Source organism: Oenanthe melanoleuca, chromosome 1 (assembly GCF_029582105.1).
Source record: "Oenanthe melanoleuca isolate GR-GAL-2019-014 chromosome 1, OMel1.0, whole genome shotgun sequence".
Lineage (NCBI taxonomy): Eukaryota > Metazoa > Chordata > Aves > Passeriformes > Muscicapidae > Oenanthe > Oenanthe melanoleuca.
The window spans coordinates 74,411,165-74,898,031 of NC_079333.1; the positions used below are offsets into that span (position 1 = coordinate 74,411,165).

Consider the following 486,867-nt stretch of genomic DNA (forward strand, 5'->3'; position numbering starts at 1 on the left):
TCCCACATTCCTGCTCTGCATGGTAGATGGGTCATAAATAAAAAAACATCATAAAAAAGCTGCCCAAGAGTCAGAGGTGCTATTGCATTTGGTGAAGATTGGCTGCTGCAGCCACTGGCAGAGGCTGAACACAAGCCAAGTCAGACAGTTTAAGGGGAAGGACATGCATTGGTGGAAGTTTTTTTGCTATAGTCTACAGGAAGAATAAAATACATACTAAATTAATATAAGAAAATATATTGTGCATGGAAGTACTTAACACTAAATCAAATGTTTGTTCAAGGTTCCCAGATTTTGGTTCAGTAGAAATGACCACAGTAAACTTTACAGACATGCAAAATTTCCTCATCAGTCCAAGAAGTATGGAAAAGCAAGGTGTCTGAGAATGGTACTTTCTCATTACCAAATGATTAATTGAATAAGTGAGTTTCATAATGAAAGAAGGGGGAGCACTGAACAGAGTAAAAGCAACTGGGAGATTGTAACAAAGTTGTAATTCCTCTGATTCCACTTTAGGTATCTACAGTGCAGCCTGAGTCCTCATCTCTTCAGTGAATGACTAATAGAAAAGCTGGGCTCCTTCCTACCATCAGCATATTTTGGCAAGAGTGGAGCTGAGTGTGATTTCACCACTTACCCAGTTATAGGGTGCTGAGTAGAGTGCTGTCCTGCCTTCTTCAATCCATGTTGTAAACTGCATCTCTACTCTGGATGATTGCCCTGTAACATTGTGCATCCTGAACTTCTTGCTAGAGTAGCAATCCCATATTTACCCCAGATTACAGAATGGCTTTTTCTTTTTTCCTGTAGAATAACCTTTCAGCATCGCACAATAGCTGCTGTAAACTTAGTCTGCTGTAGTCTGTCTGCTTAGTGATTTCTGCCCTTTAAATACCTTGACAAACCATAGATGCTAACAGAGTGCCCATCTTTTGTTACAGGCCTTATAGCACCAAGCTTAGCCAAAAATAACCTAATTTGATTGGAAAAAAAAATCCTACTTTGTATAGTTTTTAAACCACCAGTGATGCACAGGGAAAGCAAATTAAAGGTTCTGTAGATTGTCTGTCTGGGAATTCGTATGTTCAAAGCTCTTGTGATGTTTTTTCATAGCACACAATTTGAGCACATTAAGAAAGGCTGACACCTGCAGTCACTGATAATTGGGTCAAACAAAAACAACTATAGGATAATGAAGAATGAATTAGGAAGTTCTCTGCTTCAATCACAATGGCTGGTTAAAGTCACAAAGGCTATAAATAGCCCTCAATTTCACTCTGCATATCTAGAAAATGTTGCCAAGGCCCTTTATCATGTGCTAAATTTAAGACATCCCAGCTCTCAAAAAAAAAAAAAAAAAAAAAAAAAAAAAAGAGAAACAGGAGAGAACAAGTGCTTTTTTGTTCTTATCAGCAACAGAAATGTGATTTTCGCAGTGCTGCCCACTGCATTGGGTAAACAAGTATAGTTTTTAAACAAGTATGATTTTAAACCAGACTGTATTCTGAATGATAAATTTATGCTGCTGACTCTGAAATGTATAACATCTTAATCAAGTCATACTGCTAAATATGGTCAAAGTTACAGAAGAGACTTAAGCTGTAGATCTGCTATTGCTCTTTGAGTTTGGGTCTGAGTTAGATCTAAAGCTGTGGGTCACCAACATTTGTTTCCACACAGCTCCTAAAAAGGCTGGGGATTTTCTCTCTGCAGCAGGAACACTGCCAAGGCAGAATACTTTGAGCAGTCATTTGTTTCCAGATCATGACCAAGTGTGTCCAAGTGATGCACTGGAAGCAGATCCCTGACTTGAAGGCTAACCATCAAGACTAAATTTATGAGTCAGGCAGATCAGTCTGTCAGGGTGAACTTGTTGGAACATGCCCTGCAGTTCATTTAAAAACCTACATTTTATCTCACATTGGCTAGATCAGCACACCTGGGGACACATGAGCACAGGAAGCTGTGGTGTACACAGTAAATGAATGGAAGGCAGAACACACTGTGCTCACAAGTGTTCCTACACAGCATTGGAGTCAAAACTTTTTTATCTTGCTTAACTACAACAAACTCTTTTTTTCATAGTTATCTGCTGGATATTCCTTTTGTGCCTGTTCTCTAGCTCCAGAAAGGTTTCTGGTTATCAACAGGCTATGTAGAGAAAATGCCTGTTTTAATGTGCCTTATCTTTGGCAAAGATTGCACCCTTAAGGAATTTCCTGCTTAGGAATGTTATCCTAATTGTCTCAGAGTTCACAATTTCTCAAGGGAAGAAATGTCACTCTGAAAATTTTAGTACCTTGTCAGACTGGTAGAAATGGAAACTCTTGCAGAACACAAAGTGTCCTGTTCATTCCTCTCCCTCTCTGCTGGAACTTCTCCTGAAGCTGTGGAGTAAGGTTTTGAATGGGATATATATTTCCCCTTCTAAGAAGACCTTTAGACAACAGACAGAGGAAAATTTACATCACTTGAAGTGAGGTTGGTGTAATTGATCACATGTAGCTCTTTATCTACATCTGAGCTACTCATTCTGGGTTTCTTTATGGTCAACAGGAGTAAAAAAGGCACCCATAGATCCCCAGACTTGTTTTAGAGATTTGCATTGGCAGAAGCTAAATTGCAATATAGTAAAGCCTGTCTCCTTTGACACTAGAAACTGTGGGCATTTTTTTGGTCTTGAAATCCTCCCAAGGAGCATTCCAGGAGCCAGCCCCTGGTGAAAGTCTCTCAGTGTAACAAATATTTTTAATTTTTACTAAAAATCTGAAATACATAATACAATACAATAATACAGAATAATGCAATACAGATAGCACATTAAGAATTAATATCTTCAATAATATGAAATATATTAAAAATTATTATTGCAATAATAACCAAGGGATAAAAACAAATGGAAAGGAGAGATTATAAGTTTGAATTAAAAATTTACATTTTATCTAAAATAGTGTTATTAGGTAGTTAACCTGTTTTGGATGAATCTAATGTACCCAAGTTCAAAGATGAAGAACAGCTTGAGATTGTCTGCAGATGGAAACCCCAGCATGAGCACTGGCTCAATAGCAAAGTACTCCTGCAAAGCATAACTCTTCTATTATTTTAATTCTGATATAAAATCAGCTTAATATATGTAATAATTTCTTATAAATACCAAATTATATTAATCTATAAAAGGTAGATAAGAGAATTACAGATAATGAAAAACTGACTCACTCTTACATGAGGTAAATGTTAAAAAATCCCTTTGTGAATGACCTGGCTTGTCTAGTTTTGCTCATAGGAAGCTCTGACACATTTCTTGAATGTCACTATTTGCACCACCAGTGTTTTCTGGTCATTTGATTTCCCATAAAAATTTTCATTAATATACTTTTTTTTAAAATGCTCCTTCTGTTTTTAACCCATAGTATTTAATAAACCAGGCTCTGATAGGTGAATTAAGATTTAATGGTAGGTCCACAGAAGCCTCTACATACTACACTTCATATGTGCCACCTATTTCTGCAGTGCTTCTGAATAAAACCACAGATCCAAAGCCTTGAGGGCCATTGGGATTGGTCAAATAGGGGAAAACATCCATAAGAACTCCACATTATTTTCATCTCTCATTTTAACACCAATTATATACATGATCTTTAACATGATTTACTTTTCATCTCAAGTCCAAACCTCTATGGATAATTTTAGCTACCTTAATTTTGCAATCCAGTGTTGGTCCAAAATCCTTTGGCTTCACCAGGAGCTTTTCAACTGACTCTCAAATGAGCTTTGGATCAGTTCCTCACTAAATACAGATCAAATACAGGGAAAACAGTCTCCTAGGATGTTCTCTGTCAGGATTCTCTGTTTACCATTACATTTTATAATGATAGCCTCTTCAGCTTTTTACACAGAAATTGCTTCAGATCAGTTGAAAGACCTTTTTCTCTTGTTAATAAAAACACATTTTAAATATCTCTTGAAATCTGTCCTGCTGACACTAGCTGAAAAATATGCTATTACATTATGCATGATTCTTGACTGTTCAGAGTATGAAAACCCCCTCCCAACTATAGTCTTTTAATCATTGGAATGTTATGCTAAATGTTTGCAGTTTATTATTTCTTATAAATATGGCAATCAAGTGATGAATATGTGTTGTTAATAAGGATACCTATTTGGTATTAATAAAGTCAAATTGAAATTAATTTACTAAGCATCAGAGAGATCATTTTCAAGTGCATCTGTTTGCAAAGAGGCTTCACAATAAAGATGATTTAAGGAGTGGAAGTTGTTTACTGCTCTGATGTTACTGATTTCTAAGTATTTTACATTCACCCCCTTCCAGGTTTTCAGATTTCAATAACTATTGTGATTCACTGGATGTAAAATGAATGCTTAACTGCATTTATTACCTTCACAATTATTTCAAAGTTGGGACTAAAGACACACAGCTGAGGAGTTACAAAGGGACAGTACATTCTTTTCAAACCATATCTAGTAATGAATCTCCTGTCATCAAAGCTCCTGGCATTGCTTGGCCTTAACTTTTAGAATATCCAGCACTTTATTAGAAAATGTAAAACAAGCATAAAGAAAAAGAAGATCTGTATTAAGTAGTATATAATTATGCGTAAATAAACACATTATAGTTAATAAAATTAATAAAGTACAAATTGGAATGAATGCAGAAAAAAATCTGCTTTGCAGATTGGAGCAAAACACCTTGAGGTTAATTTATTCAGTGTGAAAGTACTGAGCAATAACAGACCTCAAGTAACATCAAGTGTAACATCAAGAGTCTGCAAGATAAAATTACGATGGAAAGAATAATGTATGACATAAAGGTAAAAGAAAATGGTATAAATTAGAATAAATTTTGTCAAGTGAGGTTCATGCCTGAATAACTGAATTAATTTTTTGGATAACAGGTTTTTTAAAGCAGAAAGATATGATGGATCAAATTTGTTTAGTAATGGACAATGGGATTCATCTGACTAAATGCATGTGTCTGGTCTGGGGACTTCTATTTCTGAACTACTCACCTCATGCTCCCTGTTTTGAGCACTGCCAAAAAATATCTCCTTTTAGGGCATGATTCATTCCATCCTGAAATAAATATCTAAAATAAGTCAGATGAATCATCCCTACAAGTGCTTATTTCTCTCCATTGACTGCAAAGTTAGCCAGGGGTGACGAGCTCAGATGTAGATGGCCACTCTAAAGACATCTGAAGCTAAATGGAAGCAGTCCCACTGAGACAGACTAATTTATGAATACAGCATCTGAGATGATGCCCCTGGGAAAGTGCTCATTAATAACACAGAGGTACAAACTCTGAGATAGTTAGGGAGTTGTTTAAAGTGGAGATGAAAATGAGCAATATTGAGAAAAATATGCAATGGGTTGAAAGGAGGTACTAGGACCATTTTTCATGAATCAGCCTTGGAGTGCATCTGAGTGTTTCCTGTAATGATTTTGGCATGAGAAGTAGGATTGAACCAATGATATCTAATATGAAACTGGGTCACATTGTTTATGTAGAAGAGAAAGAGAATTCATAAAAAATTAGATGAGCTTGATAACAGTACAGTGGGAATGAGATGAAATTTAATAAAAGAAAAATAAAATATTTTTGAAAAATGTGAAAAGATTGCCTAGGTGCCTTAAGTGTATTTTGAAAAACATATATAATTATGACAGGAAAATTAAAAAAAAAAAAGTAGTTTGTTCAATGACCTCTGTAACTAAAAACAATAGAACCTCCAGAGTTTTTTCTATTCTGCATAGTTAAGAATACTGCTACAGTGGCTGAACTGAACATCTGGGAACTTGTTCTCTGCCTGGGCTTCTTTAGGGAGTCTAAGGTCCCTGAAGACTGCAGTGTCTCTAAGCTTTTTCTTATTATACCTAACAAATTAACAGTCAGCACTGCCACATTTCAAAGTCAGCAGATAGATGCAGAATGGACAAGCCTATTTTCTGGTCAATAGTGTAGCTGCTTACATGCCTGAGAGGTATGCAGTGCAACCAGTGCAGAACTTAACCATCTGGCTGTGAGAAAGGAATTTATTCTTCAGGGGCAGCAAAGAATTAAAGAGTCAGAGAGGTTAAAAGGGTATGCTAAGAATGTCTTGCTTGCCAGCAGAGTTTTTTAACATGGACCAAAGAGAGGACCTAGACCTAGCTTTAAGTTTTGTTTCTCTGTTTTAATCATGATTATTTCACTCAGGGAAGTGCTGACAGGAATCCAGATGGGTGTAATTCCATTTCAGGGGTATTGCCCCTGGTTTATTCTCTATTATTTTCTTGAACTGTGGCCCACCTGTACTGAGACATGAGATTAAAATTCCCTTCTCTCAGTAGGTTACAAACCCAAAACTAGTCACTGGAGGAAAAATTAATTCAAGTCTCCTACTGATCTGGTAAATGCTGCAATAATCAATCTGTTTCTGATCTCAGGCAAATTGTTTCATGACCATCTTTTCAATCTGATGGGACAATGAGAATCATCTGTTGACATGTTGCCCAGAGGTTGCAAATGCTCCATTCTTAGATATATTCAAAGTCATTTTGGATGGGGGTCTGAGTAATCTGGTCTACTTGAAGATGTGTCTGCTCTCTGCAGGGAAGTTGTAACTAGATGACTTTTAAAAGTATTTTCCATCCCAAACTGATCTATGATTCTGTGAATACAGAAGTCAATATCTGAATAGTTACACAGAATCACAGAATATTCTGAGTTGGAAGGGACCCACAAGGATAAACAATCCAACTCTTAAGTGAATGGCCCTAATGAGGGTCAAACCTGTGAGCTTGGCATTATTAGCCCTGTGCTCTAACCAACTGAGCTAATCTGTTGTCTAGAAACTATCTATAGAAGTGCTAATAGTGTGGTTTGTGACTTGGTTTATCTCAAGATCAATACTGAAAAGTAGACAAATCAATCTTTCTGGGCTGCTCACATCTCTGCTTTGAGTATAAATGGAGTCTGGCCATCTCATTGACATGTAGATTTTATAGCTAAGACATTACAGGTCTGTATGTGTGTAACTTGGGTACTTCAGTCAAAAGATGGTTTTTATCTCTGAATCCCTTTCACGTCAGTTCAATGGTTTCTTTCAAAATCCAAGTTCTGCAAAATTCCCCATTCCTCTCACTTGGATTGCTCATGGTGCAGTTCACATATTGCTCCTTTCAGTGGTTTGGCTATTGCAAAGCTGATATTGACCATATACCTTTTCTATAGACTGCAGGCACCTGACACAGCATTTTGGAGCTCACCCTTAAACTTTGTGCATAATTTCTAGGTGATGGGGTGCTGAATATCCTTATTGCTCATAAACAAATGAGCTATCAGGGTGTCTCAGCACTTTTGAAATGCAGGGATCTAGAAACTCAGTCCTGGTGAGAGTGCAGCCAACAGCAGATGGTGAACATTCTGTACCACTCTGACATGGCATCCTGCTCTGTACATGGCACAGAAGAAAAAGTGAAGACATTTGAATCTCAGCTCCTTTGTAAAACTCTCATTCCCTCCCCTCAGAAGAGTGGAACCCTGCTTTAATGTGCAGATTGTTGACACAAGCATCAGTTTGAAATTGATGTGTTAGAATTCTGTGCCCCAAAATTTAAAGGGGAGGAAGTTAACATTTTCTTTTTCCACATCAGGCTCTGTTTTCTTAAGCCCTGTTCTTTGTCATAATCTCTTCAGTGTCAGAAATCGTTTTTTCCAATCAGTCACCTGCAGGCAGTAGGGCAATGATTTTTTTTGTGTGATGATTTATGAGGGTGAACAAAGAATGACTTGTTTTTTATGGCTTGTACTTCAGAAAATTTTGAAGGCTGAAAGTAATCCAAGTGATAATACAGAAAACAATGGTTCTGGTGCTTAAAATGAAAACAAAATAAAACAAAACAATTTTTCAACAAATTTAGAAGCAAATGAATCTAAACTAGCACAGGGTGCTCGATAATTTCTGTACCTTTTGAATAATAATTCATACTCAACCCTGCTGGGTATATATTTTGGAGAAAAATTTAGAATACCTCAAGCTATTTTTGTTTTTTTGCTCACTTCTCATCTGTATCACCAAACATCCCTATTGTGTGTTTTGGTTCTGAGGAGGAGGGGATTCTGTAGCTCTGTGTGAATGCCTTGATGGGGTTCAGCTATCATAGCAAGAATAGGAACAGACTATATTTAATGCCATTGTCTTGTTCTTTTGAACTCCACATCACTCCTGACACTGTTACACTGGAGTTCAGAAGAGCTGTCTGTCTTTTATATGATGTTAGAATGGCAGTACAGTTAAACTTTTTCTTCTCCATTGTAATTTGCCATTTGCTTTCCTTCTCAAAACTTATCAGTTTTTCAACAAGAGTTAAGTAAAAATTTTAACACATACCATTACTCCTGTCATGCCTTTTGCAATGCCAGCTATTCTCTTGAATTCTGAAGATTTGGACTGTCTCCAGGAGAGTGGCTGAAGCACTGGAGAAAGTCACTGAAGCATCCTTTTACACTGCTGCACTGACCACAGCAGGTCTGCTCTCACTTTTCTGGGGTAGCTGCTCTTTGCTGCCTAAGCCACAGACCTCAAGCTGATAGAGGGAACTGAACCTGCAGAAGAAGGTGAAGACACCAGCTGCCTCTGCTATCAGCACTGTGGGGGAAGGCAGGTTGTCCCTAACTGCAGGCAGCAGATGCTCATGAAGTATCTGCCAAAACAGTGTTTGGGGAAGCAGTACATGTGTTACCTGGCACCAGAGTATTAGAGAAGCCAAGAGGTTGCCCACTTTTTCACTCAACACAGTGACATACAGTGAAGTGGAAGATGAGCCTGTGCAGTCCCAAAGTCCATCAGAGGATAAGGATCTAGGAATGATTTCCCAGTCCTGTCAATTGTGTACCCTGTGCAAAAGCTGAGTGGAAATTATTCCAAAGTAGTGTACTGCATGTATAATGCATGGGGAAACCCTTAAAGTGGTAGAGCATATGTATGAATTACCATTTGTCCTCTTGTTAAAAAGAGTGCCCTTTATCCCCTTCCCTAGGCTGCCTATATAACTTCTTGCTCTTAAGAACACTTGGCAATCTCAACTGTGTTTAATCCAGGTAGTGAGGAAATTGCTCTGGCTCTGTTCTTTCATTCTCTTGTGGCATGTCAGAATAGAAGGCTGTAACTTGTTTAAGATCTTCTACTATCAAAATGCTTTTAAAGTGAACTTGTAAGTAAAAGGTTCCATTTGGTTTTACTTTTTTAACACCAGTATTAAACATGAAAAAAATCAGTTGGGCTGTAATATTTCAAGTGCTAAAAAAAGCTGGAAAATTCAGAACTAGGATTTAATACCCAGGGTGAATGCTCCAGAAGTTTCCAAGCACCATCTAACTTTATGTAGCAGCTCTAGGGATTCATTTTGTCTCCTAAAGGAAAAAATCCTACTTGTTAAAAACCACATAAATAAAATAAATAGAATTTGAGATGGACAGCTTATTTTGTTAATTTTGTTAAGGAAAGTCGTGCTTCATAATGACACTATAGGAAATCCACCATCCATGTTCTTTCTTCTGTCTCTCTACCTTAAATTACTTCAAGTCCTTCCTAAACACAGCCTTGTGAGGGCATTGGATGTACTTTTCTGACTCAGCAGTCAGTTCAGACTTCAGTGAAATGACTTTTCCTTGATTTTTGTAGCCTTTTCCTGGCAGCATTTGGCCAATGGCAGTCATTATCAGGACAATGGCAACAAAATAAGTGTTATCTAGGAAGCCCATGTGCCTACCTGACAAACCATTGCCTTTCTGAAGCTACCACAGGAGATTTCTTCTAAAATACTCATTGCATTTCTTGCAGCTGCACTTGAAACTGTACCAGAACCCCAGCATTCTCTCAGTAATGTAAAATATCTGAATGATATATATACCTATAGATACCTTTAGTATCTATATGGGGCTTCATAAATGGTGAAAACAGAAAAACATGTTCAAAACAAAATAATGTGCTTTGTTTTAATTTTGCATCTAAGCATGGAGGGAAGGAGAGTCTGCATTAAGAAAGAAGAAAGGTGTGATTTATTTTACCCAATTTAAGCCATGGCAAGAAGGACAATCCAATGAACTGCAGGCTGGATGACCTCATCTCAAAGGTGTTGGAGCAGCTAATCCTGGAAAGCTTTGCCTAACATAATAAGGGCAAGAAGGTGATTCGGTTTAGATAGCAAAGATTTATGAAGGGGAAATCATACATCATAATCCTAATAGCCTTCTATGATTCCATGACTGGCTTGGAGGGCAAGGAGGAGTAGTGGATTTTGAGGTTAGCAGTGCTGTCAGACCTGTCTTCTGTAAAAGCCTTGCAGCAAAAATGATGAAATACAGACTAGATAAAGGAACAATAAGGTGGCCTGAAACCTGGCTTAAATATCAGTCTTCAAGGGTTGTGGTCAGCAGCACAGTGTCTGCCTTGAGAAGTGCCAGGTGCCACCATTGGTACTGGGACCAGTATTGTTTAATATTAACATTGGTAGGCTGGGTGGTAGGACAGAGTGCAGCCTCAGCAGATTTGCAGATGATAAAATGCTTGGAGGATGGTTATTAGATGTGATGGTTGTGCTACCAGTTCATAGGGACTTCAACAGGCAGGAGAAACAGGAATCTCATGAAATTCAGCAAAGGTAAATGCAGAAAAGGACTTGGGGATCTTCCCAGACAATATGTTCTTGCAGCAAAGAAAGTCAAAATTGCCCTGGGCTACGTTAGGAAAAGCACTGCCAGCATAGCAGAGTAGGTACTTTTCCCTCTAGGCAGCATCTGGAGCACTGGGTCCAGTTCTGGGCTCCTCTGTACAAGAGACATATGGACATGCTGGGGCTGGTCCAGCAAAAGATCGTGAAGACGATTATGGAGTTGGAGCATCTGACATGTGAGAAGAAGGTGAGAGAACTGTGTCTGTTCCACCTGGAGAAGATTCAGGTGGGGATCTGTCCTGTATCAACATACATAAATACTTGGAGGGTGTAAGGAAGGGAGCTCCAGGCTCTTTAATGTGGTGTCCAGTGACAAGAGACAATGCACAGAAATTTAAACAGAGCAAATTCCATTTAGCATAATAAAACACTAATTTCCTGGGTGGTAAGACTTGTAAAATGTAGGGACTATTTGCCCAAGTAGTTTGTGGAGTGTCCATTGTTGCAGACATTCAAACCTGACTGGGCCTGCTGAAGGGCTTCCACAAGTTGTCATGGTTCATAACTCCTTATTCCACCAGTGCCATCTGCTGTATAGGAGCTAGAAACAAGCACCTCAGGAAAAATGTTAATTTTGAGAAGTATGGCTCTTTGCATATTTACTAAATCATTGGATTCTGACTGGAGGAATTACAAAGAACAGATGCTTACTGATACAGCAGCTCACACCCTACCGAGAGAATAATGTAGCAGTCCTTGCTCTACTTGCTAAAATATATTTAAATTTAAAATGGCCTTGCATTGTTTCATTTCTCTGTCTTATAATGAACATTCATTTCAGTGAATGATCCAATAGAAAAATTGGCTTTAGTTTTTACTCAAATTTCCTGAGGGCTTCAAAATAATAAACACTTTGGCTACATGTATTGGCATTTACTGCACAACGGGGATGTGTTCCTTCCATTCTGCTACTTTGAGGAGGAAGAATATTATCACCTGCATATCTCATTGTTGCTTCCATTACAATTGCTCTCTGGTGATGCAATTCAGAAATGAGGCATTTTTCATTAATTTAGTTTACCATGGAAACCCGTGCGAGATAATCTACTTCTGCTGCGTCTGTTGGTAGTAGAGAGGAGGTTTTTTTTTCTGAGATATCTCTGTGTTTCCTGGTGCCCTTGTGTCATGCTCTTGGCTGCAAATGAAGCTAAAGCAGTAGCAAGTACATATGTGTGTGTGCCTATGGTATCTGTGTGTGTCCACGTGCTCATACACACACACGTGTTTGTGCAGACATGCGTGGGCAGGGGCAGCTGTGCTACCTCAGTCCTCCAGTACAGACAATTCTTATATCCATTTTACCTTAAATTCAGATATCTTCTGATATCAATTGTTATATGAAAAGGATGGGTTTGCCATTATAGAAATACACTAACTCCATGTTTATATTCCCAGCTGCTGCACCACTGATTTTCTCTTTTCAGTAAAGAGGCAGCCCAAGTTTCTCTAGTTAGGAATTAGTTTAAATTTCACCTTTTCCCTGGTGTAGATGGAGGAAAACATGTTAGCATAAGAACTTGCCTAAAATGAAATGTAATCAATGAGATCCAATAGTATTGATTCATCTAACTTACCTAAGTTACCTAACTAACAGAGCTAAATCCCTTCCCTGTCTACTCTGCAGGGTGGGAAGAGCTCACAAGTGATGTTCCCTCTTTACCCCATGGAAGGCTCAGCAAAACTCCTGCTCTCCAGCCTGGTGTAAGAGTGCCCAAGGGTGCAGATCAGGGCTTTTTCTTAGGTGAACACTATTTTTACAGGAAAACTGCAGTTTTGATCTGATTGGAAATGTTTGTCAAATGGGGATTCTTTCTAAAAACTGAAAATGCTTTGTTTTGATGTTTTCAAAGTGCTCTTTTGATTATGTTCCAAAATCAGACTACACTACTGCATTTAACAAAATTAATCTTGATTTATTTTGGCTAGAAGTTGTAATAACATTAGAAATATGCTAAAGAATAAAGGGAGATAAAACATCTCACTTGGGCTTGATTAAAATTTTTTGTTACCTTAGGTCCCTTTTTCACTTCTTCCTATTCCAATGAAGGAAATGGAAAAAAATTGATTGTAATTTATTCCAAATGCATTTATTTTATTTTATTTTATTTTATTTTATTTTATTTTATTTTATTTTATTTTATTTTATTTTATTTTATTTTATTTTATTTTTCAAAATACACACTGTTTTGCCAAGCATTATTCTTGGGCTTTTAAACTACCTGCAATAAGAATTTATTTTGAATTACTTTGACCTGGATCAGGCTTGGCTAATAAGGGTCTAATGTAATGTAGCCTCCACCTTAACTATGCTGTGATTTGCAGGCAAGGTAAGCTAGATGAATTAATCCTATTTGATTTCATTGATTATATTTCATTTTAAGGAAGTTTTTATGCTAACATGTTTTCCTCCATCTACACCAGGGAAAAGGTGAAATTTAAACTAATTCCTAACTAGAGAAACTTGGGCTGCCTCTTTACTGAAAAGAGAAAATCAGTGGTGCAGCAGCTGGGAATATAAACATGGAGTTAGTGTATTTCTATAATGGCAAGCCCCTCCTTTTCATATAACAATTGATACCAGAAGATATCTGAATTTAAGGTAAAATGGATAGCAGACAACTTCTGAGAGAACCTCTAAATCTGTCTTTGCTTGTTACAGATAAAATTGTTCACTGAGTGGCTGGAAAAATTAAAAATGAAGTATTTGGTATAGTTTTACAGCCTTCATCCCTTCCACTTGGAGAACCCACTTCTCTGCAAGTTCCTGTGCCTACTCCTGTGTGGCCTTGCCCTTCTCCTTTCTGGTTCTCACATTCACAGTACTATAAATACCTTTGGCATGTCCTTGAAAGTTCCCTACAGTACTTTATAGTCACTAATAAGAAAAGTATTTATGAGAATTGTGACAAAATCATTGTTTTGGATAATAAACAATGCCTTAAAAATACCAGCTATCTGCAATCTGATACAAAAGGGTTTGAAACTGTTGCTCAGAAAGGCTGTTCAGAAATGCTGCTTTTTATCTCAGTGGCTGGCTGATGCTGAGACCTGGGAGCTATAACTTCAAATGTACATCTGCTTAAATATTTAATTACTGACTTTTTACAGGAAACATACTTCTGTATTTCTTAAAATAGAAGCTCAGGAAAAAATTGGATATAACATTATTTATTGAAACATTTTATTCAATCAAACTGAAGTTGTCAGGACTTGGAACATTCTCCACTTTCAACAGAGAAATCATGATCCTTGCTCTGGATCAGAGGCCTCTTCACAATACACAGCTCTTGCCAATAAATCTTGCCCAAGTGGTTTGTAACACATATGCTTACTTATCTCTCCACTTCTTGATTATGAAAAAAGGGGTTGTATTTACTTTTAGTTAGTGGAAAAAAAGACAGAATATTTTTTCTTATTTCTTGGATTTTTCTTTCCTTAGTGAGCCAGTAGTTTCCTATGCTTTAATTTTGGTTTATTTTATTTTATTTTATTGTGCCCTCACAATGGTTCTTGTAGTGCTAAATCACAAATCTTTTGGGTGAGAATGCTTCCTGGATAACTTGCAATACAAGAACATTATTCTGCCCTCTCCCTTTCAGTCTGGTAAGACTCAGCCCCCTGTCAGAGCCCCCACACTGCATGTATGGTAAGGTATTTTCTTCATCACTGTGCTGGTACCTTGCCATCTTTGGTCTCAGAAAAGAAGGCTAACACTGCAGTTAAAAGAGGAGTAGGAAAAGAAGCAAAATACAGGTTTTTGCATTCAGCCAATTAAAATATATTGCTTCCATGTAGCTACAGGATGATGAAAAGAATTAATTTTTCACAAATCACTCTTTCTAGTCCCCTTTTGTGGCCCACATCTTGTGCATCCATGTAATTTCTTTTAATAAAATGATAGTTTAAGTGTCTGGCTTTGCACTGTTTCATTTTTTTCCTTTTTGGCATGCAACACAGGGATGTTCTCTGGAATCAGAAGGAAGTGGTTTCCTAATTCTGTTCCCAAGATTACTCCTGTTTGCAAGGCAATTATTAAAAAGCACTTATATTCCTATTCTAATTACCCCATCTCTGGCTGGCAATGAATGCCCATATTGAGCACAGATATTGATCAAAAAGGTGGTAAACAAATCTAAACAATGGCCTTATTAATTTGTCTTGTCAGAACGGAATACATTTGACAAAGTAGATAAGTGGTGAAGGCTCTTGAGTCTGTGTGACCCTGACAGAGGCTTGAGCTGAAAGTAAGGCTGTAACATGGATCTGAGATTTTAGTCTTGACAAAAAACAGGAAGGGTCTTTGTTAACCCATACATTTTTCTCATACAGAAAGGCTGTAAATAATTCAGGCAGCAAAGGGTAAGCAAAATATCAGGGTAAGAGATTCCTAGAGGATAGCAGGACAATCTGCTGCTTGTGTTCCAGACCAGTAGGCAAGTCAAACATGGATATTATGCATAACAATTTTTTTCAGGAAGCCAATAAACATGCCATGTTAAAGTATTATTTTAATCCCTTACAGATAAGAAGGAATATAGGATTTAGGAAAGGAAAGGAAAGATTAAACAGCTCATCTTGGCTCTCTTATTATAACCAAAACCTTCCTTCCAGAGTCCATACTCTTGTTTGGGCCAATGACTACTCAAGATTTTGCTGAGACCCTGGTTCCTCCTAAAATCTTGGTCATCTTGGCCTATACTAAGGATACCTTTAACAATAAGAAACTCAAGTGTATATAAGCTTAATGATGAAAATTAGTGGTAGACTTTCCCTAATTTTATATATGTAAATTTTCATAGATGTGGCATGAACAAGGTTAAAAAAAGCAAAGAAGCTGTCCAGGTGTCTGTAATTTATCAGAATTTACAAGAATACATGAGCTGGAGTCTGTTTTTAATTTTCATGCTTTGCCTGTATTTCCCATAAGTACATTGGCCTTTTGGCAAGAGACAGCAGAAAACTGAAAGCTACCAAGGAAATTTATTTTCCTCAAAGTCACAACTCTAGTGACACCAGGGTTGGTTCTGGTGGGTCCTGCTTGTCCTGAGCAGCCACATCTGAAATCCCCACTGACACATCCTCCTTCCTGTGGCCCAGGAGCCCTGTTCTGACTCAGCTCTGGGCACCTAGCCCTGACCCTAAGCTACACTGTGAGTTCTGGCTTATTGCTTACCTTGCCTGTCCATGGACCCTGCTCCTGGTCCCTGGCTCTGCCTCTGTGCTGAGATCCTGTGGGATGGTGTCACTGGGGAGAGCTCAGGCTGGGGTCTGCTCAGCTGTTGGCTCAGCACCCACCTGTACTTCTGGCTGCACCTCTCAGAAGAGTGGCTTTAGGGCTGATCCTCCCATCCTTGTTTATGGCATTGCCTGGGCACCCTTTGTTTAGGTCTTTTTTTTCCATCAGTGATGCTGGCTATAGGAACAGATGATTATCTCAGTGGGCACTCCAGTGAAGACAAAATTCTCCTGGCCGATATATAACAGCTTGTGAATATATTCTGAGAACTATGAGCAACCAAGTAAGGTACTTGCCATGTGTTTTTAAATACCTGGTGGTTGTTATTGATTTCTGTATGTTTGTGCCTGGGTCATCAAATGAACACACAGCATCTAGACAGGTTATGGAGATTTCCTCAAATCAGTACCTTGATTTACAAGAGAAAATCTTTTCATCTCTCTGGATAAACAGGCCCATGATCTTCTCCATTTAAAATCAGACTATCAGGGTGTTTCTGTGAAGGTGACTGTTATTAGCTCTGTGCCAGTTTTTCTTTGATGTGACTGAAGGGTAGCATAAATGAGTTTTCTAGACTGAGCCAATTTCTTAGGAAGAGTTTTTCCTAAACATCACTTTTATCATATAATGTTAATAAAAAAGATCAAACAGCAAACAAGCAGCTCAGAGATTTATTGCTCTTTGTGAAACTTTCTGCACTTGGCTAAAACTTGATCAGCTCTCACAGAACCCAAGTGGTTCTCTATGAAACAGCACAGCAGAACCTACAGGTTGAATGATGGTCCAGATTTTCAAGAATCAGCATGAGAGCAACAGAGGAAACCGAAAATAATATTCTCCAGGCATCATTTCCCTGGCTGAAAATAGTATTTTACTTGCACTTCCAAATTTAATTTTATGTAGCTTTGTATGTTATGGGAGGAATTACCTTCCAAAATAATAGTATTTTATGGATTGTTATCATCACTTCAAACTCCCAAAGATGCAGGCTGATTTAAAGAAAATAGCTGCCTGTAGGATTTCACTTTCTTCTCTTGGATTTTCAGGTTTTTTGTTTGTTCAATTATTTGTAGCACAAGAAGGCTGGGTTTTTTTTTTTCATTTCACTATTTGAAAAATGTGTTGTTTTTGTTTTGTTTTGGTTTTGTTTCTGTTTATGTTTCTGTTTTTTGTTTTATTTTATTTTTCTGGTTTGGTTTTGTGTTTGTTTTGGTGTTTGTGTTTGTTTTGGTGTTTATTTTGTTTTGTTTTGTTTTGCTTTCTTGTGTGGTAAGAATACCAAGACAGAAAAAATATGTAAAAAAGACAGAATCACAAAAACAGTAAGCATATCTCTTCAGGTTACAAGTTTATTTCAAAGGGGGAGAAGGAGGGAGGGAGGGAAGGAGGAGGTTGTGATGTGTCCTCATCTTCCTGCTACCTGGCGTTCCCATTTCCCATCTCAGTGATCTGAATTCAGGGATGTGACATTGGGGCACTACTAGGAAGAGTCCCAGCTGTTTTGTCTGGCTAATATGATCAAGCAAGGTGGGTGAGTGGTAAATATGGAGAGGCTGAACTTGTCCTCAAGGTCACACCCTGCGTGGCAGGGTAGGGATAACATTCAGCTTCTTCTGTTTTAGCTGCTCCAGTTTATAAAATGCACCCACGCCTAAATTCAAGCTCTTAATCCAATTTATATTTAAAATATTGCTGAGGATGCTTAGGTTCATTATCCTCTTCAGCATCTCTTGTAAGTAATTTGGATGGCAATGTCTAATCCTGCTGTTTTCCTGTTTTGAGGCAGCTTGCCCTTTTGGTAGAATTCCTGTGAAGGCAGAGGAGCTCCACCTGGGCAGACACAATGCCTCAAGGCTGCCATGGCCTTGTGAAAGTGCAAAAGGCCTTTCACATTCCAGTGTTCCAGCCCCTTTGGAAGTTTGTCTCTTAAGCCTATAGTTCTTATTGCACAAGTTTTTAATGCAATAGGTGCTGCTTTATGACAAACCTGAATAATGACATATCTTGGAAAGATGTGTATGGCCCATAATGAATCTTCTCATCTTTCATGATCATTAATTACCTGCTAAATTCTCAAGGGTCTAACTAAGAAAATACTTAACTGACTGCTAATGCAGTGGCCAGCATAAAATTCATCATTACTTAAGCATAACACATTGTTCTCCAGGGTATTCTGTGAATAGTGTATGTCTTCAACATGTTTTTCAAAGAGTCTACACAATGGCATGGTGAAGCAATTAATTCACCATTTATGTTTTGTACCAGAACAGAATGTTTTTATATCATATTTTTGCAAATGGAAGTACATAATTTAATCTTGGCTCTATTGTTAGAATTTAATGATCAAAACAAAGCAAAAGCTCCACAGTCCCAGACACCTGTTAGTTTCTTTTAACGTTTTATATGTCTTAACATCAATGCATCAATGTATATTATGAATAGATGAGTGAATAAATTAAGAAAACATATTGTCTATTCTTCTTTAGCTCATATTTATAGCAATGAGTTGTCTGATCTCCATAAAGTGCTGGTTACTGTTGCTGAAAATATTAATTCTTTACAGAATGAAACATTCAGTTGTTATCATGGCTCCAAGCAGTTTTTTCACATATGAATGCTAGGAAGATGCACATGATTTATTTTATGTATGGGATCACATACCAGAGTCCAGTCTCAAGAATATTTTTGCTCCCTGTGATTTTTGCACACATTATATGGCATGGATTGTACTGAAATTTTTGCTTCTGCACCAAAACATTATTTTTGTTATTCGTTATTTATCTAATATAATGCTGATTAAGAAGTTTCTTTTTTTACATTCACATTACTGATTTTAATTGACAGTGGTTAGCTGGTAAGCTATCTCAGACTGCTAAAAAAGTCCTAGGAGTGTACTTCAATTACCAGGGCTATTGAGCATGTCAGAAATTACAAGGGGAAATGAGATTTTTATGGCTCTGGATCTCAACATGACAGGTAATAAAGTTGTTTCTGGGACAGTTTCACCTCTCACAACAAGTCAAGTGTGCTGCTTTTACCTAATTCCTGTAATGGAGGAACTTTTATTGTCTCTTGCAATGCTCTGAATATGTAAGCTATTAATTTTCTGTAGTGAATACTCACATACCATCAAGTATTTGACCTAAAATATACATTGCACTGCTGCTCAAGGGCATGGAATATTACCCATTTTTCATATTGTATGATAAATGTGAAAATGCTTACAATAATGTATAGAAATCATTACTTTCTCTGTCATGAATCAATGAGCCTGGAAACAGGGAAAACTTAAGAGAGAACTTATTCCTGATACTGTTGGAATCAAAGAGATATATTTCTGTATTTCATATATTTCTATACTAATATATTTTAATATATGTTTATATGTATTTATGTATATATTTCATATCAGTAATATATTTCTATATTTCATTAGAGAATACTTCAAGGTTCTTATCTATTAAGGAGGCTTAAATTACATGGCATGAGTTACTAACCAGCTGTGCTATAATATTATGCAAGGTTTTTGATTGCTCAGAGAAGTGACACTGTACACCATATTTAGTTATTTGTGATTTTATGCTAAGCTTTGCAATCTGATACTGTCACTTGTGTTAATGCATTAAGAGTTTGAATATTTATGTTGACTCATGCAGCTGCAATTTTTGTTTTTTAGATATGACAAATAAAGCCTACTCCATAAAACTGCATTAACTGTGAGGCAGTGATACTTTATACTAATAATATACTAATAATATCTACCTCCAGCACTGACATTTGCTAGGTAACTTAAGAACTCTCCTTCTACTGTATGTAATTTAATAGCTGGCATCAGGTGACTTTCTCCAAGAGGAACAGAGAAACAGAATTAGTTGCTAATTATTCATTAGTCTAATGAATAATTGAGGTAAGTTTTAGGTATTTCATTACCAATAGAAGGCTGTTTAAACACTGCAGACATCACTTGGGCCCTATACATAGATAGTGTGTCCCTCTCTGTTTTATTTTTGATTCCAAGTTTTGCCAGAATAAATTGAGGATGATCTTGTACTGGTTTTGCACATGTAAGATTTTGGTGCTCATAGGAGCTACTGGAGCATTAGCATAAGCTGGTATTACAAGTAATCACCGAATATTTTTTGCAGCTCAATTTCTAGCACAGATTGCTTTGGCCATTACCCTTTCCTTACCACTATTTGCCTCACTGCCAGGTCACTCTTTGTTAGAGTGCATGAGTGAGATCTGGACAGAACTGCTGGACAAAAGCTGCATCACCAAGAAATAATTTCCATTGGCAGAAATATAAATAGATGTTTTATAGAGCTCTTCACATCATCAGAGGAGCATAGGCCATGATTAAGACCATGACTTTCTGTGTATAATTATCTTTCATCCTTTTATTTTTCTCTGTGAACTATGAGTTTTTATGCACCTTACATTTTACACTGCATAGTGCCTGCCCCACTGGTGCAACCACAGGTATCTTACTACAAACTGAAGATTCTTGCTTCAGACAAGGAGAAGTCAGCTGACTATACTCACAACAGCAGTTCCTCTGAAAGTCAAGGATCTCTCTTTGTTTTGGTCTTAATGCACAGCCTGAAGCTAGCTTTGCATGAACACACCCCAGTACTTATGAATATTTGGGTGTGAGTCTGACCATTTGCAGGCAATGCTTTACCTGCTCAGGAACTGTGGAAGCCAACACTGTTTCTGTGAAGCAGTGCCATCTGGCAACATCTCCAAATGCTATTTGAGACTGCTTGCATGAGTTAGAGAGAGCAGGTTCTGATTTATTACATGGCTGTGCCTATTTCATACTTAGCAGTTTAGCACACTGCACCAGCTCAAGTAAGATGTGACATGCACTGTCTTCATCTTCATTCAGGTGCCAAGAAGACCAATGGCATCCTGGCCTGTGTCAGCAGTAGTGTGGCCAGCAGGACCAGGACAGGGATTGTCCCTCTGTACTCAGCACTGGTGAGGCCACAGCTTGGGTACTGAGTCCAGTTCAGGGCCCCTCAATTTAGGAAGGACATTGGGGTGCTGTAGGATGTCCAGAGAAGGGCAGAGGAGCTGGAAAACGGTCTGGAGCAAGTCCTGTAAGGAGCAGCTGAGGGAGCTGGGGTTGTTTATCCTGGAGAAAAGGAGTCTCAGAGGAGACCTTGTTGCTCTCTACAAACACCTGAAAGGGGGTGTAGCCAGGTGGGGGTTGGCCTCTTCTCTCAAGTGTCAGGACAAGAGGAAATGGCCTCAAGCTGCAGCAGGGAAGGATTTTGTTGGACATTAGGGAGAATTTCTTCACAGAAAGATTGATTAGACAGTAAAATGGGCCTCTCAGGAAAGTGATGGAGTCACCATCCATGGGGGTGTTTAGGAGCTAAAGAGCAGATGTGGTATTTAGTGCCATGGTCTAGTTGACATGATGGTGTTTGGTCTCAGGTTGGACTTGATGATCTCAGAGATCTTTTCCAATCTGGTTTATTCTGTGATCTTAAGGCATCTTGAGGAGATATTAAGGGTCAAGAAATTCCACCTAGGGCAAACATAGTGTAAGATGCCCCAGCTTTTCCTATAATTCACATCTTCCCCTTTTGTTTATGCAAGGATGGCATAAAGCATAGGCCTAGTATCTGTTATTCTTCTACCAGTCTTCTCTCTGTGGATCCTTCTGAAGGCAATTGTTCCTACTTTTGCCATCTGAAACCTGAGTAATTTATTTACAATCAGCTGGCATTCTCTGTGCCTGCAGTTTTGCTAAATTTTAAATTATCTTTTGCCATTTAATTTCATATTATGTTGGGCAAAGCAATTTCAAATATTGCACAATACTCTGAAAATCAAATTTTTAGCACTAAGAGCTCGAAGCTGGATTGTTGTTTATATGAAGAAAAGTTTTTTCAAAGAGGGAAGAAACAAGGAAAGTTTTTGCACATGAAGCTTCTGCTACATTTTTCTACAGAAATGTAGGATGGGTAGAATCTTTGCAGTGCTGTTGTGAGATCTAGATTCCACTAATCCATCTGACTGTGAGATCACCATGGATTGGAGTTTCCATGCTGAAACTCAGGTATCAGTACTAATTTCCTCACACCTTACCTTTCTCTCCTGAAACCAGGTCACTGCTGTTATCTCTGATACTCAAGTGGGAAAGTTTGATTGTTTGACCCAACCAAATAAGCTTGCAGTGAATGAACAGAGCTCTCCCATGGAGGTACTGACAAGGCCAGCTGAAGGCAAGGACAATGCAGATTAAATCAGATCCCTTAGTCTCAAAGTATGCCTCAATCTTAAAACTTCCTTGTTCACCTACTTCTTTGCCCTCACAGAACAACTGCTTGCTGAGGCAATTGGATAAGAACTTAGTACTTGCATGTGCATGCCACAGGGACTTATAATCTTGGTGGTTTATTTCCATTAAGCTGGATGTAAGAATCTTTGAATTAAATTTCTAGCACAGAAGAAGCAAGAGTAATTTATTTCCTGCATTTGTATTACAGCTTTTACTGGTTTTCTCTTTCTCTTAGTTTTATGCAGCCTCTCTTTCCCCTATAAATTATTGATTTTGTAGACAAATAGCTGTTCCACTGCCAGAAGTTAAATGTCTTTTTCTGCCAGGCATATGAGCTGGCCTTCAGCTTGAGCTCTGAGATTCACTCAAGTGGAATTTATGCACAACAGAACTGATGGGTTCTCTTTGCATGACTACTTGCCCATGTGGGTTAAATACCCAGAGAGTAAACTTTGAAATATGTGTGTGTGTTGGAACAATAAAAAAAAAAAAAAAAAAAAAAAAAAAAAAAAAAAAAAAAAAAAAAAAAAAAAAAGTAAATAATCCAAATGCCTTAGCAAGTGCCTTTTCCTGTAAAACCCCTGCTCCTTTTTGGAGGCTGGCTGCCTCACTTGCAGTTTCCTGGGGAGCAGGCTGATCTCTGAGCAGAGCCAGCTCTTTGCTGTTCGTGTCACAGGTCGAGTAGCAGTGGTTTGGAGAAGTGAAAAACCCAGAGGGAAAGTGCAAAGCAGGGAGCTGTTAGGGTTAGAGTGACAGGTGGACAAAACCACAGTGACTCCTCTCATATTGCTCCTGTATTTCAGTAGGATATTGTGCACATTTCAGCTTTCAGTGTGGGTGAATCTGGGTCAGGAGGAAAGTGCTCTGTTCAGAATAAGGCTCCTCATTCAAACAGAAGGGAACAGTATTAAAAGCACAGGCTCACTCACACGTGTGACAGCTGTGGGTGACTGGGAAGATTTCTGATAAGATAGTTTTATTTTACAGCTCAGCTCTCAAGGTGTATGTGTGGAGTGAGTAATGCTAGTTGCAGAGAGTTTTTAGTGCTCTAAATTGGAGGAGGGGATGTAGAATAAATGTGGATACACGAGTGAAACAGGGAAAGCAAAGCAAAGCAAAGTTCCCTACCTACAAACTGGGCTGCCTAGAGCCAATTCTTCAGTGGAAATATAATTATGTTGAGGAGTAGAGGAGGCTGTTAAAATCCAACTCCACCTTAGATAAATTAGAGAAGTTTCTACCTAGTAAAATTTTTCCTTTCAATGGTTGCTTGAATGTGAGAATATTCTTCAACTCTTGATCACTTCCAAACTTAAAGTTTCATTTTACCTGCTTTCAGAGATGTTGCTTACTCAAGGTTTTTGTGGCAGCAGCCTCATTTGCAAAATCCATTGCCATTTCTTGTATATCCACTTAAGCTCTTCTTTGGAATTAATCTAAACCATAATTTTCCAGTCTTTGCTGGTTGTGGCACTGGTGGGAGCCTGTATCATGTCTGGTGTTTGTTCCTGTATGCTTTCCATGTATCTCCCAGAGAATGGCTCCACAGACTCTGCTGGTGCACCATGCATGACTTCACCATTTCAAACAGTGAAATTCACTTCTGTTCTGAGGTTCTGCTGCCATCATTTGCATTAGCTCAGAGTCCTGTTCATGAGACATATCTACTTCAGTGAGAAGCCTACCTCTTTCCATGCTCAAGTTCTTCTAATCACACAATGACTTTTTCTATGGTGCTTTACTGTGAATATGCAAACACCTCAATTGTCTATTAGTATCTACAAATTCAGGTAAAAAAACTGTAATTCTCTGGGTTTTCAAGGTGTTTTTCACTTTGAAAGACACTATCTAAAGTCCTTTTTCAGCTGTTACCAAAGTCCATGGAAACAGAAGGAAACTGCACACAAAAGATCAGAAGGTAAGGTAGAATGGATATGGTACAAAAAGAGGTGCATCAAGACACTAAAGGGCATGGCTGGAGGAGGATAAAGGAAGAAAGCAGACTTCCTCCCACATCTGTCTTTTAGGATTTCAGTATTTAATTAAACATTGAGTATAATAACCTTTAATAACTGTATCCTGGGCTAATAAAGTCTTTGGCCTTCAGCCACGGAATCTATTAGTCCAGATTATGCATATTACCTTATAAATAAAAGATACCCTCAAGTTATAATAATAACTGGGTTCTTGAGTTGTTAATTTCCACTATAGAAAAACGAACAGCAGCGTGTTCAGCTAAGTCCAAAAGCTACAAAGCAAGTCAGGATGAGTGAGATGACTTTTCAGTATGAAAATGTCCAGGTGGATGTTGTGTCTGTATACAATGCTTTCAAAGAACAGAATCAAGCATCTGTTTTCAAAGATACTGGAGAACATTTATTCCAGTTGAAATGCTGATCTAATAAGTGTGGTTTGTTCTGGCTCTATTTCTCTGAAAGACCTCCAGAGTTTGGAGGTTTTTGAGAGAAAAACCAACACACACTACTTCTGTGTGCTTGGATTGGCATAATCTTGGGTTTTGGGGCTTAGTGTACTGCTTGAAATAAACAGAATGGACACTTAAAGTCTCTTTTCTGGTTTCTCTGTCTAGTTTGCCCATCTCATTATTTAATGTGTGTGTGAAAGCTTGATAAAATATCTTTTCTTAAAATGATGCATTTCTGTGAATGTGTATCAGTGTTGCTGAGGTCATTATTAACTACAATGAACATCCTTCCTCAATGTCTTGGTGAAGGCTGGAATTTTTCATGTTAATAGTCATGTCTTGTAGAATAAATGAATTTTGGTATTCTTTATTCAAGTAGTTGCAACATATTTTCAAATAATAAATATACACTTATACACTACCCAGGAAGAATACTGAGTTCCAACAATTTAGTGTCATAAGTACTGAGTGCTGTGAAATTGCTTCTTCTCTGTGGTGCTGTTTGTTTTTTGGTTTTAAAAATGTAAAAAAGACAAAAACCCAAAATTGCAAACATAATTAAACTACAACAGAAAATAATTTTTTTTGTTTGATTGCATGACAGGATGTAATCTCAGCTCTTTTTGACCCACTATTATTCTCTTAACCAGGAGTCCCAGCACTGCAAGAAATATGTTGATTCCTTTTCAAATTGCAATACTGGGGATGTGTGGTTTATGTTTCTTTCATATGCTTAAGTGTTTGAGATTGAAGCTGTAGAGATGATTCATTCACTTTGCACATAACAGCACAGTATAGCTGGGAAACAACAAAATTCTTAAAAGCACGAAAACCTCAATAAATTCCATAAATAGTAATTTGGTTGAAAAAATAATTAATATTTAAGAAAAATCCCCTAGCTACAATATTGAAATACAGTAAATGAAGACTGTGTTCCACTGAGGCCATGCTGTTGCCAACATTAAAGTGACTTTGGATATAACTTTGAATTCAGGCATGTGGAAGAGGAACTTACTCACTCAGACTTACCTGAATGTGAACAATTGCACACAATAGCCTTTATCTTAACCTTCAAAACAGTGCACATGTGCACTGTCCTTAATTTTTTCCAGGTCTGAAATCTGGCTCTTGAGGCTGTAGGAACTCTTAGAGATACTGTGCTCTGTTGTGGAAATATTACCAGGGGTGATACGCTCAGGGTTACTCAAAGATTGCTTGCTAATTATTGAATATGAAAAGTAAATGTAGCATGAGTAATTTAAATCTCTTCTTGTAGTCAAAGGCAGTAAATTCTATAGAATGTTTTTCATTGTGTTCAATAGTAGAAAGAAATCCAGAAAAATATCTGCTTATTTCTCAGTTCTGGAAGCCTACCTATTCTCAAATATTGAACTACGGATCTCCCTTGCTTTTAGCTTTTAAGCAGATAAAGCATATTTTGTTCCTACAAGATTCCCATCTTCCTTTGCTGTTGCATACAACATGTTGGTGTATCTCTTCTGCCATCTGCTCTTTTATAATTTCTCTCTTCATTTCTTGCCAAACTGATGGAGAACCAAAGTCTTTTTTGTTGACAATTTGGAATACTTTTCTTCTAGGATAATTTTACACCTTATGCAAATAAGTGACTAATCTGCTTGTCCAACAATTACAGATAAACCAGCATGTACAGTGCAATCTCTGCATAGAGCTCCATCAATGATCCCTGTAACATTCCATTACATCTCTGACTTTTGGGTTCATGAAACATATATACTTGTCAAGAAATTTTCAAATGTCTCTATCAGGCATTTCATAAATCACTGATAGCTAAAAATCAAGTATAATCTAAAAAGGGAAGACTCCTTCTCTGTCATGAGAAAGAGAATTCCCAAGAATTTAATGCTGCCTGGTTGCTGTTGGTCAAAACTCTATGGCAGATATCAGGCTTTCTTTTGCAGAATACACTAAGTTGAAAGTTAGCTCTTATGTATAAATTCAGACTACTGGCAAAGGGAACACTATAAAATCTCTTCTGCACATAACCTGATTCTACATTCTCCTGCCAGTTTGTGATGTTACTGACTGAGTGAAATCATTGCTCCTTGCAGCACTGAGTGTTTCTGTTTGTCTATGCAAGAATAATTTAGCAAATCTATGAACCTCTGAAGATGAAATAACTTTGTTCAAATTCAGAAAGTGCTATATGCAGTGCAAATTCCACTCCCAGCCTCAAGCTGCTTAATTGCAGATGCTGCAGTTCTCACCTTGGCCAAGCTTGTGTCCATTTGAGTGTATTCAGCACTGGCTCATTTTGTACAGGCACAATTCTGTCAAATATGTGGGAACCTGTGAGCTTGTGCCCTGGGGCACAGAGCAGACACTTGGATGCACACCTGTGTGCCAAGTGATGTGATGGATGAGCCCCTCTTCGTGCAGTAGCAGAGAACTGAGCTGTAGCATTGATCTGTCACAGCTCTGGAATTTGGAGCAGTGAACTGGAGAGTCCCAGGCCAGGCAGCAGCTTTGCTCGAGCACCTGCTGCAGGTACCAGCCCTGCTGAGATCTGCTGATGCTCTGCTATGTGACAGTGCCCTCTGCTCTGCCTGCACACTGCAGCAGCAGAGCATCATTCAGGGAATGGCATCTCTGCTGCTGCCACAAAATACTTCCACAAATTCTTTTCAAGGCATTTTAGGGACCACACAATTTCATTTTGCTTGTGCTTGTGGGGTACTTCCAAGTAAAAACTGGGTTGAAATATAATATGGAAGAACTTCAAGCAGCAGTTTTTTGCTGTAAGTAATCTAGAGCTGAGATCTGACTTTTATTTGAAAGTAGCCTTCTTGAAAGCAGTGGTTGTTGAAACCTTTTTTTAATGCACTCACATTAGTGATTATTATTTTTGTTGGCTTCCAAAAGTGGGTTATGTTTTGACTACTTTTAGAAATAATAGGTGTAATGTGTCATAAGTATCACTGAGCTTAAGTGGATAAAACCAAATACAGTAGAACATTAAGAATGTCTCCAGAATCTAAAAAATGAAGTATTTGTGGAAGGTGAGGTTACAAACTCTGAAAGAATATTTTGTCATCTATCCACTAGAAGATCCTGCAAAATATTATTGGGTAGGCTGACCCTCTGTGGGGTGGTTGGTATTCCCTGGAGATATAATGGCTACAACTAATCTGTAATATGGCTGAGAAAATTAAATATTGATTTAAGGCTAGGTCTGATGTTTCACAGTGTTATTAAATTCAATTCAGTGGTGTTAATTCTACGTTTCACACTTTCTCAGTAGATTACACCATCATTTCAGTTTCCCCAGCAACATGATCCTTGGATTCTTTGTACTCAGAAAATCTTGTGAAAAAATATGATTAAATAGAACATATGCACGTGTGCATGCAAAACCACTTTTCTTTTTAAAACTGGTCATATTAGGACTAATTTCTGCTTTGATTTTCTCATATCAAAATTACTCCATAATTCCTGACTTATGAATGTCAAAGATTTCTTTCACTCTTCCTTTATAGTTTTCCCTGTTTGTGGACAGTTGTGGAGTTTTGCTAAATGGGAAATATGCTCCTAAGCAGATAAAGATGTTATTAGTATTTTTGTCTTTAAAAGCTGTGTTTAAGGTTTGCTTTCTGGCCTGAAACCTCTGACATCTAGGAGATGCCAGCACACATCATTGGTGAATTACAGTTTGGTTTGGCATCAGTTTGTCCTGTGTGTCCTTTCACAGAAAGCAAATATGCTCTCTGCTCTAACAGAAGGTCAGGCATTAAACTTAGATGCTCCCATAGGCTTTCCCCCCCTGCTTCTCATACAGAAACAGAAAAAAAAAATATTTTGAGAAAGACTCAGGAATTATCTCAGGTTTTCAATACTATGTCTATATAGTTTGAAGTTTTTCCTTCCACCAGTGTTGTAAGATTTATCTGTTTCTGTAATTCCAAAAGGCAATATAAATTCTGAAAATAGATTTCCCAGTCTCTGAAAGCAATTGTTGTCTTGAAAGTGGAGACAACCTTGAATGAAATATACGTGAGGGACACAGGGAGGGAGAGACAGTGAACTTCATCTTGCAGTTCTGGCTTCTGCTGTGTGATCTACAGAGATAAGAGTGAGGTGAGAAAAAAATAATTGTATTATTCTTGCTAAATTAGTCCCACAAAACTTCTGAGCAAAAATTACTGACTGAACCACACATTTTGGTAGCAAATAGGTAGTGGTTTTTTTTGACTAATTTTATGTACACTGGGAGCTGAAATGAGCCCATATGTTTGATGTGTTGTAATAACCTTCTCTTAAAATCTAAGGAATTGATGTTGGATTAAAACACTGTGCTTAAAGAGAGAGATAAATATTTAAGAGAGTGATATTTTAAAAGACACAGAGAAATTAAAATAGCAACCATTAGAAAAACTGTTACAATATTAAAAGACCCAATTGAACATGTCAGCTGATCTTTTAAATATGGAATGTTAATAAGGCCATCCTGTTATTGTGAGTACATGTTCTTATGAATGGTACCTGGGTATAAAGAATCCAGTCATATAAAAACTACCAGAAATTGCTATAAAGAGAGGTGTTCTATGATAAATCTTTAATATAGTTCACACATTTCTCCCTGTTTTTAAAACACTGCTTTCTGTTCGTAGCCTTCTGTATTCATGGTCATTAATATTTGGTATTTTCACAGATCTTTTGAAAACATAGGAAACACATCTCTTAAAGGTTTTGTTTTCCACCATGGTTTTGTTTCATTTGATGTATATCTGAACTTTTCACCTAGCCTCATGTGTGTCTATCATTGACTTGACAGAACAGTGGGTTTAACATCCCAGCTCAGCTGCATTACACTGTAGCTCATGTACCAGAGAGCCATCACCATGTCCAGCCACACTGAGCTGTCATAAATCTTACTCCTAGCCTGGCTACCCTTCCTAGAGCAGCTCCTCAGCTCAGCTTCTTCAGTTTGTTCCTGTGGTATAGACATGCTCAGATATCACTTTCTATAGGGAAAATCCCAGATATAGGTAATTTGCTGGTATTAAACAGAACCTATCAGGCTATCAGGAATCTTTAGTGAAATGAGTCTCCAGGTGGATGTCTGCTGGATAGCTGGTTTTCATCATTTTTATGCACATATTTTCTGACAGTATTTCCCAATATCTGCTCCCAAAAACAGGGGAAAGGGAAAACTCCAATTTATTAATAACACAACAGTTTTTGAAACTGGAGTTTACATTTGGAAGCACTGGAGGGAGGGTGGAATAAAAAGGGCAGAACTGAGCTGTCCCCAGTTGGACATTGGTGCTAGGGCCAAGACAAGGCTGGTTTATTGTGTCTACAGCCCTGATTGGTGTGACAGGTAAGATCCCAGGGAGACCCGTGTCCTTCTGGAGATGCAGATGCAGAGCAGGTGTGAGTATTGCAAATGGTGCCTTTTTTGGGCAGCTAAATCAGCCTCAGCAGTGCAGGATTCCTCAAAGTATTTTTTCATCTCACTCTTGATTGGAAAGCAGCACTAATGAGACTGAGACTGCTACTTCTTTCTCGCTCTTTTTCACTCTCTCCTTACTAATGGAGCCACTAATGGCAGTTTTAGTCCTGCAGTAATTATTACTCTGACCTGAAGCACAAGCTCATTGAGTGGAGTCAACTGGTAATGACTTTCAGTCACAACTGATTTGAATGATTTTGAACCAGTGACCCAGCTGTTGAGGTGAAAGTTGCTATAATTATTCCTCTGAGCAATTTTATTTCCTCTGGATTAGTTTGTTTTACTATTCTTCTCACAGTTTAATAAAAGAAACAAGAGTTGCATGTCTGAAGGCAAGTCTAAATTGATAGTTATTTAATCTCCCCACCTGTGTCTACACATGAAATGGAGATGTTTGAGCTAACAGAGATCTGAGACAGTGAATCATTTACTACAGCACTACATGCAGCTGAACACTTCCCACTGCTGAATATTAGTGAATGGGTGTCCAGACCTGCTCTGTTGAGGTCTGTGAGAAGTTCAGCTGCAATGTTGCCACTCATATTGCAGATTTTTGCTAGCTCAGGTGTCTCTTCACCGTGCTCTCTTCCACTCTGTAGCTGCATTTCTTATAATTTAGCCTGTGCTATCCTGTGTCATGACTCCTGCCCCACTTTTGGACTTTTTCATTTCAGTAATGTATCAGGTCCTGCTGTACAAGATGCAGATTTCTCATGTTGCCTGAAACCAGCTCTGACAGCCTGGTGTCACCTCTTGCTTGACCAGTTTTGACTGACCAGTAACTTGCCAGCCTGAAGTGGCCATGGTGTTTGTGTCTGTGTTTGTGGATCTCTCTGAGAATAGTGTTCAAACACTAAGGACTGCAAACATGAACTTCCCCTAAGATACCTGTTCTTCAAAGATGAGTAAGGCTAGAATTCTAAAGCTGCAGGATTTTCTTCTAGAAATGCATTATTCTAGAAAGGTTTAGGCAAGATATTAACACCCACAAGATTGGTTTTTTTCCCCCTAGTCTTCCATCACCTGGAGACAGCACTGGCTAAGAGGTACATGCTGAAAATTTTGTAGATGTTAGGAATTCCCATACACAGATAGATGTTGTTCTTTCCCAGGGACAGGCCATCAGCTTCCATCAGCATCACCTTCCATTTGGAAGATAATGGCTTCTTTCTGGCTTATGAAATTCCTTCTGACACCCTTTCTGCCTTATGAAGCTGTACAACTGCTTGTAATGCATTGTCCTGGATTGCAGAGGAACTTTTTCATTGTTTGTTGCAATCAGGTTTTAAACCATTAGTGTCAGAACCTGTCAGTGTTCATGGAGTTTTTAGCTCTGGTAAGTTGTACAGGTTTTTCACATAAAAGTACTGGCATTGCAAATGTAGATTCAAATTAAAGTTACATAATATTTTACTTAATTATATTGCTTTGATTTTTATTAATTTCTTTGGGTGTAGCTTTGAGTTTTTTAAATTTTATTTTTATTTTTTACAGTTGGGTGAGCAGACTGATGCATTTAACAAAAAGTGAACTTTAGCCACTTGCCAACATGAACAATGAGGGTGTTAATGAGGTCAGATCTGCCAAGAGCAAGACCATGGAAGCTCAAAATGCTGTTCAAACAGAGCCAAACCAATGAACTATTTTTGTAGTTCATGTTAAAAAACCAGTGAATCAGACAAATAAAATGGAATGTGAAACAGAAACTGGAGACCAGGGCCCTTCCACTGGGGCTGAGAATCATGCCCTCTTTTTCACTGTTTTTGTCCTGGTAAATTTGAGGATTTCTTTCAACACAGTGGAGCACGTTCAGTAGTAGAAATGAGGAAATTTCACTATTTATTTCCTCAGCTTGAAACAATCTGTAGAATTTTGGATGAAGCCTAGGGAGCATGACATATGGAGTTCCTCTATTCAGGTGTACAATTGCTATTGAAGAGGAGGATGGATGTGAGCTGTTACTTCGTATCCTGAATGAGTGCCTAGAAAAGACAGGTAGATTGAAAATTAATTCCATAGATTTAATTTGTTTTAATTTAATTATTTTTTTGTTTTGTTTTATTGGACTAAAAAGATGCCCTCATTCAATCTGCTGCCTTTTGGTACTGCACTTGCTGTCTTTTCAAATGGAATAATTAAATTTACACAGGTACCTGTTTAAGACTGGCTTTCTTGGATTCCAGCTGTATTCTGCACTACCCCATCTCTTAAAAATCTTGTATCTTAAATAATTCAGCAGGGATCAGTATTTTTTTTTTTTTTGCTTCAAGTGGAGACAGTGCACATGTGATGACCAATTGAAAGCATTGATGACCATTGAAAAATTAGATATGAAAATTGCTACCTCCAGAAGATCCACTCAAAATGTCTATGGTTTTAGGATTCTGTTTGAATACCATGTTGTGAAGTACTCCTGATATCTATCTCCATTTGATTCCAGGATGAAGGATGGTCTGAAGTGGAAGATATCAAATGCCATATATTTTACAGAGCTTATTCCTGTTGCATGTCTTGCCATCTAGTCTATGACAGACAGCCTTGAAGTCTGTGAAGTCTACAAGTGTAGTGTATGAAATAGCTTACAGCCCAGAAATCCATGAGAAATGATCCGTAAAAGAGAAGATGTGGAATCTTGAGATTACCAAATCTTTACTTAAGCTGAAATAGATTCCTTGTGTGTTTACACATTGGGAAAATTAATTTGAGTAAATTGAACATTGTTCATTTTTCAGGTAAATTACATGGTCCAAGGAATTTTCTCTGAGTATTAATAAAAGCAGTAGTTGATTTTTGTTTCATTAACATTGGGAGCATTTTAGTCTTTTCTTTTACTTTTTCTTTCCAGTAAAGGTACTTGAAACACTCAAGTGCCAAAGAAATGTAACCAATATTTCAGGTCCCACAGAGTTTTTGAATCAATTTCCTGGCTTTGAAGTTCTGACTTCATATAGGTGTAATTGTGCATGTATAGGCACGAGTGCCAGTTAATGGAGACTGTATTCAGTAATATTTCAGTAATAGAGGCTATTTGTCCTCCTCTCACCAATTGCTGGGAAAAAATTATGTTTACTTAACTTACTCCATTATTGTAGAAAAGTGTGGCTGTTAAAAGAATGCATCTAAGTCCTCACTGGAAGGATGGCAGAAAGGAGGGGGACAGAGGTGGTAGGAGAATTTGACTAAGGAAATTTGAAAGCCAAGGGAATGTTTGGAGGTAAAGAAGAAAGTGGCAAAGATGTTGATGATAAATTTGCATACTCTTATTTTGCATGAGGAGCTGAGTACTGAAACATTAAACCTTTCATTTTATTCTGCAATCAAAGTTTTGGACTTTTTCAGTTTTTATATTTACATAAATATTTTTAAAAACAGAACTTCTAATATTTTTCAGAAAGTATGTCAGGAACAATTTCTCCAATTTCTTCTTCATGCAGAGTTATTTTACAATTTAATTGTTTCCATGCCTGTGAATTAAGTAGGCCAAGATTCTCCCCAGAGGGGATTTTTATTGTGAATCTGACTACCTAATCCATTTTAAATTGGCAGTTTATAACTGACACTTCATTAAATTGCAACTTCTGCATGCTGCTACAGTTGGTGCTCCAAGTTGGGTAGTTTGGACCTGTATCCTTGCTTATACAAGTAATATTACAGAGGTATCATCATTCATTGCATAACTGAGGTCTCCAGAAAAATATATTTTGATTAGTTCAATAATTGCCTGTAAATGTTGCTGGAGTTTTACATGTGACTTTGCTTTTGGATTTAACTGTAAAATTCTGCACATGTATTAGTCCTTCATTAACAGTCACAATAAACTGTGCAGCTGGTGTGAGATAATTGCATCTGTGGGGCATAGCAACATGCAAGATAGATATGCCAATTCCCTGAGGCTGTGATTAGTCTATAGGAACCATTGTCCCTTGAGTCTTCTTTTGGAATTAGCCTAAGTATTTCTTGTAGAAAAGACTCAGCATAATGAAAAATTTGTACTTTAAGTTCAAAATCTCTAAAAAAGTTAGGTGACAAGGTGGGGGTGGGGGGAGGTGGGGGAGAAGGCAAAATAATTTAACTGCTTACTTACCACAATTCCTTGTGCCAGAAAGTACAACAAAGAAAAATTTGTTAAAATGAAATATCTACTGTCTTCTGCTAAGGATGCTATGTGCCTGTGAATGTGCCTATACAGCTTTGAGAGTCTTGCCACCAATCTGCCACCCAAGTTCCTCCATCTGAAGATGGGGCATTCTTACAGGAAAATGTAGAACAATATTCATTTGCTATCACTGGAAATGAAAAGAGGGAAATCAGCATTCTTCAGAGTAATTTATTGAGTTCAGAACTATTTCTTATTACAGTGGGATAGGCTGTGACACTGGACACAGTTTTTACGCAGGACCTATGCCACTGATCCAGATAGACCTAAAAATTCTTTACACCAATGCAGCTGTCAGTGATGATGCACAATTATGGACAGGTTCAAGTAGTCTGGCAGACCAGACTGCACAGAAAGATAAGTGAAGACACTTCCTGGGTTCACCTATTTTGGTTCACTGGTGATATTGATGACTTGAGGACACTCTAGCTCAGAGGATGGCTCCACTTCCATTAAATTATCAAATATGTGTGCTCTCTGTATGACATTTGGAAATATGTCTGACCTAGTCATATACAACAGCTGAGTTCCCTATTTTGCAGCAGTGAAAAAATTAAAAACATTGAAAACTAAGAATAAGCAAGGTAATGAGGTCTGCCCTTGTAGTTTTAGTAAACAAAGGTCTGCAGTACAGTATTTTCTTTGTGACTTCCTGAGTGTGCTGGGGTGCTTGCCAAAGCTGGAGCTTTTTTTGAGAGATATGAGAGTCTTTTAATTAAATGTATAGGTGCCAAAAGATTAGAGCAGAAATGCTCTTTCCTTCCAGATTTTACAATAAAGACAGAGAACAATCTCAGTAATATTACAGAAGGAGTGAATACTTCTTGAAGCTAGGGAAGAAACTTTGCCTAGCAAATAAAATAATTCCTGAGAGTACAAGAAGGATTTGAATCTTTGAGAAAGTTCTTCATTATTAGGGAAATTTTTGTTGGCAGAATAGTTGGCATTACACACATAGCAGCAGTATCATTTGCAATTCATGGAAGTCATGTAGAAGTCAAAAAAAATGTTACCATTTATTGAATCCTTTTACAGCTCCATAAATAAGTGTCAGATTTGCTGAAAAATACTGATTTTTTTACAGTCTGTTGAAGGATTGATTATCACTTTTCTCTGTCTCAGGAAGAATGTTTCACCAGAAAGTCACATTCATACATATCCAGGGGACAAAGCAAACAAACAGCAGCACAGTTTATACTTGATAATGTAGTCAAGTCAACTGTTTGAAATCCCTTCAGCTGCAGCATTTGTTGACAACCTTCACCACTAAATTAAATTGGATTTCTTTTGTTTATTTTCTTTGGAACCATTCATATATAGATGGCTCTGAAAAACAGAGCTTCAAATGTGAAGTTTCCCTCTTGGCCCCCATGCTGACTTGTGTGAAATCTAACCTTTTGAACTCATGCTTCATTACCTTGGAGGTGCATGAAGGCAAATACCCAAAAGTTTAGGCAGGCACTAGTTTATTCCAGAATCTCTCTCTCTCTCGTAAACTTCTCACACAATGCACAAAATTTCCCAGAACTGCACAAAAGTTTCCAGTCAGCAGGAGCTGTTTGACCCAGACACTGTTTTGAGAGGTGGCAGCTATTGACCTGATATTTGATTGCTTTTTTGTATGCAGATAGCTTCAGTTTCAACTTATGTTCACTGGAGGCTCAAAAAATTACCATGTTCTTTACTTCCAAAATATCTACTTCTCCATTGTTGAGAATTACATTCTATTATGTCTATGGTATTTTTTATACATGGTTTCCTGATGATGTTATAAAGCAATCTCACATTTGTTTCTTGTGCAATTACTTTACAAACTTGGTCTTTTGATTTTTAACACATCATTTCATAAAAGCACAGCATAGATTTTAACTTATCTCAGCATAAATGTCAATGATACATGTTTGTCTTACTAAAATGAGGAGTTGTAGTTGAGGAAATAGAGAAAGAGAGGGAAATTATGATAACAACTGCACAGATGGTTTGATACTGTGTGGTACCCACCACCACACTTTCAACACCCAGTTTTATCCTCTACTGGTTACTTGCTCTGGAATGACTGACAATTTAGCTTTGCCTAAAAGTTTTCTCAGTTAAAAAAAAAAAAAAAAGAGTACAAAGTCCATTTTGTACTCTGTCTACACAACCACAGGCCTGCATAGTATTTTTGTGTATGTTAAAAAATGTAATAAAATGTAGTCCCTTCTCCCTTAGGCAGCAGTAGAAGGAAGTCACTTTGCTAGGTGCTTTGAAAGTAGGTACCTAAAACTCTAAATTTTTCCTTTCCAAATTCTAATATAGTTCTATGCCAGAGTTTTAGGCACACAGAGTTAGGACATTTCCTACAGTGTTTTTTTCCTGTTAAGGATGTATTTTTCTTGTCTTTTGCCAAATTTGTTAATCACTGATACTGATTAGATTTATCTGTGTAGAAACCTCTATGAATAGAGGTAAGAGAGACAAAATCCAGCCTGCAGTAAAGAACAGGTTATTCATAATTAAAAATAATCAAGTAGTAGAACTAAGCAGATACTGAGTGTCATTTGCACTGACAATTGAACATTCAGGCATGAATTATTTATGTCAGCCTCATGCAAAATACTGAGAAACTTGTTATCTAACAGTAGATATTGCATTAGTAGTCCAAAGTTTGTGCTCTGTGTATAATGCCCATGACAGCTGAACAACTTCTTCACAACTGAATGTTTATTTGGAAAGTGAAAAGCTTGTTAAAAAGCCTCAGAATAAAATAATGCAAACTTTTTGTTATGCATTTTAAAGTCAGGATGTCTAACAGATCATTTACTGTGTTAATTTGTTAGTAATTCCTGTCTGAATAGGTCTGTCTCAATAACTGTTGCAAGACATCATTCATTTGTATTGCTCCAGAGAACATACACTGTCTGAATTCTGTTCATTAATTCCTTTCCACTTCACACATAAATATGGTACTTGACATGCTGTCCTTGGTGATGTACAACAGCAATTTGCTTCTGACCTCAAGGTCACTTTCTTTTTGCGTGTGCTACAAGCTGAGATTTTGGGAAGCCTCTGTGAATGCTTATAGCAGAACTGGTGCTCTGCAATAACCCCTGTTGCTACGTGATAAACAGTTAATTACTTCTGAGGTCATAAAGACACAGACCTTTTAAAGTTGTGTTTGCTGTGCCTCATGTATGCCAAACTTTGTTTCATGGACTGGAAGGAGATATTTACCTACTTCCTTCCTTATATACCAAAGCACTTCATACTGTTTTTGGGCTACTGTTTGCAGATTTAAAAATTTTTATTACCTTTTGCATCCTATTTCCAAGACCTGAGTTTCATAAGTGAGTAGGCTCAGACTAAGGATCTGCCTGGGAGAGACTGGCTGGAAGGCAACTGAAACTTCTCCACTGGGAAGACATAATTCTTTATAATAAAATAGAGTTTACTACAACTACTGTAATTAAAAATAAGTCTATGATATACAGCTTTTAAACCACATACCCACAGTTCAGTAAATACTGTAAAACCCTTACATGAATTAGTAAGCTAGAGAGTTTTAAAAGCATGATAGAGAGGAAAAATAAAAACCATCATGGGCTTGGAGTGGTGGCTGGCAGGTCTGTCTCAAAAGAAGAAAGAGTTTAGAGGTGTTTGCTTCCTTTCCTGAAGGCTGGCCAGTGCACACACTGGTTGCAATTTCTATCTATCCAGAAGAAAAAAGAAACAAACAAGGCAACTGTCAGATGAGAAAACTCAAAGAGTGGGCAACAGTGGGTGATGTTATTATTTATTTGATTGTACCAATATAAAAAACCACTAAGAAGCAGGAAAATATTTTTATTTTTGCTGGAACATGTACTTTGACATGCATGTCTGCTCTTTTTAGAGATGGAGCTGAAATTACAGACAGTAGTTCCAAGAGCTGGCAAAAAAAAAAAAAAAAAAAAAAAAAAAAAAAAAAAAAAAAAAAAAAAAAAAAGCTAAACGAGAAGGCTTCAACAACAACCTCCAAAAGCCTTCTAAAAATATATATATTTTTTTTTTTTTTTTTTTTTTGACTTAGGTCACTATGACCTGTTAATCAACTCTCTACTTCAATTTTGCAGATACTCTCTGCCATCCACTCATCTCATGTGCCAATGACACTTCCTTAGCCCTTTTGATGGTTTGCCAGAAGCATTTGGAGCAAGAGACTGATGATTTGTCTAAACTTCAGAAAAGTCAGTCTTCTGACATCTGAGAAAGGCTTTCTAAGGATCATCTTCAACTGCATCACACAGGGCACAGAGAAATGCAGTGCAAACGATTAAGCAGCATGACCTCAGCAGACATGCACCTGACATCCACCTCTGTAGGCTTTGTGGTTTTCTTTATAGTTGTACTATCTAAAATCTGTGTGGTTTGAAAGGTTTTAAGCTGTGAAACCCTTTGGTCATGTGCATTTCAAGGCTTTTGTATTTTCAGATGTTTTCTAAATTGTCTGGTCATCTCAAGTGTATGACTAATGTACGACAGAGGGAAGGGGTTATATACACCTGCCTGAAATAAAGGTTAAGTGCCTGAAATTGGGGAACACAACTGTGAGACTCAAACTTCTTTCAAGACATTTTATTTCAGCTTCTATAAAACTAGGGTCAAGAAGCAATCTGTAGAACAGATGGTGAGTGCAGCCTCTAGCCTGTTTTAAAGATGAATATTAGAAGAAAAAAGTGTCTTCAGGAATTTAAGAATGGTAAGCCATATTGATTAAAAAAATGTAGAAACAGCAGAAGGAGTAAGGACAACAGTCTGTAACTGCTTTCCGCCCTCATGGTTCTGATTTACCTGCTCAACACATTTATATTTGCTGCTTATTTGGAAATCTCTAATAAAAAGGAGAGCAACACAAAATGGAAGCATGAAATTCAAAAGAACAGGGTAGAAACAGTATGGTAGTAAGAAAGAAAGCAGAAGGGCTTTTTCAAACTGCTCATTCACCAGTAAGGAGTACTGATCAGGCAGCTGCAGAAGAATATTCGCTTCTCCTTTTTATTCTTCTTCTCTTTCTTTCACTCTGGATTTGCATCTCTCTTGACATTTAAAATCAAAATGGTCTGGCAAATTCAAGCAAAATTCAAGGATTACTTGCTCTATAAAAAAAAATGCTTTTTGGCAAAATTGTTTGAAGAGAGAAAAAAAAATCTCCTGTGCTCCAGATCCTAACTGTGCTGCAGCAGCTTAACAGCAGAGTAGAAGTAAGTGGTTGTGTATAATTTATATACAGTGTGAATCTGTGTTACATGCAACCATAGGAGTAGACACCACAAATAAAACAAGTATGTTTAGATAATTTTGTCCACTGTAGGTGGTTATCAATTACATTTATTTGTGAAAGAATAGGAAATATGCTTATTTTCCAGCATTACCTACCACAATGAGACAGGTCCACTTTTTTATTTTGTGCTGTTCGTTTCTATAAACTGGAAAATTAATTCTCAATTTGCAATAAGAACAATAAAAGTTCATATCGTTTCTCAAGTGCTAAGGTCTAATATTTCATCCTGACACTGGTTTTCAAATAAAGGAAGAAAATGTTTCTTTAGAAAAGAAATTACTGCAGCAGTAACATGCAAGGTATGTTTACAGGGAGTGTGAGAACTATTTGGAAAGATTGTTAAAGTAGAAAAGGTGAATTTGTTTTCCCCATTCTTGTTTGCATTGTTGGTGTTATGATCCCAAGGTGAATGAAATCAGGTCTTTTTGAGTTGTTATTTTTTCTGCCAGATAATGAGCAGTTTCTCAGCATGGTAAAGGAGAGCTTTTGAAGGAAGAGAAAATTGTTTTTTAGTTGCTTATACATTCCCTGACTACTCTACTTAAGGAAGCTTGTGCATTTCCAAGATATCCCTTGACCTGGTCTAAAAGGTCGAATAATCTTGATAAGGAAGATGTGAGAGCCTGAAAGTGTGAGACTCTGCATCCTTAGAAAAGCTAGTAATTATTTGTGTTCTTCAGTGCCATGGCATGAATGGCCAAGTCACTTTAATAACATCAGGACTCTGCTCCTGCAGATTCAGCAGCAGTGAGACCATCCAAGTGAGGGCTTCCTCTTCTATCAGGAATTTTTTTTTCCCACTGACAGCTCTGAGTAAGTATCTAAACATTCTTCCCATCACTACAAATGAAGATAACAGCTATTGCACTAGGACTTTGTAAGACTTAATTAGATAATATTTCCAAAACATTTTGGAAATGCTGTAGTGTCACAGAATCAGAGTGGTTTGATCTTCAGTTTCTGAATGTTACCAGATTAAGGCATGGGTGATATCTCTGGCATGAGCAGTGTGATGCACCAAGATGTTCTGCTTCTGACTTGAATATCAATGTCATATGGCACAAGGCTTGACTGTGGATGGTACCAGTTTGTTCCTGATGCCATATAGATGTGTAGTCTGTGATTCTATATAGCAATGCCATCCTTTGTGCATTTTGCATTACCCACTTGATGCTATCTTTGTGCTGATTTCATGTTGCTGTAATTGCATCATTTTCAGCAACACCTCTTTTACAGCAAAAATTGTAGAGCCTGTGCAGTCTCTGTATATGGTTTGAATTCAGCTTAAAAGGATTCATTTTTTTTTTTCTGTATAAGAGCAAGTCTTTTCTGTTTAGACAGGGTAACCATGCACAGGTTGTTTGGTTATTACTCTTAATGTGGTGGATAGCAATTGAGATTATTAGTGTTTCTTGCTGGGGTATCTGGTAGAAATGCAAATGGAAAAGTCATGCTCTGGAAGGCTGAAATGGCTGAATTAGTTGTACTTTTGAAGCATGCCTTCAGTTTTCCATAGAATCAGATTTTGCTTCTACTTTTATTGTGCTTTCACAGATGTACACACGCTTTGACCAGTCCCTTAAAACTTTAACAGCACTCACTAAACCCATCAGTCTGCTTTGAGCTTTACATCAGCTGAGAAGTGTTGAAACTCTGGCAATCTTCACAAATTCCACACCATGTTTGTCCTTGCTCTTGCAGTCCGTGACAACTCTGGCAATGGCCCCAAAAGCCATCAAAATCACTTTTTCACATGGATTATTAAAACTATCAATATAGCTTGGAGCCCTTTCTTTTGCAAAACCAGACATGTTAAAAGGACTGAAATAGCTGCCATTTGCTATAAACTGGATGGAGAGGAAAATGATTAGAAAGCACCACTCCAATGGTGCATGCACTCAGCCATCTGCTACAGGGACAGGGAACTTTGCAGGCAAGGATGGAAATTATTTTCCACTTTTCCTTCAGTTTCATGGCTTGCCATAGTGACAGTGCACAATGTCTGGACCCTGCTGTAGCCTTCCTTACTGAGTTTTTTTGGAGCAAAATGTGGAGTTTTTGTGCTACAAGAAGCAAATTTCTGATATATTCCCTGAATTCACTGATGATCTGCAAGAATTCAAAGCCATGAAGAAAATACTCTCTGCTTCTGCAGGTGCAGAGCAGCATTTCCAATTCTGAGACCAGTTTATTTAACAGTAGAATTTAAGTCAACTAGCTGTTTCTTCAAGTGGCCCAGAATGCACTCATCACTTAATATTTTCTAAGTGGATTCAGTACAGAATAGGCAGAACAAAAACAGTGACCATCAAACTGATGTAAGAGGGATTTTAATATACACAATTTTTGAATTTCTCAGTTGTCTTACTTGCAAAATCTACTTTCCTCTGGTTATGAACCTATCCCTGCTCAGTGCCTGAGTCTTTGAAATACTCATGGTTTCTTTTTGCAGCCCTTTAGTATGACTTTTTGTGTTGTGGCTCTCATACTGTTGTTGTTGTTGTGCTGTTATTCCCACCATGCTTCACCTGCAGATCCTCCTGTTCAAGGCATGACTGGACAAGACTCTGAGCAACCTGGTCTAGTGGAAGATGTTCCTGCCCATGGTGGGAAGACTGGAACTAGGTGATATTCAAGACCTCTTTTATCCCAGACTGCTGTATGAGATTTTATGATTGCTATGACAGATTTCTTATGTGAAGCAATTGCTACCTGTGAGGAATTGGCTCTTTTACAGCCACATTCTCATACTCCTTAATTTGAAGCTTTTCATTTATCTGGGAGGAAAAACAAGACTTATTAAATAACAGAGTAGGTAGTAATAATAAAATAATCAATAAGCATTACTCAATGATCTACATGCACAAAGATTGACAACAGAGGTCTGTGCAACACCTGCAGCTGATCAAAATGTTCACCAGTCAGTGTTATTAGTGAGAACAGTTGGGGGAATTCTAATAAAAAGTATCAGAACTATGGAAAAGGCCTGGTGAAAGACCATCATCAACTTTTTTAGTTATTGGTATCAACCTTGAAGTCAGTGGAGGCAACCAGGCAAAGACCCACAAATAGAAACTTGTGCTCACAAGTCTATCCAACATTCTTTTCATGACACTATTCCAAATATATACCAAGGCAGCATTCAAGCCTGGGATGTCTCAGCTATCAGTGAGAATAATTCTTTTGTTCAGAAATTCTGACACCATTAATCCTCAGATACTCTTAATCCTTTAAAACAGGAAGGAGGCTCAGCCCAGTAACTGAGCTCATTGCTTCAGCACCCACTGGTGCAAACAGGAAACCGCTCTGGTAAAAGGGTAAAAATTGAGTCTGTAGTAGTACTTGACAGTGATCTGTAGGATAAATGTGATTCCTCTTAGTGTTAGAGAAGAAGGAATAATCTGGGGGGGTGGGGGGGTGGATTATGGAGTTAGTAAATTGCACAGTCTAGCCAAATGATTTCAGAGTGTATTTTCCTTACTTACCTAGAGAAAGAACACCTTCCAGGTAGGTCTGGCACTGATAAACATTTCAACATGGTTGATAAATCTAATTAAGGAGGATTTCTCCTTCTTAATAGTAGTTTCAGAGTGTCAGGTGCATAGCTAGATTTAGGACAAAAGGTGGACCCATCAATAATCAGCCAGCAGACCCAAAGCCTACAGTAAAATAATTGAAGTAATTTAAAATTGGGAACTCTTGTCCTTACAAATCTTGGGCTTGGATTCTACATTTTCCCTCAGTGTTTGCCAGTGTACTAGGCAGAATGGAAATGTGGGGTTTGTGTTGATTAAGTCTGTTGAAAAGCTTACCAAACTTCTTCATGATGAAGAACTGTCTGGCTTTGAAATAGGAAAGTATGGACACCCAAATATGCACAGCTGTTGAGACAAGAGGGGTGGCTGCTTTTGGCTCTGTGAGCCCTGGAGCTGTACCCTGCCCACATGTGACTAATAGAATCAGCATAGCTGCTGCTTCTATTTCCATGTTGACACAATCATTATTTCTTGTGTTATTTTCCAAATGGTATTAAATAAAGTGATTTTCAATATCCTGGTATTCCTAGAATACCAGAATTCCTTTGTGGCTTCACTAAAATTTCACTTCAGATCTGATCTTTCTTTGCACCACCATGCTATGATTAGGAAAGTCATTAAATTAAATGCTGATGATTAGCTGCTCCTAATTTAAATAAGGAAAAAGGATGAGTGTCACATTTGGAGTTACCTTCCTTATGTATTGTTCACTTTAAATGTCTCTTCCCTCAGAATAAAAATCAAGCAGGCAGGCAAGCAAGACACCCAGATGCCAGCTGAGTATCTCTGGGGTTTTTGTTCTTCTAATCTTCTGGTGAGCACAATTGAAAACACAGTTCCCTACAAGCCTCAGTGAAGTGAGCTGATCTGCTTGGCTTAGCACAAGCCTGATACACCATGCTAATAACACTTGTCTTTTCACTCCATTGCCATTATTGCAGCATCTTATGCTTTTCAGATATCTTTACTTATAAAATACTGAATTTCAGTTCACAGTCTTCTGCAAGAAAAAAAGGCAGTTAAGACACCAGAAAACCAACTCTGAAAGCAGACTAAATGGGAGGCAGGGAACAGATGTTTCCAGGTATTGGAAAAAGTGTTGGTTTTTCGTTTGCATTTGAAGGCAAAATAGGAAAATACCCATTTCTTGTCCTATTTGCAAGCAACTTTCTGCTGGCAGGTTGTATTTTGCAATCATCAGTGTTAGCTAGAGCATATATATTTATTCAGCCTGGGGCATTATTATTGTAAATGACTCCTCTTAATTTTATGAAAAATACTTTGAAATTATTCTGAATTAGTCTGAAAATTTTGTAAAGCAGCTGTCCTAAAAGCCTCCCTTGTGACCTTCCTCACTCAAATTATCTTTTTGGAGTTGATCTCAGAGTACAGTCTATGAGCAGTCTTCCTCAGTAGCTTGTAGAAATAAGATTATCCTTTACATTAACATTTAATTACCTCACAAAACTGAATGCTTTGAATCTGCCCTCTAGGCCTTTCATAACATCTGGGAGACTCACTAAGTAATGTGTCTGAATGACCAGGAAGATTAATACAGGAATATAAAAAGCACCCATAGGCCCTTAGCTTTCCTTATTACAGAATATTATAGACAAGACTTCTGCTGCCTGGGGAAAAAAAAAGGTATTTGACTCGAAAATAGTCTGTAATCTTGCTGTCTTTGCAATAAATACACTTTGCAATTGTCCCAATCTGCAGCAAATGACACGTTATTGTCACTCCAGGTGACAGCAGAAGGATGCTGTCACCAGTAGTAACAATTGCCACTGGCCAGATAGTAATGGTGCTGTTATTACCCTCTACTGCTATAGCTGTGTGAGGGGGGCTTGAAGTGCTCTTGATCAAATTTCAGGCTTTAAGATAAATATGATGACTTTTTTTCCTATAGGAAGGCAACAATTTCCCCATTTTAATAAGATTTTTTGTTTGTTTGTTTTTGGTCTTTTTTTTTCTGAAGAAGACAATACCATAAGGCCAAAAGGATTTTTTTTAAAATCTGTAAAATTAGTAGCCTAAACAAAGAGAGAAGCCAAGTAGCAAAAGATGAAAAATCTGTGATAGACCTGGCAAAGAAATAGAGTACCACACAGAATCATTTATCTCTACAAATTCAGGCACACTGAGCTTTTTGCCAGAACAGCATGATCCCTTCCTCATTGATTTTTTTTTTGAGCTAACAGCCCTAAATGTCCCTTTTATAGTAAATAGAAACTATTTTCTATAGAAACAGAAAAAGATAGAAACAGAAAAATTATCATACTTTGAAAGAAAAGACCAAACAAATGGATTGTTACTGTTTGATTTTTCCCTTTAAAATCATGTCTAAATTCAGTATTAATGAAACAAAAAAGTCCAAAAATATCAGTCAGCACAGAGTCTGGAGCCATTCTGGACTCAAGTCTTCTGACAGTGTTTCTCAGGAATTCCTAGTTTTCATCTACCAGGAGAGAAAGAGTTAAGGGGATTTTACCCAAACCCTGTTGTATAACTGGAATCAAATATTCTTTCAAAGTTTATCTCTTTAGGGGCCAGTTTTTCTGTAACTAGAAGCCAAAATAAAAACCTGAGAAAGACTTACTGTGGCAGTGATGGAAGTCCCATCCCAAAAAACCGTCTTGAGAGACCCACACAAGGTCTCTCATGCTGTCCCTCTCTCCTCACAGCTCTGATGCTCCCTCCTACTCTGATTTTCAGTGACCATATGTAACCATCATTCTTCAGGCATGTTCCTTGATTATGAGACAAGGCAGCACTTTGTCCTAAGCCTGCCTGCATCTTCTAGGCAGAGAGGCATGATCTGCAGAGCTGTGACTTAATTCACAGCTTTTAAACTTGTTGAAATAAAGTTTAGGGGGTTTTTGTCACTTCAAGGATCTCTACAAGAACTTGGAGGCTGAATTTTTTTTGGCTCTGCCAGTTGAGTCAAATGGCTGTAAATTGAAGGAAACATACTGATCATACCAGGTGTTACAAAACCTCTTCCCTGCCTGTCAGGGGTGAGGGTGGTCCCTGACAATTCTTTTTAGGGTTCTTCTGATACTAGGGCAATTGTGGCACAAATAAAAGAAGAGTGGTGTGGTGACCATGACTAGCAACATAAAGCACTTTAATGATAGTGAAAGCAAATGTGGGATGAGGCCCAAAAACCAAACACACTAACCAAGGGGACAAGGTCTTTGTAGGAGTCAGTGGTCGAAGACCAAGGTGTAGGGAGGTTCAGGGTGTAAATGTGGGGCAGGAAAGGGGGTGGAGTCGAGTTTAGGATCCAATGGGTACAGGGGAAAGTGGTGCAGAGGTGGGGTATGGGAAGGTAGGGTCCAGTGGGGTAGGCTGGGTGGGACACTGCATCAGCTGAGGGTCAATGGGGATACAAGGAAGGGAGAATATTCTGGGAGTGGTGATGATAACTGGAAAACGAGGGTTGGGAATTTGCATGAGGCATTAACATGGGCAATCCCATAATTCCTTGGAACTTATTTTTCTGGGATCTCCATAAATCAACAAATGACTCCCAAAGCCCAGGGCTGGGGTACAGGTCTTCTTTAGTAATGGTTGCCTGATCTGGAATGCAGGTCAGGCTGAATCCCACGCCTGTCATTTCTGCTGAGGAAGTGAGGCAGGGAGTAGTTATGGGAAAGAGTGGAGGGACTGGACTTTCAGCATCTACCTCTCACCATTTCTGCCCCACAAAATGAGCCTTGGCAAAGTTAGCAGGATTACCTTGAGCTCCTGTGCACATTTACTCTCCTGCTCTGTTTTTACTTCTCCCACTGTCTTGCAGATAAACCATTCTCTGGTGTCATTGCATGATGAGCCATGGTTCTCCTGGCTGGTCAGTCTGGAGATGCAGAGGCCAGCAAGGTAATTTATACTCTCACTTTGGGCATGCAGCTGCTTAGCTGTCAGAAGGGAGAGGATGTCTCAGGAGGGCTGAGTGCCTTTCAGTTAGCAAGCACACAGCTTCTGCAGCTGCCTGCCTGGCAGTGGCTTCCTGTGTAGCCTGAAGGTGGAAATAAAAAATACCTGTGAACTATGTTATGTGGAAAAAAATGAGACTAATTCAGTTTAAGCTTCTCTTGTATATTCATTCTTCTTTCTGGTCTGTGTCTGAACAAGGTGGAGTTCAGCATCTGAGTGAGATTGATTTGCAGCTCTGTGAAAGAATCCTGTGCCAAATAAACAAGGCAGCTTCAGAAGTGGGAAGAGCTAAAGGCTTCACTCTTCAGTGCAGTCACTACACTGCTCAACAGCTACAGTAGAACCTGACAGAGCTGAGAATTTTGCAAAATGAGATCATGACACAAACATAAATGAGTGGATATGAGATGGTTTAGTAATCCATGTATTTTCCTGCTCCAATCATTGGCTTCTGATCATTCCTCATATCTTCTGACAATGTATATTAGAAAAGGTGTTTATTTCAGGTTATAGTCCAACAGGCACTAATTCATATCTGTAGGTGAAAGCCTGAAATGCAGCATTTTCAGAAGAATCTCCTCCCTGTTTTGTCTACTTTCTGAGACTGAAAATATGAAATGTCATGAATGTGATTTTTGAATTTTAGTATTTTTTTCATGCTTCTACACTTGTCCATCAACATCTAAAAACTGAAAGGACATGGAAAATAAATGAGGATCAACAGAAGATAAATAAAATTTAATTAAGCCCTAAAAAGGCTCTGTTTACTTGAGGCCAATATTGTTGATATCAGCTTTTGACCAACATGAGAATGTTGTTATCTGATTTTCAGACTGTTTACTCTTGTACAAACAGATCAGAAATCATCCTAGCAGCCCTGGGGAGGAACTGCTAATTGACTCAGTTTATTGGAAATGTAGGAGAACTGCTTGCAAGCCTGTGCCACTGCCTAGCACCATTTAGCACAGTGCTGGGTTTTAAGACTCAAAATAAGGAGAAACAGTGGATTTGCTCTAAAGATTTGCCTCTGCCTGATGTGGCACTGCTGAGGCTGGGTATACACATCCTGTTTCAGCAAAGGTCCTTGATGGTTTGTCATTGCCAGGTGGTGAAGAGCTACTTGTCCTCACCTGCCTGCCAGGTGGAGGGTCCTTGGACCCACTGCACTTCTTGTGCTGTTGGTCCCTAATTTATCCTAGACAATATATGCCAGACATCTTAAGAAAATTAACTGCTAGATCTTTGCTAGCTCAGCTCCTCCTTCCACAGGGAGCAGATTGGCACAGCTGGCTGCCTGATCAGCCCTGCATCCTCCTTCAAAGAATAACAAAAACTAACAGAATGTGAGCAAGGGAGGGAGAGCTCTTCACTCAGCACACCCAGGGCATGCTGAGGAGGTGTCACAGGCAAATTCAGATCCTCTGCTGGTACAGGGAAAATATTTCCAGTGTTCCAGAATGAAAATTTCTGGGTAGGTGTGTGGAAAAAGTAACTCACAGAAAATATATAGAAATTGTGGAGAAGGAATTCTCAGAAATAAGAAATTCTGACTGCTCCAAAATTCTACTATATTCTTTATATTGCTTTGCTCCTTTGTGATCAAAATCAGAATTGCTGAAGCTGCTTGGGCATGAACTCTTGCTGTCTCTCTTAGGTCACCCACAGCTGCAGGGATCTAGCTTATAACTGAGGGTGGATTTTTCAGGAGTCTGAAGCAAATGGTGAAAAACTTGTTTGTGCCATTAATGCACTGAAAAGATAAGAAAGGTACCACAGTATTATAACCAAAGTTTCAGTTTGGCAGCTCTGGGGCTGCAGGTTTCCAAACCTCTCTAGTCACAGTTTGTGAAGTAAGTTGAACTGCATGTCCTGTGTGAAAGGAATACAAAGGACATGTAGCAAACATCTGGAAGAAGAGCTACAAGGAGGCAAAGCCAGACCCCACGGAAAGTATACACATCAAGAGCTAGAGGGAGGCAAGCCTTTGTCAAGGAGGAAGTTTCAGGTACACTGGGAGTAAATTCTCAACATACAGAGAGAAGGCTGAGAACATAAATATGCCAAGAAAAGCCAATACCCAATAGAAAATCAGAATAGGAGAAGCAAAGAGCCCATCAAACAAGAGTGACAGAAAGAAATGCTAGCTTATTCTGAGAACACAGGCAACATTACCAAGCCTGAGGCAGCAGTCTGCAGGAACCCTTTCATGATACTTCTAGACAAAGCTCTCCCCCTGCTTAAGTCTGCTGCATTTCATGTGCCCCAAGACCAGCATGAGAAAATGATGGATTCCTGCATGGATGCTGTGGATACTCAGAACCTCTGGAAAAGCAGGGGGACAAGAAATGCCAAGCCAGGCCAACCTTGCAATCCACCTTGGCACCTTTCTCTACTGTCAGCATTGGATGCTTCAAAAGGAGACTTGAGATGTGTGGAGCTGACAGCAGGCAATCTCTCCCTCACAATATTGCTGTGAAGGATGATATTGTTGCCCTTCCCTTACCAGCAGTAAGGGATTCTAAAATGTCATTTCAATGTAATATAATGTGGCTCATGACATCCACATTTTAAATGCTGGCATGAATCTCCAGGTGTCTTCCAGTGGGACAATAATCCTCAGTGACCTTTCAGGTGAATTACAATACTGAGTAAGCAGCGTGGATAGGCAGCACACTAAAATTTTCTTGTTTACTGATTAACATCTATGTATAGAGAAAGAGGATAAGGAACATGAACACATCTGTACCTATCCCACCTGGTATCTGGAGGAATTGAGAGTGGTGTCTCTGGCCTCCAGCCTGCAATTTGCAAGCTTGGGATGGTGTATTCTGAGTATCCCAGCACAGGGCTGGCCTGAAAAATGCCAGTTTTGCTTTTATTTTTATTTGCACTGGAGATACTGAAATAATTGGTATTTAAAAGTAGAGGGTTGAGCAGACTTTTGGGATGAGTGGAGGAATCTCAGTGTTCTGAGGCATGGTTAAATGTTGATGTAAGTACTTTGCTCTCCCTTTCCCTTGACTGCCTTTGGTAGTTTTCTTTTTAAAGGGCAGAGAAGCCAAAAGAAAATTATAATGAAGGCAAAACTAGGATGCTTAACTCTGAAGAGCTGAGCTGCCGTCCTCTGAGTGAGATGAACAGCAGCCAGCTACAGATCTGAGCATCTGAAAATGAATCCTGTAAACTCAAAGAACTAAATCTAAGAACTAGGAACTTAATAATTTACAAAGAGTGCTTGTGAATAATTTAAAGGTTGCAAGAGAGCCATTCCTTGGCCTGAAATCAGTTAGTCTGGTTGCCTGCTTGTACTTCTCAAGCTGGCAGCTCTTCCAGGGAGGGGATTTGGCCACTGTCTGTCCTTGTTCAGCCCCCAGTGGAGCCCAAGTGTTGGGAAGAAATAAAAATAATAAACCAATGGGGCCAGCAGCTAACAAATAGTAACCCTAAAAATAAAAAGGGAGGTACCTCTTGCTGATTCGGGGGAGCATAAACCTGTTTGGAGGGAACAATCAGGGCAAGACAAGATTTCTCATTACATGGCCAAATATGGGGCAAATTTCAGAGAGCAAAAATGTCACTTTGCCCCTGTGAGATGATTTCTGGGATAATACCAAGATCTTTTCCAATATATGGGACACTACACACCATTACAGTTTCCTAAAGTAAGAAATTAAGGTGGTGTCAGCCTTTCTGTCCACCTGGCTCTTGAGACAGTGCAATAGGAACTGCCTGTGCAGTGATGGTCTGTCAACAGAAGTAGGTACAGGGTTGCAAAAAGGCCAGCCCAAGAATTTCCAGTCAGGCAAAGTTTGAAGCAACCAAGGAATAGGGAAAAAAACACAGGAAATCTTAACTCAGACCTTGTTACAGAACTGCCTGTACCCCCATTACTCTTTTTTCAGAACATCAGAGGTCACTTTCCCCAAAACCAAATCTGGTTTTTTTCTTACAATTACATGAGCACAACAGTCATTGGACTCAGCCCTCTTCCTTCCTTTCCTCCTGACCCCAGCAGTTAGAGCATCACAATAAGTTTTTGGCTTTCTCAGGAGGTATATCTACTTCTAATTTAGCAGTGAAAAGAAATCCCAGCATGAGAAGAACAAGAGTTCTTTCATATCAAATGTCATCTTTTGAACCTAAAACAAACCCAAAGTTTAAACAGTTGTCTTTAGTAGAGCAGCACAAGTGTGCTGTTAGGAAGTACTGAGGGTCTGACTTCACAAGTTACACTTTGCCTGGTGGTCACAGTTTTGTACAAGGCTGTCAAATCTTCGTGTGTGAGCCCACCCTGTTGCCTCTTTCCCCTGTACATTTTTTCTGGACATCATTGACAGCTTCAGTTGTTTAGCAAAAGGATGAACATTCTAAAGGTCATTACATTTCTGTGAACATTGTGTGGGTGGGTGCTGACTAGAGAAGTCCTCTTGAGGCCAGTGGTGTGACACTGTCCTTCACTGACACCATAAGAATTAAAGAGGAGAGATGAACTATAAATGTCCCAGTTTTGACAATAGCTTCACTGGTGCTTGCAGCTTCTTAGGGACCAAGATCAGTCAGCTACAAGATTCAAGTCTGACAGTAATCAGACTTTATTAGCATCTCACAGAACCACTTGTTCCTTCCTAACATCTCCTGAAATTGGAACCTGGAATATTTTCCAGTTGCTGTCCTGAATCTTTATGTGCTACTGCTGCTCATGAGTGAGTGAGTGCAAATAATCTCATGTAAAAATGTCTGCCCTAGTATGTAGATAAAAAGACATCTTTATTGCATATCTAAAAATAACAACTTTTTGGTATTGTTTGTTATTTAAATGTCACACAAGGTCAATATTATTATAGGACAGATGAAAAATATGTGTAGGACTCATTCATTAGCTGTTGGCAGATAAGAATCAGAGTGGGTGGACATGAAATAGCACCTTCAGATGTTGACTGCTTGATAAATATCAGAATTGTAATTGCATCTCCAGAAATCAGCTCTAAAAATAGAGTGAGACAAAGGAAAATGAGATGTGAATAAGAATTTATAATAGTGTTTTGTATAATGTCTCCTTCATTAGCATCCATCTGGACAGAGCTGATTAAGTCTCTTTGCACACGTCACTAGGCAGGAGAGATGAAGATGAAAGGATATTCCACAGCAGACAGACACAAAGTTGTACCATCAGTACAATGCATGCATAAACACTGACAACCTGCAGGCAGCCTGCACTGCATTTCCCCACTTTACTTCTCTTGGTGCTGTGACATGTGATTAAAAAATGTGGTCTCAGTCCAGACTATCTTGCCTGCAGTTCCCCTCACTGGGTAATGAATGCAGAGGGCAATGCACATCCTCATCAGAGGCTCAAATCCAGACAGAAGGGCCAAAGCTGATAGAGGCAATTCTAAAAGACTGGGGGGAAAAAAATGAATTCTGAACAGACAACTAATTAGAAAAATTGGATATATTATTTGGTCTGCTGTGCCAAGATGAAAAACCAAACAGCACAGGATAGATTTTCAGGTAACAGGCAATTCATTATGAAAGAAACATATTTCACGTTGAAAAGATTTACTGTCCATAATAATCTTTTTGGATTAATGGCTTTAATTAGCAGAAAAATAGCAGACTCAAGCTTGAATCAATCTGCATGATACCCCACTCTCTTTGTTAGTGCAGGTATTCTTTAAAATAAATCAGGCATGGAATGGGTTGATTTTTTTTCCAAAATCTTTCCTTAAAAGATCAAATTAAAAATCAAGACATTATAAATATAAACTCAAGTGGATCATGGATTCTGAGATACACAGACTTAGCTAGAAATCAGATAGAAAATTTGATCTTTTAGTAGGAAGCATCAGGAGAATTCCTATAAAACTACCCAGATCAGAGGGGGTTTCTCTATTTCCAGCATTACTTTCCAAAAAAAGCTAGGTCTGTGTGAACTGTCTGTGACTGAACTCAACCCAGTGTGAAGCCTGAAAGTCTCAAAAATAGTAAAGATCCTGAGTTTTCTCTAAAAGAAAGCTTTAGCATAATTTCTCATCTCACTGGGTAGCTGAGGCACCACCCAGGAGAGGTATCTGTTAAGTCCTCTAAGAGAGGGGAAAGCTTTGCTTAGAGCTTGGAGTTTCTTGGAAGCTAAAAGTGCACATGAAGAGAAACTCTGCCTATGAGGAGGAATCTGTCTGTGCCCTGTGATGAGTATCTGCAAAGCTACACGGGGGAAGGTAATTTTGAACATCAGTGATAAGGCTACTAAGTGCTTGAAAATGGCTGAGCAAGACGGGGGAATGGCACAGGAGCCTTTTCCCATTCCCCTTTTGGGATGGGGAGCATGTTAGTGAGAATGGCTGATTTCCAGGGCTTCTGCTGCTGGCAGCTGAGCTGAGCCAGAAGGTTTTGGTGTCCCTCTCTGCTTTGCCAACAACTGCTGTGAAGAGTTTTATTAGTCTGGACAACGTAGCAGAGTTCATCTGCAAATACCTGATCCTGTTTTGGGAGCTCCAGCAGTTCTCCTTCCCCTGGCTGACCCTATGCCATTCTCCCCTATGCCATCCTTTTCTTAGCAGTCTTGACAGCTTTTCCCCATTGGAGAGAGGTTGGCTCATTCCCAGCTCTTCTCACTCAGGCTGTAGGTTGTGTTAACCCACAATCTTTTCCTGAACATTTGTATGTTGATTTCCCATGGAAACAAGCCTGGAATGATCCCTTCTTCTGCCCGCGGGTCTCTCTCTTCACTCTTAATAACTCTTGAACTCAGTAGCTGCTTTCAGCCAGTTTTGACAGGGAGGCAGAGGTCTCAAAAGTAATTATGTTTTTACCAGTTTTATAAAAATGGGCATTTGGGTGGGTGAGAAATGGGAGTATGAACATTTGCAAATTCACCTCTGGCTTTTGTCTGATCCCTCTGGCATCTTGGCATTGCTGAATGTGTCAGTCCAAAGATCACTGCCAATGTATTTTGTGGGAAGACATTACATGTATTTGTGGTGTTAATGGAAAGTACTTGTGTAATTTGGCAAAAAGAAATAATATCAGAGGACACAAATGGTAAAAAATTGAGGCCTTGTAACATCAGATGCTCATAGAATTACTTATCATGCATGAGTGAAAGACCACTTTGAAGCCAACATTAGAAAATGCGTATGTGCTCATCAGTTCATCTCTAGTCTTTGAAGCTGTTAATCAAATTGCAGGCCAAATGAAAGGTTTCATAGCAGAAGTATCACAGAATTACAGAATAAGCTGAGTTGGAAGGGACCCATAAGGATGAGTCCAACTTCTGGCCCTGCAAAGAACCATCCCAAGAGTCATCCCACAATAACATGTGCCCAAGAGCATTTTTCCAACTGCATCTTGAGCCTTTTCCAGTGCTCAAACACCCTCTGGATGAAGAACCTTTTTCTAACATCCAACCTAAACCTCCCCTGACACCACTTCAGGCCATTCCCTTGGGTCCTGTCACTGGTCACTACAGAGAAGAGATCAGAAGATGCCCCTTCTCTTCCCCTCACAAGGAAGTTGCAGACTGCAATGAGGTCTCTCCTCAGTCTCCTCTTTTCCAGGCTGAACAGACCAAGTGACCTCAGCTCCTACATTTTCTCCTCCAGACCCTTCACCATCTTCCTTGCCCTCCTCTGGACACTCTCTAATAGTTTAATATTTTTCTGATACTGTGGCACCCAAAATGCCCACAATACTCAAGGGGAGGCTGCCCCAGTGCAGAGCAGAGCAGGACAATCCCCTCCCTTGCCTGGCTGTGATGCTGTGCCTGAGGAACCCCAGGACAGGGTTGTTCCTCCTGGCTGCCAGGGCACTGCTGACTCATGTTCAACTGGCCATTGACCAGGATCTCCATGTCCCTAAAATAATCTGATTAGTGCTGATATACAAGGCAGACCAAAATTCAGTGAGCAAAAATAAGGGGCCTCTGCTTGGTTAACAGTTGATTTAAAACCAAGGGGGAATTGTATGTCCTGAACTAGGAAGTGTCACTATTCCATTACTCCTACATCTGCTATATATAATAAGGATTGATGCTCTAATAATGTATTTTGCAGATAGGCTGCTTATGACACCATACATCAGAAGAATGAAACCCTTTAGACAACATCATTGTAAATAACTCCCAAGCAGCACCATTCTGCTGATACTTACTAGAAAATTTGATTGTGTTCAGGATGGGGACATGTCTGTGAGCAATGAGTGCTCTGAAGCTATCTTTTTCTACATGGAGACCCAAAATTGCTTAGAAAGAGTTACATAAAGAAGCAGCCCATCCATTATCCCTGTGGTGAAGCATAGAAGCAAAATCATGTACTAAGTAATGAGCTATTTATGATTACATATCAAAAGAAAGGTCTCTTAGCTTTCCTAAATGAGCTACAAACCTGTTTAAATGGTGGTTATGGGCTTGCAAGTTGGTTTTGCCTACAGTTCTTGTTGAAAATTGTCTGCTCTGAAATGCAAATATCCTTCAAGCTTTCACCGTTTCCCTGAAAATCTCCAAAGCTGTGAAAATAGAAGTGTTGGGAAAGAAGTGCTTTATAGCATTATGAATTTGCTGACATAAATATGTACTAATCAGAGTGATAAATTTCTGTCTGATACAAGCAGAGAAATAAAATAAAAAGGATGTATTTGTGCCAGCATATATCAAACCCCCTTGAGCTGTGCTCCTCTGTCAGACTTCATAAATACTGGATCTGTCATCCCAGTTCCACTGCAGCACTGCAGACAAGACTCTAGGAATGTATTTATTTGATATGATTATGATATAAACTTCATGTCTGATCCTTCTCTCCCTCATAAAGTGGAATATTAGATTAGACATTACCATGTGTGCATTGTAATCATCTGTCTTTTCACTGGCTTCTTTTTGATCGATGAGAGAACAATTTTGCTTATTTTACTCAAGCCAAGAAAAAGCTAATTATATTCTTTTCTGAACGTGTGATGTTATCAAATTTGATAGAATTGGCTCCAAATAAAATACAGAGCTTGGAAAAACAATTATTTCTATTATTAGCAACAAGGCACATTCACTCTGCCGTGACTGTGGAGGCACTTGAAATAATATGTCTTCTTGTCACTATTGTGGAAGGCAAAGACAAAGTGAAAAGTACCAAATAGCTGCACTTGAGATGGGTGTACTGCATCTCTACCAGCACTGCAACCTGTATGTCAGCCACTTGATTTAAGGCTGTTTGGGAGGGAGATCCTCAGAGAAAAGAGAGACAGACAGTTAAAAGGCCTTTCCCCCCATTCACCTCCTTTTATCTCTTCTCTGGTGTCTGTTTTTATCTAATCTCTCCCTTGGCATTAGGGCAGCATGCTAATGAGCAGCTACCTGGTGCAGCTGGGGCTGTCATTGGAGAATAATTAATGCTGGTGCCAAAACCCTGTTCTGTGGTTTATCAAACTGTGGGGCTATGCATGAGTACATAGGAGCTCATCTCTATAGGAGGATCAAGAAAAGAGACTAAAGATGGTTTTATTTCCCAAGCCCTGTAATGAAACAGGAAACATCTGACATATGGATGTTGCTCTTTGTCCCTTTCAAACACTTATTATTGTGCTTGGCTTCTCACAATTACTTCTTTACGTGAGTTTCTGCAGAGTAGAACTTTGCGTTTGCAACAGGGCTGCAAATTAGTTGAACATTATTTTTTTCTGCTCTCACACTATAAATTTTTTTTCCATGTATCCTTCTAGAGAAAGGCAGTGACAATATGCTGAAGTGAACAGTCAAAGATATTTAAATTGGCTTCCAGATTAATGCAAGCAAATGTCAAGGTGACAGCTTGCTGGTGTTTACAGCTTCATATTCAAGTGTTGAACTACACATTTTATCTATTTATTATGTGCTCTTGTGACAGCTTTTAATTTACTAGCAGCAATGCAAATGGTGTTTTCTCAAATATGCAGACAATATGTGTCCTCTTGAACAGCAAACTGAAGTTAGAGGAACAATAAGAAAATAGTTTTGTGTGTCTAAGAAGAGACACCCACTTTGTTGAATGTGAAAATTGTGGAGAATAAACATGATTTATTCTACAGTTTTCCTGTATGGAGAGTCCCTTCTAAAGCTATGGTTTATATCCTACACTATCAAACTACTTTACAAAATTACTTCACTGTCACCAAGAAATTTTCTTAAGAAACATATCATATAATAAAATCTGAATAATACAAATGCTTGTTTTCTTTATTTCTTTAAATAAATATTTGGCTTTATGTATTCCAAATGATATTTTATTTTTTTAGGAAATTGTCCTGGATTTTTTCTCTAGAAATGTGGTAAGACTTTTAAACAGAAACATTATTTTAATTTAAATCAACTGAACTTTTAAAAATATGATTTTTTCATCAACATTTTTTTTCCCTAAAAATATCTGGAAAATGATTACTTGAAATTATGGACTTGAAAACTCAATTTTAGCATTTTATATAATGTCATTTCTGATCTCAACTAAAATATCTGTAATGGAAGCAGAGCCCCTATACTAAGAGATGTTTGTACCATGAAGAACATCCAGTGGCAAAATGCACAGTCTGGACAATGTCACAGCTAGAACAACACATTCTTCCTATAGGGAATCTATTTGCATAAATGAAAATTGCATGTGTCCTGGCACAGTATCATTATTTTATGTTTTATAAATATAATTTATTCAGATAGGTTTAAGGGCAACACGTGTGATAACCTCCCACTAATTCTTATAAACAAGCGAGTACTCAATTATCATACAATTACTGGCTATAACCTGACACTAATGAAAGATACCATTAAAAGGAAAAAAAAACAAAACTGTTTTTTTTTTCTGAAAGATGAATAAAACACATCATACAGCACACATCATCTACTGTAGAATTAGTAAAAAAATTTAATTATTGACTCAATGTCAGTGGCCACAGCTATGGTGCACCTTGATTTGGTCAGTGACATGGTGGGTGTTTAGGGGCATATCTGGGCAGTCTCATCATCCATCAGCAAAGGTTTGGGTGTATTTAAAGGTTACCCTGTTGACTGGGCACAGAAAAGAAGAAGAAAAACTGAAACCAAAGTGGTAATTGTCAGAAGTGCAGGTGCCCTGGAAGGAAAAGAAGTGGGATTTTGAACATGCAGCACAAACACTAGAGCAGGGTTATACTGCTTGGTGTTCCCAGCTTGTCTTCCAGGCTTCAAACAGAGGAAGAGTCTTTATGAGGATAAAAGGAAATCAATACTTGAGAATTAAACTGCAACAATTGTGTTTTCTTTCCTGTGTGAGCAAAATGGTCAGTGTAGTGCCTTAGAGCCAAAGCATAGCTTAAATGAAAACTGTGAGAAGAAGGATTCAGAGCAGGTTACCAGAGGGTGGGAAGCACCTCCCTTTTGCTCATTTTTGGGAAAGCCATGTGGGGGCAGAGCACCTGTGCAAGCCTCTGCATTGGGAAGGAGAGCTAACAAGGAATGATGAATTGGTGATTTAGAGGAAGCAATTGTGGAGAGGAGACATACTCTGCAGCAGTGGCAGGGCTTGCTGGCATGCCCAGCAGTGCTGGTGCTGCAGTGCCACTCCTCAGGACATGGCCAGCAAGTGCCTGAAGCTGCCTGCCCATGCTAGGTGTGTGCAGGAGCTGCTTCTCCTCTGACCTGACCTTGGGCTCAGCTCCTGGCTCAGCCAGGGACCAGAGCCTGGGATCTCCCCAAGTTTTGCTGTTTCAGAGGTGCCACATCAGAGTTTCTTCTACTGCCCATCTGGCTTAGCAGCCTCCCTGCAAGAGACCTGTACAAATTCCTTGTTGAGGTGTCTGTTCAAATGGGAACATTTTTGGGAGAGAGAAGGCAAAATGGTGAATCCCACCGTGCAGTGGAGGGTGGCAGAGGTGGCAGAGGGCAGGTGCAGAGGTGGGTGTTGGTTTCATCTACCCAAAACACTACACTTCAGGCCCTTGTAAAAATCCATTCACAGTGGGTCACCCAGGTGAAGTATCTTTTCTTCCCCTATGTGATGCTCTAATCTTTTCCAGAAAGGCAGAAAGATTTGGGTTAGGTACCAACTAATATCAAATTCCTGGCCACTGAGGCACAATTTCTCCAGCCAAACCAGAAAAGTAGCAGGACTCTCCCACTCAGTCAGAAGAGAGAGAGTTAGTGGTCCCTCACTTCCTTTTATTTCAACCCCTGCCAGGTGGAAGGAGATAAAAAAGAGCAAAACTCAAGTATTTCCTTTCTCCCCTGCCCTTGGTGCTAAAATAAATAGAAAAATAAATTCTTGATAACTAAGCAGAGCTCCAGACTGGCTCTGGCAAGTCATTATAGTATGTAGATTTGTTTTCTTTATACACAAAACCAGAATCAAAATCCCATATAAGCTTCTTTTGGCAGTATCTGAAATTACATGCCTGATCTTTTTATGCAGCAATCCCTCACTGAAAATGCTTCTGCAATTTAAATGCAGTGTGAAGCATTTACTGTTCATACTCTATGCAAAGGTCTGAGGGAGAAAACAGGAATTTATCTTATTGCAGTCATTAATGTGACTGTCTCCAGCTAAGCAGAACAGTACTGTGTTCCTGGTTAAACTGGGGCCTCAAACTGTATTTTTTTATGGTCACATATAAACTGGCCCATAATAGTGTATCAATAAACCCCAATTACACTCAGGAAAATAGTAAAAGCAAAGCTCAAGTGAAGCTCAATAAAGACTACAGGCAAATTAGAGCTGTGTGGAGTAGTGACATCCATCTGGTATTTTTCAGTGACTTCTAGTCAATTACTACATTTCATCATATGTAATCCTCTTTTATCTTCTGTTCCTACTGCTACAGTAATTCTCACTCTGCTACATCTGTGGCTTTACTGTGAATTTTTATCACCTATGGGTAAGTAGACCTTTTTTTTTTTTCTCACTGGCAGTTGTGCTGTACATGCTTGGGAAAGAGAAAAAGAGCAATCAAAATCCAACCCAAGAAAAAGAAAGGTTTAATTGCAAGAGAAGTGAAGCACAAACTTAAAGACTGCAAGGTAAGAATAGAAAATAAATCTATTCAGATATAGCAGATAATATTGAGCATGGCAAAGGTAACCTTCCACTCAGAACATGAACTGTTGAAAGCATGGTGTAGGTTGAAGTGCCTGGAGTGACATGCATTTTAACAACCTTCTCTGATTTGACCATATCTGTGACAACCTGTTAAAAAGAGCATTCTAAAATAAGTCATAATTGTATTTTCCTTCGAGAAGGAAGCTTTGGCTGTCATGTTCTCATGATGAACATTAAATCCAGAAATCTATTCTTTGTATATGTTGAAAAATAGAAGGTTAAATCTGCAGCAGAAGAGCTGATTTTACAGCTCTAGTACTCTGCTAGTCTATTAACATGTTAAATCCTACAAAGGCTTCCAGTGATTTTTGTGCAGATGTAGAACAGGAAAAGAAAATCTTGCTAAAGACAGGCATCACATAAACTTTTATATCAGGAGAGACTATTCTCTTGGGGCTTCAGACAGAGAAATCAGGCTTGGTGTAAATTATGAGATTGTCTGTGGGAGTATTGACTGATGTATGGAGCCATCTTCACAGTTGCCCCAAAATAAGGGGACACTTCTAGATAAGTGATCAGTTTAAAGAGTGAAAATGAAGATAGAGCCACAGAGGAAAAGTATAGGAAAACTAGTGAGGAATGCATGGTATGGATCTGCACCCTGGCTCTTCTGCATTCTTGCAAACACTCATTTTCATGATGGTTTCAGGGGATTGACACCCCTTCCCCAGAGAGGCAAGTGAAAATGTCATCCTGTGGCATGGTCTTTTTCTAGAAAGGTGGCTTTCTCTCCCAGGTACAAATTCCCAATGGAGTACAGCTGCTTGTCCATTTTTTATTGGGAAATTATTTGGCTGAAGATGAGATAAAAACAAACTAGACCGAAGCTTGCTGAGCCAAGTGAAACAGAGACTGATTACTGCTTTCAAGTACCTCAGGGAAACAGGATTCTGTAAGGCAGGAGACAAGGCAGTGAGCAGAACTAAGAAATACAAACAGGCTAGTGCTATATATCATCTTCAAATTAATGGGTTTTTAAGCAGAGGAAGAATGAGGGTCTGGAGCTTCTTCCCCAGGTCTGGAGCTGCTTCCATGCAGGAGCAGAGCCTGCAGGAGGCCTGAGTAGATTCAAGATAGAGCACAGACTACTGAAGAAAGAAATAAAGTGACATGATTGAAAGATGCAGCAGGAAAGAGCATTTGTTGGTATAAGAAGTTCTTTTCAGGCCTATGAAAAATGCTTTTTAAGCTTTAAAAACAAGAAAAACTGAGTGAAATATTTCATCTTGTCTATTTCTCCATTTTGAATGAATATATAATGTATAATGTCATTGCAAATTAATAATAAGAAATGTTTTAAAATCCCCCTATTTTAAGTTCCAGGATTCAGGTTCAGGAAAACTTCTCCCCTCCAAATACCAGACAAATGTGGCAGAGGGACACTACTGCCCCAAGGATGATGGTGCAGCAGTACTTCTGGTGTATTCAGAATTATTAAAGCCCTAGAAAAATGGCTCCCCTTAAAACCTAGAAATCCCTCTGAAGAGTCAAATCTGTGCCTCTGCTGTGGTTTGCTTGAGGCTGGAACCAAATGTCACCCATTTGTCATGAATCAGGTGCTGGAGCCAGGAGCTGGCAGGAAGGATGGCAGAGCTCCCCAGACCGCCTCGCTGCCTGGATGCTCTCCTTCAAATGTCACTCAGTGCCCACAGAAAGCAAATAAGCAGCTGCCATGAGAGTCTGATAGACACTTTAAGTCCTGGTTATAAAACTTGTTATGTATTATTTACTCAGCACTGACAGCTTGCTCTGCACTGTGCACACAAAGCAGTGCACTCTCTGCCTGTGGAAGCTTTTGGTCTCAGGGACTAAAAATCCAAAGGTTCAGGAGACAGTGTGAATTTGGATTACTGCACCCATCATCCTGCCCTGCTGATGTCTGAACTGCATATTTCCTTTCCAATGCACAGCTATTACTTTCCTCTCTCTGGAAACTGAGATGCACCAAAGGATCTTGACCTTTCTGGAGTTGTGACATTGCTGAGACAAGTACCCAAGTACCAGGAAATGGTCCAGATTTTTTATCTATGCATAGTCTTAAGCAGCTTTATACCAAATGAAAGCAGAATACCTGAAAGAAATGAACCAGTTATATTTCACAATTTGCATATAACTTGTTACCCACATGTTTCAGTACTCAAGAGGTCTAGTTACCCCAGAAGAGAATTGCAGTCATGTCCCCTTGAAATGCCTGTCTCAAAGATTGCTCAAATACCTTCACATCATGGTATTATGACATTTGAAAATATTCAAGTTTAGGGTCTCCAAATGACTTCAGAATGAGATGTCACAGAGACCAGGAAATGCCTGAAGTTAGCTGTCAGGATGTGCCAAGAGCAGGAATATCTGAATCCCATCATTCTTCAAAGCCTCAATTGCTACTTTTTCCCCCCTCTTCTGTGGCACCATGATTCGTACAAGAGCATTTGATCAGGACTAAGATCAAAGGTGTTCCTCACCAGGGCAGTGTCAGATGTGCCACCCAGCTGGCTGAACAAGGACCTCAGCACTGGGAGATGCTCTCTCCAGTATTCCTTGACTGGCTGCATTGCTAAGCAGCCTTGCTAATTTCTAAAGACTGTGGCACACAGGGTCTGAAGGAGGGTGGCCATTCTGTGTATAGAGGCCAAAGAATAAAAGAGGTGGAAAAGGAAGGAAAGAAGTTGAAATAACTTATGAAGCACAGGGACAGGAGAACAGAGGAAAAAAAAGAAAGTGAAAGGAGCTGCAAGCAATTTAATTAGCATGCTGACTCTGAAGAGCCCTTTCAAAAGGGAGTAAAAGTCAGTGAGCATTTATCTTTTAGCCCTTTTAGTGTGTGTGTGTTTTGGGCATTATGAAGGTTACTGGGTCAGCAGGAAAGGGATTCAGCTCAATAATTAAGAAACTCAGATGCAAGTGTCTGTATGTGAGCTGTGAGTACAAGCTCCTGCTATAGCCAGTGGAGGTCTAGGGGAATGGCAGTTTTCTATGTGTAGATGATTGATTAGTGCATTCTGAGATGCCATACAGTATCCAAAATAATTTATGGAGGGTACCAGGTCTATCACACAATTTATTACACCTTGAAAATCTGCTCAGTGACAAACAAGATATCTCAAAATTATTCCAGATACCTAAGTGTAAGCAACTAAATCATGCACCTGGTCAACAGAATCTGAGAGATCTAAAGAGCTGTTTTTCTAACCCTTGCAAATGATGCTCAGGGGCTGTCTGGACATGACTGTCCCAGCTGAAGAGGAATTCAATCCATCACATCAGCCTAAGCATCACTGGTACCCTGGGGGATCTCTGCTGAGATCACTGGTGGTGCTCAGCAGTTTGTCCTGTGCCTCTTCCCATGCTGGTTGCTCTCCAAGTTCTGAGTACAGAACAATTTCCAGGTCTTGCTGCTTCATTGCAGCCCTCTGCCATACAGCACAATTTATCTTAATGAATCTTTATGAAGTTGTGGTTGGAAGACTCACAGGTGTCCATTAACTCCTGCTGGTTTATGTAATTCTCTTCATTTTGACCACCTTTGAACTTTAATTGCAAAATCAGAGATTTTTCAAAATGCTGCAGTCACACAGCCCATTGTTCCAGCTCTAAGTGATGAAATGGTCCCTGGCCTTTACTCTTGGAGCTGGCTTCCCAGCCAGTGTCAGGCAAGGTGAGATGAGCAGGGTTATAAAGCACTACAAAACTTGGTGCTTGGATTTCACAGTTTTTGCTTTAGTATTTTAGGTCCAAACATTTTAGGGTTCAGAACTGCAGAACAAGAAAATTCAGCTGCCTTTTTAAGAGCTACCTCATGTTCTCTAAATACTGTCATTCTTCTATCCTTTTCCATGGCCAGTGTCCACACATTTGCATTTCGCTTTTCTTTAGGAAGCAGAGAGGTTGCAGTTTCAGCTGACACATTTTTATTCAAGGGGTGACTAAAGGAAAAACAAATTAATGCCTTGAGTTCTCTACTGAAGTCAAATCTTTGGAGATATAATTGTAAAAAGTGTGGGGTGATCTGAGGCAGGCTGAGTGAAAGCTAATGGCAGGAGATGGGATCAAAGGCATCTAAGTTGCAGAGATCAATCTTATTTATGCCATGTTTTTCATCATTAGACAAACTGCAGCAGACAGGCTATGCTGACTTTAGCTTTGGTTTGATGAAGAATGTGCAAAACCAAGACAGAACAGTATGAATTTGGATTTGCATTTATCCAGGATGTCAATGTCAGGGTCAGGAAGGGAAAGGGATGCTTGAAAAGAAAAAGCTAATGTTTTTTTTGGTTGATTTCCTCTCTAAACCTCAAGCATGTGATTAACCTTTCTAATGCTCCTGCCTGATTTTCAGACTATTGAGAAAGCCAGCCACCTTGTTTTCCTCAGTTTTGTGTTTAATAAGGTTGTGTACATCTGTTAGAAGTCTCGATTCAGTCAAACTTGAACATATGGTGAAGCAAAGTCAATGAGACTATTTGCAAGCTTACAGTTAAGTGTGTGGATGGGAACTTTGCTGAGTCAGGGCCATATTGACTCACAAGGAAAACTGGCACATAGATTGATATTTAGCTGTTAGAGGCAAACATAATTGCCTGCTTCTTTTTATTTTAATACATCTCTTTTATAGGTAATATGCAGAACTATAAACATGAATACATACACACAAAAGAGAAAGCAAATTCTGTTAAGAATTCCAAGAGAGGAATAAAAGCAAGGGCATTTTATCTAAAACTTTACTGAACTGCCATTTTTTCTCAGCTTCCTCTGAAAATTATCTTTCCATATCATGCCTTCCAGAGTATGCCAGTGAAAAAGTCAATGTCTTATAATATATATGAGAGTTTTTTTAAAGCTTGCACAATGTGTGCAAACTGAATCTGTGCAGTGTGGCTGACTTGACATGAACTGACAGTCGCCTGGTTGTTGTTCTCATAACCCATACTGGAATTAGCCACTCATACCGAGGATGCAAATATTTATTCTCCAAGACATATAGACATGTGAAGAAAGTGGATGAAAACAAAGTGAGAGAAGTAAAGAATAAACAGTCAGTCAACTTTGAAGTAAACATGTCAGGATAAAAATGTCAGCTCAGCTAAATTCAAGAAAATAGGAGTGGGAGAAAGTGATAGCAGAGTAGGGAGTTGAGCCTGGGAGCAGTATTTCTGTCAGAGGAGACCCTGCTTTGGGAAACCAAAGTGTTTGAAGTATGGAACTGAAATTATGACAAGAGGAGGTACTAACTGCATAGCACTTAAGTCTGTCCAAAGGAACAGCTGTGGAAGGAAGGTTGGGTGCTCCATCCCAGTGTGGAGTCACCTGTGGAGGCCAGGTTTGGCCAGTCTAAGGAGTGTATCCAGTCCAAATTGGAGCCAGCCCTGCTGGAGATAGGGCTGTGCTCCTCCTGTTCTGGTTCCTGTCACCACATCTCTCAGCTCTTGGCTGGACTGGGAAACCTCACCCACTGAGGACACAGGGCAGAAAACCAGCTGTCATACCCACGTGGTATTACAGCAGCAAGTTGCAGCTGATGCATTTTATTTTGTGTGTGCTGGAGCATGGAGTCAGGCAGGAAAATCAGGCTCAAAATCTTCCAACGAGCAGTTTTAAGTTTTTATGGCCAGTCTCATTGGTTAACAAACTGAACATGAGCTCCCACTGTGATGTGCTAGCTGAGAGCATAGATGCCAGCCAAGGAGGTGCAAACATCAGGATGTGGGGGGAATGTGCATTGCCCCCCTGCCCTCCCATACGGCAGAAGCAGAATTGTTTGCAGAATACTGTGCCCTGTGCTAGTGCCAGGCTTAAAAGGAAAAAAAAAAAATAGAAATAGAGAAGATGAAAACTGGAGAGATTTCAGAAAAGATAATTTTAAGAATCTAAAGAAATTTTTGGAGCAAACATCTTTGTATTACAAGTATGGAATATATAATATTCCATACTAATATAATATTCTAATATAATAATATATAATATTCTAATATGTGGAAGCAGCCCCTTTACCTTGAAAAAGAAGATTTGAAGCTGAGCTGAGAGCAGGCTTTGAACACCCCTAGAGAGGATGGAAGTGAATTGCCAGTCCTGTGGAAGAAGCAAGAGCTTGTGTATGTGTTTGGACTGCCAGCCAAAGCTTGACATTTTGAGGGGGATTCGCAGTTTTAAGTAACAAGGGTAATTAATTGTTGGAGTGATTTACCAAGGGACGTATCTTTAATTCAAAAGTAATTTGGCTTCAAAAATATACTGTTTAAGTCAGGAATTAGTCTAGTGTTTTGTAGGAATGTGACCCATATAATCAGAGCATCTTCGATGACCTTAAAATCTATTGAACTATTATTTTTTTAAATCAACCCAGGTTATCTTTACTCAAATATTTTAGTTGCTAACCCAATCACATCACCATCTTAGGGGAATTATTCATAATTGTGGAGCAGAGTCTCCTCTCAAGGGGAAAAAGGTAGAGGAAGCACTTTCTTTTCATTGTTTAAATAAGTCAAAGCTCTGGTGGAGGAGGAATGCATAAGAAATAGCAGCTGTGCTCGGAGAGGTCAATCTAAAAGGAGCCATAGCATAGCAGCAGTTTTAGGGAAATGGAAATTAAATTTGCAGGAGACTCTAGGTTAGTAATTCTTGTTTCAAAGGAAGGATAGAAAAAACACTTTTTGCCCTGGTCAAAATGCACAGTGCATGTTCTGACTTAAAAAAATGAAGACGACAGTACAAAACAAGTCAAGTCTAAACAAACCAAACCAAATTTATTCACGCTTTATGTAGAACAGAGGCTCTAGAAAAAGATGAGAGATATCATGTGACAGTCATGGCAAAAATAACACACTTTATATTTCTGAACTCAAAACCAAAGTAATTTATGTCACAGAAAATAGAGTTCAATTTGAGCTATTTCTGAAGTGCATATAAGTAATGAAAAAGTGTCAGCCTATGAATTCTGCATTTGCAGTTAGAGAGTAGGCAATGGCATAATGTGAATATGTGAATAATAAGATACTACAGACACTTGTGGAAGCAGGAGGAAAAGCTGAAAGGTGGTTTTAGATGTGATTTTGAATTTGACTGCATTTTTAACAGCATTCACAAAGTCTACCATTTTCATAGCATGCTTAATATTTCATGTCTGCTGCTGAGTTTTACACTGAGATTAATATTAACAATAATACACATTTGAACTGGAGGAAGTGAAACAAACTATGTGAATATCACATCTACTCAGCATTCACTTGTCTTATGATTACTCAATCCAATTCCTGTACTCAGACCCTTGTTTACCATTCCTCAGAAAGTACATATTCCCTGTTTGAACCAATAAAAACCTTTCAGGAAAGATCAAGCCAAAACAGCCCCTCCTCCCCCACCTCAGCTGTGAGGTAAAGGTGATGTGATTCAACCCATTCCTTCTGCAATATGCAGTCTCTACATCACTTTGCAATGCATTTGAAAGCAGTACTAATTTACTGAGCAGTCATGTAGCTTATTGATGCTGTGAGTTGCACTCACACAGTCAGTCATTTTGGTATCAGTGAGGTTCCTTCAATGTGTAATATTTACTCAGTGGGACTGGGGCTTCCAAAATGGGACTTGGAGAATATAAATGGCTTGTGCCCTACAGCAATAGCTGCAGTGCCCTGGTGTGGATTTGCAAAGTGTGACAGAGACTTCAAATGAGGGACACAAAAAAATTAATTATGCAGACAACTGAAATTGCTGAGGATCCCTTCCTTTAGGGGAAAAATTCTTTCTGGTACCAGAGGCTCATGATTATTTATTTCTGCTCATAATTTTCCATTACAAAACTGTGAAGACACAAATCTGTGTCAAAGGGAGATGGTTTTTTGAATTAAAATTGGAAGCATCCTCAGGAGGCAGTGGGATATGTGCTTAAAATGTAACTCGAGGGACAATGAAGAGACTAGTTGGGGGAATAAGACTACTCCCTTAGAAGGGAGGTAATGATGAAGAGACTCAGGAGATATTTGAACACAAGTGCAAAAGTGAGCTGCCCCATGTTCAGTTTCCCCAGTCACTCATGTGGGGAAAGCTGCATGTAACTTTTTCCATTTTCAAAGCTTTCCTTCCTGTGGAAAGCAGGCACAGGGACAGGAGAGAATGTCTGGTCAGGTTTTGGTGGCTACCTGCAGCATGGTGCACGACCAGAATGCACCTTGAGCAGGGCTTTGAGCCCCATTGGAGCCTGGGGATTGGCCTTCCCCATCCCAGGAAGAAGAGGCAGCAGTCAAATTCTTGCCATAAGAGAATGACTCCAGAATAGTCTGCAAACTGCCACATGCCCAAAGCATTTCCATGTCCATATCAAAGGTGTATAAATGCACAATGAAGAGGCACCTCACATGGACCTTGCAATACACATACATACAAACCTAATTAGCCCAGGTACTGTTTCAACCAAGAATCCAAAGATCCTATCAAGAAGGTCCTAATCTTTCAAGAACTAGGGAAGTGAGATCATGTAGAAGAAATGAGGCTATTTATGAATTCAGTGGTAACATGAGTGTTATATAGTTCTCTGTATAGGAATACAAAATTGCACTAATTCTTTGATTTAGGTTCCATTTCTTCTGAAACAGAAACAGCTTGCTGTTAGTTTGTTCATGTTGTGAACTGATGGAGAAGCAGATAATTTTGGCCTACCTGAATATAATTTCAGGTTTATTCATGTCAGTGGGACCATTTTGGCCAAATTGGCAATACCTTTGTCTTCTAATTTCAGAAAAATGAGTCTGGCTTAGAAAGAGTTGATTTCCCCATCTTCCTTTAAAGAGATAAATCCTTTTTGTCTGATTTATAGAAGCAAAAATCAAAGTGCTTCTCATTCTGGTGTTCAACTCCCTAAACACTTTGCTGGGTTAATTTGTGTAAAACCAGAAGAAAACCAGGTGACCTTGGGTTTCGAGGGAGCCTTAAAGCCTGAAGCAGGAGCTGAAAAAGAAGTGCTGGAGAGCCATCACATGTCAGCTCTCAGCTTTGTGCCTGACATCCACAGGCCAGCATCAGCTTTAGATACCTGCCCTTAAAGAACATGGTCTGACTATAAATATTCTGGTGAGATAGAGAGGTAGGGATGATGTGCCACAGCTTTGATCTTCTCTGGGTGAGCTAAAGAAGACAGCTTGACCCTGTGCTGGGCTCTTTGCTGACGTGTGCTCAGCAGCTACACACATCTACAGCCTGAGAGAACAAAACTCACATTGTCAAACTTTCAAGACTCCACTGAGTAAAAAGGAGCAAATAAAAAAAAGAATTTTTTGAATAAAAATTAAAGAAATATCATCCTTTAGGAAGAATTGTTCCAGGATTAAGTCTCTATCAACTGTCCTGCTATGAATTTGGAGAGCTGAACTGGAGGGAAGTGAGACCTTCCACAGAAAATTTAGTAGTGCCAATTATTACTTATTATTCACAATGATATTATGTTGGTACTTAAGCATGCACTGCAAAAAGATTGCCTCCATCCCCAGGGAAATGGTGATGTCAAGAGACAGAATAATCACAGAGCTTGAGAGGAGACACAGGCAGGGAGGATGATGTCAGTGGCACTGGGCTGCACAGCAGGTCAGCAGCAGAGGAGCACAGATTTCTGGTCCCTGACCTGGATTGTGCTTCCTCTCCAACTCTCAGCCTTGCACCAACAAGAGGCTTTCCACCCTCAGTGTTAAGTCTTGAAATAAACAACTTGATAGCATCCCATATGCAGTCCCTGAATTAGTGCATAATGGAAACTGGTTTTACAGTCTCTTACATTGTTACCCTGCTGTCGCTGTCACTTTTCAGCAAGATACCCCAGACAGCAGTCTGGCTCAGTAATGACAATTTCGATTAAAAACATTTGTTTTCACATCCTTTTAACAGTTTCCACATGGTGAGAAGTGCCTCCTCTCCCCATGTGAATTTGGGATGTAGGACAGTGAACAAAATGTGCATGTTTCTCTTTGTATGGAAAATTTAATTCCATTGTGGCTCCATTTGGCATTGTGCTGCAGCAGAGCCAGGGTGTTGCACTGTTGTGTGTCTCACAGTGCTAATGGGAATTCATTTTCTCTAAGCAAATATTCTCTGTTTAGTCCTTTTCCAACCTAGAAACAAAAGCAACTATCATACAAACAAAAAAAGAACTCATGTGTAAAGGACTAAGCTTATTTTCTATGATATCCAGCCTCTAAATATGCTCTTACTAATTTGCAGATCACATTTCTGCAACCTCTGGGGTTAAATACACTTTTTGTTGCTGTACATGGATTTAAATAAGTTGAGGCATTTTATAGTTTAATGTCCTGACACTGCAAAGTAAACACATTTTTTTCTCAGATATTTAAGAGGGTTTTTTCACATCAATATGCTAGGCTTAAGGGAATATTTGTGATGTGCTGCAAATATGTACATTTTTAAAAGGAAAATGATGTTTTTTGCCCATTTGCAACATTATCCTCTTCCTCCAGAGCCGGTATCTCTGCCAGTACCCAAGTTCATTATGTTTCACAGAAGTCACATCATTCAGCAAGTAGTCAGGGGATCAGGCCCTGCCCTGTGTTTGAAAATGATATGCAGATATGTTCATGTTTGATGTGGCAGGCATGAATAAAACTGTCCTGGCATTTCTGACCTTGGAGGAAACAATACTCACTAGCAGTGATTAAAACCTATCCTGGGGTGAGACAGCAGCCTGGTCTCTTCCCTTTGCAGGATTGCTTGATGCTTTTCTATGTGCTTCAGCTCTCTAGATACCTCCCTACTTAATTTGAAAGCTCCTCTGGCATTTATTATTAATTGTCTGTGAACAGACTCTCTGAAATTACTGTTTCATGGGAGATGGGTACCTACTTTTTTTCCCCTAAAGCTTTGTAGCAGGTACTTGCTTAAATTCCTGCAGAATGAAAAAACCTAGGTACATTCAGGCTCGACCTGCATCATAACATCTCTCACCCTGTATGCAGGGGTCTAGCAGCTGCAGCACTCATCCAGAGTGGAAGAAACCCAAAAGGAATGATCAAAAGGCTGAGGCAAACTCACCTGAGGGGATGCTCCTCTCCAGCCATCACTGGGACAGACAATAATCTGGTGACGCGACAACTTACTGCTGACATTGCCCTGTTCCTTATATAACTCTGTGTCTCCTTTCTGTCTGGAGAATGGTCAGCTATAGCTCAGATCATCCCAGGGCAGCACTAGGGGCTGTTTACTCTCAGGAGGGGCACAGGAGGACACAAATGTGACCTGACAGAGGAGTTCAGTATTCCTTTTGTTTTCTTATACTCTCAATGGAAGCATTAAATATTTACCAGAAACTGATTTCAAGTGCTTTATTTCCTTACATGAGAAATGCATGAAAGGTGCTTTCCAAGTGTTCTGGCAGCTGTGTTGGGTAGAAAGACTATCTTCTCTCACTGAGCACCAAGAACTTCAGCTATTTCTGAGACACACTCAAGTCAGGCAGCAAAACCAAGCAGAGTGTGGAAAATAATTTTCTTTCTCTCTATTGCATCAACAAAAACATTGTTGTGTTGCCTGTCTGAGTGAGTTCAGCAACTGCTGTGGGAGTGGAGTCAAGGACCATCCAAGTAAAATGCAGAGACCATGTTATTCCATATGGATCCAGGGTTTTTTTGTATAAAGGTGAAAATAGCTCAAATATAGAGGAAATGATGGGCAGAGATGGTGAGATCAGTATAATTTTAACTAGACACTTCTGTTTAGATATTACAATCATATTACTGGCCTGCCTTCTTTTTCCAGGAGGACATTGAGCCCTGGACAAAGAGAGTAGCTTAGGAAGGGCAAAAACAGGTGATGGGAATGGGATGAGCAGGTAGGATATGGAAGATGGCAGAGAGTGGCTGTACTTCAAGGAACACTGAGGAGCAGAACCCTTAGGGCACAAAATGTTAGATATAAATAAAGAGAAGAGATGAAGAGTTTTATTTAAAAGACAGCTCTAGACAACCAGGAAGGTGAATACAGCAAGTCAGGGAAGCCAAATGGATACTTGTGTTATATGAAATTTAAAACTGTGATAATAAACATTTTAGAAAAAATCACCTTATTTGTCCTATACACTTCAACAAATGCAGTGGGGTTCTGCTGATCCCGTGGGACAGCCATCCTGAGGGACTGCTGTTGAATCCCGAGTCAGACCACATTTTGTGGCATATGCAAAAATAAAGGATGCTTCCTCGATCAGGAAAGCCAAATTAGGTAAAGAATAAGCTTATTTTTTGCACTATTTTTGAAGTTCAGTAAATAGTCCTGGAGTTTTCATGTCCAAATACACGCATATACTATAGACATGTGGTATTACTTATCATGTGGGCATTTCTTCATATTTCTCTCTTCCACTGCAAAATGGACCAGCTTAAAGTAATATATGCATTACAGAACCTGCTATTTTATAGAACTGACCTTAATGGGCAGTGTCCCAGAATGAACAAAAGCATATTTTTGATCAGCTAAATAATATGATCTATATTCATTAGCACTGGAAACAGGATAAGATAAAAGTGAAACTATCTGTATAACTGAAGTTTATTGTATGTGAACAGCATAAGGCACAGTTGTGAAATACTTGAGGCTGATTTGACTTTTCATGGACTTCAGTGGCTCCTTGAGAATATCCATCAGTCCTTGAGAATATCCATCAATCAATAATTGAATAGATTAAAACCAGAGGTCTCTAGAAAGCAAATATTAGAACACTGTCCCAGTGTATTGACAATATAGCAATTTAATCTTGGCATGAGAAAAAGTATATCTACCAAATGTCTAAGTAAATAAATTTGTTTGTTAGAACTGTTGGTAATTTAACAGAGCTGGGATCATGTTAAAATCTTCTTATGTGTCCAAGAATAATGTGTGGACTAAACCAGTTGTCTCACTTAAGAGGGAGATTGAGATGGATGGTTCCAGGGTTCATCTCAGGTAAGACAGATTCTTAAAATGCCTGGGGTAAGCAAAAGAACCTGGCCATTGAAAGTGCCTGTTCCTTTCTGTTGGATGGTTATCCTAGTCTAGATATGTAATCATCAGGCAATCAGAGTTAAATAATGGTCATTGCTGTTACCCTGCTTTAGCATCTGCTAAAGTGAGCAGCAGAGAGAAATGATGACAAATTACATGAAGTGTCAACTTCAAATGTCCAACAGGCATCAGGCATCCTTTTCTTCACTGGCCACTTGAGAAGCTGACATTGGCAGCCCTGGATGCCTGTTGATCTGAATCATTTTGTCCCTTGAGCTCAGATATGTTTGCCAGTTACCAGGAACATTAATTTATGTAGTGTGGAAATGGTCCCTAGGTATTCATAAAACAAGTGTTTTCAGATGAGAAATGATTGTTTATGTGAATCATCCTAATCACCACAGAAACACCCTGTGTTTGTGCAAAAAAAACCATCTAGTTTGAATAAAGACTTAGAAAGGTGATGCTACCCTGTACAAGACTGAGGTCCCATTTTTTTCTGGTAAACATGGAATTCTCAGAACTCAAGTTGGTAGCCCACAACCTTCTGGTAGATTTGAATTCTCTCTTAGAGACCTGTGTAGTTATCTTTGAGTGTTGATTTGTTTTTGTGGTGGAGAAGATAATTCTCTGTAGAGTAGTGGTGGTAGAAAATGAGGTTTTTTCCAGGCTGTTTGTACCTACTTCCTTTTTTTGCTTTAACCAAGAGTGTGTTATACTGTTAGCACTGCAGAACCAAGGAAAGCTTGTGAACTCGTTGTCCCCTGGGGCATGGCCATCCTTGACAGAATGATTAATTAATTTCTAACATCACCTGCTGTGCTTGGGAATGTTTATCTTGCTGTAGCTGCACAAGTTAGAAGGAGGCTGGCTTGTCTGGCAGGATCTGAAGGGAAGTTAAACAGTGATCAAAATCAACATTAGTTCTTTCTGTATAGACAGAGAAATGGGGAAAACAATGCTAGAGCTGCTCTCAGCAAAGGCAGGAAAGAGAAGCACCTGAATGTACTCTAGATCCATAAGAAACCAGTCTTACATTTATAGTGTCCCACAGAACTGATGCTTTTCTCTTGATTTCAAGAGTGATTCAGGCTGGGAAAGCCAAAAAATAACATACTCCATGACCTTTTATGATGATTATCTCCTCACCACCCTCTGGTACATAAGGGTACTTGCTGCTCATTTTCCCTTTGTAGTTTGATTTGTGGGGGTTTTAAAATGTCAAAACAGTTTACCTACTTTTTATATACTCATAAATCCAAATAAATAATAAAATAAAAATTGGGCCATTTATTCAGTCACTTTTTGGTATAACCTCATTTAAAAATACAGGCTTAGCTGCAGGGTAAGCAATCTTTCAGCTTTATGTTTCCAATCTGTCAATCTGATCAGAGCTTAAAGGACTCCTGTTCTCTCTTTTCCATAGAAACAAAACACTTACTTAACAGTAAGTACAGCTTGAGCTGCCTAACAGACAATATGCATCTCTACTTCTCCATTGTCATTATCTTGGAAAATTGGCCAGTTGTCAGCTGAATGGACCTTGGTACCAGGCATGTTGAAGGTCATTGAGTGGCTCAGTACAGAGGATTTGGCAGCACAAACACTGACAGATTCTGGAGAAAATATGTGCCAGGGATGAATTCCATGAAATTAATCATGTATTTCCATCTATGTATATAACCCAAAGCTTGTATATTCTGAGTTATGACTTAGGCCTCATCTACTACTTTATAAGATCCTTTTTCAGTGCTGAAGTGGATCAATAAATTTAAACTTCCTCACTTTATCTTTAAGGCTAAGGCAGCTCTGTCTGTTCTACTTTTCATTCTTCATAACACTGGTCTCAGAGCTGGTTCTTTGTTTCAACAATGCTGAAATAAAGAACTACAGTGGTGCTATACTACAGAAATTAAGAACACCACTGCTGAAATAAGGAACTACAGTGCCATACTCATTCTTTTTTCACTATCACAGTTTTCTATAACAAATCTCTAAGAGGAAAAGCTTCTTGGCTCCAATTCTTTGAACACTGTGGTAGCAAAATTAATGGCAGGCAAGGTCTTAAGTTGTCATGATTAGAAATACATTATAGATGATCTGTAGTAAGTAGAGCTCTATGAGGTAGTAGACTATGAGCTGCTCACTGACCAAAGGAAAATCTAATTTCTTGAATTGCAACAGCTGAAACAAACCTAAAAAAACCCTGCAAATATTCAAGCTGCCTAACTTAACTTGTCCAGTGTTTTAGTCTTCTTTTGTTTTGTTTAGTTTTTACCAGGAAACAAAATCTTCAATTCCTTTTGAAGGTTAAAACTGCATACATGTTTCAGCAGAAAGACCCAGAGCCATTATTTGCCTTGGTAGATCTGAGTCAGAAGCCTGGAGAAATAAATATCCTAGCGCTATTTCTAAGAGTAAAGAAATTGCAGAATTTGTTTATTTTTCTGAGTTTAGTATAAGCAATTAATCTGCTATTTCTGGGTGGTCTTGAAGTTTATACTGAAAAGATTATTCTGTAACTACAAAACAAAGCCAAACCACAAATATTTAAACAGCTAAGAAGATTTTATTGTGAGAGCCACTGAAAACCCCATGTTTTGAAAAGTCTGTCAATGAAAGAGACAGTTGAAAAACTTTTGAAAATTCCTTCAGAAAAGGTTTAGACAAAATCAATGGGAAACTCTGTACCATCTGATGTACTCAAGGTAACATTTGTGAATGTTGAAAATGTTGTTTGTAGTTGTATGAGTTTACAGTTTGATCTCAGAATATTTTTTTTGTAAAATAATGAGTCTAGGCATGAATATATGAAATTAGCTGATGTTTCAGTATAATTTTCCAGCAAAGTGACCTTTTCTAATAATTGATATTTCCTCTTCCATACTTGGTAGTGAAGCCTTCCATGGAACATAATCCTACTGTCCTTACTTGTGCTGAGCAGTCCTCAGTAGCACTTCTAAGTTTGCAATAGCAGAAAGTGGCTGAGAATCAGAAGTGCATTTGAGCATCAAGGAGCATCTTTGCCCAGCTGGGACTGGCTGTGCATCCTTCGTGGCACCTCAGTGGCATCAGTGCTGGGTCACCACATGGATGCAATAGTTAACCCAGGGATGACTGAATATCTCTGTATTCCATCCATGATAGAAACAAACACTTGTCCTCCATGGTAGGAAAGCACCTGTGGTGGGTGACAACAGCCATGCCACAGCATTTGTGTTATGTCCTCAGCAACCTCTGGATGCAGGAGCAAGCTTATTCAGAGGTAGGCAACCAAATGTGAGTATGAAATACTAATTGTTTAAAAGTGTACAAAATTGTCTAGACTTATTTTCTGGCCTGGTTTTCAGAAATTTAGAATGGTTTTAAACTTAGCTGATTTCAGGGGAAGCAACAGTTGAGACCTCTGAAATGGGGTTCACATAGCTGGGATTAAGTGTCATCTAAATGTGGGTTTATGTCCAGCATTCTTTCCAAGACAACTATAAAGAAGATGAGAAGAAATAAAACCCCATTATTTTAAGGCCTTCTGGATCTGTAAATAGAAAAGCTAACTCATAAGGACCAGTCCAGGACATACATTTACTTTAGGGCAAATAAGTTTAAATGATATAATTTTATATATCACTAGGGCTGCAGGAAAAGAGCATGAAACAAATTGTGTCCTGTGGAATTTATCTCATCCATCAGGATCCATGGAAAAATTAGATGTCTGTTAAGAGCTTGTCATTTAGACACATGCTGTAGGTAGCAAAGTCACACCTTCCAGAGGATTCCATATCCCCCATGTCTTAGGCACCTACTTTTACATGGGATAGGATTCTGAAAGTGTCTTTATTTCTCTTCTGACTGTAAGGAAGATTTAACTAATTTGATTTAATTTGAAGCCTGCTGTTTACCAGTTTTAGATAGGCAAAGAAAAACTGAAAAATAAAAATGGAAAATGCATAAATGCATATAAAAAATCAGAGAAATACAAGACAGTTAAAAAAAATGAACCCAGTGTAAATGGCCTTTGTGGAAATGAAATAATTAATTATACTTAAATTGAAGGATGAAAACAAGAAAAACATAAGTGAACTACAAAAAAAGAAAGCTATCTTTAAATTAAAAGGACTTTACATTTAAGTAATTCACTAACTTCTCCTTTTATGACCTTCTTCTTGCATAAAGATAGCAAATAATTTTAACTATGGCTTTGAGTTATACTTTTGAGTTTGATTTTTTTTTTTTTTGACCTAGAGCCACTAATTGCACAGCAAAGGCAAACTGAGAGTAATCTGCAGCTGGATCACACAGCATTGTTTCATAGTGGTATTTTCATGGCAAGCAAAAGGCCTCCCTGTGTTTTGGAAGAAAGTATTAGAGCTGTACAAAAACACCAGAGCATTCCAACTGCCAATCAAGTTATGCTTTTTTTGCCTGATCCACTGAAATGCACTAACATGGTCTCTGTGACTTGCTGTTCAGTAGATGATGTACATAATCACTTACTTAGGGATGCAGTGATATTAAATATTTGTGTGGCATCTTGGTCTTGTCTTTATACAAATGTGCCCTGGTTTTGCAATATGGTTTAGCAAGATACCAAGGAAAACATGATTTCACCATAGCCTGTAACACTGGCTACCTCCACCTTCCATTAATCTAAAGAGCAATCTTTTCAGGAAATTCTGCAGAACTAAAATAAAATGAAAATAGGTGGTGGTCAAGCTACTATATCCCCTTTATAAGAACTGTTTTTTGCAGTGAATGAAAGATAAGAAACCATACTGGGCAAGAGTGAAGGATTCCATATGAATATATGAATGGCCGTTATTCAGGTAGGGAAAAGCTTGTGTTTAACCACATGATGTAAAGCAAAACATCTGGGGACTTCTGATTCCTGAATAGTACACAGATTATGGCTAACTGTAAATAACCATGAACAAAGAATATCTCAGTAGCCAATATTTTTCTCTGCTGGTATCAAATGAAATTCATTTGGTATCAGCTGGAGTTTTTATAGTCCTAATGGAAGTTATTTTGAGTTATCACGTCAGCCCATAAGTATACAAAGGCAGCAATTTTCCTGGTAATCTGGAGATCAGTTTGTATGTAGGGGGTACACTTTAGACTGTTTCTGCAATGCAGGCTTTTATCTTAATAAATGTGGTGAATCATAAATAAAACGGAAATGATAAAAAAAAAGAACATTCAGCTGGGGCTAAGGTTGGATTTGGAAGCATTTGGAAGCATGAATGTCTGAAATCTCAAACATGCTGTCCAGTAAGCCCTGTGCTCAGTGGAGAACCAAGGTACCTGAGAACTAAATATAACTTAGTTATGTTCACAATAACTCCTCTGATAGTCCTTTAACATATGACAAAACCTGGTTGAATTCAGTTGGGATGCACGACATACATAAAACTGCAATTCTTTTTAATAATCTCATGAATTTTAGCACATAGCAAACTGCCAAAGGATTAAGTAATCGAATAAATAAAAAGGGTTTAACTCTGTTTTTTTATAGCTCTGCAAATCATATCAGCTATGCCAGTGTTTAATTGTGTTATGTTGATTAGTATTTCAATACGCTTTGTTAAGAGGTAAATTAATTCTCCAAAATTGCACTTTTAGAAGAGCTTTCATATTTCACAGCTTTGTTACTCATTTTCTCTAATGACAAATTTAACAGTAGCTAGTTAAAATTTATCTAGTGTAATGCATACACAGTGCTTAGAAGTCACAGAATGTATTGTTACAGCATACATAGACAATTTGGCTGTGCAAGAGAGTAGGGCCAGGCTCTCAAGAGGCAATACAACAGAATTTTCTTATATTGATTAAAATGTCAGTGGCTGTCAGTGTTAATGGCCCTTAAAGATGAACTGAAATTTTCTAATGCCCATCAGCCATTACAGCTATGGAGGTATGGATTGCTGTCCTTCATAAGGTTCCCTGGTATCCAGGAGCTCCCATTGTCACACTGGGGCAGCTGTCATGGTACATAACAGCCCCATCCAGGCTTGACTACTAAAACACCTTCCCACTGTAAATAGAGTGAAGTGTGACAGTACATGATATAGACCCAAGTTTAATTTTGTTCCATGGTTGGGTCTCACCTGGAGGTTCATTGGACTTGAAAGTGGTCCCACACCCCACCCTCTGGCTGCAGTCCTGTGATGCTACTTGCTGCACATACCTTTGTGTAGGGAATATATTTTAATTCACCCTATAATTATGTGCAATATTTCTTCATTATGATACTTGCAATTAATGCTGATAATGTAACACACTCTGTCAAACTGTGTATTGACTTTACATAATTAAAGTAAAGCATGATCAGCTAAAGAGATAAACAGAAACAACCAGCTGAACCTAGAACATATTGCTATTGGCTTTTAACAAAGTTAAACTTTAACATTTACCACTTTTTTACCACTTCAGGTAAAATTCAAATTGGAAAAAAGGCACACCCTCTAATTTTTTAAGGAATGAAAAGTTCAAAAGTAATACTGCAGTTAAAATGTTTTCTTTATTCAGTGAAAAACACTCACTACTGGTTCAAGCTGAAATGCAGAAAACCAAAAAAATGCAATTGGACAATCCTCACCTGTCACAGATGATCAATCCTTTTGGGTTTGAATTCCTGTAATTAATCTGATTTTATGTAATCTTCAAAATAATTACAGGGACATAATTTGTAACCAACTAGATTAATAATTTTCTATTTAGGTAACAGAGCATTTAGATGCAATAGCTTGGTTATACTTCTTTAATGGTAACTTTCTTTACCACTGAATGGTTAAACACCAGCCCGCATTCTTTTTACTATTCTAGTAAAACAACAGAGTCAGGAAACCTACCAGAAGTGACAGACAAAGGCAAACTTTCACCTGCTGTATGTAACTAAGATGACAAGAACATTTTTCCCAGCACTGCTGAGATTTGGATCTTCATTGCCTTTCCCTTCGGGCAGTCAGTTCCACTTTAGCAAGGAGGTTCCAAGGCTGTTAAAAACCCAGCATCACCATGACATCCTTGCTCACTTTGCATTCATGACTGTAAGGCAGTACAGAATTAGGATTCTGCTGGTGAGTTCAGGTGATCTCATTTCACTCTAAGGACCAAGGGGGTGAAGATCAATGTCTGCATTGATATTTAAGCAAAGCCATTGAAGTGACATCCTGAAATGCATCAAATACCAGTTCCTTGGCTAGAGGATGGTCTGATCTATTCTATTCTATTCTATTCTATTCTATTCTATTCTATTCTATTCTATTCTATTCTATTCTATTCTATTCTATTCTATTCTATTCTATTCTATTCTATTCTATTCTATGCCATGCCATGCCATGCCATGCCATGCCATGCCATGCCATGCCATGCCATGCCATGCCATGCCATGCCATGCCATGCCATGCCATGCCATGCCACTCTCCTGTGGTGTGCTGTTCTCTCCTATCCTGCCCTAGTTTTTATAGCAGTCTCACTATGAAAAGAAGTCCAGCATATTTTCAGTAGTTTATTAAGCAGCATCCTTAACATCCCTCATACTGACATCACTTTTTCTTGCATTTTTTTTCCTCTTGGAAAAGAATAACATGTGCAGTGGTGTGTTTCTGTTGGATGGGACACACTTGGAGACTTTCTTCTGCTTTGCAAGTCAGCCTCTATTTGCTCTAAAGAAAGATCTAAGATGCAGCAGCTGCTGAGTTCTGTGACAGTCCTTATTTTCCAAGTTAGTTCAGTCTATGTAACCCTGCATCCTCCAGTCCCTTGAGTAAGCTGCCTGTCTGAAACAGGAAAGCTATACACTTATAATAGAAAAGTGCATTATGCCAGCAGAACAAAATTGTCAGCTGTTTAGTCAGCCTGCAGCAGGCTTAAAGAGAGGAAGTCTTAAAGAAGTGCAAGAACTTAAGCCTTTTATGTTATTTTCTAAAAAGGCAATCAGAAAGCAGAAAAAAAAACATTTTATATGCTCCCAGAATGCTGTATTGTTGCAGATTACTGCTGAATATTCCATCCTAGTTGAAGTCTAGGTTATTTCATTGCTTTTGTCCATATGGAAGTAATAAAGATTTATAGGACATTTATAGGAAAGAAATGATCAATAGATAAATTACAGGATGCAGTCTCAAGCACACAGAACTAACTTGACTTCTTAGGGATGCTACTAAAAAAGAGCTCAGTGTCAGCAAAGAAAACAGTGTGGGGACTTGAATTTACCTCTGTGGATGTGAATCTCCATCTCTGAAAACCATTCTCCTTTGCTTTTCTACCAAATGGATTGTTTTGCTAGTGGTTCTAAGTAAGTGATGAATATGAAAAGAGTAAAAATAAATATTGGGAGACATAGAAAAGGGAGGTGGAGTCTCATTTTGCTATGCTTCAGGACAGATTTTAACTGATTTGGCAAACTTCTTGAGCCCTACTTTGCGGAGGCAGCACCACAGCTCATCCTACAGCCAAATGCTGTAGAGATCCCAGCAGATGGGAACAGCATTGGGAGCAGCTGATCAATCATAGGCAGCACTGTGGCTGTCCCCATTCCACCTTGTAGCCTGCATCCACAGCTGTCTGTTTTCAGGTGATAGCTTAAGCTGAGTGTGGAGTTAGCCTTTGCCTCATTTCTGTTTCTGCTTGCTTAGTCTGGGGAAGCTGGGTGTTGGGCTAGCAGCAGGATGAATCAATATCAGCTTCTTCTAGGATCAGCAGGAAATTGGATGTGACAAAGACAAGGTTCCTGCATAGAATGAACGTTTTGGTCTGACACAGCCCAGGGTGGTTGTGGCTCTCTTCCAGCAGCCAAGAGACAGCTCATGGCTGCTCAGTGAGGCTTCTGTCTCAGCCTGGTGAGTGAATGTGCTGAGCCCAGGCAGGAAGGGAGCTGTGGTGCTGTGCCTGATGGATCCTCAGTAAGAAGAAGTGACTCATCAAATATTGTCTTCCATGTTCAATTCCTGGGGGGGTCCTCTGTGCTCAGGACTGGTTAAAACAAGGCAGGTGGTGCACAAGAGTAAGAACCCACAGCCACATTATCCTCAATTATAATAGTAACCACGTCTTTCAAGACTGTTTCAAATATTGATAGAACCATGTACAGTACAATCCAATGCAATACCCTTCTAGTAATTAGGGCCCCAGGCTGTCTTTCAAAGAAAGCTGCATTTAGAGGTATGCATTTGCATTCTGTGAAATTGTACTTGACACAGAATTTCTAAGAAATGCACAAATGATTGAGACATGAATGAGGAACTCCCTCTAGTCTCCAGTTTTTCTTATGATAACTGACCTGAGTTTCTTTTAAGTCAACAGGAAGGTTGCTGTGATGCCACTGAGCATCCTTTAAAGCCTACTTGTTAAATCTACTGAGATTGCTTGCAGATATTAAGGCTGAGTAGGTATTTGCAGATTTGAGTGGATGTTTATCAAATATAACTGCAGTAATAGCTGAAAGCCTAAAAACATTATGATTCTTTTCTAATGACAAAGAAAAGGACTAATTTTTATAGGTGATGTGAAGCTTGCAGTGCTCAAACTAAAAAAAAAAAAAACCAGAAAAAAAAAAATCCCAAAGCTGTAATAGAGACCCTGATCATGTTTCAAAACCATAAAAATAAGCAGAGTAAACCAGTAAATCATGAATATTGTAATTACATCTAGATTAAAAATAAAATTTGAATATTTATACTGTTGCTATGCTAAAAAACCAGTTTGAATTATTAGGAAATCACCTTATTTTTCTTAATAAATAAATTGCTGCCTCTGCCTCCTTCCAGTTCTACATTCAAAACCACATGACTTAACTAATCAAAGAGGGGAAAAATCTTTTCTTAACAAGTGTTTTCTGTGCTTTGCAGTAGACATCTGTCATGGCTGAGTATTGATAATAATGAGAAAGGCACAACCACCATACCCACATGCCAGAATTCTATAAACACTGCTGAAAGCTTGGGAAGAAATTCATTTATCAAGTTTCCAAAATGAAATTTTGTTTTTCTGTCCTGCTCCAAAGCCTAGTGTGGAAGTTCAAACTAATTTTCTGTTATCTTATTTAGTTATTATTTTATATTATCTGTGTCACCAACCTTTCCTATCTTCTAGATTAGCTTTATCAGATGTCCACAGAGTGTTTTCTTATTAGCAGTGAAAAAAGTGTCAAGCTTTCAGAGCTGGATTCTCACTTCTTTTCATTTCCTTAATTAAGATACCATTGTGTTCCTACCATTGAGAAAACTGTTTTTTCTTAAGGCACAAATCATGCTCTTTTCCACTCTAGAAGCTGTTGCTTAAAAAAACAACAATGAAAAAAAACAAAATACAGCATGATAAAATAAGGATACTCAGCACCATTATATCATGAAGATAGCTCGGAAATAATATGTTGTCTCTGTTGACTGAGCTAGTATCTGAAGTGTCTTTCCAATGAAGTCAACAGAGATATATCAAGCAATTTTAAAAAATTGACTCAAGGTTGGCTATTCTGCCAGGGAAATTGCAGAGAACATTCCAACTCAGTTTGGGGTTTTTTCCTATGTTTTATCTTTTACAAAAGGAAAAAAGAAACAACTGACACACAAATAAAATGCTTTGACACTTATGTATTTAGTACACAGAAAATAAATCCCATGATCTTTTCTTTGATGTTCATTTCTTGGCATTTTGGACCAGATTAATTCTTCATTCTGCATTCCAGAATGTTTAAAATGGCTTTTTTATGGACTCTTTATGGACTATTCCAGAAGGAAACCCACTACTGCTCCATTAAAACCAAAGTAAATCGATACTTTGCCAATGATGTTTTGTCTGTTGGCTGTCACAGCAATTCTTTATTGAATTAATGGAATCAACAACCTTTCTAGAACTGATCTTGAAATAAAAACTTCTGGATAACATTAGGCACACTGAGGACTAAGGTTCTAACACATTGGCAAAAAATCTGTATAATGGTCTTTGTTTTCACCTTCCTTTCATGTAAGAAGTTAAACTGAAGAATTCTTGAAGGGATTCTTCTTCTGTCTTTTTGTCTTCCTTTCAAAAATGACACATGCATTTAAAATAAGTGTTCTGTGAGCATGCTGAGTCTTTAAAGAGAAAAAGGCAGCTGCAGCAGATGACTTTTCTTCTTCTCAGGTAATTGTCAGGTAGGTAGGATGAGCTGCCCTGGAAAGCAATCTCTCTTTCTGTCATTTATCAGATGGGTTTGTGAGGAAGCACTTGTACCTTCTTAGCTGAACCTTTTCACTCACACACACACATAAAAGCCAGGCACAGGTTTCAGCATAGGATGTCTTGCTGGGGTCTTTGCTTCTGACTGATCTCAGCAAAGGCAAAAGTACCTGCTTTTGAAATGTCTGTAAATGTTTTATTTGACCTGCTGTGTTAATAACCAGGTATAGAACAAGTGAAAGGAGAGAAAAAAAAAGAACATTTGGCATGAACACTATAAATATGCTGTGAATAGTGGTGTATTTTTATCAGTGCCATTTTGATGTTTTCTCCAAGTGAGAGATTCAGAAATCATAAAGCAGTAGGGGAGAAATACACCAACATAGTTAGCAATGCTCTGATGCCTGTCCATCATGTTCTGTGAAACCAGAAGAGATCTGTGGCTACCTCCAGACTGCTGTTCCAACCTGTGCCACCAACTCCAGACCTTTCTTACAGCTGCAAAGGTGTATTTGATGATGGTGCATTCCTAGGTTCTTATTCTGTCCTCTTAGGTGCCAAGAAGATATGTGGTCATTTCACAGAAATCAATGCAGTCTTCAAGATTATATTTCATAACAGACACTAACCTATTGATCATGACATCAGTTTTAATCAATTTTTATAAAGGTTTTAGTTTACATTTAAGGAACTTGTATGGAGGCAGAAAACTTACTGGAGATTTAGAGAGTTATATGATCATGCAGTAAAAATGTCAAAATATTAGTAATAAAAAAAATCGATCTTCTCTCCTGTTAATACAGGTTGTATTTTTCAGAGGATAGCTGGTTTTAAGGGACTCAGTGCTCAGTTTTCACTACTGTCCTCTGAGACAGGATGGATGGGAAATAGTCACTTCCTATATTGGATTGTTACTAGAGACACCTCATGTGTCTTTTGAGTTCATTAATTTCTTTGAAATATCTTCTGAAATGCAAAGAGTAGCAATGATGTTCTAAAAACCTGAGCTTACTTTTGCATTTGGAGGCAGACACACATTCTGTGATTTATTCACTGAATGCTTTATAAATGTAATTACAGAGCAGCACAGATCACCTGTCATCAATCCTTGTCCCCAGTAATGAAAAAGGCATTGTTTTCTCCACTACTGTGAAGAGCAAGCTTGAGACAAAATTCAACTCACATCAAGAGAATGATAAAATACACATCTTTTGCATAGAGGAGAACTGATATTTAAGGCAGTGTCAGAGGGATAGGTAAAGAGTTGTACAGAAAAAGATTTTAAGTCCTACTCTATATATATATATATTTTTTTTTTTTGCATCACACAGAGACAGTGAACTTTTCCCACTTGCTTGGGCAACCCAGACCTGCATCTATCTTAACTCCCATAAAAGTCAACAATATTTTTATGTCTTGATTTTGCTTGCTGAAAATAAACACTTGCAACTTTCTGAAGGCATAGAATTGCCATGCCTTCTCCTGACAATAATTTTGAAGTAACCATGTTATTTTTTCATATTGAATGTCCACTCTTTTTGTTGCAGTTTTTGTAAATTGGGAGCTTTTCATCCTGAAATGTAAGTTTGCCTTTTAGAATTAAGTCCTACCTTACTGAAAGAAACAGCAACATCTTTTTTCAGTGGGTCCAAAATATTATTCCTACTTCAACCTTCAATAGAATGGCAACTATGCAGAGGTTTGATTATCATTACAGGCTTATGAAGTGCAAACATTTAATTGCCTGTGAGGTTACATGACAGAGAAAATAGTATCTTAAATGTTAATTATGGACTTCTTTTTTATTGCAAGTTATTTGAGAAAAATCCCAGTAAAGTTTTTGTCTAAATTATGTAAATTATTAGAGCCCCTAATGTCTTCTGATGATTCACAGTGAAAGTTCTCTTTTATGGCCAATTGACACCAAATGGCAAGGACAGACCTGAGGGCAGACTGAGCAAATTATTTTATTTTACAGCTGAACTCAGCCAGCACACCAGCTATGTAATTCCACCAGATATTACTACTTTCAAGGCAAATGCAAACATTATTTTTTCTGAAGGAATGTTGTGCAGCACTATAAGGCTTTTGGACCTTGGCCCCTGAACCAAGATTGTATGAGGCTTCATTACTCTGATCATACTTTTGATAAGTAAGATATCTGATAGACAGGGGACCCTCTGCAGCAGCCTTCACACTGTAGAAACAACTACTCACAGCTTCCTTTCATTTTCTGTGATTGCATTCTAAAGAAAATATGACTAAAATGGAAATTTTCAGGCAAAAGCATTTAATGAAAGAAATAATCTGTCAATCTAGAAGACTATCCTCAGTTAAGTGTTGGTACCTTCTGTTTAATTAGTCACACCAGTCTCAGTAAGGTCTGTCATTTTAGAATATTTCCCTCTGCCTAAATTGTTAGCAGAGTGCCCAGCCCCAGCCAGGCTGCATGAAGATAATCCTTGTGCATTTGCAGAGGTGGCCATCCAGCAGAAATCCTTGTCTTCCCAGGCCACAGGGGCTTCATCAGCCGGTATTTAATAACTTCATATTCATAATGGTGAGCTGCAATTCCCAGTCATGTTGCGCTTCACTCACACTCACTCCCCAGACAAAACTTCCTAATGGCTCCTTCCCCATCCCTCACGGTAAATGCAGCCACTCATTGGGGTTTGCTTGCAGCTCAGGGACTGCTTCTACTTTCCAGGCTTCAGAACTTTCTGTAGTGCTGTAAATATGCTGTTGGTTCCAGAGGGATCACTCACATTAAAATGGCCACGTGCTAAATTGCCTACAGCACCAACTTCCACTCTGAGCCATTCTCCGTGGCAGCCTGGGGTTACAGACTCCTCTGCAAGGATACAGGGATCACACTGTCCCTATACAGGTTCACTACTGCACACAGCTCTGTGCAGCTGTTTATCCTATCTCTGACTGTGGCTAAATCTGTATTATTTCCTAGTAGACTATGAGAACATGATGCTTCTGAATCCTCCACGAGCCTCTCATTTCTAGCAGCTCAGGGGAGAATTTGAGTGAGTTATAGTTACTAAGAATTTAGTAGCTGTCTATGGATTTACTTTCCATGACATAAACAGTATTCTGAACTTTTGGTAAGTGCACCATCCTGGGGCAATGAGTTCTTCCACAGCTCAGTTAGAACCTCTCTTTTGTGCCCACTCTGCATGAGTGCTGCTCATCACATTTTCTGTAATATAAATGCATTTTAAAAAGCTTCCTCACTTTTTGTAAAGGTATCAATATAATAATTATAATTTAATTCTATTGCATTATAATTGCTGATTTTATATTATTTATTATATTTTACTTCAGTTACTGCATTGTGTTGCAGATTTGGGGTTTTGTAACCTACATAGCTATGAAAAATAGTGAAGCCAGTTAATTCAGATAGACTGTGTAGAGTTAGGTCCAAGATGGAGCCACTACTACTTTATGAGGCCCCTCCACACGTCTTACAGGGCTTCAGGGTCTCACATTTTACCTCCTTAACTATTTTACCACTGAAAAGTTATGACACTGTTATGAACATAACACTGAAAAGTTATGTCACTGGCTTCCATGGGAGCACTACTGAGTACATATGAACTATTCAAGGTCACATAGGTATAAAGCATCAGGTGCAGGAAATGAACCTTTATTTCCTGACTCCTTATGTATTACTTTAGCCTCTAGGTGAGCCTTTGTTCTCTTGCTTTTATTTAAAAACTACTTTTTCCCAAACATATTATTTTGTCCATGATGTTGCTTGAATAATTCATCTTACAGTAAAACTTGGTTACTTTCCTCATACGTTTTTGATCTAGAAAGAAAAATAACACACAGTATCTTCCAGCTAACTAAGTTCTCTGTTGAAAAATTGATGGAGCAATTTTGTACTTCCTATCAGTCAGATCTTCAGGCTTGTAAGCCAAACACTGGTCTTTGTTACAGGAATCAAAATCTAAAAACTTGTTCCATGCTTGCCCACAATTTTGGACATCTTTGAATAAGATAACAGCAAAGTGAGGACTACTCCAGAGTTAAATACAGGCAGAAAACTTGATGGTTGGTTTGTTGGTGCCAATCCTTTGTGCTCACTTACCTGCCCTGGAACATGTGGAAAAACATGTGACTGTACCCATGACCTCCTGTTCATTTTATGATATCATATTGACAAAAGATGAGCAAAGGAGTTGTGAAAAACATATATCAGTGCTTAAAACACTTCTGCAATCCATCCCCCAACACTTCCCCAAACAACCTCAGCCTTTTGGAAATTATTTATACTGAGGACCATAAGGGACAGACAGCCAGAAACATGGAAGACTTCTAAGGGCAGTAATATTATTTATGTTCCCATGCTGCCAAATAGACCAGATTCTATGGCAAGAGAAAAACAACTTAGAAACAAAAGAGCAGTAATCTCCATTATGGTGCTCCTCTCTAAACATTCTCTGAAGACATTTTATAAACCCATTGGCAGGAAATGAATCCATACAAGATATGGGATTAGGAGGGTGAAAACAGCATAAGCTACTATTTATGTACACTGACCTCAGAAACTATATCAGATTGGTTGTCAGTCTCTGTGGAATAAGTTGAACAGCCCCTCACACTGGAGATTTATTCCTTTGCTTGTGTCATTTTGTTCCCAGAGATAGCTGTGGAATTACTGCTGTTTGCTGACACTTGCAGAAGTGTGGCTATCATCTCAGAAAAATCAATAAAATATGATAAGGAACTGAATTAATTAAAAAAGAAAAGCAAATGGGAATTATGAATTTCCTTGAGAAGTGCTGCTTGCTATGGTGCAACTTATATGGGAGTTACAGGGTACTACAGTCAGCACTTGGGTTGTGATGCAGCACAGGATTTACATCACTAGCCAAGCAGCTCCCAGGTTTGGACTGTGCCAGGATTGACAGCACAAGTCTGGCACCTTTCTTTCTTGCTGCATTTGCTCTTTGCTGTATTGGTGAAAGGAAAGAGCAGGATATGGAAGAGAATTTCTCATGTTGTGTCTGGTACAGGATGAAGCATGTGTTGCTTCTTTCTAGTCAGGAACAGACAATCCTTTTCATGTTCTGTCATTTATTTCATAGTGTGTTACAGTGACACTCTTCAAGTAACTTTGAAATTACTTTCACACCACTTCCATAGGCAGGCAAGATTATTGCTATATAGAATGTGAACAAATGTGTTTGAAATCATTCAGTTGTATAGTACACCAAAGAAAAGGAATAACATTAAATCATTGGCTGTAAGTGCTAACTTTCAACAGAAATAAACACTGAATAGTACAAAACCTTTATAATTGATACTTTTATTTCAATTTTAACCTGCTAATAATGGTAATAATTAAAAGTTAATATGTTAATAATTATATATTATTGTGTCACTTGAATGTAACTTCATCTTACATAGTTGACAGAACAAATTCACTTGATTCATTGCTTGGAGAAGTCTTGATTGTTAGTGAAACCTTGTTAGCAGTGATATAGATTATTACTGCATTTTCACCTTCTTTTTCTGTACTGTCAGTCCATGTCTCCAGACTTTCATAAAATGATTTTGCTTCTTAAAAACACAAAAGCTGTCTGAAGACTGAACATTTCTAATGTCTGTGTTTCTACCCTTTGAACAATTTTCATGCTGTTTTTCACAAACTCTGTCTGACTGCATTTTTTGGGCTTTTAACTGGAAGTTTTGTCCTAGCTCTGTATTAGATTAATGGTTTATGATCCCATAGCTCAGTGAACTTCTGCATTGTCTTGATTTTACTTCCAAGCCTTGAATCCTGATCTGAGGCTGTCTCCTCTGCTCTGAGTCTTCTAATTGCCTTGTTCTCTGATCCCCATTATGCTCTACTTGGGAACTCCACAAGCCTACCAAGAAAGATGGTATCTCTAACCCTGGAGACAGGGCTTTGTTATTGCCTCACAAAGGATGCTGAGCTGGGTTCACATGCTCAAAGACTTCTTAGCAGTCTGTAGTTACAAACATTTGTAGGCTATAGTCCTGAAAGTTACTTTGGGGGAAAAAAAAAATTAGAAATAGAAGAGAGAGCAAGTTGGAAAAAAAAAAAAAACAAAACAGGAAGGCTTTCCCTAGGTCCATCCAGGAGAAAAAGTGATGAGGCTCCCCTTCTCCCCCCAAAAAAAGTTTCCTAGAGTGACTATATTTTCTTTTTCAGAACCTGATCAAACCCTCTTTTGTTGTCTTGCTTACAGTGCTATTAGCAGTGATAGGAGTATGCTTTGATGAGGTGTAGGTCTCCCTGACTCCCTCAGCCTCTCTCCAGCAGGGGAGATGTTCCAGCCCTCTCATCCACCCCATGGCCCTTCTCTGGGCTTGCTCCCCCAGTTCCATGTCCTTCCTGTGCTGGTGGTACTGGTGCTGGATGCAGGGCTCCAGGTGGAGTCTCACAAGAGCAGAGCAGAGGGGGAGGATCACCTCCTTCCACCCACAGCCCAGGATTTAATTGGCTTTCTGGGCTGTGGGCTCACACTGCTGGCTTATGGTGAATTTTTCATCAACCACCAACCCCAAATCTTTCTCCACAGGTCTTCTCTCTCAATCGCTTCTCTGCCCAGCCTGTAGAAGTGCCAGGGATTGCCATGAACCAGGTATAGAACCTTGCACTCTGATGAACTTCATGAGCTTTGAATAAGCCCACCCCTAAAGTCAGTCAAGGTCCCTCTGAATGGCATTATTGTCTCTCGTTTTGTAAATCAAACACGGAGATAGGGGGGAAAGAAGGTGGGATTTTCATGCCAACAACAAAAAGAAGAATCTATATTGACACTAAGAGTTTGGAGATGCAAGGCCATGTCAGCAATAGTATTAGAGCAAAAAGAGAAAAATCCAGCCCTGGAGAATCTGGAAAATGCTGCTTTTTTTAGCCTGAGTGAGAGGGTACAGAGCTGGCAGGGAAAGGCAAGCTGCAGAATTGTAACTGCAGCACCCACAGCAATGTAAAAGATATTTTGTGCACTGAGCAACCTTATGAAGTCCAAGAGTTTCCCTACATTTTTCACTTCTTATAAGAAAATATATTTCAAGTTCTATTCTTTATAGGATTATTATATAGTTCAAATCTCTTTAACACATCCTGATACCTGTCCTGTTCTTTCTTGCTTAACTGCAGAGTGCTAAACAGACCTTGAGCCTCTGACAGGAAATATTAAAGAAGGGTTTTTGAAGCATGAGGAAAAGATGGGCTGTTTTCCATTCTTGATGTGCTCTGAAAAGTTAATTAAGAGAAAAATGAAGAACATGGATGTGAAAGTAGGAGAAGAGTTTGTACTATGAGCATCAACTAAGTCTAATGGATCCCATTCACATTAGAATGATGGATTTTCTAATAAGTCAAGCCTACTTTTATGTTTGCCATCTCTCTTTGAATATTCAGGCTGGGGCTCCAGAGAGAAACTACCTTTTATGAAAATGAAGTCTGAGTAATCTTAGGCATCTCAGAAAGCAGAAATCATGATCTCCAAGGAGAAAAAAAAAAAAAAAAAGAAGAAGAAGAAGCTATAATTTCTGATTTGGTTGTTAGGGCTCACTTCATGCCCAAAATCTACTTTTTGTAAGGAAGGGTCTTTCCCCCTCAAACCTTGCCACTCTTTATTTGGTAGCTTTGAAAAGGCCCTTAGGCCTATCTCCTCTCCTCATTGCCTCTGCTCCTTTGGTGGACATGGCAGAAAATCCTTTCTGTGTGTCCTGTACCCACCCATTACAAACTCTACTACTTGGAGGTTGCTTTCCTCAGGGAAAAAGGCATTTTGCAGACCTTTGTTGATGCCTCAATGAGATAATGGAAATAAACCAGTAGGTGTGACATGTATGGCACTCTCCAAAAAAGTTTTGAGGGTAACTCCAGGGTACCAAGTGTTTCTTCTCAGGAATAAGAAGGTAATTCAGAATCTTGAGTCCAGATGGTGACACTACATTGGCCATGATTGCCCCCTGTGGATGATGGATCTGGCAATACCAGTGAGCTTTGGGTCACTCACAGCAACTTCTTCCACTGAATTATAGCCACCAAATGTTAGAACAGGTGATGCAAAATCATCCAGCTCTCTCCAGGAAAAGTTGCCTCTGCTCCCACCATTATCAGAGGTGGACTCTTTACATGTTCTCTGTTGCTCAGTATAGCTGCAATACAGAGGGATAACAAGATAAGTGTTGCTAACAGAGCATCAGGTCCTAACAGATGAAAGCAGACACTTCCAATTTATATATAAAAAAACATCCAAGGCAGGCATTTATGTTAGAGGAAGCTTTGGCACTACAGACCTGCAAAGTGACACATGCATGTGTTTCCTAATTTGCTTCAGGCAAAATCAGCCAGGTAATCTTCAAACAAAGATTTAAACTGTCTAAGACAATCAGTCTGAGCTTGCCTGAGAAGAATTATGGTGCTGTTCCACTGTCACATTGGGCAATGGTTTCTGAAAAGGGGAGTCAGCATCTCTAGAGCTGAAGAGGGAAAAGAAAATCATTCCTGTTGCCTAAAAGTGCCTGTACAGCTCAGCCTTTGGGAGGTAGTGCCACTTCCAGGCTGACTGTCAGAACCTCTCCTGTAGCTGTGTTTGGCTGTAGCAAGGGAGGGAAGTTGGTGCCAGCTGGAAAATGCACATGGCTGTGTAGAGATTTCATGGCACTGACATTAGTGTGTGTCTTGGCTTGCTTGCAGTCAGTCCCTCAGAGATCCAGGACACTAATGGGATTCACTAAGGAGCCTTAAAGTGTTATTAAAACTTCTCCTGAGATAAAGTGCCTGGTCCTGAGGGCAGCACCAATCCTTATTATCCTCCATGGGCCCAGCCATGGGACTGCACACCCAAGGTCCTGGGCTCCATTTCAGCTCAGCCATGTGCTGTCCCAGCCCCAGCAGAGCTGCAGGAGTGTCTGTGCTCAGCCCTGCATCCCTGCTAACTCTGGCCATACTGGGAGCCCAGCTTGTTGCTTCCCAGAAGTGTCAGAGGCTGTTGGTGTCCCTGCTGGTCCCAGTTCTGCCCAGAACACACCCCTGAGGTCTCCACAGCACCCTGCTCCCCAATTCCACAGGAGCACCTGGTCACTGGTAATCTTGGATGTTATATTTCTTGTATAAAAATAACTCTACTTTACAGTTATTTTTAAATAACTCTATTTATAGTTATATGGCAAGTCTATGCCAACACCAGTTAGTAGGTATGAAGGATTTTTTCCAGCCCAGCTGTGTGTGTGCAGTGCACTGCTTTATACTGAACCATCACACTTGCTCTGCCATCCTGGCTGAGTCTCACACGTTTAGCTCTTTACACTGGGCTGCTTTCCAGTCTCATTCCCAGTCTGTGTACACATCCAGGGTATTCCCTCCCCAGGTGAGAATCTGGCACTTCCTCTCATTGAATTGCACATGGTTGGTGATTACCCAAGCCTTTAGTCTGTCAAAGTCTCTCTGCAGGGTCTCTCTGCCTTCAAGGGAGACAACAGCTCCTCCCAAAATTATTGTCTGTGAACTTGTACAAACACCTCCTGCTATTTGTAAATAATGTCCCAATTCAGCTGCCAGTTACAGAGCAGGCATTCTTGAGACTGTTATTGCTGATAAGGAAGGCAGTACCTCCTTCAGGGTCCTGACAGCACAGATTGTCCATCAAGGTAATACAAGCTGTAAGAACACCCTTAGGAGTGTCAGGCCCACGCTTTCTCTGCACAATCTCTCTTTCAGTAATAAACACATTTCTTATTTCCTTATTTAGACACCAGCAGAGAGATGTGGTTTTGCATTTCAGTAAGTGTATGCAATTCCATTAACAGTAAGAGAGATTGGAATGTGCAGCAAGAGAGGCTGTATCCTAAGGCATTCATCTCTCATCTCTGCTGGAGAATTGTGTTTTTATCAAGGAGTACAGAAATTTCATCCTGGTGTCTTTTTGTGGAAATTCTATATAAACTGAAAACTAACAAGTGCCTTTTTTTCCTCTGAGATTTTTAATGATAATTCTCTCTGTTTATTAGTAGTAGAATATCAGCAGGTCATACATTACCATAGATTACCTTCAAATCCCAAAGGCATTTATTACATATGAGAAAAAAACCCCAAACAATGTGGTTATGACAGGAAGGATATTTTGTCTCATTGATAGATGTAAGATTTGATGGGAAATCACCTAGATATAACTTTACTTGGGTGTGCTAAAAAGTGCTGTAAGAATTAATAAAACTATGGAGAATAAATCTCTGTTAAAAAAGGAAAAAAATGTCTTTTATCTCTGTGTGTTTCCACCAAATATTGAAACTTGCAATCCAGCCTAAAGGTAGGCTTGTAACCAAGTGTAGACACTGATGTTTGGATCTGCTTTTCAAAGGCAAATTCTACATACACAGGCTTGAAGTCTGTGGCTTTTAAGTAAAGGTACCTTTTTCTCTTATGAAGCTGGGGAGAGTTACAAAAGTGGAATTTTAAAAATTGGCCACAATCTTTATTTTCATGTCTACAGTCTAAGAATGAAATGTCTCAGAAAATGTTCCTAGGTAACTCTTCATTCCACTGAGAGAGAGATTAGGGAAAATGGAAAGCTGGAATGGGGCTGCAGTTGAGCAGGACTGGCAATTTGTCACTGGTGTGGCACTAGCAGAGCAGAGTGACACTGAGGCTGAAACACTGACAAATGCCTTCAGAGTGAAATTAACAGCAGTCTATTTGAAAGAAGTGAATTTTCTTCCTTTATTCAATGTTTTTGTGTCAGAAATTGGAAAATGCAATGACCCAATTATTTCTTTATTGTATTGGCATGACTTCAAGTGACTGCCATTTCACACTGATTGAAGATTGTAGTTGCTGACTATGTTGCTGTAGAAATTGCAGAAGCTTTTCCACTTTCATCTGAAAATGTTATGCTCAATGAAAATATTCACTCTGTGCTAGGAGCTGCTGTTCAGAATTTTGTCCCACAGGTTTTCTATTATTCTAAAGCAGCGAGATCCAGGGAATGAAGAAATAATGAAGATGAAGAAGGAAATTATTTCCCAGGCTGACCCTTGTGACTAAAACACTGGAACACCTTGTTCAAGTCACTGTGCTCTTTATGCATTTTCAAAAGGAAATAATTTTCCCTTCATTTGCTGGTGAAGTGCCTTATAGTTCACAATGTTTTAATTGGAAAGAATGACCTACATGCACTCCAGAGATTCAGTGATGGTGTGTAGGAATAACAAAAGGTCAAAGCCTGAAGTAAAGCTTGTATCATCACCTCACTCTTTTTTTTTTTTTTTTTTTTTTTTTTTTTTTTTTTTGTTATGTGCTAGGAGCATTACAGGCTAGGAGACTTCCTAAAACACTGATTCTGCTGTGAAATAAAATGCAATAATCTGTCATTTATCAAACTACCCATGCATTGTTAAAAGACTGCTGGGGATGGGAGAGCTTGAATTAATTTCTACATTCATTGGCTACAGAGATCTGAATTCTTCCATACTTCTGCTATAAAAGAATTAATATATGAGTTTCATTAATGCTGGGTTTTAGAGTTATTCATTATGATTTACTGTGTTGTTATGGTTTATTGTAGATGTTTCATTTGAAAGGAGTTGACAAATTTGTGTCTGGAAGAGATGGCATTTTTAATTTTGCAGGTGATTAAAAGCATAAGCCAAATTCTGTCCCTAGATTTCACTTAATTCCTCTGAGACAGAATCCAGCTTTAGTTTACAATAGACTTATGCAAGTCTTCAAAGAAAGCTCATTTGCACAGTGTTGAAAAGGTGATGTTCTACAAGGTATATAAAGCACTTCAGCTTGTCTTTAACAGCAAACAAACTCATGTAGGTTCAAGCTAATTACTTTTTGGCACTGAGGGACCTGAAGCCTTAGTTGCTTGTTCTGAGCTGTCACTTATAAATTAACTGTCAAAAGACCCCAGACTTGTGTGAGTTCTGTGGCTTATTACTTCAGCCAAAGGCAGCATAAAAGCTTTATATGTCAATTTGTAAAATATATGGATATTGTCACCTGAACTCTTTGTAGGACCATTATTTGTCTTAAGTTCACTTTACCAAATTAAATTTTTAAAAGTTTGGTGCTGAGGTACCTAAGCTTAGGCAACTACTGGAAAAACTCCTTAGGAATACATCTTACAAAAGTTAGAAACAGCTTAGCTGAGACAATATAACGGTTCCTGGTTAGAAAAAGTGGTTTCCCACTGACATGAGAATGCTTAGGGCTGGACCTTTTGTGAATACATTTAAATTCTTAAAGATTTCCACTGCTTTTCCCATACCTTTCTGAACTGTGTTTTCTATGTTAGGAAGGGCCTGACTGTAAATCCAGAACAGACCCAGATCATATTTTACTTGAATCTTCACATGAAATGGTTTATGTTGCACTCTAGAACACTATAAATTAAAAAAAAAATTAATTTTGTAGTCTGTTTTTTTGTTTCTCTCATTGATTTCAGCCCAAATGTTAATCTCAGAATCTATATGTAGACTAAAGAAGAAAGTCTCACAACTGAGTGACTGGGATTGATTTCAGAAGTCTGATCATAGTTAGTCTATTGGAAAGTATTGGCCTGAGACACCATGTACTTCAGAAGATTTCTCCTGTAATAACTCTTTGAAACCTGACCATGCTTCATTGCAAATGGTGTTACTGACCTGTGTGTGGAAAAGACTTTCTTCAGAGAATTTTCATTTCATATATTCCTCCTCTCCTTTGCTTTGCTTTTAAAATGTACCTTTAGAGATTTTCTGAACTGGTTAGTAACTAGGAAAATATTCCTGTATTTTCTCATATACACAACTCCATGACTGTCTTGCTACTCACTATTATTTGGAATGCAGCCAAATGAATTATTAGTGGCAATTGTTCAATTGGTGATTAATGTCTCAGCCTTCAGAAATGGTGGGAGAGAGCCAGTAATTGTTAAGAGCTATAAAAGGCATTTCATGAGGCTATGCATGCAGCCTTACAGAAAAATATTTACTCTTCTCTCTCCTGCTTTAGCTATGTCTGCTTTTCTTTTATCTCCAAGCAGAAAATTGAAAGCTGTCTTGTTATTTTACTCTGTTCTTTGAGGGCTTCATTACTTGATCTGGTGCCAGCATCTATGCAACTACTAGTCAAATTTGTCTATTAAAGATAAACATTTTTTTTTTCAGAAAACTCAAATCAAACATGAATGGAGCTTTTTCCTGAATACCTTCCTTTCTCCCTCATTCAGATTCTGGTTGCAACTGGCAGCAGATACTGTAACACTCTGATATGTCAAAATTTCAGCACCTTTGTGAGCACACATTCATGCCTCTAATCTCTGCTTTATATTCTAATTTTGTTTGTTATTTCCTCCATTTCCTTTTTCTCAGTATATGATTATCATATTTTTCAGTCAGTGAACATGCTCTTTGTGTGTATTTTAGTCTATGAATGGTAGAACACTGTAGAAAAGGAGGATCCTCACAAGAATTCCCATCCCTCCCCAAATGCACTAATGTTCCCTTAGGTTTCACTTACCCTAGTGTGAACAAGATATAAACAATCCAAGTTGGTGGAGTTGAGAAAGGAAATGAGTGAGGTGAGAATCCATCTGAAAGGATTCCATCCAATCTCCATCTTGCTCCATCTGAGCAAGGTGCTTCAGAAATTTTTAAGGTGCATCAATTACTGTGCCATTGTCAGATTTCTTATGAAAGGTCTAATTACAGATCTATTTGCTTTCATGAGAGAACACCAGCTTACAGAAATACATGATATCTGCATCTGCATTCCCAAATCTAATGGTAAAAATTCTGTAGTTGTGACTAGTGATGGCTGAAGCAAATTCTGTTTTACTTGTAAGACTTTAGTGTGTGTGCAATCCACAAGTACAGTGTTAGAGAGTTGACTGGGAATTTGCAGTTGACCTGGAGAGCTGAGTATCACTGCACACCTTCCCTGAATGCTGCTGCTGAGTGAGCCACAGAGAAGTCCCATCACAGGAAAAAAAAAAAAAAAAAAGTTAGTTCTTTACAGCAGATAAATAAATGTTCCTTGGAGCATTCATTTTGCTCTTCCCTGTGGAAAGGTGAACTTCTCTGGTGAAACATGCTGAGAGCACTGGTTGTCTCTCTCAGGATATCTTCGTTTTGATTAAGTCTGGATGCAATCTCTTCAACTAACCTTCACCATCTGTGGATTTAATGCATAAATTTAAACACATTTTGCAGTCAGTCGAGGGAAAGAGGCTCTGAAGAAGGCAGCTCATCCCTTCTTTGGACACTGGTTTGAGAGTGCTGTGTCATGATCAGCCTATGTGAGATGTAGTGGTGTTGAAATGAAGGGCCCCAAGCCACCTCCTGTCCCCAGCCTGTGCTGCCCTCCCTGAAATGGGTCTAGACCACCTTCCATAGCTAGGACAAATATCAGTTTGGATTCTCCTATCTCTTTCCTGTAACTATAGGAGATGATTCTTAGAGGATATAAACTGGGTGAGATGAATCTTCCCCTCTGACTGGGAAAGTAAGAATAACTTTTTATGGACATACTGCAATACTTGGCTTAATTGTTGTATAGAAAAGCATATAAATTACAGTCTGTCAGAAAGAATTAATAGCAATAGATTTTTTTTTGGGAAGCTATGACTAGCTGCTATGCATTTCCTGGGAATTTATCCAGTATTTGTTTCCAAACATTCATATGATTTTCTGGAAGTAAATATAAATATTTATTATTTTACATGAGCTTTGTCTCCCTCTTATTCTCTTAATATTTTCATTCACTCCTCATTCTTTGCTTCCATAATCGTTTGAAAATACTTTGTAAGATTTTGAGTAACAGTGCTGTCTTCAGGTAAGACCATCTAGGTAACCTGGGAGCCCAGAAACTGAACCATCCTTTTGTTACAGATAAGCAGCATCCTGAATTTCTTAATTTTTTTTTTCATGAAAATGGAGTCATAAGTGATTAAATCAGGTGCAAACATTTATATTGTAAAGCTAAGTCTTCCAAGGCTAAGTTTACTCTCACCTTAGTTACTGAAGATTTATATCCATGACAGATGCCCAGTCTGGGAGATTAGTTGCCCCTGCTCACCTGGGGCTTTTGCCAAATTACATCTATGTGGTTTTTCTGGAGCCTGAAAATGAAGGAACTTTGGCAGTAGCCTTTCTCTTGCTTTTTATAATTACAGGATTTTCTCTTTTGCTATGTAAGCTGATTTCACAGAAATTATAACCAACTATAAGACAGATATGTGCACAATACCTGAAGTTGGGTGGGTTGAATCCCATCTAGGCTGGTCATGCAAGACTGCCTCCAAAGAAGAACAGGCTGAAATGGGTCAGGAATTTAAAATAATTGCTATCCCTACATTAGTCTAAATGAGTATTTAAAAACAATGCTGGAGTTAACTCTACAGCAGCACAAAGTACATTTACTGTGTGAGGGGAATACACATTTTTAAATTTCAATTAGATTTCATTGAGGGTTACCAAAAGTTCAATGCCAATTGGAGCCTTAATATTGCAACTGGGCTTTCCTCTTAACTTCATCTGCACAGAATTGAGTCAATAGTGTAAAGGATGTTATCAATTAGATTGTGCAATAAGTGACTCTTTGACTTAAATACCTGCAACATTATCCTAGTTGTAAAAGATGCATTAGCAGTACATACTTGTATCCAAAACAGACAACTCAGTTTATCTAAAATCACACTGAAACGGAGGTTAAAATACCTTTGTGACATTTTTTCATGGCTCAGTAAACTCAGTAACAAAAATAAACTTATCTCTCACTTTGCCAATTTGAGTGATGCCTAATAATCAAGAATGTCAAGTTATCTCTTGGCTCAGAAACAGAACAGGCTGTATTGCCCAATTCCTGAAAAGGCATGACCAAATGTACCCATGGCTTAAAAAACTTAGTAATTAAAAAGGCAGGTTTTCTTTTGTCCAGTTCTTCCAGCATAGTTATTAATACACATCCATTTCTCAATTCTTTAGTGGGAATAGAACAGCAGTTTAAACAAAAGTAGATTCAGCACTGCTTTTCTTTGTCTTTATTCAGTTCTGGTGACAAGTTCACTTGAAGGTTAAGAAAGTCTAATCACATTAGCTACAAGTGTTAACAGTAAGGAGTTGTTAGATACAATGATTTTTCTGGTAATAAAGCCGACTAAAGAAGTTCCTACCTCCTCTCAAACCCATCAACACATAACTGTGCTCTGGAGGCAAGCTAATCCCCTTCTCTGAATTTTGTTCAAACAGCTGAGATAAATGTATGTTTATGCTCTAAATTGGATAAGAAAGTCCAGATTCTGGAAAGTTGTTCAAAAATATGTTTGCGGGTTTTTTGTTAGTTTTTTTTTGTTTTTTTTCTAAAATCTTCACTAGCTCTATGTTTTAGTCAAATAAGAAATGAAGGTGTTCAGAAAAAATACCAGGCAGTTCAAGTTCACACACATTCAATGAACTGAAAAACAGGAATGAAAGGAAAAGACAGGGAAAAAAAACAGGAAAAAAAACCAAAATGAAAGGCAAACCCCTAGAAACTTGATATATTTCTGCTTTTTTTTTAAAGTTGGATGACCCTTGACTTCCATTCATTCAGTTTTTAAAGACAGCATCAACGATTTTTCCTAGCATAAAAAGCTTTCATTTTTCCATTTCATCATTATAGGTATGAAGGATGTTGTGAGCTACATCTCTTCAATGCCTCTGTATTTTTCTGTTTGATGCTGAGATTCAGACGATTTTTTTTTTTTGTCATCTGCTTGCAGAGAATTTGCTGGGATTAGCAAACCATCATAGATCAGGCATAACCAATAACTTTAATTGTTTAATAAAAGAACAACAGAAGTGTGTGGTCTTTTAGAAACAGTTTAATTTGTGCTGCTGGGTATGAAACACAGTGGTGAAGGCTTGATGTGGTTTGACCCAGTCTGCCACTCACAACCACTCACTCAATGGCATGGGAGAAAAAGTGAGACAACTCATGGATTGAGACACAGACAGTTCAATAGTTGAAGAAAAGCTGTGCACACAAGCAAAGCAAAGGAAGGGATTCATTTACCACTTCCCATGGGCAGACAGGTGTTCAGGCATCCCCAGGTAAACTGGGCTCCATTATCTGCAGTGGTGACTTGGGAAGAAAAACAGCATCATTCCAAACATCCCCTCCTTCCTTTTCCTTCCCCCAGATTTGTATGCTGAGTGTGATGCCAAATGGTTTGGGGTATCCCTGTGGTCACTTGGGGTCAGCTGTCCTGGCTTTGTCCCTCTCAACTCCTTGTACACCCTCAGCCTGATCACTGATGGGGTGAGAGGCAGAAAAAAGCCTTTACTGTGCAAGAGCTGCTCAGCAACTGCTGAAACATCCCTGAGTTATCAACACTGTTTGCAGCACAAATCCAAAACAGTCTCATGCCAGCTACTGTGAAGAAAATTAACTCTATTCCAGTCCAAACCAGCACAAGATCATATACAACTTGCTGGCATTTGATTGCAAGGGTTTTCTCAATGCACATCCATCTTCCTTAATCAAAGGTTCCCATTGGTTGAATTTTCTGACTAGACATCTGTACTTGACCATAAAATCTGCTATAAAGAATGTACTTAGTACCTCACACTGCATAGTCTTCAGGTTCAAGGTTCCTTAACAGCTTCAACTTCAGTAGTAGCAAACTTCTACTTGCTTTTCATCCAGCTTCTCTCTTACCAAAGATGTGGTGGGGGGAGCAGTCCTTCAAACTCAGACAGGAAAGCAGGACATATGCAACAGATTTCCTGCACAGGTGTTTGGTTTACCTACCAGTTGGACAGTTCCTATCTTTGCCATTCTTGAGACAAGTTTTCAGTCAGCTTCTGCTATGGACAAAATGTCAGAATATATTTCTTTTAGGTTAGGTGTTTCTTTAGGAAAATCTTGTGTAAGGTGAGGAACCATTTTGTTCCCAAGGATGGTGGTGTGCTCTTTTTGCTTTTTTTTTCCTTTTCTGAGAGGGAATACAAGCTCCTAAGTTAAATTGATTTGAATTATGCAGTAAGGATACAGAAACAATCTGTTCAGATTGTAGCCACTCTAAACCACAACGACTCAGAGGCTTCATGGCCACAAGACTTGGCTCAACCAAAATCAACCTGCATACAAGAATTTTGCATTTTAATCAGCATGATCCAAGTGTTCTTCCCCACTAGTGTGTACTGCAAAATACCTACTTGGTGGCAAAAAGCCATTAAGCACTTAAGAACAGTAGTTCTTGTGCTATATCACTCACATACTTATGCTCTGTAACTTTTCTGGGGTTGGTAGGTTCTTTTGTCCAAGGGCTACATTTGGCAATTTTTTTTAAGCAATCTCAGGTTGAAGTTACTGGAAGTTTTACTCAAATGAAGCTGACACTCTCTGATTTACTGTTCTGCCTTAAAAATGATGAATAGCCACCGTGCTTAAACACGGTCTTGATAAGATCTAGAAGGCTATGGCTCAGACACTGCTGGCTCATCTCTCTTTGGGATGGCTTTTTGACAAAGAATAAGGTGGAATCAATTTGGTATGTAATGAGCCACAGGTAATTTATTTCTCTGATCTTCAAAAAATAGCCAAATGCAATGAAGACTTACAGTAAGATTTACACATGTTGTGTTATGCTAATGTGTCTCTACAGTCTTAATTTCAAAGCTTTCATAGTTCTGTCAGTCAATTTGATTAAAGATGATAATAAAAGTAAGTCTAATTTTCCTGGATTTCAACACACCTTTATTTTCAGCAAATCAAGCTTTCAATAACAAGAATCAGTCATAGACTGTCAGTGCACAGTAACAGAAAATCTCCCAAGGTAAGTAGTCATCTTTCACAAAGGGTGCATTGATTTATCTTCATTAAGGTATAGAAACCAACCACAACACATCACACTTGACCATTTACTTGTCTACCTTCCAAATTACATCTCTGTGTCCTTCCATCAATTAAGAGAGAGGCGTTAACCCCATTTGTTAAAGTTACCGAAGACTTAATTTTGACCTTGTTTTTTGGTTACTGAAAATTTTCAAATGCTTCTATTTCTAGAAACTTCCTTTAAGAATACATTGCTAAGGGCTTATGCAAGTGTTCTTCTGCAGAATCATGTAGGTAAAAGTAAAAATGACTCAAATATTTCTTTTCTGCCCTAAGGGGGTGGAGCGAGAGAGACAGGCAAAATTGATGAGGCATTTTCAAGTTCAGTGTGATTTAAAAAGAGCCCAAGTTTTAAGTGGCTGTATATGAAATTATATGAGATGAGTGAAAAGGCTTGAGGCTGTGAGAGGAATTTGGCAGGGAAACAGCATTTGCTGAAAAGAAGCAACTGTGCTTATTTTGTGGGGAATTGGTTTCATTCGACCAAGCTAAAAGCTTTGTCAAATTATGAGCTGTAGCTGTAAAATATGCAGCTTTTAAAAAGTGCACAGCAAACATATGCATGGCAAACTTACTACATAATGAAAAGTCTAGTCAGGTAAATTGCTGCAATTCAGAGAAGACTCCCTGAAAAAGGAACCTAGCAAGCCTTGTCAGGCACTAAATGGCTGCTTGTGCAAGAAAGGGTTCCTGCTGACTTAGTAGGAGACAATATGCTGCACTTACACCTCCCAGGGATATATTGCTTCCTGGCTATTGTCAGGGACAACCCAATGGATGAAACTGGATTTTGGTTTAGTTCTGTGTGGCAGTAATCCTATATTACTAAGAATGCAAATTTTACCTAAAACTGAAAAGCCAGTATCACAACCCAGGTTCCCCTAGGCAAAGCTCATTGCATTGCAAAATGGAAATAATATTTAGTGTATCTGGTTTCATCAGAGATTTTTCCATGCCACAAGGAAGCCATTGGGCCAAGACCCCTGTTAATTTTCAAATCTGTCAGTACATATGGACATTTTCCTTTGCAGGTCAATTTCCCAGCTGAAGGCTCAAGGACGGCCTTTTCTGCACCTGTATTCTGAGTCTGTGGGAGAAGCTGCTCAGTGCTGCTGCTGCTGCCTAGCACTGTGCATCAGCCTCCACATCAGCTGTGTAGTGATTTTAGTGTCATTTCTCAAATCTCATCAGAAACAACAGACTGGACTAAATAAACTCTTGTTTAAGAACAACAACACACAGTGCTAAATGAAAGAACCACAGCTCTGTAGGATTTTTCTGTAGGAACAGGGGTCTCATTATCAAAGGTATTTGGGAGGTCAGGTCCAACTGAAATTGTATCTTAATATCTCAACTTCCCATTAATTTAATCTGAGGAAAAAAAAAGAAGCAGCTTTGTATTAATTATTTTGTGACCACTTAGCTTCTTTTGGTCTTGATTTTATTTCAAATAACTCCTTAACTGCAGTCTACTTCATATCACGTATGCTTTCTCTTTAATATACCTTGCTTGCCATCAATTCACATGCAAGTTCTATCCGAAACATCTGCTGAAAGTACCTACCCCTGAGAGTACTAATCTCAATATTTACTCAGCTATGCACTCATACTAAATATCCTGAGCTAATACAAAAGGCAATCAGTTTGCTGATTCATGGACTCTTTTATTTTAGCTTCAGCTAGGAGCAATAAAAATTAAGGTTGAATGTGCCTTTGAAAAGGCAGCCTGGTTTACATGAGAACTTTGAGCAGAATGGACACTGATGTTTTGTTCAGTACTGGTGCAGAATTCTCCTCTGGGGAGGTGTTGAGCCCCTTGAAGAGAGAGACCCCTTTAGGAGGGCTGCCCCAGGAAGAACCACAGAACCCCTCTTTCACAATACAAGATGCCAAATGCCTACCACACCAAAAAATCCAGCAAACAGCACAGAAGAGCTGGTCCTGGTTGGAAGGCAACTGTTTGGGTAAGAGCAGCATCAAGGACTCCTACCATATTCAGAAAGCTGATCGTTTGGAAAAGGAAAATTTTGAAGAAATAGTAATTTGAGATGCTGTGTGTTTCAGCTCTTGAAAGCAAGCAGGGCATGATGCCATATTTCCCTCTCTCTGGGGCTGGTTTTGGGAGGCTGATTCCCGCAGAGCTGTCAGCCAGCTGTGCTGCTTAGCAGTGATGCTGAGGCATTGACTCAGGAAAGGAGGTAGGAGGCTTTTAAATCACTGTCTCAGGCTGCCAAGATCAAAGCAGAAGTTGCACATTTTTAGAAGTGTAATGTGGCAGAACATCTAATAGCTGTAGCATGGCAGAGCAGCCAGTGCTGGAAGTGCAATGCATGAGTGACCTTTGCCTGGGACACGGCTGGTGGCACCAGCAGGAGCTCCCTACCCCAGTGGGAGAGTGAAGGAGGAGAGACCCAGAGCCTCCTTCTAGAGGACTGCAGCAGGAAAATGAGATTGACACTGTTCTGGGAAAAATAAATCCAAGAAGGGGAAGAGAAACATCCCCCAGTCACTCTAAGCTGGAGAAGGAGCAGGCAGCTCTAGGTTTTGACTGTACAGTGCCATTAGCTCTTTATGGACCATGCCCAGGAGCTCTCAGTCACCAGAGGGCAAATAATAGACTTAGTATGGTGCCCACTCTTAGCTCCCTTATCACAAAATTTGACTGATTGAAATTGCTGCTGGTGCAGAAAAGAAAGCAGGGTAATTAGGCAGCCATGTAAGTACTCTTGTTTAATTTGTGTTACCAGAGCAGCTAGAAACAGGAGGCATTTCTGTGTCACTGTGTGTTACACAAGTACAGAACAAAGAGATGGTCCCTTTCCTCAAAACCTGCAATTTTAATACATACAGACAAGAGACCTTAAAGAGACAGCAGGAATGGTGAGATGCATGAGAAGCAGCAGAACAAGCATTTCCCCTGGACCTGCCTGTGGTGAGGGAGGGAGGGAGGAGGAAGAGGGGGCTGCAGAGGAGGAAGGCACATATGACCTCTGTCTGACACAGCAGAGCTGATGAAAGGTTGTGTGGACAGAGTGAAATGGCAAAGTCATGGGCTCAGGGAGAAAACCTCTGTGGTGGTGTGCTGGCCACACATCAGCAGCACAAGGTGGCATTTGTCATTTCTGTGGCAAAATCTGTTGCACTGGCTGAGGCAAAGGATTTTAATGCTGGGAGGAAGTCAGCAAAACAGCCAGCATGTGTACAAGTGCACCCCAGGCAGTCTGTGTCATCCCTGAGGAGCAGAAAGTGGATTACAGGCAGGGACCGTGCACTTTTGTGGAGCTGGACAGTCAATTGTAGCTATAAGTGTTTCCTGAAAAAAAACCACCCAAAAAAGTCTATACCCAGACAATTCCCTCACTGCCACAGGATTCAGTCCTTGTCAAAGATGTCAGTCTGACAGTCCTGGAGCCTGAAGTGCTCTCATTATCCACAGAGCAGGTGCAGCACAGGGAGTGGAAGGACAGGTTTTTCAGTGCTGATCTGACAAACCTGCCTTTAGCAGTAAGATGCCACTTTTCTGTGACAGATAAATTGTTATTCTCCTGATGGAGTCTGCAATTTGTGGTGGTGGGAGCAGTGGAGTTCAGAGACTGATTGCACTCTTGTTGAGAGCTGAGTGGAGGCAAACCACCTGCTCTGGATCTCTTGAGTGAGAAGTCTGCCAGAAGCAATGCCTTGCAGTCAAAACACATTGCACTGTCATTTAAACCAGCACCTCACAGGCAAAAAATCAGAGCCCCACTTCAACACTACATTTCCTCACCAAAGTTCTTTATGTTGGCTTTCAGACCCTTGAATCATTCAATATCTTCAAAATTGGACCTTATTGTCCTTCCTGACCTGCCTCAATAACTAGGGGTGTGAAGACTTTAGGAGAAACTCTTGAGAAGGGCATGACACAATTCTGATGTAGAATTAGCAGAGCCACCTCACATGGATGCTGCACCCAATCCTATGCACCTCCACCTGGAAGTGTTTTTCCTTGCTTGCTGTATGACCCCATGTCAGATAGCCCCTAGAATCCCTGATAAGTACCTCTTCTTTCTGACTTAGGTATGAGGATGTCTGGTCTCAATGTCATAGTTTCCTACAACTCCAATCTCCATTCCTAATCTATCTCCATGGATGGAGCAGAGTTTATAGGTTTTTAAACCATAGCTTTATTCTAAACTAAGCATTTAGCACATTTGGGCAACTTGGAAAGCACTGGTAAATCAAAAACTCCTCACACCTTAGAAATGTATGATAGGTAGGTACATAAAGTTTTTCTTAATTTTGACTCATTTGTCTTGAACAATTTTACATCTCCTTCTCAGCCTTTAAATACTTATTGGCAGAGCCCACAGTTAGCTATGGTTTAATTCAGGGTTTTAGTTTGTTGTCTTCTGTTTTCATATCAGTCAAACCAGTTTGTAAACCCCCTGCCCTCACTTAACAGTTGTAATTACACTGGTTTTGCTCACTAGTTTCACTGCTTTTACCAAGTCCCTGAAGTACTATCAGTATTTTTCAGGATATCTGTATACCTTTTGACTTGCATTTTGACATTCTGAATTGCCACTGCAAATGTCACTACTTTCCAGTATCAGTCCAAAATGAAATTATAGTTTCAGGAAAATCCTTCCCTACTTCCTTTTCAGATATAGATTATCTGTCTTTGTGCAACATAAATGTATTTATCAAATACTTCCCCACCACCCTTTTTTGATGTCAATAACAGCATTCTCCACCAGCTTCAAATAGGCTGGATACCTGTTCTTGTCTGATTTAAAGTGTGGAATAGGATATAAAATGAATATTTTTATACCATTGCTTTCCATTTTTGCCATTTGCATCTTCTATTTTGAGTGTCTTTTAGTGCCTTTATCAGTATTGACTGCTTCCCTTATCCATATTTGTGGCATTTCCTTTAATCCACTCTTTAGGTATCCAATCTTTAAGCATTGATTTGTTTGGGGTTTTTTTACTAAATATCAGTGCTTAACCCGTTTTTCAAAGCAAGGCTTTTCTTGCCCAGAAGATTTCTGAAAACTTTAATTCTGGAGCCTTTTTGAACCACGTTTAAAATTATGAGCTATGCCAACAATTGTTTTAAATATTTAGAAAATGTATTTTCACAGGCATATATTTACACAGAATCTATGGGTGTCCTGTCTGTTTGTACTACACATGTGCAATCAGATCATTGCTACCTAGGCAACAGTTAATTTTTGGGTCATTTTGTACTAGTGATTGGCTCACAGAATACTTCACCCCCTGGAAATAGTCACTTATTTTTTTGTGTGAGAAAAAACTCTCTGCTCTAAACAGCTGCTGTTTACTTTCAAATGTAAGCAATCACTGTAAAGTCATTTAAAAATACAGAATGCCTTTATGCAATGGTCCTTAAATTTTGATAATGTGGACTATTCAATTACCTGAACAAGTTACTCATCCAAGCAACTTGGATAAATTCTGAAGTTATCAGTAGCAAATGATTAGCCCCCCAGAGTGGGAAGACAGGTAATGTATCAGTTCAGAATATCTTGTTTTGTGAGGGATCAGTCCATTTGATCCACATACACCCTAAGGGAAACATAGGGTTTCAGGAACATTCTGCTGTTTCTGGACTGGCAGCTTCAAGGGATGCACTTCTCCTTCCTGTGTAAAAGTGAAACATTGCCAGGTGTGACTAGGAGATGAACTCAGGGCTCTGGACTTTGTGGAAAATGGGTCTGATCCTGCCTGGCATTTCTGTTGTTAAGGAGGGATGAAATGAGTGAGTGTGATGGCTTCTTATTCTACAGAACTCGGAAATTACAGCTTGGAGTCTCCTGAGTTGCTGCTATTCCCTGTTTTGGTCTTTGCTGGATGGGCTGACAGCACCTCACAGCTCATATCATCACTGAGACCATGTCAAGCCCTTGCAGGAACATTTATGTTGTCCAGGGTGGCAGAGTCACATTCTGATGTTCTGAATCCAGTGCCTGGAAAATCTGCCTGCAGCTCCCTTTGGTCAGAAAGAAGTCATTAGATCAGATTATATATTCATCTCTAAGAGAGGAAGATGGGACTTTACATATTAATGTCAGAAATTATACATCCATTTCAGCATCAAATAGGGGAAATCTCTCCAAAGGAATTGTATACACCCCATGCCTGGAAGTGTTCAAGGCCAGGTTGGATGGGGCTTTGGACAGCCTGGTCTAATGGAAGGTGTCCCTCCCATGGCAGGGGAGTTGGAACTGGATGATCTTTAAGGTCCCTTCCAACCCAAATCATTCTGGGGTTCCATGATTCTATGAAACAGGGTGTACTTACAATAACTTCCCAACCTTACATATTTGAAGCATTTGGGTGAAATAACCACTCAGCTTTTTAAGTGGTTGCCATAGGAGGAAAGAGAAACATTTACATGCAGTGAAAGAGAACTAAAGCAAGTCTTGTAAGGTACTGTTCTGCATTATCTCAGCCACTTCAGTGTCAATGGGGAATTGGGCATGGCAGGCATCCAAATGCTCAGCTTTTTACAACCAGTGATGTTCCCTTTAATGTTTTTGTCTTTGAGGGAAATTCGTCAGATGTAAAACCTGAAGACACATTAGACTGTTCTGATCATCCTTCAGTGTTGTTGTTCCATATGTATTTCAATGCAGCTGACCCCAAACGTTCAAAATTCACAAATTAAATTCCTGTAAGTGATCTTGAGTTAGAAGCTAGAAAATTCAAGGGAAAAACCCCCATAAGTAATAAAAAGCTTTTTTATTTCCTTATCTTTTATGAGCTGTTTTATTCTGGATGTGTCATTATCATGAGGATTCTTTTGTGAAATTAAAGTCTTGATATTTCTCCTTGCCTCTTCCTTTGCCTTGCCTTTGCTTTGCCTTGCCTTGCCTTGCCTTCCCTTTCCTTCCCCTTTTCCCTTTTCCCTTTTCTCTTTTCCCTTTTCCCTTGTGAACTGCTCAGGCTGCTCTTTAGTTGCTTTTTTGAGGATGTTTTTTTGAGGCATGATGTTGCTTTTTCTTCTTTCTGATTAAGAGAAGCCCCGGGTAAGGAAGACGTCCTGCTCCACATTATCTGTCTTAGCTTTGTACACTGAGCAGAAAGGCTGTGGGCATTTCTCATGTCTAGATTCGGGCCTTTAAAGTAGAGAGGATAATTTTTTGTTTAAGGCATGGCAAATCTGTGAGAATTTTCTGGTTTCCTGTGAGCCATAGCTTGAAAAATATGATTAAATCTGTTTTTTCATTCATTTTTTAAAATGAATACAAAAGACCATTGACAATTTAACATGACCTTTAAAAAAGTTACTTTGCTGTTTTTGGAGGGCTGACCATAGAGGTTAAATTCAATAAATTGAAGTGTCTCTCTATGCTTCTGTGTCTGCTTATGTATTGTTTGTCAAGCCTCTGTTACAGGCCTTGGAGAATTATGGGAGAATTACCTTGGATAAACACAGAGCTGTAGAGTCATTTTAGGACAGCCAGTCTCCAGAGTCTCTTTCAGAAAGAGCAGTCTTCCCTAAGTCAGAGTTGTGCCTGCCCAGCCTGTGTACCTCTCTGGGATGCTGATGAGCATCCCAGCCCAGTGTGGGATCTGGACATCTGAAATTGGTGATGAATCCCTCTCCACACACCACTTAAGGAGTGGTCTGTTAAGGCACTCTAAACACAGATGTACCACTTATCTCTGATGCCCTGAAGCATCTGAGACACCTGAGCTGGACTCAGAGAGCTGATGTGATGCTCATATTTTGAGGTCATAGTGTGGAGGTAGCTAGGATGCCCTAGGGCATCTCCCATGAAACCAGAGAACAGAACAGTGAAAAATGAATCAATTTCTAACATGTTGTCCAGATTTCCATGGAGTTTATTTGGAACTAAGAGATGCAGCTCACACCTTGAACTGTGTTAAGCTGTGAACAGAGTCCATGCTTGGTTATTATAAGGTGCAAACATATGCAATTTAAATCTCATGTAGGTATTTTATCCAGTGGTATTTGTACTACAAAATGTTACATCTGTACAAACAAAAATGAGACATTCTCCTTTGTGTAAGGAGAAAAGAGGCAGTGATTGCATAAACAATGGCTGGGGATTTTTTTGGCTCCGTTTCCAGATTATTACTTTTTGTCTTTGTATGTCAGTGTTTTCTTTCAGACCAGTGATGTATTTTGAAATCTGTATTGCACACTTTCTAAATTCCCAAATGAATTATTAGAGAAGAACACCAAATTATGGGTTTTCAATTGCAAGATGGATATCTGCCCCTTTGCATATGCATTTTATGTAAAAATACAACCATGCTTCTAATTTGCTCGCTGCAGTGTGACCTTTGTATTATAGTTTTGCTATGGGAGTTTCAAAAATTGTTTCAGACCAGTGGATCATGTCTGAAGGAACAAAACAGCAAATATATTGTAGCTTTTTATTAAGGCTAATGCATGCTAATAAATGCTAATGCCATTTTCTAAAGTACCAAATAGTGATTTTGAACTCCAGCATAAGAATCTGCGCATTAGTCTCAGGTAGTTGAGAGATGGAAAGCTCTAAGCTTGAAGATCACAGTTAAAAAGGGAAAATGGAAAACTCAGGGAAGAAAGCATGAATTTTAAAGCACTAAAGTCAGAGTGCTTTTGTTGCTGTGGTCTCTGCCCAGATCTTCCCTGTTTGTCCCTAGGGCTCACATGGCTGTAGGTCTCCTGCTTCTGCCAGCCCCATGGGGTCACACCCAGTGCCTGCTGGTGTGTGAAACAGTGATAGCTGCTTGGTGTGGGCAACTGAACTGAGGTGAGGCTTGAGATTTTGCTGTTTGCTGAGATCAGTGGGGCAAATTTGGCCTGGCTGTGCTGCTTTTACCCAGCAGACTTGTCTGGTGTCCTCCCTGTGCTGCCTGAACATTTCCACTTGACATTTGAAGGATTCCTCTACTCCAGAGAGTCCTGGGATACTAAATTTAGGTACATTTGAGTCTTCCTAGTTCCACTGAAAGAAGCTCTGTCTCTCCCAGTGTAGCTCTGAAGGTTGCTATATTACATGAGGAAAATGTCCAAGTCCAGCATTCCCAGCACACAGACAGGGAGGTTTTACCCTGCCTTGTAAACCAGAAATCTGCCCTGACCTAACTGGAATCCCAGAAGTCAAGTATACCTGTGAAAACAGCAAAAGAAAAGGGATTTTCTCAGCATGAAGTCAGTCAGTGATGAAAAAAGTACTGCAAAAGATAGAGAAAAATTAATGCCAAGGATTGGGTTGTTACAGATCCTTGTTAACTGAGGAGCTAGCAGCAATTTCCAACATCTCTTAGGTGAACAACAGAATTGTGAGGGTTTTACATGTTCTATTCTTCTGGCTGAGCCAGGCAAGTGGTTATCACAAGAACTCTTATTTATTATACCCCAGGGTAGAAGTGAATGATGCATGAATATAATTCTCTCCCTCTGCTGTAATTCTGAGACCTACCCCAGCAGGCTGTGGCAGCAGCTGCCCACCCACAAACACAGAGCTGTGTGATAAGGCTATTGTGAAAAAGATTAGTTAATTGGATTAATTGTACAATTATACAGACTCTCAGAAATAATCACAGGGAAACAGAAATCTCATAACAGGCAAGAACTGTTTTCTTAAAGTGTCACTTCAAGAGTGACAGAGAAGAGAACATTAATTTCAATTTCCACTGCAGAATTAAAAAAAAAAAAAAAATCTATTCAGAGATAAACTTCTTTAGGGTGGATATCTTAGAGGACCTTGGGTGAGTCTGAGCAATGCTCATGCCATACAGCCAGAAAATGCAAGCCCCTGGTGTTCAGAGATGCTGCTGTGGCTGCTGTACCACCTCTTATACAGTCATCAGAAACACTGCAAAGGCTGGGAGTGAGACTCACTGAACATTGAAAGATGGAGCTGTCACTATCTTTCTGTCTCCCTTTATTATTTGTAAACTATTTGGAAGAAGGCAGCTGCTGTAAGCATTTCTCAGCCCTTTCTTAGCCTTGTAACTACCATTTTGTCCACTTTTAACAAGACTGCAATAACAGCACAGTTGAGAAGAGGCAGGATGATTTTAGTTCCTTAAAATCAGAGGCTTGCTGTGCCTAGCTAGTATTTCTGCCCATTAGCCAGGAGGAAAGTTAATGGTTTTTCATGTCTTGTACACTGAAAAATGCCTCATCCAAGAAATTAGAGAAAGAAAATAGTGACTGCACATACAAAACAGCCAACAAGACAACAGCTAGATGATGACAATAATACATAATCTTGAGAATGAATTTTGTTCATTAAGTCTGCAGGGATCCCACACTCAGTTTGTAAAACAAAGTCTTTAAAAATGGAGAGAAAGACTAAAATGGCCATAATACTCAATTACCTTAAAACCTTAACCAGGGCTCTGCAACATGACTTGGGTCTGTCTGACAAGGAGCCAAAGACATGAGCTCCTTTCAAAAATGATTTTCATTGAAGAGTTCTCAAAAAAAACTATGAGAATAAGAGAAGCTGAATCTCTCTTTAAATAATACAGAGAAGTAGTTGTATTTTTCATTCTGCTGTTATTAACTGCATTCTGTATGCTATCCACTTTTTATCCACAACTCTGGAGATGTTCTTTTTTCTTATATTGCGTTTCTATTTCTGAAGTGAAACTCTGGACCCACTGAAATCTACAAAAGCCATATCTTGTCTCTGGCAAGGAGTTATATCTGGTTCACCTCAGCAGCCCAAAGAAAATGCCATGGTTTTTTTATATATCCAAGCTATTTGTTTCTCAGATAACCCTTCCTCATTCCTTTGCTGTCTTACTGAGGAAATGTGTTCTTATTCTTCCATCTTCACTGGTGGCACTGGCAGTAGGTGCAAGATGGTGCTCAAGGAGCACAGTAACTCTGGCAAAAGATGTAATTAGCTCTATTATTGACACTATTGGCAACTGTGTAGTGAGGGTTTATGTGTTATTTGGAGTACAATGGATCTGAATAACCATGTTTGCAGGCAGAGAAAAATCACTTGATCAATCCACACATTAACTTTCTTTTTCATATTGAAATGACTTTTTAAGATTTGTCAATAATAATAGAAACATATTGAGGGATTCAGTCATTCGTTAGGTTGGAGCAGCATCATTTTATCCATATGAGGTGTCTTTGCACAAATAACAGGAGTGAGTCAAGAAAACCTGGGTTTATCTTTAATTTGTACTTGCAGTAGTTAGATGTTTTTTCCAAATGTGTGGAGTAAGGAAAGCCAAGCTTCAAAGAAAATGGACAACTATATTTACTGCACAAAGACCTTTTAATAAATAGGCTGGGAGAAGGACAAACAAGTTAAATGTTATGGGCAAAAATCAGTGGAGCCTGTGTAAACTCATCAATTAAACCTTGCAGAGTCTGGTGGGGCAGTCTGCATGGGAGCCGTGACCTCTGCTGTTACTGACTGAGACCAGGCTCTCCTAATTAACATGACTCTCCAGGGACCACTGAATTGATGATGAGTTTTGTGCAGGTACCTGATCACCATTGCAAATAGAAGCTCAGAAATTCAGATTGCAGGTACTTCGCTCTGTGCTGCTGAGATGAATTTTCTCTGTGCATGCAAAACATGGAGTCCTACAAAACTGTTGCTCTGGCACTGCTCTGAAAATTCAGTCCACAGAATTCAGCTTCTTTTTCATTCTTGTCATTCAGCCTTACTGAGAGTGAGTGTGACCTTCCCTTTATATGATCTTATTTAAGCGATAAATTGCCTAGTCCATGAAAGTGTATTTTCTCAGGATTTCCAATAGCATTTAAATACACCAGAGGTTTTTGCTTTGTCTACTTCTGGTCAGAGGTTGCTGCATATGGACACTTCTGCCTCAACAGAGGAGAAGAATACCTTATTAAAACTGATAGTTTCTACTACATGACCTTTTCAAAAAGCATTTTACATTTTACTTAAGATTCTCAAGAAGTTGAAAGGCTATATTCACATTGCATTTCTGTTCCATTTAATTTCCTCACTCCTATCTTGAAACATTTAGAAGCAGGGCTTTACTCTAGCATTGAAGAAGAGGCTAATCCTTACTGGAATACAAACAAGACCTTCTCAGAAACAGCATTATATCCTTACACAATGGAGATACAGGTGATGAGCAGTGCCTAAATAATCCGGGCTGCCTTTCCATTGGGAAAATTAGAAGTGTCAGAATTTTGGGCTATGCCAGGCCACACAAAGGGAACCAGCTTCACTGCATGGGCTGGCTTCAGGCTTCATGTACTCCCAAGCAAACTGGCAAATACTCTCATTCCTCTCAATTACAAATTTCAAATACCTCTTGGGATAAAGTCACAGGTCAGGCACCTCGGCCAAGAAAGCTGTTCAGAAAAGGAAAAGGGTACTGGAAATAAAATATGTAAAGCTGGAAATAGTTTTGTCTTTGCTACAGCAAGGTGAAGTCAGAGATACAAGTGAGATGTCCCACAGCTGCCAGATGAAATCCAACAGGCGGAGAGCTGGCAACGGGTTACAGAGGAGATCTGGGGTTTCAGGTGCAACAGAAGCCACAGGGGAAAAATAAAAACAATAGCAAAGGAAAGATGATGTCAAAAATCTTGGACATGCAAGGGTTTGGTTGCAAAGTTGAGATTTGGTGAGGAGTCCCACTGAATATTAACCCTTGGTGAGACATGGAGATTCTGAGCAGCCAACTCTCACTTTTCAGTGCAAATTTGCCAACTTAATTCAAAATGCCTGGTGTCTGTTTCCACAATGGCATTACTCCCATTTTCTGAGGAAAGGAACATGTAGGATGAAGGTAACGAACAGTGACACAAGGGTTAACATCCCTGGGAACTTCAATTTAATGTTTCTTTCTCAGAAGCCTCTTTCTGGTGCCATGCTGGGATGCTAACAGATGAAGCATGTCTGGATCCATGTCCCTTAATATTTCAACCTTTTATCTTCTGGTCCACTGAGGAAGTGGTGCAGAACTGAAATGCCACCCATACTGTGACAATTCAATTGTTGTTTTATATTTTAAAAATGTCCTGTTGTTCATGGAAATATGACACCAACAAAAACCCAATAGGAACTAGATGGAATTATTTACTTGCCTAAAACACCAGCTTTTTTATCTGCAGAAAATCCATGTTTCTTTTGTAAATATCTGCTAGTGATGGGTCCAGCTGGATTAAAATAATTGAGGAGTTAAAGTATTGACCCAGGAAAAATGCTCGTTAAAAACAGTGCAAGGCCAAAAGGAAGTCATCAAAAAATGTTGCCATTGTTCCTTAACTTTTTTTTGTATTTTAGAACACAAAATGAGGTTTGACATTAAATGGACACACTTATCCCAACAGCTTGTGTATTTATGTTTGTAAAGTTTATCAATTACATATTTTTCTCTTTTTGAATGATTTTGGACATCTCCATTTCCATCTTGGCATTTCAAATATGTTTACTGCAAGTGGAAAGGATGATGGCAAAACACTTCAGAACTGCTTCCAGTTCCACATTGACTTTGAATTATAAATTGTTTTCTGGCAGGTAAGCTGGCTACTTCTGCACCTCAGCCAGGGCTGGTTGACCGAGAGCTTCTCAACATGAAGATGAGCAATAGTGGGTGACAAATTATCAGTATGTGCATGTACAAGGCTGAACCCACATTTGAAATATTCAAGAAATATGTGGTTTGATGTCCTGAGGGATTGTACACGTCACATTGTGTTCATTTGATACTGTGAACAAGTAATAATGGGACCCTACAAAATCCCCAAAACAGAACAGGAAGAGGTATTTGAAACAAACTCTCCATTTACAGCAATAATTCTGTATCCTTTCCTACACTTTATAACACACAGCTGTATATCAACTATATGAGAAAGGAAAATTGCTTTTATATAAAAGAACTGATTTTGAAATTGAAGAGTAAGTAAGAACACTGTATGTTTTGAAATAAATTTGTAATGTAAGTGTTCTCAATAAATGGAGCCTGTTATTTTTTCAACAGGCTTTTTGCTAAAACCTTTACTACTACATTGCAGAAAGAGAAAGCTAAGTGATTCTTGATGTATGCTCTAATTAATGATTTTCTTCTTCCAGAACTATGTCAGCACCATCATTACTCCTATTTTAATAACAGAAGATGAAAAAATAGGCATAATTTAAAACTGTATAACATGGTATAACTTAGTATAACATGGATGGAGGTGTGGAAAACCAGAAAAAATCAAGCAGACAAGCAGAAGTAAAATGATTAATGATTTCTTCAAAAAACACCATTGATTTAATAATTTGAAGTTGAATGTGGTGCATTTTGGAAAGCCCAATTAACTGCTGGTTAGGGGGAGATAACTGTGTGTGGAGTGCCCTTGCTGAGTGCATAAAGACAGCAGTATCTAAAGGTTAAAAATGGATGCAGGAGAAAATGCTTGGAAACAATTCAGGGCTGAACATGCATGAGGTCAAGTGTGAAAACTGCTTCCTGCTTATTCTGTTTTTTATCTCCAAGCAGAGAAGAAATCAATAATCCCGTGTAGTGCACACTTCTGAATAAGAACTAGCCACCCCATCCTGAGTAGTTCATTCACGTGAGCTCCATGCATTGACAATAATAAAAAAGAAAGAAAGGACCCTTTTTCTCCATTGCCACAAATTAGGAAGAGTATTTTGCCTCTTCCCCTTGGTGCTGCTTTAGACACAGTTTAGCTCACTGCCATTGCCTGAGAGGGACACAAAAGATAACCTTCAACTATTTGGATATAAAATGAAAATACATCACACAAACTGCTTTGACTTAAGCAGACTCTGCAGGTGAAGCTGAAACATCCCAGAATGGGCAGAGTACTTACCCTAATTCATGGAGCAGCATTTTACCATCCCCTTTCTTTCCTTTTTAAACATAGGTGATTACCTACAGAGGCCAAAGCAGCAACCACAGACCCCATTCCATGAGTCAGTTCCTGTCAGTGCAGATGATTTTCTTTTTTCCATTAGCAAACATTGATTTTCCTAGTTTTGTTTCTTTGGACCTATACTCTGCAAGGCTCTGCCTGCTTCCATTGTGCTGCTGCAGATCATCAGTAACAACAAGAAAAACTCTGACAATAATACAGGCTACTTACCTGCTGGTTTTGAGCCAGCAGAGAAAGCACAAAAGGATGCAGAAGAAAGATGCTCCAGTGGTTAATTCCTTCTTAAACGCTCCCTCTATTGCGGTTCCAGCAGTAAAATTCGACAGTGGTCAGGCTGCAGCTGGGCAGAGACCTCTGCCCAGTGCTGTGGCTGGAAGCATCATTTCAGCTTGTGGTCTTGTACTTCATCTGATTTACCCATCACTTGTAAAATATTTTAGGTAGGCACCATCTTTTCAACTGCTATGTCACAGGGAAGTGCCACACTGTGCTGTTTAAACCCAATCTAGATAAAAGAGGTCTATTTACTTTTTATTGACTTGTGAGGCAGCAAGGAACCACTGAAGCATACATTCAAGACAAGTGAAACAGGCAAACCACCACAGCACTAGATGTTGAAAAAACCTTCATGAATGGCCAGAAATTTCTGGAGATCCTTCTATAGCAAATCCCAGGATGTTCTAATCCCACACCCTCTCCCAGTCGCCTTGGCAGTGGGTGTTCTGCAGTGCAGTGTGAGGGGTCTCAGCCTCATGGGGAGCCCTGCTGCTCCCCCCAGCCTGCTGAACTGCAGCCCTGGCCCTGGCATTTCCAGAGAGCCATCTCTGCTGTTTAACTTAACCCTGGTTCCTTGCAGAAAACATCAGGATGTGATTGTCACACCTGTGTCCTCATGTAACAAGGCTTACCATGTGCATTATTTTGCTGTGTGCTTTGTAGCCCCCACTGAGCAATCCGGAGGTGCTTGTGTTGGGATTTGGGCTTGGCAACACAGTGGGGGAAAATGCTGGTTTGGTCTCTTGTTTTGCAGGGAGAGCAGAAACTTATTGAACTTTTTTTATTTTTAATTGAAGTATTTCAGGATTTAGCTACCACTGCTACAACAAAATGCTTTTGCAGAACCATCCTTTTTTTTGAAGCTTAGAAATATATGTTTAATTTCCATCCTAAATTTATTCATGGCCACTTTTTACCCATCAGTGCTTGCACAAGCAATGTTCATTAGTCTGAATAACAGCTATTTCACAGGCTGCAGCACTGGAGGCCTGGTAGGAAGCTCCAACAGCCAGGCAGACTTGTGGGCATCCTAAATCCATTTTTCAAGGAATTCTTCAAGGCTGGAGGAACAGCTTGGCGTGATAGCTGCATGGAAGCCAGACTCTCAGCTGGGGGGGAATGCTAGCAACAGTAGGAAAGATTTCTGGATGAAAACCAATAAATGCATTGTTACACAGGATTTTACATGCAGTAGGACACAGCTTGACTTGAGAGTAAAAGCCAAATTTTCCTTGGCAGTTATCTATCTCCCACACCTGATGCAAGATGACTTCCAAGGGAAGAGAGAAACTCTTCAGAAGAAAGTTAAATCTTCATCTGGACATTTAGCTACACTAACATAGATTTTATTAAACAAAAGGAAGATCAGATTATTGCTTTAGTTTGCATGCCAGAGTGCTTAACTCAGCATGGAACACTTTGCCAGTGTCCGTGTTGTCCCAGGGGAGCCCCTTTGATAGCTTGTGTGATAAGTGAAGAAGCAATTTGTGGTTTTGTATCTGTAAACTGATTATGCTCATTTATGGTCCTGTTGGGAGGCAGCAGCCTCTCCCTCAGAGCACAACCTGCTCCTCATTGCTGTGTCCTCTCCTTCTGACCAGAGTCACTTGAGAAGCTTTCAGCTTCAAGGACCTCCAGACAATCAACAAAATCCCATGGAGGCAGGCACCAGCTCTCTCTTCTCAGGATCTTCACAGGTTCTCAGCCAAGATAAAAAATATCTTTTTCATCCACAACTAAATCAAACAATCAAAGACTTCCCTGGCACAAACAGTGTTGCTGCTGTGCTGTCTTTGTTTGCCCATAGGGTAAGGATATTACCTTGCCTGGGTATCTCCAAAATTTAGTGTAAGGTGTCAAAGTGAAATTGCAATTTCTTTTTGTCACTCCTAGAGAAGTCCTGGAATTGATTCTCCTCCTCCCAAATTGCCATAAGCCTGGAGGTGCTTTCACAGACATGCCCTATCCATATGGGATTCATTTCTAGTTTTTTAGTGTCCTGGATTTCTGCATATACCATCCAGTTTCGACTGCTTGCCTAACAAGCAACATTTTCTCACCTAAGGCTAGCGAATCAGCTTGTTCTACCTGAGAAAGGGAAAATAGTTTCCATAATTTTCATATCATCACCTTTTCAAACCACATCAAGAAGCTAATCTGAGAATTTATATATATAACTATATTTATATAAAGTGCAAACATTCACTGTTAATTTTAAAATATTGCCTTCTCAGAGTTCACTGATGACTTTCAGATAGTTGGGAGCATGTTATGGCTCTGGCAGACATCCTGGGGAATTTATGAGTGCAACAAATCTCCAGTTCTTCAGAGGTTTTTGAATAAACTTACATGTCAGCATAATGAAAACAAGCAGAAATCTGCTGTTGGTAGTCAGGGAACTTATACAACTGCCCTGGGGTAGGAAGTTCTGGAACTTAATAACCTTTAAACTCTAAGTTCTGCTTTTAAAATGTAGATGCAAATAATTGTGTGTGGATGTGAATTGAGATAAAAAAGAATGAACTATGGAAAGAGATTTATGTGTGTGGGTTATTTCTCAGCTTGGGCAGGGTAAGTCAGCTGGATGAGAAGTAGTTTTATTTAAAAGCATATGGAAAAATTAGGAAATATTCCTGCTGAAGTCTGACTTCCAAGATTTCAGGTTGGTACAGCAGATGATGTAGTGCCAGGACTGTCTCTTTGAGGAAAAGACCACTAGAGCTGGAAGTCTAGGTAGCAATGGGACAGAATTTATGCATAGATGCAAGGCAGTTTTCCTCTGGAGCTCAGAAGCTGATTAAACTATCATGTTTCAGGTTGCCACATTTCACAGACAAATTTCTTTCAAGATGATTCATGTTTATGCATCTTTTGAATATCAGATGGGGCCCATGCTGGACTCACACAAGGATGTTGTACTTCCACATGGGATCCTGTGATGATGGGAATTGGAATTGGATGACCTCTAGGGCCTCTTTCCACTCCAGACTATGATTTCCACTCCATTCTATGATTCTGTGAGGGTCTGCCCTTGGTCAGTTGTTTAAAGAAGGAGGCCACATGGTATTTGGCTGCTGTAGAGAGAGTCAATGCCCAAGCTGAGCTTTGAACATGGGGCTCTGTTAAAGATCCCAGATATTTCTGTGTGTGGGAGGACACAGAAGGAGGAAGAGCCCTAGTGGCAGAGGTTTGTGGAGTAGGAAGCACCTGGGTAAGTGGCATTATCTGCTAAGTTGAGAACCCCACCCAGCTGAGCTGTGTCACGTTTACCCCGATGAACTGCAGACTGCAAAGGGACACTCCTCAGCCACTGTACAGCCAGATACCTTCAGACTTCTGTAAGTGAAAACTTTTCCATAGCTTTCCATAGCCACTTTCTAGAGCCCAGGGATGAGAGCTGAGATGTCTTCCAGTGCTATACAATAAGCCAATTTTGGTAAAAGACACTTTTATTTGAAAGTAGGCACAGGGAGCCTTCCTTTGAAGAGGAGAGGAATAAGGCAGTAGTGGGGCTGCATTTCCTAACATTTCGACAGGGCAGGAGCACTTCTGCTCAGGGATTTGGGAAAGTTCTCCTAAGCAGGCAGTATCACAGAACCCAATTCCTGGAGAGGCACCAGGGCTGCTAAGAGAAGCTGAAGAAGCTTCAGAGCCTGGCACACATGAGCAGGGCATGGATGTCACTGGGGACCTTGGTTATGGCACAGGAGATCTGCAGCATTGCCTTATGCCAAGTGGCTTTTGCAGATGTTTGCTCCAGTGCCTGGACACTTAGCAGCTGTGTGCCACAGGCTGGACACATCTCTGCAACAGCATTTTAAAAAATGCTCCATTCCTGCTGGTGTCAAGGCTTTCCATGTCCACAGTGGTATGGCCCCAGGATTTTCTCCACAGGAATTTAAAGATTCTGGGCCTTAAAGTCCTTTGGGGAAAGATTTTCTCTTTCTATGCATTTTAGAGCATCAAACAGACCTGAGCTTAGCAGAAACTGTCAGATAAAAAGCATTGCTTTTGTGTCTTTCCCAGGTATATATAGAAAAAAGTACAAGGAGAGCTTTCTCTGAAAAAGGAGATGCTAAAATAAATATTATTTGGAGTCTGAAAGGCTTGACTTTGGAAACTCAGAGTAATTTTAAAGCAAATCTGCCTTAAAGTCTGTTTTAACTGGGTTCTTTCATCACTTATCTCAACAAAAGAACAGTGGCCAGGGCTTACATATTTGGTAGCTCATATTGCTTTTATGTTTACATGTCCTGCAGTGCCCCTCATCAGTAGGAAAAAGCAATGTAAAATAAAAAAGAAACTAAAATCTGCTTCTATTTTGCCTTGTTTGGTCTGTTGTTACTAACAGAGATTCATAGGAGAAGAGTAGCAATTAGAAACCTGCTGCAGTCACTTTGGGTCAATTTTTGTTATTTGAGACACTAGGAACGAAACACTAATTACAGGTCAATGTAGCAAAGGTTTAGTACTCCTGTCAGAAAAGCCACAGCCATATTTTCACTGAGATGACACAGTTTGCTGCTTCAGGGAGGCATCCTGCCCAAGAGGATGCAATCAGTGACAGGTTGCCTCAGGTGAGCACACTAAAGCCATAGGATACATCAGGTATGAAGGTATTTGGAACAGATAAGCAAGGATCCATTTGTGTTGGTGCTAACTTGGCCAGAAGTGCTTTATCTAGTGAAAAAGAAACATTTGAGACCTTCACAGCAGAAACAAATGCAAGGAGAAACTTGTTACTGTACCTCTGTTTGGCAAATAATGAGCCATTGGTATCTCAAATCACCCAACCAGCTTCATGGCAGCTGTCTTAGAAGACTCAGAAAGCAAAGTGAAGAAAGGGATGGAAAAGCACATCTGAAATCAGGACATCCAGTCCCTGAGCAGACCTAGTCAAGTGTCTCTGGGAGCTGTGCAGTCTTTTTAGGCCTTTTGCTTTACTTGTTGATCAGATATTTCTGCTGGCTAGATGTATTCTTTATCCTGTCTCAGTAAAAAGGCAGAAAGCTTTTCCACCATGTGCCACACAACATGAGAGCTATTGTTCACCATAGTAGTACAATAAATTACTACAAAGTACCAGAAAAGGCTCGTCTTCTACTTTATGTGGTATTTCAATAGATATTAATTATAGCCCTCTGAAATATTACTATAATATAGTGGAAAGAGAAAGCAAATACTGCTAGTAGGATGGTTCTGATTAATACTGCTGCATCTCTCTTACTACTTCAGAGGACCAAAAAAAGGCACAAATACTATTAAAGGATTGTTTCCCACTCAAGTATTTAAAGTTTTTCTTGCAGTTTGTATTACAGACCTAACCATAAAACCAGGAGATTGGCTTCACTGAGGCAATCTAAAGATCCAATATCCTGTCTTTGGCAGAGAGCAATGACAGATGCTTGGAGAAAGAATGTAAGAAAGAGCACATTTATGGAGTGATCTTTCCCCTGGTAGGCACTTGCTGTTCCCAGCAATAACCATTTAAGAGCTTGCAGTGCCAGCCGTGGCATGCAGACCATCCTGTTTAATGAGGAACTCCTCTCACTGGGCTGTCACCCGATTGTTGTAATTAGGTCCCGAGTAATTCAGCACCAGCTGGAGCTGGGCAGAGCCCAGCTGCCTCCTGGAAAGGGCTCCAGGGTGCAGTCCCTGGGGCAGACCTCCTGCAGGAGCTGGGGCTGCCACTCATCCACTCCTGGGGCGGTGGGCACTGTGTGTGCTGAGACCCAGCCAGCCTCCAACACACCCTGTGTGTGCTCTGCTCTGCAATGCTGCTCCTTGGGGTGAGGTGGCAATTGAAATAAAAAGAAATAAAAGAAGAAATATGAAACACAAGCCTTTCCAAGAGCCTTCCTGAAAACTATCATTGCTGGTAAGATGTAATTTTGCATGTTTCAGGAAAAAGAGGTAAAACTTTTATACACTTCCCTATGGTTTACTAATATAGTTTTCCAGGAACAGAGCAACCCTTTTTGTGAAGGTGTTAAGTGACTGACTGAAGGTGGTGGCCTTAAACTGAAAGAGAGTAGGTTTAGATTACATATCTGGAAGGAATTCAGTGATGTGGCACTGGAACATGTTACCCAGAGCAGTTGTGGGTGCCCCATCCCTTGAAGTGTTCAAGGGTGCTTTGATGGACTTTGAGCAACTTGGCCTAATGAAAGGTGCTGCTGCCCATGTCCCTTCCAAACCATTCTATGGTTCTGTAAGTCTGATTCTTGTTTGACCCCATTGTGAAAAACAAGGGAGGAAACAAGTATGACACACATAACAGACAGCTGAAAGCACCTTCAATTAGAAGACTATCATGTTAGAGAATTGCTGCTTTTGCTTTCAACATCTTTCACCCACTGCTCTGTAACAGAAAAGCTTCAGCAGAGACCAACCTCACTCTCTTTTCCACGATCTCAACACATCCCAGACTCATTTTCAGTGCTACTTGTATATCACTCCTTCTTGCCTGACTAATCTCTATGCTGACAAGCTTGTGCAGCTTCAGCCAGATTCCTTTGTTTGAGGGAGAGTGCTTTTATTGAAGAGGTCCACATCTGAAATAAAGTAGGGTGTCAGGGTTCTGGTTCTTGATTCCAGTAGTGCCTCTGTCTTTGAAGCAGCTTGAGATACCTGATACACCATCATCTATCAGAGGAAATGTTTTCCCCTTGTCTTCAAGGAATTAATTCTCCCTCTGACTATTAATTTTGTAGTGTACTATGCACTCACTTGCAGGTGTTAGTGAAGATAATTTTTGTGCCAATTAAAGCTCTGACTTGGCACAGAGATTATACAGCTTTGCAGGTTGCTTTTCTCCTGCCTGGAGAACATATGTTTCCCTCCTATTTCCACACCTCAGCTTTGGGGACAGCACTGTGATAAACAGTGGCATGACCTGTCTTCCTGAGCTGTTCCCTGTGATTTCAAACAGAAGTTACTGGGGACACGTCTGAGACAAAGGTTGTCCCTGATTACCCAGCCTTGCAGTGCTGATGTGTGAACTCACCCTTACCACCACGTGTGACTCTGCTCCCAGTATGGTCCCATGTCCTTTGCAATTAACCCCTAAAGCCCACTGGCTACCACAATGAGAGCTGGGTACCCCCTTCGTGGCTGCACCCCCACTATGGTGACATCCCTGGCACCTAAAGGACCAGCTCCATGCCAGCTAACTGCCAGTTAGTAATGACAAAGGCTCCTGCAAGGCCCTGCCGGCTCACTTCTAAAGATGGAAAGAAAACTATCTGCAGGAAAGCTCTGTAAAGATTTCCTGAAAAATTATTTGAGGTATCTGACATTCCAACTTTGCTACTGTCTATTGCACAGCTTTAGGACCTGGACCTGTCCTTTAAGGAGGGACACCACGGGCTCACTGCAGCTGCAGGGAAACTTCATGCTGCTTTTAGTGGACATTGTGCCATTCTCTGCTTTTCCTCTTACTGTAAAAATTGTTATAAAAAGCTTACCTCAAGCACTCCCTGTTTTCTCAATAAAGCACAAAAAGCAAGCTGTACTTTCAAATATTTCTCAAAATGATTAACTATCCATTGATAAATATAATCTGCTACAGGATTTCTCATCTAACCATAGCCTGTAAATGAACATATGCGGATACTTGAAGCCAAGCAAAGAAAATCCAGAAAGAAAAAGCGGGCATCATGAAAAGCAGGCAACACTGTTCAAATTATTGAGAGAATTTCTGTGCTCAAGAAGTGAATCATGTATTTATTTTGTGGCATAAGGCTTTTGGCATCCTTAGTTATTTGTTCCTTCAGCTTAAGTAACTGGATTTTGAAAATGGTCTCGCTCTTGAATTTTTGTGAGAATTGATATGCAAATTTAAACTGCATTCCATCTGACATGCAAATATCATAGTCACCGGAGATACAGAAAATGCAATCAATGCTGTTGCTAACTCAATCTTCTATTACAACTTCTGTGCACATCACATGCAAGTGGGAATTCAAATGTCATTAGTTTCCCAAAAAGTCACGCTTCCACAAACAAAACCAAGCAGTTTTTATAGAAGTACTATAAGGTCAATGAGAGGTCCCTTGTTATATAATGATGGTAGAAATACCTTGTCACTGCAGTGTCTAAAGACTCTACAAATCAAAATAATTAAATGAACATTAAACCACTACCACAAGGAGAATCAAGCTACTTTATCTTGTGTGAATGTGTGCAGAGACCAGTGAAAAGTAACGCCAGCCCTCTAGTGTTAAAAAGGGGTTTACATTTGTCATAGCTCTGTTATATTTTAGTAGAAGGCTCAGCTATCAGAAATTTTTGGGGTGGTCTGGTTTTGGCAACTCAGACTGTTCATCTCCAGAGGAACATAATCTTTGATTACAACTGTGGATGGCTGATCGTGTATTAAAACCCTGTACTTAGATTAGCTCAGAGAAGAGGTCTTGGAGATTGTACAAAAACCTTCTCCTGATGAAAAGCACTGATTTACTTAAAACTAGAAAGGGTTTGGTGAAAACAATTTGAGCCTAAGTTGACTGTTGGTGTCTAGATGTGTGCTTTGTCCAGCTCAGTCATCTGGGATAAGGCAAGGAATGTATTGCACCAGCCACAGTATGAAACTGAAGCTGCTCTACCATATCCAAGGACTGCACAGGGGGAGGGAACCATACCCAATACAGATTCATCTGAAATAACTCCTTATGGGTGGTGCTTGGTGTAAATTGTCCCCAAATGCCCACCAATATGTGGCAAATTGATTGCAGTGTCACATGGCAGAGCCAGGGCTGCCCTGGCACTGTGTTCCATGGATGCTCAGGCAGCAGGGCGACATCTGCTCCTGAAACAGCATCTACTTATGATCTCAGCTGCTGCCAGAGACCATAAGAAGGGCCTCTTCTACTCAAAGGACTTAGCACCACATAATTAAAGATGCAGGTATTAAGAGGGCTGATGAGCAGACCTGTGGGAGCACTCTTGCCATTAGAATAAAAGCAAGGTTATTTGGGTTTAAACACAGATCAATATAAAAAATCTTTAAACTGAAATACGCATTTCCACAGGTATTCAAAGTGACTTAGAGAAATCAATTTGCAATAACAGGTTAAATTTAAGCTGGTGCAACTTCCTCACGTAGATAAGCCCTTACAGATACACACTGAATTGATGAATGCATGTAAAGTTGAAACACATCTACAGGCCAGCATCAGATAAATATTCTTGCAATTGCTGATGCAATTAAGATGAAGGTTTTAATACCTGGATTTTTAAATCTGGAGCATTTCACAGAGCTCAGAAGAAGCAACTGGGTGAAGAGTAAACTGGCCAAGTTCAGAGCATTGTACTTTCTGGTGGAAGAGCTGGAGCCAGCTATGAACAACTGCATTTGACACTTTCTTAATCACAGCAGCCAAACTGTTACTGGATCACATCCTCAGGATTGTCTGCAGCATAGGAGTGGATAAATTATGGACCTAATATCACTGACCTGAAAGTGCTGGCAAGAAAGTTTAGGCAAGACTCTGTGTCTGTTGGCTGCTCTTGGCTGCCCAAGCAACATGGTGACAGAGGTGTCCTTCCTCTGATGAAGCAGCCTGCTGGGACCTGCATCTTCTCAGCCCCTGATGACATTTTTAGAGCTTTAACTCCTCCCCACTGTGGGTACAGTGAAAAAGCTGAGGTTTTTTTCATGGAGGATAGAGGCACAGGCACCTATTTGCATCTACCAGCTTTGAGAAGGAAGTGTTCGTCTCCAACAGCTGGGTGGCCAGGGCCAGCAGTGCCTACAAGACTTTCAAACTCACCATCAAGTGTGTGGTCACACCAGAGAACTTGGCAGGCAGCTGAGAAGGAACTGGGAAGAGTGATTTGTTTTTCTCCTTGGTGATGTTTAGTTCTTGAAATCCTTGAATTGCTTGGGAAGGAGACCCAGTGATGTCAGCAAACCAACATTTTCTCTGAATAAATTTCTGTAAATAGAGTAAAATGTTCTTGTGCAGTTTTCAGCATAGTGATAACTAAGGCAGTGCTCATCTTCCTTCTGGGTGCCATTCTTCTGTGTAAAAAAAATCAGTAAGCATAGAATGATTTGATTTGGAAGGATCTTAAAAGATGCCTAGCTCAAGCTGCCTGTCATAGGTAGAGACACCTTCCACTAGACCAAGTTCCTGAAAGCCTGATCCAAATTGGCCTTGAAAACTCCCAGGGATGGGGAATCCACAACTTCTCTGGGCAACTTGTTCCATTTCCTCACCACCCTGAAAGCACATAATTTCTTGCTAATATTTAATTTAAATATACCCACTTTCAGTTTAAGGCCATTAACCCTTGTCTTGTCACTACAGGCCTTGATAATATGTCTCTCTCTGCCTTACTTGTCCTGCTGTAGGTACTGGAAGGGGCTATGAAGACTCCCCTGAGCCTTTTCTTCAGGTTGAACAGCCCCAGCTGTCTTCAGAGGAGAGGTCCTTCAGCCCCCTGATCATCTTTGTGGCCCTCCCCTGGCTTTGCTCCAACAGATCCACGTCTTGTTTGTGTCAGGCACCCCAGAGCTGGACACAGCACTGCAGGTGGGATCTCACCAGAGCTGAGTGGAGGGGCAGAATCCCTCCCTGTACCTGCTGGTCACACTGTGTTTGATGCAGCCCAGGATATAGTTTGCTTTCTGGGATAGAAGCTCACATTTCTGGGTCACAACCAGTTTTTCAGCCAGATGAACCTTTTCCTGGGGGACTTAAAAAAAAATTAGGTGAATTTTTAGACATGATAAAAATTTAAGGGGAAAATCAGTTTTTAATAACCAAAATATTGATAATTTTAATTAAAATGCAGGAAATAGGTTTTTATGAGATTTAAAAATTAAAAGAAGCAAGAAAATGTAAAAGCTCCTCATTTCCAAACAAGTGCATTTGAAAAGCAGAGACGTTAAGCAAAAAACTTTCTCTGTTTTCTTAGACTGGTCAGAACAACTGAGAAGCTTGTCTTTACATAGAAACAGAGCTTTATTTTTAAATAGGTGCTAAAATAAAAAAGGCAAAAAACCCAAAACCTAAACCCCAATGCTCAGATTACTTTGTCTTTTTTTCCTTCTTTTTTTTTTTTTTTTTTTTTTTTTTTTATTTCTCCCTGTTTTTAAATGTGCCATAAACAGATTCCCCAGGCAGTATGAATTTAGAAAATTGCTCTGAGACGAGCAATGACTTGATCTGTAGAACATGTAGTTCTATAGAATAAGTGCTGAGAAAAAAAAGCAATACTTATTATCTTTATAAACTGGCATCATATACATTATAGCAAAATCATAACTATTGAATCCCCTATTTCGTGGGAGGACCTGCTGAGAATGGAGAATATGCTTAGACCCTGTCCACCCTACATGAAATTGGAGAGGAAAACATAAAAGGACACCAGAAAACAGGGCATGAGAGATGATGTAACATCCAGCTTCTCTGCCAATGAACTCAAGGGCCAACCCTCTTCCTTTACCTTTGGGGGAAGATGTACTTACCAAGAGCAATCCCACCAGAGTAACTTCCAACATATGGAGGGCTCAGAACCTGGCTGCCCAAATCTCTAGGACACACTGATATCTGCCTGGTATAAATCAATTTATTTCCAAATTCAGCAAAAGTTTTCCTGAAATAAAGTAACGCCCACTGAGACACTGGAGGCTTGTGCCACTTTTGGTTGATGCCTGAACTCAGAAAGACGAAAAGACTAATGTCAACAGCTCTTCAGGTTGATGGATAGTGTTTTGGGTTTTTTTCTTCCTTTCCTACAGATACTAATGACATTTCTTGTGTTTCCAGTAGGATACCCTTGTATGAAACACACTTTTGTAGGTGCTCAGGTAATTCACCCAAATTCCCCAGGGCAGATATGCAAGTCAGGTAAAAGTATGAAACCAATAAGGGTACTGCAATAAGCATCTGAGACAGGAACCAGTGGAAGGGGGATAAAGTACCACTGCCCATACTCTTAGCTCACTGATGGGTTAATAACTTCACACTTAGAGTTCTTCACTAAGAACAATGGGCAACAGCTGCTAATGGGGTCTGACACCAGTGCCCTTGGGATGAAGAGGAAGGTTAATTGAATTCTAGTGAGGCTCTCTTTGTGTTTCAGAGCAATTGAACAAACCAGGGCAGCCAACTTCCCAGCATCAGCCTATGCATTGAGGCAAGTTCATCTGTGGTGTGACTAAATTTCCTTCAATAGCAGGAATGAATTCAGCCTCTGAAAGATAGATCCAGGGAGACTGAGATAATCCTATTGGAAATTCTGATTGACAACTCAGGCCAGTGTTTGTTTTTGCTTGTGGAAATACTGCAGAAGGAATGGGCATTCTGGATGGGAGGTTGCTTGCTGGTCCTCCAAATGTGCTTTTACAACAGTGCAAACTCTTCTACTTCAGTTATTCATGGACACTCTAATCTGCATGGGCACGCTGTGAATAAAACAAGAGAACAAAATAGATTATTCTCACAAAGTTATTCACTTGCTCTTGGCATTTAATCTTCTTTGGTTTCTCAGAAGCTGTGATACTGGTCTTTGAATGCAGGCAATACTGAATGTAATGTTATTTTGAAGATGTTTAAGCCTGATTGCTCCACATTAGTTAAAACAAAGATGGTATTTTCAGGTTGTAAAAGCATACTTTATGTTTTCCATTTTTAATTCAGTTGGATGTCTTCCAAAAGCAAATGGTTTCAGGTTATTAGTTTCTTCATTAAAAAAGTGATTGTCTGAAATCTGACCTGACTTTGGAATGATATTGACATACATCTTTGCTGTGTGTTCTCAGACTTCCCACAAGCAGGTTTTTATTTGAGCACTGACAATATGCACTACACTTTTTTCCCAACAAAGCCATGAACACATTTACAACTTGCTTCCTATGAAACAGATCCTAGTGGATGAGAAGAAGCATAAACAACTTCTTTTTTTTTCATTTGTATAGGATAACTCTGCAGGTAGTAATATTTTCCTAGCAATTTTTTTGTTTACCTTTGCTTAGGTTCTATTCCTGTTTGAACTTTTCTCTAAGGCTGTCTGGACTGACTCTGACTTCCTGACACACTGTTTCCTCTTTGTGTCTCTCCATTGTTGGTACAAGCTCTTTGAACTCCAGTCATTCTTCAACTCTCTTCTCTGCTTCCTCACCTTCATGTGCAAATGTGCATTGGTTTCTCTGCTGCAGAGTAGGACCTTCTTAGTTATGTTGGCAGTGCTGTTCTAGGGAGGTTTTTACCTTAAACTGGTTGCTTATATGCCTGTGTATATATTATTTTCAGATCTTGTAACTTCATTCCACTTCCTGTATCTGCAAAAGTAAAATGGCGACCCCACCCACACACATATACATCCAGGCTCTGAAGCAAATAAAGAAAAAATAAATAATGAACAGTCCTCTCTAGTCCATCTTTTGACTGAGACCCCTTGTGGCTGATGAGTACTGATGAGGTCTGTTGCTGGAGTGAAAAAACCAAAGACCCTCAATTGCAAGAGCTTGGAAGGACCTCTACATGATCCTATACAAACCACAAAGATTGTTACTATGCAGCATTATCATGGATGAGCCTCATATAGCCAATGTAGTTACAATGAAAACCAGAGGGAGGAATATTGCTTAAAGCAACTCACTTTTATTGACAGTGTACTGTAAGGCAAGGAAAAAATGTTTGCCAGATTTTTTAAAAAGAAGGCTTGCAGCAAGAATGATCTGCAGTTCAATGTATTATTGAACTGTCAAAGATACTCTCTTTTATAAATCCAATATTTATCTTTTTATTATATATATAAAAGCTCAACTTAAACAAGCACAAAACAGAACAAAGTAATGGATTTGCCTATGAAGTTTTGTTGATGGTTCATGATCTAGTAAACAAGAGAATGCACATACTCTTTTACAATAGAGTTACAGTTGACTAGATTTAAACTTAAATATACCCCAAAACACATAAACCCCCCACAAAATACAGATGTGTTCAATATAATTATTTTTGAAAAAAAAAAATCTAAACCATGTTCAACCATATACTGGGAAAAACATTGACAGATGCCAAGAAAGCTGTATTTCATGGCCAAAACTGATTTTGCATTTTTGGTGAAGGCATCTGTGTGTTTCCACTTTTGTATTCTGACCACTTGGCCAGAAAAAATTGCAAAACACTGGCTTTTGTCTGCTTTTGAAAGGATATCTTTTTGAAGTGGTGATGTAAATAAACTGTGAGCCTCTTACAAGATCTCACATCAGGCCATGTTAGAGCAAACTATCATTTCCATAGGAAACAATGGTAACAGAAAGGTCCCAGCTATGCTATAAACCTAGTCAGGGGCCAAGCAACAAAATCTGCAACCTCTTAGTTCTTCCCTGAGGGAAGGGCACAATTTTACCCCACATTTTTTGGCAGCCTTAGATTCTGAAACTAGCAAACACAGTTGTGTTTTGTGGCTCTCCTTCTCCACCTCCATATCCGTATAGCACTGGCCTTTCACTGGAAAAGCTTTTATGAAAGCGATAGCTGCTTCTTCACCGGCGATAACGTAGCGCTCCTAAAACAAGTGAAGGCTAACATGTCAAATATGATGTGCTGGGAGAAAAGGGACAAAGGTACTTAGCCACAGCATGGTGCCATGCCTTACCTTTGCAGGCCTGTAGCATGAGCAGTAACATGGGTAAGTAAAATTCTACCTGTACAGGCAAAACTAAATGCATTTTTAAAGACATATAATACAATTTTGTAATTAGAACCCCAACATGCTAATTTTTATCACAGACAAGAAGAAAATCTTACGACTACACAAGAAAAATGGGACCCAATTAAAAGAAGAATAATGACACCACACATATATGTAACCAGTATATGCTGAAAATGAAGCATAAATCCATGTTTTTCATGTGAAAGTCTTCTGCTGGATGCTTAAATGCACAGTTTTTCATGTATTCCCTCCCCCCCATTTTCTCTATGGAAATCAAGCTCTTTGCATAATTAACCAAATCTCAAAGATATTTACATTTTAAAAGCCAATCCTTCACCTTCTGATTTTAAAATGAGTAATCCTGTATCTTGCATATTTTAAAAAAAGATCCAGAGAAAGCTTAGAATTGTAATTCAGTATCTGTACTTAGTAAAAATACTTCCCTTGAACATGAAGTCAGTGCTGACCTCTTCAGGTCATTTGTGAATAATAAAATTTTTCTAAAGAAATGTTACTATGTACGAACTGAGGAAAACAGAAGAAATACATTACCCCTGTATTGTAAAGTGTTGCCATCTTAAAGTATGATAAATGTTGAAGGAAAACACAGAAGTGTATATATCAGATTTTCATTATGATTCTAGAGAACACATGAAATCTTTAAATGCTCTGTCTGCTAGAGGCAATATAGTCTTTCTGGCTTTGTTAGTACTGCTATAGTATACAGGTTTCTTAGAGTACAGTTAGTACCTACAGAAGTCAAATCTAAAACAGAAGTGTGTGCTACACTTCCTATGGCAGGAGGATAAGCAAAAGATAAAATTTATGATATTGGTTTTAAAGAAATCATACAGCATCTTTAATTCTAAATATAGAAAATTAGATTGTGGTATGACTTAAATGCCTCTCAGATATCAAGAAGGTCCTCTCCACTCTCATCACTCTCCACAGTTAATTGCCTTGTCCACCATTTCTTGACTTCTGATCCACAGGAAGCAGCGTCAGACATGGGATTCATTTTGCATGCAACAGATTTCACAGTTGAACGTCCACCAAAACGGAGGTTGACTGAAGACACTGAATGGCTTATTGGTTTGGGGGCTAGGAAATTAAACACAAAGTTCAGAAAGTTCTGTATTAGAGTAGATCTGCTTCTTGAACATTTTTTGCTTAGAATTGCTAGACTAGGGCACCTTTAAACTGATTTAGTTCAGAAAGGGTAGGACTCTGTTCTAGTATGTTTGTTGGTTTGTTTGTTTGTTTTCCCAGGTCCAGATGTCAACACTGCTCCCACTAATCTGCTGGAAGAGCAGTTTAACTGAGCAGTGCCTCATTTCCTTCTGCTGGGATAACTGATGCAAGAGATCTCTTTTTATCCAGCTAATTGCAACCTAAATGATTTAGGCCACACTTACATGAGCTAACCTGCTGGCAAAATGGTGAAAGTAGTAAATGTGAGGAAGGAAGATGGAGGTGGGGACATGCTTTTCGGAGTGGCAGCTACCTCTAGAAAGTGATACTTTACAATGGCCTAGTGGTTGAAGGCAGTACAAGTTGCTAGTATGGCACTAAACCCCATGTCTAAGTATATAAACCCCATCAATGATCTTGATTATGCTGTTCATGATCTTAAATACCTGTCTTTGCTGGACTGGAAGCAGACTACTTACCTGTCAGCTGTATTGTGCATGGAAATGACCCTTCTTTTTAGGACAATTCACTGAGGAATGTTCAAAACTAACAAAGACCAGATCAGTCTGTGATCTTTCAGCTAAGAAAGGAAACCCTGGGCTATTCATTCTTTCAAGATTTCTCACTTGAAAAATGTATGCAGTTGACTACAGTAGTATGCTTATCCTTAGCATGCTTCCTCTTTCACTCTTTCTCTCTTTTCCAGCAAAAGCTTGATCTTTGCTGCTCAGTGATACTTAAATGGAAATCATGGATTGAAACCTTTCCTTTAAACTATCCTAGTTCTTGGACAAGTACACTGGTAACAAAAGTAGGGTCAATGGTAGTCAACAAGCAGCATGACTGCCTCTCCTGCTTCTGCTTAGATATGACTGGGGTCTGAAGAATGGCAGCCTTTGGGGGCAGCACTCTGATCCAGAATAGGACTAACTGATGAGTAAATGTATGAAAAAGTAAAAAATGTAACCACTTGCACAGGACAATGCTTGAGCCCATCTTCCAAACTTTCTGAATTGTGAAGAAAGGGAGAAACTGCTTTATTCCAACAGGCATGAGGACAGGAAAGCCCTGATGAGGGTGTAAGTGGCAGCCAGGAGGGAGAACTGTGTATCATGAAGACTTTCTTGGCCTTGTTATTGCACAACAGCAATTTGGATGTGGGGACTTTACTGAGAAGCTTTTTCACTTACCTGATGGCAAGCGCCATTGCCCAATTTTCCGCTGAGGACAGTGTCTCCCAGCATCTCCAGTGTCTTGTCTATAGCCACCTCTGTCAGAGAGTGTCGGGCTAAGGAGCTGCTGCTGGCTGCTTGTCTGAACAGAGGAAAGAGAATCTCAGTCATAGCTCCCCTAGGTAACCCTTTCTATTCTGTTTCAAGCTTTATCCATGAATATAAACATAACATATTGCCATTGGTTAGGGCAGCATGCTTTCTGCTCTTTAATACCCCAGAAAACTACTGCTAACAGACAAAAGCAAGAAGGTCATGTCAGCTCTCAATGCCATTTGTCCTATTGAAGGGTATGAAATTATTCTCAGCCTACTACAACCATTGTAGAGAGGAGCCCTTACATTGTACCTTCTATATTCTCTATCCTGGAAGAGCCAGGACTCCTGCTTAGAGGTCCCAGCATGCCCAGTGCTCTCACTCTCAGTGTAAACTCCATTTCAGAATGCCTGGATTGTAAAGCTTCACATCCCCAAGCCTGCACACAGCTCATGCAAGAGCTGAAAGCTGGGGCTGCCAGAGTCGTACAGCTGAGTTTGCCCTTTATGGTGATAGCAAGACAGCTAAATATGTTGGGGAATTTCTGCCTTAGAGCATCTTGCCTTTACATCTGATGGCAAAGACTGAAGCAAAACAAGGTACTGCTTTAATTTTTTTTTTTTTTTCAGTAAAAATGATATGTAAAAAAGAACAAATAAGAAACATGGAAGTTTTCAGAATTTGTTATGAGTAGCTGATAGTTTTCTGGATAACATACCTCTGGCTGTGCACTGTTATCTTGATTAATAGCATTCATATCTTCACTTGGCTGTGTTGTCTCAATGCTGGGAGGATTCAGAAATCGGCTCAACTCCTGCTGTTGGCTCTCTCTTAGGCTGTGGATAATGCTGCACGACTGCTGCTGTTTCTATCAAGGTACAATATGTGATGAAAAAATGTTCTCATTGCTGTGTCACACCAACAGGTTTGATTTTTTTTTTTAAAGCATTCCAAATATTTAACTGAACAGTAAGCACCAGCTGTGGATCCCAGATGCATTGATAAAGATCCACGTATTAGATGTTGCTACTTAAATAAAGTGAATTCCAGCATATTTCTGACCTTTAGGGAATAGACGATGAAATTTATGAACTACGTTAAGTGGAAGGCACATTGCTCAATTGTTGGTTTAAACCTAGAGTTTAAACACATACAAAGTTTTGAATTTATCAGTTAAAAGTTCTTGCAAAGATAAAGAAACCAGGAAATTGGAAGAGATTCATAGGGAATTGCATGAAGGCAATGAAAAAATTCTGATTTCTTTCATGGACTTTCATGGAGTGGGTTGTTAATAAGACTGAATAAAATAGTAGTGAAAACCTTGGGACTAAGTTTAGATTTACAGTACAAATAGAAAAACAAACCTACTACCATTATGATTTTACAAATTAATTTGCTTTTAAATTAAAATAAACAGCACTTAGGAAGGGTTTCAGTTTTTCCTGGGTAGTTTTCAGATGATCCCTCCAGGGAGACTTAGAGAATAACAAGAGAATTTGAAAATATATCTTAACTTCCATAATTACATTCAGTTTATAAAAGGTTCATAGAATGTGAAATTATCTGAACCATATTATTAGAGTGAAATGAATGGCATATTTACTTTAACACAGTGTAGTTCAATATCATAATGAAATGAACAACAGAGTTGAACAAACGCAGAATTGGGAGCTGAGATTAAATTTACTGCCATTATTATTACAGAGGTGAAATCAAAATGAAACTATTTATCATTGAACACTAATGTTTCAGCTGAAATGTATGTTATATTTAAAATGTCCAGGTAAGTATTTTTATAAATTTACAAAGAAAAGACAGATGCCATGATCACGGATCACTATGGAAAATCTCCTATCACAAGAAGTATTTTTTTATAAAACAAAAAATATATGTGTCAAAACCTGGAGTCAGACTCATAGTAACCAAAAAAATTGGCCATCAATGCAACCAGGCTGTGACTTGGTCCATACACCTGCTTTCCATGTAGACACTCTTCTTATTTGCACACATTTGTACGGTAACTGTAATGGGTCACTCAAATGATTTATCTTAATACAGGCTCCATCTGGAGAGTCATCTACAGGTTTCTCATCCACCAGCAGAGGCAAGGAAATTACACAATTACATTCTGTGAGGAGGGATTAGGCTAAGAAGTTCTATTAAATTACATGATTTTTTCTTTATTCCTTTGACTTTGCATATGCATCTTCCTGTTGTATTAAAAAGACAGATAAATTTTGGGCAGGAAGAAAGTTTTTGCCTTCAAAAGGTGCTTATTTTTGTAGCACTGTAGAGCTGTAACAAACAGCACTATTTTTGCAGAGCTGTAACAAACTTTTTTTTTGCTCAGTTAGTAATTGCTACATACTTCAAATAAGTACTACCATAACTCTGATGTAAATGAAGCATAGGGACAGCAGATTCCAGCATTGTTGAGCAGTTCAATTTATGCAACCATTTAGACACTGCTTTAGCTTGACTTACTGCTCTGATTCGCTTTAAGCACTTTTTCAGCCACATTCGTATGGTCTGTTTGGCCACCTCCTCTTCTATGGTATATTCCAGTTGTTCCCTAGCAAGCAGCTCTTCCAGTTGAAGACTTTTTCTGATATCAACAGACCTATATGAAAGCATGCTGGAAGAAACACAATTTATTTAAATGCTGGCGTCTTTGTATTTTTTTGAGAATCAATGCTTGGACTTAAGAACTTAATGTGAAAATACTTAATTCAGGTGTGCACAGTAAATTCACATTTGAAGCTAATGAGATGATTCTAGAAGAGGTTTATTGTGCTCAAAACAAAGACCTTATCACCTATATCCAGCTATCCAGTTCACCACCCCAGATGAACTGCTGAACTGTAATCAATTAGGGCATTTGTGGTGGTTTGGTTTCCCCCCCCACAACTGTTTACACTTGGATAATGTTCCCATTTCTATTTTATTTCTAGTCAGGCTCACTGTCATGTTGCTATACTTGAAGGTACATTTCATTAGTTGGAATAAAAGAGAAACATGTGACTGTAGTTTGTGACAAACCTCCTGCAATGAAAATGTTAAAATTATCTAGAGCTGATTCCCTAGGACCTGTGTCTGCCATCACTAATATTTTTGCAGGAAAAAAAGGGAAATCTAAGTTTTGTAAAACATTTAAATTTGCAGTGCCCCTGTAACTACCAGGCTTGCCTTCTCCCGAGCCTAATGACTACCTGTTAGCCTGGACAGAAACACAGGCTGTTATACCTGCTCTAAAAATGTGAAGAAAATCTCAGGGTACCTGAGCACATCATGAAAAGTGACATCACCACCATTGTGGAGCCGCTCCATTTCATAGCACATGTGCTTAAACAGCAGCTTGTCCTTGTCGAGATCCACCTCCAGCCTGCCTCGCAGAAGCCTCAGCAGGAATTTCACCCGGAAGGTAGGGATTACACCCTGTGTTACATTGCATCATTAAGGGTAAATTATTACTGTGATCTAACAACCAACTCAGACATTCAACTTCATCACTGAGAGAAAAACTATTACTCCCGGTGTATTTACATCACTGTGAACACATTGCTGAAGAATGTGCACATTCAGCCAGTTCTTCAGCAAATTTACAGAAGTCCTTGGGTTATTTGACTCATATACAATGAGAATCTATTAACCTATCGTTAATTTTGCCAGAATTTCTCAAAATTGCTTGGGGATTTAGTTTCCCCATTTGCATTCATCTGTAATTAGAATCATATTCCCAAAGAGCTGTCCTTGTGAAATGGAAATTAAACTATAGTTTAAACACTCTTAGCCATGCCTATAATTTGTTGTAAATCTATGCCTTTCTCTGTGCATCTCTCAATGAACAAGAGAATTTTGAGAGTTTACTGGCTTTTTTAAAGGTTATCTGCTCTAAGAGGCAGCACATCCTGCACTTTTGGTGACAACAATTTCTACCTGTTAGTACAAAATTAAGACTGAAACTATTTACTTCCCATCTGAAACTGTGGTATTCACAATCTTCAAATATTTTTTGTTCTGCTAAATGAGCCTCATCAGAATTATTTTTGCTGTAATGTTCCACATCAGAGAGATTCTGTCAGTGCTGGCAGGATGGATTCAGAACTCTCTATCCCCACGAGTACAGACTGCAGCTTCTCTCTCCAGAACAGACCAACGACTTTCACCATAATGTTGTTCGCATTCAAACCTCAGTGATGTCATTAATCATTCAGATGATGATTTAATCTGTGTGGGCATCTGAGCACTCAGTCTTCCAGATGTTATTCCCATTTCAGAATCACAGAATGGTTGAGATTAGAAGGAAACTCTCGAGCTCACTTTGTCACACCCCTCTGCTTAAGCAAGATCTCCTAAAGCCAGTTTCCCAGGATCAGGTTCAGATGGCTTTTGAATATCTCCAACTGACAAACAGTTCCCTGATGTTCAGAGGTAACTCTTGTGGTTTGGGTTGTGCCTGTTACCTCCAGCCCTGTCACTGGGCATCACTGAGCAGAGCCTGGCTCTGTCCTCTTTGCACCCTCCCTGCAGGTATTTATATACAATTATGGGAGCCCCTTGAGCCTTCTCCAGGATGAACAGTGCTACTTTACTCAGCCTTTCCTCTGAGGAGACATGTTCCAGCCTCCATAATTTTTGTGTCCCTTTGTTGGACTTTCTGCAGTATGTCTGTACCTCTGTGCACAGAAGAGCCCAGAACCAAACCAGGATTGCAGCTGTGGCCTCACCAGTGCTGAGCAGTGCAGGAGGACCCTCTCTGCCTTGGCCTGCTGGCAATACTTAGTCTAATGCAGCCCAGGACACCATTGGCCCTCTTTTCTACACGGGCAAAGGTGGCTCACATTCAACTTGGTGTCCATCAGGGCCCCCAGGTCTTTTACTGCCAAGCTACTTTCCAGCTGGGTGGCCTCAGTATGTACTGTGCAAGCAATTATTCTTCTCCAGGTCCAAGACTTTGCTGAACTTCATGAGGCTTCTTCTGTGAGTCCATTTCTCCAGCCTGTGAGGGCCCCTCTGGATGGCAGCACGACTCTGTGGCATATCAGCCACTCTGCCCAGATTGGTGCCACCAGCAAATCCCCTGGGGGTGCCCTCTGCCACTCTGTCATGTCATTAATGAGGATGTTGAACAGGACTGGAGCCATTACTGACCCCTGGGGCACACAATGAGTTACTGGCTTCCAGCTAGAACCTGTGCTGCCATCATCACCCTCTGGACCTGCCTATGCACTTTTCAGTCCACTTCATTGTCTTCTCACCCAGCCCATACTTGGTTAGCCTCTCCATAAGAATTTTACAGGAGACAGTGCTGAAATCTCAGAAAAGATCTTCTGAAGATCAGACACAAAAAATGGATATGAATCTGTAGACTTCCAAGGGAACAACTCTCAGAGAGCTGTGAGGAAAGTTGCTGCTATATTGATCCTACAAATAGATATGTTTGCTTGAAAATCTGTTATAAGCAATTTACAGAATACAGATTAGTATTTGGAGGACCATGAACAATGTCAGATAATGCTCACTTCTCAAATTTTAACACTAACTGCTCAGAGAATTTTATCAACACACTTTTTTTCCTCCATATTCCTTTTCAAGAAAAACTGGAAATTTACTGTATCTCTGTGCTTATCATCAAGAAATTACTATTTCTTACCTCTCTTTTGTCATCAACCATGTTCCATATAATTTGAAAATGCCTTAGATCATTATAACTTAAAAGCTGATCTTCTTCAGTTGAGTAAAACAATGAGAAATTCTCCACAATGATAGCTGAAAGCCACAAGAACAAAATACACCCTAAAGAAAACCTGTAGTTAACATTGTAACATCTAATTCTGTTGTGCAAACTCCACATTAACAAATGCCTGTATGCTCAGACAAGGATTTTGAATGCATAATATACTGTCTTGCCACATCAATATTTACCATGCTTTTTAAAAGCTGTACCTTAAACTCTGGTGAGATGCCTAATCTAACATCTAAGACCAATTAAGTGAATTCCAATGATATTTGAACAAAGGTTAACTGATGAAATAAAAGCTTAGAAAACAGTGCTCTGTAGGGCAACTCTACTCCACAAATAGAAAATATCTCTTTGTTCCAAAAGCTTTAATTCCCAAACTTCCTGAGATTTAGCATTCCTGTGCCAAAAAAATATATCAAAATCATTATATGCATCCAAGGTAACATTGAAGGTACAAGACAGCCTCATACCTGAGTAGCACAACAGACTCACATCTAAGATACCACATGACAAGATGTACCTTGTTATTAATGTCTATTTTCACTTACCAACAAGCAAATTTAGCATGATGTATGCAATGATGACATAGAAAGAACAGAAATACATAAGAGCACCAGCATAATTTCCACAGTCTGTTTTCCAGTAGGTGCTGTTATCTGGTGTACAAAATGGAGGCTGAACCTTTAAAACAAAAGAAAACAAAGTAAAAAAAAAAAAATAGATTATTAATTTCTCTGCAATCAATATAATACTTAAGACTATTATTTCTTTAAGGCTTTTGAGTTAGGGAATAATACTGTGGGCATTATTGTGGGCAGGCTCTTCCTTTAATAGACAGAAGCCAGGAAAGAGAGAGAGGTATGACAAAGAAGGCTGAGGCATAGATCTTACTACCACACAGAGGGCATATTGTGCATTATGCCACTGTACAGGAACAACCTGGTGCTTTGAAGCATTGTGATTTTCAAAACGTTTCTTCCCTGCTCATTAATTTAAAAAAGGAGAGGCACATGACCTTCCTTGCAATGGAAAGCACAGATAAACATTTACTTGGGCAAAATATAATGACTCAAGGAGGAATTTTGAGGTCATCAAGACTATCATTCACATGGAATGAGCCAAAGTGCAGGAATCAAAGACAAGTTTAATCTGAGAAGACACTTTGCCCCAGTCAAAGCAGAGATAATAGTAAAAAGTGAGTTACTGAAATTTCTGATTTTGAAACCATCTGAAACCATATTTTTGTTTTTAAATCATCTAATTGCCTAGCTCCACAAAATACTATACTGTGAGTATGCAATTTGTGCACCATATCCTTTGAGGAACATTATTTTCTTGAAGAGATAAAGGCAAGCCCAACATTACTTGTACAAAGCTAAGATACTGAAAATAGTTTGAGACGGAAGGGTATCTCTCATTTCTTGTCTACTTATCTCTGGCAGTATTGTGATTACCATGCAGTCATGCATAATTTTGTTCCAGTCTTCTCCAGTAACTATTCTGAAGAGTACAGTAATAGCCTTGCCAGCTGATGAAAAATTTGCATGTCTGTTTTAAAGAAAGAGAGAGAGATTTAGAGAGATAGTTTCACTTCCCCATATTAAAACATTGGCAAAAAAAAAAAAAAAAAGTTTCAATTTCCTACTGTTCTACTATTTTAAACTAAAAATAGTTACATTATTTGAATGAGCCCATTTAATTATTTATTCAATGACTTAAGATACAATAACTGAACTCTAGCTCAGACACAGGTCTGAGTATTTTAGTTCATTTTATCAGAGAGCTAAAGAAAACTCAAGGCCAGATCCCATTTCCTGTCTCCATTTTCTTTTGTGATGATGACTGGGAAATCTCCAGCAAACAGGCAGTTCAAAGAACTGTCTCCTTTCTGTATCATCCTGGTATATGGATCCTGTTTCTGGGTGATGCCAGTAAGATGCAGTAGGTACACTGTGTTTCAGCATCTTGTGGGCTAGCACAGTACTGCTTTGAAGCATATTTCGGCTGGCATAATGAAGAACAGCTCTCAGGCTGCTCTGGGTTGGCTCAAGTGTCATTTGGTCCAATGCACAAGGACTGGAAATATGGCTCAGTGTCTCCTACCAGAAATCCTGTTAAGAACTCTTCAGCCAGACCTGCAGATCTGTCTGGTTTTTACCACAGATAAACGTCTCTAGCAGAATGTGATTTCTTCAGGCTATTAAAGAACATCCCTGTGAGGTGGGAACTCCATACTGTACCTGTTAATGTTCTCTCCATACTTCACTGTACCAAATAACACCACTCCAGCAAAAGCATAACAAAGAAGCAGTAAGAACATGCCCACTATGATGAAGAAACTCTTGTACATGCTGACAACCACAGTCAGGAGAAGCATTTTTAGTGTTACCTGGAAAGACAGAGAAAAAGCAATCCATGACAACATTCAGGAAAGCAAAGATAAAACAGAGTTCTTGAACTTGCCATTTTGACAACAAATCCTTTAGATACATTCATTAATGGATGAGCTCAGTAAAATGGTACATTATGAATGTGATTTGAACTGTGTGTGCTTTTTACTTGTTATAGACATCAGCATATCTTTCTCATTTACAAGGTCAAGATTTTGCTCCTCAAAAAGTATATGTAGGATAATACAGTGTAGGATATTACAGTGATGGTACAGCATAAGCTTAACTATAATATTCTAGGATCAGTATTCTCCTGAAGTATCAGCAATGGCATTGCAGGAACAGTGGTGCAGCAAACTACTTTGGGCTTATCTGAAAGTGATCTTCAGAGCTGTTAGATAGAAACCACAGATACTGCAGCCCACCTAAAGGAATACTTTCATGTATAGACAAAGAGATTTCATTAAGATCAGTACAGCTTCTTTAAACTAGTAATTTCTCATGGAACTTTGTGAAAGACCAGGGACACCCTTCAGAAGCCTTCCAGTACCTAAGTGAGGTGACAGAGCTGGAGAGGGACTTTTTAAAAGAGCATGTAGTGACAAGGGCAAATGGCTTTAAGCTGAAAGAAGTTAGGCTTAGATACTGGGAAGAAATTCTTGACTGAGAGGTGGTAAGGCACTGGACAAGTTGCCCAAACAAGTGGTGAATGCCCCATCCCTGGAAGTGTTCAAGGACAGGTTGAATAGGGCTTTGACTAACTTGGTCTAGTAGCAGGAATTTGGAACGAGATGATCTTTAGGGTCCCTTTCCAACCCAAACCATTTGCTGAGTCTAGGACTCTGCAAAGTTGGCTAAAGAACACAAAAGGAGAGCATAATTTTGAAAATTTCATAGGCTGTGATCCTTGATAATAGACATTACTTTCCAATGCATGTATATTTTACATTTTACTCTTGATAAATTCTTTGCCATAGATTGTTGTAACACTCTTAAATACTTTGGATATGATAAAAAATTCCCTTTAATGGGACTGAGGGTGTAATTTTTCTTTATAATCATGCCAAATTCCTGCTGACCTTTAGTCATTACATTGCATCAGGATGGGTAAATTAGTGAAACTAATACAGCTGTTAACATGAAAGTACAAAAGACTAGATTAAAACTTTGAAAAAAAAATTTAGAATCAATCAGAAAGCTTTGAAGGCAATCACTTGGTCTGGCTGCAGAGGAGAAGTAAGAATTTTCATTTGACTTCCAAGGCTCTACAGGCTCTGTGTAGTTTGATTAAAAGAAAATTTTTATTTTTACTGAACAAACCCTTTGACTTCCTGTTCTTAACCCTGGCAACCTAGTACAGCAGTTTTTCCATCACATTTACTTTAATATGTCAGACTTCACAGAAAATACTTGGATAGTCTAAGAAGTTCTACAGCAAGGGAATGCAGTGTCACCACTGTTAAATAAATGTGTTTGTTCTCTGCTTGTGCTTATTCTGCCAGTCTACTCTCAACTATAACAGAGGAAATCTGAATGCAAAGGAAATGTAAACTTGAGAAGTGACTTGCTTTGTCACCATCCCAGTGTTTCCAGAAGAACCAAAATTGTTTTTAAATTGAATATAAATCCTTTACTGTGACAAGACGTACACTGTAGAGACAAAAGACACAGACCTGCACTCTGGAAAAAGAAACTTTTTAAAGAGAGCACTATCATAACAAGATGAGTGCATTCAACCACCACTACAATAGTCTTGCAGCAAAAACAAATAAACAGCATGCCCACCACACCTCACTGAAATGGAAAGGGCTGAAAGTAGCACATTATATCTTAAGAGTTGTAGAGAGCATTTTTAAAAGCTGTGTTATTGCAGCTGCACTTTGTTTTCTGAAAAAATTCAGCTTTTCCAGTAACCATAGCACTATTATACAATCTACTTAAAATCCTGACATTTTAAAGACAGCATGTAAAGTTGCAGAGTGATGTTCTGCTGTTTAAAATCTTCTTTTTTTTTCCCCCTTAGAAAACAGAGCCTTACAGAATTTGCAAGAGAGATGCACAGCATCTAGTCTTTTAATCTGTACATGAGCACTGCAATAATTGTAGCTCCTAATTTATACTCACATGCTTCCCACAAATGGAGAAAAATCTGAAGACAATTACACATGCCCCCATCATGTATGTGTATGCATTCTGGAAGAGAAACACAAAAGACTTAATACATGGTTCTCCAGGAATCTCTTGATTTTTTAGAGAAATCCCCATATGAAATAAAAGAAATCATAAACTATGAGCAACAATATAAAGAACACAAACCCAACCTCCCCGCACATCAAGCCAAAAACCCTTCAGTTCTCTATTAGTTATGTCCATCATGCCCACTGTACTTGTCCAGGAAGCTGCTGGATTACAGAAACTCCTCAGGCCTTCCAAGCTACTTAGGAGCAGGGAAAAAAACTGTGAATGCCAGGGCAAAATGACTAGTCACACAGAACAGGTTTTCCTTCAAACAGAACTTGGGGCAAACAAGAGAGAATCCTACAGACATTATAGTGTTGTGACTTTGACAACTTGTGTCTCCTTTTCCCATAAATAAAGAAACCAAGAGTGCAGTAAAATTAAAAAAAATTGGTGTGAAATGGAGAGCTGATTCCTCCCCTCTCTCCTTTATGTCTCCTTGAATTAAACACTGCCCCTTAACCAAAACCAGTGGTACAGAATCATTGCTGGGTTTGGGAGGGTTTCTATTGTTCAGCAGTTTTGAACTTCCTTCTTCCTTCTTCCAGTCCTCTGTTCCTATTTGTATTCTGTGCCTTGCCTCTTTCTTCCTTCACAACCTTTGTTAGCAAGGGCTCTCACTCTCTTCAGTCTCCTTCCTTTTCTCACTTACATCCCTCCTAAAGACTTGTTTCCTATCATATTTACAGATTCTAACTTGCACCAGTAACACAATTTTTGCTCAACATGATTGTCCAAGACAATGATTCATTCTTCGTAGCATCAAGCTCAGTTTCAGCCTTATTAAACTCTCAAAGATTTATCTGGATATATGGCAGCAATCCTTCTGCTGGTGCTTAAAGATAAAATCATTCTAATTCCTGGAACTGCATTTTGTATATCTTACCAGTAAGGCAAAGTGAAGTATGACCCATATAACTCCAAGAGATGTCACCAAGAGATCATACCGATTTCTTCTGCTTTGCCAGAAGCCAGAAGGTGACATGGCAATAATCTTCATTGTGACCTATGGATAAAAGCATTTCTCACTTGTAATGAAGAAATTATTATTCCTTGCCATGAGATTCTCTTCCATTCTCCAAAATGTTTGATTGGGTTCATTTTATGAAATAATTTCAAACAACAAGGGGCCGATTTCTCCCCAGCTAAATATTCCCATGTGGACTAACTGGATAATATTAGCTTCCCTTAGGTGGAGGAAAACTGGTACTTGTCTAAGAACACAGATGACCAAGACCAACAGATGAGCAGCATTCTGAATTATCTCTCTGTCTCCATCAAATATCAAAGGCAGGAGTGCAGCTAAGCACCTCAGACTGAATGCTTAATGTATAGATTGCTGAGGTGAAGGTGGGCCTAACATAGCTTGAAGTTAAACAAGTTATGTCAATAATATGTAGCTAAAAAAGGTAGCAGTATCCTAGCTAGTTATCTGTCTGTAAGCAAGCTAAAATCACATAAGCACATCTGAAATCAGGGATATAATTGTGTTCTGCAGCACCTACAGTCCAAATTTATTAAAAACTTTTCCTATATTGCAAATATTTCTTGCTTTGAGGAATACTCTGTACTCAGCGCTATCTGTACTCAGCAGCATGTAAGAGACAAAATCTAAGAACAATAAAGGCAGTGTATTTGACAATGTACCTGGTAAAGACAGCTTTTAATGTGATGGGTATTTCCAATTAACAGGAATGCAGATGGGAAGCTCAAGAATAGATACTAATAGTTACAGAAATAGTCATGCCAGGTAACAGATACCAAAGCAGAGATGATGCACGTAGAGGGAATGCCTAAGAGTTCCTCATACACAAGTGGCATTAAATCTCAGAGCAGGTTAGGAATTACTATATAAAGGCTATAAATGTCAGGCATTCATTACATTATTTTTTCTATCCCAACTTGCTACCCTGCATTAACATTTCTGAAAACAAAATCAGATATAAGAGGACACTAGCTTGAAGTGAAAGGCTGATTTTCCAGTTAGGTTTCTGCCTTATAATGTTTTCTGAAGCCTGACTACAAAGTGAACAATATGGTCTCTGAATCTCTAATTACCATTTGAGTTACCTAAGGTATCTTGCCTTCAGTTACCTGACATGCCCTAAAGAATTGAAGATGGATAGATGAGACTGTCAGGGATGACATAACACCTGAAAATATCTCTGGCCTTCTGGAGTGGCTAGTGGAGATAACTGAATCTTATCCTTCATCTCCTTTGATCACAGTAACAGCTTAAACACCTACCTCACATGTAGAGTACAAACACCTAGCTTCAGGCATCCATAGTCTTGAACTGAGTACCACACCATGGAAATAAAAAAAATCACATCTCCCTTTACTCTGTCATCATCAGTGTGGTAGCAAAAGTGAGGTCTTCAAATTCTTCCTATTTTCTATACCATATATATATATATTTGATGTGAACAGTAGAGGTTTAAGGCTGAATCAGGAGTTGTTAGATTGGACATGGCCATCAGCCATGCAGAATGCAGACTCTGTGACTGGACTGTGCTGCATTAAAGGAAGATTCTGAGCAGGAAGCTGCTTCCTCTCTCCATAAATTGTGTGCACTCACAGTGTGATAGCTTGCCTGTTGAGACAGTCAACAAATTTTTCTTGGCTCTGACAAAGTTCCTTTGAAATTCTAGAAGTGTATTTGTTTCCCCTGGCAGTATAAGAGAAAAAAGTATTTCCAAAGACATAGTTAGTAGGTAAATTAAAACCTGCCATGTATGGCACAAATAAAACTTTTCTGTGTTTGCTCAATCTCTCCAGAGATATTGATTTCTCCTGGGTAGGGAAAAAAGAAGCAACAACATGGACATACTCTAGCTACAGCTGCTACAAAGTATTCACTTCATTGTTTATTCATCACTACTGGCAAAACCTATCAATAGAACATAGGAACTGTCAGATTGGATTAGAGCAGTGGGAAACATAGTCTACTATCCTGTTTCTGATAGTGGTCAGTATCAGCTATTCAGAGGGGACTGACAAGAAAAGTAGTCAACCAAAAACTTATAAAGAATTGTACTTATAAAGAAATGTACTACCCTAACCACAGAGGAAGCACGTTCTTTAATGTTAAATGGATATCCTTATACACTAAAAAAAATATGTTTTTCAAAATGTGTTTAAATCCTTAGATTCCAGTCCTTTGAAAATAGGCTAAATACACCTTGCAGAGTTTGTAATTACAATATTCTCATAGATAGAGAACAGCTACCACACTGGAGCAAGACTTGTGCAGCAAAAGATAAGACAATACTGGAGCCGGGGCTTAGCTTATTAAAATATATTAAAATGAAGTATTATATTTAAAACAAAGCTGAGAGAGGTTTGATTTTGTCACAGGTACAGAATAGTAAGGATTGACACACCAGGCAAAATATAAATGGATGAAGCAGAACTTCTGTGAGACAACACAGACCTTTTGTTGTACAGAGGGAATGTAATACGAGATGTTGTGCAAGAAAAGAGTTCACTGGGTTCACCAAAGCACACTATTAAATACTGAGACTTGAATATATATAAAAAGACACAAAGCTCAAGGTTGTAGAGAAGTATGAAAATAACACATTAAAAGTTTCTTACAATACATGTTTAAAGACAAGTGACATGGAGAACCCTGAATGTACATATTCAGAAATAAACACCCTAGTGAAGAATAAGAAACATCCCTAAAGACAAAATGAAATATGTACATACAAGTCTTGATCTCAAGAAGTCATAAAATATATTACTTTACCTCAAGGACAAAAATGAAGGTGAAAACAACAGACATTGTTGCTAAAGGCACAGTCACTGGATCTGCAGCATCCCACTGAAAAGCAAGCATAATCCATTCATAGAAGAATAGCTATTAAACAGAATAAATGCCTCTTCATTGCCTTAATTTTTCTTGAGGGTATTTTAATGAATAAATTTCACTTTAAAATATACTCAGACAGGAAGGGCATCTTGGTGTACTCTCTCAGATTTACAGCTTAACTAGAAATTAGAAAGAGTGGACGAAACTACAGAAAGGCAGAAATTGACTGAGGTCCACAAGTTACAATTAATCTACAGTGATCTATGCCAACTGAGATTGCTGTATCTAGAAGTCATGTTTCCTTGCATTCATCACACTAATGGCTCAATTGATCATTAATTGGTGCTAGGAAATGTATAAACACATGCTGTACTACTGTAATGAAGCTCTTAAAAGAAATACAATTACCTTAACTGATAACAACACGGACTGGGCCAGAACAAGTACAGCAATAGTTCTCTTAAAAAATGGATGCTGAGTTATATCATACATCTTCGCTCTAAAACCATCATTATCTGCAAAAGAAAGAGTTTGAGGAGGAGAGTTAAAATACACAATAACATTTTCCCCCTATTTCATGACATATTTTCTATATTCATTAGAGGTAAAATAATCCTTTTCCATTTTCAATACACATTTCTAATTTTCTGCCACAATTTTCCATATCAAATAGGGCTTCTGAACATATAATTTCAAATACTGAACACCAGTGTTGCATGAAAGCTTTGGTACTTTTAGGGCAAGTGTATCATTCAACTGCTGTCAGGTTAATGCATTCCATTCATACCATTACAGCCAACTGAAAATATTTTTCATTTAGAAATTAATTTTTTCATTAAGGCTTATCCTAAAACCATCGAAGCACAACCTTTTTAGGTTGATTTTAATAGCCTTATGGGGAGATCTGTAGTTGGAGCCTGTTTCCACATTAACTTATGCACAACCTCCTAGTGGCCTCACGATTACAGTTTTAATTTGAATCGCAGACTCCTGGGGAATTACGAACACTAGGGCTCAACATGAATAAAATCAAAATATCTTTGATACCCGGACGAGGTGGGAGATGAAGAGGTTGTGCTATCTTCAGTCTGCTTTTCAGATCTTCCCAACGTCTCTGATCTACAGTCAGTAAAGCTGTCCCCTTAATAAACAAAGAGAAATATATAAAGCTTTTGTCACTTAACAGCACTGCAACATGAAAACAACATTCTCTTTGGTGCCTGAAATAAAGTTACATACACAACTTCCCTTAAATAACACATGCTTGGGGAAAGGAGTCTGAAGTATCAGCTGTTACTCAAGAGGATTTCTGGACGCATTAGCTGTGAGTTTCTGGGACTCAACTCAGCAGGCACAGTTGCTGCTCTTTGTAGCAGCAGCCCAGTGTGGGCAATGAAATACTGCAGGAGGTCTTCCATTTGACTGAACATCATTTGCCAGGAAGCAGAGTGGTGGATTTTGACTGGACTTTTCAGCAGAAAACCCTGTGGCTTGCTACTGCCACTAGTTTCTTCAAGGAAGGAGCCCTCCAGGAGACCATTGCTGCTCTCCACAGCTCTTCTGCTTGGGGTGTAATTGAAATAAAATAATAATATACTATGAATCTACAAGAGCTCTCCACAGAGGAAGCACAAAGAGAGTGAATATCCACTATTAGGGTGGATAGTGGTAGCTGGTAATGTGTATAAATGTTCATATAACATAGCAAACTTCAAACAGAATTCAATGTTATCTAAAATGACCTTCAAAACAAAATGAGTTTCCTATCATGTTAGAGAACTGTAAAATCACACAGAGGGATTCTAGAGTTACAAAAACAATGGAGACCTTTGCAAGGTAAATGTCAAAAGCCTGTCTTGCAGACACTTGGCTCCTGTCCCAGTCAGAAAGGAGCTGCACTGAGCTGGGTGAGGGCTGGCATGATCTTTGCCCTTACCTGGGCATTGGCTTGTGGAGATGCTGGAACTGTGGCTGGCTGTGCCACTGATAAGGTCAGGATTTCTCCCTCTTTGTGAACATAATCTCTTTATGGAGCCATGTCCCTAGATGGTGCCCTGGGAAGAGGTGCCTTCCAACACAACGCAGATAAAGTGACAGACGTAGATGCTGACTACTCCTGTCAGGTCCAAATGGCACCATTTAGAAACACTCAGATTAAAAGGTAACACATTCACCCAAAAGAGTGTGTCTGTTTTATATTCTTGGAGAGCCTTCACTGCAAACAAGACAAAAGGTGGCAAAAAAAGTGCACTTTTGTAAAGTCCAGTGGTGCTAAATTGCTTTGTTCCTCAGAAACTGCCAGCTGCACAAGCAGAATCATCACAAGGGAGCCACAGAGCAGAGCACTGCAAGCAGGTCTAGGGCTGGAGGAGTGGTGCTTGTATTTGGACTTCAGCTCAAAGTGCCAGCTAATATCTCAGTCATTCACATCTTCACTGCTGACTGAACTCCTGGCACTTGGGAGCTGTCACCAGTGATAGCTGGGGATTGAAATGGGGTTGGGGGTGGACTAACTTGGGCTATTGCCTTGTCACTGGAACAACCAAGGACAGAGCCCAGAACTTGCTGTGGTACTTCCCAGTCCAACGTTTCCACACTTGCAGTTCCAGCAACTCGAATGAAAAACTAGAGCGTATCTGAAATGGTCATAATTTCTTTTCTTTTTAGAAAATTGTTTGTTCTCCTGTAAAATAGTTTGTTCAGTAATTGTTCAATTCTGATCCTCATCAGCAACTCCTGTAATTGTTATAATCATATATCAGCCATGAATTTTCTAAAGAAAATATCTACTTTAAACACAAATACATTGGTCAAGTAACTAGTTTTAAGAAAATGTACCGAACCTTACACTGTGCATTGTTTTTCTCTCTACTTTCTAGGTTAGTTGCCAGCCATCTCTCTACCTACTTTTTTTTTTTTTTTTAGTTTCTGGACATTTCTTCACTCTACTTGAATATTAATTGGGCTGAAACTCTTGTCCACTTAATTAACATTAATTTTTTCAACTCAAATCTGAAAACATTTTCTTTTCTCTATAGTAAATACATAAAAAAGTAACAAGTAGTCAAGAGAAAAGAAAGAAAAACAAACATTACATGGCACTGCTGGTTACTAAGAAACAACTGAAGAAGCTGAACCAGAAGATATAAAAGATTTATACTTTAAATATCATGTGAATTCTATAGAAATATTACCTGATGTGCCTGTTCAGTGTAATTTGCAGGGAATTGTTACTAACAACCAATAACAAAAAGCATAAAGCTTTCTGTATTCATCTATGTATTGAAAAACTTGAAGGAAAAGTAATATTGCATAGCAGAAGAAAAAGTGACAAAAGCATCTATAAAAATACAGTGGAGTTCTCATACTGTAGAAATTTTAGCTTTGTTAATTCAAAATTTGTTAAGTCAAAATTTAGTGAATAAGAAAAGAAATTATTAGTACATTGCTCCTTGTTCTCTAGAACATATATAGTTCAAAAGGAATGACTGCACTTCATCTTACCAAAATTAAACTGATGTTATGCAAATATAAAAATACCTTCAGAAAAGCAGAGGTTTTAGGCTATTTATTTGGCTCACAATCTGCTTGACCCCACTTCAAGATGCCTTGCTTGCCCACATTAATGCACAGTAATGTGCTTCTCAGTTCCCTTGTGGAAGGAGTCAAGTGGTTTCCCTGATGGACAAACCCAATGGTTGTGTTTGCTACTGGGCTTGGGTCAGGGCCATGGCCAGCACCCAGCTCCAGCACAAGCACACTGAGCTGTCACACATCTCCATGCCCCATAGCCTGTAATCATCCTTTCCCTTCAGAGTCACCAGAGGTTAAAATGTCATATCTCATTATTCTTGTAACTTTGAACTGAAAGATAAAAAAAAAAAAAAAAAAAAAAAAATTGTCTCGATGTTTCAGAGGCACCACAAGAGGCTCAGAAAAAACACTCAGATTAAAGGTTTTGCAGTGTGTATGCAGCAGTCCCATCCAGAGGATTCTACCTTTTAACAAGTGTAGACACGAGCTGCTCTGAAACAATTCCCCTGAGCACAGGTTTTTCTACTTTTCAGGGTAATCCAAAAAGCCCATGTGAACTTGCCTAGAAAACTAGCTCCCTTTTTATTTGAGTGATGGACTTATTTTTACAATGTACTGTGGTTTGTAAAGGAAAAGGCACACAGCTTTATTTTGGATATGAAATACTGCAATAGCAGGTTCTAAAAAGACCCCTTAGTTGCAACACACGCAAGCATAACACATCTTTTTATCTGCCACCACACGTACACCTACATCAAACTAAGCAGCATCTGTAAATGCATAGTGCTTTATGTTCAATCTGCATCTAGCAGCACACCTGCACTAGAAATAAACTCTAACAGCTTTGATAGAGTGTGTGATGGATTGCTGCCATCGCAGGCTTCACTTTCTAGCAAGTATGGATCAAGTGTATCTGAAGCCGTATTTGCAGTCTTGCAAAATGTAAGATTAGTAAGCCATTACAAAAGGCAACCTTACCAGGTAACAGAGACAGTGTAATACCAGTTTCAGGTTTCTCACAGAGCCAGTTCTACACTCAATAAACCCTCTCACTCAGAATAAACCACCTCACTTAGTACCTTGTTTTCATTAAAATTAGCGATGACAACTCCAACAAAAAGGGTCAGTCCAATCATGCAGCCAAGGAATACAAAAACATGGATGTAGATTCCATGGATCTGAATAGACAAAAATAAGATTAATATTTTTAAAATATTTTTTAAAATATTTTTGTTGTAGAATTCAAAGAATCTGATGACTTTCCTTACCGGCCCAACACGATGGATGATAACATCTCTGACTTCCACCCAGCCTTTTAATGACAGAACTTCAAATAGTGCCAGCATTGCATTGCCCACATTGTCAAAATTAAAATTCCGAGGATTTGCCCTGAAATGCAGTTCACATTAGGTGTAACCAGCAGTAAAATTGTTCTATTTGTTACCTCGATTCTTCATAGTCTAACTTTTAAATACTTTGCAAAGTTGGGGTGAAAGCATATGAAACAAAAGTTCCACATCAGGAATAAGAAAACAATAGCAAGAGCAATAAATATGTAAACAGAATTATTTAGATCCCCATGTATATTTTATTTTCTAACTCAGATTCTGACTCACAGCAATAAAGCTTGTAACATGTTCAAGACCAGGCTGGATGGGGCTTTGAGAAACCTAGTATAGTGCAAGGTGTCCCTGCTCATGGCAGGGAGGGTTGAAACCAGAGAATCTTTAAGACTCCTTCCAACACAAATCATTCTATGACTATGTTGCTGCATTTTAAAGTTTTTGACAATTGAATAAGAAAAATACATAATTCATAGAAAAAATTGATCTGATGGCCTTGGCCAGATTCTAAAATAAATTTACCTGCAGGAAATAATTCTCTAACCCACATTAAGATTCAGACTCCATGGTCAGTGAGATTGTTTAGAAAATGATGTTTCCTATTTCATTATCATGAGGAACTGATAGCATAAAGCAAAACTTACTAAGAGGACATCACATCTTCTTGACTTTCCTATACCATGTGCTCTGACTTTTTTTATCAGCTGAGATTCAAGAGAATGCTTGCAGCTGAACATTAGAAGTACTCCCTTTAGGCTAGGTTAGCACCTTGCTCCATCTCTACAATCCAAGCCAGATAATCCAAAGAGCCCAATGACTTTTAAACAGTTTATAAGGTAAATAGTTGTATTCCAGAAGAGTTATCAAGTGTTTGGTGCTTCTTGAATCCAACCATTCAGTGAAAAGAGAGCTTTCAGATGTAGATACTTCTTTTTAATGCAGTCCTTATACTGACATCTGGCTCTTGAAAATCTGGCCTGACAGCCAACAGGTGGTATAAATGTTTTTGAGGTAAAACATTTTTCTGCAATAACAAAACATTCCCCAAAGTTTACAGTTATGCTGAATAAGACAGTTTTTGCTTATTTCTGGATCAAGCTGAACAGGATTGAATTTGCTTACTTGAGGAAGAATTTCTCTGAAGTGTACAGAAACAAAGAGCTCTGCAGATGTCAGAGTTTCACTGACTATTCAAATCACAGCATACTATTTCATTAGTGTAGGGTGGCTCTGAATCTACCACTGCTGGTACATTCTTTATCCACACACATGGCCAATTAAAATAATTGTGGCTGTTAAGCTGATTTTGCAAAATGCTAACCAAGCAAAAAATAGAAACAATTAAAAAGAGTGAGTTTTGCCTGTTCAGGTGTTGGGAAATATTAAATTGACTTTATTAGAATACTAATAAAAAACATATATTAGCTTTTAAATAAGTTTTACTGCACTTCTGCACAAGAGAGACCACAAGGATTCCCTGTGAAAAGAAACCTCTATCTGGCATGGTTGATGGCCATCGAAGAGAAAGGATGTTTTTTGACATGATATAATAATTTGGTAGCTGTAGGCAGGTTGATTTCCATTTCTTTTCCTTCCCATCTTTTCCTATTTATTCTTAGGTTCTATTGTTGCTTTATGGCTCTCAGGTTGCCTTTATAATAGTACTAAAGAATAACTAAGTGATGGTACTTTTCCAGAAAATAACTCCCACTGTAATAATAACCAAATCAAATAAGTCTGGAAAATTTCATCTACCTGGCTTTATACTGAATATGCCAGATTTTTTACTCTTAGCATCATTTGAATTACAATAAAACCCCTCCATCAGTAATTTAATGTCATCTCATTTGAGCCAGTTTTTTCTACACAAAAGTTGCATTTTTGAATAAACATGGGCCAAAGTGTAGCAACTCACCAGACTCGTGGCACCCAAAATCCAGGCTTTTTCTCTCCAGGTCTTAACTTTAAATTGAGATTTTTGGAAACACTTACATTTATTCTGAAGATGCCATGACAATCTTCCTATAGTGAAATAAACCACAGCCTGAGATTAAACAGAAGCCTGTGAGAGATGCCAACATGCTATCATAAACAGCACATATGTCATGATGGGAAAGCAATATACACAGAAATGAAGGGTCATTTATAAGTCTGTGATTAATAGTCATGGACCTTTACCCAAATGAAAACTGCATCATAATAAGTATTCCACATATCCTTTTCCTTCAGGAGTGACAGTGCTTTTCAATTTGCAAGACTATGTAACCTTTCACCTCTTTCTTAAAAATCACTGCTCCCTTTAGGTCATGATAATATTTCTCCAAATGGAGAAAGAAACACAGATAACATTCTTCATGTAACCCACATGGTATCCTCAGTGATTTGGACCTCCAGTAGTCTAACCTGTTTTTCAGTTGTGGACGTATGAATGCAAAGGTGTTATTTTCCATGATTAATTCCATGTGCCATCCAGTCCTTTGCAGATAATATGGCTTTCATTTGACCACTTTTATAAGCAAGTCCCTAATATTTGGACCAGCCTTACTTTTTATATGGAAACCCATCCTTACCCTTGTTTGCTGACCCCTTAATCACCTTTCCCTCCATCATCCTACTTCTGAACAAGAAAGTGCCCAAGATCTCTGTTTCTCTTACAATAGCTCTGATTGCCCCTCCTGCTTTCCCCAGCAGGCAAAAATGGCACAACATACCATTATTTTGAAGCAGAAAAGCAGTTCTTACCCTAGAAATGATGTGAGGGTCATTGCATTTAGCCAGTTTTCCAGCAAACAGCTGCACTCCAAAGCTTGCGAAAACAAGCATTAATGTCAGCAAAAGAATAGAAACCTGTAAAGATGAAGGTGGACTTGTCAAACTCTTCTTCTGCAGCCTTGAAAAAGGGGGTCATCTCCCTTGGTGAACTGCAGGGAGGATCGTTTTGTGGTATAAACCTGGAGATATGGTTTTTGTGAGAGACATGTTTCTTTAGGTTCTGGTCCAGTAACCAGGGGCTGTGTTACATCAGTCTTATTTTTAACATAGGATGTAAGAACTGCAGATAAGGATAAAAGCTTCCTTGCACTCAGTGTACCACCTTGCTAAATACTGCACACACAGGAATTGCCACTCACTGTAAAGAAACTGTTTGAGTACTTGCTTATGTGCTGCTTCTGTTTTGCTGATTCAGGCTAATTAACCTGATTAAGCCATTGTTAGATATTTAATTCCAGGATAGATCAAATAAAGATAAGCATGAACAAATTAAGATGCAAATATCTTTAATAGAATACAGTATTTATGAAATGCCAACAAGCTTTTACTTTTTGTCCTTGCTCTATTACTGTCTGCAAATATTTTGTAGCTTAGTGTTTTATAACAACCTGACCTAATAAAGCCTTCTGTTAGGGAATAAGATGGCTGTTGCTTAAGTCAACCAATATCACATAAGGTCCCAAAATGACAGATTATGTCTGATCAAGCAATCACAGACTCCATTGTTGTCCATATTACTATAAGCATGGCCATGATCATAATAATAACAACAATGACATAAGAATGTCATTCATCTGTGATGAACAGCTGTATTGTTTTTGGCTGCCTTTCAAAAAGCTTGAAGGTAGAGAACTGCAACTCAGAAACCAGGTTTACTTTTGTTTTTGCAGAGCTGCCATACACTACTTCTCATCTTCCTTGATCAACCAGAACTGTGAAAAATGGGTAAATCTTTTTTCAGTAGTCCTCCTATGGAATTATGATAAGAAACATGCTAAACAAGTAATATAATTCTAAAAGAATTATTGCAACAGCTTTACTCAGTATAAGGTAGTTGTTTTCTAATTTTTAGCCTGTTGTGAGGTCATCTGCAGTGATACCACAATGAAAAGTAAACAGATGGTGATGGTGAAAAGAATAGAAAACATGAATTATATATCAAAATGTTATCTTATAACTCCTTTATTTTCACATATAATAATTGGCACATACCAAAAAAATTTCCTTAAAGCCACTAAAGAGCTCTCGCACCACTTTCCTCATCTGAGGCACCAGTTTGAAAATGCGAAGAGGTCGGAGGCAGCGCAGCACCATCAAGAGCTGAGCTCCAGATTTGGCAGGGACGTTCTGAGGCATCCAGCACAGGAATATCAAACTCACCTGGAGGTCACAGGACAGGAAGAGGCAAAGAAGGGTCAGGCTTACAATGTCTTAATTGCCATAGACACAGCACAGAAGGCCAATGAACACTTCTCTACCTTAGAATTAAAAGAAAGAATAAGGCAAAAGAGCAACTAATTTAGAAAAAGGTCTTAGATCTCTTATGTCCTGGCTTATTGTCCTAACTAATGGGCATCAGCTTGTCTTTGTCTCCCCCTTTGACTCAAAATCTACCTTCTATGCTTAATTAGATGGAATAGTTCCAAAAGGAGAAATCAATTTGGCTTATTCAAAACTGGGACACAAACTATATTCTTGGAGTAGGCAGCATTATTTCTCCCCCTCCTTCTCATTTCTACTCTGAAATCGAGAACTCTTCACCTGGAAAGTATTTTAACAGTTGTCCTGACACTTTTTCCTACCAGTTTGTTACAGGCATAAGTGATTTTGTCACCATGTGGTTTCATTACATGAATGTTATGTTTTTGGAACTGTTTTCAAACAGCATAGTTGTGCCGTGTAGCCTGAACAATCTCTGAAAAATGATTATTGATTTAATGTCTCTTAAGTGCTTCTTATTTTTTAAAAGCCAGTGTTATCATAGAGGTGACAGACATGAGAGCATTACAAAGAAGCAAGTGCACAAAAAATGGAGGATCAAGATGATATCAACAAATTATTTAAAACTAGATATAATTAAAAAAAACAAAAATAAAAAAAAAACAGCCACAAAAGGCAGCCACCCACCAAAACAAACAGATTTGACAGTCCTTCTGACTTTCTACCACAGTCTTTTAAGATCACTGTCACATTTGGAATATACAAACTACAGCACCAAAATTTTTCCTTCAAAGGAGAGGGATTCAGAGAGATTTCAAGAAACTAAAGCACATAGGAATTATGCATACTAAAGTAGGAGTTTTGTACAAGTATGCATATTTTAATTTATGCTAACAGTAAAATCTTTGATACAAATTGATCGTGACAAATTTTATGCAGCACATCTGCCTGGTGGATTAATCCCTGAAAGATTTAATCTAAATCCATCAAAGCCATTTTTCTCACTAATTTCTTCAGTTAGAAAATATTTCATACTCTATTATACTGAGCACTGGTTTTGACACATTCTGTGGTGTTTACTATGTTGTTATATGTGTAGAGGAAATGGACACTCTCCTCTTGTATTTTAATGGAATGCAAGGGATTTGCCAGAAACTGTATGAGAACTGTTAAGAAACATTTTTTCTTGAGAACCACTACTGATAGATATGGGATATATGTTTCTTTGCTTTCTTTTATAGCAGCACCAGCAACAAAGACGTGCCTTCTGTCTAATGGTAAAGGCTTTTGAAACTCCTTCAATAAAGCAGGAATACTGTTGAGAGGAGAAGAAGTAATTCATATCTATGAAACAGGTAAAATTAAGATTCTCCTACATAAAAATGCTGAAACAAGGTTAGAGTTCTTGAGTTTACTCTGAAGGAAAATCAGATCTGATACTTAAAACATAACAACAAATAAAGAATTGAAAGAGGCCATACAATGACCCCACAGTAAATTGCCAGGTGTTCATCACATCTGTGTATCACTACTGCATTTGCACCAGGGTACAGGGCCAAACTTTTTCACACTACTAAACATTCATACAACCAAATAGATCAGAATTAAGAATGCCACAAAAACCTTCCATAAATATAAAAACTTACAAGATATATAAATATGTCCATAACTCCTCCAAAGTCCCTAATGACAGCTGTTGGTGTAAAGAACAAGCCATCTGCCATAATCTTCAGATTAAGCTCAATGCTCATGAATATTACAAAAACATATTCAGCAATCTGAAAACAAAAGCAGAGTACAACCATAATTTAGGAATGGGCAGCAAGGAAAAGCAAGGTGACTGTGGTTCAATAATTGTAAAATGATTCAGTGGCAGTACCTGGAGTGTTGGAGCATGCATAACTCTTCTGAAAGGGGATTCGAACATCATGGAAATGCAGGAGCATATCGTAACAATGATCATGACCCAGTCCAGGTAAGTAACCAAACCCAGCAAGTCACTGTGAACAATACATAAGGAAATGCCATTACAGAAATGTCCTTAGCTCTGTGTACTTGCTTTGTGCCTGCACTACAGTTAAGTGCTTTCCTATGAAAAATAAATTGAGCGGAGAAGTGCCAAAGATTTCAGTATTTCAGAAATGTGTAGTAAAACTAGAGAAGTGCATGCAAGTGAAGAAGAAAAGTCTGATCAAAAAATTATCTTCCTGTTCCTCCTTCTCCCAAATAACTCCAGAGTAAGAAAAACCCTTTTAGGGGAAAAAAAAAAAAAAAAAAAGAAAAAAAAAAGAAAAAAAAAAGAAAGAAGACATACACATGTGCATGCACATTTACACACATCCATGCATGTGTGGGCACACACACTTATATTCCAGGCTTATGAGACCAAGCAAAGTTACTTTTGCAGTGCTTACTAAAGCTGATGGTATTTGGTATTTTTCACAGCTCCAGTAACAGGATCTGTTTTAGAACTATAAAAAGAAGAAAAGATACAGTAATTTACATTTTATTTTAGTCAGTATTATAATTATACCATGCATCCATCAACTCAAAGTAGTTTCTGTCCAAAATCAAGGCTCCATTTTATGCTATCTTTATTTTAAATGTCTGTATAAGTTTCATTTAATTCTATGCAATTTCAGTCATATTATCAACACAGCTAGGGTCACTTTAACTCTGCATACCTGTAATTCCTCTAAGATTGTTTGAACTGACAGGTTTTTGGGTCTTGATTTTGTAAACAAGAACTTAATTTTGTAGTTTTCTTGGGAATAAGGGGGATAACCTGCTACTATTAGGTACTGAAATGCTCTTTTACTTCAAAACTTCTTGGACCATGGCTGGATGACGCTTTGAGCAACCTGGCCTAGTGAAAGATGTCCCTGTCTAAAGCAGAGAGGTTGGACCTAGATGATCCTTAAGGCCCTTTGCAACTCAAACTACTCTATAATTCTATGATCATATGATATCCTCAGTTAACATACAAACACACACATACTCACACACATATCCTTCCACAAGCTCTATGTCTTTTATTAGTACTTTAATCTTTTTCTGATTAATATTTTTAGATTTTTTGTATCTGAATTCTCCCATGCAATTGCTGTGCTCCACCTGCCGTATCCAAACACCCATTAGGCAGTTAGAGTGAGAACCACCCTATAATATGCACATATCTAGGTGACATGAGTTAAGTTCCTGCTGCAGCAATTATTTATCAATTTCATCCAAAGCAGAATGAGTGATGAGAAAGAAGCTACAAGAATACTTTCCAAGAAGCCTCCCCTGACCCACTGGTTATAGGCACTTCTACTTATCTTCCAACTCCCATAGGAAATCATGCCAAGACAGGATCTGCACTGACATATCCTGTATTTCATAGGAAGGCTCTAGCCATTGGGATGTGAAATTGCCATTATTTCCTTGCTGAGCTTAAAGTGAAAAATGGACTGAACAGACTTGAGGAATTACCACCAGAGAGATTCCATGGTTATGAATTACAGGAATGCACAAGACACAAGGAGAACGAGAAACATCTTCCACAGGCCAGGTTCATCCACTTACACCAGTAAGCACATAGCACATTAGGTGCCTTCCCACTGAATCCACTGACTTTTGCTTCTTAAACTCATGCTTTTCCCTACATTGTACAAAGCAGCATTCCTCAGCCTTTTTTTAAATTAGAAAAAAATATGTATCCTAGCAGTTTGAAAAAGATATCAATAATATCTTACTTGGTAAGCTAGATGGGACAAAAAATAAAGCAGGGAGGATTTAAGTAAATGAAAGAAAAAAAGGACTGTTTAGGAAAATCAGTTTTTTATTGTAATTGCAAACATTTTATTCAAGCTGTTTTAGTAAAAACATCCTGTTACCATCGGGCACTCAACAATGCTAAGAGGCACGGACAAATACTTGCTAAGTGGATTTGATTGACTGTTTGTGTGTTTTGTTTTTCTGCTTTAATTTGCAACTGCTTCATGGACCAGTGCACCACAATCAAGTTAGCAGTTGCATAGAAAAGTAGGGACGTAGCTCAAGCACGTCTCTACAAAGGTGTCAGAAACTTAAATATAGGTATGGTTAAAACTGAGTCTCTAACCATCCTGTCATGCTAACTAGAAATAATTTGTTGAAGGGCACAGAGAAAATCAATGGTAAAGCAGCTGCTGAAACCAGTCGTTCTCAGTGCCAAGCTCACAGTCTTGAGCTACCTTCTGCCTGACACTGCTCTGTGCAAGCTGACCTGCATTAACCCTTTAAAATCAGGGTGCCAGCAAGAGACAGAGATTAAAAGAAGAGTTGTGAGATGATTTTATAGAAAGCTGCTTGTACATGGATCTCTGTCTGCCACACTCACATATACCTCCAGCTTAGTTGCTGAGTCTTCCTGTTTTTTCATTCTGTTTCATCTTTTCTCCTTTTATCTCCCACAGCTGAACACCTCCCCAGCCCATTCTGGGTCCCTTATTATGAGCTACAGAGTATTTGGGTGAGCATAGGTGCAATTCATTTCTCTTTACCTTTTTCTGTTCTACGAGTAACTGTTGGTGTATAAAAACTTGCCTTATGATGAGAACTAAGAGGGGAATAGCAAGCTGATTCCCAAGCATCTACAAGTGGGAAACATTAGCCTTTCTTCTCAGCTCATACCTGCAGCTTCCCCACAGTCTTGTCCATCTCAGCATCACAGACTGCTTGAACACGTCTGCCCTAACACAGCATTTTGTTGCTTCCTTTACTCCAGCAGCAAGACTACATCACAGACAACTGTCTGCCAGCTTGTGGTGACCACACTACAGGGCAGTTTTCCTTGTGAAAGGGAAGTTAGAGCTTGGTTTCTGAGGACATGGAGGCAATCACCCGTTGGAACCAAGGTTGTTGTGAAAGAAACTTACGCATTGAAGCGAGCCCGTACCACCACTCGGCAGAAGTTCCTGAATCTGTGCTCGCGGCCAACTATGAAAAGGGGTTTATCGAAATACGGGTGATTCTCTCTCAGCTCCTCCTCCTGGACTTTCCTTTTGAAAAAATGTCAATTATTAAGTATTGCACATTATCCATGGCAAAAATATCCCTTATACTTTGTTCTTTTTTTTCATGTTGACTTTTAATACTTTTAACTTCATACAGAGAATAGTTAATACAGAAAATGTGCACACAGACTTTTGATTTTTAAATACCTTTTCATTTCAGCTTGTTCCTTTTTTTCTTGGATCATCTTTATCTCACTGTCTTCTCTCTGTGCATTTCTGTATCTCACTGTGTTGGAGTGCTAGAAGCAAAATGATTCCTTTTAATTGAGGTCTAAGGGTTGCTATTTTTTAATGTTTTAGATGAAAGCAAGATACGGTATTTTACATAGAAATATTCAAATGAAAGATCTTTATTTCCAAATGTATTGCACATCAACTCAGTCAAGCATATTGCATAGTATTTTCTATCTACAGCATAAGGCTTCTTATTTTCATCAAGGTTAATTTCAGTTCTAATTTCATGCTTGAGGCTCCATCCAATCTAACTTTTAACTTTAGAAACAGAGGTCCTATAAGACCAGCCAACCTCTCTGAACAGGAATGAATACAATCAAAGTTACTAAGGGCAAAGACTGGGAATGAAAAGGCTTTAGACACCCTTATAGCTTTCTCAAGCCTTCTGATGGCTGCCAAGCAGTGAGGTATGCAGATCATACAGGTAGTGACCGCTGAGCGCAGAGATGAGGGAGAAGAAGGGAGGGAGGGAAGGAGGGAGGCAGGATGCTGTCTGAGCTCATGCAGTGGAGGGAACAATCAGCATTACTATTCTGAGTTATGTGAGTCTTTGAAGCACTCCTGGTGGGGTAATGCTGGGTGTTATCCTTACTGTTAGATACTAGCAAAGCCACATCTGCCTTTAAGGGCTGGGATAGTTTGGAACTGCGGTGATTAATATTGCATCTTGAAATTTCATTGCCACAGAGATCCACAAAATATCATATGAATTTGACAAAATGAAAATGCACTTAACTGCATGAAATTACATTACAGTGAAATCTGTGATTACTAGTCTCCCTTTTAGTCTTTGTCTCTTTCTCTGACAGTTCTGCTGCTTGGAAAATATTGCTAAACTTCCATCAGAAATTTTGAAGTTCTGATGGCCAGCCTGAGTGATTTGTGTAATTCCAGAGTAATGCTTTTTAAGGTGTCCTGGGTAGCAATTGTTGTGTTCCTAATGCAGTGTCTACAGATTCAGTGAATGTATCTCAGCAAGTGTTCCAAAACCAGTTAGTCTATCAGTGAAATAACCATGCCAGTTATTTTGAGGATAATTCAAATGCAGTTACAGCATTTGTCTTATGACTCCCTTTCAAGATTTCAAAAGACAAATTGCAAGCAACTTCATAAATAGAATTAGTCTTACACAAGCATTTATTTGATAGTATATATTATAATTTCTTATACTCTCAAACTGAAACCAGCATTTCTACGAGGACTTACATCTTGAGTCAATGTTTCAAGAGATTTTCCTCTGCTGATTCGCTGGCTGTTCGAACCATGTCTCAGTGACCTGAAACAATCATAATCAATTTAACAATACATCTCTAGATGAAATTTTGACCTTTATAAGATGACCATTATAAAGCACTTCTCTCTGGCCACCCCATATCTCAAATTCTTATCATTTTTCTCTTGCTAACATCAGAAGCTTATATGCTTTTCAATTGTTTTCAATCTGGTCTAACATAAGCCAATTTCTGTCCTTCTGATCTTTAAATTGATAGCTTTGTAGTCGGCAAAGGAAATGACATTTGAAATAAAAAGGCATTTTTTCCATTTATACAGTACAATGAATTTCATTATGGCTACAATGAAGAATGTAGAATTCAGTTCTTTGTACAAGTAAGTAGTTTTGGCTTTTCACATGATAGGGATTGCTCAAATTTAATTCCTTTTGTCACCTTTATTTTAAGACTATTTTAAAACCATTCTGTCCATTTTTACCTGCGTTCTTGTCGTATGTGATGCTGGACACTAAGGATTGACCTTTCCTTGGCTGGCTGCCCCTCAAATGATCCGCTCAGCATGCGTTGTCTAGTGCAGGCCCTACGGAGAAATGTAAAGATGATGACACAGAGTTTTCAGTATAAATGATAATTTCAGAGGTAGCACATTCAGAGAAATCAGCTCAGCTTTGTGGGGAGCAAGTACTTCAAGAAAAACAGAGAATAACAATACAAGAGCAATAGACATGCCATGAAAATATTTCCAAAGTGATGGACCCCCACTCTGCAACACAACTGGTCATCCAATGAACCTCCTCCATGCCTTAGCAAGGACCATCTGTGACTTTTTTTCAATTTGCTGAAGAATTTTTGGTTCCTCAAGACTTCACTAAGTGGATAGGGGTCAAGCAATGCACTAACCACCAGTAAAAGCAGTTTCTCAGCAAAAAAGAAGGGAATAGAACAAGTAAAACAGCAGTCCCTGTCAGAGCTATATATGCACACTTTAGGCCTAGAACATAACTTGGAGTGTTCAAAGTAACTGGAACCAAATTCAGTATGAAATGAAAAGCTGCACATTGCTGATATTCTGTAATATGAAATGTCTTCTCTCTGGAAATGCAGTCAACTTGCAGCATTTTGTTGTGTGGGTTTTTTTCACTTGTTTGCTCATGGTTCATTTTGTTTTTTGTTTAATTTTGGCAAACAGATTTTACATATTTTAGCAGAAATGAGTATTTGTTGGCCAGTAAGTGTGCCACAGGCAAACAGAGAATGTGTACCTTTATCTTGATGGCTTGATGAAATTGATTTGCTTAAGAAAGATTTCCACTAAAAGAGCTCACACAGATCCCTCTGATAGCTAAGAAACAGAATTTCAGCACTGGAAACATATTTTAACTTTCCAGAATGGTTTAATTTAAAGTTTACATTGTGCGCTTCTTATTGCTCATTTTGTGTTATGAGACCATTTACAGAAACACAAGACCCAGCTGGTAATATTACATTCTTTTTATTGAACAGAATCTGCTTTTTTTTTTTTTTTTTTTCCTGAAAAGTTGAAAAAAATTATATATCCTTTGAGTAACCACTCTATTTGTCAGTCTGTAAGGATTAGATAAAGGCCTTGACAGCATGGGATGATCATGCTTAATGGCAAAAGGTGTCCATGGCATATTCTTTCCCCACTGCAGCTTTATTTTTCACTCTTCTCCACTTTTTCTCCTTCTTTTGGATTTCAACATATAAATGATACAAGTAGGAATCCAAAGTGATATCTGGAACAAAAATGAAAAGCTTAGAATGCTTGTTAGTGCCATCATTGCCGATCAGATTAGTATGCTAGAAAAATACATTGTGCTACACTTGTTATAGAAAGCATTAGGTTACACTACACTGAACTAAAGCATCATGATGTATAAGAAAATTACAGCATGTCTTATAAAACACAGCTCATCTCAGACAAATAATTAACATTTTAATACCAAAGGATTTTAAGCATTATGTTGTGGAGGATGATACCACACAACACTGTCAGAAAATAACCAAGATATTTGAATATCTTCGCAATTCTTGTTTGAATAAAAGGAAAAAAAGAAAAGAATTATTTCCTAAAAATAGATCCTGTTTCACACCATTAAAATGACAATCTAGTTTTTCCCAGCAGAGACAATGAAAAGTTCTGGAGTCTGACTTCTGTATAGGGGCTTCTTAGTGTGACAAAAAGGGTAGCTTATCTCCTTTTTCCCCTGTAGACATAAATTAGTATTATGCTCTGCTGCTAATAGCTAAAAATTGTTTTCTTGACATCAAAACATAACTTTTACATAAACTTTTCATGCTCTTGTATACAGCAACTTGAATTCCAAGTTACATAAACACTTAGCCTTCATAATAAAAGACAGCTTTAAATGCACAAGCAATACATTCTTTACCTGAATAATGAACAAGAGGGCATATTTGATTGTTAATAATATTGTGAAATAGACATAGCCGTATATCATGGGCATACTATGGCAGAATGGACATGCATAAAAAGTAACACCTGTAGAAAGACTTAGTATTGTTTGTGATCTCTAAGTCAGATTTCTAAAACTGTATTCAGCATCTACATCCAATGCCTCATTTTCAATATCTCTGGAAGCCCTGCAACTCTTGTGAAGTTAAGCAAGAAATAACATAATACCAGTTGTTTAGCACAGAGATCAGAATTTTTTATCAAGTAATCAAGAAACATTTTTGTATTTCCAGAGAAAAAGATGTGCTGAAAAGGCCTTGTCTACTTTTGACAGACTCTCTCCTGGCATTCTCCACTTTACAGGAATTAGTGCCCTGGGAATTAATCTTCCGTGTATGAACTCTTAGCAAGAGCCATACTCAGTTATCCTTTTGACTCAGAATCTGGATATTTTTCAGCTGCTTAGACACCTAGAGTTGCAGATCTTTGGGGACTTTTGAAAAAGATGGGAGGTGCCATTAATTTTTCAGAATTGCAGAGTTGCCAATTTTAAAATCTGCAGTAGGGTTTGTGTTCTCATTGTAGACACGTACACATATTTCCTCTCAGTGTCTGCCTGTGAGCCACATGTCCAGGCTTTTAGCCAGCTCATAGCCACTGGAGATGAAGGACCCAATTAAACTGGCTGTACAGAGGTGGCCAGCACCACCTGCCATGTCTTGGAGTATTTTGCTTTGCTTCTCGGTGCTGCTCCAGGAGGGTGCAAAACCCCTAGAAATTGGAGAATTACCTGCCATCTTCCAGAGGATGTTTTAAACATACTCAGGCATCTCACACATTATTGTATGTCCATATGTGAACAACTTCATTGAATGTTTGGTCAATTAATTCAATTAATGATGTTTGGAAGGTATTAAAGTAACCATAAAGTGGGCATCCAAAGACAAAACAGTCAGCTGAAGACCTCACTGGGTTCCATTATCTTAATTGATTAGACCTCTGTCAACTAGATGTAGAGGTCATCCCTTAGCTCATAGGCTGACTTGGCTACCTGGAGTTGAATCCCACACCAGGCACAATCAACGTCCCACAGGGTTAAAAATTCAGTCCTATGTGGTTTGAAAATTGGAGTTTTAAAAAAACATTTTTCTCGCCTTCATACATTTTATGTAACTGTAGCTGGTCAGAATCTTTTGACCTTTCTTTATACAACAGAGGCAAAATTACCCGTTTTAGCTAAAATTGCCCTTTTCATCTTCCTATACCTCCTTTCTGAAATATTAGGTTTATTTTCATTTGTGGAGGAATAAGGAAGGTATGAAACAAAGGAGAAGAGATAAGAAATATGTCAAGCTTCTGGATTTTTTATTCACCTTGCAGAATTCTGAACACAGTTCATCAGCTGCAAACTTGCCTTGAAAACTGCAAATGTAATAAAATATCCTGAAAGAGAAAATGCAATTTCTTAGGTAACCAGAAAGCCAGATGAAGATCACACAGAACAAGACAATACTGGGATATCATGTAGTTTGTACCACCTAGTTTGCATTACCTGCAACCGATTAGGAGGGCCACATTTTTGAAGTCCTTTGAACTATTTCATGCTTTGGAACTCCTGAAAAATAAGTAATGAACAGAGTGTTCAAGTAATATTCTTTGACCAAAAGTAAAATGTTAAAGGTTTTGATGAATAATTCAAAATACTATACCTTTCATGAAAATTCTGAGGTCTCTTGCAGAGGGTAAGCATGTGTCTCATGCTTGGATTTTCTAGTCGGGCATCCTTTCCACAACAAGTGTTCACCCATCTTGCATTCCAGTATAACATTGCTTTGGGGTTTTTTTTCTGTATTTTAATGAGTGAGTATTTCTGCTGTAATTGTAGTAACTGCATATATTACTATGTACTTTTGTTGTTCTCCTTGAAAAACGCTCACACTGAAGCCTCAGTTGTGTGGTGCACTTCTGTGCAGTTACCAGCATCATTCAGCACTGTTTTCACTTTCTAGGACTCTCTATCCTTACTAAATCTTTCTATACTCTCATTATAATTCCATATAACTTGGAATATATGGTTAAATGTGACAGCCTAAGATTCATGGGGAATCCACCTGACAGGTGTGGTAGTGATTCATTCTTTCATTTATAAATTTAATTTAGTAAGGCACTTTTAAAATAGCAAACACAATGCACATTTTCACCACATCTACACTACTGTTCTTTGTGGGGAAAATATACTACTTTTTAAAGAAATCTGAATCTGTCTGGTGAAATAAAATGGATTGATTGATAATTAAGTAATTAATCCATTAATAATGGATTATTAATGCAACTTGGATAAGTCAGGTTTCTTCCATGTTCTTTCTTGTTTCCTTACTTATGTTTCTAAAGCAAAAAACCATAGTCACTTATTTTCTTTAGTGACTGCTCAGGCAGTTGAGCTATGGTAGAAGACTTTCTTTCCTTTAGCAATTTTAATTGTGATTATCATTCTTGCCTTGCTGTTTTAGCTTCTCTTCTCATAGATGTTTATACGATACCAATTTTTATTGGAATGTAGAAGAATCAATAAAAGCAATGCAGGAGAAGAAACCTCAAGTGGCTATCCAGTCTACCACCTCTCTCAAAATGGGATCAATTCCATACCTCCAGTGTTGGAGACTCCACAGCCCAAGAACTCTGCTTCACAACTGTGCTTTGCAGTGATCCACTACATGGTGTTCATTTGGCACAGACCCCATGAAACAGAGTAACTTCTTTCCAATGGATAGGAGCATTCCAGTATTTCTTTTTGTTTATGTTTGCATCAGGCAGATGAAATCCAGATGTTGTACACTTGTAGCGATTTAGGAAGGTGGTGACTAAGTCTGGATTTTGCACGGGACGACAACAGTCATCAACAGTACTTACCCTGAACATTTGTTCTGTGAAATGCATGGGGTCAAACCCTCAAAATTAGGAAGAAAGAAATCATACTCTTAAGAGAGAAAAAATAAAATAGATGCCAAGAAATTTGTTGTGAGTCAGAACCAACAAATACAAGTCAGTTATTTATCAAAGGGAAATTTCTAATAAAGGATACCAAAAGTACATCTTCTAGGATCACAGAATTATAGAATCATTTATGTTGGAAAAGATCTTTGCTCATTCTCTGTATTAGTCTTCAGGGAGATTATTTCTTTAGAGATAAACTTTATAGCCTTCCTAGAAATCATGGTATTTTTCAGAAATACTTGTATGAACAAAGTCTGAATTATCTTCTAGCATATTAACAAACCAGAATAGGATACTTAATTCAAGCAATTCTTTCCCCCTCTTTCTCTTTGCCCCCACCCGCCCCCCCAGCATTCTCAGGTTCAAACAAAAGATAAGTGCACTTCATTCAGTTAGTTGCTCATGAAACTGAGTGTTCCACTTAAGCATGAGTTATGTTGTTCCCTCAGGACCAGGAAACACATCATACAAATCTTATCTAGGACAGTGAAATACACCCCTAGCATCAGTTTATGGTTTGACTATAGCCGTAATGAAAAGCAAATAAAAAGCTGCCCATTTGAAAAAAACAAAAGTTTCCCAAACTGTCACAATATATATTTTGTTGTAGACTCTCCTTCCCTGGAGATATGCAAAATGTGTCTGGATGTGGTTCTGGGCAGCTTGTTCTGGGTGGTCCTGCTTGAGCAGGAAGGTTGGACCAGACGACCTCCAGAGGTCCCCTCCAATCTCAACCATTCTCTAAAGCACAGATTCTGTGAAGCACAGTTTAATGCACACCAGAATCAGGTTTTGCACCATTGATATTTTGATTATACTTTGAGCTTTGTGAGATCACTTTTAATTTGCTCACTTTCCCCACCATTCTGTGCTGTTTACTGCTTATCCTCGGCACTGGAGAGAAGTGATTTATACACAACATTTTGACTGGACCTGCTCTACCCTCTCTACTTCAAAAAGCCAGTGGGACTAATAAAGGACTAGACCCCATTTGCAGGTAATGACCAAGCTAGGAATGAGGGTCAGAAGAACCACAGGCACAAAACTTCCTTTTAAGACTAAAAGCAGAGCTTGCAGCAACACAGAGTGAGAGAAAAAGTGTGAAGCACTGAAGATATGCAGGAGAAAGTAAATTGCTAGAAGTGGTTATTGCTGCTGAGGGAAATGCATTGTAATTTTCAGAAAGGAATTGAGCTGTTTGCAATTCAGAGGTACTATTAAAATAGATCTCATTTTGAAAAAGTTGTTCTAAATGTCTTTAACTCACTTGTACTTTATTTCATTTTTCAAGGTTGAAGTCCCCACCTCAGAATGGATTTATGTGAAGAGTTAAGGCCTTTGTACTCTGCCACTGGCAATGCTGATGCAAAGCACTGATCAAAGTACCAGGACAGTAGGATACATTCCCCATTGCTACATCCTTGACTTGGTTCCCATGCCCAATTGCACATTGCCTCAAGGAGGCAAGGTGAAGGTTGGCTTCTAAACAAGGATGCTCGGAAATTAGACACTTCCCTGGGGGTGCAGCAAGAAAGCTGCAGGTAAACAAAGACACCCAAAACAGCAGCTTTGCTGCATAATGTAACAGCAGATGAGCAGGTGAGACACCTAGGACTGAGTGCATGAACCATCTCTCTTGGTGATCAAGAGCTATTAATGTCCTTCTTCCTCATCTTGGGGAAGAAGATGTCAAGCTGCAGTTCAGCATATAAAAGGGAAAAATGAAGTTTGGATAGAGAAGGATGCACAAGAGACACATGCAGGTACCTATGTGTAATGCATGGTCCTTCTATACAGTTGATTATATTGTACCATTCACAATTTGATTAAAAAATAATTCAGCGAGGTTTAAAAAGTAGGAGGGGGGAAAGGTCAGAGGTGGACTTAGGCTGGAATAGACTTCAAATTCCCTTTCAGCACAGCAATTTAATCAAGTTGAATTTGCCCACAGGCAGCTTTACTATACAGAGTTATTGCTTTAAAAAAATGTTTCTTAGTTCAGGTAGACAAAAATTAAAATTATGCTAGAAGCAATCTCTTCAGAAGGGATATTCTGACTTGTCTCTTATTGTTCTTGGCATAAATGTCATTTCTTTTTTTATCAGATACTCTGAATAGCTGAGAGTCACCTAATTTTATGAAGTTTACAGCATTTACAACTAAAGTAAAAATAAGAACTAGAATCTCTCATGTGTTCAGAGTTTGAATTTTCCCATGTTATCACTTAAACTGAATCTGAAGTTTCAGCTGTAAATCCTATCACTTCTTTTCCTGTTTGTAAAATTCCCCTGCCTCAACAGGGGACAGCTGTCACTGTCATTAACATGGGAACACTGGCAGTGCTCAGGACCAGTCAGCCCACCACAGGCAATCTCTATCAGTTTGCCCACAGATACACCATGAACACAATCTTCTTATGCTGGAGCAGATGCATTGCAAGTGTCATTAGATCAGAGCTCATTTAACAATTTTGAGTCAATAACAAGGAACAATAAGCAGAATTTGTTCTTTTTCTCAGGAGAGAGAAGACTCTTTGTAAGACACTTTGTAAATGACTTAAAAGAAGCCCAAGAAAGTATAAGAGGACATGTGATCCATGTTTTTCTTATTTGACAGAAGTTCCCTCCTTTTCTCTCTGTTCCTCAAAGTTTATTGTTGATGATCCAGGAAATTAATGGAAAACCTCAGTAAATGTAGATTAAATTAACAGAATAAATAGATAATTAAAAATAAAATAGTATATTAGTAAATTGCAAGTTTATTCCTCTGCCTCACAAATTTCAGAGGAATTCAGGTGATTGATAAGAAATCCTTTTACATACAAGACTTTGGCAGAAGCCATAATTTGAAGATCCAAGTCAAATTCAGCAGGATTGAAACTGGGAGGACCGATTTCTGGTTCTGTCCTTGTATCTCTGAGAACTCAGTGAAGTCCAAACAATGGTTTGCTTGGATTCTCCTCCCATTATTTCAGACTTCTCCTGAAAAGCTGAAAGTTCTGTGCTGATAGGAGAATTCTGAACTCCAGTTTCCAGATTTTAATTTTTTTTTCTCCTATCTAAGAAAGAATGGAGCTTCTATTATATCAGAGTTCTTTTTTAAAAAAGAATTTGAATATTTGAATACATAAAAGTAGAGGGGTTTTTTGTCAACAGTTTTCCTCTGCAGTATAGTGTATGAAACACACCAAACAAACTGACATTTGTGGAACCCTGGAGGTGTCAATAACATTTCACAGTTCTTATATAACACAGAATTCCATTACAAATGTTTTACTGAAATACTGCCAAGATGCCTGTATCTAAACATGTATTTTTAGAAGTATTTTGCTAAATCTATCTGTAACAGTAATTCCTGTAAAATCAAGGCACACAACTGAAAGAAATGCTTACAAATAGTGCACTAAATTTTGTTAAGATTGAATACTTATGCTATTGCATTTAAACTCATCAATAATATTTTTACATTGAGTATTCCTTTGAATTAGTAATTGTTTATGTTGTCATTAGATGGGTTTAAAGACAGAAGAAGTTTGATGTTAATTTCTACAGTTCTCCCCGTGCTATATTCTTATAGAGCCTTAAAAAGAACCAGAGCTGCAAAACTCAAATGGTATTCAAGAAACTTCAGTCCAGAAATCACACAGAACCCCTAGTTCACTGCTCCTCATAAAACATTCCCTGACTTAATTTCTATTTTTCAGAACAGTATTCCTTTTAATACTGTGTATTTACCTGGGACCTCTCACTGACAAAAGGCAAATATGAATATAAAACCAGTGACCTATAAATTGCATTATTAACTTACCTTATACTGAGGACAGTCATTCTAATGTAAAACCAACAGTGGCAAGAAAAACTGCAGCACGGAGTTACCTAAATGATAACTTCAGAAATGGGTCTTGGAGACTTAAGCTTGCATTATGCACTTATGGTCCTGAGTAGTTACTTGATATGGAATACCAAAAGGAGTGATCATTATTAAAACATTCAGGAAATCTTTCTACAGAAGTCACGGTTCTGAAATCTTCTTCACTGTCCATTTGTTACTTGGAATATGACCAACTGTAGTCTATGCTTCCTAGCATACAATCCTTGCAAACATTTTTGTGCAGATATTTGCAAGAACCAGGCTAGAATTTTTTAGGCAAAATAACATCCCTTATGAACAAACACATTTTGATTAATTTAGAAGGAAGAAGTGAAAAGAGCTGAATCATGATCTTACTGCATGATACAATTGAAATATATACTGAAGAAGTAAAATCCCTCTCTTGCTGTTCAAGCATATAAAATAGCCAAACACCAATTTATCTTTGATAATGAAGGCAATAGATGTACTACAAAGGTATAAACTATTACAAATATGATACATCCAGTAACATTTGTGATAAACAAGGTTGTGAGAAATCAGATGACAGCCAAAACAATATCAAATCACATCTGACTCTTACCTTAGAATTTTATTGATTGCTGTCTCTTTTTCCAGAAGGTTCCTTGCTCTGATGCTGAAAACAGATTTACGGAGCTATAAAATTAAGAAAAAGACAGGATGCTTTTTAATTGTCTTAAAATATAATGTGTATGTGACAGACCAATTAAATACTACAACGCTGAGTGCATAAATAGGATGGTGGAAAACAACCAAAATTCTTATGTACACCTTTTGGCCTTCCAATCCCAATCCTTAGGTAGTTCTGTGTGGAAAAAAGCAGATAATTTTGCTGGTTAGCACAAATTTGCTTTATTACACATTTCTTCTCCAATTGGCCAAATCATACTGTTTTGCTACTTCTCCACTTTGGATTTTGACTAGGCTGGATCATACTCTGGAGATGCCTTGACTGTACAAAAGAGCCAGCAAACAAAGCTCAGATGTATCATTTCAATTCCTTTTCCCCCCACAAACACAGAGAAAAAATGTGCTGAGCAAAATATGCTTATGCTTGCTTCTGGTCATGAACAGTGTTTTAGGAATCTTCCTGTGAACAGGACTTCCTGAATGTGAAATGAAAGGACTGAGATACATGAAAACACAAGCAAGTGATTAACAAACATGGCAAATCAAGGAGCAAATCACAGCTGAAGAATTTAGCTCAGGAATTGCACCTGTGATGAACAGAAAGCCTCTGGCACATTTTTAGACTTAAATCTGTCAACTGTTTGGAGATCATTATCTTGATGAAAATGTTTGAGAGAGATTTAATCTTTAAGCACATCTCTTAAGCACATTTCTTTACATGTTCTTTAAATTTTCTAAAACTAGCTCAAATCCAGAGTTATTTGACAAATAATTTTGCCATAACTTCTCTAAAGACTCATATTGACTCTGAGTCACAGTAAGATCTTACTTTGCAGAGAAAAAGATGCCTAGAAAATGCTTTAAAAACTTCTAATTATACTGGCTGTACTTAATAAAATAGATACTATTTTTTAAACCACAACTGTAACAGCAAGCTACAATCTCTTTCCTACCCCTTGCCTTTACAAATGAGGCCCCTTTAACCTTTCTCCTGTCCTATTCCTTCTCTGTACAGCCTGTAGAAGTAATAACACCGATAATTTGAAAACACGCCTATTTTGCAAATCTTCAGGTTCCTTAAAAAACTGGCAACTTGAAAATGGAAATGAGGTATGCAACACCTCAGAATGTAGTTTGGAAAATGAGGTATTGGAATTTCAGTTAAGATTTCAGAAAGAGTAATAAACTTCTTGAATATTCGAATATAAACAAGAAAAAATTCTATTGCCTGGATATGGTTAACACAAAAACTAACTGAAAATCCTAATATGAGATTATACCTGTTGAATACATCCAGTGCAGGCAGCTGGGATGTGAGCTGCAGGTTGAGCTCTGGGGGTGCAAGAGGCCATGAACTGATGACCCTTTGCCTAACAAAGGCCATGGGGACCTGTGGCACTCAGAGACATGGCAGGAGCTGATGTCCCCAGGCTTTTGCTTGCTTAGACTGTAAGGGTATAAATGCTTGGGGTGCCTTTGCTCGGGGTCTCTCCTTGGAGGCACCCAGCTCAAGCTGCTATCTTGTTATTCAATTATTGTACCAAGATTAAACCATTTTAAGGATCTGGATGTCTGGGACTCTGGGAAATCTGGGGTATTTAGATACATCTGATATAATGCTGAAAGCAATGGCATCTCTTTCACATATTTCCTTTTTCTAATGTCAGTGAAATTAATGCCAGTGGAGTCCTGTGTAACCTTTATTCCCTTATCAGAATTGCAGAAAAAGCCTCTAAATCACAGGAGGACCTATCTCACAAGATGCTAGTTAACAATTTTTTATGACTCAAAATTTTGGGAATAATGAGGGTGGAAAGCCAGAAGTTTTGACTCAGTTATTTTTTCCTGTTATGAATAAATGCTTTAGAATAATTGCAACTACATGAAATATCAAAGAAAAAAGTGTGCTACTTAGTCATGTATTCTGTTTATTTATTTCTAGAAACAATTCTTGTTAGCATCTTAGAAATGGACAAGATTTCAAGCATAGGAAGCAATTTCCTACCAGTCTTCTAGTTTTTGCTCATCTGATTTCAGTAAAAAAAGCCGAGTCACATAAATTTTTCTTGACATTTTCTACAGCTCCTCATCTGTCATAGACCACTTCTTTCCAATGTTTAAATTAAGTGACAGAACTCCTTGGCCTTAAAGGTTGTGGAAACAACAAGGAAATTCACCTAGGTCCTCAACAAGGAAACATGCCCTGGAAAAGCTGGAATGAGGAGTCTATGTATTTCTAAAGACTCCACAAAGACATTGAGCAATCACTTAGCACTTTCACAAGCCAAAAGTTAAGCTTCCCAGTGCCAGAAAGAATAAGAACATCTAAAGAAAAGGTGCTGGTAGGTTTAGGACAAGGGCTACTTACAGACTACCAGAGACTGCTGAACCCTTGCCCTAGGCACCAAGACTAACAAAGCAGACAATGGTGTATATTTTGCATAAAAACGCTGCTAAATACCTATGCCACCTCAGCTGGAGTGGTTTGATGCCCTGTGCTTGATGCCTTCAGCAAACTCTGTAGCAGAGTGCTGGGGATGTGCAAGAGCAGTGCTGTACTGTGATATCACACAGCCAGAGGTGCATCAGCCAGAGAGGTGAAGGGAAGCTGTAGGAAGGAGTGCACGTCTGGAGCTACTGAGATGGGAAAGAAAAGACTGGGTTCTGTTTGCATTTTCAAAGCTGTTCATGAATTTTATTTAGTCATGCTTGAACAAATGAATAATAAAATCACAGGATCGCTGAATATGTTTGGAAGGGATCCAGAGGATCATGAAGTCCAATTCCTCCCCCTGCACAGGACACCTGAAGAGTCACACCATGTACCTGAGATCATTGTTCAAACATTTCTTGAACTCTTCCAGGCTGGTGCTGTGATCACTTCCCTGGGGAGTCTGTTCTGGAGCCCAACCACTCTCTGGGTGATGAATATTCAACCTAAACCTCTCCTGACACAACTTAAGGCCATTCCCTCTGATCCTGTCACTGGTCACCACTGAGAGAGATCAGTGCCTACACCTCCTTCTCCCCTCATGAGGAAACTGTAGATTGTGATGAGATTTCCTCTCACTCTCCTCCTCTCCAGGCAGAAGAGACCAAGTGACCCAGCTACTCCTCATATGGCTTCCCCTCCATGCCTAAGAAGTCTTAAGAGTGGAGAAAGATACGAGAACAGGGTGTTGCATCACATTATTTGTGCAGAGTGCATTTACTTTTCCTTCACTTTTTTTCAGGACTAGCTGTGAAACTTGCAGCTGAGACAGGACATCCTTGGGCACTGACCTGGGCTTAAGCACAACAAGTGGATTGCATCTTAAGTGAAGTCTTGAAGGTTTTTTTTACAATCCTGTCTGTGTCTGGACTGCGTTTGTCTGATGACTTACATTTGAGTCAGGTATCTATTCTTTAATCCAGGAATACATAGGCATATACAAGATTCTAGAGTTTGCTGCCTAGAGATCTCAGTGGTCCAAAGTGGAGTTCAAAAAAACAACCTAGGCACTTCCAAGTATTATGACTTTTGAAGACAATGGTCTTCATTTTTCCTTAGGAATCAGGAGCCCTTCCTTCAGCACAACACTGGTGAATTTAGCTTGAGTTAAAAATATCCAGAAAAAGCAATACAAGAGAATATTTTTAGAAAAGTACAATTGATCTATTTCTCATATTCAAAGGAGTCAGTAGTCAGTAAAATAGCAATATACATATGGCAATATGAATGCTGAAGAAAATCAAACATTACTATAGATTTTTAAAATATGCATCCTTATTCCTATATTCAATAGATGAACTAAACTACTTCCCATTTAATTTTCCAAATTTGCATAGCACACCAGGCAAATGCAATGGGACCACACAAACAGAAAATGGGGTGATGATCAGTATTTTGTTTAATAATGTCTAGATGCCTCATGCTGGTGTAGAATGAGGCTGGCAATTAAAACTTGTGATACCTGCCGAGTTCTGGAATGTTGCAGAGGAAACATAAACAGTGTTAACATACTAAAGACATTACTCAATCAGACAATGTGAAATTAAATAAGTACAGTACACTCTACTGAGGTTATTTTAGGGTATATCTGTTTAGCCTGCTGGGTTTTTTTATTGCAGATTGTGCTGTACTGTGAGGACACCCTCAGTGTATCTTTATTAGCCTTTATTTATTTATTTATTTACTGCTTTATACTACCTATAAATGCACTTCATGCAGAAACCACCATGCCATATAGCTTTCTGCTAAAGAACATTACTTTTTAGCATATGACACTGTCTTTAAATCACCTAACAGCCTCTGATTACTCCAAAATATGTTTTCAGCAACACATTTTAAAGAGCTCTTGCACGTTACGTTAAACTTCAAGGACCTGCTGTGGCAGGTCAGCAAATCCCAATAGTATTTCCTGGATTAAAAGGTTTTAGATGGATATAGTGTGCTGCTGCTAAACCATGAATAAAGCTTGTGTCTTGGTTCTCACACCTCTTTGAGTTTGTTTACACAGACATGACCACAGAATTAGGAAATCTGCAGGTAGTGCTTCTCTTCCACAAGTGTTGATACCCTTCTCTTCTGCTGTTGACAGGACAAACTTTGGGCAGACAAAATAATTCAGTTCAGTCAGAGTGAACTTGGTCTAAAAGCTGCATGCATGAAATCCCATTTGTTGACAAGGACAAAGCAACCATTGCAAAATAAGCTAAATCACAGAACATTGTTGCTCTGCAAGTGCCACCCGCTGCTTTGAAAAGGTACTGCAGGTATTATCAATAAAAATGTTTATTTTAGGTATTTCAAAAATCCAGGCTTTCTACCCTGGAAAAAGAAAATCCTTGGCATTAGATCAAAAGCAAAGCAACACAGGAAAATACCTTTGTGAAGTGTCAGGAAATGACTGTGGACCAGTCTGACATACTAGATGTGCAGGCACAGCATTGCTGATTTCAGGAAGATCTATGCCAATTTATACCAGCTAAGACATGGCTGAATGGTTTTATGATTTGAAAAATGGTCTATATTTTGGTTTACTAAGGTGTGATGTATTTCTCTAGCAACATATTTGCAGTGCCCATAACTCAGAAAATAAAACAATTATTTTCAGCTTGAATTTGATAAAGAATTGTGGGCTATCAATAGGTAAAATCTGCGGTGATTTAGTGTATGATTTTTTGTATCAGACTACTTCAAAGTTGGCAGAAGAGATAAGTGTTGGTGGGTGCTTGGGAACACAAGGTGAGACAAGGTCATAAATAAATAATGAAATATGAATATCTGAAATGTATGCTTGACAGTAAAAAAAAAAAAAGCAATGCATGCAGTACATTTTTCTAAAGTACTTCCTTAAGTGTTATATGAAATAAGGAATTTTGGCCTAGTGTTGTTAATAATATTCTTATAGGCAATTGCAGGACCATATGGGAATAGTCTGCTGTGCTGTGCCAGAAATTCCAAGGAAGGAAAAAAAAATAATTCAAAGCTTCTGTTTCAGTTTGGAATTTGTTGTATGCCAATGGATGGTTTATTTAGACTTGCAGAATGAGCAGATTGTTAGGTATTATACTGTTATTTAAACACGTACAGCTTCTAAGGAAAATATGAAAAGTCAGTACAATACGCAAAGTATCAGAATAATTTTTATGAAAAAGGAAGGAAATATTTGGGAAGGATATGTTCAAAGCTTGAGCTACCCATAAAATAGCATATTTCCACAGGAGTTTGTTGTGTAGCCTCTCAACTGCAAATATTTTTTCAGCAACATTCTTCCAATGTATGTTTGGTTTGAAGAGATTGGACTCTTTGAAAATGAGAGTGACAGAAGTCACACGAAGAGTAATGGAAGGCCAAGCTGCAAGTTTTTGGCAGATACCTAACAAAATGTTCACAAAAATGTAAGCAAGTTAAACTACTAAATCCTATAGGTAGCAGGGAATTTCTTAAGCTCTTTTGAAAACTTTGCATAAAGGCTGCAATTACGAGGGAGCTCTAGAGATCACTAATCCTTTTTCCTCTCTCAAAGTAGAACTAAGTATTTTCATTTGGACTTTGAAAATCTGGCCCTTTGTGAGGTTGTCCTGTGTAAGAAACAGGCTCACTACACAGTCAAGAAAGTGGTCTAGCATTGGATAAGTGCCACAAGGATGCAAAGGCTGTCCCTTTGGATCAGATGTCTAGAATGAGAAGTGGGCATAATCTCCTTAACTCTTGGGAGTCGTTGACCTGAAATAACCTTGATTGAAAAAGGTTCTTGGTTATGAAAAGACATGTAGATTTTCCAGACCAGTAGTCAGCTAATTAGAAGAACCTTACCTTCCGTAAGAGAGAGGGAGCAATCAAGGGCTACAAAATTAATTAAGTCTGAGAATGTGGACAAGGCTAATATTAGCACTCATAAAATCTCCAAAGACCTAAAGGGTCTCAGACACATGGAGGAACAGCTCCAGGGAAGGAGAAGAATCCCTCTTTTATGCCTTATAATACATAGTTGGTTTTCTTCCCCTTTGGTATACCTGAGTTTTAAACTTTCATAGGTTTAATGGGTAGACTTTTTGTAGAAATATAGGAGGGTCTGGGTTGGAAGGGACCTTGAAAGACCATCTAGTCCAATCCCCCTGCAATGTGCACAAACATCTTCAACTAGATCAGGATGCTTAAAGCCCCACCCAATCTGAAAGTGAATGTTTTTAGGAATGGGGAACTCACCCTCTTGCTGAGCAACTTGTTTCACTGTTTCACTACTTCATCATATTTTTTTTTTTTCTTATATCTCGTTTAGTTTAAGACCATTACACCTTGTCCTTTTGCTGCAGGCCCTTGTAAAAACAGTCTGCCCCCATACTATAAGCCCCCTTCAACTACTTGAAAGGCTGCTATAAGGTTTCCCCAGAAGTTTCTTATTCCAGGCTGAAAAACCCTCTTTCAGCTTGTTCTCATAGGAGAGGCAATTCCTTCTCCCAGTGATCCCTCTGATCATTTTGGCAAGTATAGCCTTGGATAGGTTTGCTTTCTTTTGTTTTCTGTCTACTCAGTGCAGGAGTCAGGGACACCTTGTGAAAAGTTGATAAAGAAAGAGCACAGACAGAACTGAAAACTCCTGGCCAAACTGAGGTGGGGCTTTTACATATTTGGCTGGACGTACAGTGCTGGAGGAGAAGGCTCCTGGCCACACTTTGACCTGGGGATCTTGAAGCTCTAGGGAAGAAGGGAGTGTCAGGCTGGGTTGGGCTGGGAATGGAAGATATGGACAGGGAGCCATTATCATTCCAGCAGGTACATTGTTTTAATGACTTTTCTGAATTTCATAACAAGATAGATTTTGGCATTATCCTGTGAATGACATAAATAGGAAAGACTTGAAGCATTTGCTGTGCTTAATTAACAAGTGGTATATGGAAACCAAAATTGTAGGACCAAATTCAATTTAGACAAATTAAGAACATGAAGAAAAAGTTTGAATTATTTTTGTTGATATGCATGAAATTCTGCAATAATTACTTCAGAAAAATTGTAGATTTAAAAATAATAATATTTTCTACTTGGAATACATGTGCAATTAAACTTTATTAGTTTCTTCTATATTCAAAATTAAAGTAATAAAATTATTCTTTCAAATTACTTAAAGAAAAGAATAATTAGGAACACAATACTATTGTATCTTTTTTGCTAAAATTCTGCTTTGCACAACTGAATGCCCAAAATAAAGTTCAGAGAGGCTGATTAACTTGGGGCATAAGTCTATTACAGTAAGAAATAGAAATTCTGGAGACTGTAATTTATGAATAAATATTCTATCCTTAGTTTTAACGAAAAAAGTACAAATAAAATATATGAGCATGTCCCCATGCCTGATAGTTTTCTGAAAGGTTTCTTGGGATGCTCTGTCTTCCATACTAAAATATATGCCTTAGAAAACCTGAGAGACTATTTCAGCTTTTGCCATTACAAATACTTTGTGGAAGGAAAAGTCCTTTTGGAATACTCTCAGAAGATTGTTTTGTATTTTTTTTTCCTCAAGAAACAAAATAGTTAAAGAAGCTGATCAAAATCAGAAGAAAAAAAACCCCAACATATAATATATATCCAGACTAAACAAAAACATCAAGATTAGGTGGCATGTCTCAGCAGCTCATAAAAGCAGTATCTATGATATTAACAAAACATGTTAAACACAGATTCCAGCACGAGGTCTGCTGCTGAATATTCACAGTCCTCCATGATAATGATTCTGGCTACCTCTGATATCAGCTCTCACTTCCTGAGCACAACTTCCCTTCACAAAGGTACATTCTGCTGTAAGCAGGAAATCAATGGGAGAGCCAGATGGTGTGGGATGTCAAGCTTTCCCAGGAGCTAGACCTTAATGCTGCATCTGGCTCCCACCAGACAAAGAAATGGCTACTAACTGCACTGCTTGCAGAACTAGAACCAAAACTCATACATGTGAAAGGAATCAGAAAAGAAACAGGATGACAGAAAGGAGAGAAAATAGAAAATATGTTTGTTACTATCCAATTAATCTTACAAATGGAGAAGTAAGGCAGCTGACTTGATTATTTTCCTTCAATTAAGTGGGAGATGCTCCAAGTCTGGACTATAAAATAAATGGATATATTAAATGCTCTTGTGGTTTCTTTTGTAATTCACTCCTGCTTTCCCACTGCTGTAAACATGCACATGGGTTATCTGTACTTATTGAACCATAAGCATTTTCAGAGTTCATCTCATGAGTCTGTCTATTTTGAGCTTTAATTTAACAGCCATGTGCTGTGTTGTAAGGCCAAGGATAAGCAAGCAGTTCAGAAGTATCTATCTCACAATAATTTTCTGCAAGGCTTGCTGAAAGTTGAATGCCTCTTAGGAAAGCACTTTGAAGGGTTTTTGTGCCCCTCTGATTCCAGTCTTGAAGTTAAGAAGACAGTGTCAATGCTCTACAACTAACTCAGATGCATTTAACTGCATACCTGATTTGTTGTAAATCTCACATTAATTTCTTTGTTTCCCTGAAACTTGCTGCAACTATACCTCAGGCGATGTGAAAGCCACTGAGATGTCCTTATTTTCTGCCAACTTCCTTTCTTCTCATCCACCCACCACACTAAAATTATATTTCCATACTTCATCCAGTTCTTCTGGCTGTTCTTCTGAAACCTCACTTATCTAAGGAAATTCCCAGCATACTGTGAATAATTTTCATACAAGTGTGGAAGTATATAAGAACACTTTCCTCTCTGTCCCTAAAACTCCCCTTTTCCCTCATCTACAATGTACATTTGATATCCTAAATCCCTCTTATAATCTTGTACTTTTTCCAATAAATCTTTCACCAGAAAATACCTTCACAGTGCTTTCTACTACAACTCAGGGCTGCAGACCACATCAAGACAGACTAGATCGGGGGGGTACACCTGTGGCAAGATCACTGAGTTTAAGTAAATTTGCTCTGCAGGACCTCAAGTGGAGAACAAAAAGTGATCATCCTGTATTTCCAGCAGTGTAAAGTTTAGAGAATCTCAGAGAAGCCCATGTTTTACACACAAAATGTTACAGATAATAATGAACAACTCAAAGAAAGCACAGGCTAAGCTGCCTGTCAAGCATCTGTATGTGGGAGAGCCCAGGTGTTGCTGGCATTGGATTTAGAAGGAAGGACATGGTACAATCTGTATCCACACATCTATTCAGGCTCCACACACTGACAGAGAACTCTTAGGGGACATATAAAATGTAAAGGGCATTTAGGTATCTAAAAGTGATTTTTTTTATAGTGTTTTGTTAATTTATAACTTCCATAACAATTAAAAACTTTGGAAGAGTTAGAACAATTGATGGAACTCACAGACTTGACTAGAAAAAAAGAAGTATAGCAGAGAAAACTGTTTTCCAAAGCTGTTATTTTGATTTGGCATAGATGAAAATAATATAAAATGGATTGTAGCCATGGTTACGGTGATTTACATGAAAAATAACGTTATTCCAATTCTTTCAAGAAGGTAGAATACTCAAAAAAACCCCCAAAAACCAAAAGGAAGAATGCACTGAAAGTCAACTCCCCCTTTACACTATAAAACAACTTTTCAAGGAAGTGGGCAATTATAATAATTGTAATACTGAAAACACTAACTAAATTCATTCTCTAAGAGAACATATATAATATCTGCTTTATTTATCATCACAAATTATGGGATAGATTGATTCTGAACACAAAACCATGTAGTGTCAGATTTTTAGAGAAAGAAAAAAAGAATATTGCTGAAGTGAAAATAAGGGAAAAATAGGAGAATATAAGGACTTCCTATCAATTCAGCAGGTGTGGAACACAGAGGTACTGACTTAAGTCCAGGAGTAACTTGAGGGACTAGTCACAGTTCAGCTGCCACAAAGGAAGGGCAGTTAGATCTGCCAGCCTCACCTTTTGATTCTACCTTTTAATTCCACTCTTTTTTTGCATCAACTACAATGCAAAAGCATGTGAAAAGTTTCTGAAGCCATCCCACTGCTAACAGGAGCAGTGAGAAGGCATCCTGCCAGGCACTGAGATTAGTAAAATGTTTTGTCATGTTTCTTTTTTACAAAGGAAAGTAAAATATGGATGTAAGGTTAATACTTAAGCACAACCAGTCATTCCAAGCTTGTTTTAAGGATATTTTTAAGAAGATTTGTTCATAAAAAAGTGAAGTTGCCTTGGCAACTGTAACTATAGAAAGATAGAGTAATTACTTTCAAAAATCCTTCTTAGTGCTTTTTCTTCTTAATAGGAATGTGCAAATACCTTGTGCTAAGTTGCATTTGTCAGAAATATTACTCATCATTGTTTCTACCCTCGAGGCATTGGGATCCTAAAGTATGTGCTTAAAGCAGGTTGAATAGTGCAAAACCAAATTGCAAATGCTGATTTAAATTCAAAAATTAAAGTCAAATAATGCATATTTGCTTTTGAAGGGAAGCAAAATTTTGAAAACAATGCAGCATTCTGTTTTCATATTGCAAGATCTCACTGAAGAAACTGTGCCATGTATTCATCTGTCTTCAAACACAGTAACAATTCGCTTTTGTAAACAGCAAGCACAAGGAATTAAGATGGATTTAATATACCTAAATTATATTCATGTAAACAGATCTACTGAGCTACTGCACAGCTCTGAATTGCATACTGTGGACTTACCTGTGTGGCTGAGACAGCTTTAAGGTCTTTGTTCATCTCTTCATTACATGGTAGAAATGTATTCTGATTACCCTGGCACAGTGTTTGAGATCCATTATTAGTGATATTTGGCATAGTTCTGCTAACCCCTAGGCTCATCATTTAATGACTTATCCAGTTTTCCTGCTGTGCTTGTTAAAGCAGATGATGTCCATTTAGGCTTGACTCCTTCCTATACCTTCTTGGCCCGATATGCCACATTTTGCCACAGTCCTCCCCCCCAGGTCATGTTGCTCAGCTTTGGCTTGCTGACACCATGGAATGTATCAGCCACAAGAATGGGCTCTTGCACAGAACTAGGGATGGCAATTAACATTGGTTGACAAATTGTCTAATTATTACCAGAAGAGGAATGATTTTCCCAACTCTCCCAGTTCTGCCTCCCAGCTCTGCAACTCTGCTGTATGAATGCTGCCCTGGGTTATGGCTGCAAACACACACTAGGAAAGCCAGTTATACTATACAACAGCAATGCACAGATTCTTTTGTTTTCTTGTCCGCAATTCTGTAACTTAAAATGTATTTAAAACACACAGATGTCAATATTCAAAGAGGATTCAACAACGAACAATACTGAAACAATACTGAAACATGACAATACTGAAAGTAATTTTCTTTTGTCTATAAAAATGTCACTAAATGATGCAATATTACAAGTGATCAAGGACTGATATCCATGTAGATACCACTAGAAACTTGGGAAACCACTACCTTCCATGATGCGCATGAACATTTTTTTCCACCCCTTTAATTTTATAAGGTGTCAGAAGTCACATACATTTATTTATGCTGCTGCATCATCATCATCATGGTCATCATTCCAAGCAGTGCTAGTATTTTTGAAATCAAATCATCCACGGGAGACTAGCAGCTTTTAGCACAATGGGTATTAAATGTATCTCTTAAGAGTCTGTTTTCTAGTGATTCACAGGCTTACAGACAGGGCAATATCCTCTAAATAATTAGAATAATTTTTAAAGTTTTATATATCTTCAGTTATTACATGGAGATCTTAATAACTTATCCAATTTTTCTGCTCTGCTTGTTAAAGCGGATGATGTACACTTAGGCTCAATTCCTTTCTTCACACTTGCTTCACACATCCTTCAGTGAAGTGTGTTTTCAAGGTTGCAATAGTATCAAGGCACTCAAAACTCCAGTGTGATATTCAGAAACTTTAATTTTCCACTAGCTTCTCAGTGATTAACAGTAAAACCATTTCCAAAAAATGGCTTCAGATGATGCATGCATTAAACAAATAATGTATCAAATCTTGAATTTTGAATTCAAAGGAGATGGGAAAATTTCAACCAGAAGAGGAATCTGCTATGATGTCTGTTTTAGGCTGAATTAAACATAGCCTTTTAGCCTATATTCAATCATCTTAGCTCTTATTCACTTTTTATGTAGTTTGTCAAACTGAATAATCTGATGCATTTTCTCACAATACTCTAGGCAAGATATGTCCTAGTCTATACTCGATTTACCTTTTGATCAATATATCTGTTTTCTTCAATTGCTGATCTTTTAGAGTGGTCACATGAGGAAGAAGATGCTGAAGGAAGTCTTCGCAGCAAACAGCTGGTGTCTTGCTGCTGGCGATCAATAAACTGCTTCATAAAACTTTCCCTGGTGAACAAATAGAGGATATTGACATGTTAAAAGCCCAAGAAGAGTTAATATTTGCTTTTCCTTACAACATATCATAATCCATTACTACTGAGATCAATAAACTCCTGAGAAAAAGTTGTACTGGGATATAGATGTATAAATTAACTGAGTGCCAGAACAACTGATAACACTTGAATTCATTTATTAAAGAAATCCATAACTGAATTGAGAGTTGAATCTCTTGCATGTAGATTAAACAAAATAGCTTTTATTATTTATTTATTTATTTACCAATTATAGTGCTAAATATTTCAAGTGCCTTTTGCAGTTTTCAGCTCTTTTGAGCTCATTAAACAGCAAGTTGCTACTTCAATGTAAATCAAATGCTGATATAATCCAAAGGAAACATACTCTCTGCATGAAATCCTTTCTTGAAGATTTCAAACAACATCTGTTCATATAACTGCTTTGAATGTCAGTATTAAGGCATTTCAGCAATTCTGTGCCTCACATATGCCATGTTTAAAAAGCAGAAGCGTTTCTGTTTACAACTATACATTCATCTTGCCATATTTTAAGTTCAGTAGAGTTGCCTCTTTTCAGTGTAAACTGTGTCAAAACTAATTTTTCTCTGGAGAGATATTTCTACATGGTACAATGGCTTCAGATTTAAAGATATGATTTGCTAGTGCTGGTTTGAAGTCTGTTTTAGTAGTTAATAGGATCACAAGTGAGTACAGAATATGCTGGGAAAAACACAACTAGAAAGAAATACCAAAAAGACTAAGAACGCTCTCCATATAGAACCAAACAGTACTTTGATACTAGAAATGAAACATCTGTGATTGTTTCCTTGAGGTTTGGAAGGCTGTTTTTCCTGACCCTTGTGATCAGCATTATTCCTTTCATTCAGCTAAGGTACTATAACAGGTCAAAACCAGTTGACTTAGCTTCCCTGTGAATTTAATACAAAGAAATGTAACCTCGGGAGACTCAGAACAATGTCAGCATTCTTTCACATCATCCTCTCTTCTGGCATGTGCTTGTTAAGGATATTGAAATGGACATGGAGGGGATCTGTTCAGCCAGCTTGTGTCACTTCAGCAGACTTTGCAGCCTGTATACACTAGAACAGCCCTTGGATTTCTGTCAGATTATTTTGACACCAAGGAAAAATAATTGTACTCTAACTGATTATCACAGATGCATAGAATGGTTTGGGTTGGAAGGGACCTTAGAGATCATCTTGTCCCATCCTGCCTGCCATGGGCGGGGACCACCTTCCTCTTGACCAGGTTGTTCAGAGCTCCAGCCAGCCTGGCCTTGAACACTTCCAGGGATGGAGCATCTACAACTTCTCTGGGCAACCTGTTCCAGTGCTTCCCCAGCATGATCAGTGAACATCTGATCTGTAGTTAAGGTAAGTTTCACAGGTTGTAACTATGCAAATACAATTATGGGATGAGATCATCGCAGGCTAACTGGTATTAGGTGATCTGTTTCATCCTCTCTAATGGTTTGCTGCCAGTTCACCCTAGCTTTAAAAACTACATGAGAATCCATTAGACTGCTAGTTGTCTATGTGAGCCAAGAAACTAAAATTCAAATAAAAGAGGAGAATCAACACACTTTTCTATTATATTGTACTTGTATCAGTTCTGATCAATCTAGCTGCTTTCATGAATAAAGTATAAGGAATGCTAGGATTGCTCTTCCCCAAAGGAAAGAAATGAGGTATATCCAAAATGCCCCATCTTTTGAATGCTTATGTTAATTCTGTTTCATTTCTTATTCTGAACTATCTGGCTAAGACACAAGAAAAAAAAAAGTTAAATATTTTGTCTGTTTTGTGGCCCCAGAAAAGTTTACAGCATGCTAATAAAGGCAATATTTCAATACCTTATTTTTGGAACTGTGAAATCTGAAGGAAGCTTCGAGATTTTCACCATTTGTGGCCTGTTTGGAAATTTTTCAAAGATGCGTAGACGCAAGGGAAGCTTCTCCTTTGTATCTGCATTAGCTTCACTTTGCTTTAGCTGGAAACAAAGAAATAAAAAAAATAACAGAAAAGGAAATTTTGCTCTGTAATATCCCACTCATTTTTCAGAATTAAAATAATAACAACGGCAATCATCTAAAGAAACAGAAGATGGCAGCAAAGACCTACAGAAGGTAAATTTGATCCGTGTTAATGGCTTGTGCTAGAAGATTACAGATGCCTTACAATACCATGCCTTTAACTGAAAGACATAAAATGGGAGGATTGCTAATAATTTTAATTTTAAAATACAAAGCATATTTATGTCCTATTCAATATGCTTATTTCTATATTTTCCTCATAGATTCTAACACTTTCATTAAATAATCACCCATGATCTTTTCTTATTAGGCACATCTTCCTATATATGCTGACAGCTTTTTGAACCTCAAAGACAACACAGACTTTAAAAGGCAGGAATTTTAAGATAATACATCTCCCAGAACACAAATTAACAGGACAACTGCATTTAGATAAGTATTTTTACTAATGACAAAGGACTCAAAAGAATCCATCTACATCAGCAATACTTGGCTATGCATTTATAATTATCCACAAGCAGTTATTCAAAGGAATACACTCATCCAAATACAGAAAAGGCAGATACATCTATCTATATGGACAGGTGATGGCTAAATAAACTATGTAAGATAGACAGATATGATATACAGTTTTGATTCCTCAATACTGATTACCTTATGTAGTAATTTAGGTGTGTTATTGCAACAAAAAACCAAGTCAAAAATAAGCAGTGAAATTAATTTTTGCACTTTATTTTAAACTGTATGCTATTTCAGGAAGTATCCAACTGAAATTTCAATTCTTCTTTTCACCCCTGCTTGTAAGCAAAGGATTAGAAGCTTAAATTTTAAAAGACATTTTCACTATCAGCACCTGAAGGGAATACTGCTGATAGATATCAGCTACAGATTTTTACCGGGGCAATTGCCCAGGAATTCAAACAGAGCTTTAACTCTTATTTTCCCTGCCTAGTGAAATGCATGCTCCCTCATGCACACTATAGAAGAAAAACTGCTCTGCTGCACTGCCATGCTATCAGCAACATCACCACTTCCAGACACAGGACAGCTTAAACTGAAAATCAATTCATGATTGGTTGGATAGAAGTTGTCATGTGGACTGAAAACTGAAGAAAACTGAACAGCTACAAACAAAGACTAATGATTAATGGTAAAGCTGATTCAGAATAAAAGGGAAATGTTGCATAAATCTGTATTGTGTCCAGTCCTGTTTCACTGCTTTATTAATGATCCTTAAAAGGAAGAAACGATGACATTAGTGCACATGATATTAAAATGTGAGAAGTTGGAAATACCACATTGGACAAGGAAAAGGACACATTTAGAAACAGTGGCAGGAAATAAGACTGAAAAAATACTAGATAAAGAGTAGAAACTAAACAAGAACTTGGGCCTCAATATAGCATCAAAAGGCCAATTTGGGCACCAATTGCATTACCATCCAAAGGTTATGTTCACAACTAAGCTCTGTTGGTTAGATATTACAGAGGTATGAAAAATGATACAGAAGTTCCCAGTTCCTCTCTGTGCTGCATTGACGAGAAAATTTCTGGGTATGCAGTAATTTCTAAGTGCCATTTTACCATTTTCTCACTGACAAAACAAAATAGTGCTGAAGAAGCCATGAAACCAGGGGAGGGCTGTGTAAAACAATTGGGACAAGGGAGAAAAAGGAAGAGAAAGACCGAAGGGTCCAAATATTTATTCCCCATTGACCATAACTGATAACAAAGTAAGAGCAGGGGAGATGAAGTAAATTTATGTAAGAAATATTTGCAAACAAATTATTTCAAGAATACAGTAGTGCACACCAAATAAAGGAACGAGAGAACCAAATTCAGAAAAAGAATTTCTAGGATGAGAATAAAGATTACTAGCTTTATGAGGAAATCTCTGAGTGTTCAGAGAGATCTCCAGAGGGAAGTGCCTCATCATTTCAAAATCAGACTAGTCAGAACCCCTGAAATGTCAGAGTATTGCCAAAAGAAATCGTTCACTGAAAAGGAAATTAATTGGATAATCTAACAGGGCTTTTCTGTAACATTGTACTGTTGAAAGCTTTGGGAAGGGATTATTTTTAGAGGAAAAAAGGGTTTCCAGTTTCTGACACTTGTTTTTCAATAAGAAAACATTGCACAAATATGCATATTTTTGGTACAGACAATGTCACTTACAGCTATGAACCCCTGTTTTCATAAGTCAGTGTATAACAAAAGAGAGCACTGCAATGTTGTCTGAAGTCTTAGTGCAGAACAGAACAGGGAGAGCTTGAAAGCAGAAAACTGCATAGTTCAAAAGGTAAAGAAGGGGATAGGAGAATGATTTAAGATAGGCTTTAAAACAACCTAAAGTCATGGCAGTTCTATAGAATATCTCCAATTACTCATGCTGTGATAATATTACATATTGGGAAGTGTGAGGCATTTAGCTTCCCTGAGTTCTTCTCCAGGCACTTAGGGTGTAATTGTTGCTCCACATGACACACATCCTGTTTTGTATTGCTGCTTAGAACCTTTATATTTCAACTTTCTCTAACACTTGCCAAACATATATTTTTAAAGGCACAGGATTATTTGAAATGGGGCTGTGATGGTGCAGAATGTTTCTAGCAACAGCTTGACCCAAATAAACTCAAATAAAATATCTGGACATTTTTCTCTATGATTTTTAGATTTTACTACTCTTACTATTGACGAGGAAATATTCAACAATATTTTGTCAGCCTGGCCCAACTAAATTCTCTTCTGGATGGTAAAAAACATAAACATCTGTAAAGCCATTGAAGAAATTTTTGTCTATCTCACTGCTTACATGCTGCTTGAGTTTATAGGAGCAGATTTAATGGCACAACACATGAAGTACTACTCTAAACACATATCGGATGCACTTTTCCAAATAGCACCTAGATGGTGAGGAACGTCAGAGAGGATGTTTTAATTTGGGATTCCTGTGGCTGTTTGAATAATACTTACAGGTCCCTGAACACCAAGATCTCCCTGATCTGTTCACATAATTTTCTTAGATCTACACAAAAGACAGCTGTGAGAAAGCAGAGTTACAGGTGAAGAGATTGTTTGTGTGATCCTTTTCTCACAGAAAGGCATTATGGCCATGTCTCCTTTTGGTTTGGAGCAGTTTGTAGTCTGAATCACCAGGACTTACTGCCTTCTGGTTCAGTTTGTGTACTGTGTTGGTAAGCAAACCAGATTCTTCTTGGAGGAAACAAAACCACAGGCTCCACCTTGGCTACACAAAAATGCAGTCGAGGCTTAAGGATCACAAGCAATGGCAGGTCCTTAGGATGGCATTGAAACCCATGTGTGATGGGACAGGTAGTCCAGTGTGAGACTCAATCTGTTCTGAAGAAAACCCTTCTGACCACACACACTGTGAATGGGGTGGCAGCAGACAATGCTTTATTGCACCAATTCTCTCCAATGACACAGGTGTTATGTGGTATAGTCTCAACCACACTACTTATTGCAGCTTCAGTTGTAAATTTATTTTTGACTTCAAGGCTTCCTTACAAAAATGTGATTGCCAAAATTACCTTTAGTATAATTAAGATCTGGGCCCTTAGAAATCAGGAGAACCTGTAAGTGCTTGTCCTAAATACAGACAGTAGGATGAAAGGTGGAAAGTGGACGACTGTGAAAGGCAGGGCACCATAAAGGAGACAGCAGATAATGACTGTGAATGAGAAAAAGGGTCACCCAAATAGTAATCACTGTAAATGTGGTCAGGGTGAAAGCAGTGAGTTCTTTTAAAGTGCATAGCACAATTCCTTTAACAGCAGAGTTGCTGAAAAATCACTAGAGAATTGGAATGAGACAATCATCAGGAGCTGATTAGAAGAGCTGCATTTCCATAATTTCTCCCTGAGTTTGGCAGAAGAGACACGGCACAGTGCATTTCAGATATTCAGGTGAATGCAAGGCAGTGTCACACCTGCCCTCCAGCTGACATCCTCTCCTGTGGAAGCAGGATGTGAGAAGTGTCTGCACATGCAGAACTCTCATGGTTTTCTCAGGTGGAAGCTGACAGCCTGAAAGGTGGAAGTGCTCCAGGGTCTGGTAATATGACCAAGATCACTTGAACAGTTCAAAGGGCAAACTAACATGAGTATCTCATAATGCCACCAATTTGCATTCAGGGACAGAAACAACCTCAAAAGTATTGATCTTGCCAAAACAAATCAAAAGCTCAAATTTAACACAGTCTATGAATTTCTAAGACATCGACACTTTGGTGTGAACATGTTAAAGGAGATACAGAATTAACCATACCCTAACCATCATGGGTAGGGTAAGACCCACCCATTCTAATTTTTTGTTTTGTTCTCTATTCATTTAGTTCTGATCATGGAAGAGGAGCCAGTAACATCCAAAACTGAAAGAGTGAAAGATGCAGATGCAGTTTTCATATGGTGTATGAGGCAAGTGTATGTGAAATTCACTTAAACACTCTGTAAGTATTTCAATGAAATCACATGATTTTAAAAAATATACAGCAATGCTCTAACTCTTTTGTTCTAGTTGACAGGCTGAAATTAATCATTCCAAATTAAAAGCTTTGCCACTGATGTCCACAAAACCTATTTAGGAACTGGCCAGCTGCCCAGAATAATTTCATGGTGACTGAAAAGTTCAAACCTTTTGCCAAAGTTCAGGAGGTCTCACTAGAGGATGATTTTAAATTAATATTGTTTTGGTACATTACAGTGCACTGCTAAATATCAACATTTTTCAAATCTCTTTTGCAAATCTTCTTTAGGGGCTGTATTTGAAGAATAAAATGGCAATACAGCATCTGCATTGCATACTTAGCAGGACATCATGTGCTCCAACACCAAACACTTTGAGCTAAAGAGTGCACGTGGATGAAAGACATTACAAACTGATACCAGCACCCAACCAACAGCTTTGCAGAATTTTTTATTCATTAGATCTCAGATTTACTATCACCTTTGTCTTGTAAAAAGGAGCTTTGACTAAAACCCAGGCAATTAGCATTAAATGACATTTATTAAAAAACTGAAAATCAGAAAGGCAGATTAAAAGAGCTTATTTTGTCCTTTCTGTTATTCTGAAATCCTGGCAGATTTTTGGACATAAATTATTATTATATTATTATTATTATATATTAAAGGAAAATATGCATATGGGTAAGCTGTCACACCACACACTCAGATTTGGCATTTAGTTGTAAAATCATTTTTGTACCTGCATTTGATTTAAAATTCAACACACATCAAATGTTCAGTTACTATTATTTACACCTGCAATTTCATTTATAATGAAGAAAAATGTTGATTTTGTTTGAGCACCCTGCACCATGAAATACAAGGAAGGTAAAATCAACATGGAAATTATGTGTCAAAAATTGAATATACTGGATAAATAGAATTTGGGTTAAACTTACACTCGCAGCCTTAAAAAGAAGTATTTATGAAGTGTAGATCTTATTAGTATGTCTACAGTGCTATATAAAAGACTAACAAAAATCTAACCCCTTGCCTAAAGTCACATGGCACATGGTGACTTCAAGCCATAATATTAATCTCTTGGTTTCTCTAGGCCCTATGTAGTGGCCATAAGATATAATTACACCAGTTATTTTTCTCCAGGTTTTCCAATTCTTCAAGGCATCTGAAACAACATGTGAGCTTTTGTGTGTAATTCCCCTGCACAGAACTTTTGTAGGATGACATTTGGATTGTGCATTGCCTAATTTAGAGGCAGTCTGGTGGCAGGTGGGAGAGCAATACCAAACTGGTGGAGCCTTGTCTCTTCTTTCCTTGAAAGCAGTCTCTCAATAAAATACTACTTGAACTATATCAAAATATTGTCTGGAATAAAGAACCAGGAGCTACAGGAGAGAGCCAGCAGTGAGGAAAGAGTTTTGCAGCATGCACAGACAAGGGTTCAGTGTCTAAGCTTGCTCTCTTGTCCTCTTTTACTGCTCAGATGACCAGTAGTGAATTTTGCCCTTTGGGTTCATCTAAACAAAGGGGACGTTGCAAGCAATAGAAATTTTTCCCATGTAGGTATGGTTAAAAGAACTTAAATTGATTTTGGAACCATGTTCAGCACTGGCATGAGGAACTTTCAGTGAAATATACCAGAAGCTACCATCACAATGGTGCTGGCATTCAGAGTAGAGACTGCACTGTTGATAATGTAAGAGTAAAATAAACTGAGAAAGTTCCTGGCAGATGGAGGAACCAGACCACATGCATTTCTCATCAGCAGAAGATCTGTTTTTTAATAAACAACTTCTCTCTGTAGCAGGGTCTATATGCTGTGTGTCGTATGGTTTGGTGCTGTGACTGCTGTGTCCTAGCTGTTCATTTAGATAACTTTTTCTTCAGTTTTGCATTAAGTCTTCCAAATTTAACAGATATTGAGTAAGATTTCACAATGTGAGATTTTTAATAACTTCCTTCCAATAATTGTAGCTCCTATCAGTTCTTCAGGAAGAAATGCTGCTGACAAAATATGATTCCAATTCAAATAGTGGAAAACTTATCTAGCACAATTTGGCTAAGATGCAGTCTGTTTATCTAAAAGAAGACAGGAATCCAAATTTTCACAGTTTCTCTGCAATCAACTGAGATAAAGAAGATACATTTTTCAGAGCTATTCCTTCGTACCAACTACAGACTGGCAAACATTGCTACATGGTTTACACTTTACCCTTTTTTCCAAATATTTTTGCCTCTGCAGGGGCAAGTATTATACAATTCAAAGTAAATGGGTAATCCAAGATTCTATGTAGTCAGAGTTTGTAATCAGGCCCCAGGAACGTACTTACCAGAACAGATTAAACCTTCTTGCCTTTAAACTGAAGTAGCCATCTAAATTCATTTAGTCATGAGTTTTTTTTAATAGCCAAAAGTGATGAAGAGACACTTTTAGAGCTCAGTTCAGATCTTGGGTTGGCTATTTATTTCAGATATTTACTTTTTTTCCATTGACTAAATAGGGAACTTGAATCCAGTATGTTCCTTAAATCAGATGCCTCACTCCCAAAGTTAGGCAGGATGAATCCAGGCCACAGAACCTATGATAGCATTTATCTCAGGTAATGACAGTCCTCCAACTGGGAAGTGAGCTGTACAATCAACTAGGCACTTATATCCAACTGGAAAAGGTATCTCCAGATACTGGCTCATCCCATACTAACACATAAGTGAGACAAGCAAGATGGACTGTCACCTCAGGGCAACTCCTTCACTGAATACAGGGGCAGTGTAAAGCTACAGCTGTACCAGTATGGGGTATGGGCCTGAGAACAGGAATAAGATCACCCATTGTGCTATACTGTCAGTAAGACTGACTGCATGCTTTTTGCCTTGCTAACACTCTCCCTGATGGTGCCCGAGCACAGCCTGGCACTGATCCCCACTGGACGTGCTCCCTGCAGGCAGTATGGGCACTTCCTTTTGGGAGAGGAAGATCACTTTGCTGTATGTACAAGCCAGGCTGTGCCAGCTGGCCAGCTTTAAGGACAGAGAGCACATCCTGGACAGCTTTCTCTCTCGATTCAGATTGGCTAAATTGCTATCTTTGGGAAGATGCTCCAGTGTAAGGAAGATAAAACAGTTTATAGATTCATAGAATCATTTAGATTGGAAAAGCCCTCTAAGAGCTAACACTGTCAACATTTAGCTTAGATAAGATAAACCACACCTTTATTTTAAAACAGTTCAGGGGTAGGTAAATATTTTGATGGATAGTTTAAAACAGATAATGAAAATGGAACATAAATTTAATGCTAACATGCCTTTTAATAGCTATTTCACATATAAATGCCATAAAAATATGAAAAATATTATTTTCATATTCATTCTTTTTCTCTTGGGATAAGTAGCAGATACATTTTTGTTTCCATACAAAGGTTAGTGAATTACAAAAAAATATGCATTATAATAGAAAATGTATTACATGCTCCATTTCAATAGGGGAAACTTCTTGAGACTTCATGTAAATTAGGTATCATTATTTCTTATGAGCTATGTATGTGATGAACAACAAGCAACTAAAATATTTTCAAGTGTACACAAGCACAAGATGTATGAATTCTGCTCTTGCACAAATGTAACCATTCAATATTGACTAGTTACAATGTGTTCATCTTCAAAATTCAGGGTAAAATTCATTACAACTTGAAAGGGTGCTTCTGCACGGGAAGCAAACAAATTACCATTGCAAGACAATACAGAGACTCCTAATATATGCTTTCCTATTCTAGTTTCTACACAAAGAAAGATTCCTGCAGATAGCTTTCCAAATGGTCCTTATCTAAATGTGGCTGAGACACACATCTTCATCTGCCCTGCCACATTCACAGGAAAACAGAGCCAATCTGGGAAACTGTAATTGTGGGCAGACCTTCAAAGGTTCTCACCACAGGCAGCTCCCATTTATGTAAAAAAGAGCTGAAGACACTCAGTGAACCAGGTCGTGATTGACTGAGGAAGTCACCATCTTGACTTTCTATCAGGATACAGACAGCAAGAGGTATTTAAAATACTGAAGAGCAGAGAGTCATAAGGATAAATGACTCAACCTGCAGAGAATGTGTATATCCCTGCCCATAGGAAGATAACTTTACCTCTTAGGTCCTCTTAGTACCTGAGCATAGAAAGCCTGAAATTTTTCCCATACATGCAAAACTTAGATTCCATGTGATTTGTATAGGCTGCTCTGTGCATTGTATGGGGTATTACATACGACAAATCACCACTAATCTGGAAGGGACAGAAGGCATACCCAACGTGACTCACTACTTAGTTTCCTTTGCAGTGGCTGACATGGGGCTGTTTTGCATTCTCACTGCAAGCAGTGCTGACAACACAGGGATGTTCTCCTTATTGTTCTGCAGCACTTCAACAGAATCAAGGCCTCTTCTGCCTCTCACCTCACTCCACCAGCGAGGAGGCTGGGGATGCACAAGAGGCTGGCAGCTGACCCCAGCTGACCAAAGGGATATTCCAGACCATATGGGATCCTGCTCAATATATAAAGCTGGGGAAAGAAGAAGGATGGGGGGATGTTGGGAATGATGGTGTCTCTCTTCCCAAGCCAACATTACATGTGATGGAAAATGGCTTTCCTAGGGATGTCTGCACACCTGCCTGCCCATGGGAAGTAGTGAATGAATCCTTATTTTGCTTTGCTTGCATATTATGGATTTTGCTTTGCCTATTAAACTGTGTGTATCTCAATCCATGAGTTTTTTCACTTTTACTCTTCTGATCCTTAGAGTGAGAGAGTAACTGTGTGGCTGGGGTTAAACCTTGACACATACCTTTGAACCTAATTCCAATTTTCAATCCAAGCTATATGATCCATATGAATTTGTGAGTACTGCCTGAGGTGGAAACAGTTTTGTGTAGATGCTGAAAAATATTTGCCACAGACTGTGATGTAGGTGCTTGTGCAGCAGATGGCATTTTGTTTCTGTTGGCTGTGGCAATGCAAACCTGTGTTTCCTTCTTTTGAGGTGTGCTGTGGTGTGTTTGGACACTCTTAAAATGGACACTTTGCTGGCACAGGCCAATATTACACTATCTTCTAACACACAAATGATCTCTACAAAGACCAAAAAGATGACCTACTGTAGTTAGGATAAGAATATTTAATTTGAAACATGGAACACAATTCAGATGAGACACCAGATAAATATTCCTAAAAATCCAGTTACATAAGTATCAAATGTGATAATGAGTTCATTATTCTTGCTCTTGTTCACAGGAGTAAGCAAACATCAACCACAATGCACAGTACTTTTGTACTTTTTTTCCAAGTGCTTTTATTATAAATTATCTTATGCATTTGTTTCCTTAAATGTATTCAGTTAAATATACATGTGGCTGTACATTTGATCTGATCTCCACGTAATTGGATTTGTTTGGGATTGCCACATTGGTGAGGGTCTTCAGAGAGGCCACAGAATTTTTTTTCTGTAATCTAGTTCTAGAGAATATAAAGGAACACTCTTCACAAAGAGACCTAGTAACAAGACAAGAAGCAAAGAATAAGCCATTTGCTTAATGATAAAGAGTCTCTCTAGATAGAACAAAGCAATTCTTCATTATGAAGACAACCACTGGAATAAGTTGCCTGGACAAGCCAAGGAAATTTTATCACTGGAGATGTCCTGGAGCTGACCTGATAGGACTCAGGATAACCTCATCTAATGGCCTGCTTTCAATACAGGCTGGACCAGGTGCTCTTCAGAACAGACTTTTCTATGATTCTATGATTTGCTGATAGCTATGAACTGCAGGACAACAGATGCTCTTCAGTTTTACTGTTGAGCATAGGCATACATCATCTCTTATTGACTCCTGCTTTTCTTCAAATCATTACTGGGCCCTATTAGATTCTCTGAGAAGATAACGAAAATAACTTAGATTTGAGATTTGAGCATATATAGTGGAATAATTTTTACAATCAAATATCTTTTCTTATAAAATATAACTGAACTTGAGAAAAAATTCACAGATGCAGCTGAGGCCATAATCCAGGACATTTCTTGAAACAGAAGAGATTTTGTCTTCACACAAATTAGCTGCCCCTTGCCTTTTCGTGTATGGTTGGTTTGTTCATTTTGAACTTGAGGCAGAACATTTGATTTGACACAAGTGGCCTGAGTTTTAGATTCATTACAGTTTACTCAGTATTTTTATAGATTTTTTTTACAGTACAGAAATTCAGAAAGAAGATTTATTTTACTAAAGGACACGCAGAGACAAACCTATACAAGTGGCAACTGGGAGGTCACAAAGGGTGTTCCAAACTACTTCTGAAGCCTTCTTGGTTGGGCTAGATGAAAACAAAAATAATTTGATGTTCCTGGCTGCCCTTTTTTCCACACAGGTTGGCTGATGAAATTTTAGCCAGGGCTAGATTCCTGAGTGCTGTTATTCCCTTTCACAAGAGATGGAGATTGCTTTCTTTGTGTCCTTGCAGTTACAGACTTTTTCTTTAACGAGAAAGATGTGTAAGAATTCTCCATTCTGAAACAGTGTTCCCACTCATTGGATATTATGCAGGAAAACCCTGCAGGCTTCCTCCTCTTCTGTGACTTTTTAAAAGAGTGCCCAGTCCATTCTTGAGAAACTATAAAAGGAGAAATCCTCTGAATTCTAAGTGGAAGTGACTGTCTTAGACTCAGGTTCCAAAAATTTGCAGTAAAAATATAATTAGTCAATTCTTCTAAGCTGCTAGATCTTTTTAATGAAGCAGAAATTAAACCTCATGCAAAGGCCAGGCCTCTACTTTTTTTCAAGAATGCAGAAGTTAATTACAATGTGTACATAAGTGCATAGATTCACAGGCTCCTATGGGCCTAAAACACAGCTCAGAAGAGGCAATGCAGACCTCTGTGGCACAGCAGGGCACAAAGGCAAAGTCAGCCTGGATTTTCAAGAATCCAACTGCTATCAAAATAACTAGCAATGCTACATAAGCCCTTCATTCCAAACTGCTGCAGGACTGTCCTTAATTCAGAGGAAGCGCATCTAGAATCACCTATGTGCCATGACAAGCACTTGCATTTTCCTTTGCTATCAACTAAATAAAGCAAAAAATAAAGATTATATGAGTTCCTGGCGATACAAAACCTAGGTAAGCATTGTATTCCCTGGTGATATACATGAAGCAGCAGAAGCTTACATTTACATTTGTGTTACTGCTATTCCCACACTCAAAGCAAACATAACTCCCATCCCTTCTCCTTGAAAAATCTGTGCTTTGAATATGATCCTTGGCTAGAATATTCAAAGGTCTCTATTTTATAACATTTTATGTCATAAAACTTCCCTCCTTGAAGTGTTTGAGTTTTTTTTGACAGATTGCATATACCAGGAATTGGCAACTTCTGAATTAATACTTAGGTGTTTATTTCACCATTGCGAATAAAACACATCACCCAGAATTTGTGATCCATTGATGCAGTTTTTAAAAAAGGCGATGGATGAGGTAAGAGGTAGGAAAAAAATTCAAACAACACTGGTGTCCAGAAGTTACAGCAAAGGGACTTTCAAAACTTTCTTAGTTATTAAAAAAAGAAATAGTCTAGCATGAGTAGTTTTCCAGATGACCTTATTTTCCAGCCTTGAAAGGTTGCCTTGTCTTCTAGAAATTGACACAGTTTCTGTAATGCCTACTGCTTCTGAAATAGTGCCTATTTAAATGTTCTGCATATGTCCTAGGAACAGGGGACCAACTTGAATTTTGTGAAAATTCTATATTCCCTCTATGATGAAAAGAAGGATTTTATGTAGTACATAAATTTCAGTGTGGAACCATTACTGTACTTTTCATTGATTAATGAAATGTGCTTGACACTTATCTTCCCTGCCACTTGTTAAAAATCCATTCACATGGAATCAGATATAATGAAAAGGTAATTCATTTTTATTCTATTTTATAGTTATTTCCCATTTAGAATTACCTCAAGCACTGTTCTCAGAATAAAAATACTCTGGAGGCAAGTAACTCTAACTAAGCTTAAAAAAGCTCCTTGATTTTCACACACAAATTCACATATATAAAATTTTATGCCAAATGTGTTTAAATTAGATATACCAATTATAACACCTTACTCACACAACATGTTCATGAAAAATCCCTATGCTGAAAATCCCACTTTAATGCAGAAGCCTCAGCACACAAAATTTGGAAGTGATGCAACTGCTGAAATTGTCCTTGGTATCTTCCTGGATCTTCTGAATGCTTGGAGGTGCTGGGTGAAAGGCACAGGGCTCCAGCAATGTACTCTGACCAAATGTGTTCAGCACCCCAAATCCTGTCTTTCCCTCCTCTACTGATAGACAAAATGTCAGTTCTGAGGTATCACTCAACACAGCATTTGGAGCCATGTACTTGAAAAGCCAATTACCAGTTTTTGACCTGTCATTGTTCGTGGTATCAATTAAAAGCAGTAGTAAATTATGTGCTCTGGTTTTATTTAATAAGAGTTGGGGGAGAGGGAGCAGAGGGGAAAAAAAGTTCTTTCACACTGAAGAGTAAAACTGGGTCATAAAGTGTGAGTGTGGTTTTGCTCCTCACTGAATAAAGGAGTTGTTAATAGGTCTGTCAAAATGATATTTGCATTTCCAGGATAGTGAGACTCATTGCTATTAACATCAGAACTGTCTTCTGAATGAATAAGGACTTTATCTGGATGGCCTGGACTTCCCCTATAAACACCTTGCTTTCAAATACTAAGCTACCTCAGCAGTAAAAATATCTGAGGAGAGCAAGTGAAGACAAAGGGAAAACAATTAAATCCATGAAAAACAGGACCAGTAAAGCATGAACAAGCTAGCTGCATGCACGGAGACAGGACTTCCTAGTATGTTTTCTATTATTGAATTCTTGTTAAAAGCAAAATAAGAAAACTTTCAAGAAAAGATGTTACAGAAATTCTGTCCTAGTGATTTCACATGCTGAGTTATTTACTTTTTAAAAACAACAATAAAAGAGGGAAAGGAAAGACAGAGCATTAAGGAAGCATTTGACTGGAATGACAACATCACAGGCTGGAGGGCATCAAATGAAAAAATCAAGTGGAAGGCTCATTAGTTGAAAAAGAAGTGTCGTTTCACAAGGTGCATTTTAAAATTTATCTTTGCTACTGCAGTCAGTAAATGCTAGAATATACACATTTTTGAAAATAGATTTAACAGACAGGCAAGGAAAAAATCCATTGAGAACTACTAGAAGAACTACTAGACAAAGAAGCACCATGTTGGAGACTGAAGCTGCTGTGTCCCTAGATAGTGACTATCACTCAAATATGAAAAATCACCACAGAAAGAAATACCACTTTGTGATTTCCCATTTCTTGTGTTAGTCCCTAAACATTTTTTTTCTGGCCACTGTTATGAACTAGACATTGACCTAACAAGCCTTTGCTTTTGTTCAGCAGACCTGTTGGTTTATCCCAAGCCTAGAGACTCTTCCTCAGTAAGCTTCACAATAAATTTTTGTATTGGTATTTGGCACTGTTCTTTTTTTTTACCAGAAATGTATACGGTGAAATTCTACCAATCAGTGGTCACAAGGAACTGCCAAGCAATTGTGAACACCTTGGTTCCACTTCCAGGTGACACTGACAGTGATAGACCATAGTGCCAATAATGCTAAGGTTGCAGATTCAATCCCAGTATGGGCTATTTGCTGAAAGAGCTGGACTCCAGGATCCTTGTGAGTCCCTTCCAGCTCAGAATACTCTGTGATTTAGTGATATCATCAGAGCTGTTAGAGAAGTGTGACACTATGGGTTACTGTGATGCAAGAGGCTTTCTCTGATGTCAGCGACCATCATGTTGAATACCAACCAACACCACACTTAAGGAGAAGCAATTTTAGGGTAGATGTCTGAAAGGATTTATATTTAAACAAAGTACACCTAGGTTACCAAAATAAAAGTATTTATTAGGACAATCTGGAGCCATTATAAATAAGATATGTAGTTACTCCATATAATTTCATTACTGAAAATGGGTAAAATAATATTGTGGAATTAAGACATGCTAAATGGAGGGTGGGGGGAAGTGCTAAACAGAAGGAAGCTCATTAAAGGCACTATTGGAGATGTTAAGGATTTAAGGATTTTGTTTTAAAGAAGAATATAAAGCATACACATACATTTTCAAGATTTGGGAATATATTCAGCACTTTCATAAAATTGGCATGATTTTTCAAGGGATCTGTTGTTGTTCAGCAAACTGAAAAAATTGGTCACTTTGAAAAACTCTATATTTGACAAATTTGTTGTGTGTGGATGCCTGTGTGCACACCTGCACTGCCATATGCATATGTACCAAAGATATTTGATGGACCTGAAATGGAGAAAATCTTTAATGATTCTAAAATGGTTGGGACATATGAGTATGTCTGTGTAGTTACAAAACCACAGGCTGCTTGTATTAGAAAGCAAAAATATATACTAATTTTTCATGGTAAACAGATCCAAAATATACATTTAGGATATCATAATCAGATGCACAGAATTGAAAAACAAGAATCTGCAAGTACACTCAGGATGTCTAAAATTTCTTAGACTGTTTTCAAAGAACATGGAAACAACTGCAGAAAGAAGAGCTTGTCCTGACATTTTGATCGGTGCTTTTTTGCCCTGAAAATAATTCCTTGTACTACTGCCTAGAGGGTACCTCATCCTCCCTGAATTCATGTTATTTTTAGTGCAGAATGGAATGTAGCACATTGCAAGCTTTTTAACTACCCCAAGGCACTGACTGTATAACCAAAATATATTTGATTTAGAGGATTTTTGTATGTTTTAGGAAACAAGTACTAAGACTTTTTACTATTTTTCACCCTGGCGAAGGAGTTGGACCAGATAATCTTCCAACCCTAATGATTCTCTAATCTCATTGTGAATGATCCTGTGACTTTCTACTGCCCCTGCTCATGCTTAGTCCAAATTGTTACATTACTGTGAGCTTAGGGAGAGCCAGGGGAATTCCCACATATATGCATAAAAATAAGAATTCTCAGTCACACCTTAAAGATAAAAACGTATTTGCTGAAATTATTACCATCTTTTACAAATTGCAACTTTCAACAAGTTTCCAAAAATACTCTTTTTCCACTTATTTTCACTAATCCTTAAATGCATTACATTAAGTCAGTTTTTCAAGGCAAACACATTTGAAACAAAAAGAAAATATGAGTGGTGCCAAATATAAACGTACATCACATTATGGCTGTCATGGAGAAAATCTTTACAACTCCTGAACTCCTATATAAACGGCAGCTTCAGCAAATGAGCTAGGCAAGTTTGATCTAGGATTGAACTAGAAAATAATTTTATTCCGACATCAGGAAGGATTTAGAGAAGCTTGATGTGGATCTGTTGGATCTGCAGATTCCAATTTAAAGATTAAAAATAACAGACAGTATTAACAGTTTAAGCTCCTAGAGTTATTACAAGTACCTTGGTTATATTTTCTCAACTCTTAGATACACATTAAGAAAAAGCTTTTGTTTTTGTACTGTAATTCAATTAGCCTTCATACCAGACAAGCTTTCTTCTCCTGCCAGAACCAAGGTTAAGTAAAACTTGATCTCCCTCATTCATGGCACTGGAGAACATGGACTTCAGTTTGGCTGACAGTCAGATTTTAACTCATCTTCTTTCTATGACCAGTTCTGCTGAATACACGTTTATGCTAGCCCTCACCTCTGCAAGGCTCTCACAGGGGCTTAATTATCAAGTCTTCTTGACAAAAACTAATGGATGAATGCAGAAATATTTATTCTTAGAAGCTCACAGTTAAAAGTTAAAGAAAAATAAGCAGTGCACTTAGCTCAGGTTTCCCCCTGATTTGTTCTACAGACAATAATATAAAATTGGCAGCAGCAGGAACATCTAGCAAAAACTATAAAAACAGCATGTATTTTCACTAGAGAAGTGAGCTGTTTTAGTGGTTAGAACTGCATTACATGAAGATGTTAGGACATATTTGAAGGACAAGAGTGTATAGAGACCAAATTTCACATCTTAGTATCCGGAAATAGCGAAAAAAAGCAAACAAAAAAATGAAAATGCATAAACATACAGACTGACTGCTTCACCAACCATTATGCATGTATACTCAAGAGGTCAGTAGAAAAACCTTGGCCTTCTCTTCCTGGAATCTGATTTCAACAGAATAACAACAATAAAAAAACCTGAAACCTAAAAATGAGTTGAAATCTGCAACCCTCCCAAGCACTGAAAGCAGCAAGATGCTATGTGTGTGAGAGAGAAAATAGCTAATGGAAGATTAGGTTGCAGATCTGACTTCTGTATTTCATTCTGGAAAACATTATTAAAACATTTTTTTTATGTCTTTTTCAGTATGACTTTCATGTTGGAAACCTAGTTTGTGTGAAAGCTTCCTCTCCCATCATGAATTTCAGCAATAGGTATATGCCTGGAACACAGAAACAATTATAAAAGATTATTAGAAGGATGTCTTAGTTCAAAAAAGAGAGGAATGAACATTCTCTGACTAAGAGCCAACTTGTAAAACAAGAGATACCATTAAAAATGAGAGATTCAAGGAAACCAGTGCTGCATCCATGGATTTATGGAAGCTCTCATAATAAAAATATTGTTGTTTTGCAAATTTCCAACAATGAATGGATGAGCAAACTCCTTTGACAATTATCATGGAGAAGTGATCATTGGCACTAAGAGATGTATGGTCTAATGTAAAGAAAAGACAGCAATAATTGTTTCTGGATGTAAAAAAGAAAAGAGCAGTAGCTGTAAAAATGGGAAACATAATGGTGGTGGTGAGTGGAGAAAGGTGATAAGCACAGTGGCAAGAATAAAACTGGAACATAGTAAATACAAAAAAAAGGAATTCCAGTATCTTGGTATTGATGCAGCAACACTTGTTAACATATCATTGCAGAGAATATAAGATGGATATCCTCAACATCACTGCCACAGCAGTAAGAGCCTCATTCTCTGGGGAAGTAATTATTTGTATCTTTGTCTTTTAAGACCAAACATAACTACAAAGTCTTAGCAGGATACATTAAAATGTGTGACAGCAACATTTCTGACATATTCCCATAGCAAATGGTGAATGTTTTCACACTGCTTTTGCCTCTCAGCAAACCTTTTGCTCCATAAGTGAGATGAGGCTGTATTGCCTTCTAAACCAACCCATGTGGAGGTCAAGAATCTCTACAAAGATCCTGTCAAATTTTTGCCACGTACCCTTCAAAAACTAACTGAAGTGCCAATGCCAGGGACCCGTTATTTTATGAACCTAAATTCACAAATGCAGGCTTTGTTTTCTGCTGTGAGTGAAGAGAGAAGACCAGCTTTGAATGTTGACTTTTATCCTCCTTTGTTGCCATTATCATCTAAGTCCCTAACCTAAATTAGGATCCCAGCCTAGGCACTTCAGTAACGTGCCTGCTGTTACACACTATGATTTTTTGGCTTCATTAATGTGAAAGCACCCATATAATTAAATGTCAATGAAATACAGGTTCCTAATTCATTAAACTTGGATATTTATGTCATTTAACGTTATCCACTGAAAATCAGGCATTTTGCCTAATTAACTGTCTAGACTTCCCCTCTAACAGAAAAAAGAGAGCACCCTACTTGGATAGGATGAATCATTCCCTGGAGGGTAACTATGACTACAGGCAAGTGCAGATGACTAGCTTAGACTACATGTCTAACTTTTTGCATGGCTAGCAAAGTGACACTAGAAAATTCTAACCTTTATCAAATAAATGAGAATTTTTTTCCTCAGATATAAGTGTTCAAAAATTTGAAGATAGTTGCTTCTAAACTCATGAGAGTTGGATTAAATGTAAGAACATTAAAACTTTTGTTATTCTGCTTTCTGTATAAGCCTACAGCATTACCATGACTTATTTTTTTTCATTGTATATCAGAAGATAATCTTACTTCTTTCTTAAAAATATTTGCATTTAAGAACATTAATTTTTTTTTTTTTGGGAAGTTTGTTTTACATGGATCTAAAATGTGAATCCAATTGCTCTGAGTTAGCAATGAAAAGCACAGGCACTGGAATCAAAGTAATAATTGCAAAATCAACAAATGATTGCACATGAATTTAGGATCAAAAGGAAAAGTTGTGCTTCTTCTTTCCAGCTTAGAGATAAACAAATCTGAATATGACAGGAATCACAGTAAGAAAATTTGATGTTTGCTCTGGGGATGTAAGTATGTATTGTTTGGCATAAAAATACTGCTTTAGTTAGTGAAAATTCCAACTCTATAAGCAACAAAGTATCCATGAGTTTTCCAAAATCAACAGATACTGTGGTGATCAGTCATGCAACAACAACAAAAAAATTCCACTCAATACAAATATTTGATTTGAAACTTTTATTCAAATGTACTTTAGACATAAATATAGAAGGACTCAGCACTATCTCTTTAGAGACTGACTTGCTTTGTCTTGACTAAAATAACCAAAATTCCACTTATGTATTCTTACATAAAAAGGAAGCAGTCAAATTCATATTTAGAATATATGTGCCAGAATTATCTTTACCAATATTCAGAAATCAAACATTCTTCCTTTAGATAATAGGCCACCAAAAGTCATATTATAAATCAGGGATTTTCTAATTTGAGTAGCGAATAAGGAAAAGAACCTGTGTAGTGATAATAAAAAAGGATTAATTTCTATGTTTCCCTGACAACAAGAACAGAAAAAACAGAGTAGATTTTAAGAGGGATTAAAATATAAATATTTATTAGGTTTTTAAAATTCTTTTCAAAGGTGTCTATCCTCTGCTGCTATATTCTGGACAATTAGGTGCCATGTGGAAGTCTACACATTGCCTCTATCACCATCACCACCATCACTACCACCACCACCACCAAAACCCCCCAAGCATAATAGAGTGAGATTCCATCATAGCTCTGCCATTTTTGATGACACTCAAATGCTAACTTACTTTATTTTACTCCAATTTCTCCTTCTTATGAGACAGATTGCCTTATGGGTCCTTTTTATTTCTTTTATGCTTTTGCTGTAAAAACTCCGTAAAGACCACTAAACTGTCTCTTTCTATCAAAGCTTCTAAGCATTTCAAAATGTGACCCTGAACCACTGGCATCAAATTGAAGTGTTCAGACATTAAACATTGTTGAGAACAAGAATCTCAACAGACAAAACCAGCAAAGAATTTATCGTTATCTTATAGCTTCTTTATAAAAATTTCTGCTTTCAACATCAAAGAATTAAAAGTGAGATTTAAGAGAAATAATGAGCATGATTAAAATCTGTTACTTTTAACTTATAATTCTAAGGGCAGCTCATTTGAAAAAATATATATGTGAACTATATGTAAAAATAGATATATACAGGATATATAGGTATATATACACACTTCTGCAACACTTGCTGCTTTGATATTGATTTAGGAGAAAAAAAATCTTACATATATATTTCCTGGTGTGGAGCAGAACTGGAGGGAAAGGAGCATGTATATCTGGCAAGTACCTTCACTAGTGAGTGTGTGAATTTAATCAAATTAGAAGAAAAATGTCTCTACTGCATATTGCTGTTTACTACTCCAGTAATTTCTGTTGCCAGGTTGTAGGGCAAGGGGAAAATATTTTTAGTAATGGATGCCATCTGTACTGGTGCTGTGAGTGTGCACTAGTGAGCACAGACAGCATATGTGTGATATCACAGAAATTTGATCTTCCTTAAGGAAGCAGAGAACTACACTTATGTGAGATTTCAACAATTTAAAAGTGGACGTATGTTCCTGATTGACTCAAGGGGTCTAAGCCTTAAACCAGACTTTTTTTGATTCCTCATCATACTGGGGATTTGTATATGAACCTAGGGATGCCACTTCAGCTTTGATTCTTCAGTAGTAAAATACAGAAGCAATAATCTTGTCTGATACAAACTCTAAGATAAACCCTCCAAGGTTAGTGAGGTAATCTGGGTTTGTTATCACCAGCATAAGGTAAACAAAGAAATATTTTAATATTGTTGAAATTATATATAGATGTAAAAAATATATATTTTATGGTGGAATTTCAGGAAATAGGATTAAAGAGACAAGATTACACAGCCAAGGAAGTTAGACAATGGCTCATGCTCAGAGATGCTTGAGATGCTTGCTCTTTCCCTTGTGGAATTAAAAAACAGTAAAGTACCATGAACATGGTTTTAGCTACCAATGGGTTCATCCTTATGAAATTTGCAAATTGCTTCTCAAATCCAGTTCAGGTTATGAAACACCAGGGGTGTAAGAATGAGTGCACCAGGTTAGATGAAAAGTTCTGACAAGGACCAGCCAAAGGTTTTGAGATATAGGAACAGATCAAAGAGAGAGTAGTCTTATTTCCTGTCTGCTTTCCCAAGAAAGCTGGGATATGCACTTGAGAAGCAGTGCCATAAAGGCTTCATTGCTGTAAGTGACAGACTATGCTGCAGATGAAGAAAAGATAGTTCATACAGTGAGGATGGCTTGGGGATAGTCTTATGGCTGGCTTCAAATTTTCTTGTAGCTGTCCTATTAAAAAAATGTATGTGTCTCAAAATCGCCCTCCAAAAGTACCTGCTACTCTTCAGTGACTAGAGAAGGAAATCCACATGAATATTTCAAATATACAGACTGCATATACAACGTTAAATATTGGTGAAGTGAGATAAATTCTAGGTGTTTAAACCTTCACAAAATTTTAAAGGACCTTCACTGGCTGCAAAAGCTGTTAAAGGAGCAGGTACTAAAACAGTAGAGTAAACCCAGAATGGAGTAGTCAACAAGGGAAACAAGTTTCTCTGAATAGAATGAAGCTATGGGAATCCAAAAAGTTTATAAAATTCTGTTAGGAAACAAAATACATAAAAAGTAAAACCATATTAAGGAGAGGAGAAAAAACTAGACAAGAATAATACATATACAGGCTCTTATATTAATAATAAAACTTTAAAAACCCCCATGATTGCATTAGAATTTCTGTTACTAAAAACTCCATAATGTTGACACAAAACATATCTCAGTAACTTGGTAGAAGTAACAGGCAGTAGGATCCTACAGAATCAGACTATGCAGAAAAGGCAACAGATTATCCACATGGAGAGTACCTGGCACCAGAGAAAGACTGCTGCTACATGTTGCAGAAATTCTTCAATCAGTGCAGTGAATAAGGTAAATGCATAGAAAAACAGCACAGGATCCACGTGCACTGAAAATGTGTCTCAAACTGGAAGAAATATTTTGCACGTGTGTATATGAGGAATATAAAGTAATTTCAAAATGCAAAATAGTATTCAAAGCTGAAAGACAAGCAGCAATAATACTGGGAAGCCTTTGTTTATCCTCATGTACATTTAGCAATGGGCAGAAGATAGATATTAACTTTTTACTCATAAGTAAATCCTTGCTGACTTTCATAGCCAGAGAACACCTCATTGAAGAAGTATTCCATGGTTTAGTACTGAGCAAGATCTATTTAATGGCATAAATATAAAACAGCTCTTCTGTAATAGTGATAAAATGGTCTTAAATTCAGATTTTACTTTACAAGTAGGAGGTCAAATCCATCTATTACATTGAATGTAAATTTAAAAAATTAGTTACTTAAAATCATAAATATTTTGAAAAGAAATTTCAAGAAATAGACAAATGGTGACTATAAGCTATAGTACAAACCCTTCCCACTTGAGCTATGATGGCAGACATAGACAAGAGGATGAGACATGGCAGAGGCTGGGAGATGTACTGCCAATAAATAGAGTTGTAAGGATACAGAGAGAGGTTCTGTTCTTAAACCAGCTGAATGGTGTCTTGGAAAAGCAGATTCTATTCTTATGTGTAGCTGTGCTGCTGTGATTTACTTAATCACTTAAATTAATCTTTCACAAGTTTTATGTTTGTTCTACACACTTGGGAGGAGTACCATAAAAAAAGTAGAAAGGAGATTAATAGTTTTGTCTTTGTAGCAAAGCCTGAATACTGTGCAATAAATAATGCACTGGATCACACACTGTACAATAAATGGACTAGTGGCTTATTAAAATGAGCTTTATCTGCTCTTTTCACTGAGGCTAGACTTTTGGAATTAATATTATGTAATGAGGTAATTAAAAACTGAATCATGATGTACATCCTTAACTAAATTTGCACTGGCATATTTAATTCTAAAGGTTTACTTTCTGTTAAATAAATTATATTATAATCTTTCTTAGAATCTCCTAAATCTCCTTTAATGCATTTTTGCTTTTATTTAGTCATATTTAAATACACTTACTGAAGCAACATGAATACCAAGTGCTTACATACCATTTCACATTCTAGACTACACTGCAAATATTAACTAATTAGTCCTTTCCCAATAATCTGAAAGTAGAGTAATAAAATTTTTCTTATCAAGTTCTATAAAATAAATTGAGTCATAATTAAGAAGAACACAGCTCAAAAGGGATTATTAGGTAGGTATGATTTCTGGCACAAATATATTCTCCTTCCCTCCTAGAAAATCATTCAGTATTTCATCATCTGAAAATGCCCTGGGACTTGAGCTTTACAACCTGCAAAGGCAGGGAAAAACATATATCCCCAAGGATGGAGAGCATTAAAGTTTCATAATTTTCAACCAATCAATGACTTTTACATTAACAGCGTGAATTATTTGACTCCTCTCCTGGAACACAATTCATCTCTTAATTATGGATGTCAAAAATTTTTGTCTGCAGCAATGCAGATTTTTTTTTTTTTAATATATAAATGGTCTTGATTAAAACATGGAAATTACCTTGCAATTCTGCTTCTTCTCAAAGTCCATTTTTAAATTGAAAATTCCAAACATCATTCAATTAAAAAAACTCCTTTTGCTTTATCTTCTGAGATAAGACAACCAATATTTCAGGACAGTAGAGCACAGTTGCCATCAGCACTGAACTTGTGATCCCATCACATTTACCCCTCAGGAAATCTTTTCTGTTCTAGACACTGAAGCAGTTGCACGTTCACTCCAGTAATCTCATATCATTGAGCTCCAGGAGCTGACCCCTTGTCTTCTTTCACCTTAGGCATTTTTAAAATATGCAACATTTTGTACAACATTCATTTGCATAAAATACCAGAAGGGAATGCATTCAGTGGAACTGAATAGTACTCTATGAGGAGACACTACTGTTCAAGAAAACATTTCAAGAACGCAAGTACAAATGAACCAGCGTCAGCCACCTTGGACATTTTTATGCTTAATAATATGAATAATATGCATAACAATGCATATAGAATCCATATACAATTATACACAGAATTCACAGAATCACTAGGCTGGAGAGACCTTCAAGATCATCAAGTCCAATCCATACCTCAACACCTCAACTAGACCATGGCACCAAATGCCACATCCAGTCTTTTTTTAAACACATCCAGGGATGGTGACTCAACCACCTCCATTCCAGTACTTCATCACTCTTTCCATGAAAAACTTTTTCCTAATATCCAACCTAATTTTCCTTTGATGCAGCTTGAGACTGCGTCCTCTGGTTCTGTCAGTTGCTGCCTGGTGAAAGAGACCAACCCCACCTGCCTACAGCCACCTTTCAGGGTGTTACAGAGAGTGATAAGGTGACCCCTGAGTCTCCTTTTCTCCAGGCTAAACAACTCCATCTCCCTCAGCCACTCACTCCAGCTGGTATGTCCAATGGCAAAGTGTTGTGCTCTGGTTAAAAGCCCTCTTGGGTCATGGAGACAGTCTGACAGTGGCACAGTAGCCAGAAGGTGCCTGGGGCAGCAGTTTTGTTCTGGCCCAGCACCACTCTCATGTAGTTATGCTGTTTCAGTCTCAAAACTATGAAGTTGAGAGATTTTTTAAGAAAATTATATCTTTCATTTAAGTGTTCTCTCTTGCTATCAGAGAGACAGAATTCCTACCAGGCTAATAAAATTTCAGACTGAAATGTGTCAAGCATTGCTAGTGGTGGTCTCATTATTGTTTTTTGTTCACCACTTCAAAAGTAGGTGGCTAAAGCACAAAGCCATGCTGCTGCTATTTAATAAGCAAAGGTGTGAATTTTAAAGTGGTTTATGAATTAAAGATGCTACATTTCACACAAAAGCCACTGGATTTCACATCTCAAGCTCTTCACTTTGGAAAATTGATTTGTGCTCCTAACTCATGCAGACACTATGAAAAATTTCCTGTAAGATTATCAGTATGATATGATATTGCTCAGCATACATCTGAGCCATTTTCATTTCATAACATTTTACCTCTTGAGACTGGTAAAGAGGAAAATGAATGCCTTTGATTTGGCCTACTCAGTTTGCATACTCAAGACTGTCCTCCTATTCCAAAATCATCCACAAGATCTCTCATTTATGTAAACTGATTAAATAAAATCCAGTATTTGTTTCATTCTCACAGAAAATACTTATCCTTTTAACTTATTTCAAGTTTACAATACTTATTAAATATGAATATTTAATACTGCAACAGCAGCATTGATTTCTGCATTGAATTTTATTTAAAAAAAAAGTATATAATACTGTTGTGTAGAACTTGAATGTAAAATATCTCAGTTGTCTGGGGTGATTATTTGTCAAGAATTGAATGAACATAATTCTATGGAAATTGCTAATGCTCATGAAAGATGAACAAAAGCAGCAAATGACAGATATAAGCCAAATATTACAGAAGTTCCCACATATTAGCTCATGCTATTTCATGCATGAAATAGGGGAATGTTGATGACTTTGCTTCTCTTTGTACAGATTAAAGCAGAGCTATATATTTATTTAAAAGCTATGGATACCTTCCTCTCTGGTGGTTTGTGCACAAGGTCAGAAAGGCCAATGTGAATTCTCTATTTACATTTGTTTTATGTGATTGACATTCAGGGTTTCAAGCATGTCTTGGTCCCCAAACAAGGAGAATCTATCAAGCAAGTTAACTCTTCCAAGCATCTTTAGCCCTCCCCTAATACATTGACCAGAGTGTGCTGCACTGCTTCCCAACTGTGGACCCTCTCCCACTACCCTCTCCTGCAGTGCAGTTGTGCTGTGCTCATAGAGTGTGGGCAGGGATATCTTTCACCAGTTTATAAGCAAAAAGATGACCTAGCTGTGATTTTTATTTTGGTTTTTTATTACAAGAGTATCTATATTGAATTTGATTGAATACTAAACCCAATTTCTACATCTCTTTTACAGTATCTTTATTTTTACTTAAGGTTGTGTGATAGTAAACTATCTAATAAAAATATTGCTATTCTCTTCCACATGCACTGCTTTGTTAATTATGATGATGTTTCCCATCTTTTGCCACACAAAATACCAGCAAAGTAAAATGCCTTATTGAAACAACTTTCAAGCGCAATAAAAACATGTTCTTACTTGTTTAAGTTTCTTTAGATCTTCATCAAGTTCCAAGTTGTCCAAAATAACAGCAACAAACAAGCTGAGTAGAATCTACAAAACAATTGTAAGTGATTTTTTAAAGTTAACCTTATTTTTCTTAAGAAGTATTGTTAAATGACATGGAAAAATGAGAGCCCAGCTGATGTAAATGGGATTCTTGCCTTGGACATCTGTTGAACTAATATCACCTGCTACTATATATCTGCTAGCCATTTTGCAAGTAGTAAATTGTTTTTTATCTTACCATACAATTAATACGAGTTTAAAAATGCTGAATTCTAGGTTTTATGACCAACGCATTATATATTTTTAACAATATACTCATTAAAATGTACTTTGCATGAATAGAAAATTAAATTAATCAGAAATAATAACAACAAAAACAAATCCAATAATAATAATAACAACAACAACGATAATAATAAAGGATAATAATAAAAGATAATAATAAAAGAAATGCAATGCAAAATCCTAAAACATCTTGGAAAGCTAAGGTAGTTTTCAACAAAGGCATGACTTTTTAGTCACCTGATTGTCATTTACTTTATGCTCAGAGTGTTTCTGTGAAAAATAGCTAACTCCACTTTGGAAGAAAAGTAAGCTGCTTCATTATTTGCATGCATCATATGTATAGGAAACTCATGTCACAGGAGAGGAAAATCACGTGCCTCTATTTACTCTACATTAAATATTGTTTAGATATGGCTCCAGAAGGAAGAATCCAGGGAGGGAAAAAAGTCTGTATCAGTAGCAGATTATTACATTTCCCTTGTGCACAGATGATGACCAGAGGCCAAAGAAGCTGAGAATGATTGATATAGCTGAGAAACAGACAGAATCAGGAGTATGGTAGGTAAAGGAGGATACCATTTTCAGCATATATTATCAGACAACTTCTATCTAAGGCAGTAAATATGCACATATACATATGTCAACAGCTGCCAGCAACTGCCAAGGTTTTAGTCTCTGAGATTCAATGCAAACATCTCAAACATAGTGAGCTTCTACAGGCAAGCACCAATTTCTGACATACCAGAGAGGTACCAGAAGGTATCCTAACTCTTTTCTTTAAAAGAGTTACAGGCCCAGAATTTTTGTGTGGTCTTGGACCACTGAGTGACAACCACAGTAAACATATCCTTCCATCACTACTTGCAAATGAAGTGTAAGTTTCATACTGGAAATTTATCTCCCACCTATACAGAAGATGAAATCTAAGTGGCTTAGTATACCAGACAGGAGTTTGGAACTCAAACTGCATCTGAGTTGAGTATGTGGACCTTATTTCAAGGCAGGATTTTCTTTCCCTCCACGAACTATAAAGGTACAGAAGACATAGGAAGGACTCTGGCCCAAAAAATTAAAAAACATCCGTGTTCAGAAAAAAAAAAAGTTCTTTTCACAAGAAGCTGGCTTAAGCATTATGTAGAATTTCTTGCACTTATTCAAAGTGACATGCTGTATGTGCCCCATAAACAATAATATATAATATAATTTTCAGTGATTCAACTACTGTGAACAGTGGAAGCAAAGATGACATTCAGAACAGCAATGCAAGATAGAATTCCAATAAAATACATAATACCTAGCACAATGTAGAAGCCTGGAGAAGTTGACTTTAGTTTCAGGATAGCTTGTGGTGGTGCACCCTCTCATCCCACTCAGTCCACACTATGGTCTGAGAAATGCTCATTAGGTTTCAGTCTGGATGAACTACACTTGGACTAAAGCCTCTCTTGAGCTTATCAGAAACACTGTCTGCTCCCAGGAATTAACAGGTGTCTAATGAGCATCTGATTTTAAGTGAAAAGCCTGGGAAACATATTTTTCTTGCCTGCAAAACAGACAAGAGGAATAATATTTCTGCTGTTGAACCTTCAAAGAAAGTTACTGACTCAAATTGTGGCCAGGATGGAAAATTACCATGGCTAAAGCCCACTCTCTAATGATCCTATAAACAGTGGTCCAAAGTGAGATCCGTTTGAGCTCCCATTTCCCAGAAGAAGGGGTGAATGTGTATGTCTCACACTCCTACAACTGAATGGCTATGGAGCCAGTCAAGGACTATTAGTAATGACAGGCAAAAATCGTTGGTAATAATCAAGAATTATAGATATTAAAATGCCATGAGAAAGAACACGGTTTTGATGGAGAATGGGTGTGAGACAGAGATAGGGCAGCACTTTTCCAGAATCTAAAACACAACACAGTACAGTGCAAGTGCAATAATGACTTGACATGGATGGGGGCACGGCATAGGCATGGACTATAGGGTGGGATTGACACCACCAAAGACTCCCAAAGCTCTCTAACCCATTTCCAAAAAGGCCTGAAAGAAGAGACTGTGCATGATAGTTAATCAGCATAGAAAGAGAGAAACCTGTCCATAGAAAGGGTCCTCCCCAAGCCCAAGGCTGCACCCTCCTGTACCCTGACCATACCAACACAGATGGATCAACACTTCCTAGCTGGATTATCACCCCCAGGATCCTGGATATCCCATGAGCTAGACTGATACTGCTGGATTGATGCTGAAATCAAGCTCAGTGTCCCCCCAGCTGGATGAATGCTGAAAGCAGCACTAGTGCTCACTTTTGCTTTCTCTTTTTCTGTATCTTTCTTTCTTTAATTCATCTGAACCTCTTTGAGGTCTCTCTTACCTTTCACCTTACTCCATTATCCAAAACCCACTGCCATGGGCTTGCATAGTAGGTGATGGACTCACATACTAATTTCCATGTCAAGTGGAACTTTCTGACTGTTTGTGGACCCTCTGACTTTTGTAATTCCTTTTGACCAACAAGCAGTTATGAAAACTACTTTAGCCCCTAGTTGCTAACAAAGAATTTTGCTATAATTCTGTTAGAGTATGGTGGTTTGCTTCTTCAGATATCCTGTTCACTCTGTGATACTCAGTTACATGCTGCTCAAAGAATACCAGTTAAGGAAGTTCAGTTCCATGCTACAAAGAAGTACAGTACTCATCAAATATATCACCACATACAGTCTTACTGATTCATACTCTGATATATATCAGGACATGACTTTCATTAACTCTTTGCTTTTTTTCCAATAAGAACCAAAGACCACAAAAGAAAACTTAAATGCAAACTTGTTATTTGTTTAACTTCCCCTGCCACCACCTCAACTAATAACAGTCCTTGTTTCCAAAAGAGTGAGTCTTTTTTGAGCTTCAGTTTTTCTTTGCCTTCTTATATGAAACCTAATAATTTCTTTTCAAGTCTCTACAGTTTGCTATGCCAAATGCCTGCAATCATTCTCAATTCTAATTGTCTCTCCTTTTCTGGTTGGTGAAAGTAATTTCTTCATTTCACTTTACTCTTGTTATTCACTAATGGCTGTTTATTCTTAATGCATTTTTTGGTTTTAGTAGCAGTCCAACCATTTTCATGTTCCCTTACCAGTCCCATTTATTTTCTTTTAAATTTCTTTTGCCTACAGACAACTCTGTCCTACATAGTTTTCCCTTCTAAGGTCTGACAAAGATCTTAGAATTGAAGTGAAAATTTCATAAGCTCAGATAATTCTGCAAAGTTTTCTTTGGAGGGTTTCTTCATTCACGTAGGATTTGCATAGGTGAAAGAGAAGAAAATGTACCCTTATGGAGCAAAGCAAGGACTGTGTATTTAAATGTAAATTCCCTGCAAAAGGACTGAGGATAATGTACTGAAAAGTGACTTCACTCCTAGTAAAATCAGTGCTTTCAGTAAACAAACAGAGAAGTCCCAGATGATTCTTTCAAAATAGGAAACATAAAACAGAATACTAAAATTGCTCTTACAGCTAAATTATTTCTCAATTAAGAAGTGAATTTTTAACAGAGGTCACTTGACACTATTTTACTTTATGGATTTGCTTAATACTCATCTAAGAAGTAAAAATGGATTCCTGATTAGAAAATGTTTTTGATGAAGAATCAAAAAAACATCAATAAGATTCTCTTACTAGTAACTACTTTCAAATATATGACCAAAAACTCACTTCCCTTTTGCTTTATAACCTCAATTCCCAAGGAGTTTAAAAGACCACTCCAGCATGAAAAGTTGTATTTTCTGACCCTTGTGAGCAAATTACATGTCCTATATATCTTCTGATATATACATTTGTTTGGCTTATACTTAGATGTGATTAAGCACCTCTAAGAGAATGAAATGCACTTTATTGCCATTTATAAAGTAGTCAAGTTTTTAATCCGTATGAAAGGATGCATTGCACCCACAATTGTAGTCTGATTATTTAGTCTTTAGAAGTGAAATGGGATATACTGTGAAGTAAAAGAAGTAGCTAGAAGCAGGTGGAGATTGTATTAGTACAGTAAATACCTTATGTAAGTAGACATCTGAGCAAATAAAGAAAATGGAATGAAAAAGTGAAAGTAAGTCTAAGTGCATCAAAACCTGCAGTGAATGGAAAATACAAAATGAGCAACAGTAGGAGTGAATTAAGGGTGCATAAAAGGTTATTTTCCTGATTGTGGTATTTTCTCCGTATTGGTATTCAAGTAAAGTAACAAGCCCTTAAGTAACAAGATAATCAAAGAGATGCTTTCCTTCTCATTCTCTCTATGAAAGAATGGAATAATCCCATTTCAAACACATACTGAAAAAAATGTAGGTATTTGGTTTTTTTATATAATCCACATTTCTGTTTACATGCAGGAACTGCTGTATCATTTACTGCTTGATACACTAAATAATTTATTTTCCATGCTTTGATTTTGTATCAGGCAGTAGAACGGTAAGGATGGCTAGTTAAGGCTATCTTAATGTTTCACACTTCTCACTTTAATTGCTATTGCAAAGAGAATGCAATGAAAGCTGAGGAGACCACTTTTACATGATAAATAAAATCACTTAACTCTGAAATCATGAGAGCTCTGAAGGTACTAGATAAATAACAATTATACTGTTATTCTGGCAGTGTGACTTGGATTTAAGAAGAATAGCACCTCACACCAGAACAAAGGCCACCACCTCATGTCACATGGCTGAAGGGTAAATTTATTCTACCACATCCACAAACTAAATGAGCATCACAATTAGTTTTAACCAGCTGAGAATAGTAAGTAATAGAAGAGCTATGAGAGTAGTTCAAAATTTAATGAAGCACAGCACATATGCAAGTGAAAACTTACCAGAGTAGCAAAAAGATGATATAGTATAAAATAAATAGCAACTACAGGTGCCCACATATGTCCTACAGCATTCAGGGTCTGATCCATGACATCCACCCATCCTTCCTGTGTGAGAATCTGAAACATTGACATGAATGCCTGCAGGAAATAGAATTGAAAACATATTAACAAATTATACTAATATGGTTTTATTGACACATTCCTAAAATTTATTTAACAGAGCCATGCACCTGCTTTGGTTTGATTTTTTAAACCTTAAAGAATGTGTTTAACTTTCAAAGCCAAGTAAAAGGCTAGTCATGAGATAAAGGAGAAATAAATAGCTTGATCTTTGACAGAACTGTAATCTTCAATTTGTAATACAGTCCTAGCGTCATTAGCCCATACAAAGAATCTTTTGGTTTCTCTCATGGCTGCAAAATAGAATAAATATCCTCAGCATCAGAGATTATTGTTTTGAATATTATACTGTATTGTGGTTTTTTGATTATGCCTTTTGTTTCATGTTTCCTCTCTCTTAATATACCTATAATAAAGCATTATAATTAAATGTGACCATAAATTACGTTATCTTAATATCAGAAGCATTTGAGGCACTCCACAGATGAGACTAACCAATACATGGCAAGGTGTCTGCACTTGATTCAGCCAATCAGACTTTTCCTCTTTTTGTGGAACTACTCCTGTAACATTTTCAAATTCCTTAAGATCAGTTATAGATTTAAAATAGAGGAAATAATGGGAATGTTTCAAACAATTTATTTATTATAGGAATTTATTATAATAAAATTTATTATAGTTATAGGAACACATGAAATTGGATAAGCCTAGAACCCAGACACCTTTGAAACCCCATCTGGAGCCTACAGCACCAACCAAAATTGAACTCAACATGAGCAATGTGTAACCGCAAGAGGTACATCCTACACAGACATTGAGGAATGCATGCTGCCTAGGAAACAGAAGTTTGAGTGTAGTATCAAAGTGAAATATCTTGACAGTCTCAACTGCCTCAGTGAGGGCAACTATTGCACAAGTTTATTTACTTTTGCCTGACATTGAAAGTATTCTCTTTCCAGACAGCAAGGATCAAAGCTGGTACCTTACTGAAGTTTGTGCATAACAAAAAAAATGTTAGAAACTGAAACAACAATGCATCTTACAGCTAGCAGGATTCCCAGAATTCAAAATGTTAACACAGTTACAAGGATGTATTAGATCTGTGCTCAGTGTGCCCAGCAGCAGCAGATTAACACATTAATGCAATGGCACAAAGAGAAAAGGATTCTTCTCGTCAAACCTGTGAGAAAATAGTATCCAGACAACCCTTCACATGCACACAGCACTTAGTTTTGGCCCTATGTGAGATTCCTATGGCTAACAATCATTAATATTTGGTGACAAGAAGCAGGTTCAAACTATCTGAAAAAACAAGGAGGATGTGGCATGACTTGCTACATGCTGTTTTTTATCATGAAATCAAGTGTCTATCAAGAGCTATCTACTTAAAATTTGAAAGGAGGGCCTGCAGTTACAAAGTGTGCTGAGATGATGTAACAGAGCTGGGTAAGGCAGGGACAACCTAATCCAGTGCATCTTATTATGGAGGCACTGGCAAAAGACACTGTCTTTCTGGAGTGCCCAATGTGAGAGGACCATATTCATCTCTGTACCCATGGACTGCATTGGAGAAAGTTTGCTTGGAGAAAAGAAGTTGACAACTAAGCTGTATCTGAAGACCACTGATACTGCCTGTCCATCCTTTCACTGACCACAGATAAGGATCCTATCACTAAAGCTTTTTCTTTTCTGTTGATTTAAATAATACAGATTTTAAAGTGCAAAAACTGAATTACATTGCCTCTAGGTCATATTTGGAGGAAGAATTTTGAATTTTTACTCTGTTATAGGGTTTACAAACATTTAGCTGCTGAGGTTTTATACGTAATTTTCCTGCTGGCTCATACAAAAAAGCCCCTCATCAAAGTCCAACCTGGTTTCCTATTGCTGCTGTGTTCTGTGGCACTCTGAAACAGATAGAAGGACAAGCACCCTGCTAGGTTAAGACCAAGAAGTTTGAGAATTATTTTTATGGTTACTTTTCAGAATTAACTCACACTAATCAAATTTTCAGATGCTTAAACATACAGTTTACAAGAAGTGAAGCTGAGACGAACATGGAGCAGATCAAGGCATCCAAATAAGCAATCACACACATTCAGAGAGAAGGTAAAATTCAGATTTTAATTTCTGACCATCCTGACCAAATGCAAAGTCCGAGGCTTTCTTTTGAATGTGCAGATCCCACAGAGGATGAAGAATAAGATGAACTAGACATAGCAGAGAAAAACGCTGGCAACTATTTTTCAGTAAATTCTTTAGGGTGGCTAAAGTCTTTGGTATGTCATACATTTGAAGAGGCCAAGCACAAGGGCTGAAATTTGCACAGTGCACTCTGCTTTATTTTTCTCTCAGTAATCTTGACCTTAACCAGCACATTCCCAAGCTGCAGCCACATCCTCCCTTCCAATGAGTGCCCTCTCCCAGCCATGTGCATGGACTCTACACTGTGCAACATTACAAACTCTTATTATTAATGCTTTTCATATTAAAAAATAATTTGTTCTCCATGCAAGACATGCAGAGAAAGAAACATCTGGGATCTTTATCTAGGAAAGATCCCTTTTGAAGCCAGCTGAGCATGCATGAAACAAGCAGAAAATTCAGCCTCCTTTAGACCTGCCAGGGTGCTTTAGGGTGTAGAAGACACAGCACTGCTTCTTGGGTGTTAGGCTCCCTTTGTAATGGGGAGCTGTAGTTTGCCTGCACTCAGAGCCAGGGGCCATCACACCTCATTGGTGTGCCACTCCTTGCTGAAGCAGAAGGTGGGTGCTACATTAAGTAATACACACCCACTGCTGGCTTTAAAACACCTGAAGGACTGGATAACTGAACTAGTGCAGTATCCTTTCTTCTGAATCACACTTAATTACCACAGCTTACTGCTTTAAAAAAATATATATTTCACTTAATTCTTCAAGGTACAAAAATTCCTTCAGTACTATGCTGTGGACTCTTCATTAATATAATTAATAATAGAATAATGTGAAGAAGATATTATTTTAATATTAAAAAATCTAATCTTCCATTCAAACCAGTTGTCCATAAAGGATAAAGGTTTTTAAAAATGGCCTTTCAAAATAATTTAAGCATTTTATTGTGACATTAAATTCCAGTAAAATGCAAAACATTAGTTTTAAGTAAATAAGGCAATGCACAATGAATATGTGCTTTGCACCAAGCAATCTCCTTTGGAGCAAGTTATTTTTAGCTGAAAGGTGTACCTCCCACTGTTTATTTTAAAATTAATTTGAAATGCAAGTAGCTGACAGAATCAACATCTGTGAAGACGAGACTTAGAAATTTATGCAAATGGTGATTTTCTGAATTAATTTGTGTTATAGAAAAGACTGTCAATTTCTTTGAGTATTTATGCCCTATTACTTAATGAGCTGTTTTGATGATGGAAGTCAAACTACCTTTTTATTTATAGTATAAGATTGGCAAAGGTTTGGTAGAATATATGAGTCAAAGTGCCAGTTCTGACATCTTGTCCAACTGTTACAGGGGTGGTGCCACACAAATTACACTTATAATGTGCTTGTCCACAAAATTTTAGTGACTAAATTCCACTGGCCTAATTCATAGAAGCAGTGCTACAATCATAGGGATTTGCTTCTGCAAATGAAGTTAACAGGATTCGGGACATTGCTGTAACATCCTTGCAAACTGTTCTACCAGCAGAAATGTATGTTTTCCTCCTGACGCAGTCACGAGGGCTCAGTAATGCCCTGAAAGAAGAGTAGCCATCCTTTAAAAATGTGGCAGTGATACTGAGATTTTAACTGCATCAGAGAATTAAGACTGCATTGTTCATCTTTTTTTCATGGGGGTTGCTTAGGTTGAACTAATATTTCACATAATGAACTTTTTCCAAGGGCAAGGCTGGGAGCAGAAACTTGGTTTTGTGAAAACTGGGGAATTGCTGTTGCAATCAATTGGGCCTGGCTTTCACCTTGTGTTGACCCATTTAAAAGAAGGGAAGCATTCCCAGCTTTGTAAATTGAGATAGAGCGGTCAGCACACGGCCACAAACTCCAAAGGAAACCAGGGCATGCAAGTCAGAGACACTAACAATGTGGTTTTTTCTCCATATAGTGAATTTTCTTAGCAGCCACCTTACACCTATGCCTTCTTTAGGGGGCCCAGCCACCCCTATCCTTCCTCATGGTTCAATATGTGCAGTCCAAGAAGACATGCAAAAATAAGAGGGAGAAGATGGTTAAACACAGTAAAGCAAACATCTATATTTTTGTACTTAGTATTAGAGAGAAAGCCAGTCCATTTGGCAAGTTGTAATGGCCAAAAGAAGGGTGAAATTAGTAGCTATGGCAACAGCAAGCTTGTGCCTATTGATTTTCATCAGGAAACCATGTGAAAACATGCAATTTAGAGGCATTAGCAAAAGGAGGAGGTCTATTTGTTCCAAAACCCATACTGTGCCTTCTTATAAAGCACTTAGTTTCAAAATGATTTTAGGTTTTCTCTGTTTCAGTGTAGAAAGCACTTTAATGTACAAACTCAAAATTAAACCTCCACTGTCACCATATTTGTTATCGTGTTTGTCCTCTCTGTTTTGTAACTGAAAAAACTCACAGCAACAGTCCTGGCTATTTAAGGTTTGCTCTTCTTTGAAGCTCCTAATAATTTATCTTAGCAAATTCTGGCACTGCAGACTTCATATCATCTTATATGTTATATAGCATGTCTTCAGTCCTGTTTTGAAAATAATTGTAATTGTCTTATTGCAAACTGACTCAGTGATCTTTCTTCAGGCAAGAAAAACTGAGAACTCCCAGATGTTGCTAGGAAGACACACTCCTTCAGAGGGATGCCACTATTTCACACCATCAATCACAATTTTGAATACAAAATTCTCACTGACTTTTAACCTAATAAGACATGCTTCACCATAAAACTACAAAAAGAATTCACATACTGTAAATTTTACACTTCTGAAACAAATATAACAAGGTGAATATGAATACATTAAAAATAATGAGGGACTCATGCTTCTGGCTATCATATGAAAAATATTGAAAACATTTCAGTTCAGTATTGCTGGTACACTCTTCTATTGTTGCTAACAGCTCTTCTCTTTTTCCAGTAATTAAGTCATAAAATAGAAGACCAGTAAGGACATTTTCTGTTTGTAAAAACACTGTATAAATTGTTGGAGAAAATATTTTCTCACTCTTCAAATATGTATCTAATATGTACATATACCTATTAAAATTCAATTTGCTAGAAGACCTTACTGAAGCTTAAATGGCAGCAGATTAAAATGCTCAAAATAATAAAAAACTTTACTAATGTATTGATATAAATTGGCCAGTTTTCATTGCAAGTGGATCTTTCTCAATTACTAATATGAATTTATCTAGTTAAAATGTGAAGGTGATTGCAATCCTATCTTATTTTGATCATATTACAATAATTCTTTCAGGACTTTCGTTGACATTTTGCATAAATAAAAAAATAATTCTAAAACAAACTTCCATGGCGATTTGAAACCTGCAGTTTTTTTCAGAAATTATACAGGGGAATTGAGAATAGAATATGGTAGTAATATCACCCAGTTTAGAGATCTGACTTAATTAGGAAAGCTTAAGTTTTATTTTACTTTTTTTCCTTCATCATTTAATGAATGATACTGAATATCTAATTCTGGTGGCTGCTTTTCTAAAAAAGCATATTTTCCAAAATAGAAAGCATGGTGTTACACAATTCCCTGTGGGTAGGCATTTTTTGTCTCACATTGGATGGCCAGCTTCCCATACATCAAGTTCAGCTTGATAATTACAAATTGCTGTTTAGCCATTTTGTTCGCTAAACACATGACCCTTGAGGCTGCCTTATTCATTGTTATTCAATTGTTCCAACCAATGCACTTTCACTAAAATAGATACATTGGATAACCAAACTGGAATGACAGAAACAAATAAATTATCACTGGAAACAGTCCATGTACACTCAGTCTAATCCACTGTTAAAGAAATTGCACTATTTTCATTCAGAACAGTTGCTTCAATAAATTCATTAGTTCCAATTTCCACTGATTTTCAGTGTTCTGTTCTGATTCAACATAATGTCCGAAAATATCCATTATTTATACCCAAAAGGCAAACACTTATTTTGTCAATGCTGACAGGTTTTATAACCCCGTCTAAAGCAAGCATTCCTGTGCAAATCAAGAACAACCACTTTCATAATATGAAGATACAAATCATGTGCAGACATGTTTTACATAAATTCTCAGGCTAATATTCATTCCTGTGGACATTAATCCTCTTTCTGTAACATGATAAGAGTACTGTTAAGCCATATGCTGTGTTGCGCCATCATCACAGTGCATGGGTAAAATTTCTCTGTGTTCCCTTGACAGCAGAAATAAAATACCTATCACAAGGAAAGATGGCTTTCATTATAGAAGACTACAGGAAGATTATTACATCCAGAAAATACTATTTTTTTAATCTATACATATGGAGATAAACTGCTTCATGTTTCTCAGAAGGAAAGGAAGACTGCTAATGCAATAACAAATATGATAGAATCTGTCCTGGTTTGGGATTGAATAGAACTAATTTTCTTCCTAGTAGCTGGCACAGTGCTATATTTAGGATTTAAGATGAGAATGATGTTGATAATATCAACATGATATTTTAGTTGGTGCTGAGCAGTCCTTGCACAGAGTCAGGGCCTTTCTTGCCTCTCATCCCACCAGTGAACAAGCTGAGGGTGCACAAGAGATGTGGGGGGAAACAGCCAGGACAGGCGACCTCAAATGACAAAATGGATATCCCATCCCATATGACATCATGGTCACCATATAAACTAGGGGAAAGCTGGTTATGGGCTGCATATTGGAAGCTGGCTGAACACCAGTCAACACATACTGAGCAGTAGCATTGTGATCCACCAATTTTCTATATTTTAATTCTTTTATCATTATTGTCTCCCCTTCCGTTTCTGTCCTACTAAAATTTCTTTATCTCAGTCCACAAATCTTACTTTTTTTCCCCCCAATTCTCTCCTCTATCCCACTGCAGGGAGAGGACTGAATAAGTGCCTGTGTAATGTTTAGCTCTACTGGCGAGGTTAAACCCCAACAGAATCACAGAATCATTAGGATTGAAAAAAAAAAATCACTGAGTCCAATCATTTACCAAACACTGCCAAGTCTGCCATCAATGGTAAGAAAATACTCATGATAAGACAATAGTGACAAGCAATGAGGAATTAGTGCTTTGTATACTTGCCCTTGGAAAGGTTGTAAATCTATCCAGTTCTTCCACAAAGCAAAACATCTGCAAACTGATTGCTGACATAACGATCAAAAGGCTGGCAGTAAATACTACCAAACTCCCAAGTTTTTTTCCTGGTCCAAATATCTTATACACAAAATCCTCCAAAGCAGGAGAAATCTTTATAAGCCGAACTACTCTAAGAACCTGCAAAGAAAGAGAAAAATGCAACGGCATCAATTATGTGATTAACACGTTAATAAAAAACTTTCAAAATATCAGACATTCATGACCAAAAAGGGACCTGCGACCTTGTAGACCAATAAATATCAAGGTGCCATGAGTGATAACAGATGACAAGTTGTGTATTAGGTTAAAACCACAAACCCAGGAACATATGCAGCATTAAGGCAAACAGGCATGGGATGATAGTATAGATGTGGGAGGACCCAAGGTCTCCAAGGCTGTAGTCAACTCACCAATCATGTAGAGTCATTGCAGAAATGCAATTGGGTGAAGATGGTTTTGGGGTAACAAAGAAAACAAAGACATAGAAAAAACACACCACAGATATTAAATATGAATGTAATGTGGAATTAGAGACCAAAGGGGGTTTTTAGTGTGTTACCAAACATAAGAATGCCTTGAGGCAGGAGTCAAAGAGCATCAGTCTAGATATAGCAACTGAGAATCTACTGAAGCACTAGGTAAATGGCTCCAGTTGGACTATCATCACTGATAAAATGTCATTCTTATACTAAATGGAGCGGGTCCTGAACAGCCTCTGACAAAAGCTCTGCTTTGAGCAGCTGGCACGATGAGATGGCTTTGAAAGGCCACTTCCAACTTAGATTCCTCTGATTTTATGATGCTTTTTATATCAAATTACACATCCACACAAAGAACTTCCAAGACTTCTTCCACAGATCATCTTTCCATTTCAGTGACCTGAAGCAAAATTGTTGGCATCACGGACCATGTAACCTAGCAAATTTGGTAATGAACATACTTTGCTATTTTATATTATATATAACATGGGAAAATCTGGGTCATGTTTCTCAGAGAAATTCAGTATCCACCCCTGACATATTTGACACCTCTCAGGACTGGCAGCAAAACTTTGGTCTTGTGGGGAACTCCTGACCTATTTACTGCTGGGCCTACTTTGAAAGAGCTGCTGACAGCTCTGATTCTCCTATTTCTGCCATTGATGTTGACACAGTAACACGAATATCAGTTTCAACAAGAGGCAGTGGCAGCAATAGTAGATGCTGAAGACAATGGACAGCAGTGTATGGGGCTACTGAGATTCTGCAGTTCTTAGGAAAAAAAAGACTCTCTATTCCAAGGTATCACCTGGATTTCCACAAGAATCATGTTGAAACTGAAAGGTAGGAATTAAAGTGCAATTATTATTGTCTGACCTAATGTACAAGTCAAATACAATTACTATGCTGCTTTTGGAAAGAAAATAAGTATGACATAAGTTGTTCATACAAGGAGTTCACTGTGCCCTGTAGCTTGCTAATAATGCACACCTTTGGATTTCACATGAAGCTCATCTCCCTACCCATTTTTAAGGTATGCAGGATATGCTTGTCATCTAGATTTAACTACCAAAGGGGAGGGAGAGAGAGAGTCAACTCAAGAGAGTAAATTATTCTAAACACACCAGAGCCCTTATGTGAGATAGGATAAGCATCCACTGTCTTCAGTGGCCAACAAGGGTCCTAGATTCAGAGGTTACACTAGACAGCTTAACTTCCACAACACTGGAACAAGGTGAGATAAAGTCCTTTCTTTCCTATTGGTGTCATGACTACATTACATATAATCTGAGTACATGAAACTGGCTGCCAAGCAGACAGTGAGATGAGTGAGATTTCCAAACACTATTAAAATGTAAATACAGTGCCTTCTTACTTACAAGATTTACTCATGGTGTAAATGTTAGCTCTGTTGCCATCAATACTAGTTTCAACACAGACCCCAGTGGGGAGAAGATTTCATGCTAGTTGGTATTCCGAGTGGTGTTTTAGATAAAGTCAATTATCTGCCTTACTTTTTTCCCCTTTCTTTGGGGAACTTTAATTGACCTTTAAGCAACACACTAATCTTATTGATACTATTTGGTTTCTTCATTTATTTTCATTAGGTAACAAATTGAATCTAGCAAAAGTACATTCTAATGAATTTATGCATTTTGTGTAATTGGATTGCAAATTGTATTAAATTTAGGAGCTGTAGAAGATGCACTATTAGGATTAAATATAAAAATATATTAAAAACAAATTAAAATGAATAATACAAAAAAAGGAACCACAGCTTTGTTACAAATAATGGCTGCATCTCCTGCAAGGGATGATAGTTACTCCGAAAATGACTCAGCACTATTTTCCCCAAGCACAAATACAATCCCATCTCTTCAGTGCTGTGTAGGTTAAATTCTGCTTAAATCTCTCCCTTTTATGCTGGTTCATTACAGATCTCTGCAAAAATATGCAAAATCTGTCATTTCTCCACTAGTTTTATGTCCTACAGATATAGCTATGTAACAGTCCTTTGCTGTACTCGTTCACAGAGGGCTTTGAAGGTGTCTTGAATGAATGCACAGTGAATGCAAGGAAGATAGGTGGGAGGGTGGACAGTAGCCAATGTAGTAAAGACTGAGCGATGTGTTGGCAAAAGGTAATGATACAGACCAATGAATAATGCAAACTGAAATCTATGCAAGGAGGACTAGACAAGCCAAACAGTAATTCTTCCTTGCTATCCTGGAATGTGTCAAGAAGGACTTCTGTTTTCAGTAATCTGTTTTGCTGGCTGTCAAGGAACACATTTACCTTGTCTTCATGAATACCTAACGCCTGGAAATCTGCCTAACATTAAGATGTATTCATGTGAAAAGGACTTTTTGACCTTGGTTGATTTAAAAATGTATTATCTAGTCTGCACAGAACTTAACTGTGGAGGAATATGGTGTGTACCTTACATGTTGATATCAAAGGTATTCTGCAACCTTCCAATAATTCGCCTCCTAGGGTTCTTGGACTGCAAAATACCCAAAATACCCAAATCTTTCAGTGCAGGAGGTGGTTTTTGCTTGTAAAACATACGTCTTTCATATATTTTGGGGAAAAGAATCACATCCTGAAATTTTCTGTCATAAAAGCTAGCATTGTGTAATTAAAAAAACTACTGCCACAACCACCACTCCACTAAACTAATTAAATCCATTAAAAATAAAAGACTTATTATTTTATCAGCATCTGCCTACATTTTCATTATACTTTTAATCCTATGAGTTAGTGATGATGCCATGCATTTAGTCCAATATTCACAATTTATGCTGAAAATTCTTACAAAGAAGCCAGCATCCATAAATGGACTATGTTCTAATAAATCTGAACCAATTGTGAACTAAGTTGCTGACTGCTTTAACTGAGACCTCCAGCCATGCTCCCTTTTGACACAAGTGTGCCATTGCATACTCCTGACAGATCATCCTTCCTTGCACCTTAGATGTATCATCCTGCATTGTGTAACAACATTCTGCCTATCTGGACAGCAAAACCAAAGCTATAATGACTTAAAACTCTTCAAATGATATCAGGTGAAAATAAAATAAATTTTTTCATCCTGAAAGCTTTCTTGAGGAGGTCTGTAGAAACATTTAGAAGAAATACAGGCTGACATTTGCAGAAATCTGAAAAGGCCATTATGTTTCAACCCACACTTGGGGAGACTACTTCCCCCATTCTTTATTCATGTTTATAATATGTGCCACTCTAACTATAATCACATTTATTGACAGGACTTTGTCTGACAATTTATTATTTTCCCTTATTGAGTATTATTCACCATGGCAATCCATTGCTGAATAATGGGCAGATATGAATCCTTCAATATATATATTCTTTAAAAAACCCTTTCTTTAGCACTGGAGAATATAACACATAATGAATCTCAGTGCTCTCTCCAAAATCTGGATCAACCCTAAGCACTTGAAGGAGGATGAATGGGGAATTGGTTGGGCTGGCTGACAAGAAGAATCATAAGTCAGAATTAATCAGTCTTTTTTTGTCTCTCTTTCCTGCTCTTCCCCCAACTGAACATGCAGGAAGAGCCTCAATAAACACACTTTCCCTCCAGATAAAGAATGGCTGCAGAACTATAAAACCCAATCGAGGATGATTCTGGAGAAATTACCTAAGAAGACCCACAGTAACTTAGCTTAGCACATGCCAGCCACAGAGATGAAAATTTGGAGAAGCAACAGCAAGTGAATTGAGGCCTTAAGGAGAGCAGCCAGGAAAGTAGTGGTGGACACTACAGCAAGGTGATGTTGGAAACAGCTGTGTAAAAGGTCAAGGCTCAGTGAAGAACAACCAAGAAGCAAACCAGAACTTACTGAACAGTACAGCTCAGATAAGAAATGGGAGTTACCAATAACAGAAAGGATTTCTCAGCAAAGTTAGGAAGAATCCTATTTTTGTAAATCCAACAAATAAACATAGTTAAAACCAGAGATTTTTTTATTTTAAAATTATTCTCAAAATGAGTCAATACTGTGAGAAAACCGAAATTTCTGTGAAATGTAGATGAGTTATGTTTTAATTTGGTATATAGGGTAAAAAGTAAAAGTAGCTGATCATACCTGAAAATATGTAAATTGAGAGTGATAGAGGTCTGGATAAATATGGAGAGTGGTTCCAACTACAAGCAGCAACTCAAACTTGTGAAGAGATGAGCTGATGTATCCTGTGAAACCCAAACACCAGATCTTCAGAAGAGCTTCTAAATCAAACAGAACTGTAAAAGCAACCTAGATGGATATATAAAATAAGAAAGATGCATTTAAAAACTCTGAGTTAAATTAGAAGTTTCTATGTCATGATGTCTATCAGGGTTTTGTATGGCAAAAATAAAGATCTTCATAATATTTAACAAAACCAATTATATTCTAAACAGAAAAAAACAAAAATAGATTTCACTTCATAAAATTTTCTAGACTCAGCACAGACAGGTAGATTAATGATTTGGAAAGCATTTAGTAATAAATCTATCCAGACAATCTTTCACTTTAAATACATATATAAAAAAGAAAATTTGATGACTTATGACTTTTTCAAAATATGGAGCACCACATATGAAATTTCTGAAGAATTTTAATACAACTAAGAAAGATACCAAAGCTTGAAAATTGCTACTTCAGTTTTCTAAAACATCCACAGTAATATGACAAGCAAAACAGGCAGAAAAGAAGTAATGGTATTAGGCACCTAAAACAAATTTTAAAATGACAGGAAATTCAAAGTCAGTTCATAATTAGTTAATTTTCACAATGATGTTAAAGAACTTGGCATGGTAGGAAGTTACAAGGGAGAAATCTACTTATAGGGAATGACTTTGGGATTCTTCCAGAGGCCTTCTTTGAAATATTTGCACAGTAAAATGCAAAATGTTCAGTTTGAACAAACACATAGGTGTACATCTTCAAGTTTTACTTTCTCTTACTTCTCTCACTACCAAAAATCCTTCTGGCTAGACACACTTCCTCATGTGCCTTCTTATTTTACCACTGTATATACTCTGAGAAGCTCTCTTCCACACTTTCCAACAGCCAGGATATGCAATGGAAATGCTTTTCTGCAACTCAGAAATGTTCTCCTCTGACCCTCTGCACGCACTGAGGCTTAAAAGAGATCCTAAAATAACACTAGATCACATCTAAATACAATGAATACTTTCAAAGTGCAGTACAAATAAAGAAAATACATCTTAAATCTCCTTTGAGGACAAGCATTATTAATCTGTTAAGATGGAGAAACCAATTGACTGTGGCCAAAGAAGTCTACTGAATTTGGCAGGGGATAAAAAATTAGAGACTAGGATTTTTATCCTGACAATTAAAATTTCTGGGATGCTGCCTCAAGTATTTACGTTATTTAAAATTTCAACTTGACAGTCCATCAAAAATATATATTTATCAACATTAAAGAGGGAGGTTGTGAGACAGCTAAATAAAATTTTATGCATTTTATGTGTACAGGATTGTCACAAGCAGGATTTGAGATGGAAATTAAACACTGAAGTTTATGCCATTTATTTATTCCCCAAGTCCACACAGCTGTTTACAAGCAGGGCTACCAGCTATACCATATGGCTTCCTCAAGGCATGTGAAATAGTTATCAGGCTTCAAATCAAAGCTTTAAATCAAAGCTAAATGCTCCACAGCACACCAAAAATCTCTTCAGGAGATTTTCCTTTTCTTAGGAAAGAAAGACTACTAAGAAACATTTGTGTGCTTTCAGTCACAGACTGTGTAGGGACACATTTATGCTCTTATCCTCAAATGGATCTGGCCAGTTTTTCAGCCTGTGTTCTGGGATCTCAAAGAGCTCTAGGAGAACAATGAGCCAGGCCTGAAGAGACTATTCCTTTACATGAAAACCTCTAAGACACAAGGAAAATGTTTTAGCAAAAGATCTTGAAAGGAAAGCTCACTTTTAATGACACAACATCTAACTGAGTCCTAAAAGAAGAAGGGCATTGAATTAGGCAAAATGGAAGAGTGGTTAGAAAGCAGCTGGGATTCAACTCAGAGCAGGTGGAATAACAATGCCATTTAAATAAACACATACAGACTTCAGAGCACATAGGCTTCCTATTAGAACAAGACTAACAAATATGATGTTAAGTGTATTTTAATTTATTCTAAAAATGTGTGGGCAGGATCATTTGCATTTCACATACTTGTCAAATGAATTCAAACCACTGGCACTTAAAAATGTATCAAATGGTTTGCATAACATCTGATTACATTTATACACCTGTCTTCCTGCTGACAGAGCTTGTATTTTTTTCCTTCCTTGTAATTAATTACAGAAGAAGATTCAGAATATATGACTAGAACTTTTTGTTAGGTGTGAAATGTAATACAATTTCATAGTTTTGTGAGGTTTTTTTAAGCTGGAATAATTCCCTTCGTTGCTGTAAAGACAAGGCAAAGGCAAAACTCACATAAGAAGACAGTAGAAAAAGAAGGTGTAAGACATAAGAAGTTGCCAAGCAGCCACCCTCCATTATGTTGCCAATTCTGCTTTGGGGAAGTCAAAGAGGGGCTAACAGGAATGGGCCATTTCACTGACAGTCATGTCCCTTTTGGTCACCTGGAAGCTTTATGGTATTAATCCCACCTTCATCAACATTACCTTTTGCTAGTAGCCACTCAACACTTTTTATTTTTTGCAGAAGCAGAGCTCACTATCAGTCAGCACCAACAGTGACAGACTTTTTTTTTTTTCTTTGTAACTGTGTCTTACTTGAAAGGTTATCAAGCTGCCAGGAAAGATAAGAATTCTTCCAAGAAGGATCAGTGGGATTAAGGGCACAGATCTCTAGCACTTCCTTCACTACCAGTTTTGACACAGCATTCAATCCTTCCTTCATCCAGGACAGGGCAAAGGCTACCCAAAGGCAGCAGTGCAAGGGGACAGGTTACAAAAGGAATCCAGGAGAAACTATATAGGAGCACCTGGTTTTGAACTCTGGTATTCAGACAGTATTTGTAGGAATCATATGCAACTCAAATAAGACAGCTAGTCTGTAACATATTATAATGGAAGACCATATAAAAACAAACATCCATCACTGTTCTGTTCAGGTATTGAGCACTTAAAGTCAGCATCCTCATTAAAAATTACCAAAGTGTGTTTGTAGCTCTACTCTTTCCAGGATACTGCACTGGGGTTTTGAGTCATCCTGTTAAAATTCTGGTTTTGTTTAATCTGCAGGACTGATGCATACTAATTGAATGCCTGTCAGAACCTCTTATTTACTATATAAATACAAAAATTTGTTTTTGATATAACAAAATTATGCAAACAACAGTATACGGGTATAGATTAATTTCTTTTATCTTCTTGTTTAACATCAGCCTTCTTGAGTTTGTCTTTTTTTTTTCAACAATGAAAATAGGCTTCTCTTCTTGGTAAGGGGCATCTCAATAAATTAATTTAGATTTGCCCACTGAGTTTAAGTGGATGTATTTCTACAATTCTAGGCCTCTACAATTACGTGTGATACATAGAATGGGCCAAGTGAAATATTTTATTAGACATGTCTTCTCCTAAAGCCAGCAACTTCCAAGATAACTTCTGGAAAACATATCAGAAAGCCAGATGTGCTTGCTGTAGTCTATCTGGCCATTTCCTTTAGCAAAGTGAATCCTCATCACTATTGGCTACTCAAGTCAGCTCCCACTGAAGGGAAAGCTTCTGTAGCCTACTCTAATGGAAAAGACAGAGCAACAGCAGTGAATCCTGCTCCAACTACTCTTCTTCACCAAGCAAACAAACACTGTGGAATAATCTGCACTGCCTGAGTATTCAGCTTCTTCAAGGCTGTTAAAAATATTTCCTTTTTATACCTTTTGTGCTACAGAAAGAACAAGTTTCGCAGCAACCAAATAGGAAATAACACTAGCTTATCGATTTTTTTTTTCTCTCTCAGGATTTTTATTCTGCTACTCTTCTGATACTTTGTTCCTCCTTCTATGATATACTTGGGTTTTGTTAGTCTGATTTTTATAGTGCCTCTAGTAAAAGCATCACAAAAAAAAAAGAAAAACAAAACCAGAAAATCCAATAAATGGATACAAGAAATGCTTTAAAAATAAAAAGATCCCACCTTTCTTTATCCCAGAATACTTTACCTCATATACTTGGAAATATAAAAAGGAAAATAAATGAGTTTTTTGACAACTTCTCCACTAAGAAATCAATTATCTAAGCTATGCAGAAAGAGAAAAACGTATTGTTAAAGGAAACTGGACATTGCTTATAGGACAGAATTATAATACACTAGTCTTCTTTATATACTCACCTTGAATAAACCCTGGCAAGTATTTATACTGGAAAAAAACAAAACCCTGCAAACTTTATACTTTAAATGAATGTTGAAGAGATTGTTTCTAGCACTGATTAATAAAAGCATAATTATACTATATATTCAGATCCAAAATAGAAATAGGACATGCAATGTTCTCTATTTTGAATATAAATAGAATTAATGTTATTTTGTTAAGAATCAGGCTCCACTTGCTGTATCATGGGCACAAAACAAAAATGCCTGCTGTGAAGAGTTCATGGCCTCAGATTTTAATGCTGACTTAATTATTTGTTTCCAGCCAAGGATATTGTACTGGATTTGCCTGTGACAGGGTTAATTTTCTCTATCATAGTTTGCATGGTGCTATTTTGGATTCGTGCTGGAAACAGTGTTGGTAGCACAGGGATGTTTCAGCTGTTGCTGAGCAGCACTCACACAGAGTCAAGGCTTTTTCTGCTCTCAGGGCACCAGTGATGAGGCTGGGGGTGCACAGGGAGTGGAGAGGGGAAACAGCCAGGACAGATGATCCCAGCTGAACACAAGGATATCCTAAGCCACAGGGCATTGTGCCCAGCATATAAAGCTAGAGTAAGCAGAAGGAATGGGAGGGGAGGGGTGGGATATTTAAAGTGATGCTGTTTGTCTTCCTAAGTTACTGTTATGGCTGATGGAGCCTGGCTTTCCTGGAGATGGTTTCCCTGCCCATGGAAGTGGTGAATGAATCCCTTGCTTTGCTTTGCTTGTGTGCATGACTTTTGCTTTACCTATTAAACCATTTTTATCTCAACCCATGAGTTGTCTCACTTTTACTCTGACCATTCTCTGCCCCATCCCACTGAGGGAGAGTGGACAAGATGATGCATGGGGCTGAGCTGCTGGATGGGGTTAAACCATGATGGAGATTAAAATGAGTATTCCTGTCCTCAATTCTACTCTAAGATCTGTGGATCATTTTGTAAGACAACCCAGCATTTGCTGGTTTTATTCCAATGTCTTATTTTCAGGATAGTAATTTTCATTTTCATGTTGTTTTTCAAACAGTTTTAGAACTTGAGACAAAATAAAGACAACACATTTCAAAATTATTCTTGCAATTGTTGTCTATGCCAAAATTGCCTTAATATTCATACAAATTACAGCAATCCCCAGCAGCATGAGAGACAATGAAGAATGATGCAGCACTGCTGTCTTTATAATCTACACTTTTTTAAAGGTTTGGACTCTGGTGCTGTTTTTAACAGTTGTCTTTTTTTTTTCTCTCATCTCTGTCCCAGAACTGGTGAACTCTCACCTTCATATGATTTTAAGAGATCAGATAAAATTCTAAAACTAAGATAAAAATATATATATCAACTCAACCTTCCTTAAAAAAAATGAGATTCATAAAGCATTGTACTGTTATGGACTAAAGGGTTTAAAGTTGGGCATGTGAGTCTGAATATCAAATATATTTAGATATAGAAAACCACATAACAACTAAAACCAGAGAAACAACCAGGAGCATTCTGCTGTCATTCACTCTAGTCAAAGAATGACTCCCTTGGCTCCAAAGGACTGTGTAACTATTGAAGCCAGGGAACTGCAGTAAGCATAAAGTACAAATGTGCCCAATCCAGGCAAGGTTCTAGCATCTCTAGTGCATGCTCTACAGTAATATACTTAACCAGCTAATGACTCAAGCAGGCTCCCTGTCAGAATGTCACGTGTGCCTCCACTTAACTGGTTCAGACTCCTCCTTTACAAAATTCATGACTGCATAAATGGGTTTTCTTGTGGTGTACTCTTGCAATTGCTGAAGTCAACTATTTGTAACACAATTTTGATTATGCTTAAGCACCTTCTGGCAGCTGAGTACCAGTACAAAATAAAAATTATTTAGGAAGAAGTTCTATATTGTATTTTTTAAATACAGTGGTTTGTCCTTTTTTTTGAAATTAAATTCTTCTGAATGTTACACTGCTGCTAGAGAAAGATAGCAACTCAGCACCCATGCATTGCCTGCAGATGTTATACTTAAGCCTCAGCTCACTACCACTAACATTTTGTTTGAGGAAATTACCTTTCAAAAGGTTGTAAGATAGGGCTGTCAGCCATTGTTAGACAGAGGAAGTTGAACAAGCTAGCAAAGTATTCTTGGAATGCTTAAGGGAATAAAAAATTACCCACTAAAATGTTCTTGACAGTCACATCTTTTACTTGAGCTTATCTTGAAAATTACCGAGATATTCATTTCAGCATACTCACCTCAGCAAGGTAAAATTCATCATATTGTCTCTTGAAATTTTCTCCTTTATAGTAGTTGCTAGCAGCAACAATCACATCAACAGCAACCATACTTAGTATGAACATATGAAACACAGATGACCTCATCATTTTCTACAAAAGAAAAAGTAAATTTTATCATCAAAAGGAGTCAAACCACACTCAAGATCTATTACATTGTCAAAACATAATCAGCTATAATAAAAGCTACAATAAAATATGCATATTTTTGTACTTTTTAGTTTTTTATTTGCCAGTTGACTTCTTGAAAGTTTATAATTTAATGTGATATCCATTACTTTAGTATGTTTTAAAGCATAAAGAGCACATCTAGTCAGTTAATACTCCTGCTTTATGATTTATTCATGCAAACCTCAAAGACTTATTGTTCAGGAAAAAGTTAAATCCATTCTATCTTGTGCACTGCTTATGCTCAAGAAACACATATTTAGGGGATTCACCTGATGTCAAACTACTGCCTAAATGAATAAAACACATCTACATATAGTAGATATACACATGACGTACTCACAGATAATTCACATATCTGTGTACTTAATGCTTTGTGTCACTGCTGCTGCAACCACACAGGAAGAAGGCAAACAGAGGCACACAGCAGTGTCCAGAGTTTACATCTGTGAGATGCCAAAACATTACTGACAAGATACATAAGATGTATGCAGAAGTTCAAAGAAGTAACTTCTAACTTCTGAAAACTTAACCACTTCCCTCACTGGATCAGCCACAGTAGAAGCTAGAGTCAAACACACAGAACATACTGTTATTTTACATTAAAAATTCTTTGGATGAATGGTCAGTTATATTAATATTGTTTCACAAATTTCCACAAGTAATACAGTTCCAGTCTTTAATAGGAGTAAGTTATGTACCATTATGGTTCCTTGTGTTTGTGTGTAAGTTGTACTTACAGTGGAAAAGGCCATTTTTATTTCTTCCTGAGTTTATATGCAAAAGTGCCTAATAAAATTTCAGGAAAAACAGAACTCAAAATTTAGAAGAACTCTGCCTCCTTTCATCTTTTCCCTAAAGATTCTGTGTACCTGTACTGGTTTATGTTCACATAATCACCTATTTATTTATGATGGAAGGGAGTTCTTGAGATGATCTAGTCTGATGCTGCCTGCTTAAGTAGTCAGCTAGAGCAGTATTCCAGAACTTTGTTCAGTCAGAGTTTGAGTATCTTGACAGATGAAGGCTCTGTGACCTGTCTGTGCAACCTGCTCCACTGTTTGAACACCTTCACACACCTTCTGCTTTGTTCAGCTGTTCATCATGGCTCCACTTTCTCCCAAAACTCAGGGGCTGGAGATTCCTGAAGGTCAGTCTTACCTATCAAAATGGGTGAAAAAGGCCTCAAACAATTTCTGTGCCATTGCCTTGCCTTGCAAGATCTCCTAAACCTTTCAAAAGGCGACCCACATTTTTCTAGTCTACTTTTTGCTTCTCTTACATATGCAGAAGCCTTTCTTGTTGCCTTCCATGTCATGGCAGATTCAATCCTGTACCCCCACTCTCAGACAGGGTATTTGTATTCCTCTTGGGCCACTTGGCCCTGATTTCATCTCTTGTATGCTTCCTTTTCAATTCCAAGTTTTGTCCAGAGCTACTGGTTCAATTATGTCCTGCCACATTTGTTTGATTTCCTGCACTTGGAATGAGACCATTTTTTAACTTGAAGGAGGAAGATCCTTGAAAATCAACCATTTCTTCTGGAACCTCTAATCTCTAGGACTGTGTACTATGGGATACTTTGAAGCAGACACTTGAACATTAAAAAGTCTGAACACCAGGGTTGTGGTCCTATCTTATGGCTTTGTTCCTTCTTTGAAGGTTCCTGAACTCCACATTCTCATGGTCATTGCAAAAAAAGACTGCTCCTGAATATCACAACCTGACCAATTTCTCCTTCCAGGCAAGTATGAGGTCCCTCCAGAACACCTGATCCCATCAGTACATGTTTTAGGAAGCTACCACCACTGCAATGCAGAAACCTGGACTGTTTTCTGTTGTATTGTCCTTCTAGCAGAGTAGTTCCACTGCCCCAGGAGAACTGAGGCTTGTGAATGTGAAACGCATAGAATTATGGAACTGTTTAGGTTGAAAGGAATCTCAAAGATCTTCTACTTCAGAAGTATGCAAAATTTAAGAAACACACATTTTTACATTTGTAAGATATGTTAACACATTAGAAAATTCATATATATAGTTGTAAAATACTGTCATTCTCCAATGAGCTGAGATTGTTATATCCATGAAGAATTGTCAGCATTAACACTTTATGTTTAACCCTGCCTGAAGCTCAGAGTCTTAACCAAGCTTGCTCTTTTTTGATGAAATTAGAACATAATATGGGATGTATGGGAGGCTGCAAGGAGTAGCACTTGTTCAGCTTTTAGCAAAGCCTTGTGCATGCCTACTGAAGAATTCATCCCCACTTGAATTCCACTGGAGTTTAAGATAGCTTGCTTAAATTGAAGCTGAATGGATACTAAGCACGTATTTACAAGCATACAAGAATTGCCTCTTGTCTCTTAGTATCTGGACATTTTGTGTGAATTACAGGTATCATTGCAGACAGAAGACAGCTTAAACCCTTCTCATGCAAGCTGGCTTCCTTTTGATTCTAGTGACATAAAATGGTTGTATATTCTGCTCTAGAAAGGAAGGTTCAGGAAATAAACCTTTCAATCAGAAATTTACAGAACAAGAAGGGGCTAATAATACCTAAAGCACAGGTAAGTCACAAAATAGTGGCTAAATAAGGTCTTGCTTGTGTTTTTAATCCACAAGGCAAGCTATAAATACAGAATAAAGGTAGGGCTACTGGAATCAGTCATGCACTTTTTTCAGTGGTGTGATTCAAAACAGGTGCCATTCTATCCTTTACATTTCCATTTCACACAAATTCTAACCAGATAGTTAGTCTCTCTGCATATTTTACACTGTATTTTTAATGGTGTCAAAATTTCCATCATAATAATGAAGTATTCTATCTCAATTGTGAAAGTACTTGCTAAAAGAAACTAGTAAGTGAGGTTGCAAAAGGCAATTTTAGCTCCTTTCACAGTGAAGCAAAATGTTAATACAGGAAAAATGAAAGTGCATAAACTGTCTTGCTATACATGTACTTATATGCACACTTTGTCATCTAATCTGTACCAGTCGGACACCGGTGATTTAGGAATGCTACTCCTCAATTTAGTGCTGCCACTGATATGCTCCAAACCACACTGCCATTTGCTCACTCCCCCTGTCCCACTCCTGGCTGGAGAGGAGAACTGGAGGTAGAAAACGTAAAGATCATGGGCTAAAAACAATTTACTGGAGATGACAATGAGATAAGAATGAAATAAGAGAATAAACAGCTACAGCAACAACATTAATAACAAGAATATATAACATTAATATAAGAGAGAGGTGAGTGAATCACATGCAAAACGTTCAGCACTCCCTCTGCCACTCCTTCCAGAAGGAAAGACTCCTTGTTGCAAGAAACTCCTTTCCCACAACCCCAGAAATGACATGAGGTGGTATAGAATAACCTCCAGGTTCCAGCCATGCCCTGTTCTGGCCCCTGCAAAGACTAATCTTGTCCTGGCCAGAATCAAGCAGTCATAAAAAGATTTTTCAGTGGCATACTAATCATAGTTTGGTTCATAGAATCACAGAATGCTTAAAGTTGGAAAGGACTTTTCAAACCATCAAGTCTAACCTAGCACTACCACCATGTTCACCATTAAGCCGTGTCCTCAAGTGACTTAGCCACATGTGCTTTAAAAATTCCAGGGATGGTGACTCCACCACTTTCCTGGGCAGTCTATTCCAATGTTTGACAACCCTTTCCATTAAGAAATTTCTTCTAATATCTAATTTGCACCTCCCATGGTGCAACTTGAAGCCATTTCCTTTCATCCTGTCACTTGTAACCTGGAGAAGAGACTGACCCCCACCTTACTAAAACCTCCTTACATCTATATAGTTATAGAGAGGAACAAGGCCCTCCCTGAGCCTCCTGCTCTCCAGGCAAAACATCCCCAGCTCCCTCAGTGACTCCCCATAAGACTTGTGCTCCAGCCCATTCAACAGGGTCCTTGCCTTTCTCTAGACTCTCTGCAGCACCTTTTATTTTTCAGTAGGATTCAAAAAAGCTTTTTGTTAAGGTAGTCTTCCCAATTAAACTGAAAGGAGACTATTTAGCTAATAGGAAGTATTACACTGGCATAACACGATTCAACATTAAGATGATAAAGAAAGGCTCAGACAGGATGCAAACCAGGCACAGGCACAATAAAGGCAGGAACAGATGGCTAAGGCAGCAAATTAAGAGATAGCAGTGGTGAGGAACAATAAAAACACCTAGGTGCTGGCAGAGAGACAGTGAGCACACAGGGCCAGCAAGGTGGAGGTATCCACAAATAAGCAAATACCTCCACCACATACACAGCATTTTTGCTATGCTGAGGAGATTAAAAAAATCATTATTTTTAAATCCCAGGACTGGCCAGTACATGGGGACCAGATTGTTATCTGTGTTTCTTGGTTTTTTTCTACGTCATGCCAGAATCTAGCTGCTTGCTTGTCATGAATGCTGTGCATGATAAGGAGATTTCCACTGGCCTCTCAGAGAGACTGCTGCATCTTCAGGAGATCAATCACAGTACTCTAACCCACACACCTACTGTTCCCAGCTTCTCCTCTACTCTAATCTGCCTTAGTTTGTTCTTTCTGCATCACAAAACTTTAATTTGTATTTGCACCCTTCTAACAGTTCAGACACACCTCTGCTGCTGTGTACAACCATGAGAATCCACTGACTACATATTTCTGTACTTGGAATGAGGTCTAAATGAAAGCTGAATTTAGTCCACAGCTCTTGCCCAAGCCTTGAAAGTCATTTTGGATCATTGGATCAGCAGTTTATCATATAGATTACAGCCCTTCTCAGAGCACAAAGGCATGGAAAATTCTCCATGCAAACTTGAAAGAGGAAACATAATGCCAATTTTTGTTCTTGTTTAATTTAATGACCTTTTTTAATCCTTGGATGTGTGTTTCTTAAGCTGTGTAGGAATGAGATGAAAGAAATGTTCTGATGTTGCTGTCAGCCATATACATGGTAAATTGTATCTAATATTAAATTGGATTTAAGATTAGCTGTGTTGAAGAAGTCTCAAGTGAAATGCCCTGCTGCTGCCATCAATCAACTACAACAGTGATGAATTTCTTACATTTCTTACATTTACTATGAATTACCTATAATGCTGGCATCTGACTTCATGTAAGATGTTAATTCTCAGTGTTCAGGACACCAAAGAACCTGTCTGGCACAGTGTGTTAGAGATGCAGTGGCCATTAAAACCAATACATGAAAAACTGTTAATCATCCAAATTCTTTCATTGTTTGGAAATACACAAAGGAGCCAAAGATTTGTTTTGTGCTCAGATGGGAATTTCATGAATGCAAAAAGACTTCTAAAATACTACTAATTTATTTAACTCTAGGGACATGCTTGTTGCAGTTGAGGAAATGTGAATAAAAACTGCAATATCCCAGATTCACCCAAAAACTCAAGTAATGACACTGCAATTCTTGATAGGTAAAGACTACCTGGCTCACTTAGTCTTACAGAGCATTACAGTGCATGGTCTAAAGCAGTCTTTTGTTTCCAGTAGTATCAGAATGGGGTACATTGCTTTAATACTCCATGTTCCTGCATGGCAGAGGAAGGATGAGTGACATAAATTTGCCTTTGCCAGCTCACTGCCCTGGAGAACATGCACAGCAGCTGCCACTTTGCACAGCCAGAGCCACAGACACTGGCTCAGGAAAGCAACAGTCCATGAGAAATGAAGTCACTAAGCAAACTGGAATTACTGAATATTAAACTACCTTTTCCTAAAGCTAGATTCCTTCTGGGGGCTTGATATGTACATCAGGTATCACCACCCTTCATATAGGATTTTTGTTTCAAGTCCAAAAAGTCTTACCTACTAAACAAGTAAATGATAAAAAATGTAAATGGCAAATGTTGCAAAATTGTAGGGCCTGACAGACTTAATAATGAAAGAACCCATAGGCCATATTACCCTGATATTACTAACTCAAAACTGACCCAGCTGATAATGTTTAATATTATCATGTGAAACCTTCAAAGAGATGTCTTCAAAGGGCTCAATGGTTCCAGCTTAGACCTACAGAAATTTAGAATGTATATGATAATACTAACAGTCTTGGTGGTGGTCTAAGAAAACAAAAAAAAAGAACAAATAGTCTTGAAGAAAAAAAATACCAACAAAACCATAAAATTTATTAACACTGAGCAAGACATGGTGAGGATCTGACTGGAGAAAAGCTTTACTTATTTTGGCTATTTAGTGTGTGAAAAGCTTAGAGTGCATAATTGTAAAACTGGCAGGGTAGCTCTTGAAAGTACCAAACCAATTAATGAACAGTGTAAACATCATTTAACTAAAAGACTTTGATAATCACTGTATGGCTAAGCAGCTTTCTTTTCAGATTTTGATACTCTTGAATTGTGCATTCATCAATGGTAAAAATACAGCTGTATTTTTATTTCTTTATAGTTTAGATGTACTTTAATACTTCATAAACCAATAGTATCTCCTCCTCTGTGTTATAATGGAATGGCTCTGGCAAGGTTCTTACTCCCTTTTTTCTTCACTGCCTTTTGCTATTTGCACAAGGAAGCTAGGTCCTGCTAAAAGATTCCAGCCAAGCTTCCAGCTATACCTGTTTAAAGACCTTATACTGACTACATGATCATTGTGGTTAAGTTTACACCTATCATTATAATAATGCTGTATGTTATTTGTGATCCTGTCTATACAGGCCTACTGGAAGACCATCCTTTCTGGTAATTAGAATAAACTCTGATTTGTTAAAGTTGTTTAGATGTGCACAAAAGAGTTGGGTGATATTACTGAACAGCAACTGAAAAGCTTACATTTCTGCTAATCCAGCCTTTTTTCCTTATGGTCCCATTGGAGCCTAGATCCTACCACTGCAGTGACATGAAGGCAAATGCAAGTCCCAGCTTATTTCCATGCACAGAATCACCACGATGTGTGGAGATGCATTCTGGAACAGAACTGCAAATCTTATGATACACATTCACTTCACAAAGCCCAATTAACTGTAGTTATGTGAGCATCACAGAATATAGAAAACTTATTCAGAAGAGCTAACAAAGCATGACTCAGGTTCATTATAGGAGCTTGGAAAACACTAGGTCAAATAATAATAAAATGAAAGTATTGCAAGTACATTCTCATTCTATTTGGACATTTCAGAGGTCGGCTCATGACTCCTAAATGGATGTAAAGGGATTATGGGTTTTATAGAGCAGGGCCAGTTTAAGGCGAATGCGTAGAATTTACACCACTAAGAAAGGAACATGATTGCCAGTCATTCTTGATTCAATGTTGAAAGCAGGACACATCAAATGCCTCAAATAGTATTATAATGTATATATATATAGAAATAGCAAAATCCCCTTGACTTTAGGATTCTATGACACAAGATTTCTAAGAGTCACTAAGCAAAGATTCAATCCTGGCCTAAAGAAAAGACCAAGTTTTTGTATCCTATACATGTTTAGTATACTTATGGTGTTTATTTCGTCTCTTTTTTTTTTGCAAAGTGCTTGAAGATACCTTGAATGTGCAAGAAGCTTTAGAAAATCACATTCTATACACTGCTAATCACAGATAATTCATAGTGTGAATAGGATAAATTTGATTTTCATCTTGTTGGTTAATGGCCATCTGAGCAAGTACGAAATTGTGAAATTGCACAAAATTTTCCCTTTTGTTTACAGGACATTGTAGAGCATTTTACAAGCTATGTAACTAATTTTCTATAAACCAGTTTGCTTTCAACTTACTTTATGACTGCCTGACAAAGATATGCTTCTGAGGAGAATTTAGCAATTATTCCCATACTCTGCAATCTGAACATTTCTGAAAATTATTAAGCATTAACCAGAAATTTTATGGGAACAAGCTTTATAAAATCTTATATTGATGCAGTTATATATCAGAAACATTGCAAAGCTAAGATACCATCTAATGTATTTGAGAGGAACTTCAGTGCTAGACAAATTCAAATAATGCAACTTCACTGACTAAACAAGGTGAAGGATGAGTTTTAGAGATGCTGGAAGAGATGGCTTTTAGATGCTGCAAAGGAAATAAGTCAGAAGCCACAACTCAGATGTTTGGTGATGCCAAGGGGGTAGTCTTGGTTTTACAGTATAGGTTGATTGTCCCAGTGCAATGAGAGCAGGGTGGTTCTTCAGCAATTTTGCCTTCAGAGACTTGCTTTAACATTTTTATGATGGTAGAGAGGAAGTTCTTAGGGTAGTGATGTATTAGAGATGAACATAAAGACCCTTTAAGATCCACAGTGCAATGAAAAAATCTCCTTAGTAACTCTATGTTATTTTCAGATCACCTTAGCACAGAGAACTTTTGTTATCAAAAGAGAGATAATTGAGGAGGTATGGTGATAGTCAAGAGAGGAAAACAGTCCCCAAAACACAAACATCATAATTCTTGCAAGTTTTAGAATATGCATATGGAAACTTTTCTATAAATATTTTCTGGCTGCAGTAGAGGTGATGCTGGCTTAGCAGAAAAAGCACTATAGACAGTAAACTGTCCTGGCTAATAAAATATTCCACAAGTTTCACTTTACTGTGCTTCTCTTTCCACCTTCTATCACATCTGATTAGGATGCAAAACTCAAGGCAGTCACTGTATCTGTGATCTCACAGGGTCTCCTACCATGCAGCCTCAAAACAAGCTGGAAATGGGAGTATTACTGAATAATGGTAACATTTCAGGACATGCAAATATATTCTCCAATCAGTAAGCATAGGATTCTGGGCTACCACAATGTGGTTTTAAGGCAACAAATATAATTTTCAGATTACATGGTATAGCTAAAATCAGAAAGAAATCAGAAATAGTTAAGATCTTCCAAGAGTCTAAATGTCTCTGTAATATTTGAAAACACAGGTGAGTCATTAATCTGTCATGTTTACATAGACTCTCCTGCCTTTTAGCATAGCTAATTTTGATTTGAAAATTAAAAGCTACTTTAAAAAAAGGCAGAATGAATTCTATCAAAGGAACAAAGTAAAGTCAATAACAGCAAGAATGAGAAAATACACACTTAGGAGGTGAACAAATGGAAATAATGATAGAAAGCCTAATGAAGAGAAATGAAAAACTCTTATCTTAGAGTTTTTTGAGCAACCAAGCCTTTAAGGGTAAAGTTTCTGTCAGAAATTAGATACATTTTTTCCCCTTACATCCTAGATTTGAAAGCCAAATTTCTATTTCTGCTACAGGGCTAAAGAAAGTGTTGCATATGCCTCTTTCAGATGAGCATCCTGTTAATTCACATCTTGCAACAACAGAATAAAGCAGTAGCATAGATACACTTCTGTACGCCTCTTACTAACAGCAGCCACTTTTCTCCTCCCACAAACTTCTAACAGAACAGTCAAAAAGAAAATGGTGACTCTTCTGCCCTAAAAATACATAAAATAATGGCTTCTTTGAAACTAAACAACCCTCCTCCCCAACAGCTCCTCCCAATCAGCTAACACAGTATGTCATTTTCTTTGCAAGAGAGAGGAAGTAAGCAGCCTTTCAGCAACTGCAATCTGACTTAGAGAAATTGAGAGCAGCTGCTGCAACATAAAAGAAATCTAAAAATACTACTTAAATTGTTCATGATAACAACAAAAATGCATAGAAATTGTTATCTACCTGTCAGATTTTTAGAACTGTTAATAAGTATATCATCACCTCAGCAGTAATTTTCTCTAAACCTGCTTAGTATGAAATGCAAAACAGAACCCAAATAATATGAAGTTTTATTCTTTTTCCTAAATATAGCAATACAGATCAATTAAAAAAATATGACTAAAATGTGAAGTTAAATAGGCCAAATTAATTTTTGTTTTATATCTAGTGACTTCATTAAAGCTATAGGGTGGACTCTCACTCTACTTTACTAAGGTGTGATTAATCAGCTACCTGTTCTATGGGGATTAATACACTCCCTAGTCCCAGAGTATTTGCAAAGAGCAAGTGTAAAAGTTCTTTTCCTCTCACAATAAAAAATACCGAACTAGCTTAAAATCACAATGCTAAATGCATTTAACTTAAGTGCATTTTGTATATATTAAAAGGCATTTAACCTTAATGTGTTAACCTTAGTGCATTTAACCTGTGTGGGTGACCACACACTGAAACAGGTTGCCCAGAGAGGTTCTGGAGTCTCCCTCACTGGAGACAGTCAAGAACCCTCTGGACTCAATCCTCTGCAACATGCTCTAGTGTGATCTTGCTTAAGCAGGGAGGTTGGACCAGAAGTCCCACTATGGTGCCTTCCTACCTTAGCCAGTCTGTGAACCTCAGGTACAGGAAGAGGTATAGACACATTCCCACCTGCTCACATTATGGATAAACACCACATAAATACATAATTATATAAACAATATATGTATGCACATATATGCATTTATATAAATAGACACTTATAGGGCAGGCCAAATTTATGGCCAATTGTTGATGCTGTCCTTAGTCAATTACCTTACAATAGATGCACTTGACATTTTCAACCTAATTTCTTCTCTGAAAACTCCAGCTGATTTACTATCTGCATTATAGCATTATCTGCGTTTCCATATTATTGCCAAATCCTCTAGAACCATCCTCTATTTTATGTATGTCAACAACGTTGACATTTCCTATGTTTTCATATTTATATTTTGAAAATATGTTGGCCACAAAATAAAAAGAAAAAATGTTTGGCTTACTCTGCAGCAAGATAGCTCCATCTATAATAGAAAATCTATTTGCTACTATTTAGAAGCAGTGCCATTTATGAGCTGTGATACATAATATATTGCTCACTCCTTCATATACACACCAAACATAATTTTGACAAGTAATTTATTGTTACAGGGGCTTCAACTTTCCCCCAGATTTCAGGGAAGGTGAATGCCGATGGAAAGAATCTGGACCCTACCTGTGCTGTAATTTTTTTCAATGCCTTCAAAATACCTGTAACTTTTACATTTTAGAACTCAAGGAACTTCACTCCCAATGACACTTGTTCTTTGAAGTATATGCCTTTGAAGATCTTACCTGGAAGACCTCCCTGAAATTGCTTCAAAAGTCTACTTACTCTTTCACTTATATTTCAATTCAAGAATCATGTCTCTGAAATGTCATTTATTAACCAGCTGTGAATTAGCCATTTTCACTGCTTCTGTTTTCTTTGGCTTTTTATTTCTGAATTAATTAGAATAATTTTTATTTTTATATTATTGCAGTACTGTAGATTTACTAGATGTTTTATAAATATGAAGGAAAAGGTCACTGTTATTATAATGATTAACTGTTGATCTGAAAGAGCAGTAGACTGTAATGTAAGCATTGCACCTCATTCTGCAATTAGTACTTAGGATCATCATGATATCCTTTAGAATTCTTTATATTGTTTTCAGGAAATTACCCATGTACCAAGACAGGTGTGGCCATGCTACAGAGCAGTGAAATGCACTGCCTGCCCTTCCCATTTTTGGCTCCTCACAGTTTAAAACCATATGCTCAAGAATTCAGTGCAGGTTCTGTTTCAGTGTGGCCTGGTGGCTATGTCAACCACAATGAGCAAGCTGCTCTTATCAAAGTTGATATCTACTCACTCTGCAGATGCCCTGTAAGGGACAAGGCTCAGTGTGGCCACGTGTGCTGTAACCCAGCTCTCCTCACAGTAGTGTTCATGTCTCATGAATGACTTCTGTGGGTGTTCTGCTGAGAGTACAAAGTGACAGGAGGCAGGAGAAAGCTTACAGTACTCAGAATGACTTGGAGGACTGAAAATGTAAATCATGCTGTTAGGAAGAATTCAGGGCATGTATTTTCTTCCGGGCTCATGAAAAAACAACATAGAGAGCAATTCATGGTAAGCAGAGATTGAATTTCAATTTGCCTATAACCTCTTGTACAATGATGAAACATTATTATAAAATCCCAGCTACAGAGAAAGCACTAAGAATCCAACAGTTTAGCAGAAAAGAAGAACAAGAGAAGACAAAAAGAGATGGGGAACAATTTTCTTCATTTTGAAGAAGTGATGGTGAAACAAAATTAAATCCAAATGCTTCAAGGAAGCTTTTGCTTTTCTGACATGCAAACAGCAAAAAATATCTCCACCTAAATTTTTTTTCCTATCATCAAAATATACACATGGAAGCATCTAGTTCTGTCTTTGGAACCTGCTGTCAGTATTTCCAAACAGCATGAGAACCTGGAAAATGTGATTCTAAAAAAGCAATTATTTATGGAAGCATACGTTTTTCTAGTGGATTTTCTTACTATAATTGTATTTCCTGGAAAACACACTAAGATAAAACCCTCCTTCATCGAAGAGTTTTCTATACAGCTAGAGCTCCTTATATTCTCCTGGTATTCATTGCAGCTTTTTATCTTAGTACAATGATTATTATAATATGTGTGATTTGCAATTCTTTAGATGGCTGAGCTAAATATCAGTGCTTTTTCACATCTTTGGTATTGTTGAGCTGTTTAAAACTTAGAGAAGTACTTGATCAGCATTAGAAAAACTAGAATACTTCAGTTCTTTGATAACTTCCCTTCTGAACTAAAAACTACCAAACTTTGCTTTAGGCAATTGAGACAACTCTACCCAAAATTAATGAAAATATTTTCCTGGGCCAGAGTAACCATTTGTATCTACTATTGGTTTCTGCAATTAAGAAACTAAGACAACTCCAATTAACCTGGCATTAATGAAAATATTTTCCTGGGTTATACTGGTCATTTGTATCAATTATTGGTTTCTGATTGCAATGCCTTGCCTCAGAGTACATTAATCTTCTTAGTTATTGTATGTATTGCATTTGTCTTGGGAACATGGTGTACAGTGCGGTTTGGACTGTCAGTTGCTACCTCCTTAAGAAGCCCATCTAAGTAAATAGCAAATATTTTAATAGAATTTCCACTTTTGATTAGAACAGTTTTTCCTTGCATTTTCCTTGTATAATTTAATTAGCACACTCTCAAACTCGTGATTTACATATAAAAAAGCAGAGATTACTTTGAAATAAATCAAATGCTCCATTAAAGAAGTGATCAGATGAATAATTAGAAGGAAAAAATATTTTTTGCACTTAGGCTCTCAAAACCTACTTTCCAGTAAAGTGGCTTCCAATCAAAGAAAATTTAACACACAGAGAAGAACCACAGAAGTATTTCTCCCTACTTGAAATAGCACTGGAGACTGCTGACAATTTAGGCTCTATTGCCTTGGGCAGGGACACAGCAGAGCTAATCAGAGATTTTGATTGCCATTAAATCAGAGGGCAAGGGGCAGTGATTGGCTTTCAACTTCCCTTTTTCTTGCAAAGCATCTGGTCTCCAGCTTCATCTGCCAGACTACCTTTACTGCAGCCAAGTTGTGATATCCCTTGTTCCCTCAGTAAGGTAAAGCCAGTGGTTAGACCTGTCTAACCAAAAGAATATTGGAAGACTACTCAGTTTAATGCAGCTTGGATGAAACACAGGAGCATCCCAGAATGAAAATACATTGATTGTTTTTAATTGCTTCTATTTCACAGGTAGTAGCAGAAGAAATTATTTCCCCACTTTCTGAAAAAGTAATGTTGTTAATTGGACTTGGACCGGACTACACAGAAGTCATGTCTCGTGAATCTTCTAGAGATGCTGGAGTCAAAGGACAAAAGAGACTGCAACTTTCTGGTTATATTCTAGAAACATCCACACCATTTCCAGTGTTTTTTTGGAACACTTTTCCAAGTAAGATTAAGAAGAGTTCAAAATTTAGATGTTATATAAAAAGAAATAAGCATAATGTGTAGTGTTCATAACTATGGTCATACTTAGAGCATAAAATCAAGCAGGTCCTACAAAAGACAAATGCAGGTATTATCAAGTCTTCTTTCAAAGGCTGGGAGATTGTGTACAGAGGGGAACAAGGCAATTTTTGGACTCCTTTCACCATTTCAACTTCACAAAGCTGTGTTAACTTCTGCTCATCTATAGCCAGCAAACTAAAAGAACAGCTCAGTTGCATGTAGAGCTGATTTGTAACACTGACAGCTTTAACACTACCTATGCAAGAGCTGATTCACTGACTGCTGCTAGAGATGGATGGGATTACACAAAATAAATAGGATTGATCAAACAGTAAAGACAGTAGAAATATAATGTAATGTGTGATTTTGAATGAAAATTATAAATTCTGGGGTATGCCCTCGATACTGAGAAGAGATATGGATAGAAAGAAGTTGATTAAGTAAGGACAGTAAATAAAATACAAAATTTTGCTTTCCTACAAATTCCTGAATTCTTAAAAAACCCCAAAACTTCTTCTTCCTATAACCCATCCTTTAAAAAATTATTCCCATATGTCTTTTAATGAATTTTGCCTTCAGAAATACTTTCTTGATGTGAAAGCATATGGGGAGGGATTTAGAAATGTTCACACCAAGGAAGGACAGAAAAGCAGAATAAGAGCAAAGGAGGAATAGCAGGTTCAGTACCATGGTGAACTTTGTAAGAGTGTTTGACAGAACTGTGGAGGGGATCTTGTAGGGGAATTGTTGTTTATGGGCTGGGAAACTCATTTTACAAAAAGGATTTATTCACTTCTAGCTCCCGCTCTTCAGCATTGTCTGCCTGAAACAAAGAACATTAAATCAGGCTGGGAATTCATAAGAAAGAAAATTAGATAAAAGAAGAAGGCAGGTTAAAAGTTTGCCATCAGCACATACACAGCTGTTTTTAAAAGTTTAATTACTAAAAAATCTATAATTGTGATTTGGTTTTGTTATATGCTAAATCAAAATGAAGCGGCTAATTAGTAAACTAAATCTTGTCTGGTCTGTATGGCAAGAGTTTCTATTGAAGTGAACTTCAAAGGATTTCTTTAAAAATATGAGCATCAAACATTTTTTTGAACAACAAAGGAATATCCTTTGATAGAAAAATACTGTTGTCCTATATTTGTAATATATAATTATTATTTGATAATTCTCAATGGAATTCTAAGGTATCTCATAAGACTTTAGGAAAGTAGAAGTATACTGTAATTAAATGATAAAACAAAGTAATACCTTGTCTGACAATATTGGTGCAAGTTCTGCAAATTTAGATATTCTCTTATTTGAAAATCATTCAGCTTATTTTATTTTTCCAATGAAGATCTATATCACTTTTAAAAATTGTCACATTAATGTATATCACTGGGTAACATTTTCATTTATAGTCATTCCAGAAAAATGGGAAAATACAGAAATTTCATGATTTTTTTAAAGTGATAAATTTATATAATTCTGATTATATCATGTATGAAGAAATTTGTCCTTTTTGAAAACCATCTCTTTAATTAGGGAACTTAAATACATCCAAAATGGAATGCTTCTCATTATGACCATGATGGCAATTTAGACCTACAGGAGGAGTAAGGTTTACTGAAAATGCATTACCACAACCTGTTATTGAGTATTTCCACTGTGAATTTGGCTGGAATCTTAACATGTAAATGACCAAGGTTTTGAGTTATCATCAATGATTGTCTCAAAATTATATGAATCACCTCTTGCTGATATCTTTTTCTTTTGATTATAAAGTGCTTAAGGTGATCAACTCGCATCAGTACATTTAATTGCCAGACTCATAAGACTGCCAAATAAATTCCATTCCTTCTATGTCTGTCTGTACATCCAAACCTATGCATAGCTATCTATTCTTGCCCTCATTCCTGCCCCTAAGGCTTTAAGTATTTTTAAAATTAATTTCTAGTTAATATTGCTATCCCACTAGTGCAAAGAATAAAATCATTAAAATTAAAATGGTATCTATCTCTGCCATACATCCCCTTCTAAGCTGCAGTTTTATTCTATTATTCACCCTTTGCACACAGTATCTTATTATTCTTTTAAACAACCAGCAGGATTAACCTTACGGGTTGTACATATAATGATTAATGCTTAACTGAAACAGTGTGTACAGGTTAAACTGTACAGTAATTTATAATGGGGGGAGGAGGGGCTTTATCTCCAAAAAAAACCTCCAGTGCCAGCATTACTACAGGCAGTTTTCCAAGTGATCTCCAAAAGTAACTACACTGGTTTACCATTCTGACATTTCAATGATGATGAAAGTCCATAATGTTTTTTGTTGAATATGCTTGCATAATCCCACAATCCACAAAAATAAATAAGTTCATGGCATGCAACATGAGTCATACACACCCTTACCTGTCTCAATATATAAACGCCTTACTGGCTTATGAAAACACAGCACACTCACATGCTGAAGAGTTTTCTTAGAGGTCAAGAGTTTCAAAGCAGTCAAGTGGACTTAGACATGTAAATTCCACTTAAGTAATGGAATAATCCAAAAACAATTATTGGAATTGCTGAAGCATCTCATCATTAATTCTGAGAACAAGGCCATATTCTAGAAATGTGTTCAATGTTAGAAATAGGTAGTAAATTTAAGAAACTTCCTTTTTTCATTATATTTATAGCTGGAATAAACAAACAGCTAGTTTCTCCCATACACCCCCAAATCTTCATGCTTTTAATGAGAAACACTTAGCAAGTGCATAACCCTTTCACATTACGGGGTTTTGGTATTTTTATTTGTTTCAAGATATAGCTTTGTTTCAATCTGCCATTTTTAATGACTACAAACCCATTGTTCTATATTTAAAACATTAGAAATTAAATCTTTCTGCAGAGCAGTCAGTAGCAAAACTCTCACTGAGTTTGATGGCGCAACGGTTCTATTTATTCTATTCTGCACTTCCCCTAAACTGAAAGGGAAAAAATCTGGAGGAAGATTGGAAAAAAAACTGTGCTAGTCTCATCTCATGCCCTTCCCTCCTCATCTCTTCCCTGAGGAACAGGTATAAGAAGATCAAGCATTAATGTTTGACTCTACTTAGCTCTGCAGTACACTGAGAATCCCCCATCAATGTCCTCTCAGAAACCCACTAAAAGAGCAGTGAATCTTCTTTTGCAGCTAAATCAGTGAATAATAAATGGGCTCAGAATACTCAGCTCTAAGACCAACAAGCCAAAGTTGGTATTTCTGTATCATACACAGCTCTTTGACCTAGTATCATTGCAGGCAGATCTTTACTGCAGGTTTGGTTTTAGTTTACTGAATGGCAGTCTCAGCTAAAATAAACACCACTCAATTTGCTCTATCCTCTAAGAAGTTAATCCTGCCACTTCTTGAAGGATGCTACTCACTGCCATCGCTGAGTCTCCTGACATAAGCTGGAAGATGCCAATGCTGTAAAATAGCTATACCTTGCCTGACATCATCCACATCCTGTGTATCCTTTGCAATCTTCATGTGAAGCATGTTCAGCAGTATCCTCGAAAAAGAAACAGTGCTACCTCTTCCCACAGAAATCCTTCTGGATGGGTAGCAGCATGGAAGCCATTGTGGTTCCACAAAGCATACAACAGGTATGAATTCAGCAGAAAAGCAAGACCCCCACTAGAAAAAAAGTTTCATATTATCTTCCAGAGACAGAACATGAAATTGTTCACCCATAACTTGCTCAGAGAGCTCTTCCAGTTGCTTGAATGGTTTCTGTCCTGTTTCAGTGACTGATACACATAAAGCTGTACAAAAGTGTATGCATGTGAGTGGAGGAGCATGTTTATAAGTTCTGATTAAGTGGCAGCAACTAAAGGGATGAGGGAGAGGAGTTCTAAGCAGTGGAGGTTATCAGCCTTTGCTCAAGCCAGACAGCATAGACCTTAAATTCTTATTTAAGGGTGAATAGATCTATTGGTAGTGGCTTATGTGCTATGAAGCATTAGGAAATTTTACTTTGGGCAGAGGATGAAATGGACCTACTGAGTGCAAAAATAGTAAAAATATTCATGGTTCTCTTGCAAACAACCATGAATAGTCAGTGGGTGGGAGTTTCTCAGTAAAAGAGAAATGGCTTGCAGGATACTGAGGAAAACTGAGATATTCAGGATGATAGTTCTGAGCCAACAGAATAACATACTGGATGGCAAAGGTTTATGCAGCTAAAGAGAGGATGAGGGAGGGTATTGGATGTACAGTCTGCTTTCACTAATTAGTGTTTCAGTTCCTCCTCTCAGTTATCTAGGATCAGGGAAGCGAAGGCCAGAAATAAAGAAGCACAGCACATGTACTGCCAACTCTGCTATATTAGCAGTGTCTGTAGTAAAACACCTTCTGAAATCAAGCCCACTAGTGCATATATCTGCTTTCCTCAGCCAAACCATCTGAAAATTTTACGACATAGAAAAGAAAATTATTTATATACACTCTTGGTAATGGGCAATTAATAAAATGTCACCACATATAATATATGCACCAGGTGGCATTAATGGCAAAATAATATATGGTGCTTAAAGTATGATGTTTCAGGCTAGTATTCAAAGGATGAGGTGAAGATTCAGTGAAAATGACTAATTATGGAAATCAATTATGAACATTCCTGAAACACAGCAATTTAAATATGCTGTGCGTCTAGGCCTATAAAAATGGAAAAATCTGTCACAACTGTTAAGACAGTGTGACCATTAAGGGATGCCTCTGCCTGAATTAAGATGCAAACAAGACCATATGTCAAAGTCAATAGTACTGATTTTATTTAACAATACAATCTGAGGTAGAGAGATAGAAAGACGTAGAGGGGAAAAGAGGGTGGGGAGAGGTGAAAGAGAGAGAGAAAGATATCAAGAAGACAGTCACCTCATGGATCCAGCAGCATCTCCTTGATCCTTTTTCATTCTGGGCTTCTGGTGTTAGGGGATCCTGAGGTCTTTCAAAACTCGTCACTATTTATACATTTTACCAAACAAAGGAATTAATGCTCATTGGCTAAATTATTCCCTTGCTTCTAGTGGTAACTAGTCTGCATTCTCAGTGTTTCATATCTTTTGGGTTTGTGAGTTTCTGGGGTAGATGGCCCATGAGCTGGTCATCGTGATCTTCCCCTTCTCGGATTACACTTTACCAAGTCAGAACTGATTTCAGCACAGTCGCTGAGTCGCTTTCCTTGTGGCTGCATTCTTTATGTCCATTATTAGAGATGCATTCTTCTCCCCCAGATTTGTTTACATCCCCAAGATCTGAGATAGCACTTGAAGAGTAGTACCACCTTTCTCTTATCTCAATCAGCTTGAAGATCTGAATCTACTGCATTGCACAGCAGCCTTCAGTTAAAATGCATAGGGCAGGTAAAGATGTTGCTTTTTAGCTATTACTTTAAAAATTTGAAAAGGATAAACGATGTAGATTTGACATGATTGTGCAAATACTCTCTGCAAAACAGCTGCATTTATGTGAATGAAATCACTCATCATGATTCTGAAAACTCTAGGTACCTTCTACTGATTTCAGTAGAAATTAATATATGCAAAATGCTTGTGAAAATCCAGTATGCATGTTTGCTGAAGCAGGATTTAATTCTTCTTTAAATCTTCACATCAGAAATATATTAGTAAGGCCTACTGAAGACAAAGGAGGAACAGGCTTTGGCTTTAGTGATTCACATGAAAAACACTGGCATGCCTAAAACAGGAAGGTAAACACCTGCAGTCCAATGCAGTCTGTACAGTGATGGACATCACTGGATTCAGATCCTCCACTGCCCTCTGGCAGTGCTCATTTTGTTTCCATTGGCTCTATGTCACTATGATCCTACCACTGGCATCTGCTTGGGGCTTAAAGACACATGAGAAGAGTCACCTAAGAGACCCCAAAATTAACAAAAATATATTACAAAGTTATTTGCTTTAAAAGGTCTCAAAAATCTAAAAATTACTGCAAAAAGAACAAACTACTAACCTCCAGAGCTATAGTCCAGGATATTCTTTGGAGTCCTAGTGAAAAAAGACCTTTCTTTGTGAAATATTAGAAACATGGAAAATACTGTGGAGTAAAACAACCCACATGAAGCAAACAAACCAAAATCAAAACTCTGCTAGTTTTATTCTAAGACTCTGCAGTCTTCCACTTTGCTCAGATTTTTGTCCAAGTTACAGCTCTAAAAGAAGTCATGCCGCTCCTGCTGCTGCTCCTAACACTTTGATTGCTCTAATTGTGCTAAGCACAGGAAAGCCACATGACAATTTAAATACCTGTTTTCAGCTTGATAGGATTTAAAACACTGGACATATTTAACCCCAGAAGTAAAATTTTCTAAAAGAAACTCAGCTGAACTTCAATTTTAGTGGCATTACTGAGTAGCTCCTATAATCCACTGACACTTTTGTGCCCCAAAACTTCTAAGTACAAATTATGAGTTCAATCTGTACTGAAGTCCATTGCTAAAAAGAATGCTAGAAAAATGGTGTACTTCACTGTTAGGGTCAAAGCCAGAAGACTGAAGTAAAAAAAAAACAAAAAAAAAACCCAAGGAAAAAAGTTAACTGAAGCAGTCTTTAAAAAAATATTAAAACAATTTGCATATTTTTATTGTAGAAAATTTTTGGCTTCTTAATTTGACCCTGATGTTGTAAGAACTGAATGTCACTACTGAACGGGTGAACTCTTGTGGTGGATTGACCCTGCCTGGATGTCAGGTTCCTACTGAGCCACTCTATCACTTCCCTCCTCAGTTGGAAAGAGTAGGGAGAGAAAAAGCTTCTTGATCAAGATAAAGGCAACTTAATACGGTACAGGCAAAGGCTGCATGTGAAGGCAAAGGAAAACAAAAGATTTATTCTCTACTTCCCATCAGCAGGTGAAGTCTGGATACTTCCTGGGAAGCAGGACTTCAGCATGTCTAGATGTTTCTCTAGAAAACACATTTTGTAATAACAAAAATGTGTGTGTCCTCCTTTTTCTCTTAGCTTTTATAGCTAGGCAGACATCCTATGAATAGAGCATCGCTTTGGTCATCTGGGTTCAGATGTCCTCATTGTGTGCCCTCTCCAGATCTTGCTGCTGGCAAGGGGGGAAATGTTGGAGACAGTCTTTATGCTGTGCAAGCACAGCTCAGCAGCAGCCAAAACACATTTCTAACAAAGAACAACACTGTGAGAGCTTTTGTGGGGAAAATTACCTCCATCTCAGCCAGACTCAATATGTCTGTACAGACCTATACAAAAGGTCAAGATTTATAAAAATTCCTTATGCAAAATTTATTTCTTCTGGAGCAGGTTTTCTGTGGACCCATTTAAAAATCAGGGGCTAAAAAAAAAGGTTCTACCAAAAACCAAGTTCAGCGATTTTGACTAATTGTGTCAGCCAATCCTTGTGGCTGGATGGCCATGTCCAGAAAGTGGTGGTGAATGAAGTTACATCCAGCTGGTCACCAGTGGCATTCCCCAGGCCTCAGTGTTGGGGCCAGTCCTGTGTAATATCTTTATCACTTAACTAGACAAGGGGATTGAGCACACCCACAGCTCACAGAAGACACCAAGTCTGGAAGTGTCAATCTGCTGTAGGGCAGGAAGGCTCTGCAGAGGGATCTGAACAGGATGGATCAATGGTCCAAGGCCAGTTATATGAGGTTCAACAAGGCCAAGTGCTGGGTCCTGCACTTGGGTACAGCAAACCTGTTAGTGCTACAGGGTGGGGGGCAAGTGGCTGGAAAAGTGCCCAGCAGAAAAGGACACTAGGGTGCTGGTCCAGAGCTGTTGAACATGAGCTGGCAGTGAGCCCAGGTGGCCAAGAAGGCCAATGGCATCCTGGCCTGTATCTGCAATACTGTGGCCAGTAGGACCAGGGCAGGGATTGTCCCCCTGTACTCAGCACTGGCGAGGCTACACCTCAAGTCCTGTGCTCAGTTTTGGACATCTCACTACAAAAACAACACTGAGAAATGGCTGAAGGAGCTCAGGTGGTTTAGTGCACCTGAAACAAGGTTGTAGTGAGGTGGGACCAGTCCCTTGTCCACAGTGACAAGTGATGAGATGAGAAATGACCTCAAGTTTTACCAGGGGAGGTTTAGATTGGATATTAGGAAAACTTTCTCCACAGAAAGAGTTCTTGGGCATTGGAACAGGCTGCTCCAGGGAGTGATGGAATCACCATCCCTGAAAGTGTTCAAAAAAACCTGAAGGATTGAGGGAAGTGGTTTAGAGGCGAACATGGCAGTGTTGGGTTAATGGTTCGACTCAATGATCTTAGAGGTTTTTTCCCACACAAAAAACCCAACGATTATATGATATAACTCTGGTTTTTGAAAACCGACTGCCTGAGATAAATTCAAAATACTTGATCCTAAATCTCCCTAGAAGATGCCAAGGGCCTGATATTTTGTGACCAAGTTTTCTGCTGCAGTAGGCTTTCCTCTAATAAGAACTATTGCCAAGGAAAACCACTACCCTTTTATAAGCTTAATCTAGTTAAATATCTATCTTGTCTTTTTGATGTGATTCCAATCTTTTAAGTCTGCACGAAAATTCCATGTTCAAACTGAGTAAGTCATGCTTTATTTTTTCAAGTGCAAATCAGTGAGAACAATAACATGGTTTCTTTTCTTGCTCAGTTTCAGGAGGTATATTGCTACAAACTGTGGCTAGTAATTTACTTTGGTTGCAACAAACAAGAACAGACAGTTCAGCAAGTAAATGGAAAGCTATGGAGAAGAAAGGACATAAAAGAGCTGTGTCTAACTCATTGTTAAGGTATGCAGTTTGGTATAATAGTTACAAAGAAAAAGACGGGAAGGCAAGAAAGAGAGGAAGGAGGGAGATTGGAAGGGAGGCTGAATACCTTGCAAACGAGCAATATGCAATATGCAGTTCTCTATCCTCTTTTTTTGCAGAATTTCTTTTCTTTTTGATGCATGTATGCAAGACTAGAGAAATAAAAGCATAGACAAAATTACAGTAGGGAGCTAATAACTATTAAGTTAATTAATACTTGTTAATGTCAGAATGTTGCATATAGGAAGATTTAAAAGTTGTCTTAAAATTATAGCCCTGTCACCAAGTACATAAATGTCTTTTTATAACACTCCTTACTGATACTCAAAGTCTATTTTCTTTTCTGATGTTTCCTCAGCTTTGGGAGTTTTATTTGTATACAGAGGCACAAACAAAAAGCAACCATATCCTATGGCTGGTGTTTATAGTCCTCAGACACTTGTCTGCCCTCCTCTTGTTAGTGATTGCATGTTACAACAGCCTGTGCTTCTGACTATCAAGTTTTGTTGTTCCAATTCTTTGTTTTATTGAAACTGAGCACCCATCTCAAAATTGTAACCAATAATCATTGCAATGTTTTATTTCTGCATAATTTCATGAAAATAATTTCATTAATCTGTAACTGAAATCAATTAAAATGTTGCATTCTTACTTTAAGTAACTTCTTCCTAAGAACAAGTTCTGGAGGCCAAAATGATAAATGGGTTAAAAAAAAAAAAAAAAAGGCCAGACAAGTAGATAGGTGATAAATCCATCAACAGATACTAAATATAATGGCCTTAATTTAACATCCACTTCAGAAAGTCCCTAAATGACTTACTGCTGGAGTGCAAGACAGGGAATGAGGGCATAAACGATTATCCAGGAGTTCAGAGAATAATGATCTATATATGGCTGTTTCTGTGACAGGCTGATTTTTAAGACATGGCAAACGCATTGTTTATCTGCTAGTTTTATTAGCACCGGGGTTTCTAGTAATCTATGACATTCCTGGATATCCATCCAAGAAAGGAATCAAAAGGAAAGAATGTGTTAAAGCATTATTTTTTTTGGGACAGCACCGCAAATAAGCTTTAATAATTTAAATATGAATTATTGACCAAAAGACTGTGAAAAGAAAGCAAAATCTTAAAATCTGGATAAACTCAAACATCTTTACTAATCTCACCATGCATTATTGTTTCAGTTGAATGTAGACTTCCTAAAAAAAAAAACATTTAAAGGTTTTGCAATATATTGAAGGCATTCTTTATGAATTAAGACTCTAGTGAAAGATATGTTAGCTATTTCCAAAGGGTTTGGGTGAGTTTAGTTGCTCAGAAACATGGTGCATAAATTTGAATCTATGAAAGAGTTAATCAAATTGGAAAATATATATTATGCCTTTAGGACACATTCAATTAATATGCATTCTTCTGACCTTTCTTAGCTAAGTATATTGTCACTCAATATCCTGTAAAGGATGGCGTTCTTAGTAAAAGATAGTCAAGATTCTCTACTGCCCTGTATAATGTTAATTAAAATTTGCACTAAGTTTGGTTTCATTAATTCTTCTCTGGGCTTTGCAAACATTACTGCTCCAAAAATGAAAGGGAATATTATTAAAAGTTCTGTTTCAATAGTTGCACGAGTCTGGCCCTGTCCTTTAGTGAAACTCTATTTATTTAGTGTATCGAGTTATTTAAAATTTAGTTCTTCAACACACTATATTGTGCATTGGGAAAGCAAATATCCTAATGGCTAAGGGAATGGAAAGCGACTCTGAAGATCTGGGTTCAATTTATTGTCTAAGCACAGATTTTCTATAGACCTTGAGGAAACTACTCAATAGGTTTCTTGCTGTAGATCACATTCCTTATTGTGGAAAAATATATCCCTCCCAGATTTGGCTACTGTGGTATTTAAACATACTAACTACTTGAGAGGCACTTCAATAAGATAGGACTGTGTTGAGTTGGGAAATAGATATATCCAGCTCTCTGAAGCACGGAGTGATGGAGGAAAGAATAACTTGATTTATGTGTGGTGTGTTTACAAAAAACTCTCCCTAGTACATGTTTTAGAAGACACTTAGAATATCCTGAGTTGGAAGGGACCTGTAAGGATCATCAAGTCCAACTACTTCCAGCTACAACCACTTCCCATGGACCAGCTAGATCTGTTGAGTTTTATTAGTCTGGTCTTTGTATAATGATGCTTACTCCCACAGACCAGGGCAGGGTTTTGCTCTGTCAGGCATTGCCAATCAAAGTAGAACACTGCAATGGTGTGTGGAGCAATGCAGGTCTGGTTTTATGTCTGAACAAGCAATAATTCAGACAGAGACACCCTATAGGCTCTGTGCAGAGCCTTTGTAACTCACTTTGTCTCACACAGATGAGTGGTGGCGGCACCAAACTGCTCAGTTAGGTAAAACAAATAAGGAGGTTAACCATGTCTTTACTTCCATGGCAGCTGATCTACAAAGAGATTTTACAAAGGAGTTCCAGAATCCCACCTGGTGAGTAGTAGTCTTATTATGTCTAACGTGCTGGGTAGGTGAGTGACACTGGGCTTGCCAAGACACCCCTCTTGTCTCTCCTGGGAGCCCACCTGCCTATCCTCAGGGTGCACAGCATACAGGCAGAGCAGAACTAACATGCATGGACAGATATGGGATCTGCAAGGGACTCTTGCATACAGCAGCATAGTAGCTAAACCTAAAACAGACTAAACTGTGACAAGAGGGCAAGAAAAATGGGCACTATTATGGTGTCTTGAAGAACTTTAACTTAGTCACCTAAGTTTTCCTTCATTTTATAGAAGTGGCTGGAAGTGGCAACATGAAAAATTAGTATGGTTCCTGATTATGACACATCCTAATGCGGGACAAAGAAGCTTTTATTTTGGTATAATGGTTTTATATTTATTGCATTTCTCTTTTAAGTGTTCCCAAAGGTGCTTTGTTGTCTTTTGTTATTTGTTCTCACTGTTTCCTATGACTGGCATTGATTTAAAATATTGATTTTTTTTTTCTTACTGAAAAATAATCTTTGTGTTTTCCATTTCAACATGAACCATTTGGCACGAATGCATGCTGAGGCTCCCACATTGCCACATTATTTTGCTGTTGTTGATATTACTTTAACATATTGTAGTGTGTAAGAACTTCCTGCCTACCATGAATTACTCCTACAAGCTCAGTAGGAAGCTCTCAATTCACAAATAAAGAAAAACTGAGAACCAGTTTTCAGAAAAAAAAGGCTTTAAAAGTTCTTTGAGCATGTATTTACCCTTTAAAGGCACATTGTGTCTCTTATTTTTCTTTTCATATTAATTTTACAGGCTGCTAATGATTTGGAACTCATTTTTTCTTTTTGTCTTCCTGTCTGCAAAGATTTGTGAAGTACACATTCTCATTTAAAGCTGAACTGAAAAGAATCAACTCATATCTTCCATGAAACAGTGGTTGGTATTACTAACACCAAGTAAAGACATCTTCAGCTTTCTCAATACACAGTTTTGTAATGAACAGAAAAATTATGAACAGTTTCCCACTGTGGCTCCTGTGGGAAACCATGAGGCAGACAGCAATTCCCTGTTCATGTTAATAGTTTGGGCGAAAATGAAATGCACAGCTGAAGATGGAATGATAATTAAAAAAAGCTTTAGGACCCTGTGTCTGGTGTGTCAGCATGAATGGAAGTGGTCACGTACTAACTCTATGTGCACTCGTACTCTGACAGTAAAATCTTCAACAGATTAAAGATACTATATTCACTTTTAACCAAATGTACTTTACCTAGGAAAAAAACAGAAGGTCACAAAGCTATCATCTGAGAAAGCAAGTGACATTATTATTATTACAGCACTTTTGAGCATATGATTAGTGTCAGAAATTTAAGCATACCTTTTTGCATCAAAAAAGGTCAGCCCTTCATGATATGTATTATCTCAATTTGTTAAAGAATTCAGTAAAATTACAGAACTCTAGAGTAACTTGAAGGAGACAAAAAGATGAAACGCAATATCCAAAGGCATGAAAAAAAAAAACCATAGAGGACAGAGGAGACATGGCCAGAGAAGAAGGAATAGAGTGTTTTAGCAGTTTCATGATGGATATATTGAATATGAGAGAGACACAAAAAACAAAGCAGTACTTAGGGATTTTCACTGCAGGAATAACAGAAAAGAACACAAGTGGGTTTTCCCTTCTTCTCTTTCATTGGAAGTAATTATTGGTGAACAAGAAAAGTTGCTAGTCTATTTATATACTAATTTGACCTTCAGTGTAACTTAGTAATCAACAGCAGAACATGCACCTACTCTGTCCTATTTCCTTATTACCTACAGTGGCTTTCATTAAATTATATACGTGTATTTCTTCCAATTAACTGGGATCCTCTCTTATGGTGGAAGAAAAATCTCTTTCAGTTTGCTAAAATTAAGTTTTGATTTGAATGAGTCTATTATTTGAGTATATGAGTTTATTCAGAAGAATATTACCGATTCCAAATCCTAAACTTCTGAGCCTGAAATTTAAAAAACCCTCACCTTTATTTTATGCCCTGTTCTCATTTGGAAACTAACAAACAAACAAACTAACTAACTAACTAACTAACTAATATAGAAAGCCTAAAATTAAATCAGTTAACAGAAGCTTGGACACTTCACTTAACACGGGAACAGTACTTAAAACAAACTATATTATTTTTACTGAGATTTGGGAGCAGAGTATGCCCAATTTAATGTGAAAGTAAACTGTTAGTTTTGGTGAGGTAAAAACAGTTAAAAAATGAGGAGGAATGTAAGGCTCTGCAGAGAAACTAAACATGCTAGCAACAGAAGAACATACACAATATAGTCCAGCCATATCCCATCTTCCTATTCTCAGTTGTATATGGGGAGATAGTAAATACTGGGCATTATTAAAACAACCCAAAGAGACTTCCATTGTTTTCTACTTCTACATAGAGTATGGAAAAAAATTGTGAAAGTGTGGTGAATAGTTTAAAGGGATGGATACTCCAATATCTGGCTAATTCTCAGAAAGTGGCTGGGGATTCACCATTTGTGAATCTATTGTTAAATATGTGCTCAGTTTTAGCTTTCTGCTGTTTCAGAAGAGAAAGATAAAGCTGTTACCATCCTCTGCTGTTTGCTTGCCTCCTTTTTGCAGAGTTAACTTAACCAGAAGAGCAGCTGTAACTGAAGGGTCAAGAAGTTTACTCATGGGACACCTCCTTTCCCTGTCTTGTCTGATATATAAAGTGGAATCCACTTCAGTTTTATGTTAATAAAAGAAGTCATGAATTCAGATGGCTGAAATGATTGCAGTTCATTCAACTGGAGGAAGGAGGAGATAGGACAAATAAAATGTAAATGTAAGTGGTAAGAACCACTATCTTTTTCTGTCATGAATTAAAAAGATAATCTCATAGCACTAGAGAACAAAACATTTTGCCTGTATACTTTTTTTTTTTTTTTTGCATACTGTAATTCACATTTTTTTATTGAAAGAGACCAGAAAAACAGTAAGCTTCTCAAACACCTTGGAGCCCCTTTGTTGAATTTGAGTTGGCTTGGCAGTATTCATTTTGTACTGGGGCCCAAAACCAGACACAGTATCTGGATTCAGGCTTACCCATGCTGAGCCACAGGAGATCATTCCTTCCACACAATAACCCAGGATCCTGTTGACCTCCTCTGTTACCAGGGAAGGCTGCTGGCTCCTGTTCAGCATGCTGTCTACTGGGACTTCCAGGGCCTTTTCAGCAAAGCCCAGCCTCAGTTTATGTTGCCACAGCTGGTTCCTCCTGAAGTGCAGCCTGTCCTCAGTGAATTTAAGGTAATGTCCCTGCTGGTACTTACCCCAGGCCTGCTTACTTCCCCCTGAATACCAACTCTGCCCTTTACTGTTTCCTTCCCAATCCTGCATCATGGACAAGCATGCTGCACGTGCCCCCACAGACATTAATCTACCATTTATGGAAAATTGTCAAGGATTCTTAAATTTTGAATAGGTTTGAGGCTTGTTATTTGATACATGTAAAGTAAAGAGCATCCAGAGATCAGACAGTGTTTTTCTATCCCATTTGAAGTAGGATCATTCTTACAGAGAGCAGGGCTTTGCATTACTCCAAGCTGGGAGGAGACACAATGAGACTACCAGAACCTGCCCTTCAGTACTTCAGACTCCCTGTCACAAAAAAAGTCAACATGAAACATTTGGGATAGAGATGGACAGGCTGTTGCATGGGACAGAGTCTGAACACACACCTGCACTTACATGAGCACCAGAAAAAAAAGATATGCATTATTTTTCCCATAAAATTATTCCCAAATATTCACAGATACCATCTCGAGAAAGGCACTAGTATGTTCTCAGAAAATCAATGAATCATAGAATAGTTAAGAATGGAAGGGACTTATGGAGATCATCCAGTCCAACAGCCCTGTAAAGTCAGGGTCACCTAGAACAGTAACACAGGAATGTGTTCCTTGAGTTTTGAATGTCTCCAGAGATGGAGTCTCCACAACCACCCTGGCAGCCTGTAAAACGTGTTTCACAAGTTACCTGTTTTGCCTGTGACTTTGAGTCTCAGTCAGGAATGCTACGTAATTTATATTAGTTGTCCTGTAGACTTAAATTTTAAATTGGTTTTAATGCCTTTTAAGAGAAAAGAGGATGAGTCTGCTGGGGATGCAACACAGACTTTAAACAATTACTTATAAGATTTACTGTCAGAATCATATGTAGGGCAGAACTCTGGAGCCATATCCCGCAGCAGTCCAATGTAGCCATTAAGACCCTGCAACATCAATATGTTTAAGAAAGGCTTAAGGTTTTATTAAATAAACAAAAGCCCCCATTCTCTTCCAAATTCAGTACTATGCTTCTTTATCTTCATTTTTTCCATGTACTCCACAGTTGCCTACTGAGACAGTACTGCAGTTTTTCTGTAGCTTGTCAGGATATATACCCTAAAACAATTGAAGAATTAAAGGACATGGGGTTTAGCTAAGTTCTTTCACTCCCAAACTTATTAATAATATGTACTTTCTGCCAGAGTTAGGTTTCAAAGCTAATATCCTGTCAAAATAATTGTCAGCTTTCAAGTCTCATAGCCATCTCTTTTGTTTTGCAGATACTCTTTGCACATGTTGCCTGGAAGAAGGTAAGAAGCCATCTCAAATTTACTTACAATACAGCAAATTTGACAGCCAAATATCAAGTGCATCAAGCTTTGTCAGCCAGCCTTTGGTTTTTAATCAGCAATTGTTTGGAGTTTTTCTCCCAAATAAAATCAGGGTCAGTTCCTAAGATCCAAACACACTGAAGTATCTACTTGTAGGAATTCCTAACAAAGAGAAACGGAACATTCATGGTATAGCTGATCACCTTAAACACACAAGTTAGTATCTACCATGGCATTTGCAAGCTCTCATTTACAATTTCTCTTAGAAATTGTTCTTATTTTCTTTCACTAAGCAAGAAATGCTTGTTTTCTAATCAGCAATCTCACCAACATTTTTATGTGCAAAGCTTAAAGGCAAGCAGTTACTCACCCTAGTTAATGCAGTGGAGGAGGGAAATGTGATGGTCAGCCACAGCCTGTACATATGGCTGTAGAAATTAGCTTAAGAAGTAGAAGGTTCCCTAAATAACAGACTTTGCCAGCCCTCTGGGGATATATTTACACTGTGAGTTTGTCTTGTCCTGTTTTGTTCCCAAATCACAATTTCTCAGTGTGCCAGAACACCTCCCTAACTGTCAGCATCTTCTGGTGGGGAGCCCACAAAAATGGAGGAAGACAGGTTGAAGAAATGTACTAGGTTAAGTCTACATCTATTCTGCCCATCTGAGCTGAAGCGTGGAACAGTTTTATTCCATGCAATCAATCCTCCAATACTGCCTCCAACAGCCCTATATCTTCCCCATGAATCACACAACCCGTGTACACCAAGCTCAGGTCTTCATGCTACCAAAATCACTCAAGCAGGGACACTGAAATCCAGTTTCTCAGGACAGCTACAAAATATTTCCAAAGATGGAAACTCCACCATTTCCCTGGGCACCATTTTCCTTGCCAACACTTAGTCACCCTCAAAGTAAAAAACTGTTTCTTGGTGCTCAGAGAGAACTTCTCATTGTTTTGTGTTGTGCCCATTGCTTCTGGTCTGGTCTGTGAAAGAGGATGTCAATGCTTTTGCAGGGCACCAAGGCAGTGGAAGTTAGTTTATATATTACATTCCTGTGTCTAAATAAATGGGTAGCACAGGACAGCCCCTTCAAAATCTCTGGTCCATGTCAGGGAAATATATGAGTATGAACTGCAAGAATTGCAGAGATATCCCCAGTGCCATCAGCAGCTCATGGTTACAGTGCTTGGAACTAGACAGGTCTTTAATCTCAGATGTGTGAAATACTTCCTCCAGTTAACTTGACAAGCATTTTTCTACCAGAATTTACCCTGCAAGCCCACAAATCTCAGAAGCACATGCCTTTGAAACTGGGCAGTAGATAGGGCTTGCTGCTTTCATTTAAATCTTTGCTGAGCTGTTGTTTAAATAGTTGGTACATCTATTTAGTTTCTCTCCATAATATTATCAGCTGTTATTGCTATACCACAACCATCACACACCACCTCTGCACCCTACTAGATTCCACAGGTAGCTGAACCTATCCATGGCCATGGAAAAATGTAGCTCCACACCACCTATGACCTCTGTATTCCACACTTCTGCACTCCATCTTTGTCCTATAAGTAGGTAGAATGAATCTTTAAATGTGTGTATGGGACATGCAGACATATAAAAATATACATAAATAAAGTGTGCCTAAGAATAAATCTGAGAGCTGTACAGAAGAAGCTGGGTGATGGGAAGCCACCAGTGCTGAGTATTTTAGGGGCTCCTAGGATCTGACTGCACAGGCTAGCAGACCAGCCACCTCTCTGATATTGGACCAATACAAAACAAGAAACACTAAGAAATTATGTAACTGATTTTTATAGTAATTTCCATATGTCTTTTAAGAGAAACTGGATTGAAATTTATTGTAGTCATGCTTTATAGCTCATTACTGCTGAAGGAAGCGGCTTTCACATTCCTAGACTGCTCCCACTAATGTTCTGGCCGCTTTTTTGTGTCAGAAAAAACATTTATGCAGCTCCAGGGAGTCTGATCAATAACAAATTCACTCCTTTCCCTCTGCCAACTTTGATTCCATTCCCTGAACAAGTGCCAGCTATGCCAGCTCAGGCAAGTCATGAGGGAGAAGTAGTGCAATGAGGAAGGGTAAGACTGTCTTCTTTCTGCAATTCTCACATTATGATCTGATGCAGAACAAAAAATCCATTTCTCAGAACATTAGACCACCCTAATATATAGACCTGCAGTTAAAAAACCACAAAAAATATTACATCACATGGAATACTCTTGTTTATTAATGCAGAGCTGTCTAATGCAGGGAAGTTCCAAGTTATACAAAGCAAGTATTAGTGCTCAACTCTTATTTCTGATATCTAACAGCTAGAGTGTGCATAAGACACATAAAACATAGAACAGCAATCCTGTTTACTGCCTCCATGACGACACCACCAACTCAATACAGCTTATTTGCTGCCAGAGACAATACTGCCATGAAAGGATAAACTTCCTAATGAAAACTAGGAAACAGACTTCATATAGTTAATGGACTATTGGACTAATGTACACCTAATGGAGTTCATGTAGTTTAATGTCTTAAAGGGGCACTAAAGCACTATTTCAGAGCTTCCCCTATTTCACGAAAGGATGAAGAACAAGAAGAAAACTGCTAGCTGAGTGGCAAATATAAAATGTTGAATGCATTTATGCATTCAGGTTTATGTCTGCTGGAACATGATTTACTGTGTTCACATAATTCCTACAAGGGGCAAAAAAGCAACACCGCAAAGGCAGAGCAGGGAATTCAGACAGGATCTTAATTTTCATCAGTAGTTCTTTTCACTTTGAGTTCAGCTACATTTTATCCACATACCTGAGACTGCTGCTAGAGAACACCACAAATAATGTTCCTGTTGCTGTCAAAATCAAGAATTAATTTTGGGAAGACAAATTATCTGTTAAGACATATGCTATAATCAAATATATGGAAGTGGTTTGGCAAAGTAGAGATATTTGAGAATGAACAGCTTGTGGAGGGGATTGGAGGTGCTTGCCAGCTTGGGGTTCAGCAATGTACATACTGCCAACAAGAATATGTATTTTAGCTTACACATTAAATCAAACATAACCAAAATTGCCAGGAAATGCTATAGTAGATTTGGCTTTATATTCTGAAGTTCATTTGTTTTATCCAAAAATGACATTATTTCACTTGCAAATAAAAATTTGAGCTGCTTTTCAGTGCTCTGTTCTAAAAATGGATTAATAAAAAAATTACTTATCTTAGTCTGGATTTATTTAAACAATGATGATAGAGTTTTACAAATTAACTTATATCCAAGTAGCAATATCAAATCTGGAAGTTTCAAACATTGTATGGCTTGCTCTCTACATGGTGCTTCTCCCTTTTTTTATGAGCCTATTTTCACAAGGGAACAAGAGAAATTAGGTATTTCCGTGTTTATTATGATTAGTCATGCTTCTTGGCATATGTTATTGTATTTTGCATTTAATAAATAAGCATTTATGTTGCAAATATCCTAGGAATGGAATATATTTGTATATAAATTCTGAGAGATAGAACATGATAACTATTTTATTTTATATCTTATTTAAGATTTATATACAAATCTTAAATCTTTCTCTCATAAGCACACAAAACAGAACCTTTTCAGGAAGGATTTTTCTAATCTTCTCCCTTTGGGTGTGGTACGTCTTTATTTGTTGATCTGTGGTCTGTGATTTTCAAGAACAAGTCTATACTGCAAAAAGCAATGGATTAAAAAAAAATGCCTAAAACTATTGTAGCTATTTCTCATCATAATTTCCTTATGGCAACATTTGAGTGATGCTGGTTACACACACTGATTTATTAAAAAGCAATGTCATACCTGTAGACATGCGGGAGCTCTGCCTTGGGGTTTATTCACATCAACAGCTACGAGCTGCCAACCTCCAGCAGCATCTTCATGAAACATCTTGAAAGGGAAGAATGTTGTCAGAAATGTTTTATGTGGCAATAAAAGTGAGATCTAATACATTCCCCTTAAGGAGCAGCATACATTTTCATGATAGCTAGTTTAAAATAACAGAGGAATGATTCTTTCTGCTACAGGAAAAAAGCAACATGTTTTTTCCAACATTAATTGTCTGAATTTTACTCAGATAACATTGAACACAATGTGTCTCTACTAGTCTTAATATAGAAAACAATTTAGTTCATTTTTGACCAGCATTATTAGATCATGGTATCTGTTCAGAATAATTTCCTGACTAAGGTAAGCTTATCCTAAGAAAATAAAAATACATTGTGACCACATAAATAAGCTTCACGGTGCATTTGGCAATAGCAGAAAATCTTATCTTTTTTACTGGCAAAATTATTTTACTGCAAGGACCATTTTATTTTTGTTGCACTGAAGCATATCAAGAATAGCTGGACAGTCCTTATATATTGTTTCACAGAGCTTACAACTACTGTAAATAGCTGAATATTTCCACGCTCTAATGATGGCAATGGAAAAGGCTCTCTTGACCACATTGGTATTCACATTTTATCAATAGCCTCTGGAAGAGTAGACATAGGCATTCTGTTTTTTTGGGTTTTTTCCACAGAAATTAGGACACAAAATGATGCAGACTGCTGGACATAAGGAACAGTGAGACACCACGCCTGAAAGTGATTAACACTGTCCTTGAAAATGTCCTTGAAAGAAAATGAATGGTTCCAGCATTTTGAGTTGCCACCTGCATACACTATGTAATGAAGTGTGGCAAAGTTCCCACCTCACTCCTACCTTTTCCTTGACACCCAGCACTCAAACGAGTCACCTCAAGAACACAGCCACAGGAGTGTGGTTAAAGCTTAAAAGTCATCCTGAGAGAAGTGCTCATTAGACTGGGGACAGTGTCACCCAAATATGGTTGTAATTCTTCCAAGTCTTTATTTAGCATCTCTGCACTGGTAAGAGTTGCCAATTAAGATCAGCACAGTTACTCTTTTTTTTTAACATGCTTTAAAGTACAGTACTAAAGTCCTTTAGAAGAACCTCCTTTTATCGTCTTCTAGAGACACCTTCCTAGACTTCGACTCCTAGACACTCATTTACTTTTCTATAGGAATAAGTTTGGGGAACAGCTCATGCATGAAGTGGGAAAATTAAGGCATATAACTCAAGGCTACTTCATGCACAAAACAAGCACAGGTTTTAACTTTTGTCTGGTGCTTTGAACAAGAAATCCTGCAAGATATTTTCTGTCCTTCTTAATACAGAAAAAGATAAATAACTGTTGCAGTTTGGTAACCGGGACTCTCGATATCGCATTATGTCACTGACTTGAGGAACGAAGCAGCCATTTAAACCACCTGCTTGTCTGCAGCCAGCAAGCTATTTTTAATCAGTGTCATGCAGATTATATGCAACATGTTCATGTTCTTTGGCATGATGACATTATTTTGGATATTTTAAATTTCTTAATGTTGGCTGCTTCTTGTGTTTTCCTACACTGAACTCTCTGTTCCATCTTCTAGTTCAGAATTTGTTGGATAAGCCTATATGGCTCAGGATTTGTCCTATGAACATAAAGTTCCCAGACTAAGCATATGTCATGTAGAAAAATCCCCTTTTCCAGATTTTAAATTGATATCGCAAAGTCTGCTTTGACAAAGACACATATAGAATAGAAATGATTGCCACAAAGTCTATTTGAGGCAAAAAATGCAGCAACTGGCAGAAAAGGACTAGATTTACATATGGATTACAGGAATAAAAAAAAGAATATATAAATATTCAATAATTAATTCTGAAAACTTAAAACTTTTGGCTTAGGAAAATAATCTCCAGCTATATGGTTAGAAAGAAAATTCCGTCATGGGTATGTTTCTCATATCCGTCCACGAGCTTTTTACAGGCAATTGGTACTAGTTCTTCTCAGAGATGGCAACCTGCACAAGCCTGGAAATGCCTGCCCATCTGGAACACATAATCTGATTGTTAAAATAATGAGTGAGAGAATTTAAATCTCAACACAGTAGCTCTTCTTTTCACACTGGGTTCTTTCCCACTACCCAACCCACCCTTCCTCCAGCCTCTTCTTACTCGTTATTTCTACGTAGGGTCTCACTTTCTGTGGCTGCCCCAGCTGTGAACATGGCTCTTGCCTCTACAACCTATTCTTCCTTGGTCTCAACACGTCCTTCTCAGTTCCAAGACCAGCTTCCCCAAACACTTCAGCTACGTTCAGATCCCTCTTCTTCCAGCTACAGCTTTGGGATTTCAGCTCTTATTTCTTAGCATAGGAAGTGATATCCAGTAGCAACTCTGACTTCAAACCCACCGAAGACATGATTAAAAAAGCATTATTATGCTTTGTTAAAAATAATACAAACACAGCAATAGCATATCTAGCCATATAGATAACCATATTACAGTCTTCTCTATTATTCGTTTCTAAGAAAGATTGGTTAGATAACGCGACCAAGAATTTAATTGTTTATGAAAATTCATCTATCAGATTTAGAGTATAGGTAGTAACATGCAAAGTCAAATGTATCACATATGACAGGAATTTTTTGCTTATTATTAATTCATAAACTAAACCAAATTAAATCCCCAAAGAATCTCAAGTGCTTCACCTGAGTGGTGGCAGTTGAAGTAGTACTGCTTCTGGATCCCCACATCTGCTGGAACTGCACTCTAATTTCTGCAAACGTTTCAATGATGACTGCAATAAAAACATTCTGGAGAAAGAAAAAGAAAGAATGGCTGACACATAGCTCAGCAAGCAGAAAAGAGAAGAAATTAATTCTTATATGATCTATATTTCATACTAATTTAAAAAGACATATTTTTCAGTACCTTAACAAGCCAGGCCAGAAAGAAAATTAAGGTGATGAAATAGAAATATGAACGCCATCGGGGAAAACTGTCGATTGCTCGGTACATAAGGAACACCCAGCCTTCCTGAGAGGCAGCTTCATAAACAGTAAATATGCTGGTGCCTGTCAGAGGAAAAAATGAAAATGTTTGGCATTAAACCTCTCTGAAAGTTTTCAGTATCAGCAAACAACAAACTTTTATCTATCCTATTTTTGTTTTTTCTAAAGGGTGTCAGCTCTCCTCCTTCAAAGAGAAGATTTTCAGGTGAATTTCCACATTTCTTCCTTTTGCAATTGAATATACATTGGTCTTGTATCAAATCAGACTGATTCCCTTCCCTCCCTGGACAGACATGTATAATCCCTTAGAAGGGTTCACTGGCAGTATGCAAATGCCTCCAAAGGCAGAATTTCTCCCATCATTTGCATTCAGCAGCATCCCTGAAAAAAGATGGATTTAATAAGGATCAACACTCAGCAGGTTAAAGAAATCACTTTTAATATCAGGAACACTGAGCAAGCAGCAATACACCAAGAAGGTGCCTAGCAAGCACAGGTAAGCATCTACAGCAAGCTACTGAACTGTTCTGAAATTGAGGTAGTAGCTGCATTAACATGCATATGCTGCCTTAAAAAAGCATTTTTAAGTTGATCTTGCTATATCACTCTGAGGGGGATGGAGAGAAGATGAAAGGAGAGTTACAAGAGACCTTTTTGTGCAGAAACCACTTTTTAATAACATCTGTAACACTGCTCTAATGTCTGAGTGATAATATGCTTTAGCCAGTTTGGCCTTCCTCCTTATCTCTGCAATGAAAGCTTCAAAATATAGACTGGTTATGGCTTGTAAGTCATTCTTGTTTAAAGCAAATTTTTGTTCCAAGAAGAAACACAATTAAACTGTGAAATTAAACTGTGAAATCTCACAAACTGCTGTGAAATCACAGAATTGTCCTACAGCCACCCGCTAGCTCTGCCCACTATTGCTTCATTTCATGGAATGTCTTCAATAAAAGAGAGGGAGCAGGAGGAGCACTGCCTTAGCAAAACACAGCAGCTGCTAGCAACATAAAGATAGAAAGCTGACTATCTGATCATTTTCACAGAGAAAGAATTGGTTCTGGACAGAAATTCCTGAGTCCAGGAGTTTCCCAAAAAATCACACCATACTATAAGGAGCTCTGTGATGTTGGTTTTTTTTCTCTTGAATTTGCAACAAAAATATCCTTCTGTCTGCTAAAAGGGATGGGAGGAATCTGGAACCAGCTTTGTCTCAGGGTGTCCCTTCTGCAGATAAATCTTCACTGATGAGAGGAGAGAGGAAAAATTTGAATTTTTTCTGTATAACACCTACTTTTGATAGGTAGCTGTAAAATGTTTAAGATGGGCCTGGTGGGTAGGCAAGACTGTTAGTTTTTTAGTTATTGGATTCCTTTCTTTTTACTGCATGTAGCTCTCAGGACCAAGAGAAAGAAATGCAAATAAAAGGAAAGCAAAAGCATTCAAGCATAGAAAGCAAAACCCTTTCTATTTCTTTAGAAGAAAAAGTGGTCTATATCAATTCTGAAATATTCATCAGTGATTACTTCATGAGTATTTTACATTTCAAAAATTCAAAAAGTAATGCTTCAATTGTCTAATAATATACTGTTGCTGAACTGATTAAATTATTGAACAAAACAGTGCTGTTGAGGACAGGCAGAGATTAAGGAAAAAAAAAGGAATCTATTAAAAGTTGCTGGCTAGGAAACTGTCATTAGTCATTACCAATGGGAAAGTCACAGTGAAGATAAGTAAAATAGAGGGGATGTCATGCAAAGTATTTATAACACATCACTGGGCCATCTGCCACACTAAAGCAATACTGTGAATGGACAAAAATGTGACTCTAAAGTGAAAATGTTTCTACAGCGTATAACTGGTAGAGGTGTTCTTAAGGCTATTAGAAAGCAATCCCTCTTAAGAATATACATTCTTTCTTAACATATGTGACTAGAAAGGAATAAAACATTTATTACTGATGTCAGGAACTATGCTGTTCACTATCTTTGGAAATTCTCTTTTATACAGAATAAGGGATACAGAATAAGGGATGTAACACCGTGAAATGTTTTGTCTTAAAAAAAAGAAAAAGTAATTCTTAGTTAACATCTACATTACTGCATGTTTTTACACTTTTGTTTTTTCTGATTATTTCTTTAATTTTGGACTACATCTTCCTAAAGCCAATGAGTAAGTTATTAAAAGACTCTCCTCTCACAGCAACATACTCTGTTTTTCTCACCATGTTCAAAGCCATATGGAGGGTGAGAAAGTATGAAAATTTTAAACGATGGTAGGATACATCCCAAAAAACCAGGCATGGGAATGCTGCCATAAATGAAACCTAACATATGCCCCTCAGATCAAATGGCAAATTTATTGTTTTCCACAGATGTCTGTATTCTATCAGTGACATAGTGTCTTTTCCTACTAGTTCAAAGGGCTTAGGTAATGACAGCTAGTGCTAAGAGTCTCGTGGTTAGGGCATATGAGAACACAGATCCCTCAGCAGCAGGAATATGGGTGTCACAGGGAATGAGAACTTGCAGGGCCTGGCTATTCAATACACAACAAGCCCTTCTACTTCACAACACAGTAACCTCTTGTCAAAGTCCTGAATCATTATTAGGATTATGATTTATGCAATATAACTGCAGACATCAGTGAGACTTTTCAGCCATGAAAAAACTTTGAATCATGAGGAGAGTTAAACACATGGTTTTTATGACACTGCTCATCAGCTTAAGCATGTTGACATGGGCAACTTGCTGAATTTGAGATACAAAAATATCTAGCAAATATCTATTATAATTTTTCTATTTATTTCACTAAATGGTTAAACCTTGATGGCATTCAATATTAATTGGAGAGGAATTTCTTGACAACAAAAGCGGTAAAATAAAGTAACATGCATTGAAGTTTTTGTTGTTTTGTTTGAACCTGTCTAATAAACTTCATTTTAATGTTGTGATAAAACAATTCCTTAAAACACAATAATAGTTTAACAAAAAAAAAAAAAAAAAAAAAAAAAAAAAAAGAAGTAAAACACTTCTCATTAGAGTTTAAAACTCAAATCAACATCATAACCTGTATCAATCTCAAATGACTAATTTTATCTAAGCAAGAAACACTTCTACCTTTGGAAATGCTTTACAGCTATAACATGGTTAATATTAAAAAAATGTTCAGAAAATGAAATACTTAGTAAAATACAGAGAAAGAGATTGAATCTTGCTCAATTTATGTGACATTTTCACTTGCTCCATACTGTTTAGAAGAAAAGACAGCAATCAGAGACAAACTGTATCTTTACTGATATTGTATGTTTAGTATATGGGCATTCAGCACCAAAGTGCAGGGCATTTATTTCTTCTTCAATACATAGGCCTTTCAGATCTAGAAAATGGGAACACTTGTCTGAAGGGACTTGGAGAAAATAGTTGCTTTAACACCTAAATCATTTCAATAAAAGAAAATTCTAATGGTATCCATTCCTGATCAGGAAGCAAGGTAACTGCCTTTCATGCTCTACAGATGAATAGAGCATGAATGAATGAATACCAGGGAAACAAAAAGAATTAGAAGAGCCAGGGAAAAAGGTGTTGATTTTTCTTAGGGGAGTAAAGTCACCTATCCTGACAAAACTTTATATTTTAAATAACTGAGGAATATAGAAAGTGTGTATTTTTTTTAAGGGGCTCAAAATCAACAGGAAAATAGTATTACTATGCAGGGATGGTCTTTAACCATCTGTATTTTATATTTATGCACATTTTGTAAATACTCAAGATTTTCTGCTTGTTTCTGTGACTGACACCACCATATTCTTTGACATAATCTCTTTCTATAACCAGCCCATTCTGCAAACAGACATCATGAGAAAGGGAGTGTACTGAATAACGCTGTAGTTTTATAATAGCAGAATTAAAGGAGCAGAGCTAAAGGTCACATTGAAGATTCACTGAGTCTGGAAACAGAACCCTTTCCTCCTAACTCAATGATGCATTCTTGCTTCTTGATTCAAAAGCTCATATTATCTGAGGAAGAGAATGTATGGTGCTGAGTGGTCTTTCATTAATTAATATCTTTGTGTTATGTGTAGCTATTCCAAGTGAGCAAAAACTGAAAACTAAGCTTAGATATGTATCAACACCAACAATTTCTGCATGTCGAGTTTATGTTTACTGACTACATTGGCTTACCATATTAGGATTCTCTCAGTTTTCTTGTGACTGCTGTGAAGCTGCTGAGAAAGAAAATCTACAGGAGGGCCACTTAATCTAAAACAAACCCAAAAAGTTTGCTTTTTTAATTTCTTGTTTTTCTTTATAATCAGGACATACTCAGGCAAGTTAAAATCCATGCGTTGTTATAAAATCTCAAAGCACTACCCATTTCCACGTGCGAAACGCACAGGTGCCAGGCAGCGGCACGCTCCTATCCCTTCCTTTCCAGCAGCCGCTAGATGGGGGCCGTGCTCCTCGGGCACATCTGGAACATCAGGCGGCGGCGGCGGAGCGCCCGCCCCGGGGAGCACAGACTGTGACAACCTCTCGCTGCGCCGGCAAAAGGATTGATTCTCCTATTTGCCGGCAAAACGAAGTCGCCTTCTGGCAGGTGCTGCTGTGTCATTTCACTCTGTTGTGCTGCACGCTGAAAGGCAGCCTTCCTTACCACGGCTCTGTGAGTGATTGCCCATAAAGTAATGACCTCTTCCTAAGCTATGGAAATGTTACCATGCCTGTTTCTGTCCCTGCTTACTTTCACTCATAAAATCACAAACCTGCATATTTCTGCAGGGCATGGGTATTTCAATTGACCAGTCAGCTTTTTATTTCTCTTATCTTTCATTTTTAAGGTATTTGTAAAGCACTGCATGCGGTCAGGGTTTTATATTATTGTTTCACTAGAAAGGATTAAAAATTGTTCAGAAATGCAAGGACAAAGTTGTTAACACCTCTGGGAAGCAGCTGGGAGACAGGACTGCAATCAACTAAAAGATCAAATCCTGAATGGTTTCATGGGGTTTCTTGCTCGTCCCTGAGTGAGCAATCTATTTTACTTTCCCAAACCAACTCTCACCAGCCAGTTTCCCAGCCAGCAGAAATTAGGAGAAAAAGGAAAGAAAAACCTCAAAACATGTCAATGCTCTGCTCCTCTGTTGAAACCTCAACCCCTCGTGCCATTTTCCTGTTACTGAGCTGCTGAAAAACTGATTTACAACAGCAGAAAAACCCCACACTGCCAGTCTGGACACAGTCTTTTAATCCTTTTTAATTTAGTGACTTAAATCATACAGTAATAATGTGTCACTGATTCTTCATTTTGAAAATTCATTTGCTTATGAGAAGATGAAGCTTTTAGGTATGAGAAAAGACTATAAACAGAGACTGTACAGACAAAAACACCAATATGGAGATAAAGAAACATTGCAAAATGATCAATTCAATCTGATCTACAGACTTAGCAATGAAAAGACAGTCAATCAACTTTGGAAAAAAAATGGACTTATCTGCACTGTTTGCAAGTATTTTAGAAATGCATTCAATATTCAGAAGAGTCAGCTTACCAATACGAATGCAGGAATGCTGGCCACAAGTATTAACTGCACAGGGTTAAACAGGAGTGTGCTCTGTGTAAAGAAATCCATGCTTGGTTGTACCATTAATGTCTTACGTGTGATAGTACTTAAGCTCCCTGGTGTAGTATTTTATGCTTTGAAAAGAGAAATCTGCATCACATTTTTTTTAACAAGCTCAAGGTGTAAAGAAAGATGAACATTCTTCAGAATGACTTTATGTGTGATTTGTTTATGGACATTTAGCCAGAATAGCATTTATATCTGCTTTTCTTCAATAATTTTTTGATTACAATGGCTATAGATTCACAAATAACTTAACAAATAGGGATCCAAAATGTCAACAGAGCTCATAAGCTAACTTTTATGTGCAGAAATACTGTCTGTTTTTTTGGCAATTACACAGCTATAGGGCTAATATACTGTCTGTCTTATAATCACTTTTGTGAGTGTGGGGAGGCAACTTTACAAATTTAGTGGCAGCTGATGAGAATCAAGTAAATGCTGAGCTGCAGCATGCAAGGCTAGCTGGAAGCTGCAGCACAGTCAAGCCTCCCACCTCTCCTTCACTCTAGAGAGTGTTTTTAAGGACACAATTTTTCTCAGATCTCTGGGGTCTCATCATCAACAGAATGGGCAGAGCTTCACGCTGAAGCCTAGAAGTAGGACACTGCCAAAACTGTGCTTTTCCTTATCAAACTGTAAAAAAACTCTTCAGATTTAGAAACCAAGAATACAGAAATGCCTAGGCCTTGGCTTTAAGAGTGATGAAGATGGGCCAGCCACCACCTCAGGCTTTACAATGAAACGCCTCTGATTCAATTTACAGTCATACTAGATTCATGCCTTTTACAGTAAATGTTATGACAAAACTGTATAACATTAAAAAGTTCAATGGAGGAATCTCTATAATTTAATAACTTATTCCTTTGAAAATGAACTTTTTATAGGACTATTACTTCTTTTAAAATGCATTACATATGCCAACGCATTTATACAGTAAAAGCGGCAGCTCAGAAATAAATTTTTAGAAATTCCCCAAAATTGTTACGTTACAAATTTAATGAACACTTTAAGGGTTATCATATTAAAGAGAAAAGTTTAAGGCAGAATTCTTAGTACAGACATTATTGGGATTGTCATTCAGTCAAATGCTGGGAATGACTATTAAAAACAAGGAAGTGATGGATTACTTTGTTAGAGAGAAAACAAACTATGCAAAATTCCTTGACATAAAGCATGTAAATTCAGCACTGAATTTTATACACTGTTAATCAAGACTATTCACTTGTTGCATTAGCTTTCCCAATAGTGACAGACAGAGCAATCTAATTAATTTAAGTGCAATCATGAAAGAGCAAAGCTGCTTGGGCCTAAAGCTCTTTTTCAGTTTCATTTGGTTCCTCTGGGCACCACCTGTGAATTACAGGATGTACTTGCTCTCTTAAAATGAAGAGGTCAGCCCCTTTCTCTGGAATGGGTAATATTTTCAAAAGCAGTTGCACGAGATTTTACCACAATCAGTGGTAAAACTGCTGCCATCTTAAGTAAGATGCTTTTAAAAATCCCCCCCAAAGACTTATATTTTGATTTGCTTCAGCTATAGTGCATATCTGAACAAGACTTATTCTTGTATAGACGTTTTACTAAAGGGCAACAGTAGAAAATCCCAACTACCAAGACCAGCTGAGTATTCAGTGAACAGAAATAAGACAGTAACAGCACTTAGATCAATGCATTTCTCTAAGAAAAAATAACAGACACTAAGCTGGTAAAGTAGACATTATAAAAAATGATACATGTTAGAAATCTCCTTAGCCTCCACACATCTGAATAACAGCAGCAAATATAAAGTGTCAAATGCATCTTAAGAGACTAATCCAACCGAAGAGACAATTACTTCACTTCTTAAATGGAAGGAAGGAGCTCTATGATTGACTGTTTCAAGAAAACCCAAATGACACTTACTCAATGACTTGTTTATCTATTAGTAAGTACTCCCTGGTGCTTTTTACATGCCACTAGAAGGAAAATAATTCACCTACTTTGTTGCTGTGAGGGAGTGGTTTGCCCACTATCCTAATATGTGCAGTTAGAGAGTGTGGAGACACAGAGAAGTGGTTTATTGAGCCAACAGTGCACTGAATCCCACAGCACCTTTATGAGATAAGCATATTGTCCTGGTTCAGAGATGGCTGTATTAAGTTAGGGACTCTGAGACTCTCAAGCAGTGACACAATCAATGTCTAAGATGAAACTAGCCTAAAGATTTCTGGTTTTAAAAGAAGTCAGTGACAAAAGAGAAAAGAACCTGACTTTTTTTTAAAATAAAAAAACCCATATGTGGATGTCAGCAAAAAGACATCAACATTTTTTCCTTTCCTTAAGAAAACAAAATACTAAATTGAAAAGAAAAGTAATTCTTGTAACATCTGACTTCTTTTATTCTGGACTGTCTTAAAGAAAATGTTTGCATGACCAGAGATCTACCGATTATCAAAAGAATTCTTGGAAGACTAGCACTAATAGACTAAAGCAGCTGGCAGGTTTATTAGGAGATGAAAATCAAAACCTTTGGCAAGAAAAGCTGTATAAACTGCTATGTACTTCTTGGGAGAGAAAATTTCCAAGGTTTCAATACACACTGTTTAAATCTTATTTTCAGTATTATCTGCTTCTGCAGAACTCCTTTCTGATCTTTATGCACTACTGAAAATAATCCTACACACCCATAACAGAAATTTCTTGGATTTCTCACTGTCAAATCAATGTGGTTTTTTTTTCCTCAGATAGGCCTTTTTCTTTTTTTCTCAGCATCAAGTTTATCTACAAAATGTTTATTCTTCGAGTAGGTGTGTGTCAGCTCTGTGTTTTGACTCAAAGATGCATTAATTTCCTGTAGACCAATGATATTTAACGTATTTTTTTCTTCAAAGCTTTTTGCTAAAGTGGAAAATGCAGCATTTTGTACTGAGACACACGAACATGTGATTTGAAATAAAAAAAGGGCTGTGTATGAAAAAAAGAAGTTTTGGCATTGCTCAGTGAGGCAGTTTCACAAGAAATACACATCAGACCTACTCCAAGCAACTTTTTATCAAAGGATGAGCTAAAGAGACCTCATTTTCAATATGGAAATAATTTTCAGTGGGTGAAATAAAATCAGAGCTTTTAGATCTGAAGGTGCAAACAAGTGCTATGCATTAATTCAGGCTTGACTTTCTGTATGCCATTTACTTCACAGTGACTACCTCTTTGTCTACTCTTCAATTAAAAAAAAAACAAACAACCCTGGAAGTCTATCTACTCTCTTCACTGAATTCAAAGGCACCTCTAAAAGCATACATAAGGATATTTACTGCTGGACATTATAAACACTTTGTTATCCTCAGTCATGTGTCTGCAAATCCTACCATGGATTGGGTTGAGATTTTGTGTTGTTACATTAGGGCCCCATGTTTTCCATAACAAGAAAAAAATCCTGATCCTAGTTTGCCAGTACATTTCTGCAATATTTTGGATAAGGAATCATGTCCTGAATTTGTAAATCGCACTGGCCAAAGTCAGACATGTGAGCTGATGTTCAGATAGCTGGATATAGTCATATTCTTTGAGACATGAAAGGACACAAATTAAAAATTGTCGACCTTGGTCTAAATGCTAGTGCTTAAAGCAAAAGAGGAATTTATAATTCCTTTAGTAGAAACAGAGTTAAATATATGATTCTGAGATTCTACCATTTAAGTCCCCACAAAACATAAAAAATCCTAGGAAAACAGTATATTTGATCAACATGGTGTTTTCAAAACACTTATTAAATTACCTGCCACAAAAAAACCCCAGAGATTAATACTATGAGATGCAGTAATGAGAAAAAAGCACAACTATTTCCAGACCCATAAATATGACAGTCTCTCAGAAACAGGCTTCCTAAATGAAGACAAATGCAACAGGAGTACCTCAAAGAAACATCTGCTTCCAAAAGTGACCATCAGGCAGATCTCTGGTACCTGGGTACTTAAACCCTTTCAAGTCACTTTTCTAAGAAGCTTGTAAAAGTATCAGCTAAATGCTGTTAGTAGGATTCATGTGCTCAAGTCAAAGATAACTATAATAGAGCAAAAACAACTGCTAGCAGACAATAGCCAGCACTGGAATAACCAAGAGTTTGTATCCTTGGATCTCTTTAAGAACACACCAGCTAAGCATCTATAAGAAATAAGATAGGAACGGGTGACTCAGTCCTGGAGTGGCCTGGCAATCAGCTTGACCTTCAAATATATATATTTTTTAGATTCATACTAATTTTCTCAAATTTTACAATAAATAATTCTCTAAAGCCAGTGCATCAACTTATCTTTGCTAGTTATTAAAACAAAAAATATAATAACATAGATAAAGTAATCTGTATGTGCTTAGGCTGCACAGACACTACAAAGGAATGAAGATCAAAGTTTATTTTTCTTCTACAAAGGAAGCATTCAGTTAGGTTGTGGTCCTAACTTCTGTAAAGTAAGAGATGTAAAAAACTACTGAGAATAAATAAATGTCACGCAGGACATGATTTGATAATAAATTAACTCTGTAAGGCTCTGACTACTGTGTTAAAATCACCACAGCCATATGACACAAAGTACTGATTTGATGTAAGCTGACTGTGCCCCTTAAAATCACCCTTTTCTTGAGGGCTTCATTTTGTAATGAATAGTTGAACACAAGTCTGCAACTTGCACCAGAGCAGGTCTGCTCTTCTACTTCCAGCATAAAGTTGTCCCAAAGGCAATAAGCTGGTATAATTTCAGCATTCTGTGCCACCCTTAGTGACACTGACAGTAACACATCCATGTATCCTGCCTCATCCTAAGCAATTGCTACTTGGGTCTCATCCCGTGTCAAACCACAGCCTGAGGCTACGGCAAAGTCACTTTCCTGCAGGCATTTAAGGAGTGAAACACTGTAGCTCCATCTCCCTGACCTTATCTTCGGATAGATGTGCCTGCACCAAGTCTGGCTCCCTCCAACCCCAGCACACACGTTCAGTACTTTCCAAATAGGCTCACATCCTTAGCACCTTCCACTGGCTGACATTTCCACATGCCATACATTCCTTCTATACTGGGTTATGAAATCACATCCCTGGTAGGCTGTAACAGTGGGATGTGACCCAATGCTCACGGAAACTTTGGACTGAAAAGTCTTATAGTTTTGATCTATGTTTTAGGGTCACAGGGGTGACTCATGGGGTCAGTGGAGATCAAAACCAACTCCTGTACATATGGATATCAACTGTTCAGCTCTAGAGTGGACCAGCTTGAGCACTGTAAACACCTGTCAGTCCATATCACATTGTTCACAGACCAAAGAACAATGCCAAGTAGATGATTTTATTGATGGAAATCCTGTCCCTGACACAGCTCCACAGCTCATGTTTCCATAGGATAAAGCTCAGCAGCATTATGCCTCCAAAAGATACATGGCAAAATATCAAAGTGTGAATATAACCAATGGCAGTATGAAGTTCCCAAGTTCAGCCGGCCAAAAAATAGAACAAATAGAGGGCAAAATAGCACTAGGTACTTGTCTCTGGCCATAAAGAAAGGCAAAGGATAATACAGGCATTGAAACAAGAAGGCATGAAATTGAGGTAGGCTGAATTTAGGTATTTTCTAATCATCAGAGAAATATTGTCCTGAAAGAGTTTTTAATCTTGTTTTGCCTCTTACTGTATTTGCCTCTTAAGTCGGGACTTCACACTTTCAAGGAGAATGGATATGACACAGTTGCCTATGGTCACAAGAAGGAGTAGACAAAAGCATCACCAAGGTTCTTACCAGATGAAAAACAAGATTTCATCTGTAAATGTGATGATTTAGGCCATGAACAAACCAAACCCTTCTAAGTTCAATAGAGCCCAATTGTTTCAAATAACACAGGCTGAATCCTCAATTAGAAAATAGTGCAAAAATAAAATTTCATTTTCATTGGCTTCCTGACAGAGAAGATTTCTAAGAATGCTTCTAATGAAGTTATGCAGGAAGGATTAACACTGTCTTCTGTGCAGGAAGGACTCAGCAATATTGCTGAACATCTGGGGAGAGCAATTCTTTCGTACAGTGTCTGGTTTTTTTACAAAGTTTCTGCTTACACTGAACTGCACTGAAGTTCTCCTGTGAAAACTCAGTTCCTGAGTTGCACCTTCCCCCTTGTGCCTGAGGACACTGTGGATACAGGTGTACTTGTGAATCTGTCTGTGGAAAATGAATTGCATATAAAACTAATATCTCTATACTTTGGTCAAAAATGTTCACCACAAAAGCTCTGACACTCTAAAAGCTGCTGTCAGCATAGTAGGTCAAATCTATTTATAATTATAATATTTAACTGAAATAAAAGACTACTTGAGGACTGAGGGAACCAAGGATGCATTTAGAAGGAAGGGAGGAAAATAAAGAAAAAGAGGTCACAGCTCTTGGAGATGTCTTAGAGTCCACAGGTCCATGAAAGCATGAGTTATGGATTTCATAGCATTTCTAAGGAATGAATGAAAATAAAATCAGAAAGCATCTGGAGCAAGAAATACTGATAGAGACTTGCATGTCTGGTATACCATAAAGCATCATATCTGACAAATTCAGTAATGTATTTGAGCAGAGAATAGAAACAGACAGATATGAAGTAACTAAAAGAGTTTCTTTCACTTAAATTTAAGACACCTGTAAAACTGCTGTAGAAAACAGGTTAATTTGAGTAAGTGCACAGTAGAAGAAGCATTCTTCAGTGGATAAAATGACCAGGTAAAATCCTGTAAAGACTAACATGATTTTGAAATAACGATACAGACATCTATTAAATTAATTCTACAACCTTCCCAGAGCAACTATTCAAAACCAATATTTGCCTGTGACACTCCAAAATCTCTTCAGAATTTCTCTTAATGCTCAAAAGCCTGCAGTCAATATTCTCAGCTATTTCCAGAGCATTTACCATCTTGCTTTGTAAATTTCAGTGAAATACATATTCATGGCTATGGTATAATAATGGTAGAATGCTTAATTTTTAAATGTTTTTCAAAGTATGCAATTTCCATTCATTGCTACTACCCCTCCATGAATCCTCATTATTGCTCCATAGTTTTGTATTTGATAACAAAAAGAAAACATCCAGGTAATGACAGAGTTAATATTCTATATAAAAAAAAAAAAAAAGAGACTAGGAGAAAGAAAACGCATATGGACTTTGCTCTAGAGAAGAAGATTAAACAGTAATTCAACTGAAGCTTTTTGCTTCAAAGAGAGATGGTGGTAGACATTTAATTAACTGTCACTAAACCTCAAAATTCTAATTAAAATGCCTAAAAACATCAGATGTAAAAGAAATGTAAGAAAAATGTTAACATGTACAATATAGCAATGGCTAATACAGGAGGATATGTAAGTAGAGCACATACCAGTATAAAAGCTATACAAAACCTGCCAGGGGCAGGTAATTAGAAGAAAATAATATCACAGTTTATCAGAAGAGTCATAAAGAAGTCCTGTTGTGACTAATCTATCTTATTTGAATGTGTCAGCCCCTGGGTAACTTCTGTCAAGATGAATCAGCTATGTGTAGAATCAGCTCCTCGAGATATAGAACAAATTTCTCAAGTTTTTATTTTATACATATTACCATCTATGCTCCATGAACAGTTAGATGCCGCTGTCTCAGTGATGACTGACAAAGACTTCTGACAGTAGATTTGCTACCTGTTTTCACTTTTTGGAATTTTATGAAAGAAATAGTTTTAATTCTTCCAGCATTGTTAATTTAAAATGCATGCAGCATAGGTGGAAACGAGCTCAAAGTCATCCAAGTTCACTATAGTTGTTTAAATTAATTGCCAAAATTTGGAGCTTAGTTACTGCAATATTCTTCATTTTGGAAAGAAAAAGGTCATACTGCTGTATGGTTAACTCATTTTTGGATGTGAACTGAGATACTTGAGGGTTGACACAAAACAAAGTAGTGATCATTACGGCACTCTCCACAGCAAGGTGGAAATAGCACAGATTTGTTGGAAAAGTAAAGGATAACGTTCTAAAAGACTTTTTGGATGGAAAAGGCTGACTGTAATATGGGAGATGTATGTTGACACTTCCCAAGATGGCCAGTCACTCCTTCCCTGGAGATGGAATTGCATACCTTCAGAAAGTCTTAAAATCTGCTCAATATTAAGGAGTATCTCCAAAGCAGTGTGAACAATTAAGCAGTCTATTCACTGAAAATAACTGTAGATATTTTAGGAAAAATATAAATTATTTGCATATTGAAACAATTCATAGAACAAAAATGCCCCTTTGGAAAGAAGATGAAGATACATTTCCCAACACTGTCTCCTAAATATAAAGTAAAACAGAAGTGGTAACTATTTGTAAGATGTGGTAAAGATTTATTCAAATAAATGATAGATACTGCAAGATCTAGCATTCAGGTTTTTTACAGCCAAAACTTATGATAAGAGTAAAGAATACATAAGGCATATATTTAATATTCTCAGATAAGACTTTGGTCTTTCAAGTAATTTCTATTGTTTCTCAGTTGCTATGAGAAAGGGAGTAACTGGAAGTAAATGGCCTTGTAATTTTTTAAAGAAGCATTTCAATATTTCACAGCAGATCCAAAATATTATACTGTTCTTTTAGCTTGTACCCTAGATAATTTCCAATACCACTCAATACATACTAGATATGTGTAAGAATTTCTTCATGGGGCAACATCATGACATTGACAATGGAGTAGAATACAGTAGCTACTGAAAGTCTCTAAGAGCAATAGAGGAAAGGCACTTGGGAAAACAAGCATTCAATATTTAAATATTTTAGTAACAAAGTGAGAACTGTGCACTATTTAATGAAGAAGCATGGCATTATACATTTGCTGCAGGGCAGCAGCAAGTATGAAGCCAGTTACCACAGACAAGCTGATGTGCTAGAGAGTCACACCTAACTCTGTGTGCCCCCCCCTAGAGTGGCCATCTGTGACTTAGATTTTCTGGAATAGCTTTATTCCTCCTTATTCCCCAGCAGAAGTGGGAAAGCCAAGCTGGAAGCTGGCCCTGTGTTATCAAGTCAAAGGTCTTAAATCAAAAATTATTTGCTAAATTGCTCTAATTACAGTAACAGAGGACATGTTGCATGAGTACTGCACATTGTATTTCTAGTCGGTGGTTTTGCTCATTTTCACCAACTTTAGGAAAATTATGTCTAGGATAAAAAAGTCAAAGTTCAGGAGACAAAGTAAAAACCACATGTCCCACGCATTATGCAAGTGCTGAAGGTCAAAGCCCTAAACTGGTCACATCCTGCAACTTTTGTCTGAAAGCGAAAATCTTCCACTGTGATAACAATTACCTCTATTACCCTGTAACTGCAGCTTTCATTATGCAGTGCTATATTGTCCTAATGGCACTGACTGATCATTAAACCAATAGGATCTAATTTTCTTGGTATGGAATGACAGGTTTCTAATGGCTTGAGCTCATTCTCTGTCTATTGATGTCTAGTCTGCTTCTTAGCATGGCTGAAATTTGTCATACCTTGTGTTTCTAGGCTGTTCACACACCTGTCACACCTTTAACTCTTCTTTCTAATTTTTTTTTCATTGTTTTTCATTCCTTGTCAGATTGTGAGTTGTTGAGTAGCTATCCACACAAATAGTTATTGTCTTTGACATAAGCCTTTCTTCAACTCTCCTGCAGAGTGAAAACTGGTGGGCTGGGAGGTTTGTTTTGCTTGAAGCAGATCTTTCTATTTGTTTTCTTAGTAAATCCTCATTAAGGAAATTATCTTAGTGTGCATTTATTTCCCTTTGACCACTGTATTCCTAGCACATATGTCCCTTGGTTGCTTTACTTAGCCTCTCAAAGTTATCTGACACTTTGGTTAGCATTCTGCACTAGGGAAAAAAGAAAAGTCACTGTAGATTATAGACTTGAGTGGTTTATCTCATGCTTTCCATAGAAATTGCAGTACAAAAACAAATTCCCACCTCTGCCTTCACAGAACATGCATCATAAAATCATACTGAGAGGCCTTGCTGTGCTAGAGAAGGGACAGCAGAAAGTAAGCATGAGAAGGTTACTGTGGAAATACTATTTATGCTGTATGTAACTCACAGTGGGCACTGGCAGCTGAAGGATTTCCAGGGGATGCAGTGCAAAGGTTGTCTCCAGCTAGGGGTGCCCTCTGGGGGCTTGGATCCTCCACAGCCAGCTGCAATGACTCCAGCACTACGTTTCCCAGTAAGCTCCATTCCAGGCTCCTCAAACCCTTATGCTGTAGCATATATGTCTGTCCTCTTGAGATGCAGCACAGTAGCACGAGCAAGGGGTGGGGATGTGTTGGTGCCAGTGAGTTCTCCAAGGCTCTACAGCATTGAGTTGGGATTTTTTTATTTTATTTTTTTTAATTTTTAATTACACTGTAATCTCCTATCAGACTCAGGAGAAAACTTATATAGAATTTAAGACTATGCTACTTCAGAAAAATTAAGATACAGTACATGTAGTTTTCTGTCAACAAGGCATGAATTCATCTGAGGTGATACAGCTTACAGTTCAAAAAGACCTAACAAGATGCAAAACCTGCATTTGACCTGCCTCAACTTTCATTTTCTTATACCCTTCTAATAAGTCTGCCACATTTTGCTCTTTCACCTTTTCAGCTTATGATCAGTGACAGTTTATGAATTATTTTTTTAACATTGTCATCTTTGTCATCACTGTAACAAAAGTACTTATTAGATGGCATAGTAGAAGGGAAACTTAAAAAATAATTACTTTGAAAATGAAATCTAACCAAATTATATTGGTTCAATGTGCAAAAAACTTTCTGCATTCTCAGGAGCAGATGGTAATGAAAGAGATAGAAGGAAGTGTACAGCATGGACATTGAACAGATGATTAAATTCTGTGCAGTATACCATAATAACACGAGTTATATATCAAAATACCTATAGTAGCAAAAGATACCTGCCAGGAAAAGTTTACAATTACAAATAAAATAAAGAACAAAAGAAAAAGTAATTTTTTTTCTGGAAATTTGTTTTATTCCATTATAGATCCACCTATTTAGCTACCAATACTAACACAGAACACCCCAAAATGGCAGGGGAAAGGAAGTTCCACTGAAGACTCCCAGCAGCTGTAGTTTTCTGTGACTGTCAGTGCAACTATACTAAACTATTCACATTAGTTTCAGCTGATTGCCTGGTTTAATGCAAGACTCAATTACTTTGGGATTAACACAGCAATAAATTGAAATTCTGGAGGGCTGCTCAAATTCCTCTAAGTTTCCAAAATTCTACAACTTCCTACATACCATTTGTTAGTGTAAGAGCTAACTCAATATACATTATTTGTGCAATTTTTTCTAATCCACTGCTTAAAAAGTCTTAATTAACTAGGAAACTAGAATGGGTTAACTGAGAAAACTGAAGCCTACAGGAACATCAAATACTAATGAAGGAGGGGGTTTTGCTGTTTTGGTGGGGTTTTTTTTTTTGTTCATTTGTTTGGGTGTACGGTTTTGTTTGTTTTGTTTTCGTTGTTTGTTTTGGTTTTTGTTCAGGTTTTGTTTGGTTTTGTTTGTTTGCTTGTTTGTTTTTTAATTCAGGCCATTTGTTCAGTTGTCCAAAATCTGGTGTATTTAGGTATCCCAAACACAGAAATACAAAGTGCTCTCTGTGACCATGAGTTACAGCCAATATTTACATCCCAGTCCTGTCTGTAGAAGCAGTAGAAGCAGTTTAAGCACTCAGTGTGTGCTGTAGAGTGGCAGGACAATGGTGCTTCAGATGCAGGGAAGTGGGACAGCAGCTGCCTTCTTATCCACATATCATAGTTCTTTCTCTCACAAAAATAAATCAGGAATACTGGTATAGGGTTACAACAGTAGATGAAAACAGACACAGTATACAGAACCAAAACTTCAGACATGCAAGCTCAGCAGCTGAGATATAATCTTTAGTTAAAGCCCATTGGTTTTCTACTGAACAGTCAGGGTTGAAAGGCCTGTTTAGTCCTACAGCAATAATAATCTTGCCATGCGCCATAGAATTTTTGCTATGCAGATCTAACTCACTTTAAAATTTCTATCAGTGCCACATTGTCTGGTAACTACCATATCTCATCTTTAGCAGTAAGAAATAGTGGATCACATACATTGGCCTGCGTTTTATAAACCTTTTCCATAACTATTGAGTAAGAAAAACTGCCTTTTAAAAGTCTGCTAGCCAGTCATCCTGGGAAATGCCTTTAAGCTCGTTAATGTGATTATAAGGTTTATGAAACCTCAAATGAACTTAAATCTAAGTGCAGAATACAGGTATAAAGAGGACAGGGCTGTCACCAAATAAAGAAAAACCTTTGCAGCGTCAACAACCCATTATGAGTGTCTTTGGGCCCTGTCCTGCCAATGTAGCAGCACAAATGTTCTCACAGGATTATATCTGAATAAAACATAAACATCTCTATTTGGAGCTGAGCTAAAGTTCATAAAGAAACAAACCATAAGCATTCATTTAAGGGGGTCAAGGGACAAGCATAATGTGACACATCCTTGCTATAGAAGCAGTGGACCACCACCATCCTACCCACAACAGCACAGTTGTGGAAACTGCAGAACTGATGACTCACTTGGAAAATTATGTGTCTAATTTTAAAGTTCCTGCTAATATTTCTTATTCAAAAGGTGCAGAAATAGGATTCTTGATCATTAAACATAATGTTGAGTTTGCAGACTCTGGGGATAGGCCAAGGGAAAAAAAAATATTGCTGTCTGTTGTCTGCAAGGTGTTGGTTTACCAGACTCTGCTTTCCCATGCAATACAAGATAGGTATATGCCATGGGCACTGCCAAGCCTAGGAGTATTTGTGTCTTCTAAGCAGACTTTGATAAATTAAGTTTTCCCAGTCTTCATTTCTGTTTCTGCTCATAAATAACAGTCCTTTCTCAGTGCACCAATTTGAGAATAAAATCATATTACTTTGCTTCTTAGACAAGTCTGAGTATTCTATAATAGCAAAATGAATTTTCTACACACTGCATTGCAAAATCTTTGTTCTGTCAGTTCAAGATTATATCAGTTTTATTTTTTATTTCAGGGTTAAGTAATCAACTAACTATTGGGCATGTCAGCACTGGGGAAAGGATGGACCAGAATGCCTGAAACTGTTCTAATTCTTCAGTTAGCAAGTTAATGGTACTAAATGCACGTGGAGGATAAAGCACTCAAAAGAGAAGCCTTGTAGAGGCAAGGAAAAAGTGGTAACTAGGTGACATAAAATCATGAGAGACAGCATACTAACAAGGCATTAAAAATGTCATGACTTGGCAAACAGAATAAAAATTTTGAATTTCTAAGAAAAAAATCATCAAGGATAATATACCTTTATTGCATTGGTTCACGACAAGTGTACCCTAAATGTTTCTTCTTGATGTATCAAAAAGATTTCAGTGAGAGGAAAATTTGATCTAAAACATACTATCCTGTAGCCTATACAAGATTTAATGCTAACAAAACCACAATCAAGCATAATGCAACACATAGCTTCCAATGCTTTCTGACTAACTGAGGGCAAAAATTACACTTTGTACAGTAGAGCATAACAGAAAAGGATGATTGTGGGTAAAATCGTTAGAGAAAGATGGTCATTATTGCCTTCTGAAACGAAGATTCTACACAAACTAGCATTTGGAACCTCAGAGGAAAGAATGGCTAAACAAGATGGAGTGAAAAGTAAGCATCAAGATAAAGGAAAATTATGTCCAAAAAACACAGGGTTTTTTTATATTCTGTGAAAACTGGATATATTGAATATTTGCATTTTTTCACTACAGGGAGGAAGAACAGGCTTAGAATTATTAAATGTTTGGGGAACAGGAAAAAATGAAACCAGGTGTAATGTCAACACCCTTTTTTCACTTTGTTATCTTGTCATACAAGAAGACAAAGTTGGTCAAGCAGGACCTTCCTTGAATGTTCATCTTTTCCTAAATATCTCTGTCTACATTCAGCTTCCAATAACTGAATTTCCTTAGTACCTTTTCTGCCAAATAAAACAAATTCCCAAAGGAAACAAAAAAGCAAAACAAAACAAAAAAAAAACAAAAAAAAAAAACAAAAAAAAAAAACCACCAAAACCAAAACCAAAACCAAAAAAAACCCAAAACAAAACAAAAAAAAACAACACACAGCCTTCTGTTAGTATAACTTTTCTGATGAGAAATTAAACATGGCCTTGTGACCAGGTCCTTAAGGAACAGAAATCAGTGAAAACAGTATAGTACTTTAAGCCCAAACAGAGATTTGTTAATTGACTCACTTTCAATTTGTTCATTATCTCCAAGAAACAAAGTGAACTTATTTATCTTATTTATATAGCCATATTTCACTCCTCACAGCATTCACGTCCCTCGTAACTAGAATTATTTCCAAAGATGAACAACACAATGAGGTCTGCAAACAGTGCTCTCCTGCACGGGCATAGACTGTTTTCTTTGCTTCTCTGTATTCATCAAAATCCTGTATACCCTTCTGAAAGTGCCTATGTAAAAGTGTTTTTTGTGTCTAAGTTTATTTAGGTGTCTTCAGTGGGCATAAGTGGTACTCTTTGGTAGTAGAGGAAACTTCAGAGCAGGGACAGCTGTTAAGGAACTGCAGCTCATGCCTAAGTGCATTCTGGACCAGAGGAAATCTTTAATAAGGAAGGAGCAGCAGCTGAAAAGAAAGACTGGGTTGCAAAAAAATTTAAGTATTGTGGATCTACTCCTGATTCCTGCATCACTCCCCACCTCAGATGCTGCAAGAGCAGAGGAGTTGAGGCTAGGACATTGAGAGGAGACAACTGAAGAGAGACAGGCAAAGGACGAAACACATTTTTCCTAAGTGTCTCTTAAGTATTTGCCTTCCTTAGTTCTTAATACCCGAATGAGTGATTATACTACGTTAATTGACAGTAAAACAAATAAGTGAAATTCCCTGAATGGAGACTCATCCACAACAGTGCCTTAGCTGGTGTCAGGGCTCTATTGCTCTCTGTCTGCAAGGCCTAGGAAGGCATTACAGTGGAAAAAAAAAAAAATCTATCACCATTTTTCAAATAATGATTTCTAGCGGTTTCTCAATCAGTGGACTAATGGGGCATGCTTTAAGTCATTTTGGCTCACATTTAGAAAATATGTGTTTTATTACTAGACAGTCTGAATGGCTTCCCTAATTACATTCTGACACATTCATACATTAACATCACAATCACTTGTCATGTTACCACATGATAACTTCACAGGTCAAAGTCATGGATGAAGGGCTTTTAACTAGACACTGTGCATGAAAGCACCTGAATCAAAGAGCTGCATTATTGGAATAAATTAGACCCTTCTATAAAGTATTTAATACTATGATATACTTGCTAGGCTAAACAGAGCATGAAGACTCAATACATGTATCAAGCATGCATATCATCCATAGATTAAAAGAATCTGGCTGAAAGTTTTGATGAAATCATTATTGAACCAATGCTGATTTCATAAGAGCTCAACCTTTCAGCCTTTAATGAGTACAATTAAATGGAGGCTCTGACTAAACAATTACATCCCCTCAGTGCTTTCTATTATCCCAGATACCAAATACCCAGAGCCCAGGGATTCAGGCTGTGGTGGTGATGCTGATCTGCATTTCTGGCCATCCTTGTCTGTGCAAAGTGACACCAGCCTCATTCAGGAGACATGGTTGTGAGAAAGGGCAGTGGAGGGAGGAAGGACTCATGCTGAGAGTCCGATAAAAAACCTCACAATCCTTTTCACTAGCAGCTGTATCTCCTACTCTGAGCAAATAACCTGCTAGTGCAAATTTTATTCTGTTCATCAACCCATAATTAATGCTTTTCATGAGTGCTGAAGTCTCAGAGCTGGTAAAGTAGTCAGTTTCTTGGGACAACTAATCAATCATAATCTACCTGCCCCTCTTGCCTATGCCAGGGACCTGGAAAGACCAAGTGGCTGCTAATATTGCCACCAATGCCAGGCTGCCTGGCTCAGGTGAGAGGGTGTGACAAGTAACTAAAAGGTCAGCTTCTGCCACCAGTGAAGGACACTTTTCTCATCCAGTGGCAGCTGGAATGTCAAGTCAGATTTTCAAGCATTCTCTGTCATCTCAATATGTCTTGTTAACATTCAGTCTCCTAAATGGTAAAGATGGTTTTATCCATCTTGGGGTGAGGTGGTTCATGGAGAAAAAATAGAAATAATTTCACAGAAGAATGACGAGGAGCAAGTCTTTATAGAACTCCCTTTAGAACTAGTCTCCAGTTGCTTGCTTTCCTAAGATGCCTGAAGCAGGAATTCCTGCTGCTGCAGAGTCAGAGGGAAAAAGAAGGAACCACGATCTGCTCAGCCCATGCACAGGGGTTAGTTAGTAGGGCATCCTTCCAGAATGGAGGTCTCTTGCTTTGGTCACTGCACTACTATATAAATCATGGTTCATTTCCACTTTAGCTTTAAGTACTTGTATCAAATTAATGATATAGATGTCCACATAAACAAATGAACTTGTAGCTCTGAATTCTTGCAGTTTCTAGGAGTACCTAATTTAGCATCTGATTTACACTCACTTTTCAGCTTTTATTTTAGACTAGTGTGAGCATCTTTCCTCCTTCTCCAGATTTTTGTTGTGTTTATGACATCACACCACTCAACAAACTCTGTGGCCATTCTGAATTCTAATCCAAGACATAGGTACCAAATCTCTTGGAAACATTGAAATCTCTCATGGAAAATGTACTTTATGGATCGTGGCAGATCCAGATTCACAGCATACTAACCTAATCTTAATTCCTTTCTTCTGAACAACGGACTTAATGCCACCCAGTCTTCCAGTCTAAGAGAAATGCCTTTGCAATTCCAAAGGGCTGCACATGTACAAGTATGTTCCCCATCATAAGAGAACTTCTAAGAGACCAAAGTAATTCCCATGTTTGGTAGATAAAATTTCAATTTATGCGTAAACAAAGAGGCTATTTTGATCATTCCATGAGTATTTTATTAAAATAATACCTATAAGTGAATTGAGGAAATTTGGCTGCACTGTGAAGCTTCCTTTCACAAACATTAAATTAGGTTCACTTTTAATCTAGCCATGGCAGACATTTTTCATATAGTTATCAATTTCAAAAAGGCTCTCATATGTAATTTCTGGGTCCCACATAGAGAAGAAGCCATTTTAATAAAAACAGGAAATAGCTGAGACCCAAAGCTCTGTTGCTGTTTTACAGGCCACAAATCAGATGATTTTGCTGGCTCACTGTGCCAATGAACAGTGTTCACTTCTACTGTAAGAAAGGTTTAATACAGATGTAGTCTTTGTATATGGGCTTTGAAGCACTCCTTACCACTGAAATTTTGTTTTCTTTGAGATAAAATATGTGTGCTCATGTCCTATATGTAAAATGGCCATTAATATGGTAGTCTTTGTCAAATACTCTTTGCAGGTACAAGAAGCAATTAGTCTCATTTAATAGGGTACTGGCCCTAGCAGTTGGCAGATGGGTTGATAAAAAGAATAGAATTAGACCTCCTTCTCCTTTCAGAATGATCTCTCGTGGCCTAAAACTTTTCTTTCTTACTTTGTAAAATATTTTAGATATTTTAGATATCTTTATTCAGGACTTCCTTTTCCTTTTGAGACTATTTGAAGCAATAGGTAGGACTGAAAATCATGAAAAAACCTTCTCCAGAATTATGTGAAGAGTAAAATCAGTGATGTGCTGCAAGTCTACATCTGTAGATGATTGCAGATGATTACACCCATGAGGCACATGGAATGATTACTAGCTGATGTTACAAAAACCTGAATGCAAAAGACTCTGTACTGAGTGGAAAGTTCAGGTAAGGAGGAAATCTGTACAGGATCCAACAACAGGGGGTATTCTGGCACATTTGCATTTAGGAGGCACCCTTTTTCAACAGCACTGCATAGACAGCTTTGCCATCATCCTCAGTGTGGCCCTGATAGCAGTTACTACCATGTTAAATATTGACTAAAGGTAGATGCACACTCAGATAAACAGTGAGATGTAAGGTAGAAGTACTTGTCATAGCCCTCCAATTCCAAGACTTGTATGCTTTTATTTAATTCAACAAATATATTCATGCTTTTTAGGTATATTGCATGCAAATATTTAAACAATTACAATCATATGACTAATAATTTTTTCAATTAGCAGTGTCTGTTCACAAAAAAAAGTCATTTTTCTCAGTATTTAGCTTAACTTTTTTTACATACTTCATAATACTGTCACGCTCTTAGCTACAGCCTATGCAATTAAACACAGCTAGAAAAAATACAGAGAAGAAGAGAATAAAATCAGAAACAAGAAACAGGCTAGCTGTGAATGTACCTGATGCTCTCAGTGGGAGATAAGGCTGAAGGGTGTTCTAAGATGAAGCTCCTTTTTATAGAAGCCCAAATCAAAACCAGATAAGTCTGAGAAAGAGAAGAATTTGACAGTACCATACAGGTATAGAAAATAGTAAGGAATTTTTCCACCCACATCCACACAGCCAGCCAAGCCCTTCATTCTTATCCTTTCTCTTACTTCCACTCAGCCCCATAAGTAGCATTCAAAAATTCTTTCAGGCATCCTGAAGAATAAAAGACTCAATTTTATACTAAGGATCACACTGTGCAGGAGCAACAGCTACATAAGAAGTCAAGTTCTGTATCTAACTGTTGGAAGGAGTACTTGGGTTTCTACTGAGTTCATGAGCAATTGACTATGGGAAAGTGGGAACTTTCTGTAGCCTCCCATCAGGTGGAACCTGAAACAGCTGAAGTCAGTTCACCTAGAGGGTTATCTTATTCTTTCCTTACTATTCCTTCCTCCCATTTCAGAACTTCACCAACAAAAGGATTTGAGGTACTGGGAACTCAGTTAATTGGTTCATATTTTATTAAATTCTTCAGTTTCACGAACAGTTATGAGATAGACCTCTGTGACCTTTGCATAGAACTTTTTCAGAGGTAGTGCCAGACAGAATTCCTTTAAAGTCAAAGCCACTTATAAAAATGGGACCAGGGCATGGCCAAAATCAAGGTGTCTTCCAAATAATGAAGCTATTTAATTGGCAAACTCACAATATTAAAAACTCTATTAACTTTTATCTGATTAGAACAGCTTGGTCTTCACTCAGTAATAAAATTACATAAAACTTGCCTTTTTTCTTTCAAGAGAAGAAAAATAACAGAAATTATCACATCCAAATGTTCATAGGTTGTACAAATTAAGAGTTATTAATTATACAGTAGCTGCCAAACTGCTATGCTCTTGTGATTTTTGTAATGATAGATTTGAGGATCCAACAAGACAGGCTGTATCATAATATCTGCAAATGAAATAGCAATGAATGTACAAAAAATAGTATAATTACACAGAAAATATTTATTTTATTACTTACCTGTTAACTATACACAAAGATGCATCACAAAATGGATATTTATAAAATATTGATTAACTTGCTGGCTATAATCTTGTTTATGACAATCCTAATTTGAGGAAGCTTATTTAACATTTTTTGGGAAAGCTTCTGTGTCTTACCCAGTATTTTAAAGTTTAGTAATCAGCCTTCAGTTGATGCCACAGCTAAGTCAAGACAGATAGGGCTGACAGAACCATCAGCCCTTTCACTTACATTTCTTACCAGTCTTAACTCTACACATTTTCATCTTCAGTCCTTAGTCTCATACAACCCTGAACTCAATTCATTTTCTTCTACAGACCTTTCCCTTACACAACACTGACTCTTTTTCACATAAGCCTCTCTGTTAATTCTGTACAATTCTATCTCCTTATCTTATAGACCTCTTTGTAAGTTCTCACTCCATTCTTTTATTAGCAGCTTGTACTGATTCCTTTACCTATGATAATTTTCACATAGCTTTTCAGTCTCAATCAACTCTTCTAACCATTGAAGCTTGTTTAAGACATTGCAACTACTTTTGCCTGGTGACCAGGTAGGCAGCTAGAACAACACCCTTCAATGCCACAGATTTTTTTTCTCATAACAAGATAAGGATGATTTCAATCTGAGGCATAATTATTCTGGAAATACCCCTAATCTCATTCTCTCCTACCTGGAACTACAGAACTTGAATGTGGATGATTTTAGGTTCTAGTGTGAACTCCACCCATGTTCATCCAAGCATGACAGAAAATCTGAAGGCTGACTGAGAGACCAAACAAGATTATCCTTAGAGATCTACAGAAGAAAAAAAATCATAGAAAATTTGGTACTATTTATGGTGTTATCCATCTAACAGTACTGAACACACAGTACGCTTCTAGCTCCCAGAGGGAACAGAATGGTGCTGGGCTGAAATCAGGTTTTTCTCCCTTTCTCATAAGAAAAAAGAAAGGACATAAATGGCAGTTTTTGTTCATTAATTATTTGGTATCATAGAGTACTTGTAGCAGGAGTCTGAGACTTTCTTGTAATTCTCTTGCTCATTACGTATATCCAGAAACCTGAATATTCAGAAACCAACTGAAGCAATTTCAGCTGCAAAGGCTTTCAAAACTCAAAAAACCTTTTTTTATTAGTCATTAAACCTTTTCATTACCTTCAAATTCAGATGAGACCAGGATAACAGTCTGGAGCTCAAGCCAGAAAAATGAAAAAAAAAAAAAAAAAAAAACAACCAAAAAACCCCAACAAAAAATGATTTAAAAAAACCAAAAAACCCAAAAAAACTCAAAAACAAACAAAAAAACCCACCACCAATAAAAAAACCTTATCAGAGTCAAAGTGATGCATCAGAAAGAATTCAGCCTGTGGGCATGCTCTATCATTTGAAGGTACTTTCCTGCCTGTCATGAAAAAAATTTGCAGCTGCAGGCTCCTGTTGGACCTTTGTCTGCTCAATAAATGTGAAATTAACACAAGGTTCTGACAAAATAACTGCATATTTTCCATTTGGATGTGGATCTTACCACAGCTGCCCATGTTCTTGCCACCTTTCCTGCTTTTGTGTTCTACACTCAATTCCTCATGGGGATGGCACAACACATTGCAGCTGTCAGAGAACATATTCTCCTGGTAACTGCAGTGTTTTGCAGGGAACAAATTGCACCTGTATTGCAAAATCTGCCTGACTCTGAAGCATTTTTCTGGCTTACATTCTGACTTACACAGTTTGGATCAAGACTGCCACAAATACATGATTTCATTTTTTTCCCATCTTCTCCTTAGTAACAAGATGATTATTAATGTAATTCTGGATGAATTTTTTTTTTTCATGGGAATTACTACTAAAATTAGACAAACAGAAGGGATTTTATGCTCTAAAATGAATCAAAAAAACCCCAGAAACTAGTCATCGCATTTGCATACTGGTGATAATCAACAGTTGACTCTTTAAAAAGACACTGTTTTAAAGGTATTTAAATCCTGGGATCCCAGGCAATGTAAAAATGTATCATAACTGCAAAGCACTTGATGTCTTTTCAGCACAGACATGAACTACCTGTTCCATTCATTTAAAAAACATTTTTAAATGGATACTGAAATGGATTTTACCAGTAGAACAGACCTATCTCATTAAAGCCACTGTAGCCCAGCTCTTGCCTGCTTAGTCCCAGATCTTCAAGGTCCATGCATTTAAATCCAGGTGGGCACTGGTAACCTTCTTCTAGCTCTCTGGAACAGTGGGTGTCTGGGATAGCTAAATTATTCCAGGTTACATTTCTGTGAAAAATACAAAATTAAGTTGTTACATAAATTCAGTCCATAGCAAAACTAAATATTTGAAAGTGAGAGGACTAAAGTGAAAAGCTCACCAGCTGTTATTTTTACTATCTGATGTTCTTTGGTATACACTGTTTTCATTAATTAAGAACTTATTGTAAAGGGCAAGCTAACATGCTCCTAGAACTTCATCCTTATGTAATGACAGTACAAATACTACCAGCAGAAATTTCATACTAATGCCTAGAGACCCGATAAAAATGGAAACTCTCCAAGAAATGGAAGAGTTAACATTCAGCTGCTCCAATTGCTTTTTCATTCAATTTAAAGTCAATGTTTCAGGCTCCTTTGCAGATCCTGAGAGTGTGTTCAACTGCAGTCTGTCCTTTAACTCTGACTTACAAAGGCATTACCTGTGCTTGCTTTGACACTCCTTAAAAGGATCCTTGTCCATAACTTGTCAGTCACCAGAATACATATTCAGCTTCTTGTAACTTGGTCAGGACAGGTTTCCACCACATATGAAGGGTCACAGGAAAGAAGTCAAACCACTACCTGTGTAGTGCAATTAGTATCTAGGCACTGCTGTGACTGAAACAGGTCTGACTTACTTTTAGGTCAGTCCAGTAATGATTTGGTAGAAAATGTGAAAAAATTTGAACTGGTTTGGATTGGTTCCAGCTGATATCTATAAGTGACAGTAACATTTTAGAATAGAAAGATCATGAGACAAGGGCCAGTGCCCCAACACAATGTCACAGTGTTGGCCATCTTTTACTCTTGTCAGAGGCTGAGCATCACTTGTTTTCCCATTTTCTCTGGCAGCTGTGTTTGAGCTGCTGGAGGCTGTCACACTGGACCACAATGGGAATTTAGGTAGGCCCAGCATTGAAGGTCATAGAAGCTAAAAGGAGAGGGAGGACAAGTTTGTTGCCCTCTGTTCTATTAAATATATGCCTGTGGCATGGACACATAAATATGGGTTATTTAAGTACTCCCAAACTTTGGGAAGGAGAAGCTGAGGCAGTTGATTCCATCTAATCACTTACAGTGCCAAGTTAATAATCACAATACACAATCCTTTGTCACAGACTGACCAGCCCATTTTCCCAGTTGTTCGGTTAAGAGGTAACCCTAGCAAGCCACCCTGAGCAAGTCCCTGCCAGGGTCTGCAAAGCAACACAGTGCAGAAGTGGGGATTCACATTGCTTGTGCTATGGGGCTGCTGGGCAAACCAATGAGAGGAAAGGTCCAAATAAGGCTCCAACTCTGCTTAGCACACAGCTAAGCAACAACTGTTTTTCTCCCAGCTTGTATTCGCTCATCCAGCATATGAAAATCCTGGTTTTTGGTTCAGTCCTAGGGCAAATTCAAATCAGACATGAAAAGCTAATCTCAGTCAGTTCTGGTCTGAGAAAAAAACCAGTCAATGGAATTTTCCATTCATGTTTAGGTTGATTTTGACTTCCTCGTTACGGCACAGATTTTGATATAAAAACATCCAAAATGAATTGCTGAAAGTTACAAAAAAATGTTGTAGTATTCACTCTGTTATCCTGAGGCATCAGTCAGTGTCTTAAAATACATAATTTTAAATTATCTTGCTTGTCCACAGAAAAAGTGAGACTTTTCAGCCTGCCCTTTAATATAATTAGTATCTTACTGTTCTTGTGAAAGTCCTTTTCCTTTAATCTAAGTCAATGATGTATTTTTGACAACTAAACTGCGTGAATAGAAGCCTTAATTACTTTATTTTTATTGCTTTTATGCACTGCATGGAATAGCATTACAGTGTGAAACCAAAGCATCCTACAAAATTTTTTCTAGGCAATTATAAATGCAGATAAATAACAATTGTGGCATCTATTGCGTAGAAATTTCCTTATGGTACCAGAGAGACATATATATCTGCATGGATGCACATGCAGACATGTACAGTTCCAGATGGAGTTTTAAAGAACACCCTGAAATTCAGCAATGTGGATAACTAAAAAGACAGACAGATACACAAGCATATGTGTATTTGTTCCACGTTTGTAAACATGCTCAGCACATGTCATTCAAGTATTTAAAAATTAATCTGTTCACCCTAATGCCTTTAAACTAGATGTTAATTCATACCCAGTTGCATGCTTTATGTTAGATTTATGACACTGCCATCCAAAAGCCATTATCATATACAGGATTAATGTAAAGCAATATTTTACATATATTTTTAGAAATTAAAATTAATTCATTGGGTCAGGCAGATTCAGACCCCCAGCTACTGGTAGCTAATGAATTACACATTATGGCTTGCATTAGAAAATCCCTCAAATCCCAAGAGGCCAGCAGCGTGAGGGCATATTATTAAAAGCATTGCTGGCTCTCAATCACTGCAATGAAAAGCCTTCATTTAAGTGCTTCATTTAACTTAGATAATTTTTTTTATTTAAGCTCCTTTTGAAGGAACAAAAGAAAGACGTCTCCATGCACTGAGTATTATTTAGGTTAAAAATGAAGTCTCTGCTCATAGTACCTGTACAGATACAGGCCTTTCTGGACCGCTGTCACTTGGGAAGTTGTGTTCTGCCTCAAGACAGTAAATAAGCATAGACTAGTACACATGGACTAGAAAATATCAGATATCTAGAAGTAGCTAGAATATCACCCGACGTTTTCAATATAAGATGATTTAAATTTTATTCCTTCATAGGCCATACTCAATATCAATTAAGTAGTGAGATACTGATTCAGCACATAACTAGTTTTAAGCATCTCAAAAGTTCAGTTAGGCAATGTGCTTAAATGCCTTGCTGAACAGAGTGCATGAATAAATTTATGAACAAGAAATAATTCATCCCGACAGACCAACAATATTTCTGTGCAGAGTATTCAATGTCTATGGAGTGCAGCATCAACCCAACAGGGGAGCTGAGAAATTAGTTCTCCACAGGAATGCCAAGGATGCAGAAGCAGATAATTGACTCCACTTCACTTGATAGGCATCCTTCAATAACAAGATTGTTGCAAAAGACGTAGGACTGTTACTCGGACGTGTTTTTGAGTGCCTGAAGAATGTTATGATTACATACATATGTACACCACAGGAAGGACCTGAAATGATGTCTCTTGTGAGCACAGTGCCTGTTTTTCATGGCATCTGTTATAAAACTGGTCTTTCAACCACCATGTGCTCATGTCAGAACAGTCCCTTTTTTAGCACCTTCTTATTAGGGCAGGTCTTCAAAGAGGGGTTTTCACACCTTAAGAGACAAATTACTGTGGTAGCTTCTAGTTTCCTGTTTTCTGCTAGCCTGACTCTCTGCTGAAAATAGAGATGGGGGAAAAAAGGTGATTTTTAAAATTCTGGTATTCTATTCATTTTCTAAGATATGACGAGAAGCCATCCAAAATTAGAAAACTTCTTGTGTAATTTCCAGATTCAGAAAATCCAAAAAAAGACCAAAACAAAACCAAAGTAGTATACTTATTGATAAAAAAATAAAAATGGTTGATTAGGTAAAGCAGTTAATCAGTAAAAATTACTTAACTGTAGATGAAGGATTTTCTGTCTTCATTAAAAGGAACCCTATGTCTGTCCCTGTAAAGAGCCAGGCACTGCCCAGCTGCTTACTGGAAAACTACTGCATGTTAAAAATATCACAGCAGACATAAGAAATGGCTAGTAGATCATGAAGAAAATAAGTAGCAACTGTGCAGCTTTCAAAGAGGAAGCAATACATTAACTGGGGCTCAGAGGAATTGGCACTGTGTTCTGTGCTATCAATTTTCATTAGAGACCTGGTGGACACCATGAACCCAGCTTCATCAAAATCACACCAAGCATATGATGAAGGATAACAAAAACCTTTGACAACAGAGAAAGATTATGCAGTTCTGAAGACTTTAAAGGTTACTCTCAATAACTGTGATTTAATGTCAAGCAATGAATTCAGAAAGTGATGGAACCTAAACACAAAATGGACACTGTTGTATAGAAACAATAAAGATTTTTCTTTCAGATATGAAGAATTATAATTTTTTCTTCTGCTAGATGTCTAACTCTGAAGAGGCAATTTTGAAAAAAAATCCATTCCTATATGTTTCAGAAGAGATGCTTCTGTTTTGCCATATTGCCAGAACAAAAGGGAAAAGCACCAAGCTAGTGAGATTCAAGCAATAAACTTTAAATAAATCCAGAGAACTCCATGGTACACAGAAGTTGTTGCTGAAGCTCAAATTAAATGGATGCTGGGCTAGGATCTCTCAATAAATGCTTTCTGATGAATTAATACTGCGTTTCTACATTGGCTTTAGATAAGTTATCTGATAAATATTAATACACTGCACTCTTACATATATAGGTCAATGACATCTAATTAATTTGTCTTTATTCTGAAAATCAGTGTGATCTACTAGCATGAAACAACTTCTCTGCACCATTCAACACAATTATTATAGTCCATGAACCTACTTTTTAAAGCTTTAAATTTTATCTTCTATCAGTATTTTATGAAATGAGATGTAATTTACAAGCTGACTTCATAATGGGGAAAGTAAGGTCAGATGTCATATGCATTCTGTTTTTAACAATGTTTTGGAGACCTTTTTGAAACAACAAAATATAAAAGCAAAATATGTATGGATGTATATTAATGGTAGTGGAACCTCTAAGGTCAGAAATCTGATATAGCAAATTTTAATTGCCAGGGTAGCAAGTAAAAAATTACTTTTTACAAATATATTTCTAATTCGCTGAATCATACAAAAGAACATATTTCCACACCAAATGCAGAATAAGCTGTTTAGTCACCAATACTTCACATTCTAGATTTAAAGCTCCCTCCCACAACTGAGTCCATACAAATAGCCAAAACTTGTAACTCAATTTTATTTTCCTCACACTGATTACTGGTGCCTTGGGGATGCTTCATGGTAGCCCTCAACATTTAGATGCTGATCTTGGAGGCTGTAGGTCTCTGAGAGCCCTGTGTCCTACTTCAGCATCTTGAATACATCAGTAACAATAAATGCCTACCCATGGCTAAGTGCATCAAGTTAAAAACCCATCAAGTTAAAAAAAAAAAGACACTTCCTATGATCAGCCAAGTCATCAGTCTTTGTTTTCCCCCTGAATGTCCAGCCAGTTATAAAGCATATAACCTTGTTCTCCAACCAAACGACTTTCCTTAAGAAAGAGAATTTACAGAGATAAAAAATACTCATGGCATAACTATAATTAATGGCTGTAATTTTATACCAATAAAAATGAGAAAATCTGAGATTAAGATTCTTATGACAATATTATACAGAAACATTGTGCAGAAGGGAAGTTTTAAATTTCTTTTCTAATAACTTATCCTCTTAAAAACTCAGATAGTTCATGACAATTACTATACACCTGATGATACCATTAGGTAGTAAAATATATTAGAATCTTTATTTAGTATTCCAAGTGACATTTGTTTTCAGCAGCTCTGGGAACTTGAAAGATAGGAAGCCTAGAGGGAAAATTGCTCAATTTTTACCTGATCCTTGCAACAAGTAAAATGGTGAAAGGTTAAAGTTTATTTGTTGCATAGTAACATGAAAACAATCTAAGCACCTAGGCAAATTTCCTTTGCTTTTTCCTTTTATATGTGTCTCTTATTCCCAAAGCCATACCTTAATTCTTAATGTGCTCATCCAATCAAGTCCTTCTCTCCTCCTTTTCCTTCCCTAAATGGGAAACTCTGAACATACAACTGCTATTAAGAGATGGCTCCTAGACTAATTCCTTACACTAGTGACCTTACAGGCCTAACAACAGTAACAGCTGCTCCTGCACGGTTGTTCGAATAATAACAATATTGTGCTATAATAATTGTAACAGCTTTATTTCTATCATGAAAGTTTATGTTTACCATTTTCATAATTATTACCCCATTATGACCTCAGCTTAATAAGGACAATCTTAAATAAATCACTGATATTGATATTTCTAAAATTTGCAGTAGTTGTTTATCATTATGATTGGGCATAATTTTTTCAGTGTGCACTCAGAGTAAGTGAGCTTTCGTGTCACTGTAGTCAGACACATATATAATTGTTAACTTCAGTGAAATGGCACCATACTGCAATTGAGTTCTACTGATACATCTTCTAATTTGTGCAGAAAGATGGCAACTTAGAACCATGCTGCTGCTGCAGTTATTACAGGTTCTAGAGAATCCAGTAACTGTCATCCAAAATCACAGGTGAAAGTGAAAGAGATTTCAGAGAGTACTTCTCTGATTTAAGGACTACAAATTTGTTTAGGCATAATTCTTCCTCTGATATTTTATAATCTTAGCATTCCCGAGGTTCATTTTTGAGATGTTAGGTTTTACTTTTGGTCAAATTTAAATCTAAAGTCTCATGTACCTACTTTCAGAGCCAGTTTCCTGTTTTAATCCAACAAAAAAAAAAAAAAAATCTGTGTTATCTTTTAAACTGTAAGTGTGAAAACTTCATCCATATTTAATATTCCTCATAATTATATCTGTAATTATAACTATAAAGCTTTCAATTCTTTTTGGTAAAAGATTGTCTCATATCTATTCATTACTTTTAGCACATTAAAAGATAAGATAGGGCATGCTTAAGGACTCATGGCTTTATAAACAAGATAAACACAAAGCTTAAGCTTTGGCAACTTTCCATATTTCACATTTTAGCTTGGCAAACACAGATTCTACTAATCAAGAATTAGTAACTGAAGAGAATATCAGACAGCATCTGCTAGGGATAATTATATTCAAATCAACAAGCCCAAATAACTGAGGGCATCTCTTCCATTAATTTTTAATAAATCCTGAAATAGCAGGGAAATTCCGGAAGAATGCTAATGTGCCATTAATTTTTAAAGAACAAGCAGCCCTACTGCTTAGGCTGACATCAAGCAAGACAAAAGAAAGAGCAAGCTGATAAAAAGCCTAATTGGAAAAGAGTAAAGAACATTAATGCAATAAATGGTAGCCAGAATGGATTTAGAGAAAATAATTCTCATTATAGTAACCTGATTTTTGTAAGATTAGAGATTTGTCAAATAAAATTGCCTAGCTTGGACTTTGTAAAGCAATTCATTAACACATGACTGATTAAAAAGTTGGCACTATACAATATCAATAAAGCACCAGCTAATGGGCTAAAAAGTGATTAACTGACATGTCAAAAAAATACTTGCCAGTGAAATGATCACCATGATCTACCAAAATCAATGATGGAAAATATAAAATTAAGAATAATAATAGAAATATAAATAACAATAAGAACAAGGCATTATGACAAGTTATCAGAATTACTTGGTTTGCTTGATCAAACAATCTAAAATATGCTTTAATATAGACAGATGCAAAGTTATAATGGCAGGATCACCGAAAGCAAATCTTATGGCCTACAGCCTGTGGATTAAAAGCGATAAGAGGATGGAAATACTGTGTTACAGAAGGTGCCACACAAAATTTTGAGATGAGGAGATATAACAAGGCATCCTCTCATATTGGTCCCAATAACATCATGGCAAGGAAAAAATGGCTTCCCCAGACTGTACACACAAAAGCAACAATGAATTAATGTTTCTCTCTGTATGAAATTAATACAAAATTATCAATATTACATACATATTTTGATCACAAGTTTAATATTTTAAAAAATGAGGAACTCATAGAAAAAAATTAATATGACAACACTGAAGAAGATGGTTTGCAGTAAAGGACCTAAAGAGCTAAATAATGTTAGTTTATTAAAAAGCATATTGAAAGGTGCTTCAATTGTTGTAAGTGGATTCACACAGAGAAAATACTAGGAATTAAGGCTCTGTGTAATCTGGCATAAAAAAGTATAATAAGAATAGAAAGCTAGCAGTTGAAGCCAGACAAATTAAAATGATGAATTAGGAACAATTTTTAACAGTGAAATGTTTTTTGTAAGAAACAAAAAGTTCCCTTGCTTATGACTGTTCTTTTGCAAACCAGTCAATAATAGATACATACCTAGGAGATGCACTGGAGTCAGATACAAGCTATAAGGTGTTGTAGAAAGGAAACAAATTGAAGACAAGATGATCCAATAGTTACTTTCAATTTTAAATTCAATATACAGATACTGTAATATTTTACTACTGCTAATATATTTTCTTCCAGTAATTTTTCCCAAGGTAAATTACTTTTTTAATATCTTGCAATTCAGTTTAGATCTTTTATCTGTTCACTTTCAGGCTTGAGGCTTTTTTTTGCCAGTTTTCACAATGCTGTAGTGCCTAAATTGAAGTCTGCGGATGGAACTTGGATATTCTTACTTTGTTTTGCCAATTTTAGAAGAGGAAAATTACTTACATGTTTATTCAAAGAATTCAGAAAAGTAATGGCCTTACGCACTTTCTTCTCCTGCCCATATTCAGTAATAAGGTATCATTACATCGGAGGTCTAGTACATGAGGCAATACTGAGTAAAGCTGAGTTTGATTTTTATTGTAGTATTTTTTTCATTTCACATGTGACCTAAGTTAGGATCTAAAAATATACCTTTGATCTTCCTTCTATTGTTACTCATTGCACAGGAATTTTGAACAGATTAAATCACCAACCTTATCTCACACTTTAGGGTGCAACACCTCTTTGCTGAACCCCTGGAAGGAGCTGCACAAGTAAAGACTGCAGCTCTGATGTCCTGACTTCCCCTACCTCATTTCAGACAATGAAGACAGAGAGAAATACATCTCCAGAGGTTCAAGGTCAGTGGGTTCATCCACACTCCTGAGGCAACTTTCTCTCTTTCACAGCCAGAGGCATTTAGGTTCCCAGCACAGGTGTTAACATCAAAGTCAGATGATTCTGTCCTCATGGCAGATCACTTATGTTACACAAAGCCAATAGTGTCATTGCCCAGATGAAAACAGGATGGTTGCAGCTACTCAACAAATTTGACAAGCCATTGGTTTGATCACTTGTTAACTGGCAATAGAGGAAATTAAATTCAACTTACTCAGCCACTACCCTTCAAAGTCACAAAGTCACTGAAGTTCACCACAGAAAGATGAGTAAAAGAAGAAATATTTCCTATGGACAGTGCTGAAATGTACATGCAGACAGCAGAAAGAAAAGCTCAAAAAAGAAAATTTCAGAAGTTCCAGTATGCATTTGTTTATTAAGTAGCATGCACAAACAGTACTATTTTTAGCATTCATCAAATTCCACATAGTATAACAACTCTTTGACACCCCATTTTTGTGACTGCAACAATTCACAATGGAGCTGAATTCAAATGGAAATATCATGATATGTATGCAAATGCAAAACTTGTTTCAGAGGAATCAAAACAAAATGAATTAATGGCATTTACACAATGAAGGAGGCTGTCACTCTAAGTCCTTAACATACAAGAAATAAACAGGAAGAATTAAAATCAAATCCAGCTAGCTTGCATGAATCTGAATGTCACTGAGGTATATTAAATTAGACTTATTTGCAAGTCAAAGTGATCCAATACACTATTTATTTAGAGAATTTAAAAGAAAGAGCAAAAAACACTTATCTTCTTGTTTAAATTGGAAGTCAAAAACTGAAATGCATGAAACAACCTAAGCTGAAGTCTGTATCCAAGTTGTTTTTCAAGCATGTTCAGGACCACTTCAAAAAACCCTAATGTTATGTATCAGATTTTCTCTGGATGAAATACAGAAAAATATCATCTAAGGTGCTGTCTAACCACTACAGGGAAAACACAGAGCCAATAATCTGCACTGTAGGATTTGAAAATTTGAAGATTGAAGTTCATCTGGGAATTACTTCCACCAAAGCTACAAGCATTTTTGGACGCCTCACCCACAAAGCAGAGTTAGCTACAACCAGTGAGTGGGGAAGATTTTCTTGACTCTTTCTTTGGACCACTGCACCATGCACTTTTATCTCATCAGACCTTTTCCTTAGGCACTAGACAGGGTAATCTTCAGCATGATAAAAGATACTGCCCTGAATCCAAATCTAAGCTACATGCAAAACCAATTCCTTCCTAAGGGTTGTGTTGCAAAGCGTCAAGACCATACACAGGATGCCTTCATCAAATGCATTTACACACACCAGTCACAAACATCTGAAGTGGCAGATGATGTGACTTAGCCCAGCAGAAAGGGCTGCTACTACTGAGCACCTAAGAAAAAATTTTCAGCATCATCCAGTTAGCTTGAAAAGGAAACTATTTAGCATTTGCTGACTGGCCATCTGACAGGGCCCATCTGCCAAACCTCTCACTTTGCCTGGGAGAAAGCAGCTTGATACATCCATTTGATAGCATGACTGACTGGTACTCAAAGTAGGCAGGAAGACTTACTGCCAAAACTGGTTTACTGTTTTATCTGGTGAAAGGGCTTCTCTGTTCAGGGCATTACGGACAGAAGTATCACTAAAATACGCAGCTGCAGACCTATGGTAAGGTCAAATAACTTTTTCAGGGATCTAAAATATTGCTAGGTTTCCATGAGACCCAAATGTAAAATCCCAGACTGGTCTAGCCTTCAAGTCTAAACCTACCTCCTGCTCTAAAGAAAAATTAAATGAGGCATTGACAGTCTGTAACCAAATCTTTGGCCTCAAATAGCAGCTGAAAGGCCCCTCTCATTAACCTGCCAGGTAGGTGTACAATAAGTTGGTCTGGTTTGCAGTTTTAATACTGCTGTTGGGCAGTACTGTTAAAATACTTTTTTAATACTGGGCATGACAATCAAGAAAAGAGGCAGACAGCACAAAAGGCTGAACTGTAAGAGGTAATGACTCTCATTCCTGAAGCCTTGGCAGGTGCCCCTATTAAGGAGAAGGCATGAGGATGCTGAGCCTTTATTTGAGGCAAACTGGAGAGGAAGACAAGGAGCTGAAAGGAAGAAGGTGGCAGTGATATATGAATTTGTGAAGAAAACTGGTCAAATCACACATCAGTGAACCCAGCACAGCCTGCTATAACAGGGACAAAAGGTTGGCAAGTATTTTACGCACTGGAAAAGAGCAAATGTGGTACACATTTGTGTCAAGTACAAACAGTGTAGCTCACTGAGTATAAAGGCAGGTCTTCTACACTAATGAGTGATTTTGGATTTGGGGGCTTTTCTTGAAATTTATTAAAAACTGTTCTATCTTACATGAGAGAAAGAGAGCAGGGGAGTGAGGGACCAACTACACAAGCAGCTGAAAAAGCAGTAATAGGGACAGGAGACGTATGTAAAGATTGAGTAGAAACAAATTTTACTTAACTGGAACACCAAAATTAATAATAGCACCTCCATAGTAAAAAGAATGTTTTGGTGGGAAGTTTAGACATTCAGTGTGGGGTAGGATGAAAAATGAAGTTGGAACATTCATGAATAGGTTTTCACCTAAACTGGTACACAAAGGGAGAGAAAACAATAAAAAGTACAGGAAGCCACTCTCTCACTTCTGTCCTAATGTACAATAGCTCTGCATCCAATCCTCCTCACTTCCAATGTATCTCCCTTTAAAAGAGAAGTAGCAAAGGCAACTAGCTCTTCAGATACTCAGAATAACAATACTCGACCTTTTGTTATGTCAAGAAGGACCACATAAAATCACAGGAAAATAAGGCTGGATATGAACACTCAGCAGGACATTAAATACAGTTCTCTGCCCCAGTCTATTTCTACTTTTCCCAAGAGAAGTTCCCACAGCCTGTATTAAAGATGCTCAGGAGTGAAACTGGGAGCCTCTCTAAGAAATAGACAGGAGCAACCTTATCCCTACTGCTGCAAACTTTTTTCCTAATATCCTATCTAACATGAAATTTTCATCCCAAAATTTCATACATGTTATTCTTATTCTAGTGTATTACAGAGAGACCAGATTCCTTTACTCTGTGCAAAAGTGCTTATCCATGCAAAATCTGTGATATATCCACTACTTTTTTAAGTTAAAAAACTGCTCAACATTCTTTATCAGCTCTGCTTTATTTCTATATATATTTGTCTCCTTCAGACTCTCTCCAGACAATGCGTATATGTTGTAAGATACTAAATTTTACATTTTTACAAGAGAAGAGTATTGTTGATCTCTGTTCCTCCATTATGCTTCTAAATCACTTTATGAGGAACTACCTTTTGCACGTCACTCACTATGCTGTATTTGCACAGCTGTTTTTTCCTGCTATATATATTGTTCCTGCTGCCTTTCATCCAGCTTTTCAGATCATATCTTCAATTTTTCAAGACCATTTTCATTTTAATCTTGCCTTCCAAAACATGTACAGTCCTTCCCAACCTCACATCGTTGTCAATGCAGCAAGTGTTTTCTATGTGCCACCATGCAGGATATTAATGAAACTCCAAAAAGCACATGGCAGACTTATGTGGATCCCTGTTCTTTCTGTTCTGACATGAGTAGCATCTCACTGAGCATGTTTTTTTTAAGCAGTTTTGGACCTATTTTATGATTATTTTCACCTTAACCATGTTTCTTACAAAAATGTCCTGTGAGACTGCTACAAAGCCTTTCTAAACTGAAGAAATATGACATCCACTTCTCTCCAATACACATAGCTGTTATACTGCCATAGGCAATTATATTTGTTTGACAAGATTTATCCTTTAGAAATCCATATTAGCTCCTACTCACTTCCTTGTTGTCGTCCAACTGCTTACAAAATTTTTGTTTGTTTATTCACCACAGAATTCTTTCAGGGACAGAAGTTAAGCTTACAGTATCCCAGACATAATTCCCTGGTTTTTCTTGTCCTGTCTCCTTCCTGCTTTTTTAAACTCCTACTGTTTTCCTGCTTCCCACCCACCCTCCACAAGTTCTCAGAACGAATAAAATAGCTGAGATGATAACTTCAGTCTGCTCACAAATATCTCAAGATGAATGAGTATTCCAGCATCTCCCAAGCCTTATTGAATTGCATTAACCCAAAGGAATTGGGAGAGGAATAAAATTTAGGCATCACATTCAACTTCCAGAAAACAAGAAGAAACTGAAAAGAGTCACCTGGTTTTCAAAACAGTGTATGAAATAGGTCACCCATGGAAAGAGATCTGAAACATCATGGAAACAGATCTCTTTTAAAATTCTTCCTCAGTACTCCTTACAAATGCTTGCACATTTATTGCACAGCATTTCAAGGTTAAATTAGATGTATTGCTTAGTGACAACTGCTATTTTACCTAGGAATGTCAGCCTTCTGTATTAGTTGCCTGGCTTCCTCTTGCAATATAAAGAACAGAACTTTCCTAGCTTCCTTTATATTTAAGAAATCAAACACTACCAATAACCCATCAGGCAGATTAGGCAGATTCAGTGGAGATCACTCTTGGGATTCTGTTTTTCTGGGGACGTCTGGTCTTTCCCTTAATTTTGTGTGATACACTGAAGGATATTCTGACTTCTGGCATCCTGGATTCCTGCAGTTTTCCGTGGAAAACTCAATTCTCACCAAGCTTTTTTTCTGTACAGCAATTATCAGGTAAAAATCTTGTGGCTGAATATGAAATTTTCCCTACAGCAAAGAGGAGATTAGGTAGTTATGTTATTCAAATTCTTGTATTTATAGTGAGCCAATTTCCCAATAATCTTTAAAATCCACTCCAGTTCACTCAAAAGGACTTATTCTTAAAAAAAAAAAACCAAAAAAACTCATAAAGATTGACAGGCCGAGAAGAATTTCAATCAACTTTGATGGCTGCACTGAGACAGAGAATTGTGTAAACTTAAATGGCTCCAAATTTTAATACAGACAAGTACATGTCATTACTGAGCCACCAGGAGCTGAGGTAATTCGGTTCTCATCATTCTATCCTAGACTATCACTAAAAGGTCACCTTTTTGTTTAAAACTGAGCTGGATAAACAAAAACAGTGTAAAATCTGCGTTAAATGAATCAAAAGTGTAATTACTGTGGGTAACTATCTGTTTAACAATTTAATAAAAAATAGGATTTCTGCTCAGAAAACACATGCCCCCTGAAGGTGACAAGAGCCCAGCTCCTGAAGGCTCTTTCCCCTGGGCACCAATACTGGTCACAACATCAGCACTCTCATCCATTCTTCTGACATGATTCCATTTAAACTGAATTACTTCCCTTTTTGACTGATGCTGTATTTTAATTGATTCTGGTTCAGGCTTAAATAATATCAGGCCTGGAAAAGTAAAATTTTTTTCCATTACTTTTTCCCTGAGGAGTTTATACTAGAGACATGCTACCAGTAAGAGAGATTGTGAATAAATCCCAAAGACAATATTAAAGCAGATCTGGTTGTTCACTAAAATCAACAAATTAATGTGCTCTGTTAAAGAAGTCCTGTTACATTGATTTTTCGAGCTTGGGCTTTGATTTCTTCCCTTTCTCAGAAATCTGATTACTCATTCTTACTTTCCCACTGCTGATGTAAGACAGTATCTCAAATTCCTTTTGTTCTTTTTAATCATATTTATTTTCTCTATTAGATATTGTGGTGAACTTTCAGCTTCAGTGTCTTTGAAGCTGTTTTCTGACATTTTCATGGCCTATCCATAGATGGAAAGATGGCCAGGAGCCTCTTAGATCTTTCCATTACTTGTAATTATCTTTCTTATCTGTTTTCCTGGGCATCTCCTGCTTTAAACACGAAACTTTGCAAAGAAGGATTTTAAATTTGACTGCCATGGTGACAAGGCAGATGGGTCTATAGAAATATTTGGCCTATACCTTATCAAGTGTTAAAAAAGGCGCCTTAAAGAATGACTTTCAGAAAATAAAGAGGTAAGTTCTACAATTTATAGCAATTGGCCTTATTAGCTCTTTCTCTTTTGATGATGCTTCCTTCCCCTTAGCTCCAGTGCAGACTGAGATCTACAAAAGGAAAATTTACTGATGGGAATACATATAAGCTGATCACTTTGGAATTATTCTTTTGTAGCCAAATGTATCTTGGAAGTAAAAGAAAGAAAGCAGTAAGTAGCTACAGCAATGATTTGAAAAAAATTTCTCTCTCCTACACTGCATGAAAGTACCTTTTGCATACTGGAAGTTACCAAAAGTAAATTACAGTAGAACTGGGAATACAACTATTTTCACTTTATATTGTATATCTCCGAAATTAATCTCAGATATAATAAAAAACCCACAAAAAAAACCCTGTCAAACTGCTTACAATATATATATATATATATATATATATGTCAAGATAATTGGATTATATATAGATTACATTTCAAACATACCATCTTTTAAGCAACTAAAAAAGATCCATATTATGGAAATCCACATATTACACCAATTCTTGACAGAAAAAGATATATTATTTAGAGATATCATCAGGAAAATTTTTTACACCATAGCTGAAAAAAGATAAGTCATAATCACAAGGAAATAGAGCAATAAAATTGTCAAAGAAGAAGACAATGTATAGGGAAGACATCTGTAAGAATAAAGGAAAAAAGGACTTATCAAACAACAACAATAAACCTTTCAGCCTTTGTAAGCAAGTCAGATTCTGCTGATTTCTCAGACAGAATGAAAACTCAGACTGTGGTTAGCTCACTCCAGTATTTTTGTTTGTCAGAGTTAACATCAGAAAATGACTGAGGAGGTGGAGAGACAGAAGGTCAGGCAGTGTGGGCATTGAGAAGATTGGAAAGATAAAAGAACTTGCAGCAGTCAAAGAGGCAGTAAGTGTCTGACAAGGATACCCTGTCCTTTAAAAAAAAAGAATAGGAAGATTTCAAGATGCCATTTTCAAAAGAAACTTGACTCCCTCATAATAATAATTCATAAGGCAGTAGACTTAAAAGTGATTTCTAAAACATCAGAAGTCTTGACCACAAAAATAAGATTTTACCCTTCCTGCTTGCCATGGAGTTCTGCAAAATAAGAGGCAAATCACCTAAAATTAAAGTTCTCACAGGTGGTCGCTAATTGGATGCTTTTCATTTTTCTAATCTTGACTTGGGAGCCTGGGATCTGGATTGAAAAAGTATTGAAAATTTACAGCTGTGGCTCATTAAAGACTGAAGTTATTTAAGGACAAGTACAGCCAACTTTGGCCAATCTCCATTGCCTGGAAATGAGCCACCTGAAACAGAGACAGACAGACAGACTCAATCTCCGAGAGGAATGTTTAACCCTCATTATTAAAACTGAGAAACTGACACTCAGATACAAAATTTGGCAAGACAAGTTTCATACTTTTGTGCTCTATTACATTCCAGCTAATAAACTTCCTGGATTCAGAAGTGACGTCCCCTTCTTTCTAAGTATATTTTGGACAAATATCTGCCCATATTATCCTTTTTTTGCACCAGAACTGTTATTTCTTTCTCTGTATTTATTTTCCTAGCCTATGGTGGGAATTATAAATTCTGGAGCTAACTCCAGGAAGGACAGCCCTGATCTACATGAAAAAGGCACACCCTAACTCCAACTTCAGCTTCTGCACTACATTTCTCAAAATTTAAATAAGGAACAAATAGGTGAACGTATCAATGTATAATGATGAATATTACAGACAAGAAGAGGAAAATAGTATTTTCAGAGTAGGGATGAGCAGTATGCCAAAATGGAGGCATATAAGAAAAAAGTATATTGTTCTTTGGAGGAGCACCATCCATCAGAATAATTGGAGGAACACTTTCAGGGCAAAAAAGTGGTGTCCAATTTAACTGTACAAGATTTCTAATATTTATATAGCTAAAACATATACTTGATGATATTGAAAGAAAAAGGAGTTAAGGCTAGATATTCAAACTCAGGTCTAAAATTCCCTTAGCTCTGCATATTTGGATTTTCCAACTTTAACCATATTTAGGCAGGTTTTAAATTTTATTTTATACACTGGATATTTATCTCTTTTAAGGTTTTCCTAATCCAGCCTTTCAAAAACGTAAAATTGAAGGGTTTCTGTACACCATTAAAAGAAAATAATAAGGCCTTATTCACAGAGCAACCCAACACATGCAGAAAAAATTAACCAAAATTTTTAAGGCCAGCCACAAAGTTACAAACTTAAATTTCCATATGGCAAACATTATTATGTCACATTTCATCTTTTTCTACTGATTTCAAGGAAAAGCTATATTCAGTGACACAAACAATTACACATGCCCAATCATTCCTGTGTTGGGTATTACACTCATGTTTTCAAACAACAGTCTCTAACTCACAGAATTGCAGACCTTCTCATTACCACAAGCAAATTTTTTACAAAGCATTATTTTCCCCATGTCTACAGGAAACTGTCAAAAATTTGTGCTGTAAAGATACTCTCTTAAAAAAGAAAGGAACAGTTAGAATGAAGGAACTTACATGAAGTATTCAAAGATCAGCTCCATATTTTACTATATTATTGATTAAATTATTAGGAAAATGTACCAAAGTAATTTTTTTAATTTAACAAAATATCATATTTTGGTATTTGGTATAGCATATTCTCAAATCGTTTTATAACCTTTTTTGTATCTGCCACTTCTAATTTTACATTTGATAGTATTTAGGTTCTAGTTTAGAAAAAGCTTTAATACAGAGTTTTGAAATTATCAGACATTTTATTCAGCTCACTAGCAGATTAAGTGGTGTTTTGCTTTCTTACAAAACTTACTCTATTAATTTTATGTTCTGCCTAGTTCAATACAGGAATTAAAGGATCCAGTTTTGACTAAAACAAAGGCCACAACTCCAGAGCCAACATCTCCCTATCTAAAAGAACAGGATCTAAAGGAACAGGGACCAAACAAAGAAACAGAAGTAACAGAGTCTCACAATGTAATAATAGTTAATGACACAGTCAAGACCTCAATTCAGCAGGACAGGCAAAAGCATATTATCTGTGATTTTGTGATCCATCTCAGTGGCTCAAGAGGCTACACTGTACTTCGAGGTAATCTTGTGTTTAAGTACATGTTGAATCAAGAGCATGATGAATACTCAATTACCAGCATAAAATATTTATTATCAGTATTTTGCAAAGGCTGGGAGAAAAAGGGTCTTTGAATCTGAGCATCAGGTCCCAGAGACCTTAAAATTTTAGGATTTTCTTAATTCAGAAAGGGCCTGAGATACCAGAAGAGGTTGCCAAGAGAGGTGGTGGCTGTCCCATCCCTGGAAACATGAAAGGTCATGTTGGACAGGGGCTCTGAGCAGCCTGATCTAGTTGAAGTCCCTGCTCATTGCAGGGAGGCTGAACTAGACAACTGTTAAATGTCCCTTCCAGCACAAACTGTTCCATGATTCTATGATTCTACGGCTTCTTTAGGTCTGGCCCCATAAAAAGACACTCTAGGAAAAGACAGACGAGTGCAAAAGCTGATGAATCATCAGTGACCCAGGTCAGCCACAAGTGGCAATGCTCTTCTTAAAAGTCCCCTCTGCTTTCCTGCTCTGTCACCTCCCTGGCCCACCCAACATACCCAGTGACTCAGCCCCCTAAGTCAGACTGTAACCAAATGCCACAAATTGTAATCTCTCTGTCATAGTTAAAATTTGTATTTTTCATAATTTTTACTATTTTTGTTTCCTCAATTTGCCTTAGTGTATTTTGCTGGACTGCTTTTAATCTATTAAGTCCATTTTACATCTACTGATACCAACTAAAATAAAACATATGCAATGAAAGAACAGGCCCAAGTCATGCCTGCACAGGTGAACTCACCCTGGCTGCGTGTCATCAGTCACACAATGGTATGTGAAAGTTCCAAACATCTGCACTCCTAGGATCCCATACAGGAGAAGAAAGAACAGAAGGAAAATTGAAACGCTCCATATCTGCTCTCCAGAACGCCTGGCAAAAAGATAAACAGGTCACTGAAAGCACAGACAATGTGATGCCTCCTGTGAAGAGCTCTAGAATAAAAAATATACTCATGCAAAGAGAGCAGTATTTCATCCTGCAGAGAATTTGTCCTTAAAACTGTTCTCTCACTTTGTGCACAAAGAGGAAAGGGGCTGTAATTTTTTTTCTAAACCCCTAAGTTACAGTAATTAAACCAGCTGAAAACTGCAAAGGGTGGAACAAAAATACCCAAATAAAATGCATAAAATCTGACTTTTGTAAAATGGTATTTAATGACTCATACAGACAAGATACAGTGATGAAATAAACTTGATACCAAACAAAGACCAAAAAACTCTTTCACATTACCATGACATTTTTTTTGCCCTTACATGCTGTACCAAGCACACTTACATGTATTTGTTTGCATCTCTGTATACACAGCAATACATGCAGACTCATAATTGGAATGGTCAGGGTATATGCTCATTTACTGATATTTACAAATATTACCCTTTGAAGGGTATTCACCTTGATAATTAAATGCTCATATTATGGCACAGAATTTACTGCCATTTGTTGAAAATTGCTGGCTACAGTTATTAGGAAAATACAATTTATTTAAACATTTTAAAGTTCTGATAATTTTCTATAAAACTTGATGATTCCTTAAATAAGGAAAATAGCAAGAATTTTTTGGCCAGAACTAAAACTCGAGAGGAAAATGTCCATTAAGCATGAAGGGTCATTGATTGACTAAGAAGTCAGTCTTCTAAGTCAACACTGAAATAAACTCTGTTATTTTTCAGACACCAGCCTTACTTACTTCAAGATATTTGTTATCCTAGTTCTTGGCAGCTCGAAACGAAAATATATTCGGAATGCTCGGATCATAATGAGCGGTCGTGGAATCCGTAACATGCCCCAAGGGGACATTTGGTCAACTATTTCAGCTATTTCAAACACCTACAAAGAAAAGAATCAGTAGTTTGTCTTGTTGACCTTGTCCTGCACCTGTGTTCACTTCTACAGCTTTTAAAAGTATTAATACTGCATTTTTTTATTTTCATTTTCAATCTTGGCGCATTCTACAGTTTATTGCTACCACACTTTTTAATAAGTCATTGTAAATACTTTAATTCACATCTAAATTACCCTAATGAAATTCACAAAATATACTCTGCCCATGTTCATAATGTTTGAGTCTCAAACAACTCAAGAAGATTGTGCAAGCTTGTGCCAGCTGCCTATTTCTGTGCTAGTCCTGCTCAACACATTTCCCACAACATTGTTAGAAGTGATTAATATATTTCCAGTATGAAAATCATTTTCTGTTAACATTGCACAGCACTAAGGTTTTCACAGCACTATGACAAAAAAGTACATGTACACAGACTGCCTAATGAGTTGCAACATGATTATAAATTCTCCATTTAATTCCAAGTGCATGAAAAAACTGTACATCATCTTCTCCTAGAATCCACTTACAATATAAATTTCAGCTAAGCACAGAACAGAGAACCATTTCCTCAATACACTGACAGGTTATGCACTCAATAAGGAGTATTTAGCTGAAAGATTGGGTGCAAATGTCTTGTTTTAATCCTTGTCTCTCACTCTTGGAAAGTAACTGCTTGATTTAATACTTGCTCAAAGTACTAAGAAAATGGAGGGGGAACCTGGCAATGCACAAACCCGGTAATGTACAGTTTTTATCTGTAACGATCAACCTTCATTCTGCATGTGTACAAGGTGTACCAAAGTCTCCCCTCTGTAAAAAGCAGAAAATTACAATGTGTTTTAAATTTGTCAGAAAATATGTAAGTGCTGAACAGCAACCACTACAGAACTTTTACAATCCTTATGCTGTTGTAAGCTCAATGTCAGAGTTTTCAACCTGTTCTTACCTGGAAAACCTGCAACAGTTAAGGACTGATTGATTTGCAGGACAAAATTTCACCTATATCTTAACACTGTAATTTTTTGCAATATATCCATGTTCCCCTCTTTATAAAAAATTATCAAACTATTTCCAAATGTTTTGGGTTTTTTTTCATTGTGCTTTATCATGAGTTCTGGAAAATGTTTTGTTAGGTATGAGTGATACTGCATGAAAGCACTCTAATCACTGTAACATTACAACTAGAGAATGGCAAACACCTACCATTGCAATAATTCTCCCTTTAGCTGCCTGAGCTAATCAACATGACACCCTGCTAGACTTACTGGAAGGAAATGAGCACAATTGTCATGTGGAGCAAGAAAGAAACGTCTCTCTGAAGATCCTGTTTCTCCTTCTGACTGCATAGAGTTTACGTTAACAAACTTCAGATTAAATAAGAAAATATAATCAAGGTATATTCTACTACTAATGTAGATATGCTGCAATGTGCAATTATAAATCTGTTGAATTCAGTGAGGTTTTTTAAAACAATTTGATCCGTGTACACTCTATTTCCACAACTCACATTTACTTGATTATGCCATGTACTTTTTGTAATCAAGGAACTATTCATTGTAAAAGGAATTGAAATGATTACCTGCAAAACCAGTGACACCCAAAGACAAAAGACCATGAATCCATCAAACACACACCAACGATCCTTTACATAGGAGCTATCACCCTACAAGAAAGGAAAGCTAAGAGGTTAATTTTTGTTTCTTGTCAGAATTTATAAATACCATGTGCAATAGCTCTTGGAAGGAGAAGAGAAAGTCTTTCCAGTGCACTTTTAAAAGGCCACTTTTGAAAGACACCAAAAGCCTAGGATCTGGATTAGAATATGCTGGATACATATATACACATCATGTGGGTGAATAAATACTAACTTCATTCTTGTGCAATATTTCTAAGTTTGTGTCAAAAAAAATTTTCAAAGACTTTTCTGCAAATCAAAAAGCATACAAAAAATGAACACTGGACTTACTTTTCCATTGTATTTCCCACTACAAAATACTTACACAGGAAGATCAGTGTAAAATGCTAGCAATCCAGTTCTGTAGCATTCAATTATTTCAGTACTGTTGAACAGCTTCAAGTAAATCAGTATCATTTTACATTAATTTCTTCATAAGTTTTCAATAATTTTCCATGCTCTGGAGAAGACTTGGTATTTCAAAAACACTTGCTAGTAACCACTGTAACAGCATCAGAGCATGGTTTTGATGACAGTCCAATCCAGAGATCATTCCTAAAAGGCAACATGGAAATTCTGCATCCAGGCCCAGTTTCCCTTATACTGCACTATTCTCAACCTCTGTTCCAGTTTGCATGTTTCAACATCCTCATATTTCACACCATTCCTGACAACATGTGACACAGGCCCTCTACTGTAAGCTATAAAAAGACTTCTTTGTTGGGCTGCTAATGCCTGACACTTCACTTTAAACACTGAACTAAAAAATATCTCCATTAATTATATAGATTATGGCTGAGTGTTAGATAGCTTTGGGTACCTTGTGGAGCACAGAGGAAGTTGGGGAACAAATGTAGAGAGATGAAGCTTGTTGAAAGTGAGACTAGACATAAATGCACCTAAGGAAAGTGGATTTCCCGTTCATGTAGAAACAGGCAGAGACAATGACAATGCATCTCAGGGCATGAAATCACACATTTTCAAATGAAGTTTCTCACAACAGATTTAATACAGCCTTCCCTGCCTTATACACTTTTTGGGTCCTCTGAAATGATCTTCCAGGTGCAAATGACAATGTTTGACATCCACTTTTCACAGCTATAATTGGCAAAAAATTATTGTCATGTCTCAAGAATCTTGAAGCCATTGCTGGACTTTGGCCTCATATGTGAGTTCTGACTTTATGAACATTTTTCTTTATCTCTATTATAATTATTTCAATTTTTTAAAATGTATCTGCATTATCATTGATTCTAAAAGCAAAGACGTTTCATTTTAATCTAATATTTTCAGTGACATACACTATCCTAAAAATGATTTATCATTCCTTGCAGTAGGTGACAGCATGATATATTGTGTAAATAGAGGCAAAATATGCTTTAAAAATTTATTTCAGTTGCAAAAATTCTTCAGGGTGGAAGTGAACTGTTAGAGAATCAGGAAAATGCAGTAAGTGATTTTCAAATCAGAAATAGAGGACAGAGAACTTTGGCATTATTTTCAGAAAAGGATTTTCTAACACATAAGGATGTTAAAGTTCTCAATTCAAGAGCTATGAGGAGGAAGACTGCAAATAAGGGAAGCAACAGGAACTTTTTCATCATATTTTTAGGCTGTCCTTCCTGAAGAAGACTTAGTTCCCCAAGTAAACTCTGAGATAATCAGTAACTCTTCACTCAGGGCTGAGAGAACTCAGCTATTTAGTAGTTATGCTCAGTACCTGTGAAGCAGAAACATGTTATTTCTCCACAGAGATCAGCTACTCACTCTTCAAATCTCTTACTCTGGAACAAATCTCCAATGAGATTTATATCAACATGCAACTTGAGTCCTTCAATTGTGGCTCTGAACAAACACTGATTGGTCTTTCTCTTGCTGAAGAACTCCTTGAAAATTACTTTTCTTCTCTTAAGCATCCCTTTGTCTAAACAGAAAGTCTTCCCTGAGTTAGTGTGCAGATTTGAGCATGAACTTGGGCAGGTGTTCCTGTATTCACCCTCTTCTGAATAACTCACCAAGTTCTCTCTTTTTTTAGAAACTACTTTTTTCTTCCACAATAAGTATGGTATGATTGAAGCACCTTTGCTGTTTCCTCCTTACAAAGGCAGATGTCATGACCCTTTCCATTCTTCTCACCAGTTAGGCTGCTGCACCACCTCACTGCTCTCACTGTCACACCTGCTTCCACTGCTACTCCCTCCGGATGTAAGGGCAGCTTCCAGGGGATCACCCACAGAAACTCATGACACCTGAATTACACCTGAAGAATCTACTCCTTTCAGGGGAGCTCCTGGCCCTTTCACTTTACATGTAGAGAGGCTTGGGCTAAATCCTATTAATGATTGCCATTTGTCTAGAAGTGGATGTAGTGGGGAATCATTAATGCTTTTATACTGTGTACTGACATGTGGATGTAACCTGCTGTTGGAAGCATTTTTGAGGCAGAAAATTCTGCTACATTTTCCTTGATGCAAAAATCAGAATATAAGTGCTACTTTCATCTAATTCTGGCTAAACACAGGGTAGAACTCATATATTAATAGCAATGAACAGTAAGTTTCATTCACATTTGAAAAAAAATTTTGGGCTGAAATACCATAGTCACAGTCAATGGCAGCTCTTAGACTTGGAAAGGAATACAGATAAATGACATTTAAATACCTCTGGTGACATCGTACCTAAAATAGCTGAAGTATTGCAATGTGTTAACCCCACAACCTTTTTTCATTGTGTCTGCTGAAATCTGAGAATTATTGATGAAGTTTCATTTAGTATTCTTTTCTGAATGCACTATTCCAGAACATGAAGGATTAGTACTGTAGACAAGAAGCCTTTTGCAGAGACTAATCAAAACCTCTTAAAGTCATTAAAGTGGCTGACTTCCTACTGCCTACAGTGGATAGTGGAATCTTGATGTACACAGCAAGTACTGAAAGCTTCTCCAGCAACATGATTTACAGCCTCTCTAGACAACAAAATCATTTGCCACTCCTCCAAAATAAAGCCCCACAAGGTGCCAGAAGATCCACTTTCTCAATTGTGCTGAGCAAATTAAAGATAAAATTCCTATAGCAAATATTAGGTGACCTGAACAATCATTATACAAGTTCACAGGGGAAAAAAAATAAATTAAGACCTAATGCGCTGAAAATGTGAGTCAGTACAAAATACAAAGAGAACCACAGACTGAACTAATAACACTTGGGGCAGTCACTCCATGAGAGCCATTTCAGTTTAACTCCTATGAGAAGGGAAGACTAGACAGACTGCAATTCTTTAATAAACGATTATTTCATTATCAGCCTTGCTGAAAACAAAACACTCTATGAAATTAACACCCAAATTGCATAAAGCAATCAGCTTGAAGATTGATTATGTCTGCTAATTTTCTCAAGCAATTTCAGTATCTCAGTGGTAAGGTAGACAGCTTAGCTAGATGATAGCACAGACATCCCTGAGGTCATTTCTGCCCCGTCTCTTAACACCTCAGGAACACCTTGGGATGAACAGCATATCCCTGCAAATCAACAGCCTCCTGTACCTCCTTGCTTGCCTCAAGGAATTTTTGTTTCTCTTTCATCCCTGACTACAACCTGTTCTCTCAACCCTTCCCTCCTGCCTCTTTCCAGCTGACTCTGTCTGAAAGCTAAATAAAAGAAGTAATATATTTGCCCTGATTAATCAGATTTACCATAATTTAGAAAGGAGTCCTGCAGTGTTGGATCTCTCATCAGAACCTTAGTCTCCCACTTTTCCTCAGAGTCTCTGACAAACAATGATAGCTGAAAGAATGCAGCGAGACCAGCAAGCTCAGTAAGAACAAGCTACTGTGCATTCTGTCATGATCACTGGGTCCTGCACGTGCTGGTAGTGGTAAACAAAGCACATCATCAACTCTGGTACACCCTTCAGATCATCCTGTGGGCTACTTTGTAAAGCACTACAAACAAGCATTAAGGTGTAGAGGCTGACATTTATAGACATTTTAGGAGCAGCAAAAAAAGCACAGAATGAAATGGAAGGAATAGAGGGAATAAGAACTTGGGAGTGTATTTTTTTTCCTCCAGATGCAGTGCTCATTATAACACAGAAAAAGCAAGCTAGAAGAGAGAGCAGAGCCAAGTTAGGGTTAGGGAAACCAACCCTCTTTCCCCCACTTTCTGACTCCACACAAACACTGCTGGGCCACTATCCCACTGAATGGGACACAAAATTAAATCAGAGCTCAAGGGAGCACCTTGTCTAACCTCTGTCTCTCCTTGCATACGCAGATACATATACACACACAGATGGTACGTATCTCCTACCTTGTCACAGACTATGCATACATTCCTTGTATTTTGTCTCAGCTTCAAACTTACCCTATTTACTTAAAAACCTGCAGTTTATAGTCTACTTAGTAGCAGAATGATATAGATAATCCAGTCCAGCCCACAACCTGACAAGCACTTTCAATATTTTAGTCACACAGTAAAAACAGCGAAGATATACACGGTCTAATCAAGACAGAAAACTGCATCTGACTTCTGTTATCAATTCTACTTTTCCATCCCTCAAATTAAAACTATTTCATTAATGTCCTCATGTGTCAAACAAAGGTTGGGAACAAAGGGCACAAAACCAAGGAAATTGTGAATTGTTTATCTAGGATCATGCTAATAACTAAAGAAAAACTGATATATTTTAAAATGGATAGTTCACCTCTAAGTTAGTCCTCTACAACAGTGATAGGATCACTTCAAAATAACCCAAAATATATTTACTTTAAAGGTCTGTATTAGGGGGGAAAAAGAAACAATGTATGTGTATGGGAATGAAACAACTTCTCATTTTCTGCACGTCTTCTTTATGATAAAGTATCTTTGTTCATAATGAAGGAACTTATTTAAAATATACTCACATAACACCAACTGATTTGAAACGACCAATGAAATTACAATTTCTGTGTAAAACAACTCTGAATGGCCACAATGAATATAATTTCACTTTATCATCACTGAACTAAGTGCAATTTGTAACAACTCATGCATTGTACTGAACTGCTCCACTGTGGACACTGCTGAAGGCCTGGGCAAACGCTGTCAGGCCTTTTTCTCAAGTTTTAAGTATTTTTCTCAAGCCATAAAACTTTCTCAGCCTCAGCTAGGATTTTTCCCAAGCTAGAGACTTTTCCTTTACTGTAAACATAAGAGAAAGAATCATAACAGAGATAAACACCTGCAAGGTCCCTGAGAAAGCCAGGGACAAGAGGTGTCTATCTTTCTCTGACCAATAAACTGTCTGTATTTTGTTTTGCACAAACTGCCTTATTTAAGGCAATGGCTTCTTTCAATAAATTGCTCTTTCTTGCTTTCCTGCACCAAGCAAGAGAATGTCTTGTTGCTGTGTTCTCGCTGCTCCGTAATCTTTCTCCACGGCAACACTCCACCATCAGATGCTTTAAGTAATACATCACATAATACATAATTTATCTTTTCCCTAACAGATAATGTAATATTGAGAGTATTCTTGTATTCTATGCTAGAAAAAGATTGAAAAAATCAGTGGATTTTACAGCACAAATCCCAAAATTACTCTTTTTTAATTAATAAAATGAAACACAGCTCTTGCTGGCCATTTGGGTAAGAGAGTGATGCCACACATGCTACAGACACACAACAACATAGTTTTAATAGATCCTTACAAAACCCCCCCTATAATCACTAAGGAATCACTACTTCATCCTTTGAAATCACTACAATAATTAAACTGAATTTGTTGAGATTTCCAGATCGTTTTAGGAAACACCAAAGATATAAGGCTAAAGAACTATTCACTAAAGAACAGTTTCAAACCTGTTTTTAAGGCAGACAAGATTTTTGTTAACATATGTAATTAACTACACTGAACTTAGTATTTAATGTTTCATATCATACTGGTGGATATTAAACGATACTGTTCACATTTCATATGCTGCTTTTAACAGAAAAAAACAAACAATCAAATATCGAAAAGGAAGAAACCATTCTATCTTTGAAGCAAAACTCAAGACTTTCAGACAGACAAACAAGGACCATTTACTTGCTAATAATCCTATAACAGTGTTTTCTGTAATAAAATGGGGTAGGGGAATTAGTAAGAGTTAAAAACCAAAACTGGCAAGCTAAACAAGCAAACAAACAATCCCCACAAAACAAACAAAAAGAAAACCACACAAAAAATCCCAAACCCAAACTGGAAATAAGCATCAAAATGTTGCACAATACACTTCATCAAGCACAAAAGTATCGAAGGCAAAAATTGTTTCCACCAAACAATAGAAAGGAATGCCACAACACACCACCTGTGTCACCCACAGCATTGCAGAGCATCTCAGCTCAACCAAGTGTCACCTACTTTGGATTGACCACTATCCAGAGCCCCCAGGCACACTCTTCATATCTAGCCTGTAGAGAAGAGATGCTGATGCCAAACAGAAATATGGCTCCCAAACCCTTGGGGAAGGGAGCTTTGCTGGTGCTTTATATTGCTGCTCTCTTGATACACCACCTTACCATTGCAGCTGGCTGCAAACATGCCCTGCAGAGATTTTACGGGTTACAGCACTGAAAGCCTGAATTTCATTTCCCTCTCCATCTGCTCATTAGCCATCTGTATTCAGTGCTCCAGGTATTGCCTTACTAGCTGACTCAGCTTCCCTGGATGTCTTAAGGGTTCAGCAAATCTAAAAGTGGCTGATCAGGAGGATTAATAGGATTCCCCTACATGGAACAGCACTCACTTTTTCCAGGAAGTGCACAGAAAAAATCTCCACTCGGAGAACAGTTAAACATCTGATCATATTGCCAAGAGAAATGCTGCAATGTCTTTTCCTAGAAATATTTCAAACTCAATTTCATAGGACCCTGACTAATCAATTCTGAGCCCTGCTTTGCGCAAGAGGTCGGTCCAGACTATGTCTTCAGGTTCCTCCCCAGACTGTTCCCTAGTTGCAGGCATTTAAGCCAGTCTCCTCCAAATACCAGATTTTTGGGGTTAACTCCAACTCTACATCTAGTTCCACATCTGCTCAGGCTCAGAAGTACTCTGCAGTCTCACAGAGGTGATGTGAAATAAACACTGATGCTCTTCATTCACCAGTATTATGCCCTCCCCTAGTTCCAGTGTTTATGGTAGATGCAATGGGCAGATTGGGATCCAAATGTTTCAAGGTGAAAGCTTTTACTTTGAAGTATCAGATATTGCCTGGAGGATGAACAGGGAGATTTGATAGGCAAACAGTCTCATCTAACATGACAAAACTCAGATTTATGATTGACATTCAAATCTCTCATTCAACAGAAAAAAACCCACAATGATGAGGGTTGGAATACATAAGAAGGAGGCACTTTCCAGAAAGAGGACTGTATTATTTAGTAACTGGCATTCTAAAAAGCTGAATAATACATTTGTTTTTTACTATAGAGACCAGAAAATTTTACCTAAACAAAAATCCTGGTATAGTTGTAAGATAGCCGTATTTATATTAATGGTGGAGAATACAATATTGTGAAATTCAATTTTACATTCAGCTTACTCCCTTAAAAACCTCACTTAAATTTCATCATTTTCATGAAAATAAAGCTGCACAGAAATGATCTTATTCCCTTCAACAAGGATTTGGATGTCATTAAGATTTGTTTATCTTCATGTCTTGTTTGACCCTCTCAAATTAAGAGAGAAGACAAAATAAAATAGGATTTTTAGTTATAGCAGATTTCATTGAAAATGCAAATTTCAACACAGAACGGCACATTAGGAATTCATTTCCCTCTCTTGCTACCTGAAAATGTTATCCAGTATGTTGGTTTCACTGCTTTCCCAATATATGTATCATTTTACTCTGATAGGAAGTGATACATTAAAAATATCCCTCAATAATAGCTGTTTTCATAAGAATAAAAAGAAAGTAATCCTTTAAAGTGCTAATAGAGAAGGAAAAAAAATTACCAAAAAGTAAAATTTTGTTCATCTAATTGGTCTATGTATTGAAAAAGCAATATCTAGCTACACTATGAAAGTCAGTGTGCAGTATAGTTTTTAATAGTAACTTTTAGATTAAATTTTGACCACCATCGTGAGTCACTAAGTATTTTATTATATGGACACATACTTCAATCCATGCCCCAGAATAATTTCTCACTAAAAACTTCCATGACCCTTTGACCAGTTATAATAAATACCATTTTTATTTTAGAAACACTGCTTATGTACTTTCGCCAAGTAATTTAAATGCATTTCATTTTCTAATGTGTTAATGCAAAAATGGTGCAAAAAGCCCCACTGTGCAATATGAGTCATTACTTTCCTGTAATAAACACTCCAATAAAACCAGACACAAGTAACCATGGAAACAGGTGCGTATATTCCAGTGCCATGGTCTCTAACCTTCCCTGGCCCACAGGCAGTAACACCCAACCAGCAGCATGCTGCAGGCAACTTCAAATTTCTTTTCCTCATGATAATCAGTTTTAATTTCTTTAATTTTCTGTGACTAGAAACAGCATCAGAGCATTTTACAAGCAACACAATCCCAGTAGTCTGGGAACAGATCTCCTTACAATGGTCATAGACACTTAGCAAAGCAGCAAAAATGACAGGAAAAGGGTGATAAAGAAGAATCAACTTTTGTAGATTGTCATATTCAAATAATGGATATAAATACTTTTTATATGAAATAATATTTAAAACTAACAATCACAGCTCCAACACCAAAATATTCCAGTATTAAGTTGAGTTTTAAAACAATCTGAAATAACATATTCTTTGCCAACACAGGATAGCATAGGACCTGCACTACACATCTAGGTTTCCAACAACATTATACACAGTACAAAATTCTATTTTTTAATATACATATATATGTATTTTAATATATCTATGTTTGTAAAGTAATTTGCCACAAGGATAAGTAGTTTTCATCTTACAATTGCAAGGCATAGGGTAAAACAGAAACTCAAATCTTATGACAAATGGTCTTTTTTGTGTTTGCTCTGTGAGCTTTTTATGACTACAGGTAAGTAGTTTTTTCTATTTTTTTCCCCCCTACTAACTTTAGTCAAAGCATCTTAAAATTTTCTTATCCTTGCCACTGATTCCACTGGTTATGTCCCTGCCCTCAAGGTCAAGGTTCTCACTTTTGTTTGTGACTTGCACCTCCCTAGACTGAGCTCTCAGCAGAGATATCATAAGCACATGAGAGCAGGCTATTGCTGGATGACAGGAGCCACATACTCTGCTTTACTATCTGACCTTTGAAAGGAACACAACTTCCTGATCCTTAACTCATTTGTCAACTATGGATATACAGCACTCCTAAAGTCATGGAGTAAAACTAATTTCAAAATTTCAATTTTCTATTTTCAGTTTGTAATGCAACAGAAATACCCTTGACAAAGTTACCAAAAGCTGGTAAGCCAGTTGAAAGTGTTTCACCAAAATTCTATTAATATTTCCATGATTTATCAGAAAGATAAAAATAATTTTGTAATTTCTCCATTCTTGTTAATTAATATTAAAACTACTCAAAAGAACACAAAACAGAAACTTGTAATAAAGTGCAGTAAACATCAGTTCTGTAATTGATAACTCAAGACAAACTTATGAATTAGGATGATTATGGAAGAAATTGACTTAAGCATAAATTAATTAATACCGTAAGTGTTAATAAAGAATTAGCATTGCAATGTGTGTATACCTTCTGTAGTCCTGTCCACAAACAATAAATATATGAGTTAGAGAAATAACTGACTCTGAGATATCTACAGGTGAGGTGTTAGCCTGTGTATTTTAAGCTTCCCTTTCTATCAATGGAAAAAAAAAAAGACCAGATAAATTATCCTTTAAAAGAGCCTACTTTAGACACAAACAACTAATTGCAGACCACTGCAGTCCCTTAAATTAGTGCTGATGAATACTGTTTTTATTTTCCTGTTTTAAGTCCAAAAATGTTATGCAAGATCCATCCTCAATTCTCTCCTCTTGAGTAGACAGACAACAATTACAGCAACCAAAGAACCTATCAGAAAAATGATGAGGAGATGAGGAAAATGTTCTCTCTGAACAGGACAAATGCTGCCTGGAAACACCCAACATGCTGGAGGCACTGATTTCAGTTAACTAAGTAGTACTAGACAGACAGAAGCGAAACTTTTCCCATCTATTTGTGACTGTTTTGGTCGCAGAGTAAGCTTAGTTTCAGTTCCTGCCTGAATTCACCAAGAATGCAGAAAGCTAGTGGTGTAACCATTCACTTCTGCCCCTTGCAGGGGTTCTGAAGTCAGTGAAGAGCACACTGCTACTGAAATAAGACTGACAAATCCACTCACAACTACTTCAGTTAGTACGAAAGTTTGGCTGCAAATGTAATTGATTTAACAATGGGGAAAATGTTAAGGACCATTACTTATGACTTTTTGCAACCTCCTTTGTTAGCTGACGTGTGTCACAACTGCATTGTAAAAAAAGAGATATTTCTATTGAATTTAGTACAGTGCTTCTGTTGTATAAAAAAAACATTCTCACTTTCAGCATTAAGTGTCAAAGAGGCTTTTTTAACAGACAGAAGGAACTCTTCCTTTTTTTTTTTACAATGTAACTCTCTTAATGGAGGAGTAGGATAAACCATGCCTCCTTTTCACAACACGATTTTAGTGTAGGTTCTCTCATACCATCATGACAGTGATTAGGAGCTGCAAGGAAGATGCAATCTAATGAAGAAAATTCCATATACCCTAACAGTGTCTATGGAATGAAATTATATCCACTCAGCTTTCATTCCCTAAAGGCTGAATTGTCTGAGATAACTGTTACTTGGTTCCTTTTTGTTATAGTTTTTGGCACATTTTCCTCTTTGGTTATTTTATTATATATAAATGCCACCAGTGCAACTGTGTCTAATACAAGCAATTTACCTGGAGTATTTCTCTTTACCTGGGATATGTCTCCCCATACACAAGCTGAAATAAACACTTCTTATAAAGGCAATAGATACCCTTAAAGTAAAGTATCTTTATCTTGGTCATACCCATGTGACGTGACCTTCAGAAGGCACATTACTAGAAAGCATACGGTAATTTTTTCATCCCACTGATTAAAAGAAATAAAGACCTTCTGTCACACATTAGGATGCCCTCTTTCTTTGAGGAGACCAATGCTCATCGAATAACACATCTGTTTTAGGCTTGAGAGTTATCCTTCATTTCTTCAATTCCACCCCAGCTCCTCTTTCAAGGAGGGGATAATTTTGGAAACTTTCCTTGAATCTGAGAACATACTTGTGTCACGCCCATAGTCATGCTCTTAAGTGACATATGAGTGGGCACATCAATGTGAGCTTTGATTCTGAGGGACCATAAGACTTGTCAGTTAAGCTCCATGTTGACTCATTAACTATTTTGACAGACCCAAAGAGTAGTTTATTCATGGTGCTCTCAAAAGCCTGACAATCAATCAGTAACTTATGCAGTAGATATAAACTGCATGTAATTTGGAAAACACTTTAAATTTTATTGATGATAAAGTGAAGGAGATTGATCTGCTTTCATTTGACAGACAATACTTCCTTAATGTAGCTGATTCTTGCAAAGCTCTTTCTGACCAAGGAGCATGAAACATGACAGGAATCAAAACCAAGGAGTCAATGAGCTCTGTTCACATTCTGGTAACTTAAGAGCATGAAAACAAATCTAGGATCAATTGAAGGAAGAATTCTGAATTGAAAACATAATGAAAATACCAATGTCAAACTGAATTGAGTAAGGTTTAACTATGCACTATTACATTTTTTATTACATTTACTATCCCAAGCCATCATTCTTCCATATAGAATGTTTTTTTTAATTCAATATGGAAGATTATTGCTTAGAATGCAAACATAATAACATGCCCTGACTTCCTCTAATTCTGTCTCTGTCTCATACAAAACTTCACAAACCACTGTAAATTCTTACTGCTTGTACATATATTTTATACAATGCTGACAGACAACATTAGGCAGACTGTCCTAGAATGCTGTTTTGAATGGTATTTCAATCAGTAAAAAATTACATCCTGAATTTAATTTTTCAGGTACAAGTTTCAAAGTAAAGAGAGATGTATTAATAGCATTAGTTCACTTGTTCATGACATGTGACAATAACTGCATGGGCAGCCCAAAGTTTGGATCGATTTTACTAGCACAGCAACAATAACCCAGATGGAAACCTGAGTAATAAAAGACACAATACCACTGCAACATTTCAGTTTAACTTTTCTTCTGGGATAACAAAACTCTTGGATGAAGGTATTGGTTTCTTTTTTCACTTAGTTTACACATGAAAAAGGGAGAAGTTTTACAGATAAAAGGCTAGCAATTTCAGAAACTACTTTTCTTTTCTAAAACACCCTAGGAACCAATGAAAGTGTATTTTTCATTTGTCCTCAGAAGGTGTTAATTAGACATTTTCAAAATCTTCCTAGCTCAGCTATATTTATATTGTTATTAACTACGACTTAAGAGGATAGTGCCTAACTTCTCCATAAATTAGGTTTCTTGCTGGACTGTAATTTTACATTAATCATGGCTCAAAGGTTTTTTAGCATTTCAATTCCTAAAGCATTTACAGAAATACTGATTCGTGCTAAAGTTCAGTAGAACCATATGGCAATGCATTTATTGATACTACACTCACTAAAAGACTTGAATGCATTTAAATTAGGACATTGCAGCAACAAATTGCCTTATATGAAGACGCTTTATATATAAACACCTTTAATAAATGCTAATAGGTTTCTAAACAGTGCCTTATTTACTTCATTTGCCACTATCTTTGACAGTCCATGGATCAATGTTGTCCTGGCAAAATTATATTTAACTAATATTTTCCCTAGGAACAATAATCCAAGGAATAATTCAAATATTTCACTAAAAAGGATTACTTATTGAACACCATTGAAAGAAAAATGGAAAATCTTGTTTAAGCTTTACCAGAAATATTTTGTACCAGAAATATTTTGTACATAAGACTGGTCAAGCATTGGAGTAGGTTGTTTAAGAGACTTGTGGAATCTTCCTCCTTGGAGAAGTCTAAGATTCATCTGGACAACCCAAGTCATGGGCAACGTTACCTATATGGATCTGCTTTGGGCAGCAGGTCAGACCAGATGACCTCTGGAGGTCCCTCACATCTGAGTTATTCTACAATTCCCCAAGTGGCACCAAAGATGGCACTTCATTTCAGTGTAATTATATTTACCGATGAATGCTACAAGACATTGAGTTTTAAGTGAATCCTCAATTGTTAAAATAACAATAAATACAGCCATTTTCTACCTAAACTCTCTTTGCGTAACAGTGGTTATATCTTATCTGTTTTACTGTATTTTTATCTAATAAATGAAGAGCAAAATGTCAGTGCGCAAAAGAAATAATCTGTGTTGTTATCTGTAAATTTATAGTGTGAATTGAGGCAATGGGAACAACTCCAGACAGCTATTAATTCTGTGTGCCCAGACTCATCAGACATGCCTCACAGACAAGCTCATCATCTGACAATCAGAGACAAGTTCATCCTTTGCAGAGCAGCTAAGGACTCTAAGTCTGCCCAGTTCAGAGAACAGGAGGCTGAGGCGTAACCTGGCTGCTCTCTACAGCTTCCTGATGGGGGGAAGTGGAGAATGAGGTGCTGACTTTTCTGGTGCCTTATGACAAGGATGCAATGGAATGGTTCAAAGCTGTGTGATGGAAGGTTCAGACTGGTAATAGGGAATCATTTTATAAAGAAGGTGGCCAAACACTGAAACAGACTTCCTAGAGAGATAGTTGATGCCCAAACCCTGTGTTTAGGAGGCATTTGGACAATGCACTTAGTAAAATACTTTAAGTTTTTGTCAGCACTGGTCAGGCAGTTGGACTAGATTATGATTGTAGTTCACTTCCAATGGTTCCTTCAAACCATTCCATTCCATTCCATTCCATTCCATTCCATTCCATTCCATTCATCACAGAATAAGCTGAGTTGGAAGGGAACCATAAGGATCACTGAGTCCAATTCCCAGCCCTGCACAGGACAGCCCCCAGAGTCACACCATGTGCCTGAACACATTCTCCACACTCTTCTTGAACTCTGTCAGGCTGGTGCTGGCTGGGGAGCCTGTTCCATTGCCCAAACACCTTCTGGGTGACAATATCCAACCTAAGCCATCCCTGACACAACTTCAGGCCATTCCCTCAGGTCCTGTCACTGGTCACCACAGAGAAGAGATCAGTGTCTGCCACTCCTCTTCCCCTCATGAAGAAGTTGTAGACCGCAATGAGCTCACCCCTCAGTCTCCTCCAGGCTGAACAGACCCACTGCCCTCAGACACTCCTCATAAGTCTTCCCCTCAAGGCCCTTCACTATCTTGGCTGCCCTCCTTTGGACACTCTCTGATAGTTTAATATCTTTCTTATATTGTGGCACTCAAAAGTGCTGACTCATTTTCAGCTTTCTGTAGAACAGGACCCTCAGGTCCCTTTCCATGGCACTGCTTTCCAGCATCTCATTCCCCACTCTATATTGTACATCCAGGGCTGCCCCATTCCAGGGACACGTTTCCTTATTGAACTTCATAGGGGTTGTGATTGCCCAACCTCCTCTTTTGTGGAGGTCCCTCTGCAGGGCCTCCCTGCCTTCAAGGGAGACAGCAGTTCCTCCCAGTTTTGTCGTGTCTGTGAACTGGCTCAGTATCCTTTCCAGTCCTGTGTCTAAGTCATTAATGAAGATGTTGAAGAGCACAGGGCTGAGAATGGAGCCCTGGGGAACCCCACTAGTCACAGGTCACCTGTCTGATGTCACCCCATTCACTGTAACCCTTTGTGCCTGACTCATGAGCCAGATTGCCCACCACCACATGATCTGTTTCTCCAGCTGTGTGCTGGATATTTTGTCCAGAAGGATCCTGTGAGAAACAGTATTAAAAGCTTTACTGAAATCCAGAAAGATGACATCCACTGGCTTCCCTTGATCAGCTAGGTGGGTTACCTTTTCATAAAAGGAAACTAGGATTTGATAAGCAGGACTTTCCCCTCACGAAGCCGTGCTGCCATTGTCTTTCAGGTGTTTTATAATTTCTCCATAACTCTCCATAACTCTTCTCCATAACCAGAAACTCAAATGAGCCTGAAAGGCCTGTAGTTTCTGGGATGCTCCTTCTTGCCCTTTTTGAAAATCAGGGCAACATTTGCCAGCTTCCAGTCAGCAGGGACATCACCAGATTCCCAAGAGCACTCAGAAATCACTGTTAGAGGTTTTGTGGTGACATTAGCTGCTCTTTGAGGATTCTTTGATATATCCCATCAGGCTCCATAGATTTGTCGGGATCCAGCTGGAGCAGCAGATCCCAAACATTTTCAGGGACAACTAGGAGATGATCATTCCTGCAGTCATGGTCCTCCAGGTCCGTGTTGAACACAGAGGCAAAGAATGTGTTGAACCCCTCTGCCTTATCCATGTCCCCGCTTGTGAGGTGACCATTCTCATCCTGTTAAGCGCTGATGTTATTCTTACACTTCCTGTTGCCACAAATATACTTGAAAAAGGTTTTTTATTGTCCTCCACTGTTCTGGCAGGTTTAACTCCAGCTGATCGTTGGCCCATGAATTTTCTCCCCACAGTGACAAGCAGCATCTTCCCATGTCACCTGACCTTGCTTCCACTGGTCATACGTCTTTCTTTTCTGCCTTTTTTCCTAAGAGAAGACTTTGCTCAGCCAAGCTGGCCTCCTGCCTTGTCTGCTTGACTTCTGACATTTGGGAATTGCCTGGTCCTGTGTCATTAAGAGACGATGTTTAAAAAGTGACTAGAACTGATGGACACCAGCATCTGCAAAAATATTTTCACTTACTAATTCCCTGAACAGCCTGAAGTCTGCTCCTCTCATGTCCAGAGCTGAGGTTTTGCTGTCATTTTCCTCCTGTCAACAAAGATTTTAAACTCTTGCCAAGACAGCTGCTGATCTCCACTTCACTCATGAGATCGACTCTGTTGACAAGCAGTAGATCAAGGAGGGCATCGTTCTGAGTCACCTCTCTTAGGACCTGCTCCATAAAGTTGTCATCCAGGCTTTTTAAGAATCTTCTGGCCCAGCTATGTGATGCTTCCATGCAATTCCTGGCAAGTTGAAGTCCCCCATAAGGACAATGGAAATCCTTAATATTCTTTTCTCACAAACCCACAAATTTAAACAACCCAGTAAAGACAACAGGCTATGCAGCAGCATATCTTTCATATCCCCTAGGTGTTGACTGTGAGTGAAGTTGGTATTTGCATACTCAAAAGCTCAGAAATCACTGATTTCCCATGCATAATTCTCTGTCCATATCTTCACTTTCTTCATGGACATCTCTGAACAAGAGAGCTCGGGTAGCAGCCAGAAACAGCACTTCAAAAAGGATTACTCTGGCTTTACACAACCCATGAAGATTTTCTCAGAATCATCTTATTTCAGTAACTTTCTAAATATTAATATTAATGACAATTAAACTTTTACTATTAATATTCATTAAGTATGATGACACAATAGTTCAATCTCAAATTAAAATCTTAAGTACATCAGATGTCTCTGGAGTCACCAGACCTTTAAGGAGTTAAAAGCAAGGATAACATAACACCCATTATATATTATCTGCAGTAGTGCCATAATTGCACTGTCAGTAAGGTCTGCAAATGGATTTCAAACATGAAAGCTGAATTTTTATCTTTTTGCAGAAGATTAGAAACAATCACTAAAATAATAATACCAAATAATGATTACTAAAATATTCTGCAGTTTTGCAGCTTCCAATCCACTTACACAAATTAGCCCAGTGACAACAGCAGACATATGATAAGAGAAACATTTTGTTTACCAACATGGACTATATCAAGGTAAAAAAATATATCAAAGCAAGACCACTTTCTCTACTAGCTTGTAGTAAAACTCATGTTCTTACTGACGTAAAGTAACCATACCACAACACATCCAGCCATATGAAATGAAAATCTAAATTCTAAGACCATATATGGAGACCAGCAGACATTTACAAAATATTCTTGCTAATGTGTATGTAGCTTATTTTTCCTTTAATTCTTTATACTAATAAAATTAAACTATCTGTTTTCTTAATAGGAAACCTTTATTATGAATGCTTGCATTATATTTTGATGGGATTAAATATGCAGTAAAGCTACATCTTTATCCATCTGTCTTTTCAGTTTATACACCATGGTGTTGCCTGCAGTTAAAAAACAATCATAGCAAGAAGAGCTGGCAAGTTAAAAAACAAATACCAAATGTCATTAGCATCCAGATGACTGGAGGCACACAGAGTATACTGTTTAAATGCTTACCTTAACTATCCCACGGATATGCATTTTTGCTATCATCTCTGCAGTGTAAAGAAACATCAACAGAGTATCAAGAGCAAATGTCACATACTGGAGAGGTGGATAATGCTCGAAGGTTTTTGGAGTGTTCATACACACTGAAATAACACTGATGATGGCACAAATTCGTAGTAAAGAGTGCACCCACTGAAAAGAAAAAAAAAACAACAAAATCCAAACATGAGATATTGCAAGATTTCTTTGATGTTCAAAAAGCATTTAGCTTCTATAACTTATTCTGGTACTCTTTCAGAAATGCATGTCTGTGTCCTTTCACATAACAACCAACATATAAAACGTCTTCAACCAAAAATAAGCACTCCTAAATTACTTGTACATATATAGACACCTATATATTTTATTACTTAATTTGTGAGGTTGTATAATTCAGAAAACATGAATTAAGAGCCATGAAACTGAGAGCTAAGATTCCATAATTTCTACTTTGTGGCACTTGAAATTCAATTTCTTTTCGAATGGCAACTCATTACATTTATGGGCAGACAATAAGTAGAATTAGTTGAAGTTATAAATCGGGTGGATAGATTAAATAAAATATTTGTGGAAAATTGTGGTCCAACACTTAAGAAGAAAATATTTTTAAATCAGTTCACTACTCAAAAAATTAAGTGAGAGTCACAGGATTAAAAGCATCCTTCTGGTTATGAAAAGAATAAATATAAAAGAGATTATGTGACAGACAGCTATTTCTTTAAAGATTCACTTTTGTTCTGATCAAATTTTGTTGCTTTAAGAGAACAGCTCATTTTTATTACTAATTAGGACTCAGCCCAGTCAGAAAAGGAGGTGTAATAAAAATGCAGAATGTATCAATATGGAGGTTTAGGGTTGGATTTTTTCTTTAAATCAAAACATGATTGAAAAATCTTGAAGGCAGGCAAGTATAATGAATCATAATTGGTAAGGTTGTACTTATTTTAAGAAAAAGTAAAAGATACTTCAGCAAGAAAGAAATCTTTAAACAAAAAACACAGAAGTATATTTATCAAAATTTTTAATCTGGGGAAAAGTTCTACACTCATTTACAGTATACCTCAGACCTTCTGATATCCAGAAGAATCAAGAACAGCCACCTAATTTAATACTCACTTTTCAATCACTTAAATGTAATGATATCTGACCTGAATTGAATAGCTCTATCATTTGCATACTCTGAGCCCAGATTAATAATTTGGAAGCAGAAGACACCTAATGAATGATCTCCAACATCCCATTAACATCCACTTTGTTTCGAACCTTGTTTCAACTGAAACAATTAACATAAGTATTAAAATGTGGCTGATACAAAACTTTTTCTCTGCCATAGTAAAGTGTCAGTACAACAAACACTAAGCAATGTACAACTAGTCCATCAGCATGATAAGAAAATATTATTCCATGAAAACCTTGTGTATTGTGGGATGAAAAATGTAGGTTAATACCCACCATATATTTCTGCAATGACATTTTGAATTTATTACAGTAGTCAATATAAACATTATACTTAAATAACTGACAAGAAAACACCCATTTATTAATTCATGCTATATAGCTTTAGATGTTAAAACTCAGCAGCAAAGCTGAGGGGATCTGGCATTCTTACTACAAAGGAGAAGATGGTTTCCATAAATGAATGCAATCCTAACAACAGGTATTATCTCAGAATGTTTTACTTCCTGCTTTTAAGAGAAATGCAAAAATGCCTTCTCTGCAAAACCAGAAATCATTCACAATACTGGAATCCCCAACCCATGCTTATTGCTGAATAAATACTTCAATCATAATAACCATATTTACATGGTAAAGACATTTTCTTAATACAGTACAGTCTTCTCAACTCCTAATGAAGTTTCAAGTTGCCAGACACTTTTACACCTCTCTTTTTCTCAAGGCAGGTTTTAGCTTAATAGGTACCAGAAATAAAACAGCCAAAATAACAACACTTTTATATTCATAAATATTTTAAAAGGAGAGATTTGAAAGTCAAAAGTGCTTATTGCTGGCTACCACTTGAGCAACAACATCCTCCTTTTAACATCTTTTTCAAAAGCTCATTTTATGAACTTGTAATTTCAACGAATATGTTAGGAACCAGAGAGCTTAAATAGATGGCTTTTTTAAAAGAATCAATTAGATGAACTGGTTGGAAAATACTGGTTGATTATCCCATAATTTTGCAACAGCTAAAAGAAACAATTTTATTTAGTCATTGATGCTTTTCAAAAAATTAACTGGTACACTAGCAACTATATTTCAAAACTTGTTTCTGACTAATATATAATTCAGAATTTCTTGTGGAAGTCATATTTCAACAATTCAAGTTACATTTAAATTAAAATTAGTAATTACATAAAGAGATACCTACTGGTTTGTTAATCCATAGAATATCTGCATTGTCTGACAAAGATTCATCGGGACCAAAATCTGTAACTGGTTGGGCTTCCACCCTTGAACTCTGTTTCCTTTTTAGCATCCTGAAGTTAACTTCTCTTATCTATAATCATGAAACCTCCTTGGTGAGAAAAAAACAGAAAACATTAATTCACTTAAGCAATATAATGCATTTTGAACTGTTTTATAAATGACCTAAAGCATTTTTTTTTCATGCACACTTGTTTTGTACTTACTGATTAATAGGATATTGATTTTTTTAAATATAAATCACTGACATGACTCTCAGTTTCTCTTAGTTTCCAAAAAAAAATACACAAAGGTATGCAACACAAACAATTACCAGAAACTTACCAATGCTGACAGAAAATTTGTTCTAATATGCAAATAATGGTATTGCTGTGAACTTCAACATAGAGAAATCATTGGATGGATTTGACCTGGAGCCATTTAATTAAATGGTGACATTTCCATTTATTGCACTAGGCTAAGATAAATCCCAATATGCCAAAGGCAAACAGGCAATATTAAGCAGCCAATAGATGTTAATATTATTTACTGAAATCAGAGGAGCCTTTTTGCTATATACTACTATTAACATGTATTTTTCTAATACTTTCTTTTGATGTTAACAATTATCTATCCAACAGCCAGACAGATGTTTGTGGGTCATGTGTTGGCACATGGAAGGACTGAGGAAAATGTGTTGTTTCCACAAGGTTGAGTCGGGACATTCCTGCATGGCTGGCACTGACTGACCCTTTTGTAAGCTCAGCCATGTAAGCCACAATTAGGGGACACGCCATGAGAGCAGTAAGGTGAGTTAGATCTTAGTACTGACTTTCCCACAGACACAGTTCATGGATCCCAGAGTCTAAGCAAATCCAAACAGATGAGGAAGATATACTCTCCTGAGAACTAACTGTCTGCCCACGAAATACAATTCTATTGTTCATGAAATACAACCCCTTATAGATTTCTTTTTTTTCCCCAGCAAAGTGAGGTGGGGAAGAAAGCAAGATCTTGGGACCTTGCTCTGGACCTTTACTCTGGGCCAAGTGTCTGCAGATGACACTGCCCTGTGACAACTAAAAGTTTGTCAAAGCTAGTATAAGACAGAATCATAGAATGGTTTGAGTTTGAGGCAACCTTTAAAGATAATCTATCCCAACTTCCCTGTCATAGGTAGGGACATTTTTCACTAGATCAGACTGCTGAAAGCCCTGTCCACTTTTTAATGATATGCCTACCGCAACTTCTCTGAAGAGCCCGTTTGTATGTCTCATCACTTTCATTGTAGTAAAGTTTTTCCTTATGTCCAACCTAAATCTTCTCTTTTCCAGTTCAACTCTGTTGCTCTCTTGTCCTGTCACTACAGGCCCTGGTAATTACAGCCCCAAGTATCACAATGACAACTGTAACATGAATGCAGGAAACACTGGCTGGAGGCAATAGTGGGCTCAGGACTGCAGTAGTGCCCATGTGCTTGGTCTCAGCTGGCCTTTCCAATCCCATGGGCTGCTGCTTCATGTCCAAACACTATGCTTGCATCCTTGTCTGTCTCTTCTTTTTAGCTGTTATGGTAAATGTAAACCCTTAATCTTATTCCAAGTCCCTCAAAGTCTACCCCTGCTGTTTTCTCTTTCAGATTCAAGAGGTCAGTTCCTGTCTATGTAAAACCAAGTCTAAACCATTGGTCTTTGTACAAACCACACAGTAACAGGGCTGAGATCTTGTACTAATTCCCAGCTGGAGAAGCTGACATTATGCAATAACTGATTTTTTAAAAACAAACAGAAATAATACAAAGGCACAAAATAAGAGACAGCTTCTAACATCTATATTCATTTTAAATGGTCATTCACAGCAACCCTAGCATAAATGAAACCGATAAGATGCTACTAAAAAATGCAAATACTATAAAATTAATATTATGTATTAATAACCCTTCTCCAACAAATGAAGAATGAAATAATATTCACAGAGGTTGCATGCTTTCTCCATGTTCATGCTCATGCTTCATGTCCCCACTACTGTTTTCTCCTCTTTAGAACTTTTTTTTTTTCCATTTTCTCCTATTTATCTCCCAGTTTAATGGATTGACCTTTTTTTTCTACTTAGACCAAAGTACCAGAAATGCTTCAAGTCTCAGAGCTGCTGGTGTGCCATTTGAGGTTATGAAACCTTAAAATGGCTTCATTTAGCAGAGTGATAAGAAGTTACTGCAATGCCTTGGGAGCTGCATTTCTCAAAACCTTAGGGCGAAAAAACACTGCCTAAAATGTTTCTTACAAGTATGTTCTTTTGGACATTGTTAATCAGTTAAATAAAAAAATCATAATTTTATGTTTACTATTTCTGGTAATGGCTATTACTGTGCTCTAGTTAGCTTTTAAGAAAAGATTTAGGAACAAACACATAATTAATAAGACAAGTGCAATCGGTAATTATGAGAAAATATTCAGGATATGAAAAACTGATATTTTTGTTTACCACTTACTGATTTTTATTTTTATTTTTAATAAAAGATGGTCTAAACAACAAGCTATGTCCATTTGGGTAAGCATGCAAATAATTATCAACAGTCTATTAGAAAGCCTATGTTGTTTTCATGCTTTTCTCAGTATTGCTTATTTATATTTGATGCGTAGGAAGATTAGCCATACCCTTCTAATAAAATTCCCATTTATCCTTTTACCCAGTGCCTCTTTGTTTGTTCAAGGAATTTTTAATTGGTCCAGGCACAGAAAATAACATGAACTTTAGATGTTCATAATAAATGTCCATAATGGATTCAGTTCACATACTTAAGTCATAGAAATCACAGAATAGTCTGAGTTGGAAGGGACCCAGAAGGATCATCAAGTCCAACTCTTAAGTGAATAGGTCATATAGACATCAAACCCACAGCCTTGGCATTACTAGCACCATGCTCTAACCAACTCAGCTAATCAGTATTGTGACTAAATAGATAAGAATTCTTAAGAGGTACCTTTGAAAAAAACAAATCTCCATGTATATAAAACCAAAAGGAATGGAGGAAATGTTTTGGAACATAAGAAACAACTTGTTTTCTTCTCTACATGAAATGCCAGAAATTAACATAAAAAATTCAGAATGAAGATGACAAACCAATAATATTTTGTAAATGGTCTTTAGCAAGATTATTCAAAATATAGCACAGCTGCTTTCAAGCTTTTATGCAGCTTTTTTTGCTGTTCTCACTACTTTTATTTTACCATGGAAAACATGCTTTTTCCATGTGCTGTAGTTTTGGACTCTGCCATGCATGTAAAGAATTTTAGCCCTCGGACTATTAATCCCTTTTGCACTTGTTTCTTCAGGGAAGAACCAGCTGAAGGATGAAGAGAAGGGAAGCTGCACGAGCTCCTTCCAGCACGTGAGACGCAGCGAGCAGAGCACCAAGCTGTGCTAATGGGGAGGTGTAGTCCTCCCTAACCCCGGTACAAATGCACCCCTGCAGTTCCTGCATTGATTCCGACACACGTCATTAGGTCTTTCTCTGATCGCAACCTGTGATTAATGTGAAAGCCTTAGTACGTTCCCTGGGATGGATTTCTAGCTGCAGTGTTTTTAAGACATACTGGGTGCAGGGCAAAGACAGGCTTTAAGACAGGAAAATATAATGGAGTTTTGAGGCTACAACCATTTCTCATTTCTTTGGAGTACTTTCCTTATAGTAGCAATGAAAATTCACATTGCAGGTATCAACCTTTTCAGGGACCAACACAGTGTCTTCTGAATTTCTCCTCTATTTTTAGAAGCAAAGGCAAATTAAAAGTAATAAAACTAAACCGAAAATTACACTGAGCCCCTTCAGATCCATTAGGGAAGCCTTGTTCTCTTCCTTTCTATCTCTGAACTTGCAGGCATGTTCTGCAACCTCTACACTTTCTAAACCACCCTCACCCACTAAATTTGCAGCTTCTGCTGAAATGAAAGTATGCCAGGACAACGGCTGGGAAGAACATAAGACCCACTGCACACATCAGAAAAAAAAAAGCCAGAAGAAGGTATAACCCAGTTTGCAATATTCCCACTGAGTGCAAGATACTCCTTCTGATGGAAATATGCAGTTCCTAAAAAAATCAAAAGCCAAATTTTAAAAAGTAGCTAATCCTCCACAAAATCAAAAGCTGAGAAATCTGAGTCTCGTTTATAAAGCAAGCTGTATATAGCATAATCTGCTCAAAAGATCTCTATCACAAAGTCAGGAAAACATGATTATAATGGCTCTGGCTGACAAAGAAGGCAGCTGAAAAAAAGACTTCACAGAAATATAAACATGAAATCAAAGCAGATATTTCTACCTACAACTTAGAGAGAGTTCAAAAATCAGACAAATCCTTGGAATCGGCAATGTCTGACTTCCAACACAATTTTTTCTCATTGCCTATTGACTTTGTCACCTGAGATCATGTGAGCACTGCCTGCAGGTCCTCTAAAGGCAGGCCACCTATAAGTACTCTCTTCAATTTCCCTCTTCTTTGAAAAAGTCAAATCCGCTTCCAACTTCTTCCAGAGCAGAGACACAGAAAGTGGCACACACCTCAAGACAATAATTACAGATGTGAGAGCTAAAATGTGTGACAGGAAGATGATGTGAGCACCCATACACATAGCATGATAACAAAACCCCATTTCCATACTATACATTTTAAAATCCCCAAAGTACAGGTTACCTTAAAAAAATTGATTGCTCTTATCTTCAACATGCATTACATTATCACAGGAAAAACACAAGTTCCCATTCTTTCATCAATAGCCTTCTCCTTTCCTTCTTTGCAAGTTGATACTGTTTCTCTATTGCCTGCTCCTTGCTGGTTCTTCCATCCCTTATTCTGGTTATAGGTACAGTTAAATGGCATCTCAGTATTTGTTTTCATGTAGCAAAAATCTGAAGTGAGCAAGTTGCATACACAACAATACAGATATATTTTTTACAAGGGTAAAGACAGAATTCCAGTGGATACAATGACATGGCACATGCCACCATGGATGCTATTTACTCATAACTAATTTCAAGTAAGAGCTTACTTCAGTACTTTTTCACTGTGTGGTATCATTAGTGTATCTGATTAAATGTTCTGAAAGATATCTTTGTTATGTTAAGCATAATATACTGCTAATAACTGCCCAGACTTTAGTATTTATTAAAAAGCTGTTTCCTCACAAAGAAGGTACTGAAGGAAATATTCTAAAAATCAGTTACATTCACATTTTCAAATAATTTGGATACAGGCAGGAAAGAACGATTGATGATATCTTGTACTTACTAACAGGATCCCAGACCAAAAATACCAGGACTGGGGTTCACTACTGAGAAAGGTTTAAAATTGCTTGAGGCTGGCAATGTAAGAACATCTAGTCTGAAAACAGACAGGTGTTCAGACTTCAGCTCTTTGCTTGCAACTCATTTCCTATGTTTTGCCTTATTATTGACTAATGACAATGCTCTTACAATATTTACTTCTTACATATAAATTCTTCTCAGATGTTGCCAAAATAATTCTCAGCAAGCAGAACCAAATATCTCATTGCATACAAAGGCAGATCTCTTGTGAGTCAGATATCTTGTCTACTGCTGTTGTCACATAATGTTGTTCTTTCTACTTTAACCTTTCTAACATCTGCAATATACAATTTTGAAGAAACTACACATACACGTACATGGTGCAGTGATGCAGCCACAGCTCCCCATGTAACCCAAAGGTGGAACACATCCAAGCATGAAGCAGCTACTTCCCTGTACAAGTAGACAGTTTTGCTTTTCAGTGGAAACCAAGGCACAAGACTGGTGAGCACCCTCCACCTCCCCCTAGCAGGCTGGTTGTTGGCATGACCGATCAACATGATAGCTTTCCAAGTCCTACAATTTCACTGTCAGAATGGCTGATAAAATGCTAAAATGTAATGATGGCCACTGAATGCACAGTAATTATATGTAGAGAAAATACCAATTGCAATGTGTTTCCTTCACAAATACATTTGCACAGTTTAACAGCTGGTTTACTTCAAAAGCTCACTTTGACTGCGGGCCACCTACCATTTGCTGACCTAGGATTGGTCAACTGCAATATAGTCTATATAAATATATGCCAGAACCCATTGATGACAAAAAGACATGTAGCAATGTCCTTAGTAAGTTTCATACTGGAAAAAAAGCCAAATCAGAGAGCAGTGTTCTGGAATTTGCTTTTGCAGCATAACTCATGTCAAGGTGGAAATTGTCTTTAGTCCTTTGTAAACATAAGGGGATAGGCAGTACCAGGTCATTGTTTGAGTGGATTTGAGGAGGAACACATCCTTTCTCTATAGTACCCCACATTCAGTAACATGCTCAAAGTACTGTGGATCAATTTTTAGGTTTTAAAGGAAGGAATGAGTGCATCCTTCCCAGAATGATGCAAGGGTGGAAAGGAGCTTCTCTGTAGGCAGACAGCTGGCAGCATGCCTGCTTAAGTGATTATTTTAATGTTTCTGGGATTTTGTTGTATCATTAATTACATACTAGTATGCCTAGGACCTTGTCTATCCATATTTTCACTATTTAAATACACGAAAATTAAAATAAATGGTGGTTATATTATTTTAATTTGTTACAAATTTTGCTAAAATAATTATTAAAGAAACGGAAATATTCTTTCCTTCCCCAATTCTTCCTTTTCTATCCTTTAAGAAACTGCCAGTAAAAAAAGTTAATGCCTATATATTTTAAACTTGAAATCCTGGAAACAGAATTAGTACTTTTTCTTTTTTTTTTTTTTTTATCGTCTTCCCTTTGAAAAAAACTAATTGATATGCCCTTGCTGCAGGGCAGTTCCTAAAAGTTGCACCAGAACCTCTGTTACTTTAGGTACTGTACATAAAGGCTTTATTTTGAAAGGAAGAAAAAAAAAAAAAAAAGGAAAATTGAGTTGATAGAATCATAAGCCAGCTCACCTCTGCTCTTGTGAGACATCACCTAGGTTCTCCAGGGCCTGCAACACAAGACTTTGATCGCTTGGAATGAGTCTAGAGGAGGCCACAAAGATGGGGTGGAGCACCTCTCCTACAAAGATAGGCTGAGAGAGCTGGAGCTGTTCAGCCTGGATAAAGTTCCAGGGAGACCTTACATCAGTTTTCCAGTACCTACAGGGAGTTACAGGCCCTGGAGAGGGACTTTTCACAAGGATATGTAGTGGTAGGACAAGGGTAAATAAACCTAAGATAAAGGAGGGTAAGTTCAGATTAGATATTAAATAAATTCTTTACTGTGAGGGTGGTGAAGCACAGGAACAGGTTTCCTAGAGAAGCTGTGGATGTCCCATCCCTGTCAGTATCCAAGGCCAGGCTGGATAGAGCTTTGAGCAATCTTGTCTAGTGGAAGTTGTCCCTGCCCACAGCAGTGGGGTTGGAACTAGATGATCTTTAAGGTCCCTTACAACTCAAACCTTTATTTGGTCCTATGACTTCAGAAGGTCTCCAGTCGTACGTCCTGCTCAAGCAGTATCAACTTTCTGCTCAAGTATCAACTCTGGTGACAGCCCAGGCTATTGCAGTTTACTCAGATTACTCCAGTCTGGTCTTGAAACCTCAAACAAAGGAGGTTTTTTGAGCAACTTGTTTCATTACTTGATTGTCTTCACCATGAAGGGGGAAAAATCCACAGAGGCAAAATATGAAAATATCACAGAAAAAAAAGAAAGGAAAAAGAAATTTCCTAGTAGACAATTTGCAACTGTAGTTTAGGACTGGTATTTCACAAAGCAAAGTATTTATCAGTATTTAAATAATCCAGTAGTTGAAATAAAAGAGACTATGGAGGTAATGAAAGGGAAAACAGAGAAAGGTTGAAAGGGAAACAAAATATGATTCAACCTGTAACACCCACATTAGGCTGACTTTGCTCTTTAACCTCAAAAGATTTCATGCTCAAAACCTACAGGAGATCCAACCATGGAAGCATTCTATTAGTAACACACTAAAAATTATTTTTGAATGTAACACCTCTAGTTTACTCATAAGCACATCAGAAATGTTATTTGTAACAAACTGAACTCCTGAATACCTAGGCAGGTGGGGAAAAAACCCAACTTCCCTTCTCATGCCTCAGGAAGACATTCTCATCTGTAGGAGCCTTCTAAGGCTTGGTCCAGCAGCCCATTGCTCCCTACAACACAGTGTGATAGTATTCACCTTCTACTGTGAAAGTTCAAGACACAAAATGTCTTTGACTCAATTTTTAGGTTTGAATGAATGCCATACAGATCTAAATAGTGCTCATGGTATCATCAGTGTCCTAGAGCTGGAAATAAGTCAAATCAGAGTATATTTTATTTCCAGGTGGTATAGCTTAAATGGGAAGGAACTGTGATGGACCACATTTGAGATTAAAATAAAACCGAAGTGCCAAACCAGAAGACTAAAGCATAAATGACATGCCAATTGTTACAATTTTGAAAGTTACCAAGCTCAAAGAGTAAAACACAAAAAAAAAAACCCAAAAAAACCCAACAAAAACCAACCCACAAAACGAAAATAAACCCAACTATTGCTGAAAGTCTCCAAAGGTATACGTTTATACTTGAAGAGAGCTGGAGACTTCTAGCATCCAGTGAGACCAACTCAAAGAAAGGGTCATTTCTCATCCCCTTCCCGAAATTAAGAAACTTCAGCTTTTGTCATTCATGCAGCAGAGCATAGTTCACTGTTAGTATGTATCATTTCTCTGTTGATCACTCAGTGGGTAGGTTGAATGGGGCTGCTGGAGAAGGAAATGAAAACGAACAGGAACAACGAAATGAACCAGGAAATTGATGATGCTTAAGACTAACACAAAAGACTCAAATAGCATTTAGTTAGTGTTTTCTTGGTGTAAATATTTGCCTGGATAAATATTTGCAACAACGGTTAACCTACCAAATCACAGCCGACTGAAATGCCACGTTTGCACGTCAAGGCCATCAGAAAACTAGAAATTTCCTTTCTAGAAATATGTCTCTGGTTTTACTGAGAGCACTTAAATAAAATATGTCAATAACAAAATAAATAAAATAAAATAAAATTAAGTATCGCTCTCTCTATTCGATGTAGGAGCCCCTGACACAGCACGTTAAATAGGTTTAGCCCAGGCCTGGGTACATCGCTCCCTCCACCCACGCCGAGCCCGCAGCCCCAGCGAACAGCTCCCCGAGGGGAGGGGGCTCTCCGCGGCCACCCCGTGCCCATCCGCAGCCACCCGTGAGACGAGTGACCCCCCAGAGGCCCGCCGGCCGCACGGCCCCGCTCTGCCTCGCTGAGGGCTGCCGAGGGCCCGGGGCAAGGCCGGAGCGCCCCCTCCCACCGCGGGGGAGCGCGGCCGGGGCGGGCGATGCGGAGGGCGCCGCCGCCCCTTCCCCCGCCGCCGAGCCAGGCGGGCCTCCGGCCGCGCCCGTCCCTTCCCGGGGAGCCGCCAGCCTTCCCGGCACAGCCGCGGCGGCCGCCGGCAGCCAGGGCTGGGGAGAGGGGCGGGGAGGCGCGGGGCCCCACCGCGCTGCGAGAGCGAGCCGCGCCCGCCGCCTCCGACCTACCGCCAGCATCTCCCTTCATGGCGCGGTCGGGAGCGGCCCCCGCGGCTGTGCGGGTGGTGCGGTGCCGAGCCGGCCTCGCACGCCGCCCTCCCCGCGATGGATCGGGGCGGCGGGGCCCGCCCGGCGGCGGCCGCGCTCAGTCTCTCGGCAACGGCGGCGGGGGCGGGCGGGGAGGGAGCAGGTGCGGAGGAGCCGGTGCCGACAGCGCACGGCGCCTCGGAACGAACAGGCCCCCGCCTTGCTCCAGAGTCCGGCTGGGAGGAGAGGTGGCTCGGCGGCCCCGCTGCCGGGGGTGATCCCCGCGGCGGTTCTCGCCAAGCACCCCACAGCGGCTCGGATCCGTGCCCGCTGCGCCCCAAGCGCAGGAGTGGTTCCCGCACGGGACGGAGCCGCCGGGCGCTCCCTGCGCCGGGCCCGCGCTGCCCCTCTCCCGCAGCAGCGCCGGCCGAGGCGCCGCTCCCTGCGGCACTGCTGGGGGCTTTCGCTTGGGGTTTGCTTTTGGTTTTCGTTCTGCTCTTCAAGTGCTAGGATAGGTTGTTTATTTTTGTAAGAAAGCGTATTTGTACATCTTAGGGCTTCTTTTTAGGGGCAAAGAGCCCCTACTTCACAGGGTGGTCTGGCTAATTTTCAAATTACTGAAAAGCCATGTAAAAGCCCAGTCTTGAGCTCCATAGTGAAATAAATTCACAAAGATATCTTGTTGGCGTAGACAGGGGTCTTTTCCAGCTTAAATGATTCTATGGAAGAGATACCACAAATAAACAGATAAAGAAATACTCGGAAAATTGTTTCCGTATATCAGGTTGGCACATTCTAATCTGTATTGTATCCGCTTGAGCAAATTTTAAAAAAAGTAAATTTGTGTAAAATTTATGTTTAAATGAAACTGGATGATGGGAGATAATGTGAGTCTGTAACTTACTGGAGAGGGTAAAGATGTAGAATAGGATTCAAAAGAGAAAGCCCTTAGCAAAATACCCCAGAAAGCTGAAGGAAAGTGTATGGCATAAACTGATTAGGTTCCTTTAAATTATATCTATTTGATGCTGGCAACCAAAACTAATAAGCCAGTTAGGGAACTGGCCTCAGGATTACAGATGCAGTCCTGCCAGTGCTACTTACATGTATTACCAGCATTAGCAATTCCAGTAAAATTAAGCACCTAATTTTAGTGTTTGCAGTTTTTGATAGCAGTCAGCTGATGTTTCATGAGAAAAAATTTGTAAAGCAAAACAATTTAAGAATAAATGTGCTGACAAATAATACTCTTCCCATTTTGTCTCTTCCTCCCCACTTAACGTTTCATTACTTAGAATAAGTTGCTAGGCAGCATTATGCTGTTGGTGATAGCATCTCATAAATGAAAACTGACAGTTGCAAACAGTGAAATGTTGCAGCTATTGCAGCTATATCTAAACAAAAGAAATCAACATTTGCCAGCAGATGTGACTTTGTGTAACATTTTTTCTATGGATATACTGGCCTCAGAAAAATAATTCTCAATAGAACAATTTTCCAGTTGGAAGGGACCTTAGGAGGCCATCTGGTCTGACTGATCTGCTTAAACCAGGCTCAGAGATGAGATCACACCAGCTTGCTCAGGGCTTTATCCGGTTGGGTTTTGAAAACCTCCCAAGACAGAGACTGCACAGCCTCCCTGGTAAGCCTGTTTCAGTACTGAACTGTCCTCATGCTGAAAGATTTTTTCCTGACATGCACTTGGACGCTCCCTTGTCAGCTGTCTCTCCTCCTTCAATGCAACCTTGGGAATAACCTAGCTTTGTCCTCTTGACAGCTTCCTCATAGAATCTGGCAGAATATTCCTAGGTGCCCCAAACCCATCCTTCCTTCAGGCTGAAAAAGCTCCTTTAGCCTCTCCTCATGGAGCAAGTGCTTCAGTTCCAACTGCCTTGGTGGCCTGCCACTGAATTCACGTATTAGCATCTGTCATGTGTTGGAAGGGGGTTCAAAATGTGCTGCAGTAATTTAGATACCCTTTAATGAGTTCCAAAAAAGAAAGAATTCATTTCCTTACATGTGGTTTATATTATATAGAATACGTGTTTCCTTATGTATTTGGCACTCCTCCTTTTACCTGGTGTCCTATTTGGTAACATACTGTTACTACCTGCCCTGACTCTGTGAAGCACAAGCTGCTAGTGGGGACCCACATTTTCAGCACAAGGCTGGATTCTCTTCTACAGCCTGAGAGCACAACTTGCATCAGGTGATGCTCATGCTGGAAGAAGGGTTTAGCCCTTGATACCTTGATGTAGCTGCCTGTGGGCAAAGGTGAAACAGTACTCTTCCATACATAGAATTGTGCAGATGGTAAAGGTTTCCTGTTTGCAAGAAAAAGCCCTTTCTTACTTTGCTGTGTAACCACAAATTTACTTTCAGATCTGGAACATGAAAAGCAATTATGAATATTTTAGAACTTGAGTGGTGTATAGCAGGCATATGAGGATAAATTGGAAAACTTAGGTGTCTATATAAATTGCTAATATAATTTTGCAAAGAACCTATCAGTCCTTTAAAGTCTGTAACAATATTTAATATTTAGAGCTGAAGTCTGTTTTAATTCTGATTTAGAAAATTCACACTGGCCTGTAAAGCAAGCCATAAACATATAGATAAAGACAGAATTTGGAAGTTAATCTTACAATATTACTTTACAGTAATGTTAAATAGGTCAAAAGAAAAAATACTTCTTAGTAAAAATTTACCTATTATCTCTACAAATCAAGACCAGATAAAGGAATTTCCTTATTCATCCTTCAAACTTCAACACGTTTGAAATTGGCCATGGCAAAATGTCCATTTAAAAGAAAATTTTGGAAAATTCCGGAAGATTTGTGCTGAGAATTCAAGGGGAGAATTCTCAACCTTACTTATAACTTTAATTTCTGTAACATAATCTGCAAAAAGTAAGATCTCCCTGGATTAAAGGTAATTAAAAAAACAAAGTTTCCTAGACCTGCTCACTCCTAAAAAAAATGGGGAATTCAAAGCATCATTTATTTTACATGTTTTCTTACAGAATTTGGATAGCCCTCAAGCCCTGGCTTTACTTCTGAATTTATTTGAACTTTATTTGGTTTATTGTCCTTACTTTCCCTAAGTATCTGTTAAGTAGTTGAAGAGTAATGTAAGCAAACTTTAAAAACTGCCCAAGGAGCTGATCTTATTTGGATTGCCATTGTTGGAATTTGATTTACCACTTATGAAAGAACACAGTGCTTGATCAGATTTTAGACTGTCTGTAATGACTAAAAGAATTCATGAAATATTCATTTTGAAATTATGCTTAAGCTTTTAAAAAAGGTCACAAAATATCATTTAGCAATTTAGAATTAAACTTCAGACACAAAGTAAGATTTAATCATTTTAGCATAGGATACAAGTAAAAAACTGCTAAATTCCTGCCTCTTGCTCTTTAGCCTCAGGGTGTCCAAGTCCTTAGTCATCTTAATGATGGTTAGCACAAAGTTCTCCCATAGTCTGAAGTCCTGCTCTGCACATGCTGAGCAGCACCCTGGTATTATTGGGCCCCCACATGAATCAGATGAGCTGAGCAGCCTAGTTTGCTTCCACCTATCTGCCCTTTATAGCTCTGGCTGGTGGTGGTTTATCTCACAAGTGTGCAACCAGAACAGAAATGGTCACAGAGCAGCATCAGACAAATGGCAGCAAGAGAAACTCAATTAATGTTCATGAGTAACTTTGATTGGGATGGGTTAAAAACTGTCATTCTTGAGTGTCTGTGAACTGTGTCAACATTGATGAACCAGAATAAAGGACACACAGTATGGTTTTCTTAATTTCACACCTTAAGGAGAGACCCAAGTCTGCTACTAACTGTGTGTAGGATTAATTTGCTTTCAGTATGTATGGAGTTCTCAGAAGAAGGGCAATCATGTTTTTTTCTCATGCTTCCTTCTTAATTTCTGTCTCTCCTTCATTTTTGGTTTAACAGCAAGCAGTGCAAGACAGAGCATTGAAACCATGCAAGTTGGTTGCTGTTGCCCTGGAGAATCTGGTGTGCATGTGTTCAGTTTAGGCACCCAACCTGAGTTACTGCAGTTCTGCCCTGAATCAGCATTTATTTTTTTAATTTGCTATCCTTAGGAACAGCTATTTGGTCAAAATGATAATAATTATCTTCATTGTAACTTATTCAGGTAACTAGTTAAAAAGATCACAAATAAAATAGTATTTCCCACTATTCCTGATTTTTTTCAAGATTCCCAGCATCAAGAAACCTTTTCCATTTGAGAAATAAGGCACAAATTGACCATAAAGTAGTAATTTATGGTGAAAAATTATATGCTTTTTATTTCCTTTCTTGGGCTCTTAATTATACTGTTAACTTGGCTTATAGCAGAGCTTTACTTGCTTGCTGAAATAAATGCTAGACAGTTAAGAAAACAGTAGACTGGATTTTGAAATGCACTATTATTGCTGGCATTTTGAGCTTTCTTGCAAGATCATGCTTAAATATCTTCTGCTTCCTTAAAGCCTCTGTAAAAGCAGAGTATTATTGCTGTGTAGGGGAATTCATAGCAAACACTGAACAAACAGAAGACCTACCAGCTATTTAAAGTTTCAACTGAGGCATGAAGGAGTAAGCTAAGGTTTTACCCTAGAGTATTACAAAATAACATCTTGATTAATGTTGGCCTATGAATTGTTTGGGTAGCTTATATTCTGTACTATTCAGGCCAGCTACATTCAGACCAGCTCAGCTTTTATCTTGTTCTAACCTTGATCCTGCAACTCCAAAAGCTATTTGTATTCCCTGTGTGATACCATCAGCTGTCCCAGATTCCATGTCATGTCAGCAAAATTAACACAAGGTTTTCAGTTCTGTACAGCTCTGGGGTACTCTGTCTCCTGCTCCCTTCCAGGGATGACATTGACCAGCACAGTGATGACTTTCAACAGTTGCATGCATTTCTGAACTGTTCAATTTAGACAGATTTTAGTTAACTGCATCAAGTACTTTGCTTCATGCCTGTTAAAGTGGTTTGTCATAGATCTAATTTAGTGGTTGTATATCCTTGACAGAAGAATCACTGGACACTTAAAATTCTCTTTGTTCTACATTTTATGGAGGAACAATAACTTGTTTGATATGTGGAATTTTCAGCTTCTGGTTAATTTTAGAAAATTTTGATGTAACTGAATGCCTCTGCATTCGAATACCTCAGTGTCCACTCTTACAAACCCATGCTGTTACTAAAATGTCTTCAGTGGAAACTCAAGAGGAATATTTGAACGAGTTTGATGGTTTCCATTTTTTTAAGCTTAGACTGCTCACTTTATGTGCATTTTGATTTGTTTTATTAAGAAGAAAATCCTTAAGAATGGCATGAAATGTGTTTTGCAAAGCTGATGACTTTAATAAAATGACAACAAAATTAAAATATTCACTGGGAGGCTGTCGTAAAGGAGTAGGCAGAATTCATCTGTGTCTCCAAACCGAAGTAAGCCTTGTCCAATAGCACATTATGCCATCAGTCATAGAATTATGGAATATTTGAGGTTGGAAAGGATCTCTGGAGATGGTCTAGTCTAACCTGCCTGTCCAGAGCAGGATACCCTAAAGCATGTTGCCCAAACTAGGCTATGTCCAAGGATAGGATTCCACAACATTGCTGGGTGTTCTGTTCCAGCTGAGACTGCTCTTACAGTAAAAAAGCTTTTTTCTTGTGTTTTTTCCCCCTTTTAAACAAATATTATTCTATGTGATTTAGTATTAAAAATACAATTCTGGCAAAGTTGAAGATGAGTTATCTTGTCTACTCCAGGTTTGCAGCTTAGTTTTCACACAGTTCAGAAGACTATGAAATTGCAAAAACAACCTTCATCAGTTTGGATAGGAAATTATCCTACTGGTTCCTCTAGTGGTCAATAAAATTACAGGGAAAAGGTTTATCCCAGTCTCTCCACCTAATCCTGCAAACTTTTATCAAGAACAGTAACAGGGATATACTTAAAAAAGAGGTTCAAATGTAAGTGTGCTTAACAGCACCTATTTTTTTTTCAATTCCATATCTTAATTTGAAGTAATTTTGAGTCTGACAAGTACTATTTAAATCTATTGCCCATTTTGAAAAGGCTGTTTAGTATTAGCAGTTGTGTTCCAGCTTCTCCTCCTCATCAGCAATATATTGACTTTCTCTTTTCTACCTTTACTCTGCAAGCAGTGGAATTACCACTTGTAAGCTATACATCTACCAAGCACCTACAGGTCTTAGTCTAAAACTCCAATACATAGGAAAAGTAGCATTTCACAAGTGCTGTGTTTCATGTAGGTGTATGTTATCCAGCAGAGAACCAAGTTCTTTAGATTTGTATACAGAAGTCCTGAAAGAAAGTGAGGAGTTCTCAAGGCATCATGACAGGTTCCCATTTAAAGAGACTGACTCCTTTTAAATGGAATTTAAATTAGCTTCTGTGTACACATACACATTATATTTATATATATATATGTGTATATTTGTGTATATATATATATGTATATGTGTATATAGATGTGTGTGTGTGTGTGTGTACATATATATATATGTATATTTTATACATGCATGCATACAAGCATTCTAGGCTTAAATAATTAAATAATAATCTGAGAAAAGGTTAAAATCCATTAAGGGAACACTGAGATACTGTATTAGAGACAGATACACAGGAAAACATTTATTAAATTTAAGCTCCGGGTGCACATTTCAAATACTGCACCATTCAACTGTGGAAGTATGCCTTCTCCAAATTCAAAAGATCCAGAGCCAAAAGTTGTGTATTTCTTCAAAACATGACAGATGTAAATAAATAATAAGACAGTGATAGGTTCATCATATCACGGTGAATATCTTCTCATACATTTGAAGTTATATTTTGTAATCTGATTTAAAGTCTTCTGAATACCTGTCAGCAACAGTCTTCTCAGGGAAAAAGGAGGAAAATGAACAGATGGCAGCCTTTAAAGTTGTGGATTAAAGATAAATTTAGTGCTAAAAGGGAATTACTATTGTGTAAAATGCAAAGCTTTTTATTTATTCTTCTCTAAACTGAGACTTCAGGGAGTACAATTTCTGACAATCACATTGTTTTTAAAAGTGCTCCTTTCTGTAATCTAAAGGGTCTTAATTTATAAATATTTTTTTACTGCAGCATTATATATGCATTTCAAAAACTATCACACACAGTGCTACATTAAGCATGGATTTCAAAGTTCAAGGACTGTCAGAAATAAATATTTATTGATTTGCCTTCTGATATTACTTCCCTTTTCACTAGATCCATCAAAGTAAGTCAAACACATGGGGTTAGCAGGACTGTAAATATTCACAGGACTGAAGCAAACAGATCACTCAATACAGGATTTTTATTATCCGTGTTGCTCTAGAAAATATTTTAACACACTTGCAATATGAAATATACTATAAAGGGCAGCAAAAATAGTAAAAAATGGATTTGTTATACAACAGCTATATATGGGGCTTTTTGATTTTTTTACATTGTAACTCTACTTGCTTGTATTTTAGGGTAAAATTATGTGTCATAAAGAAGATAGTACACTCTGAGTAGACAGTGAAGTTTTGAAGTTTTGCACTTAACAGCTTCAAGATAACTTACTAAAATATGACAAAAATCTCGTGTTTTAATAGTCCATTGGAATAATATTTGGGTTTAACTTGTATATCTTCAGGGACAAATAATGTATGTTTACAAATATGCTAGAGCCGATTTTGTCCAGCCTCTTTTGATCTTCGATTAAGTTTTACCCTCCAAGTGGGTACTTGACTGAAAACAGACTGCAAACTAGACTTTAAAGGTTCTTTTGTCATATTTAAGGCCAGCAGAACAAAGTAAAATGTTTGATGCACTATATTTTTTTTAAGGAATATAACTAGCAGAACTAGTTGTGTTAGCAGGAATGTTGTGAATTGTAGCCTTGAGTTCACTGTGTAAAGTGTAAGACACCCACTTAAACTCATAGGAAAGGCAGCCTCTGAGTCAGAATTTTAACTAGATCTTAAAATGTTTTCTGGAACAGTAAAATCGTGGTATATTAGATATTTAATATGAAATTAAAACAAGAGCTTTTCATTCTGAGAGAGCTACTGAGGTCTTTAATCTCCAATACAGGCTTCAGAACCAGTGAAAGCTGTCTGCTTTAAAAATGCATGTGTGTGTGTATGTAGACTAGGACACCTATAACTTACCATCTTTTGTGGTCAAAGTTTGTTTCTTTAAGAGCTTTCCATCCCAGGGAGGTATCGGGCAATCAGCAATTTCCCAGGACAACCAGAGGGATCAAAAACTTTTCCACAGCAGAAAGAAGTGCACGTGGCCATATCTGCCAAAGCTGATTCATTTGGAGAGACTGTTCTTCCTTTTAGCTTAGTTTTAAAGCAATTCAAAAATGTCCCACCGCTGAGATGAAGTGTTGGACTGTGTTTTAATAAGGCATTAGGAATGGCTAGCTGACAATGTTTTTAATGTGCAGTCACTCGTGCTGGTGCAGGTCGGCAGCCCGCAGTGTCGCACGGTGCTGTGACGCGAGCAGGTGACCTTAGGGAAGGAGGGAAGGATGGATCTGGGGAGGCAGGCGCCAGGGAGCTGCTCCAGCAGGCAGGCAGGGATGTGCAGCTGGGGAGCGCTGCTGCTGTCTCCTCGTCCGTGCAAGTTCCACAGATTATCCCGTCTGTCAAAGGACAGGGGGATACACATACCTCGAATAGTTACGGTGCCTGTACTTTGACAATGAGATAGTTCGTTCACATCTGCGAACGGGCCACTTTTAAAACATCAAAATAAACCATCTGGCTGAGCAACTGTTTCTAATTACTTCCCTGCCTAGACTGTAAACTTCGGGGTTTGGCACCGGCCGCCTTCCCAGAGCGCTGCCCAAATCCCGCTCCCAGGCAGCTAATCAGAGCCGCTGCGGCTGGGGGGAGCAGCGCTGGAGCCGGGCTTGCCCAGCCCCAGCTCTCGGCGTGCCTGGCGGCTCTGTCCGCCCGCCTGTCCGTCCGTCCGTCTGCAGGAGCGCTCAGGTGCGCTCGGCTCCTCGCACCATGCTCGGCCTGCGGCTGCTGGCGCTGCTGCTGCTGCTGGGCCCCGCGCTGTCCCCGGCGCTGCGGTAAGTGCGGCCCTCAGGCCTCAGGGGGGCGGCGGCCGTGGCGGTGCCCGGAGCGTGGAACTGCGCTGGCGGAGGGAGCGGCCGAGCCGTGTCTTGGCTCTTCTCTGCCTGCTTGAAGGTGACACTGAGGGAAGCGCTCCGGGTCACTGGGAACCTCGGTAGGTAGCTGCCTGTGCAGGCTGCAGAGTTCTTCGCAACAGTGCATTTGATACCCAAGAGCACACTCTGAAAGCCGTGAAGAGCTGGGTAGCGATGACTCTTTACATCCAAACCTCTAAATTCCGCTGCCTGAGTGGAGCAGGCACCTGACCACAGAACCCTGCTTATTGCTGCACTTTGTGCATTGCTTTTCCCTCTCCATCTCCACCACAGCCAGCACACACTGGCTCCTAGGGCCAGCAGCTGCTTTGCTCCAGAGCCTTGCAAAGCCTACTATCTGAGAATGGCAGGTTCTATTCATTTACATCTTCAGTATTCCCTAGTGTTGTGAAGACCTTCTTTTTGGCCTGAGAAGTCCTTCTTTCCTACGATTCAGCTCCTGATGAGCCAAGGTGTGATTTTTCCTCAGTATGTCCTGAAAATCCTGATCTCCATGTGCTCCAGTGCATGGTACAGTTGCATGGCAGAGCTGCAAATCTGCAGATCTAGAATTGGATTCTGCTGCCTTTGCCAAAACCGCAGCCACAACCTACAGTGTTGCATGGAAAGCCATGATTACTTTGATTTCCTTTTCCATTGAAGGCATGGATCTTATATGTCTGACAACCAGAAGGATTACTCTGGCAAACATATTTTATTAGAATCAACCTTGAGTGTGCCGTATGATATATATTCCTGTTATACTACCCAGATGTTTGGATGTATATGGTGTCTCTAAACTTTTTGAAATAATTAAGATCAAAATGTTTCGTGACGGATAATGAAACCATACGTGTCTGTGCATATATACTAGATATGCCTGATGGGGAAGTAGATGAGGCCAATGTAGTTTAAAAAATAAGTAAAATAAAGTATAAGCATTCTTGCGGGTAACAATGAGATTTCTGATGAAAATGGAGACAATTGGGTGTTTTGAGGCAAGTTAAAATAATTTGCAACCATAGCTGAAGAGGTGGTAAGAACAACATTCTGGGTGTTGGCTGAAGCCAATGGCAGGAGGGTGGTTTCACATGAGCCAGGCTCTCATCAGCCCTGAGCTGCAGCCCCTGGCTTTGACCACAGCTTATTCTGTTCGCTGTCCCCCACAGGAGCAGTCTGGGTACTCCTGCCTCCTGCCGGCTGTCCCGGGCGGAGTCGGAGCTCAGGTGCCGTGTCCCGGGGGGGAAGCTGTGCAATGACAGAGGCAGGTGTGAGTGTGGAGTCTGCATCTGCCAGGTGACTGAGTCTGGCAAATACTACGGTCCGCTCTGCGAGTGCCACGACTGGGTGTGCGAGACCTACGACGGGAAAATCTGCGCAGGTAACGAAGACCTGATGGTGACAGAAGCTTAGAAAATTATTTATTAAAGCCAGGAACACAGCACACTGGTACACTAGAGATACAACTATATACGGGTCCCTGAAACATGACTCTAAATGGAATTGTGGGCACACCCAGGGATTTTGCCAGATTAAAGCATGCAAGTTACAGGCACTGTTTCTGCCATAAAAAGGAACGTAACATAGAGCAACATTCATCTGCATCAGGGGCAAAAGCAGAAGTTGCTTTTGGTTGGAGGCTTTGCAAACTGTGTTTTAAATATATACACTATGCAATATTGCTGACATTTTTATGTATTTCTTCATTTGAATTGCTTGTCTAATGATGTCCTATGATATCCGCCCTGGCTTTAAATTATCTCCAAGCAATCAATTTTGTCCTGTGATTATTATTTTTTCTTCTCCTGCTATTATAAAAAAGACTTGCTGTAAGATGCACCACACTTAAATTTACTACATAAACATTTTTTTACTACATAAACCGTTTTTCTCTAAGTAATGATAATACTTTCCAAATGAAGACTTAAAACAATGTAATTGTATTGTGGTTTCAGGGATTTCCCCACTGACATTGTGTTCTTTAATAACATACATTTCTGGGACAAAAGTTAGTCCCTGCCAGTTGTTGGAGCATGTCACTTGGTCTACATCTAAACATTATCACTCTTTCATCTTTCCAGCTGTCTTTACTTAAGTTTCTGGGTTATTTTGGTCAGATTTTCACTTTCTTGTCTTTTTTTTTCTTTTTTTCTTTTTTTCTTTTTTTCTTTTTTTCTTTTTTTTTTTTTTTTTTTTAAGCAGCTTAGAATAGGATTTTAGAAAAAAGCAGAGAGAAGAAATGCCATCACATTCCTAAGGGGATTCAGCCTGGAGCTTGATGAAAGAGGCCAGAAGGGTACTTCATTTCTAGTATCCCTGTTTCAACAGCTTTACCAGATTCACAGAAACGTGTCATTTTTTCAGGCCAAAACCTGCAATTAGGTCAATGGGAATGTTACAGAAATTCTTCCAGTAAGAGGACAATACAAATGCATTCCAGCAGTTGGTTTGGCAAATTTTGTAGGAAAAAAGACCAAACTTATTTTAGCAACAATTTATTCAGGAAGTCCAGTAATAACATGAAAAGACCAAGAATGGGATTATGAAAAAAAGATTTATATTTGACACCTGTGACTTTAGAGTTCTGTGGAGAAACTGATTTATAGACTCTGCATTTAGCAGTGTTAAATCCCCCTACATAAGAATTATCACAGCATTTCAGTGTTTTGCTGTCCCAAACATAAATTTTTTGATTGGGAGTGTGATTTCAAAGTACTTACTGTTGTTGCTGGGTTAATTGCATTAAGGGAAACTGAAAGCTCCTTCATTTTTAATATTCTGCTATAAATTCCACCGTCATGTTCCTGTTAACAGTGGCTGCAAGTTTTGCCAGGGCTTTGGTGGTAAAGTGTGCTGAAGAATAAACAGAGCCAAGAGATCTCTTAACAATATTTAGCTTTTGGGTAGCACTTCATGCAGCAGTTCAAAGATGTGAATGCTAAGTGATTAAAAGTTTGGTTTTTTTTAAAACCAATTTTCTGTACTTGTCACTTTGTCACTCCTAGCTGGGGTATTGCAACTGTGTTACCACGTTACCACGTTACCACTGAGATGTGAAATAATTTGAATTCTCTCTACTGCTAAAAAAAGAAAAGAGTAGTAAAAATTCATTACAACATCCTGGGGAGGGAAACAACTGTGAAGGTTGCTGGAGTTTTGCTTGTTTCGTTTAGGCTTTTCGACAATTGTTGCAGTCCAGGGCTGCCCAGCACTGCAGGAGAGCTGCCCCAGGTAACTCCTTCAGAGCTGGAATCCAGTTGGTGAAACACCTCTTTTCAGGCTATACTTGTTGCCTTCTTCATTTTTCTCCCATGATTTTAGTCACTGAAATTATGTGTATATGGGAGGAAGGCAGCATAGAAAAGAAGGTCAGATCTAGGATAACTGGAAGGAGACTGGATATTATGTTGTATGAATAATAGTTTCTCGTACCCAACTATTTAGTGAACTGCATCCACTGATGTTTTTTAACATAATACCACCAGGCTGAGTTCCAGTGTATGACATATTTCCCTTTCTTTGCATTTTTATGCCATCTTTTGACTTGATGAACTTGTGTTTCCTCAAGGTGAATAGTCATAATGTCTTACTGCAGTTCTATTTCTGTTTTCAGCTTTAATTGTCTTTTTCATGTTTTATTTTGACATTTGCTGTCCCTTTTAATTGTGGATCTCTCCTGACGTAGGCAACGACAGTAACTGCTGACTGGTACCACATGGAGAATTCCTAGACACTCTTTCAGTATCCCTCTGGAAAGCCATGGTATTTCAGGCTAATTCTGTTTAAAACAAGCTACTTTCCAAGCTGCCAGAGTGATTCTTTTTCAAGTGACTGATGTCTGATCACCAGTGATGTTCATAATCAGAGATGGACAGGCAGAGTTGTTTGAATCATGAATGCCAATGATAGCTGTGTTTCCCTGCCAGTCAAGTCAGGCTCCACTTCCTTTGCCTGTCCCAAGCCAAACAAAAGATTTAGTTGCTCAATATGCAGCTCATTATCTTAAAGACACTTTCTGTGTCAGATGCACTTTCTGGACCAGTTGTTCAACTATCATATTCTGGAGAGAGATGGCCTGAAGGTAAAGAAAATGTCAGGTGTCCATCTGATTGATTTGCTTTTTCTAATAAACCTTTTATAAAAATGGGAAAGAGATTATGCCATGAGTAATAAAGAGGAGCAGATTTAAGTGTTTCTGTCCTTTTACTTTCTCTTGAGTCTTCTTTGCTATATTTCTCTCCCGTTATGTTTCCAGGTGCATTAGAGGGAGTTCCAATTATTTTCTTGCCTTTTATCCCTCTGGGATTGATAAAGTAACAGGTGATCCCTCATGGAGTCAGAAACAAAGAAGAGAAAACCAAGTACTGCTGTGTGAGTCACTGAGTCTCCTGTCCTCCTCTGTGGCCTTTTTATTTGGTTAATGTATCATGGGGTGTAGAGGAAATCGAGTAGATACTGTCCTGTCATTCTCTTTGCAATGTCAGGGATGTCTTTATTTTATCTTTTGTTGCTGATCTTCAAGGAGATGAGCTAAGAGGAGAAAGACTGAATCAAAAACCATCAAATCCCCAAAGGATTTACGCTTCATTCAGAGCAGACAATGTACTTGTTGCTGTTTATTTGCAGATAGTAGTTCTGACCTCAGACAGTTGCATATTGCCTCAGGCTTTCTTAGCATAAAGGGAGCCCATATTGTGCATGAGGGAAAGTGGAATACAGAACTTAATTCCTATCACATCACTCCGTAATACCTCTTTTTCTGTGGGGCTTTTGCAGTATAGTGGAAAATCAATTTTAGTGAATTTGTGTGTATTTTGTTTGTTTGGGTCTTTGCTTGTTTTGGGTTTTGTTTGTTTGGTTTGGTTTTTATTTAATATTTTTTATTATATCTGTGGTTAATGAAGATAGAAAAACTAAACTAAGTATAGACTTCCTTAGCCAATTGAAATGGGAATACTTTAGATGTTCTTAGAGAATGCAGCACAAGGACTGCCAGCTGGGACGTGACAGTATAGTTGCACTGCTTGTAGTTGGTGAGATCAAAAGACAGATACAATTTGGTGATGACATAGCATCATATGAAGAAGGTTTGTCTTTGCTCAGAACCATATTCATTATCTTTGGTTTTTTCATAGTTACTAAGATTTTATAAACCATTTTTCTTCCAAACTGAAGTATCTTTTACACCTACTGAAGAATGGTGGCACAGTGTGATTTTCCATAAGCAGTTGCTGTGGAATTTGCTGCTTTTCAGGCCAATGAAATATTTTTCTGTTTCCTTCTCCAAAGCTGCTGCTGTGGGTGCTGTACTTATTTTAAGACAAGTTCAGCAATACAATGCCAGTGTTAGTCATAGGTTTTCGCAGCCAGAGGTGTTATCATACATAACCTGAAGGACAAAAGGATGTAAGTGCCATTATTTTCTGATCTGTAAGGTTTTAAACTATGGAGAGAACACAAATGAAAAATTAAACTGACAAGGAGTAGATGTAGAAATAACGATAAATCCAAACTGAAGTATTAATGTAACGTGTAGCAATGCATCCATGGGAGTTTATTGGATGTATGGTACCAGTGTGAAAGAGTTAAGAATTTGACAATGGAATTTGGAAGGCATTTTGGGCTGAGGACTGCTCTTTGCACAGAAGCTGAATAGTGTCTTTAGGCAGAGCTATCGAAGTTGAGCTGGAAAGGCTCTAACAACTGTGCTTTTGTATTCATACTGAAGGGAGGTCTGACACACTGATTGTTCATTGAGCAGCATTTCTTGCTAAAAGTGTGAAGAAAAGTCAGCCTGTGACCTGCATTGTTTGCCATTTGATCCAAAGTGACTTTCAAAGCCCTGGATTTTGAGAACAGTTATAAGCCTCTTCTCTGTCAGAGGCCATGTTTGCAAAGATTCAGCTGTGGCACGTGGCCATTGGAAACAGAACCTCCTTAAAAGATCAAGTTAAAAATAGGGCAGGAGGATACTGATGAAAATGGAGGTTGCAGTTCTGCTCTGACCTAGTTTGCTTTAGCCTGGACTTCAGAACTTGGCATTTTGTGACATTTCCTCCCAGGGCAGGGGTGTGTAGGTGTGATAATAGCATCCATACTCATCTCAAGACAGGTTCTAGTAGAAGTGAAATCGTGATAGCATGGATCTCATTGCAGGTTCATTGCCTTGTTAAGTGCTTGAGGTCCCAGCAGACAAAAAAAGCACAAGCTAAAGCCTGTATTATTCTCAACAGTGCTGTTGCTACCTGATCTAGGTAAAATCAAGCAGCCTTTGATACATTGACAATTGCTGTAGTTCCAAATGCAGTGTGTGAGTTCATAGCAGTGGTGAGTGAGGCAGGAGGAAGCTTAGACACAAAAACTGCAGGGGAGATTAATGGAAGGGAAGCATTTTTAAGTAATTTATTAAATGATACCTACTTGCTTTGAGTACCTCTATCTGTAGACTGATGGAAAATAGGTATTAGTTTAAAAAGTAAAAGTGAGAGTGTTTGGCACATGGAAGCAAAAGGCTTTTGCAGCACCTCACAGAGCTGGCACCAACAGCAAAATAAGGTGGGGAGCTGCTCTTTCACATTTTGTCCTTCTGTAGTCTGGGGTGACATGTTTATCCATTGCAGAGGAAAAAACACCTTTGTGCAACTTTTGTCAATGCAAATAAGTGTTCTGAAGTGTGTTTGAATTTTTATGCTCCTCACAGGCTAACAAAGAACTGAAGTATATTTTTGTTTATTTGAAAGAATGCTCTTTGTGAAAAAATGGCTTACACAGACTGTGTCCTTCTATGAATATTTGTGTTTCAGTATCATTATTATGAAAAAGATGTGGTGAATAGAAAGTAGATGGTGTATTTAATGTTACAGAAGTGTTTATTAATTATTTCACCTGCTTTATCAGTGGATAGGTTTCACTATGTGTCTTATGACATCATTTTTGGACAAATTGACTGTCTTGGTATAATTTTTTATGCTTATAAAAGTTTTATTGTTGGTAGCTGGTCCTGTCAAGGAATTCAATCAATCATCACTTATGACACTGCTCTGTAGACCTATTGGTGTTAGTATTCCCAAGTAGTTTGTCTTGAAAAATAACATGTCACTGATTAAAAATGTTCCCATAAGCTTTTCTGAAAGGACACATTGCTAGTGCTGTCCAGAAAAAAAGGGCAATTTGTACCTACAAAGTATTGGAGTTTGATTTTGGCCATCCAAAATTGGGCCCTATAGTATATATGTGGCATCAGAACTTACCAGTATTTTAACTGGAGAGTGTGGTGGTTGAGGTCGTGTTGTGATATACCACAGTTGTATTTCTGGATTCAGATTTTCTTTGGAGATGGAGAGACTATAAAGGGAAAAAAACCTTGTTCTTATTTCAACTATTTTTAAAAGTTATTTAAAAGCTTCATTTCCTAGCGATGGATGTAATACTTTTTGCAGGCAGGGGTTTGTGTTCATTACGTACATTGTGAGTGGGCTGGAACACCAGCTTGAGCAATTGCATGACCACATTCTTGTATATAGAAGAATAAAGATTCAAGAGACTTTAACTGGAGTTGCACCTATCCCCTTTCTTAAAAGAGCTGCTTTGCCCTTCTGCTTGTCCACCCGAATAGCATCAGTGGTATAATCTGGGACACCTTGTCAGTGACCTGAAGAGTGGCAGAGCTTTTGGAGTCATATCTGGGTCATTTTTATGGAGAAGGTCACTGGCAGTGCCAGCTCTGACACTGTCAGGAGTGAGCTGAGTATGAACTTTGTGGTTTGGAGAACATCACAGCTGAATGCCGTTGCCTTGGCAGCTCCATGCAGCAGCAGATGTTCTAACTAGAGCACCTGGTCACAGTGTTTTGTCCCAGGGGGCAATTCTGGGCTGAGGAGATTGTGAGTGAGCTGAGGAAGAATCCTTCCATGCCCCAAAGAGACTGCCAAAGCCTACCTTTCTCAGGCATGCTTTTTCCAGTTGTCTGCCTCCAGCAGGTCCTGTTCAGTCTTTTCAACAAGGTGGTGTCTGTTCTTTTAAACACTGGGGATGTTAGCTTTTACAATCCACAGTTAGAGCATACTGAATGTAAAAATACCTCATTTAAGTATTTTTCCTGTTTAGCATATAATTTCCTATTTAATTAAAAGGCTGTATTAAAGTTATTGAAATCTTGAAGCTCTGTGGTTGACAGCTAAGAAATCCTAAATCTAACTATCTACATTTATTGAAGAGTGCTGTGCATTTGTATTATTATGCATCTTTCCATTTTATATTAATTATGGTTTTCTCCAGTGAACTTATGCAGCAACTGGAAGAGAATGATTGCTTCCTAGTATTTGAAATGGTTTAGTTTACAAACTTGGTAACCTGCTTAAAGCAAGATAAAATGTTAATTATTTACCTTAGTCCATTCATTTGCCTGAAATGTTGAGACCACACATGGTAGAGTTTGGTAACACAGTAGTGTCAGGTAACAGGTTTCTTGGCACCCCATTTCCTTACTCTGATTGTTTTAAACAATAATTTGCAGAAAGTAACTTGCTACTTGCAAAACTCAATGGTACAAGCTCATTGAGTCTCAAAAGCCAAAAGCCCCTCTTCTACAGAAAACCCTGTTCCTCTCCACTTCCTGAAACATCCATACTCATTTCTTGTCTATCTTTACCCCTTTGGAAATTGTTGGATACAAGTAGAGTTGGTATGTAATTTGAATGTCTTTCAGCATATGAAGATACAGGTACTTTTTAAGAAATGAATAATGACTGGTATTCTGGGAACAAGAGCTAAATTTATGTAATCCAAACCATTTCTATATCTGTATCTCCTGTGAGTAATGTGGTTCCACCCAAAAATGCAAGTCCCACTTCAGATATGGGGAACACGCCTGGCATATGGAACTGAACTGTGATGATCACAGCATCCAGTTCTCATATCCACCTTTCTTTGCAGTTCTTGCAACAAATTACTAGAAGGTATGTGTTTTTCTTCGGATATTGAAGAGAGGGGAAGTTGAGGATATACCTCCTGATCATCTAAGGCTGAAAATGAGACTCAGAAGAGAACCCAATTATACAAGTCCTTCCTAGGGACTCTAAAACCCTCAAGTCTCTATGAGGTGTAAGAATAAAACCTGTTAGTATTAAAACTGTCAGTGAAGGCTGTGTCAAAACCACATTAAGTTTCATGTTTTGGTCATAAAAATGCTATTTCCTACAAAAAATAGTAACATATTCTTTTTCCTAAGACCTATCTGTGCATTAGATGTGCAATAATGTTGATTTCTATGTATATTATTCAAGTGACAGCAACTTGGTTCTGTGAAAACACTCAGTGTGTTTACAGCTTAAAAAATGTTTCATGTATAAATAGGAAGTTTAATTTGTACCAGGTCAATCCCACAGAGAACTTTAGGTGTGACATGCCTGGTGGATTGTGTTTCAGAACATAGTCCTCAAAAGAGTGGTTTGTAAAGTCATGTTTTGAGGGATTACTGGAGGAGTTCAGACCTCTTTCTTTAGGAACAGGAAAGAACTGAAATGGAGGAGGACAACAAATTTCATCTCATGAGCATACTTACAAAAGGACCAAATCATGCTGGATGGATGGTGGTGATGTCATGATGAAAAATCATATAAGAATATATTTAACTGTGGTTCTGCTGAATGCTTTTGCAGATTTGTACCTTTTAATCACTATATACTTTACATGAAAAAACACTTATGATGTCTCACGGAACATAGCACACTTTTTCCCTAATTGTCTTGACAGATTCATTCCTTTCTCAGTTTTTAAACTGGAGAGAATAGTGGCAGGGAATAAATTGTCCATCTGTAGTCTAACATGCAGAGGTAAGGCTCAGACCTTCTATTACAGAATCATAGAAGTGAGTATTACAAATTTATTTGGGTTTTTTTTTCTCTTGTAGTCAGGCAGATTCTGTGGGAAACAGATAACCAGTAAGAAACACATTTAAAATCAGAAAATGGTCTTGAAGCTTTTAATTGAAGTACTGTTGTTGTACTGGTACTTCTAATGACTGTCTTTTGAAATAATTTTGTTTCATTCTTGCTTCTGTTTCAAGCCACAGCTAATCCTCATCAGACACACAGCAAGCATAATGAAGCACAGCTCCCAGGCTGTGCTTAGGAAGAGATCAAGGTGCTAGCTATCACTGAAGGAAAATTGCCCATCTGGTTTCTCTGGATGGGAATGGAGAATGTAGGAGCTGTTGCAATGGCTACAACTACTTTCCATTTATGTGACTTTGGTGGCATTTGGAATTTGTGGAAATCCTTTCGTCCAGCAAACTCAGATACAGTTCTCTTTCTAGAACATATTTATTTTGCATTCAGAGGGCGTTAGGGATCATCCTACAGTGAGAAGTACTGGAACATTTCTTACTGTCTTTATTTTCCCCCAAGGCCTCTTAATTAATCAAAGCATAGCAGAGAAATATTAGAGCATATCATTGGCATTGGTCATAAACAGAGAGATTTAAATGTGGTATAGATATCTGTATCACAATAAAAAATAATTGTCTCTTCAAAATTTAGTTTTTTTAATTTTACAAACTTTGTGTGTGTGATACAGAAATACAACAAAAAATTATTGGCAAATTTACCAAACCCCAGTCACGTACTTTGTTAGATTTAGGAGTGGATCCTGTCACTCATCTCTACTCTTCAGGTTAAAAATATGTTTTAATAAAAGCAGATGGTGTGGCTGATTTGTTTTTCTTTTGTTGTTGTTGTTTTTTTGGTTTTTGTTCTCAAAGCTAAACAGAAGCCAGTGTTTTCTGCTGACAGAAGTCTAATGAAATCAATAAAATTATGCCAACAGAAAATTGGTCTCACAGCAATTCTGGCCCTTCTTTGGCCAAAATGTCTGGGTAATAGCAGACAAAATTACAGCAGCAAAGATAGACCCTGTCATTTACCTGCAAGTGGTAATGGTAAAACAGTTATAACAACAATGGCATCTCCAAAGTTTTGAATGCTTTTAAGCTTGACAGCATGATTTACATGATTTTCTGTTTTGTTTTTCTTCTGTGTATTGTGCTATTTTAAAGAGTTATATGTTACTTAGTAATTTGACAGGACATTGACCAAAATAATTTTTCTCTGGACTGTCAGAGTTGGACTTAGCAGCAATGAGAATTCTGTGAGAAAACATTCTGATAAATGAAAACCCATCTTTCAAAGATTCAGACTCAGTTGTATAAATAAAAGAATTGTTTACACTGCGAGATCTATCCCAGGTTTTATTAAATGGTCTGTTGGTTTGGAAAGTCATAATAAAATTAAGATTTTGTAATTGGATGAGCAGGGTAAGTCTCAATCCCCTCTCCTCTCACCATCCTAAAGCCTTCTTATATGACATTTTATAAATGAAGAAATTCCATTTTAATATGTCAACTGCTTTAAATGTATGTCTGGTACACTTAAATACAGTTTAGAAAAGCTTTTATTTGCAGATATTATCCAGAAAATACAACATGATTTCTCTGTAGGTGGTTTTAAAAAGTCGTCTCACTTGAGAATTTCTGAATTAAGTTCTTGATGGATAATATCTTGAAGGACAATATTTAAATAGTACAGGGAGCACAGACTTCTTTTTATTACATGGGTTAGTTTCTCTCAAAGGAACTAAGAGGTTTTTAGAATAATCTTACTGTGTCTGGAACATCATGTATCAAGCTCTTTCAAAACAAGATCATAATTCCTCAGGCCTTTCATGGGCTTCCAGTTCTCTGTATTTCTGCATTTCAGGTGTTGTCTTGGCTTTTCCTCCATCTTTTCCTGCGTGAGCTGTGGTTGCCACCCCCACTCAACATTTTGGTTATACCCAATTGCCAATTTGTTTTACTAATTCCATTCCCTCTTGACAGAGTCTTTTCTGCTTTTTGGGTGGTCTCTAGCTGGCTCAGTTCCTTGGAACTGCTCTGCACAGTTGTCCTAATCCGTTCCTCTGGCTCATCAAAGAACAATTGTTTCCATGAGGACCTGGGTGGAAGTCAGATCCACCTTGGCTCTCTTTACACTCCCTGGTGGCTCCATCTCCAACCAATAAGCTCTACTCTCGTGTCCCAGGAATCTTAAAGGAGGCATATCAAGAGGAGCTGAACTGCCTTGGGTATTCACAGACTTTGTAGAAATTAACCAAAGTTGTGTGTAGTCAAACACACTGTCTTAGCTCATGCTTGTTCGTGCAGGTGTTGTTCACTTGTAGGGGATCTTGTTAGGGTATGAATCTAAACCACAGAAACTTTAAAATAGGCATAAATCAGGTACACTCTCCTGTATTGTCATTTCTACTTGTTTCACCCCTTTCTCCTCCCTGAGATAGGCACAGCTCACTGAAATTTTACAGTTTGTTTTAGTTTCTCCAAACAATCTATTCATTGTGCATCTTATTCCCAAGAGATGGAATGGTTTTGGCCATAGTAAAAAGCTTGTCTCAGGGAGACTGTGGGATTAATCTCTATGGCTGGGGGTTTAAGAACAGGTTGAACAGTCAGGAAGGATCAACACACACTTGTGTGTGAGTCCAGACAAAGAAGTGGACCAGATGATCTCTTCCAGAGGTCTCTTTGAGGCTGATTTTATTTGATGTTTATAATACATTATAAAATATGAGTGGGTTTCAAGTTTTTAAAGGACCACATTTTTAAATGACCACTATGGAGTCTCTAAGTAGGAATGATTCTGAGACAAAACTTGCTTGTTGGAAGTGTACACTTTTTAGTACAAAGGCATAAATTACTGTTTTTTGATACAAGTGGTGGATGGACTTCTGTAACATGGAAAACATATTTTATCCAATCCTTGCAAATTGATGGAAAAATAACAGTCAAAGCACTGAACAGAAACATTTATATTTTTAAAATTTGCTTCGTTACAACAAATGGATTCTTAGTCAACTACTGACCTTATGGCAAAATGACCAAACACCAAGTGAAAGTGGATGGTTGCCCTGCAGTTTGATGTAGACTAATATAGACCATGTTAAAAATTATACTCTAGAAGCTCCTAATTCTTTTTGGGTCCATTCAACAGCAAATGACATAATTTCTACTTAAACAGGAATCACATCTGTTCTGCATTTTTCACTGGAAGCAAATAGGTAAAAATGTTTTGTCAGATAATGAAACAGGGGAAGCAAGTAGTAGTATAGTGCTTTTTTTTTAACTGCTGCCGTAACAATGTTTATTCCCTATATTGCCTCAATGCAAAATTATACCTTCTAGAAAGTTAATTATTCTTGGACAGCAATGAAATGAACTCTGTATTGATAGCTGAAAACATTACTTAGATTTATGACAAGTCAAAAGATGTTGCCATTGTTGGGGGATAACACTTCCATTCCATCCACCTGATTTCTTTCATATCAGTGGTCATTGGGAAATTGCCCCTTCTTCAGCTAAATCACCCATGTATATGCAGGATAATTCTATATACACAGCATACAGCACAGGTCTGGATGAATATTTCTTCTTCCTTCTTTCATTCTCTTGATCTTCCTGTATTCCCTCACCATATGGTATTCATCACACTTGTGCACATTTGTAGGAAGGAAATGGGGAATTCCACCCACACAGAAAGCTTTCCCAGTCTTCTCTTTTCTCCTGTATCCAATGAATGTGAAAACATTACTGCCTAGCTTCTCCTTTTGCCCAGTGTTCCCCACATCCCTTTGGATGAGCCCTTCATGGAGCTGTGTTTTGGTCTGGCTGATACTGTGTCATTCATTCAACTGTTGCTGCTGACAAGCAGTGATTTCAGAAAGTGCTGTAAGGGAAGTATCTGCATTTCTGGCCTGTGTATTCTATAAAACCAAATAACTTTGTGGAGATTAAATTTTTTTGTTAAGTTAGCCTCAGAAGAAAAGCAGTACTTTTAATGGGTGATGTTTCTTCATCTGTGCTACGTGACAGAAATGTCACCTCACCAGTGTAGTGACGGAAGCTGATTTTGAGGAGTCCAATTGTCTTCACATAGTGCACATTCCCACTGTAGCCTCTTGATCTGTCTTTTCTCCCCAAGTGAGTCACATAAGTGGTTTTAAATGTCTTTCAGTGAGTCATATAGTTTTGCTAATTTAGTACCTACTTTAATGTCAGTATATACGGAGTCGCTTTCTTACCTAAAAGCTAAAATTGCATTTGGTCATCTACTTGACACCTTTATAATACATCCTTGCTTTCCTTAGGCAAACTTTTTTTGGGTGTTTTTTTTGTTTTGTTTTGTTTTTTTTGTTTTTTTTTTTTTTTTTTTTTTTTTGTGGCCATAGAGGTTTCAAAACCTCCAGCTCTTGTTTCTATTCTGAACTGTCAGTTTGAATTTTTAAATCCTTTCTCAAAAACGGATCAGACTGAGCATTACATTGGCTACATACCTCCTAACACCTTCTGGCAAGCATCAGAAGCCAAGAGTTCCACTCTGCTGTGTCTTACTGCTTGGCTGAAAAAGAATCAAAATGCACGTAGAAAATTTAATGTGGTGAAAGTGAGAAGAAAAGGATCAGAGGCTGGAAACAAATGTAAAAACTTCATGTACAAGTGGCAGCTGGAATGTGTATGAAACCTCATGCAGTACAAAGTGTTCCTCAGAACAGGAAAATGTAGGTCTGTTATAGCAGCAACAGTTTTTAAACAGTTACTTAATTTTGTGATGGTAACATTCACAGAATTCCTAATTCACTGGTTTCATTCTGCCTGCAAATGGAGGAGACAAATGCCTGAAGACATTGTGCATGTGGTATAGAAAAGAGAGACTAAACTGACAGATGCCAAAAATCAATAGTGAAATACTAATGCCTTCCTAGGCAAACATCTAGGAAGGGAAATTCTATTTTAGACATTTGGATAAGCAAGATTTATTTCTAGAACAAATGTAAGGGAGAGCCAAAAAAGATGGTTTGTTTGACTGCTGTGTTGAAACGTATTGTATTGGCATTATACGTTTTGACATTAAAATAAAATGAGCAAGGAAATTAGCATAGTTAAATACCTTCATTCCTTCTCCCCAGTACTGGATTCTTCCAAGATAGTGCTGTAATAATAAAAACACTTTCATACTCCTTATATAATAGAAATGCAATTTAAATTAATTTTTTTTCATTCCCCACCCAAAATACTGGAATGTGTCAAATAAGCTTTTAAAAGTAATGCTTGCACCATAGCTTTTGAAACTTATAAGTTTGAAAACTAAACCAGATGCAGTCTGAATGCAGTGGAGTGACTTGGTGAGCAGAGTATCACCGTCTGAAAACTAAGAGTCTTTCTTCTGGTTTCTATAGAGACAAATCAGTGAAGTCAGACTTCCCTGATTTTTTTTTTTTTTTTTTTGTTGTTGTTTTGAGATGCAAACCTTAAAAACAAAGATTCCTTGATTTGTAAATGGAATATAGGCAACTTTAATGCCTCTAACGACCATCTGTTCTGCTGTTCTTGCATGCAGTTTTTCTGTTGCTACTGTGTGTATGTTGACAAAGTGTACACTTTGGCATACCTGGTTTCCAACCAGTTTTAAGAGGCAATACAGCAAGATTAGTGTCAGGAGTTCCTTGGTCTGCAAATGCATCTGGCAACCATTTTTTTTTTCTTTTCAAGATGTTGCTCTAGTGATGTGTAAAGATTTCTGTTGATCTTTCCTGCTAATTTCCAAACATGTAATAGTAGGATGTGCTACAGAAAGCTCTCTGAAGAGAGTATGTTGCATACCATTTATATCAGTTCAACTCTTGAATTGTGTGTTTTCTCCCAAATGTATTTCCACCTGTGTCTTAGTATGACTGAGAAATTTGATGACCTTCGCTGTTTTGCAAATGGTGTAAGAATGCTCTCTGATTTACAAATCCTGGGGAATGAAAAGTGATGCAGATCTATACAGTCTGCTGATTAGGTTTGTGGGCCTATAAACATTTTAAGCTAGTATTGCCACAGAATTTCAAGCCATATTTTTTGATTCTTGAGTAATGAGAATTGGTCCACAGAATCTCATAAACAATTGTGCAGCTGGTAAATGAGCAGGGAATTGACAGAAACATTGGTATTGGAACAAATTGTATAGAGGATGCCTAGAGGCAACTCTTCATTGTACAGGATGATCAGGAGGATTTTATCAGAGGATGAAAGGGAGAATTTCATCATAGAGGATGAAATGAAGAGGAAGTAGATAGGAATCAATACAGCTGTTAATACCTATTAAAAACAACAGTCATTTTGCTTTGTTGCTCTGCCTGCCTGCAAAACTTCAGTTACTTTGCCTGCAGTGTTTATAATGGTCTCAGTAAAATTAACACGTGCTAAAAAGAATTAGGTGCAAGTAGCAAAGGGTACATTAAGATTTGTTTTTCAGACAGCAGAAATGACAAGGTTAGGAAAATTAAACTACTGCAATGTTACTGTGAGCTGTGCTAAGATGGAATTTTCAGGATCTTCTTCTCACTGCTGTTGAGAGTAGCTGTCTTTGTGTCATGATTTTGATTATGTCACCCACTCAACATTACAGGCAACCTAAACTTCACAATCAAAAGAAGAATTTTAGTGCTCCTTTCTGAAATTCAGATGTATACATGTAGTTTTACTCCCCACCAGGAATCTATCACATATCAGAATTCATCAGTTGATTAGTTGGGGTTTTCTTGTTGTTTTTTTTTGTGTTTTGTTTTGATTTCTTTTGTGTGTGTGTGCGTTTATTGGGGTTTTTTGTTTGTTTTGGTTTGGTTTGGTTTTTTGGGTTTTTTTGGATTTTTTTTTGTTTTTTCTTTTGTATAAAATGCTGGTTCTGATGATCAAGCAGAAATATTGGCAGGAGAAAAATTGCAAAATGTATACATGACTCAGAAACCCCTCTGAAGCAAATTCCTTTTTCTATATACCTTTTATTATAAATACATGATAATATATTTTTGCGGCACAAAGTAAGCCTTGTCTAGAGATCTTTTTTACCCTCTTTTTTAGCACCATTAGAAAAATGGTGAAAACAGAAAGAATGGTCTGTTCATAGCCAGTTTACCAGAATAGGATCAGAGAATGATTTAGGAAGATTGGCCAGTCCAGCCTCCTGCTGAAGGAGGGCTGTCTTCAGAATTGCTCAGGGTTGTCATACACATGAAGTCAAAGTATGTCTATGTGACAAGACAAAAAAAAAATCAGAAGCACAGATTAACTTCTGTTGAAATAATGCTTAATTATCTGACTCATTTGACAAAAATTAGGAACAGTTAAAAATAATTTTTGACATGAAGATAGGTGGCTTATGAAACTAAACTGATTTATTTTGCCATTTTTAAATGAAAAGTATAATAATTCTATCCTGGGAGGTTTTTTTATTTTTTCTTTTTCTTATTGTTTTTCTTTTTAAGGAAAAAAAAGTCACTTGTTTACATCAGGAAAAAAAGCAAGCACAGAAAAGGAAAAAATAAATGTGTATTGTCTTTTAAGGAAAATCTGTTAATTAAGGTAGTTCTACCTACCTCATTAGCACACAATCAGTCCTTCTGCCCCAAGGTTACTTTGTGCTTCTCAGATTTCTTTGACCTTTCAAGCCACTAGGAGACGTGGCTTTTGCACTTGCCTATATGTTAACTGGTCACAGTGATTGCTCCCCGGTTTCTCTCTGGAGTGTGTGGTGCATTTCCTGTTGGAAGATGAGTGGGTTAAAAAAGGTTAGGAGAAAAAGCAGAGGGTTAAACTTCCTTACAGTATGCTGCTAAGCAGTTTTGGAGTTTGCAGCTCTTAAGAGTTCATAAGTCGAAAATACACTGAAGGAATGAACATGAAAATTTTAAATGACAAAAAAAATCACAGAAAATTTGGGTTTATTGCTTGGGTCCAAATATGTCCCTGCTGATGTAAGATGAAGTCATAAAACTACTATCTGTGTCTCAAACTTCCTGCCTAGTAGGATCATGCCTTTATCAAGCTGGTTTGTCACAGGTCACAAAAGGCTTAATGACTCCAAGACTCACAGTTTCTGGAACTTCAGTCAAAGGTTTTTTCTTAACACTTGATTACAGCCTAGCAAAGGCAGCTGCTTTGACACTGCTTAAAACATGATTAAGAATTGGAAGGTCTTGTTGCCCTGGCTCAATTTGACTGTGGGATAGGTTTAGTTAACCCTGTGTCTCATCCTTCTTTTATAAATGGGACATAATTACTACCCTTACATAATAAAAACTATTTTGCATGGTGGTTAGTTCCACAGAACTGTTTAATGTTAAAAAAATGCTCAATCTGGTCTTGTCTGTTAAGCCTGATTTCGAGAATAAATCTGCCAGAAAAAAAAAAGTTAAATAAAAAAAAGCACCTAGGTGACCCTTTGCTCTATTCATCCATCAGCAGGGAAGTAAACAGTTTGTCTATGATTGCCTGTCTCACTTATCTATTACAGTCTGTTTGTTCTTCCTACCCTGTAATTACTCCATTGGATCTGCTGAAATATCCTCTGATTCACATTCAAACTATTTTCAGAAACACCCTTTAATTCTGGCATGATATTTCATTGCTCAGTAAATATGAAGAGGTGCTCAAGATTTGCTTTATTACAAAGTTCTGGATGGCACTGTGAACTTATTGCTGTGTGAGGTTCCAGTTTGGCAGCGACTGAAAACTGATTTCCTGCCTGAGCTGAATGCCAAGAGTTGGAGGCAGGAACAGTAGGTGGCACAAATTTGCCCCTCCCCAGTACTAAGTCAAGGCAGTCCCCCTTCAGGGGGATGCTCTAGGTGGCTTCCCCAAGTGGGCCAGATTTTAAGGTCATAAATATTAAAAATTAAGACCTCCTGCTGCAAGGAAGTTAATGGAGGTGACCCAAAAGGGTGGGTGATTGCTGGGCTGCATCACACACGCTGAAATGAAGGTGGTGAGCACACAAAGGCAGCCACCGTGGGGCATGGAGCTTTTTTCTTTTTTTTTTTTTTTTTCCTATGTGCATTTACCTTTTATTCTTTGTCTAATATTTCTGAAATATAGTCCTAATCTCACTTTAGCATTATTGGATGTATGCTGTAATTTACTATTGGAACTTGACAGGATTCTTCCAGGGATTTCTGTGTACAGGTTTTTGATGTAAAATAGAGTACTGAAAAGTTATAGCATAAAAGTGTAGCAAAACCCTTGCCAAATCAAGTAGTTACATTTAGGACCATTTCTTATTTTTACCCTAATGTCATTTCAAGAAAAGGCTTAAAAAATTGTCTACTTTATATATGACTCAGTTGAATAAAAAAAAGGAATGGTTTTTTTCCCAGCTTTGAAGAGGAAAGCAAACACTCTGTAGTGCTCAAATATTCAGAAATCCACACTGCTTTTAATAAAAAAAAAAAAGAAAAAGAAAAATACTGATATTAACTTTAGAAGAAAGTAGTTTGAACAATAGTCTTTACAAAATTATTACTTCAGTCTCTTGAATGAAGGGTAATGAATTTATATGTGAATGTAGGATATGTGTAGCACTTTTGGAAAATGTGTCAGACTGAAAACTGTCAATAAACATTGACAGCTTTTAAAAGGACAGCATTTAAAACTTAGGAGAAAGCTGGGCTTTACTCTCCTTTAAATAATGTATTTTGTTTTGATGCTGCTTTATTTTATTAAGCACTGACACTTATAGACCATTTTATTGTCCTCACTGCTGTCAGTCTATTCACATGAAGGATGCTTAAATTAAAATTCTGACTCTTGCTAGTTATATCTCACACTTTTCTTGGAAAAAGATATTTTCCACCTTACTTTTTTGAAAGGTGCTTTATTTGTTGTGAACATACTTTGCATTATTGCTGCTAGGGTAATGCAAGGAGTTGCATATTATGCCATTTTTCACTGGATTATGCAAATAAAGACCAGATAAAAATGTATCCAACTTAGATATTCTATAAACTTTGTTTGTTCTTTCTTTTTTTTAAAAAAAACTTGCATTTCTAATTATTTTACCTTATTAAATGAAGATTTAATCAGCTTTAATGCAGATTAAGCCCAGGTTGGTTTTGTTGGTTAAACCTTTCTTCCATTTATCTTCTTGGCTGTTTCTGTACACTGAAGTTAAATGTAGTCGTGTTTAGAAATACTGCTCTAAAATACTTTCTAGCCAATATTAGATAGCAATAGAAATGAACAGAAAAATTAAAATTGGTCAGCAGTCTAATTAAAATATATGTAGTATATGGTCTTCTTATTGTTAAAATTTTTAATACAGAATTTTTTGGCAAGTATGAGCAAAACAAGTTCATAGGTCAAATAGTACCTTGGGAATGAAAGAAATTTTAACACTCTTCTCTGCTGTTTCCTTTCCCCCTCATCTACTTCTTTCCATTTAATTAGAAGATGTTATTTCTGACAGAGTTTAGTCAGGAAAGACAAAGATTAAACATAAATACTGAAAGACTTATTACCTGCAAGTTTAAACAGCTTTGATGCATTGAATTGTCTACTAACATTAAATCAAAATACTTGAAGTGAAAAATAAAGCAGGTAAATAGTATACAAGACTAAAATTTAGGCAGTTTTATTTATAAGTTGTTTAAAAAATCCCTCACAACACTTTTGATACTAAGAATTGTTCACAGGAAAGACAAATAACACCTACTCTTATACTATTTTATATCTATTACAAATAATGTATCTGTCCCACTTCTGCAGAATAATATATAATTAAATAGGACACTACCACTGTGACCACTGCCTTGGGAACCAATTTGAAAATAAAACATCTTTCAATTGTTAAAAGATGTTGTTTTTTTGACTATGGTAGTTAAAAAATCTCTTACTAAGAACACAGTGGCAGTTCTTAGCACTACTGACTACTTTGGCAGAAAAAGCAAATTTGTTCAATGGCAGTTAATGTTCTGTACTTGGAAAGAATGACAAAGTATCATGTGATGATTAAAAAATACCATCTCAACCCTTTATTATCAAGGGACAAATTGAACATTTTTTTAGGAAAAAACATTTTAAGATTAAATCATTTACAATCTAAGTTAAAAACTTTCACACCAGACTTATAAGATAATGCTCAGCTTACACATTATTTTATTAGAACTAAAGATAATGTATAGTAGTAACATTAAAAACTCCAAACTGAATGATCCTGGTGATCCATAACATATTCTAAGTTTGGGATGAAATAAAAGAAGGACTGTCTTGGGATTGGGTTGATAAAGAATTGTTGAATAAGAATATAATTGTCAACTTGGTTTTATGGATTTTTTAAAATTAATTTTCTTCAAATTAACTTGACTTCGTTCTTTGAAAAAATTTCAAGTTTGTTTGTTCAAAGTGGTTGTTTAGGTGGGACACCTTAATTTTGTATTGTATTTGTTTTGTTATTGAAAGTCTTATAATTATGTGAAAATTTTGCCATCATTATGTTTACATTAAGTAGTCTCAGAAGCAGGCTCTTAATTTTTGAGTGGATTCACATATTATTGATGTATTTAGAGTGAACTATTAATCAATTTATTTTCTCAAAGAGACCTGCTGATGTAAAAAGGCATTGGATATTGATTACAATTTACAAGACAGGGAGACTGGCAGAATGGTTGATAAAATATTTTCTAGAATTGCCATTAGTACATAATCAGGGAAACATTAAATAGAACTATAAGAATTCACAATTCAAAAAGAATGTGCACTAAAGAGAGCCTGAGTAGAAGGACCAAGAATGATGCACATGGGGGATAAGAAATTATTCTTCCCTAAATTAACTCAAATTTGATTGAATTAACCAGATATGACTTTTTTTAATATGTAATAATACCATTTCAAAAATACCTTTGCTATGTAGAGAATACTGTACAGATGCATACTGAAAAAGAAGTACATGTGATGCCTTGACACAGATCAAAAATTGTCTGCCCTTTGAAGAACTGAGAGGGTTTTCCTCTTCTTCAGAATGCCACTTTTCTGGCTTGAATTGGCTTGAGTCATAGACCCCAGGACTGAAGTGGCATTTTAAATCAGCACCTGGAAATGAGTGTGGAGCTACCCGGGACAAGAGTTCACTATTCCAGGTCGTGCCTGCACTGTTTTGTTCACCCTTAGAAAGATTTGTTATTTGCAGTTGCTATCCTTGCGTTTTCAGTATTGTGCCTAAAATATGTGACATAAAAGTTCCTGTTTCCTCAGCTGTGTGTTATAGGAGACATCCTTCTACCTGCAGCCAGCTCAAAGGACTGTGTCACACAGCACAGCAGCTGAAGGGAGCCACCTGTGAAATTGGCACATTTTTGCTTTTCTTTGTCTTTGGCAGAGGTGCATTGGGGGGTGTAGTGGACAGAATTTTGCCAGTCAAGAGCAATGGGTTCAAGCCATCACCATGAGTGTGCCTTACACACTCTATCTTGAGAGGTTATTCTGGCTCAGGTGAAGTGGCTCTTCAGTCAAGGACAGGTCCTTGAGTACATGGTCAAGTACATCTGGTCTCTGCAGTTCAGGCTTAAAAATCTCCACTGTAAATCTGTGAGTCTACTGAATATACTCTTAGAAGGAGAAAGCAGCTTTACAGCATTGCCCTGTAGATAGCCAGGGTTCCTTATTTGTCCTCAGGGGATGCCTAAGTTTTGTGAGTCAGGATGATCAGGGCATATAACACTAGAATAGTGATATGTCTGTCTCCAAGGATGCTTATGTGATCCATGTTCTGCTCAAGGATCCTGGTGCTAGATGATTAGGGGATATAGGTCCAAAGGGCCAGGAAAGCTCAAGAGTAATAAAAGAAGGCAAAAGGACCAGAATTTTCTTTTCATCACTAAATTTGTAATATTGACTCAGAATAGGGAGTAGGGGATGTCCAGCTTTTAACACCCAGAGTTCTCTTTACAGAGGCAGACATAAAATAAAGACTATTTCTTGCAAGGCTCTCATGGAAAGCGGCCAATGTGTGGACATTACTTTGATTAACTCATAAAAGAATTCTTGAAAAATAGTATTTAACAGCAATTATTACAAGAAAGATGACTGCATCCTACTGATATGCTGCCTATGGATTTTATGAGAAAGTAACTGGGCAATATGAGCTGAGAGGAAAACACTGATTGAAATTGACACTGACCATTCACAGTGGATTGTCTGTGTATATCTAGAAAGGTTGCACATTGCAAATAATTTATGAATATAATGAATTACTGGATATGAAAATTGGAAATTAATATAGCACTGAATACAAATGAATAAAAATAAGCCTTAAATTTCATGTCTGAATTGAGAAAAAAAAAAGCTGAAGTAATAGAATTAATTATTTATGGAAAAGAGTATTATTTATCCCTTTGTGATTTTGTTATGCACTTTAATTAGTTTAACAAGGCTAATGGATAAATTTTCAAAATTTTGAGATACTCTTCAGTTAGATTCCATAGAAACAGTGGGGAAAAAACCTGTGTGACAGATTATGGAAAGATTCAGATAAATTAAATTGATGGGTTATTAGATGGGGACTGTTACTGAATCCTTTTAAAAAATGTGGAAAAAACCCTGTAGGAATGCAGAATGAAATACAGTGTTTGTAGAAAGCTTGTTTCAGAGCTCAGGAGAAAGAAGTGATGCACTATAGAAGCAAAACATGAAGTTGTAAATGCAGTTAGTGGGAATGGTGGAAAGAGGGGCAGTAGAAAACACTACCTGGGGAGATATGCTGTGGTAGAATGCCATCACTTCCTTTCCCATTCAAGGGAAGGATGGGTGGTGGGCTTTAGGGACAACATTTGGTATTTTCAAGCTGCATCATCCTCATTATCTTCTCAATTTCTCCCATGTTTCAGCTCAGAGGATCCTAGAGGTTTGTCCTCTGAAGTAACAAAAGCAGGTGTACAGTAAAGATCCCAAGCAGTGGCCTTTTCACCAATAGGTGGTGTTCCAGCCTTGCCTCAAGGGCCAGTTTGTGCTTTCTGATTGAGGTGAGAAGGAAATTAAATCTTACTTGTGCAAATTGGAGTTACTGGGTCTGAGCAGCGCTTGCAGTTCCTAAGGCTGGCAAAAAAATAAAAAGCAACAAACCTTGTGTCATTGGTTTTAAAACAGTGGCAAAAGCATTTTGTTTGAGGAGAGTATGTATTGGTTATTTAGGAGGTGAGTTTGCAGACCCATGCCTCTCTTGGCAAATAGATTTACAAGGATATCGGGTAAAGTGTTTCCATGGCAATGCTCAGGCCTTTTGTCAGCATTTTTCAAATGAGGATAGAGAGGTGCAACACTGGTTAGTACAGGGCAAATGCTTTTGCTTCCAAGCACCCAGAGGAAACTGACCCTTCTGAACTTCTGCAAGGCATGAAAAGGCAAGAGGCAACAAGGTGTTGGGTGTGGGAGGTGTTTTTTAGAATTGTCTGTATATCATTCCAGATAGAAAAGAGGTTGAGACTGCCTTTTCAAACAGAAGACCTTTGATGCTAATGCAAGGAGAGAAGCCACAGAAGAGAAGTAAAATCTGCTTCTGCACAGGAGTAGCTGTTTAGACAATACACGTGAATAATGATTTAGCCAGATGGTTGCTGGCTATTGGACTTCAGACTTGAACAAAGTCTGATGCATGGAACTGAAGGGATGATTATATACTCAAGTACATGCAGAAAAGCAGATAAATTCTGCTCCGATTAAATTGTCTTTTTTCAGTTGCGAGAAGTAGTAATTCTAGTGCATTTGGATGAGGAATGAATTTTGCTGAGTGGCCTGTCCAGAGTTCTGAGATGTTGATATTTTTTTTTTTTCCCTTTTCTTTTTAAGCTTGAGCTTGGCCATAATCCTCTGCCTGATGGAGGCTAAACAAAGATGTATCCTGAAAGGTGGTGGGGAGGAAGGACCCCAAGTCCTCTTTAAAGGATCGCACCATAAACAGTTCTGTAGACTTTTTGGATTTGCCCAAAATTTCTCACAATGGGCATTGTTTGAATACTGTTACCTGAGAGCATCTTTGTGTGAGTGCTGGACCATGAAAAAGCTTTTAAGTTAGTGTATTAATATCTCTAAATTCACAATTTAGACTCTCTCTTAGTTGAAGAAGTTGATGACATCGGTAGGTGCAAACTTGGGGAAGTCACAAGTCAAGCAGGAAAGAACATTTTCACAAAAAGAAAAACAACTTCTGGTTTTGGATGCTATGTATATTTTTATATTTACCAGGGATACACTTTTCACCACCAGCCTCCAAGTAGATCTTTTTGTTAGTTTTAGCTAAAATTTATGGATATGCAAATTAACCCCTCACATAAGCTGGGAAGACACTGCAGTAGTAGATGCTGTCACAGTGGGATGATGGCAGTGAGACTGAAATGAGCTAGGGACACCACTTGAAAGAACAAGCTGGGAATTGTGACTTTCTTTAAGGTGCTCACTAGGAGTATACAGGGTTTACTCAGTGTTTTCCATGCAAATCATGAATTTATTGATTCACTAATCAACCCACAGGTGAATGATGGTAATAAGACTGCTTCTGCAAGCTTAGGATGGTAAGCACACCTTTTTGATATTAATGAGCTGTCAGCAAACTGTCCTGGGTGCTGGTGGTGATGCACCACAAGGCTGTGTTGTTGCCAGCAGACTGGAGAATCTATTTCTGGAACATCAGAAGCCTTAGGTTAGACAGAGGTCCCAAAGAGAGGGCAGTTCTCTGGGTCTGGGGACACAGCTGGTGTCCAGAGCCTCTGGCTAAGGCAGGGGCTGGGGACGTGATGCCTTGGCTGCAGGTGGAGGGTGTCACCAAGTAAAGGAGCTGCAGGAGGAGGTCAGCAGCTGCACAGCATCAGAGGTGATAAAAAAGAAAAAGGCCAGACCTTCTCCAACACCATGTAGCTACAGGAACCAGGGTGCACAGCTGCACTGAAGGAGAGGCAGGCAGACTCTGAGTTTTTTTGACTGGAAAATGATGACAAAACCCAGAAACTTGTGACTTCTGGCACAGATGATGATTAGTGTCCTAGGAGCAGATGAGAAGCTGGGAGTTACCTTCAGTGAGAAACTGAGCCAGAGCTGGCTGATCTGAGCCACACAGCAGCACCAGGAGAGAGCAGCAAGAGATTGCTGTGGCAGGGAATGGAGGGCACAGTCTGGTGGCCTAACCTGCTGCCAAAGGTTGTTTCTTGCTGCTCAGAGTTATGGACATGAGGCATGGGGAGAGTGCTGAGCCCGGTTCAGCCCTCAGGCTATTGACCCTGATGCTCTTCCATGTGATACGGGGAGACCTGGAGCTTATGGAGTGTGGCTATGTGGCTCTGGGTGTAAGGAGCCAGACCTGGGACTCCAGATCTTACTGGTGAAGGAGGAGTGGCTCTTATTTTTAACAAATATCTAAATTAATTCTAAAGACAGATCCAGTTATTCCTCTAGTTTTCATGACCTCTTTCGAAATTAAATAGCTGGTGGAATCCTTGTAACTAGGATAAACTTCATTATGTTTTAAAGATCTTTTAAACCTAAGTTTAATGTATACATATAATGTGAATTACTGCACTCCTTCTTAGACCTAAATCCAGGTCTATGAAGTTGGAAAACCCATACTTCTCTTCCTTTCGGTGCCAGGACATATTTTACTCACAAAAAGTTCATGCCAAAGATTAGATCTTAATGTTTTTTATGGTCATTGTGGATCCAAATTATTGTTTGTATTTGCTTGAACTCACTTTTGTTGTACTTGTTATCATTATAAGATTTGTCTCTTTTCCCATGGAAAAGTGTAACTACTTCAAACATTAAAGGAAGAAAAAATCTCATAATTGATGTTTGGTAATTAGAGGCATGGGAACTCAAGCTAGGCTGTAGGTTGTCTTAACATTATTAGTTATATTTTGCCAACAAAAGATATTCAGCTTGTACTGCTGCAAAGAACAGTGAACAAGTCACACCAATAACCACTAGAAGTTTTAATTTTTTAATACCTCTACTATTTCACTGCAGAGAAAAGCAAGAATGAAAATTAAGGGCAGTACTTCTAATTTTGGTCCTTCGCGATGGCTGTAGGAAAGTGTCTTGGAATTTTTTCTAAGAAACAATTCCTATTGACATAACTAAATCCTGTGATTTTGCAAAGACTGTAAAGTCATATTCTGTCACCAGTCTCTCAACTGATATTCTACATTCCATAGGCAAATAATGGGGTCTAGAGTTCATTCAGTATTCATGTTACTTTACAGAAAAACTAGTGAACTTTTTTAGTTATTTTTATTATGGTTACTTTATTATGATTCAGCTCAGAAATCTTTTTTAAGTGTTGCAGGAATAGATTTCTCTTTAAATGACTTCTTACAGTGTGACAGTGGTTACAGTGAATTAAAGATGCATTTATCAATTTGTTGTTTGGTAACTTCCTTTCTCCTGTGATTATTCTAAACTTTCTTGACAGCACTTGGTGAAAGCATGGTCTGAAATGAACATTTTTCTCTAGATTAAAGGTTGGTCATTAGTTTTGTGCTTTAGTAAGTTCTGGTAGGATTCCTGTGCTGAGTTTCAGGCGCAGTTGTGCAGCAGAAACATCTGGTTATTTGGCAGAATCTTCAGACAAATGTGTTGCCAGCTTCAGAGCTGTCTCCTCATTTGCCTTATGGCTTGGCTTTTCTTGGCAGATTGACTCAAGTTCCTTAATGCCATTTTTAAAAAAATTTTCTTTTTAAGATAAAGGTAATAATTCAGATGTGTTAAGTCAATGTTTATACACTGGAAGTTTATCTTACTTAAGGAGCACAGGTGACTGGAATGAAAACTCTGGATGTAGTATAACTTATTCAATTAAATTAAAGATAAAAATAACTTCTTTCTGGTTTTATATAGCATACAAAATAGCTGAAAATTTTAATCAGTGTGGTAACGTGCTGTCCAAACTCTAATAACTCTGATACTTACTGCCAGGCATTATGTTCTGACAGTATTTGCACGAAATATATCTCAGTGTGCTACTCTATGTGAATTCTTGTAATTGCAGCCACCAAGACCCATAAGAAAGCCCCAGGACATCTAACCACATTTCTCAATGCATGCTGTATGATGAAAAAGTAAAATAGCTTTTCAGAAAAAATAGATGGGGGAAGTTCTGATAGTAATTCTTCAAATAAAGCTGATCAAGAACAAATATTATGGTAATATACAATGCCTGTAAAATAAAACCAGCTCTGTCAAGAACATTATCTACTCTGAGCACACTGGCAAAGAGTAATAAATATGTTCATGAATTTTCAACATCACAGATGGTTAAAATTTGCTAATATTTTCTAACCAAGTGCCCTATCAATTGATCCTTTCCTATTGACAGAATGCTCCAAATAATTTTGTTCTGTACACCTACACTGTTCTTTTATATGGTTGTTCCTGGAAAAACAGAGGGAGCTGTTCTTGGAAAAGCAAAGTGAGCTAAGTTCCTTATGCCTACATTTGCTTTTACAAATTAGGTCTGCTTATATTGAGAGATTATTATGGCCTTTTAGGTTGTGCTTATTTTCTTATTTTTTAATTATGATTTCTGTAGTGAGTTCTTCTTTCCCATGGCAAAGATGAGTAACATAATCCTCTTGGATATTCAAATTTTGATCTCTTTTGTCTCATTCTTTTAAATGCTTTCAGGGAGGGTTATTTGCTTCACATTAGCTTGCTAGAATAAATTTGACTAGCCCCAGAGGCAATGTTAATCACTTCTGATGCAGATTCTGTTTCAAGTGCCAAGACCAGGTGGCAAGGCTTGGTATGAATGGGATTGTAAGGAGTTTAGGCAATTTCTTCAGCATATAATTCCTTAGCCTGGGTTATTACAGCCAGACCATTCATCTGGTTACATCCACTGAACATCCATCCTTATGGCTCCACCTGCTATTTCTCTCCCATTTTGCAGCACAGTACAAGCAGAGTTGCTGTGTGTTTTAGGGCTGTGTGGTACACAGGCTGAGCAGGCTCTTCAGCCGAGACCCACAAACCATGACTTGCCTGCTGTTGAGTAGCAGACAATTTCTAAACTGTGGTAGCTAAAGATTTCTGTAAATGCTGCATAGTGAAAAAGGAGGAAGGTTGGAAAGGATTTTGTGAGGATCTACAGGCTTGTTTCAGCTTTTTATAATGAAACTTGGTTCAGTGATCTGCGGTTAATCTGCCTTTAAAATAAATTGAGATTACTATTTTAAGTTGTTTGAATGGCATCCTATTTGGACTCAATGATCTTAGAGACCTTTTTCAACTATAAAATGCTAAGATTCTATGATTCTGTGACTTGGCAGCATGCCCATCTCATCTGTACATAAATGTGTGCTGTGCTGCTGTATTTAGTGATCTACCAACAGATAGGAAAGCCATGTTGGAGCAGGGTCTGATACATTCAGATTTAGGAAAGATGAAAGTAACCCTGTGTAGCCACATTTGAATGCTTTTATTCCTAATACAATGGAGCAATTATTCAAAAACATGATACCAATGTGAAAGTATGTTCCTTGTGGTGGTATGAAAATAGTTGTGCCTTTAGCATGACTTCTGCAAAAAGTGATGGACAAATAAGCAAATGCAGCATTAATTTACTTTTAAAACAGTATGCAAAAACCTTTATGTTATCTTTCTTTTTTAAAAAAATATCCTCACTGTTCCACTTCTAGGCATAGGCATTTCAGTATAAATGAATACTGATGATGAATTAATTCAGTCTACGGTAGATCTGCAGAGACTAAAAGTAGGTTATTTTACAAAGCTCCTATTTCTTCCCAAAGTGATAACTTGGGCCCAGCAGAGGTACTAAAGTGGAGTATGACACTAAAAATTAATCTGGCTTTTTAAAACTGCCTGTAAAATGTCACTGTAGCATTTTATTTTTATCTCCTAATTGTCTATCACTATCTTGTTTACATGCTTTCCATATTTATCTTATTCTCTCACCTTACTATGGCGTTTTAAAGGTATTGACTTTGATTTAATTTTCTTCTTTTGAAATAAATTGTGGGTTTTTCAATCCCCTACATTGAGTCAGCTGTAGCTTTCCCTTACATCCTGCTAGAATTGAAGTGGGGAAAGAATTCATCTCTGGAATTTGAAAAATATTGAAGTATAAGCACTCAAGATTCATTCTTAGTAGGGCAGTTCTGCAGGTATTTCTTGGATAGAGTCTCAGACTAAAAGTTGGAGAAAATTATCAAGTTTTGTGGCTTTCAAGGCAGTGAATAGGGAGCCAGAACCACAGCTGTAGAAATATTTTGGGAATCCAAAGAAGCAAGTTTAAGGGATTTCTTATGAAACCAGTTTCTCACTTTGCTGAGAAGAAAATGTATACATACCTTTCTTTTTTTTTTTTCTATGCAATGCAGTAATATTATATATGTATGTGTGTATCTTAACTTGTAGGAGCTGTGTTAACTAATCTGTGTCATACTGAAAATGAGGTGCTTCATTCATCTTCCAATGTGTGAACCTAAGAAAATTCTAAGTGTTAGAACCAATGGGAAAAAAAATACATATTGCTAAATTGTTCCACCCTTTGTGGTAATGTTTGAATGTTAAACTGATAACACTAAAAGTATTATGTTTTTCCTTGCTGAATCCTTGCAGAAGTTAATTATCCAGTTTGAAAGTTTAAGAAAACCACTGACAATGAATTTATCTAGCAGGTTTTCTTAGGTGAAAAAATTTGACGCTCTTTACCCTTAGAGACCAAAAAAACATGAAGTACAAACTACAAAAGCTTGCCTTGCACAGATTTGTGTAGTCTACCTTACTAATTGCTCTGAAATTCCTCATTGGCTGCTGTATTTTTATAAGATGAAGAGAAAATTAGTGTGCCATTGCAATTTATAAATAATTCTTGCACATTTAACTCATAATTTTCATCATTAGTCAGGAAGCAATTAACATTTTAAATGCTAATTTTTAGACTATTAAAGAAATATCCGCTGATATAAGACTGCTGAGATGGGGGAGTGCCATGGGAGATTATTATAGCTTGAAGACTGTAGAGGAGAATACTGTATGTTTCAATTCAGTGTCAGCAGGAAGTCATATGGTGCAATTCTATAGAAATCTGGGAGATTTATTTTAACCTCTGAAGGAAAAATAGCAAAGCAGAGTTATATAGAAAGCCTTACCTGAGACAAAGATTTAAATGTAAAACAAAGCAAAGGTTTTTTGGATGCCAGAGTTCTATTGTTTTTCTAAGCAGGACATTTAGATTTGTCCATTTTTTCACATCTAGCATTAGAAATTTTTCCCTTGTAGTCTTGTCCTGTTTTAAACTTACAGAGATGATGTTAAAATGATGACATCTGGACATCTTTGACACCCAAGGCTAGTAATTATATGTAAACAGACATGCTCAATAATGGGACATGCAAGGGTCTGGGTTTCCACTTTAATATCTGTATTGCTATTTGCTCCAGTCAGCAGTGTAGAAGCTCAGTAGGAAAAAAAAAAGTCCAAACCAATAAGGACAAACATAAACAGCTGGAAGTTTAAAACATTCAAATAAAACCCAACAACGCATTAATTGAAACTCGCTTTACATGAGCAATTGTCCTCTGTAAAACACGTCTAATATTGAATTGACCTGATTTTCATGGCATGTTACAATGGAATTATTTCACTGGTCCAATACTTGGAAAATTAGACATTATCTAAAATTGCAGACTTATACTAAAAAGATGAAAAAGCCACTGAAGTGTTGTAGCAAGCCTTAGGTTCCTATGTGTGGCTGCAAGAGTTTGCAAGCCCAGAAAATTGTGGATAGCAGCAGACTCTTGAGCAGAAATCCATGGCTGATCCATATAATAAATACCTACCTTGAAAACCAAATCATTTGTAGAAAGTCATGAATGCAGATGATGGGTCAAATCAATATGACCCTCTGGCTTTTCTTACTGGTGTAAGCTCAAATGACCCCTCATGTTTTCATTTGAAATAAAAATTTCTCGACTTATGCAAAGGGAGAGGCTCTGCAGAATGGACTGTCCTCTCTTTCTTTCAGGAGCCTGTAAAGTTGCTGTGCATCAGTAGACACTCATGGCAGTTTCAGACCGTCAGATAAGTAAATTCTTGGAAGTGGGAAGCTAGAATTGTGAGAGATGTTTCTATTCTGCACTGGTAAAATTAGGGTGGAAACTGCTCCTGAAAATAGCATGATTTTTGTTCCCTGGTGCTTTTTCCTTTCTGGCTGCTTCAGAGAGGCTGAGCTAGAGTACCAGGACAGAATGTGCTGGGACATGGGTGACACAAGATCTTAAGGACAAAATCTGCTTTCAGCAGAACTATTTTTTATTTTGAAAGCTTTCATTGCAAATGAAAGCAATGGCATAGGAAGTATGACTTCACCTTTTCTTTGTATCTTAATAGCATGTGGGAGGTCTCCTGTGTTCAGGTCAGCACAAGATCATGCAGACAATCTAGCATTTCAGCTTTATTCAAGTCCTGGTGTTCCCTTCCTCCTAAGTGGGTTAATATGTTTAGAAGAATTTTCTCACTGATCTATTTTTGCTAGAAATAGGGAAAAGGAGTGATTCTGGCTGTGCAGAATGGGAGGGGAAAATGCATACTGAAATAACTTAAAGCACAAAGAAAAAGGTATTATAACTTGACTAAGAATTGAGTTTCCACTAGCTGCCACAAATGTATGGAAGTATTTGATAACTGCATCTTAATCTCACCTTCACCCCAGTTTGAAACAAGCTGAGTATCCAGATCTGTGCTTTCAGCATTCTGCAATTTACAATCTGCAAAATCTTAATGGTATTGCTGTTCTTAAAAAGAGAGAGTATTTTGCTATTACTAACTCCTACACATTTTCCTATGTGTAGTCCAACCTACAACATCCTGACCTGTTATATATTATTGCTGGAAGGTCTGGAGGTATTTTGCAAGGCTGCCCATACTAACACAGATGAAAAGCACTTTCAAAGAGCCAAAGAACATAAGAGTTTCTTGCCAAGCCCCTTTCATTGTTTACCAGCAGTCCTGGCTAACCAGGGGGCTCCCAGTTGACTGGAAGTCAGCAAATGTGATGCCTATCCACCAGAAAGGCTGGAAGGAGGGTCTGGGGTGCTTCAGTCTGATCTCAGAGCTGGGTCATGGAGCAGATCATCCTGAGTGCCATCACTAGGACAACAGGGGACCTGGCCTAGCCAGTGTGGATTTAGGAAAGGCAGGTCCAGCTTGACCAACCCCCTCTCTTTCTACAGCAAGGTAACCCATTGAGTAGATGAGGGAAAAAGGCTGTGAGTGTCGAATGTCTGGGCTTCAGTCAAGTCTTTGTTGTGTCTCACAACATTCTAACTACAACTGCAAGACTGGAAATTCTTGAGTTTTCAATGCAGCTCTCTTTTGGAAAGTGCTGAAGCAAAAAAAATAAAATGCAAGCTAACTGAATTGCATTGCTCTTTCAAGGCAGCCATTGTGTGAAAAAGGAAAAGAAGTTACTTCCTATATTGAATTAATAAATTAAAAAGTATGCATAATAAGATCCTGTTGCCATTCACATTTGATCTCTCAATTTCCTTCCAAGGAAAAGGTAGTTTAAGAAAAGTCATTGCAAAAGTGAAAGACTGAAAAGAAAGTGTGCTAATGAAAAGAATAAAACTCAACTTGCTCTAATTGCTTTTCTTGAAATCTGCTGATTTGTGCTGAAGAAATGCCCACTTTCTATTTCAAGAAAATTTTAAACATACACACTACATTTTTCTGCTTTACCCATTATTGATGTGCGGTGGAGGATTATTTTCCTAATACATTTATAGAGACCTTTAAAAAATTATTTTGACATTTATGGTAGCATGTAGAATGGTAAATATGTTTTAGTCTTCCATTTTAGTTATATCCTATTCTTTTTGCAATGCCTTTGCCAAATGTGTTTATTTTTTGGGCTAATTAAAGTATGCTTATTTTTATAGGTAAATATGTACCTATATTTTGTATGTGTGGGAGATGTACATTTCTGTATGTAGAAATGATTTGTCTGAAAAAACATTGGGAAAATTTCCAGGTAACCTGTCTCACTTGCTTAATGCCAGAAGAACAATGTGTAATATTTAGCTCTGTCTTCAAAGGCTTTATAAACTTCTCTTTCTTTTAAACATCCATGGAGAAATTAAGCACAAGATACACATATTAAAATACTGAGTGGGATAGTGTGCACTTTCCCTGCTAGTACTTCTTTTTATTTGTATTACCAACTTTACTAATATCACAAACTGTTATTTCTATTTCTGTTATAAAATGTTATCATGAAACAGATATTACCTGAAGAGCAATAAGCAAGTTAATGCTAACTGTTAGTGGGGGGCAGGGGATGGGGAATGTATTTGGTACTTTGGAATTTTTTTAACTTAAGAATTATAACATTATTTATCTGGTGATGAGAAATTCCAACCTGAAATAGACCTGGAAATACTCCGCTCAAAATTGTTATCTTGCTCTGTCATAGGTCCCAATGGAGATATCATCTTTTAAATTGAAGAGAAATGCCACAGCATTATCTGGGATAGTAAGATAAACTTAAATTCTCTTTCATAGTTTTACTACTTTTGCTCCCACATGATACTCCTGATAAAAAGTTGTCTATGGAAGACAGCATTTTAATGATTTTTGATAACTTAGTAAAAGGGAGGACCACAGTCCTGCAGTTCTCTTCTGTTTAGAACTTTTTTCTTTCCTGAGTCTTATCCCTATATTTTTCTCCACCATCTGTGGCAACTTTCTGTTCACCTCACACAAATATTGTGATATCCTTTCCACTATGATCTTACATTCCTATCACTAAAAAACTGAATACCCACCTAATACAAAGGTTAATATCCAGACCACATGGTCCACCTATGTGATATTTTCTAAATATTGGTTTAGATTCTTTTTTATTACAGGTACTTCCAGATCTCTATTCATTCAAGGTATCTACTTTCATGCAGAATAGACATCCTAAAATATTTTTAATTCTATTTTTATGATCAGTACTCCCTGCCTTTCTTAAGGAATACTCTCTCTGCCAGTTCTTTTCATCCTCATTTTTGTTTGGTTTTTGATTTCTGCTAGGAGGCACTATTTTTCACCTAGAGTTATCTTCAATCACTCAGTACACCAATAAACATTAGTATTTGGTTAGTTCACTGCCATATTTATGTATTACCAATTTTCTGCCTTACATTCTAAGGTTTTAAATAGTTTTCTGTTTGTTGCAGTCTCCTTGGAGTCTAGATATGTTAGTATATTTACTTTTCAAAAGTATTTTTGCTAATATCACAAAACCATAAAATGGCCTGGATTGGAAGGGACATTAAAGATCATCTAGTTCCAGCCCCCCTGCCATGGGCAAGGACATCTTCCACTAGACCAGATTGCTCAGAGTCCCACCCAGCCTGGCCTTGGACAGTTCCAGGGATGGAGTATCCACAGTTTCTCTTGGCACCCTGTTCCAGTGTCATCACTCTAAAGAAATTTTTCTGAATATCTAATCTAAATCTACTCTCTTTTATTTTACAGCTGTTGTCCCTTATCCTATTGCTGCATTCCCTTGTAAAATGTCTAAGTAATGTAAATTTTTTTATGGAAAACCACATGCATTTGAAGAAAAAAACAAACGAACAACCCCTCACATGATTATCTTTAGATGTGTTCATCTGTGCAAGGAGATTACATACAGTATTTATATGCAAGATATTTTGCGACTAAATAAATTTTGAGCAGCAGCTATAATTCCAGAATGCTTAAACCTGTAGCAATTTATGGACTTCTATTGTGTGTGCAGGAAATGGAATGACATCTGGCACTTGTTGCTAGGCAAAGTGTGCCTACCAAATAGCACTTAGAAGTAATCTGGCAGCTTAACTAGTAGGAATGCTAAATTACTTCCAATGCTGTTTGCCTGTGATGTATTTCTAAAATGAATATAAAATTATTTTCCTAACCAATAATTTATGCCCACGAAGTGTAAACCCTGCTGCTTGTGTGGGCAGTCAGCCCCATGTGGGTAAAAAATCCCAGCATTCTGGGGGAGCTTTTTTCTGGGATATACTGAGCACCTCTCAAGAGCATTGATTTCACTTGGAATTAACAAAATACACAATTTCTTTGTAATGCACAAAATTAGGGTCTTGAAAACCAGCCCCCATACACACTGTGAGGGGTGTGGATGTAGGAAAGGAATTTAACCAGTCTTTTCAGAAGGTTCAGCATTTGCTTCATCTCTGTTCCGTCCCATGGACACTGAAGTGAAAGAGTGCTCCTGACACAATACAAAGTAGCAACAAACAGTGTTTTTAGATGAGAGAAAATAGTGCTTGAATATTACATATGCAATTAGGTGAGCTGTGTAGAAGAAATTAGAATCATGTGTGATAATTTACATCTCTTTATCTGATCTTAAAGCCTTTCCAAGATCTAAAAAAATATCCACTGTCTAATTAGGATTAAACCAAGCAGTATTCATAATGAATTCATGAAGATACACCTTTTCCAAGAAAATCACGCCATTATATATACACCTTTATTTTAAAATACTTGTAACAGAGAAGGTTGACTAATTTATAATAAAATAAAAATGAAAGTTTATTTCATTATGATCAAACTTGTGGTTTTTTTATGTGGACCTCTATATTGTGGATATCTACCAAAGACCAATATATTGAATACATATTGTAGCTTTGTAGCATTGATTGGCACTTGTAATATGAATGAGATTCTGTTTTGCTCAGTGATTGTCATTCACACATTCTTTGCAGAGAACTTGAATTTGAACAAATGGCAAGAAAATTAAACAGTTCTTCTATTGATTTGTTAATTCTTCTTGTTATAAAGGTATTTCCTTTAGAAAAATTGCATTCTGTTTGGGAATATCTTCTGCAAGGCCTGAATTGATTCTTGATGTGATCACATCTCATCCTTTTGACTGACAAGGTTAATTCTTTCTGCCAGGGTTTTTTTATGTTTTGTTTTTTTTCTTTGCATTTTTCATATCATTGCTTTCTTCCTTCTTCTTTCACTTCTTTATTTTGAGTATATGTTTTAACAATTGTCTGTATTTTCTCATGTTCCCTTTTGTTTCTTCTGGATCCTCTCTTCAGTCATGTGGTTTTATTGTCTGTGGTCCACATTATATCCCAGTCCTTTCTACTCATCTGGTCCTGCCTCTTTTTCTCTCCTGGTTTCTTTTTTCATTTCCTCAGACTCTTTAATTTCTTTTTCATTTGCTTTTAGGTTCCTTACACATGTCTATTTAATATTGTCCTCTCCCTACCCCTACTGCCACAGCCATTGACATTTTCACCTGATTCCTACCCCTTCCTCCCCTTTCCAACACTTTCCATTCCACTTCCTTTTATCTTTTTTCTTTTCTTGTGCTTTTGTCTTTTTTCTTTTTTTCCTATGGCAAGCTTTGACTTGCTGTAGGAAGTTTATTAAAAAGAAATATGTTCATCTTAGCTTTTAATATTTTAATTACTGTTTACAAAGTAGTTACATTGATCTTGCATTCATATACACTTTTTTGTCTAAACCAACATAGTCAGTCTGAACTCAATCCATATTCATAAGTTTCAGTACTGTCATGAATTTGTTGTCCTTGTCTAATCTATCTTTCAAATTGATCTGTTTCTTAAAACAGCTACCATATCCATAATAAGCAGAAATTATTAATTTCTGTGATAATTGATTTTCCACAGAGTATGAAATCTAGCCAGGGTTGCATATTGGGGAAGCTCTGGGAAACAAAGCTGTGCTCACAAAAAGGAGAACAGGGGAACTTGGAGTTGTTCTTGTTTTTCAAAATCCTATTTTAACTGTTATTAATTACATTATTCTTGGGTTTTGTGACTTTTGTATGGTTTTTCTCCTGAGTTAATTTTTTTGTCTCTTTTAAAAAATTCTGTTAATAACCAATTAATTCGCTGACTAGTCAAGGTCCTACTGTAACTGGAATGGGTTTGTGATTTTGTTAAGCTTGAAGAGGCATGAATAACCAGAACAAACAGAAAAATTATTAGTGCAGTACATGTTGTGTTCCTATTAGTGTGTCTCAGTTGGAAGCAGAAATATCTTGTTTTTATCCTTGAGTTCTGAACTGTCCATACTTGTTCCTTTAAGAGTTTCTAGACCTTTCACTCCCACCTTCTTCCTCAAAATATTTTAAAAGTGTAGAAGTCCTAGGGAACAAAAAAAAGTACTCTTCTATTATCAAGACATCTCAGTGAAACTTCTTTAAGTGCTCCTTTTAAGCTCCTTTTTTTTTTCTATTGTGTCCTTTAAAACATTCATTCTCTTCATCTCAAACTCAGAAGAGCATTGAGAGTCTTGTTTACTGAATCTGTAATTTTAGAGGGTATTTTATCTTCTTTTTTTCATTTATTGCAACCAGAGTTCTTAGGAATTTTATCTTTTGAAAGCTGACAGAGAATCTGCCCTTTTGTCTGTGCATGTGAAAGATTTGTTATCAAAAGGTACCTAGCATCCTTTGTTAGAACAGCCTTCCTTTCTTGCTGCTGTGATTGAGCTTTTGAAGATCCTCTGATGGTTTCATTTGAAGAGAGGACACCTCTGTCATGAGCAAGAGTGATTAAACTAGAGATTGAAACCAGACATGAGAAAATCAATGTGAATTTTGCCATTGACTTCATCAGGCCAATCTTTTCTGTATCCTTCTCTGCTCAGTGCTCATTCTGTATGTTCTCTGCCATTCCTTCCTGTCTGCCTACTCTCTAGGAAGGAAATGCACAGAGCAAAATGTAGGGACAAGCCTGTGATCTGAGTGTAAAGACAGGGAGTGGCTCACCTTGAATACCTTGGGAACATCAGCTAAACTCACTTGCTTTACATATCTTCCAGTACATTTTATTCTGTATCTATAAAACCTGGGTAATTTTTTTCACCACAGTTTCTGAGCATTGTAAATGTAAATGGCCACACAAAGACCTAATAATTGATTGTGATATGCTGAGATAATATGGTAATAGAACTGTATAAATATCTGAAATTAAAAGAATTCAGGACTTCACCTGAAATTACTTCAGAACTTTGGGATATATCTTACCATGTGCTTCAAACTTTGTAAGGAATGGAAAATGTCATTCAATTGTTTGGATTTTTTTCTAAATTCGTTACTTATTAACACTACGTTTAAATGTGCCTTGAGGAGAATAACAACATAAAGAGACTGAAAAGCTCAATTACACCACCCACACCTAGAAATAATCTTTTTACAATAAGGAACTGGAACAATGTTTTAAAAGCAAATAAAACATTCTGTTCACCTCCTATCCATTATGTTCTTTTAATTGAGAAGATTTCCCTGATTTATTTTGAACCAAGAAATAAAAATAGAGTTAATTTCAGTTTGCCATGAATTGCAGTCTCTGGTATTTTAAAAATGTATAATAGTGTGCTGATTACTCTTTGTTTAAAAGGATGGTAATCTGTGCATACTGCCACAGTTGGAGCTCTGTACCCACCTGCCAGCTATTTTCTCACTGTTTCTCTGGGCAAGGAGGTTTTTTCATGCTGCTGTTTGAGTAATTTGATGCAAAGAATAAGTAATATAATAGCTCCTACTCTGCAGAAGCCTCTTCCTAAATTGTCTGACCTTTTACAGAAAGGTTTGAGCATGTTCACCTACCCAATTATGGTGATGTACTCAAGGCACTTAAGTCAGTAACCTCTCTATCTTATTAATATGCCTGCATTGTTTTTCAGACTGTGCTGTGCACAACTGTGGGGTGCTGTGAACTGTATATAAAGTTTTCAAAAAGGCAACTGAAGAAATCAGTTCTCATATACATCTCACAAAATACATGATTTTTCTGAAAATGATCACATTATATGGGAAATGTCTAGGGGTCTAAAGGCAAGAATATTTTATATCCTGGCAAAGACTTCTCCAGGCATAAGCTCTAAATCAAACCCAGCTTAGTGCTTTCCTAATAGTATCAAAATAAATTATCTATCTATCTGTCTATCTATCTGTCTATCTATCTATCTATCTATCTATCTATCTATCTATCTATCTATCTATCTATCTTATCTATCTATCTACCTACCTACCTACTTACCTACCTACTTACCTACCTACCATACAATTATATTAATTTAAATAACTTATTTATATAAAGCTATTAGAAAGTGTCCAAAGAAGGGCCTGGAGGGAAATCAATACGAGGAGTAGCTGAGGTCGTTTGGTTTCTTCAGCCTAGAGAAGGGAAGACTGAGGGGAGACTTCACTGCAGTTACAACTTCCTCCTGAGGAGGAGAGGAAGGGCAGGTGCTGATCCCTGTAGTGTCAAGGGACAGGACCTGAGGGGGTGCTAGGAAGCTCTGTGAGGGGATATAAGAAAAATATCTTCACCCACAGGGTGTTTGGGCACTGGAACAGGCTCCCCAGGGCAGTGGTCATAGCACCAGCCTGGCAGAGCTCAGGGAGCATTTGGACAGTGCTCTCAGGCACATGGTGTGGTTCTTGGGGCTGTCCTGTGCAGGACCAGGAGCTGGACTTTGATGATTCTTTTCGTTCCCTTCCAACTCAGAATATGCTATGATTCTATCATTCTGTAACCCATCTGGAAAAAAGTAAACGTTTTTTCTTCCCCGCCACCTCCTTCTCTCTGGCAGTCTTCCTATTTGCTAAGAAAGTGCAATGAATTCTTAAAGAATCCTATTTTGAATGCCTGATTTCTTCACCACTCCTCTTATTATTCCACTTGCTGAGCCTTCCTTCTGATGGAATCACTGGGTAAGGAGTATTTTCAGAAGTGAGGTTGCTGCTGATCAGACCTGACCTTTTCTTGAAGACACTGCAATTGCAATATATTTTAGCCTCTGTTAACTCAGGAGTTAAATTTCCCAAATACCATATACCATGTTGTGGAAAGTGAAGTCCATTTTAATTTCACTGAGAAGCCAGTGCACAACTTGGTAAATTGGTAAATCTGTACTTTGAAGAATGTGATAACAAGGGGTGCTGCAGGAGGTTTGGCTGGACTGTAGAAAAACTGTCAACTTGAGGCATGTTCTAGGAAACAAGATTCATCTTTATTTTGCTGAACTTCAGATTCTTCAAACACTGCAATCTCTGAACAGGTTCAAACTTCACAAATATTTATCTTTTCTGAAAGCATAGGGGGAAAATTTAGTGTTCAGAGATGATTAGTATTCAAAAAGCAAGGGAAGAAAAACCTAATACCTAGCAGTACAGAGGGGGAAGAGTATATCCAAAACAAATACTGAGAATAATTCGTTTAACATTTGGCAGTAGATAAATGTGGACACAACTTTATATACTCAGAATTGTATTTAATTTTTGATCCATTATCTTCATTGGAATGTTGATGTATAACCTATAACCCTTATATGTGTCAGATATTTTCAAAATCTTCTAAAGTGAGATTTTGAGGCACCCATGTTTTTTCCTCTGCTAATGGTCTATTAAAACCATGTGCAGTGCTCAGTTGTTTTTAAATGTTAGTGCAAGCTTGAATACTCTGGTTTTATACAACTCTTAGTTTTGTAATGAGCTTTCTCCATATTCTAGCAAAAGTATTGGAGACATTAGTGACTCAATTTCAGGGATTACTAGGTGGTATTTTACAATTTAAATCTGTGACAAGCTGCTGTTTTCCATTTCTGGTTTCTGTGTCATGTGTCATCTGCATTGTTTTGAAGAGAAAGGAGCCAGATTTCCCACCAGACACAATTCTAAAGGATGTGGTTAATTATATTTATGATCTTGAGCTATAAGAAGAATGTATAATTCCTTAATTTCCTACGTACATAAAAACACTATTTTAACACCACTAAGTAAAATGATCCATTTCAATTAACTATGTTTACCAATAAATTATGGCTAAAATGTTTTGTAAAGCATATACAACTTTGATAACAGTTATATTTGATAACAAATATTATCAAGCTATCTTTAAGAAATAACACTTAATATAATTATTTCAGATAAGAAAGTGCATCATCTAGGAGATCCTGTGTTTGAAAATCGAAGTCTTTGGATCACCAGTCAGTCATTTCTTAAGCACAGTTACTGAATAATGATAACTTTTATGATGCTGATAGATTTATTTAAGCATAATCATTGTAGGAGGCTTGTAGTTATTTTGTGAGGCTATGTTCCCTTTTCTCACAATGCCAAGGAGATGCAGCATAAAGTTTTTAGCTTCTGACTCAGTGGTGGATACACAGTCATCAAACAGGCCTTGTTCAGTGCATTTGCTTTAATAAGGTATAGGTTTTTCTGTGTGCAGCTCAGGATTGTGCCAGGCTTGTAATTTTGACCCTTTGACCACTAGGTTCACCATGCTACAGATAGTATTTGACACATTTTTGTACTCTGCAGCTGTCTTACCCAGCTGGCTTTTTCCATGTAATATTTCTGTAACTGGCATATTTAACATGCACTTTGTTGCCAGCAGATAACCAGAAATGGTAGAATGTCCAGGATTTCATTAGAGAGTGCTAAAGAAAATTGTAACACACCTGTGCTAGGGTTTGTTGTTAATCCTAGTATAAAGGTTCTCAGACTGCATAAGGTATTGTTTAAATTATCTTTTATTGGTATTTTTTATTGGAGATAACAGAAGAAGGAAGAAAGGAATAGAACAGATAACCTTTCATCTCCTTAAGTTGTGCAGCATCAGAAGAACTTCTAATCAAGGCATGTCAGGCTGCATGAATTCTGTCTGCACTGAGGTTCACCAGTGTGGTGGCCTTCAGACCTCTTACAGCATTTTCTCAGAGGTAACCATTATCGGTCATTTTGACTGTCAAACAAAAAAATGTCCACACGAGAACTTTAAAAAAAGAGGCAAAGCAACACACATGGCCACTTATTTCATGTGTAGTAAATTAAATGTTATGCAGCTAATCTGAGCTCATCTGGTCCTTAAAGCAAGTTTGTGGTGTCAGCCTGGGCTCTATGTAAACTGCAGTACCATCTGCATTCATTTTGTATGTGTAATGTCTATAACATAGCTTTACTCCTAAATAACTTCCTGATTTATTTTTTCCCCTCAGTGATCTGATACACTGGTAACATTTGGTTTGTATTTGGTGTATTTAGCTAGGTATATTTTAGCCCATGGTAGGGCTAAAATAGCTATCTCTTCAGCACTCATGATCCAGGCATTTGGAGACATAGGTTTTAATAAATTTAATAAACTTATGTGCCCTCCTTTTTTTTTTTAAATTTTTATTTTTTTTTTTAACAAAAGCCCTGCAGCATTTCTGGGTTTTTTATAGGGGGATGGTGATATTTTTAATCTCACAGGGAGCCAGAAGTTCTCCTTTCAGTCTGCTAAAAGCCTCACTTTTAGACTTTCAGAGCCCCAAAATTTATGTGTATCCACAGACCATGGAAGAAGCCAGTGAAGGATATCCAGGACAACGTTTGTTAGTCAGTCTGAGGCACACACCAGACTGACTAGACTCAGGAAATTGGGTTGTACTGGCTTTTTTGCAGGTGATTTTCCTTGATATGAGGTTGTGTTTTGTGTCTGTGTTGACAACTCAGGGATGTTTCAGCTGTTGCTGAGCAGACTTGCACAAAGTCAAGACCTTTTTTGCTTGTCACCCATTTTCTGCTTCTCAGCAAGAACAGGCTGGGGGTCCACAAGGAGCTGAGAGGGGACACAGCCAGGACAGCTGACCCCAGCTGACCACAGGGATGTCCCAAATCACCGTCATGCCTGATGCAGACCAGCTTTCCTGAGCATGGCTGAACACCTGCCTGCCCATGGGAAGTGGTGAATAAATTCCTTATTTTGCCTTGTTTGTGTGCACAGCTTTTACTTCACCTGTTAAACAGTCTTTACCTCAACCCACGAGTTTTGTCACTTTTACCATTCCAATTCTTTCCCCCATCACACAAGGGGAGCTGCTCTGATAGTTGTCTCATTGGAAAGGAATTGTTCATCTCTCAGGTATAATTTTGTTTGATATGTGCAGTATTTGTGCAAAAGTCTACACTGGGAAAGTAACATATGGAAAAGCAATCTTCTAGAAAAGCTAAAGAATACTTACTCTGCCTATTTAAAGATCTTCTTAATTAAAAGTTTATTATTTTTGATCTTAAAAAAAAAATACAGTGAAACCATTCAGTTAAAAATAAGTAGGAAATCTTTCACAGAAAAATTGAATTATTAATGGAAACCTTGACTCTAGACTGTTTTGATGGATAAAACTAATTTATCTCTGTCTCCCTGAGATATTTATATCATCTGTCTAAACAGTGTGAGTCACATTTAAAATGATACCAACTTGTGCCACCTCCAGGGTAACAAACTGGAGCTGATTCAGCTGAGTGTTGCTCTCCTTCATTTTAATCATTCAAAATATCCAATTGATTTTTATTAAAATTGAGTCAGTTCACTTTACAGGGAATTTGAATCCATAGCCAAGAGTAGAAAAAGACATTTCACTGATCAGCAGTATAATTTATTCTTTCTTTGTTTTAGACCCTCTTACTACAAGTAGAGGAAAAATGTGTGTTGTCTTTGATTCTTGAAGTACATGTGTGTACATATAGGCACAAACTTCTTAATATTAAGTATACATGTGTAGTAATAAAACAAATAGGGTTTTTGGTTTGTTTTTTTTTACAAATTCACTTCAAGCTATGTGAAAAACTATTTACTCTCAGAGCATTGTCTAGAACCTAAGAGTGCTAAAATTATGCATTAGCCCTGCTATGTGTTGCAACTGAAAACAATTAAATTGGAGTAGAAATGTTTGCAAAACCTTTATCTCTTGCTCACTTTTTTATTTTTTTAAACAATGATTAAAAAAAATATTTTAGAATTTTCCATAAAATTAAATTCCAAAAACATTTGGTTTATGTCATCTGGAACTCTTTGATATTAAAAACAATTATTACACATTGTACTGTTTTTGTATTTATTTGCTGAAAACATTAGTTTCTAATACCTAGTTAGGCATTTAGGCAGAAGCAGGATGGAGACATAGAAAGGGCTGCACAATTGTAGAACCTGACACAAAGAGTTGTGTGCAGAGAAATCTTAAGAGCACAGGAGACAATCTCACCTATAACTGTTTCTTGATAAGACAGATATTTGAGAGGGAAAAAAATTAAAAAATTTATATGGAGTAATAGATCATATAAAAGAGTGAAAATCTTTCCTGGCCTCTTTTAGAAACTGTTATTCTGAAATTCTGAAATATAGGATTAGAGTAGCATATATTAAAAAAAAAACAAAACAAAACAAAACAGTGCTATGACCAGTATATGCAATAAAAACATTTTATAAGCATTACTTTAATTTAGTTTCTAATCATGTCAGTGGAATTGCAATTGTCAGTAAGTATGGTTCTAAATTCTAAGACTGAATAAAATCATTCATGATGATCTTTTTGGGCAGAGAAAGATAACTATAATCACGTAGTGGAGAGTATTCATACATTCCAGAGGGAAGCAATTTTTTAAATTTAATTTTTATTTTCTTTAAATTTCGATTTAATTTTCTAGTCTATTTTCATTTCTAAAGAAACCATTTTTAAGGTATTTGATCTGATCCATAAATTCTTATAAGTGTATTTATCTAATGCATTTTGTATGTTGTTGATGCAAATTTTAAACATTTTCTTAAAATACTCTTCTGCAAATGCTAATACTTTTTATCTCCACTTGTGCAAGAGGAATTTTTTTTGCTTTTCCTTAGGAAGTATCTACAGTTGTTTGTTTAGGTTTTATCCATACCTCTGTTGGAGTTATGATTTAACAACATTTATGATGTTTTCATTGTTGAAGTGCTTCCAGTAATAACTAGATTGAGATGGTATGCCACCAGTTTCCATTTTAACTCTGAAAATCCATTTCAGATCAACTTAAATGCACGTGGAGAGCCCAATCACTACAGAGTGCTGAGAGGCAAACTGTGGTACAGACCTTGTGTGCTCTTGTCAGCATGACTCAGTCACTCTGCCCCAGCTCAGTGCTCAGTGGTTTTGTCTCTTACTCTGGGCTGCTCCAAGTTCTGGAAACCCTAAATAAATGTGGAAAAATTGGTTTAATATGAGAGCATCTAAGTGCCAGTGTAGTGGGTTTTCTTTTCATTTTTAATAGCTTTTTGAGAAGAAAATAAGGTTAAATTTCTTTTCATCCTTAAAGGTGAAAAGGGGCCTAAAGGGGCCTACTTTACTTTTTAAATCTCTGATGAAATTCTTATCAGGAGCTGTGGCTTGTTGATAAAGGAGCTTCAATGAGAAAATTGGCTTGAAATGTTCTAATATCATCAGGCTGCTTTACCCTTGAAATTTCCCCCTGGATTTTTTGAGCATTGTTTCTGAATTCTAACCAGTCCCCTTGGTCCAGCCATAGTTTAACCTCATCCTGTCAGCACAGAGAGAGTAACAAGTGGTTGTAATGTGAAGGAGGTGGAGGAGGTATTCTTGTGAAAACCTCAGCATTGCTGAACCTCCTTTCAGCAGGGGCTGAGTCCCTAGGGCATAGTGCAAAGGTTGAGAACACCTGGCTTTCACTGGAGGTAGAGCAACATAGACAACCAGGACTCCAACTCTAAAAAGAGAATAATTAAGCATACAGGGACTAAGAAAAAAAGAAATAATACTAACTTATTATTTTTATCCGTCTAAAACTGCAATTCTGACAATTCTGAAAAAGGAGATTCAGAGAAATGGTTTTTCTGAGTTCAAGGCACAGTTATTGAGAATCGCAAATGCAACTAAATAGAATAGTCCTATCTTAGTGCCATCCAAAATATCTTCACTAGCTTTACATTGGCGTAAAGTAGCACAATCTGTTTCACTAACTGCTGGAAAGAAAGTCATCTATTTGGGAAAAAATACTAAAAACATCTAATTGTGCTGGTCCAGGTTAAAAGGGCAGAACAATATCTTAATTGTTTTCCAAAATTTTCAACTCTTACAACTCAATTATCCTCCCTATCTGATGTCCCAATTGGAATTTTGAATTCACAACAATAAATTCTTCATATTTCTTTACTCATTTAATGAATTGGTTTTTAGATTTAAAAAGCACTTCAGGAATCACTCAGGGGTTGCTAAAAATGCATAGTAATGTGCCCAATTCTTTTATCATGCCAGCTGCTGATTTTCTTCTGATGACTAACTTCATTCTTGAGTGAGAAATCCTTATCTTAGCATAAGCATCTCACCTGCCTGTAGAAAATTGATTCCATTACAATTTTAAAATGAGAACTGCCCTCAGTTGTGTTCTTACACAGAGTAATTGGCCTTTAGTTACCAAAACCATGTGACAGCAAGGACATCTGAATGTATTTGAGTCTGGCCAAACAGCCTGGATCTTCACGGTCAGGTGAGACACATCTTTTGATGTGAGGGTTACTTTGCTATAACTGATGTGGCACAACGACAAAATAATTATTCCAAAGTATTGTTCCAAAGGCAGTGTTTCCAGTTGTGTTTACTTAACGAACCAAGAATTTATTTAAAAGCTTTGGCAGTTTAATAAGCATATGACCATAGTTTCACAGTTCCTTCTAGACAGGGAGGGAGGGCTCTATTCATTTTGCTGAAAAAATGGTGACTAATTTCAAAGGTAGCATGTTGCCTCATTGGGTTTTTTGTTAGTTTTTAAACTAGCTACCTCATACATAAAATCTGAAAGGTCTTAAGTACCAAGAAGTTTATCCTTGCCAAAATTTCTACGACAAAGTCTATTATCAATATTTGTTTTATAAAGAAGACATTTTGGACTCTTGGTGGAGTTTTCATGTGCTAGAGTTATCCAAAAAATGAAAGATACACCTTTCTTTAATTCAAGGTCTTAATATCAAGATAACTTTTTTCTTATTTTTTGCTTTCTGTTAAGGAGTCTACATTCTTGCACCCCACCACTGCTCTGTAGAAAAGATAGTCATGGAAGATGAACATGCATACATTCACTTATGCTCTTAGCAAGAGCATGGGAGGTGACAAACCAAGTAGTTTGTTTTGACTGATTTAATTGCCTATGGAAAGTTTAAGCACAAAGATGTAGCAGATTTCAGTTGCAGCAAACATTAGTATGTAATTAAAAAAACTAAAGACAACTGGTAAAAAGATGTAGAGAATCTTTTCCAGTAAGATGCATAAAAAACTCAATAGCACTGCTGAATGCTGCAATTTCTGTGGACACATTAAAATGAGAGCAGTGTTCAAACTTACTTTCTGGTCCATTGAATAATTATTTAATATATATATTTTTTTATAAACTGATGTAGTTCCACCTATAACTAAGCTGACATCGTGTTCCTTTTTTATTCAAAATATGTCAGAATATTTAAACCCTGATGTTGAATATTGTATAGATAACTGAAACAAAAGAATATAAATGAATGATCCGTGTTTGCATGCAAAAGTATCCAATGATACATCAAAGTCCCAGCTTCCCAGCAGTTAGTGAAAGAAGACAGACAACCTCTGAGGACTGTTCAGCCCACACAGGACCTGAGTCACTCTGCAGAAGTGCCTGTCTCCCATGATGGATTACACACAGAGCTCAGCAAAAGCAGGCTTCCAAATCGATGTCCTGAATACGTGCAATACAGATGTGGAATCAGAACTTTTTGTCAGACTTTTTACCTTTGTATCTTGCTCTTGAGTCTGTAGGCATGCAAACATATAGCAGAAAAATATATTTAGAAGGCATTTAGGTTGAGGTCAACTGTCTAAGCACAAGGTATGTGATCAGAGCCCAATGCTTGTGGTTTAAATTACCATCTTCCTGCTCAGTTTTAATTCCCAACCAATTGTAACTTTGCAAGTGGCTAAAATTCTGCAAATGTTTTCCCTTGACAACTCGACTCAGTCTTCCAAGGTTTAGAGACCTAATGGCAGTTTTCAAGGGTAAACTGGGCTCAGAACCATATTCCATCCATTGTGTGTATCATTTCAGATGCAGATTTGTTACTGCTTCCTGTCCCTGGTGATTTATCTGCAATGGGTACATCTCAGACACTTGTCAGCTAAAGGCTTAGTCACACCATGTTTCCAGAGCTGATGTCAATATGCAGTCACATTCTTCGTTTCCAGCTGGGGAGGTATTAGCCTGTGACATCATTTCCTTGCCCCTAGTGTGTAATTCTGTGCTTGTGTTTCCAGTTTCAACCCACTTGTACTACTTCAGTCCTTCAGGTTGTCAGTCCATTTATTTTTGTTTTATTTCAGTTACTTTGTTATTATTTCATCTTCACCTCTGTAGTGAGGACTTATAGGTTTGTTATTGCCAAATGTTGGTTGTGTTATCTGAATTTCTTTATCAGTATCAGTAAAACATACACAGTTCCAAAAATATAATTTGAAACAGCCAGACATCTTCTATTCTAGTAATATGCCTTTTTGTCCTCATGTTGTTTCCTTCCTATAAACTATGTTGTGATTCTTTTACATTTCTAGAGCATTTTGTCCAGAATATTTTTTCTTTTCATAGGTGGCATTATGTCCAACATATATGACCCTATCACATGCATTTCCTATGTTCCTTTTCTTACAAAATTCATTATCTCATAAAAAGATATTCCAGGTTATTTTGGCATAATGATAGTCTATTTTGGAGTAAAGCTGTTATTCATTATATTCCACTTTCATTTCTTCAGTGTCTCTAGCTTTGCAATGCTTCATAGTTTATTTCAAATCCTGGCACAGCTCATGAGGTCACAAGCACTTGTTTTTATGTTGTCTGGATCATGTACACTCCTTTTGCTTAAAGGAAATAAAAGCTGGGTTTTATTTTTCAGACATTTGATTGCCAGCCTGATAGATTCATGAAAAGTCTTTGTTGCTGAACTGCCCTTTCATGTACATGTATTTTAAGTACTCTCAAATGAAAGTTATGGGGTCTTGCCCTCTTGGTCTAGACACTTCCTTAAAAATAGTTTTATGTCTTTGTTTTCTTCTCATCTTCGATGAGTAATTTTCATTTCCAGAGAGCATGTCATTAGCCACACTGCATTTGTTGCTAGTAGTCAACATCCCCATATTAATTTTGTTTTGGACTGCCTGCAAATTGTCTTTAATCTTAACTGGTTTTTGCTGCTTGGTGAAGCCACTCTTTTTCCTGTTTTCTTTTTATTTGGATGATGAAAGCACATTTTCGTGCTTGCAATTTTGCAAGATCTAACCCTGCCTAACATTTTCTGTTCTCACTTTCTTCATATGTTTTCTGACATCTGACAGTTTTCCTAGCATCTTAATTTTATGTTCCACCCTACAAGCTTTCTGCATGGTCCAGATATAGTCTCTGAAGTGACTGCTCATCTTGTTGGAAATTGAGCCCTTTGCTATAAAATGTTTCTCCCCATGTTTGAAGCTGCAAATTTTTCAGTCCTCAGCTCCTCAGCCAGTCTTTTTCTTAAAGGAATTACTGCATTTTCTCAAGTTTTCCTTATTTCCTTGTTTTCTGTTTTTTGTTGATGTTGTTTTGGTTTTTTTTAAGTGAAGTTCTGATTTATTTGTGTTTTGCATTTATTTCTGTTACAGTTATTTTTAAAAAAATTGGAATGAATGTGTCATCACTTTATGGGAAGTTGCAATTTCACCTCATAGCTTTCATAGTGCTAGTTACTCCTTATTTACTATTTCATAACATTATTTGCTTTCTAAATAATGCAGAAATTTATGCACAACAAATGGGATCCTACAAAAACCTTTCTGAAAGAAATCTAAAACCAGTAAGAAAAATCTTGTGCTTTCTCTAATTTTCTTACAGCTTATCACATACTTGATTTATACTTCATCACTTCATTATTTTCCAAGGTCCCCTAGGATTTACCAGCACTTTCTGGAATGGATTATGCTGTTGTCTGTCAGTGAAGCAGAGTAGTTACTAGAGTAGGTTTTTATTCTGTATTTTACATACTTTTTTTTCTTGTCCTTTACCAATGGAGAGTTATTCAGCAATTTTAAGGTGTCAACTCATGTTTTAAAACAATAATTAACATGTTTTTTATGCTTTTAGTTTATGAGTTTTGCAGCTATTGAACCATATCTTGTCTTAGGACCATATTGGAAGTCAAGCAAAGTTTTCTTGTGCAACAAAAGAGACAACCTTTTCTAATTAAATTTGTTACTTACAATAGTTATTTAAATTCCTTTTTACTGGCAGCAGACTGGGCTTGCATTTTTCAGGCAGCTGACTCTGACCTCAGGAACAGATACATTTAAAATAGACTGCAATTAGATTCTGCTTTGAAGATAAAGTGATAGGAAGGGAATATTCTGTAAATCAGATATATATTCAAAAGATATTTATTTGAAAATGTTAGTGTTGATTTAAAAGAGATGCAATTGCTTTCATATTTCCTACCTAAAATTGTATAGGAATGATAAAGAATGAAGTGATAAAAATTTGCACCTGGAAGGTAGTGTGAGAAATGATATTTAGTATACAGCATACATAGTGAAAATTGTCCAGCCTCTCATCTACCAGCATCCCCAAGTCCTTCTGGGCAGGGCTGCTCTCAGTCTGTTCATCCCCAGCCTGTGTTGGTACTGGGGATTGCCCCAACTCAGGTGCAGCACCTTGCACTTGGTCTCGTTAAATTTCATGAGGTTTGCATGGGCTCACTTCTCTTGGCTGTCCAGGTCCCTCTGGATGGCATCACCATGACAAGTGCACCACTCAGCTTGGTGACATCTGCAAATTTGCTGAGGGTGCACTCCATCCCTTTGTCTATGTCAATAAGAAGATATTAAACAACACTGGTCCCAGGACAGACCCCTGAGGGACTCCACCTGTCAGTGGTGTCCTCCAGGACTCTGAGCAGTTGGCCACTGGATTCTCAATGTGACCACCCAACCAAGTCCTTATGCACCTAACAGTTCACTCATCAAATCCAGATCTGGCTCTACAGAAGTTCAGATAAACGACATCTGTAGCTCTTCCCTTGTCCACTGATGTAGTCACTCCATCACAGAAGGGCACAAGTTGGTCAAGCAGGCCTTGCCCTTGGTAGAGCCATGTGCTGGCTGCCTCCCTTCTATTTTTCGCTGCATATGAACTCTGTAAAGTTAATCTGTTAGTCATATTCATTTAAAAATGTAATTGATGGAATATATTTTAAAAGCTGGATAAGAAAATACCGCTTTCTGAATTAAAAAAAAAAAAAAAAAAAAAGGACTTGACATACTCTTTCCTTCCTTTGCTAGGCCATGGAAAGTGTGACTGTGGGAAGTGCAAATGTGATGAAGGCTGGTATGGTGAAGCTTGTCAGTATCCAGCTACTTGCAACCTTACACGGAAGAAAAGCAATGAAATGTGCAAGAATTCTCAAGATATCATCTGTTCTGGTGCAGGTAAGAGGTCTTTTGTTGCTTTTGATACCTTAGTGCTCTCAAGTGTTATCTTGAGAATCATTGTCATTTCTAACTAGTAATTTTGTAAAGTGTATTTCAAGAGACTGAGATGTAACTATATATGCACTAACATGTTCTATCTTCCTATAGGCTTATTTCTGTGCATACACTGACTAGGAACACCTACTTTAGTACTCTGGTTTATCCATAGCTGTTTTGAATTGATGAAACTGCAAATATGTAATTTATTTTCCTCATCTGAATGTTGTAATGGCATTAACACAGGAAGTGATGTAATTTCTATCAAGTGTTTGTGTTTACAGAATGTAGAAATGGTATTTACAAATATTTTTCCCGGACATTTATAAGCTGTGCAACTTTTTGAGACACTTTTGATTTGTGCCTGTGATTATTAAAATCAGTTGTAGATGCACTGAATCATTTAAAGGAGCATTTCCATCTTCACTGTTTGGATTTGGTATTGCTTCACAATTTATAATTGTTTTATAATTGTTTCATTTTATAACTACGCAAACTTAAATAGAAAGTCTTTTCCTTAAAAAAAAAAAAAAAAATCAGGGGAAAACCAAATGCCCTTTTAGAAGGCTTCATTGAAGAATGGTACCATTTTAAAGGGCATTTTCTACCAATCAAGTTTTGAGATCAGAAATTGCCTTCTGGTTTTTCCATTACATTGACCTCCAAGTGAAAGAATGTTTCAAGAACTCTACTTCTGCTCACTATTGCTGGTCTTTAATTTCTTTTGGAATCCACACATTGTCATACAAGCAAATTCCTCACAAGTTAGTTGCTGACATGACCAAAGAATCCCAAGGGTTTGTGAGACATCTTAGAGAGAAGCTGGTGCTTCTTATCCAATTTATGTTAAACTGGATAAGAAACCAGTTGAAAAACTATGAGTATGCAGCATAGTGAATAAATGATACACTTAATTTATAACAATAGGTGCATGAAACTTGCTATTGAGAGAGACATGAGAGATAGCTAAATGAGAAACTGACTTTCTAAAGTGAGTATAGTTCATTGTACTTAGTCAAAGTTCTTAAAAAAGAACCTCTTTCATTTCTTGGTTGTGGCCCCAGAAGTGGCCCCGTCTTCACAGGAAAATGAACATAGTTTAACGACCACTCCAAGTAGCTAGGGGGAAAGTGTTTGTGGCATCAAGAGAAGAATAAATGGCTTTGCTTTTGCTGATATTAAACAGGACAGGAGTTCCAATGAGACTGACTAGGGAGTTTGGGGTAGATTTGATGGGTTGTGTTGGTGGGATTGCCTTTTGATCTGCTACTAACACTGTTGTTGGGGTCTGGGCTGTTTTTAATCTTCAGTAAAAGACAAGAAGGGATGAAATGAGCTGATACAAAAACAGTGCTCTGCTGTCATACAGATAGTAATTTATTGTAATTTTTTCAGTAACCAATCAAGATCGACCTAAAATTCCACTTTTCTGACTTTGTTGCTAATCATTTGTCAGAACAAGTAGGGCATCCCACCTAAACTGAGGTTCTCTATATGAGCAATTTTCTCTTTTGCCTATGGAAGGAATGAACATCTTTATGATACACCATCTCTCTGACCTATTTAGATACCCAGTATAGGAATCAATTTTCTGTTTTATCTTCTTTCCTGTTGAGGAATTATCTGTAATGACAGTTTTCTCAAAAACTGAATTTGGAATTGTTTACCAAGTAATTGTTGCAAATAAATCTAGTTCTGTATATTACTTTTGTTGTATTATCAGTCATATTATTATTATTGCCTTACTATATTAGCTCTTGCAAACATTTTAAAAATTTACTCTTTTAGAGTGGCCATGTCTGTCACACAGCCCAATACTTCTGTTGTTTGGATTAATGTGATGTTTATTAAAAGTTGTGCTATGCTTCTAAGGGTAAAATTTGTAGGGGTATAAACATAAACTGGTTACTGCAATCTTGTGTAAAATTTCTATTGTGGAGAACTTCTCTGATGCCAATAACCATGTTTTCAAAAATACATATGGATGTCATGTGAGGAGTATGAATGTCATGAAGTGAATTTTTTAATTAATCAGTACTTACTTGCATAGTGATGTCATTGACTATTGAAATAACTTGTTTGAGACCACAAGACTCCAGTAATGTGATGTTGTACGAAGTTCCCACCCTTTCAGTTTTACTAAAGGTAGGGAAAATGGGTTTCTTATATGAGTGGCATAGTAATATTTTTGTTTCTAATGTAATTTTTATGTACTTGTGATTTTTTTTTTTATTGTGGAACTCATTCATCCATTTATTTATGACCTCAGGTCAGATAGACCCTCTGAGGGAAAAGGGAGGACTCTTCTTTCTCAGGGAGCAATAAAACAATTTTTTTCCTCTTCAGGAGGCCAGGTCATGGAGGGAGGCAGCCACTGAGCTGAGGGGAAACCCTCATCAAAAAACCCAAGGAGCAAATGTGTGACCTGATGAGCAGTGACAGAAGGGAAATCTATTTACAAATCCATTTGCATCCTTTGCATTGCCTGGGTGTTGACTTTTCATTATGTCAGAAAGCCTTTTTTTGGGGGGGTGAGTTGGGTTGTGCTGTTAAAAAAACAGCTTTATACTTCCAAGGCACTTGAATGCTCTATAACTGTACAGCTAAGATTTGGCTTTTTGTTGATAGGTATGATTTCTGTCTGTCTGTATTTGTGTGGATGATCTTTAGATCTCACCCTTCTCAGAAATAAAATATGTACCATGTCTGACAGACTAATGAAACTCTTTCTATCATCTGCAGTCACTGAATAATTTCTCTAAAATGTCTGCAGGCACATGTCAGTGTGGCAGGTGCAAATGCACAAACACAGAAGGAAATGGACTGGTATATGGCAAATTTTGTGAATGTGATGACAGAGAATGCATTGATGATGAAACAGGAGAGATCTGTACAGGTACGTATCTTAATGAGTGCAAGAAAAGTAATGAAGATTGCATGGTTCTACCAAATATCTTTACTGAATGTATAACTTGAGTAGCTCTCTTTGCAAGACTTCACATTACAAATGTTAAGTGCATATTTCAGATGCAAAAATGAGCTAAGCATAAGGTTAAAGAATGAATAAATACTGTGAACGTCTCTTTTCAGAAGAACTGCAGAGAGGGTTGTACAAAATAATTCACTAAGGTAATTCATAGCTTAGTGTGTCTGTAGAATATATGAGAAATGTGAATGCTTCGTGGCACAGATAAGAGAGAGCAGAATGGACAACATACAAGAAAAAACCCCCCAGAAAATAGATTATTAGGAAGGTTGTCAAGGAAGCAAAAATTAAAAATATCAGGAGTAAATGTAGGATGATAACTCAGAAGTAGGAACATAAGAAAAGAAAGGAATGAGTAAGGAAATAGGAAAGGCAAGAAAGTAAGATGGAATGAACTTTGCTGATAGATAGAAAAGCAATCAAAATTCAAAGTGTTCTTTCATGTCATTATAAGGCAGGAACCTGGCAGCTAAATATTGTGCAACACACACCATTTTTGGCCTTATAGATGCTGTTTTCTGTGTTGTGATGGAGGCTTGTGCTTGAGCTGGAAGGTGCTAAAAACATTGTTCAAGCTACACACATGCAGATTGTGTCCATATGCCCACAAGAGTGTTCCAATCTGCTCCTTGACTATTCATATGTCTGCTTTGGTTTTTATTCCTCACGTGTGTTTTGCTGCTGGTTTATATTGTTAGCTTTTTCTTAGATTTTGTTTTCTGTTGTCTCATCCACTCACCCCGTATTGCCCAAAAGACCCAATGCATCTGTGTATAAAGCTTAAAAAAAGTTTTGAAAGTTCAAAATATGCTGATATAAAGAGACAAAAGATGTCGGTAGATTCAAGTTTTTAAAGTCAGTGATTGATCAATATAAAAACCATGATACCTCACGGAAGTTTTGGAGTCTTGGCTTGGTTGGGTTGTTGTAAGCTGAAAAGTTTATGCACACTACTTATGAGTATTGTATATTGCTTTATTTTTTTAACAAACCTCTACAATACAAAATCTTTTCTTGAAGCAGGCCTTATGCAAAAGAAATGCATATGACAGCTCATGAACTGAAGGTCAAAGGCACATGCTTTCCTCAACTTTGAGCTGGGATTTTATCCTGGGGAAAAAAAATCAATGCCATGTTGAGATATAGGTGACATGCATTTTAATATTTGCACCAGGGCACTGCATTTTTTAAGCAAATGAGTTCTTAGGAAAGGAGAATTTGCAAAGATGTGTTAAGCTTTTCCAACTTCAGTTGGGATTTTATCAGTCAGTTGACTATTACTTTTTATTTGACTTTGGAGTCAAGTTTCAGCTTATTTTTTAAAAAGCATCATATCTTCTAGCAAATTAAATTCTGGTCAGGATCTTTTCTTTAAACTAAGGCTTTTTACTCTAAGGGAGTGATTTTTTTTTTCCCTGCCAAGAGCAAGAGGCAAATTTTATCATTTAATTAATATTTATTTGAGGATACAAAAATGTGAGTGAAGAATGAAGTATTGATATTTTAATCTGTGGAAATTGCCTCTAGATCAGATTATTACACTCCTTTAGCATTTTTCCTTTTATTTTTGCTACTGTTCATGAAAGATCTTTTCATAATAATTATTCATTGTCTTTGTTGTTTAATTATCTAATTAATTGGGGTTTGTTTGACATTTAACCATGTAATGAATGATGTAATGAATGTCATGTAATGAAAATTCCATGTGTAGTTGCAAAAACAGGAAAAAATTGTATTCAGCAATTTGCAGTCTTGATAATTAAGAATATAAATTGACCAGGTTATGATAGAGGTGGCCAGGTCTACTAAGCCCAAAGGAAGAAAGAACAAGATCCTGACTTGATTCTTCAATTAAAGAATTAACTATTGGCTCTGGGATTAGTAAGAATTGCAACGACTTAATTTAAAAACTTTTTGCCATGAAACACATGGCACACATACTTAGCAGGTAAAAATCTACTAGTTTCTCCCAGGCTTGAATGATGCAACCATCTTTTTTGGGGTATGTATATTTGGTTAAATGAACATCTGAAAGTTTTATTTTTAAAAGAATTTGTCTTTAATGACCGGGTTTAGCCATGTTCTGAAATCTTGACACAGGGGAAGAAGAAGGGAAGCCATATACAACATAGCTGGTGTGTAATAAATCAAGATGTCTTTATTGCAACTGTCTGAGGAGTCAAGAACATACAATGTGTTCTTAGACATGCAAAGTGTGTGTCCTATCTTGATGTGTGAAGCTGTGCTTAAATTTTAACTATTACAGATTTCAAAATTAAACTCTAAATAAAAAAAAAGGAAGTTTATAATTATAAAAATTATTATGTCAGTTAGCATTTATTGATTAGATTTAATCTATGATTAAAGGAAAACCAGTTCTAAAACAGAGGGGATAAGTGTAGTTAAGATGTCTTTTGTCTGGTTTTATGTATTCATACATGGTGTATAAATTGTTTCTATTCTGAGTCTAGCAGTAAAAGTTTTTAAAAGAAAAGATCAAAACAGTTAAATTGTTAATGCCTTTTAAAAACTTGCCTCTTTCTCATTGTACAAAATTTGTTTTGGCTTAAGGCCATGGAAAGTGTTACTGTGGAAACTGTTACTGTGAGGCTGGTTGGCATGGAGATAAATGTGAATTCCAGTGTGACATCACCCCCTGGGAGATCAAGAAAAGATGCACATCTCCAGATGGCAAAATCTGCAGCAACAGAGGTGTGTCATTTGCACGGACCTTCTACACGTATTTATATAGTTGGCTTTTATTTTACTCTATGTGTTCTCTACAGTAGGATGTAGATTTTGATTGCTGAGAGTTTCTACTTGTTCTCACCTATTTCAGCTCTGGATATACACTTCCAAGTGGGTAGATACCTGTGTTTAGGTAAAGTCTTAGACAAATCAACATCCACTTCTTGATTAAGCAAACTCAAGTTGTTCCCATTCTTTATTTTTGTAGTAAGATTCAGCAGGATAATTTTTTATTAGTATTTATTTGTTTTGGTAAGAGACCTACCTTGCAAAATAAAATATTACTAGATTTTTGAATGGATTGGTGCTGTAAGGTCACAGAACTGTATGTCAGTTCACTCTTAAAGAAGACTTATGGCCTACAATGTAATGGGCAAAATGAAAACATGAGGTATTTATTTTCCACTACAACCAAAAAAATACCTGTGAAGTGCTCAGTAACTATATTGTGGCATGCATAGAAATGGAAAGGTAGACTTCACACAGTTTTTCTAACTACATGATTTTTTATTGGCACACAGTTTTGAAATTTGAATTTTACCTTAGACTTCTGTCTAGTTTTGCCATTTTGGGGAAAAAATAGAAAAAAAATCTCTACAAAAAAAGTAAGATTGCTTATCATGAGCTGCTGAACAAGGATTAAAAAAACAGGCTTTTTTTTGGCAATAGTCCAGAATAGATATAGTAGTACATAAGCACTTAGGTGCCTCTCTTAAAAACATCTCTACTGACAAAACCTGATGTATTTTGAACATCTAATCATCCTGAGAGCATTTAGAAAACCCTCTTCTCATAATTAGGAGGAAATTGAAAGTTTGGCTCAAATACAGAGATCATGTAGGCTCATTTAGTCTCGGGACTTCAGCATAAAATTTTTGTGTAGCTCTGGATATAATAGATATCAAAATGTCTTCACATGAGATGCTTTCTTGCACTGAGAAAATAATTTATTGGCAAAGAATTTCTCCATCAAAGCAAGCTTTTAATCAAATTTGAAATTTTAACATGTGATTATTTTTTTAAGTTGGCATTGCAATAGGAGAAATTGTGTGAATAACACAGCTGATACTATGAGTAGCTGCAACCTCCAATACAAAGGCACATTTGTGTGATACTCCCATGCCTTTAGGCTTTCATGTATTTGTGATTTTTATCTTAATAAGAATTTTTTAGGCTTCTGACTACGTGAAGTTGCTTTCCAACAAAGTATTTCTGCTCCAATTAGTCCTACTTACCCAGTTTTCTGTTTATACATCTTGTGATATAAGTACAGTTCATCTTGCCAGTCTTGAGCCTTCTAAAAATGAAATATCAAGGCTAACCTTGCTGCCCACCCTCCTTCAGTGCTAAGATGGATAAATTGTTCTTATCTTTTCCCCTTCACTATCTAGTCAACCAGTTAAGACATGTGAAAATTTAGATTTTTAAACTTTGGTGAGATTATGTTCTGCGTTCTGACACTCAGGACAGCTGATCTAAATTAACTTTGAAGTTGTTTCAGGGAGTATTAATCACTCTCCAGAGGCATTTCCTCTTTTGGTTAGTTAGTTGGTTGGATGTTTTTTTTCCTTCTTCAGTAATGTCACTGAATTATGAAATTATAAAAAATTAGGCACACATTTCTCGAGGGCTGTCTCAGGGTTTGTAGCATTATGTAGGTCTGTAGCTCTTCCTGTTTGTGTCATGCATGCTGGATTGTGTAGACCTTCTCCTTTTATTAGAGAATGTGCCATATCATGGACTGTTTAGTCATCCTGTCCTGTTGTCCTCAAATGCATTATGTTGTTTAGAGTAACCTAAATAAGATGACAAAGGTGTTGGCAGAGTAGCAGAAGGTGAAGCCACGCTGCAAGAAATGTACTGCATGCATCAGTAAGGTCAGGCTGGTTCTACAAGTCTGTTAGCATCTCAAAAAAAGTAGTGTGTTGCCCTCAAGCATATTTGGATTTCTGAATAAGGAAAATATCTTTTTTTGTTTGGTTGGTTTTGGGGTTTTTTTTTTCAGATTTTCCTAAATAAGTAGGGCACATATTCTCTGCATATTAGTAAAAGATGCAAATTTGTTTTCTGTCATATTCACATTTCTTCTAATTGCAAGCAACAGTGTGGCCCTGAATATTGACTTGGGAAAAGTGGAGAAGTATCCTTTCATGTAGATCTGTGCTGCTGTTCTTCTTAGGTAGAGAATGACCTCCTAGACATTTTCAGCTGTGTTAGTTTGGATTCTCTTGTTGTTTAAATGTTGATGCTTTAACAACCATTAATTATCCCCTGTGCCCAAGCCCAAGTCATTTAAACAGAATTGATTTTTATTGTCATTACTGACAGGGCAAATTACTGTCCATGTCAAAGATGTACAACTGTTCCGTGAGCTACATTTTATTGTTGACTCCTAACAAGGCTCAAGAGCAAAAAGAAACATGAACAGGAAACCAATTTGTTTGTATAAAGTATTGCTACTAAATAATCATGGGAGGTTTAAAATCATACAAGATGAGCACATGCTCATGATTGTCACTTACAGCTTTGAAACTGCATTTCTGTGAGAGCTGAAAATTCACAAATGTAAATTCCTGTAATCAAAGTGCTATTGCTCTGAATGACATCGTTAATCTTCTATCACTGTGTTGTTTTTTTGTTTTGGTGGTTTTTTTTTAAATTTTAGGCACATGTGTATGTGGAGAATGTACATGCCATGATGTGGACCCAACTGGTGACTGGGGAGATATTCATGGAGACACTTGTGAGTGTGATGAAAGAAACTGCAAAGCAGTGTATGATAGATATTCTGATGACTTCTGTTCAGGTAAGGTTTGTGTATAAAGGGGACTTACGTGTAGTTTTATAAAACACCTTCCAACTGGTCTGATCTTCCTCTTCCCTAGTGCTCCAATTCTCATTTAAGACATAATACTGTTTTGGTTTTTTCTTCCCATGCCATTTAACAAAATCCTGTAAATATTAGATTCTTTTAGGTCCCCATGTCCCTTCTAATACTCCTGTGTTCAGTGTAATCTAATATGAATTGCATAATGGTTGAAAATTTAAAATATAGATATATCTTTCTTAGGGAAATTTGAATTTAAAAGTTCCTTAGATCAGACTGTGTTTGTTATTTCATTTTATATGACAGGGAGATGATAATCAAGAATAAGAAGTTCAAGGAAGAGTAAATAAATGAGTCAATGAAAAACAGTTCTCGAGAATACAAATTGATATGAGAACGAGTATCAATACTTGAAAAATACAAATGTGTGGCCCAGCTGCACATCTGTAGCTATAGCCCAGACTGTACATCTTAGACATATCCATCTTCCTTTTTCTTCTGCTTGTACTTCAGAGCAGTACATTCAAAACAGTTAACATCCATCCATCCATCCATGGTTTGCAGTTTAGATGTTCCATGTATCAGCTAACAAAAACTAAGATTCTGAGGGAGACCTTGCATGCAATTTTGTATGGATACTAATAAAGATGCTAATACTAGGCAGGAGGGAAGGACTTTGTTCAATACATAGCATGTCATTTGTACACACAGGAACTCTGCAAAAGTGATTTCAAAGGGACTTTGCAGATTGGAGGTTGTCAGCTTGAATGCATCCTTGTAGAAATCTGGTCTGGCCTAATTAATAATAGGAAGAATGCAGTCACATCAAGGAAAATAATGATGTGGTATATTTTCCTTCTATTCCTAGAGTGAGAAATGTCCCATAGAAAGATCATAGGAGTTGTCTTTAATACAGAAAGAATGCTGAAAACAGCATGCTATAAAAATTTTCAGCCTTTTCTTTGCCTGTTAAAAAAAGTGAAGAGTTTCTCAACTGTTATGTTTGGGCTTTCTAAAAATACATATTGAGGAATTGCTAGCTAATAATAGGAGTTTCAAACCTAATCAGATTAAAGTAAACCTGTGGCATCTACAACTAATGCTGTAAAACTGAAAAAAGTCATGCTTGAACTCCCCTTTTGCTGGACAATATTGCCTTTATAGCTGCTGCTGCCCAGGATGGTAATGCTTATAAGAAAGCAGAGGACAGTTAAGGAGGATCTTGGGGGAAGATATTGCCATTTGCCATTGGGTTAAGGACTGGTACATTGTTCTTTATTACACAGACACAACTGTCAATGAGGAAAACTGAGATATAAAAGGAGGGACTCATATGGCTTGCTTGATGTGTCTAAAACTCAAGTTGAAGTATAGTTTTATTTTTCCATCTACTCATCAAAAATTTTAGTACTAATTATTTTTATCCATTCACTTTCCATTATGTTTTAGAAAAACCTAATTTAGTCTTAGCTGGCCATCCAAGTATACATTCCTAAAATAGAAAAATCCATTTGCACATGAAACAGTGTGAACAATGTCTTCTAGTCCTGCTGTTTAGTCTTGTTTCAGAAATAGAAAAGATGCACAAGTTGTAATTTCGGTTTATTGTGGTAGTCAGGCAGAATATGCAATTAAATCAAAGATTTAATAGAGGAATTGTGGTGGGACAGGTTTTTTAATTGCTTATGTGAAATAAATTTACTTATTGCATGAAGTGTACATGCATTAGGTGTGTCTGCAAAATAACCTTATTGCTTCTCACAATTATTTGTAAATTGATTTGGGATGAATCCAAGAATGATTAGTTAGATTAGGGAAAATAATCCATCTCTCTTAAAACCTTCATCAAATAGAGATAATACAAAATTTTCTTGTCTTGTTCTGTCTGCCTAATACGTAGAGACAGGAAGCCACTTTGTCCTGAGTAGCATGGAGAAATTATAGGAAATCCTGTTTTCATGTAAGGAGTTTTACTGTGACTGAATGAAAATCTGTGTTCATTTAATAAAATACAAATGACAGGAATTGAGAGCCCTGATGTGTGGATTTAACAATGCACAAGGGCAGCTCCTTCCAGAAGCTTCACAGGGATTGATGACTATTGTTTCACAGTACAGTATTGATAACTGGATGCCTTCTTTTAACTCCTGAAGTGCTATTCAGAAAGTTACTGAATTATTGTCTTTCAGAAGTCTTCTCAACATTAAAGTGATTATCTTCATTTAAAGAGATAATAGCTTTCATGACTTGACATGGGAAGAAAACATGCTTCCATAAGAAAATTCATGTGTTCACACATTTCATTAGTTCCTTTGCCATGTCTTTAGCAAAGGAACTATTGTATGAAAGTACATAATCCTCTCATAAGTATCTATCTGGGTCAGGGATCATAAACCAAATTCATAAACTGTCAGCAGGTACACATGAAAGCAAAGGAAAGAATTGTAGGATCACAGAATGGTTTGTGTTGGAAGGAACATAAAATGATCTAGTTCCAACCACTTCCATGGGCAGGGACCCTTTCCACTACTTTGGGTAGCTCAAATTCCCATCCAGGCCTCCCTGGAATATTTCTAGGGGTGGGGCATTCACAGCTTCCCTTGCAGCTTGTTCCAGAGCCTCACCATCCCCACAGTAAAGAATTACTTCCTAATAATTTAATCTAAACTCATCCTCTAAACAAGAGGAAGACTGGAGTCCTTTTCAAGGAAAACAATATATTAATGTAAGGAAAAGTTATTTTGTGAAATTAATAAGACTTGTATTATGGGAAGTAATCTGATGACTCCTAGAATGATTGCTTACTCTCATTTTCTCCTTGTGGACTAATAAATTAATATGTTTTATAAATTAGTCCTAAAGTGCAAGTATGGTTAGAGATAAAAAAATCTCTGTTACTATGGTTTTCAAGAAGAAGATGGATAGAAAAGTGGACATTGGAGCAATGCTTTGGTGCTGTGTCCAATGAATGATGACTGTGTGAAAATTGAGAGAGATCTAACCTGCTGCCCAAGCTTATGAAAACAGATTTTTGATTTTGTGGCAAGGAATGTTGCTTTGCTGATTCTCAGGCTTTTCTCAGGAACATTTTGAATCTCCATGCTTTTTGCAAAGATCATAAAAAAGGAGAAGGACTATTATCTTTTTTTTTCCCTTAGTTTTTCTTAAGAAAAGCTCAAGAAAAATTGCATATGTTTGCATTTATATAGAGGAAATATACATGCAGGGAATAGTCAGACATGCAGTGAGATACCAAAAACCACATCCCTCTGTCCTGTTGGAATGAGAATTGATTATATCCAATATTTCAATTTTTAAATTTTTGTATACCACTGTTTAGTAGAAAGCACTGATTTTAAGCTTGGAATTGATGCAACATTGCTTGTCTCTAGTGGAGCATGTTGATTGCAAGTAGATAAAAAATGGTATTGATATATTTCTTAGAGAATATGCTGCAACCATGGTAGAAAAAGAACATAAAAATAAATTAAATATTGCCTTATGATATTCCACTTTTCCAAACAGTGGTGAAATGCATATTTTTAATCTCTGTTCCACCCTTTTGCATTAGATCATGTGCTAAGTGGCAAAACATCTCTTAAGGAAAGAAACAGAAAAGGGAACATGGCTCAAATAGAATGGTAGACCAGTGCTATTTTCAGAAACAAAAGTAGATGCAGTGGATTGGTTGTACTTTTTTAACAATCTCATTACTGATTGAAGCCCCAACTTTGATAAAGTTCATCCAATTAAGAGTTTTTATACCTCATCAGAATGGAGGTTAATCTTGAATTGCATTCATTGTAAAGGTCATGGACAGTGTAATTGTGGAAGATGTGACTGTAAAGAAGGATGGACTGGGAAAAAGTGTGAACATCCACATTCGTGTCCAATGTCAGTTGAAGAAAGCACTAAGAAATGCCAAGGAAATTCTAATTTACCTTGCTCTGGAAGAGGTAAGCACATTTCTGGAAGAATTTTCATGGCCTTTAAATGAACTTCCATTAAAAGAATTTTTACAGACCTTCAGCATTACTAGTACTGAAAAATGTGTGCCTTCTTGGCTTACTGTGTAACTTGTGAGTTAGGAGAAGGGAGGAGAAGGTAATGTATTTTTCCTGCTTTGTGTTTTATTTTACATGTCTTAACATGCATTTTGGAGGTTTTCTAGAGTGCTTTGAAAATTGCTGTAGTTAAGTCTTTCCTAAAGATGCATTAAAAATATGAATTTATTCTGTGCATTTTTACAAAAGCAGCATGAGATTTTCAGCCTGTGTAAAATGTTTTGGCACCACAGTGATAAGGACTGTTTGGATTTACTCAGAGTAAGAAACTGCCCATTCAATACAGAACTAACTTCTATAAAATACAGCTGTACTTCAGCACAGTTTTCTAGTTGGCCACTGGCTTTTCATGTGAAAAGATTTCTTTTCAAAAAAGATTTTTCTAAAAATATATACTAAGTCATACATACACTTAAAATACACATTGCAAACAATTTTTCTCAGAATGAAAAGGACCTGCTAACTTTTCCTCTGTCACTGTGTGAAATGTGGTTTTCTGCAGAGAGAAGAGAAAAAAGTAAATAAGAGACAGAATATTGCTAGAACTGGTAATTGAAGTTGTTATGAATTCTGCCCATTTAAGTGTTTTCTGGGAAAGGCCTAAAGCTTCTCTTGATTACTGCATTTGACCCTTAATGTCAGTTCATTTGTGATTTATTCTTTCACTAATACTATCTAACATAGTCAAAAATTGTAGGCTGTCCACCCAAGTTATCTCTGTGATAATTGTACTATTTTCTCCCTGTAATTGTGTGGCAGCTCATTTACTTCCTAAATGTAGCTTTAGGAGTGCCTTAAAAGAACTATGTTTTAACAGACAGTTTCTTCTTCTTTTCTTAATTAAGCTGCAGTTTTCCGGTTAATTGTCTCTCTCTTTTCCTGCTAAAATTTTGCAACAGATTTTTTTGCTTCAAGTTAGTTGGAAAATGGACAGAGAAATAAATGCATTTTTTTTTTAACATTATTGACAATAACTCGACCCTTTTGGCTTTCTGAAAAAACATCTAATTATGCTGGCAGTGTTCTCCTGTTGAGATCCTGGCAGTGAAATAGGTAATTTTCAGGTGAAATAATTTGATCTGTTGGTCAACAAAAGCAGTATCTATGGGAACAAAAGGCTTAATTGATAGTGGCTTTTACTGAACTTTGACTTCCAAACAAGAAGAGATCACTCAGGTGTTCAAGGAGTGAAAAAGGCCTATATGTGGATTTAGGCCATAGTGTGATAGACAGCTGCTGTCTATCACAAGGGAACAAGATATTCTGCATTCCAGGCTTGAAAAAAAATTCCCCGTGAAAAGTTCCATTTAAAAATGGAAAGCAGTATCTTGTTTAAGTTCTGTGAACAGTTTTGTTTGAGGCATTGGGGAGATATTTCAGTCTACTTGTCTTTTACTGGACAGTCTATTTTTTTTTTACCCTGGATCCTTGGACTTCCCTTTCTTCCATGATAATTTGGATAAAAAATGTGAGAAAATAGGGGATAGTTCCTATGAAAAATCATCGTTGGACTTGCACTGTAAAATTTGGTGTCATTGGGAAATCCCACTACTTGTCATGGACTGAATTGTGACACAAGCAAATGAATCAAAATAAGCTTTTCCAATCAAACACAATCTCTTTCCAGTCTTCAGGAGTGGGAAAGGCCATAGATTTATAAAAACATCCCCAATGTTTCTGATGTCCTCAGAGAGGTTTGTGGGACAAGGAAAGAAAAGTCTGAAAAGGAAAAGGAAATGTTACCTTTTCCATTTGAAAATGGTGGTACAAGGACAGTTATCCTTGCCCAGGTCAGTTTTGGTAAGGCAGTTCATGTATGGAATAGGATACACAACAGAGTGCTCAGAGATGCAGGTGCATGACTTTAGGATTTTTCCATGTATTGTGTTTCCTTAAAGAATCTTTTCTGTTCATCTGTACATTTTGTTTTTAGATTTAGATACTTTTTTTGTTTATAGCAATGGAAACTAAGAGAATTAGTGGCACATCCCACACAGATTTTGAGAATCCCAGATTCCCATAACTATTAGTCATGTAATCTCAGCAAGAGAAAATAGATATAGAAAAAAAACAGCAATGAAAGAAAGTGTTTTTTTGTAACTTTGAATGTATCAGGGGGTATATAAAAGTTGTATTAAAATTTTTAGAGAATTAAAAAGAGGTTCAGAAGAACACAATTAGATAGTCACTATCTATAAAATGCTGTAAAATATAATTTCTCAGTCTATATTTGTCTCTTCTGAGGGTAGATGAAATGGTGAACTTTGTTTTCAGATTGTAGTTCCTTTCCTGATTTTCCCCACTCAGAGGAATGACAGGTTTTTTCATGGGTGCTGCTTAGGATGTAGGGAGAACAGAGAGGCTGCCAAAAAATATTATAGTATCATCTTATATTTCTTAGCTGCTCCAGTAGGTGAAGGAGAGAGAAGGCTTCATATTGACATGTGGAGTAGTAAAGGAAAATGTCTACATGCTGAAATGGTGTTATAAAGACAGAGCAATTATAAGTTCTCTCAGTTACATCAATCAGGCTGTCTATACCATCAGTAGCTCCTGCTATATATAAAGAGCGTGTATATATATATATATATATATATATATATATATATACATATATACATATATATATATGAGAGAAGATTACAAGAAAATTTTGGGAATAAAAACACATTAAGTACTTTCCAAAATACTTTCCCTACAAAAGTATTTTGAGGATGAGGAGTGATTCTAGACGTCTTCATTCATAGAAAGTGAATAATTTCTTCCACACTTTTATTCTCAAGAGTTGGGGTTTTTTTAACTTGCTGCATGACTTTTAGCTGTAGATGTAAAACTTTCATGTTTTTCACAGTGCAAATCTATTACTTTTAAGAACACACTGTACAGCAAGATCAGTGTCAGAGATAAAGGAAAAAACATACAAAAAAATCATAATGGTTTGAAATAAAGAGAGAGTATATTGTTGTCAGGATTAAGGAAAAAGACAAACCACTTTTCTTTTTAAAGTGCACATCACTCACTTGAGTCTCCCCTTCAGGTACAAAGCAGATTTAAAAATAGTTTTAATAAAAAAGGCTTTAGGAAGAGAATTGAAAATAAGAAGAGTAGGTTTTGAGAATAATAGATGAGAGAGGTTTTTAAAAATAATCTTGTTTTCCTCACTTACCCTTTGTGAATGCAACCATTCCATGGCAGATTTCCAAAACCAGATAAATGAAAAATCTTCTTATTGGAATTATCTTTTGGCATTTAAATATATTTTCTATAATTGCTTTTATTTGCTGCTTGGAGAATATGAAGCTATTTCTTTATTGGTGAAATTCCTCTTTACATTTGTGCTCTAGCATTGGCTAACTGAAAAGTGAAGGTGTTGTAATTCAGTATTTGAGGTATAGGAAATTATATCAGGATCCTGTAACCTCCTTCCTGCAAACCCCAGTTCATCTCTTCCTTTCCGGTCCTGTGACCTTCCCCTGTGTCCTTGTACCCACCGGGGGTCGGTATGCTGATCCTAGTCCCTCTGTGTCCTCATCCCATTGGCAGCTAGCCAAAGCCACTCTCATTCCCTTCTCCTGAATACCTAGTTCGGGGAGAAGCTCGGCCTCTTTCTGGCCACGCCATCGCCCTGAAATAAACTGAGACTGAAAGAGCCTCTTTGTATCCTTCTCCATCCATGATGCGATACTTTGTCTGATCATCAGTAATTAGGAAAAAGACACAGTGAATCGCATCATGAAGGGACTTTTTGATTCTGGACTTTAAAAAATTTCTTTTGTTTTTGAGAAGGCCCCTAGGCCCCATTTTCAAAATACTAAATCATTAGTTCAAAAATTGTGTGGCATTTTGAAAGTTTACTGAGAGCGATAACTTTGCTGTTCCTTCTCTATTTAGAATTATTAGATTTTTATTGACTTAATGGAAGAGAAACAGTGTTCAGTGCTTTCTTAAAGATTCCTTGTAGTGACCTAAGACAATGAATCAATGTTTGTGTTCTGTAATGCTATTACCAGTCTGGCAAGATCTGAAGTCTCCTGGTCTGAAAGGAAAGTACAGTGATGACTCCAAAGAGCAGAGCCATTGGCCAGTGCTTGCTGCAAAGACTTAATCCTTTTCTGGAGCTTCTTGTGTGCTCTGTTGTATGATACACAGTTTATGCTGCTCTGAAACATCTCCTTGCAAATAAGTTGTTGCATCAACTGCTGTAGATTCCAGTTGATACAACATGGAGAAGGTACACAGGAAGGAAAAACACACTTGAGATAATTGTATCTGTGTAGTGGAAAGAGCAGGTGGAACCTAGATAAAAATATTGTGCTAAACAGCTGCCTAAAACCAGGTGTAACTATGCAACTTTGAGAAGTCTTACATGACATGATGGAAACTATGACATTAAATATTCGGCTTGTAAATAATTTTAGTTTGGATCATTCATTACTATAGGTTCATATAAACCTTTGAATGACATCATTCAGTGTACGTTCAAGATTTTTAAATCTGTACAAACTGTAATGTGGTCATTCTGATCTTTTCATATCACCAACAGATAAGTCCCTACACTTGGGTATGATGTCTTAAAAGGATAGAAGGGCTGTGGATGGCATGTGCCGCATCATGAGAATTAGTTCTGTTCTATTACCCCGGAATCTCATTGAGTATAGTTTCATGGCCTTACAGTTCTGGTTCTTTTTTTCTAAGTGCAGTTATTAGTTAAGGACTTGGAGGTCTCCCTCTACTGTGATATTGCCAAAACCGATGAACAAAAAAAATTTGCTATTTCTATTAGACACTTATAGGAAAACATTGCTTCTGAAGCCTGTGGCTGGTTGACTTAGTAAGGAGAGATGATTAATAGAAGCTGCTATTTGAATAATTCACTATACTTTCTACATGACAGGATGGGGTCAGAGCAGAAAAGTGTAAACAATCCTAAGGTAAAATCTAGGTTACTACCCCTGCTACTAGCTCTTTACTGCAGACCCTTATTATGCAAATTGTGCTGTTTAATTGAAGTGTAAATTACTCTAATGTACATCATCTCTGAATTTGGCATGCTGTTTTCATTCATTTTGCATGACCCCTGCATTCTGAAGGAGGTCTTAATTAAAGCAGTATAGTCGACAGCCTGGCAGCAAGTAGCACTATTAGCTGGTGTAACAAGAACAGAACACAAATTCAAGTCATGTGTCACATCTCCAGCTTTCATCTCATCAACTTTGAGATCGAGCTCCTTTCTACATCTGTGTGCTTCAAGCAGAGAGGCACTCTTGCTATGCTATTACTTTAATGCTGAATGAGCTAGCATAACAGTATTTGTTATACAATTTGGAATACTCTTGTATTCTGGACAGTCACTTTGCACTTGTTGTCTGTTGAAGTCTTTGAAAAAATAAAAGAAATAAGTAGTTGCATCCCACTCCTTTTAGATTAGTATCAATAGTTTAGATCACTGATTTTAAACAGCTTCTCTGATTCATGCTATGTTTGAGTCTTTCTCTCTTAATTGAAGCAGGATCTTCTGGAAGCTGTCTTTGTTAGGAAAGCTTCCAAATTTAAAACTTAAATTTTTCTGTGGGCTTTTTGAAATCAGAAATTGTTCAGGAGCTCAATACTTCAATTTTCTCTGTAGAGAAATGTGCTTGTTTGTGACTCACCTACAGCACTCCTTGCTGTTGTTTTTACCTTATACAGCTGTATTTTTGGGAGACATCAAGTAGGGATGGAGGAACCAAGGGTAGAACATTTCATGTCTTCAGTGGAACCTTACTTGCAGTGCTTGTAACTCGATAGTAAAAATATGGTTCACAAAGTACTTTGTTTCTGCATAAGTGCTTTCTTAATCTGTTCTGGTAGAAGCAGGGTGTGTTGTAAGATGTCTGATTCTGAGATGTAGGTGATATTCTAAGAGTGAGGTTTTTTTTACTGTTCTGAATTTTCTCACTTGTTTTCATGGTGAGAATTTTGAGAAGTAGTGAAGAATTGAAGAAAAAGAATGTGTCTGCTTTAGCATGATACTTAGGAATAAAGGCTGTGGGCTAAAGGTCCAGTACAAGAAAGGAATTTTTAACCATGGCATAAGTGGCTGGTAGAGTAACAACCATGGATGCCATCTCACCAATGAGGATAATTTGACATGCTCTTTTTCAATATGCCATGTTTTCATTAAAATATATTTCATTTTATTCTCACTAGTAGGAAAGGCAGTAAAGGACAAAACAAATTCTGATGTTTAAATGGATATTCAGGAGGCCAGATCGATTATTTACATACAGTATATCTGATTATTCATGTGATATATTGATATGGAATTACTTATTATGAGTATGGTAGGTGTCTGCTACAGAACACCTGATCAAGAAAGGATGTAAAATAAGCTTTGCAGTTTTAGAGCTGAAGGAAACCTCAAGGTTCGCCTTGATAATCACAGCCAGCTTACATGGTTTTGTTTCTAATGATCTATATGTCTATTAGAGTGTATTTAGAAACACTGGTTTAGGTGAGGTTAGCCTGAAGGCTAAGAATGGTTAGGGTACAAAAGGCACAAATCTATCAAATAGCAGACTTGCTGCTCAAGGAGGAACATGTTTTTCTGATGGCTGCAAGCACTGACCACATGAAAGATACATCTTATTTTCTCAGTCAGTGCCTCTGAAATGCTACCACCTCTGGGCACATTGCAAACTTCTTTTTGTGTGTGATGTTGTCTTCCTCATTCTTGCTCTCTTGATCATAATTCTTTCTTCAGCAAAGACCACTTTCATCTGTGAAAGACATTTGTGAAAGACCTAGAAGGCCAGGACTGCCTTCTTTCTGGCAGCTTGCTATCTTCTGTACATAATGTCTTCCTTATCCCAGTCCTGATTAATTTTCTTTACCTGTATCTCCCCGTTTCAATTGGTGTGACTCTTTTTTGTTGTTCTAAAAATCAGTAATCAGTGATTGTTAGTGTATCTTTTGACATAGTTGGCATTTTTTTCAGGCACCCCTGTTTTTTGCAAATTGTTGAACTTGGTATCTTTAGCAGAGCAGGGAACACAATAAAGAATGCAACTTGAGGGAGAAAAAAATCATATTTACCTGTTGTTTATATAATCTAAATGTCTAGATATTGTTATCCAGAAACACAGTGTGTGAGAAATAACAGTTTTGCCTAATACTGTGAATTTGGGTTAAATTTTCAATGCTTTTTCTATTTGTATTACAGTGAGATTTATAACTGTAGATGATGACTATATTTTAGAATAATTCACCTCTATATTAATATATATTCATCTATATATTAATATTTTTAATAGATCACTGTCTAAAAATTAGCAAGACAAATTATGCTGTTTACAACTGAAAAAACATGGTTAGAGTTCAACATGTTCAGGCATAAGTGGATTCTTGCAAGTGCTACACTTTGCTACAGGCTGGCAATTTTAGAATGTTTTCCAGTAGTGGATTGCTGTAATTATCATAATTGCTATTACCTAATCAAAGACTGGACTGACACTCATTTATGCTAGACTTCCTCTAGATCTTTTTTTCTGGTCTGTCTCTTTCATTTGATTAGACAGTGACTGCAAATAAGCCCACAACACATCAAGGCCTCTGATGGATGGTATGTACTTGCAGAGCCTGGAAAACAAATATAATGTTGTCAATGCTGGACAAAGAAACTGCATGTTCCTCAGTGTAAATCCTGACAGTCAGGGATTTGAAGTGAAGGTTCTTTAGTTTCTGCTGAAGGGTGCCTAAGATACATTAAATACACTTGCTTTTGAGATTATAAACTAATTTTTAAAGACCTAGAATGTAAGCTATGCATTCCAGTCAGTGAAGATATAGCCAATTAAAATTAATAATAATTTTTAAAGTAGCTTAGATTTTTGCTGCTCCAAATTGTTGTCCTAGTTTGGTTCACTTCAGAAAGTGATGTCTGACCAGAAGTCAGGATTTATGAATGTCTTGAGTACTTGCAGAGTTATGGGAATAATTCACACTGACAAAAAAATTATTCATTGCAAGCTGCAAGGGTAATTGTAAGAAGGAATGCTTTTGCAATGCATACAACATGAGATGTAGATGCAAGTTCATTTTGCATTTGTGGAAGTGACACAGCTATTTAAAATGGAAGTACCTTCAAGTACCTTCTCTCATGACTTTTATATATCAAGTATTCTTAGTTTAACCTCAGTAACAGGAGATGCTCCAAAAGAATCTCTGTTGGTAAAAAGAATCAATTGAGATGCATGCACATGTTTATGTGAGAACTGATTAGATTTCACTGCTTGTTTACTAGAACAAATATCTCCTGTAAAGTCATGAAGTTGAAAGGTGCAGCAAAAACTGAGATTAAGGTCTGTACTGTCCAAAATATTTACTCATCACCATAAGAAATGCATGTATATTGAAACATTAGTGCATGAGTCAACTTGCATTTGGAAAAGCAAACTGACTTGTGTGTGCACAACAGAGTCATCATGTAAAATAGATACTAGCTATTGCAAACACAGAGGAATGTTCTGGGTGAGGTTCATCTTAAAAATGAGGTTCATCATAAAAATATGATACTTCAGCCTTTAGTTTTGGAAAAATGATAGTATTTCTAAATCAGAGGTGATTTGCCCATTTCTTCTATATTTCTGTGTTGCTGTGTTCCTTACTGTCCTTAAAAGAATTACTATCAGGCTAACCTTTAGATGCCTGCATTTGGTTTTGATGAATCATAGCAATTTACGAAACCATTTATCCCAAATGTAATGTTTTACTACAGTATAAATAAAGGTAATAGAAGTCTGCTGGAGCAAGGAACCTCTGCTGTTGATATGCAGATAAGAGTCCTTTTCCTGAATACTTGTCATTTGCAGAGTGTTTTAAGCTGCCTTGGCAGTTAAATAATTCTATGGATCACCCCAAGGCACTGAAACCTGCTTAAGCTGGATTGATAGAACAGCCAGTGGGCTACTTTTGCCCTGTGCCAGCTAATATTCTCTCCAAACAATTCCTGATGATAGTTCAGGAGTTAGTGTGGGGTGGTTACTGGTCCCAGCAGGCAGTCTGGATGAGGCTGCCTTCATGGAAGCCACTTTGATAGTACAGATGCCATTTCTTCCATGCCAGTTGGCCTTAGTGCCATGGAACTGTTCCAATCCCATTTAATTCACTAGTAAAGAGACATCTATCAAATATTGTACTGTGGTTATTCTCATGAATATTTCTGCACTGAGGTTGGTGTGGTATTATCTAGGAAGCCTTCAGGAAAAGATGAAAGAAAGAGAAGAGTTTGCAGCACATGATGTTACAAAATGAGTTCCATTCCCATGATAACTGCACATCAGTTGGGTATTTGAAGCACATAGGGACAAAGATTAAACATTTCTTTCAATTCTATTAGGAAGAAAGGCAATAAAAGCCAAGTCAAACTTATTTTTCAGGTAGTCAAAAACAGACTTGCATATTTATATCAATAGTTATGTTCTGCTTTATTAAATTCTAAAGTGCTGTTTGCCAACGTTATATGAAGCACTGACTGATACATTAGAGATACAGGTATTTCTAAGAGTCAGAACACTATAAAGGTAATTTATTAAGTCATTTAATCTCATTTTCAAAGTATGTAGGCTTTCCTATAAAGAAAAAAAGTCCAGCTGTCTTTCAACAAACTTTTAGAAGTTAATACATTTAGCAAATGCTGAATTCAAATCAACATGACCTTGATATTTATTTTATGAACTACTACTGTAGTACTTTCAGGGGTTGCTTCTTTGGTATGAGCATATATAGTGATCAATATATGATTTATAAAGAAAAAAAACCAGTATCTTTCAAAAGCATTTTATTTTCTGATAAAACTAAAAAGTAAATGTTGTAAGTTGCTGATAAGTTAGAATGCCTGTAAAAAGACATTCTTTAGCATTTTAAAAGTCCATCAAACACCGTTTTACAAAACTGAGCAACTTTTTTTTTGTGGATAGTGCTTTAAAGTGTTTTGTTCCCTGTGATTTTATAAGCAATTGCATCCTTGCTTTGCATAGAAAAACTGAAATGACAGCATAAGCCCCTTGAGAGAAATGTATGGAATTGTTTCCTGACTTTTACATGCTTTTGGAGGTATTTGTGTATTGTGAGATCTGAGTACAGACTGGACTAAATATTTTAAATGGAAGCAAGGAACATGGAGAGAAGTGCAGTTGCAGGAAATATTGGCTTTTGATCTCTCGTCAAAAGTTTTTGCAGTTATCAGTGAATAGTGGGAAGTATAGTTAACAAATAAATATAGATACATTCAAATAAAGAGCCTAAATACTTTCCAAAATATTTGTTAGGTATCAGTCTAAATATTTATATGAAATATTGGGTGATTACTCCAACGTAAATTTGTTTTTTGCAATTTATGTTTGGAGAAAACTTGTGCAAAGTTCAGGGACAGTCAAGAAAAGTCAGCCTGAAAGCTAATCTCCATACTGAGAAATTGCTAGCAAAAGTCTTCTTCCCACTTAAAATCTTTGTCCCAGAATTTGTGGTTCTCTTTCTGAGACAGAGTTTCACAAGAGGAACTAGAAATTGCCATAATACATTATGTCATTTTGTCTCCTGAATGCCACTAATGCACTTCTTTTACAGGAACTGAAGTTTTCTAATAGGCCTGTGGGTTCCAATGTTCTGCCCTTTCCTTGCCACCTAAATTTGTCCAGTGCTCAGAATACTTTCAGGAGACAGTTTTGTCAGTTCTGTTAGGAAAATTATTTTATTAAATACTTGAAGTCAGATATTTGTCCATGTCTTTGTTCTTTTTAGTTTGTCATCTTAATCATACTTCATAAAGCCAATAAAGGAAGACATGACCCTAAAAAATAAGTGCTTCTGATTAAATCATGCTTTCTTTAAAATTAACTGTTGCCTCAGCTCTCTGGTTCTGAAATGTACAGCATAGTGTTGGGTAAAACCAAACAAAACAACTGTGCTACATTATACAGCTTTTCAGAAAGACAGATGAATACCAGATTTAAGAATGCTGTTTCATGAACATAATAATCCTTGCTGAATCTGTCTCTCTGAGACATAGAATTAGAGAGGGGCAGGAAAATCAGATAATAAAAATTACTAGTATTACTTGAACCTTTGGATTTTTTGGTTGTTTTGAATTTGTTTGTTTGTTTGCTTACTGGTTGGTTTGTGGGGGTTATTTTCTCTCGTGGGTCATAGTTGTGGTTTTAAAGATAGAGTATCTGAAGACATGCTGCTCCTAATTTTTTATAAAGTGCAACACGTGCACCCTTTCTTTCTCATATGTACTATAAGAAATAATTGGTATCTACTTTACTTATTATAAATCAGTCATTGCCTAATTATATGTTTCAAAATGACAGCACTTTAACAGTGAATGTTTTTTGAAAGTTTGTAGGACAGAGTATTGAAACTATGTGTATCGTGGTGGCCCTTTATCTGTCCACTGAAGAATCTTTTTACAGCATTTTGTGTATCATTGATGAAGGCCACAATAGGAGCTGTGTGTTTGGAGCTAATTTGTTAATAGCAGCCCTTTGGTTGCTGTCCAAGTCTTTCTTCCCATTAGGAGAGGGGTCCATTTAATAACTATGCCAGTGCTGTGTATGTTTATAAGGCTGTGGAGCCACACTCACAAAAATGTTTCTCTAAGTGGATTGTGAACCCAGTCTGTTATTTCCCACTAGAGACTTGTTTCCAAACATAAGGCAGTGATTAAGAATAGACATTGAAGAGAAACCTGGAACATAACACCTTCTTTCAAGTTTAGAGATTTCTTTTTAAAGAAATGACCTTAGGACTTGTTTGCAGTGTGTGAAAGTGGCAACCTTACCCCACCTAGCAACTTATAAACAGTGCTACTTATTGTTATTGCCGGTAGGTGGCATTCTTTATATTAACAAAATAACTAACAGTGTGAAAGTTTTTGTTACTTTTTGGATTTTTGTTTGGTGGTTTTTTATTGGTTTTTTTTTCAGGGAGGGAGGGTGGATGATAGACATTTGCTTTTCAGGGTGTTCATAAAAATCATACATGCCTGCTATTTTGAAATGCCTGTCAGAATTCCTTACTTTAATTCAGCAAAGCAGTCTTACTGGTGTTTCTTTTTTTTTCTTTCCAAATTGAAAGTAATTATGGAATAATGTAATGATGCATTTCAACTCAGTAATCAGTAATTTTTACTTTTATTTTGGGTGAAGAAGAGGAAAGGGTTTTTCTTTTCCTCTTTTGGAAGTTAGAATATTTAATGGAGAGTTTAGAGTTAAATACTATTGCTGCTTTCATTCTAGAAAACTTCCTTAAAGAGTTTTTTTCTCCCCTGTTGCTTACTGTCTGCAACACTGCAATGCTCCAACACTACTGTCTGCAAGTCTACAGACTATAGACACAACCATTTATTCTGTAGTAGATCTGAGGCAGAACTGAAGGAATAACTCAGTGATCCAAGGCCAGGTGTACTTTATAGTTCTTCACATGTTTGGTGGGGTTTTTTTTTCCTATTTGAATGCTTAACCCAAAGCCCAGTAAAGTTAACAATGAGATGTATATTAGAAATTTTGTGACCTGTTTCAATGCATACTGAAATAAGAGGGCTGCTCTCAATGAAAGATATGTTAATGGAATCTAACAAGAAGATTTTTCATGCATTAATCATATTGGAATCCATGACCTTTGCAATGAAAAATGAACAACTGAAGTGTAGAAGATATTTCAAGATCCATTAAAATTCAAAATGTATTGCATATTCCCGTGCATAATCCAGATATTGATCATTGTGGCTGTTGCCAATGCTGAATGTTTGTTTCACAGGCACCAGTGAGTAAATAGGAGCCTGTAGGAGTAGAAGAAGAGATTACAGGCAACTTCACCCCTAAATCACAGTTGTATTGATTACCAAGGAGAGGAACAGGCTTGCCTTTAATGGTTGCAGCTTGACTAGTAAAGATAAGTGTGACAAAAGGGGTGGGTTGGGTGGTCAGGGGGAGCTTGGAGGAAGAGAGCCTGGAGAAAGAGGACCTTGAGGAAGTAGAGGCACTGTCAGGAAGAAGGAATGATCCAGAGAGACACAAAGAATAATGAAACAAAGAAAAGAGTTGTTTTAGTAAAAGATCTGCTGTGAGGTCAGTCTGGGTCTGATGGAGTTGGAGCTGCAATCACAGCTGAGCTGGGTGAAGCTGTGCTCAGAGTCTGCAAACCAACACTTGCAGTCACAGTCCAGCAGGAAACAGCCACAGCCAGAATCTGAAGTTGGACTCTACAGTAGGAGCTTGCTGTAGTCAGAGTCAGGATGGCAAAGATGTTAAGGAGAATAAACTGGGACCCTTTTCATGTTGTTGAATGAGAGTCTGAACTCTCATTATGTTATTGAATGAGACCTAACAAGAGGTCTGCTGCAACAGGAACCCTACACCCCGAAGGTGTGTGCACTAAAACTGTGATTTTCCTGGCTGTGATTCTGGAATAGAGTAGATCTGGTTCAGTTTGCTATTGTGTACAGACATGTTCTATCATGTAACACCTGTGAAAGTGGTCTGTACCAAGATGTGAGCTCGAGGTGAGCATTAACCTCTCAGATCCTGGGCAGATGAGCTTTCTCTGGCTGGAGGAGGTAGTGCCAAATGCAGAATATTTCCCAGCTACCTGCTATTAGTGACAACAAATGTGTATCTATGAAATAATGAATTCATACCAGCAATGGCTCAGTTTCTAAACCTAGCCTTTGAACTGCAGTGACTTTCAGCCCTTAATAATTTACAGCTGTGTCAAGCCAAATAACTAAGTTGGAAGACCCTCTGTGTCACCTGGTCAATTGACCTGGCCAGCCTTACACCCTCTAACTCTGAAGAAAAAAATCAGACTTTTATCTAACTGCACATTTGTGCTTAGTGGAAGAAAAATCTTATTCCCAGGAATATCAAAAGTCCTGTGGGTTGTGACCTGGTTGCAGTAGTGATTCTTGTCACGACCCTGTAGTTAGAGGACCAAGTTGAGAGCCAGGGAAGAGGAAAGATGTTTTAACTATGTTTATGATTATGAAGGAAATGTCCATGGAAAGAATACTCAGGTCATCAGTAATGCTCTGCTCCCCAGAGATTTTTCCATTTACCCAATCTTCATTGGAAATGACCTTGAGAAACTGCTTTCTTAGATAAAATACTGCTTCAACACATAAGGAATCCATTAATTTTATGTAGAGAAGTGTAAGTTATTTATTCCCCAATGCACAAAGGTTCAGATTTTTGTACAGAACACGCACTGGAGCATAACTGAAGAGTAGCTCAAAGTGTTTTCCACCTTTTAAAGTTTCATATAAGCTTTGAAGGAACTCTGTAGATAAAGGGATTTAATATAAACCAGAAATACCACAAATAAATGCAGTCATTTCTATGTATGTAATGACATAGTAGAATTCTGTTTCCTGCTTATCCATTGAATTTGAGGTGCAATTTAATATTTTCCAACTAAATTTGGTATAATATCCTAATCCATGTCTTTGCCAAAAAGCACAGACTAATAATCTTCTTTGTTGTTATTGGATTGATATTTAACTTGAGTTGGCATGAAAATGTTATGAATTCTGGATCTTTTCATTCAAGTTTTTACCTCTAGTAACATTTGTTTGAGCTTGTGCCCAGATGAGTAATAGTTTTGTTTTATTTGTTTCAGTATGTTTTAATACTTGAAAGCTGTTGCCATAAGCAAGAAATATGCTGATCTTTTTCCCCCTTCTTCTGGATGTAGGAAGAACGAGATAGCTAATACAAAATAAAGCTCAGGCTGCTCAGATTAGATATCTTTTTGTTTCACATCACAGATTCCAAAATATTTTTGATATCCCTCTGTGACCTTAGGTAATCCCTTAGCAATTGGTACATGGTGCATCATTGATTCTCATATAATACAGATATTTGCAAAAAGTAATCAACTTAGAGCCTCTTGGTCTTGTACATATGAAATAATCAATTTGTTTATTCACTTTCTACATTGAGTAGTCACAGTTGACTGGTTTTTGACTAGGGATATCGCCATGTTCTTATGGTCAAGAAAGTATTTGTCCAGATTTTGTGAGGATACAGAAGAATAGTAATTGAATAATAAACATACAGTCATAACGTTATAAGAATTTCCTGTAATTAACACAGCAAAAATTATAATGGTGAATAGAGGTAAATCATAAGAAGTGTAAATATGGCTCTACCATTTCCTAAGTCTGAAGAGTTCTTTGATGGTAATGTCAACCAAGTAAGATGCAGGAAAAAAAGAGTTCCAAGAAGACAGAAGGAAGGGCATCACAAATATAAATACAAATATATTAACTAACAATAACACGTTTTCCAGTGGTCTGAAACTAAGTCCATTATGATGAACAGTTGCATCTAAGTCAAGGCAAGTTGTGCAAAAATCTGTCATCTGTAGAATTATCTCACACGCCAAACTTCAGACATTAATTGCACTTCCACTGTTGGGTCATGAATATATTTACAGTAGGTCACAGGAATTTCAGAGAAAACTTCTCATTCGAGTCATGATGTTGAGCACTGTCAAGCTTATGAGCATCTTGAAGAGATCATCAGTCTTCTGGTTGGGAAGCTTGAGCATCAGTAAACCTGCAAGTTGTATCAGTTTCTATTAAGATCAGATCATTTATGAGATGGCAAACTTTCAAGGATGATCTAACAAGCAGCTACTCTGAAGAAATAAAAGGAATAAAAAGGATTTGTTCTCCTGTTCAGCAGTTTTTTTATGCTTCTGTGTTTAACTTGTAAATACTTAAGGCTATAATTATTGTTACAGCAAACAGTTATGAAATTTGACATGATGTGTTTGGGTTAGCTAGATCTAGCTGCTATGCAAATAGGACATGCAAACATAGCCAGTGGTATGTAATATCTTAAGTAAGATCTGAGGCTCCTTTAGGTGTGAATGATAACTCACACTAAGTAAATGACCTTATAAATAGTACTCACTGATGTGGAATTGCATATGGACTGTCATTTTGTCAGATAACATGTATCTGTATTTCTGAAGAGCTTCTTCTGAGATTCTAAATGTGGTTCTTTCTCAATGGGAATTACTCATGTCATCACAAATTTGATATTATGATGTAATACCTAAAAATATGTATTTTCAGGTACTATTCCATCTTATCCATCTATCTTGGTGTTATATTCCTCAGACTGTTACACATTGAACTGAATCAGCAAGGTGACATAATCTCTTTTAGATTAATTTAAAAGGATTGTGGAGCAATAGATCATTTAGATAATGGAGTGCTGCAATGATTTATGCTACTTAAAATCCTGTAAATTAGAAATTCAAGAAGAGGTGCCTTCTTGACAGCTATCTTTTATGAGCTAGAAAAAGGCTATATCACCTCCCATATAGCAGGGTTTCTTTAGGCATTAACATGCCTAGATTTCCAATGCTGGAGCATTTAGTCATAGTTAGGGTGGATGACTGTCAGCATCATATTTTCAAATGTAAATCTTAATTTTGATTTATCTAGCTTGTGTCTCTATAAGAATTTGTATTTGAGAACAGATGAGTGGAATTTACTTACAGACTTTCACAGAACCTCAATATTGCTGTACTTTTATTTTTAATTTTGGGCAAAGCTTGGCTCAGAAAACAAACAGAATTTTTCAGTCTTCTTCCAGACTAAAGTAAATAAGCCAGTCAAGGACCTGATTACAATCTTAACATGGAATTTGTGTCAGTAAGGATAAAGGCAATGCACTGCATTATATTACAGTTTCTGAACTGTTTTTTCAGAATCCTAAATGCGTTGTGCTGTATATTTTTTGAGTAGCTTTTGGTGAATTTTCATATTAACTATGTATTTCTAGAATATGATTTGTTTAATAATGGCAAAAATGTTTCAGTGTAAGGCACTATCATCAGTAATAAAAAGACACGTAATCAATGTATGCTGCAAATCTTCACTCAGCTCTTTAAAACTCTGTGGAGGCAGTGGGAGCTGAATGAAGAAACATTTATGACAAGGTGAAGTGTTCCTCCTGTATCTGAATGTCTATATACATCTCAGTAGTAAAGCAGTAAAAAGAAAAAAGAGGAGGAGGTGCTCCATGGCTGAGCACTCAAAGCCCGTGGAGGACCTGCACTGGAGCAGGGGAGAAATGTGAGGAGGAGGGAAGCAGAGATGACCTGACCAGAGCTTCCATTGCCCTTCCACCCTGTGCCTCTTCTGGCAAGGAGGGAGAGAAGTCTCCTGAGTGCACTAGTGAAGCTGAACGTAGGAAAGTGATAAGATATGTTTAGTTTTAATGTTTGCCTTTTTGTTTCCAAGTACCCAAATTAGTAATTAAATATCTATTCAATATTACCAGATTATTAAATATTCATTACTAGTAGTTAAATATTTATTTTTATAATTAAGATTAATTTTCTCCAAGTTGGGCTTTGCCCACTGAATTTACCTGTGGAAAAAAACTTCACAATTCGGATATTTAGATTCCATACTGATACATACTGAGGTCATTAATTTCTATTTTATTTATGGATGAAGCTGTATCTTCAAGAAAAGTCTATGACTCTCTTTTGGAAGGTGTAACCAGCTCTTTCTCTAACTGTATTTTGATTTTAAAAGACTATTCTTATAACCATTTGCAATCCAATTACCAGACAAGTAATTGATACTGTCTCCTTTACTCCATACAAGAATTAAAAAACAAGTAAGCATTAATTCTGGGGCTAGCCCACTAGGAAAGAGATAAAAGGGTTCCTTGTTCCCACAAAATCATTGCTGTTTTAATTGATTAATTTGTAAAATGGTTGTTATCCTTGATGAAATCAAGACTAAAAATTATTGCATGAGATTTTCTGTGATGATGGTGATTGCTGTTGTGGACTAAGACTGAATAATGAATTCTAATACTTGGTCTGAATGATACAGGTAGGTAAAAGCACAAACTGTCAATACTGTAACAGAATTTTTTTACAACTATCTTCTGCATAGTCTTAGTGTCACATTAAAAAAAATATCTGGACATTCCAAATAAGCAATCCAAAAGTCATCATTCAGGAGGTATACTTTCATTGTACTGTATATTCATTGCACTGTACTTGTTTTTGAGTACTAGTATGTTTGAAATAAGGTTGAATAGTAACAAAGTTAGAATTTCTTTACAATTAGTTCTAAGTTGCTAACAGGATAGGAAAGAATTGTAGATTGAAAAAAAGGCAAACATTTCTAACAATAGTAAAAGATGATGCTATACCAAGTTATCACTAAGTGATGTAGTTAGCAGAACCTGTTCTCCATTCCAAAACGGTGATCTCCAAAAATGGTGATTCTGATTGGGCCTGTAGCAAGGTTTGCCATGCAATTTTTACATTTACAATGTATGCAATGTTGTGAATTTCACAAAGAAATACACCACAGAATAGCTTAGTGGTTTGCAGCTAGCTTCAAGGTAACCTCTTGCATCAGACTGAGATAGCTCAGATCCCTTTTAATATTTGTTTTCAAAGATACCACATTACTGTTAAGGAAGGATAAAATACTGCACAGTGAGTCTTTTAAATGCCACTATTTGTGTGTGAGTAGATGCATAATGGCAGGTTAATGATTGTACTCTGTCCATATGTTCAATAAACCAAACTCAGGTTTATATTTAGGCTCTGCATTTAGTCTCCAGCTTCATTTCAGTTACGGAGTCATCATTTGTATTCTCTTAGTGCCTCTGTTCTCCACTGGGGAGTTAAAGCAGTATTTCTTTGAGCACTGTAAGCCTATGTGGCAACAAGGGATGACTTCTATCTGAAGAGGTTTCCTGTTTAAGGAGGGACTGTTCTGTTCCACCGTCAATAATTAAGGGCACATGGGAACAAAAGGGAACATTCCCTTCTCAGGATTAGTGTGCCTGAGATTTTAACTGTCCTCTTGTCTTCTCTGTTATAACATCAATTTCTCTGCTCTGAGCTTTGACAAACTGTATGTTTCATTGTGAGGCCTGATATGCCCCTGTAAGAAACACATTATCAGGTATTTAAAAACAGCATGATGGAGTATTTTGTACTTTTAATCTGAAATACTAAGTAACATTGGCTTTCACTGCCCATGATGGGGTTCAAGAACCTTCATAATTGCCTATCATCTTAATGGATCCATGAGGAGTAATTACAGTAATTAATATTTCAAAACAACACAGATTAATTAGACTGCACCATACATTTATTGCTAGCTTCGTATTTACTCCGTTAAGAATTTTATTTCACTGCTTTTTATTTAGTATGATTTGGGTTTGTATTTAGTGTCATGCATGCTTTTGGCAAAGAAATAATGGGCAGTTCTAGTAATGAAGACAGACTTAGTAGTTGGATGAGAAACTTCAACATGGTTATCTATTTTATTTTTTTATTTTACTCCTTATAGCTTCTGTCAGTTGATTCAAGGAGGATTTTGGGATACCATAAGGAACAGCAAAGATTTCAAAACAAAATGAAACCTCTTGCATAATTATTTCTAAGTGCTATTTTATAGCAACTGAAGGAATTATCTTCATTTTATGAGTGCAAAGGCATCAATGGCAATGATGTTTTCAATTTAACCTGCAGCATGAATGTATGCAAAATCATGTAAGATTACATAATCATAGCTGCATTCAAAACACTGTCCATAATGATGGTTGTGTTTCCATTCTTAGGAGTCAATGAGAGGTGTATACACACCTCTTTCAGAGTTTTGGCCTTCATTTGAAGGTGTTGAAATGATCTTTCTGATTGTTGTTTTAATTTCTTGGGGAGAGATAGAGAAAATTTTGAGGATGGAACAAGGCAAGGAGTAATTATGCCCTCTTCCCAATTCCACCACCCCCCTCCACCCCTTTTCGTTTTACTTTCCTGGAGGAATGGTTGTAATTAATGAATTATATGTGCCCTTTTCTCATCAATTTTTTTTTTAATTATGCCTGCCTTTGGATCTATCGTTACGAATCTTCCAAAGCTCTTCATGGTTAGTGAAGGAATACAGAATCAGATATACTATTTTTATGCTGAATCAGGATCTCTGTGTATTTCAGCAGATTTATTAAAACAACTGACTTAACAGATACTCCATGGCAGGTGGTACCTCAGCTTCCGATTTATAAACAGGGTAACACAAAAATCTTTCGGTGTCTTCTCTAAATATAAATAGATGATGCCTTTCACCAATATATATTGTGAGGTTACAGTCAAACTGCTTTTTGTTAACATAACATCTGAATTCCTTCTATGGATAGGGAAAAGAGAAAAAGAGTGCAAAACATATGCATGTATTCCACAGTTGTTGGGTGCAGAAATATCTGAGCCTATTAACTTAGACTTTTTGTTCTTATTGAATCCTATTTTTCCTGAATCACTGTGAAATCTACATTTGTCTTCTCAACTATTTCAGACATATCCTGCAGATACAGCTAATTAAGAGCCAACCACTAGTTGGAGTTTCCCTCAGTGCTTTCCACTGATTTGTTTTTGTTTATGATGTGCTTTGTTTGCTTCATTTCAGTGATACATTTGTGCAGTCTTATTTAGCCTTTAAAGCATCAAGTTACTGGAGCATCAGTGCACACAGCATGAAAAGAAATGAGTCATTCACCCATTCCCAATCTTTTGTTTCCTCAGCTGATTGAAGGGTTCAATAAATTACTGTGGTTCATAATGACTATAAAAGTTAAACACTATTTTTATCTATTCAGCTGTGTTTTAAATACAGCATTGGGATCTATCATTCTGTCATGGAGAGAGGCTCTGGAAGCATTTGACAACTTATAATCTTTCCTCCTTCACATATTCATAAGACAGAAAGATTATGCATGCAAGCAATAACTTTACACATTAATTATTGAGTCAGATATCAGGAAGACCATAACTTCATGAAAGACAATGCACAGAAATACTTCGATTTGAAGAAAAGATGAAACTCAAGGGTAAAGATCCCAAGTTTTGAATAACAACAGAGAATGTCCTGTCCTTCCTCCTCTATGCTTTATCTAAGCCTTTGGCCAGAATATCTAGATTATGAAAAGTCCCTAAGGAAGAGCAGAAGTGAGCAGCAGGAGATACAGCTGTTCACTGGGCTTTGTAATGGGTTTGGGCAATGCCTGACTGGCACCAATTACAGATGGCGTAGGGAGATCCTTCTCTCACTGAACCAGTTGTGTTTCTTAGCATGCTGCAAGGAGTCAGCAGGGCCATGACCCTATCACTTCCCATATTCCTTCCTGGAAAGAAGAAGCCAGACAACTTGCTCAGACCATGCAACAAGAGTTGTAGGCTTCTGCTACATCCTTCTGCCCTCTATATTTCCTTATTATTTGGCTTAAGGAATAAATGCACCTGTCTTGGTAATTCAAATAGTGATAAGGTAGCTTCCTAATTTGTTTGTGACTATTGATGACTCATACTATTAATTTCAAGTAATTCAACTGCCTGTATTGTTGCAGCCCCTGCACTCATTCTCAGACTATTACTGTTTTTCTGATGCTTGCATTTATAGTTCATCCTGTATTATACAGGAATAATTCACTGAAACTGTTCAAAAGGGAGAGAAAAGAACACTTCTATTGCAGTTTCATCTACAAACTGCTTGGTAGGAGTTAACCCATGCTCCTGAATAATCTTTTGCAGATTAAAAAATGGAGGTATACTGAGCACTTCTTTTCATTCGAGTGACATTTGAATTTGACATTTCCCACAGCCCTTTTTATTCCAATAACATGGGCAGGATATGAAATAAATTTAGTGCAGAATGACAAATGGCTGATGTCTTTAACCTGCAGAGTCTCATGATAATCGTTATAGATTAGAGCCCTTTGCTTTAAAATAATAAACATTCTTTTCTAGTGATTTTAGGTTTTTCTATATATTGCTTATGATGACAACAAAAGTCACAGTTATCTATATGCTTGTATCTACATGAACAAACACAGTAGGAATGAGGCGTTGGAACCATTGCAAATTTGCTTGTGTTCAGCTATATATCCTGCTATACAAAGCTCAGATAAGGAGATGTGAATTGTGTTATTTGGAATTGCTAAGCTTTTGTATTTCAGAGCCTTTATTCTGCTGCCGTGTTTCTTTTGCTAGAATTTGTACTTGTGTCCTAGAATACACTAGTTCTTTTAATATATGTACTTTTTTTTGAGATGTGCATTTGTGTGCTTTGAACTCTACAGCATTCTGCTGAAAAAACTGATTGCTCAGGACTTGGATGGGTGCAGTCTTTGCTGGGTGGAAAACTGGCTGAATGGCTGGGCACAGAGTGTGGTGGTGAGTGGAGTTAAATCCAGTTGTAGCTGGTCACCAGTGCTGTTTCCCAGGGCTCAGTACTGGGACTAGTGAGTCCTGTTTAGTATCTTTATCAAGGAGGTGGGTGAAGGGATTGAATGCACCCTCAGTCTGTTTCCCAATGGAAACACTGAGTTGAGCAGGAGTGTTGATCTGCTGGGGACTGGAAGACTGCAGAGAGATCTGGACTGACTGGATTGATGGCCAAAGGTATGAAAGTGTACAATGCAAAGAGACGGGTCTGCCCTCAGGTCAAAACAACCCCATGTAGTGCTAAAGGCTTGGGCAAGAGTGGCTTGAGAGCTGCTCAGCAGCTGCTGACCATGACCCAGCAGTGTGCCCAGGTGGCCAAGGACACCTGTGGCATGTTGACCTGTATTTAGAATAGTATGGCCAGCAGGACCAGGGCAGTGATTGTTCTCTTGCACTTGGCAATAGGGAAGGTCAAATTACAAGTAATGTGTCCAGTTCTGGCCTCTCACCTCAAAAAGGACAGTGAGGTGCTAGAGCATGTCCACAGAACAGCAGTGGAGCTGGGGGAGGGTCTAGAAAACGTGTGCTGTGAGGAGCAGCTGAGGGAAGTGATGATGTTCAGAGAAGGTAAATATTTGTGCTCAAAGAGGACCTCATTGCTCTCTACAACTACCTGAAAGGAAGTTTGAGGTGGGGGTCAGTCTCTTCTGCTATCTCTCAAATAAAAGGACAAAAGGAAATCGTCTTACACTGTACCGGGGAAGATTAGATAATAATTTAAAAAGAAAATCACTGCAAAGTGGTTAGGCAATGGAACAAGTTGATGATGGGGGTGGTGGAATCACTGTTTCTGAAAGTGCTCAAGAGATGTTGGAATGTGGCACTTGGGGATAAGGTTTAGGGGGGATTATGGTTGTGCTAACTTGATGGTAGGACAGATGGGCTTGAAGGTCTCTTCCAGCCTTGATGATTTTGTGATTCTCTGAACTTGTCATGAGATCCTACAGTAAATCTTTTGCTAGGGCATAGACACAAACTATCAGGTATTAATTACTCAAAATGAAAACACTGAATATCTTTTTATGTAAACTATTTGATTCTTTGATCAAAGAAATATGAAAAATAAGTTGAAATATCATTACAGAACATTTAGAAAGATTAATGCTGTGATAGTTTCATTCTTGGCTTATTTCTGATGGGATGTTTTAAAAACTTTCATCTTCCCTGGGAAATACATTTATATTAAATGTTGAGCCCAATTTTGATAGTATAAGAGTATTTCTTTCTTGATGAGTGCCATTTCTAACTCAGCTTTTCTGAGGATCCTGCACCCAGTGGGGCAAGAAAAGTAAATTACTTAAAGTGCAAGTATCACTGTTTTAAAGAGAGCTGGCAAAAGCAACACTCTTAAGAATTAGTTTCTGTGTTGCTGTATTGATTCTGGTCCTAATTTATGTATTTGGAAAAAGCATAACCTCTTATTAACAAAGAGTATAAAGCCTTTGCAAAACAAGTACATAACTTCATTTTCAAAGAATTGTAGAGTGGGCATATTGAGTTCTAGAAAATATTCTATTTCCCAGATTGTTTCATTTTTTTTGATGAATCAGAAAGTGTTGAATGCAAATGTGTACTATGTAGTTACACCACAAGCTTTTGGGAAACCTGATTTATTTTTCTCAAATCTCCCTCAATGATCACTAATTAACCAATAAACTTTTTTTTTTCCTTCTTTAGGAGAAATATCATAATAACTTATCTTGAAATTCTTTAATTTTCTGTGTAATGAAAAGCCATGAACATTTCAGTGCCATGGTAATCCAGAAGAGGAAAAAATTCTAAAATGAAAGAAAAATGTTTGAGAGTGACCACATACTGGAAAATTTTGCCTAGAGATTTTATGTGACCTCCACCTTTGGAGTCGTTCAAAACCAAACTGGGCAGCCAGCTGTAGGTCACCCTGTGCTGAGGAGGGGGGTTGGACTGGATGGTCTCTAGGGGTGCCTTTGCACCTCAGCTATTTTGTGATCCCTGATGGTAGCACTGACTTAGATTAGCTGAAGAGGCTTTCCCACAAGGACACATTAATCTGTTGAATTTTGCGGCGTGGCTTCTTGGTAACGGTTTCATTTTTCCATTAATACAAATGAATTAATTTCAATTAAAGATAATGTATTGCAGTCCCGTAGGAGTAGAGTACTTCCTCCATCTCTTTTCTAATTTGAGATGGTGTGAATTCATTTTAATAGGTTAACATCTGAGAGTAGTGTTATGTATGTCAATGGAAAGGAAAAGCTAAAACACTCTTCAGTGTGTGTATCTCTCTGGTTTACATATGTATGCAGACATTACTGCATTTGCTGTTTCCTTTTTCACTTGTGTAACATGAACATGAAAATTGGATGATCACTTGTTACTTAACTACTCAGGAATTTGTTCCCTTCCAGCAGGCACTCAACACAACTGCCTGGACTTAACATTTGCAGCAAGAGGGGACCTGAAGTGGGGACTCAGGAGAGCTGCTCCTTCTGTTTTTCAGGTTTTGGAAGCATACATCCCTTGTTGGCCAGTTTATGGTTCACATTAGCCTTTGTATTGCCCAGTGGGGCTCTAATCTGAGAAATTTTTGGAGCCACAGGCATTCTTAAATTTGAGTTTATTTTCATTGAGTATCTGTATGCAGAAAACAAATATATGTGCTTCGACACACAGCTTGAGTTCCAGACACATCTCCCTAGTTACCATGGACTGCATCTATTCAAGGGCTTTTTTTATGGTATGTACTACTCTCTGGGAATTAATATAATTCTTCAGACAAATTTATAATTTTATGAGGAACACAGACCATGAATGAACTCTAAACTCTTCAGCCTTGCTAACAGTTTGTCCATGGGGTCTTCTGCAGAAAGTCCTGAGTTTGTGTTTACTGGTTAGCCTTGTCATACAAGATCTAGCTCCAGAGATGAAACTGCATTAACACAGCAGCATGCTTGAGTTGTTGAACTCTGCTAAGCATCTGTGTTCATGCTGATAACTTAGTTCTGGATCCAGTTTTGTTTGGAAAGATTGTACAGATCAATCTTTAAAGCTTTTATCTACTTCCTAGCAGAAAGAAGGGGTAAAGGCTGACATGGAATTTCTTACCCTTTATTATCAGTGCAACTAGGGCTTGCTCTGTGTGAAACTTTTTATAAGAACAGGTAGTGATAGGACAAGAGGGAATGGTTTTAAACTGAGAGTAGATTAGATCAGTTACAAGGAAGACTTCCTTCACTGTGAGGGTGGTGAGGCAGTGGAACAGAGAAGTTATGGATGCCTCGTCCCTGGAAGTGTTCAAGGCCAGGTTGGATGGGGCTCTGAGCAACCTGGTCCAGTGGGAGATGTCCCTGCCCACAACAGGGGGATTGGAATAGATGATCTCTAAGGACCCTTCCAATCCAAACCATTCTGTGATTCTGTGAAACACAGAATTACACCATTTGACTTGTGAGGAGATTCCATGATGTTGCAGGTCTATGTGTACATACCACTGTATCTGCTGTTCCAGGTTTTTCCCCATTTGGAAGTTATTTTAATTTGATATTTATCAATCACTTCCCTGGGCAGCCTGTTCTACTGCCTGAACACCCTTTCGGTGAAGAAATTTTCCTAATATCCTATCTAAAATTTTCCCTGATGCAACTTGAGGCCAGACCCTCTCATTCTACTGCTTGTTTCTTGGGAGGAGACCAACCTGCTACAACCTCCTTCTGGGCAGCTGTAGAGAGCAATCAGGTATGTTTTCATCCCTGAGGAACAGGCAAGGGAGGCAGGTAAGCAGCAGAGCTCACAGAAGGAAAGTGGGTAATGGTGAGAGAACAGAAAGAGAAATGATCAACCAAATGAAAGAACAAAGTAAGGAGGAGAGCCTTTGACTGACACTTTGCAAAATGAGGTGAATTAATCTCAAAAATACAAAGGTATGCCAAAGGGATGAGGATAAGTAATTCTGAAGTAGGTGTTCCAGCAAATGGAAATGGTATTTTCAGGAAAATTTTTCTAGTTTGAAGAAAAGTGTCATTAAAAGAGAATTAAATACAATAGCTAGGTCAAGCAGTGGTGTGAAGAGAAAGAAATGCTTTCTTATTGTCTAAAAGCAAAATAACTTCTTTCCAAGTAAAAATTAATTTATCTAAAGAAAAAGCCAACGTATTTTCCATGATACTTAATAAGACTGGATTTTCCTGGCTCAGATTAATCAAGACATTTACCTTGCTGAGGTATCATTTTACAAGCTACTGAGCCAACAGAAAGAAACACTGTTTCCTGCACAACCATGGTTCAAAACTTTACCAGCTTTACCAGTTCTTGTCTGAGAACAATTTTTCTGTCCCTGCTATGGCCACCCTACCTCTCACACACTTGCACCAAACCACCCTCAGGCTCATGGTGCATGGCTGCACCTTCTGTGATTCACCTTGGATCTGAATCCAGGCAACCATCAGCAATCCACCCCCTTGTCTACAAGAAAGAAGCAGGGTTACAGCACCTGAGAAGCTGAGCACTAGCAGCCAGCATGAGAAGTGGAGTTATGAAAAAACCCCACATCCCCACATTCCTCCAGAAGGGAAGGTGGCTTTCCCTGGTGACAAACCCAGCTGTAAAGCCTAGACTTCAGATCACAACAACCACTGGAGATGAGCCATGAAGATTTCCAGCATGTGTAAAGTAGCACTTGTTTTTCATGGCTTTCACTGTGAGAGACTGAAATTATATGAAAGAACAGACAGGAGGCAAATCTTAGTGGTGAAAACATTGTTCTAGCACTAGGATGTCATCTCTGAGTTTAGCATGCCATGAATTAGTGCTAAAGCCATGTTTACTCAAATGGATTTTTACAGACTCACAAAAATTCATCCCAAGCCTTTTCTAGGAAATGTCAGAGTTCTGTTTAGCAAATAAAAAAAAAAAAAAAAAACAAAACAAAAAACAAAAAAAACCCCACAAACCCACAAAACAAGAAAAAAACCCCAACCAAACAAACAAAAAAACCCCAACACCAGACAAAACCAAACCAAACAAAAAAACCTCCCCAAAACAAATCACAGAGCACATTAGTTTGACAATCTGTATAACTTGCTCTCAGTCAAAAATGAGGCCTAGATGAACTATTCCATACTTGCTATAAACATTTTATTATAGAAACAGAGTAGACCTGTTTGTGAAAATTGCTTTGAATTCAGCATGAATATGGGGTCTGCTTTTAGTGCTGTTCTACAGAAAAGTACTCCAAATAAGACAGATAAAAACAACAGTTCAATGCTATACTTAAAAAGCAATTAATTCTACAAATCTGTTGTCTAACCTAATAGTTCTTTGGGGTTTTTTTACTTTGTTTATAAAAGCAAGCAGTAATGATCCAAAGAGCATTTATTTCTTAAAGAAGGTGGTTTGGCTGCTCTTTGCTAGTATAGTCACAAGAAAATTGTATTTAAGCCTTCCCTCAGCAGCTCCATGCAATTGAAAAACTGGTGTGTTATTAGATTCCTGTGAAGCAAGATGTGTTCCAGCACCTGCTTGGATTTTAACCCTTCTCCCCAGGAATTTGAGTTATGGCAGAGCACTGGCAGTAGCAAATAAGAGTCTACCACAGAAGAATTACTTATTTTGTTGCTATTTTCATTTCCCCCTTCCTGGAGTGGGAAGGCTAGTGAGGCTTGGTGCTGAGGGAGTGGGAAGAAATAAGGAAAATAATCAGTAGAACTCATTATTTTTCTGTGAGAAATAGTAGGAGGCATAAGTTACAGGGGGTGGAAATTGTAGATCAGGCAAGGGCAGAAACTGATACTCAGTTGTGAGAGGGAAAAAGAGCAGTGGAGACATCAGCTGAAAACAAGCAGTAACCACATGTACTATGACATGCAAAACACACCAAAACTCTCACAGTGCATACACAAACACAGAAATGAAGCATTTATTTAAAAAAGTCAATCACTTTCTGCTTCCTTCCCAAGAGCAGCAGCCCTGCCTTTTCCCTAGCAGTAAAACTTCATGCATTTCAGCATCACTGCCAGAGACATCAGGACTCTCCACTTTGCACAGTAATAGCCTGGCTTTCAGAAGCTTTGATGGTAAAAGGGGTCAACAGGCAAAGCATCAGCAGGTAACTGCCAGAACAGGCTGTGTTGCAGCAGACCTGGACAGGGAGTGTTGTTTTCAGGATCCAGAGCCTGAGCACAGGCAGATCACAATGACAGAATTTAATATCTTCCTTGAAGCCTTCGTTATCAGCACTGCTACTTAAATGAATGACTCATTCATCCATCCTGTCTCAAAGATCACAACAGGAAACATTACACCCATCTCTATCTGTTTCTCCACTACTTTATTTATAGCTGGAATTAATGAAAAAGAAATGTATTTTCTCAAGAAGTTTCATGGCACAATGGAAAACTGTACACAATCTGGATAGTTTACACAGTGTAAGTAATACACATGAAACCATGCACACAACCCTGCCTCACTTTAGTATCTAATTGAAAGACAATCCATGCTTATCCAAAAAAAGCCACCAATGTTGAGCAGAGGTTCAGTGTTCAGAAGACGAATAAAATCAGTACACAAAACAAAACAAGCTCCATCTCAAACATCAAAAGACAAGCCAAGTGCAATATATTGATATGACAGGGGGAAATAGTTTTGAACTAAAAGAGAGTAGAATCAGATTAGATATAAGGAAGACATTTTTATTATGAGGGTGGTGAAACACTGGAACAGTTGAACATATCTCTGCTCACTTTAAAGGGGTTGGACTAAACGACCTTTAGAGGTCCCTTCCAAGCCAAAAAAGTCCATGATTCTGTGCTTCTGATTCTGTACTGCAAATGCAATCATTTTCACAAGTATTTTTTCCCCTAATGAACTTGATCATACCCTGAAGTTATTTAAAAGAGATAGAGCTGTTGCATTTTGAGACATGCTTTAGTGGTGGCCTTGCCAGTGGTGGGTTAATGGTTGCACTTGGTGTTCTTAGCGATGTTTTCCGACCTAAATGATTCTGTGATTCAGTGATTTGCAAGCATCTTTGCTCTTCTTTCCTTCCATTTTGAATTTTAAATTCTCAGGGTGTTAGGAGCACTCCAGCTTATCCTTCAAGCTTTATTGTTCTGTGTAAATTGTTTTGCTTTTGTGTCCTGACTTCATGACCAAAAGTTTTACTTTCATCTCATCTAGGTATGTGCTGTCAAAATCTTTTTTGCCAGATTTACAATTTTTTGGTGTATCTGGCCTTAACTCTACTCTCATATGATTTCATTACTCATCCAAATTAAGCCTTCATCCTTATCTCTGCTATGAGTCTGGGAATACTTTCTTTAGAAACTTAGATTGCATTTCCTATGTGTACATATTCCAGAGCATACTTACTGATGTAAGAGGTTGTTTTAATGGTCTTCTCATCATGTCCCATCTTCTGCTGCCTCTGAAACTGTTCAGATAATTTCTCCTGCTCCTACTTCTAAGTGTAAAAACACTAAAAAGGAAAGAAATAGCTCCCAGGAACTTCTCCCACCTTTAAATTGACATCTCCATCATGTTTCTGATTTGTTGACTTTCACTGTTTTATCAGTGAGCTTTAGTTAAGGTTAAAAATGTACTGAAATAAACTTTTATAGGGTTTATTTCAATAATGTGGTTTATGTGAAGTGTTGAGTCCTTTAATCCCTCTCCCCTCGAATAACCTTCCTGTAAAGTTGTGAAGAACTGTTCCTAAATAGCTGGAGGGGGTAGGGAGTTGCATTTACCTTTAGATTTCAGTAATAGTGACTGCTGTCTCTGAGAACACTATGTTCTCTATACATGCGTTAATGGGAAATAGTCAGATTTAGTTTACAATTTACTGGACATGCTTAGAAAAAGTATTTTGGGGGAGAAAAGGTGCACAAATTGCTACAGCAGGTAGGTTTGATGCATTCTTTCTCTATGCAGAAAGACAAAAACCTTCAAGGTTCACTGGATAGGCCCAGATTTCTCTGCTCAGTTGTTCTTCAGCTTGGCAGATACTTTTTTGCTAGGCTATTACAGTGAATATTGCTTTTTCCTTGAAAGGATTGCTTTTTTTTCCTAGCCAGCAATCTCATTTCAGATGAAGTTTTAAATATTTAATAGAGCAATTGGTCTGTAGAAAGAACTATTTGCATTGTCTTTGCATTCTTACATGATGACTGAGGAGATTGACAAAGCAGTGCTTTGTGTAGTATCTATATTTATTTCAAAACTGAAGAGGATAGATGTTTTCAGTTTAACATAGAATTACCTACAGTACTTATCAGGCTTTACAGTCTTAACATTTTTAATCAATTGTAAAAGATTGTGTTACTCTCTGATTTATATAAGAGACTTTAGTTTTTCTATTTTTGATTCATTTGAATTCAGAATGTTTCCAACACTGTAAAAAATTGTAAATTTTGTGAAAAAATTTTATTAATCTTGTTTCATCTTTAGTTTTTCCATGTATCAATGTTGATAATGGTATCACTTTTTAAAAAGTTACTTTTAAAGACAGAAATGATTAGTCACAAACCAAAAGAGATGCAATATTTGATATTATGCCTGTGACTGAAATATTTCTCAAAATCTTGTTGACTAAAGTTTTCAAGGGCCTAATAACTCATCATGGGATTTGAATTCTCCAGCTGCTGGGGGCTTTTCAAGTTTTCTGGGGAACACTACGGACTCCTTCTCTTCCTTCTTGAGAGAAACTGTGGGAGGAATTGAGATTTATGTAATTTTTCCCTGGCACTCCCAGTTCTTCTTGTGTGGTAGTCTAACAGTCTCTGCACTAATGGGAAAAATACTTTCTTGCTCCCTGGTTTCCATTCAGTTTCAAGCACCTCTTTTGCCCACTGATGATGTTTTCCCCTCTCCTGTCCAGTGTGTGACACTGTCCAAGGGCTGAGGCAATTCCAGGCATCACTGTTTTCAGTGGGCTGCCCCACTGAGAGCAGACACAGAGCAGTTGGTGGCAGAGGGGGTCAGGACTGAAAACAGGTGGTAGAGAAGAATTAGGTTGGCTGAACAACAAGACTGCTGCATTTTGCATCTACAACTTAAACACACAGGTTAATCTGTTGATTGTGGCTGACCAGCAAAATAAAGGTCAGCTCCAGCCAAGACAGAAATTTGGGCAGGAGCACATCTTTGGCAGTGATCCTTCTAGAAATGTTGGGGCTAATTCACACTATAAACCTGATTTTTTTCCTCTCAGAATTAACAAGAATATTAAGGTATAGTCAGTTGCTTCAGTATTGAGCACTTCATAGGAGTTGTGAGTTAACTAAGGAAAAAAAATGCCTTAATTTTAGTGTTTCAGACCACTGTTGTGTTTGAAGACTGATCTCAAATCCATCTCTTTTGTGGTGGAAATAGGGGAGCACTCACTGGTAGGCTTTAATTATTTGTTGCATGAGTTTCAACTGGCTTGAAAACTTCTGTCTCTGATTGCTGGGTTTTATTCAGGTCATCCAAACAGGAGGCTGAGTACAAATACACGTGGCTCCTAATTATACCTGTTCTCTCCAACTCAGTCCTACCAGTGTCCTTGCCTGCTCATGAGGTTCTGTTGAGACAGATGAGCAAAGAGGGAATTACTTGCAAGGCCTTTAAACAAGTACACACCTGTAGAGTGATGCATAATGTGCCTGGCTGGTCCTTTGAGAGCCCTTGGGTCACTGGTTTGTCATTGCTATGCACTCTTCTTGTAATCTGCAAACCCAGGGTTACTTGCAATGAAGAATTTAATACAGATACTTCAAATCATAGAGTGGGGAAGTGAAGAATCCTTCATGTTGTTTTCTGAAGATAACCTGTGCATTAAAAAAGCGGTTGCTCCTTCATTCAAACTCATTCAAAAGCTGTTATTTCTTTGTTCCATTTTGGGTACTTTTCCACAGAGCCAGCCTTTTTGGGTGCTGGGAAAAAGCATTATTTCTCAGATGCCATTAAATTTGGGGTGAAGATTTTAAGAGCCACAAGGCAGTGTCTCTACAACAGATTAGAGAGCCTTGTAACAAGAGACTAGTGCACAATCTGGCCAGTTGGCAGCAAAAAAGGAAAAAATTTTCTTAAGAGTAAGGGTAAGAGCATTTTAGCTTGGAACAACTCAGTAGATGATGCAGTTGCTAGGAAATGTCTTTCATTTCTGGAAAAAGTCTTGAGGTGAAAGCTAATCAATAAGGTAGATACAGTGTGATGTCATTTGTTGCCATGGTTTCTGAACCTAGCAGTCTGTTATCTGCAGATAGTATTGATGGTTGCTATGCAGTTGAATCTTTTAATATTGTTGTTTTACCCTTATTAAGCACTTTAATCTTAACTAAAGCTCCAAAGAGCAGACCACTTAGGAGTTTAAACATTTTAATAGATAGGCTTCTATTACAACCCTAAAATCTTGAATTTTACTATCTAATAAACAACAGGCATCAGCAGGAAGTGAACAAGGTTAACATTTTGGTGATTAAATTTCCCCAAAGCAGTTGACATTTTCTAGTAAATTAATCTGCAAATTAAATACCTCTGTGGAATTAGTGCTACGACTCTTTACATGGCAGATGATGCAAAAAAAGGGGTAAGCAGTCAATCCTCTGGATGATAAGGCAGTCAAATTTATGAGGCTTTAAATGGCTGAAAAGCCATCACAGCTTCTTGAACAATGGCCTTGTGTTTCATGTATCTTTCACTATGGGATTGTACCTCTTTATTATGTTTGGCTTTTGCTAGAAAATATTTTGTAGCAGCTTATGCTAAGTATTAGGCAGCTGAATAGACTGAAAAGGAAATGAGACTTATTTTTCCTGATAGTTGCCAAGGTGAAGAGAAAGCATTCTCAGGTCAGACCCTTTAAATCAAACATATCTTCATTTTTAATATTCTTTGGGAATGTTAGTTATAGTAGAACGCTTTCTATCCTTTGCTTGATTTAGTGGCATCTCTTTGCAGTATTTTTTCTTCACAATTTGAGTTTCTGAAAGCATTTTCCGGGGGGGAATAATGAAAAAGATGAGCAGAGGAAAGGAATTTAAAAATCAGATAATGGCTTGCTGAATTCTAGGGTTTGTACATCGTCAGAGTAAAATCTGCCATGCTGCCTATTTTTCTCTTTTCCCCCAACGTGTTCTTTCTCCTCCCCTTCAATTTCCACTGCTCTCTGCCTTAACAACACATTTCTTTAGAATGTGTTTTGCCACCTTCTTTCTTGTCGTCTTCACACATCTCTCCTCTGTGTGGTGACTTTGACTATCACCTTTCTTTCAAACAGAGAAGTAATTGCTTTCCTAGTCCTACTTGTCCCCTTAATATAGTGAGTGAACTGTCAAGGATGCACCCCCAGTGGGAGAACCTGAGGAAGATGCCACCAGGAAAAGTGATGCATACGGCTAAAATCCTGCTCCTGCAAAGTGGGCAGGGGTGTTCTGGGTGACTCCTCTCCTGGAACTCCTCTAGAAATTCCCTGTTGGCTGTGCAGAAAGGAAAAGCTTTCAAGTGCATCCTCAAAGCAGGGCTACTGAGAGCAGGCAGATGGAGGAGACATGTCAGCTTGATGATGGTGATAGCGGATGTCAAACTGACAGTCTGAAAAGGAAACTAGCAGTGCAGCAGTACTTCTTACCAAAATTTATAATGAGAGAAAGGGGAAAAAATGAAAAACAAAAAGTGGAAAAAAATAAAATAAAAAAAGAAAAGCAGCATGGAAAAGGAGATACAAATCAGTACTGCTGACTGGCAGGAGCTCTAAAAGACTATCTGATGCTAAATCTGTAAAGTGGTGCTGTTGAGTGGAATTATCTAAAGAAGTATTTCACTATTAAGCTGCCACAAAGAAAAAGCATTTACCTTGTGTGCCATATGCCAACTTTGCAATCAGACTTCCAGTCATACATTATGTGTGTTCTAAAGCTGGGGGATGTCTCACTCATTTGAAGTTGCACTTGTATAACACTTGCTTTTACAATTCTGGGTATTCAGTTGCTTGCAGTGTTGTGAAACTTGCATTGCTTGAGCTAGCATACTTTTATTTCTTGAGATCTTTTTATCTTAGGGTTATTTGGGGATTTTTGTGCTTTAAGGTTTCATGCGCTTAAGGACAAACTTAACTGTCAGACCTTTCTGGTGCTCTTTCACATCATAAAGCAATTCAATTTCTTAAAAACTGAAAGAAACATACTCTTTCCGTCTAAGAAAATATGCCCATGATACCTATTATATAAGGGAAATCCTGGTACTTCGTATTAGTGAACAACTTGATAAAACACACAGCAGTGGAAAGTCTCAGGCTGCTCTAACAGAAGACTTTCTTAATTTCTGAATTTTTTTTGAAGCCAAATATTTACATATATTTATATCTATTTATTTCAGACCTGTTGATAGTGCTGAATGTAGTAGCTGATGCAGTTATTGCAACTTAGAGGTGACCAATAAGACTAAGAAAAATACAGATATTTAACCCAATTATATAAGCCTGCTACTTTTCATGTTATTTAAATAAAAATCTCAGCACTTGCTGCTAAAAGTTTATTTTCGTGTACAGAATTCTTTACAAAAAGGAGCACAAAAGTCTGAAGTTTGGAAATTACTCTAGATTTATTAAAGCCATTTTCATTTCATTTTATGTTGGTATGATTCAGCTAAGCCCTTCTCTGGACCTTTTATATCTTTAGTTGAGGTCTTGGGTCAGTCATGCTGCAAATGACCTCTTTTTATGAGTAAACTCTAGACATGTTTACTTTCTGTATACTGATTTAGACAGAGAAAGCTAGTTCCCAGTCCAAACCCCAGCAAGAATGTTTTCTCTTATGTATAAGGAGATAAATGTATAAATTTATTTTTCATAATGCATTGTAGGGAAAAATTTGCTTGTTGCTTGAACATTTTTTGGAAAACCAAATTGCCACCCAATTTTCAAATTATCTCCACAAAAACAAGTTCTTTACCCCAAACCCCTAACAGCCTAGTTGAGAAATCCTGTGCAAGAAAAGCAGTCCTTTGTGGTTCTTGTATCTTGTACTGATAGAAGTTCTAAAGCTTTTTTAGAAGAAGAAATTTTTTTTCCATCATAGCTGCAGCTGCAGGTTCATATCTTGCTTGTCTAAAGTTCTTGTAAGAAACCAATCCCCAGTTTTTCATTATTTGGGTGAGATCAGTCAGATACTCATGCATTTAAAGAGGTTCTGAGGCTACTTTTGTACATACTTAAGATGCTTCCAAAGGTTCTCTTTTTCTGATACCTCATAAACCACTCAACCAACCAGATGGAAGAATTGCCAGCATTTTAAAACCCAAGGATCCTTTCATATATAAGGCAGAATTATTTTTGTCTGGTCAGTACAGTATTTTTATAGGAATTTTTTTAAAAGCCTTTCTAGATGGGAATTAATTCCAGGCAACTTTTGGAATAGGACATACAAAGCACACAATGCATTGCCCCTGGGAAATCTGTAGCTGTTTCCTGCTTGAGTCTAAATTTCTCCACATTGATCCAACACAGCTGGAGTGTGCTGCTCTGAACACCTCAGACTAAGCAAGGCACAATGATATTGCCCACCCTATTTTTGGCAAGTCAAGCATTTTGTTTGCCAATTTTGTGGAACTGTTGGTTCCTCTTACTGGTCTTTTATTCCCTCTACAGCTCAATCAATGGATTTTCTTTTGCCTTACTTGAATCTGCTATCTGCTATTACTTCCTTCAGCCACACCTGCTTCCCCTCACCCTTTATATCCACTGAAACTTTGTGATCTTCAGTACAAATCTTCCCATCCCCCTTCTCTGATTTGCTATTTCTGAACATTGTTTTAGATCATCTTGCTCACATCCAGCATGAAATGGGTTCTGTTGGCAGAAAGACACAGCAGCTTTACTGAATGTGCTCAAGTTGCCTGAGATTACGTGATAAAAAAGAAATTGCAGTTTCTGATAGGTAATGCTTTCAGATGATAAGCCTGAGACAGCCATGGGGCAGAAAAGTCCTTACTAAAGACAGATTCCCTCCTATTTATCAGTAGCCTGAAACACCATTTTTTTAATATGCCAAATGAACCTGGCTTGCTTCTACCACAGTTGCAGTGCAATTCGTCACAGTATTCCTCACACACTTAAAAAAAACCAAGGGCTTTATTTATTTATTTTCATTTAGAAGATAAAAATTCATCCTCCTGCACAGAAAAATGCTGTATGTTATGGAGTTACAGGCAGGGGAAGACAATGAAGTATATCTTCTTATATTCAGAGTTCATTTTCTCATTGAAAGCTGTTACTATCTCTTTCTTTGCTGGCAATAACAGGGTAAAAATGCTCTATTACACAAATTATATACTTCTAACACAGTGTTTTAAAATTGCCTAGTACAAAGGAGAGTTTCAGTTAATCCATATGCGACTGGAAGTTGGTTTGAATGCAAGGAGGTAATGGTCACAGCAATTTGCATATGAACAGGTTTAATGTAAATCTAGACGCTGTTCAGTTATGTTTTTATAAATGTTGGACATGAGAAATAAAAAAATGCTGTTGTAAATGGGAAATAAAATCAAAATCTAAAAGCTTATGGCATTTTTTTTAGAGTTCTAGAGGCTGTTATCTAATGAACTTGTGTTTTGATGAAATGTGGCACTTTAATTCTCTTTAAAAAACAAAACCCCCAACCTAATCTGATCTTTTGTCAAGTACTAACAATTATTAGTAATAAGTTTATACTCTTATTGACATCAATGGGAGGAAGAAGTGTGAGGAAATATTAAGACTGTAGGCAAATAAATGTCTTGTATAATTATTCTATTCTTAGCATCTTGCATTGCATTACATAGCTTAAGCTTTTCAATGCTAATAGCTTGTAAAAGTTCCATCATAAAGCTTCTTTCATCTGAAGCAATCAGGCTATGACATTTGCTCTTCCTGTTAAGCAAGGAAGAGTGGAAGCCACTTGCTGTAAGATGTCTGAGGTAAACTGGATTCTTTCTACTCATAAAGTGTTGCTCTTGCACAGATGGTTGGGAAGGTGCAGGCTATTATATTCATCTCATGTTTAATTGTTTCTGTATGCTTTGGCATTTAAAGAGAATTTAGGATGTATGGCAGTAGCTTTTGCTGTATAATCAGGTTGCTATGGTAAACCTATTATTCTATACAAAGAAAGAGTATGTTTAGTAAAGTGCTGATCTCTTTTCAGTATATAATGTGAGCTTCAAATTACTTTCAAACGATTGAATTTGTTTGGTAAGTATTTTATCACAATAGCTAAGAGAAGAAGATTACAGAATAAGGTGTGGCTTCTGATATTTCAGCAGCAGCTATATACTATATATTTAGCTGTTGAGAAGCAATAGGACTTAAAGTCTTAAATTATCTCCTTAGAGTGAGCCCACTTTACATAATTTAAACAAAATCTCTCTACTTTTGGAGGCAGAATATTTTTATAGCCAGTACAAAGTTGCAGTTATTTAGTGACACTGTTAAATTAATTTCTCATGCTGATCTTGTAACATTTGCAGAAGTAAAGGAACTAATAATTTGAGTATCAATTTCAGCAGCAGTGTAATAAACTACTATAATTATATATATTAAAAATAAAGAAATAGCTCAAAGAAATCCTTTTCTAGAGCATTTGCTGACTGAGGTTTCCATCTGTTTTCAAGACACTTTAATTCTGCTGAGGTCTGCAGTCAGATAATCTAAACCATAACCTGAACTTAGGTGGGAGGCAGGTAAAGAAAAAAAAAAAAAAAAAAAAGCATAGATTGAGAAAGTAGGGCCTATATTCTCTTTGATCTTGTATCTTTTGCATGACAAACGTGTCCAATCTGCCTAGGGATGGGCTTCCCTCCATTTTTCTGCTGGTGAAACTGTTGCACATTAACTAAAATGAATAACTATTTCTTGCAGCAGGGACTGAGAGGAGCCTGTTCCCATTGCAGCACAAGGGACCAGCCACTGCACTCTGACTTATTAAATTAAGCATTACAGAAGATAATGCTTAGTTACAGAACATGCAGGATCCTCATTAAGGAACCTTCCTTTTCTCATTCCCCTGGAGGATTTTCCACCTCTGATGACTCCTCTAGTCAAAGCAGCTTGCTTAAAATGATTTTACTATTTTGAGGCATCCTTATTATAGCAATGGCTGACCAGGAGACCACTGCTGAAGAATCTTCTTTTGTTTTTGTTAGTCTCCACAACAGATGGGTCCTGTTCATCAGGTGCCTTTCAGCCTGTCAGTTACTGACTGTTCCTTGGGACAGGGTGATGTGACACTTTTGTAAAAGTGATCAGGTTGCCTGAGGTGAATGCATAAAAGAGATAAATTAGACTCAATACATTTTTCTGTATATTTAAGCACTAAGGATTTTTTCCCCCAATTGCTCCTGTGGTTGTCCTTGATAAATAACTGTAGCTTAGAGAATGCAGGCAAATACCGTCATTTCTTCTGTAGACAATCATATCTTAAATTTTGACATGATTACTAAGCACAACTCTCTTTCATGGTGCAGTAGATGCACTTCCTATAAGAAGTTTCTTTCTGAAACAGGTATCCTCACATAATTGACAATGCAACAGTTTTTAAATTATGCATGTAATATAGTTAAGAAGTATTTACTCTGATTCTCTTAGCAGTATGTTTTTTCTAAAATTCTTGCACTTTACACCCCTGTAGATTGAATCCTAGTGTGTAAAATGTCAGCTCAGGGGTGTGATGTAGTGGAGGCTTGGGAAGATGAAGAGTATACAAGTTATAAAATGAGCTTAGAATTTTTTTTCCATAAGTAAAAAGATCTCTCCCTAATCTAGCTTAATTAGACTAAAAAGCAAACCCAAAAAAACCCAAAAAAACCACCCCCCAAACCAAAAAATAAACCCCAAGGCCCCACAAACAAATATAACTAATTAAGGTTAGAAGTTGGGAAGAGAAGAATATTAATAATCATCTGTCAGTACCTTACCTTAAAAGGTTTCCTTGTCATGACACCTACAGTTAGAAGACCTTCACTGAAGTTTTCATTAACAGTCCTTTCCTATTCAATGAAATATTTCAGCAAATGCTGGGAAAAATTAGTTCAGTGTGTTGTGAACTGTCTGGTTGCATAATGAAAGGCTGCACTTGGAGGATATTTTTTACTTTCCATCAATACTATAAATTTGGGGGTTGTAGTGAGTAGAGCAGTGAGAGGGCCCAAGTTGAGTTTCAATGATACTGTGACTAAATTAAATCAATAAGGGCAGGTTTTCTGCATCCTAGTCCATGTCTCTGGTGGCCATTTTTTACACAAAATAGCCCTCCCCAAGCCTATCAATGTATGAATTTGGTCCATGGTTTGTGCCATATTTAGAATGTTCTCTCATCAGCATTGCATAAAATATACAGAGGTAAATTCTTAGAAGTCAGGACTCCTTACCTGAACTGGGTTTGTCTCAAATATGTGCAATGTAAGACTGTCCTGGATATTAATTTTTTCCACATCTGGCCACTTAGTATTAGGGTTTTGGAGTGAAGATCTGTGGGAGCTTGGATAAATCTTGTCCCTTAAGGCTCTGGGGAGCTCTCCTGTAAATAGATTGATGGAAGGGGAGACTGTGGCAGAGGTTGTACTTATTTCCTCAGATCTGGACAAGAAAAGTTACAGGGATTTTGCTTTCAAAAAACCTGATGTAGTATTTGAGGAATTATTTTTCTACATGAATAGACAGTATCTTGTATAGCTCTGTGCATAGACTAATTTTGATCACATTTGTCTTGGTTTTTCTGAGATATGTGCTAATTATTTTAGATCAATTATGGAAGTTAATTATGCACATAAGCATGGGCCAGCTCAGTTATGCTTAGTTCAGATATGAAAAACATGCAATGCCAGTGATTGCTTATTGTTGCTGTTTCCACTAAGATTAGAACAGTGATACACTTTCCATCTGGTTTCCATGGAGGAGGAATAGTTTTGTTTTGCTACGTTGTTTGTTTGTTTGTTTGTTTTTAATTGTGTTTATGTTCTAGACTTTAATTAATACAGTGTAACTTGTAGTTTGTCTTTGGGGTTAGGATGTAGCATAACTTTGAGGTTTATTCAATTTATTTTACTTTACATGAAATCATGACTCTAACAATTATTTATTCTTACAGGGAGATGTGAATGTGGCCAATGCACTTGTTTCCCTCCAGGAGACAGCAGAGTTCATGGCAGAAACTGTGAATGTGATGATCGACAGTGTGAAAATGCAGATGGCAATGTCTGTGGGGGTAAGTGTTCACTTAATATCACACAACACAGCATATTTTAACAACATAGCAGAACTGAGTCTTCACATTATATAGCTTTCTGTTCCCCTTGATTTTATAGCATAATGTCACTTTTGACTATTTCATAATTGATTTACAGTAAGATGGCAGATTTTTGTAAGAAACAAGCACTAAAAGTATTGAACACGTTAGAGAACACTAACACATAAATGGAAGTGCTGTAGTGTATCCTAAGTTCCATCAGTATTTGTTAAATACAGACACTTAAAGAAAAACTTAAAAACATTAGGTAACCTTACATTGTGTTTAGTTTACAACTGTGTTTACAACTGATGCTTTATTGAGGGTGTTGCAATAAACCTAAAGATACTAATGGCCAGAAAAACTTTTAAATATTTTCTATTCACTGACAATGATATTCCTGTTTTCTAAAAAAGTAGCAAAATATGTTATGAAAGAATGTAAGATGCTTGAGAGACAGTGTCATAGTAATTGTAGATGCAGATGGTTTATTTTAGTGTTGACAGTGAAAATCTTGCCTTGTGTTATTTCAGTAAAGTATGTTGGTGTTTAGCAGTATTTCAAGGTAGTTTTGGATATGTAAGTGCATGCATACCACATGGCATTTTATAAGCAGGAAAATAATATTTATCCTTCTCTCTTTCTAGATTTTATGTGCTTCATTTTTAAAACAACTCTTTGATTCTAAATAATGACAAAGTTGTTGGTAGGAACAATGGCATGTTGTATTGTGTTCCTTATTTCTATGTAGGAAGAAGAATGTATTGCTTCATGATCCTTATGTACATAAAAAATTCTGACTACAGGGAGCATTTCTTCAAGGTCTCTGCTACACAGAATATAGACATATATAGAAAATTTTGGTTTAAATGTCTAATAATAAAAATAAAATTGGCATAAAATAGTTTACAGCATTCAGAGTAATTCAATAATATGAGTCTGTAGAAAAAAATAATTTGAAATTTAATTTTGTGTAAAGGACATAAAAACACTGAAAAGCACTGAAAATTTGTTTCATATTTGTTAGAAATTAAATAGCTGGGAAATAAAATTCATCATCATCCATGCTAAAAATATCTCTTCTGTTTATATAACTCACATTTTACATTATTAAATCTCCCTCCATTTCTTTTGGGTTTGTCCGTGCTTCCATCTTAGTCTGAACTTCCTGAAATGTCTTGCTGAACTGCTTATTCTTTCCTTGTCCTCTTTTCGTTGCTATTTTTCTAGCACTGCTGCTGCCTAGGCAATCACAGTAAGGACATAAGCCCTTGCTAGTAAATCTGTCTTCAGAGCATTATAAGCTGGACTGTGTGGGGTCTGACAGTGAGCACTGAGTGCCTGTAAGCACAAAGAAGGAAGACCAGTGTTTTCAGATTAAATGCATGCTGAAATGAGAAATGTGAATGGCAACCTAAATGATTTGAATGCGAATTGTTACTGGCCTTCTCCAACCAGCAGAGACTGATTAATAGCTTGCTTTCCAGACCAGCTGTCCATGCAATGATAGAAAGATATGAGGTGAAAGCTATGATAAATTAGGGTACAACTGAATGAGACCCCATGGCCATGTTTCTGCATGATTGTGGTGAGTCATTCACTTAAAAATTCAGCTGTCCATCTATGCAGTACCAAGAATAGAGACTTAATGTCTCCACAAAGACAGAGGTTGCAGGAGGACTCGGCATAGATTTCACAGCACTCTGCTATTAGAAATTGATTCATATAATTATGGAATCACGGAATAGTTTGGGTTGAAGGGGGGTCTTTACAGTCCAACAACCCCTGACATGGGTGGGGAACTTTTCACTAAGACCAGGCTGCTCAGAGCCCCATCCAGCCTGGCCTTGAACATTTTCAGGGTTGGGGAATCCACAGCTCTTGGAAACCTGTTGCAAGTCTCAACACCCTAAATCATAAAAAAATCTCTTCCTTATGACCCAGCTAAACTCATTATCTTTCAGTTTGAAACCATTACCCTTTGTTCTGTCACTACAGACCTTGGTTAAAAAAAAAAATCTCTCTCAGTCTTCCTTATACTCCTCCTTTATAACATCGAAAGGTCACAGTAAGGTCTCCCCAGAGCCTTCTCTTCTCCAGGCTGAACAATCCAAATGCTCTCAGCCATTCCTCATAAGAGAGGTGCTCTCTCCCTCTGACCATTTTTGGAGATATTCTGTGGACCTGATCCAACAGATTCATGTCTTTCTTGTACTAGGGACCACAGAGCTGGACACAGTACTACAGGTGGGATCTCACCAGAGTGGAGGGGAGGAGGAGACTCGCTTTCCCTGACCTGCTTTCCAGGTCTTTCCATCATGTTCCTCTTCCTTGGACTGTGCTTCTGTACATAGACTTAATATGCTAAGACTGGAGAAGATGTCTCAAGCTGCCTTTTCGAGAGAGTTGTTCTACTTAATGGTCCATTCCCTACTGCTCAGGTTTTTTGATTATATAAGATTTTCCCAGGTATACTTCTGTATTGATCCCCAGAAGTATTTAATATCACACTTCCTTTGGGTTCACTTAGTTCTTTGAGTCTTTTATGTGCAAGTTAAGTGGTTTTGGTGCACACTCATGACCAGAGAATCACAGGTTTGCCAGCACAAGTCCTTGGCAGCGCTGTGTCGCTTTTTTAAATGAGACGATATTTACTCATCCTGTATCCTGGTGAGACATACTTCTCTCTGCCCTCTGAGGTTATTGCTGTGCTGCTTGCTGCAGATGTGTCCTAAGCTTTCATGTGGTATTTTTTTCCTTTCTGTGTCCAATAATGTTTTTCCAGTAATTTCATCATTGGCTGCTCTACTGGGCCAACTGTTGTCCGTTACAATTTTTTTCTCTTTCAGGATTGAGGGCAGGCAGACAAAAAGAACTCAGAGCAGTAAAGATCAATTTGAAATGGATTTGATAATTCTCCTAACTCCATTCACTTTGATTTGTTCTCTGGATGATTATTGGCCTAGCTATGAGTTCTTGTCACAGCCAAGTAGCAGCCACTGAAGGAATAAAACAAAACCTTTGGGATCCTCTGCACAACACAATTTCCTGTAAAATTATTCTGATTAAAAACTCTGCAATAAAACCAAACACAATGAAAATAGTAAATACTTGGTTGAAACTAGGATCACTAGCAAAGGTTTTAACTTGTAACAGGTAACTCGTAAGACTCTTACATATTCCTATGGATGCATCCATTTTGCATTAAATCAATACATGATTCTGTGCTTCAAATAGTGGGCCATCAATAAGAACATTATCTTTGATGAGACCTTTTAATGTTCATTCATAAATGTCTGCTGTCCGCAATACTAAGAAACAACTAAGACTGATCATTCCAGTAAACTAGTGCTTTGACACTGGTGACAGTGGAATACTTTGTGTCTGATATGTGTATTTTCAAGTGAGTAATTCCACTTCAATAACTTTTTAACTAATTATTTTTGCCAGAGCTCATAAAAATACAATCCTCACCAAAATGTGATCCTAACACTGTAGGCAATCCAGTTGTGTCATGTAGAGTAAATGTAGATTATCTTTTGTTAATCTTTTGTTATCATTTGTTAATACCAATGCCTTTTGGTAAAAGGCTTTAGTTCATTAGTTTGAAATTCTGGTTATGATATAAGTGCTTATGGAAGCTGGAGAAGTTGACTTATTCTTGGAGCAAATGATGATGTAATTTATATTTCCCTCCTTAGATTTGCCTTCACACCTTTCTCTTCTCTAAGTGTAAGAAAACAGCACAGTGAAAACTCTGCTTGAGATTTTATGGGAGAGGAAGTTAGTATTTTTTTTTAGGAAATACACTAGTAAACTAATTTTCATCCTTCAGACACATCTTTCATTGATTTCATCCTCTTGCATTCTCACACCCGAATACAGGCATCAAAGTGTCTGCATTTAATAGTTTGAACAGGAGTCCTTGTGTGTGACACAGAACATGGGATGCCACTCATCAAGCTCTTGTTAGGCCTTTTTGTTTCTTCTTGACTGATAATAAAAAACTGGTCTTTAAATGCATCTTTTATATACTTAGGACCAAAATTTAGGGTGAGCCTTTGGACTCAGTTCTTGCTTACTTGTATCTCTGTAAATTTCAGGCAAGTCCTGGTGCCTGTTGTCTGTGCCTCCTGATTTTTGACATTCTTAGGAAAATGCTGTTCTTGTTGGGGTTTTGGGGAGAAGAATGGCATAAGTTATCTGCTGTGTCTGCATTGACATCTTTTGTTGTTGAGCACAGAGTCTTCTGCCAATAAGTCATCATGACATTCATCATATTGTTGTTTTATGAGAGTGAAACATTCTGATATTGACAAAATAATATATTCCTTAGTTTACTACTGTGTATGTGAATGCATTTGACCTCATTCTGGTGTTTTTTCTGATGCTTATTTACACATTTTCATCCATACATCATTTGCACCAGTATTAAGATTTCCAAAGTTATTCTCTATGAATTGCCAGAGAACAAGGGAAAATCTGGAGCTTATAATGCATATGTATACCATAAGCCACAATTCCCAGCTTTCCAATGATTTAAACTTTTTAAACTGAGAAACTTCCATATCATATTCTTCTAGTGATGGATTCTAGGACTGCACAGTCATCACCAGGATGTATGATGGCAAAACTCCTTCCCAAAAGTCTGGTATAAGTTGCCCCTAATTGCCATGTTCCTTTGAATATAAAATTTTCATTACTATCCAGCCAGGCTAAATAATTGGATTCAGAGGAAATGCTGGGTTTTTTTTTTGTTTTTTTTTTTTTTTTGGCATATAAGATATACAACAGGAAGTGTAAAATCTTTTTTTTTTTTAAAGAAACTTCTAGAAATCATGAATGACATTTAGTTTTGTCATCTTCTCACTGCAGTAGAGGCATGATATTTTCAGATAACATGTTCTTATGAGGAGCAATACAACCATAACCATAGAAATGAGAAAGCTATGATTAATTATATGCTTCATTAAGCAAAGCTAAGTATGGTACAGTTGCTGTCAGACAATTTCCTCATTTCTTGCACTAATGTTGATCCACAGAAACAGAAGTATATAAGACATTTGTGGAACTCTCTAATATATGTAAAAAACAAATTAGGAAAGAAAAATAATACCTGTCAATCTCCCAAACAAAGAAAGGTTTTGTCACTGACTGATCTGAGAATCCAGAAATATGACTCCTGAGTCAACCATGGCTTCTCCAACTATATGGCATATAATTTCAAAGTCTTCAGCCACCTAAATTAAAGCACCTTTTATCACCTGTGATTCCCAAGACTACCCTTGCCTGACCCCAGCTTGACTCCACAAGGACACAGGAGTGCCTGCCTGGAGGATGTCCTTGATGCCTCAGGGTGTGCCCAATGCCACTGGGCATCTGAATTGAACCTCTGATTTCCCTGAGGTTCCTTCCATACTTAAATAAAAGTTTATATCCTACCCAACAGCTGTTTCATCTGCTCTATCAAAAAGTCTTATAGCAGAGACCATATTCTTTTGTTAGAAGAATCTGAAGAACTTATAATTATTACAGAATTAATTATCTATATTATATATATATAATTAATATACTAGATAGCTTTATTCTCTATAGATATTACTTAATAGATAATTTTTATTATGGTATTTGTTTTTGAAAATGCAATTTATTCGGGGGGGGTGGGGAAACACCAAAAAGCAAACCATCAGTTTATACAAATTAAATGAGTAAAACTGATGCTAACAAAGGTGAAAATGATGGTATTAAATAGTGGGGAACTCATAGTCTAACTGGAATAAAATGAATGTGAATTAAGGTTTTATTTTGACATTATTATGAGGAGAGTTAATGATTCAATGCCTGTGTCCTTGTGCTTAACTTCTTCATCCTAGCTCTGAGGCACATCCAGGGACAGCAACAGATAAATTTGAAAGTATCAGTAGGTATTAGATACAAGAGTGACTACTGTAGCTAGTATGGGTACTAGTCTGTATTAAATTAGATTAATTTTATTTTTTCTAATTTTTATTTTAAATGCACTACAGATTTCTGTCCTAGTCAGCCAGAGATTTGTGTAGGTGTATGAAAAGTCAACACTTTACATAGATGCACAGAGAACTTTGTTTAGCTTTTCAGATAGCATTAAATGTAATTCAGATTTGCAAAAAGCATTTTAATTTAATCTTTCAGCCCAAATGAGCAGTAAATGAATTGCTAGTACATTAAGTTGATTAATAGATATTAATTTTGTGAATCGAAAAGGGGCTTTTCTTTTGAACCTCTTTTATTAGGGTATGAAGAGCCATTACAGTATTCCCATGCTTCCCCTACATTGAATTCTGTGCTCTGTGTGCAGCAAAAACCTGTCTCAGAGCAGGCCACGCTCCCAGATCTCCTAAGACATGTAGCCCATGCCAACATCACCTTACAGTTTGTTCCAATAGTCATCACCCTTGTTTGAAATGCTGTTCATTTCTCACATGATTTTGTCTGTGTCAGGTTCTCTCCCTTGCATTGTCTTTCTCTGGTTGTTTGAGAATACCCTTTCTGATACCCTCTGGATTCCTCAGAACTTTTTAGTACCCTTCCAAGTTTTGCAAAAGTCTCTTCAAACATGGATATCACAGAGTTGCAGGACTTTAACACCATCTCATCAATGCTCCAATTTTGTTCCTCCTCACTTTTCTCTGGGTAGGTAGATGTGAGAATGACACTGGCCCTTTTTGCTGCAGTGTTTCACTTGAAGGTGTGCTATTGAACTGTTGAGTTACTCAAACTGGAGCCACAGCAGACAAGACTAACTGACCTACCTTGAAAATATAATAGACAGTCAGTATTTTACTTCCCATTTATATTAGATTTCTCTAACTGCAGTTCTGGTTGTCTGGTATTCGATAAAAAACAAAAAATAAAAATCAGTGTTCCAAGAACGTTTTTAGCAGCTCATTAAGTATATTTGGGCAGGGTAATGAAGCCTTCTCACCTAGAAATATTTCTTGCAGATATATGTGGTTTAATATTCTCTTCTGTTCATAATATAATGGAAAGTCCTGCGATTTAAAAGAAAAAATAAAAATGGAAATCCTGTTTCTATTTAAAAACAGAGAGAAATAATAGTTTCATTTTCTGTGGTGTTCTATATCAGGGATCCTGTGTTATGCTGAAATTTTTCGTATTCTTATTACATTTTTAAAATATATTATATTGTATTAGTTTGAGCCACTTCTGTTCCTGAGGTACCAACTTTTGCTTGGGTTTGGCCTCAGTTTGCCCTTCAGGAACATCATCTATTTGTAATAGTTAGTCTGTAAATAAGAACCAGCTTCCTCTGTGATAACAACTTCACCTTTTTCATTGTGCTGGTGCTCCTCTGTAGTGGTGCAGGTTTTTGGGGAACACCAACAACAGCTGCATGAATAGTCCTAAAATGAAATTTCACACAACACCACAATTTCAATTCCAGGCATGGCAATAAATAATTAATCCTGGTGTCCAGTTTGGTTCAGGTGGATTTCGGTTATAATGAGCCTCTGCTAGTAATCTGTCACAGCTTGCTTTTTTTTTTTGCTGAATTTGTATTTCACATTTAAATCTTGTGGTTATTTGAATCATAATTCTAATAAAATTACAGAGTATTTGACATAATCTTTTTTCTTCTTTGCCTCTCCTGCATCAAAGTCTTTATTGTTTGAAAATTAATTTTTAAAATATTGTTGATTATTTAAATTCAGTAACATAGATTTTTATGAATAAGCATTTGCAATGCAATTTGTTTGTGATTTAAACTGTTTTATGTTAGATCTTGAAATATTGATAGACCAACACGTCTCAGTAGATCTGCTTAATCTGTATAGTTAGAGGTGAAGAAAAATCTCTAATTGAAGTAGTCCAGCTGAAAAGAATTGCTTAACATAGTAAAATATTGATTTAACTATTCAGATTACTCCTTTCTCCTGTGATTTGCAAGGAGGATATTCACAACTAGACTACATAAAGCAGTTTTTCTCAGGCTACCACACTCACATGAGATAGCTTAGAGTTAATAAGCAGAGCAGAACATTTGTATACTTGCCACCCCAATGGATGAGGCATCCAAAAAGCTGCAGCTGCCCAAGCTGGTGTCAGCTAGGAATTTTTTTTTTTTTAAATGGTTATTTGAGACAAAAGAATCCTTTATGTTTTGAGGATTTATATGGCATGAAGGAAGAGAGAAATTGACATTACAGAAAAAATGCAAGTCAAATTTTATGTGGTAAATTGCAAGCTTTGTTTGCTGCGAGTTTATAGATTATTAATTACCTTTTATTTGACTTGTGTAAAGGCTTTACAGACATGATCAGTTTCTTCATTCAGTAACACATAGCAACTACAAGAAAAATACTTAAAAATTGTTCTCTCAGTGAAATTGCCATGGATTTTGTACTATTAACTGCTAAAAGAGTAGAGGGGTATTCTCAGAAATAAATTTCCAGCAGTGGCATCCAGTAGTATATTTTGCTCTTAATTGGTTGATTTAATCTGAGTTCTAATATCTATGTTACTAATTAAAAAAATAAGATAGATAAAAATACTCTGACCAAAGTTTAACTTTAATTAGTTAATATAGACAATTGCACTACATTTATCTGGAAGGGGCATATGGGTAAGTATATGTACTTGTTTTCTACCTCTTGTATTTTGGATTGTCAATATAGTTGTTTTTGTTTCCCAGTCTCACACAAAAGTTCAAGTAGCATCAAACTTTTATCAATGCAGTTATCAGTTTTTAGAAGTGAGTAGAAATATTGTTATAATAAGAATGTGTTGTTAACTGAGCCATTAAAGGTATGTAATGGTATGATAAAAATTTAATAGACATCAAAAATATAATATGATTTTAAAAACCCAAAGATCAATACAGAATCTGGGATGCAAAAATTATTTTGAAGTTTTAGGTGCTGGAAATGACAGCTCCAAGACATTGGAGCTCCCAGTGTTTTTGTTATTAAAATTTTCTAAGTATTTTGCTATCTTGAATGAATTTCACTTACAGCAAGCTACCAGGTTTGTCTCTCTTCTGTCTTTCTACCAGTGTTGCCTCTGAGTTTAAAAATCAAGTTGCACTGGAGGTGCATGAGAAATCCACTTATCAGAAAAACAATAATGCTGGTTTGCTTCCCTGCATCCTACAGCTCCATGCTTTCCCAGATACTCCTACTGTTTCCTTCTTTCCCGTCCATGCTCCCAAATTATCTCAGTCCCTTCATGTCTACTCTTTTACCCTACATTTCAGATAGGATAGGACAAAAGTCACTGGTACGTATAATTTGCTTCCCAGGTAACTGATTAGCTAAGGAATTGTTGTCCCTGATGCAGAAATATTATTCAAAGCTGACAAAAGTAACTCTGGCTGGGAGACATTCCTTACTTATTTTTTTTTATTTCTATTCTCCATTACTATATTCTTGTTTATATTTGTTGTCACTTTTCCTTTCTTCCTGGCCAAATTTTATGCTCAGTTTATTATTCAATGCATTTTCATTTTTTTATTAATCTTTTTGCACATATTTATTTTTAAAATCTATTTAATCTTTCCCCTCTCCTTCTTTAAAGTGAATTGTGGCTTCTAGTGTATATTTCTCACCCATGTCCTAGGGTTTATTTGACCTATCTCTCACTTGTTTTCTGTACATCATTCAGGCACACTGTTTAACAAAGAAAAGAGAAAACTGGGGAAAACTGGAGCTGCTGCGAAGCTGTGCTGTCCACCCACCAGTCTTCCTATCCTATAGCACACACTTCATATTGAGGAGGGCTGAAGCTGTGACCACAGTCTCAGGTTTCTACGACCACAGTCACAGGTTTCTGCTTGCCTTGCTCATAACCAACCTTGGTGTCCTTACAGGCCGTGGTATCTGCTCCTGTGGCCGATGCATTTGCCAGGATGGGTGGTTTGGAAAGTTGTGCCAGCACTCAAGGAAGTGCAACATGACTGAGGAGGAGAGCAGAAGTCTCTGCGAGTCAGCGGATGGCGTGTTATGCTCCGGGAAGGGTAAGATCTGGCAGCTGAGCTGCCCTGTGTCAGCCCTGGCAGAGAAAATAATCACCTTCTGGAAGGCTAATGTGCATGGCAGGGGGTTGTTGTTTAGTAACCCTCTCTTTCAAAGGCACTCATTATTAAAAGGATGTTAAAGGATGCTCTGTAATGCACTCACATCCATTTTGTCAGACACCCACCCCAGCCGTACACGTTCAGCAGCGTTGCTCTCCTATGCAATTTGTCAGTAGTATATAATTTCCTGTATGGGTTTGGCTGATGGTTTGTGTGGAACAGCTGTACATTATCAACTGTTAGTGCTCCTTCCACTGTGGGGAAAAAGGGCACTACCCACAGTAACAGTGGGGAAGATGGCAAATGTAATATTTTGGACAACAGTAAGTGGAGGAAAGTGTTTAAAAGCAATTTGGTATCCTTAATCATTCTGCCCCCCAAAACAGTCACAAAGGAAAAGTAGATGTCTGCAGTCCCCGCAAATGAATTCTGTAAACTTTCTCATTTACTAATTTTCATTCAGGTGGTTGCATCAGCTTCAGTTCAGCTCTAAAAAATTGCCACAGGGAAGAATAAAAGTTAGAAAATCTTGATAATTATCTGAAATTATTCTCTGAGGTTCTTACCTTGCAGTCTTTCAGGCTAGGAAATTGCATTAATGGAAAGAGGGCTTTTTAGCTCCCCTGTAGTGCAAATTGCCTATTTTTGTATATAATATGTCTGAAAAAAAATATACAAAAAAAGAGACCAGTTGGAGGCTAGAATGCACTCAATCTAGACTCTATGTGCCATTTCCTATATTTGTATGTCCCTTGCATAGACAGGAAAGAAATCTGCCAGCTGGAAAAAACTGGTTAGGAGCCTTCTACATCAGGCAGATTTCCAGTTTTCCCTTTGGTAACTTTCATTTCAGTGCAAAAGAAATTTAAATGGGGTTTCCAGCCCAGCCTTCATCCATCTATATTATCACTTATCAAATTCTCCCTCTTGCACCATTTCATTTTGTTTTGAGCTCTTTTTTTCCCCCCTTCAGTTGATGCAATGTCATAAAAAAAGAGAAAGTTGCACTGTTTCCCTGTTTTTCCCAGATTGTACTATCTTTAAATTAGTATATATGTAAGAGGTTGGTGAGTTACAGATATGAGAAATGGAAATTACTCTGTAATTTTTACTGCAGAAGTTAACTTTTTTTCTCTTAATGTGTGCCTCCCTGAGATTTTTTATATAAACCATGAAGGTGAGGGAATATGCTTGGTATCCATAAAATGCACTATGCAAGATTCTGCATAAATATGAAAAATTATGTTAATTTTTAAAATATTCATATTATGTACTATCTTTTTCTAAGGATCTCAGAGAGCTCTTTATTCCAGCCTATGGGTCATACTATGAGAACAATTAGCTTTGAACATGTTTCAAGGGTACAATTTACTTTGAAGCTTTGGGAGTAGATAATCTGTCAGGAATTTGCAGAGATGTCAAGGATTTTTTACCTCTGTTGGCTATGCTGCCAGGGCATGGTTTGGGATCTGATCACTTATATAATCTGTAGCAGCCTAACAGGTGCTCTAGTGTTGTCCTTTCCAACCTGACCCATTCTGTGATTCTGTGACCCTAAATCCATACTCAGCAGCAGTGGTGGGATCTTTTTTATTTTTTTGTTAAGTTTCTTTGGCCCCTGAGCACAATTTAGCTTCCAATGTCATGAAAGGTTGCCCTGAGGACAGTCAATATAAAAAAGCTGTGTCAAATTAGATAAAGTGATAAAGTGATAGTAGCAGCTTTATTGTAGGAACAGCAGTTTACATGGAAGTGCTTGGCCCAACAAAAAAATCACCTCCATAAGAGATCTTCAGTAGTGTGTGGCCAGTAAACCTCCAAGAAGGCTACTATCTTCTGCCTCTTCTCTGAGCAGGATGGAGATCACAGGCAAAGACAGTCTACTTATAAATTGTGTTGCTCTGCTCTTTTTTTTTCGTTTGTCTGGGTGGTTTTTTTGGTTTTTTTTTTTTTTTTTTTTTTTGGTTTTTTTTTTTTTTTTTTTTGTTTTTTTGGGTTTTTTTTTTGCAAATCTACTCTTGATGCTAAGATATGTATCTGGAAATCATGTCTTACTGGATAGTCATACTGTTCATAGCTAATGAAGCACTATCCAGAAACAAAAATGATAAATTTTTCTTTCTGATTTCTTACAGTGAGAAAAAAAAAAATGATTACTAGTCAAATAAAAGGGAATTTTGAACCTGTGCATTAATGGTGGTTATTCCATTTTTGTTGGAAACCTAGCCATAATATACAAGTGCTAAAATAGACTGAGGATAGCTTTAGTTTCTGTATGTAGGTTTTAATAGACTGTGAAGAGCCCTGGTTTTCAGCAGATAGCTGCTGAACACTATCAGAAAATTGCACTCTGCTAATATAAGCAAAGTTGGCCATCCACACTCCTAGGCTGTTTTCAGAATCTTGGCTTGCTGACTGTGCCACCTGTAGCAAAAGCTCTTCCCAAGGAAAACAGCAACACCCACCATGCTGCTGCCTCCCTGGCAGTAAAGATAGGGCTGTACATGGTGACTGTAATGGTGCAGGATGTGGGCAAGGTAATGAGCCAAATCCCATCCGAGAGGATCTGGCTGGGATCCCAGGAAACACCCTGCAACTCATTAGACTCAATTAAACTGAGGAGCCTCCCCGAGCAGCATGCCCTGCTCAGGGAAAAGACTCAATACATTCATTTCCTTAACAGATTCTGCATTTTGGAGTCTTATCTTCCTTGCATGACTTACTGTTAAATTTGCTGTATCTTCTGCAAAACAGTTTTAAACATCGTGGGCATTCTTCAGTAGCAGCACCAGCGCTTGCTTATGCAGAATCACTTCAGGCTTCTTACAGTGTAATACTCTTATTAACTGCTTTAATTTCACTAAAATACTCATACCTCATATATCAATTCCTCATTATTTTCAGATGTCAGTGCCTTGCAGTTTGTATAAACTGAGGTATTTGGTTTAAATTACCCTCAAGTGTACCTCTTATAGAGCAACCCTGTGATATGTATGCTCTCCTCCCCTGCCTCCTTATAGAATGGCATTTCTGATCCTTGTAGGGAATGTCAGTATTCTCTATGCAGTGTCCCAGTAAGCAGTACTCAGAAAAAAAGCAGATGCTTAATCAAATACTTCCATCCTCAAATGTTCTAATCACTAGCTCTTCCTGAATATGTTTACATCTTCCATATGTTACAAGTTAAAGCATTTCCCTAAAATTAGGCAATGAGTTAATTTTTGTGAATTTAAAATAAGCATTAAATTGCATATTTAATTAAAAATTAGATAGTCTGCTGAGGCTCTTCTGAAGTTTTCAAAAATTAAGCTTCAGTATTTATGGGAAAAGCAATGGAAAACTGGTTGACATCAACAGATGCATCTTTTTTTTCTTTAACTGTATTAGGATTATTACTATGGATTTTATTCAGAGGTCACTGAAAGATGGAAAAGTATGATTTTATAGGCTTTGGCTCAGGCCATGTTAAGTAACCCATGAATTTTGTTTAGGTTATATTCTGACATAACCAAGTTTCCTTCTATATTTTTTCCTTAATAATGCATTCAACACACTGGTGACTTTTTAATGGACTCATTCTGGAAATATTGCAGGAGGCTAGGATTCTCATGTGCATGTAAACTTTTATAAGCATCTTCTTGAACGGTCAATAGCTTCTTTGGTGACTTTTTTTTTAACTCAGCCCCTCAAAGTTGAACATTTTGCATGTATTCTCTGCTATAATTTATCTGGGTTTTTAAAAAATTGTTTTTAACATTGATTTCTGTTGTTATCCCTTCTTAGAGCTAGATCCACAAAAGGATTTTTGCTTAGCAGTTAATAAGAACCCCACTTCAGTGTTTACATGTCTGAAGTCTGTACAGGGCCAGGCTGCTGAAGATGAGATCTGTAAAAGCCAAGTCTCTTCAGCCTAGTGCTGGAATCATTCAGGAGGAATTACCATCTCCTTTTGGCATTTCTAGTTGCAGAAAAGCCTCTCTCTCACACACTTCTCAGGCTATAGACTTCCTGATACATGATTGTCACTTTCCAGCATTCAGAGCCACAAACCTTCTCCTGAGGGTAAGGATGTCTCAGAGTCTTCTCTTCAAGGGAGGTTTCTTGTGCTCTGTGGGTTATGGCATCACCTGAATTTCACCACACAGTCCCTGCTTTGCCTGTGAAGGTGTGGCCTGGCATCCTTGAGGAGAAGGACAGCAGCGTGTCCCAGCAAGGGTCGTTAGGGCACGCTGCAGGAATGAACCAATTGCTGAGCTGTCATTATGTGCACAAACCCTTTCTGACCTAGAGCAAAGTTCAATAATTCCATGGGAGGTGGAGAAGCTTCATTCATGGTGATGAGGATTTTGGGGGTCTGTAGATGTTAGTCTTGAGCGCTGCTGGTCTTTTGTGAACTCACCTGTAAAAGTTTAGATGAGGAGGACTGTTTTCTTCCTGAGTATGACTTTACTGCCTTCAGTAATAATGGGCTGGGGACAATTAGAGCTCTGCTAGTTAAAAAAAAGTTACGGGAGAGAGAAGCCCTGATTGTAGGTCTCTGAAACCAAAAGAAAGCTTCAAAATGTGAGTCCTGATTAACTGAAATAGCAGGATCAAAGCCTTAGTAGTAACATCTCACCATACTCTAGCTCATGCCAAAAGAATCCTTTCATTCAAAAGGCTTTTAGCTTGATTATTTTCTTTTATGCAACAGCCTCTTAGGCAGCAATTTTGTGCACGTGCATGTGTGCATATGTGTGCATATGTGTGACTTGGGTTGCTATTTTCTAGACTGAATGTGCCAGTACTTTTCGACTGTGAGTAATAATTTTTGTGATTTCAGGCTCCTGCCACTGTGGAAAGTGCATCTGTTCACCCCAGGAATGGTACATTTCGGGTGATTTCTGTGAATGCGATGACAGAGACTGTGACAAACACGATGGTCTCATTTGCACAGGTGCAGTACAGGCTAACACTTAATTGCTTTAGGAAACAAACTGAGTTGATGGGAATTATGTTAGACAAAGCCCAGCTTCTTCTTTCCCCACTGATGGAGGAAGCACATTTGCTGGTTATTCAAACCTGCTATAACTGTTTCTTCATGCAGCGCAATGATCAACTTAAGGTTTCAAAACAACAGTTAAAAGCCAGAGTGTGAATTTAAATAAGTAAGCCAGATATGGAATCCATCAACAATTCTCTCTGTAATAGACTACAAGTTATTGTTTTTTGGCAAAGGGCACAGTGTCAGCATTACAATCATGAGGTTTCTTTAGCCTTTGTTCTTTTACTGGATACTCCATGTGTGTAATGCATTCAAGTCACAAAATTTACTTGTTTGATGATCCCTGGTGGGTTAGGGACATAGTTGTGTGGGTTAACAGAGCTTCCTAGCAATCAGACAATTGTCAGTGGGAGGCTGGAATAGCTGATAGCTTTTCTTATGATATGATGGCAAATGATTCAAGCAGCTTCACCTTAACATTGTCTGAATATGCAGGTGGCAGATGTCGATAGAAATGGGCAGGCTGCCAACAAGCCCTCCTGACAAGCATAGTGACAAGAAGCAGCATGGGAATTGCTAAATTAACTCACTGGCTGTTTCCTGTTGCAAATCTTAATTTTAGAAAATCTTTGCTGAGCAATTATTAGATGTGAAGGACTCTGAAAGCCAATTAGAGTGAGAGTGGAAAGGCTGGCACTATAAATTTTGTCTTCCAGCTCACCCTGCTAGCAAGGGTCATTTTCTGGAGACAACTAGCAGTATAGCAGGCACAGGAGCCTTATCTATAGCTAATGCCTAATCATGGATCTTCATAAAGTCAGAAGGAAGAGCAGTTTACATAGATACAAAGGCTATTGAGGTCTCAAGCTGAGCATCCAAGGGTCATAAAATAATATTTAAATAAAATTAATATATGGGTCTCAGCTCTTTCCCTGCTGCAAAATAGGGACATTTTTCACTTAATGGAGAGTTTGAGATAGGATTTATTTGCATAGCACTTCTGAGATATTAGGTTTAAAGTTTTTCATGTTCAAAGTCGTGGTTTTATTGCTATTCTGTTGGTAGCTTTTAATGGCTTTTTTATTAAGAAAAATAGTTAAAAGTAATTTTGTCTTTGTACCTGGAGGCACAATGTGAACACTTAGCCTCACCAGATGGGGACAAACAGTGGTGTACACACTTAAACTTCACCTTACTCAATCTCAATATTTGCAATACTGCCGATGGAATTATTGAGAACATTCTATTAATGCCTTGTTAGTGTAGGTGTGGGGTGGCTTCTTAATGCAATGGTACAGTAATTGCTTCCTTCCAAAGGAAAAAGGGGTAGGGGAACAATAAAGGAACAATGCATTCACTTCAGCATAGCTTTTTACTTCCCATAAAACACATTTTAATGTAGTACATTTCAATTTTGATAATTGCCATTTATTCGTTCTATTCTAGGTAATGGTGTTTGTAGCTGTGGAAACTGTGAGTGCTGGGAAGGATGGAATGGAAATGCTTGTGAAATCTGGCTGGGGAGAGAATACCCTTAATGAAGGATGTCAAGACTTGAGGAGGTTTTTTTGTTTGTTTTTCTTTAGGCTGCTAGGACATTTAATTTCAGAAGTGTCTGGGTGTGGGTATGCATGAACGCACACATACGTTGTTGTAAATACCTTAGAACACGTTTGAGGATCTGCTCCTTAAAGAAATGCATCAGAAATCTAAACAAGGGAGCAGGGCAGCACAAGCTCTAGAGAGTGAAGTCATAAAATACTGGCCCTGTGGAACTTCTCCAGAGATTTTTTGTAAATTCAGTGGAACCTATATTATACTTAAAATGACTATTTCTTTGAGCAACCTGAGGCAAAGGTATAAGAAAACCCTTTTTTTAACATTATTTACTTGGTTTTCATGTCTCCTTATACATATGCAACAATACACCCGTAGAAGAGTAGCACTAGTTGAATATTTGTCAAATAATATTATTTGTTTTATGGTGTTTAAAAAATACATTATTTGACTCTGTCTTCTTTCCAACAATCCTGATTGTGAACCAATTCATAAATTGAAACTTTAAAAAAGAAGCCTATAAAAATATTAATGATTTTTTATTTGATCAAATATCTGTGTTACTGAGGTCCAATTACGTGACACTGATAGACTGAAGACCCAAAATGTTTGAATGAAACCTTTTCTGCAAGATAACTTTTCATTTCTGTGGTTGATATGTCAGTAAGTTGGTTATCTAATCTACATATTACAATACTTTCAAATACTTAACCTATAGAAACATATGGAATGAAACTAATAAAGATATAAAAGTATGATTGCCTATTCTCCATATGTATTCTGCAACTCACATGGACTTCTGCTGTACTGTTCTATGTGTCTACAGCCTACTACATGTAAAGCAAATGAAAAGTTTCTTAGATTAGTAACTTGTAGGACGAAAATTCTGTCTACACTGTTCAGCACAGATTGCCCTGTCACACATCATATTGACTGAATTAACTGCTTTCATAGAAGTGGGGAACCTGAACATCAACTGACTTGAAAATCAGCTGTGCTATGCAGTAGCTTGGTCTCAGCCAAAGATGTCTGGACAATGTCAACAAAGTAATTAAAGTTTTAATACAGTAAATACAAACAAAGCAGTGGTATGAAC

The 486,867-nt window shown here is 37.6% G+C and overlaps 2 protein-coding genes across 2 annotated transcripts; one reads left to right on the plus strand and one right to left on the minus strand.

Annotated features, from left to right (window-relative positions):
• Positions 1-131,909: 131,909 nt before the first annotated feature.
• Positions 131,910-354,881, minus strand: NALCN (sodium leak channel, non-selective). The gene is made up of 45 exons (XM_056500515.1): positions 354,566-354,881; positions 344,968-345,114; positions 342,567-342,749; positions 325,105-325,188; positions 323,391-323,530; positions 322,445-322,573; positions 303,674-303,828; positions 276,413-276,555; positions 276,190-276,294; positions 273,446-273,532; positions 239,641-239,772; positions 233,161-233,328; positions 228,519-228,710; positions 221,137-221,274; positions 215,958-216,032; positions 189,874-190,010; positions 187,851-187,992; positions 186,325-186,396; positions 175,104-175,177; positions 165,698-165,799; positions 165,194-165,263; positions 163,901-163,992; positions 163,616-163,738; positions 161,132-161,188; positions 160,597-160,717; positions 160,364-160,495; positions 158,490-158,657; positions 157,248-157,352; positions 156,421-156,527; positions 154,431-154,551; positions 154,242-154,340; positions 150,676-150,769; positions 150,037-150,143; positions 149,566-149,640; positions 146,701-146,820; positions 145,701-145,769; positions 143,427-143,575; positions 142,641-142,734; positions 141,735-141,867; positions 141,097-141,212; positions 138,721-138,878; positions 137,928-138,078; positions 136,162-136,311; positions 135,366-135,489; positions 131,910-134,085 (listed from the first exon to the last, which is right to left on the minus strand). Exons 2-45 carry the CDS (start codon positions 345,073-345,075, stop codon positions 133,892-133,894), a joined length of 5,295 nt encoding a protein of 1,764 aa, XP_056356490.1. The 5' UTR covers positions 345,076-345,114; positions 354,566-354,881; the 3' UTR covers positions 131,910-133,891.
• An 8,277-nt stretch (positions 354,882-363,158) lies between these two features.
• Positions 363,159-486,526, plus strand: ITGBL1 (integrin subunit beta like 1). Its single transcript, XM_056500989.1, has 11 exons — positions 363,159-363,710; positions 364,958-365,169; positions 415,825-415,971; positions 418,784-418,906; positions 421,568-421,708; positions 424,410-424,550; positions 428,381-428,527; positions 469,021-469,137; positions 479,024-479,170; positions 484,053-484,166; positions 485,661-486,526. Exons 1-11 carry the CDS (start codon positions 363,646-363,648, stop codon positions 485,750-485,752), a joined length of 1,446 nt encoding a protein of 481 aa, XP_056356964.1. The 5' UTR covers positions 363,159-363,645; the 3' UTR covers positions 485,753-486,526.
• The last annotated feature ends 341 nt before the right edge of the window (positions 486,527-486,867 follow it).

What these genes read in the sequence shown, in the direction of transcription:
- ITGBL1 (XM_056500989.1), top strand. Translation starts at nt 363,646, where the DNA reads ATGCTCGGCCTGCGGCTGCTGGCGCTGCTGCTGCTGCTGGGCCCCGCG. An exon ending in AACAGGAGAGATCTGTACAG is followed by an intron (nt 418,907 to 421,567) that starts GTACGTATCTTA and finishes TTTTGGCTTAAG; the next exon opens with GCCATGGAAAGTGTTACTGT. An exon ending in CGTGTTATGCTCCGGGAAGG is followed by an intron (nt 479,171 to 484,052) that starts GTAAGATCTGGC and finishes TTGTGATTTCAG; the next exon opens with GCTCCTGCCACTGTGGAAAG.
- NALCN (XM_056500515.1), bottom strand. Translation starts at nt 345,075, where the DNA reads ATGCTAAAAAGGAAACAGAGTTCAAGGGTGGAAGCCCAACCAGTTACA. An exon ending in TTCACAGTTCCAAAAATAAG is followed by an intron (nt 187,993 to 189,873) that starts GTATTGAAATAT and finishes TTTGTTCACCAG; the next exon opens with GGAAAGTTTTATGAAGCAGT. An exon ending in GCAATGGCGCTTGCCATCAG is followed by an intron (nt 134,086 to 135,365) that starts GTAAGTGAAAAA and finishes TTAATTTCCTAG; the next exon opens with CCCCCAAACCAATAAGCCAT.